Below are 512827 nucleotides of genomic sequence, written 5' to 3' on the forward strand. Positions count from 1 at the left end.
TCCTGTGTATTATTGTGACTCAAGCTATTTCCTGTTTGGAGGTTTGGGAGAAAGAAGAGAAAAAAAAAAAATCCAGATTGGGGGGAAAGGGAGTTGGGCGGTGGCGAGTACGAGAGCCAAGGCCCAGGAGCCGCAAGTGGTCGGCGGCTGTCACCTGCTCCCTAGAGATCAGAAAAGTTGCCGGGCTCAGAGACCCGGAAAAAACGACGCGATTTCTTGCGGGAAGGGCAAAGAGGGAGCCCTCACCCACGCCACCCAGCGGTGGGGCAGGAGTGGCGGCCGTGAAGGCGGCCTTGTCACCGGAGCCCCTGTGCCATTCCCCTGCCGCCGCTTCCCTTCTCGGCAGAGTTGGCTGAGCTTCCTCCAGCCACAAGTCCAAGAGGCCTTCGTGGGCTTCTTTATTCGTGCCCAGGTTTGCTTCTTGAGCCTCTCCTGGGGTGTGAGCAAGGAAGAGGGCAGCTCAGCCACCCTTCGAAGAACAGGAGGAAGGGTGGTAGGGTATTGTGGATGTGTGTTGGGTGGCTGTGGGGTCGTTGTTCTATTAAGGGAAGAAGGGAAACAGTCCGTTGATTTTAATGAAAAGTTAACTTTTTTTTAATGATCAGTTTCCATTCCCCTCCCCCACAAACCTCGCCCTTAACCAGGATCTCGGAGTTTGAGGCTCCAATCCGGAAATACCGGTTCCTCCCAAGGGACAATAGGTGAGGGCGGGAGCATTAACTGAAAAAGCCTGCTTAGTCACTTTGAGAATCCGTGTTAGGCTGGGAAGGCAGAATCCTCCCAGTGCCCAAGGCTGCACCTGGAAGCAGGTGCTCCTTTCTTACATTTGTCATGGTCTTGTTAAAAAGCCTGGAAAGATAACGGACAGTTATTGTTTAATAGCTACAGAGTTTCAATTTGGTATGATGAAAAAGTTCTGGAGATGGATGGACAGTGGGGATAGTTGCACAATGTGAATTCACTTAATGGCATTGAATTGTATACTTAAAAATGGTTAAAATAGTAAATTTTATGTTGAATGTAATTCATTTTAATGAAAAATCCTGTGAACAATGCCATCATTCATTTAAGACAAAAGTGCTTTCTCCTCTAAACTTTTTTTCCTTTTTCTTTCTTTCTTTTTTTTCTTTTTCTTTCTTTCTTTTTTCTTTCTTTTTTCTTTTTTTTCTTTTTTTTTTTTTGTGTGTGTGTGTGTGCTGGGGATTAAACCCAGGGGCGTCCTATTACTGAATTTACCAGACCAGACCTTTTCATTTTATTTATTTATTAAGGTACAAGGGATTGAATTCAGAGGTACCCTTACTGAGCCACATCCCCAGTCCTATTTTGCATTTTATTTAGAGATAGGGCCTTGCTGAGTTGCTTAGAGTGCTTAGAGCTACCCCCTTGCTGAGGCTGGCTTTGAATTTGGGATTCTCCTGTTTCAGCCTCCTGAGCCACAGGAATTACAGACGTGTGCCACTGCACCTGGCCAAATCTTTTTATTTTTTTAATTATTATTATTATTATTTTTAATGAACAGAGAGGCTGGCCTCGAACTTGCTTTCCTTCTGTCTCAGCCTCCACAAGTGCCACCCCTCCATACAAACCTTTGCAGGAAAGTAATGGAATAAATAATAGTACTTGTTATAAAACTCAAATTCACTTAGTTTTGCCTTCTGGGGATACTTGTCAAGCTATGTGGTGAGAAGATTAAGCTAAAAGGATAGTATGATTTTAAGAAAGATGAATAGTAATTTATTATTAAAAGAAAATGTTAGCAAGACAAATTAAAGTTTATATAGTAGACAGGCACAATCCCAGACACTTTGGAGGCTGAGGCAGGAGAATTGAAAGTTCAAGGCCAACCTCAGCATTTTAGCAAGACCCCATATCAAATAAGCAATAGAAAGGACTGGAATATAGCTCAGTGGTAAAATACCCCTGGATTCAATCCCCTAGTATAAAAAAGAGAGAAGGAAAGAAAGAAAAGTACGCAGGATGCCACTATAATTTACCTTAGAAAGGAAGAACACACATATATGTATTTGCTTATTTTTTAATGGAAAGATGAATTATTAAATAAAATGGTTAACCTATAAGGGAGGGAACAAGATGGAAGTGAAGCCAGATTTAAAGATAGGTAGTTAGTGTAGTTAGGTAAATTGGGTCTAATATCAGTAAAATAAAGAAAATGGAGGCCATTATAGAGAATGGAGTCCAGGAAACCAAATCAGCATTTGGAGAAATTGAAATGTTAATGTCCCCAAGGCCCAGAACCCATCCTAAGGAACTGCTAATGAAACAGCTCCCAGCAAACAGGGAAGTGCTAATAAAAAGCCACCCCAGGCCCTTCCTGCCCAGATTACTCCTCCAACCCACCCATCTCCCACCTTTCTCCCACTTTGGGGGCCTTCCCACCTGCATTCTATCACTGCAGATAAAGGGAAACAAAACACATGAATGTGTGAAAGCTAAAAAGAAGACCTTAGCTATAAAAGAGGGAAGGCCTCGCCCTTCCATGGATTCTGCCTTGTGGGTCCCCTTCTTCCTCCAAGGAGAAGACTTTCTGCTGTCCTTTAATAAAGTTTCAACTTTCCACTCTACACTTGCTTCTCTGGTGTTATACTTCAGCATTTGGGGAAGCAGTAAACAGCGGTAACAGAAGGGACAGGGCAGGAGCTAGATTTCTCTAAATAAACCTTGGTTAGAAATTTGACTTTGGAGTGATATAAATGCTTTACCTAATTATGAAACAAAATGAAATCAGATTTTAAATAATCAAAGAAGGCAAAATGCCAGCCAGGCACAATCGCAAATGCCTATAATCCCAGCAGCTCAATAGGCTAGGCAACTTTAAGGCCAGCCTCAGCAATTCAGTGAGATCTTGCCTCCAAATAAATAAATAAATAAAAGTAAAGGGCTGGGGATGTAGCTGAAAGGTAGAGCACCCCTGGGTTCCAAACCCAGTATTCCCCACCCCAAAATGAAATGTAGTAAATAAATCTAAGTATCAAGTTAGTGGCTTACTCACATAAAAGGAAATTATTTCCCTTATTTGATTCTATATTCCTTAGGGATATCCCTAATGATGAAGAGCATTAAGAAAAGTAAATTTTTAGCAGGACATGTTGATACACACCTACAATCCCAACTACTCAGAAGGATTGAGGCAGGAGGATTACAAATTCAAGGTCAGCCTTATCCACTTAGCAAGCCCCTCAGCAACTTAGTGAGACCCTGCATCAAAATTAAAAAAAAAAAAAAAAAAATCTGGAGATGTAGCTCCATTGTAAAATGGCCCTTGGTTCAATCCTCACTACAAAAAAAAAAAAAAGTTCAAGTTCTACCCAATGAAAACACCATCAGATAATGACTATCTGATTGAATAGGCAGTCTTAGATCCTGATTGGCTCTCAAAAGACAGTCTTTCCTAAAAAGGAGCTAGTCCAGTGGGGCGGGAGGCACACATTTGTAATCCCAGAAATTGGAGAGATTGAGACAGGAGGATCCTGAGTTCAAAGGAAGCCTCATCAAGGAAGAGGAACTAAGCAACTCAGTGAGTCTAAACTCACTAAGCTTGCTTGCTAAGCAACTCAGTGAGACCCTGTCTTCAAATGAAATATAAAAGAGGGATGGGGATGTAACTCAGTGATTGAATGGCCCTGAGTTCAATCCCCAGTACCACCCAAAAAAAATAAATAAATGAAAGGAGCTAGTCCTCCTTAGAGAAATGGTTGATTTTAAGTCTAAGGCAAGGGCTGGGGATGTGGCTCAAGCGGTAGCGCGCTTGCCTGGCATGCGTGCGGCCCAGGTTCGATCCTCGGCACCACATACAAAGATGTTGTGTCCGTCGATAACTAAAAAATAAATATTAAAAAATTCAAAAAAAAAGTCTAAGGCAAAAAGTATCCAAAATTAGTTAGGAATATTTTGTCAATGCAGAAAGCACAGAAGTTACCAGAAACAAATAGGTAAACATCCAATGGAATCCTGAGCCAATTTGTGGAAGCTCCTACTGGCCAAAATGGGATAACTTTAAGCATCATTAAGAAAAATAATTGCAACAAATTGAGACATGAAATTTCTATATACTCGTGGGTCATAATAATGCTTTAAAAAATCACTGCTGATGGTCAACTTTGGAAATTCAGTAGAACTCATTTGTTATTTTGAAAGCTGACAATGGTAAATTTAAAAAAAAAGAATTGCACATTTCCGCTGTGTTTTGGGGTTGGATCTAACCCTTCTCAGGTACCTTTTCAAACTTTCTCAGCCTCACCTTCTCTTCTTTCAGCCACTGATGAAGCTCTGGGTGGGCTCTGACCAGCTTCATGCAGGAGCAAACCTAAAAAAACCTCACCTCTAACCTTCCACCTTAGGGTTCCTCAGTTAATGACAGTGTGGAGAATAGGGATCCATAAACTATCTAGGTGCCTGTATCTAACACCCTGAAATGTGAGTAAGTTAGTGTTTCATGATCTGACCTTTGACCAAAGGATAGATACAAGCTTAGACAAAGACCTCTCCCCTCTCCCCCAAGAATGAACTATCCTGATGCTCATTCTGTATATCTTTTCTCAAGGTCACAAAGGGCCAACCAATCAGGTGTCCATAATAGCAGCTGTCTACTCCTGAGGCTGCCCCCTCCCTCACTTCTTTCCCTAGGACCACACTCCCCAAAAAAGCTTTTGCCTCTAGGCTCTGCTTCCTGGGAGAACCAGAATAAGACAAGTGAATCTCAGGATGACTAAATTGTTGATGAGGAAGTGAAAAACCAGCCCCTACCTCAGAGCAAAGCCTGTCCAAGGAAGGGGGCGTGACCTTTGTCCTTGGAAAGACCCACAGAGCACTGCTAGACACATTCCCACCCTGCTGAGTTGTTTATCTACAAATAACAGGAGAGATCTGCTGCCCCAGGTGTCCCTGACTGAGTCAGGCTAGGTGGGAATCCATAGCAACCCCCTAGCAGCCACCAATCAGCACGAGAATCTTGCACCTGGGATGCAAGATGACCCTCCCAGTAGTTTATGGTGGTTGATAACATGTTGGGAAACCATGTAGTTCAGCATGTACTCCCCTCATGGCCTAAACCAATCAGTTCAAACGAATCCCCCCTCTTGTACTAGCCAATCACCCTTACCCAACTTGTTCCCACCAGTGAATGTGCTAATCATGTTTTAAAGTTGTTCTATGATTTTCCCCTCGGTGTGTGATGATTTGCTAAGAGATGCTATGATGTATGTAAAGTCCCTGCCTTCCCCAAAGAGTGTATAAAACTGCTGCAAACCCTGGGCTTGGGGCCTCTCAGCGTCCCCAGTTGCTGTGTGTGCGCAGAGGACCGAGCTAGCTCGCAATAAACACCTCTTTGCTGCTTACATCGATCTCGGTCTCTGGTGGTCTTTTGAGGGTCCCGAATTCAAGCATTAAAGAAGTTATTCCAGCTAATAAATAGGGAATAATGAAATTTGAATACCATTTTTTTTAATAAAACCTTAATAAAATTGGAGAGAAATTGATCTGGGGTTGTGGCTCAGTGGTAGACCACTCATCTAGCACATGTGAGGCCCTGGGTTCAATCCTCAGCACCACATATAAATAAATAAAATAAAGGTATTGTGTCCATTTACAATTAAAACAAATACATTTTTTTAAAAATGTAGGGAAGTGATGATCATCAAGGCATGGCCACTAACGTCAGAGAAAAGGAGATCACCAGACATTATGCACCATTTGATAGAAATTCACAGCTCTTCATGTGACACAATTTTGCCCAAAAGGGCAAATCTGAATCTGACCCAGCTTCAATATTCTACTACCAGTTTATAAAGACTACTAGAAGAGGCTGGGCCCGATGGTGCACAGCTGTAGTACCAGCAACTCTTGAAGCTGAGGCAGGAGAATTGCAAGTTTGAGAACAGCCTCAGCAACTTAGCAATACTCTCTCTCAAAATAAAATATAGATGTAGCTCAATGGTAAAGCGCCCTGAGTTAAATCTTCATTACCAAAAGATATAGATATTGGGGGAAATTTTATATTCTTAAAATGGTGAATATTTACGGAAATTTTTTAAAATGATTTGTTCACATGTCATTGCTTTTAGTATATGGAGTTGATTTTGGTTGGGTTAAACACTGGTCTGTGCCTAGGAATGCTTGCAGTGAGATAAGAAGGTCTCTAAAAGAATGAAGTAGGGAGGGGAAGCTGGCCACTTCCCTTATCTCCAGCTCTTAGGAGAGGATCTGAACAGAGTGACCTTGATTGTAAACTAAAAGAATATACTGGAAAAATACCTGTGCACATGCAACCTATCCTGTATATGTTCCTCCAGCTTGTGGGCAAGGTGCAATACTCCTCTGTATCCCAATCTGCCCCCTTGCCCAGGAGGGGGCAAGTAGTAAAATACCCAGCACCTCTCTGCTGAGTCCTTCAAGTTATCTCTTTGGGATGGTAAACAGCATGCTTGGGACTTTTGCAGTCCTGGACTTAATGTTGCTTGTATATGTGGTGGGTGGCACACGCACATGCACACGCACACGTCTATTTAATTTCTTTCTGAATCTGAAATAAAATGGATTTTGTTGTGCATGTGTTCAGGTAGGAAGAAAGGGACTCTGGCTGGCCTAGGTGGTAACTGATATTTTCTTTGTTTCTCTCACCCACTTTTTCCCTTCTGGGTACATGCTGTCTTTGCTCCTTTGTCTGTGTTTTCTTGTCATCAGCACAACAGCATTTTCAGTAACTAACAAACATTTCTACTCTGGAGACCAAATATTTTAAATTCTGCTTGGAAAAATAAAATGAGACGCCTCCATGGGTCAGAGGGGCAGTATAGGAAAAGTGGAGCAAGAACTCTGAGTTCTGACTCCTTGCTCAACAGGGCTTCTTCCCTCCTGCCTCGGCACCAGGGCATTTCCATGGAAGCCAGTATGCTTTTCTGGGAGACAAAGCCTTATTCTGCTGCCTCTGGTGACAGGGAGCCCTGTGTTCTGTGTCCTGAGGTTCTGAAATCAATACTATGCTTCACCTGCGCGCTGGATGAACAGAATTGGCAGAGTCAGACCCAGTGTAAAGGGGTCACTGCCTTGACAGGACTGGGGTTTTCTTTGCTGACACTGGGGGTACCACAGAGCCTCAGAAAAAACCCTTGCTTCTCTTCTTGACTTAGTTACCCAGTGCCTGTGTGATCCTGAGTCACACAGTCTCCTCACCCTTTGACCCAGCAGCTCCATCCCTTGTATCTAAGTTAAAATAAATAAATAAATAAATAAGTATTTGAAAAGAAGTATATTTAAGAATGCTTATACTTTTGTGTCTGACATGGCAAAAACTTGAAATTAAATGCCCATAAAAATAGTACATGCATAAGTCATATTAAATGTATTTTGTTGCCTTTACAGAGTGGTCTTCCTTCCTTCCTTCCTTCCTTCCTTCCTTCCTTTCTTCTTCCCTCCCTCCCTTCCTTTCTCTTTCCTTTCAATAATGGGGGGTTGAACCCAAGGGCTTTCCGCTACTGAGCTATGTCCCAGCCCATTTTATCTTTTATTTTCAGACATGGTCTCACTAAGTTGCTGAGGCTGGCTTCAAACTTGAGATCCTTCTACCTCAGCCTCCAAAGTTGCTGGGATTACAGCATATTTCACTGCCCCTGGCTACTGGGCACTTTTCTGTATGGAATATTAAGAGGTTTGCTTTGGTTCCCAAATTAATTCTCAGTTAATGTTATAAATCTAAAATTTAATTCTTTCCCTATTTTTATTTTAACTTTGCAAGTATTTGTTTGTTTGTTTTTGGGGGGGTATTGGGGATTGAACTCAGGGGCACTTGACCACTGAGCTACATCCCTAACCCTATTTTGTATTTTATTAGAGAGAGAGTCTCACTGAGTTGCTTAGCGCCTGGCTAAATTGCTGATGTTGGCTTTGAACTCGTGATCCTCCTGTCTCAGCCTCCTGAGCCACAGGGATTACAGTCGTGCACCACCACACCCATCTTTTGCAAGTATTTTATCTTATTTTGTAAAATTAGCAATTTTTGTCATTTATAAAATGTTATAGAATTTGTCACATACAAAATAATGTAGGGCTGGGGATATAGCTCAGTTGGTAGAGTACTTGCCTTGCATGCACAAGGCCCTGGGTTCAATCCCCAACACCATAAATAAATAAATCAATAAAATGTAAAGAACATCTATGTGATTTTGACAGTGTATAGTAAAATGAGCCCATAAACCCATCATACGATTTATGGATAGAACATTGCCAACAGTTTTGAAGTCACCATGTGCTGTCCAAATTCTAAACCCCTCTTCTCCATTCATTTCCAATCATATTACCCTAAATTTTGCCTTAAAAAAAAAAAAAAGTCTTACCAAACATGTACATCGTGCTAGTCAGCTTTCTGTCACTATAACAAATTCCTGAAATAATCAACTTACAAAGAGAAAAGGCTCATAATTTTAGAGACTCCAGTCCATGGTCTGTTAGCCCCATTAATTTGGGTAAGGTAGCATATTGTGGCATGTGGCAGAGCAAAACTGCTTACATCACAGCCAGGAAGCAAGGTGGAGGCACTTCCCATAATTCCCCTCAAGGCCTCAACCCCAATAACCTAAAAAACCTCCCCATTTCTTAAAAGTTTCCACTAACTCCCAATAGTACCACCCAGGGGACAAAGCCTTTAATACCTGGGCCTTTGTGGAACATTTAAGATCCAACTAGCATATATTTTACTAAATAATATATTGTATAGAGAGAGTCACTTGTTTTGAGTTTGATGAAAACTGAATCACATTGTGCATAGTCTTTGGTGACCCTTTCTTCTCATGCAAATTGCATTCCTAGGATTTATTCAGGTTGTTGGATATAGCTGTATTTCAGCCAATTTCACTGCTTTGTAATACACCATTCCCATATTTGATTCTAAAATTTCCTTTGGATAAAAAGATGCCACCTTTTAGGCAGACAATCACTTCCTTTCCCCTCCTTCGCTTTCCTTTTTTCTCCTCCTTTTCTCTTTGTGCTGGGGGTTGAATTTAGGGCCTCACACATATTAAACAGATACTAACACTGAGCTATACCCCAGCCCTGACAATGACTTTCTTAGTGAACTTCGGAGAAAAAATTTGAGATGATTGCATGATCAGATTTTGAAGACAACTGTCATTCTTCTTTTTGCCCACCAAAGAGTATCTCTATTATCCTATATTATTCTATGACATTGCAGGTTTTGCCTTCTAAATGTTTATACAGATACCAAAAAAGAAAAAATGCATGTGAAACTCAGTAAACCCTATTTATACCTACATTCCCTCCATCATTACAAAGGGGCAGGGCATTTAGCCATTAGTAATCTCTGGATTACTAATTTTCCTTCCTTCATAGAAATATGTACCATCCCCTGTGGTCAATTGCTTGAGTGGATTTTACATTTCTTTAGCTCTTATGATTTGTTAATATCTTTCCTTCCTAAGTATTTCAATACCTTGGGAACTGATGAATCCTGGTTCTTTTGGTCTACTTCTTGTCTCAGAACTATAGAACTCTGGCAGATATTAAAATGATAGCCAATGAGAGTGGTAACTATTGTCAAATGCGGATAGCTTTGTTTTTTAGATAGCCTTGTGTCATTGTGACCAAAAGATCTGACAAGAACAACATGGAGGAGGAAAAGTTTATTTGGGGCTCATGGTTTCAGAGGATTCTGTCTCTAGATGGTCCACTCCATTGCTCTGGCCCAAGAGGAGGCAGAACATCATGGCAGAAGGGTGTAGTGGAAGAAAGTGGCTCAGAACACAGCAAACCAAAAGCAGAGAGTTCCACTCACCAGGGACAAAATATAACCCTAAAGGCATGCCCTTAGTGACCTACCTCCTCCATCTACTCCTCATCTATATTAGCATCCAGTTAATCCATACGGGTGATTTAATGCACTGATTAGGTTATATCATAACCCAGTCATTTCATCTCTAAATTTTCCTGCATTGTCTTACACCTGACGTTTTGGGTGCAACAGAGGGAGATGTAGAAGGGCGTAGGCAGTTGGGGCAAGATGGCAAGTGAGGAACTCAGGAGCAGAGCCAGAACAAAGGAGCATGGAGAGGGTCTTCTGATGAGGTCAACTTCCTGCTTCACAAAAGTGCTCCTGGACACAAGCAGGGGACGAAATCAGATAGAGACTTCCATACTCAGTGCTCCTAAGCAGGGGATCCAATAGAAAAACTAAAACAGACGCATTGTCAGAGGGGGTGCTAATCAATAATAGACAGGGGAAGGAGATACGGAAAGGAAGAAATTCCAGAGACCATAAAAAGAATAGGCCAGGGCTGGGGATATGGCTCAAGTAGTAGCGTGCTGGCCTGGTATTCGAGAGGCACTGGGTTCGATCCTCAGCACCACATAAAAGTAAAATAAAGATATTGTGTCCACCTAAAGCTAAAATAAATAAATAAATAAATAAATAAATAAAAAAGAACAGGCCAGAGGGCTGGGGCTGTAACTCAGTGGCAGAGTGCTCGTTCGCCTAGCATGTGTGAGGCACTGGGTTAGATCCTCGGCACCACATATAAATAAATAAATAAATAAATGTATGCTGTCCATCTACAACTACAAAAATAAATAAATAAAATAAAATAAATAATAATAGGTCAAAACTTTCCCTTGGGATTCCCAGCTCTGGGGCCCCTTCTGTCCCGAGAAGTCTTATCTCTGTTGCTTTTGCAATAAACCTACTTCTTGTTTTCTATCTCTGTGTCCTGTTCTTCCATTCTTTGCTGAACCCTGCACCCTGAGATGGTAACAATACCTCATATCTAAACCATAACATGAAGAGTACCTGGGTGTTCACTCTTCTAGTCTTCCCACTATTTTGTATGCCTGAACACTTTTTCTATATAAAAATTGGGGGATGAGGTTTGAATTTTTGAATGTCTTTCTTGACTTTGCCTGATTTGGGGTTAAGATTTTTCATCAAGCCAGGCGCAGTGGAGCACACCTGATATCCCAGCTACTCAGGAGGCTAAAGCAGGAGGATCTCAAGTTCAAAGCCAGCCTCAGCAATTTAGCGAGACCCTGACTCTAAACAAAATATAAAAAGGGGCTGGGGATGTGGCTCAGAGGTTAAGTGCCCCTGAGTTCAATCCCTGTTACAAGTATATATTTATTTCATCTGTATAGTCCAATATACAATATCCAAGACACACTGCTAAGAAAAAAAAGGCAAGCTACAGAACAATACATATGGTTAGAACCTATTTATGCAATGAATACGCCCATGTATATATTCAAATTAATAGACAAAGAGATGGAAAGATACCCAGCAACTAGGCAACAATGGTTAACTGGAAAGGTGAGAGGTGATTTAAGAGGGTAAAGGGACAGTGGTGAAGACAAACCTGCACTTTCTCAATACTGTTTTAAATGTAATTAAAAGCCAAAGTAAGGCTGGGGGTAGCTCAGTGGTAGAGTGCTTGCCTAGCATGCACCATGCCCTGGGTTCATTCCTAGCCTGGGGAGTGTGGGGAGGCTGAAGTAAAATAACTGTATGGGGTGAACTAGAAGATTTGCCCAGGGCTTCTCTGGCTGACATCTGCAGTCATCCTAATGGAATGGAGGAGGTTTCAATGGGGACTGTCCTAAAGATTGAATTAGTTCAGCTGTGTCTTTCAGAAATAGGCCATCCAACCAGGTGTGGTGGTGTATGCTTGTAATCCCAGCAATTTGGGAGGCTGAGGCAGGAAGATTGCAAATTCGAGATCAGCCTCAGGAATTTAGCAAGGTCCTAAGCAACTTGGTGAGACCCTGTCTCAAAATAAAAAATAAAAAGGACTGGGGATGTGACTCAGTGGTAAAGCACCCCTGGATTAAATCCTCAGTACCAAAAAGAAAAAAGAACAGAAATAGATCAGCCAATGGGCTGGGGATGTGGCTCAGTGGTAGAGTGGTAGTGGTAGAGCTTTTGCCTGATTTGCTTGAGGCCCTGGATTTGATCCCCAGCACAACAATAACAATAACAAAAAGGTCAGCCAAGATTCTTTCTGAGCTTCATCCACAGGGCCTGAGGGCGGAACTGCTCTAGGGGATTGGGGAAATCCTTGCTCTCTCCTCTACGGAAACTCAGCGGGCTGCAGTTCCACTTTCCTGAGCCTCAGAAAAAATAGAGCAGGTAAACCTCTCTGCTGTAGCTACCAGTCACAGTGTTGAGAAGAAAGATGAAAGAAATAGTCAATGATGGTCCCTTTTCCATGCTCAGCAACCACTGGATTAAAGGTGAGTTTGATCCCCTTCAACACTCTTTGTACCCCACTATACTTTGTCAGAATGTGTTAGTCATTCAATTTAACTCTGTGCAATAGTTCAGAGCCAGGGGCTACCTCTAGGTTTATCATTTTTATGGTCAAAGGCTTGACAAACTTCTCTGAAATATCAATTCAAGCCAGGCACAATGGCACATGCCTCTAAACCCTGTGGCTCCAGAGACTGAGGCAGGAGGATCACAGCTTCAAAGACAGCCTCAGCAATTTAGCAAGAATATGTCTCAAAATAAAAAATAAAAAGGTCTGGGGATGTGGCTCAGTGGTTAAGTGTCTCTAAATTCAATTTCTAGTACAAAGGGGGGTGGGAGGAAGAAATGAAATATCAGTTCAAAAAAGTGACATGCTGCCTGCTTTACTGTGTTCGGTGGTGTTGATTATTTGGACTTTGGTAAGAGCTCATAAAGAAATACTTTGGGTTGGTTATTTGTTAACAGTCCAAAGATTACTGTAGTTTTAGTTAAGCCTCTGATGAATAATACTAACTTTAAACTCGGATAGAAGCACACAGTTTCTCTGGAGCTGGGATTGCCTATGCATTGCCACTAGGAAAGAATATGGATATAAATATACAGAAGGAAATGTAGTTATTGGATGATGCCTTTGTAGAAAACCAGGATATTATTACTGATAGTATCTAATGTAAAAATTAGCTTGTTTTTTTTTTTGATGCTCAAAAAGTTATAAACAATAATATAATAGTTTTATAATAATTACAAATGGTATTTTCATTTATGGACCAATTAAAAAATTAGAGTTTGAGATACAATTGAATTACACCCACAGTTATTATGTATTGGGTAATGTGGAGATATTAGGAACATGACTAAAATAATGGGCTCACATTTTAATGAGTACTTATTTGACATCATATACCTGTGACACAGAACTGAGGCTACATAAACGTGCTACATGATTACAAAATTCTCCCTTTAAAACCTACAGCAACAATTTTAAAACAAAAGACCCAGGGCAAGTGTGGCTGTGGGGAAAATGGAACATTGCTATTTCCTTTATAAACTGCTCCAGCCATTTTAAAAAGCATTCAGGGCTGGGGATGTGGCTCAGCGGTAGATTGCACTCTGGTTGCATGAGGCTCCAGTTTCCATCCCCAGCATTGAAAAAAAAATTTTTTTTTCCCCATAAAAGAAAAACTACCTAGTAGGGCCCAGTGATGTACAGCGATTTAGGAGTCTGAGACAGGAGGATTGTAAATTCAAGGCCAGTTTCAGCAACATGGGAAGGCCCTAAGCAACTGAGGGAGACCCTATCTCAAAATAAAAAATAAAAAGTGCTGGGGATGTGACTCAGTGGTTAAGTACTCCTGGTTTCAAACCCTGGTACAAAAAAAAAAAAAAAAAAAAAGTACAGCTACGTAAATCATTTTTGACCTCATAAATTTACCATGATGTCAGGTAGATCCATGGCGGTGATTTAAGAACAAAGCACCAAGCAGCCCACAGGTGTGAAAGAATCATCAATCAGTCACCAAAGACGGAACCGCCTGTCAATCAGCAGGGTCTCCAGGCCAATCTTGGATCTCAGCCAGTCTCCCTCGCCCCCACCAACTCCAGTGGGACAAGGGACTCTAAAAACCCCTTTTCCTGTCCCAAGCCCTTCCCTTCCTGCTCTAAGCCCCATAAAATTCCAGTCAGGTCAAGCCCCTCAGACCCTATTTCTATCCACTCTGATGGTCTAATAGAGTTCCCACAGGGAGTGGAATCTCAATAAAGCCTCTTTTAGCGGCCTTTTTGAATCTGCCTCCTTTTGGTTGCCGCCTTGCCTGACCTTACACATGGGGCACCCATCTTAAGTAGTCTAAATGCAGAGAAAACTGTATGCACAAAACTTTGCACAGACACATTATTGATAAAAATAAATGAGCTGGACGAGGTGGCACACTCCTATAAACCCAGCAGCTTGGGAGGCTGAGACAGGAGGATTGCAAGTACAAAGCCAGCCTCAGCAGCAGTGAGGTGCTAAGCAACTCAATGAGATCCTGTCGGGCTGGGGATGTGACTCAAGTGGTAGCACACTCGCCTGGCATGCGTGTGGCCCGGGTTCGATCCTCAGCATCACATACAAACAAAAATGTTGTGTCCGCCGAGAACTAAAAAATAAATATTAAAAAATTTTTAAAAAATGAGATCCTGTCTTTAAATAAAATACAAAATAGGACTGGGGATGTGGATCAGTGGTCAGGGCTCACCTGAGTTCAATCCCTAGTAAGTACCAAAAAATAAATAGATATATAAATAACTGGAAACTGAAATATCCAATAATTAGAGAAAAGTGAAGTAAGTTAATGCACATCCACTAAAAATAATATTATGTGTATGGGTATATATGTTAATTAGAACATATAACAATTTTTATTCAGTCAATGCTTACTGAACAAACTTTGTTATCTGTGCTGAGGACGATGATAGTGAACAAGATGGGAAAAATGTTGTCCCCATGGATTTCTGGATAACAACATAATATTCATTCAGAAATGATGTTGTACGAAATTCAGAAATGATGACTGCCAGTATGCAAAAATGAAATGGACAGACCAAAGGACCGCGGAACACAGAAAGTGCAGGTGCAAACTGTTCCTTTGGGGTACTGATAGCACTGTGATTATTTCTCCTTTTCAGCATGTTTTAGTTGTCATTGGTGTGTGTTTAAAAATTTTAAATGACATGAAATGCATAGAAACATCAAGAAATAATGTCGTAAGATTTAAAAAAACACTAAAACAGTAAGTAGTATGGACCAGCTGCAAGCAACACTGTGTCCAGATCAACAGAACAGGGATGGGGCTGGGGATGTGGCTCAAGCGGTAGCGCGCTCGCCTAGCGTGTGTGCGGCCGGGTTCGATCCTCAGCACCACATACAAACGAAAATGTTGTGTCCCCCGAGAACTAAGAAAAAATAAATAAATGTTAAAAAATTCTCTCTCTCTCTCTCTGTCTCCCTCTCTCTCTCACTCTCTCTTTAAAAAAAAAAAAAAAAACAGAACAGGGATGGAAATCAATCCTTTGTGGAAAAAGGAGAGTATTTTGAGAGGTAGTAGGATCTGTTTTTTGGGGAGGGGGAGAGTACTGGAGATTTAGCCCAGGGCACTTAACCCCTGAACCACATCCCCAGACTTTTTTGTTTTTTATTTTGAGACAGGGTCTTGCTAAGTTGCTGAGGTTGGCCTTGAACTTGGAGTTCTCCAGCCTCAGTCCAGTCTGTGTACTTTGAGTATCCCGGAATCTATTGGCTAGGTGGGGAAAGCCTTAGGAGTTGCCCAAGAGCTCCTGACTATTCCCTCCTTCATGAGAACCACTGGGCTCACAGCCCTATGGTATTGTATCATCACTGACTTTGCTCATGTCTGTTAACCAATAACCCCAGTGTGCAGTGCACAGTCTTAAAGTAATACATGCTGTCTCCCTGAAGTGAGCATTGCTGGTTGCTGCACAGCTTTCCTTCTTCCCACACCCTCCCCTAATAGAGCTCTGAAGTTTCTCATCCTCCTTTGCAGCCCTGTGTCTCAGGGAAAGTGGCCCCACCCCCTGCTCCAAGGACAATGAATCAATGTCCTTCCCTCTGAGTAGTAATTGAGTCTTTCTTTAGCTTGGGACTTTCCTCTGGTCATAACTGGTTTCATCTGAGCTTGGGACAGGATTCAGGTGGATGAAACTCTGGGGGAAGTGAGCCTTGGACTTCTGGTAGAGACATTTTCTCCCTTCTAAAAGTCACGTGCACAGAAGGCTTCTGAGGTGTTGGTATTTTTCTGTTTCTTGGTGGTTACACGAGTATTGGCTTTATAAAAAGTAACTGAGAATGTAGCTCAGTGGTACGTTTTAAATAATAAAAGTTATATTTTAAATTTTTAAAAGAGAATAAGCAATGGGCATGGTGGCCCACACAGTTAATCTCAGCTACTTGGGAGGCTGAGGCAGGAGGATCCCAAGTTTAAGGCCAGCCTGGGCAATTTAGACTCAAAATAAAAAGGGGTGGGGATATAACTCAGTAGCAGAGTATACCTGGGTTCAACACACACACACACACACACACACACACACACACACACACACAGAAACCACTAGAAAAGATAATGTCTTTCCCTTCCTGGCCGATCCACTATGCAGATGTGAAGCCAGCAATTCTACAGTTATTTAAACCATTTTGCCACCAGGAAGGAACTGCAGGGAAGCAGAGCCAGAGTCCCTGGGGTAAGCTGAGGCTGAAGCGTGCCTTCTTTCTGAACTTGGATATTCATGAATCAATAAATTTTAAACCAGTTTGAAATTTTCTGTCCCCAGCAGATAAAGACATTGAATCTGACACTTTTCTTTTTTCTTTTGGTGCTAGGAATTGAACCCAGGAGTGCTCTATTACCGAGCTACATCCCCAGCCCTTTTTTTAAAAAAATATCTTTATTTTATTTATTTACTGTTTTATGTGGTGCTGACGATTGAATCTAGGGCCTTGAATGTGCTAGGCGAACACTCTACCTCTGAGCCACTACCCCAGCCCCCCCCAACCCTTTCTATTTTTATTTTGAGATAGAGTACCACTAAAGAATTGCCCAGGGGGCTGGGCATGTGGCTCAAGCGGCAGCACGCTCATCTGGCATGCACGGGGCGCTGGGTTTGATCCTCAGCACCACATAAAAATAAAATAAAGATGTTATGTCCACCGAAAAATAAAAAATAAATGTTAAAAAATTTTCTCTCTCTTTTTTTAGAGAGATAGAGTCTCTCTCTCTTTAAAAAATAAATTAAAATAAAGATGTTGTGTCCACCGAAAACTAAAAAATTATCTCTCTCTCTCTTAAAAGAAAAAAAAAAAAGTATTGCCCAGACTGGCTTTGAACTTAAGATCCTCCTGCCTCAGTCTCCCAAATCGCTAGTATTACAGGCATGCAGACTCACCTTGCTACTATCTGGATACAGTCAGTGGCTAGGTGTAAGGTTCCACAGGACCCTCACTACGATTGTCCACCCTCACTCTCCTTGCCCTCAAACTGTATCTTGTCTGACTGATTTCCAGAGCCCTCTAATGGGTTCTCAATCTCCAAGTGTCCACACATAGCTCTTGAGCTCTGGCTGTGTGTCCCTTCCCAGGATAAATTCCTCTGAAGGACTTCTCCAGGTGAGATCTCTTTCTGTCCTCCTGGAATAAGGTGAAGCCCCCAGAGTACATAATAAAATCAGTGCATTTCCTGCTGACATTAATCCAGCAGATTAATGGTAGATTAATGGTAGATTAATCTGGGCTTTTCCCCAGAAGGACTCTTGTTTTCTCACAGGGATAGTTTCCCTAAGATGCCCTCCTACCCCTAATCTATGCACTGAAATTCTTGTCCATCCTTCAAGGCCCATCTCTAAACCTTTCAATCTCCTGAAGCTTCTCCTGAGGTCACCAAGCAGCTGATGCCTCCCCTCACCATCCTGATTCTCTCCACTGCACCTGTGGTCTTCCTTTTCTGTTCCAAAAGTCCCCTTTACATCTTTGCCTAAATGCCCCCTCAACACATATTCCAGTTCTGAAGTAGGAACAAATGTGTCTTTGTTGGGTGTTTTCATCTGCTCCCAGAAGTAGATAGAGCTTACATCTGACTTTCATCTAGCACAGTGACATACAGTATGTGTTCCATAAGCACTATTTGTTGATGTGAAGAACTGAATTGTCTCTCACCAAGGTATGATTTCTTATATGGAAAACTTAGAAGTATTATTAACATTAATTTCTTAATATGACTCATCATTACTGCCAAGAATGCTTTTTTTTCTAGTACTAGGGGTTGAATCCAGGGGTGCTTTGCCACTGAACTACATCCTCAGCTCTTTTTATTTTATTTTGAGATAGGGTCTCAATAAACTGGCAAAGCTGGTCTCAAACTTGTGATCTTCCTGCCTCGGCCTCTTGAATAGCTAGGATTACAGGCATGTGCCACCACGCCTGGCTTCAAGAAGGTTCTGTATGTACTTCAGTGAGAAAAAAAAAAAAAAACAACCTAAAAACTCAAAACCTACTCACCTGGCTTCCCAGCCATCTTGCAAACCCCACTGTCCAGCTTGCTTTGCATCACACTTGCTAACTGGAATCCCAGGACACAGAAGCCAGAGGTTGGTCGTTCAGCATGCAGCCTGCTTGCAGAGCGTGTCCTTACTCTCCCTCTGGATGGACCAGCTACAGGTGCCGTGCTAACCTGCAGGAGGAGTCCATCTCCAGGGGAGTCCAGCGACTTAGGCTTCCATGTCCACAAGAAGTCGTCTGGAAAACTGAAGAGCTGCTAAAATGAGGAGCTGAGTTAATTATCCTCACCTATGGTTCCCAAGCAACAACCCCCTTAAGATCCTGGGTAATAAGATCTGTTCAAACCCACAAGGGAGATATCAGTTGCCTGCTGCCTGCAGCTTCCTAGCTGGTTATGATTCATAGGGAGTCTGCCTTTTGGGAGCCAAGATAAAGCACCCACCAAAGACATATTAGTTCCTACTTGTGTGTCTTCAGGCCCCAAAGATCCCCTAAAAATTCCCCAAGTAAGGACTTACTGTTACATAAGCGTCCACTTCATGTGGAAGAATGTGATATTGAGCTCACACTAGAGACGGCTAACCTGTGAGGAAACAGGAGGTAAGTAAAGGTTAAGTACCATTATTCAAAATCCTTGGGACTAGGAGAGTTTTGGATTTTTTTTTTTTTTTGGTACCAGGGATTGAACTCAGAGGTGCCTAACCACTGAGCCACACCCAGCCCTTCTCAGCCCTTTATGTGTTTTATTTTGAGGCAGAGTCTGGCTAAATTACTTAGGGCCTCCATAAGTTGCTGAGGCTGGCTTCAAACTTGAGATCCTTCTGCTTCAGCCTCCTGGGACACTAGGATTACGGGTGTGTGCCACTGCAACTGGCTGAAATTTGGAATATTTACATATGCATAATGAAATATCATGGGTATAACACCCAAATCTAAACAAGAAATTAATTTATGCTTCACATACACCTTATATGCATAGCCTGAAGATAATTTTACACGATATTTTTGGTGTGTTTACATTCTGACTGTGACCCCATAGCATGAGGTCAGATGTGGAATTTTCCACTTGTGGTTCAAAGAGTTTCAGATTTTGGGGCATTTTGGATTTGTCTTTTCAGGTTAGGGAGGTTCCATCTGTACTCTTCACATCCCTTTGATCACTATTGGAGATCTCTCTCTTCAGGTAGCCAACACAAAGCAACTGGAAATTAAAGGTGGATGTTCAGAGTACATCCATAGTCTTCATTATTTGTTGGTTATTGTTACTCTGATATGTGACATGTGGCAAAAAGACCTCTACTCTATCTGTTGGTGTTAGCAATTCGATTCTGTCCAGATCCAGATTTTCAGTTCATAGGATCATAGCTACTCATGAGACTGGTTCATACAATTGCTTGCTTTTTGAAATTAGAGGATTGTTTTGGGTTTCTTTTGTTGTTATTGTTGTTTGTGGTACTGGGGATTGATCCTAGGGGCACTTTAACCTCTGAGTCACATCCTCAGCTCTTTTTATTTTTTCTTTTTATTTTATTTTTTTTTAAAGAGAGAGTGAGAGAGGAGAGAGAGATTTTTTTTTTTTATATTTATTTTTTAGTTCTCGGCAGACACAACATCTTTGTTGGTATGTGGTGCTGAGGATCGAACCTGGGCCGCACGCATGCCAGGCAAGTGCGCTACCGCTTGAGCCACATCCCCAGCCCCTCTTTTTATTTTTTATTTCAAGATAAGGTCTTGCTCAATTGCTGAGGCTGGCCACGGATTTGTAATCTTCCTGCCTTAGCCTCCCAAACTGCTGGGATGTCAGGCATGTGCCACTGCACCCAGCTAAAGGACATTTTACATAGGCCCACAGTACCTTAGTTGCAGTTCTGCAACTTTAGGGTGTTTTGTCTCTGAAACCAAGTTTGATATCTAAAGCCAAGTGGGGTGGTGCACACCTCTAATCCTAGGGCATAGTATGTAGGAAGCTGTGGCAGGAGGATCACAAGTTCAAGTCCAGAATGCACAGTATAGCAAGACTCTGTCTCGAAATAAAATAAAAAGAGCTGGGGGTGTGGCTCAGTAGTAGAACACTTGTCTAGCACGCATGATGCCCTGGGTTCCATCCCCAGTACTGAAAAAAAAAAAAAAAAAAGAAATTATTTTTGAGGTCCAAACTAATTTGGCAATGAAATCTGACTTGAACTTATAAAAGTCAATTTATGATATTTATTCTTTTTAGTATAAATAATAAAATAGTTCACTAGGGACATATCTATATGTTTGATTATAGGGTGCCACCCTAGTCTTCCTGGAGGCCTTATGTAATAATATACAGCACGATATTTCTGAAAACTTCAAAATGCCATAACTCATAACCCTAAGGTTTCAAATAAAGGATTATGAACCTGTAAAATCAAACCTGCAGGCAATGAGCAGTTGTCAGTCAGTTATTCACATGTCAAACTGCAGTTGTAGCACTTTCATAAAACAAAGTCTGCTTTCGCTGTCTAAACATACAATATATCTAACCTTTACCCTAATTGCATGCAGCTTCAGCCTTATAGAAACTTTTGCAAAATCATTATACACACCCCCAAATCCTAACACCATGAACTTACAGTGGTTAGCTTATATTTACAGTGACTGCCCCTTCTTATCAAGAAAATAACCTCGTTTCCTCCTACTGCTCTTCATATCAGTAAGAAAATAAGATTTGCCTAGGGCAAATATCCTCAAGTTCTCTGAAAGTTTCCAGAGAAAACAATTTAGAAGACTGACTAAAAGGAAGACAACATGCTCAATTTCTTCTATGTATTTCTTTTAGTTGGTGAGGGCTTTGACTTTGTGACTCTTGCATGGCGTTACCACATTAAGCTAATCTTTCAAATATCCAGGTCAGTCATAAATCATGATTTGGATCTTTCATTGAGCAAGAATAGTTTCAAGATATAAGATAATGCCAAGCATCCTCACAGGTGTGTGTAGTCCCAGAGATTCAGGGTGCTGAGGCAGGAGGATTGCAAATTCAAGACTAGCTTGGGCAATTTAGGGAAACCCTACCATAATAAAATAATTAAATTAAATGGTGCACGCATCTGTAATTCTAGAGACTGGGGAGGCTGAGGTGGGAGGACTACAAATTCAGGTCAGCCTCAGCAACTCAGTGAGGTCTTAAGCAATTTAAAATAAAAAGGTTAAAGGTTAAAAAAAAAAAAGGGACTGGGGATATAGCTCAGTGGTGAAGCACCCCTGAGTTTAATACTCAGTACCAAAATGTAAAGAGATAAGTAAAACAATAAAATAAAGTAAAACAGATTGGAAATGCAGCTCAGTGGTAGAGCTGCCCTGGGTTCAACTCCAGTTCCACAAAAGATGTGGGATGCAGAACACCTGAAGTTTTCATGGAAAGTCAAATTTTTAGAGTTTAATAAATGGTTAAGGTCTAAAGATATTTCTGTTGACCATGTGGAGGTGTTGACATTTCCCTGTTGCCCACTGTACTCAGAAAAATGAAATCTACTCAGTAATGTATGATTAATTGCTCACAGGCAAAGCATGTATCAACAGGCTAAAGACATTCCACAGGAAACACATGACTCTGTGCTCATATCTGATCGAAGAAAAATAGAAAAGGAAATGCAGTAAGGTTCGCAGTCTCATAACCTTTTCTCCTCAAACCCCACATACTCTTTGATATTGTTGGATCCCAGGACAGATTTGAAAATCCCCTCCTTGCTTAAAGCACAGTTGTTAAGCTTGGCACTGAATTGTCTGTCTCTTTGTGGATTTGGGTTGGCTTCTTTGCTAAATGAATTACTTCTGGGAGGAATGTGATCTCCTTCCTGCTGGGTTGATGTTTCAGCTACACCAAATCTCCTGTACCAGCCCCCACCTGGGCTATGGGGGGTAGACTTACCTGTTTCTGGAAGCTGGAATGTGCTTTCCTAAACCACGCTCAAAGTTAGTTCCCATGCCTGGCATGGTGGTGCATGCCTGTAATCCCATGGCTCAGGAGGACTGAGAGTTCAAAGCCAGCCTCAGCAATAGTGAGGCGCTAAGCAACTCAGTGGGACCCTGTCTCTAAATAAAATACAAAACAGGGCTGCGGATGTGGCTCATTGGTTGAGTGCCCTCAGTTCAATTGCTGGTAACCCCTCCCCACCAAAAAAGGGCTGGGAATGTGGTTCAGTGGTTAAGGGGTCAATCCCTGGTACCCCAAACAAACACCTTATTGTCTCACTTCATACAGGCTTCTGCTCAGATGCTCTTGTGTGTCAGAGAGGCCTCCAACTACTCCACCAGAGATCCACTGGAGAAACTTTGGGACATGGCTGGTGGTGGTGATAGTTGTGAGCCTACTTAAATAGATTGAATTGTACACTGAAAATTGCTCACATGGTAAACCTTATGGACATTTTACTACAATAAAAACCAGAAAGTAAAAGAGCTCTACCCAGCATGTTTCATCTCACTGGCTTCATCTTCTTACCTGGCACTTCATCAAAACGCAACACTGGGGGCTGGGGATGTGGCTCAAGTGGTAGCGCGCTCGCCTGGCATGTGTGCGGCCTGGGTTCAATTCTCAGCACCACATACAAACAAAGATGTTGTGTCCACCGAAAACTCAAAACATAAATATTAAAAAATTCTCTCTCTCTCTTAAAAAAAAAAAATCGCCACCATGGCAAAGTCAATATATCAGACTTAAAAAGCCCAGAAAATAAAATCATGTACTCTGAGTTAACACTATCTTAAAACAAAACAAAACAAAACCCAACACTGTAGATTGACAGACACATCCACTGACCACATCAACACCCCCCCCCACCCCAAAGCAAGCTCAAGGAGATCAAGTGCTGCTGACTTTTGTTTACTCCTGTATCTGCGATGGCTAGAACTGTCCCTCCTGGAACACTGTAGATACTCCTAAAGAATCCATGAATGAATGAAAACAAGCAAGGCGTAGTGGCACAAAGGTCTCAAAGTTTTGGCTTTACAAGAACAAGGTCCCTCCCCACCCCCAGACAGTGGTGTGCTGGGGGTGCCTCCCTGGCACAGGTTCAGATCATGCGCACATATCTTCCCAGTTCCATGGTCAGTAATATCATACTGAGACAGGGTTAAAGGACAGGTAGTCAACCTAGATAGTGAATGCCTGGGTTGGAAAGATGGGGGCTGATTATCAAAGAAAAAGAAATGGAATGCTAAGTGTTCTCTTCCAGAACACTTCCCTCCTCTCAACCAGTTACCAACACCTCTGGGGAATCGCTCCTCCCTACACAGGGAGTTGCTCATTAGCATCCCCTGGTGGCCCTTTTCCTGCCTTTTGGGCACACAGGCCAGATAGGAAGAGGAGGTGATGGGAGGAAAGGCAACCTGAGATCTATAAAGGGGCAAGATACCTCCCTCCCACGGAACGAGGACCTAATCCTGATTTCCAAGACTGGTCTCGATACTGGGACTTAAAATCAGACATCAGGGTGATCAGCCATCCCACTGCCCAGGGAATGAGGGGTGTCCTGGGATTCAGGACTTGGTAACCCTACCCTAGGTAACCCTAGGACCCTTGGTAACCCTAGGACAATTATTTATACCTGGAAGCTGGAGAAGTCTCCAAATTGGGGCTTTCCCGCCTTAGAGAACTTATTATTACATATTGACCAGCACAGTATTCAGGTTAGATTTGGTCCTCAGAAGTGCTACCCTTTATTTTGCATGGGGAATGCAGTTTAGATTACCTAAAGTCATTCCTACAGCTTATCTCAATTTTATGAGAATGCACAGCAGATTCCGGGACAGATAAGATATCTGGGAAGTTATCTTCTCAATTTAAAAAGGATAAGCCAGCTCAGTGATAGAGTGTTTGCTTTGCATGTGCAAAGGTCCTGGTATAATTCCTAGCACTGGGGGAAAGAATAAATCATGACCCCAGCATTTACAAAGAACTTTAAATTAAACTGGGCATGGGGGCATGTTCCTATAATCCCACCTACTTAAGAATCTGAGGCACAAGGATCCTAAGTTTGAGGCCAGCATGAACAACTTAGCAAGACCCTGATTCAAAAATAAAAAAGGGTTGTGGGTATAAGTTTGTGGTAGAGTGCCCCTGAGTTGAATCTCCAGGACTGAAAAAAAAAAAAGTTACGAGATATGCTCTCCTAAAACTTTACAACCTCTTCCAAATCAGCAGTATTTACTTTTTTATTTTGCATCACTCAAATCAAAGTCAGTTGCAAATGGATATATAAACTTCTGCTATCTTAGACTGAAACTTAAGTTAGGAAATGCCACCAGTGGCGATCATTTTTGGGGGGAGGGGGCAGGGAGAACGTCTGTTTATTATGCTGGAGCCCCATTTGTGTCTTGCTCCAAATTCTGCATCCTGTTCCACAGTTTCTCACAATAGTTATAAGCTCTTTTGTGTCAAAACATTTCTAATCTACATGACCGAAGGTATGTGTAGGGGTTTCTAGTGGTAAGTATGTTTACAGAGGCAAAAAGTATAAGGGAAATTGGTTCTTTTTCACATGCATTCCACAAATCTGTAGCTTTAAACACAAGGGGTTTTACTTTTCAAAAGGATGAAATCAGCCGGGGGGGGGGGGGGGGGGGGGGGGGGGGGCGCCGCAGTGGCACAAGCCTGTAATCCCAGTGGTTTAGGAGGCTGAGACAGAAGAACTGCGAGTTCAAAGCCAGCCTCAGCAAAAAGCCAGGTGGCAAGCAACAACTTGGTGAAACCCTGTCTCTAAATAAAATACAAAAAAGGGCTGGGGATGTGGCTCAGTACCCCTAAATTCAATCTCAGGTACAAAAAAAAAAAAAGATGAAATCAAAATCTTAGATACAGTTCTTTACAATTCAAAAAGTTGGAGATCCATGGTTAATTAATTAAGTTTCCTTAAGAAATTCTCTCAGGGACTTGGGTTGCAGCTCAATAGTAGATCACTTGTCTTGTATGTGACAGGCACTGAGTTCGAATCTCAGCGCGATATAAAAATAAATAATATTAAAAAGAAAAGAAATGCTCTCAGAGCCAAGGGGAGCTGACCCTTTTTCCAGGCATGTTTCTAAGGATAATGCTCTTGTAATTTTCACTTTACCTCCAGGGCTGCTTTTGCCATCTCATCCCCTTCTTTGATGTCCTCTTAACCTTTTTAAGGGGCATCATCTCTTTCCACATCCTCCATGTTATGCCATTCATGACTCTGGAGGACCATTTGAAACCTTATCGCCTCGGGGCAGGAGGAGAACCTATACTTTCAGTTGTTGAGGAGACAGTTACTAGTCAAATTTGTTAGCGGTATGGGTGTGGCCAGGTACCAGGGAGCCTCCAGAACGATCACCTTCAAGAGTGGTGTATTGGTGGGCCTATTTTTTGATCCTGTTGATTGTGGAGGATTTGGTAGAACTGTCACAGAAATCCAGGGGATGGTCCCTGCTCCAGAGGTGCAGGTCTGAGGTCCTGAGGTGGCTGACACTGCCTGCCCTCAATACACGTCATACTTTCTACTCATTCTGTTACCGCTGTTGACCGGTGACGAGTTCTTGCTCCCCGATGTTGAAGAATAACACCAAAGAAGCACGCCGAGGCAAGGCCAGAGTAGAGATTAGAAGTTTATTAAAGGACAGAAGAAAAGACTTCTCCTGGAGGAAGAAGGGGACCCAAGAGGTGGAATCCGTGGAAGTGTGGTTGTCTCCCCTTTTTATAGTTCTTTCAGTGATGGAATGTAGGTCGGAAGGCCTGAGGGGTGGGACACAGGTGGGCCAAAGAAGTAATCTGGGCATTTCCGAGTCAAGTTTGCTGTTCATTAACATTTCTTTGGGATGGGCTATCTCCAAATCTGTTGGGGGCTGTATCCTGGGCTTCATTAACATTTCTTTGGGATGGGCTGTCTTCAAATCTGTTGGGGGCTGTTTTCTGGGCTTCATTAACATTCAGAGAGTTGCTCAGCTTTTCCGGAAATTCATTCTCAACATGGCCTCCGTTTTAGATTTCACTCGGTATTAGACCCGATTTACCTAACTACACTGACTACCTAACTTTAAATCTGGCTTCAATTCCAGGTTGGGGGCGAGGGCTGAAAGCACAAGTGGCAATCTTTAAGGCCTTAACATTCTTTTTCCTGGTAATTACAAAACAGAAGCACAGAATTTTGACAACCTCCTATGGACTCACACAACTAGATACAAGGCTTGCTGTAAATTATATTTGCCACAATAATTACTGGAGATCCAGCAGTGAATACTAGCATGTGCTTAGCCCACCATATCTCTGCCAGAAACAAAACAGTTTCTCTGGTGTGCCGTGCAGTGAAACTGTCATGGGAGAAGAGAAGTCTCCAAAGAAGGGTCCAAGGAGTTACCACGGGGGGGGGGACTCAGCTCACTACCAGCAGGATTCTTGGCATAAGGGACAGAATTTCAGCAGAGTCAGACAAAGGCATAGAGGTTTACTCAGGCAGGTAGATGCACATTCAAGGGAGAATGTGGGCTGTCTCTGCAATGGGAAGCAGCACTGCCTCAGGCTGGGAGTCCAATATTTATAGAAAGGCTGTATCAAGGGCCGGATTGGAGGTGGATCCGAGATGGACTGCACAAGGGCATTGGCCGAGGACATTGAAGCCAGATTTAAAGATAGGTAGTCAGTGTAGTTAGGTAAATCGGGTCTAATATCAAAAATGAAGGCCATGATGAGAAAGGAGTCCGAGAAAGGCAGAACAACTCTTGGAATGTTAATGTCCCCAAGGCCCAGAGCCCATCCCAAAGAAATGTTAATGAAATAGCTCCCAGGAAATGTGGAGATGCTGACCCAAAAGTCCTTCCTGCCCAGATTACTCCTTTGGCCCACCAGTGCCCCACTCTTTGAGCCTTCCCACCTACATTCCATCACTGAAAGATAACAGAACAGAGGACAGGAATGCGGGAAAGCTAAAAGAAGACCTTAGCTATAAAAGGGGAACACAGTCGCCCTTCCAGGGATTCCAGGGATTCCACTTCTTGGGTCCCCTTCTTCCTCTGGGAGAAGTCTTTTCTGCTGTCCTTTAATAAAGCCTCTACTTTCCTCTACTTTCCACTCTGACCTTGCCTCAGTGTGCTTCTCTGGTGTTATACTTCAACATTGGGGAAGCAAGCACTCGTCACCGGTAAACAATGGTAACAGTGTGTTGCTCAGGATTTACAAAGCTCTTCTAACTCACTCACCCTGGCGGGATCCATGCTGAAAACAAACTGAATTTGCACCACCCCTGGACCCGCCCAATTCAAAACAAATTCCTCCTGCTGAGAATACAAACTGAAGGACTCAGCAACCCTGCACCCTGCCAGGCACTGAAGAAGCAGATAGCAGGGACTGACCCTTCCCCAGGCCTGTGTGGCACGGGATACTAACTTTGCATATGTACATCTTCTGCCTTTTGTCTCACGATCTGTTTAAAAGTTCAGTTCTCCTCAGGGATTTTGAAGACTGAATTTTTGAAGTTATAAGTTTTTTTTTTTCTATTTTCCTTCAAACCTGGCTTTGAATAAGACCAACTTTCCTACTGATTTGACCCTGAATGTTTCTGGAGCCTAACCTCTTTCCCCCAAGGAATGCTGGTGCTATCCGGTAACAAGGTAACAATGCCGCCCTCTTCTCCATGTAGCCAGAAGATCTATTTAAAATGTCCAGCTACTAGTGTTACCAAAAGCTGGGTTCTTGTCCCCGAAGCCAATCCTATAACAGGGACACAACTTTGAGGAAAAGGAAAATGAAGTTTCATTGCTTTGCAATCAAAGAAGAAACAGGGACTCTTGTCCCAGAGGTTGTGATTCTGCCCATCAGGGGTGACGTGGGGGTGGGGGTTAAGGAGGCAACTCAAAGGCTGCATTCCAGGTGTGTCCACACAGGGGTGGGAGTAGAAAATGGGGAAGGGGTGGTAAGGTGTCAAAATTCACTTGCTAATTTGGGGCCCTGCAGCAGGGGCTATATTTAAAGAATAAAGTGGACCATTGTTACACTGGGTGGAATGATCTCGAGAGTATATTTATAACATAGAAACAAAACAAAAACAAACCCAAGACTTCAAACAATCTGTACAGTGTAATGCCTTTTAGAGTTTTCTTTCGTATTATTTATTTTTTGTTGTTTTGGTGCCAGGGATTGAATTCAGGGGCAATCGACCACTGAGCCACATCCCCAGCCCTATTTTGTATTTTATTTAGAGACAGGGTCTCACTGAGTTGCTTAGAGCCTTGCCATTGCTGAGGCTGGCTTTGAACTTGAGATCCTCTTGCCTCAGATCCTCCTCAGTCTCCTGAGCCGCTGAGATTACAGGCATGTCGCTGCCCGGCTTCCTTTTTATTTTTTTAAAATTGTGCTGGAGATCAAATCTGTGGCCTCTTTTGGGCTAGGCAAGTGCTCTCCAGTGAGCCACCCCGCAGGCTACCTTCCCTGCTTTGAAAAGCCGTCCTCTCCAGGCTCAGTGGGCACTTCGATTTCATCTCTTTCCAGGACATTGTGCTCATTTGCTTTTCCATTTCTTCCATTAGGCCATGAATTCCTTGTGGGGGAGGGAACATATTTGTTCACATCCGTATCCTAGCTTGTGGCCTTGACCAAAATGCTCAGTCCGGCGAGGGCGAGGTGAGGGCGAGGTGGCAGATGCCTGTAGTCCCAACGGCCTGGGAGGCGGAGGCAGAGGGATCTCGAGTTCAAAACCAGCTTCAACAATTTTGCAAGGCGCTAAGCAACTCAGTGAGACCCTGTCTCTATACAAAATAGGGCTGGGGATGTGGCTTAGTGGTCAAGTGTCCCCCGGAGCTCAATCCCTGGTTTAAAAAAAAAAAAAAAGTTGGTGGAATAAACTAATTATTTTAAAAAAGACAAAAATACAGTGCTTAACAGTTTCCTTGTCTTGATTAAAATTACCAAGCCAATTCTTTAACCTAAAAACAGATCCCTCTAGGGTGTGGGTCACTTCCTACCATTTTTTAAGTAGGTGTTCTTTTTTTTTTTTTTTTTTTAAATCAGGAGGAGAGAGAGGTTAAAAGTCATGAAATTAACCACACACACCACACAAACATCGATTTTGGAAGATCCAAACAAAACCCATTTACAAGATCTGGCTCATCATCTTGATAGCTACTTGCGCTAATCCTGTAATTTATGTCTACTAAACACTGTTATTTTCCTTCTCTGTGCATTAGGCAGCTTCAGAAGGAATTCCAGAAAAATTTCAACACCACTGACACTCATGATTATTAATACTTTTTTTTTTTTTTTCCCCCATTGGCTACTCTTCCACATGCTTGTATCTGATCTTAGCAAGGAATGTGTTTATAGGATTGCAGCCAAATGCAGCCGGGGTGCTCTCCACTGGGAGTCTCTGTCCTTCCCTGGGTAAACCCGCTTCCCAACCCCCTGGGGATTTCCTTCCTTTTCTAGCTCCCTTTGGAATTCTTTCTCTTTTCAGGTTGCCTTGTCATTCACTGACGGCACCCTACGGCTGAACAGGGGAGATGCCTGCCCAGGCTCCCTGAGGTCAAGTTCCTTTGATCCCAGTGCCTTTCTCTGGGCAGAGCAATGGATATTAATAATGCCCATCCCCAGCCCAGTCCATTTCCTTCCAACCTCTACTAGCTCCAAGAAATAATTACCCTAATCATTCCTGAGAAAGGAAAAGTCCTGATTTTTCCTGGAAAAGGAAAACTACTCATTTGTTTTTCAATATCCCCTTTTAGCATCTCTGGGACTCTTGGCTGCCTCTAATCTGTGGATTGGGTCAAAGATGCAGATGTTCCTACAGCCTCACATTTGTTAGTTCAGACGTTTGAAGGGTTAAACAACACTCCTGGGACTTCATTGATTTTCTACCTTTTTGTATCACTTGCACTTTTTACCTTGTGTCATAGAGTGATACAGAGAAAATTCTTTTAAACATTGTTTAAAACTCTAAGGGTGCCAGGTATGGTGGTGCCTACCTGTAATCCCAGGCAGCTCAGGAGGCTGAGGCAGGATGATTTCGAGTTTGAGGTCAGACTCAGCAGCTTAGTGAGGCTCTCAGAGATTTAGTAAGACCCTGTCTCAAAATAAAAATAAAAAAGGCTGAGATGTAGCTCAGTGGTAACGTACACCTGGGTTAAATTTCTGGTACCAAAACCAAATGAACCTGAAAGACCCCACTAGGGCTGTTCTTGCTTTCACAAAACTGTGAGGATAGTGAGGCAGGAACCCCTCATTGGAAGCATCTTCAGAGCAGATTGCTAGGTACATAGAGACCCCTGACCCACCCAAGCAGGAGGTGGTGTTCTCCTCCCCCCACTCTCCCAGGGCTGGGCACACACACCTAGTTAAGATACTACAGTCAGGGGCTGGGGATGTGGCTCAAGCGGTAGCGCGCTCGCCTGGCATGCGTGCGGCCCAGGTTCGATCCTCAGCACCACATACCAACAAAGATGTTGTGTCCGCCGAGAACTAAAAAATAAATATTAAAAATTCTCTCTCTCTCTCTCTCTCTCCCTCCTCCCTCTCTCTTTAAAAAAAAAAAAAAGATACTACAGTCAGGGGTCAGGGAGCAAAAAAGGGCAGAGGGCTGAGTCTCTTTCTCCTTTCTCCACCCGCTGTTTCACACAGAAGTGTCCCATTGGATTTCAAAGTGTTAGATATGAATGGTGGGAACATGAGGTTAAGAGAATAATTCTATAAAATGAGCCCACTGGGTTGACCCTCACTTACTTTCTTTTCCTACAGCCCTGCTGGCCTCAGTGGACAGGATAGGTCACATTCTTCAGCAAACTACCTGCAGGAGAAATATAGACCCAAGATAAAGTCAATGGGAGGAATCTAGGAGACTTTTGTGACTTTTGTGAACCTGAAACTCTGAGAGATAAGGATAGTTCCTCCTGGGACTGGGGATATAGCTCAGTTGGTAGAGTGCTTGCTCTGCATGCACAAGGCACTGAGTTCAATCCTCAACACCACATAAAAAATAAATAAAATAAAGGTTTATAAAAAAAAAAAAAGGATAGTTTCTCCTAACCATAAAATCTGTAAGAATGTATGGTTAAGAATCCAATTAGATAATCCCAGAGGCTCAGGAGGCTGAGGCAGGAGGATCCAGGGTTTAAAGCCAGCCTTAGCAGATTAGTGAGGCACTTAGCAACTCAATGAGACGCTATCTCTAAATAAAATATAAAAAAGGGGTGTGGGTGTGGCTCAGTGAAGCACCCCTGGGTTTAATCCCCAGTGCAAAAAAAAAAAAAAAGAATCTAACTAGAACCTGTCAGCATGGGCCAATGTGACCTAGAGTTGCCATGACTGTCAGGACTTGAAATCTGATGTCACCCTTCTGTCAATCAAAAGTCAAGAGGTGGTCCTCGGGGGGACTCTCTGGAAGCTTTTGTGGGATCCCCAATACAACTCTGGAGAGCAGGAGAGGTACGCCATCCCTCTCCTCTCTGAGAGGACCCACTGTCTTCTTTGAGAGTGTCCCCTTCCCTTTCCCTATCCTTTCAATAAGCTCATGTCTGTTGACATGTCTGACTTGGTTGCAAGAAGGGGAGGGTCTTGGCATTGCCTCAGTTTCTAGGATAACAAAAGGATGGCTTTTGGATTTGGAAGAGGCAATACCCTTGAAGAAATGCACAAAATTGGGTGAAAACAAAAAGTGGGAAGCCCAAGTAGAGAGAGGTTCCTTAGCCTATCGCTTCTCTGGGATGACAGGCCTGTATCACCGTCACTGCTTGGTAGGACACTTTGAACTCTAGGGCTGGGGGACCCAGGGGAGGTTGTGCCTGGGGAGGTTGAAGGGGGAGAATCCCAAATTCAAGGCCAGTCTCAGCAATTTAGATCCTGTCTCAAAATAAAATAAAAAAGGGCTGGGGATGTGGCTCAGAGGTAGAGCACACAATACCCTGGGTTCGATACTCAGTACCAAAAAACCAACCAACCAACAACAACAAAAAAACTTGGGGGGCAATCTCAAAAGAGAGACTCCCTTAGGGCAAAACAAGGAATTCACATTCAAGGGAGGTGTCACCAGAGGGAGAGACAGCAACCCATTGTTGTGAGGTGTTAATATTTATATAGGGCAGGTGCTGGGGGCTAGACAAGAGGTGGAGGCAGCGCAGAGCTATACAGTTTTGCTCTAGTTTCCCCTTTGCTTGCACACTTCCCTCACTTTACAATGGGTCAAGGGCATGTTGCTCAAGATTTACAACTGTGAGCTGGGCACATGCCTGTAACTCCAACACCGTGGGAGGCTGAGGCAGGAGGATCACGAACTCAAAAGCCAGCCTCAGCAAAAGTGAGGCACTAAGCAACTCAGTGAGACCCTGTCTCTAAATAAAACACAAAATAGGGCTGGAAGGTGGCTTGGTGGTCCAGTGCCCCCGAGTTCAATCCCCAGTACCAAGAAAAAAAAAAAATGATGACAGTGCTTTATGCATCTCAGTGGCTCCTGGGTGTTTCCTGGGTGCAGCTATCATTTTTTTGGAATGAGATGGACATCATTATCCAAAGAACATGTAGAAGACACAAACTGGTGTGAATATACTTAATATACAACCAGGGATATGAAAAATTATGCTGTATATGTGTGATATGAATTGTAATGCATTCCACAGTCATATATAACAAATTAGAATAAAAAAAATTTTTTAAAGATTTTTTTCACAACATCTTAATTCTATTTATTTATTTATATGTATTGCTGGGGATCAAACCCAGGGCCTCACATGTGCTAGGCAAGCACTTTAACACTGAGCTATAGCCCCAGCCCTATACCCCTCTATCTTAAATCCCCCCATCTTACATCCTGCCTCTGCTCTGGAGTAGCTGGCTTGGGAGTATCACAGGCGTACTCCACTGCACCCATGTAAAATGTGTATTTCTTGCTAATATTTTTGTTTTGTAATGTTGCTGGGGATTGAACCCAGGGAGGGCCCTGTGTATGCTAGGCAAATATTCTACCACTGAGCTATATCCCTAGCCCTCTTGCTAACATCTTTGGAGTTGGGTCTATTTGATGTTTATTTGGGTAACACTGATTAAAAAAAAATAATTAGAACACATTCACTTGATGTTTTGGGAGCCCTTAACTGTATGCAAAGACCTGTGCTAGCTTCGGAGGCTTCAGCAGTAAACAAGGGAGACACAGCCCTGTCCTCATGGAGCAAATACCCTGCAGAAGGAATGAATGAATGGTTCACTAGTCGATTCCACTGTGATGGGTGATGGAAAGACCAGCTTCCAGGTGCTGAGAATGCGGAACAATCACAGGTGTCCAGGTAGACACTGCATGTGAAACCCCCTGAAACTGAGAGCAACTTCCTCATGCTGATAGGGAAGCTGAGGGGCTGGTCTCCCCATATGCTGACAGAAGTCAAGGAAGCATACCCCCCTCCCCAGACCTGTCTGTACATTTCTTGTCTTTTCTCTCTCTCTCTCTCTCTCTCTCTCTCTCTCTCTCCCCGTAGTTCTGGGGATTGAACCCATGGCTTTGCACATGCTAGGCAAGTACCCTAGCTTGCCTCATCTCTGAAAGATTTTTTTGTCTTCAGAGATTTTGAAAATGGAAGAACTTTTAATATAGTTTAAAATGTGGTTTTATTTTGGAGAAAATTTAACAACTGGGTCTCCAGAATAAGCAAAATCAAACCCTAATTTATAGCATTTGCAAATGTCTGTGGTGTAAATACTCTCATGATGGCCCATTTATTTTTTTGTACTGGGGATTGAACACAGAGGCGCTTAAGCACTGAGCCACATCCCCAGCCCTTTTAAAAAATATTTTATTTAGAGACAGGGTCTTGCTGAGATGCTTAGGTCCTTGCTAAGTTGCTGAGGCTGGCTTTAACTTGTGATTCTCCTGCCTCAGCCTCCCAAGAAGCTAGGATTACAGGTGTGTACCGTGACACCTGGCATGATGGATGACTTTAAGCTTCCAATGTGCTGTCCCTGAACGCAGAGCTGGGAAGACAGGCACAGCAGCTGGTGTGAGCTGGCTCCATTGTAACCACTGAAGGAGTTCTAACACTTACTCTTTTAAAAAAAATATTTTTATTTGTAGATGAACACCATGCCTTTATTTATTTTTATGTGGTGCTAAGGATTGAACCCAGAGCCTCATGCATGCCAGGCAAGTGCTCTACCACTGAACCACAACCCAGCCCCTTACATTTACTCTTTTTTTTTTTTTTTTTTTTTTTTTTTTTTTTTTTTTTTTTTTTTTTTTTAAAGAGAGAGTGAGAGAGGAGAGAGAGAGAGAGAGAGAGAGAGGATTTTTAATGTTTATTTTTTAGTTCTCGGCGGACACAACATCTTTGTTGGTATGTGGTGCTGAGGATCGAACCCGGGCCGCACGCATGCCAGGCGAGCGCGCTACCGCTTGAGCCACATCCCCAGCCCTACATTTACTCTTTAAAGCAGAATTTCAGACAGTTGCCAACAATCCTGCAAAACCCAAACCCCAAGAAGATGTAATTCAAAGGGTAAAGTGTTCAGAAAAAGAAAACAAAAACCAACTAGGTTAAGTGAAAATGGAACTCCTGAAACTCTAAGTTTTTTATAACTTCCTTCAAAGCTGTCTTTGAATAAAACCATTTTTCTACCAATTTGACTCCAGATATTTCTTGGGCAGTGAGCATTATAGCTTAGCCTTTTACCCAGGGCAGGATTGGTGCCACCCGATAACAAGTGGAGCAGGGGCCAGCAAGGCTCTCTTGAGAATGTTTTTCAGAGTAAACTAACCATGACACCAGCAGAAAAGTGGGGCATAAGGGACAAACATGGAAACAACACTGGCCAAGTCTCAAAGCCACATGAAATAGCCCAGCCATTTAGGGATCTGGGGGGATGTGGGACTGTTGGAGCCAAAGTGCAGAGTATACGTGAGGAGAAGAACGTAACTGTACTGCAGCGTCTGGGCAGACTCAGGTCAGAAGAGCTCACTCTTCTTGCTTGGACTTGGTCCTGTCTGATCTGGTCCCTCTAAAATTTTAGACAAGAAAAAATATTTGATCTTTTGAAAATCTGCTCTGGATGATGGGCTGAGGGAGAGGGAAGATGGAGGCAAGAAAGCTTCTTCAGCTGAGGCGTGGTCGGGATACGCCCAGCGACTTAGGAGGCTGAAGCAGGAGGATTCCAAATTTGAGGCCAGGCTCAGCAACTTAGCAAGACCCTATCTTAAGGGCTGGGGATATAGCTCAGTTGGTAGAGTGCTTGCTTCATATGCACAAGTCCCTGTGTTCAATCCCCAGTGCCACACACACACACACACACCAAAAAAAAAAAAAAAAAAAAAAAAGTAAGCTTTTGCAGTAATATAGGTGAGAAATGATGAGGCCCTCTACTGCCAATGGTTAAATTGAGGGCTGTTTGGTGAAATATTTGAGGAGATTGCTGATGAAGTGCCAAGAATGACACATATGCTGTCATTCATACATGAATTCATGTCATGCTGGACAGTTGGCATAGCTGTTGGTGGCATCATTCACATCACATTATAGCTATTGTCAGTCCTCTGGTTAGTTGCACTTTGAGTTGTGCAATGCACGGCTTGGGCATACTTACCTAGCAATCTTGATCTAAACTTACCTATTATTTTTTCTATTACTTTTGAAACTTGGAGATTTTACTTTTTCTTTCTTAGGGTTTATTTAAGTCACTTCCTTTTGGAAGAAAACCTCAACTAACATTACGATAGGAGTTGAAAATGTATGGAAGATACACACACACACACACACACACACACACACACACACACACACAAGATGGCAGAAATGGAAGCTCAAAACTTTGAGGTGATGATGGGGCACTTTGGAGCACACCATCCTCTGCAGAGTTGTAATCATGCAGCTCTGGCTGGTCTGAGGACAGGGCCAGAGGGGAAGGTGCCAAAGTCACTGAGGGCAGAGCCAGTGCCACTAGAGAGAGGCCTGCCTCTTCATGTTCCCTCTCAGCTGGATGGGTCAACGGAAGTTCTGTCACTGGATCTGGTTTCAGCGTCTCAGATGTCCCCCCTCCCCAAAGTGCTTTTCACCTACCCAAAAGAGCTGGAGAGAGACATCAGAGGCCCTGAGAGATCCTCTGTGAACCAGTTTGCAGCTATTAAGTGGTCTCTGCGCTTAGGAGGGTGAAAGCACATTGCTTGGATGAAAAACAAAGCTGGTCTTAGAGCTAGAGGCTGGTGAGCGGCTGTTACCCCCACCCGTGGCTGTTGGGGTTCACATCGTCTTTAGGGTGATGTTGCCTGTATGGACATCCCTGGGGCATAGCAAGTGCAGAGCCCGGGAGGGACAGCCACCCTGAACTGCAATGATGAATTGTTGATTCATATTGGTACTTGGTTTCTCTGTATCTGTCCACAGGCAGCAAATACATAAGTGTGTGATCTTGCAGTGAAAGTTTTTGTTTTTAAAATTATTGTGAATCAGAATGAGAAGATTGGTTTTTGAAAACCAGGAGGTTTGGGTTTAAGAGATATTTTTAAAAATTTCACAAGCCAAGCAGAGTGTGGTGGGGCACAGCTTTAATCCCAGGAGGCTGAGGCAGGAGGATCCTGAGTTCAAAGCCAGCTTTAGCAACTTACTGAGACCCTGTCTCTAAATAAAATATAAAATATTAAATTGATCCTTGGTACCAAAAAAAAAAAAAAAAAAAAAAAGAAAGAAAAGAAAAATTCTCAAGCCAAGTAGGACAAAGGCCAAAATTAGCCAAGTGAATGGCACACATCCTGTCATTCATACAGTGCCTGAAAATATTTACCAATCAAGTTCAAGTTCAGGCTCTTTGTTATAAACCACTGCATTTCTGACTTAGAACACTGTGCATGCAGATAAATATGATCTCAGCTCAGGACCTGCACAAATGGGGAATTTGAAATGTTTCTTTTTTTGGGGGGGTACTGGGGGTTGAATTCAAGGGCACTTGACCACAGAGCCATATCCCGAGTCCTATTTTGTATTTTATTTAGAGACAAGGTCTCACTGAATGGTTTAGCACCTCACCTTTGCTGAGTCTGGCTTAGAACCTGGGATCCTCCTGCCTTAGCCTCCTGAGCTGCCAGGATTACAGGCATGCACCACTGCACCCTGCTCTTTCCACCTATTTTTAGACATCTAATTCTATACAGTCTAACTTTTTTCTAAAATTTTCTAGACATGCCAAAGCTGGTAAGAACAAAACAACACAAATCCTGCTTTTTAAATATTTCAGCTCTTGCAGTAATCAAGCAGTGAGCGAAATCTTTTTAAATATAGAAGTCCTGAGTTCAGCTCATGAGTGAACTTACACAATTCTGTAGAAAATAAATCTTTGTTTTTTTATACATTTATTTTGTTTATTTATTTTTGTGTGGTGCTGAGAATCGAACCCAGGGCCTCACACATGCTAGGTGAGCACTCTACCACTGAGCCATAACCCCAGCCCACAAATAAATCTTTTGAAAGAAAAAAAATGTGATGCTGGGCACAATGGCACACCCTTGTAATCCTGTAACTAGGGAGGCTGAGGCAGGAGGATTGAAAGTTTGAGACTAGCCTCAGTAACTTAGTGTGGGTCTTAGCAACTTAGTGAGACTCTGTCTCAAAATAAAAATTAAAAAGGGTTGGGTACTCGGGTCAGAATGGCAGTGTTTTAGTCAGCTTTTTCACTGCTATGACTAAAAGTTCTGACCAAACAATTGTAGAGGAGGAAAAGCTTATTTGAGGACTCGTGGTATCAGAGGTCTTAATCCATAGAAGGCCAGCTCTACCTCAGTGAGGCAGGACATTATGGTGGAGGAGTGTGGCAGAAACAGTTCACATTGCCCTCAGGAAGCAGACAGACTCTACTTGCCAGATACAAATACATGCCCCAAAGCCACACCCAATGCCCACCTCCTCCGGCCATACCTTACCACTTCAGTTACCTCTCAGTTAATCCCAATCAGGGGATTAATTCACTGATGGGATTAAGACTCTCATAACCCAATCATTTCTCCTCTGAACCTTCTCGCACTGTCTAACACATCTAAACCATAACAGGCAGCTATAAAGAATACAAGTAACAATCAATATTGGGAAGGAGGTGGGGAGAAAGTCACTTACATTGTTGGTGGGACAGCAAATTGGTGTAATCACCATGGAAAACAGTATGGCAATTCCTTAGAAAACCTGGAATGGAACCTCTATTTGACCCAGTTATCCCATTCCTCTCTATACCCAAAGGACTTAAACATAGCATACTACAGTGATATAGCCACATCTATGTTTATAGCAGCTCAACTTACAATAGCCAATCTATGGAAATAATCAAGGTATCCTTTAACAGATGAATGGATAAAGAAAATGTGGTATATACACATAATGGACTATTACTCAGCCATAAAGAAGAATGAAATTATGGCATTTGCCAGTAAATGGATGGAACTAGAGAATATCATGCTAGGGCTGGGATGTAGCTCAGTGGCAAAACATCTGCCTTGCATTAGCAGAGCCGGGGATTTGACCCCCAGTTCCAAAAAAGACAAAAAAAAAAAAAAAAAAGAATATCGTGCTAAGTGAAATAAGCCAATTCCCCCAATACCAAAGGCCAATGTTCTCTCTGATTTGTGGATGCTAACTCAGAACAAGGGAGGGTGGGGAGGGGAAGAATAGAAGTCCATTGGATTAGACAAAGGGAAACAAATGAAGGGAAGGGAGCGGGGAGAATAGGAAGGACAGAAGAGTTAACTGGTCATAACTTTGCTAGCCTTGTATTTGAATACATGACCAGGGAAACTTCACATCATGTACGACAACAGAAGTGGGGACCTAAATTGAATAAGTTATACTTCATGTATGTATATTCTGCCAAAATACATTATACTATCATATATAACTAAAAATTAAAAAAAAAAAAGTTAGAAATGTACCTTAGTGGTAAAGCACCTCTGGTTCAATCCTCAGTACCAAAAAAAAAAAAAAAAAAAAAAAGTGGCATTATCAGTGTCCCCACAGATCACAGAAACACGGTGGCAGCAGAGGTCCATCCTGTACCAGTGTAACCCTTGGATGTAGAGTGTTACCCTCAGAGTCTGACTGCTCTTCACAGTTGAAGATCTCTGGGAGTCGATTTTGCTGCTGGTTGCAGGTGTTTTCCAACAGTCTAAATAAATCTTCAGTTAATAAACAGTCCAATAAATCTCTTTGGGTGCGTTCTGTTTCTTAAACAATTCAGTCAGGGCAGACAGAATATTTGAGCTTGGATTCTGTCTCCAGCAGACACAGGGGTTTAAGTGAGCTGTTTTACACATCCCAGAGGGGCCGTTCACTGGAACCTTAGGATAGACTACAAGTATCATGGCTCATTAAATCAAGTCGAGGATCTGAAGGCATTTCTTTATATACAGAAAGACAGTCATGAAGGTGTTTAGAAAAGCAGGATAAGTTTACATGGAGTTTCATAACTTTATCCTCCTTCCCCTTTCTGCTGTCAGTTTGCAAAAGATAAATCCGTGCCAAGAACTCGACTGCACCCGAACCAACATTGCTTTAATCTTTGTGTGAACCTTGGAAGAAGGAAGCTAGTTTTCCTTGGCAAACTTAAGTAGTCAATTCATACAAACCTCATCATTATGAACCTGGGTCTTTTGGGATTGCAGAGAGTTTATCTGAATTTGGGGCAGGTATAGTTGAAGAAAACATGTTTAAAACTTTTTCTTAATGCAAAATATTGAACTTAAAGTTGGCTAAGATATTTCTAGAGCAGATACAGAAGATGGAATAGAATAAAAGCATAGTGGGACAGAAGAGAAATTATTTAGGGAATCAAAATCTATCACATGGTAAGCAAAATAAGAATTCTGACCAAGGACAAAGTTGACAAATTAAAATGGAGGGGAGCCCCCAATTTGAATATGAAATTATGCTTATGCTGTGCACATGAGAACAGAAGCTGTAATGTATCGAGTACCCTCATGTTGGGATTGTGCTTTACATGTGGGCCCACATGCCGCAACATGTTACATATCCCCATTTTACAGATAAGAACACTGAAGTTAGTGATAAGCAACTAAAAGCTAGGGATGGTGGTGCACACCTGTAATCCCAGCTACTTGGGAGAAAAACTGATGCAGGAGGATCACATATTCCAGGCTCATCTGGGCAATTTAGTGAGAACCTGTCACAAAATAAAAAATAAAAAGCTGGGCGTGGTAATCTGTAATCCCAGAAGCTCAGGAGGCTGAGGCAGGAGCATAGCCAGTTCAAAACCAGCCTCAGTAATAGGAGGTGCTAAGCAAATCAGTGAGACCCTGTCTCTAAATAAAATACAAAATAGGGCTGGGGATGTGGCTCTGTGGTCGAGTGCCCCTGAGTTCAGTTCCCAGTACACATCCCTGAAAAAATAAATAAAAAAGTAAAAAGAGCTGGGGTACACGTTGCTCAGTGTTAGAGCACATCTGGATTCAATCTCCAGTACCACACACAGAGAAATAATAATATAAAATAAATAAATAAAAGCAAGTAAGTAGCAGTTTAAATTAGATGTAAAAAATTTCTCATTAAAAAAGGCTTGGCTGGGTGTGGTGACACATGCCTGTAATCCCAGCAGCACAGGAGGCCAAGGCAGGAGGATCCCAAGTTCCAAGACAGCCTCAGCAACTTAGTGATATCCTGTCTCTACATAAAAAATAAAAAAGGCTGGGGATGTGGCTCAATAGTTAAGCATCCTGGGTTCAATCCCCAGTACCAAAAAAAAAAAAAAAAAAAAAAGCATTCTAAAATCATATTTTGCATTTCCTGCCTCCTTCAATACATTATACTGAACATTGAGCAGCCCCTCTGTTGAACTCCTCCTCATCGTGGCGACTAGACAATACCATTAGTGAGGTGATGCTCTCAGGTCTGTGGTGCAGGGGCTCTGGACTCACACTGCTCTTTGCCACTTGGTATCTCAGAATATAACTTTGATTCTTCCTTCATCTGCAGTTCATATGCTTCAAGTCCTTTTTCTTCCTTAAATGGGGATCTGGCAACTGCACCAGTTAGCACTGTATGTAAAGTAAGAGTAAACAGGCCCCGTGGGCTGGCCTGCTCCTACCAGTCCATAATAGCAGGTTCCCTACCTTCCACTTCCACAACACAGTAGCCTCATTGCACACCTAAGTTCATGCTCATCCCAGATGGAGAAGTGCACTAGTCACTGAATTCTAAGCCCGTGAGGTAAAGGAAACTTTCATTAGAAGTGAGACAATAGAGCCGGGTGTGGTGGGGTGTGCTCCTGTAATCCCCTCTGCTTAGTTCAGAAGGGTAAGGCAGGAGGGTCACAGGAGGGTCACAAGAGGGTCACAAGTTCAAGGCTGTCTTAAAAATTGAAAAATAGAAAGTTCTGGGGATGTAGCTCAGTGGTACAGCCCCTCTGGGTTCAATCTCTGTACAAAATAAATAAATAAAAGATGATAAATATAAACATTCACATGTGTGCACAGTTTTATTTATTGTCTCACTAGCATTGACCTATTGCTCTCAAAAATTTCCAGACTAAAAAAATTTTTCTTTCTGAAGAAAGGAAATAAATACCCACTTAGCATTTGTTTATATTGTTCTATTGTTCTGTTTTTTTACTGTAATAGAAGGTGTATTTGGTTCACTCATTGCAAAAGCCTTCACTACACATTTACATAGACTTCTCACTAATACACTAAAAAAAAAAAAAAAATAGTGTACAGGATTGAACCCAGGGCCTTGTGCATGATGTGCAAGTGTTCAACTGTCAGGGAGCTACACCCCCAGCCCTAAACCTTTCCAAGGTAAAAAAAATAATAGAACATGAACATAGCTTTGGGTCAGATTCCCCACCGGCCCCAGTTTGTTTCTGGACACTTTCTTTTGCCTGCTAAAGGGCTCAGAAGTGTGTACACCTAAGCCTGGGGACATTTATAAACTACTTTTTAATGAGCCTCGATTTTGGATGAAATGGCGTGGTGAGCCAGCTGCTCTTCATGTAGTTTTTGCTGTAAATCCTTCAAAGAATGAAAATTGAGGACCAGTCATTTCCCCAGGGAATTTTTCCTTCTTATTATTTTTCTTTTTGTAAAGTCATTATTATATTAAGGTATGGGTATGAGACATTAAAAGAGATAAGGGGTATCATGTGAAACAGGAAATCAGACAATCAACTATAGAAATTAAATATAGAAATTAAATCAGATCCTGCAGGCAGGGTGGAAGGTGACACTTTCTTTTCAGAGTTGTCTTCAAAAGTAGGAATGGAAAACAAAACAAAAAACAAAGACAACCCGCACTCAGTTGCAGAAGGAAGCTGGGGTCTTGGCCTGACAGCTGTTAATGTCTTTATGAGAGGGCAGCCATTCAAGTGCCTTTTCCAGAATAGACCAAGGAAGACAAGTCCAGTTCAGTTTTTAAGGCTTCAGTCAGCTCTGTGGCCAGCAGCTCATGGAGGGACACACCATCGTGGGAGTACACCCAGCTTTTCCCAGTCCAGTCGTAGCGCTTGGGTCCACTGGAAGATAAAACAAACACACGGGAAGTCCATGGGATGCTCTAGGAGAAGCACTAAGTTTTGTTTGGGATCAGAGATGTGCCCTGAAGGGTGGTGTTAAAGGATTGGTGGCCGGCCCACAGTGCCACAGGGAGGCGATGGAAGGTGTGGGAGGGGGCTAGAGGAAGAGGTCAGGTCCCTGAGGGTGTTCTCCAAGGGGATGTTGGAACCCTGGTCTTCTCTTTCTTTGCTTCCAGCCACCATGGGGTGGGTGGCCTCTTCTACCATGTGCTCCCAGAATGGTGCTGGGCTCACCACAGGCCAGATGTGATAGGGCCAAGCAACTGTGGACTGAAACCTCTGAAATTGTGAGACCCAAAACCCTTGCTTCTTTTCAATTGATCACCTTAGGTATTTTGCCACAGAGATAATAAAAGCTGACCAGTACACAGATACCACAAAGACTGCCACCAAGATACTGCCCAGAGTATACAAGTGAGGCACATATTTGATTTCTTTTTTTTCCTGTACTATGAATGGAACCCAGGGTCTTGGCTAAACAGACATTCTACCACTGAGCTATATCCCTCATGCCATATATTTGATTTCTTGACTTAGTGTCTTTCTATTTAAGAATAATTATAAGTGGGGGGCAGTGGTGCATGCCTATAAATCCTAGTGACTCAGGAGGCTGAGGCAGGAGGATGTCAAGTTTGAGGTCAGCATTAGCAATTTACCAAGATCCTGTTTCAAAAAAGAAAAAAGAAAAAAAGAACTGGAGATGTAGCTCAGTGGTAGAGCACCCCTGGGTTCAATCCCCAGTACCAAAATCAATCAATCAATCAATCAATCAATCAATCAAAATACAAAAGTTAGAATAATCACATAACCCATCTTCTGGAACATTCCACAGAAAAGTTCTCAAGACCTGAAAACATTTGGCTCTTATCTGTCAGTCTCCAGGCATCCGGTTCTGACTTTGCCTACCTCACTTATGATACTTGCTATCTTAGAGCAGTGCTTATAAAAATCATGGCCATTTTGTGTCACTGACATGATTTGTGCCTTGCTTGCACTATTATTAATTATTATTATTGCTTAGGGCAATTGCTGAGGTTGGCTTTGAATTTGTGATCATCCTGCCTCACCTTCCCAAATCCCTGGGATTATAGGCATGTACCACTACATCCAGCATTTAAAAAAAAAAAAATTTTTTTTTTTTTTTTGGTACTAAGAATTAAATCCAGGGGCACTCTACCACTGAGCTACATCCCCAGCTCTTGTTCTTTTTTTTATTTTGAGACAGGATCTTTCCCCAAGTTGTCCAGGCTAGCTTGGGACTTTGCCATCCTTTTCTATCAGCCTCCTAAATTGCCGAGCTTACAGGTGTGCACTACCAGTCCTGGCTAAAAAACCATTTTTCTTAATCAAATTTTACATCCTTGCAACTGAGTGCTTGACTGGCTAGTTCATCCACTTGGGCTCATTTACTGACAAAAATGGCACATGAACTTCACTTGGGGAAGACTGTATTATACGAGTATTCCTCCAAAAGTCTGTATGTGAATGTGTGGTCCCCAGGGTGGGGTACTGGGAGGTGCTGTGGATCTTGAAGAGGAAGAGCCTAGCTGGACACGTGGTTCACACCTGCAAGCCCACCAACTCAGCAGGCTGAGGCCAAAGGATTGAAAGTTCAAGGCCAGGCTTAACAATTTAGTGACATCCTTGCAGCTTAGTGTCAAAATAAAAGTAAAATAAAAAGGTCTGGGGACATAGCTAGTGACAAAGTGTCCCTGGGTTCAATTCCCCCCTCCCCAAAAAAAGGAGGAAGACCAAGGGAAGGGTCCTTAGGCCATGGGGACATGCCTCTTAAAAGGACTGTGGGACTTTCACCTAATCTCTCTGCTTCCTGGCTTGACATGTGACTGATCCTACATGTGTTCCCACCTTGAGGTATTACCCTCACTGGAGGCCAAACCAAGGATCCTCCCTACCCTCAGCCACCCAATCTTAAACTTTGTTTTCTTTTCCTTTTTTGGCAGTGCTGATGATTGGACCTGGACTTAAGCATGCTACATACGCACTCTACCACTGAGTCATCCCTAGCTTTGAATCTCCAAAACTGTGAGCTAAATAACACTCTTCTCTCTACAAGTTAGTCACCTTAGGTATTTCTCTGTGGTCATGTGAAGGTGACTAATCCACTTTATTCATGTACACAAAGTTGAGCTGTTTTTGCCATGACTTGTTACATCAGGTATACACAATGTGTCCCAAATTCCATCTCCTGGAGGCTGATGGATGGGGTGACATAGCAATGGATATCCTGATGGAATTTAGGAGGCTGATAGAAGAGGATGGCAAAGTCCCAAGCCAGCCTGGACAACTTAGAGAAAGACCCTGTCTCAAAATAAAATGGTTCTGGGAACACATGAACAGGGGCACATTAGCGTTAGCCCATCTGGGTCACTAAGGGGAAACTTTCCAAAGACAGGTGGGCAGGAGTTGGCCATGGAAGGAAGCTAATGTGAAGCATCTTTTAGAGCTATAACGTTTTAAATAATTCCTGTATGGGGCTGGGCATGGTGGTACACACCTATCATTCCAGCAGCTTGGGAAGCTGGGACAAGAGGAACATAAGTTCAAGCCAGCCTCAGAAACTTAGGGAGGCCTTAAGTAACTTAGTGAGACTCTGTCTCAAAATTAAGAAAGAAAAAAAGGGTTGGGGGATGTGGCTCAATTGTTAAGTACCCCTGGGTTCAATCATTGGTATCAAAAAAAAAAAAAAAAAAAAGAATTTCTATATTGCCAAATAAATAGTGGGGTTTGAACATGTGCCCAGGAATACACATAGAGGGGAAGCTGGGAAAGTAGCTCAGAGATAGTATAGATTTGCTTATTAGCATGCATGAGATATACAATGCCCTGGGTACAACCTTCAGCACCACACACAAAAACCAGACAAATAAAATGGACAGGGCTCTTGTTTATTCTGCACATACTGCTGAACACAAACCACCTGGGCCATTAAGAAGAATGGAGAACAACGGAGAACCTCCATTGGTATGGTATTCTGAGTTCGATACCAGGTAGCCAGGTAGAAGGTGAGTAATATCCATGCCCCTCCACATCACTCAGGACTCTGACCTAGCTCAGGTGCTGACACCCAGATGTTCCCCAGACCTCTCCTTTATCCTACCCTACAACCTACAACCTCCTCAAGGTGGGCAATGTTGCTAGGAAGGCTGCCAGTTCCACAGGACTGGAAAAGTTGTCAACTGAAAAAACAGATCAGAAACAGCCCTATAAAAGACATTCTGGGGCCTGGGGTTGTGACTCAGCCATCGAGCACTTGCCTAGAACATGTGAGGTGCTGGGTTTAATCCTCGGCACCACATAAAAATAAATAAATAAAATAAAAGTATTGTGTCCAACTACAACTAAAAAAATATTAAAAAAAATTCTGGATTAAATAGAAGAGCTGAAAGGGGAAAAATTAAAAAAAAAAAAAAAAAGGAAAATGTTTTGGAGGAATTAGGCTTGATTCCCAGCACTGCAAAAAAAAGGTCCACTTGGAATTTCTAGGAAATTATTATTATCCAGTAGTATGTTTCTGAACAGGGTTTTTTTTTTTTTTCTTTCAAATGTGATGCTGAGGATTGAAACCAGGGCCTTGTGCAAGCTAGGCAAGCTATCTACCATTGAGCTATACCCTAGTACTTGCCTATAATTTTTTTTTTTTTTTTTTAGCACTGGGGATTGAACCCTGGGATGTTTTGCCACTGAGCTACATCCCTTTTTGTTTTTAATTTTTAGATAGGGTCTTGCTAAATTGCTGAGGATGACCTGGAACTTGTGATTCTCCTGCCTCAACCTCCTGAGTCACTAGAATTACAGGTGTGCACCACTGTGTGTCTGGCTATACTTTTTTTTCTTAATTACAAATACCATTAGGCTTTCTAAGAATTCCACACTGGTTCATTTGGGCCTTTCCCAATTCACACTCCATCTGTTCTCTTTGGAAGTGATAATGAATGACCAGGAAGGTCAGTCTAAGAGCTCTGTGGGCATCTCTCTCTTCTTTTCTTACAACCACTTCAGTAGCAGCTGGACTGCAGAGGCTCTGCGTGTTCTCAGGCTTTGAGACGAAGGCTGTCTGCAACACAGTTTTTTATTCCTCTACACTGAAAGCACATTGATGAAGGGATTAAATGCCCTACAGTAGTGACTTATAACACTGTCCCAGCTATTCAGCTGATCCCTAGCTGAGATGCTCAAAACAGACTAGTGCTCAAACTTTAATTTGCTTTGAAGACAGTACAACTTGCTCAGATGCAGTAATATCAAAAACAGTTTTTTTCCATGGTGCCAGGGATAGAACTCAGGGCCTCCTGCATGCTAGGCAAATGCTCTACCACTGTACCCCCAAAAAATTTAACGGAGGTTCAGGTTTGTTCAGGTTCTGAAAAGTTGTGCTCTTTTTGCTTTAGATCTTGCCAACATCCTGATGCCTGTTGACGGTAGTCAAGTTATCAGCAGGGAGAAGCTATGTCACTAGAGTGAACTTTGCTACTGAAGATGGGACAGGCTGTAAATATCAGGAATGAGTCACCTGCAGATACACCTCAGAGGACCCTTCTTAAATGGTCTATAACAACACATTTCAAGAAAGTTAAACCAGTACAGATTTCAACTTCTGAACATACCTGGAGGGAGATGATAACCAGATTTGCTTGTTTGGGGTCTGCTTGTTGATCACATAGGTTCCTAGATCTCCACCCAGTTTAACTGTTAGGACACCACTCTAGGGGAGATGGAAGAAAGAATGAATAAAACAAGACAAAATTAGCACTTTGCAATAATTTCTTTATATGTTATAATATTTCAATGCTTTCCACGTACGCAAGTACACCACACACAGCATAAAGAAATCCTTCATGAGGCTGGGGATAGAGCCCAGTGGTACAGCGCCTCCTTTGCATGCACAAGGTCTTGGGTTCAATCCTCAGCAACATGCATAAGTCTTTTTTTTTTTTTTTTTTTGTACCAGGAATTGAACCCAGGAGGGCTTAAGCACTGAGCCACATCCCCAGCCCTTTTTTATATTTTATTTTAAGACAGGGTCTTGCTAAGTTGCTGAGGCTGGCTTTGAACTCGGGATCCTCCTGCTTCAGCCTCCCATGCCGCTGGGATTATAGGTGTGTGCCACCATGCTTGGCTCACAAAAGCCTTTAGTATTAGGAATAGATTGCACAGAAAGAACACTGCTCTCAGGATCAGAACAGGATTAATTATAATGTTTATACCTCACAGTGCTTTTCCCCAGGAGGTCAGCAAGGCAGGGATGGCTGACTTTCTGTTCTAACATGTGGGATTGCTGGCTTGTTGCCTCCCTCACTCCCTCCCACCAATCAGAACATACTATAGGATGTTAAGAATGCAGACACCAACTCTACTAGAATATTGTTCTAGCCTGAGTATCAGACATGACAAGTCCATTATGAAAAAAAGAAAGTGAAGGAAGGAAGGAAGCAGTCAACGCCCCCACCTTGCTGGTCACAGATGAACAGTGGTATTAGCTATGCTGATAGAAGGAGCAACTTCAGCCGAGGCCTGTTATGTCCAGATCCTTCCCACACATCTAACAAGTATCTCAGACCGTCCACTCCACTCCATTCCACTGGGACTCTATTTTCCTCTAAAGAGCCTTCCATTCTCAAAAGACTGGTTGGGCCATCTTTGCCCAATAAATGCTCATTTAAATTTGAAAACACTCTTTCAACAAAGGAGCTCTTTACTCCCAAGGCTTTTGAACTCTACAGAGTGGCAAAATATGAAAGAAAGGGAGACAGGGCTAAGTTCCCACTGTGGGAACTGGTAAGTGGGGTTGGGGGGGTTGGAGAGCCTGCTGTTCCCCACCGTGTTCATGACTCCCCCCAACGCAAGGCCAGGCAGCCTTTCTCTATGCATGCAAGAGCCCTGGGAACCAAACAGGGATCCCTGAATGATTCTCACAAGGCACTTCCACAAATAGAAGGAGCCACTGAAATGTAGGAAGGCGATGATAATAGTAATAGAACTGAACAGTACCAGGGTGACGCCATGAGGCTGTTTGTGTGTACCTGTGGTGTCTGCGTGTTGGGCAAGTGCTCTGCCACTGAATCCTGCCCTTCCACATTAACTGTTCTTAAGCGTACAGTTCAGTAGTGTTAGGTACCCCCACAGTATTGTGAGCTACGCCCTAGACCATAGTATTTTTGTTTTTTTTGTGATGCTGGATCAAACCCAGGGTCTAGTAATATGCTAGGCAAGTACTCTATCACTGAGCTGCTTCCCCAGTGGCACCTTCTCTATGTTGTTTTTATCATTTTAAAAAAATATATTTTTAGTTATATACGGACACATAACTTTATTTTTGTTTATTTATTTTTAAATTAGTGCCGAGGATCGCCAGTGCCTCACATGTGTGAGGCAAGTGCTCTGCACTAAATCACAACCCCAGCCCTGTTTTTATAATTTGTTTTTAATTAAAAAAGAATCATATAGCTGGACATGGTGGCACATGCCTGTAATCCCAGTGATTTGGGAGATTGAGGTAGGAGGATCACAAGTTCAAGGTGAGCCTCTCAGCATCTTAGAAAAACCATGTCTCAAAAAATAAATAAGTGGGGCTGGGGATGTGGCTCAAGCGGTAGCGTGCTCTCCTGGCATGCGTGCGGCCCGGGTTCGATCCTCAGCACCACATACCAACAAAGATGTTGTGTCCGCCGAGAACTAAAAAAAAATAAATATTAAAAATTCTCTCTAAAAAAAAAAAAAAAATAAATAAATAAATAAATAAATAAATAAGTGTTGGGGATGTAGCTTAATGGTACAGTGCTCCTGTTCAATCCACAGTAATAAAGAAAGAAAGAAAGAAAGAAAGAAAGGAAGGAAGGAAGGAAGGAGAAAGGAAGGAAGGAAGAAAGAGAAATAAAAATAATAGCAATACTGGGAATGCAAATTTTATGGAAAATGAGAACATAAATAGAAATATTACCTACTATTTACTCTCCCTACTCTCTGCCAGTCTCTGTTTGGCACTACGGGAAATTGCTTACAACTAGAACATAAGCACTGGAGGTGGGAATCATTATTCCAGTTCTATAGATGAGGAAACCAGGGGTTTACAGAGGTAAAGAACACCAGTAACTGCCAGAGCTGGCCTTACATCCAGGGTGGCTGGGTCCAAAAACACTAGTCTTCCCACAACTTCCCATTAACCTGTGACACAATCTTCATTCTCAGGTAGCTGCCACCAGTTTTTGTTTTTTAATTTAATTATTATCATCAAATTTACCAATATAACACTCTTTTTTTGTGTGTGTGTGGTGCTGGCGATTGAAACCAGGGCCTTCACATGCCAGGCAAGAACTGTTCAACTGAGCTACCTCTCTGGCTCTTTTTATTTTGAGACTATGTCTTGCCCAGCCTTGAGCTTGCAATCCTCTTGCCTCAGTCTACCAAGCAGCTGGGATTACCGCATGTGTTGCCACATTTAGTTCTATTTTGGCATTCTAAACAGTCTGTGGTCACATTTTACCCAGTCAAGTGTGGCAGACTCAGTAGTCACCTAGTGACAAGAGGTACTTTCAACTCTGGTGGGGTGTCCCTTTAATGACCAACAAGGGGCGAGGCCTGGACCCAGACACTGACATTACCCATTATCTGATCAGATGACATGCCAGCCAAGAAGCTGCTCACCCCACAGAGAGGAAACTGAAGAAGAGATGTTTTTGAGGAATCTGAATCATTGCTTTGTCTACTTGGCCAGCAGTAAGTTGGCAAAAGACCTGTAAATGCTGAGTGGCATAATGAAAGTATGTTTTGGAAAAGTATGTGGGCCATATTTTATTTAAAAAGTGAACCAACATTTATTAAACCCCTATTGTGTATTCAGTACTGTTCTAGGCATTGGGATCAAAGAATGGACAGAGTCCTGCTTGCCAAGGTGCTCAGACTAGTCTTAAGAGCATAGTTACGCTGGATATGGTGGTACATGCTTAAAATGCCAACAACTCCAGAGGCTGAGGCAGGGGATCACAAGTTGAAAGCCAGCCTTGGCAACTTTGTGAAGTCCTAACCAACTTGGAGAGACCCTAACTCAAAATAAAAGATAAAAAAGGACTGGGGGTATGGCTCAGTGGTTAACCACTACTGTGTTCAATCCCTGGTATCAAAAAAAAAAAAAACCTCAGGAAGTGAGGGTGCTATGTGCAGGGAGTATCTCTGCAGGAAAAGGTGTCAAGCCTGAGAGTAGTAAAAGTAGAAAGGAGGCTTTCCAAAGAAGATAACTTGCAGATGGACCCCAAGGGTAGAAAAAGGCTCCATTCCAAAAAGCTCAGGTAATAGTGTTATGGGTGTTTTATGGTCTACAGTGTAGTTTCAGTTAATTTACTTAATACAGGAAATACATAAGATTGCATCTGAAGGACTGTGATCAGGAATTCATATCACAGGGTGGGGAGGGAGCATTTCAACATATTTATAAGTTCAGACTACAGAGGCAGCCACTAAATACCTTTACCTTTCTAAATATACAGTTGAGGGTTTTCTAATGAGTAATTTGTTAGAAATAATTTTTCCCTGGCCTGGGGTTGTGGCTCAGTGGTAGAGCACTTGCCAAGTACACATGAGGCACTGGGTTCAATCCTCAGAACCACATAAAGAATAAATAAATAAAATAAAGGTATTGTGTCCAATCTACAACTAAAAAAAAATTAAAAAAAAAAATGGTTTCCTGGTGAGCAGGGTGATGCTCAAGGTTTAAGGATTGGCTAGAAAAATGTAAGGCACCACTCCCTTGCAGGAATGGGTGATAGAATCTGGTAGGTCCAGCAGCCAATACTCTTCAGAGAGACAGAGAGTAGAATTCTTAAAGGTTCTGTGACTCACCACTGAGTAGAAGTTTTGACACCTGATTCAAACTGATTCAATGAGGCAAACCTAGTCTAGCCACTACAATGCTGGCACATTTGCTGCTGATGCTGCTGCTTTTTTTTGTTTTCCTTTTTGGTGCCAGGGTTGGAATCAGGGCCTTGCATGTGCTTAGTGCTCTGCCATTGAGCTAAATCCCCAACCAATGACACATTTACTTCTTTTTTTTTTTTTTTTTTTTTTTGATACAGGGGATGGAACCCAGAGGCTCTTAATCATGGAGCCATACCCTCAGCCCTCTATTTATTTTTCATTTTGAGACAGGGTCTCACTGACTTGCTTAGGGGCTCACTAAATTGCTGAGGCTGGCTTTGAACTTGCAATCCTCCTGCCTCAGTCTCCTGAGCCAGTGGGATTACAGACATGCACCAAGGCTTGCTGCCATATTTACTTCTTCTTCTTTTTTTTTGGAGTTGTAGATGGACACAATGCCTTTATTTTATATGTTTATTTATTTATTTTTTTATGTGGTGCTGAGGATTGAACCCAGTGCCTCACACATGCTAGGCAAGTGCTCTGCCACTGAGCTATAGTCCTGGCCCCTGCCACATTTACTTCTAATGAAACATTCATGCAAAATACCTGGGTCAATCTGGGGCTTTGCTAATTCTGTGAGAACAGGTTGCATGACTGCTTTTGTGGCTTGTTAATCAATATTTGCACACATGAGCAGAGTGTAGTCTGAGAACTTGTTTCAGCCCCTGGTGGGGAGTCTGGGGAAAGGAAGCCTGAAATTTTTACAATGCTAAAATCATTTCCTGGATGGTCAGGTGGTGAGCTAGGCTGTAAGCAATTCAGCCCTATGGGGGATCTCTTCATGAGCACTTTTTAATTTCTATTTATTTATTTATTTTTAGCAGTGCTGGGGATTAAGCCTGGGGCCTCACTCATGCTAGGCAAGCACTTAACCACTGAGCCACACCCCGAGCTTCATAAAGCACCTCCCTGCTGTTGCTGACAGCAATCTCTGAGCCCACCTAGAAGATATCCCTCCTTTACTGCTGGTTTACTTCATTTTACTACTCTCAGGCTTGACACCTTTTCCAAGGCTTTGCTGCCTGTTCTATCTTAGGGAGTCTCTTCTTTACCTAGTGGCCTTATAGCAACATGAACATCATTTCTACCACTTCAATTTGACAGTTGATTGTCCTACATAATCCTATGATTGAATCAAAAAATGTACACTTCGTGACATTTCCTGCTATTAATTAATTGCTGTCAAGAGGATTAACCGCTGCCTCTGAGGGAGGGGGGAGGGGGCAGGGAGAAGAGGAGGAGGGGAGATTTTTCTCCCAATGGCAAAAAAGAGATCTAAAGGCAAACAGTTCTAAACCTAAAAGCAGATTGTTGCCTAAGTCTGCCACCTGGTGGCCAATAAATAAACACCAGCACTTCCTTGACTCCTAGGATCTGGGGCTAAAGTTTCATCCAATTCAGTTCTCAAACCAACTGCAGAATAGAATTTACCTGGGAGGTGGGGATGTAGCATAGTGGTAGAGCTCTTGCCTAGCACACATAAAGCTCTGGGTTCCATTCCCAGCATTGTCAAAAATTATCCCTGCTTAAGGACTAGCTGTCTAGAGTGTACACCTGTAATCCCAGTGGCTGAGGCTAGGGATAACAAGTTTGAGGCTGGCCTCAGCAACTTAGCAAGACCATCTTCAAACAAACAAGCAAATAAATAAGGGCTGGGGGCATAACTCAGTGCTAGAGTACCCCTGGGTTCCATCCCCTGTAACAACAAAAACAAAAAGAATTGGTTGTCTAGTTCAGTACTGTCCCTGCTAACCTGCTACACAAACACATGCCCAGGCCTCCTCCCTTATTTACTTTATGGGTATTAGGTGAAGGTTGGGGATCTATATTAATATTTTTTATGGCTCTAGAAATCTGTATATTTTTTTTTAAGAGAGAGTGGGAAAGGAGAGAGAGAGAGAGAGAGAGAGAGAGAGAATTTTTTTAATATTTATTGTTTTTAGTTCTCGGCGTACACAACATCTTTGTTGATATGTGGTGCTGAGGATCGAACCCGGGCCGCACGCATGCCAGGCGAGCGCGCTACCGCTTGAGCCACATCCCCAGCCCGAAATCTGTATATTTTTAACCAGAAATGAGGCTCAGAGAGGCAGGGTGACTGGCCCAGAGTCAGTGGTAGGGCTGGGTTGTGTCACTGAACCCTACAGGGCCTTTGGGTCCCTCCCATTACTCTATGCTGCTTGTGCTTTACTCTGCCGCAGAGGCATTCTTACTTCCATAAATTAAAATTCTTATGGAGAAACAGAAAAATTACAATAAGCCAAGCTATACCCCAAAGGAGACGTCATAGTCCTCCAGTGTACAGGGCTTGTCTGCAAGGTCTTCAAAAAACTCCGCCAAGGCGTCCAGTGTTTCCTCTGCTAGTCTTTCATAGGCGGTTTCGTCTAGAGAGCTGCAGTGGGAACAAATGAGTCATCAGAAAGATATGATTACCAGACTGCTCCATTTTTTAAAAAAAAAATTTTAATACTTATGTTTCAGTTTTCGGCAGACACAACATCTTCATTTTATTTTTTTATGTGGTGCTGAAGTTCGAACCCAATGCCCCGCGCATGCCAGGCAAGCACATTACCGCTTGAGCCACATCCCCAGCCCCAAGACTGCTCCACTTTTTAAAAATCCAATTTATATGTATTTATCTTTTAGTGATTTTTAAAAAATTGATGGGAAATAATTACCATGTGTGAAAATTTAAATAACATGAAAGGAGTTTTAGAGTGATGCCTTTCTTCAAATAGATAGTCCTTATCCCCAGAAATTTGAAAATTTAACCCAGGGACAATATGCCACTGAGCCACATCCTCAGCTCCTTTAATTTTTTTTACATGTATTTTTTTAGGTGAAGATGGACACAACACAATGCCTTTATTTTTAAGTGGTGCTGAGGATCGAACCCAGGTCCCGCCTGTGCTAGGCAAGCACTCCATCCTGAGCCACAATCCCAGCCCCTCCTTTAATTTTTTATTGCGAGAAAGGTCTCATTAAGTTGTGTAGGACCTTGCTAAGTTGTTGAGGCTGACCTCAAACATGTAATCCTCCTGTCTTAGCCTCCCTAGCTGTTGGGATTACAGGTATGCATCACCATTGGGATTATAGTTGCATGCCACAGTGCCTGGATAGATGTTCTTTTTTCTTTTTTATATTTAGATTGGATTTATTATTTTATTATTTATTTTTATGTGGTACTGAGGATCAAATCCAGGGCCTCACAAATGCTAGGCAAGTGCTCTATCACAAAGCCACAACCCTAATCCCCTACATGTTTTTTTTAATATACAATTGAAGCATGTCACATTTTTCACTTAGTATTTATAAATGATTCATATTTGCATATATGGATTTTTATTGTATTTTCTATTACTTTAACCCATTTCCTTCAACTGGACATTGAGGTTGTTTAACTTTTTTTGTTATTAAATTTTATGTTGGGCAAACCACAAGGTTGGGAAAAATATCAACATTACATATATCTGAAAAAGAACAAAGTCAGAATTATAGCCTATACGTCAATAAGGAAACTCAAAAAAAAAAAAAATACTGGGCAAAATACTTGAATAGATTTCATTAAAGAAAAGATGCCCAAATCATCAATGAGCATATGAAAAGGTGCTCAACTCTGTTAATCTTCAGGAAAAGGAAAATTAAAAAACCAGGATACTAGTGGGTGCGGTGGCACACACTTGTAATACCAGCTATTTGGGAGGCTGAGGCAGGGGGTGGCAAGTTCAACTCCAGCCTGGGCAACTTAGCAGATCCTGTCTCAAAAAATAAAAAGAGCTAGGAATGTAGCTCAGTGGTAGAGCACTTAAAAGAATCCCACTTAAATAAAACAATACAAAACAAAACACCAACCCCTCACACAAGCAGATACCACCAGAATGATTAAAACGAAAGACACAGGTGATAATGATAATAAGAGTTGTCCAGGATGAGGAGCCACCAGAGTTCTCAGCTACTGCTGGGCAGCAAGCAAACTAGACAATCACTTAGGAAAACTTTTGGCAACTTCAGTGAAGTTGAACATATTCATATGCATGAGCTACCAATTCCACTTAAAAAAAAAAAATATATATATATATATATTTAGTTGTAGCTGGTTACAATACTTCCATTTCATTTATTTATTTTAATGTGCTGAGGATCGAACCCAGGGCCCCTGCATATGTGAGGCAAGCACTCTACTGCTAAGCCACAACCCCAGCCCCCCACTTTTTAAAAAAAAAATATATATTTTTTAGTTGTAGATGGACACAATACCTTTTATTTATTTATTTATTTATTTTTTATGTGGTGCTGAAGATCAAACCCAGGGCCTCACACATGGTAGGCAAGCACTCCACCACTGAGACACAACCCCAGCCCCCAATTCCAATCTTAGGGTACACTTAACAGAAATGCATACAGGTTCACCAAAAGACATGTTCACAGCAGAACTATCCTACAGCTTCAAGTTGGGAACTGCCCAAGTAACCACAGATAACACAATGCATAATAAATTGTGGTATATGACATAACAAAATAGAATTTTTTACAACTATAAGAACAAATTTGAGCCAGACCCTGTCTCAAAATAAAACTTAAAAAGTGCTGGGGGTATACTTCTCCTGAATTCAATCCCCAGTGTCACTGAAAAAAAAAAAAAAAAAGAAAAAAAAAAAAGCAAGAACAATAAACAATATGGACTAGTTTCACAAACATAACACAATGAGAAGAAGTCACACACGAACATTTATACTTAATAATACAGTATACATAAAGTAACAAAATAGGCAAAACTAATCCATGCTATTAGAAATCAGAATGTCAGTTACTCTATTAACCACCAGGAGGGAGAAGGGGATTAGGGGATTGCCTGCAGGGGCTGGTGAGCTGGGTACTGGTTACACAGGTATGTTCAGGATTTTTTATTTTTGTTTTTGTTCAGTTTTGGAAACATTATCAAGGTGCACACATGACTTGCAGACATTCTATTCTATTTTTCAATATTGAAACATTGCTGTAAATCCAGAGAGAACATAGATTAGTTGTTGCAGGGGACAGGAAAAGGGATAAATTAGGTGTGACTGGTAACTGGTACAGGGTTTCTTTCTGGGGTAATGAAAATGTTCTGGAATTAGTAATGGTGACACTTGTACAACCCTATGACTATACTACCTCCCCTCCCCCAAATTATGTATTTGATGGGCTCTGAATCATAATAATAAAACTATTGCTACACTGGGGGTGTAGCTCAGCATGATTAAGGACCCGGGGTCCATTCCTGGAGTCACAAAACAAACAGAACATCCTACTGTTATAATAAGCAATCCTTCTAGGAGCTTTTGGCCCCAAGAGGATACATCCATCTGTAGGTTGAGAAGTACACCAGACAGCTCCATATCTGAGAGTCCAACGGGGCTAAGGTAAGACACCAGTGGCTGCAGATAATTAATGTGCTGCCGTGTACTCCTGCCGTCCACTCTGAACGTGCCCTCTACTTCAAGGACAAGGTGGGGCAGACTGCAGACTGAGCAGATAGGAGGGGTCTGTTCTTTAAAGAGAGTGGTGGTCTGGTAGGTTGTGATGGGCATTTTGAGAGTAAGATGGAGAGAATGAGAAAGGTGGGTTGATACTTGTCTTGAGGAATTGAGGAACCCAAAAGAGACACATCTCCTTTAGATAAAAAAAGTCAAAGTCCTAAAAATCTCTTGAGTCCAAAGTCAAGAGGATGACAGGTGCCAACAGCAGAGCGGGCCACTCAGGATGATGGTGTGCTCCCCAGAGGTCAAAAGGAGCCCCTGGGGAAGGGAGCTGGAATCGGGGCATTCTGCAAGGGCAGGGCATCCTCTCTACCCTCACAGGACTGCCTGGAGGGGTCAGGAGACAGCAGCAGAACATCTGTGAGGGAGGAGTGCTAGAAATAGGGCCAGAAATACCTCCAAAGCAAACCCTTAAAATATGCAGCCCACAGTGCTGGCTTGGAGCTCTGTGGTACGGGTCATGAATGCAGACACAGCAGGCTGGGACGCTCTGGGGGTGAGTGTGTGGCTCCTCAGTCTTTGTAAGCCATGCAGAGCCTGCAGTCAGTTTGGTGCTATGGAAACCTGGATGGCCAAGAGTCTGCCTACTGAGCATACAGCTCTCTGGGGATAGTTAGTACGGTCCTTTGTATAGGTAGCTCTCTGTTTCTTTTAACAAGTATAACAAAATTCTAAGAGCCAGGCAACAACTGATATGTTTGCAAGGAGAGGAAGTGAAAAGGAGCATTTGTGCAAATATGGAAAGTCAAATGAAGAATCTAAGGTTTTGAACACAAAGGCCTGCCAGAAAGGGACCCAACCCTATTGCAAAATCAAACTGAGGGTATCACTGGTCCCCAATCTTAATAGTTTCATGACCTGAAGGTGCCTGTCTCTAGGTTCAAGAAGCTGGGGATGGGGACATGCAAAGATATAGGCAGCTGGAGGCCTCCATGAAGGGAAGAAGTCTGAATGATGTATTGGCATGAGGGACTGGCTGGGAGTAAACAGATCAGAAGCATACTATGATTCAGGGGAAAATCCTGTCAGCAAAAGAAAAATGAATCTGACCTAAAACTGCCTACGAGAGCCTTAAAAAGCCTTTGGCACCTCAGCCTGTGGTCAGCAGAACTGTGGACTGTGAAGGCTGCTTGTCCCCAGGAAGTCTTGCTTCCTACGCCTGCCTTCCCTGAGCCGAGGGGAGCAACGGGCGAGGAGAAGGCTCCCGGAGGCTGAGCCAGGGATTTGTAGAGCATCATCCTCCACCCTGGGCTGCAGCAAGACCCCATTGCTGCCATAGGCCAGGAATATGTTTCTTGTCCGAATGGGAGTATTATGGCAGTTAATCTGTCCTTTGCCATTACCATGTGTGTCTCTCAGTCAGAAGAAGCCAATCCTAGACCTGAGAGAGAGAGAGAGAATGGCATGTCACCCAGAAATCTTGGACTTTGAGGTGGATGCAGACCACATGGCTGTTTGGTTGGCTCTCTTGAGTCTGGGGGTGTATCCATGTGTGGAAGAAGGTCCTGTAGGTATCAGTTAGCTGCATAGATAGATAGGATAGACTGTAACAATGTCCAGCAGCTTTCCACAGGGAAGCCACTGCCCATGTCTTTCAGGATACTCACTAGCCTGCATTTCCCAGACTGCCCTGTAGTCACAAGGATCATGTGACTAAGTTCTTCCCACTGGAGCGTGAGTGAGGGACAAGTGCCACTTACAACCCTTTGATGATTCCAGCCCCCTTCCTGTCAAATGGAACTTGGATGGCGACCAGGCCAAAATAATGCAGGCAGTAAGGCTCTGACAGGAAAGAGCAGAACTGGAAGATACTAGCAGCCTGAGCCCCTCTACATTTCATGGAGGAATACCTACCCTGGGCAGTCTGGAGAGGGAGACACAAACCATGACTGGTTTAAGCCACTACATTTGGGGGTCTATTTGTTACAACAACATATTCTTAACTAGGATGCTGAAGAAAATACTAAAAAAATCTGGAAACAACCTAAACGTCCAACATGTAGGAATCAATTAAATGAATTATGAAACATCCATATAACTTAATACTATTTCATGAAAAATAATGTGGTAGATACTTAATGATGTGGAAAGGCACCTGAGAGAGTTGCCGCTTAGGGAGAAAACAGGTTCTAGACAGGACAGGCAGGGAGGAGAGAAGAAATCTCTCGATGGAAGGTGTCTTAGTCTTACCCTGGGTTGCTGGAAGTTCCTGAGTTCCTCAAAGGCATCAAATAGACACTCTGCTTTTTGACATTCAGAATCCGGTTGAGGTAGTGGAGGTTCAAACTCTAAAAGAAGAACATAACATTACCACTTTTTTCAGTCTATTGCAATCCAATCACAAGTGGTTCCTATATGGTTACTTCTACATTTAGGAGTAACAACTATGTTATAACTTTTCAGGAATATTTCTTAGGAATTGCTTTCCACTTTTCTATAATGCAATAAAATAGCTCCCTAAGTCTCTCACTAAGATCTTGCTGTTCAGTATAGTGCTCATAAGCCACGTGTAGCTATTTAAATTTAAGATAAAAATTTAAAAAGTAGTTCCTCAGCAGCACTGGCCACATTTTACGTGTCCTGAGGCCATATGTCATATGTGCTAGTGGTTCATACTGAACATTTTTATCATGGCAGGGGGTTCTACTGGGCAGTGTGGCTGCAGGCTATTCAGGTGATGTGGCAGTATTCCAATAATCCTAGAATTTGACTCAGAAAAACATCAAAAGATAGCAAGAGGCGAAAGTCTGCTGGAGTTCGAAAGAGAAGCGGACTGCCATCTGACAGATGGTAATAGCAGGATCTGCAGGGGAGAATGTGACCTGTTGATTTTTTTCCTTCCCTAAGTGCTGGGCACCCAGGTGATGAGGTGTGAGTTCATAACCATTGGTTTTGCTGCAAATGACCAGCTGCAAAGACAGACAAGATTACAGACAGGAGAGAACTGAGAGCAAGGGAGAACAGTGGTGCAGTCAGCGTGGAGGCAGCTGGCCTGGGAGTTGACAGAGTGAGGTGGGGGTAGCCAGGGGCTCCTGAAGGAGCTCAGCTGGCCTTCATCCAGGGAAGACACAGAGACCTTTAAGAGGTTAATGATAAGATTATACCCTTCAAAGGTCACTCTGGTGGTCAGAGACCTGTAGATATAGATCTTGAGCTAATAGCTCCCTTGGCAAGATCAGAAAGGAGGTGGCTGAGAGAGCGAGGGAGCTTACAGGGCTGGAAGTGGGCAGAGGAGAGAGTTGGGAGGCCAAGTGCAGAGAGTGTGTTTAAAGGAGGTGGCTCTGAAGGAGAAGGGGGCAGACATAACAACACTGTTAGAGCTGTTTCTTTTTTGGGGGTACAAGGGATTAACTCAGGGGTGCTTATCCACTGAGCCACATCCCCAGCCCTTTTTATTTTTGAGACAGGGTCTCTCTTAGTTGCTTAGGGCCTTGCTAAGTTGCTGAGATTACAGGCATGTGCCACCATGCCTGGGTCTATTGCACTTTCTAGAATGTTCTCTGTCTTCCTGGCCCTGCTTTCCCTGTTTATATGTATAGACTCATTTAGTTCTCATCATAATCCTGTGAGCATAGTACTACTTTATTGTCTTTACTCAAAAGAGGTAGGTTGCTACAAATGCTCGATTAGCGAATTATTCCTAGGGAATACAGGGTTAGGTCCTTGAAGCCTCTAATGGCTATATGACTGTTTATGTGCATTTCTGGTTTCATATATGTTGTTGATTCATTAACAATGAACTTGGGACCTCAGCACTATAACTCACACTGAGCAAGATGAATCTCCTTGTGCTTACTTTCAGTACCAGGCTTGGGACCGTTTTAAACAATGACATCACCAACAGAAAGCACAAAAACGTGAAAACATGGCACTGAACAGAACACGAAGATGACCCGTGCTCACACCGTGGGAGCTGGACCAAGACAGAGCAAAGTCCTGTTTCACCTCTGCTGGGAACGTGCTCTAAGGGGACTCAAACTTTTTGCCACTCTGAGCTTGCCTACTAAACAATCATGAGAGCCCTGAAGGTGCTGATTTGGGGCATCAAATTGTAGAAAATACACAAATTCAGAAGTACAGAATATGCAAATAATAAGGATGGATTGCATTTGTATTTTACAGATAAGAAAAATGAGGCACCAAAGGGTAACTCCCCCAAAGTCACACTGACAGAAAGGTATAAAGTGGTAAAGCTGGGATTGGACCAGAGCTATCTGCCACAAAGGAAAGAATCACAAGTCTGGGAATCAGAACAGGGTTCAAACATGAGGAGAAAGTGTTGGAGCATGTTGAGTTTCCCCTCTAGGGAATTTCCCTTCTTTCTTGGGTCCTGGCCTCTCAAATCCTAGCTGTCTCAGTCTCTCTGATACCTTCCCAAACCATTTCCCCCAGCATTGGGGATTGAACCCCAGGCCTCATACATGTTAGGCAAGTGATCTACCACTGGGCTACATCCCAGCCCTTATTTTATTCTGAGACAAGGTCAAAGTTGCACAGGCTAACTTCAAATTTATAGTCTTCCTGCCTCTGTCTCCTGTGTAGTTGAGATTATTAGTATGTGTGGTGCTGAGCATTTAAAAAAATTTTTTTATATAGTTTTGATGTATTCTTATTGGAAAGTTTGGTCAAATGCAAGTTACTCATTGACAATCAGCTATCAGAGTTTCTTTCTTTCTTTTTTTTTTTTTTTTTTGTTTCTGGATGTTGGGGATTGAATTCTGGGCATTGCATATGCTAGGCCGAGCCACAGTTCCAGCCCCAGGTGTTTTTAGTCATAATAAAAAACCTTTGCCAAATACTCCTTACCTTGTATCTTAACCTGTTTTTCCCCCCATCAATTTGACATATCTTGGGCTACTGCCAAATCTTTCAGGACCTGTGTTCTTTTCTGAAGGAAGTGATCATGGTAATACTTGCTATAGACTGTCATGAGGATTAAGCAAGAGAACCTGAATATCTCAAATACAGGGCCTCAGGGTGTTCAGTAAATGTGTTTTGAAAGGTGTCAACCAAAGGGTGGAGACCTGGAGGTGAAAGAGGCAAACTCCAACCTGAGGGTAGCAGATAGAATTCACAGGCTTCCTGCTGAAGCCACCCAGAAGCCACCCCTTCTACTTCCAGGTCTCCCCGAAGCCAACTGTGCTATAGGTTTGCTGAGTCTCCATGGTCTAATGGATCTGTGTTCTCATGGGATGCATCTAGGAAATACTAGTGAGTTTCTAGCTTTCGTGTCTCAGGCTCAGGACCCACATGACCCAGTTATCACCTATCCTGGGTAGGCCAGAAGGGAGGCCAGCCTTTATCCTGTTGCCCAGTCACTCTGGGCCCTATCTAACCACAACACTTGAAGAATGAATCAGTCAGTACTCCTCCCTTGCTGGGGGAAAACAAAGGGATATAAACACTTTGGAGACCAAACTTGTTGATCCTGGGTTAGTCCTTTGTCCAATAATTCCATCCTGAGAAATTTACTGGAAGGAAGGGAACAACTGTCCATGCAGAGAAACACGAAGCAGCACGATAGTGGCAGAACTCTGCAATCTGATGAATGCCCAAAAGGAGCCCAGATGAGGTGTGATCTATTCACCCAATAGGATAGTCTTCAGCGGGGAAAACAAGTAAAGGACAGCTCTGGGCATCAGTTGTTGATGATACTCAAAACCACTGTTAAACAGAAAGGCCGAATCACAGCAGAATGTCTTTATGTCAACAACAGATGTTTAAGGAGAAACACATAAAAGGTAAGACTCCCAGGAAAGCGGGGAGGTATAATGAACAGAACCCAGGACAGCTGGTTCCTCCAGGGGAGGGCAGGGCAGTGCCTTCTGAGGCCCAGCACAGGCCTTCTGAGGAATAAACAAATTCTCTCAATCTGACGTAGGTGACTTGGGTATCTACTGTCTTAGTCCCTTTGTGTTGCTATAACAAAATGCCATAAATGGTGTGGCTTGTTTAAACAAGAGGAATTCCTCTTAACAGTTCTAGAGGCTGGAAATCCAAGATCAGGCACTGCTAGATCTGGTGTCTAGTAGGGGCCCGTTTTCTGGTTCATAAATGGCAACCTTTCAGTGCGTTCTCACTTGAGCTCCTTGGGCCATTCCACAGGGGCACTCATCAATTTGGAGAGCTCTACTCTCATGAGCTCATTACCTGCATTACCTGCCAAAGGCCCATCTCCTGCTGTCACCCTGGTGATTAGGTTTCAACATACGAATTTTGGGGGAACACAGCATTCAGACCCTAGCATTTATTATTTTATCTGTAAGCAACAGAGTTGCTTTTTGTTTTGTTTTGTTGTGGGTTTTTTTGTTTGTTTGTTGTTTGGGTACTAGAGATTGAACCTAGGGGTGTTTTGCCACTGAGTTATCTCCAGATCTTTTTATTTTTAAATATATATTTTTTAGTTGTAGATGAATGCAATACCTTTATTTTATTTATTTATTTTTATGTGGTGCTGAGGATGGAATTCGGTGCCTCACATGTAGAAGGCAAATGCTCCACCATTGAGCTACAACCCCAGCCCTTTTATTTTTTATTTTGAGACAGGGTCTCAATAAGTTCCTGAGGGTCTGGCTAAGGTGCAGAGTCTGGCCTCAAACTTGTGATCTTCCTGTCTTAGCCTCCTAAGTCACTGGGATAACAGGAGAGTGCCACCTCCCCCAGCAATATGGATATTTTATATTCCTTTTGTGGGTATAAACTCATGTATAATGTCTCTGAAAGACAACAAAAAGGAATTTAATGTGAATTAGAGCACAGCCTGCTTGTTAGGCTTAAAACCTAATGGTAATGGAGTCATAGGGGATGGTTTTGTCCCTTTAGGAAAATGGGTGGATGTCTCAAGGCCATTCCAGGGATGCTGAAGTGGCTGTAGCAAGAGATTATGAAGACTGAAGAGGCAAAACCCTCAGGTTAGGGCTGGAGTTGCAGCTCAGTGGTAGAACACTTGCCTGGCATGTGTGAGGCCCTGGGTTCAATCCTTAGCACCGCATATAGATAAATGAAATAAAAGATCCATTGACAACTAAAAAAATATTTTAAAAAAAGAGGAGGGTGTTTAAAACAAAACAAAACCTTAGGTTACCTCCTGCACAAATCTGTCTCCAGCATTAAGGTGATAGGTTAAAGATGTTGGCCCTAGTTTCCTTTCCTTCAGGAACAGAGGCTTCCAGCAAAACCAGAGCCCTTGCCAGCCATCTGGGAATGGGGGCTGCAGAGCGGCACTCTTCAAAGCCATTCCTGTAGATTCTGGGTTCCTATGTGCAAGCTAACAATCAAGACATAGTACACACTGTACCCAGAGTTGCCCAGTGTGGTGGCCACCAGCCACAGTGACTGCTGTGTACTAGAAATGTGAGCAGCAAGACTGAGGAGCTAGAGTTTATGCTTCATTTAAATTAATTTAAAATGATTAGTTTGGGTGCAATGGCACAGGCCTGTAATCCCAGCGGCTCGGGAGGCTGAAACAGAAGAATTGTGGGAGTTCAAAGCCAGCCTCAGCAATGGTGAGGTGCTAAGAAACTCAGTGAGACCTATTCTGAATAAAATACAAAATAAGGCTGGGGATGTGGCTCAGTGGTTGAGTGCCACTGAGTTCAATCCCTGGTACAAAAAAAAAAAAAATCATAAAAAGTTATTTAAGAAAATTTAAGTATGTTTGAAATGACCTGACTATGTGAACCATTGTTTTCAATTGTGATTTTTTTTTTCCCCTCTTTTTGTGGTGCTGGGGACAGAACTCAGGGCCTCATACTGGACACATTCTGTCACTGAACTATATGCCCAGCCCCCAAATGTGATTTTTATAAACTCTAAATATAGCTCAAGTATTTCCAGGGAAATTTAACATCTGAATTGGGATGTGCTGGAAGTGTGTGAATATGGAAAAAGAAGGTAAGATATATTATTAATCATTCTAAAAATAATGATCACATGTTGAAATGATAATATTGGGATATATTAGATTAAATAAACATATTACTAAAATTAATTTCATGTTTCTCTTTACTCTTCAATATAGCAATCAGAAAATTCTAAATTATGTATTGGCTATTTTTGTTGCACAGCTGCTCTAGAAGCAGAAATAGGGGATAAAGAAAGAAGGTTGGGGGCTGGGGATGTGGCTCAAGCGGTAGCGCGCTCGTCCAGCATGCGTTCGACCCGGGTTCGATCCTCAGCACCACATACCAACAAAGATGTTGTGTCCGCCAAGAACTAAAAAAAAATAAATATTAAAATTCTTTCTCTCTCTCTCTCTCTCCTCTCTCACTCTCTCTTAAAAAAAAAAAAATAAAAAAAAAAAAAAGAAAGAAGTTTGGGCCAGGCGCGGCGGCTCACGCCTGTAATCCCAGTGGCGCAGGAGGCAGAGACAGAGGATCATGGGTTCGAAACCAGCCGGAGCAACAGTGAGGCGCTCAGCAATTCAGTGAGACCCTGTCTCTAAATAAAATAAAAAATAGGGCTGGGGATGTGGCTCAGTGGTCAAGTGCCCCTGAGTTCAATTCCTGGTCCAAAAGTAAATAAATAAATAAGAAAGAAAGAAGGATGGGGAAAGGCCTCCACATGAATTCAGGTCCTGATGAAGTTCAGAGTCCAATGGCTCTTATAGACCAACCTGAGGACTCTCAAGGCTTTAAAAAGGATGGTGGTCTCAGTTGCCACACCATTCTCCAACTGCACAAGTACTCAAGATGTGCAAAGGAACTGGAATAAACAGGTTAAACAACTATAATTAATTTATGATTGAAAAAAAAGAGGTCCAGTGAGTGACCAAGGATGCCAATCATCTAGGCATCTCCAAATGACCCCTAAGCCCAGTGTACACCACCTGGGTGCCAGCTCAATGCAGAGTGTGCTCCCCAGTCAATTGCCTGTACAGCTACTGGGTATCACTCCTTGTCACTCTCCTAAGTTAAAAACTGCCACAAACTATAGTGGCCAAGTGCACTGAAGGTGAGTGCAACAAAGGAAAGAGTGATAGAGGGGATCTGGGGTTCCTCGTGGTCACACCTGCTTATTTTCCCAAAGAAACTGGGAAATCTATTTTCTAGGTCCCAGTTTTTGCAATGGTGGCAACCAATCCTGAAGTTTCTTCAAACACTGTGTGGGCTACATAACAAGTGGGCAACTTATGCTTAAATCCAAACCCTAGCCACCACTTACAAGTGGGGTTGGACCTCCTTTGTCTCCTGCAATACAGAGTTGTACCAGCCACTCACAACTGATCCAAGCCGGCCACCAGGCCTTTGCCTGTGTGGCTCCCTATCCTAGAATGCCCTCCACCACTACCTTGCATCCTGGGGACCACCGGCTTTCCCAGACCAGGGGTAGTTTTCCTTGGCTCCACAGCCCTTCTTTGGGCTTCTTACTTTCAAATTATGGAGTGCCGGACTCACATACTTGTTTGTATCCTGAAGCACTGAAGTTTTACATGCTAGTACAATATAGCACTCAGGCAGGCAAAACGAATATCACCCTTTATCTCCTCTGTACAGAACACGAAGTTCAAGAGAGGCTCAGAGAGGTTGGGAGAATCCCGATGTCACCCAGGTCTGCAGAATCGGAGAGCCAGAATTTGGAATCCAGATCAGGTCGTTTTCCAAAAGCTGGACTCCAGCTTCCTGGCAGGTCTAGCAGCTTCACCTCGCTGGAAGGAAGGGTTTCATTCACAAAACCCAGGCTTGAAAAGAGTATGTGGCAGGAAGATCATGAGTTTAAAGTCAGTCTCAGCAAAAGCAAGGCACTAAGCACTGAGTGAGACACTGTCTCTAAATAAAATACAAAACAGGGCCGGGGATGTGGCTCAGTGGTCGAGTGTCCCTGAGTTCAATTCTCAGTACCCCCTTCCTCCCCTCCCCCAAGTTTATGTGTATATTTCTCCATATATTCCACATCAATAATACACATAAGAGCATTATATAATATTGCATACATTAATGTTATACTTCAATTCTCACGAAGGCAAGTGACAAGCTTCGAGATAGCCACAGCTCCCTCCAAACGCACCGGCCATTTGCCCTGACTTTGCCGGGCCGTTGGCTCGCAGTCGGTCGGCAGGACAAAGTATGGTGCTCTCCAGAAGCCAGTGGAAACGTAACCCCGACCGCGAAAGGAGCTCGCAAGGCCCCTGCCCGCCGCCCTCACCGCCCAGCACGTCCCTCAGTGTGTGCGCATGCCCGAGCGCGCCCCCGAGCGTCCTGCGTTCGCAGCGCCTCCCCCGCGGGCGTATGGCCGGGGCAGCTGCCGGGCACGAATACTCACGGCTCGGCCGGGCGCACAGGCCGCGGCGGTCCCCACGCCCAGTCCACGGCGGCTGCAAAACCGGGCGAGCTCCACCGGGCGCGGGGCCCCGGTGTGGGCCTGGACCGGGCCGGAGGACGCCGACCGGGGCAGGAGGCCGGCGGCCGCGCGGCGCCCGAACGTCCACATGCTGCTGCGCTCTGCCGCCCGCTCCACCCTCCCGCGCGGGAACGCGGAGGCGACACCTGGTGGCCGTGGGCCGCAGGCGCCGGGGTTGGGCTCCCGCGCTCAGGTCCATTTCTTTAGTGGGGAAGCAGGCAGAGGGAGACCTCAGGAAGAACTTCCCAGCATTGTACTATCGTGTATTTAACAAAGCGCGGACCTTACCTCTTGGGCAGCATCTTGAATGTATAACCAAGGACCCTGACCTCAGGGAGACTTCAGCCTGGGGACCCGCCGCTGCAGAAATCCTTGCGGGGGAACTGGATGTGTGCAGGCTTCGAAACTGCTGGTCTGCACGTATAGGTCACATCAGTTAGGAAAAACCTTTCTGTGTCTTGTCTGTAAAATGGAGTTTATAAAAGTTTCCACATGTATAGAGTTGTGGGGATAAAAATGAGTTAATCCTTGTAAAGTTCTTTGACTAGGGACTGGTTCTTATTAACTGTACAATATATGTTAGCTATTACTGATAGATTTTAAAAAGAAAGTTTTACTTAGGGTATATGTTGCAAAGGAATACTTTTGGAAAATGTGAATACTTTTGAAAAAATGTGAATACTTTTTGTGGGTAGACAGAGGAGATAGGAAGGTGCTGAAGTTCATTCTTCCTCTAGGTCTCAACTCAGATGTCAAATGTCTCTGCAGAATCCCTTTATGAAACCAAACTTCTATGTCCCTACAGTGTGTCTTAGGTGCCTTCTTATGTTTCCACAGCCTGCAATTAAATTGTTAGCTGTCTTATTTTTCTAATATCTCCAACACAGAATAGACACTCTACTGATGAATGAAAACAAATGAAAGAATGACTGATACTCTTCTTTATTGACCTCTTACTTCTTCTGGTGACTTTGTTTTGTGGCTCACTGCCAAGGAACAGTGTGGAATTAACTTAGACTGATCAATCATAGTTTTCAGAGTAACTTCTTTCTTGAGGTATTTGCATTTTACCTGGAATCTCAAACCTTTAAGGACCCAAAGAATGGATTTAAAAAATCTTATTACCCCCAAATCTGAGATTTCTCCAGTTTATGCCAACTAAGAAAAATAGCATCTTCAAGCACCAAATGATTCTTGCTAGTAACTTGGGTGTCTCCTTTTCTATTTTATTTTTTGATACTAGGGATTGAACTCAGGGGCTCTCGATCACTGAGCCATATATGGATATGTCCCCAGCCATATTTTGTATTTTATTTAAAGACAAGGTCTCACTGAGTTGCTTAGCACCTTGCTGTTGCTGAGGCTGACTTTGAACCCCTGTCTCAGCCTCCTGAGCTGCTGGGATTGCAGGTGAGTGCCCTGCTCCCTTTCTATTGTTTTCCCTTGCTCCCCACACCCAACTCACCAATGACTCCTGCATTAATTCTGCTTCAAAACATGTGCTGAGGGCTAGGGTTGTAGCTCAGTGATAGAGCAATTGCCTAGCAATTCAATTCTCAGCACCACATATAAATAAATAAAAGAAAGGTCCATTGACAACTAAACAAAACAAAACAAAACCAAAAACATATGCTGAATTGGCCCAATTTCTCTGTCTTGGAGTCCAGTCCTAGGCTGTTTTCTCTCATTTGGGTAATTGTAATAGCCTTGTAGCAGGACTTTCTGGAAGAGTTTCTCCTTTTTCCTTTCTCCACACAGAGGGCTCTGTGATTTCTGTTAAATGGAGTTTTTGGGAGGCCACTGTCTTGGGATGAATTCCTACACTAGGCCTTAACAGACCAGGCCTAACCAGAATGGATTTACCTTGTACTAGGAACCATATAATCAAACTCTAAAACAAGCCAGGTTTTGCTGAATATGGTGATGTACATGTATAATTCCAGTGATTTGTGAGGCTGAGGCGGGAGAATCGAAAGTTCAAGACCAGCCTGGGCAATTATGTGAGACTCTATTTCAAAAAAAGGGCTAGGAATATAGCTCTGTGGCAGAGTGCTCTTATGTTTATTTCCTGTGTCCAAAACAAACAAGCAAGCAAACAAACAAAACGCCAGGGTATATTTCCAAAAACTAGTAAGTGACCTGAGCTGGCATAAGGAAGTCCTCTATGCTTTAACTGTATACATTTTGTTTTTGTTCTTTTGTGTGTGTATGTGTGTGCATGCATGCATGCTACTGGGAACTGAACCCACGGAGCTGTTCCAATGAGCCACATTCCAAGTGCTTTTAATTTTAATTTTAATTTTTTTAAAGAAAGAGAGAGAGAGAGAGAGAGAATTTTTAAAATATTTATGTTTTAGTTTTCGGCGGACACAACACCTTTGTTTGTATGTGGTGCTGAGGATCGAACCCGGGACGCACACATGCCAGGCGAGCGTGCTACCGCTTAAGCCACATCCCCGGCCCGAAATAAATGCTTTTATGTGTGTGTGTGTGTGTGTGTGTGTGTGTGTGTGTGTGTGTGTGTCTGTGGTGCTGGGGGTTGAACCCAGGGCCTTGTGCATGCAAGGCAAGCACTTTACCAACTGAGCTATATCCCCTGCTTTTTATTTTTATTCTGAGACAAGTTCTTGCTAAGTTGCTGAGGATGGTTTTAAATTTGCGATGCTCCTGCCTCAGCCTACCAAGTAGCTGGGATTATGGGTGTGCACCATTGCACCAGTTTAAACACAATTTTCTGTCAGAATTCATTCCCTCAACAAGCATTTATTCTATACCAATGCACAATTCTAATACTGAAGATAGGCTCATGAACAAAATAAAAATGCTTGCTCTTGAGGAATTTATATTCTAAGATCACCAGTGGCCTAATAGTTTCTCTTAAATGATGTGTCACTTATGGCCTGGGACTATCTGGCTGAGTTTTGATTAGATAAGGAAGGGAGAAATGGCAGCTGTTCTTACTCCTATACATACATATTTGAGAGGGAGTCTGTCTGGTCTGCACAATGTCTGGGGTTGTCACTGTAATTCTTTGCATTGAGAACACATCAGTACTCAAGGAGTCAGCCAGGTGCAGTGACACATGCATGTAATCCCAGTAACTTGGGCAGCTGAGGCAGGAGGATTGCATGTTTGATATCAACCTCAGCAACATAGTAAGGCCCTAAGAGTGAGGCCCTGTATGAAAATATAAAAAATAAATAAGTAAAAATAAAGGACTGGGATGTGGCTTAGTGGTTAAGCGACCCTGGGTTTAAGTGGAGGGGGTAGTTAAAAGTTGGATATAATGGTATACACCTGTAATCCCAGTGACTAGGGAGTCTGAGACAGGAGGATCTCAAGTTCAAGGACAGCTTCAGCAACTTAGTAAGACCCTTAGCAACTTATACCCTGACTCACAAAAAGGGGGTGCTGGGGATGTATCTCAGTGGTAAATTGTCCCTGGGTTAGCTTTTCAGTACCAAAAAAAAAAAAAAAAACCCAAAATAAACACCCCCCCCCCCAAACCTCAAGGACTCAGATAATGGCTAGAGGAAGCTTCTGCCCAAAGGATCTTTAGTGTGGTCAGGAGACAAGAGCAGCATAGGTGATGATGGCACTGGTGAAATAAATGCACTAGCATTTCTTCTGATTTCCCATAGAAAGCTTCCTATCTTCCTCTTGCTGGATAATAAAACCTGAGGTTTAAAAAATTTTTTTGGTACTTGGGATTGAACTCAGGGGCACTCGACCACTGAGCCATATCCCCAGCCCTATTTTGTATTGTATTTAGAGACAAAGTCTCACTTAGTTGCTTAGTGGCTTGCTTTTGCTGAGGCTGGCTTTGAACTCATGATCCTCCTACCTCAGCCTCCTGAGTGGCTGGGATTACGGGTATGCTACGATGCCTGGCTCCCAAGGGTTTTTTTAAAAAGAATTATATTTTTCTTGTGTTAAAGGAAAGGCTGTGTGCATAGGTGAGTTTGTAGCAAGTACTAATATAATCCTTTTAGATTTGTCAGATGTGGAAATGAAGGCCCAGAGAGTTTGACATGCCCTTTGATTAAAGTGGAACTAGAACCTATGCTTTCTGACCCAGTGCTCTTCCCCTACAGTCTTAGTTAAATCTCTCTAGTTAAGTGTCTCAGTCCCAGGAAGAGCTCTGACTGGAATGTGTGTCCACTCCTTTGAGTAATCACTTTAGTTAATGGGGTGGCCAGTGTCTATTTTTATGTTGCTATAACATAATACCTGAGCCTGGGTAACTTATTAAGAGCAGAACTTTTTGTCTCACAGTGCTAGAAGCCAGAAGTCCAAGATCAAGTCACTGGCAAGTTTGGTGTCTGGTGAGGCCTGGTGGCCTGGTCTGTTTCCAAAATGGCGCCTTCAATACTGAATTCTTTGGAGGGGAAGAGTGCTGTTCCTCACGTGGCAGAAAGGCAGAAGAGAGCGAACCCACCCCACAAGCTATTTTTATTAATCCATTTACAACGTCAGCACCCTCATAACCTAAGCACCTTCCAAAAGGCTGCATCTCCCTACACTTCTATATTAGAGGTTCACATTTCAACATGAATATTTGGAAATGACAAGAGCATTCAAACTCAGAAGCCAGTTCAGAGGCAGGGCATATTATATGATGAAGAGGGCTAGAGAATCTTCTAGGGCACCTTAAAAGGGAAAGCTATTCCAGTTCAACAGAGACAACAAAACTCTAAGTCTCTAAATTCTCACTCATTTTTGCTTGGCTGTGGGCTTTGACTCAGTGCTCGGAATCTTTCTGCCGGGCGGTGACCAGCCCACTGCATTTACTTGGACTCACTGATAGAGGAGAGATTGCCCATATGTTCTTCTCCAACATTTGCCAAGGGCAAAGTTTTCTTTGATGAGAAATAGGAGTATATCCCAGGAGACTGATTATGGCTCCACTGTCTGAATCCAAACTCTGGAATGGCATTTAATACACTGCCTTGAGCTTAATATAGATTTGAGTTCATAATATATTCAGCAAGTTAATCAATCAATACTTCTGAAATGTTTTGAAAATGTGAAACCTGTAAATAATTTAAATAATAGGCTAATCATTGAATGATCAGTGGCCAGAGAAAAGAAGGTTTGGATTTATTTACTGGGAATGGCTCCATGCAGGGTCCCTTGGGTCCTTTGATTCTTGCTGTGACAGAATTAAGAGAACATCTGGCAGAATTTTCTCTCTTTTACAAAAAAAAATTTTTTTTTTGAGAAGATTTGAGGGGACAAGAGGAAAGAAGCATGTGATATATCTGAAATACCACTATAGTGTTGATTAAGGAATCTAATTTAGCCATCTTACTCCAGAATTCTTTTTATCACTGACTAGATACATCAGTTTCTTCTATCCTCATTTAAATAATTTTGTCTTCCCGATGGTTCCCTCTTGTATTATTTTGCTTGGACTGCTAAAACAAGACACCATATGCTAGGCATAGTGGCACACGCCTGAAATCCCAGTGACCCAGAAGATTGAGGCAGAGGATCCCAAGTTCAAGGCCAGTCTGGGCAACTTAGTGACTATGGCTAAATAAAACTCTATTGTGCCAGGTGAGGTGGTGCACATTTATAATCCCACAGCTCAGAAGGCTGAGGTGGGAGGATTTCGAGTTCAAAGCCAGCCTCAGCAATTCAGTGAGTCCTTAAGCAATTCAGAGAGACCCTGTCTCTAAGTAAAATATAAAAAAGGGCTGGGGACGTGGCTCAGTGGTTAAGCACCCCTGGGTCCAATCCCTGGTACCAAAATAAAATACAATACAATACAAACAAAAATCTCCATTGTGTATATATATCACATCTTCTTTATCCATTCATCCGTAATGGATACCTAGGCTGTTTCCATAGTTTGGCTCTTGTGAATTGTTCAACCATCAACAGGGGTATATATGTATCACTGTAGAATGACTTTAATTCTTCAGGATAAATACTGAGGAGTGGTGTAGCTGGGTCATATGGTAATTTCATGCCTACTCTTTTGTGGAACCTCCATGCTGATTTCCACGGTGGTTGTACTCTATTTACATTTCCACAAACAGTATAAAAGCGGTCTTTTTTTTCCACATCCTCTCCAGAATTTATTATTGTTTATACAAGTTGTCTTTTTTAAAAAAAAATTTCGACGTAGAGATGGGGACCCTGCTGTATCTGGATGGAAACTGCCATGGGCATGACACCCACACTCATTCTCTGGCAGGTGTCTAGCAGATCTTTTTGGGAATTTCATCTCAGAGTGACAAGAATGTGACCCTTGCGTCATCTTAAGGATGAGAAAACATAGGTCCCCAAAGAGACTCCAAAATTCTGATAAGGCCTGAAGATCCCTTACCTACTGAACTGATGCTGATGGTATCTTTGAAGAGAAGAAGGCACCTTCTAACAAGGAAGCAGCTGAGTACAGGGACACAGTAGTGACAGCTCCTATTTGATCCTGGGAGGAAACTGAAGGCTTCTTGTAATGGTTTATGTGGACAAGAGGGGAATGGCTTCCACAGCAGAGGGACATAACCTTAGAATCCACTCACCTCAAGGAAGTGATCATATATTTATGCCCAGATTTATCATTAATTGCTTAAATAATTTAAAGTTGCAAAAAATTTAAAAGAATCTAAATGGCTAACATTTAGAAGATTCATTAAATAAAGTATACTACATCCAAATAAATAAAAATTTCTTTATAATTGTAGATGGATAGAATGCCTTTATTTTATTTGTTTATTTTTAAGTGGTCTAAGGATCAAACCCAGTGCCTCACACATGCTAGGCAAAGTGCTCTGCCACTGAGCTGCAGCCCCAGTCCCAAGTTGTCATTCTTGAGAGCTAATTAATAGCAAACAATAAGTCAAGCCTAGTCATGTTGTTCCTGAGCAGGGTTTCTCAGTAGTAGTACTATTGATGTTTGGCCTGGGTGCTTCCCTGCTGTGGAGGTTGTCCCATACATCCTGAAATGTTTAGCCGAATCACTGGCCTGTCCCCACTAGATGGCAGCAGTATTAGCTCCCCAGACAACATAATGCATTTCAATTCATATTATAGATATAGAGCCCAATTTATAACAAATTAAAAAATAAAAAAAAAAGAATGTAGAAAGGATAGTACAATGCATTGGGCATTATTACCCTATGTACATATATAACTATATGACAGGTGTGATCTACATCATGTATAATCAGAAGAATGAGAAATTATTATATATGATGTATCAAAGTGCATTCTATATTCATATATAACTAATTAAAACAAATCAAAAAATTAAAAACAAACCAACGGTGACAGGCAAAAAAGTTTCCCCACATTGCCAAAAGGTCCCTTGCGTGGTGGGGTGAGGTTTCAAATTGCCTCTAATTGAGAAACACTGTTCTAGTGTAATTCTGAATTAAAGGCCCAGAGCAATATTTTTGTCCTATTTATGAATTTTAGATAATTTTCATAACTGTTCAGATCCCTGCAAACTTGGTCTATTTTTAATCTGAATTTCAGTTTCTTCACCTGCAAAATAGAGCTAATGCCTTCTACCTGAGGACTGAGTGCTTAAGGACTGAGTGACACGGCATGTGCTAAAGAGCAATCAGCAAATGCTACCGGCTATACACCTGGATTCATGGAGGGTCTTGGGGTCTTTTGAGATGCATGTTTATATACACACTTGTGGCTGCAGGGAGTGGGAGGCCCTCCTGGGACCACTTTGGCCAAACACAGACATCTAGCCTGTGCTTTCAGGTACTGCAGGCTGCTGGGGGTGTTCACTGAGATGCAGTTAGATGCAGTTCCCTGCAGCTGATAGGCTTCTCTTCACACTTCATGATCCATCTCCTGGACTAGAAGCTGGCGGTCTCCACAAGTTAGGTGAGTGTTACTTCCTTTCCCTTTGGGCAGCACTGCATGCCAACTCTCTTCTTTCCCCCTCACCAGGTGAGCACTGCAGTCCCTCTACTGCTATCTTCACTCTGGGAGAAGCTGGTCCCTTGTTGAGGACCCAGAGAGAGAGGCACATGAGGTGAGGAGCTGAGGCATCCAGCCAAAACCTGGAATGGAAAGGCGGCTTGTCGACAACCATGAGCAAGGAGACTTATCCTCTTGCAGCCCTGACCCACTGCTGACAACAACCGCAAGAGAGACCCTGAGCCAGAACCTCAGAGAAGCACTGGTCTCACATCCTAGACCTGAGAATAAGGACCAGACATGCTCTCTGCTCTGCCTGCCATCACTAGGCACGGTGCAAAGTGCTTGACAGATATCTAATGTATTTCTGCTAATAGTCATGCTGAGGACACTATTGTCTCCATTTTCTTAAAGTAAATATATTTATTTATTTTTTAGTCATGGATGAACCTTTATTTAATTTAATTAGTTAATTAATTAATTTTTGGTACCAGGCACTGAACTCAGGGGCACTGGACCACTGAGTCACATCCCACCCATATTTTGTATTTTATTTAGAGACAGGGTCTCACTGAATTGCTGAGCACCTCATTTTTGCTGAGGCTGGCTTTGAACTCGTGATCCTCCTGACTCATCCTCTTGATCAGCTGGGATTACAGGTGTGCTCCACTGTGCCCGGCCTTTATTTTTATTTATTTATTTGCGTGCAGTGCTGGGAATTGAACCCAGTGCCTCATACGTGCTAGGCAAGTGCTCTAACACTGAGCCACAACCCCAACCCTATTGTCTCCATTTCACGGAACAACATTCAGAGGTCAGTTAATTCACTTGTCCAAATCCTCCAGTTACCAGATCCTCAAGTTGGGACTCAAACTTGTGTCAGTTAGTTGTCGTGTTATTCCACCTGTCCTTTGCTCTTTCCAAATGAGGCTTGTAAAAATCACCAGCATCCCTTTTCCTTTCTGGTTTTCCCCTCCACCTCATTCCTAAGCAATGACATTCACTGAGCTCCTTGGCCAAGAGCTGAAGGTCTCCCTCTGTCACCTTTGGTAGGTCAAATGGTGGCATCATCCTGCTTGTGTCTGGTCCCTTTCACAGTGTTAGTACCTGGCACACCCTGGGCGCCACCTTGCTGGGCATAATTGCCTTATTTTGATTAAAGCGTACATGCACTGTTAGCCTACACAATGCTGTTAGATTGGATAAAGACAAAGGAGATGTATTTAAAAAAACCTATGATTGAGCTGGTACAAGCTTGTAATCCCAGCAACTGGGGAAGCTGAGGCAGGAGGATAGCTAGTCAAAGCCAGCCTCCGCAACTTAGCAAGGTGCTAAGCAACTCAGTGAGACCCTGTCTCTAAATAAATTATAAAAAAGGGCTGAGGATGTGGCTCAATGATTGAGTACTCCTGGGTTCAATCCCCAGTTCCAAAACCCCTCCAGAGAAACCTATAATTGAGCATGGCACATTTCAAACATTATTTATATAGAGAATACTATGTCAATCTGAAAATCCTAGAGAGGACCCGAATCTTTGCCAAAAAGATCTGTGAATCGGGGGCTGGGGATGTGGCTCAAGCGGTAGTGTGCTTGCCTGGCATGTGTGCGGCCCGGGTTCGATCCTCAGCACAACATAAAAACAAAGATGTGTGTCCGCCAAAAAAACTAAAAAATAAATATTAAAAAATTCTCTCTCTCTCTCTTAAAAAAAAAAAAAAGATCTGTGAATCAGGATCAAAGAACTGGGTTTACGAGGCTGGCACTGTGCTCACACACCTTCACATCCTCACTTTTCACCAAATTTCCTTTAGAAGAAGGGCCAGAGACCCAGGTCTCTGGTTCACATTCTGCTCTGAGAATGTGTATCTTCACCTTTTCCTTTTTAGTTTAATTTAATTAATTTATTTTTTGGCATTGGAGATTGAACGGGGTTGGAGGGCGCTCTGCCAGTGAGCTACATACCTAGTTACCTTTTATTTTATTATTTTTTTAAATTTTGAAACAGAATCTGCTAAACTGTTCAGACTGACTTTGAACCTGTGATCTTCTTGCTTCCCGAATAGTTGGGATGTACTCAGCATCCTTGGATTCAATTCCAAGCTTCCAAGGCTAGTCTCCAACTTGCCATCCTCCTGCCCCAGCCTCCTGAGTTGCTGAGATTACAGGAGTGCACCAATGCTGCATCTGGCTCTCGCCTTTCACTTTCTAAAATTTGATGAGTCCTTAAGTTCTAAAGGCTGGAAGTTCTGAGTAGAGGTCTCATCTGCCCTGGAGAGGCCTCCTCAAACCCCTAACAGTGACTGGAGTGGCCTTATATAGACCTTGGGGCTGATCCTTGAGCCCCAATAGGTGAAGAGTTGTCTCAGCAAAGAGAGGAAGAGTGGAACAGGCAGAAGGGACTTCTGGACAGACCCAGAGGCTGGAGGAGAAAGGCAACAATGCCTGAGAAGCTTAAAAGGTGAATCAAGTAGACTCCTGCTCAGCAGGACTGAGCAGGGCCAGTAACTTGCTCCTAAGGTTGCAATCTTCATTTTTTTCCTAAAAAACTCCAAGTTAAGCATTTTTTGTACCTTACAGGTCTGGTTTGTCTCCAGGCCCCATAGTCCCTTATAATGAATACAAACTTGTCAAACTTCCTGCATTTTCTAAATTCTGGAAGTGGCCTTGGGTGCCACTGAATGCTTCCTTTGTCTTGCTGTATTATATAGTTTTGATGTGGAGAGCTATGTAACTATTAGGATAATTGAATTGGGGTTTCTCACTTTTCAACTCTTTGCTCTATGAGCTATGATGCATCTTGGTGCTTGGGGTGGGAAAACATGGATGAGTGTAAATCCAGGGTACATGCCCCAGTGCTGTGGGGTTCAGGCAGGTGTTGGGAATGAATGGCAGGCCCTTACCAAAATCTTGGCCTTCTTGGCTTTTTCTTTCCAGCTGTTGCTGAAGACAGCATTAAGTGCCATTTCACTTTTCTCTTAGTGCTGATGTCAGAAAACCCACAGTGGGAACAGGATGATAAATGACAACTGTCATTAGCCCTGCACTGTGGGACAGTGGGGAGGGTGAGAGGGTGGTGAAGTTGGGGGGGTGAAGTGCAGGGAAATGCCATGTAAGGGGCACTTCGGCCCAGTTAAATAGTGTCCTACTGTGTGTAGGATATTCCAACAGACTAATGTAGAGGATTTGGGGCATGTGAAACTCATGAATTGTTAAATTTGAAAAATAATTCTCAAAATGTAAAATATACTGCACAGGCCACTATAATGTAGGTCAAATACTATGTGTTTACAGACTCATTCAGTGTTTTTTGTTTTTTTTTTCTTTTTGGTGCTGGGGATCGAACCCAGGGCTTCCTGCTTCTAAACTTTGTGTGTTAGAATCACCCGGGGGAACTTTTAATAATTTTCATGCCCAATTCACACATCTGACCAATTAAAGCAATTTCTGGAAGTAGGACCAGTCATCAGTACCTTTAAATTTTTTTTTTTTAGTTCTTGATGGACCTTTATTTTATTAATTTATTTATAGGAGGTGCTGAGAATGGAACCCAGTGCCTCACACATGTGAGGCAAGTGCTTTACCACTGAGCCACAACCCCAGTTCATCAGTATCTTTTTTTAACATTCCAAATGGTTCCTTTGTGTACTTGAGGTCAGGCATAGTGGTGAATGCCTGTAATCCCAGCTACTTCAGAGGTTGAGGCAGCAGGATCACAAGTTGGAGACCAATCTGGGCAACTTGTTGAGATCTCAAAAAATAAAATAAAAAACAAAAAAGGACTGGGGATGTAACTTAGTGGTAGGGCACCCCTGTTTCAGTCCCTGGTACTGCAAAACAGACAACCTTCCCCCACAAAACCCAAGGAATTTTGTGGAAAGATACATAAAAGAAACTGAAAGACCAGGAGGCTGACCAGGATAGGAACCAGGGAAACACATTGGCCAACAGCTACAGAAACACATGAGAGGCCTTTTAAGGTGCTGTCTTGGATGACTCATTTATAAATGCCTCTAGTCCCCAGGGTTTCTGAGATTCAAATTCCTGGGCTGGGGGTGAAGTGCGATGGTAAACATTTGCCTAGCATATGTGAGATCCTGGGTTCAAACAAACAAAACACAAACAAAACAGCAACCAATATTTAAATTCCCAAGAGAAATGGCTTGGCCTGTCTTCAGCCACGTGCCCACACCTGAATTTGACTCGATGGGTCTTGATTGAAAGCCCCAAAGAACCTGATCAAACAGCACAGGAGTAGTCCCCCCAAGGTAAAACGAAAGGTTGTTATGGGCCAAACTATATGTGCCTTAACCAGACAACCTCCATTTTACCCTGAGACTCCATTTCCTAAGAGAAATACTTCTCCCATGAGAAAACCCAGCCTATGTAACCTACCTCCTGCTAAGCACACCCTATTTGGCAAAACATGGCAGTTGAAAAAGTTCCTGGTATTCTTATACAATGTATTATTAAGCAATATATTTATAAGATGTTCTTTTTTTAGTTCCCATTTTTCTTGGGCAGTGTACTGTACCCCGAAGTGGGTCAGAATGACCTACTTCCTATGTTGCTATGGTTTGACTTACTGGTAGCTTATATTTTTTTAGCTATAAAAATGTACCCTACCTTCTGCAAAGTGACTTGGTTACTGCCCTTTCGACCTGCCGGCAAATAAAGTTCCATGTCTTGCTTCAAGACTGACCTGGTGATTTATTTCTAATGTGCCACAACAGGGTCATTATCAGAAAGGGAAAACTTCCAAATATAGAAAAGGGATTTTATAATAATTGTCTCTATTTTGTTGATTTCAACATTATACAAGTGGTGGCGCATGCCTGTAATGCCAGTAGCTCTGGAGGCTGAGGCAGGAGGATCGTGAGTTCAAAGTCAGCCTTAGCAAAAGTGAGACCTAACCAACTCAGTTAGACCCTATTTTAAAATAAAATACAAAATAGGGCTGGGGATATGACTCAGTGGTTGAGTGCTCCTGAGTTCAATCCCTGGTACTCCCTCTCCAAAAAAACAACAGCAACAACAACAACAACAACAACAACAACACATTATACAAGTTGTATTAGTCATTTTTTTTTTTTTTTTTTTTTTGCTGTGACTAAAAGGACCCAACCAGAGCAATTGTAAGGGGGGAAAAGTTTATTTAAGGGCTCATGGTTTCAGAGGTCTTAGTCCATAAAGGCTGACTCCATTCCTTGGGTATTGAGGTGAGGCAGAACATCATGGCAAAAGGGGGTGGCAAAGGGAAGCAGGTCACATAATAGAGCATAATAGAGCATATATATATAAATATATGCCCTAAAGCCACATCCCAAGTCCCACCTCCTCCAGCCACACCCTACCACTTCAGTTACCACTCAGTTAATCCCAAACAGGAGATTAATTCACTGATTGGGTTAAGACTATTACAACCCAATCATTTCTCCTCTGAACCTTCTTGCATTGTCTCACACGTGAGCTTTTGGGGGACACCTCACATCCAAACCATAACACAAGTTGCACATAATACAAAAATAAATGCATTTGTGAAAAACCAATGTCCAATATATATTTTTTAAATATATATTTTTAGTTATAGATGGACAAATACTTTTATTTACTTTTATAGGGTGCTGAGGATTGAACCCAGTGCCTCACATGTGCTAGGTGAGTGCTCTTCCACTGAGCCACAACCTCAGCCCCTGGATTGAGTTATGTACCAAGGCTTTTTTATTTGTTTTAAAATCTTGAGGCAGGGTCTTGCTATGTTGCTGAAGACGGCTTTGTTTTTTTTTTTTAGTTTTTTTTTTTAAGAGAGACATAATTTTTTAATATTTATTTTTTAGTTTTCAGTGGACACAATATCTTTGTTGGTATGTGGTGCTGAGGATCGAACCTGGGCGGCACGCATGCCAGGTGAGCGCATTACCGCTTGAGCCACATCACCAGCCCCGCTGAAGATGGCTTTGAACTTGCAATCTTCCTGCTTCAGCCTCTTAAATAGCTGAGATTAGAGGTGTGTACTTTAGCCCTCGTCCAGCACAGGCTTCATAAATGAAGGTTCAGTACGTGAGAAATCCTTAGGGAGTTTGAATTAAAGAGACAGGCTCTAATTACCTTTTTTTTTAAAAAATTGATTTTATTTTTTTAAATACACAACAGCAAAATGCATTACAATTCTTATTTCACATATAGAGCACAATTTTTCATATCTTTGTATATAAAACCAGCTCCAGTACGGTTTCTCCTAGCTCTAGCCTCCAGCAACCTATTAGAGTATGGAGGTTTACTGAAGAGGCGAGAGAGAGAGAGAGAGAGAGAGAGAGAGAGAGAGAGAGAGAGAGAGAGAGAGAGAGAGAGAGAGAGAGAGAGAGAGAGGGGAGGGAGAGAGAGAACACGCTACTGAGTGGACTTTTATTGGGGAACAAAAAATTCTGGGGAAAATCCCATCCAAAGATGAAGGGGGGCAATGTCCCAAGGTCAGGGATGATGATTGGGTCTTCCGGGTAGTGGCCAGACACGCTTCCACACGGACAAACTCTTGGACCTGAGAAGGGTGGGGAAAGCTCTGAACACAAAGATGTGTCTAAGTGCCTCTCGCCCAGCCTGGGAGGTAACTCAAATCATGTGCGAGGATGGCCTCCCGCAGTGTACCACTCTGCCTGGCTTCCATAAAATATTTTGCAAGAGAGAGAAAGTTGGGCTGGGGATGTGGCTCAAGCGGTAGCGCGCTCGTCTGGCGTGCGTGCGACCCGGGTTCGATCCTCAGCACCACATACCAACAAAGATGTTGTGTCTGCCGAGAACTAAAAAATAAATATTAAAAAAAAAAAAAAAAAAAAAAGAGAGAGAAAGTTAGAATTGAATGTTACAAGTCTTCTTACCTGGTTTGCCATTTAGTAACTGCTATGTAAACAGTAAAGAGGATTAGCTGGTGGACTACCAATGAGCAAGTATCAAGGAGAAGGATTATCAAATCCAGGATTCCTAGAGTTAAAATGTTCTCTGGTTGTGTACATCTTGAATAACTTCATTTTCTTGAAGAAGTTGTGTACAGAGCCTTCCAGACTGCTCCACGCTGGACTGATGGATTTCTAGGCCTCTTTCGTAGTTACTATCATCTTGGATCCCTTCACCTCCCTCTTAGGTTGGATCTCTTCCTTTCTGGATTTCATGATTTCTTCTTTCTTTATTAACCCTTGTTTTGGTAAAGCACACCTTTTTGAAACTTCCAGATAGGTTATTCTTTTTTAAAGAATTTTGTTGTTAGGCTGGGGCTGTAGCTCAGTGGCAGAGCACTTGCCTAGCATGTGTGAGGCACTGGGTTCGATGCTCAGCACCACATAAAAATAAAATAAAGATGTTGTGTCCACCGAAAACTAAAAAATAAATATTAAAAAAAAATAAAGGCATACTTTTCGGCTATAACTACAAAAAAAATTGTGTTGTTGTTGTTGTTGTAGATGGACAGAATACTTTTTATTTATTTACTTTTTATGTGGTGCTACTGAAGATTGAACCTACTGCCTCACACATGCTAGGCAAGCACTCTGCCACTGAGCTACAGCCCCAGCTCCCAGATAGTTTTTTTTCTAAGTTCATATTTTATTAGTTTTGCAGGATGTGATAATTAATTTTATGTACTAACTCAGCTAAGCTAGAGTAATCAATCAATTGAACACTACTCTAAGTGTTGCTGTGCAAGTAGATGTGGCTATAGTCTATTATCACTTGACTTTAAGGACAGGAGAATGCCCTTGGTAATGTGAGTGGTCCTCATTAATCAGGTCAGCATTAGAATAGATAATTGTGGTATGTTTTTACAAGAGTGCTATATTTGAATGTGTTCCCCAGAATTCATATTTTGAAACCCAACTCACAGTGCAACAGAATTAAGAAGTGGAACTTTTAGAAGGTAATTAGGCCATGAGGGCTTTGCCCTCACAAATGGGATTAGTGCTTTATAAAAGGGCTGGAGGGAATTAGCTAGACACCTTTATGCCATGTGAAGACAGTGTTCATCCCTTCTGGAGGATGTAACAACAAGGCACCAACTTGGAAAAAGAAACCAGGCCCGCACTAGACACTGAACATGTTGGTGCCTTGATCCTGGACTCTCAGCCTCCAGAATGGTGAGCAATAGGTTTCAATTCTTTATATATTATTTACCCAGTTATTTTGTAACAGCAGCAGGAATAGAATAAGATAAAATGCCACACAGCCCTGAAAAAGAATGTTTCTACTGCACACAAAAATGAATGAATTTCACATAGTGTTGAACAACACAACAAAAAACAGATAAAGAGTAGATACTATATGATACCAATTATATGAACCTCAAGAACTGGCAAAACGAATACATGCTAGCAGCCATAAAGATAGTTATGTAGGGCCGGGTGGAGTGGTATATGCCTATAGTCCCAGCACTTGGGAGGCTGAGGCCAGAGGATCACTTGAGTCTGAGAGTTTATGACCAGCCTGGGCAACTTAGTGAGATCCTATCCTTAAAAAAAAAAAAAAAAAAAAAAAAAAAAAAAATTACCTTTGAGATGTTATCGACAGAGAAGACACATGAACAGACCTAAAGTTATCCAGAAATATTCTATCTCCTGTTCTAGTGCTAGTTAAATGGGTGTGCACATTAGTAAAAATTCATTGAACTATATAATTAATAGTTGTGCATTTTCATGTCTGGGAATAACATCTCAATTACTAAAAAAGGTACAAAGTGTTCTGAGACTGGAGATAATCACAGGCTGTCCAAGAGTGACTTGGGTTGGGTGGGGAAGGGTCAGGGATCATAGACAAATTCATGGCATTGAACTGATATTAGAGTCATGGCCCTATTAATGTTGATCTATAGCCTTCATGTTGTGACTCTATTAATACCCATCTACATCATCTTCTAGGAATCAGAGGGTTCAAGGTTTAAGGTCCTGGCTTAGATAAATGAGTAGGCTTACAGATGGGAGAGAAGATAGGATTCCTGATAGGAAAACCTATGTAGAGAGGAAGAATAGCCTGCTGGATGTATGGATGCTAGGGAGAGAGAGGCAGAGGATGCTTATTCACTTTAAAAATTCTCTGTTGATATTGACTGTGGTCTGAAATGTGTCCCCCCAAATTCATGTGTTGGAAACTTAATCCTCAATGCAACACTATTGAGAGTTCAGGCCTTTTGGGAAGAGTTTAGGCCCATTCTCATAAATGGATCAATGCACCTCCAAAAGGACTCGAGGTGGTTGGCACTCTCTTGACCTTCTGCTTTCTGCCATGGGAGGATGCAGCAAAAAAGCCCTTAATAGATATGGGTGTCTTGACCTTGGACTTTTAGCTTCTAGAACTGTGAGAAATAAATTTCTTGTCTTTACAATTTCCTAGTCTCTAGGAAAAAATAATGTGGGCTGGGGTATATAACCTAGTGGGATTGCACAAAATGGACTAAGACCACATCCCAACCCAGGATAGATTCCCAGTGCTAACTCTGAGGGCTAACCATTCCTTCCATTGAGTAACCATGGCTCCAGGCTACACTTACTGAAGTTTTATGTTATGTTTGCTGACATGCCTCAGCTTGCCTTGAAGTATTTTATACTGAGCGTCTTACTCACCAGGAATGTCTTTCTGTAGCCTTGGTCATTTTGCTTTCTAATGATTTTTCTCCTAGTGTCTTAGGGCCTTGTTTCTGGGGACACTAACCAGTTGGTATGACTCTACATTCATTATTTAAAACATTCACTGCCCCTTTCTGCTTAGTCAGTGCATTCCTACATGAGAAATATACGCTCACCTTTTTGACTTTGGACTTGCCAATGCTTTGCCTAGTCTTAAGAAGTGTGAGCAGAAAACTACTTTAAGCTGCATGTTAGTGGAGCTCTATGACCTTCCTTTGCTTGGTTCCCCCACTGCTCTTCTTCTGCCACAAACATGCAATGTCCCAGATGGGGTTGCTCTGGACCCAAGATGAAGATGACACTTGGAGCAGAGTTGTACTGGTCCCCACATGTGAGAAATAAAACTGTGTTGGTGAAAAGCCATTATGATTTTTGGATTGTGTGTTACCACAGCATAACACAGTGAAAATTAACACACTTGGATGTCTGGGAATGTCTCTTGGTGTGAGCAGAATATGCTACTGAGTCTTTTCTTTGGACTGGGAATTTTATCTTTCTATTTCCATCGGTCATGAGCTTCAGTTTACTTATGATTTCAGAACATCTGAAATGAGGAGGATCTGGGTTATTTCTTTTTAATTAATAGAATAAACAAATGTTGTGCTGGGTGCAGTGGCGCACTCCTGTGATCCTAGTGGCTTGGGAGGCTGGGGCAGGAGGATCAAGAGTTCAAAATCAGCTTCAGCAAATTTGTGAGGCACTAAGCAAGCCTGTCTCTAAATAAAATATAAAGAAGGGTTGGGGATGTGACTCAGTGATTAAGTACCCTTGGCCTCAATCCCCAGTACCAAAAAAAAAAAAAAAAAAAAAAAAAAAGAAAAAGAAAAAAGAATGTCGGCTGGGGTATATAACCTAGTGGGATAGCACTTGCCTTGTATGTGAAAGGCCTTGAGTTCAATCCCAGCACCACAAGGGGGAGAAAAAAAAGTAAAGACTATAAATCACCGGAATCAATAGCCACAATTGAGAACAAAATATTTTATTTCTTTCAATAAAACTATAGTTTACAGTAGTATTTACTAAATAAATTATATAATTTCTCTTTTACAAGCAATAAACTAAATCACAAATATTTCAAAGACAATGTATATACACAACATAAGGCCTTTTATAAATAGCTTGGCTTTTCTCATTTCACTAGTAAACAGTGAAAAAATATTTATAGAAGCTAGTTTTCTATAAAGTATAGGCAGACCTATTACACTGATCTTTAAATCGAACGAATTTAAACTTTCAAAGACATAGGCTATGATTATAATTTTGCAAAAAAGAGAAGAATTTATATTTTATCATTTCACATGGATAAATTTTTAAAAAATATATAAGCAGATTATATATGTTGCTTATGGATAATAACTGGGTGCATGCAAAATGGAAATAATGCAAGAGTCCGTAGGAAAATAGCACTTTCAAGTCCAAAAAAGTGACTGGCAATGGTAGAGAAAGCAGCTTAAACATTGTTCATGCAGTTCTTCACAGTTGGCAAGCAACAGCAAATGACAGAATAGTGTGGTATTTCTCACATCCCATCAGCTGATCAGCCTTGGACCAAGGCTCCCCTGACATCTTGCAAACATCTCAGTCCAGTTGATTTTAACTCCATGTGTAATGGGGCTCAGCCAAGTTCCTTTGGAGAATTCTGGAGTGAAGAAACTTCTCTCCAACAACTGTATTCGGGTCTCATCCACGTGCTTGGGTGGTTACCATTGTCACTTACTGGCGGTGGGGGAGTATGGAGAGAAAGAAAGCAGATATGAGACTCAGTTTTGACATCAATTTATACTTGGAAATACAAGCTCACAATTTCTCCCAATAACTTGTGCTTGGAAAATGTGCAGGTAGAAATGGAGTGCTTTAGGCTTGGGATTCTTCTGCAATGCTCAGCAGAGCATATGCTTCTCTGGTGGACCACACCATGTTAATTACTTCAGGGTTTATCAAAATCAAGTTCCAATCACATCACAGCACAAAGCTAGGGACTTGGAAGATAGCAATACTAAGACAGGGTCCCACACTCCCAATGCACAGGGCTTAGGCGAAGTGCTGTGGTAGATTAGATGAGAAGCCAAACAGAACAACCCGACTCAAAACAGTCTTGAACTCAAGAATGCTAAGCTCATTTCCAGACAATATCCCTGAAGCTGGGCCGTGAACAAACATGTAACCTAAAATAGTCAACCATTTAAAACCAGCACCAGCCAGCTCAACCAGTAGCAGTTGTACCATGATTCCCTGATGAATTGGTACTATTTTCAGCCTGTAAGGACATTTCTTGTCAAATGTATTCACTTCCTGGCTTGCAGCCATGTGACATGATGTAAGTGACCTATACTTTGAGCCTTATTTGTTTCATCTGTAAAATAGGAGTAACTATCTCTGTAGGGTAGATGGGAAAGATAAAATTTTCTTTTTTTCTATTTTAGAGATGGGATCTTCAAGTGATCTTCTTGTCTCAGCTTCCCAAGGAGCTGGGAACTATAGGTGTGTATCAATATACTCAACAAGGTAAATTTTCTGTGGGGAAAATAAAGTATATATACACATAATACACACAACACACATACAAACACACTCACATAAATATAACAAAATTTAGGGCTAGGGTGAAGTTCAGTGATCAAGTGTATAATTGGCATGCAGGAGGCACTGGGTTCAACCCCCATCAACAGCACCACCAAGGAACTACTTCCTCCCTGAAATTAGCACATTGTTAGGTATATGCTCGCCCCTTCTCCTCCACATGAACTGTGGTGAAGACCCTGGAACTGGAATCCCAAAGGTTGTACAGCCTAGTACCCTTAACTAGTGACTGAAAACACTTCAATAAAAAGTTTAAAATGACTGAAAATTATTAGGAAAGAAATTATGTCGAATAAAATAATTCTTTTTAGCAATCAATATTTCATCATGTAATTTGAGCCTACTGTGAGTTGTAATTTTTATTAACTTACCATTTTGTTTTATGGTTGGCTTGCTCCCTCCTTGGAATCAAAATGGCTTGTTTAAATGCATAACACCCATCAAAGGTGAGAAAGGTCTTTCCCAAGGTCTCATTCCTTGGCTCACTCACCTCCATGTGTTAACTCTTCTCTTGACACTCCCTGTTATGGACTGGATACAAGGTGTCCCTGAAAGCTCATGTGTGAGACACGCAGGAATGTTCAGAAGCAATATGAATAGATTATAAGAGCTATAACCTAATCAATGTATTAGTCCATTTGATGGGTTAATAATTTGAATGAGCTAATGAATGGTAAGTATAGGCAAGTAGGGTGTGGCTAAAGGAAATGGGTCACTGGGGGTATGTCTTTGGGGTTGATATGTTGTCCCTGGCAAGTGAGGCTTTCCCAGTGCTTCCTGGTTGTCCTGATCACCTTTCCTCTGCTGTGCCCTTCTGCCTTGATGCTCTGCCCCAGTGGCCCAGAGCCATGGAGTAGGCCAGCTATGGACTAGACTTCTGAAACTGTGAGCCAAAATAAACTTTTCCTCCTTTAAATTGTTTTCCTTGGGAATATTGGTTACAGCAATGTGAAGCTGACTAAAACACCTGCCCTGGCCAACTCTACCTACTGTTCTGAAAATATAGATCTTATAATCTAGAATGTGGTGTAAGGAAATCTTAGGGCAGAGTTGAAATGGAAGGCAGGACTTCTCACCAGTCAGATTGGCCAAGATGAAGGGCACTGAACAGGCTCACCAAGTGCCCATGAGCCTCCATATTTTCACCCTTATGGGTGATTATTCTGTTTTATTTTGTTTTTGTGCTAGGGAGTGAACCAAGAGCAAGCTAGGTAAGCATTCTATCATTAAGCCATGCTGCTTAGTTCCTGTTATTTCTGTGATACTGGGGGCAGATCCAGCGTCCCTTACATTGTAGGCAAGTGTTCTGCCACTGAGCTGCAACCCCAGACCCCGAGAGTTTTTTTTTTTTTTTAAATATTTTGTTTTAGTTGTTAATGGACCTTTATTTTATTTATTTATATGTGGTGCTGACAATTGAATCCCATGCCTCACACATGCTAGGCAAGCGCTCTACCACTGAGCCACAACCCCAGACCCTGGTGTTGCTTTTTAACTAGAACTACTTTAGGTCACCTGCAGCCCATGAAAGCAGGATTTTTCCCTTTGACCAGGTGTCCTCATTATATGTTTTCAAGTTGGAATTCTTTGCCAAGATGTCGCCAAGAAAAGCATCAATTTTCCTTCCAGCTATTGTAAGCACTAGACCCCGTATTTTGTTTTTTTAGACCAAGTCCATTTCCACCAGCAATTCCTGAGTTCTGTTTTTTCTCAGTCCTACTCTGTATCCTCTTTATTTTCTATTGTTCATATTCTTTAGGCCAAAGTGCCTCTGTCACTATGAGAGCCCATCAACTCATCGTGTCCCACTCTACCTCATTTTAGTCTAAACACACAACATGAGCATAGATCTGTGTCCAAGCTTCACAAGGCCTTAGTCTAACATTATCTCCTTCTCTCTGGGGTCCCCTTTATCTTTGGGTTCACCTCATTGCTTTCTAAGAGATCCCTGAATTTCAAACACAAAAGTTACCACTATTGTTCTAGGAAGTTTAAACTCATTTTTAAAAATAAGGACCTATACTTACATTTTATTATATTCTTATCTATCCCTGTATGGGGTGATACTTCACATGGCAAGTCACTTGGTGAAAAAGCAAACTAGGGATTTCTCCTTGTATTGGATACCAATAGCAGCAGGAATCTAAAACTTGCCATTGTCTCAGGAGGTCCAATGAATGCCTTGGCTACTGCTGTAGAAATCAGGTAACCGCAGTACAAACAGAAACAAATCACTCCGTTATAGGACTTTATAGCTGGAAGGAAACTAGAAGCGGCCAAATATCCTACCTTTGCATCTCAATAAATATTTAGATTCAGAAGTGAAGCGTCTCTTTTCCAAGGACCAAGGACTAAGGAATTCACTTAAGAAGCCCTCGGGCAGAAGGCAGGACTTTTGCTATCTCTGAAGGATCTGTACAATTAAACACAGCTATTTTGTGTCTGACTTGCTAGAATGGGGGTGAAGGGGGGTGTGGAGTACCAGGACTTGGGTCAAACTCCAGGGCTCCTTAACCAACAGCAGGCAGATGACTAGTACAACGACGAGAACTGAGAGAGAAGTTGACATTTGTCTCTCTTGTCTTGAGGGATGGATTTCAGATTATGGCCTCTCATTTCAAAATTGTTAGTGCAGGAGCAATATTTTAACACAGTTCCCTGCCTGATTAATTTGTTTTCCAAAGACCGGAGGGAGAGAAGCCCGAGGGCATCAAAGATTTATGAGGGTTGACAATTCTATGGGGGACTTCCTAGCACGAGAGACTCCTGCTGATTGCGAATCGGAGCAGCTCTCTGATCATCTCATGTGTCACAAGCTCTGAATGGCACAGAATCCCCTCTGACCCCTGCTTCTGCTGCAACATGTGGGGCATGAACACGGTGCTAGTTTCATTGGGAAAGGAGCACCACCTCAGGACGAGGCCACTGGTACCTCTCTCTGCTGCAGGAAAGGAGGCACCAGGTACTCAAGGCCACAGCACCTCCAAGAGTGGGAATTAGGAGCCTTTTCCTTGCTAGCACTTTTTGTTACAAAAGCACACAGAAACCATGACGGGTTAACCTATGTCCCCCTAAAATTCCTGTGTTGACATCCTAATGGCCAATACCTCAGAATGAGACTGTATTTGGAGATAGGGTCTTACAGAGGTAGTCAGCACTAGCAGATGCATTCATTGTACCTACTGAGACAATGGCAAGTTTTAGATTCCTGATGCTATTGGAATCCGGAATAAGGTCACGGGTTAGGATCTAATTTATTATGACTGGTGTCTTTTTACGGATGGACATTTGGATACAGACATATATAGAGGGCACATGGTGTGACTAGACACAGGGAAAAGCCATCTACAATCGAGAGAGAGAGAGAGAGAGAGAGAGAGAGAGAGAGAGAGAGAGAGAGAGGGAGGGAGAGACACAGACCGACCTGGGACAAATTCTGCCCTTATATCCCTCAGAGGGAACCAGCCCTGCTGACACTTGACCTAGAACTGTCAGCCTCCAGAACTGTGAGAAAATAAATTTCTGTTGTTTAAGCCACTTAGTCTGTGGCATGCTGTTAACAGCAGCCCTTGCAAACTAACACAGTTGCCAACACTGAGATTTACAAAGTTGTTTTCTAAGGCTGAGGTAGGAGGATCGAAAGTTCAAAGCCAGCCTCAGCAACTTAGTGAGACCCTGTCTCAAAATAAAAAAAATAAAAAGGGGCTGGGGATGTGGCTCAGTTGGTCAGGTGCCCTTGGGTTCAATCCATGGTACCACCCCCCCCCCAGCAAAAAAAATTTTTTTTATTAAAAAATCCATATTTGCATTTCATTATGTTTAATTCTATCTCCTCTTGGAAATTACTTCAAAGACCACAATACCTGGGAGTTCAGCGACTGTAAGTGAGAATTTGTAAAAGATTAAAAGTGAAGAAATGACTTTTTCCACTGTATATTTGTTGATGTTTTGGTTAAGTTGCTGCCTAAGCAGAAGCAGAGTTTTCTGTGTTGAATCTTCAAACTGCCAAGGGGCCCTTTCAAAGAGACTCGAGTGAAATCAGCCTTGATGGAAGAGAAGGGCATGCTTGGATCTGAGGAAGATTAGTACCTTCATTCTTACACTGCACTGTGATTGTAGCCTCCAGTCTGACTTGAAAGGTAGTAGATGCTGGGCCTGTCAGAGTGAGCTGCCTTTGACATCTGAAGAACATGCCCCCCACCGAACTTGCACACACAGCACTGAAAGGCTACAATAAAGTACATGAAGTGGAAACAGTCCACGGAGCAGCACACTCGCTCTTAATTAGTTTTCAATTCAAGGCCCTTAACCTCGCCTTATCCCCCTTGCTCAGAGCTGCCTTTCTATCAGTAGGTGGCGGCAGAGGCTCTGCTGACAGAAGGAACTCACTTGCAAGCCCAGTGATTAACCTGTGTTTAGGACCCACATAGGGTTCATCTGAGTTTTGCTTCTAGATCAGAGGAAACATGCATCTGATTGCAACAGTCTCAGGAAGGTGAGCCTAGGGGAGTGACACAGCTCTTCTCTCTACATCAGCAGAGAAGGGATACAGATGCTCAGAGCTGAAGGATCCTGAGAACAAGCTCAGTGGGTCTCAGCTCTGGGGCGTAGAGAACATCTGAAAACACCCATGCGTTGGCCCACCCCTAGGGATTTTATTCCTAATCCACATGCCCAACAAACAACTGGGTCTGTTAATACAAGTCACATTTTGACAACATTTTGTGAGGAATCCAAAATGATTTGGAAACATCTTCCCAATTTCACAGCAACGTAGCCACGGCCGATGGGACGTGAATGAGCAAATGGGGCCACTAGTGCAGGAGCAGCTTGCTGGTCCCTTAGTCAGGTTGTGCAGTGGGCTGAAAATTAACCCTCCCCCAATTCTTGTCTTCCTTGGACCTCAGAACATGGCCTTATTTGGAAATAGGGTCTTTGCAGATATGTCATTCAGATGAGGTCCCACTGGATAAAGGTGGGCCCTCATCCAATGACACATGTCCTTATAAGAAGGACAGAGGCACGGAAACACAGGGAAGAAGCTGTGTGAACATGGGAGCAGAGATGGCAGCAGTATTGGTCAAAGAATGCCGAGGAACATGTGGAACCATCGGAAGCTGGAAAATATAGTAGGGATCCTCCCCTGGAGTCTTCAGGGGGAGCGTGGCACTGACCATACCTTGACTTTGGAGTCCTGGCCTCTAGCACATGAGATGGGATATATCGGTTTGTTCAGCCTCTCAGTTTGAGGTGGTTTGATACAGGAGTCCTGGGAGGGTAACCCAGGCAGAGACAAACCAAAGAGAAGCCAGGCCCTCGATTCCTCACTCCTGAGCCCTCCTCACACCACCCACCAGGCTTGGCAGGCCTTGGCTTTTACCAAGTGAACAGTCCTTAAACATCTTCCCATCCCACCTCAGAGTCCAGCAGAGGAAATGGTGTGAACCAGAACCGTCCTGTTTACTAGGTCCTGGGTGTGACTTCAACGGATTCTTCCTAAAATTCTCATTTGTTTTAAATCTGATTCCTTTTAAGTCTGCTACTTGTTCCCTGCAGGCCCAGGGCATTATGGACCACAAGTTCACTCCACTGGAGATGGCTTTTCCTCAGATACTCTTCTCCCAAGAGCTGGAGAAGCTTCTATGACAAGGAAGAAAACGGAAGTGGAAATGAGAAGGGAAAGCAACAGGGAGAGTGCAGAGGACTGGGGAAGTGTTGAGAGAGGCCAGTTTTAGGAGGCAAATAAAGAAAAATGTCAGGGCAACCCAGGGTGTCCAAGGAGACTCAGGTGAACCAAGAGCAAAGAACTAGCTTTGAATAAGGGGAAAACCCAGAGGCCACCATTCACTGTGCAGCTAGGACATAACAGAAAAACCCAGCCACAGCAGCCCTGCATACTGTCATTCAATTGCTAACCACGGGCCTAATTGAACAGAAAAGCCAGTGGGCCTTTATAACTCCAACTCCAGTACTCTAAGCTAATCCTTAGACAGCAGTTTAATGTTGTTAAAAAAAAAAAATTCCTATAATGCTCCCCTAATCCGGACTGACAGGTTGCCTCATTAAAACTGAAGCCTGTGTCACTCTTATTTCAACTAGGAGCAACCAGGAGGTGCTGTAGGGCTCAAGCAGTGACACCCATTTTTTTTTTTTTCCAGCTCTTTACATGCCTTAGAGACGTTATTTGGCCAATAACTTAAGGAGTCAAGCATTTCTGGAAATAAACAAAGGGCCCTATTTTACCTTTTCTGAAATCTCTCGGGTTTCTCAACAATGTGGTCCTGTGGGGAAAATGAATGACATCTAGTTCCATGCCTTCCAAGCTGAGGGGCTGTTGGCTTTTTCTCTTTCCTATTCTGCTCTCACTAAAATCTACCTAAACCCTGAGCTGCATCTTTGGTTGGTGGGGACTCCAGCTTTCTTCCGAGAAGCAATAGAATTGCCACTGTTTCAAATCAACACCCCTGGCAGCAGCCAACACTGGCTCAGACTAGGAATGATTAAAGAGACCCCCTATTTCACGTGTAAGCCATTAACCACAACGCCCAGGGATTCAAATCCAGAAAGGCGGTTTCTCTTGCCAAAAAGTTCCACTGATTTTCTGAGACCCCTGTGACCTAAATTTAAAGCGTTTTTCTTCTCTTCTCAGGCTTTTCCCATACATAACGGTATGATAAGCTGTTAATTCAATCATTTTCACTTCTCTGCCACCCTTCCTCCCATGATCAAAGAGTATTATTAACCACACTAAAAACACATTAAATAATCAAGCTGTCCAAGAGCTGCCCATCAGAGCACTAATCTCCAGTACTGGTGTGGCTAAAAACTAGCTTAACTGTTTCTCTTCCTTCACCCACAGCTATTTTTGCACTTCAAACAGCCATTTTGTAGATGCACTTATGCAGATGAAAGTACATGTTATTGAGAGGATGCTAATGTGGAAAGTGTCAAAGGAACAGGGCGCAACTTAGGCACCGAGTAAAAGAAGCAAGAAAGGCACTGTTGTGTGGCAACCATCTTTCACACTTCTACATTATTAAAAATGCAGTCCTATTATCTCCTCCTCCACCCATTCCTGGTGGGTCAGGAAAGGACACTGTCTCCCACTCCATTTCCAGCAGGAATGGCATTTGCTGGTTGTTCCTTTTCCCATTCACACCAAATTGCATTCTACATCAGGCAAAGAAGTCCCTTTAGGAAGTGAAATAACAGCTACGGTGACAGCATCCATCCATGCTTCAGAAGATCCGGGACTATTCAAAAGTGGAATCTCACTCTATTATGAAGATTGCATGATTGCCCATTTTAAATCAATACAGCCTGCTCATCTCTGTTGTATTCTTTTAAATACCCTAATCTGTGCCATCAACTCAGCATTCATGGGAAAACACATCATTGGTCACTGGACAAAGTCATCTTTAAGACACCTCCTTCGATTTGAATATTTGCAAATGAATCTGAAAGCCGGAAACTCTACAGTGTGAAGGTGAATGACCTTTTGAAAGCAGAGCAGGTTGCTAGGTAGACAGAAACTGAAGTAAATGCATTAGTAAGGATGGTGGAACAATTCGTGGCCTTCGAAGGTCACCTATCCTTTTAAATTTCCTGTCAAATCACAGGAAAAAGCAGGCTAGCTGCCCTAACTCACATGCACGTGATGTGTGGGTGGATCCTTAAAAGGAAATTTCACATGTTATCTGATGTGCACAAATCATTTCAGTTTAAATCTGCATATTTTAAGGGGATATAAATAGTATTATTCATTAGTGTGTAAATAAAAGCAGTAGGGATTAGGTTACAACTGCTAATAGAAAAATGCCATGAGCAGTTGTATCTTCAGGGGGAGAAATATTCCAAGAGAGATCTGACTACATTTGGTGACAACACTGAACAGCATGTCACTTGAGAAGCCTCCAACTGCCCTTCAAGTAAAGATGGCTAAAATCCAGAGCTTTCAAATTAGGTCAGGAAGAAAGGAGAGAGAAATGCATAGGCAAGAATGGTTTTCCTCTTTTTTGCTTTTCTTTTACAGCAATTTTCCATAATGTAGAAGCAAATGAAAACACTGAAGGGAGGGTAATGGCTTAGGCCCTTCAGATCTGGAAGAGGATGCAAAATAAAACAATAAAAATTTCCAGCATGAACATACATCCTGGCAGTATAAGTTAAAGGTGCAGAATGTTCTAGATGCTCTGCCCTAAAGTTTAAGTTTAAATACTGTGAAGGTTTCTGGCAGAGGAGGTGATGAAACAGCAGAATTTGGAGAAACAACTGTGGCTTCTTTGGAAAACTTTATTTCTGCAACTTTTTGTAAGTCAGAGCTGGCTGGGGTCTCAGAGATGATTTAAAAATCCATTTTATAGATGAGAAAACTGATGCCCAAGAGGGTGACTAATTCAAGATCAATAATTAATGAGAAGCAGAGACAGGCATAGGCTCCAGGGACCTATTTCTCTATCGTTAAAGTCTCACTTGGTTTTGTAGAAGCTAAAAAAAAAAAAAAAAAAAAAAAACTGTGTGGGGGTCATGGGGTCAAACTCGTTTCCTAAGAACACAGATATTATTTGCCTTTTCATTCTTGTGTGTGTTTAATAGAGTTTCCAGAAGCAAAATGATGCGTCATATTTCAAAGATTGATGTAGAAATAGATAGGAGAATCCAATTTCTTTTATTAACCTAGACACTAGGATTTACAAAAATGTAAAATGTTGCTACTCTTTTCATGAAATTTACTTTTACATCAGAAAATATAGTTCCATTTACAAAAATGTTATTTAAATTAACAAAATATTTTAAGTGAGCTAATAAGTATTTTAAAATTTTCTGTTTTAATTTTGAAGATATAACCTACATACACAAAAGCTCTTTGGGATTCTCAATAATTGTTAAGAATGTATTGGGGTCTTGAGGTCAAAGCAGTTCTCAGAACTGCTTTACATTAAATAATAACCAGATAGGAAATATTAAAAATGGATTTTTTTTTTTGGTACTAGGGATTGAACTCAGGGGCACTCAACAACTCAGCTACATTCCCAGCCCTATTTTGTGTTTTATTTATAGACAGGGTCTCACTGAGTTGCTTAGCAAGCCTTGCTGTTGCTGAAGCTGGCTTTAAACTCGAGATCTAGCTTGCCTCAGGCTCCAGAGCTGCTAGGATTATAGGCGTGCACTGCCGTGCCCAGCCTAAAAATGGAATGTTTTTTGAAGGTGCTGAGGATTGAATCTAGGACCTCACAAATAAATGCTAGGCAAGTGTTCTACCACTTAGCTATACCCCCAGCCCTAAAAATAAAATTTTATTAAAAATTTTCTTAATAACCGCCCCCCCCCTTTTGGATCCATCTCTTACCTTCATAAGGAAGGAGCACAAGTCCAATGAGATGGAAGTTTGACTTGCATTAGTTGTCAATAACAATGAAATGGTCCCACATGGGGTTCAAGTTTAGGCCAGAGAGACCATGGGCTAGATTTGAATTTTGACTATAATTTACCAGTTTTGAGAACTGCTCAAATTAATCTTCAGTTTCCTTATACATATGAATGAAGGCAAATATAACAACTATCTTTGTGGATGAGCTAATACAAGACAAGGACTGATATTGTGCATGGTGCATGGTATGTACCATTCATATTATTATTATTCCAACAATAAATCCTATTATTATTCCTGTGCCCTTCCAACAATGCAAAAGTGTTTCCCTTTCACATTCCATATTGAAATTTAAAAAGTCAATTTTTATTAATCCAAATTTATCTATCTTTATTCCTCTATATTTTTCTTGTCATATTACTTTGTCTGATCTCTGCAAGTCTAATTGGTGAACTACAGGGCAGCATAATTCCTAATCCAGGCAGCACAGCACAGCAATTATCAGTGGGTTAATTGCTTTGGGTTAAATCCTACTGATTTGAATCCCTCTTATTGATTCCTCTGTTTGCATGTCCTGGGGCAAATTGGGTACTTTCTGTGTACCTCAATTTCCTTGCCTAAAAATGGAGATAGTATCCTTAGAGGGTTGGTGTGAGGATTAAATGAGCTATATAAAAACTAAGTTATACACACACACACACACACACACACAGACACAGACACACACACTCACACATATGTATATATTTTAGGGCAGTGTAGGAAATGTATGAAAATACTCAAAAATGCTTCATAGCTTTTTGCTATTAGCTACAAAACAGAATTAGGCTACAGTTTTTTTACAGCTTAGCAAGAAACATTTCTACTGCCCATTACCTTCTGCACAGCTTGCCTGTTCTCTCCCTTTTCCTTTCTCTCCTCCTTCCCTTCCGAATCACAATCAGCTGTGCTTGAAAGAATGACAGATGATCACGCCAGCCAGCAAGCCACCACTGTCTCCTTCAGCTGTAAACTCCTTTATTTCTAACTGGTCCCCAAGAGCTTGCAATAGGACCAAATGAATACTCAGGTTTTCCCCTGTGGCTTCCAAGGCAAGCATTTACTTTTTTGAAATGCTTAGCTTTTCAGTGTCAAAGAATTAAAGACAACGTGAGACAGTCGTGAAGTAAGACACTACTAAAACCAAATAAATGGCAGTATTCTTAGGAATGAAATGGATAATACCAAGGAGGAAAAAGCAAAATGATTAATAAGACAACCTTCCTACCAAAGGAACAAGAGATAACAGATAAGCACCTGGCAGTAGCCAAGCCACTGACCACCCTGTGCTTTTACACTCCACTTAGGAGCCTGGTAGCTTTCCAGCTGGTGCAAGCCTTGTTTTTGTAAAGACATGTGAAAGTGGCCCTAAAGCCTTGGCTCATGAAGATGAGATTTTCCCTGGCTTATTTCTGAAATGCTTTTCTGATTTCTACTTTTAGATGGACTCAGCTTAGCAAGAGATCAAACCAAACAAAATAAAAATCAGAAACAACCTTCTCAAAACAAACAAAAATCCAACCAAACAAAAATAACAACAAGCAACAACAACAACACAACAAAACCAAAAACAAATCCAAAAACCAAACAGACAACAAAAACCCCCTTGCTTTCCTGCGATTTAATTCCCTATTTTCCTGAGTGGGTGGCTTAGGGGACCAAATATGCTGTGAGAATTGTGTGATATTCTATAACTTACTTTTTAAAAGCAGTAATGGAGGAGCATGGCTTGGTGGGAAAATAATCTATTTATGCAGCAAGAAATATATTTAGAAGTTATGAAAAAAATTCTTCCTAGTCAGGTGCAGTGGTACATGTCTATAATACTAGCTAGTGGGGAGGCTGAGGCAGGAGGATCCCAACTTTGAGGTCAGCCTGGGTAACTCAGTGAGGCCATGTTTCAAAATAAAATAAAAGGGGTTGGAGACGCAGCTCAGTGTAAGAGTGCCCCTGGATTCAATTCCCAGTACTTTAAGAAGGGGAAAAAAATTCTTTCACGGTGGTTGTTGGAGGAGCTGCTATTTTTATATAGGGTGTTCAAGGAAAGCCTGTTGGAGAAGGAGATGTTTGGGTTGAGACATGAAGGAAATGAGGGAATAAGCATGAATTGACTTTGGGAAAGAGTGTAGACAGAATAGCAAATGCAAAGATCCCAAGGCAGGAATATGCTTGGCTTGGTGGAGGAACATCAAGGAGGCCAGTATAATTGAAATAGCAACAGTGAGAAAGGCAGAGGCCCAGAAGGAGGGGGGGGTCCCAAAGGCAGGGGAGGCCAGACCATGTAGGGCCTTGAGGACTTTGGGTTTTACTTCAGGAGCACTGGGAAACCACTAGAGGACTGTGCGCTCAAAAATAACACTTTAGGTGACTGATGTTCTACAGAGCACACTTGAGAAAATTCAGTGCCAGAATGAGATATGGAGAGACCTAAGATTCAGCCTCAAGGGCCCCTGAGGGGTGTGGAGATGCCACATCAGGTGGTACCGATTCCCAGTGTGAGCTGGTAAACCAGGTATGGCGAGGAGCAATGGCTCAAGTTTAGGAAAACATAAGAAAATAGAAAATTCCAATCCACTTTCCCTGTTGCATGTGATTTTGCACAGGTGCACGAGCACGTGGAGAATGAACGTGAGATGTATTTGGCAGGGAAAATCCTTAGTCTTCTCAGTGTAATGCATCAGGGTATCCTTCTCACATCATCTAACAATACAATTAGGGTTACGCAGACAATCCTACAGGCACTAAAGGAGGTCCCCACACGAGACTGGTCATGTTCCTCAAAGCAGCCTGTGACACAGGCAGGGTGGGCATTATTTCTCTCCTCTGGCATTAAGGGCACACAGTCACAGCTAAGCTCTATGTACTTCACACAACTGGTTGGTGGTGACTCTAACTGGGCTAGCCAGAATTCTTCAGTGCTGAATTCGGGTTCCTCCCATGACCTAGTTCCTCCCAGCTTACTAACCTATCCAAGGAGGCAATACCAAAGTGAAGAAGAGCCAAAGAAAGGCATGACTTCCTTGGGAATCACCCCAAGGAGCCCTATTTGCCTGGACCTAAGGGGATTTGTCCTCTTGTTATATGTGGTGATTGAATATGACCCTAGATTTCTTTTGTGTAATGTTCTATATGAACTGTAGGAAATACAGCTTGTGAAAAGACACATCCTTTATAGAAGGCGGGGTGCCATTGTTTCTTTCAAAACCCAAGCATGCCTGGTTTCGTAGAACCTATTCTTGTAGTAGCCATGGCCTGGATCCATCTGTCAACCAGAAGAGGAGGGGAAGAAATTAAAAAAAAATGACTTACTAAATAGACATCAAGCACGGAGGCATTATCGTCCTGCATTTCCAGAGCGTTGGGCTCAGCAGTCAAGTAGATGGTCCCCTCTTCTAAGGTAAAGGTCGAACTGGAAGGTAACCCTTTGCTGGAAAAACAAAGACAAAAGGTGAGCACATGACTTCCAGAGCAAAACCCAGACACCTCCAAAGTCATGGCTAAGAGGTGGGTGGCTTTGGAGGGGGTGAAGCAGATTTTGACAGTTCTACCTGGAGATAAAAAAGATTTTTTAAAATATATATATTTTTAGTTGTAGATGGACACAATACCTTTACCTGATTGATTTATTCTTATGTGGTGCTGAGGATCGAACCCTGTGCTTCCACGTGCTAGGCAGGTGCTCTACCACTGAGCCACAACCCCCAGCCCTAAAAATTTGTTTTTTTTTGCTAGCAGAGCGTTCTCTCTCTCCATCAGCACAGGAGACGCTTCGTGGCATCTTTGAGAAGTGGTGTGTGCCTGTTGAGTGGTGGGATGCTGTGACCCCAGGGGCTCCTTGGCTGGTTTTCCGAGTTTTAATTCTCCTCTCAAGGACCCACACCTTGCTAGTTGACACAATTCAACACCTTGTGAACAGGCTTTCCCTTTTCCCTTCCCCGCTCTTGCTTTCCTTCTTTTTCTCTCTTTTACTGTTGTTTCTTTTCCTTTTTGGCTTAACGGGTTCGATTACATCAGGGATTGTCAGACTTCTGTACGCATCAGAATCCTGAGGAGAGCTGGTGCCGGTGCAGTTTCGTGAGCTCTTTCCCCAGTTTCTGACTCAGAAAGCCTGGCACAGAGCCCCTGCCTTTTCATTTCTGACAGGCTTCCAGGTGATGCTCACGGACCACACTTGGAATAATGACTTACATAAACACAGAGCATTGTGTGATGTGCTTTGTGAGCAGAGCCTCTGTGGATTAGTAACAGTCAAAGCAATATGCAGGGAGACAGTTCTGGATGAGAAACCACCTTGTTTTGTTGTGATAGGATAGCCAGCGTTAACTGTTGAAGGAACTGATCCACTTGGGTAGTATTTAAATTGGAAATTAATTTAGGAGTTCTGATGTACAACCCCTCATTAAAATAGAAGTTATTTTTGATCTGTGGTTTTGCCATGGGAGCATTTTTCAAGAACAAAACATCTTAAAAAATAATAGGGGAAGAGGGTGATACTGGTGCTTGGGAAGATGGAGGAGGGCCTGGTCTTTGGATGAGTGGAAGGAACTCTAGCAGTGGGCCCGTGGTCTGCCATAGTGGCAGAGCTGAGGGCAGGGTGTGGAAAGTGGCCTTCTCCTCTCTCCTCCTGTGTCACTACATGCCACTACATGTTCCCTTCAGGGCTCAGAGAAGAGTTTTTCTGAAAACTCCCCATCTAAAATTAGCCTCTGAGATTCTTGTCTAAGCTACATGGAGAGGAGACCACTGAGAACAATGTAGTCTTTCTGTCCTTCCCTAGTCTGGAAACTGTGCATAATTCTATCTTTGTACATATTTACCTATTAATTAAAGATATCTGAAGTATTTTCAAATGTTGACCATTGCAATAATAATAAAAAAAACTTTTTGGAAGAATTCTGTAGATATTAATAAATAATGTTCATTTGTAATTTTTCCTGATCATAAAAGACATAATAAGAAAATTGTAGGGAGCTGGGGGTAGAGCTCAGCGGTAGAGCATTAGCCTGGCAGTCACAAGGACCAGGTTCGATCCCAGCCTTTCAGCAGTGCCAAAAAAAAGGGGAGGGGAGTGGGAATTGCCAGTACACAGACTACTAGGAGGAGGAGGCAAGGTGGGTGGGGGATCTTCCATAGGTCTTCCATAGGGTGATATTAGGGAATGTGGCTGGAAGCATTTTCTCTCAAATTCTGTACAGTTGAAAAAAAAAAATCTTCTTGCTTTCCAAAAACCTAAGATGGGTTTATAATGTGGGAAACAGAGTCTGTTCCAGCGGACCTTCCAGAGTGGAGGGAATGTGGCTTCTTTCCCTGGAGATGCTGACTTCAGAGTGTAAATCCTCAGATTTCCTGGGTGAAGGAAACCATCAGCTCCCAGCGTTGCTGCGTTAAGAGGCACCGGGTGGCAATTACCACTGCTTAGGTTATTTTTTGGATCAGAGATCAGGAGGTGGTAATGGACATCCACTGGCTTTTGTCTTTCAACTGTGAAGATTCCATTTACTCCTCTTGTGGGTTTAAAATGTTCCTGCCTGGTTGAGCCTCGTGGGAAAGATAAATGCTTTATCTACTTACACGCCAAAGCAAGAAACAAAGCAGCCAGAAAATATGGGATTGTGGGATCACTTCTCATTTCTACTCTTTTTTTTTGGTTCCTAGTTCATATAATTAAAAAAAATTTCTAATGCCTTCTGGGTTATTTCCTTAGTTAATTTTTTTAAAGATGTTGATGGACTTTTATTTTATTCATTTATTTATATGTGGTGCTGAGAATCAAACCCAGTGCCTCACACATGCTAGGCAAACACTCTACCACTGAGCCACAACCCCAGCACCATCTTACTTATTTTAAAAAAAAGACTCTCTAATACCTTCCAAGTTATTTGTAAACATGTAATTTATTTGATGAGGTTCAAAAAGTAAGTTTTCCCCTACCTGAGTTTTTACTTATTACCCTCCTAAGATGATCAAGTTTCATATATACACAAAACCAAGAATATTTTGGAAGTTCTTTTTATTTTTAAATTCTTCCTTATTTTTTAATTTAAATTAAAACTCACTTAAACTTTTGTTGATTTTTTTTATACTTTTGGTGTTGAGGTTTGGACCCAAGGCCTCCTTCCTGCTAAGCACATGCTCTATCACTTAGTTCTACCCCCAGTCCCTTAATTTTTGTGGTACAGGGATTGAACCCAGGGGTGCTTTACACCTGAGCTACATCCCAGTCCTTTTAATTTTTTTTTTTTTTTAATTTTGAGACTGGGCCTTGCTGAGTTGCTGAGATTGGCTTTGAACTTGCAATCCTCCTGTCTCAGCCTTCTGAGCTGTTAGAATTACAGGCTTGCGCCACTGACCCTGGTCCTTAACCTCTTATTTTGACTGAATTTTGAAGTCAAGGAAAAGGGGCAAGAATACTTCAAAGAATTCCAAGATACATTTCACTCGGGTTCCCCAATTGATGATGTCATTTGATCTCATTCACTTTATCACTCTTTCTCTATATGTACATGAATGTTTTTTTTCTGAGCCATTTGAGGTTAATAAATTGGACACAAGGAATCTCTCAGCACCAATTCCATCAGTGTGGATTTTCTGAGAACAAAATCCTTTCATATAACATGATATAATTATAAAAATCATGAAATAGACTGATATATGATCTTATCTATAGTTCATATTCAAATTCTGTCAAAATTTTATCTTTAAAAATGACCCTACATGCATATAGTATAAAATATACCAAAGTCATCCTGTCTTCTTGTGATCCAGAATTCTCCCCAGAGGCAAACCCACTTTGTAAATATTTTTCAATCCAATACTAATCTTTTATTTTTAGATACTGTGAGTAAACCATTGGCATGGTTAAGACAAAATTAAAATATGAAAAAAATTAGCCTTTAGGATTTAGTGCACTTATTAGTTATTTTAGTTAAAATATATTATGATTATAGAAAAAAGAAATTCCAGATTTCCTCAGTTTCAAATGGCCAAAATTTGATAAAATGAAACAGATCATGTATTTTTTTTTTTAAAAAAACTTTGTCATTTACATTATTTTCCATATGTGTTAGTTTTCTATCTTAGTAAATAGAATATTTTGTTTTGTTTTTGAGATAAGATCTAGCTGTGTTATCCACAATCTTCCGGCAATCTTCCTGCCCAAGCCTCCCGAGTAGCTGGATATACAGGTATGCACTACTATGCCTGCCTGAGTAAGGAGAATATTTTGAGCATCATTAAATTTGGAGGACGAAACTGAGGCTCACAGGGGTTCAATCTTGACTATATAAAGGACACTTATAATTCCATTAAAAGGCAAACAATCACATAAAAAAACAGGAAAAGGACCTCAACAGACATGAATCCAAAGAAGATATACAAATGGCCAATAAGCACATGAAAAGATGTTCAACCTCATTAGTCATCAGAAAATGTAAATCAAAACTACAGTGAGAGGCCCTCTAAGATAGTTATAATAAAAAAAGACAGGCAATTATGTGTTGGAGGGGAGGTGGAGAAAGTGGAGCCCTCATATATTGCTGATGGGAGGGCAAATTGCTACTTTTGAAAGCTATTTGGTGGGTCCTTAAAACCATGTGACCTAGCTATTCCACTCCTAGGTATATCTCCAAGAAAATGAAAGTACATGTTCACAAAAATCTTGTATATAAAGTTTGTAGTAGCATTATTCATAACAGCCTCAAAATAGTAATGACTTAAATGTCAACTAACTGATGAATGAATAAATAATTCATACAATGGAATACTATTTGACAACAAAAGAATGAAGTACTGATACCTGTATCATGGGTGGGCCCTGAGAATATTATGCTAAATGGAAGGAACTGGGCATAAAAAATCACATATAATATGATTTGATTTAAAACATTCAAAATAGGCAAATCTATACAGATAGATCAGATTAATGGTTGCCAGGTACAGAGGCAGGAGAGGAAGAGACTGACTGCTAATGGGTGTTGGATTTCTCTTTGGGGTGTTGAAAGTATCCTAAAATTAGATTTTTGAAGGTAGGTCTACAACTCTCTAAGTACACAAAATACCTCTGAACTGTACATTTTGTTTGGATGAATTTTATGTATGTTTAAAACAAAACAAATAAATAAAGAAGCTAATGAAGCACCTAAAGGTCATAATTCTAAACTTGATCTCTCCCCAAATATGGTATTGTAATTATCTGGAAATTTCATGCACTATGTATTTTAGGTCATGCATATTTTATTTTATTTATTATTTTTTTAAAGAGAATTTAACCTTTATTTATTTTTATGTGGTGCTGAGAATCAAACCCAGTGCCTCACACATGCTCAGCAAGCGCTCTACCACTGAGCTACAACCCCAGCCCCAGGTCAGGCATATTTATAACTAATTGTTTTGAATAAATCCTTGATTTATTCACTGGTTACTTGAAGACATTTGGTTTTTCACAATAGAGGGAAAAAATTATAGTCAACCTGATAAAAATCAGAGAGTTGATTTCTGAGATTTTAAGCCCTGAATTGAAAAGATTATGAGGGCAGCCTGCAGAAGCTTGGGGAACCATCCAGAATGTCCCACGGCCAGTGGTGGTGTAGCACAGAGCACAGGCCAGAGGATGGAGGATGTCTAGCCCAGAGGTTGCACCCCAATGCCCCATAGACCCAGTGCGTCTGGGAGAAGTGTATTTTGAAGAAGAGGGTTTTTTTGTTTTGTTTTGTTTTTAGTTTGAATTACTTCCAAGTTAAGAAACAGGAAATTCCCACAAAAACATAGCTTTTTTGAGAAACCAAGAACTGCCACTCTGAGCCCACATTCCTCATAGAAATGAGATTGCGGCCGTCTCCTTTAAACGGGCATGTCCTCTGCATGACTCCAGAGCTCCAGTCACCATCCTGCATCACACCCAGCCCGTCCCATGTCCCACTGTATCATCTCTTTTTGTATTTTTCCAGGCCAACATCTCTACTTTGAAGATGAGGCCTAGAGATGAGGGAGAAGCACTGACCTGCCTAAGGTTTTGTGGTAGCTGAACAGAGTCAGGCTCTGAATTCTGTTTTCCAATTACCCACCTCTTCTATGTTCAGCTCTGCTGAAATTTTGGAAATCTGCCATTGCAGAAACCAAGGTGGCTCAGGCAAATGTTCCTAGGAACTTGCAAAAGAATCATCACTAAATACCAGGAAAAACCAATAGGGTTTTAATGTGATGCTTGATGTGAGCTGTGGAAATCTTTGCCATCTTGGGATAGAATAATAATAAAGTGAGAGGCTTGAGGAAAATAAGTAGGCAAAATATACTTTACAAAGCAACATATTTTTTAAAAAAATGGACATCAAATTTAACACATTCAATAGAACTATTTAAGTTCCTAGTAGTTTAATATTTCAACCAAATTACCTATATGAAAGAACTTGATGAAATACACAGCACTATATAAATACTTAGGCATTGTAATAGTAAAATATAATTAAATGCATTCCGAATAATCTGACTTATGGTCTTGGCAATTAGTGAAAGCTATATAATCAATTAAGTAATTTTCATATTTGTTATCCTTGTTAGGCAGTAGATACGCATGTGATCAGAGTATATTTTACTTCCCTGAAAATCAACCACCCGAAAAAGGATGACGGGACATTTTAGGGAAACTAAAAACTGAGCTCGTATGGGTGGAGCATGGGCCTTGGAATCATAAGGGCTTGGCCTTGAATTCTGGTGTTTGCACTTAGTTGTACGTGATATCGTGTACGTTTTTTAACCCCTGGGAGCTCCAGTTTGCCATTTGTAAAATAAGGATAGTAATACCAAACAAGTAAGGGGGGGTGTGGAGTGACTAGTGATACAGTAAGACACGAAAATTGAGTAAGCAGCCATCCATGTCCTAGGACAGAGCAGACATCAAAAACTAAGAAGTCTACTTCTCGGACTGAAAGGAGATAGGAAGTTAGAGGCAGAGGCTTATTCTAAACAGCAAGCTCTCCTCTCCTCAAGGTTTTAGGATCTCAGGAGTGACTATCTGGCTTGCTCCATAGGTCACATATCAAGCCCTCCGCATGGTCCAATGGAAGCCCGTTTGCTGCGTTGGGACACAGCCCCACTCACCCTCCGTTCTAATCCCCATGTTCTGACTGCCAACTCTCACCTTGCCTTTCTGACCTCTGAAAGGCTGGAGATGGAGTTTGCTAAGGGTTGCAAAACCGGTTTTTGACCACTTCCTTCAACAGTGTGACAGACTTACAGTTCCTTTTGTTTTGTGCCTCAGCTGAAAATGAGACTAAAAATATTTCATTTTAACATTTGTATGCTATTTTTAGCAATAAGAGATTAGTAAAGCTTTTCTTATGCAAATTATTGAAGATAAAGGTGCATTTTTTGATAGCACCCAGGGGTATTCTACCACTGAGCTACATCCCTAGCCCTTTTTATAATTTTTTTTTTTTTTTAAATTTTGAGAAAGGGTCTCACTAAATTGCTGAGACTGACCTCTAACTTGTGATCCTCCTGTCTCAGCCTCCTAAGATGCTGGGATTGCAGGTGTATGCAACTGACTAAAGGTGCATCTTTCTAAAGAGAAAATACTTCACATGGGACATGAAGTGTTATCTTAGCTCAAGAACCTAAATACTGTATGCACAATACAGTATTGCTACTTAAAACAATATATAATGCAATTATTAAGAGAGTAAAGGGTCAATGCAAGAAGGAACCACCAAGCCTACAGCCTAAATAAACGCATCCATAGTCCACAGCAATTTCATCCAAGCCTTGAAGATGGTCTAAGTAGAAAAGGTAAAATACAGTTTAAAAGAATTTAGACTTCAGTGTCTGTGACAATTAACTGAATACTTATTTCTCTTCAGTTCTGATATTGGGGAATATTCTTGTGATTGCCCTGTATCCTTACTGTATTTATTGTTGATTACCTGACCACAAGCCTATGATTTCTCTCTCTGTGAGTTTCTCAGATTCTGTTTTAGGGGTCACTTACCAGTCAGGGCATCTCTCTTGGGAGAAATACTCTGAAAACCCAGAGGTGAGGTCAGAGCGCGGTTATTCCTTGTACTTTCGTCTTGGGAAGATTCATTTCTGGAAGTGACGTTACGTGACTGGGTTGAAGAGTCTGGCTGCCTGCCTGGGTTCTGCACCATCAAGTTGGGTCACAATTCCTTCCATTTAGACAGTCTGAGGACTAATTATGTCTAATTTGCAACAAGGCATACAGGAAACTGTTAATCTACTCAATTCTTTTCTTGAAAAAGCACAGAAACTGCCAATGCCCTTCTGCTATTCTGTGATCCCATATTTCCATAAGTTGCAAACTTCTCATAGGTGAGAGGGGTGCAGGAAGAGGAACTTTCCATTTTTGCTATCCCTTAGGGAGCAGACATTTAAGGTGCTCTGATGCCAAACAGGCTGTCCCTTACAAAGGCATCTTTCTCTCACCAGCAACATCAGTCTGGCTTCCCTGCACAGCATTAACTTGAATGGATTGCTGAAACAGCCATCGATAATTTTATAGCCTGGAACACTATGATTGCTGTTTGCAGACCCAATGAGTGTTTTATAGCTAATTCTCATGGGAAAATGTGTTCAGGGAACATATGTTATTATTCATAGTTTTTATCTTTTTTTAAAAATACCTTTATTCTATTTATTCATTTGTATGTGGTACTGAGGATTGAACCCAAGGCCTCACATGTGCTAGGCAAGCACTCTACTGCTGAGTAATAGCCCCAGCTCTAGTTTTTATCTTTTAAAAGTTATCCTCTCTTGGGGTGGGGATGTGGCTCAAGCGGTAGCACGCTCGCCTGCCATGCATGCGGCCCGGGTTCGATCCTCAGCACCACATACCAACAAAGATGTTGTTAGTTCCGCCAAGAACTAAAAAATAAATATTAAAAAATTCTCTCTCTCTCTCTCCTCTATCACTGTCTTTAAAAAAAAAGTTATCCTCTCAGAGCCTCAAAAATATTTTTTTAATAATCAAAGAAATAGCATCATAATTTATCATGTGATACAGATGACTTAAGATGAAAAGTCATCCTGCTCCTGCCACCTGCTTCCAGTCAAGGAGTGGAAGTGGCTCCTTTCTGGATTTCTCTTTTCAGCTCTTCTAGTATCTTTCGATGAATCAGGGAATAAAAGACATAGTCGAGCCAGGTACGGTGGCACACATCTATAATCCCAGCAGCTTGGGAGGCGAGACAGAAGGATCCCAAGTTCAAAGCCAGTCTCAGCAACTTAGAGAGGCCTTAAGCAACTCAGCAAAAACCTATCTCCAAGTAAAATACAAAAAAGGGCTGGGGATGTGACTCAGTTGTTACGTGCCTCTGGGTTCAGTCCCTAGTAACAAAAAAAAAAAAAAAAAAAAAAAAGACATCCTTGGCCTAAGGCAGCATCTATTGATTGACTAGGAATGCCATGTACCCTCTCCTAGGCTGCATATCCTCCCAACTTTTGCTATTTTATCTATTTTGTAACTATGAATAACCTACATAACAACCCTCCTCACTCCATCAACTAACACCATATATCCTCTAACGTCCCTCATTATTTCATCTTTATTCCTGCTTTCTCCTCTCACTTTATGTTAGACATGTTAAAAAAAAAAACAAAAAACTTTTCTCTCTTATTTTGTCATGGCTGCTAATATTTATTTATATGTAGTTGTGATCAAATTTTTCTTGCTTTGTCCACGAGATGGCTCCAAATATAGAACACTGATACATAGAGTTTCTATTATTATGACTATGTAAATACTGTTTACAGTCTGGACGATGGTGAATTAGGGTTACTTTTTCCTCCCTGGGCTCAAAGTCATGATTGCTGGCTGGGCCATGCCAAGAAAAATGTTCCCAACATCAAGGTTAAATGGAGTCTCTGTTTTTGTTTTTCTTTTTCCTACTTTTGCTTAAACTCATGCTATATCTTAGGATGCCTCATGTTGAATTTTTCCCTTTAGAAGCTAACTGCCATGAGGGGAAAAATCCAGAGTGTCGGGACTAAGCCTGAGGCTAAGACATAAGCCCTGCTTCTCTGATGATCGGTTATGATGCTGGACAAGTCGTTGCTTGGACACTGAGCTCCTGGCTCCTCTTCTGCAAGTGGGAATGACAGCTCACAGGGCTATCGGAAGACCAAGTCAGCCAAGGCAAGTGAAAGAAAGAGGCCCACAGACCACAGTGTTCTTCTGTACTAAGGAAGGGAAATATCACCGTGCTTTTACCTCTGGGACTCTACTTGTGCCCATGGGACTTTGGTGAGGTCTGCTTACATAGACGGATTTATCCTAAGTTCTTGGAAAGAATTCCTTTTTCCCTGATCTAAGCTTAGTTACCAGAACATTCACCAACAACATGTGAACAGAAAAGCTCTCGTTGCACAGAAAACCCACAAACACAGCCTGGTCTCACTTAATGGCTGCAAATACTTGTTCAGTCCTAGAGCCACACTCTGCTTATGGGCAAGCTGGTTCCAGCATGACTTGGGCACAGAATGATGGTCAAATCAATACCTGTGCCCTGTTCCTTTGAAAGCTGCCCTCTGGTTGGGGCAAGGTGTTGGTAGAAGTTGCCACAACGTGTGGCAATCCCCAAGCACTGGCACTACAGCTCTCACTTGCAGCACAGACTGGGTCAGATTGCAGAATATCTCATGCCCCTGTCAGGACAGAGCACCTCTAACATGTTGAGCTCACTGGCTGAGAGTGTGGGCAAGTCTACAGGGCGTCCCAACACAGAGGAGTGGGAAGCCGTTGACAGTGGTTAATACCCAGACTGCAGAGCGGCCACCTTCCTAATCTCCCCTGCCAAACAGGGGGCTTGCAGAGAGCTCAGCTTCTTTCTGCCTTTTCTTTTTCAGCTGCAAGCATGGCTGCTGCTCTTCCCTATTCTCCCCCTTTGGCTATTTTTCGACAAGACTGTTTCTCAGGAAGGCACACAGAGCAGTGGGCGCTCTCCTTGGTATAGACTGATGGCTGCCACATGAGTCTTCACATTCCTTCCTCCCTTGTACATGTGAACTCCGGAGGCACAAAGCCTGCTGCAGACATAGCATAAAGGGCAGTACTTTGAACAGACAGGCAGAGAGAGAACCACATAGTGTGTTTCCAGGATGATCAGTTCTGGGGACAGGAAGCCACAGTGGCTCAGAGAACTGGCAGCAACTGTGCTCCCACCCACAGTGGCTTCAGAGGCAAGCACGGGGCCCTCCTTCCCTGAGAGGAGCGTGTGATGAGTGTGGTAGTGGCTAGAGGGAGAAACCTTTCAAAAAGGAACCCTCCTCCAAGTTCAGGGACTTTTTTCCCCTCTCTATCTCTTATTTTTCTTTCTTGCACCATACTCCAGCACAGACACACACACTCATATACAGGCATACAGATACACAGGTAAAGCTGGTAGTACTGACTGTGACCTTTACACCGTGATGACTGTATCACACCTATTATTTCATTTCCTCATTAAAGATTTCCTGTTAGGTTGGGCCTCTTACTATTTATTTTGTACATTTAGTATTAAGGCTATCTTTTCTGAACATAGGGGGCACCTGGATTTGAACCCAGGCCTGACTCTGAAGCAGCACCATGCCCTGTATATGCTGCCTCAAGTCATCCAATCACTGCTGAGAACAGACCCTTTCCTGCGCTTCTAAGATATTCCCAGCAACAATGGTTCAGTTAAAATAAGAAAGAAAAAGAAATACCATAGATCCATTCCCAAATTAAAAATGTATTAATAGGGCTGGGGATGTGGCTCAAGAGGTAGCGTGCTCTCCTGGCATGCGTGCGGCCCATGTTCCATCCTCAGCACCACATACAAAGATGCTGTGTCTGCCGAAAAACTAAAAAATAAATATTAAAAAAAAATAAAAAAATAAAATTAAAAAAATGTATTAATAGAAAAAAGACTTAATTATTTGACTTTATCAAAAGGAGCAGAAAGTCTAGGCACAGTGTTATTGCCTATAATCCCAGTGACTTGGGAGGCTGAGGCAGGAGGATTGTAAGTTCAAATTCCACCTCAGCAATTTAGTGAGGCCCCCTAAGTAACTTTTTGAGATCTTGGTCTCAAAATAAAAAATAAAAAAAGGGCTGGAGTTGTGGCTTAGTGATTAAGTGCCCCTGAGTTTAACCTGGTACCAAAAAAAAAAAAAAAAAAAAAAAGCAGAAGTAGATATTAAAAAAGCAACAAAGGGAAACTTTGATACTTCATCTCCTACCATGTACAAAAGTTAATTGGAGATGGATCAGAGACCAAATGGGAAGGTTAAAACTTTACAGAAAAACAAAGAAGAATGTGCCTATGACCTTGAGGTCATCATAAGAAAGGGGCAGAAGGGAAGTTCTCAAAAGACTGGGAGAATGTTCTTCACTGCGATCCAGTAATAGATACCTGAGTTCACACTTGCTAACATTCATAGAACTCCTTGCTTAAGATTTCTGCCTTTTACCACACATAAATCAAATTTCAATGATGAACCATCAGCATAACAGACACCAATTGCTTTTCTACACATGTAACTATAAATCACCCATTCAAATGTATAGCAGGTGCCTACTTCACTCCTGGAACCATGATAAAGCAAATAAGTTGGTAAATGGTTCAGACACTGTCAGGTCACTAATTTAGGGAGCTTCCATAAAAGTTGGGGCAAAAACCAAAGTGTCTCTTGATGGATAAATTGTTAAAGAAGATGTGTGTGTGTCTTGCATACACACACATATACAAATATGCATACACATATATATACATACAATGGGACATTATTCAGCCCTAAAAAAGAAGGAAGTCCTGCCAGTTGTAACAACACAGATGAATTTGAGGACATTATGCTAAGTGAAATAAGCCTGACATAGAGGGACAAATACTATGTAAGTTCACTTAGATATGGAATCTAAAAAAGTTGAACTCACAACATCTCCCCATAATGGTAGTTATCCTGTGCTGGGTGAAAGTAGAGTGGGGAGATGTTGGTCAAAGGGTACAAAGATTCTTTTATGCAAAATAGGTAAGTTCTACAGATCTAACATACAACATAGTGACTATCGTTAATTATACCATATTGTATACTTGAGATTTATTAAGAGAGTTATCTTAAGTCTTCTTACCACATACACAAAATACCAAAACCATGTGATGTGATGGATTTGTTAATCAGCTTCATTATGGTAATCATTTCACAATATACACATATATCAAACTATCAATTGAGCTGGGTACAGTGGTGCATTCCTATAATCCCAGGAACACAGGAGGCTAAAGCAGGAGGACTGTAAGTTTGAGGCTAACTTTAGTAACTTAGCAAGATCCAGTCTCAAAATAAAAGAATAAAAAGAACTGGTGTACCTCAGTGGTAGAGTGTTCCTGGGTTCAAACCCCAGTATTGAAAAAAAAATCATGTTGTTTACCTAAAATACACACAATTTTATTAGTTAAACATATCTCAATAAAGTTGGAAATGCCTAGCCCCAACTATCAAAATATAATTGGGGAAATGGATAATGTTAAAAATAAGTATATGATTACATATTTGATTATTATAAAAATAATAAATGCAGAAAGACTTTGACCAAAATAATACCTAAAAAAATAAAAATCCACAACAAAACCTTGATGATTAAATTAATTTCTATGGGGCTTCACGATACTGAATGGTTTTGCTCTCTAAGAAGATGTGTTCATATTTGGCAGAGAGACTAATAACAGAATCAGTTCCCTTCTTAGAGCTCAGATTCATGGAGTTAAGAGATAATATGTTTAAGTAGGTCCCAGAGGTGAGGCTTTGGAGGATTTTAAAAAATTACAGCACAGACAGTTCAAAAGGCATTCCCAAGTGGACAGCACTCACTGAGAACAGAGCTGATGATATTCTCTAGGTAGAAACAAGCAACACAAAGGAATAGGACAGGGACCTTTTAAATCACCAGGGACCTGTGCCCACCTTGGCTCAGAATTGCAGGAAAAGAGAGCCACAGTGAGAGGCAGGGCAGCTGAATCTGCTAACAACATGGCACCATGGGGCCTAACGGGCTGTATTTTGAATAAGACATTGAACCTTTCCCAGAGTTCCCTCCCTGTAAAAAAAAAAAAAAAAAAAAAAAAAAAAGTATGGATATGATGAGGTTCTTTCAGAAGCTTTGGTTTTCAGCCTAAGCTGCCCCCTCGCAAGTGAAGTTTGAGATCAAAGTGTCATATCCCAAATACCATAGGCTGAACTGGAGACGCCTCTTGTTGGGTGAGCTAAGGGAACTGATAAAGGTTTGAGATAAAGTGAATAGGAAACAACGCCCAACCTAGCACCATCGTCCCTCCATACTGCACCTCAATGACGTGACTCCCATGGATGGTGGTTTGCAATCGGGATACTCTGTAATCTCATAACATTTGCTGCCGTTGGGATTGAAAACAAACAAAACAACCCACAAAAACAAGGCTTTCTTCAGAGATATTGTTATGGGTTGAAATTCATCTGTTGAAGCCCTGGTGCCCAGTAGCTAAGAATGTGATCTTATTTGAGAGTAGGGTCATTACAGATAAAATTAGTTAAGATGAGGTCATACGAGGCTATGGTGTACCATACTCCAATGTGACTGGGTCCTTATAAAAGGTGGAAATTTATAACCCACATAAAGAGAACTCTCTGTGAAGATAAAAGCAAAGATTGACAATCCCAGGCAGGCAAAGGTTGCTAGCAAACACCGGAAACCAAGAGAGAGGCATGAACAACCCTTCCTCACACCCTCAGAAGGAACCAGCCCTGCCAACACCTTGGTCTGAAGCTGACAGCCTCCAGGACTGTGAGACAATGCAGTTCTGTTATTCAACCACACAGTTTGTGGTACTTTATAACGGCAGCCTCATCCACTAATCCAGGGGATTTGAATGTTTAAAAGGAAAACCTGGCCATGGCAAATTGAATGACCCACTTACTTTTCCTCCCGTAACACTGTTAACACCATTTTAGGGTGAAAAAGCCCTTTTAGTGACATGAATTCATAATGAAGGAACACATTAACCTTTTGTTAATTTATATTTTAAGTTCCTGAAAAAGAGCACTATTGCTACTCCTTGCTAAACACTACAATTTTTGTCTTACAGTGGCGCACACCTGTAATCCCAGCAGTTGGGAGGTTGAGGCAGGAGGATTGAAAGTTCAAATCCAGCCTCAGCAAAAGTGAGGAGCTAAATAACTCAGTGAGACTCTGCCTCTAAATAAAATACAAAATAGGGCTGGGATGTGACTTAGTGGTCAAGTGCCCCTGAGTTCAATCCTTAGTGCCAAAAAAAAAAAAAAAAAAAGGTAAGACCCCTTCTCTTCAGTAAAACCCAACAAAAATTTATTCAGCCTCTTAGATTTCAGATTTTACTCTGGTTTTCACCATATCAATATACATTTTTAGTACATTTAGCATGGGGTTGAAATGACCACCCTCAGCACAAAAGTGGTATCATTTAGTCAAAATCTAAATTATTATGAAGAGGAAGCTTCTGGAAAAAATAATATGAAAACAGATTAGAAAGGCCCTCACAGATGCATATTGTTTTTTTGTTTTTTTTTTGTTTTTTTTTAGAGAGATAGAGCGATAGAGAGAGAGAGAACTTTAATATTTATTTTTTAGTTTTCGGCGGACACAACATCTTTGTTGGTATGTGGTGCTGAGGATCAAACCCGGGCCGCACGCATGCCAGGCGAGCGCGCTACCCTTGAGCCACATCCCCAGCCCCAACATATTGTAATTATAATTGTCCAGAGCTCCTGGAAAACCATAAGCAGAATTGATTTTCAGTGTGCCTGCAGCTTCCAAGAGGTACAGTGTGACAGGAAGGTTTCTTATCCATGGTTAGGCCAATACCAAACTAATTACAAGATCTGACTTGAATAATTGGAAAATGTCACAGTAACTACCAGTCTCTGCTATCCAGGTCAACACCCCATCCTGTATCACTAGGAACATAACCCAGTTCAGGGATAACTAACTCCAGCAGAGCCCTAGTGGGCACAAAAGGTGGGAGGGGCTGCCTAGGAACCTCCATGGCTGAGATGACCCCCAACATGTGGTACTGGGGCATCCGAGGAGGGGAACCGAGACTTGTTCTGACTTCTAAATCATATTTCAGCTTTCATGATTTATATTTGATAATACATTATTTTATATAATTATATAATAATGTCATCATGTACACCAAGCCCTTTTTATTATAAGTTGAGGAGCAACACTAGGCATGTTAGAATAAAAGGCCAGTACATCCATTTATTTAAACAGCAGTTCTCAAACTTTAAGGTGAACTAGGATTGACAGCAGACCAGGAAGCTGTATTTTTAAGCACATTTCTGAAGCAGGTGGTTCTAAAATCTGCATTTTAAGAAACACTAGCTTAGAGGAAAGGTAAGACAGTGAGACGTGAAGTCCAGAAATGGTGTTGGTGTGCCTCTGTGAGTAACTGAGGACCGAATGAGCCATCTTAGGGAAAGTGACAAAGTACTAGAAGGGAAATGTTGGTCACAGAGGCTGCCAAAAGCCCTGTTCATGCCTCTGAGGTTTGGTTGCCTCTGTCTAGAGCTGCTGTTTCGGAGTATCCGTAAGGGTTGCTATTCTTCTCAGCAGGCTGGTTGGTGTTTGGGAGGTCTGCATACTACTGATGTTACTGAGGTTAGATATGTAGTCATTTACCATATCACACTCCTTCCAGAAAGTGCACATAAGTAAACAAATAAATGATTTGGCATTTTGTTAAATACCACAAATTTATTTAACATTGTGCATGTACCTGACTTCTTATTATGCGTAAATGTGCTTAGTAATTTGTAAATACAAATATTGCAGTTTAAAAGCTGTCATTTAAATTATACCCTTTTCCCATGTATTCTACCTACTCTGGAGAAGTCTAAATTATGCATTTTCTGAGTCTGATTTAATCTCTAGTTATTTTGAACAATGCCTATCTTTCACAGGGGTGTCCAAATCCTATTTACATAAGAAAACTAATGGCTATTAATAAAAATTATATAAAAAATATTTAGTATTTAGGTTTCTTCACAGCATTTCCTTAGATGACGTTGTTATATTGCATCTGAGTTGATTCAGGAGTAGACAATGGAAGACTTTGGTACTCATCTCTGGGTTCCCCTTCTAATGACGGTTATTTAGATGAGCATTGGGCAGTTACTCCATCATTCTGAGTTTGTTATTTATTTATGTATCCCTATAATGAAGAAAAATCACCCCCTGCTATGAATTGGATGAGTGTCACCCAAAGGTGCATGTGTTGAGGCTTGGTCCCCACAGTAGTGCTATGGGAGGTGGCAGAACCTAGGTAGGGCTTACTAGGAGGTCCATAAATCATTGAGAGTATGCCCTTGAAGGTGACTGCAGGACCCTTGTCCCTTTCTCTTCCTTTTTTTTTTTTTGCCCTACCATTATTTTTTAAGATTATTTTTTAATTCATGTGTGCTATTTACAATGCAATGGCTGAGGATATAAGTGTTTTTGCCCTACCATGTGCTTTCTGCCATTGCCCTTTGGCATGCTCACCAGAGGCCCAAGGCAATGGTCTGCTCAATCTTGTACCAAAACCTTTAAAACCAAGAGCCAAAATAACCTTTTTCTCTTTATACATTAGTTAGCTCAGGTAGTTTGTTGTAGCAATAGGAAGCTGACTAATATACTCTCCTAATTTATGCAGGGTTGACTTAAATTACACAAGTGCAAATGTCTACCAGGCTCCTGCTATTGGAAGATAACTTTTAAATGTCCTCTTCTCTACCTAATGCTGGAGGTGCTGGGATTTACTCTCATGATTGTCTTCTTGACTCTGGAAATATAAGAGATTTGTGAGATTTTAGTGAGGCTGACTCTTATAATGTTTGTCACTGTGTTCAATACTGTTAGTATTATCATAGAATATTATTATGAGAAGAAATGAACTTCTTATAGACTTGAGAGGCTCAGAAGAGTGGCATATTGGTAAAATGTTTAATAAACAGAATTCTGGACCCCCCATGCTGATATGCTTGTATGTAAGATATTTTTAAATGAATTTTATTAAAAGGAATGTATGACAAGCTATTTATAGATGATGAAACATACAATAGTCTTTAGTGGGGGCTGGAGCTGGGGCTGTAGCTCAGTGGTAGAGCACTTGCCTTTCATGTGTGATGTACTGGGTTGATCCTTAGCACCACATAAAAATAAACAAATAAAGATATTGTACCAAATACAACTAAAAAATAACAAAAAAGTCTTTAGTGTAAATTCAACATAACAAATTGTCACAGAATGTTTCTGTAGACCTTTTCCACCTGTAGCCAAACTATGATTGCAGTTGATAAATGTATAGTTCTAATATGATGTTGGTGGATATTCTCTTTTACATTAAAAAGATGAAAACAAAATAAAGACATAACAGAATTTCACTCATTTGTCAATGGTATGAGTGATTTCTTTGCTGAATGGGAAAATAATTTTCAAACACTAAGAGGTTATTAAAAAAAATTTTTTTTTTAGATGTTGATGGACCATTATTTTATTCACTTTTTGATATGTGGTGCAGAGAATCGAACCCAGTGCCTCATACATGCTAGGCAAGTGCTCTACCATTGAGCCAGAATCCCAGCCCCTGATTAATTCAGGTGTGCTATTTACAATGCAATGTACTTTTAAGTTTGAAAAATAGATAATCCACAAAACCAGAAACCCAGCACCAATTTATAATGTTTCCCAATTGCTGTGGAATAAATACTTCTAATCCAATCTCTTAATATGATGTCACTGAATGTTGGGATCAATTGCACAGTAAATCACAATTATATACTATTTCCACTATGTGGATAAACACATAATCTCAAAAGCACAGGTAGATGTGTAATAGAATAATTAGAAAGAGATTCGTTTTGAGTTACTACTTTGTAAGAATGTAATTCATTTAATTGTCAGCTTATGTAACTTAAGTGTTAATAATGGGCTGTGCTTAAACTGGCCTGAAAAATTTGACAGTTGATTCTCATAAGCCAGAATGAGCAAGCTCCACTCCAGCATACCACTGCATGAAGGCAAAAATTAAAACATTAGGAGCCAATTTTAGCATAATCTATTGAAGTTGTTACTTTCATTGGAATCATTATGGCTATTGGCAAAATGTTGGAGCAGTGGATATCAGAGAACCAAAGATCCCGGGGAGGGGGGGTGTCTCCAAAATAACAAATAGCAAGGGGCACTCAAATGCATATGTTCATTCCTGGTTTCTTACTCAACAGATGTTCAAAACACAATTAAATGAACATTTTGATTTTTAAAAGTTTACAGCTCAGCTGGGCATGGTTGGCACAGGGGTTGAGGCAGGAGGATCGCAAGTTCAAAGTCAGCCTCAGCAACCTGGCAAGGCCCTAAGCAACTTAGTGAGACCCTGTTCTCTAAATAAATAAAATAAAATAAAATAAAATAAAATAAAAAGGGCTGGGGATGTGGCTCAATGGTTAAGCATCCCTGGGCTCAATCTCTGGTATAAAAATAAATAAAATAAAAGTTATAGCCCACTCTTTTTCATTCTTAAAATTGGAAACTGAAAAGGGTGCACACCTTCATGTATGCAGCATAACAGGTTTTGAGGTGCTAATATTCACAATGTTTATATGAACAAAATTTCTTCTACCTTGGTGTTAATGATCCATTTTTGTCTCTGCAACAGTTTTCCTCACATTGGAGGAAAGATTATCTGAGATGACTCCATTTTACGCAGTATTGCTTGTCTAGGACAATTTCCTACTAATTGCCAGGAACAACCAAACACCCGCGGTAATCATCAAAGCTTAGGCCAGTCTTGTTACAAGTACATAATGAATAAGCATTTAAAAGACTTGGCAGAGTGCCTGGTCTTGACAACATGTAATTAACCCTGGGCTATAATTCTAGATGGCACAGAGTTTCAGTGAAAAATAATTTAAGGGAAAACAAATGTTCCTTCAAGCAATTTTAGACTTTATCAATGATTTTAGAAAGTTAGTATCATTCCTTATAATATATGAGGATGGATAAATGGAAAGGTCACTGGGTTCAGAATTGAGACTAGATTCTAGTCTTGATTCTGTAACTACATATGTGATATCGAGTAAGTAATGTTATCTCTATGTACCTCAGTTTCCTGATTATTTTTCAATTGGTAAAATGCCTGCTGTTCAATCTATTCCATTATTCAGGTGACTTAGTTTGCAACAATTTTGTTCAGTTTCCTGATTTTTAAAGTAAAGGTTTTACTTTTTTTTTTTTTGTGAGGGGATTAGATTCTATGACCAAAACAATTTCATGTCTTATGAGTTTTAGAAATTCAACAAATATGTCCTCAATGTTATTCACTTGAATATCCACTAAGGCCCTTTTACAGATTTTCAATGTCACCCTTCCCTTTGTTCTTCTGAACACACATTGATTTCTCTTGTTTCCAAATGTATACTTGACCTTCTTGCAAATGTGTATCATCAGTCATCCCTATTGAAGTCTGTTTACTTTCTAGAACAAGGCTGTCTTTTCCGGTAGATCATAAAGCAATTCTTGGAAGAGCCTAGGGTGGGAGGTGGAGGATACACTCAGGTAGAACGGATATTTTATAATGTTGCCTGTTATGAAGTCAGGTGTGGCAGTCCCAGCCCTGGGACTGGTGAGAACTCTTCCATCTTCTGGCAGTTTCTTATTAATGGTTGTATCTTGTTTATAAATTCTGAATCTGGTCTTTTTCTCTTGTTTTTTTTTTTTTTTTTAACATTGTTCAATTAAAAAGATTCTACGCTTTCTAAGCATACTGTGGGTGAGATCAAAGAAGAATAATTACCAACCCCAGTGAGAGTAATAGCTTCCCCTGATCCAGGCCCTTAGCCTGGAACTTTACACACACGACTGCATCTACAATTTCAACAACCCATCAGGGTGCAATAGCTTCACACAAGGAGCACATGTGGCCAAGAAGCTAAGCACTGTGTCCAAAGACACAGCCTCCCTTTTCCTAAAACTTTTAGATTTTTAATTTTCTAATTTGTGCATTATAATTATACATAACAGTGGGATGCATTATGCCATATTTGTACATGCACATAAGTTGACCAATCTCATTCTTTGATACCTTTCCTTCCCCTCTCCTCCTCCTTCCCCCTAATCTGCTTGCTTTATTCCACCCATCACCCTTCTTTCTTTTAACTATAATTTTGATTATTATAATTATATATAAAAATGGTATTCACTGTGGTGTGTTTGTACATGGACAGCATAATTTGGTAGAATTCATTTCCCAGTACTTTCCTATGCTTTCCTCTCCCCTCCTCTCTCTCCCTCTTGATTCCCTTCTTCTACTCTATTGGTAATAAATAAATAAGTAAATAAATAAATAAATAAATAAATAAAGAGATCTCATAACACAGGTTTCTAAGCTGGTACGGCTGGCTGGCTAGTGAATGCTGACTTCCCTTACACTGCCTCCTTTATATGTAAGAACTGCAGCATAACACAGAGAACATGGCGCCTGTCTTGGTTTTGAACAGGAAAAGAGCAGTGGAATAGCTTGGAGAGACTCAGTGTCTGTAGATTTCACTATTTATGTCTCTCGTGGTGCACAGGTGGGAGCTGGGCAACAATGTCCCTTTTGAAGAGGCCAAGGCCACAGTTCACTAAGCAAAGCTTTACAGCCAGACCCTAGACCATGCCAATGAAAAGCTTCTAACCTGTTGTCCACCCTAGAATGCATTACATACTAAGATAAAAAAAATACATGAAGAGAGTGTAGTGAGACATCCTTTGGTAGAAAAGAGAAGAAAATATCTATACATGCTATGTATATGTCACAGTCGGGTAAAAATACAACTAACTTTTATTAAGAAATTATTAGAACAAACTGTCAACTAGTTCTTAATTTGATCCTGATTTAAATGGAACAATTCTGTGAGAGAGGCATGATGATTTCCATTTTACACAGCTGAGAAAAAGGACCCTTAGAGAAGCTGTGGAAACATATAAGGTAATACTTAATACATATAAGTAGCATAGTTAGAATTTCTAGCCAGAGCTGAGTCTTCACTTTCCTTTCTTTGCACTGTGAAGTGGTGTTATGGTTATGAATCTGAGGTGTCCCCCAAAAGATGTGTAGATGCTGGAATTTTCACAGGCGAGATGATTAGACTGTGAGAGCTGTAACCTAATCTACGGATCACCCTATTTTTTAGCTTGAATGGACTATGTCCTCTCTAGTCTATCCTAGCTTGCACTAAATGGGTGGTGACTAGAGACAAGTGGGGCATGGCTGGAGGGGGTGGGTCACTGGGACAGGCCTGAGAAGGGTTCATCCTCCTTGTAGTCCTTCCCTTTCTCGCTTTGCTTCCTGATCCCATGAAAAGTGAAGAGCTTCTCTGCCATGCCCTTCCACCACGATGTTTTGCCTCACGTTGGGCCTAGAGCAATGGAGTTGGCAGACAGTGGTCTAAATCTCTGAACATGAGCTCAAAATAAACTTTTCCTCTTCTAGGTTGTTCTTGTCAGGTATTTTAGTTAGCACAGTGATGAAGAGCTGACTAACACCAGTAGAGTGGACTTCTTTTTTGGCTCACCCATGCATTCTTTTTTTTTTTTTTGTAAGAGCAGCCCTACTATGCCTTTGAAGAACTATCCTTTCCTTATTCCATGTGGTCCTGCCGGGGACACACAGCACAGCACCAACACCTCACCCACATGAGGGTGAGCCTTTGACTCAACACAGGCTTATAGACTCTGAGGAATCCAAGTCCTGGGCAGCTTGGTGAATGATGGGTGAAAAGTGATAGGAGCTGAGAACAACATGAGCAGCAAGTCCATGGATCTGAGATCCTCTAGAAACAAGCTCAATGAAAACATGGGGCATGAAGATTCCTGGATGAACTACATCCTTACCCCTCACCACTGTGCCTGGGACAGGGCAGAGGTCAATGGATCCTGCTCAATGAATGACTGTTTCCTCTGAGCTGCTGGAAGACAGTGTCTTGGTAGTTTAGCTTTTCCTTCAGATTATGTCAACTAATTGTTATCATTCCAGTGATTTCCTTTGCAACTCAGGTTCTTTTGCTTGTACTATATTCACAGAATTGTTACATATGCCTTGATATTTGAGTGCCCAGTCCTTATGGAGTTCTGTTTTCCTTTAGCAATGTGCTTCACCCAGGGATGGAAACTGTTAGAAAACTTCTCACCGCAGCATTAAGAAACTATATAATCTCTTCAGAGATCATCTATTAAGCAGCATGAAGACCCCCATGCAAAAGACCACTTACTATATGTGGGGAATAGTTTATTACCTATTTCCACTTTCATTAGATTCACTCATCAGGCTTGACCAACTTCCACAGGATTATTCAAGAACAGTCATGCAAATGAAATCAATTTAAACAACACATGAGTTCACAGGAAATGTTAACATTTTCTCAGGGAGAGAAGGGCTAATTGTTTCTGAGGAAAGGTATTAAGATAAAAAAAATCAATAGTGTGCACAGAAACAGTGTCAGAGAAATCACATGCCTTCCTTCTTTGGTTTCCATCTCTCTGAGGGCAGAAAAAGGTAGGGGTAAGGTGAAAAAGAGCACATTAGATTAATGGTGAATGACAAAAGCCATGAGTGTGGGGGGATATTTTCATATAAAATTTCAGAAGCCTGCAGCACTTGGGATATGTTTTGACAACTTCCAGCCTTCTCTTAGGAGATAACCGGGTTGGTTATCCATGTTTGAGACATAAAGAAATCAATCTGCCTGAATGTCCAATATCGATGGCTGAATATAAGCCAGAAACTTTTCCTTACCACTGGAATGAATGTCTGAAATACCTCTTTGATCTAACCCTAAATTCTGGAAAGTAAGAAGTCGGAGCTATGAGACTCAAAGTTACACATGTTCAGCATTACATGGATTCTATGGCAGGTTAAAATGTGATCCACGCCATATAGTAATCAGTTAAACCCAGCTGCAAAAAGACTCACAGTATTCAACAAAGACCAATTTGTCCCCTGTGTACACAGCTGTTATACTGAGTTTCCCATCATTTCAAGAGAAACCTCAAGAGGCATTTTTTAAATAAATGTGATTCTGTCAACACTCTCACATTGTAACAAAAGGATCCTTTAATGTAATGCATGGTCATAGTGATGGTGTGGGTTTTTGTGTTGCCACTTCGATATAGGAGGTGCAAAATCCTTAAAAAACAAAAAACTAAACATTATGCTGTATGCATATTTTGTTAGTTCCCTCATGTCCTTTTTCTGTTCCATTCATGAGATAGCACATCACATTTAATTGTCCTGTCTCCTTGGGCTCTTAGGAACCATGATGGTTTTCAGACTTTCCCTATTTTCCATGACTTAGAAAGTTTTGAAGGGCACTCAATCAGGCTTTCTGTAGAATGCTCTACAATTTGGTTTTGGCTAATGTTTTATTCTCATGGTTGGACAGTATTTATGTGTTTGGGAGGAGAATCACAGAGGCAAAATGCCACTCTCCTCCCACCACGCAAGGCTACACACCATCAACATGACTTACCACTGGTAACTTTGATGGCCTGGCTATAGTAGTGTGCATCAGCCTTCTGTAAAGCTTCGACACCTCCCTCTCCACGCAGTATTCCTGGGCAGCCTGCCACTATGTATAGACCCCAGTTATGGAATGGGATGCTGTGTTCCACTTCCTTGACAGTGGAGTATCTTCATAAAGGATTTGGAATTCTCTATGGGAGTTTCGTTTATTATCCCCCATTTATTTATTCAATTATATATTAATACCCATATAGGCTCTTGGATATTTATTTATTCTTTGGATTATAATTTAATACTATGTTGTTTTATGGCTCAAATTATTCCATCTTTAGCCATTGAGAGTTCTTTCAGCTGGCTTCTGTGCTTTCTGAACACTAATTGCCTTAAAAAAATAGATACTTGTATTTTTTTTTTTTGATGGTTTAAGTATAGAACCACTGAGGGACCAGGGGAATCTTCTAACCCTTAGCAAATACAAAACTCTAGTCTCTATACTTTTTCAAATGTTTAAGAGTGCCCTTATTTACTTCATCATTCATTTATGGGGCAATATTTGTATCTTCCTAATGTGCTAGGGGTTTGGAATTGGGTTAATTTTTTAAGCTACTCCTAGTGTGTGATGTGTATTAGTGCAGGCTGAAAGGCTTTGTCTTGCCAAACTAGATTGTCCATCAGAGGTGGCCATGGTAAAGTATGGCTGACCAGTGCATTAGCCTTTCCAGGGGCACTCTCTGCACCCATTTTATCCCTGTATTTTCAGATTAAATCACAGCTCCATAGTTGCTTAAATTTTTTTTTAAAAGCCAGTCAAATTCAGCAGAGGAGGGTTGTATATCAACTTTAGTGACACTAATGTTAATAAGTTCTGATAATCCACTACCATTGGAGCAGTCAATTGCTTAAAACTTGAGACCAGTGATGAAACTGCTTCTAAGCTGGAGGCTCAGAGGTGAAGTAGAAATGATGTGGAATTATTCATCTTTGGGGACCCAGGGGAGTCCTAGGTGTCCTTTGATCCTGCTAGTTGGGCATAGTGCCCAGCATGTAGTATGCTTTCAAAAATAACATTTAACTGTCTACTATTTGAGTATTCCATTCTATTTTCTGTGCTAGATAGTCATATACATCTCATCTTTATCATAATATTTTTTCTTCTTTTTAAGAGACAGGGTCTCTGTGTTGCGCAGGCTGGCCTTGAACCTCAGAGCTCGGGTGATCCTCCTGCCTCAGCCTCTTGAGTAGCTGTGACTACAGACCACCATCACTTCCAGCATTCCAATCATCTTTTGAGCTAGATATCATTATTCTTTTGCTGTAGATGAGGAGATTGAGGCCCAGTGAGGTCCAGTAATTTATCTGGTCAATTTCAGAGGGGCATTCTAATTCAAAAACTCTATGCTGGGTTACCTGGTTGAACAAACAAAGCCTGGCCATAGGACCTGGCGGTTTCCTCCAAGGAAACACAGTGTGCCACAGGCCATGTGCTTTCTGATTTGGTTCTGCTCTGTTCATAAGGAAGAGAAGAAAGGCATTATATGTGTAACAGATGCTTTTTCCCTCCCACGAGATCAAGTCATGTCCTCTTGGGAGGTACTTCAAGAAAATTCCAGAATGGCAGGGTTACAAGAGAGCCTAAAAGCATTCTATCTCAAAGAAAACACCTTGCACTGCTTCTCCTCCTCTACAACAGTTCCCCCAGATGGCTGATCAGCTTCAGGAGAGACTTTGCATTTTCAGAGCAGCCTATTCTTTAGCCACACGATGAAACTCTGCCTTAGGTAGCACAATCATTTCTTTGTAACATCCATGCTTGGCTTTTGACTCTTCCTTTGGGAAGAACAACGCTCAGCCTGCACCCACGTGAGTGCCTCTTCAGCTTCCTGGACTGCACAGGGAGTCAGGGCAATCCAGGGTCAAGTACTGCTTATTCTACCGCAGACCCAAGGGAGCACCCTTCACAGAAGGGCAACCGCAGGACTGGGATGCCATTTATTCCAAGTTCAAGGTATTAATACATGCCCTGTTCTGAGACAGCGAAGATCGGATGTTTACTCATGATGAATAAATATTAAACCTTAACTACCCTGAGGGACCCTTACTTCTTAAAGGCCTCCTGATCACCCTTTCATGAATCCCCAAGAGACCTTTCCGTCCACTGTGTCAGGGTAAAGGGATTCTGTGGGCGAGGGTGGAAGCACATACATTTCTTAGTGCCTCTTTGATTCAAAATCCAAAACAAACAAGTTGAGGAGATCTTGGATGGGCCTGAATACAAAAGCAGTTTGATACAAAAGAAGAATGATGACCACTAGCCAAAGAGAAGGAAGTTTAAAGATTAGGGAAGAAAAATGCTTTTGATTTCATTTTCTTCAGATATTGAACACCAGGTGCTCAGATGCACTGAGCTGAAAAAACAAGGGAGATGGGGGAAAATAAGCAGCTGCTCAAACTTCCAGGAGCTTAAGACATAGAAGGTACATTTTCATTCAAGTTCTCTATTCTTTGGAGGATCATATCTCAAGTTTTAATTTAATTTGGCTCGAAGAATCTGACCCATTGAAAGCTACTGTCAGAGCAGGAAGAAAGCACCTGAGATCCCTACCACCAAATACTCAATGCCCACGGTGGAAAGAATGCAGTCAAAGGAACTATCGTCCCATGTGTCACAGCTCAGTGATTTAAATCAAGGATACACCGGAATCACAGAGTTTTAGGTATGGGCTTTAAAATGAACCGTCCCCAGCTGCTCCCGAAATAAAAGCCCCTGAACAGGGGAAGTGTTAGTTGTTGCAATAGCTTAAAAGAATGCATACCCTTTATGGGCAGGAACATCAAAAGTGTCTTCCTTTTAGAAATGGTCTCAGGGATGACAGTGTGTGCAGTTCCTTTGAAGCTGCATGGGTTCCTGTGTTTGGAAGGGTCCTGTGCTTAACTAATGCTCTGTTGCTGTCATCTCAAAATTGTTAATGATTTTTGAACAAGGGTCACAAATTTTTATTTTGCATGAGATCCTGCCAATTATGTAGCCAGTCCTGAATGGTTGAAATGCTTTGGAAAGGACAGGGGTTATGCGTTATAATCTGAATAGAATAAGTTTCTTTCAAAAACACATTGAGATAAGGGTTCTTTTTTCAAGGGTTGGGGTGTAGCTCAGTGGTAGAACTGGGCTTAGGATGCCTGAGGTCTTGTGGTCATTCCTTAGCATGTAAAAAAAGGAAAAGGTTCTTCTCAAAAGTAAAAGGAGGGTGGCATTTCAGATTGAGAGGCAGAATAGTAAGGTTCTAGAGAATAGCAAGTAGTGATCACAGTTATTAAAAAGTAGACTTTGGACCAAGTTTGTTGTCATTTGTTATGTTGAAATGTTTTAATTAGAGGAGAAGACAATGAAAAATTGCCCTGAAATTGTCAATATGTGTGACACAATTGTGTTGCTAAAAATGTTTTTCTCTTTTATTTACCTGATAACTATTTTAGGAAATATTAACTGCTTCTCAGGCACAATTCTATCTACCAGAAGTAAAAAGGAATTAAATCAGTTGCAAGACAAGGTATCACAAAGGATAGTAAGCTTGGCCACAGATTTCCCAATATATACATATAGTTTTTTTGGTACTGGAGATTGAGCCCATCCCAACCCTTTATATGTTTTATTTTGAGACAGGGTCTTGTTTAGTTGCTTAGGACCTTGCTAAGTTGCTGAGGATGGTTTTGAACTTAAGATTCTCCTGCTTCAGCCTCCTGAGCTACTGGAATTATAGGCATGCACCACCGTGCCCCTCCTATCATTTTTTTTTTTTGAGATGGGGGTCTTACTAAGTTGCTGAGGCTGACCTCAAACTTGGGATCCTCTTACCTCAGCCTCCCTAGACTCTGGATTGCAGTTGTGCACCACTGCACTCAACTTCCTCAATCATTTTAATCCTTTGAGCTCTTGATTCAGTCTAGATGAACGGAATAACTCCCTTAACATCAGAGAACTGCAGGTGGAGAGTATGTAGAATAAGTATTAAGACTCTAATTTTCTCAGTACCACATAAAAGTAAAATAAAGATGTTGTGTCCACCGAAAACTAAAAAATAAATATTAAAAAATTCTCTCTCTCTTTAAAAAAAGAAAAAAAGACTCTAGTTTTTCCATAGAAAATAAAACATATGTCTTTTTTTAGAGGCAGCAAGAATTTGTTTGACTTGACCAGAAACTCACTTAATCTTTTTATCTTAAATAGCTAATCATATGCTTTATGAGTTTAAGTGCACTTCACTGGTTTTCTTGAATTTTGAGAGGATAGTTTTCTTATTTGTATATGAAAAATAACTCCAAGAGGATAAATATGCTCAAATCTTTGATTATGCACAAAACAGGAATATTTTATACCCAAACAAATATTTATTCTGTTTTTCCAAAACCAGAATATTAAGTGAATAATATATAAAATTAAATATATATGTGTATGTGTGTACATATATATGTATATATGGGTATATGCATATTTTATTTTATGTGTGTGTGTGTGTGTGTGTGTGTGTGCACGCACGCGCATGCTGGGGATTGTACCCATGGCGATGAGCTGAATAATCTTGATGCCATAGAAAACTAAATAAATTTTTATGCTTTCCTTTTTGTTCACCTGTCTTTTGTTAAAGCGGCTTCCTGCATGAACCCAGTGAAAGGTGATGACAATAATTCTCTTCCCCTCCTACAGCTGTTTCGGGAAGGCAAGGCTCTTCCCTGCCCACTTTGCAACTTGGAGCAGCCACATGACACATTTCTGGCCACGAGCTGCTCAGAGGATGCTGCTGAGGGCACAGGGGGGCAAACTCTCACCAGAGCCCTGCAATGAGAAACCACCCTCCTATCTTTCCCCCTTGGCTCTATTTCCTTTCTGCAGGAGTCCCTTGGGTGAGGACATGGCTGAAGCTATGGAAGCCGTTTTGTGACCAAGGAGCAAAAAAATAAGAAGAGCAAAAACCAAAAAAGTGAAGGATGGTGGAGCAGAAAGATGGAAAGAATGTGGAATCCAGAGGATGTCACTGGGAATCTGTACGGGGGGGGGGGGGGAGGACTGTAGACCTCTGGACTTCATATCATTTTTTTTTTTTAAGACAACACTGCTCAATCTTTTTCAGTGTCATAACATTCATGGCACTTGAAAAATTCATTTTAAAAATGAATTTAAAATCTGTCTTAACCACTGGAACTGCCCTTTGGGGAACATGGAGGAGACTGCTGCCCAAGGTGAATTACCCCGGGGTCTCCGCTGCCCCCCACCCCTCACCACCTTAAAGACTGAGGGAGAAGGATCTCTGCACATCTGTTGGTGGCTCACAGCAGGCTCAACAGACAGGTGGGAATGTTTGAGTTGAGGAGCACTTACCTACGAACTTGGCTGAAATCACTGTGACTGACACCCAGGCTCACTTTTGCTTGACAATGCAGCAACAAGACTCATAAAATACCTTCTCTACCAACATGTAGATGCAACCAACACTCACCTATGCCCAACCCCCTTTCACGGACTCGACTATCTGCTTGTACTCTTTTTTTTTGGTCAGCTATGGGACCACTTTCTGATTGACTGTGATCATATTTCATGAGGTTAAAATAGGAATACTTTTTTTTTTTTTAATTGGTACCAGGGATTGGACACAGGGGCACTCAACCAATGAGTCACATCCCAGCCCTATTTTTATTTTATTTAGAGACAGGGTCTCACTGAGTTGCTTACTGCCTCACTACTGCTGAGGCTGGCTTTGAACTTGTAATCCTCCTGCCTCAGCCTCCCCAGTCTCTGGAATTTTACAGGTGTGTGCCACCACGCCCGGCCAAAATAGGAATACTTTAAAATGATACATCTGAGAATATATTCATAGTGGTTGAGTAATTACAGATTTTAAAGGAAAAAAGCTTCATTAGTATGGAGAAGTTCATTTTGTGTGTCAAATTATTATATTTTTATACAGTTTTAGGTTTGTATACACCATGCTCTTGGCAAAAATTGATTTTTCTATCTACCCATGATTTATGTTTCTAAATAAGTCCCTTTTGTTAACTCCACCAGTGCAAACCTGACAGGGATGATGCTGTATTAAATAAAATAATACCTATAAAGTGTTTGCCAGACTACATGGTATAGAGTAGGCATCCAATATTTGTGTTTTGGGATTATCATAAATCAAAATGTAAGAACTATGCCTTAAATAATGGTAATCAGTTCAAAAAGTTCTCTTCTCTATTGGTGCTTTAAATAGACATGGACATTATTAGGTAAATGCTATAAACTATGAAGTTCTCACCATCCCCCCAGCCCCCCATCATGTAATTATTTCAATCTGAGGCCAGCTCTCTGATGACCTATCTTCCTGTTTTGGCAAAGAAGTGCCATACTCAAGTTACATCTGAGAGCTGCAGGCTCTTCAACAAAAATATCCAATTCCCTGGTTCCCCACAGTTCATACTGAGAGGGCTTTATGTGGCGCCCCTTGTTTATCAAGAGCTGTTTTCATGTCACTGAGGCAAGGAAATGAATTTAAAATCTGTCTTAACCACAGGATGATACATGAAACGAATGATAATCAAGAGCAAATTGGAGAACTCTGTTTCACAGCACCTGGGCTGATGAGCTCAAGGCATCTGTTTGCATTTGAAAATTCAGACATATTAATTATTGTTGCAAATGTGGATAGAAGAAAGTGATCAATACACATCTTCCTGGAATTAAATTCTTCATACAATGGCATTTTCATTTTTCATTAGGGATCCCTTCTTAGTTCAACCAAACATAAGCACCTCAAATGTTGCATATGGATAATTAAGAAACGTTTTTCTGAGCACTTATGCCAAAGACTGTGAACGATAATAACCATCAGGGTTATGCGGTTTTGCCCTCTGGCATGCTTCCTTTAGTGCCAGGATCATAGCCAGCTCTGCACTGGTCATCTTGCCCTACTCCATCCTCCGAACTCATGTTGTGTAGATCTTATGTTGAACTGAATACTACTTTCTTTCCACTGCATTGATTTTTACAAACACTGTAGTTTCTTAGGAGCAAATATTTTCCAACTTCTCTAGCATCTTATCCACTGCCCTGTGACTAGAAGACTCTACCCAAATGTTGGGATGTAAAATTAAAGTATGCAAGAATATATTGAGAGATTGGCAAATATCCTAGCTTGAGATGCTGAGACAAAGCAATGTCTATTTGGAGAATTTAGAACTTTCTGGTGGGCTGGAGGGGGGGCAGGACCAATGTAAGTTGATTTGCTGAGGATTGAGAAAACACTATGAAAGTAAAATGAATTGACTCAGGCCCTCAGCTATCAGAGAACACATCGAGTTCACCACAGTAGGCTAACTTCAAGGACTTATGTTTGATTCCTAGGGTAAGAACAAACAGGGGTGGGGCTGGGGCTGAGGGAAGAAGTAAGTATGCAAGAGAGTTTTAAGTTAAAATAGGATCTGGGCACAGTGGTACACATCTGTAATCCCAGCAACTTGGGAGGCTGAGGCAGGAGGATCGCAAGTTTGAGGCTAGCCATGGCAATTTAGTGAGGGCCTAAGCAACTTAGTGAGACTCTGTTTCAAAATAAAAAAATAAAAAGGGCTGTGGGATGTGGCTTAGTAGTAAAGTGCCTCTAGGTTCAATCCCCAGGATGAGAAAAAAAAAAGTTAAAACAGGAAGAATATGTATAAAATATCAAATCCAAGCAGTAACAAGTAAAGGTGCTTTCCCCATGTGTCATGAAGCAGTCCTGGTGGGAGACGGCAGGGTCTGCTGGGAGACAAGGAGCAATAGTGGCTCTCAATGGGACTGTACTCGTTTGTATGCACTCAGGGGGCACTAGGGACTTACAGGTAAACCTGGACAGTACTTGCCAGGGCACTTGGCATCTGCCACTGCAGGTGGAACAAGTACAGTGAAATCTGGGCATTTGACTAGAATCCCCATTTGTTCCCACATTACATGAGACCTGGTAAAACTCTGGTTACATGGAAAGTTGAAAAGGTACCTAAGTTAAAAAGCGTCATCAGCATGGCCACTGCCATCTTATCAGCACTTGATCCCAGGCCTTCCCTTATGTGGGGCTTGCCTGTGCAGCATGATGGTATTGGGAAGACCTCAGTTACTTCCCAACTTTCTGTCTTGTGATGAGATGCTTGTCAAAACTAAAATACAGAGAACTCAGTGAAACAGAGCAAATTACGTTGTGTGCATGCATGAATGTCACAATGAACCTCACTATTATGTGTAATTATAACTTACTCATAAAAACATGAAATGCAAAGAATTCTTTATGAAATAATCTTTTTAAGCCCATTCACCCCAATCAGAAACCTGCTTAGTATAGATTCATCCATTATTGGTGATTTTGTCTATCTTGAAAGAGCTGCCTGGAAGTAGGCATCAGGAATTGTAGGCTGTGGCCTTGGTCCTGCTATTTAGTTATGCTGCTGCCCAAGAATCCTCACTCAGCACCTTTTCTAGTCCTCTTTGGGTTTACAGACAAGGAAGCAGAGGCGGATATGTCTAATTTTATTGACAATCTATAATTAAGCTTTAAGAAAAGATATATATCTATTAGAAGGGCAGAAGATGAGGGGAGGCTCACAGAAACAAAACTTTGGAGTTAGAAGGCACACAGACAGGCAGTAAGCAACTCAGCAAACTCAGGAGACCCAAAACCTAAGCCACTGGGAAAAACAAGGAAAAATACAGTCAGGTGAATAGCCTGCTCTAAGCCAGCAGAAGACTGAAAGGTTTTAATTTAATTTAATTTTTATTATTATTTTCTTCTTTTTTTATTTTGTGGACATGTTTTTATTTCTCTTCTATGAGTAGAGTTTTTAGTCATATGGTAAGTATATATTTAACTTTTTAAGAAATTGCCACACTGTTTTCTGAAGTGGCAGCACCTCCTTATGACCCAAGAGCAGTGCTGTCACATTGTGACCTTAACTGGTATCACCCTCATAACCAATGACTTTGAACATCTTTTCATGTGCTTCTAAGCCATTTGTAATTCTTCTTTTATAAAGTGCTTATTCAAGCTATTGCAATCATTAGTTTCTGATGAGACCATAGAACAGGATCCATGGACTGAGAGACACAGGAAGGAATTGAGGAATTGAAGAGAGAGAGAGAGAGAGAGAGAGAGAGAGAGAGAGAGAGAGAGAGAGAGAGAGAGAGAGAGAGAGAGAATGCCAGGACTTACCTATCAAACAAGAAACTGGAATCATCTCTATAGTCAGTGTGGCCAGCTCAACAGCAAAGACTGAAAGATACTAATATTGGTTCCATCATAAGGTCCCATCCAAGTCACCTTTTAGTAGAGCTTAGCCACTGACCCAAACATCTGACTCGAGTGTCCAATATGAAAGACGCAGGCTAAAACAAACAGGAAAAGGCAACCTGAATGAAGATTGAGACCAAAAAGGGAGAGGAGACAAGAATCAGGGCAAGAACGAAATTATAATCCTCATAACCTCGGAGAGAAATGAGAAGTAATGACAACCATGAAATAAGGAAAGCTGGCTAAGCCAAAAACAAAACCTCAGGGAAGAAAAAGAATTCTTAGACAATAGGGTAACGGAAATTAAAAATGGAGTTGAAGAATTAGGAGATAAAGTTGAGGAAACCTCTCAGAAATAGAACAGAAAAATAAACAGATCAAAATGAAGAGAGAAAAGTAAATATGTTGGAGTACAAATCCAGAAGATTCTACATGCATAAAAGGAAGAAGAAGAAAGACAGGAGGAAATTTAAAAAAAAATTAAGAAAAATTCCCCATACTTTAAAAACATAGTTTACAGATGGAGAATGCTCTGTGTGCTTCCTACACTGGGTGAAAACAGACCTATACCAAGGAGCTCCATCGTGAAACACTGAGAGAAAACTGGAAAGATACTGGGAAGATGATATAGGTCATCATTAGGAAATTGGGAATCAGAACAGAACTGGATTTCCCAAGTAATTGGGAGGGAAAAGATAATGAGCAAAGCCTTCAAAATTTTGGAGGGGAAAAAAAAGGTTTACAATATAGAATTTAATACTAGCTACCCTTATCAATTAAGTGTGAGGGTTACAATAAGACATAGACATATGAGTCCTCTAGGATTTTTCCTCTACTGTACTTCACCAGAATGAGGGAGTAAACCAACAGAGGAAGATGTATATGACAAACAGGGGAACCAACACAGACAGGTGACTACGATCCCTACAACAATGGAGAAGGGAGATCCCCCCAGTAACAACCATGCAGCAAGCCCTAGAGGACGGCTAGTCCAGACTGGGGTAGGTCAGAGACTCTGGGGGAACTTCTGCAAGAAAATGAAATGAACAGAAGCTAATGCATTTAAATGGTATGAGAAGCAATCAAGGCAATTGGTGAAGAACATGGATTTCCATTAAAGAAAAAGAAATAAAAAACTAAAGAAAGTACAAGACAACTCTCTGTTACAGGGGAAAGCTGAGTAATACAGTATAATTGACTTTCTGTTCTGCAGATGGGGAATCCTCAGAGTTAACCAACTATGAGTTGAAAATTTTTGAAAAAAACAATTGCACTTGTACTGAACATGTACAAACTTATGTCTTGTCATTATTCCCTTAGCAATACTGTATAACAGCTATTTATATAGCAATTTCATTGCATTAGGTATAATAAGTAACCTGGAGATGATCTGAAGTATACAGAGGGAAGTGTGTAGATTATATGCAAACACTGCACGATTTTATATACAGGATTTAAACACTGATTTTGGCATCCACAGGGGGGGCCTTTTAACTCCAGTCCCCCTGGATAATAAAGGATGACTGTACACTATAATATTTCCACAGCCATAATGAATACTCAATATTGATCTAAGTGCCATGATGCCGTAGGTATACTATGAAGCAGAAAATGTGGTGTGGGAGGCAATGGAAGCAGAAGAGTGCATGTATGTGGTAGGGATAAAGTGGGGAAAAGACATCAATCTTCATTTTCTTGAAGGAGAAGTTATTAGCTAAGGCCTAAACCTGAATGATGAAGAAAGAGCAACATAAACATGCTATTTAGAGATATGGAATTAACTGCAAAGGGATTAGCTAAGAGTGTTGAACTTCGCTGCATCTAGGGACAGTCAAGTGTGCGAGAGGTGGACAAGGATCTGTTCTTTTTCCTAACAAAATATATAAGCTCTCTGTTAAACTCTGCACATAATTTTGAAGCAAAACCAAAACAGATAAAATGGCTGGGTGACATAATGTTAAAAGGTTCCTTACATTTTCAAAGCTCTGTGATTCTTTTAGGGTAAGTTTTGTTACTGAGATTGGAAAAGCATCAAGAGTGGGCAGGGAAAAGGCAAAGAAGTAGACACTTGATCCATTTCCCAAACAAGCCTTAACTTGATCTCAGAATGCTGCCCTCTCTCCTGTCACAACTCAGTGATGACAAAGAAAATGTCCAGTAACAGCAGTTGGAATTAATAGGGCACTGGCTTAGGAGCACTCACATATAAATAAAAGACAAAACACCTGTCCCCAGGCTAAATGCTTAAATCTCAGAAGCACCTTTCCAGTAAGATGAGAGACCAATGAAAAGACAGAGAAAAGCTGCCAATTTTTTTTTTCTCCAAGTGATCAGGATGAAATTTTCATTTTATCTGAATTCTTCATTTAATAAAAAATCTGGACATTTTCAAGTTCTTTTGTAAACTTCCAAACACTAACTTTTAATGTGGCTGGCCAGAAAAATAATGAGCTCCTTTCCATCATAATATAGTTCATCTTTATTACTCTCTCCTTGAAAACAGGCTATTAAATAATTACATTTTGGATTAATACTATCCTGAATTGAGAGTTTATCATTGTCTTCTAATTCCCTCATTCCACTCACCTAATTCTCCTGATGCCCATAACTGTCATGAACTAAAAGCAAAAGACAGCTTTTGGTAGATGAGCTTGGTCTGCCTGTGGGGAGGCAGAGCAGGGTCAGCGCTCTGGAGTCGGTGAACCCTTAGCAGCAGGTTTCCTGTGGTGGACTTCCGCTGTGGAATCCTTTCCCCTAAAGATCAACAACTCATCTAAATGACAGGTTAGGGAGCTGGCTGCTGTGGAGATAATTCCGTAGGTAACAGAGGGATTAAACAGAGGACGTCAGGGATCCATTTTCTTCTTGCCTTGGAGAAAATTACATTGGCTGCTCTTCCTGTATGTTTAAGGTCTATCAGGGAAACAAACTTAAATTTGGGATTCTGGCAGAGTCCTGAATTGAGGACCCCTGGATGGAGCGGGACATAACATGAGCCTTGAAAAAGTTCACCCATCGTGCATCTCTCAGAAGGCCCAAACTGACCTTTAAGTGGAGCAGGGAAGCCGGAGAAGCAGGGAATCTTAAAGAGAATTTCTGTGCTTGGCTATAGAATCAGGGATCTTTGTAGAAGCAAGACCAGATGCTGAGCATAAGTGCAGTTTGGCCTCAGGTCAGAGGGGTTGAGCTGGGAAGCAGATTTGGGTGGGCGGGCACATTTCCTTGGGGACTGTTACTACCTTAAGGCAAGGGTGCTTTTGCTTAGGACTCATCCAGGCAGGTGTGAGGCCCTGTCCTCTTTAATGTAATCTGAAAATGCATTCACTTTGTGTGGTTTGTATTTTGAGCAATAGATGTTATATATTAATTCCTTGAAAGAGCCCAGCTGTGGTTCAGCTGAGCCACAGGCAAAGACATTGCTTCATTTCTTGATCGGATAGAAAGAGTTTATCTCCAAAATCCTTTTCTTATAATCTAAGAATCCCTTCAGAAGCTTTCTAAAAGGAAGGTTTCAGGGCCCTCTTTCTAGAAGCAAATACCTGGATGTAGGAACTAGTCACACTGAGAAGCATTTCTCTAGAGTGCCAATGGAGGAGGGATGGAGGGATGGAGAATTGGTGGCTCTACAGAGATCCACCTGCAAACCACTCTTCCAAGATGCAGCATAGTGGCTAATGTCAAGGAAATAAAGATGGAGGTTTTTTTTTTTTTTTTTTTTTTTTGATAAGTTAGGGTATCCAAAGCCTGGACGATTTCCCCTTTTTCTTTTTTTGCAATATGACTTATCCATAAATTAGATCCATTAGAAAACATCTAATTCAGGAAAAGCACCTGGAAATACTATCATGCACTAATTCCTGAAGAAATAAGTGTGCATTCTTTGAATTAATGCTGAATCTTAAATAATTCTTCATAAAATGTCAGATATCTGAAAAATTCACTTCAATTTCCTGCCCATGCAGAAATATGTGAGGAATCATGTGAAAAGCTAATCACTTAGCTTTACAGAGGCAGTTCCACAGTTTATTAAAAAAAAAAAAAAAGACAGGCATCTGGTAAACTCCAGTTGCAAACTGGAGGTGATGTAAATCCAATCCCCCCTTTTTCTGGGGGTGGGGAGAAGAAGCTAAATGAACAGGCATCTTGTGAAGTGTCTGGGAGGTCCAATGTTCTGTGAATGTGTCCAAGCCACAACGGGAGAGAGATGTGACCCCTCCCTTAGGCTCTCTGGTACTCCCAGCATGCCTACAACAGTCTTAATTCCTCATATGAGACATTTTTCTCTTGGGAATAAAGCAGGGTTTTGCTTCAGGATCCTCAGGAATGTCCTTCTCCTCTAAACATGTGTCATCATTTTCTTGGCGACCTAGTTTCCTGACACTGGGAAAAAGTTGGCTAAATCCTGCTTTAGCTGTACCCCCTCCATGATGTGTGTGTGTTCCAGGCTGAAATGTATTGAATTGATGAGAGGGGATGCAGTGGTGGCTTCAGACACCAGGTATTGGCAATAAAAAAGTCTTTTTCTGGGGCATGCCTGATGGCTCTTCTTCCATGCTGTGTCTGCTGCCTTGTGTCAGAGGCAGACTTACCTGGATTCCTCAGTCTTACAGACCTTCAATTCTCCAGCCAAAGAACCTTTCTATCTATTCCATGTGTCTGGAATTAGCTAAGACATCTCTGAGTATTTACAACCTATCAGTACCAGGGAAAGCATTACTGTCAGATTTGTTGGTAAATACTGTGGTCTGTAATTGCACAGATCATCCAAAAAAAATTACAGCTACTTTACATACTATCATTACACTGGCATGATAATAAATTGGTTCTGTGATTCCTTTCATAAGAGTATACATGATTCCTGTTCTTGCATGCCCTCTCCCTCTGTAAAGCTTTGATCTTTGTAATTATTATTATTATTTTTAAAGATCTTACATCTACCTGGCTTTTGCTCTGCTCATGAGGCCATTATTTACATCCCTGTCTCAGCTGTACTTTGCAACACTAGGGTTGAGAGTGGGCAAACTGCATTCCCCAGATCCTCATGCCCCTTTGCTGGGTTCTGCTCTTTAGGGAATGGGTGAGGTGAGAAGAGGAGAGAAGTCTCTGGCTCTCTTCTCCCTCATTTTTCTTTCTCCTTCTTTGGGCAGTATCTCTGAAGGTGTCTGCGTTCCTGCCACTACCCCAACTCTTTAGGTAGTGCTCTTCTACACTGTCCCTGAGTCTAAGCTCTTGAAGGTGTCAGGGCTAATGCTGTGAGCTGCTTCTTGTGGGTATTTATCTGGATTTCTGCAACTTCCCCCATTCTTCTTCCAGTTTCCCCACACTCTGTAACCAATTCCCTTCAAAATTCCAAGTTTGTTTTCTGTTTTCTTAACTGAACTCTGACTAATAAAATACCCACTGGTGGCTTTTGTAAACAAACACCCCGCACCCCACCCCCACACACCCTATGTTTTGTCCCAGGTAGTGAAACTTAGGGGGAAGTTGCAAGGTGCTGACACCTTGAAGCACTTGGCTTTTTTTTTATACTTGGATTTGAACCCATAAGTGCTTTACCACTGAGATACATCCCCAGTCCTTTTTAAAAATTAGCTCTTTTTAGTTATGCATGACAGTAGAATCTACAAATCTTAGCCCTGAGGAAATTTATCCATAGAGACCACCATTTAAAAAATCCATTCTTGTGTCCTATATCATACTAACGTAATTCCAAGAAAGTAGTGCTCAATAAATTTGAGTTGAATGGAGGCCATTTAAGATTTGTGTTATCAATTTGATCATTACCTATTTAAGGAACAACTCTTATGCCTGACTCCTTGTGTTTCCATAGAAACTTCTATTAGACTGGTACTCTTGCTCTCTGCCTCTTCACCTGTTCTTCCCCAGAAGACACAGAACTTACTCTTCTACAACATTGAAAGAAGAAACTGGCATGTTAGTTTCCTGCAGGATCCCTCAGTCATTTTTATTTTTATTTTTTGAAAGGAAAACATTTGGGGCTGGGGATGTGGCTCAAGCAGTAGTGCGCTCGCCTGGCATGTGTGCAGCCTGGGTTTGATCCTCAGCACCACATACAAAGAAAGATGTTGTGTCCGCCGAAAACTAAAAAATAAATATTAAAAATTCTCTCTCTTTCTCTCCCTCTCTCTTAAAAAAAAAAAGAAAAAGAAAAACATTTATTCCATCTCCAATCCAGTCTCACAACCTAAGGGCAAGAGCATCTTCTCTCAAGGCTTTTTTAGTACATTCAAATTAGTGCGGGTGCCTCTCCCCTCCCCATACTCCAAAACTAGTTGGATATTTACATAAAGCTGGGTGTTCTCATTAGGCAAAGTCCCTCCCTGCTGTCCTGGTAGGAGCAAGAAGGAAGTGCTGTCCAGCTCTGCCTGGGGTGGGCAGCAGCCCCACCCCTGCTATGGCTGTCAAGGAGGGAACCAGCCCAGAGGTGGTTGGCACAGTGGCGACCCCAGAGGATTCAGCATTGAGTTTGGCCTGGCCTGAGGCCTAACAAGGGACAAGGGGGCAGACCTGAGTGAGGATGCAGGGAGCCTGAGCCAGACACAGGTACAAGGACTCCCAACCTCTGTCTTTGGCAGAAAACCCAAATAACTGGCTACTGCAGCCCAAGCTGAGCTGGGCTCCTTCAGGATGAAGGGATGCTGGGGCCCTTGGCAAAAGGGAACATCATCCACACCTTCCTGCTTCTGGCTACTCCAACAAGGTTAGCAAGTCGTTAAAAGCATTGAAGGCTGTAGCTCAGTGATGAAGTGCTTGCCTAGCATACGCAAGGCCCTGGGTTCAAGTCCCAGAACTGTGGGGCGGAGGAGAAAGCCAATGAGAAAACATCTAACTAAAAACCCTTTCCTAAAAAAAACGTCCATGTGGGTCAGTGACTGCAAAGCCCCTTTGGGCACATGCACTTGGGTGTGTTCTGCCAACTAGAAGCAGGCGTGGGAAGGCCGGCCCTCTGGGCTGTCAGCTGCAGCAGGTGTGGCCAGAGGAGGAACTGCAGCTCCAGGAGGCAGGCCTGGAGGAAAAGTCCAGGGCAGAGGGGAGGCCCCAGGGTGCCCTCCCTGCCCACTCACTCCCTATGACCACTCAGTACACAGTGGGCGGCTGGTAGCCCTCAGTGGTGTCCACACTCTGAGTGAAGGGTGGGTGCTGGTAGTTATCCACTGATGCGCTGGAGTAGGAGGTGTAGGCCGTGTTGGGGTCTGGGGTGGGATCTACATAGTTCAGGATAAAGGTGTCCACTGCAGCCATGTAGCGCTGGTAGGCCAGGGAAGCCAGTGTGCCCCAGGAGAAGACAGAGAAGAAGCTGAAAGAGATCATTGCCTGAGTCGAGTCAGCTCCCACCAACACATCTTCCAGCTTGGTGGCTGCCCATTGGTTGGTGAGGAAGCAGAAACTAACAAACCACAGGAAGGTTCAGAGAGCTGAGAAGAGCAGGTCGCCAGTGACCAGGTACTTGTGGTCAGTGGCATTGCTGATCTAGGGAAAATAGGCATCAACCACAAAGAAGAAGGCTGAGGCTGGGAAGGCCAGCAGGCCGATGGCTCAGGTGCCCTCACTGTGACTGAACACACAGTGCAGCTGGGAGAATTCAGGGGCACTGCGTATTCAGAGGACGGGCCACCACCTGCAGCTGTGCCAGGAAGCACTACAGGTGGTAGGAGCTGCCCGCCTTGGCCGCGCCTTAGGCTCCACTCTCTATGTTGCTGCTGCCAGTCCTTTTTAATTTTTATTTTGAGACAAGATCTTACTAAGTTTCTAAGGGTCTTGTTAACTTGTTGAGGCTGGCCTTGAATTTGGAATCCTCCTTCCTAAGTCTGAGTTGCTGGGATTTTAAGCACGCACACCTGCACCCGGCTGCTACTTGGTTATTTCAACAAATGTTTTGATAGCACTTACTATGTGTCAGGAGGTGTTATATGTGCTTTTCTATCATTATTTCATTTAACCTTTAGAATAACCCACTGAGAGCAGGAGTATAATAATCTACATTTGACAAATGGGGAAACCAACGAACATAAAAGTAAAGTAACCTGTCCAATGTTAGATGGATGGAAGTGGCAATTTGATGGCCAAAGTTTTTAGTGATGATTTGTTAATCACAACCAATCAGGCAGAGCAAGAGGAATACCTGAGGTGGTGGAGAAAGTAGGTTTGTCTGCAAGTCAGGAGTAACCAGATTATGACGCATAACAGCAGAGTTTGCAGAGGCCAATTCAACATTCCTCAGCAACCTGGGCATCACCTGTGAGGGGCTGAGAAGCCTTTGATTGGGGTCTCAGCATAGCAGGTAGTTGTGATAGTCCCAGCAGATACTGCAGATGTGCCCCAACTCTTCCCTAGGGTTAGAGTTAGAGATCTGGAATCACTAGGAAATACTTGCAACCAATTTTCCTTCGCAGTAAATGTTCCTGCTCACCTTGCAACATTAACAGAAGATACAGGATTTTCAAAACCAAGCAGAAACTCTTCTAACAAAGTCTCTTCTCAATGATAAGGTAGTGACTCTAAGTCCATCTGGAGAGCTGGGAATAAAAGCTCGAGGAAATAGCTGTTTCTTGTTACTTGTGAATTTAAATTAATGGGCTATCTTTTTAAAGATGTTTGAACACTTGAACATCTTTGCAAATGAAAATCCTCACTCAAAATCACACAGAGAAAAGGCAAAACAGAGGAGGAAGAAGAGAACTTGTGCAGATGTGAACAAATTTCCATTAAAAGCATCATTTAAAACCCATCTCGCCTGAGAAGTGACAACATGAATGAGCACAGCTGTGAAATAACAGCCTTATCCTCTGTTATTAGTGCTCTGGGTGGATGGCAAGGCTCCAGTTTTTAGCCACGTGGCCTTTAAAGTTACCTAATGTTGCTAAGCATCAGTTTCTTCATGTGTAAGCTAGAAATAATAAACATACTTACCTTACAGAGACACTATGAGAATTAAATGTCTGGATGCAGGTGAAAAGCTTAATACAGAGTCTTACTAAGGTCTCATAATTAGTTATTACTGTAACTGTTATAGTTATTAGATTATTATTGATGACTTATAATATGACAAGCACTATGAGAGAAAAGTTGCCAGAGCATTGCCAAAGACTTCTAGGACAAAGTCCCCCATTTTGCCCACTAGAAATACATTACATATTACGCAGCAAAAGAAGATGACTCAAATAGGGTCAGAATTCACACTAGGAAAAATACTCTACACACAGCTCACCAAAAGGATAAGACCAAAAGCACTTGGAGACCATGATGAAAGGATGACACAGTGAAAAGAACAAGAGATTAGGACCCTAGAAACCAGTGTCCCAGTTGAAATCTTACCAGCACACTTGGGTGTATCACTTAAGGTCTCTGCATTTCCATTTCCTTCTCTTTCAGACAAATCAAAAGAAAGCCCCCTAACCTACTTTAAGATGGCTCTACTTTAAATGTGAGTGGTAAGCAATTTGTGTGGAGGGGCTTGTGACCAGAGGCAACTATTTACCCTTCTCCTAGGTACTTGAAGAAAGGGGCCCAGGACTGCTGCCAGATCTGCTGGGTTAGCCTCTGAGATTTAAAACTCTGAATTTTTGTTTTTTGCTTGCTCTCTTCTCCATGTGCAAATGACCAGTGGCTTCTCCTCTGATATATCTGCCCTTCTCACAAAACTCCAAATGTCTCCAGGCTGAGTTAACTATTAAAAATAGTCACTAGCAAAATCCAGGAGTGGCTGGAGAGGAGAGGTGATGCTGGTAAGGGCATCTCTGACAGAAAAAGTAAAGATGGATCTGAATGAAGTGGGCTTTTGATCCTTATGCATAATTAGAGCTTCAGCTTTGCTGCCAACTGTGCAGGAAATCACGAGAAGAATGAATATTCATGTGTGTAACTTATTTCTATAACATTAAATTGAACTGCTCTTCATTTTGAGATAAAACTCATTTGCCTCTGTATTTCTTAGTGCTCAGTTTATACCTCCTTTAAAAGAACAGACTTCCTACCAGGAAAGAAAAATTAAACTGTTAAAAATTCAAAACTTAAATCCACTATTTTCTTGTGAAGCATGTGTCCACGACAATTTCAATTCATGTCTACAATCTGCATGTTCTAATACAAGGCCATACAGTAGAACTTGAAAACATATACTTCCAATCAGCAGGTTAAATATACACTTTAAAGATGATTCATTTTTTTCTTTGCTTCCTAGTCAATTTTTGGAGGAAAAAAAAAAGAAAGAGAATGGATTGTAAGAGACAAATGGCATTTTTGAAGTTATAAAGAATAATCCTTAAAAAAGAAAGAATTCTAAGAGACAGCAGTTCCCCGGTATATAATTTAGGTATAGAAACATACAGCACTAATCAATACCTTGCAAAGTTAAGGAATCTAAAAAGACTGTCAGAATGACAATTGCTAGTTGAAGTATTTACCGCTTATTTTAGCACAGATATGAATAGCACAATGTCAAAATGAGAGAACAGACACTTTGAACAGAAAAATGATTCATAGATACAGAGAAAAATCTTACCTTGGAATTATAACATCAATATTCAACACATTTTCATTTTCTTCAATGCTTTTCTTCCCAAGATGTTTTATGAGGTTTTAATAACTTGGTAGGTCAGCTGAGACTTAGAAGTGTGTCTACTTATTGCCTCAAAAATACCACTTAGGGCAGTAAGAGAAAAAAATGAAGTAAACAAAAAGATGACAATTTCTTTAGCTTGCTGGTGAGGTTCCCTGTTGAATAAATAGGTTGGGGAAATAGGGATGTGGCCTCCCTGGAATTCTTGTGCCACTACTTCTCTTTGGGGTGTTTAGCACTTCCACCTCTTTTCTTTCTTATTTCCCTAAGGCTGTGGTTGAGACTCAAGGTATATTTTTCAGCTTCTTACATATATCAAGGTTGAAAGCAGAAATACCTATGAGAGCAGGCAGGTGACAACACAGAAGAGTGAAGCAGAGAGCAGTGACCCGGAGGGTCTAGGGTTCTCCCTTCCAGCTGACAAACCCCAGGAGGAAAAGGTCAAGTGGCCTCAAAGTTGCTGACTTTTCAAATCAATCTGGGTATTTCAGTGAAGCCATTTGATTTCTGAATGTTGGTTCATTTTAAGAACATTTTGGGTTTAAGGAAATATTTGGTTCTGGGTTGCATATCCTAGACCGAGTACCTACTTGATAGTAGCCTGGGCTACAGTGCTGCTGGTGGGCCAGCCTGGGGAGTGCCCAGACTGACTTCCAAGGCCAGCTTAGAGCCAACTCTCCCAGCCTTTCCATAACCTTGGTAAACTTCCAATTCTGCTCTTCCTCAGATGAAACAGTTTCTTGTTCTTGCTACTGAACCCTGATAGCTAAATATAAGTGATAAAATGGCAACTTGGACATACAATGCCAAAGAAGATTTATTTGAAGCAATTTACTTCAAAAAATAGAATGTTTATACTCTGTTTCTGTGTATGTATAATTTGCCGAAATACATTCTGCGGTCATGTATAACTAAAAAGAACAAATAAAAAAGGAAGACTATCATAGAGAACTGAGTTTTGAATTTCCCCCATCCAAATCTATATGCTAGCCAGCATCAGTGTAAAGAAAAGTAGCAAGAATTATAGCACAGCTCTAGGAACATGCAGAGTAGAGAATATAGAGAAAGCTTTCAATACTGGGAGTCAGAAGAAGGCTAGATGCCAGGAAAATTCTCTTATTAATTCTCAGGAGTTTAATACCTTTGGCTAAGAGATGGGACTTTTAACAACAACCCATACTATCACAAAAAACACAAGCAAAAAGCATTTTAATTTTTGTGCTGAGATTTCAGTAAATGATTTGATCATATCTAATTATATGCCCCTGATTATTATCACAGTAGCAAACTGTAGAAAAGCACCATTGAATCACATGAGATTTGTTCTTGATCTCACTGAGGACTTCCTGCAGCTTTCCAGCTATCTTTCCAGTTGCCACTTATTTATGCTTGAGAGACAAAGAACATTATACAGACTCCTATGTTTGGTTGCACCATGCAGATAGGAAAAATCATTGCTCGACTAATTTACCTACCAAATGTGCACACCCAAGGTACACATTAATATTAGGTATTATATATTACTTTAAGTCACTTTAAATCTTTCCAATCCAAGGAAGCTCATCATATTCAGTGACTTTTATGTAGTTCAGGTGAGTTAGATAATTTATAATGAAGTCTTATTTATTGGCCTCGAAAGCAGATAATCCAAAGGTGGACCCAGCTGAGATCTGTGGCTCACCTTGCTGTTTTCTTCACTTCTCCAGACCTAGGGTGACACCTGCCTAATTTGCTACCTCTCTGTTCCTATATCTAACTGAGAGAGAAGGGAACAGTGATATAAAATAATCGATACAGCAAGTTCAACTACCAGACTTTAATTTTCCAAATGACCAAGCTAGACTGTACAGATATGCATGTATTAAAAATGAAACTAGCATATTGATTCTTTTTCTGGAAGTGAACCAAGCTGCCAGCCTGGAAGTAGAAAATAACTTAGGATGTAAGAAATATTTCCACATAATTTATTTTTTCAGCGCTGGGGATGGAACCCAGAGTCTTGTGCATGCTAGGAAAGTACTTTATAACAGAGATACAACCCTAGCCCATAAATACGATCTTGATTCTTGAAATCTAGGTTTCAACAAGAACTAGTTTAACTTACTAGTTCCTCTCCTGAAGTTGAGGTTAGTCATACAAGTGTATATATAAAACTAGAAGATAAAATGGCGAAGCTCACAGATCTTTTTGTAAAGATGTCATTTTTCTATCACTAGAACCAATACTGAAGAGTATTTTGTTTAAAAAGGAATAAGATGAATAAATAATTACACTTTTATCGAAGAAATTTTAGTAACCTACCCTAATACTTAAATCCACATTAACTGTTTGAGAGTCACTGTTTTAGTTTCCCGTGGCTGTTGGAATGAATAATAATTTGGTGGGTTGAATCAATACAAATTTATTATATTACATCTCTGGAGATGAGAAGTCCTAAAATTTAAGCTGTCGACAGGGCTGTACTCCTTGGTGGATGCCCTAGCAGAGAATCCATTTGCTTGCACTTTTCAGCTCCTAGACTCCACCTGCCTTCCTTGTTCATGGCTTCTTCCTCCAGCGTCAAAGCCAGCGGCACTGCATCTTCAAATTCTTTTGTCTCTATCCTTTGCTTCTGGTGTCACATCTTCTCTGATTCTGATCCTCCTTTTTTTTTTCTTCTCACAAAGATCTTGTGATTACACTGAGCCTCTCTGGCTACATTGGCAAAGTCCTTTTAATCATATATAGTAACCTATTTATAGGTTTCAGAAATTAGGCTGTGGACAACTTTGGAGGCCATCATTCTGTTTACATAGTCACTAAGGTTGCACATACAAAAGAGAATATTGAAATATCTATGTATCTATCTGTGTAACATTCACCAAGACAGCTTGCTAAAAAAAAAAATTCATTCACAAGAAACTACTAAAATAAAACAATGAAAAGATCTGTATCCTTTCATAGAACCGAGTGTAGAATTTCTACGTGACATAATGATTATTAGAAAGGACAGACAGGAGGCTTTCCCCCAAAATGTGTTTTGCCAAAGCAAAAATCAAGCAAGGCTTATCTCCCCGTGCATCCCCGTTGCTAGAGACAACATGTGCTTGTTCATTCAGATATTGCTTTAGGCCTAATGCTGACATGGTAATAGCCTCATGGACACTGATCACGCTAAGTGTTACCTGTTTGAATAAAGCGTAGTCCTGTCGTGTGCATAATGTTCACTGACATACAAGGAAGAAGATGAAATTGTGGTTGTCAAGGAAGCAGCTTCAAATAGTGATGGAGTGCTGGGCACCAGGTCTGGCCTGTGTCGGGATCCCAGGGCTGGGGAATGAAAGGGACACACTGTCATGGATCTCAGTAATACATGCTTGCTTCTGTATCTCTAATAACTAGAACGAGTCCAAACCATTCATTTTACATATCAGGCAGCAAATGAAATTATGAATGAACTGTGCTCTTCTGAATTACAATAGAAATGTAAAAGAGCTGCTTGCAAACAGGTTAAACAGAAAGGAAACTGCATTAATTTCCAAAATGGCTTATGGAAATGACATTAGGGATGTTCTTTTAAAAACCTAATAAAGCAATTTATTATTTCAAAACAATGGCATAAAAACTCCTAGAAGCTTAAGGAGATAATTTGACAGAGATTAAAAGGATGACAGGCAGATGAATGAACAGAGGGCGAACCTGCTTTGCCTTCCCTATGAGATGCATGTATCTGGGAATCTCAGTATATGTAAGAAGAATTTTCAGGGCCAGAACAGTTTGCTATGCCTTAATGTACAGGAGCCCAAGAGTCCTCCCTTGTCAGGAAAGAGAATATTCCAGACTGAGCAGTGAAACATGCCCATCTTTTCAGAGTCTATGTAAATTCTTTTCCATTTTCCCTGCAAACTGAACTAAAACATGATAATAAATAAATAAATAAATACAAGCTTCTGGCATTCCTTGTTAGGCACAACAGATTCAGAGTTAGGGATGTTTTTAGTGTATAAATGGAAAAGGACTCTAAAAGGCATGATCTTGTGGGTGTAAGGTTGGGTTTGAATTCTTTATTTTTTTTGTTGCTGGGATCAGATCTAGGGCCTCGTGCATGCCAGGCAAGGGCTCTACCTTGTACCACTGAGTTACATTCCCTCAGCCCAGGGTTGTGTAATTGAAGGAGTATATATTTTGGGGTAGAGAGAGACACACAGGGAAAAATGGGGTATGGACAGGGCTGGACTTTGGTCAGGAGTCTAGAAAACACATTAAAATGTATAGATGGTAGAGTTCTGCCTCCAATTCAGGTGGAAATAAAGAACTGTCATGGTGAATACCAGATGATGACAGTATAAAACCATGAGTAACCAATGTGCTCAACATTCAAACCTCAGAAAGGTTTCAATTGAACATGGCATCTGTTAGCAATCTTTAGTATACTTGATCCTGACTTCATTAAATACAGAGAGAAATATGAAAACCCTTAATAATATTGAAACCTGAGTCTGAAAAATAAGCTGACATCAGATACCAGTGAATTTCTACTAATTAGAAGGCAGATGGAACTGGATTTTAAGAATACCAAAGCAGACTTAGGTCTTAGGGATGATTAGCTCTATGAACTGAATGACAGTGAATGTAAAAATGGTCACACACCATCCAAACACTGAGCAACCGGCCCCGTCACACTGGGGAGCAGCTCTTTGAAGCAAGAAACTACTTCTTTATCCTCCTGAATTTTTTTTTTGTTAAAAAAACAACAGTGTGATTGGTAGAATATGTATATATGTGACTACATGATCAATATGATTCTGTAACATATATACTCAGAAAAATGAGAAATTATATCCCGTCTATGAATGATATATCAAAGTGCATAAATGCGTTCTACTGTCATATATAATTAGAACAAATAATAAAACTTTAAAAAAAAAAGAATTCTAAGATGATTCCCATCAATCCACACACTTGTATGACCTCCTTTTGAGTGTGGGAGGAACCTGAAAATATGATCCCGTGATTATTCTATGTGATCTGTCAGAAAGGGATTTTGCTGATGTAATCTTGGTTACTTTGAGTTGGGTAACTTTTAAGTTAGTCAAAAGGGAGATTATCCAGGGGAATCTGATGTAATCATACAAAACCTTTCAATTTGGGTCTGGAGGTCTGAGACAGGAAGAATTGAAATGCTGAGAGGACTGACTTACAGAGAATTCTGTTTGCAGTTGGAGGAAGCTGCATGACAAAGAGTGTAGATGGTTGTTAGGGCCTGAGCATGGCCCTTTGTTGTCTGGCAGCAAAGAAGGGACACCAGCCCCTCAACTACAGGAACTGTATTCTGCTGACAACATGATGAGTCCCCAGCTATGAACTCAGTCAAGCTGACACCTTGGTTTCTGCTTTTCAGACCCTGAGTAGAGTACCTAGGTATAAAACTGCCTGTTAATAAATAGGTTTTATTTTAACCTGCTAAATTCTGGGTAATTTGTTCCATGTCAATAGAATATAATCTAAACATGCTGAGAATTCCAGAAAACAAATGGTAAAAAACTGGAGGAAATTTTGGCAATGACTTGGTGCACTCTGGAAGGAGAAGTCTCCCAGCATGGAGCATTATGAAGAGGCAAACCCTGTACGTGAAGGAACACAGGAAAACTCGTTTTATAATGGGATATAATAAAATAGGAATGTGCTTCAGGACTGGGGTTGTGACTCAGTGCTTGCCTAGCATGTGGGAGGCACTGGGTTCAATCCTCCCCAACATATAAAATATAAATAAATAAAATAAAGTTTAAAAAAACGAATATGCTCCAAAGGGATTTCTTTGACCCTCAGAGACATTTTCAGGTGTAACCTCTCTAAATTTGAAGCAATAGGTCTAAGAATTCATCAAAAAAAGTATGGTATGTATATTTAGTGCTTCCCACGTTTCCAGACTTTCTGGGTACCTTGTAGTGTAGTATTTCCAGCCCCTTAACAGTTGGACCCACTGCTTGAACTTCAGCAGGGTTCCTTAGGGGAAGGAGGTGGTGTCTGCCAGGAACTGGAGCCATCAATTCAGAGAAAAGGACAACTTTTTTGTTGAAATCAATAACTTGTTCAAAGTTTGGTTTATGGAAAGATGAGAAAAAAGAGACTTAATAAAGTACACTTGGATAGAGGTTGCAGAATGGGATGGAATTAACGCCCTAAGGCCTCGGAGGAAAAGAAAACCCCTACAAGAGTTCTTATCTTCTATAGGAAGCAAAGGGCATTTTTAGGAAATGTTGGGATTCTAAAACAATATGCTGATAAAAAAGAACATACAGATAGAAAAATTTAAAGTGTCACTTCCCCTTATTGCATTTAAAGAGAAAAATCAAATGGTTAACTCAGTAAATAGAGAAAAATATTTAATAAAATCAGAAATTGAGTACTCATTCTTGATAAAAAACTAGGGGAGGGCTGTGGCTGTGGCTCAGTGGTAGCGCACTTGTCTGGCATGTGTGGGGCACTGGGTTCGATTCTCAGCGCCACGTATTAATAATTTTAAAAAAAGCTAGGGGGAAGAAACAAAAAGGAACTTCCTTGACTTAATTATGGGCACCAACTTCAGCAAATTTCAACAGAGAAACATGAGAAGCATTCCCTTTAAACTCAGGACAGGGCCAGGCTTCCTGCCAGCACACTTTTATTCACCATTGTCCAGATATCCTAGCCAGCAAGGAAAAGGGAAAAGGGATGTGAGGTCCATGTAGCCGCAGCAGACAGACAGAACTCCCAGTTTTAAGAGAGATCCTACTTGAAAAGACAGGGAAAAAAAAAAATTCTGTATCTACCCAAAGAAGGAATCTAACAAAGTGTATTCATGCTATGTAAGGAAAACTTTATAAAACTTTATTTAAATTCATTAAATCTCTAAATAATTGAAGAGGCAACTTGTTACATTGTATATGTGTTTGTATATATGTGCACAGAAAGCCTAGGAGTGAAAAAAACAAACTCTTGATATGTTACCATCCGATTGTGGGATTATAGATTTCTCTTTTTGAATATTTTAGTATTTTATTTTTTACCATTTAAATGGTAAAATTTTATTTTTTACCATTTAATTTAAAAAAAATTCTAATTTTTACCATAAACTATAAATTGTATTGTTCATATGATATTTAAAATTTATATGAATTGTATCATACTATACACAGCCTTTAAAAATTTAATAGAGAATTTCTTACAGCAAGTATTTTCTAATTTTTCTACTGTGAATTTGTTATTTGTATAAATAAATCACTAGAATTTTCCTCTTCTTTCTTCTTTTCTTTTCTTTCTTTTTTCTTTTTTTTTTGCAGTACTAGGGATCTGATCAACTGAGGGCCTCTGGTTTGCTAGGCAAATGCTCTGCCACTGAGAGCCCTTTTTCTGGTTTTTGTAAGTCACATGTCTTTACCTTCTTCATCAAGGCTGCTAAAACTCTGTCCTTCAGTCAGGAGATCCCGTTTTTCGTCCTTCCACTCCTGGCTAACTGAAGACACAATCTCCTGTGAGGTCGCCTTTAAGGCGGCGATGGAGTTGCACCGTTTCTTAGAAGGGGAGGCTTTCAAAGCTGGGCAGTGAGGGAAGGGAGAGGGAAGGGAGAGACAAGCACAAATGCTTACAAAACCAGATTCACATTTTAAAATTAATATTTTATTATTTGTTAGCATTTTAGTCATTTCAGTGGAAGGTGAGAGCCTTCTTATGTATATTACATAGTATATATTATACATATAATATATTATACATTATATATGGAAAGTCTTATTTCAGATATATTTATAAATATATACAGATATATACATACATATATATTTATAAATGTATATTTATAAATATAAATAGATATATTAATAAATTATATGTGTGTGTAGATATATATATATATGGCTTCTTATAAAATTATTTATGTTTTGACCTTATCATTTGTCCAAAATGACTTGATTAACCCCAAATATCTTAGAATAAATTAGAGTTGGAATTTATTTCCAGATTTTAAAATAAAGTCTTATTTGAGGTCAACTTCAAATGTTTTCTTGCTAAAGAATTACTTTCCTTCAGGACTAAAATGGAGTAAATTATATTCTATGCATGTATGATTATGTCAAAATGAACCCCACTATTATGCATAACTATAATGTACTAACTTCAAAAAAATTACAGATTCCTGGGTCTCAAAAAAAAAAAAAGAATTATTTTTCTTCCTCCAAACAATGTTTTTCTAGGGCTGGGAGCTGGCTGGGTGAGTGGGTAAATGCAGATGGTAAAGTATGAAGAATTCTCATGACCCTGGTTTTATTAACTGGGGACTGGGAATTTCTAAACATGCCAATGTTTAATCTTATACTCATGTTGCTCAATTTAGCCAAGTTACTTCTGGTTGCTTTTTTTCCCCGTTACTTTCCATTGAAATTTCCTACTCTTTGGTTCTTTTCTAGGTCATGGTTATGTGAGATGCGTAATTCACTCCTGATCTTTGTCCATACAGCATTCTCTACCTTCAGAAGGGTGTTGGGAATCTGAACCGAAGAAAATGTCTTGTTTGCTGAGGGCTGTGAGCTGATTAAGCTGTAGTCAGATCATCCCTACTTATATTTACTCCTGCTGTGATCATTCTTCTTGGCTTAATGTTGTTAGGGTGCAGGCCACCTGCTCATCTGGGGCCTTCTTATGGGCAGCTTGCAAGAACTTAACTGGAGGAGGATTCTGGGACACACAAATGAGGGAAGAATAGAGGCCAGTCCTTCTGCTTACAGAGAAGGAAGGGTTATTTGTTCTTTGAGCAGTGCCTCATCATCATCATAAATAATGTTTGTAGAGGGCTTTAGAGTTTGGAAGCCAACATTCACATTGCATATTTCAAATTATCCATGTGTCTAGAGATGTTGGTCCTTTTTAAGGACCTGAAACTGAGAGTAGAAAGACCTGCTCCAGGTCATGACCCCCAGGTGTCTTTCCTGTTTTCTTCATTTGCCTAATTGCTGGTTCTTTTTCTGGCTCTTCAGCATTCTATATTCTGGTTAAAGTGTGGAGGGTGAAAAAAAGATAAAACTAGAGTTTGTGTTTCTCTGAGAGGAGATTTGAAATGTTTAAAACTGATCAAAATGGATTTTAATGGCCACTAAGTTATTAAATAAGACATGTTTTCCTTAATTTCCCATTTATTCAACAGTGGTCACTCTTGTTTTGCAGGTCCGAAGTACTAATCCACACACGGCTTCTGCTGCAACATTCTATCTGCTAACTTCTATAAATCTTTAATAAACTATGATAAATTCCTGTCTCTCCACATAGCACTTTTAGACTTCTTAGTCATAGGACTTCAGATGTGGTTTGAGGACTGCCCTCGTCCCCTGAGACCCTCTCAGATGATCTGCAAGGTTAAAACTATTTTCATAAAAACATGAAGGCATTATCTTTTCATTTCATTTTCCCATGCACACAACTTTCTAGACTGCATGACCTGTAACAGCACCACAGACTGAATTCACAAATATATGTGAGACTCCAACTGTCTTCTATACTAAGCCAGACATTAGGGATTTGAGAAAAAGGGAAAATAATGCCACTTTTCTCATGAAGTTAGTTGTTTTGGAAAATACAATTATTTGTGACAACAATTTTTTATGTTAAAAATTATTTTACTTTATGTAAAATTGACTTGTTATTATGCAATATTTTTTAATGTTACCTAATAAGATTAAAATTTTAAAAAATTTTCAATTTAAAGTTTTATATGTGAAATATAGACAGTTATACATAAATAAAAGCTCAGTAATTTTTTTTTTAAGAGTAGAAAGTGGTTCTGAGGCCTAAGGGTTTGAGAACTGCTCCTCTATATGCTTGCATATGCTTGCTCTGAGGTCACTGCTAATTCTCTGCACTGAGAAACAGCTTCTATCACAGAGCTTTGGCAGCCCTAAGGAAGCATGAGGGAAGAGAGGACAGCCTGGTGACTAGAAGACACTCAGGGAGCCACACTTAGGTGTGTTAGTGCATCGAGGGCCAAGAGTCTGTAAAGAGAAACAATACTTTGTTCTTTAGTGTCACATGTAGTGAGGAGCAGAGAGGACCCGAAGGCAAACTCCTACACCTAAAGAAGGAGTTTTCTTTTATCGTAAATGGTGAATTTCTTCTTAAAGGGGAGAGCTGAGCCTCTCTCAACAGTGAGTGAACTATTTGGATTTTGCTGAAAATCAAACACCTTGATTTATGTTTGTTTAAACCATGTCCAGTGATAGGTGTCCTGTGCTCATTTCCAGCTTAGGTTCTGCCACTCAGTTATGTGTATACTTGACCATTTTTTAGTTCATCTATTTATCTGCCCCTCGGGAACCTACCGTGCTTATTCCTATGCCTAGGCCTTTGACTCTCTTCTTATGAATTCTGGCTTAAATAGAACTTAGTTTAATATCCTTTTCTTTGTAAATCTCTTTTTTAGAGAATTGGTTTTATTTTTTTGATCTACTCATAGCATTGTATGCAAAATCTTTATTAGCAATGGCTTTATGCATTGTAAATCTATTATATGGTTCAGTCCCTAATTCAAAACAATTAATTTTTAAAAGCTTCCTATATTTCAGTGGTTAGAAAACTTCTAGGCGTATGATAGGAGCATAAATGTTGGTTGAATGAATGTATTATTGTTCTAAAATCTTAGGACAATTGAGTTTCTAGCAAATAATTAATCTAATAACTATATTCTAGTCAAGTAAATAAGTTTTAGCTGGGTGTGGTGGCACATGTCTGTAATCCCAGCAACATGAGGAGGCTGAGGCAAGGGGATCACAAGTCTGAGGTCGGCCTCAGCAATTTAGTGAGGCCCTAAGTAACTTAGCAAGACCCTGTGTCAAAGCTGGGGATGTGGCTCAGTGGTAAAGTGCCCCTGGGTTCAATCCCCAGTACCAAGAAAAAGAAAAAAAAAAAAAAAAGAGAAATGTTTTAGCTTTTTAGTCATATTATTTGGGTAGAGAATTTCAGTGAGCATTTAACACATGGTGACTATTATTTCTATTTCTAGGAAATACAGAATTATATAGACATTATTACATTGGCAGCATGACTTAATTCTGAGTTGGGATGAATGTTTTTAAGAAATTAAAAAAAAACTAACTTGAAAAAGAAACTTGAAGACCAGGTACTAATTTCTTAGAGGTGGTGGCAGGGTCTTTACTTATAAAGAAAGTTTGCCTTTAGGCCTTAAGGGCTGTAGAACAATCATAGTAGAGGAAACATCTTAAAGTTGAGATTTAAAATGTCAACTTTAATACACAGCCAGTGTAATTCCACATCATGTATGGGAAGTTATACTCCACGGATGTATGATGTGTCAAAATACATTCTACTGCCATATATAACTAAAAAGAACAAATTTTTTAAAAAAGAAAAAAAAAGTGTCAACTTTCTCGTTAAATTGCTACCTTTTGAAATGGTCATTCATTGCATTATTCATCAAACAACGATTGAGTCCCTACTATGTGCCCAGAAATGTGCTAGGTGGTGCTGGGGACGTTTAAGTGAACCAAAGAGACTTAAAGTCTACTGGGGGATGTAGCCCAGTGGTAGAGCACTTGCCTAGCATGTGAAAGGCCCTGGGTTCAATTCCTAGCACCAGGGGGGAAAAAGCCTAGTGAGGAAAACAAATAGCTCATTATAGCACAAAATGACAGAGTGGTAAGTATGGTCGGGAAGCACCAGCTGAGCTAGGACTTGAAGAGAGACTATGGGAAGGATGGAGAGAATGCTGAAAGCACTGGGTGTGGAATGAGGAGGAGAGAAGCTCCAGGGGAGGGAAAGAGGGATCGTGTTAAGGACTTTGTACTCTAGGGAATCCATGGAGCCCCTCCACCCATTTATTATTCTTTTTAGAACGAAGGGGATTTGACAGGTAATTAGGAAAAGCAGATTTATAGTTTAAACGGATTCCTCTGGCTACAGAGTGGGGAGATGAGATTAAATGGGGCATGACCTGAGGCAAACAGACTTGTGTGAGGGCCACAAGTTTACTTTATGAATTTGAACAAACTTTTCTCCAAACAAGAGGTAAATCACAAGTACATAACACGATGTTCAACGTCATTAGTCATTGGAGAACTGCAAATCAAAATCACAGTGAGATACTACTTTATACCCCCTAGGATCGCTATAACAACAACAAAAAGACAATCACATATGTTGATGAGAATGCACAGAAACATATATTGCTGGTGGAATTGTAAAATGGTGCAGCTGCTTTGGAAAAGAGTTAGGTAGCTCCTGAGAATTTTAAACAGAGTTGACATCTGACCCAGCAATTCACTTCTAGGTATACACATGAAAGTAATGGGATATACATCCACACAAAACCTTGTACATGAATGTTCATAGCAGCATTACTCATTCCAGCTGAAAAATGAAAACAAGCCAAATATCCGTCCACCAAGCACAGAAAAAATGTGGGATCTCTGTATAATGAAATATTATTCAGCAATAAGAAGAATAAAAGTACTGGTACATGCTACAACATGGATTAACCTTGATGGATACATGCTATAACATGGATAAAGTCAAACACAAAAGGCCACATACTGAATGACTGACATGAAACATCCAGAGTTGGTAACACCATAGAGACAGAGAGTAAATGAGTAACTGCCAGGGGACTGCAAAGAGGAGCCACAGAGTGGTTGCTAATGGCTATGGAGTTCCTGCTGGGGGTAACAAAATTGTGGTGAGGATTGTGCAACTTAGCATACTAAGAACCACAGAACTGCAAACTTTAAAGGGTGAATTTTGTGGCATGTGAATTACATCTCAACAACACTGTTTATAAGACATGATGAACCATGCAGACTGGAAAAAATTTTAACACATGCTATGTTTTCTAGAACTGGACAAGCCATTGCTTATACCATTAATTTGTATGCTATTCAGAAACAAAACAAAACAAAACAAAAAAAACACTTTCCAAGGCAGGAGACTCATGCAAAGAGCCTCCCTGAGGTGGGGACATTAAAGGGCCACCTCCTCTACAAACCTACCGGGGGCTGCAAGGGAACTCATGGTTTCCAGTCTTGGCACAGGTAAGCAGGGTGAAAATTCTTCCTTAAACATTTGAACCACAAACTGATACTCACACAAGCTTGCAGTCTGAATAAACACTACTTTATGGCCCATTTTTAGGCCAAAAAAACCTTAGGCAGAGAATTTAATTTATAGTGGTCTCAATTTGACAGTGATTTTAAGATACCATTGAGACAGTTGAATGTACAAAAAAAGTTTTCCTTAGAATAATAAGTTAAAAAGGAGTTATATCTTTAATATGTAGAGTTCATATAAATCATCTGGAAAAATAATAAACACTCAATAGAAATGGTCAAATGTTATAAAGCTCAATTCTCAAAGGAATTATAAATGGCTAATAAAAATGACTAATGGTTGAACCTTACCCATACTCAAGATATGCAAAATGAAACAATCAGATAACATTTTTTACTTATCAGAGTAGCATAATTTAAAAAGCATAATGCTGGCTGAGAGCTGGTAAAACACAGACTTGTGGGAACCTTTAGTGGCACAATCTCTCTGTACAGTTAAGTGCATTTTAATACCATTATCCCTTTTTGGAATCTATCCCAAATAAATAATCCCTAATTTGGATCCAGAATTTGTCTGAAACTATGTTTTAAAAAAATATTAGTTAGAAATAAAAAAAAGAAACTATAAAATGCTTTATACTCAAAGAATGGTTAGCTAGATTATAGCACATTTATATAATTTTAATGTTGCATTGCAGTTTTAAATGATGTTTTTATAGAACATTCAAGGATATGGAAAAGTATTCATGCTATAATGTGAAAAACAGAAGACATAAAAATTGTATACCATTATGTTACCAGTATTTATTTATTGTTTTGTGGTGCTGGCTGGAATTTGAACCCTTGCAATTGCTAAGTATGCACTCAGTTACTGAGCTACACACCAGTTTTATATAAATACATAAAGTACAGAAATAAAAATTGGTAAGCCCCAATTACCCCCCACCTCCACCAAAAAAAAAAAAAAAAAAAAAAAGAAAGAAAAAAGAAAAGAAAAGAAAAAGAGACTGGTAAGAAGAACATCAAAATATTAGAACTGGGCATCTCTGGGTTACTGGATTTTAAGTAATTATCAAAGTTTTCTTTGCATCTTTCAAACTCCAATATTATAAGAAAAAATGTCTTATATGAATATAAAACATGAATATTCTACTCTTTCTATTTTTTTTGGTGAGTGACTAAATTATCATGTTCTGGGTTATAAAAGTGGACCACAGAATGGCTAAATTATAAAATAACAATGCATGCATTACAGTGTTATTTTCTTCTATCACATAGTTAAAAAACTTACTACATAATACTACATATATACTGTAGAAAATTTAATAAACACCAATAAGAAAGAAAACAAGATCCCACATAATTTTCAACTCAAAATAACCATTATTAGCTTTGAGTTTAGTTTGCTTTTTTTTTTAACTCAAGGTTTAAAGTTAGAATACTGATGTATTATTTTCCCTATTTTTAAAATATAGGTGTTTACATCTCTAAGTTTTCCCTTAAACACTGTCTTTCTCATAAATTTTTGGAATGTGTGTTTTCATTTTCATTGGTTTCAGTTTTCTAATTTCCCTGTGATTTCTTCTTTAACCTATTGATATTTTAAGAGCGTGTTATTCAATTTCCACATATTTGTAAGTTTTCTAGTTTTTGTTCTTTATTGATTCATTCCACTGTGATCAGAAAAGATACTATGCATAACTTTGATCTTTTTTAATTGATTAAAATTTATTTTCTGGTCTCACATTTACTCTATATCCTGGAGAATACTGTATGAGAATAACCACTGTTAATGATTTTATATATTTTGTTAGAATTCTGTTGTTCATTTAAGGTATACAGACCAATAACTACATATATGTGAATAAATCAATATTTAAAGGACTAAATATACCTTTAATAGGTCATTTTTATTGGTTACATACTATTTCATGATTTGACTGTATCAGAATATTCTTAACCAATATATTTTATGACCAGACATAAATACAACTTCTAATTTTCTTCACCAGAAAATAGGACTAATGATTATGGCATCAATAAATAACTGGGATAATCAATCACACTAAGTGTTTACCACTACAGGGGAAAAAAATGTTCTAACTCTTCTAATAAAAATCGTGCATGGTCCAAGATCAAGGAGCTGGCAAGCTTGGTGTTTGTGAAAGCCTATTTTTCATAGAAGGCACCATTGAGGTGTGTTCACATGACAGAAGAGACAGAAGTGGAAACAGAAGCTAAGCTAGTTCCCATCTGCTTTTTTATAAGTCATTAATTCATTCATGAGGAAATCTATTCATGGCAGAGTCTATCTTGGATATATAATTGTTCTATGTCAAGTAAGATCAACATGAGGGATGTGGAAGTTTGGTTTATTAAATAGTAATTTTACAGAAAAATTCTGGCATGGATACATGTTGAAGTTAGCAACTAAGCGCTACAAGTAAGACATTTTCATAAGACTCTTACCTTGAATTTTCTTGAAAACTCTGGAATTCATAAACTTCAGAAATCTGTCTGCATAAAAACTTGGTCTATGAACTGAAACGGTGTCCTGAAAAGACAAAACAAGGATCGAAGGTTTACCTCTCAGGGAATTCATCCCAAGGCAGAGGAAAGATTTTTGCAAGTCTTTCTGTCAGCTGAGGTCTTTCATCAACAGTGGTCAAGAGCTAGAGAACAGTGTTCTATATCCTGCAGGACCGTGGGCTGTGGGGGAGGACCCAGACTCAACAAGAACAAAGATTCTAGAGTGAATAGAGCACTAAGGGAGACAGACAGAAGACTCTGCTACCCAAATTGGAATAGTTGATCCTTATTCATAACATTGTGTCCCTGGAGGTGCTTTCAAATCCTTCTCTTATAGGTAACCAGTGCTTCCAGTGCCGCTGAGAATGAAGGGTATTCCTTCAGTCATGAACAAAAACTGGGGACATAAGCAAAGCACACTGATATAAGAGTGACATTTAAATTAAGAAAGTGTTCTGGTGTTATCTCCAAGTAGCCGTAGTATCTAAGCTTAAATTCTTAGAAATTTAAGAAGACCCAGGAGGATATACAGGAGACATGGTTGACTGGTACTGTACTGAATTACCTACCATCAACCAAAGCTGACCTGCATGGCCAATTCAGTTCTCTCATGCATGGCAGGAGTCTTAGGACTGAAGGGCCGTTTATTTACAAATCCAGGAAAGGGAATGGATGAAGGGCTGATTCTCTATGTTCGATCAGCAGTCATTTATTGACCATTCAAGTTGTACATTTCTAGAAATGGCAAGTTTATTTATATGTATGATGCTCCATTTTGAATCCAGGTTATGGATTCTTTTTTTTTAAATTTTTTATTTTTTTTATTGGTTGTTCACAACATTACAAAGCTCTTGACATATCATATTTCATACATTAGATTGAAGTGGGTTATGAACTCCCAATTTTACCCCAAATGCAGATTGCAGAATCACGTCGGTTACACATCCATAATTTTACATAATGCCCAATTAGTAATTGTTGTATTCTGCTCAGGTTATGGATTCTAATAGGGAAATTTCTAAGAATTTAAGCTTAGATACTACAAAATGCCTGCTGGGAGAAAAAAACACACTTCACCAGAAATCCGGAGAGCTGGTTCTGGTATAAGTTCTAACTTTAAAAGGTTGTGTGAATAGCTGGGTATGGTGGTACATGCCTATAGTCCCAGTAGCTTGGGAAGCTGAGGCAGGAGGATTGCAAGTTCAAAGCCAGCCTCAGAAAGGCCCTAAGCAACTTATCAAGACCCTATCTTAAAATAAAAATAAAATGGGCTAGGGATGTAGGTCAGTGGTTAAGCGCCCTGGGTTCAATTCCCTTCCTGCCCCCACCCCAAAAGGCTGTGGATATTGGGATCAGCCAGGCTCAGGGCCTCAGGGTCAGCCTCTGTAAAATAGTGTGTTATGTGAGCGGTACATGTGCTTTCAGCCAGGACAATCTGTAGTTCTGTAATTAGCACGTTATGAAAGACACGGTATGCTAGACCCATCTTCACCAAATTACAACAGCCCTCCAGGCTGTCAGCAAGGCAGGAATGTGACAGGCACTCTTCCCAGATCCTGGCAGCTGTTGTCTGAAGTAGGATGCAATGATATCTATAGATACCTGAGACTTTGCCTTTAAAGGAGTTCCACTACTGCTTTCTTTGATAGGAAGAAACACTGTCTAAATAAGAGCCATATTTGTGAACAAACAAAAACAAGCCTTGAATATTATGTATAATTTCACAAATACATAATCAGCAGAGATTTTCTTAAAAAAATAAACTACAATCAGAAGGTACGTTTTACATGGACAAAGGTAGGGTTCTCTTAGAAGCCTCTGGCCGATGCAGGACAAGGTCATTGAGATCAGAAATCTCACTTGGTAATAAACAGGTAACGACACTTGTCTCAGAAAACAGCAGAGGAATAACCCAGGGGAATTTCTCTCTCTCTCTCTCCCTTCCATGTTCAAGGTGATGTAGTCCCCACCTTTCTCATTTGGAAGGAGAATTCAAATTACCCCTGACCTTTTCTTTTTTTTTTTTATTTATTTTTTAGTTCTCGGTGGACACAACATCTTTGTTGGTATGTGGTGCTGAGGATCGAATTCGGACCGCACGCATGCCAGGCGAGTGCGCTACCGCTTGAGCCACATCCCCAGCCCCACCCCTGACCTTTTCATAGGAGGAATCTTTGATCTGATAAGGCTTGGGTTAATTCTTAGAAACAAATTTGTGAGCCTGAAGTTTAAAAGTGCATTCTGACATAGGGCAGTCCTTAGCCTGTGGACAAAATGCAGATCTCTCATGCTGAAAGGTTATTAACAGTCTTCCATAGAACTGAAAAATGTGTGTTCTTTTCCAGAAAGGAAAAGAACACACATTCCTGCCTTGCTGACAGCCTGGAGGGCTGTTGTAATTTGGTGAAGATGGGTCTAGCATACCGTGTCTTTCATAAGAACAGCATCCATAATTTATCTTCTTTCAAAGTAAAGCATCTGCTAGCATCTTAAAAGGAAATGTGTGACTAAATCTTTGACCAATATATTCTTCGGATGTGACATATCAAGTTATTAACTGAGAGAGGCTTAGGGCCAATAAATGGTCTGTTAGCAGCAGGAAGTTCAAATCTAATGTCTAGATGTGTCTCTGTGGGTGTGGGTGTGTGAACGCATGTGCATGTGCAGTGCCCGTAAGAGAGAGAGAGCCAGAGAGAGAGGAAGACTACTTTCTCTTTGATATTTAAATTTTTCTTTAATTACATTAAGACTTAACTCTTGGGTTGACGATGCTGCTCAGTGGTTAAGCACCCCTGAATTTAATCTTTGGCACCAAAAAACAAAACAAAACAAAAAAAACCCATAACTCTTGTGACATCTTCCTATCAGTCAGCATGTATATAAACGTGTAAATCCATAACACATATAAATCTGCACCACCTTAAACATCTTCACTTCCTGTGCCCTTATTAAGTGTTTGGCTTCTGGCTGAATATGCACACGGATTATTTTATTTCATCCTCATAGCAGACCAGTACTACTATAATTGCTCTGTTATGATAAGGAAACCAAGGAGAGGCCAAATCACAAGCAGTGAACCTTGCTCACATGGCTGGTCAAGTGGTGATGGCAGAGTTCAAGTCCAGGGGTGTCCACCATCAAATTCAGGGATCAAGCTACTCGTGGTCTGGTCTCCTGAGAATCTTATTTCAACAGCCCTACTAATCTCAGCGTCTTTTTGAAAAGAGATTTTTGCCCTCCTTATCTCATAATTGGGAGCTTTGCATTTCCCACAGAAACAGCTATCATTTTGTTCTTGGCCTCTACTAAGCCACTAGGCTGGATGTCATCTATATGAATAGCTATTTGAATTTATGTGGTCTTTGCTTTTAGTGTGGACAAATCTATTAGTCTAAGACTCTGAGTTTATAACGACCTTTGCTCCTCACCTCTTAACACGCAGTGTCACAGTTTTCTAGACACTTGTACAAGTTTCCGAGGAACTAAAAATATATGCAGTTTAATAAGGAACATCCGTTACTTACGCCATCATAAACAAGAGCTTTCCAGGAGTGTTCTAACTTCTTCATTAACCTACATGTAAACAGATAGAAAAATAACCATGAAAATGCAGAACCACTCATATCTGATGAATTTTCAAAAACATTTTGGATGACTTGAAAATAATAAAAGATCACTTCCCCAAATGTCTCACCTGTATGATTGTAGAATGTCAATAATGCCCATAAATAAAAGTAGTTTTTCTCCTTTATGGCTTTTAGCTGGAATGCCTCCCATTCTGTTGATAGAACAAAAGAGAAAATATTTTATTGAATATTATAAGACTATAAAATTAAAAATATTTATAATAAATAAATTGAAAATAATATCTTTTAAGAATTCTTTATCATCATCATATATATATTTTGCATCCAGTTAAAGGTCTTCCTGGCAATCCAGAATGATGTACTTTCCCACAATGGAGAAACATCATAGCTGTCAGCTCTGAAAAGTTGGATGAGAAGAATCCAATTTAAAAATTATTTCTATTTTAAAAGCATGGCCAAGAATTCTTAGAATATAATAAATATTATTTTTAAAAAATGCAATGCTCTTTTTCTGATCAAAAAAATGTTTATTGTTGAGATTAAAAAATATAAGCCTCTAGAGTTGTGGCTCAAGGGTAGAGTGCTTGCCTAGCATGTGTGAGGCACTGAGTTTGATTCTCAGCACCACATATAAATAAATGGATAAAATAAAGGTCTATCAACATTGAAAAAAATAAAAAAACCCATAAAACATAGAAAAGAATGTAGAAAATATGTAAAAAATCCACTCATAGAATGAAGAGATAATTATTAATATTTGGTATACTTTGCAGTATGTTTATTAATCTATTAAGGGGATTATTTAATTTATTATGTTTTATAATCTTTTTCACTTACTAAATGATGAACATTTCTTTCTTTCTTTCTTTGTTTTTTGGTACGGAGAACTGAACTCAGGGGCACTTGACCACTGAGCCACATTCCCAGCCCTATTTTGTATTTTATTTAGAGACAGGGTTTCACTGAGTTGCTTAGCACCTCACTGTTGCTGAGGCTGGCTTTGAACTCACGATTCTCCTATTTCAGCCTCCAAAACTGCACCTGGCTGATGAGCATTTCTTTACATTCAATATACTGTGATTTTTAATAGCATGTAGTGTTTCACCATATGGATATAGGATAATTTAACTGATGATTGAACATTTAGATATAATCACAAGCAAATATTACAACTAATTTCTTTTATAAAAGTAAAATATGCCTATGGTTTAGATATTGTTGGAGAATTCTAGAAATCAGGACATTATAACCTCAGAAAATGATTTTTTTCAGTCTCCTTGCTTAGCTAATACATGCATCTGATACAGTTAACCACTTCAATAATCATTTTGGTTGTAATTACTTCCATTGTCAATATGCACTTTACATATTCGAATGAATCCTGCAGTTACCATCACATCTGGCTGAGGAGAGAGACCACATTTGCCAGGGTGTAGGACTAGATCAACAGAATCCCCTCATGCAGATAAAAAGAGCTCTGAATTGTGAACACCATTCTTGTATTTGCTTAAATATATGGTATTTCAATCCAAAGTTTATTCTTCCCTCTTATGGTTGATACTTTGAATATGTAGTAAATGGGAGCAGAAACATTTTTGACCATTTTTGGAAAATGCAGACATCTGAAAAAAGAAATTTTGTGGGTGAAAGAACAACAACAACCAGAACACTGCCACTTATCTACTTATCCTTTGATGAAGAGAAATGAAGGCTGGTTGGATGGATGTTAGTGCCATGTAGGAATCCATTCTCAGAATGCCATCTATTTCCATGTACCAGGTGTTAAGTGCTTCAGTGCTGAGGGGGGATGTGACTACTTGAAATTACTCAGTGGCAGGGGCTGTCACAATCAGGGTGGGCATGTGATTGCACTTACGTGTCTGGGTTCTCTGCGATGATCCCATCTCCAGATTTCCCCGGACCTTGGATGGATTCCATGGCTGTTGAATAGAGAACTTTCTGCATCCCAGGCCGCTTTGGATCAGGCACATTTTGTGAGCTCTCCTCCTCTTTGTCTTTAAGGGAATGGTCCAAGATGTGGATTCCCAGCAAAAGGCTGTAGTCCATGATCTTGAAGCTTTCCAGCACCTGAAGAAGAAAAAGACCCAAGAAGCCAGTTAACCCAAATGGCTTATAAGTCTCATCTGCATGGAATCAGAGAGCTCTAAATATGTAGATGTACTGCTCTTGCATCCCTCCTGTGGAGTGGCTGATGGAGGAAAAAAAAAAATCCCAATAAAAACACTTGAGGTTATTATTAGGCCACACGCAGAAAGGACTGGTACAGTGGCTGCAAGATGAAATTTTTATGCAAATCTAAAGCAAGCACATCTTTTCTTAAACCTCCGTGAATGTTTTTTATTATCAGCATTTACTGAAAACTTTCCATGCACCAGGTGCTAAGTGTTTCACTTGCATTCAATCCTCATAACCACTTTATGATTTGGGTACTATTATTGGCTCTATTCTAGAGACCAAAAAAAAAAAAAAATAGAAAAATAAAGCAATTTGCTCAGTAACACACAGCATGTGACAGAGACCTAAGTGGTCAACTCTAGCATTCACACTCTTAATAAGCTCTAGAGCCTAGAAACCAACGGCCAATTGTCTCTACAAGCTTGTAACTTCCTCAGCATGAAGACTCAGCTGGAATGTGTGGTTGCTTGGATTCTGTTCTCAAAAATCTAACTCTTGCTAAGTTTATTGGTTTCCTTTTCAAAGCCTATATCTCAAGGTTGCTAGTTTCCTGTAGTCAGTCTTTTAAAAATATATGATCTCAACAAAGAATAGGACTTAATGCTTAATTATCCAAACAGCAGAGAGTGGGGAGGTGAAGAAATGAAAAATAATTGAATGTATCTACAAAAAAAAGAGATAGCAATGCTCTGAAAGAAAAATGACAGGTGACATGGACTAGATAAGAGTCCTTCAAAATGGTTTCAGAGTTCAGGGGGCTTTGACACTTGGAACCCTTCCTAGGTAGAGAAAGAATGTTTAGGAAAAGTGTCTGAATATTGGGTGTTTTCTTCTATAATTTTTTTCCTACTACTTTGTATATAATTCTCCCCTACAATGAACTCTTTTTTTTTTTCTTTTTATCCCAGCCCTTTTTATTTTTAATTTTGAGACAGGGTCTTACTAAGTTGCTGAGGCTGACCTTGAACTGGTAATCCTTTTGCCTCAGTCTCTTGAGTTGCTGGGATTACAGGCGTGCTCGACGGTGCCTGGCCAGCTTCTCATTCTTCTTAAACTCAACTGTTTTTGGTCAGATAATCATGATATATTAGAGAAGGGATAAGGTCTAGGGACTCAAAAGACCTATCAGTGTCATTTCATGGATGGTATCTGACAAAGACTTTGGGATATATATACACAGTCTTCAAAAGATGGTTTTCCTTGGGTAGCATCTTAGCCATTAATGAGGACACCTGAGAGGGGGCTGTGAGTGTCCAATACCATGGAATGGTCCCCCTTCATCTTTCAAATTACTAAGTCTGTACTTTCAGAAAGGAGGCAGACAAGAGGAGATGAGAATAGAATCTCATTATTTTAGAAGTTTGAGACATGGGATTTTCTAACCCAAGAGATCTGACAGTGGTCTGACAGTGATGTGGAAGCAGCCTCCCTAACCTAAGAAGTGCAGTCAGGATTGGAGGAGGAAGGAGGAGTGACAGGTAGTACTTCTGACTATTGACCCAATGCCTGAGCATCAGTCAGTTCTCCATGGTGGGGTCTTGCCCTGTTAGAAGCAGCAAGACCATGGAAAACAAGACTGTTTAGTGTCAGGCATGCAGGGACACAGCCTCTTACCAGTGTTATTTTGGCCAATTTTGATTTCTCTAAAATTTCTGGGTTTGTGGTTACCCATAGTATTGCCTGGATGTTCAACAGGAAATGACAGGCCTTCAACCCTGCAATTCTGGTCAATAGCTCTAAAATGATTGCCTTATAATCTTTATGGAGAACATTCCTGGTTTCATCTGGTAAAGACTCAACCATATTCCCTGCATAGCCCACAGTACTCATTTGTAAATGATTCCTCCCCCAAAGTAGTGAACTGGCCTCAAAAACAAATTCTAATTAGACTGTAACAACACTGTGGATGTTCCTAACAGGCACCTGGAATCATTTCCTCTAGCTAGGAGTGGTGAAGACTGAACACAATCCTGACATCATCTTGCTTATTTCATTTTTCTCTACAAAGTATCTGCAAATTAATTCTGCTTGTTAAAAGGCCTTCTTTATAAGACATTTTTCTTATATTTATTTAACGTAAACTGGTTTGGATTTGCAGTCCCATTTACTGTCCTTAGGTCAATTTTATAAGTGATAAGAATTCAGGCTGTGGTTCCAACTATAACTATAGCATAGAGTAAGAAATGATCCTGATCATTTAAGCTGTCAAATACTTTTCCAGGTTGGTTGGTTTGTTGTGCTGTGCTGGGGACTAAACCCAAGACTTCACACAGGCTAGGCAAGCCCTCTACCACTGAGCTACCTCCAGCACTTTTTATTTTATTTTGAAAGGGGGTTTTGCTAGTTGCCCAGACTGGCCTGGAACTTGGGATCCTCCAGCCTTAGTCTCCCAAGTAGCTGGGATCATAGGTGTGTATCACTGCACCTGGCTCTGGGTTTATTATTATTATTTTTAAAAAGAAAAACCTTCATATGGAGAAGAACAGTAGTTACCAGGGTCTGCGAAGGGTGTGAGGGAGAGGTGATGGAGATAGGATGGATAATGGACACAGGAGGAAGAACTTCTAATATTCTATAGATGAGTAAAAGAACTAACTTTGTTTGACAACAATTAATTATATATTTCAAAATATCTAGTGGAGAGGATTTTGAATGCTCCAAACAGAGAAATGATAAGTGTCTGAGAAAGATGTTATATACCCTGATGTGATCATTATACATGAATCAAAATAAAACAATATACTCCATAAATATGTACAACTACTATATGCCAATTAAAAATAAAAAGTACATTTTAAAAATCTTTAAGAGAAACTTAGAAAAGGCTGTAAAAAGAGATTCATTTCTTCTTTGCACTTATATTGGATTGTTAGCATCCTGGAAGGTAACTGAATTGTTCTTAGGAGGACAAGGTTCCTTCTTTCAGAGTAGAAGGCTTAAAAAAGAAATTCTATTCCCATTATATGAAAAGTTAATCATAAATCTTAGGTGTTTGGTTAGGCAAAAATCACCAGCCACAAAAAATGTCAGGAAACAAAAAGACATATATATATATTAAATCAAAATTTAAAACTTCTGTAATGGAAAATTCTGGGAGTAGATTTTTAATTATGTGTTTTAAAGTTTTGCATCAGTTAGGAACAAAATAGTTCCATTATTCATATCCTCCCAGTTCTTTAATTAAAGGAATTAATAAATCTGCCAAAAACTTAACATGCACAAACTGCAAGAGTGAGCAACATTTGGTGACATGGCAGACGATCCAGTTCGTCACTTGGGTGCACATTTATTTCCAGAATGTCTGCCTGACCTCACAGCTGCTGGTAGATTCTGTACCTGTGCATTTGCCATTCAAAATGTAAGTTACAATGCAAACACAGGCGCCTTTCCATCTAGCTTGGGCATTTCTTTACCTTCTCACTAAGTAAAATATCAGAGATCATTCCCACAGCTACAGAAAACTGGAAGCAAGTTGGAATACCGCAGTGCTTTTTATTGTCAAGGTCAGAGAGATTTCTTTCTCTCTCAAGGACTATTTTAAGTCAATAATATCATTGAAAGACTGAGTGTAGGAGATGATGACTCCTGAATGAGGTGGGAGCAGCAGGAGGGAGAGGTGGATACATTTGGGAATCTTTCAGAAGTAAATTCCAACTACCATCTTTCTAGAGACAATTCCTAAATTGCAATCTTTGGCTTGATCTCATCCCTAGCTGCACCCCAGTGGCCTTCTGGATATCCCTAATCTTCCACCCAGGGTCACATTGGGACCTTATTTTGCCCTGAAGCAGTTCTTTCTCTTCGTTTCCCTTTTTCATCACTCTAATGTCGATTTCGGATTCCTCTTCCTTTAATTAAGTTGTCCAGTCTTGCAACTTTTATTATCAAAACATTCCTTCTCTGTAATGACTCATTTTCAACTTCCCTTTCAGATCCTTCTTGACCCCCTTGCTTTACCAGGTTCACAACAACCCCCCTACTTAAAGCTTGTCATTTCTTATGCCAATGCCTCAGCTTGGCCCTGAAGGTCCTTGCTACTATGGCCCCTACCAACATCTCTTTGTTTACTGCCATCCCAGAGATACTTCCCCCTCTAGTCAAATTGAAATTCTTTAATTATCCCTAAATGTGCTCTAAAGATGCAAGCCCTGATATTTTGCTCATGCTATTTCTTCAGGAAGGTTCTTACTATCTTTCTAATTCCCACTGTTTTTTTCCTTTTAGAGCCTAACTTAGCTTACCTAAATGAAAATTTTATTAATGATGTCAACAAATTGTTGGGAATACATCTTCCCTCAGAAAACCCAACCACGTGATCATAATCAGTGTTCCTCCATGATTTGACAATCTACCTCTGCTTGACTCACCAAAGGCTAGTTTTATACTGTGTTTCCTGCTGTGTGCTCTGAACATAGTAGGAATGCACATTTGCTATGTTGCTTTCCATATGTATTGGGCAAGTAAGTAAAAAATCAAAATATTCTGAAGCAAAGAAGTTCTAACGCTACTTTTCTTCTGTCTTAAATATAAGAACTTGATACTTGTGCATCATCATTATAATGCCTGTGAAAATTTTTAGCACTGAAAACATTTATTGTGATTATGTGTTGTGTTGTCAAAAAAAATAAAGATAAAAGCCCACAATGTTTCCAAACCTACTTACACTGTAGGAACTGTATACACTCTGTGCCAAGGGCAAAAATCAAGCTAATATTGACAGACTGTTTTAATGTACTGTTTGATAGGCACACAACTCAATGGCAGATCAAAGGCAAGTTGTTTTGCTATAAGCTTGGCTGAGCTTTGATTCTAATAAGAGTACCATGTTTATCTTTGGGAAACTGCCGCTGGGAAAACATGTTACAGGTTGGTCAACTGCAGACTCTTTAACTACCCCAAAATGCTTGGGGCTGGCCTTAAGATGGAAGATTTATTCACACATCTGTAACACATCCCAGGGCTTTTTCAGTTTTCCTGTTCTCGGTTCCTTTGCTTTCCAAAAATGGAGATTTCTTGGAAAATTGGGAATGGAACCACCATTTGACCCAGCTATCCCTCTACTCAGTCTATACTCAAAGGACTTAAAAACAGCATACTACAGGGACACAGCCACATTAATCTTTATAGCAGCACAATTCACAATAGCTAAACTGTGGAATCAACGTGGATGCCCTTCAATAGATGAATGGATAAAAATAATGTGGCATATATACACAATGGAATATTACTCATCAATAAAAGAAAATAAAAATCATGGCATTTGCAGGTAAATGAATGGAGTTAAAGAAGATAATACTAAGTGAAGTTAGCCAATCCCAAAAAGACAAATGCAGAATGTTTTCTCTGATATAAGGAGACTGATTCATAGTGGGTGGGTTGGGGGAGCATGGAAGGAATAGACAAACTTTAGATAGGGCAGAGGGGCGGGAAGGGAAGGGAGGGGGTATGGGGTTAGAAATGATGGTGGAATGTGATGGACATTATTATCCAAAGAACATGTATGAAGACATGAATTGGTGTGAATATACTTTGTACAACCAGAGACATGAAAAATTGTGCTTCTATGTGTGGAATAAGAATTGTAATGCATTTTGCTGTCATACATAAATAAAAAAAATTAATTAAAAAAAAGAATGCAAAGTTAAATTAGCATAAGACTGAAAAAAGGACAATCCTTGGGTGAATCCAAAATGTCATTGAAAACAGCTGCATTTAAAAACTGGTACCAGCACCAGAAGATATTAAGAGTGGTAAAGATAATGCAACTCAGCTATATCTAGCTCGAGACTAGACTTTGCCTTATGCAAAGTCAAGAAAGATGATGGTTCTACAAGAAGAGGAGATGCTTTATTAAGTGAATCGTAAGTCAGCAAGACTTCTAATAATTTCCTACGTCACAGGGGTTCTTATAAAAAGTAATCAATTCTGTATGACGATTTTATTGTACACCTACTATGTGTCAGGCACTCTCTTGTTTCAAACTCTCTTGTACATTCTAGCTAATAAACAATACAATTAGAAATCCCCTATTTTAAGAATGACTTTGTGACTTTTTCTGGTAAATGGTTGGAACTGGAGATTATCATGATAAGTGAAATAAGCTAATCCCACAAAACCCAAGGTTGAATGTTCTCTCTGATATGCAGATGTTGACACAAAACAAGGGTCAGCAGAGGGGAAGAATAGAAGTTCAGTGGATTAAACAAAGCAGAATGACAGGAAGGGAAGGATGGTAATAGGAAAGACAGTAGAATAAATCAGACATAACTTTTCTATGTTTATACATGAATACACGATCAGTCAATCTCCACATTATGTTCAACCACAAGAGTGGTATCTTAATTAGAGTAAGTTATATTCCATGTATTTATAATATGTCAAATTACACTATACTGTCATGTATATCTAAAAAAGAATAAAAAGAAAAAAGAAAAAAAAAAGAAATTCCCTATTTTTTATAATTCCCATTGAATTAAGGATCTGGTCATTGGTTATCAACGTCTCTAACATCACATAAAGAAAGGCATTCTGACATTGTGTGCCTTCTGATGGGAAGAGACATTTTATCTGAAGTCAAACCTCTAGGTGATCAAACCTCTGGGCCCAATGACCAATTTATAGAAAAAGTAGATGAGAGAGGAGAATGATAAAAGAAACCAGAGATGTAATTACCAAAATCCAGACTCTGAGATAAACAACCCCATTTCTCTGATAAATATCTTCAAAATAATTAATTTTCAAAATGAAAATTAAGAGTGACAGTGGGACTTAAATAGACTTTATCTCAATGCTGATCCAAATATTTTTTTCTGAAACAATTACAAATTAGAACACTATTTGATGATTAGTTAGAATTTTTAATATTTTAAATGGGTGATATTGGCATCTTAGTTTTTAAAAAAGGGTCTTTAGCATTAAGAGGTTTTTACTAAGATATGTATGAATAAAATGATGTGAGACATGGAATGTGCTTCAGATTACATGGGGAGTGAGGCAGTAAAATGAACCAGAATTTTCTGAGTTACAAATTATTAAAACTGGGCCCAGCACATGTGTGTGTGTGTGTGTGTGTGTGTGTGTGTGTGTGTGTGTGTGTGCTATTTATAATATTCTGTTCACTTTATATATGTTTGAACTTTTCAAAAATAAAGTTTCATATACTGTTTTGAAATGCTTACATGAAGTGCATTGCTATTCTTGTTAAGAGTTAACTCACCACCATCTCTATTGATGTTAGGGTAGAGATGGCACAGATGAAAATAAAAATTAGTAATCTGGGATCTTAAGTGAAGTAGTGAAAGCAGAAAATTGGCTACATTTTATACTCATCTCAACTGATCATTCTTTGATGGAAGATCTAAAGAGTTAACCGAAAGTGGAGTTGACAGGAAGCTACATCAATGGCTTCAAGTAATTTTTCTAGCTAATTTATATTAGTTTAGTTCTTGAACAATAAATTAATGATTGACACAGAACATTTGTGTTAAGCCAATAAATAAGAAAATTCAAAATAGTATCCCGGACATTTTATGCAAATAGACATTCCTGGAAATAGTGGTTTAGGGAAAAATGAATCTAAGGGCCTGCTATTCCTCACTAAGCAGGCCCTTCGGAGCACAGCGTCAGAACTACTTATATGTGCAAGTCTAGTTAGAGCTGAATGCTGGCTTTTTAATGTAATCTAATTTCCTCAATAAAGCTCAGAGTGTTCTTTGCTAATGTAATGAAGAGAAAATACAGGCTGTGACAAGACATGATTTTGGCTGGTAAAGCAGAATGAAATAAATATTAAGCTCTTAGCCTAGTTCTGGCAATAATGTATTTTGTACTGCGTCTAATGTGTGATTTAGAACTCTGGACTCTGCTGGATTACCCTGTACCAAGACCTTTTCCCTCCTCACTTAAAAAGCTTCAAGTGATAGAAGTATACTTATATGCATTGAAAATAGTCATCCATCATTTAAAAAGATCTTACACACACACACACACACACACACACCAATCTTTATAGCAGTTTTTCAAAGGACAAAAGTGAGGATAGATGTACTTCCTGGTTTGTAATACTAAATTTGAGAATTTCTTTGAAGGAAGCACACTGGTGAGATCAGAGGGACACTCACTTGTAGGGGAGAAGGACATATAAAAGTGTTGACTGGTCCTGGCAGGGATGAAGAGCCATACATGCAGGTCAGGGCCTCTCAGAAACCAGTGTGTGGTGATATTTCTGGAAGCCCCTGGCTCTTCCCAGGCAGTCTTGCAGGCCCTGTTCTGCCAGCTCTGTGGGTGCTCTGTACACGGGCACTGCATGCTGAATGAATAAAAGAAAGCCCTACAAGATGAAACTGGTTTTATGCTTTGGTGTAAGTAGCCTAAGCTGAAAGCTTTTGTGGGAAAGACAAGGTTGCATTTGTCAGTACACAATAAACTGTGTGATGAAGGTACCACACAAAGCGTATTTCTGAGCCATTTGCTCAACTTTGTGATCTTTTCCCCATTCTGAAAACTTCAAGTACACCTAAGTCTCTGCAACTCAGTCTTTTATCAGATTCTAGAAGTTCTTCTCAAGATATGCAACCTCAACTCCATTTTTGAAAATGGCTGCGATTTGCTGCCCCTTCACTCCTTTGGTTCAGGTTTTGACAACACTGTTCTAATTCTTATCCTGACCCTTGTGACTGACTTTGAGGGCACCCACCACCGGATCTACAGCAACAACCTCAAAGCCTTTCCAAATACATCTTCAAAGCCAGAGTTGCTCCCATCAACCCCCCCACCCCCACCCCGCACCGTGGCCCCTGTCCTTTGGCCTGCAGCTCTCCTCTGGCTTTCCCAGGATCCCCTGCAGGGAGGGGGAAGTTGTGGGGACATTTCCTTCCCTTAGCTCCCTTCCCTCAGATGCTGTGTGGTCCTCCCATTTGGGACCTCCAATGACCTTCCCTCTAACCTTAGGGCCATCTACGAAATCAAAGACTGGTAGGTTCTTCTCAGACAAAAGCAGGAAACACTTGTATACCAGGTACAGCATCATTCTCTTCATAGACCCAAAGACTTCAGCTTTCATTAGCCTGAGTTTTCACATATTTCAATTTCAGGTGACAAGTGACTAAAAAAAAAACTATCTAGACACGTGACAACAACCATAGCCACAGCCACCACCATGACAACAAACTCAGGAAATACTTCAGCCCTTAATCTTGAGGTAATATTTCTTTCAGGAAGAAAATTAAAAGGAGTTTACTTGTCAAGGATCAGGAAGGCATTTTTGTATTTTTTTTTTTTAGTCTCTGATTTCCATCTTTCTGGAGAATTTTTTATAATGCTTCTGTTGATTTGAAGGGAGGGTTAAAAAAAACAATAAGCAAAACCCTGCTACTGGCTTGAAAATCCTTCAGTTTCTGTAGTTACTGAGAATTTCCCAAAGCTGCTCACACAGGATTCAACGTCACACACCTAGTTCCTGATCTCCTTTCTCTAGCAGATTTAAAAAACAATCAATCCCACTGTAACCATCACATTTCTCAGAAAGTAGTTATGCTTTTATGTTAATAGGATTTCATGGGCACACATGTTGGTAAGAGTTGGCCAGTGTCAATGGGCTTGATTATGCTTTTCATTACATTTAAAAAAATTTGATCTTTAGATTACTTATTTTACTTTGTATTCTTCAGTCATGGCATGGTTTTCCTACCTTTGTCCCTCCTGGAAATAGGTTGCAAATTTTATGAACTCATTGTTCTGCATCAACCAAGGTATCTACTTTGACAGAGCCTCTTCCTGACTCCTACTGTGTTTTCTTGTCAGAGCCAGAAAGACCAGTCACGGGCACTTTGATGTCTATATCTGTTATGACTTAGAGCTTTCATTTCAGTGGACTGTCTCCCATTGCCCCTGTGAGCTCCTCAAGGAGAATGAGAGGATGGAGGAACAGGACTTTGCAGGTAGACACACAGAGGTGAGCCCTGGATCCAGCACTGTGAACCCTGAAGACCTGGGCCAACTCAACCCCTCCTCAGTCTTCTTAATCTGTCAAAAGGGAACCAAGGCACTCATTTCAGAGAGTTGTTATAAGTTGTTATAATGAGGTTGAGTCCTGCTGGCTCAAATCAAGTCCACAACAAACATTAACTGAGCCTAGGAAAGATGTCCTTAATGCCCATGAAATTATGCACTGCATACCCTGAACTGTATAGATCTATTTGATGATTACATATTACATATGGTGCGTTTCAATTATTAAGCTACTTAGGTATCTTTGTGTTATGTGTGAGAGGAAACCTGTGTCTACTAAAAACTAGAATAGGTAATTTTGCAAAATACTGAGAATTACTTGTGTGGTCCACATGGAGATTTCTCTTAATAGAAAGCCAGGCATAAAAGAATATTTTGATTTTTGCAGCCACTCTGCCACATCTCACACTGACCATATTCTCTTTTGTTACTGCCAGCAGGAGATTCTTTCCTGCCTTTCCTATTCCTGTCTCAGAGCTAACGTGCAGCAAAGGGCAAAAACCTGGTCAAAGAACAGCTCCATTACAAGAGTAATGAAGAGTGTGGTGTGTGGCCAGTCTTAAATGGGGACACCAATCATGACCTAAATGAGAAGACTGGGGAGTCAGCACAGTTGTAATTTACTAAGTTACTGACTATTAACAAACATTGGCCAAATGAGCCATACAAGTTTACTTCAAATAAGTATACACAAATTTATAACATTGACACAATTGACTTTGGTTTTCTTTCATAACAAATTGTGTACAGGTTATTATCAAAATCTACTTTTATGCATTTATTGGTTAGGTAAGGTCCACCATTTCAAAAAGTGTTTGTATTGTTAGCTCCTAGGGTTCATCAGAAGACTGACACCAAGAGAACTGTGGAATAGAATTGTCACACAGGCTAAATGATGGGAAAATGAAGCCACACAGTTCTTGTTCTCAAAGAGAGCAGATTTTAGTAGCAATCATTAAATATGAAATCAAGCAATTATAATGTAAAACTACTAATAGCTACATAATAGATTTACATGAAGTAATATGAGAATTCAGCCTCATAGAAATGCTTATTTTTATATTTTATTTAATTTTGGGGAGGAGTATTGGTGATTGGGCCCAGGGGCACTTTATCACTGAGTTACCTCCTTTGCCCTTTTTATTCTTTGAGACGGGGTTTCGCCAAGTTGCTGAGGCTGGCCTTGAACTTGTAATCCTCCTGCCTCAGCCTTCTAAATTGCTGGTATTACAGGTGCATGGCACTGTGCCTGGCTAAAAGTGTTTATTATTAGAAATACACACCCTAAGTCTCTTCTTTGGAATTCCTGTCAATTGCATTAAATCCCATGGACATATTAGCAGTCACTAGACTTAACTGTAAGTTTTCCAGCTTTGCTTTCATTACTCTTTCCAATACACCCCAAATTGCCTTTTTGTTACTTTTATCCTTTGCTTTTCTTTATCCTTTGCAACTTTTACACAAGAGACTTCAATACATACTGATCAGAATGGCTGAATAAAAAATAGTGACAATAGCAAATGCTGGCAAGTATGGGAACAAAATGGATCACTCATACAGCTCTGATGGGAATGTAAAATGATGCAGCCATTCTGGCAAAAAACTGTTCAGAGCAGCTTTATATAAAATCTCAAAAACCAGAGGAAAACCCACATGTTCTTTAGAAGATAAATATTAAATGGTGGCATATTCGTATTATGAAATATCACTCAGCAATAAAAAGGAACAAACTATTGATACAGGTAATAGTGTGGATGCTCCTCAAGGGCATCAGGCCAGGTGGAAAAAGCCAATCCCAACAGTCCTACATGTTATGATTCCATTTAGATAGTATTCTTGAAATGTCAAATTATAGAAGTATAAAATAGATTTGTGCTTGCACAAGATTAGGCAGGGTTTTTGGAACAGGCAGGTCGCCATGGCTGTAAAAGGGTATCCTGGGAGATCTTGAGAAGGAGCAACTCTGCATTTGCCTGAGTTCTCCATACATGCAGTTATATTAATCTGCATGTATGTATTAATTGCACAGAATCCTCCCTCTAATGCCCACGAGTGCATATAAAATTGACAAAATTTGAGAAATCTGAAAAACATCATTAGCTTGTATCTGAATCAATTTCTGGGTTGCAATACTATGCCAAGGTCGTATAAGATGTTTCCATTGGTGGAAGCTGGGTAAGGGTATATGACATCTTTCAAATAAACCTACAATTATGTTTTAAAAAAGAGAGACATAACTTAAAAAAATTTCTTCCAAATATAACAATGTTGTCATTTCTATCCTCATTGGGAAACTCGGCATGTCTAGTTACATCCAACTCATTATCTCTTAGACTAGGGAAAGGACGGTACCATTCTTCATTCCCGGGAACTCTTAATATCCCTTTCCAGCTCAATCTTTGATTCTATGAGTGTGTTTTATTTAGTTATTTGTTCACCAATTTAAAATGTGCTTCATCTAAATACTGTTATGTTATCAAAATAAATAATATTATAGGTAACAAAACTCAAAATATAATGCAAAATAGTGGAGCAAATCATTTACATCATGGAATTATAGTGTTTGTAAAATCTACTTTGAAAGATAGTGAATTCATCTGTACCTTCTATTGTAAAGAATCTCAAAGGTACAGAATCAATGATATCCCTGTTCCCTTTTCATTTTACAAGGTAGAAGTCTAAGAATAAAATCTAATTCCTTATTGATAAAAGGAAAGAAGTTAAGTTTAAACATCACCATTACTAAGAGATGTACATCTCTTTTATTATTTATGAAGTACTTTTTCCTTCCCAAGGATAGCTGGGAAGGCAATCAATATAAATACCAAAGGAAAAAATAAACTAAATTAAGTGCAAAAATTAACTCTAAACAAAAGTATAGCTGAAGGGTAAGCCCAAGCCATAATGACAAATTGAGGATCATATAAAATAACCCACACTGTAACTCATGCAAACATGTCCATAGCTGACAGAAATCTGTTCTATAAATTGAATGCTGCAAAAAGTTCCTGTATTCATTCGTTTCTTTCATTCAATTCTGAGGACCTATTAATATTTATGGTAACAATGATTTGTGTAAAAAAATAAAATTGATTCCACACTATTTAAAAATTAATAACTTTGCTGCTCAACAATAATGATAATAAATGTAAAATAAGTCATTTAGGTCATTAATTATCAAGACTTTCTCTGATATGACTCCCACTTGAAGGATTAAAAAAAATTTGGACTATAAACACAAGTTCTCACTAATATACTTTGTCTCCGTGTCATTCCTCCAGAGTTATCAAAAAATATTACAGGGTGTAATGATTTGTCAACTTAATTAAATGATATGGAATTTTAGATTTTTTGTAGATAAATCATATCAGAGGAGAAATAACCACAGTAAATTAAAAATGAATACTAAAATAGTTCATAATTGTTCTTCCAAAACTAATAAATAAAATTTCAACTCAAAAGAGTTTCATCATAATCAAATGTGTACTGAGTGTATACAGTAAGCCAAGAACTGCAGAAAGGGACAAGGAATGGGACATGTACAGTCTTGCTGGACAGAGAGTATATATACCTAAAGGAGACAGGGGCCAATATTAAATGATGTCTAATGACCATTTATAACATTGCTTCCATGGGGAAATCATTGAAATATAAATATACTTTTTCCCAAACAAATGACTCAATATGAGGACAGCCAGTACAGTTTTTCAGATAATCCCAAGTGAATCAAATGGAGATCAGCTGCTTTATTAAACCCTCAATGCCATATTTGGCAGGCATTACAGCGAAACTAAATACTTCCTTCCAAATAGGCAAGAGTTGAAAAACAGCTAGATACACAAAAGTCAGCAAAGACAGACTTCTTGGAGGTGTACTCAATCTTGTCTCTTTATCCTCAGACAGCTCATAATTCCTTTGTTCAAATACATTTTCCAAAAATCATTTACAAAGTACCTACTAAGCACCAAGATGTAAACAAAGACAGATTGAGGTGTGATCTTTAGGCTTAGGGATCTGCCTACGAAAGAATAACAGTGTACGAAATCTCACGAAAGAGGTAAGACTAGAATGCGCAGCATGGGGAACATACCATGGTGGTCGTGAAGGAAGAGATACCCGAGTAGTTCTGAAATGAGTAGCTGAGGGCGGTAGAAGAGGGGGAAAATGGTTGAGCAGAGTGAAACATGCAGAAAGGCCCATACTTTTGGAGTATGGCCAATAGATCAGAATAGCGATGCTCCAGGAGAGAGAAGGCTGAAGAAGGAAGCTGAAGGAAGCATCAGAAACCGTGGCAAGGACCAGATCAGGAAGTATCTTATTGTTCCAAGCTAAGAAGCCCAGCTTTAGCCTCAAGACAGTAGGGAACCTTGGCCAGGGAATTGCAAGAGGCTGGCTGTCTTCTGATCAGAGGGTCACTCTGGAATCAGTGGTGGGGATGAGTTGGAAAGCAACGACACTGAGAACCAGTGAAAAGGCCACTCAAAACTCCAGGTGATGGGCTGGAGATGTGGCTCAAGTGGTAGCGTGCTCGCCTGGCATGCGTGCGACCCGGGTTCGATCCTCAGCACCACATACCAACGAAACATGTTGTGTCCACCGAGAACTAAAAAATAAATATTAAAAAATTTCTCTCTCTCACTCTCTCTCTCTCTTTCGTCTCTCACTCTCTCTTTAAAAAAAAAAAAAAAAAAACTCCAGGTGATGAACAACCAGGGTCTCAGTAAAGGCAATAGCTATGCACACAGTGAAGAGGGGCGGGTCCACTAGTCATTTAGGAGAAGACAGATGGGAGATGATGGTTTACTGCATTGGAAAAAGAGGGAGAGGAAGGAGAAAAGGGTACCTTTAGAGCACTCATTAGGGCAACTGGCTGCACAGTGCTCATGTGGTCAGGAAGACAGGAAGAGGCAGAGGGTTGGGGGAAGATGACAGAACACCTGGGAAGAGCAGTTTTCAAACAGGATGTGCATCTCAGCTTGTCTGGAATCACAGGGAATGATTTGGATAAATCCTACTCCCTGTTTGTGATGGCAAGTGACCTTGATGCCCTTGTACTTGCCATTGTTACCGCTCTTTCTCCTGAGTCAAGTTCACTTGTGACTGTGGATGGCCATCACAGCAGCAGACAGATAGAAGTGTTTGAAGACCAGGTGGAGGGGACAATTATTTATATCCATTTCCCCCAGGCACAGTGACTAGGAAGCATCAAAGTGGGGATGGGGGAGAACCCAAGATCAGGAACCTTCCTTTGAAAATATTCCATTGTTTGATGCCTGTTGGGAACTGGGCTCTGCAGCATTGAAGCATAAAACAAGATCAGTTTTCTGGAGTAGTTCTGCATTAGTGCTATGTGTGAGGGTTGGCCAGGGATGGAGCACCACAAGGGCTGGCTTATACACAGCACCCACCAGTGGGTTGGAGAAGCCAGGTGAAGGCACCAGGGGGCTGTGGGGGGAAGATGGCACTCCTAGAGGGGTCTCACTAAGGGATGAGGCTGAGCAATCATTTTTCATGCAGAGTCTAGAAACAGCAGCTCTGACGGGAATCAGGAGGCAGTCCAAGGAGAACAGGGAACATGAGCTGGCTCAGTGAGTCATGAGGGATCTTCTGGACAGCTCTCAGGCTAAGGGACAGGGAATCACAAGGTCTGAGACGTCAAGCCAGAATAAGAAAGAGGAGATGGAGGGTGGGCAGGAAGCAGGGGGAGGTCGGCAAGAGGTTAGGAAGCTTAATGTATCTGTCTGGGGAACAACAGAAAAGCTGGAGTCCAAAGGTCTGGGATTCTCGGATTTGCTACTTTTAAGCCCTTAAGAGGATGCTGGCACCCTCAAAAAGGGTCTTCTGACATTATTTGGCCACTTTTCTCTCCCAAACTATTAACTGCTTCAACACCAAAGAACTATAGTTCTTTGAACATGTTCCTAGAACATGTCAGGCTATTTAATACCAAACTGACATTGTTCTCTCTTACAAATAGGCTTCTGTACTGCTTTGCTTACCTGGAGACTCCTCTCATGCTTCAAAATCCAGCTCTGATGTTACCTACTCGGATCCTTAGAATATAATAGTGTCATTGCATGCAATACACTGCAGGCAATTGATCAGAAATGTGGAGGTCATTTGCCTCATGTTGGCACGTAGTCTAATTGTAATACTTGTCTGATAAGTGAATGAAAGGCTATATCCTGATATACGTCTAGCTCACCTTTCTCTTGCTGGCATGCTGACACAGTAATGCATTCATTTGGCTGGTTTGGTTTCTGGAGTCTTAAGAGAATTTTTTATTTTTATTTTTGGGTACCAGGAATTGAATTAAAGGGCACTTAACCACTGAGCCACATCCCCAGCCCTTTTATATATTTTATTTCTTTTACTTTATGTATTTATTTAACTTGGGGTCTCACTGAGTTGATTAGGGCCTCACTAAGTTGCTAAGGATGGCTTTGAACTCACAATCCTCCTTCCTTAGTTTCCTAAGGCACTGGGATTACAAGTGTGTGCCACCACAACCAGCTCTTAGAGGAATTTTAACAGCACAGATTCCCAGTGTTTGGTGCCAGTAGCAGCCCCAGTCTCCCTGGATCCCTCAGCCCACTTCAGCTCAGTGTTGCAAAGTGAGGGCAATATTAGGGGGAGGGATGTTCTGGCAAGCCCAAACCATACCCCCTCTTCCATCCATCCAGGGAGTTGGCCCTTCAGAGGATTACTTGAAAAAAGGGGGATGACTGCTGCTCCAGGATGTGGAATCTCAGCCCAGGGGGGACAGACATGAGGAAGGATGATGAACTCCAATGCTTCATGAACCACTGTATTGATGGGCTTTTTTTTTTTTTTTCTGGGAAGATAGTTCACAGCATTCATCAGGTGTGAAAAGTGATCCATGATTATTAAATAGTAAGACCCATCATTTTTGATTGCAGAATCATGTGTTGCTCAGTGCAGCTCTGCTCCCAGAACCAGCTGCTGACTTCTGATCACAGAGGGTTGGTTATGGACAAGCAGCATGAGGGACAGGAGTCAGGTTCCTGACAGCTCAGCATTTACACATTTCCATACTACAGGGAGAAAAGCCATTCTGAAGGTAAATGCTATGTGCAATTAAAAGAAGGTCCATGAGCTATGTCTTATACAAGATCAAATGCAACCAGTGAGAAAGAGTTAGCCTCAGGATACCTCTACACTGATCTTTATGTTCCTTAGAACAATAAAAGTGCCAAAGAAATAAAACAGGCAAATCTCCAGGGTCTCATTACTGATTGAAAAGTCCTGTTTAACCTTGTTCTTTCAGTGTTGGGCTCAGGAAACACTATAAACAGACAAATCCTGAACAACAGCTCTTGCATTTGACCTCTCCCCCGCCCCCCGCCCCCCATGGAATCATGTGATACTAGAAGACAGCAGAAAAAGGCTTTTAGTATGAAAGAGGCAAGACACGCAGCACATGCGCGCGCGCGCACACACACACACACACACACACACACACAGAGCAAATCTAAAAGTGGACAGGCTTGGACTGAGCTCTGGGGAATTGAGGGTCACTTTTCACCCACATCCTGTAAGGATATAAAAAACACAGGAAAGAAAGTTTCTATTAAAATGTATGTGTGTGTGTGTGTGTGTGTGTGTGCATGTTGTTTTGTTTTTAAAGAAAAACATGAATCGCCCAGATATTTAAATGGCTCTGCTGGATATATTTTTTTGTTGTTTGCTTGATTCCCACTGTTCCTCTCTGACTTCTGAAAACTGAATAATAATAAAAAGATTTGCATAGTGAATCTTTAAGTTTCAGCTAAGAGCACATGCTTTGTACCCAAACAGATGTAGATTCTGTCACTGACTTGCTAGGGTACACTAGACAAGTTTCTCAACCTCTTTGAAGAATCTTCAGCAATGAAAATGGGAGCGTGACTTTAAGGGGTGGCTGGGAGAACTGAATGCAATGTGCAGTAGGCAGTTTTAGGCTGCTGGCACACTGTGGCCTCCAATAAATAGTATCTGAATAATAGGAGCTGTGGCATAACAACTTCAGTGAAGAAACAATTCCAAGCACACTTTTTTTTTTTTTTATGTGTGTGTGTATTTATCATACATGCTATAACAGGTATAAAGGAAAAACTCCCAAACAGTAGGACTGGGGTCCTTAGGGAGCCTTCTCTATATTAGATGGGGTGGTTGGAGAGTTTTGTTCACTTTCGCGTGAGCTTGGTCTGGCAGAGAAGTGTCCTCCTACCCCTGCAACATCCTGGGCCACCTTCCCAGACTCATGAGAGGCCCTAAAAGCCACAACCCGGAAAACATACCAATACACCCCATATTTCTTAGTGGCCAGGCCTTGTTGGTTGTATCACTTCTGCAGAAAGCCTTGGTCAGCCCTGAGCCCCACTCCGTCTCATCATGGTTTCTGTCCACTCCCACTATGTGCCACTTATCTGAGTGGCCTGCACGGTCCTCCCACCTTGATCTGGGCCAGGAAACTATATTTCCGAGGGTTTATTAATTAAGTGGCAACCATCCTTCAGAAGCTACTAGGAATGCATTTCTAGCCCACACCCCAAAGAACTTTGACCTAATTTTGCCATGTCAGAAAAGCTTTCTCAAGGTTTTGGTCTTTCCTCTTTTTCTTTTTCCCCACAGCATTAAAAGCTGGGGAATTCCCCCTTACTTTTGACAGTCATTCAGGTTAAGCTTGCAAAAATTAGTCTTTGCCCTGATTGACAAGTGTCATTCCTGATCACCTCTTATTCAGACCTCAGAAATGACTCTAGCAAATATGCTGCCCACATCATGGTTCTGCATTCACACTGGATCTCCAAGGAGCCATCCATTAATCTCACTAAGTACATTTTCTTTAAGCTTGCCTCTTCATTCAAGATTTGTACATGGCTTTTCTTGCTAGTCACTGCATTAGACCTAAATTTCATTTCTTCCTAGTTAAACTACCTTCCCCACAGGGGAGGAAGAAAATAAAACAAAGCTTTCTTCTTTCATTTTGATCAAAGAAAGCTGACTTAGCTCACTAGAAAATCAACAGAGATGTGAGTTAAAAGACTCAATGTGAATCTCTTATCATCTGCCATTTCCTTCAATATTAGAAGCAGGAATCAGCACCAGGATTGGGCAAGTTGGGATTCCACATGTCCATCATGGACATTCCCTATTTCTATGCTTTCGGTAAGTGGCAGCCCAAAGTTACATGACCACAGGCGACTTTTCCAAGGAAATCACAGCAATGAGCTTCCTTACCCGGCAGTCTCTCTGGAGTGTTTTCATGAGCGCGTTGTACGTTTCTGTATCAAAATATAACCCTTCGTGCATGTCTTGCAGGAAATCTAAATCCTTAAACGTGGGGTTGGATTTCTCTCTCTCTTTCCGGGATGCTCTTCGCTTGTAGGTGGAGCCTTTCAAGTCGTAGGTGAAGTGCATCCTCATGGAGCGGGGCAAGACATTGTTCATCACCACAATCCTGATGTTGATCCCCCCCGACTGCATGCAATAGAGTCCATAGAATTTTGGCAAAAGAGTCCTTGGATTCTGGTTTAGATTCTAGAAACAGAAAAGTGAAAAGAATATTTGTAAGTTCCTATTTTAACAAAATAATGCTCCATTAAAGAAAGGTGTGTTTTCATGCTAATATAACTGAAAATGGAAAGTGATGATTCTTTACCAATATCCATTGCTAAAATTTCATTGTTTTTCATTTATTTCTTAAGTTTGCTTATTGAAATAGCAGCTGTGCCATTCTAAACTCAGAGCAGTAAAAGTGGCTGAATTAAAAATGGACATAATGTCCTAAATTAGTTCCAACTAAATACAGGCAAAAAATTGATGGGTACTAGGTAGGAATGACTATTCTAAGGTGGCTGAAGAGAAAATTAATCACTGGGGTGTAAGAAACGAACATTTTAAATCTTAATAGCTCCCCCAAAACTGTCTTGCCAAATGGTGAGACAAATTTTTACAACCACACTGGGTAAGATGACACATTTTCCACCACATTTACCAGTACTGAATATTATGGAACCCTAATATCTTTATAAGCATGGTTGGTAAAAATTGGAAACTTGTCTTAAAAAATTAAATACCACTGATTATTATAGAAATTTAATATTTTGATGTATTTTTAGCTGCCATAAGATAATTTTGTATTAATAGCCTTTTGCTCATTTTTTCTGGATTTTTTTTTTTTGGTTACTGTTGAAGTTCTTGATACATTTTGGATTTCTATTGTTTTCTTCTACTATATGGTATAAATATTTTCTCCTATTGTCTTTTTTATTATCATAAAATAAAGAACATATACCTATTTTATGGTTTCTTTTTTATTAGTTCATTTTAGTCATATATAATATCAGGGTTTATTTTTACATAGTTATACAAGCATGGGATATAATTTGCTCTAAATAAGTCCCCAATACTTTCCCTTTCCGTCCCTACTTCCATCCCCTTCTTTCCCCTTCCTTTACTTAACTGATCTTTCTTCTAGTTATTTATAGTTTTTTTTTTTTTTAATGAGCGACTTGTAGATATACATGCAGGTGGGATTCATTGTGGTATACTCATATATGTACACAGGAAAGCCTGGTCAGACACATTCCATTATTCTTCCCTTTTCCTGTCCCTCCTGCCTCCCTCTTAGTTCCCTTCTTCTACTCTACTGATCTTTCTTCTAATCTCATGGAATCTCCCCCTACTTTTCATTTTCTTTTTCCCCTCTTATTTTGGTCTGACTTCCACATATCAGAGAGAACATTTGACCTTGACTTTCTCGGTCTGGCTTATTCTACTCTGCATCATGTTCTCCAATCTATCCATTTACTGGCAAATGCCATAATTTCATTCTTCTTTATGACTGAGTAATACTTCATTGTGCATATGTATCACATTTTATTCATTCTGCTGTTGACAGACACCTAGGTTGGTTCCATAGCTTGGCTATTGTGAATTGTACTGCTATAAACATTATAAACATTGATGTGGCTGCATCTTTACAGTATGCTGATTTTAGGTCTTCTGGATATATACTGAAGAGTGAGACAGTTTGGTCATGAAGTGGTTCCATTCATAGCTTTTTGAGGAATCTCCATACTCTTTTTCAGGTTGTTTGCATTAATTTCCAGACCGACCAACAATGTGTGAGTATACCTTTTCCCTTACCATCCTTGCCAATATTTATAATTACTTGTGTTCTTGATAATTGCCATTCTGACTGGAGTGAGATTAAATCTCAGTATAGTTTTAATTTACATTTCCCTGATTGCTAGAGATTTTGAACATTTTTTCATATACTTGTTGGCATTTGTATTTCTTCTATTGAGAAATTTTTGTTTTGTTCTTTTGCCCATTAATTGGGTTGTTCCTTTGGCTTTAAGTTTTTTTGAGTTCTTTATATATTCTGGATATTAATCCCCTACTTAAGGAGCAGGTAGCAAAGATCGTCTATTCTGTAGACTCTCTCTTCATGCTCTTAATTGTTTCCTTTATTTTGCAGAAGATTTTTAATTTGATGCAATTCTACTTATTGATTTTTAGTTTTAATTTTTATACTTAAGTCTTATTAAGGAGGTCAATGCCCGTGCCAATATGTTGGAGCATCGAGCCTATATTTTCTTCTAGCAGTTGCAGAGTTTCTGATCCAATTCCTAGATCTTTGATCTACATTGAGTTGACTTTTGTGAGGGATGAGAAGAAGGGGTCAAGTTTCGTTCTTCTACATATGGATATCCAGTTTTCCCAGTACCATTTGTTAAAAAAGGTATCTTTTCCCCAGCAAATGTTTCTGGCACCTTTGTGGACTATCAGATGACTGTTTTTGATGTACTTTAAAAGTAGGTATGGAATTAAAATAGCTTCCTAAAGGGCATATGATAAAAAGTTGCCCTGCTGTCTCTGATTCTGCTCCTTCCAGTTTCCAACATTTGAGAAAATTACTATTCTAGCTCTCTTTATATCATTCCAGAAATATTCTGTGTGCTTACATTAATTCTATGTCTGTTATTTTTGTTATATTGATGTTTTGCTCTTTGATGTAATCACGTTTATGTATTAATTTTCTGAGCTTTTTTAAATTTTTGCTTAACAGACCATTTTTACACCCTAAGGCTATAAACTTCTATTTTCTTCCCAATTTTTAATATCTTTGGTCATTACATTTGGTCTTTGCTCCACATGGGATGAATTTTGTATGTGTTCAAAGATCTGAGAGAAGGAATGTAATTCTTTTCTCAAAGTGGAAGCCATTTACTGAACAGTGTGACCCTTTTCCAATTGAGTGTAAGTTTCTTCTTTGTCAATACAGTAAGTCAAAGACACATTGGTCTATTTCTGGACACTTCATGGAATCTATTGACCCATTTGCCTTGAACTGTGGTTATACCACATCTTTAACATTACTCACAGCCTTATAGATTTTTGATGCATGTTATAGCAGGCCCATCATTTTTCTTTTTCTTTTCTTGAAAAATGTTTTGTTAATTCTTAGAAACTTTCCAGCCAATTGTTCATTTATAAACATTTTTTTCCTTAAAATTATACCTGCTTTCTTTTTCAAATGAATCAACTTTGTCAAGTTCTGGGGAATTTCTGATTGGAGTAGATTAGAATTATAAATTGATTTGGAGGTAAGAGAAATCTTTACAATAATAAATTCAGGATTAGCTGTATATCTCTTCATTATGGCAGATCTTTTATATGTCCTTAAAATACTTTTGAAGCTTTCTTCATATTGATTTTGTGTATTTGTTTTTATAAACTCAAGTATTTTAGAGTTCTTCTCTTTATAACAAAAATTATTTCTGAATAGATTATAGTTCATATGTTATACCTACTAAAGCTTGTTTTCCCAATCACAATTATAGTATATTTACATATTTATTTTTAAAAATAATGTTCATTATAAATTATTGTCATCATGAACAGGATCTCCTTCCTTCCTTTATATTATCCAGCTTTATATCATCTATATAATAGAATACAATGAGTTTTTATATACTTATCTTATATCCTACAAATGTGCATGACTCCTATTACCCCTAGAAATTTCTGATTTTTGTTGAAGTTCTGCTCATTTTCAACTTTGTTATTTACAAAGAACAGAGATTATTCTTTTCTTCTCTTTCAGTGACTTTAAAGAATTGCTCATTTAGTAGGTTATCAAAGAGTGTGGTCAGTTTGATAATTTTTTAATTTATTTTTTAGGTGTAGTTGGACACAATATCTTTATTTATTTATTTTTATGTGGTACTGAGGACTGAACCCAAGGCCTTGCACATGCTAGGTGAGTGCTCTACTGCTGAGCTACAATCCCAGCCACCAGTTTGATTATTTTAAAATACATCTAAAGGCATATGCATCAAATATTAGTAATATGCATCTGTGGCAAAGGAATCCCAGTTACTTATATTTTTTTTTTCTTTTCTGTATTTTTCTATTTTCTCTTAAGGAATAAAAGAAAAGAAATTACTTGTTCAGGATCAAAACCCTTAAAAATCTGCATCCTGTCCACTAAAACTTTTATTTAGAATTTTGATTTCTGTAATTCCAAAAGAGATTAATTCACTGTATTTCAAGCCATCTCTAGCAGATTTTGGAATTACAATAATATTTTTGCAAGCAAATGAGCTGTGTGGCATCTCATCCATTTTGTTTAGAAACAAAGAAAACAGTTATTGCCTCTCAGAGCAAGTGAATGGCAGAACTAGGCTTCTGACGTCAATTGCCTTCATCTAGCCATTCCAATCACAGGAATTTAATGACTGGCATTAAAGTACAACGAAATCAGAGGTCTGAAAAAGACGGAAATACTTAGAAAAAGTGTTTATTCTTCTCAAAATTAGGCCAAATGTCTATCGAATCTATCTGGGCAAAGTCATTGTTCATTTGTTACTAAAATGTTTCAAGAAAGTAATTTTTTCATGTTCTATGTTTAACTATGTGATCTTAAATTCTGAAGTGTAGCAGCTAAGAATAGTTAATACAGAGCAGTTGCTGAGGCATAGTATAGGGGTTAAAATGTAGTTTCTGTTTGTACAGTCCCAGCTCTGTAGCTCTCTAACTGAATGATCCTTGCAATATTACAGATTTATCTTTGCCTCAATGACCTCATCTATAGAAAGGTGACAGATATGATGCCCAAGTTGCTATGAAGATTAAATGAATTAATGACCCCCAAACACTTAAGGCCTTGTTACACTATGTAATACATGAATGTTAGCCATTCATATTACTACTATTTGATGGATTCAGATCTTGCAAGTGCATAGCTTCCTGTATCTTCCTTTATCACCATGACTATGCAAGGTAGGTACCATTCCTCACTGACTGAGAGAACCAAGGCTCATTCATGGTCACACAGTTAGTAGATGGCTAGGCTGGAACTGGAGCCCAGGACTGTGAGCTTCAACAACTATGCTCCACTACACAGTTCTAGTTCACTTTAAAATAAAGTTGATTCAATGAATGTGTTAGCATAATCTAAATGCAAAATAAAGTTCACCAAAGAGAAAGAAGCATGCCAAGGAGTGACTGAAACAACAACAATAACAACAAAAACTGTTGAGGAAATAATGAAACCTAAAACAGAAGTTTTAATTTTATGCAGTTCCTTACCATGTAATAGCCTGGCAGTAGCTTCTGAAGGAACTCAGCTTCTTTATGCTGAACTGTTTTGATGATAAATTCATCATCACTAGTCACAAAAAACAAGGATCCACTGGCTCCAGGGTTAGACAGCTCTATTAGAGGTTCACTGCAGATGGAATACTAAAACAGTAAAAAAAAAAAAAAAAGTAAATAAATAACATTTAATTCATTGATCAATTTTTCTTGTGTGTGTGTGTGTGTGTGTGTGGTGCTATAGATTCAACCCATGGCATCATGCAGGCCAGGCAGGTGCTCAGTACCAGCAAGCTACATCCCGAGTCCTAAGTAAACATTTAAAAATATATACTTAAGTATATGATGCTTTCAAGGAGACAATTACAGTATTATGTATCTTTACCTTTTTGAAACAGAAAATTTTCTTCATGAGCTTTAAAAGGAGGCTCCAATTATACTGAGAAGGCTCTTAGGGAGATTTTTTTTTTCCATTTTTAAAATTTATTCTTAAGTTTTAGGTGGACACAATATCTTTATTTTACATTTATGTGGTGCTGAGGATCGAACCCAGTGCTGCATGCATGCTAGGCAATTGCTCTACCACTGAGCCACAACCCCAGCTCCTTTTCCACATTTTTTACTGGTGCATTAGTAAAATAATGCTAGGAATTGTTATTACATATTCATTCACAGTGAATATTCATATTTAATATAATCAATTTTGGTCCATATCATTCCTCAGTTTTTCCCCTCCTGCACTTCCTACCTTCCCTTGGTCCCGTCTCCTCTCCTCTACTGATCTCCCTTCAATTTTCATGAGATCCTCTTCTGGGGAGATTTATAAAGATTTATCGGATGTATTTATTTTAATATTTCTATGATGGGAAACAGACATGCTTTCCCCAACACCCATCATCACATGGTAGAATCATGAATTAAAACTAGAAATATAGACCAAGGTGCTTTGTTCTCAGCAGGTGCCCATAAAATAACAGCTGAAGGTGTGACCCATACCATGTACTTATCACTTCAACATCAACACCTCTTCTCTTTTCCCTATTCTCTCAGGGTTTCAACAAGGGGATGGCTCCAACATCTGTGTCTCTAGCTCAAGTCTCTCTCCAGGGCTCTAGACCTGTTCATCTAACATTTCAATAGACACTGTGAATCTCACTCCAAAATGCTACAACCCAGCAGAGAAGTCAAGTGGTTACTAAGCTCAGTGTTGGATTGGCTGATAATGCACATTATTGACATAAGAAATACTGCAGTGGGGGGAAAGAAAAAGGAAATGAGGCTCACCCAGGTGTGAAATTGAGACCAACCTGGCAAAATACAGGGACTGAAATTTTGATTGATACAAAGTATATATTTATGTGATTTATATACAATGTGATGTTTCAACAATATATACATTCTAGAATGACCAATCAGGCTAGTTAACATATTTATCACCTTGCATATTTATTGATGTTTTGTAGTGATAACATTTAAAATCCACATTTGTAGCAATTTAAAAATACACAATGCATCTTTATTAACTATGGTCACCTTACTCTGCAGTAGATTGCCAAATTTTATTCCTGTTGTCAAACTGAAACTATTTCCTTTGACCAACATTCACCCTTTTCCTGCCCACCTGCTCCTGGTAACCATCATTCTATTCTCTGCTTCTGAGTATGACATTTAAAAAATTTCCCTTATAAGTGGATCATGGTCTTTCTGAATCTGGCTTATTTCACTTAGCATAACATTCATGTAGTTGTAAATGACAGAATTTCATTCTTTTAAAAGACTGAATAGTACTTTCTGTGTACATACACCACATTTTCTTCTTCCATTCATGCATCATCCTTGGCTGATTCCACATCTTGGCTATTAGTACTGCAAAATGCACATATACTTGCAGACATTGGGATACAGACATATCTTCAAAATACTGATTTCAGTTCCTTTGGGTAGATATCAATAGTAGGACTGCTGGATCATATGGTAGAACTACCATATTGTTTTCCACAAGGGCTGTGTTAATTTGCATCAGGATACAAGGGTCCTCTTTCTTCCGCATTCTTGTCAATATTTGTTAGCTTTCATCTTTGTGATGATAGCCATTCTAACAGGTGTGAAGTGATATCCTATTCAGGTTTTAATTTGACTAATGACTAGTGATGTTGAGTAGATGTTGAGCATTTTTAATATATCTGGCTATCTATATATCTTTTTTTTTTAAGAAATGTTCTTGACCCATTTTTTAATAGGGTAATTAGTTTTCTTATATGGACTACTTTGAGGTCCTTGTATATTTTGGATATGAGCCCCTTATCTGATATGTGATTTGCAAATACTTTCTCCTAATGTGTAGGTGTCTCTTCATTCTACTCTTTTCTTTGCTGTCCACAAGCTTTTCAGCTTTTTGTAGACAAAAATCGCATTTGTCTACTTTTGCTTTTGTTGCCTGGGCTTTGGGGTCATAGCCAAGAAATCATTGTTCAGAACAATGTCAGGGAGCTTCCCACTATGTTTTTTTTTTTTCCAGAAGTCTTTAATCCATTTTGAATTGATTCTTGTATATGTTGTAAGATAAAGTTCATGAGGTTCTGCATTTTCCCTGAATCATTTAATGAAGAGACTGTTTATTTTCTCCAGTATGTTTTCTTGGCACTTTTGTTGACGATCTACTGACCAGAGAGGTGTGGATTTATTTCTGATCTTCCTATCCTATTCCGTTGTTTAGTACATGTGTTTTTGTTTTTAATCCCACTACTATGATGTTTTGATTACTACAGCTTTGTAATATAAAGAATCATATCTTGAGGGTAGGCAAGGATTTTCCAAGTCTGGAAAATACTTTAAACTATGTATTTTGGGATTGTGAATATTTAAGTCCCCATTCCATAAAAATCTAAAAGGAGGAAGAGTGAGAGGAGCAAGGGGAAGAAAAATCAGGAGAAAAGTGATTAAAAGGCAGTTTCTGTTGGGTGTGATGGTGCACGCCTATAATTCCAGTGATTTGGAAGGCTGGGGCAGGAGGAACGCAAGTTCAAAGCCAGCCTCAGCAACTTAATGAGGCCCTCAGCAACTTAGTGAGACTCTGTCTCAAAATAAAAAGTAAAAAGGTAAAATGCCTTTGGGTTTAGCCCGAATACATATTTTTTTAAAAGGCAGTTTCTAGATGTCATCTTGTATCTTTCTTTGGCAACACCATAGGTAAACAAAAATAAGGTAAACAAAATTTTCCAAAAAAAGAGAAAGAAGCAAGTGTTGGCTGACTTCCTAAATCACTGGCAACTCCTATCTTCTATCTCCCTTCTCCTGTTGACCGTCCTTCCCAGTTTGAATGGACTAACTGGGTGGAGACTATAGTCTGGTGGGGAATGACCGGAGGAAGTGGGTCGTTGGGGAAGTTCTCTGGAAGGGTGAATCTTCCCTGTAGACCTTCCCCTTTCTTTCTCTGCTTCCAGCTCTCCATGAGCAAAGAAGTGCTTCTCTGTCATGCCCTTCTGCCATGATGCCTGCCTCACCTGGGGCCCAGAGCAACGGAGTTGGCCATCTATGGACTGAAACCTCTAAAACCATAAGCTCCAAATAAAAATTTTCTCCTCTACGTTTTTCTTGCTGCGTATTTTGGTCACAGTGATGAAAAAGTGAAAAACAAGGGCGGGGGCATGATATTTGGAATCAACTGTTCTTTGGGAAACTGCGGCTCTGTCAGTTGCAAGTTATGTGATCCTGAAAAAGGAACTTAGCATCTTAAGGATAACTGGGCATCTTAGGAGCCCCAGCTCTAAAATAAAGATAATTATGTCTACCTGAAAGTACCTGACATTTTTTTAGATGAGCGCTTCTAAAATTCTAGGCAAAGCTTCCTCTTTTTATGGCTGTTGTTACTTTTTAAAATTACAAGATCTTACAGAGTTGAGAGGGGCACCCCCCTGCAACAATGCACATATTCCATAGGCAGGATGTGGGGGTGGGGGAAAAACAGGCACCCCTCTAGGAGTACTGAGCTTTTCAGATGAGCTCCCATGGGAAGAGGGTTATTCCAAAGGATGCTAAGATACCTGAAGTGAAGCAAGTAAAAAACTTCTCAGTTTGTCATATAATTATACATGCAAGACCTTGGAAAATAGAGCTGTGGACCCCAAACTTTCATAAAAGGTGAGTGGAGACTCAGGATCGTGTTTAGAATTTTGACCTGCTTCATTTCATGGCATAGAGCCTTCTTAGGGGTAAGAGTAAATGTTGCAAAAGCATAAAATCAACAAAGGATGCAGAAAGTAGAGGTTGCAAATAGAGAAATAACAGGACCAGCTGTGTTAGAAAAATACCAAATGCATATCTAAAGGTCTTTTCCTATTAAAGTCTCCAATTCTATAAACATTGGCATCTCAGAATATTTTAGTTATTCATTGTATTTCTTTATTATGTAATTTATACATGATTATCAATGGAATAAAAATTGTTTTGACTCATTTTGGTAACTTTTTGGGGTTACTAACAGCACAGCATCAATGGGCTATCAACAGGATTGGGGTAATGAACATGACCATCCCACTCTGGAATTCTATGGCTTTTCACTCTGTCACATGGTTACCACATCCTCTTCTAAGCAACCTTGGAAATGCTGCCTTTTGAGAGCAAATAAAGAGGAGAGCTGGCAACATTTTAATTAGCCATGATCAACAAGCTCCCACATGTGCTCCTGGGCTTTATGCACCTTCCAGGCACTTTTTCATTTGTGCAAGCTGCTCAAATGTGCTCATTTTCTTCCTTCTATTTCCTGCAAGGCCTCCATGCTCTACTCACTGGAAAGAAAGCAAAGTACATCCCAGCTGGGCCCTGCCAACGCAAGTTCGCAATGTAAACTTGCACCATGTGGTGGAGATAATTTTACTTGCTATTTCTTTCCCTGATAGTATAAAATATTCACCCTGCTCTCTTTATTACTGGTGGAGGTGAACCCGAAAAGACTCAGATGAGTTACATTTGATTTTTTTTCCCCTTTGTACTGGGAATTGAACCTTGGGCCTTTGCACAGGTTTTTGAGTAGCCATGTATATGGTAGAGAAGGAAAGAACCAATGGCTTTTGATCCAGCAGAAATGGAAATGCCCTACCCCTTGGCCTGGCCCTGGAAATATTTGTCTAGGAAACAACAAGGAAGAAAGGTGTTTGCACTGCTGTATGTGCAGAAGCACCTTTGCCACACTGCCTCATCATCCAAAGAACGCATGTCTCAACACGAAACTTGTTATCGGTAAGATAAATTTTGATATACTGAGAACATAAATAGAATAATTCAGGCAAATAATTCCGATGTGATGGTACGAAACTAAGTAGGAATCCACACATTATCCTAGGTGTTCAATATCAAGTCTATCTGTGGAGTTACCAATTGCTAAATCTCACCCCTCCCATAGTAGTTTATCTTTACAAAAGTAGATTGAATAGCCTCCGTTTGACAGATGCCAGGATGTATGTGGTGATTGGTACCATATCCTTTGTTTCTTTGCAGAGAACTTTGCAAGAGATCTCTTATTTCATTTTTCTTGGCTTTATTTGGAATGAACTCTTCCAAAATCTGCTTTGCTGGAGACGTTGAACCCCTTTGGGCCATGTTCTTCAGAATGGACCATCACAGTGTGATTCACTAGGGAGAGGTGATGTGGAGACCATGCTAGAGAGGTCTGTAGCTTAGAGAGTGGAAAGCGTGAGGCTAGCTTATGAGGGGTTCTCAGAGCACTGTGGGGAGGAAGGGAGACCACCAATGTAGGTAACTGTGGTATCTCGCTTCACTGATCCCCACCTCAGAATCCTCATGTATAAAATGAAGGATTGGGCTGAAATGTCTCAGGGTTATGGCTGACTCTCTGAAACATGCAATGAAGCATGTGTGAGACTCTTTCCTCATCTGCCATATCCATATCACTGGTGTGCTTTGGAGTTGAGTTTCTAGAAGCTCCAAGACTTATTTAGAGAAGCCACCTCAGTCCTGGGGGTGACTGTCCCCAGTGTAAAGGTGGGTGGCTGTAGCTGTTGGGGACCCAGCAGTCATGTTTAGATATGGTCACTACCCTTGTTTGTTTTGTTTTTTTCAGGTTCCAGAGAGATGCTCAGCTATAACTGAGAAGAAAGGTAGAGGAAGAAAAATTGGGATCAAACAAATGCACACTTTCCTGCCTGGGTCTATGCCCCTCTTTTTTATTATAGAAAATTCAAACTTACCTGGATATATGATTAATACCTGTGTGTTTACTTCCAGTTTCAATAATGATCAACTCACAGGTAGCATTGTTTCTTTTATATCCCTAACCATTCTTCTGCCTGCTTTCTTCGGATTCTTTTTTTTTTTTTGCTTTCAACTCATGTTTTATAAGTTTTGTTGAGCTTTACGTCACATGCCATGTAATTCATTCATTTAAATGTAAACTGCTTTTAATTAATTTTTTAATTGACCCAAACTGCACATTTTATACATATAAACAACATGAGGTTTATATGAATACATTATGGGATGGCTTAATCAAGTTAATTAATAGCACACATTGTGTGTGTGTGTGTGTGTGTGTGTATTGGGAAAATTTTAAATATATTTTGTTTTAGTAATGTCAAGTGTATAATACAGTGACAATAGTCACCACATAGATCTCCTAACTGAAATTTTACATCTTTAACTAACACTTCAGATTTGTTTGAAACAAATCCCAGACCTCAAATCATTTCATCTATTGGTATTTCAGCATTTTCCTTTAAAAGCAAAGGATCCCCTTTTAAAATAGAGCTATGAAGTACTTTTCTTTGGAGAAATCAGAGAATAGCAACCCTAAAGTTATTTGCCTGCTATTTAAATAAACTGTCCTGAAGTTTCTGGGACCATCCCCAAATATATCATAGTTGTATGTCTTTTTAATAAAGGTGGTTTATTAAGAAAAAAATGGAATCATGATATTACCATTCTACCAAAAAAATTCTTCAACACCATCAAGTATAACTACATTTACTAAATTTCATATAATTTAAGATCAATAAATTTCATATAATTTATTTGAATTGTCTTGCCCCATGTATCAATGTTCCCAACAGAATTACCTTCCAGCGATACCTGTTCATTCAGTGTCCTTCCAAACATGTAAAATATTCACATCTCTGTTTTCACAGACTTATGAACACCTTGTCCTCAACTCCCCAATATCTGTTCTTTCTTTTCCACCTATTCAAATGCCTTGCAATTTTTAAGGCACAGTTATTAAAACCATGTCACACCCCCTAAAGCCTCTTAATCATCACCCCAATAGAGAAAGACCACTTTTTCCTCTGAGGTTTTGGAGTAGTTAATGTTATGTTTCAGTCTTTGAATTTACTGCCTGATAGAGTTGCTTGTTTTTCCACATAAAGAAATTATCATCCCAATTTGATTCTAAGTTCTCTGAGTATTATGACTCACATTTTTTTTGCATCTTCCTATAACTGTAAGCAAAGTTTAGATACAACCGTGTTCAAAGTACCCAATGATTTCAAAATTTACCTTCTGCCAGGCACATGAACAAGGAATTTTGCTCATCAGTTTAGTCTCCTGTGCTCCTCTATAAATACTTCAACTCTATTATGAAAGTCATTTTTCTGGCTTAAAGACTTATTAGGAAACTTATATAAGCTGTGTGCGAAGTTGTTCAAAAAAGGACCTTCTCCAGGAAAGTGATGTTGTAAGGTCAGAATGAGTGAAAGAATGACCTTCCACCTGCACAGCAATGGACATAGCAGGGCTGAGCACAAGCAGTCATGTGCTGCACTGACTGGAGCAGGGTGCAGAATGCAAAGTCTACAGTGTGTCTGGCTGGAGAGAAGTTCAAGTAAATTTAGGAGGAGAATACATGCATTTCTAGTGCATGGTACAAGGCGAGAGATTAATCCTGTTTTCCATAATAGAATATCAAAATCCCAGTGTATTCCCCAAACATATTTCCTGAATGATGGTGGCCTAAAGATAATCATCAAATGACCAGACAGCAAAGGATTTTCCCTATCATACCCTACAGAACAAATGGGTGTGTGTGTGTTCTGGAGTTGGTAGCAATGGGCAGGGTATATGACCTTTCAGTGAGATGGGAAGGTGAGGTGGAGAGCAAGCAAAGGCAGCAGGATGCCCAGGGATATCCAATGCAGTCCTCACTGCTCTATAGAGCCTTTTTTTTTCCCCTTTAAAGAAGCAGTATCATCTCACTGAGTAGAAATCCTATGATTTTCTTAGGGATCAACTAAAGAAGAGGATCATGCATGGTTTTCAGTTTTGAATTTTATTCTTTACATCTTTTGCTTATTAAAAGATACATTTTAAATATTCTTTGTTATAAGTGACAAATGCTACTTAATTCCTCCAAAAAATATTATTCCAGGATCTGGTTTAAGTCTTATTAAGATCATTCAGAATGGGATAAAGAATAAAAAATAGTTGGCATCCTTCCTATAGTTTCTTGAAAACCCATCTTAAAGAGCCCAGGGTGTTAACAATGATCAAATAATGAAATAAACCATTTCCTTCTTTCAACAAAAAGGAAGTTCCTGGCTCCTGGATCAGGAGTGGAGTAAAATTCAGAGGTCATATCAGACAAACCTCCCAAACAGGTTCCTGGGTTTGTACCTCCCTTGTCTCAGAAGGAAGACAGACAGAAGAGACAAACCTGAGGACAAAATATGCACTTGTATTTGTATGAATATGTTTAAAGAGTCTGCATGTCAGGCGCAGTGGTGTATACCTATAATCTTAGCGACTTGGGAGGCTGAGGCAGGGGGGATTGCAGGTCCAAAACCAGGCTCAGTAATTTAGCAAGGCCGTAAGCAACTTAGTGAGACTGTCTCAAAATAAACAATAAAATGGGCTGGGGATGTAGCTCAGTGGTTAAATACCCCTGGGTTCAATCCCTAGTACCACCTTCCTGCAAAAACAAACAAACAAACAAAAAAATAAGAAGAGCCTGCACAAAGAAATGTTGAGAAGAAAACTGTCCAGCTTCTTTAAAATGGGATTTGAATTTGCTGGTCAAGGTGAAAGTGGTTGTGGGCTCACAGGCTTGAGATGAATGATATAAATAAAGTCAACTAAAATAGGAAGAGTTTCAAATAGAATCTAATCAGCCAAATTTAAAGGAGCTTTTAAAACTAATTCTAATACACCTATGAGAATAATATTCTGAAGTGATAACTGATATAGCACAGTTATTTAAATATCAGTTACCAAAGCAGATTTTTTAACTATCGGTGAAAAGCTGCAGAGTCAAATCCTATTTCCCAAATTTAAATTTATAAATCATTATAAAACGTGGAATTTTTACCATACCCTTAAGCTTTGTAACATAAGTGGCACCACTTGTCACTGTTGCTATGAGACCAATGTTTACATCATACCTTTCTGTAGGAGGAAGGAAAATTACAGGTTCTTACCAAGTAATCATCAGGCTTGATACCAAAAAGTTCTCTGAAGTATCGGAAGGCCAGTGGAGCATATGTCTTAAATCTGAAGTCTGGGTAGTGATGTGCAGGGGTCAGATTGCTCCCTTCACTAAAGTTAAAAAATATTAAAAAGGAGGCAGAGAGAAAGAACATTAGCAAAATTATTTTGACTTCAAATTTCAGTTCTATTAGTCCTGGGCCAATTTCAACATTAGAAAAGACACCTCTCCTAGTGGTCTCTCAAAGCTATTGTCACAAAGGCCCTCAGGTAGAAACAGATGTCTTCCCTGATCATTCTCCCCCAATCTCATCCCAGGGGAAAGAAAAACAACCCATCTTCCCAGGTGAAACCACATTAGAATGCTTTAATAAGATCCAGGATTAGAGTATGGAGGAATTTCAAAAACTGTTTTTTGGTTTTTTTGTTGGGGGGGGCATAAATTTTAGACATTGGATAAGCATTTGTAACAAGGAATAAGTGAAATAATTCTTAAAATATCCTACTGACCAGAAAAACTACCACATTGGAAATGAATGGGACCTTAACCTGAACTTTTCCTCATATCCAGGTTTTCCAACAGGAGACTTTAAATATTTTTGGAATTTGAAAACCTGATTTCCATTCCTAAATGGAATTATTTATTTGCTATATCCAGAGAAGCCAGTTTTGCCTTCTGAATGGTTACATTTTCCTTTTCCAGGTATATGTTTGAAATTTTTTTGTATAATACTTATAATATAAAGTGATAAAAAGAATCAATCAGTGATTACCCATGGACCAAAAATTCTTAAGAAAGAAAACAACAGCCGTATGGGTACCATCCCTTTAATACTTTTTACTAATCGTATCCTGATAGCTGGTTTAAAAAGCCAATGAATCACTAAAAATGAGAACAAAACAAAACACTCAAAACCCAAATCAAACTAATTAAATCTAGTTAGCTTTAGGCCACTAGGGTCATAATATATCACCATTTTTTGTTTTTGTTGGTATCTCTTCTAGTAGATTTTGCATTTTGAATCCCACTTTCTTTTGATGGACATTAAGGCTGATTTGCACTCATTTTAGGTCAGACTGAATACTTGGGTTTTCTCTTCTAGAGAGACCTGGGTTCAAGTTCCATCTCTGCCACTTACAAACTATGTTCATGAGGTCTGTACTGAACCTCTGCTAATGAAGTGGCAAAGTGAATGGAAATGTGAATGGTACTGAGCCTGACATGTGGGGAGTCCTCAACACACTTGGGATGTTTGAGGTTGTATGGTAATGAAGAGTTAAACCCTTCATGTGAAGAATGAGTTCCATGTAGTTAAAAAAGAAATGACAAAATGGGAAAAATTTTGCAACTCATATCACAAAGGGTTAATCTTTCAATATAGAGCTCCAGTAAACTGTAAAAAAAAAAAAAGCACCAAAAGTGATTAAAAGAATACCCCAAATATGATCAGGTACTTCATAAAAATGGAGTATATATGACTCAAACATAAAATATTCTTCCTTATTCATAACAGAATAAACATCACTGAGAAGTCACTTAACCCATAAGACTGGTGAAAATCCAAAACCTGGATGTAGTTCCAAGGAAAATGATACCGTGAAATATTATTAGTGGGAATGTAAATTGATACTTATTCTCTAGAGGACATTTTTTACCACTTCTATCAACAAATGCATACCTATAAATGATCCTACAAATTAACTAGTACAGAGCAACACAAATATACACAGTTATTCATTAACAATATTGTTTCTAACTGCAAAAGCTTAGATACTACCTATATCCCCTAAGAGGAGGACTAGCCAAATTAATTATGATTAGTTATAAAACAGAACATCATGCAAGCATTAAAAGATTGAGGATGCTTATTATGTACTGACAAGGCAAAAATCTCTAAGATAAATTGTTAGGTGAAAGTGCATAACATTATATATGACATGTCACCATCTGTATAAAAAGGAATATTTTTAAAAAAATGTTTTTCTTTCAGTTGTAGGTGGACACAATACCTTTATTTTATTTATTTATATGTGGTGCTGAGGATGGAACCCAGGGCCTTGCACATGTTAGGTGAGCACTCTACTTCTGAGTCACAATCCCTCCCCTCCCCCCAAAAGGAATATTCTTTTGGCAAAAACATTCATTAAAAAATCCTTGAAGGAAAATCAAGCCATTAGTAACACTGATAATTGGAGTTGGACACTGGATTGGAAAAAGTACAGGGACAAAAGAACATGTCTTACAATTTTAGTTTTAGAAAGAAGGACCAACCTTCCTGTGTATTATTATTATTCATGAATTAAATAATTTTAAAAGTTAGTCGTTAAGATGGGCATGGTGGTGCATGCCTGTAATCCCAGCAACTCAGGAGGCCAAGGCAGAAGGATTGCAGGTCTAAAGCCAGCCTCAGCAATTTAGTGAGGCCATAAGCAACCTAATGAAATTCTGCCTCAAAAAAAAAAAAAATAAAAAGGGCTGGGGATGTGGCTCGGTGGTTAAGTGCCCCTGGGTTCAATCCCTGGTATAAAAAAAAAAGTTAAGGTTAAAAGTCATAAGCTTATCCTCCTTTCCCTTAAATAGTCCATGTGCTCAATTCCACAGAGGCTTGTTTACCTCTGCTTCTTCAAATTGCTCCCGATGAATAACAAATGCCAGCTAGACATGAATGAAGCTCGAGTGAAGGAAATGGAAATGAAGAAGGCTGCTGGCACACCTTGGCATGCTGAGGTCACATATTGGCATTTGCTTTGTGTGGATGTAGGTGCCGGCCCACTTAACTGCACAGAATCTTCCAGGTACATGTACCAAGTGCTTAGCAACTTTTGGCCACAGGAGAAAGGCAGGGCAGTCACATGCCATGCTGTCTGCCACAGTGCCCTGCAGGCTGGCTATGGCTGGGCCTGGACCAACCTGCCAGGAGCCTGTGCTCAGCATCCAGACTCACTTAGCGGAAGTGAAGTGTGAAGAAGAGCAGACTTCACAGTTTTAAGATCTACCTTATGTTTCTTCAATGCATTTACGTAGTGTGTGAAAAAGAAGAAAAACCCCCCAAAATCCTCACCCTCCTGCCTTGGCATAAGCTGAGACTTTGGAAATTGCAGCTGTGGGTTTTAAGCAATGGTTCTAGATGTTTGGATTTCATGGGACAGAAAAATTTCAGCAACAGATTTGAATCCAGCACTGGATTTGCAACTTTATTTTGCCATAAGAACCTAAACACTTAAGCAAACACATAGTACTATTCCTATCCTGTCATAAAGGAAAGGGCATTTTAACTCCAAGAAGGGAGTTTGAAATTTTGAAAAAGAACAAGACATTCTCCATCTTGTCCTTTTCCTTTTCAACAAGAAGCAGTTAAGGTTTGATCATGGACTGGCTCTGGGATTCTGACACTCATCTCTTCTGAGCAGAGTTCAGTTTTTAAAGGAAAAAGCCATGTTGGTATTAGTCTGAAAACACATATATTTTAACAGTGATAGTTGTTTATGACTACGCAATGTTGGAGCTTAAAGAAGTACCAGCCAGCACCTGGAATTTCCCAGTCAGCAGAAAAAGAAACCAAAGTGCAGGGAGAGAAAATAATGACCTAGACTGATGAGGAACAAACAGGACTGGGTGACTGACCCACATCAGAACAGCAAAAATGTCAAGGCAGACAGGACTGCCCGAACTTGAATTCCATGCACCTGTTAGTCCTCCCTGCCCGAATATCCCAATGACTTGGTTGCCCAAAGAAATCCTGAAGAGCGCATAAGTAAATTCAGGGCAGTCTGTCTTCTACAATAATCCTCACACAGCAAGGTAAATGGCCACTTTATAAGTGAGGACTTTAGAATGAAGGGGCTTTGAAAGAGCCTTCAGTTAGGTCCATTATTCTTGAATTTGGAAAGATAAAATTTTACTGCCAACTTTCAAAATACACCTTTTCCCCTAGAGAATTATTAGTGATGCTGTCTCTTGAAGAAGGGAAGAACAGAGTAGAACTGATTTATGGGGAGCTGTGTGTGTGTGTGTGTGTGTGTGTAGAGACAGTTCTAGGTATAAATTCCAGGGTAAAAATTGGATACTTTTCCTGATTCAATAAAGCAGAACTTCCCGATTCAATGAAGCAGATTCACCATTCCTGTGCTTTATCCCCATAGATAGAGAAAAACAAAACTTTGAAGCCAGTCAGCTTGAGTTCAAATCCTGGCTTTACCATTTATTTGTTATGTAGCCTTAGCTTAAGTGACATAATGTCTTAGGGCCTTAATTACTTCACATGTCAACAGAATTGTTTGTGAACTTAAAAGATAGAGTGAGTTAATATTATACACTATGGGGGCTGGGGATGTGGCTCAAGCGGTAGCGCGCTCGCCTAGCGTGCGTGCGGCCCGGGTTCGATCCTCAGCACCACATACAAACAAAGATGTTATGTCCGCCGAAAACTAAAAAAATAAATATAAAAAAAATATTATACACTATGTAAATAACATGGTAAAAACAAAACGATGCTTGGTTCATAGATGATACTAAAAACATTCTTCTTCCTTGGCCACCTCTGGTTCATGTTGACAGAACATGAACAAACATCATAAACAAACACCTTTCTCCTTTATGCCACTGATGCATGAAAACCTTCATCTACAACCTTAAGCCTGTGATCACAGAATGGAATGTTGGGTCAAAGGATTAAGATGCAATCATGATTCTCTTACTCATCTACTTTGTGAGTTTGGAAGATCATGGAACCAGACAGTAAAAGGGATTTTTTTTATATCTTTCTTCAAATCTTAAGCCAGTCAGGAACTTTTTCCATTTACAATATGAAATAATCTGTAGAACAAATACATGATATCTAAAAATAACTTTGGCAACTTGGAAATAAATTTAAAAAAATACAGTGCATTTGGTTGCTAAGAGAAACTTTCTGCAGCTTTGGAGTAAATTAAAACATCTCAGGTCATTTCAAGCAATTAGTTCTCTATGACCAAGAGACTCATTGGATGAGAGCAAAAACAGACCTAAGAGTGTATCAGTTGATTCCAATCAAGGCCTTCCCTGTCCGCCTATCCCAGATGTGCACACTCCCTTATGTGCTCAGAAATATGTTGTGAGGGGAACATGAATTGATAGATTTATTGAGGGATCACTGACATATGAAAATCTGTTAATTTTTCACATGCCTATACCCTTGTAAAACCATTGCCACAATCAAGATGCTCAATTTATCCATGAGTTGTGGGGGCTTTTTATTGCCCTGGCAACTAAGAGATATTAGATATCCATGGCAGGGCCCAGGGCTGCCAGATCTCCTGAAATGTTTTCTTGTATAAAGAATTATCTCATCCAAAATAGCACCTCTGTTGAGAAACACAGGGTTCCCATCCCTTTGCTAATCCTTTGAAGAATCCGAGTCCAGTGAGGAAACTGAGGCAATCCTAACATAAGTTTCTTCTGTTTTCATGTAAATATACCTAGAATGTGTAGGTTAATTAAACAACCTATACAGCTGAAAATTCTAGGTCAGATTCAAATGTTTAATGTTGTGTTGACATTTGAAACGTGTAAGTCATCTAAAATGAGGTGCGAGAGTGGATGCCCCCTCCACATCTGCTGCAGCTACTGTGGATGAACGACAGAGTGAAGGCCAGAGATGCAATTCCAGGTGTTTACAACTTTGGTTTCCTGCTCCTCAAGGAAAAGGTGAAAACATCATCATGCAGCAGGCTTATATAAATCATTCATAAACTAAGAGTGGAGTGAAAATATTAGGAAAATAAACTGCATTTTGTAGTGAACATGCACCGACATTCTTGCTGTTATTCTCTAAACTGTTTACATACTCTTACATCCTACTAGGTATTTTGAGTCATCTAGAGATGATTTAAAATATATGGGGGGAAGTATATAGTTTATACAAAAATACTATGCCCTCTTATTCTAGGATCTTGAGCATAAATGGATTTTGGTATCCATGGGTCCTCTGTGGATACTGAGGGGTGACTGTGGATACTGAGACTTGGTCCTCTGTGGATATTGAGGGGTGACTGTGCTTGGAAAGTGCCTTTAAGTACCTAACTGGTGAGACAACCTTAATTCTGTACTTCTTGTTGTAAATCTCTGATACACTGTCATGTTTAATTTAGTTAGTAGATGTAATTTCATATTTAAGGTATCAAGTTAAAATAATTTTGCATTATTTTTAGTTGTAAGAATTATATAATAACTCCAAGAACAAAATTTGTTATTACTAGTGTTAGGCCAGTTGTTCTCAAGTTTTTATGTGCTTAAGAAGCCCCAGGAGAGCTTGTTCAGATTCCTGGGCCCCCACTCACAGTGTGGCTGATTCAGTTGGTCTGGAGTGGAATCCAAGCATCTTCATATCTAATAAGTTCCAGGTGATGCTGATACTGCAGGTCTAGGGATTTATACCTTGGGCCATGCTTTCCCCAAGTGCCTGTCAATGGTTGGCCATGTTGATTGGACACTGAATAGAAGAGATTATCAAGGAGCAGTTGGCCCTGCTGGGAGCAGTTGGCCCTGTTGGGAGCACCTAAGTGTGAGGAAGGATCACTCCCACCTTCAGCTATAATTGCCCACAGTGCCCTGAACTCACTTGTCAGCACCATCCCACTAAAGTCTTCCATGTCTCTTGTTCTTTGTAGCGAAAGAAAAAAAATAAGATTGAAATGTCTGGGTAGAGGCTCTAGAAGACCATGAGAACTAAGAACACCCTACAAACATGTTTACAAGAATGTTAAATCTAAAAAATTGTCCTAAAACATGACAATGAATTCATGATGATATGACTTTCAAGAGAAACAAATGTTATGAATACATAATTTTTCGGAATGGTAAGTAGAGTGTTAAAGACAACACAGAGAAAGTTTCCAACTACAGACAGAGGAACAGCGTCACAGCAAACATTCTCTCTTAGTTCTTGGGATTGTTCATTTTCTGTCTGTAATCTTGTTCTTACTGGTGCTAGAGGACCCTAGAAAAGAAAACTTCAAAACTTCCAATGGCTTTGATTGGGCAAAGGGGAGGGAGGGTTGGGGAGGGTCATAAGGGGCAGGGACGGTGGTGGAATGAGATGGACATCATTAGACTGCACATGTGGTGCAACTGTACATTGTGTACAACCAGAGAAATGAAAAGTTGTGCTCCATTTGTGTACAATGAATCAAAATGCATTCTGCTATCATATATAACTAATTAGAACAAATTAAAAATTTTCCAGTGGACCAACTTCATTCTATGCTAAGGGCATTTAAAGCAAAACTAGGCTTCAAAACTGACTTTGTACAACTTACGGGGTCCTTTCTGATTACATGGGAGTTACAGTACATTTACCTAAAGGCAATGGTATCAAGGTGCAGAGATAAATGTGCAAATATCATTCTCTAGAGTTTCTAAAAATAAAGCAATGAGAACCCAACACTGGGGGTGTAAAAATGTCACTCTAGTTACTCTCACCCTGGACCAATAATAAATAACTAAAATGGCTTATTTGGAAGACAAATATTGATTTTAAATATAAATGTGTCTGAAAAGTCAATCCTCATAGCCTCCAAGACAAAATAATTTTCCCCCAAATTACTGAAGATCTTCTTTTTTATTTCATAGTTCATTTTCTTTGAAAAATTCTATCATCATGGTGACATTTCTAATATTATAAGGATTGCTTCTCCTCTTTCTTTACTAAGGTGGTAATATCTTTAAATCTGTATGTATTTCTTTTATTGGAATGTAACAGACACAGCATAAATATACTTTAAGGATACAGTTTTATGGCATTAAGTACATTCACATTGTTGGGTAACCATCACCATTATCTATCTCCATATGGATTTGCTTTTAAACCATTGATTTTTTTTTCTCTCTTCAGACTGATAAATGCTAGAAGCAACATGGGTAATTTTGGTGTTTTTGCAAACATGGTATCTAAATAATAGGATTTGCCAGATTTAGTAGCACAGGCCTGTAATCCAGTGCCTTGGGAAGATGAGTCAGGAAGACTGTAAGTTCAAAGCCAGCCTCAGCAAAGTTGAGGTGCTAAGCAACTCAGTGAGACCCTACCTCTAAATAAACTACGAAATACGCTGGGATGTGGCTCAGTGGCCAAGTGCCCCTAAGCTTAATCCCCAGTACCAAACAAATAAAAAAACACAGCAGGATTCTTGTATGTTTTTCTGGGGAAAAGTTAAGTTAAAGTCATCAAAAAAAAGGGGGGGGGGTTGGAAGACCAAATTCAGATGCAAGGTCCAATTACAGGCCCACCAGCCCATTCTTTTAAATGAGGAACAGTAAATATCTAGTACCACTTGCTGTTTAATGGAAACTCTTTTTCTAATCCCATGGCAGATACTACTCTGTGATTACTGCACCCTTTCCCACTGAATCTCTACATATTTCTCCATACGGTCTTCCAGGCATTCATCACCACTAATTATAACTGGCCTACAGATAAAAATACTTACCATCTCTATATAAAAATGCGAATCATCTGATATAATAAGAAGTAACACTATGCAGAGCTAAAGGTCCAACATATACAACAGTACATGTAAACATGCATATGGTAGAAAAGCACATCAACACAGGATGTCATAATGAAGGTTGCTCACCATGGAAATCATCACGAATAAAAATGTTCTTACCTGGGTAGGAACACACTTTCCACCACATAAAAGTCTTGCATAAGAACATCTCGTTCTGGTTTGGAAGTGAGATTCCCCACTGTGTATCCTATTCCTAGCTGAATAGCACCTTTAATAGCAGATGATGCAGTCTGCAAAGAAACAAGAGTCTTGATGTTAGCCTTGAGAGTCAGGGCTTGTTCAATGTCACAAGCAGCAAAGCAAGAAAGAGGTTACATTTTCCTTCTTGTTCTGAAACAACAAGGCAGCCGGGGGTTGGGAAAATGACAAGTTCCTTTGTTCCTTTTTTTTTTTTTAATGAAGAATCTATTCTGAATACCAAGGATCTTTTTTGTCATAAAATTATTTTTTGTGATAGTGTTTCTCACAAATATTTCTAGGATCAAATTACAGCCCCCCAATCTATCTTTCTTTTATTAAGAACTAGAAAACTTGGTGGGACACTTTGAATACATAACATTATAATTTCTACCCAAAGATAAATTTTAAAACCAGAATTTTTTTCTTTGGTACCAGGGATTGAACCCAGGGGTACTTAACCACTGAGTCACATCCCAGCCCTTTTTTTTTTGTATTTTATTTAGAGACAGGGTCTCATTGAGTTGCTTAGTGCCTTTCTAAGTTGCTGAAACTGGCTTTGAACACACAATCCTCCAACCTTAGCTTTCTGAGCTGCTGGGGTTACAGGCGTGCACCTCTGCACCTGGCTCAGAAATTTTTTAAAAGAAATCAGAACTTTTATAACATACCTATGGATCGATGAGAGTATTTTATCTTCGTAAGAAATGAGGGAGTGAAAAATAACTGAAGTCTGGTGTATACTTGAAATTTAATTTGCAAACTGCTTACTAGTCTTACCAAAGATCCATAATCAAAATTTCCTACATTGATCTGTGATAAAACATATAACACTGGGACACCAATATTACCAATTTATTAATTTTCCAACATTATTTATAATTAAGTTGATATAATGTTATCTTGAAGAATAACCACCATATGTGTATACACATATATATGCACATGTGTTTATATGCATATTTGCATATATATATGATATATAGGGAGAGAGAGGGTATTAATTGACAATAAAATGACAGAACAACTCAATTTAGGAAAATCAGAAGTTTTTCTTCATGGTTAAAGCATGTCCTACTTTTTATGTCTTATTATGCCTAATGTTATTACTATGTACACAGTAGTAGGAAATAAATCTTACATGAGTGGTTCTTAACCAGAGAACCTCTGAAGACATATTTTGGTTATCATAACCTAAGGCGACGGGGTGCTACTGGCATCCAGTGATTAGATGCAGGGATACTGTGAAACACCCCACAATACACAGGACAAACCACCGCAAAGAATTATCTAGCCCAATGTCAGAAGAGCCAAGGTTGAGAAACCTTAGTTAAAGGAATATAGTAGAGATCATAATCTTATAAGAAAAATACTTTTTTTGAAATTCATATTTACTGTTAACTAATTTAAGAATGTACCCACACCCCTATATACTTTTTATTTTTTCATGCTTTAACACAAAGAACTTTTCTCTCTTGAAAAAAATCTTTCCTCAATGTCTCTGATAAAACAGTCCTAGGATGGCCTCTAGCTTGTCTGGTGGTCTCTCTGTGATCATTTCCTCACTGACTTATCATATTCTTATATTCTGCTTGTTATAATTGCAGTGTCCCCAACAGTTTGATCCTCAGACTCTTTAGTTGGCTTTAATAAATTCATTCTGAATAGCATCAACTACTGTGTTCATGCATAAGACTTTCTGATCTTTGCCTACTTGGATGCTCTTTTGCCACCACACACACTAATATATAGAACCAAACTAGTATATTACAACCTCTGCACTCCACTTCTAAGATTGACTTCCTTTTCCAAGGAATTCAGTCAACCCAGCTTGAACCCCAAATAGACTATATCTAGCACAGGCTAAGTCTCTGGTGAATACTTGTTGACTTCACTGAAATGGCTGTGCTTAGTTTTGTTAAGTCACCTCCACATCCAGTGAGTAACAACCATTTGCCATAAAGTCATTTAATCACTTTGCTTATTCCATTGCAAACATTATTTCACCCTTAGTCTGAGGACAACTACCTACAGCCTTGACTCTGTAGAAAAAGTTCTTGATATTTTTCTTTTTTCACGTTGACTTTTACTTAAGATCTCAGGGTAAAAAGATGCAAAAAGACTGAGACTTAGGCTCATAGTGCATCTAGTGCTTAAAAAAAGTTTGCTATTTTAGTATTTCCTCTCTGAGCTTTGCAATGCCACCAATTGGCATCAGTGACCTTTTGTACCAGTTGTTCTGAAATCTGAAGGCAGAAATGGATTTTCCTTGTTTTAACCTCGCACAAAAATTCAGATGGCATCTATTTTCCCATCTATCACTCAGAGTAGTATGGCACAAGATGTGACATTAGCACTTTCCAGAGGATCTGGCACCCCCAAAACATTCTGTTTCATCCCTATCAACAGACTTACATGCTTTTTAAGTGCTTTGCCCTCTCTGCACCCCTTCCCCTACTATGCTTCCCAGAATTATCTGGATTTCTGCTTAATTCATGGGATCACTATGATAACAGTCGTTTAGCATTTCTTGGGCTGGAACAACCTGTCAAACAGTCCCCAATTCTTTGTTGTCCCTCCCTGACAATAGAAAGCAGTCAAGGTTGTGAGTGGGCTGTATTTGAGATTCTCAGACTTCAGGGAATAAGAGAATCACAGGGGATGCTGGCTAATGCATCTAGATGATGGGTCATTATCCCTAGAATTTCTGATTCTAAAGGTCTGGATTGAGGCACAATAATCTGCTCTTGCTCTAAGAAACACTTAAAAAAATCTTTCTCTTCATGGTATAAGTTTTGAGTTCCTGAGGGAAAAAGATTTTGTAAAGGACTCCATGACATCAATTTAGTTAAACCCAAAGAAACAGCCTCATAATCATTTTACTTTCCATCCATATTCCTTAAAATTCAAGTACTTGAGTGAAATAGAACAATAAAAGTTAAACATTTTTGATCAAATTGATTTGTTCTGGGTACTTGATATATGGATAGCAACAATTATAGTCTATCATAGTCATGGTACACACTTACGGAGCTTATTAAACGGCAGGCACCGTTCTAAGTGTTTTCTAGTTATATTAATTCTTATCGTCACAGTGATCCTGTGATGTAGGTACTGCAGGTTGACTTACATCCGTAATTTCAAGAGTTGAAATTTGAAATGCTCTAAAATCTGAAACTTTTTGAGTACTGACCTGATGCCACAAGTGAAATTTCTATACCTGACTTGATGTGATGGGTCACAATCAGAACGCAGGTAAACAATACAGTTTATTCACAGTCCTCATGGGAAAAGACTCTACCAGCTCTATCAGTGGTGATACATCAACTTTGTTTTACATACAAAATCATTAAAATATTGTATAAAATGATTCACATTTAGACTTGGTAACTGTCCCCAAGATATCTCACTATGCAAATATTCCAAAATCAAAAATAATCTGAAGTCTGAGATATACCCTTTTCTCAAAAATTTGTGTCAGTGATACTCACCCTGTATCATTATTTGTAAAATTTTTCCACATTTTTTATTGATGCATTATAGTTGTACATAATGGTGGGATTTACTGTAACATATTCATGCATGCACACAATGTAACAATATAATTTGGCCATTAGCATTCCCCAGTATTTCCCCTTTCTCTCCTCTCATCCCTCCCCCTGTTCCCTCTTCTCTACTTAATTGATCTCCCTTTCTTTGATTTTCATGGGATTGCTCCAAATCTTTCTTTTTTTTTCCTTTTTCATCTCTAGCTTCCAAATAGGATTAAAAAATGACCCTTGACCTCTGACTTTGGCTTATTTTGCTTAACACAAAGTTCTCAAGCTTCATCCGTTTTCCTGCAAATGATAGAATTTCATTTTTCTTTATGGCTGAAAAAGACTCTATTGTGTGTATATAACACTTTTTCTTTATCTATTCATCCATTGACAGATACTTAGGCTGGTTCCATAGTTTGGCTATTGTGAATTATGCTGCTTTCTAAAGGGGTATGCAGCATTACAGTGTGATGACTTTTTTAATTCTTGAGGATAAATACTAAGGAGTGGTACATCTGGGCTACATGGTAATTTCATTCCTAGTCTTTTGAGGAATCTCCATACTGATTGTCATAGGAGTTGTACTAAAGTACAGTCTTCACCCTATATTACTGTTTCCATTTTACTGACTCAGGAAGGTTTAGCAATCTCTATAAGGTCACACAGCTGGTGAACAGGTAGGGCTGGGACTTATAACCGGGGTATGTGTGTGTATGTGTGGACTGGCTCCAGAGTCTAAGTTTTAAACAAGTACTCTTTACTGATTCTAATATCAGAACCTTTGAATTCTTTCAAGGATCCTGAAACATGGTACAATTATTACTGTTTTACAGATGGGGACTTTGGGCTCAGCAAGCTAGATGATTTGGTCAAGTCACTCTTCAGGTGTGTGGCAAAGTCTGGCTGCCAACACCCAGGCTGCTCCCACATATGTTTTTTTTCAAAATTATCCAAGAATCAAAGTTGGAAATTCTCTTTAAAGCTGAATGTTTGATCTCAGCACAGGACGAGGTTGTGAGAGAGCCATTCCTTTTGATGAAACAGGGATAAACTATTTTATGTTTTCTAATAATACACAATCATGGATAAGTCAAAGAAAAACTCATAAACCTCCTGGTAAATCAGAATAGACACAATCTCTAATGCCACTCTTCTTAACATGGGACGTTATTAACAGAAGGCAATATTCTTTCCCAGGAGGGATGACTCCTCAGTTTCCTCTTCCCTATTTCTGTGTAAAAATTAAATGCTTTAACATGGATGCATGGGAGGGGTATAAACAGCATCTTGTCTGCTTCATGGAAATCTCAATATAGTCACTGTGGCACATTTTCTTAAGACACCAGAAGAAAAGGTCCCATCACCTGACTATTCCCCAGTCTACATTTGGCTTGGTCTAATATTGATCAAGATGTACTTTAAAACTATGAAGAATACACTTAGAAACGCTACCTGAATGTCTCTATTAGAGTTCACTAAGTTCTGATGGTGACAAAGAAGACTCAGTGTGAAGTGCTAGTGGTTGCTCTTCTAGAACCAGCTGTTCTTTCTCTACAAATTCTGAGCCCCAGGGCTCTCATTCTTCTTCTAAGACACCACCAACAGACCAGCAGTTGCAATCCATAGCAGTGCACACACTCTGAGCATGGCTTTGCATGGGCCCTAAAAATATGAAGACCTGACCATTCCCCTTGTAACTCCAAGGTGGACCTTTAACTCCTGCACAATAGAGGTTTAACATGGGTGTAGAATTTGGAACACTGCAAAACAGTCTATTTTTAATTCAGGACCTCACAAGAGCTAAGTGGAGGTACTATGTTGCCTGGAACTACTAGGAAAATCTAAAGCATGCACTACTTGGAGAAAGACAGAACCATATAATGACAAAGACAAATGACAAACATTTACTTTTATAGTTCCTCTTTACTAACTCAAACCCTTTCGGGCATGATGGTGATACTAAGAGGATAATGAATGTCAGTTGGCGTTTGTGTAATGTGTTATATTTTTCAAAGCACTATCTTTTTCTTGTGACCATAATAGATATTTAATAGTACTATTGAGAACAGTAATTCAATTTATCACACTATGCTAGAAAAAATAATTTCTGGAGCATAGGCAATAGGTTGATATTTTTGTCCATATATCTAAACTCATTTGGGGACTTTGAGTCTCTCTTCCCTCTACTTACTTCTATTTCCCCTCTTATTCTTCTTCTAAGATGAAGAAAAAGCTCAAATACCAGAGGCAGTGGAGTGTGGTATTAAATAGCTTTGGCTCTGGAGTCAAACTCCCTAAGTTTTAATCCTTAGCAAACTCTTTCTTAGATGTTTAACCTCAGGCAACTTAATCTTTCTGTTTTGGTCTCATCTATAAAGTGGAGATAATAATACTTCCATTACTTTGTGAGTCGATGTCAGGGTTATAAGAATTCAATGAAATAATCCCTGTAAGGCACTTAGAACATTATTATCAGAAGCAAGTACACAATTAAGGATACTCTGGTCTTCTAGAAGGCTCCCAGTTCAACATTCTACCCCTTTGCTTGACCTACCCGAGCTTTCTCTTTTGGAGATGGATCAGATAGACGCTGGGAAGCACTTGAACAATGTGATAATAACAATGATCATCATAGTAAGACTAAATGCCTACACAACCCATTATTAGGGAAGCAATGATCCTGAGAAGAGTCAAGTTTTAATGATCTTTTTTGTTTCAGAAAACTGCCTTCTATAGCACATTGTCTAAGAAATTAGATCACTTAATATGCCATCTGATATCACCGGCTTAAAAGGAAGTACTGAAACATTTCATGTTGACAGCAGTTTCTTCCCTAAGGTGATCCGAACTAATTATGGGATTATAGCCAAAATATATGTTGTCAGAGTAATTTGCTTCAGAAGTACAAATCTGACCTTGTCACTACCTTGCTCAAAACCTTTGAATGGGTCTTCAGCACCCTGACCACAGAATTAGGTCCAAACCCTGTGGAGCTTGACCTTGGAAGTTCACCTTTTAATATTACACGTCTCTGCTCCCTCCTGACCTCTATTTACAATGTAAAAAAGGACACCACAACTAACATATACTTTATCCTTGAGCAAGCAGATTTGAAGAGTCCATGAGCCCTTTAATGACAGCATACAAAACTTTTGTTAATGCACATTTTCCCCTACGATGGGGTCTGATGCTTTCTCTTTTTGTCCCAGAAGACCCATTTTCCTTAAGCCACAGATCTAGAGAGTCTAATTTTAAGTTGGAGATGTTCATTGACAGGGTTCCTTATACCAGGCCATAATAAAAGTGGCTCCATAACCTCTTAGCAGGAAGCGGGAGATCCATGTTTGGACAGAGAGCTGCCTGCCACTCCCCCTGGATTTTTGCAGCTCAAGTCCAGCTGCAGGTTCTCTCTCCTGTGAACAGGCACATGTGGGAGGCCATCCTCGCATGTGATTTGAGTTACCTCCCTGGCTGGGTGAGAGGCGCTTAGACACAGCTGTAGTTAGAGCCTTCCCCACCCTGTCCCAGGTCTGAGGGCTTGTCCGTGCAGAGGCGTGCCTGGCCACTGCCCTGAAGACCCAATCGTCGCCCCTGACCTTGGGATGCTGCCCCCCTTAACCTTCTTTGGATGGGAATTTCCCTTGAACTTTTTGTTCCCCAATAAAAGCCCACTCCCTGGCGTGTTCTCTCTCTCTCTCTCTCTTTCTCTCTCTCGCTAGTGTCTTCTGTATACCTCACCACTGCATTAGGTGGCTGGAGGCGGGAGCTAGGAGAAGCTGGTATTAAAGGTAATGAGAGGGGCTGGGGATGTGGCTCAAGCTGTAGCGCCTGGCATGCGTGCGGCCCGGGTTCGATCCTCAGCACCACATACAAACAAAGATGTTGTGTCTGCCGAGAACTAAGAAATAAATATTAAAAATTCTCTCTCTCTCTCCTCTCTCTCTCTCTCTCTTAAAAAATATTTAAAAAAAAATAAAGGTAATGAGAGTCTGTCTCTTTAATTTAAAACTTCCTAGCAATTACTTATGAACCGAACTTTCTTTCATGAAGCCAGTGTTGGTCAGAGGCATAGGCTTCTTATTTGTCCCAATTGGGTGGGGGACCAAAAAAAGAAAAAAAAAAGAAAAAGGGACAGATTGCACAGAACTGATTATAAATGTGAAGTTGAGACAATTTGTGGCAGTCAAGCTTGCTGCTTTCTGAGAGAAATTCAGACCACCTTTTGACTCTGGGTTCTCCAAATAATTTCTCTAGTCACTTGGTATCAGTTTTCTATTGCTACTGTAACAAATAGTGGCAAACTCAGGCACTTAAGACAACATAAACTTACTTTCTTACAAGCCTGGAGGTCAGAAGTCCTAAAGAAGGTGACAGCAAGCCTGTGTCCCTTCTGCAGGTTCTAGGGGAGAATCCATTTCCTTGCCTTGTCCAGCTTTTGGAATCCATCCATATTCCTTGACTTGTGGCTCCTTATACCACCTTCAAAGCTAGCTGGAGTTTCAAATCTCTCTTTGTCTCTGACTTCTCCCTCTTCACATCTCCTTTTCTGACTCTGTTCCTCCTGTCTCCCTTTTAAAAGGACCTGCTGGATAATCCAGGATCATTTTCCTACCCTCAAAGTCTTTAAATCGCATTTGCATATAGTCTTTTTTGCCATATAAGATGACATACACAGGTTCCAGGAATTAGGACAGTGACATCTTTGAGGCATGATTATTCTGTCAATTACATTCCTCTATTCAGGACTGACCTCAGCATTTTCTCCAATGTTGCCCTGGCAGAGAGGAGAGCTCCTTTTAGCACTCCATTTAGTTTAGATGCTGTACATCTACTTAAGCAAGAGCTGAGAGCTAGACATTGTGCTGGTTTTGGGTAATGCATGAACCGGACAAAGAACATGGCTTTTGCTCTAATGGGAGTTTCTAGTCTAGAGGGGGAAAGAGGTATTAAACAAAGATACTCGTAATGACAATCCATAGTCAGTGACAGAGAGAACAAGGTGACCTGACTAAGAACAGAAGAACACAAGCCCATTGAGTGATAGAGCCTACAGAGATGTTGGGCAGACCCCCTCTCCCAACCTTCCCTGCTGAGTGTGTGGGGGCTACCAATGACTTGTCAACTCTCTCCAAATTTTCTCTTCCACATCTCACAGCAGATTAGCCAAGCCCTATCAAACTGGGGTGATTATTAGACTGGCTTTAAACTACCTTCTCCCCCAAGTTTCACATGATGGGCTGGCACCTGACTTTGGAATGTGATTATAAAATGCTTCTATTCTACCAGTTTATACTGTGTCTTAGACTGATTCACAGGTCCTGCTAATAACGCGGGGTTGGGTCAGCTGTATCAAGTGACTGGTCAGTATGTTCCATTCTACCCACCACATGATTGCTACACTCATCTTTCCAAGGATTTCTTTCTCCCCAAATACTGGCTCTCAGCATAAAAACCTTCACTGTGTTTGACCATCTGAAGAAATGAACACAAATTCTTTGCTTGGCCTTCAAAACTTTCTATAATCTAATTCCTATTAATGCTATCTGCTATATAGGGATAGGTTCTCAAATGCTAAGTGCTATACCCATGAAATTTAGTGTCTTGATCAGAGAGAAATTTACTTCTTAATCAGGCAGTGTTCACAGTGGGTATCCTGAATGATGGTCTGTTTTCCTCATCAGGTTGCACAGAGAACCCAGCTCCAACATCCTTGTGGTTCTGATAATCCCTAAGGTCTCAAAGTCCTCCAAATCCAGCTGTCTGATAGGGGAGGCAAGAGGAGTTGTTACTCCTTTGCCTAGAAGTGAGTGTGGGTTATCTACCCTAGTTCTGTTCCTTAGCCTTTTCCACCTAGCTCTGTGCCTGGGACACTCATCTCTCTGGCTAAATAAATCAAAGGCTCCCTCGCCCTTTGGACTCTTATTTAGCTAATGGGCCACCATGGCAGAAGACTGGAGAGAGGTTTAGGAGTATCGTCAGGGTGTTTCCTTCCTGTGCTTTGACACAGGCTGGGCGTGTCCTTCTGATGGCTACAGCTTTTTTCTTGTGGGTCACTCAACATGACTCCAATTTTTGGGTTCTAGAAATCACACCATTCTCACATATCAGGCATGTTCTGGCCTCAAGATCCTATTTTGTCTATCCCTTGTGATTTCCATGCACTTCTCCACAATTTTACAATCTCTCTTTCTCAAAATCTCTTCAACTCACCCAATTTGAGTGTGCCACCCATTTACCACCTAGAGTCTGAAAGTAAAATGCCACTCAGAGTCCATCATGGAGGATGCATCATGGTCCCAGGATGCAAGGAGGGATGGCTCTGAAGCTGCTTTCTGGCTCCAGCTGTGCTTTTGGAAGCACAAATTCTGGCGGACAGTTCTCTGCATTAAGTAACAAGCCAGAGATCCTCTTGCACAAATCCACAAAAATGTACAACTTAAGACAAACTAGCCTACTTAAATTTGCCATGTAATTCCTGGTGTTTGTATCCACTGAACTCCAGGCCTTTCATGTTGCCCTTCTCTACTCTTTTTTGCTATCCTACCTACTCTACTAGATTCAGCTCTGCCATTAGTCCCTCCACATAGTCTCTGTTCACTTTAGCAGCTGAAAATAATTATTTCCTTCTCCCAGTATGAATCGTTCTACACATGACATTAGGTGTATTCTGCTGCTTTTACAGCTGGAAACTACTTTTCTGATACATTTTCTGTAGCCATGCACATTTTCCAAAATAAGAACACCAGAGCCCCATTATAATGATGTTCTCCTCTGTGCTGGTGTGGATGCTCCATGTGGTGAAATTGCCCTGTAATGAGGTTGTTCTGACACACAAGGTACTAAACAACCTTGGAAAGAGCCCAAGACAATTCTGTTTTATATTTAATTTTTCCTTTTTACTAAGCAGCTTTTAAGAAGATCCCAGTGTATCCATCTGAAGATTGGCTCTCAAAATTTGATATAAAAGGAGAACAAAGAAAAGGCATTTCATGGTTTCTTTAAAATCACTTGCACCTTATTTATATGATTGTCAATGAAGCTCACTCTTTCATTAGAAACGAAAAGCAGATTAAGCAATCATTTCTCATTACAGAAAAATACTGTACCCTTAAGGTATTCATAATACAGCAGGGGTAAATTATGCACACTTAATTGCCCTTAAAAGAGATATGTCATCAATTGAAAATGAAATTCTTGATTTAGGATACAGCCACATGATGAATTCTACAATGTTCGTCTTTCAGAAATATTACAGTTTGGACTAAAGACATTCATTATAAATATAGCACAGCAAAATATCTTAATATCATTCCTATGCTCTAGGGAAGAAAATTTCACGTATTTGTGTATTCAAATAAAAACAGTATTTATTTGGTACAAAAACAAATTTAGATTCAATAGAAAAATAAGAAAGGATTGATTTTTGATTTTTGGGGGGCATCTTTCTACAATCAACAAAAATCAACTTTCACACAACCTTAGAATATCAGATTTCCTGATAGAGGGGTTGTTGATTTTAAAGGTAAAATGTTATATCAGCACTAAGTCCTATTTTGGGAGAAATAATGCAAATGCTTATCTATCTGTCCCCAACACCTATTCTCCCTTGGCTCTCATTGAAGGTTGACTTTGCCTCCCAGGGGACATCTGGCCATATGTGGAGACAATTTTGGTTGTAACAATTGAGTGATGCTTCTGCATCTGTTGAATAGAGGCCAGGGGTGTGCTAAACCTCCCACTATGCCCACATAGCTCCCTGCAACAAAGAATTAACATCCTCAATGTCAACAGTGCTAAGGTGGAGAAATCCTGTTATATAGTAATAGAAATTTAAACTGGGTATTTGCTGGTTCTTTTGTAGCTATAGTCACATGCATTAATTTCTGGGCATTGAGATGTGAAAGGAAATGTGTCCAACTGCCAGGTTAAAGCCTTAACAGGAAGAGTGTGTCTTCTATGGATGTGATGGCTAGAGGTGAAATAGCCCTCTTGGCCACGTCTGGAAGCTGTATAGCGAGAATGTCAGAAAAATGAGATAGAAACCTGGGCTCCTGATGACCCTGCAAAGGAAGTAAACTACTTCTGTACAATGAAAGAGAAATAAACATCTACTTGGTTTAAGCCACAGTCATTCTGGTTCTCCGATTCACCCACAACTGAACTTGTATTCCAAGTGCTTGTAACCTCTGAACCTATAAGCAAAAGTTCTTCACCTCATCAAATGTTCTTTACCTACAAAACGATGCAGATTCAAAATCACTTCAAATTGAAAATGAAATGCTCAGAGAGGCAGCAATGCTTAATTTAAAAAAATGACGACCGTGGCCCATGCCCAATGACAAAAAGTTAATCAATTCTTAACTATAGGAAGTGAAACATAAATGTGTCCATCTTGCTCTTGCCCTCCAGGATTAACTATAATCAATGTCTATTATGTGTCTGACATTTTTCTCTATACACTGAAAATATATGCACACACATATATTTGGGCTAGGGATAGAGCTCAGTGGTAGAGCACATGCTTAGCATGCAAAAGGCCCTGGGTTTGATGCCCAGCACTACAATAAATAAATAAATTTTTAAAACTGGAATCCTACTCTGCAGGCTTTGTTGCAACTTGATGCTTTCACATAATAATCTTCCATGTCCATCTATACTGATTTCATTGTTTATGATTACATAGATTTTCATAGTTCACATGTAACACAATTCTTTTAACTACTCTCTTTTTGATAGACATTAGGGTTCTTGTTCTCTCTTTTTATTAACAAATAATGTTGTATGAGACATTCTTGTTCATATATTCCTGTACTTACTTCTTGAGTATCTTGCAGTATAGATTTGTAGAACAGCTGAATTAAAGAATATGCATATTTATACTTTTGATTCCATTAATTTATATTCACAGACTTGCCATCATATTTTTACTAACACTTTTATCATTGATTTTGCTAATTTTTGTCAAATTCGCTGTTTCAGTCTGTTTTTCTGAACATTAGTGAGGGAGATTATCTTTGTGTGCTTATTATATATCGGCTGTTAACTTTATAATTTTCATTTTTATGGTTACACACTAATAACCATGCTCAATTATTTTATACTAATTGAAGTTAAACTGCATTTGCAAAATATTCCCCACGGAAGCTCTAAAGCAATAAGATCCCATGCCTTCTCTTGGGAGTTTTTATTACGGAAATTATAACCTCTCCCAGGGCAAAAACTGTAGCTATTCTTTATCACCAACCAAATAAAGTTCCTTTTTATTTCTTTTTACTGTAATAAAAATTTATACTTCCCCAGTTTTTAAAATTTAAAATAGTCCTTTAGAAGCATTAAATATATATATTTGCAACAACAGATAAGAAATATACTCTACAATTGGCTCATTGGAACATTGGAGCCTTTTACAGGAAAATAAAACAGCAGCTTGGGGGAAAGCAGGGGTGGAGAAGCACACTTAGGCAGAAGGAGGTGGGAATGGTAAAAGTACCTACCTCTTTCTTTAAAGTCCTATACTCTGGGGTTAGAAGAACTTTTGAGATGGGCTTCTAAGTACTGGGAAGCAATGAGGGATCTTTAGCTGCATTTTTTTTTTTTTCACATTAGGGAAGCATCTTTCTTCCCATACCCCCACTTTAATCTTCTTTGTGGAAACATGCTCATGGGCCGAAAGGAAAATGAATGGAACACATTGATCCCTTTTTATCATTCTCCTAGCCTGATGGCCTTTTAGGGATCCTTTTCTGGATCTGGGATCCATGCATGGAAACAAATTACTTCCTCTTGTTTGACCTAAGATGAAACTGGTCCAGAAAGACACAGTAGTTTATCCTGGGCCACAGAGCATGGAAGTGGAAAATCTGGTCCTTGGATCCAGATCTTTGAATTCCAAGTCTATGCTCAAAAAAGTCACACCCAACACCATAATGAGGCACAGAAACACAGACATCAGTTTTGCCCATTTTGCACTTGGATGTAGGACAGTCCAGCTAACTTCTGTGCTTACTCCAACTGCTTGTTTGCTGCTGTTTGGAGGCATTTCCAGGCAATGTTACACTCTACCTATCATATTCGCATCCTTCTCTGACTGGCAAGATCCAAGGTTAACTCTCTTTGCCCACAGGTGTGCAGGCAGGTCAGGGTCAAAGCCACATCTCATTCCTACTAAGTTCTCTAGGAGTATTTTCCAGTACACTCTGAATGCAGGTACACAGATACATGGACACTAGTTTTAAAGCTGATAGGGCCAGTGTGGAAAGGTTTCACTGTAATGTCAGTATTTTGGAATCTTAAGAAATGTAGCTCAATGTAGGGACAGGTAGATGAGAAACAAACAACCTTCTCCTGCCAAAGAAATGCTAAGCAACCTCTTCTCTCCTATCCATCTTTTTGGCCTTATATTATTCACACTTAATTCAAGACAATACTTATTCCTAGCTCTGCCCAATACTCCCTTGTCCCCATCACCCCAAGCTCTTGCTGCCCATAAAGTCTTACACACACACACACACACACACACACAATGCTGTTGCTGCTGTTTAGGAGGCCAAGACCTGTAGAGAAATTTAATATTACTTTTAGAAATACTAGTACTGTACAAGATCTTGTTCTATCCTTTATTGTCTATTCAAGATACCCCAGACCTTTCCTTTCCATTCCTCCAACTGACTTCTTCAGTTTAAAAAAGAAGAATGCACTTGGCTAAGGAAAGGAAATAACCCAGCACCTCTCAGTGCTCTGATAGTGTTGGCAGGGCCATTAGTCACTGTTCTGCAGTTATGTAATTTAGGAGGCAAATTCTTCAACTTAATAAAACAGGAGAGCTTAACTGCTGTCCATTTATCCAAATGAAGAGAACGTAAGTAGAAATAAAGCTTCCTACTGGAGAAGAGATTCCTGCATTTGTTTTCCATTCTGCCTCAATTTGTATTAGTCACTTAATTTTTTTTTAAAACTGAGCTTCTTGATCTACACAAAATATGTAATGAGAAAATTAATAAAATGGTACTCAAGCAGACCCAGAAGAAATAAAAAGCTTAGTTTCTCCTTTTAAATTTCTCCCAGTGTAATTTTTCCTCTCCTAGCTTAATCTTCATGATAAACTCTGGATGAGAGGGAATATATGTATATACATATGTGGTATGTGTCATATCGCAATATATACAATACACACACACACACACACACACACACATGTCATAGCAATAAATCGTTTTTATGGAATGGAAAGACAAAGCTCAAGAATCCAAGCTTTAGAAGGAAGAGAGAGTATTACAGGGCAGGGGACTATCACAGACCTGAGACCACTGCAGTGGAACTTTCTCATTGCTTCTTGTGATCAGGCAAGAAAGATTTCAGATATGTTGCCCAGAGTATCAGGTAGGAGTTCACTGGAGGGATAGAAAAACAGAAAAAGGGACACTCTCAAGGGAGAGAGTGGGTGCTCTCAGAGGGGATAAAGATGGCACCCCTCCTGCCCCCAAGTTTTATTGGAAATCTCTCAGAAGTTTAGAGTCCGACACAGGTCCACCTCTTGGCTTTTGAGTGAAAGCAGGATGACTTTAGACTTTCAAGTCCCCAGTGTGCATGGTGAAGGTCCAGGCAACTTTAGGTCACTTTGGCCCATGCTAACTAGTTTTCATTATCATATCTCCCTGTGTTCTCGAACCCGGTCTGTGTAAGGGTCACAGAATTTTCCTCCTTCAGGGAAACTTGTGTTCTTCTTATCAGCATTCTGGGCCTGTATTTCTTCTGAAAATAGCAAGCTCTTTGCTAAGGAATGTAACGTATCCTATTGACTTAAGCCAGGCAGAGCTTCAGGTAAATTTCTTTTTAAAAAAAAGCATGTGGGAGTCAGCACAGTGAACCCAGTACATAGAGTTATTCCCTTAACTCACCCACCACTCATACCTGTCTGTTACCTACAAGAGGAATGTTATGATTGCTACATGAAACAGTCATACGTAAAACAAAAATAATGTTATAAATGAAACCACAGTGATTTCATAGACTATCCATAAGAGGCATCACTTGCTCATGATGGGCGGTTTCTCCTCTTGAATATTTGTTCCATATGCTGGGCCTCCACACCCCCTTACAGGACAGAGCCAGCAGATGTAAGGACTAAGGAATGAAGGACAGTGATAAGGTACAGGGAAAATGGCTTCTCTCTAAATTCCTATGCCAAGCTGTCTTTCCTGAAAGAATGAGGAGTAAAAATATCCTTTTTTTAAAAAAAAATAAATTCTTTTAAATGATTTTTCTAGCAACCGTTTAACAGTATGCCTGGTAGTTCTGGCCATATTTCTGGAAAGCCACAAAAACACAATGCCAAGAGAATTTTAAACAAAAAGAAACATTAATACCAGTATTTATTTGGAGGGGCTTTAAAATTTGGAACTTAGATATTTCCTAAAAGATGGGTTTTAAGTATTTAATAGGCTCTAATGCACTAATTTCTTTTGTGAGATATTTTTATGCACTTATAAGTTTACATGATGTTCCTTAAATTATGTTGTAATTGCTTTAAGTGCTTATTATGTATAGGATTGAGTTGTTGATAATATATATTTCTTACCCTATTACCCCACAAATGAGGAAACTGGAATTCAGAAAGACAGTGTAACTGAAAGATAAATCCTAGACCACTTTTCACAAAAAAGACTCTTAAATGTAACTTTTCCTGAAAGTGACTGGTATATATCAGTCTTATTACATGTTTTTTAATGACTAGGATAAGCATCAGAGTTGGGGAATATTTCAAATACTGTGCACACTTTAAGTCTGCACTGAAGATTCCTTGCTCATGTAACTTCTGTGCTCCAAGATTTAGTATGACATTGTAGTCAAGAAATGATTTTCCCCTACACACTTTCCCTTTTAGAACCAGGGAGTGTATTTTCTAAAACCCTCTATATCCGAACCCTGTACATTTAGACAAATGTTGGGCCCTCAGGCCACTTGCTGGTGGCTCCCTTGCTGCCATGCTGGCCTCTCTCCACTTTCCTGCTAAAAATATTCCCATCACCTGACAATCCCTGGCCTTCTGGATCTTTGTCCTACCTCCTTCACAGCTTTTCAAATTAGTATGCTTCTCCCAGGCCTGGAGGTAAGAACCAGCCCTTTTGCAGGGAAAGCACCTCAGGACTTTGGAAGAGAAGCACCATTAGACCCCAGCAAGACACCCACGTTGTAAGGAAGGATGAACAGCCCACCACTCCAGACCCCAATCCCAGGCTTCTGCTCCTTCCCCCAACCAGCTTTGTGATCAAAGGTAGAAAACGAACCCAAAGCATTCACAATGACTACTGCCCTCATTTCATAAGGCCCATTATATTAATTTGAAAATATGGACAAATGACGAGATGGCTGTGAAAATTTTCCCATGTATAAAATATCAGTCTACTTTATGATGTCATCTGCTTTTAAGTATATGTAGTTACCAACCAGAGGACACTTGTTTTGTAAGGTTTAACATGTTTCATCCCACTATTTTCTTTATGCATTTTTCTCTTCTGTTATAGTCACTCCACTAAAAACGCAACAGAAAGCAACTTTAATTTGCCTTCTTTGGATTTAACTTTTAAAGCAAGGCTGATACTGAGAAAGGAGAACAAAGCAGTCATTTCTCACAAGTAGAGCAGGAGGAAGCAGCCTTGCTTCACCCATATGCAATTTCCAGAAGTGCCAGCTGGGTCAAGGCTGGGGGCATGTTTATTTCTGCCAGTTCTTTTCTCTTGAACTTTGAAAAAGCATTATTAAATTGTTTTGGGGGTTTGCCTAAATCTTGGTGTCTGAGTTTGGGATTCTTCCCACAGGTGACCACCAGATGTAGACACCTTTCTGGATTGTCAGGTGATGGGAATATCTTTAGCAGGTTCCTAGAACTTCTTGACTTGATTCCAACAAAACAGTCTTGCAGTGTCCATCCAGAATGGATCCCTGCTGGCCCCAACTGGTAGACAATCTGATGGCATAATTACTCAATAGAAGGAGGCTTCTCTCCTTTTTCCCTATCAACAGAGGAAACCACGGTGGCTTCTGTAACTCAGGTCTCTGATCCCACACTCTCTCCAAATACACTAACATCTACTATGTAACTAAAATCTTTCTCAAAGCTCAACTTACTGTTGGCTCAATGACTGAGCAGATGGCTAGTGGGTGGACAAAGACCATTTAAATCCCAAGACTCTGAGGCCATAGATACCTGGACCTACTGTAGGGGTTTCTCCATGATATAAGCCAATTTTGAGGATGCACACAAGCAAACAGTTAGTAGTCTGAAAATTCTTGTGTTATATTTTCATATATGTTCCTCAAGTCTGCTCTATAAAAGGCCTGGCTAATTGCTGATGTTAACTTCACCTCTGATATTTTGTGCTTCCTCTAACAGACTGTCCTGTTCCCTTTGTCCAGGCCCAGTTTGATAGGGCCTGTGCCTGTGCAGAACACTTTAGTCTTTCTCCTATCATCAGCATCTGATACATGGCTTTAGAAGACTACAAGGTAGGTTGCTTAGAATCAGGAAGGCTTGCATGGTACAGGGATTGGGAGAAATTTCTACAGTCCATTTGAGTAAGTGTATAGTTTTTTTCCCAAGAGGAGCTGTGATCTGATGTGAGCAAAAGTAGTCTCAGGCTCCTCTGTCAGCCACCACCACCATAGACCCTGGAAAAGGGCACAGGTGATTTTAAGTGCTTCCCCACATCTGCTGGGTTTGCATGGGGAAGAGGTGTGGCTGTCATGGGAGGGGACTCACCTTGCCATCAGCCCTACAAAAGAAACCTGATTAGAAATACTTGTGTCTCTACTCTTATGATTTAATTTGTTTGAAATGTGACCACCTGGCATTGGGGAAAAAACCCAAACAATATGGAAATTTTCTTTCAAAGACTCAAAAAGGAACAAGGAAATAGAAATCATTCTAACTACACCTGCCCCTGGATAGAACGCAGTACATAAGGAAGGCAACAGTAGTTTTTTAACCACTTTTTTTTTTTTTTTTTTGTACAGGGGATTGAACTCAGAGCTACTTAACCACTGAGCCACATCCCCAGCCCTTTCTTGTATTTTGAAGCAAGGTTTCACTGAGTTGCTTAGGGACTCACTAAGTTGCTGAAGTTAGCATTGAACTTGAGATCCTCCTGCCTCAGCCTCCCAAGCTGCTGGGACGTTACAGGTGAGTGCCACCACACCCAGCATAACCACTTCTTCCCTTCTGGAACCCTGTCCTTTTTCAATGACTGATACCATAGTGGTGTCTGCTAAGACCGACTGTGAGAGATCTGATTCCTCACCTGGCATAAGCCCACTAGGGCTGCTCACATAAAGAATGGGAAAGGCCTGAGAGAGGGAAGACAGGGCAAAACAGGGGCTGCTTCTGCTTACTTTGATTCACTGAGTGAGGCCCTCAGCTCCTCTTGGAGCCCATCTTCCCAAGCCATATCCCATACCAGGTATGTTTATTCCACCAGCCAACTTGTTCTAAATGAATAAATTGTCTACACAGTCTTCTAAAGGGAAAAATCAGATTAAGTCATAAATTAAAAATCAGATTAAGACAAAATTACTGACATTTTGGGCTGGATCATTTTTTGCTGTGTGGAGAGATGTCCTGTGCACTGCAGGATGCTGGCCTGTACCCACTAGATACCAGTAGCACCACTTCCCTAGATGTGACAACCAAAAATGTCTCCAGACAGTGCTAGATGTGCCCTGGGGCAGAGGGAGGCAAAATGAGCTCTGGTTGAGAAGCATGATTTTATCTAACTGTAAAACTGTCACAGAAATCACTCTTCTTTCTGCAGGGCAATGTGCCACGTAAATGCTTGTTCCGTGCTTGTCTACATGCTATCCCCATCAATGGACAGCCTTCTATCATTTGTGACGAACAATGTTATAAAACTGCCCTGTTGTTTTAATTCACATTTTGTTTCACCGAGTCAAGGGTAAAACATAAGTACCGAGGTGATTATGAGCACTGAAGTCCACTTCTCATCGCTTTTGTCCTGATTGTGGTCCTTAAGAATGCTCTGACATAGTGTGTGTACAAATGTGCCTGCCCACCCTCCTCCCCCTCCCCCTCCAGAGGCTACTGTGTCCTGCAGCAGAGGAAAGGCCAGTTCTCAAGGGTAAACTCTATGGAGTATGCCAGTCAGCTGAGCATGAGAAACCCCTATGTGGAAATGACCATGTTAGGCATCTCTGGGGCAGGTGGCTTGGTCTGGCCAAGATACTGAGATAAGTGCAGTGGGCTGAGAGAGGCTGAGGACCCAGAGGCTTGGACCTGAGTGCCAGCTTGCCTTTTTGTACTCAGCATACTCTTGTTTTTGGACAGCTGTTTCCTCTTATGCTAATGAAGAGTTTTTTTTTTTAATCAGAGGCTCTTCCAACTCTAAAAGTCTAAGTTTCTAAGAATACAATGCAGAAAATGTCACTTCCACCCACCCCACAATCCTTCTCCTTTCTAAATTAATCATTTCCTCTATTTCCACCTCAGATGATGGTGACTATTCTCAATTCAAAACAAACTGCAAAAAAGAACACGGAATGTCCAATTACTTTCAAGAAAAAGAACTAATCCTGTTGACAGAGGTGATGACCTTATTCCTATTTTTTGCCTAAGGTTAAATCTCTGTGGATAACTAGTGTTCCATATTCAAAGAATTCTTAAAAAATAAATCCATCTAAGTTTATCTAAACTGTGTGCTTAAAGATGGAAAATACCAGTCCCACGGTATATATGAAGTCACTGGCATATTTATAGCTCTTGATTCCAACCGAGGGATCACTTGACTCTATACCCCATGTAGATAGTTTCCATATATCATTTCCTTCTTCCGGACATGCTTCATAAACATGACCTGCTTCTGTAAACACAAAGAAATAATATTGCAAATGGTACTGTGGGGGATGCATAATTATTCAGGAAATGAAGGAGACTACACTACCTCCAGTAGTGAGCTCAAATTTTGACTTTGGAAATTCTGTTCTAACATTAATTAGCTCATATTAACAGTCTTAACACATGCCATATTTGTTTTTTTACTTACAGGGAGTTGTATTAGAAGTCAAGTTTCATGTTTATATCCTATAAAGTGATCTTGTGTCTGTGCAAATTTATACAGGGAGGTTTAGGAATTGGAGGTGCATTTGTTGATTTTATGGAGGATGTTAAACAGAAGAAGGAAGAGAAAGAGAGGAGAAGGAAATACAGATATGAGACAGTGTCTACGCCTCAGAACCTCAGTCAATGTTTGTAGATAGTTTCTGACAGACTGACTGTAATATGATAAAGGGATAACAAAGAACCACAGGTGTACAGAGGAGGACTCTGCTGGATTATGCTATGATGTTCAGAACAATAGCCTCTAAGACAGTCCACAGCCTAGCCCCTAGAACCACTGAATATGTTACTTTTGAAGGCAAAATATATTACTGTGTAAGGTTGCAGATGCAATTAAAATTGCTAATCAGCTGGCTTTGAGATAGGAAGATTTTCCTGGATTAGCCAGGGGGGCCCAATGTAATAATATGAATACTTACAAGTAAAATAAAGAAGAGACAGTGAGATACAATGTGAAAAGGACTCAATCACCATTGCTGGCTTTAAAAAGGGAAGAAGGGGACATGAGCGCGGAATGGAATTGGCCCTAGAAGCTGGAAAAGGATTTCTCTTCTGGAGTCCTCAGAAAGAAGGTGGCCACATCAATACCTTGATTTTTGTGTTAGCTGTCCATCCTACAGAACTGTAACATTATAAAGTTGTGTTGTTTTAAGCCACTAAGTTTATGGTAATTTATCACAACAACAGTAGGAAACCAATACCTATGTTGATTCAAAAACACTTTGAATACTTTTAGGTCCTATCTACTTGAAGCACCCCAACTTTTTACCTCTTTGCTCCACTAGTCATTACTAATTTGCTTTGGGATAGAATTAAGGAGATCAGTTTGCAGATTTATGTTTTCAGTGGATGACATAAAGTAGACCTTAGATGAGCACTTAATGGATGAAGAGACGGGTGATAGGTTTACAGGTGGAAGAGTATCCCTTTGGGTAGAAGATGGTCTCTACAGGACCTCTCTGGACTGGAGGTGAGCAAGATTGGACCCCCATAGGAATATAGTTCTCTGACTTTTTCTTCTTCCTGAAAGACTACTGCTACATTTTTGGCTCTGGTTTTGGTAGAATTCCCCTTGGTTTGAAGGGCAGGTGAGACCAAGCACAGATGCTTTACCTATATTTAAACTGATTTTCTTACAAGCTTCAAACTCTTAAAACAGACTTTGTTGTTGTTGATTTCCCCCAGACCATAGCAAAGTAGGGAGTGAAATCATTATTTACTATAGAAGATTAATCTTACTATACCCATCTAGTCATCTGAATTCCTAATCTGTAGGGTATTGAAGGAAGGGGGGGATATGCAAGATATTACTGCCATTTCATTAATGGAAAGGAAACTCTTGAAAGCAGATGAGAAATAAAATGTAACATCTTCTTCATGCTTCATCTCCTTCCCTTGCACCTTTCCAAGGCATTCCACACAGCCTCCATGAAAGGAATCACTGCAGAATACGATTATAGAATCATAAAGAAACCAGAAACAACCCTCATACATTGCTGGTGGGACTGCAAATTGGTGCAACTGAAAAGCAGTATGGAGCTCCATACTGCATAAAATTTGGAATGGAACCACCATTTGACCCAGCAATCTCATGCCTCAGTTTATACTCAAAGGACTGAGTACTATGGATTAGACAGAGGGGAGTGAAGGCAGGGGAGAGGTGATGGATAGTACAATGAATTGGGCATTATTATCCTATGTGCATATATGATTTTTTTTGACCAGTGTAATTCTACATCATGTACAACCAGAAGAATGAGAATTTATACTCCATTTATGTATGATGCATCTAAATGCATTCTACTGTCATGCATAACTAATTACAACAAGACAACAAATAAAAACCAAACAACCATCAGAAAAACAGAGAAGTTCAAGGGGTATTTAGCTGTCATCAATATCCTAAATTTAACCGAAGAGTTTTTTCCTCTTGTCCAAACCAAAACTTCTCAGGAGGAATGATTTCAATAACTTGCTTACCTCAAAATAACTTATGAGAAGTCTTAAATCTTAGGACAATTTCCTCATGTATCATTATGCTATGAGGTAATGATCAACAGGTCTGTAAGTAGATTTTAAATTAAAAATTTAATTTTAAAATTAAATTAAAAAAATTTCTCAAACAATAAAATAACAATTACTCCCCATCGCTCTAGACTGATGTGGAACCTAAACTGAATAGTATTTTAAGAGAAACATGGTTTTGTTATTTGCTAGGGTATGTACAATCACTGCCTTTTCATGGTCTGCTTCATCAATTATATGAAAAAGAGAGTATTAATAAAAAAAACTTTTGGTAAAACTAGAGTCAGAAAGAAACTTTCTTAATATGGAAATCAAGTTTTCAAGCTAAGAGAGTACATTATCCCAAATGCAAGCACTAAAGTGACATCTCTCTATTTCATTCACACAACTAATAGCCTGTGTGTGCAAAGAACATACTCTGGGAAACATTATGAGAGCCATTTGTCTTTTGAAGTCAAGAGGAAGATAAAACTGTCTTTTTTACAAAAATTTTTTTGTAGTTGTAGATAGACAGAATGCCTTTATATTATCTGTTTATTTTTATATATTGCTAAGGATCAAACCCAGTCCCTCACACATGCTAGGCAAGCACTCTGCCACTGAGCTACAGCCTCAGCCCAAGGCTGTCTTTTTAATATAAAGATTCTTCCCCACACTGTTTTTGAAGACCAACTTAATGAAATAAAAGAAGTAAGTCAAATACAAAGTATTGATTAGAAGGAGAAAGTGATAATTTACAGAGATAAGATTGCTGCCTAGAATACTCAAGAATCAATAATAAACCTAGTAGAATAATTTTAAAAAATCAGTTTGGCAGTTTACAAAATAAACTCACATGAATCAAGAGCTTACATATTTTCAGATAGATAGCATAATGGAAAAAAAAGAATCCCATTTGCAATAGGAACAAAATAAATATAAAACAGATCTCAAAATATCAACATCCAAAAAGGCCCACAAAAGTTACATAGAGTATATTCACTAAAAATAGGTAAAAATAGGTAAAAATTCTATGAAGAGAAAAATGTGTTGAAGATCATAAGTGACAATAAATATATAGGTTATTTCATTCTTGGAAGGAAAGATGTAATAGTTTAATGATGCTACTTCTCCCTTAATTCAATAGCACATTTAATACAATTTCAACAAAAGTCTTTTTAGAACTATATTTTTAGAGGTAATGGCCTTACAATTCTAAAATACAGTGAGAGGAACAAATATAAAAACATCAGCAGTGAATGTTTTGAAAATTAGGAATACCACGAGAAGTCGTAGACTAAAATTTATTAAAACTAAAACAAGGAATTACTTGCACAAAATTGATAAATAAGAACAAAGAGAAAGCCTTAATGGAAATATTAACAAATTTTATTTTACAAAAGCTTTGGTCAGAAAAAGAGATAGGGGAGAGAGAAGGAGAGGGAGAGATTGGCTATTTCTTCTAACTGTAGCCTATGTACAAGGCTACAGTTAGAAGAAATAAGCTCTAGTGTTCCATGGCACAGTGTGGTAGGATGGCTAACAATATTGTACTGAATATTTCAAAACAGCCAGAGGAGGATTTTGAGTGTTCTCACACAAAGAAATGATAAATAGATGAGGTGACGGATATGCTAAATACCCCAATTGGATTACCACCCATTTATATGTTACAAAACATCATACTCTATCCTATACACATGTACAATTATTATGCTAACTGAAAACAAAATAAAAAAATTCTCACCAAAAAAGTAAGCAAAATCAACAGCCTATTTTAATCCAGAAAAAATATGCATCAAAAAATATAATGCCCTTAATATCTAAGTAGCACTTACCAATAAAACAGCAAAGGATGTTCATAAATAAACCTCACAAAAATACATGCAAATAAATAAAAATCATCTGAAAAAAAATCAAACTTAACGCTAATAAAAATGATACAAATACAAATGAAAATGAAGGCATTTTTAACCTATCTAGTTGGCTAAGATATTTAAAAAGAATAGCATCAGAGAGGACTTGGGAAAATAGGTGCCTCCTTAATCATCTGGGGGACAAGATGGGAAAAACTTGCTGAAAGGGAATTTATTAATAGTGCTAAAATGCAAACAAATACCGAATGTTTTCTCTGATATAAGGAAGCTGAAGTGGGGTAGGGAGGGGGAGCATGGGAGGAACAGATGAACTCTAGATAGGAGAGAGGGTTGGGAGGGTAAGGGAGGGGGCAGGGGATTAGCAAGGAGGTGGAATGTGATGGACATCATTATCCAAAGTACATGTATGAAGACACAAATAGGGTGTCAACATACTTTGTATACAAAAAAAAATATAAAAAATTGTGGTATATATGTGTAATAAGAATTGTAATAAGAAGTACATGTATAAAGACATGAATTAGCATGAACATACTTTATACAAAGATGTGAAAAATTATTCTCTATATGTGTAATAAGAATTATAATGCATTCTGCTGTTGTGTATTTTAAAAAATGAAATCAATTAAAAAAAGAAAAAAAATAGTGCTAAAATGCTCAGCCTCTTTAACTTGATTTCATGAGGTCATAGGCCAAGTCTCTTGTGTTCACCCCTATGACTGACAAATAGGTGCCCAGCTTTGTCTTCTGATTGAGAGATTGTGGGGAAATAGGCATCATGGGCTTGGAAACCTGGGAACAAAAGTACTGTTTTGGGCTGCCTGGGTGCCCAATGCTTATTGGTCTGAACAGTGAGGCTGAATTTGGGTCAAAAAGCAGGAAAAGCATGGAGGCTGTAATGCTTACTGTTTGAGGAGGAGATTGTAGGTTACATTGTTCCTTTATGGAAATGAAAGCCTGAGGATAGGGCTGGGCCTGGTATCCCAGTTTGTCCTTGTGCAAAGTCAGAGTGGGTCCCATCAGGGATTCTGAGGGCCATGGGGTACCACATAGAGACATGCCACAACAGTTGTGTGTGGCCACCTGGCATCTGGTAAAACACCTTTTCCTTGGCTAACCATATCAGGAGCTTTATTAGACGGTGCAGTTTTTCCCAACACATTTGTGAACTCACCTGAAACAATTCAGTACTTCCATAACTCCAAAAAAAGCACACATTAAAAAAATTAGCTATAATGTGTACAACCAGGAATATAAAAAAATTGTGCTCTCTACGTATGAGTAATGCATTCTGCTGCCATACATAATAAATTAGAATAAAAAATTTAAAAATTAGCTATATCTATCTATCTACCTATTTATCTCAATGGAAATCTCTAATACGCTAAAAAAACTTTATCAGAAATAAATAATTGAATGGATTAAAAGCCTGGAAATAAACATCAATTCAACTTGAGCTGGCATATCCCAAATTCCAAAAGGAAATGGAAAATTTTGACTTTTTATTACATTGAATACTTCCTTAAAAAAACCATTTCTTTTTCCAAAGCATAATTTCAGAAAAAAATTCTCTGATTTCGTTCTCCAATGCAGCTTCACTGCTTTAAAAAATCTCTTATATAACTTAAGATACCTCTAACCTTAAGGTTATATCCAAAACAAATATTCCACAAAACATAGGAGATAAAGGGGGATAGTGGAACTGACTTGTCTCTGAATTTAGAATAATTAATAAGCCAAAAATAAAGATATTCTGGAAGAAGGGGCTCCATTGCTTGTGTTGCTTAGTTTCGCCACAATTTTCTTTAAATGTACACAGAGCAAAGCTGGACACTGGCTGCCCTTCCCACCATACCCTTCAACCACATGCCCTATTCTATTGCACTTGTATCCTTAGATGGAGAATGACATTTATTTTCCCCAGAATATTGGCCAAGGAAGGGCTGGCTATTACACTGTGTAAAGGCAGAGACAGGAGGAGGAGAAAGGGTTCTTAAAAGCCCAAGATAGTTTCCCAAAACTAAATCAGACATTGAAAGATAGTAAAGCACAAGAGAAAACTCAGAATTTTATTTAATATGACGCAAAGCAAACATTTTCCCTTTCTAGACGTAAGTTTTTAAAGATATCTTTAATGCACAAAAGCTAGGCTTCCCTTTGCCATAGACTTTTAATGCTTTTTGAAAATAACCTGCCACTTTCAATACTCAATTGTAATAACTCAATAGGACTGCCATGGAGGGAAAACAGGGTCCACTAGCAATTCCAAACTTTGAACAGTATTCCAAGTATGGAGAGAATGGTAGTAATATCTGTGCCTTCTCTAAGCACTGAATTCTTCCTAGTCTCCCTGTCCTTTTAGGGCTTAAATTCTATTGTGGCAACAATAATAGCAACTTTATAATTTATGATCAATTACTATCTTCTAGAGCCTTCTACAGAATTAAGTGTTGTACTCAAACCACACTATAGCAATGCTATGCTCACACATGAAGTGTCCTTCATGAGGTTGAGCTCATCAGTGGCCCATCCAACCGGATGGCCCTGGTACAGATTCCCATCTGGAGTTGAGGCTGCTGGGGGTGAGGAAAGAAGACAGGGCAGAGGGCAAGTGTTCTATCTGTTTTCATCACTGCCTTTGAGTCCTAAGTGTAGCTTTCAAGTTTACACTCCTTTATAATTTTGTGAGTGATATAGATTGCTTTTAAATTACTAGGTTATTGTTTCATCTCACCTCCTCTGAAATAGCAAACCTGGACAATCATTGATCCTGGTGTCATTTTACAAAGAAAAAGTTGGATTTCTTTGCTGTGTTTAAGAAATAGACTGTCAACTAATCCCAAATCTAGACCCCCTTAGAATGGCTGCCACTATCTAGGGGCAGCCTTTAATTGGGCCAGAACCTGGAAAAAATACAACTGTTAAGTAACAGAGATGGAAAAAGGCTGCCTTTTAAAATTTGTTGCTGAGGCTCTCTCATGAGCAGCTGATCTTAAACAGTCTGTAGATGAGAGTCAAGGGGACTTAGGGATGCCACACCATGAACAGACAACTTTCAAATATCTATATAATGACCCATGACCCAGATAATCAGTGTCATCTTTGATTTAGAAAAAGTTCAGAGAACTGAACTGAGCTTTTTAAAAATGTGCTTTCTGTGAGTCAAACATCCAAAGTACAAATTCCACCCCCTTTCTGCCCTTCCACCCCAACATATCTCACCTCTAATTGTAGAACTGGAACTGTAGGCTCAAGAATATATCTGTCAATGACAATTTTAGAATTAAGAAAAAAAAAGTGATACATCCTTGAATGCTATGTGCTAGGCAACGTGTGGGACCCTCTAGATGTCAAGATGACTGGGCAAGGCCCCTGCTTTCTTGCTGTTCAAGGTGCGGTTGGCAGGACATAACTGCACACAATTATTACAAAACAAAGTCATCCATGAGACAACAGAGGTCAGTGCAGGGAGCTGAGGGAGGTCTGGGGAAGGGGCAACTGACAGACATCACTTGAGAGAGTGGGCAAGGCAATGAGAGAGCTGTTTCCAGAATGAAGAGATCATAGAGTGACCAACATGTATGAAAAGGCATAAGGATTGAATAAGAAAGAAAAAAAAAGTTTGGTATGTGTGTCCAAGATGGCGGCAGAAGATGGGTCAAATCACACTGACTGGCGATGAACCATAAAGGACTTATACTGTTCTATGAAATGTGGATTTTTTTTCTTCTGTAGACAACAGAAGGGTCAGTAGAAGATTATAAGGCAATGACTTAGAAAGCTTTGCTTATTGTAGGAATACAGGTTGAGTATCCAAGATGTTTGGGATAATAAGTGTTTTGGATTTGAGAATTTTTTTTCAGATTTTGAAATACTTGCATATACATAATGAGAGATTATAGGGAGGGACCCAAGTATACACTACTATAGACATAGCCTGAAGGTAATTTTATGCAGAATTTTCAGTGTACTTGTGCACTGATGGTGACCCATTGCATGGGGTCAGGTTTGGAATTTCTCATTTGTGGTGTCATGTCAGCACACAAAACATTTTCAGATTTTGCAGGATTTTGGAATTTCCAGTTAGGAACGTTCAACCAATATGGTTCTGTAAATCAGAGTCTTAAGAGATAATATTAAAAAATATGGATGTTCCTTAGTCCTGGGGCCTCTCTTTTCCACCTGTTTCACCAATTCCTATGGCTCTACAACTGAACAAATTGAAGTTTTTGAACTCTCCCTTAAGTTCCCAATCCACATTTTCAACCATCTATTTGTTTCTCCCTGTCAATGGCTCCCTGACATTCCCAGACTAACATGTTAGAAGACTTCACTTTTCCTCACCATCTTAAGAAAAGGCCACCAGATCTACCCAGAAGTTCAAGTTAGAATCCTGGGATCATTGGGTTCCTATCACTCCCTCAGTCCCACTTCAACCATGACCCAGTCAATATCACTGAAATATTTCAAATATGTTTCCTTCTTTTCTCCTTCCAGTCTACCATCTTAGTCTAGGAGACTGCTTAATTCTCTAACCCAGGGTTTCTCAATGTGGCATTACTGTCATTTGGGGCTGATGGTTCTTTGTGATGAGGGGCTGCCTTAGACACTGCAGGATGGGTCACAGCAACCCTGATCTGCACCTACCAGATGCCAGCAATACTCCCTCTCTCCCCATTTGTGACAGCATTGTCTGGTGTTGCCAGGGAGACAAAGCAGGCCCCAGTTGACAATCACTGTTCTTACCTAATTTTCCCACTCTTCCTCACTCAGGATCCTCCACACTCTGGCCTCTCCTTGGTTCTCTGAATTCACTCAGCTCCTTTCTGTTTCCAAGGAGTCTCTTTCCTCCGTTCTTCTCTTGGCTGCCTCATCATACCTGTGATCCCAGCCCCCAATTCATCTCAATAGAGGGGCTCCCTGAATAGCTTACCTACAAGGATCTACCTTCTTTATTATCATCACAATGCTTGGTGATTATTAAGGTGGTCATTATTAGCCAGTCATGGTGATACACACTTGTACTCCCAGCTACTTGGGAGGCTGAGGCAGGAAGTTCATAAATTTGAGGCCAGCCTGGGCAACTAGTTAGAACCTGTCCCAATAATAACACAAAAATGAGACTGGGGATATAGCTCAGTTGTACAGCACTTGCCTAATATGTGCGAGGTCCTAGGTTTAGTCTGCAGTGCTGAGGGGAAAAGTAAAGAAGCTAAGAAAAAACAATTTGGTAATTATTTGATTAAGCTAACTTTTTTGGTCTGTCTTTACCATGTAAATGAAAACATTATTAAGGTAGGGACTCCATCTGTCTTGATGAAATTAGATTTTTTTTTTTTTTACTGTTTTACCTCTGAGGCCTAGCACAGCGCCAATCTAAAGAACTGCATGGACATAAATGTGTCTTATATTCCAGATGCTAACCACACTCATAACAAATGTTAAGGACATAATATGAAAACTTAGAAGAATCAGAATGGTTCCTGGACAACCTACATTTCAGCTTCCTGATTCATAATGTAGAAAGAGGCACATCCTGGAGGGGTAAAAATCGCAGATATGAGTGACAGCATCTCATTATCTCCACTGGGAGAAGACCCCAAGAGCAGCTTAAATGTTTCCTTGTGATAGAACCCAAATTGTGCCTTGGGGAACCTGGGGGTACACACATGCTGAACTTGGGCAAAAAAGTCAGGAGGACTGATAATCTTTTTTTTTTTTTTTTTCCCCAAACCAGGACTGAACCCAGGGTCGCTTAACCATTGAGCCACATCCCCAACCTGGCTCTGAACTTGCAATCCTCCTACTTCAGCCTCCGGAGCTGCTGGGATTGCAGGTGTGCACCACCACACCCAGTGAGAATCTTAACTTTACAGCCACATTGAGACCGAGACCACCTTCTTTTCCTTTTCTCCTTTACCATGTTGTATGTTTCAAGGATAATGGCTTCCATGCAGAGAACTGAGATGCCCCTAAGAAATCTCAAAAAATAGAAGTGACCAACAGAATCAAAACCCAGTGAACTCACCAGAAAATGCAGGTATGCTGTTTGGGAGAAAAGGATTCCCATAGGGAAAATACATTTTAAAATAGCCACTCTCCTATCCAATGCTTTGTTTATCAGAAAAAAAGCTGCTACCGAACAGATGATCAGTGAGTCATTGCCCAAGTGACTATCTGTGGAACTTTAGGCCAGTTATGCTTTAAAATGTGTTCTAATTTGACCATTCAAAATGTGTCACACCCTGCCAAGTAGATCTCATCCCTTACTGTCAATTTTGAGGTCTACACTCAAGAAAAGATTTTACAATTATTACTTTATTTCCAGTGTCCCACATAGTATTCCCCAATTTTTCCCTTTGTATTGTCTAGAAAATGGTATTTTTCAGGCTATAGTTCAGATTCTGTATACAGAGGTGAGACGTACTTTTGATGAGGAAAATTGGATTTTGAACCATTGATTTGTGAAAAACATGTTTTAAAGTTGTTCAATTTTGTTAATTTATTTTTCCCAATATAAAAATGGCTGGATTTATTTGTACCACTGGCCTTTACTATTACAGCAGAGAATTGAGAATGAACATTTTGATGTCATGGGAACAGTGCTCTCTGGACACCACAGTGTTCAGACCATAGTGCAGTAAGGAGGCTTTGACAGCCTGGAGAGAGTTACTGTTCCAGCTGGGTTACTATTCCAGCTGTATTCTGTCACTTACTTGCTCTGTGCCCTGGAGCAGATTACTTAACCTCTCTGTATCTGTTTTCTCATCTACAAAGTAGGAATAATTATATAGTTGTCCTTTGGTATCCATGAGGAATTGATTCTAGGACCCTCATGGATACTAAAATCTGTAGATGCTCAAGTCTCTTATATAAAAAGGCAAGGTATTTGTATATAACCTATACATATCCTCCCATAACTCTAATCATCTCTAAAATACTTATAATATATGATGCCATATAAATCTTTGTAAATAGTTGCTATACTGTATTGTTTAGGGAATAATGAAAAGGGAAAAAGTCTGTACATGTTCAGAACAGGTGCAGTTTTTTCCAAAATATTTTCAATTCATGATTGGTTGAATCCATGGATTCAGAACCACAGACACAGACAGCCAAGTACATCACCTCATTGGGTGCTTATAAAGAGTAAGTGAATCAATAATTCTAAAGTACTTAGAATGGTAGCTGGCATACAGTAAACACTGAATAAATGTTAGCTCTTATTATTAGCATAGCTTTTGAAATTGCTTCTGATTGATAGTAATTATGTTTAAATTCACTGAATAAATAGGATTTGGGCTAGATTAAACTCAGTGGAATTTCATACGCAAGATTATTCCAGCAGCCAATGATTCTAACTCCATACAAAAGCAAATATCCTGAATAAGCACATGGTAAATATCCTGTGGAGAATGCCTCAATTCTGAATTGCTATGTTCTTATGTGACTCAAGATCGCCACCTTAAAAAGTCTCTGTTAAAAGTCCAGGCAAGGGGGGCTCAGTGGCAGAGCACTTGCCTAGCACGTGTGAGGCTCTGGGTTCGAGTCTCAGAACCACGTATCAATAAATAAAATAAAGTTCCAATGAAAACTAAAAAATATATTTAAAAAAGTCCAGGCAAGGGCTGGGGATGTGGCTCAAGCGGTAGCGCGCTCGCCTGGCATGCATGCGGCCCGGGTTCGGTCCTCAGCACCACATACAAACGAAGATGTTGTGTCCGCCGAGAACTAAGAAAAAATAAATAAATATTAAAATTCTCTCTCTCTCTGTGTCCCCCTCTCTCTCTCACTCTCTCTAAAAAAAAAAAAAAAAAAAAAAAAGTCCAGGCAAGGGATGGGGCAGGTCAGAATAGAGATGTATAAGACAAAGGTCCTGGTGACAAGGAGCCTGCTGGTCAGATCAGAACCCTGCTGGCCAAGCTGTTCAGGCAGGCGTGCAGATTACCTGCTTATGTTCAGCCCTTTCACTGAAAAACAAAAGCAACCTTGTGCCCTGAGAGCAGGAATGACAGCTCAGATGGCCCCAAAAGCTGCAGGAACACTGAATATTCCAGCCTGTGAGCCTGTCACTCATACCAAGCTCAACCACGTCCTGGTTGCTGTTGCTCCTGAAGGAAGCCACATAACAGACTTTAAGTTTAGGATATTATCTTCTATACTTAGTGTTTTAGGGCCCCTAATATGACAGTTATTGGAATTGGGACTATAAAATGCAGTGTTTGTTGATCAGAAGGCAAAAGCACAAACAAAATCTCCGTGGTTCACCACAGAGACGCCCTCTCTAATGTGAATGCGGAAAGAGGTCACTTAACAATGAACCATTCAGATAAACAGACGGTTGGCTCCCTCAGTGGTTTCCATCCTGAACTGCTAAACTGTTTTTGCTGAAAGATATGTAACACCTCGCTTAAAAGTAATAAAGGTATATTTGAAATCATACCCTTGAGGACTTGGAAGACAGGCACACAGGTGACACGATGCAGACAAGTAGAGTTGTTTGGAGGAGGGTAATGCATAGAATTATACATGCTTCAGAATCTATTGGGGTTATCTAATAACTCCCCATCTCTAAACAACCAAGCTCACCTCCTTGCTGCTCAGTTTTTAAAACCCAACAGCAGCCCGCTATTAGTCATACATCTTTGTTCCTTATTTCAGAAACCACTGCTACTAGAAAGGACACAGTGTCTTGTTCCAGCACACCCCATGCCATGCCCAGATCTAACAGCAGCCAGCATGAGGATGCTAAGTGACCACACCCCACATCCAGCCCTGGGGGAACAGTCACCCTGCTGCCTTGCTCTGTTCCCACAGACTAATCTGGAAATCAGAGGTGGTGGGACCTCGCTCACACTAACAAAAACAGTGACTTCACTTATTAATATTCTTTGCTCAGTGTGTGTTCACATCTATTAAACTGTTTGATCCTCACAGCACTATATGCCATTCAGAGTAGGAATTAATTACATTTTATCAATGAGGAAAACTAAGATACAAATCAATTAGAAAAAGGGCTCAGGATTAGAAACTAGTATCTGGCAGAGCTGGACTCATATCCGACCCTCCTCTTAAAAGGCTAGTTTGGTTTAGGGCAAAGGTTTTTCAGCCTTGGTACTAGCAATATCTAGGTGATTCTTTGGGAGATCTTTCCTGTGCACTCTAAGATGCAGAATCCCTGGTCTCCACCTCCTAGAAGCCAACAGCACGAGCTTCCAACATCCAAAAATGTCTCTAGACCTTGCTAAATCTTCCCTGGTGGGCAAATAGCTGGTTGGGAACCACTGGGCTAGGGGGCTGAGGACTAAGGTAAGCTAGGTGTCACATGTGAAAGGACCACTTTCCTAGGGACCAGTGTAGCTGCTGTTCAGGGCAAACATAAAGACGCCTCTGTTAAGCTGCAGAGTGTGGTTCCCTCGGGGCACAGCACAGGTCTGCTTGTTTTAGGGAAGTGGTGGCTTTCTAGAATTGAAGGAAAGGAAGAGTGGTCGGGGCATGGGACACATGCCAGCTCACTTCCCCTCCAAAATTTTGACATGTTGTTTATTTGGTTTTTAAATAGGCAATACATTCACATGCTTCAAAATTAAATATGCATAAACAGGTACATACAGAGATCTTTCCCCAATTCAAGAGCCCTACCACAGAGTTCTTCCTAGAAGCAGCTATTATTAAGCTGTCTTATGTGTCTTCCCTGAGAGGTTTTTATAAAAGAACTTGTATTTAAACAAATGCTTCTTCTTAGATCACAGTGTCTCTGGCCCACAACTTTAAACATTACTCATGTTTAAAAAGTCATAAAAGACATCTTTCCTTAGAATGTGGCGAGGGCCAGACATTATTCCCTCCACCCCATTGCTGCCTGTCTCTGCTGATGAGGAAAAACGAGCTGAGACGTGGGATGAAATGGCAGCTAAGGTCTGAAAACATAAAACAAGAAGAGAAACTTGGCTGGGGCACCGGAGGCCAAGGGCTGCTACCTGAGTGTGTCCTGGTCCTATTAGACATGGAGGAAGTTGGTTAAAGAGACCTGGCATCTCCCTGGTCAGTGTTGGAGACAAAGGCAGGGGAACTCTGTCCCCACTGCCCTCGGAAGTCACCAGAACCAGAATCTCCCAGCGGAGGCCTGTGTTGAACAAGTACCAGGAAGGAGCGCGAAGCAAAGGAGGTAGAGGCCTAGTTGCAGAGGAGAGAGAGGAGGAAAGGCAAAGGGTGGTAATAAACACACCCCATGCTAGTCCATGTCCAGGTAGCTGGGAAATGCTAACTGTTCTACAGGAGAGATCACAAAATCAGGACATCCCATGGCTGGAGGTTGTATCATATTCCTGAAGACTGCTAGGTGACCTGACATTTGTCATTGAATTGCCACGCTATCTGTTGTTTTTGGAAGGGTTAGGATTGGGCTGGGCAATTTGTTTGACATTTAAAATAGAGAATACTTGGATAGCTGGTTTCAGTCAGTATTTCACCTAGTTAATACTACCCTTAATGTGACCTCCTGCCCTGTTCCCTGCTTCCTTCTAAATCTCTTGCTCCTTGTTATATAAAAAAAAAAACAAAACCAAAATTTTATTCTTTCCCAAAATTTTTTAGTTCCATCAATGGCAGGAATGTTCTGGTAGTCACTCTGATTGGAAAATTTCAGGTCAGTCTTCACTGTGATTTTTTTAAAAAAATATTTCCTTTTTTTTGGTACCAGGAATTGAACCAAGGGACTCTCAACAACTGAGCCACATCTTCAGCTCTTTTTATTTTTTTAAATTTTGAGACAGGGTCTTGCTAAGTTGCTCAGGGCCTCACTAAGTTGCCAAATCTGGCTTTGAACTTGTGATCCTCCTGCCTCAGTCTCCAGAACTGCTGAGATTACAGGTATGCACCACCATACCCAGCTTTCCTCTTTTTGTACCCAAATTTATACCCAACTGTGTTGTTCAACTAACAGAAAAGCTTCCCGTGTCACTGTCTCCTGGCTGCATAGAACTTGCACACTGTGACTAGATTTGTATAGTCATTGCATTATTTCACTATCCTCCACAACGATGTCATAGAACAAATAACATATGCTGTCTGGCATGGTAGCCATCAGTCACATGTATTATTTAAGCTTAAATTTTCCAAAATCAAGATTAAAAAAATTCAGGTGCTTGGACACCTTGGCATGTTTCAAAACCCAACAGCCTCAGGTACTACTGAAAATTCTACTGGACAACACTGGCCTAGAACATATTAGTCATATAATGTGGATTGAAGCCCTCCAATCCCTAAGACTAGGTATCACTCAGACCCAGTCTATATTTCCCAAATTACCTGCTATTTTCCCCAAACACTGACACCTGACTTTGTTCAGTCTGGTCTCTCCCCCTCTTCCAAAAAACCACACTCAACCCGATTCTGTGCCTGTGCTCATAAAATTCTCTATCATGAAGACAAATAAGTAAGTAAAACAGAAAATACGGTCAACTAAAAGAGTTGGAGTTTTGTCATGACAAAAGACAATGAGACATTATAAAATTGTGTCCCAGCAAAATGCTCTGCTAACAAGCCTGGGAAAAGCCCCAGAACACTGTTGTGAGTTTGGAGCTCATCAGGATTTGCAAGCTGATTAAATAAAATGCTATTTATCCTGGCACTAATACTGATTTGGTTCATTAATTTTTTTTTCACATGGGATCACATTTTTTCCTCTCAAATAAATTCTAAGGTCATGTGAAGCAGAGACAAGTTCTAACAGGTATTTCTTTTGCATCCTTTTCTTTTCTTCCTCACTTTTTCATACCAACAGTGGGTCAGAGGTTGTAAAACACTGCAGCTTATGGGCCTGATAGGACATGTTGTTTTGCTGAGAGTATATTTTTTAAAAAATTGGGAATAGTTGATGATTTAAAAAATTTCACATCAAAATGCTTATTTCTGGTTTTCTGAGAAATCAGACCACATGGTAGTCCTGGGCAAGCACTCATGCGTTGCTCTATTAGCTGGAGCAGAATGCTACCCCTCCCCTTATAAAGGCCTATATTCTCCTGATGGTCCCCCTGTTATTTCACTCCTTTATTACCTGTGTGGTGGCTCTAGGCTTTTGCATTTACAACTCTTGCAGAAGACACTCAGTGAATTACCTGAGAATCGAAATACTAGACTCTGTAAATATAGCGAGGCAGCTCTTAATGCCTGTCTTAATGGGCAGCTTGTTTGTTTTAGGCAGCTAAAACCAAACTTATTTTAGCCTTTAGCTGATGACATTAACCTTATGTTTAACACTTCCTCCTGGGCTTGCCAAGGACTGATAATGGATTAGGGAAATGGTCAACTGGAGTTTGGAAAAAAAGCAGGCAGCCTAAACAATCATGTGCAAATAATCAAGAGAGGGAGAGTATAGAATTGTTCCTTGAAACTGAGTGTTCCCTAAAAACATGTGGAAATCATAACACTCATGATACTGAGTGTTGCTTATTGCTGCTCAGTAAATCTTCGGTATTATTCAGAAAGCCTAAGCCAGGTGGTTAACACAGACTCATACTGAGTTTTTCTCTTTTAATCATCTCATTAGACACCGCTGACTACAGTTGTTTACAAGTCTTGTTTCCCTCAATCTACTCATGTTTCTTATTGACTCCTTTCCTCTCTTTCTTGTTTGTAGCACAGTAGATGTGGGCTCCTTAACTTGGGCTACCTGAATTGGCTTAAGTCACAGCAAAGACACAATGGCTCATCAGAGCTATAGGACTAGGAAAGAAATTTTAAGTTATTTGTAAAGATCATAACTAACGAAGTTCATGGTGGCCTTGATGATACTCATCTAGTCTGTGACCTGTCATTTCCAGTTTCTTTGTCATTTTTCCCTCATGTAAAAAAATAGGAAAGCCCAGTGTGGTGGTGCATACCTGTAATCCCAGTGGCTCAGAAGGCTGAGGCAGGAGGATTGCAAGTTCAAAGCCAGCCTCAGCAAAATTGAGATGCTAAGCAACTAAGTGAGACCCTGTCTCTAAATAAAATACAAAATAGGATTGGGGATGTGCCTCAGTGATTGAATGCCCCTGAATTCAATCCCTGGTATCCCCCAAAATTAGGGATAATATTTTCTTATCTCCTGCCTTATAACCACCCTCCTATTCTCAAATGCATTCAAAGCTCACACTCAGGCATTATTCAGGCATTTCTGTCTTCTAGCTTCAAGTTCTTTCATCTGGGAAATGGTTTATGGGGTCCAGAGAGAGACATGTTTGCAATAGTGAATGTGCCTCATATTATCACCTCTCCTAACTCTTTCATTAACACCTTCTCCAGTTTGAAGATATACTGCTTAATGGAGAAGAATTAAGTTGAAAAATTCAGCTAAGCTTTTATCTGTTGGCAAAGCAACACTCTTTGTAAGTGACCCTTTCTTCCTGCTGGGCAAATCAACACTATATTATTGAGGGTTAAGGTTCTAGGGGATGTGCTGGTTTTTGTATTCCAGCGTTTTCCTTAGAGGAGCAGCATACCTTACCATCCATAGCTTACATGCCTTTTAAAATCAGAGATCATCAAAAAGATCTCTGTAGTTGTTGGTATTTTGTTTTGTGTGTGGAGTTAGGTTTTTTTTCATTGTTGTTCCCCTTTCAACTTTCCTTTTCTTCTTTTATCTACTGAAATTACTTGTTATCACAGGGTCTGATTTTTAGTTTTTATAACTTTCCCAACACTGCTGAGCTAAATATTCCATTAGAGACATTAAAGGTAGAATCCGACCTAGAATATTACTTACAACCTGCTTCACTAAATTCTTGGGCCACTAACTTCAGGTTATCATGATCATATTCTTTGCATTATGTTTGCATCAGGAAGGAGCTCCTGTGGGTCAGGATTCAGTCAACAGTCTGCACTGCGCAATGCTGATCCAGAATTCTGCCTGACACTGACCTGAAGTAATGTCAGGCTTAGAGACGGTGAAAGTGTAACCATCTCTATGTTGGTCTCATGACTGACTGAGTTTACGTGGAGTCTTAGACAAATAAGGGCATTTGTTTTTACTACCAGTATCTAAAAATAAACAATAATAGTGTATTGTAACCTTTGGCCAGATGCACAAATTTTATAAGATAATACAGAGTGCCATTTCTGAGCTCTTGAGTCTCCACCCTGCTTTTCCCTAATTGCATCATCATTCTGGATGATAACCTTATAGGTTTAAACTTATAGGTTTGGATGAATAGAAAAACTCAGGAAAAAGGACATATTATTCCCCATAAAAACTAAACAGGAAATGTATCATGTTAGTTTGATCATCTGAATATGTGGTCAGATTAAATGATTCAAGCACTTACTGATAAAATGTCTCATCAATGATCCATCAAAGAGTAACAGGTAAAAGGGAAAATTAAAAAATTAAAATATAATAAAACCTCAATACACAAACCTCCTATTCCCAAGAGGGCAGGAGGGAAAGAATTTTTAAAAGCTGTATAGTCTATTTATAATCAGGAATAAGCAGTGCCTGGGGATACATTTTACCCAGAAATGTCTCTGAACATTAACTTACTTCCTAGGAACCAAGGATTTATCAAATTCAAATAGTAGTAAGATAAGATACATTGGGAAGTCTGGAAAATTAAGATTTCTGTGAAATGAGCTAAAGACATGAAATCTGAGAGGCTCAGAAAAAGTGTGTGTGTGTGTGTGTGTGTGTGTGTGTGTGTGTGTGTGTGTGTGTGTAGTGTAGAATTTCACACTTCAGCTTTGTTTAAAATCCAAAGGTAGAAAATGTTTAAAGTTCTGGTAGAAAGCAACGAGTCCTTAAAGAAATCATATACTAGATGCTGAACATTGTGTGCCCTTAAAAGCCACCTTAGGAATAATAACTACCTTCCCTCATAGTCTATCACGGTAAGTGTGATGGGCAGAAAATGGCTCCCAAAGATTTCCTCGACCTAACGCTTGGGGACATGTATGTCACATTGTATGGCAAAGAGGAGTTGAAGCTACAGATAAAATTAAGGTTGCTGTTTAGCTGACTTTCTAATAAAGAAATCACCCTGGACTTGAAAGCAGGAGGGCTTCATGTAATCACACAGGTTCTTTAAAGTGGCGAGTGACATAGCAGGAAAAAATGCCCAGCAGCCACTGCTGGATCGGAGATGGACAGGAGACATGGTATGGGGAATGCAGGCAGCCTCTAGAAGCTGGAAAGAACAAGGAAATGGTGCTCCCCTAGATCTCCCAGGAAGGATGCAGCTCTGCAGACATCAAGGCAGATTTCTGACCTTCATAACTATAATGATTTGTGTTATTCAAACGCCAAGTTTGTGGTAGAGCAGCAACAGGAAGCTAAAACAGTAACTTAAAACTGCTTTAAAGGAAGAAAAGGCCTCTGACAATATTAACATGCCAAACAGTAGACCAGGGCTCCACTTCAGGAGTTGAAGAAAGAACAAAAGACGCTTACCTTCTTATAGGTTTTTTCTTCATTTTGTTTTCCAGGAGCTGCATCTCCATTTTCAGCAGCTGACGACATCTACAAGGGAAAAATATTCTCATTTGAATTTAAACTCTATTCTGATATACAACATTTTAATAACATTGCTAACTAAGGGAGGCATTTTTAACTTTGCTTTTGTTATCATTATTGTTGTTGTTTCTAAGAAGACATTCTCAGAATGCTAAAAAAAAAACCCACAAATCTTTGTTTCCTAACTTTTTGTGAAATCAACCTTTACTTTTCAATCATTTTGGTAGTATACTTAACTCTGTAAGCTCTGAGAAAGAGGCGATGGAAGGCCAAGTATACATGATGAGCATAAGTTTCTTTCTATGAAGCCATAAAATTTTTTTCTTCTTCTGGTTATAAATGCTCACTATAAAAATATCTGGAAAGTACCAAAAACTATGAATCAGAGAAAAAAATCATTTTTAATTCTACTTCCCATAAGCGACTCCATTATTCACAATTTAGCATATTTGTTTCCACTTTTTGCTCTAGGCATTTTTATATGAAAAATATTACAATACTGCCTTACTCAGTATTGTCACTGAATATTAATGTACCCTAAAAAGTATTTTCCCATTTCATGATAAAAATTTCATTGTAAGGACAATAATGTTTTCTACTTTCGAGGTATACCACTGTCTGAAAACTGTTGCGTGTCAATACTTAGGTTAATAATGCTAATATTGGAGGACAGTTGAGGTGATTCAAGGATTTTACTTCTAAAAATAACACATAATTATTTTGTACTTACACCTTCAATGTGTTCTTGGACAAGAGTCCTGGAATTATTAAATCATACCAAGGTATTAAAAAGTTCAAGCTCTTAAAATATAGTTCTAAATTTCTTTCCAAGAAGACTACATCCATTTATACCACAACAGAACTTGCTTCATGACACACTTAGCAACGATTACTATTTTTTCGTATCTTTGCTAATCTGACAGTAAAGCAAGGCCTCTCCTAATTAATTGAACAATTACTTAATCTATCAGTACTGGGGATTGAACCCAGGAATGCTCTACCACTGACCTATATCCCCAACTCTTTTTATTTTTTTATTTTAAGACTGAGTCTCACAAGTTGCCCAGACTGGCCTCAAATTTGCAATTCCCCTGTCTCTGTCTCATAGCTGGATTACAGGTGTGTGCCTCAGCACCAGGTCATCTCTCCTGATTTTGATTTCCGTCTTTGAAAATTACTAGTGAAGGTTAACATTGTTTTTCACAACATTTTAGCTCTTCATGTTTCTTTTGAATTTTCCATTGTTTTGCTCATCTATTTGAGTCTTAGTATTTCAGATATTGATATTTATCTGTAATGGTTATTAATATTAATGATTTCCTTATTGATTTCTATGTTTTGAGGCTACTAATCTATTATCAAATGCATTATTAATATTTTTCTGTGTTGCTGAATATTTTTTCATTTGTTTTATAATTAGGATACAGAGAAGCTTTACAGTTTTATGCACTTAGCTATTGGTTATCTGATTTTTCCCCCCAATGCTTTTAGATAGAACACTTTTTCTTACAGAGAAATATAGATGTTCAAATGCATTTCTCTTACTTCTTATTAAAACTTTCACTTCAAATTAATCTGAATTTTTAAATTCAGTTACTTCTCTGATAAATAAGGTAACTGCACAGAGTCACGATATTTGAGGGTCTTATATTAAGTTCCATGAAGAGCATTTCATACAGTATGGAGGGATAGATAAAACTAAAGACTTTCTTAGAAATCTCTAAAGCATTCTTCAAATCTGAGACTTTTAATAAATGCCATATTTGCTAAACAGAATAATTCAACAGTCAATTTTCTGCACTCAATGATTGAGTTTGCCTGGGCCGCCAATAACTTGTATGGCCAAAGCCATGGAGGAATGTGAAAGCATGGGCCACAGCAAGCACACCTTACCAAGTTTATTACTACCCAGCAATCAAACCACCCTGCTATCCTTTTAATTTTTATGATCTATTTATTCAATCTGTCCATATTAGAATAGGGAGTTTCAAGGACAGGTGTTTCACAAATGACTGCTTTCCACTGTATCTGTTTAATTTGCTTAAAGAACAATTGAGTTTTCTAGTCTCCCTGGGATAATATTTTAGTGAGTTCTGAATGAAATACTAGGAAAATTAAAGTGCCTGAAAGGCTTTAAAATATCAGGCTGAGTATAAAAACAAACCTTCAGCTGCTCAATAGAGCCAGGAGAATAAAGACCTTCCTGAAGAATGCCACTCCAGTAATTGCACATCTAAGACTTTGCAGCTTTTAAAATGCAAGCACTCCAAGAATGACTCTGAAGGGTGCTTGAAAAAGCCACCTCAATGAAAAATTGACCAACTGGCATGAATGAAGGATGGATGATGAGATGGTCTTAAAGTATTTTTTTATTATTTTGTAAATCACCCCTGACTTGACAGTAGGGGAGAGGAGGAGAGAAATGGGTAAACTTCAGTCTTAAAAAATCAATTCCTTTTAAGGTGCACAAAACAGATAATAATGATAACGGAGGGCCCTGAACTACCACCTGAATTCAAAGGGTTTTTGTTTTGTTTTATTTTATCCTTCTACAGAGTGATGTTTATCAAAGCTCACACAGACCTAATAACCAGAGACACCTGGGTTGGAGAGGCAAATGAGATGCTTGGGAATGAGCTAATAAAGTGCAATGAACTGTTGAAATGGTGAGAGCGGTGATTACTATTTGTTCCTAATCTTGTTATATTTCCACACCACTTAGAATACTTCATTTGCAATTATGGAAGTGAAGGTAAGTATAGATAAAAGACATTGTTTTAAAAAACATTATAATCATTTATATTTTTCATATACACATAAAAGGAAGGAGGAAAGACATTCTCAGAAGTACTGATTATCTACAGATGGTAGAATTATAAATGCTTTAGGGTTTTTGTTTTTATATTTTTCTATGTTTTCCAAGTACTCTGCAGTAAGTGCTACTTCCTCTAAAAATAAGGAAAATGCTAATGTTATTAAAAATTTAATCACATGCAATAATTAATGGCAGAGACCATATCTGGGTTTTGTCCCTTCAGGTAGACCAACACCCACAAATTTTCTGGCTTCTGTTTGCTTAATGTTTGTTTTGAATTTGATACTGTCAAAATTAAAGGTCATGAATGAGATTCATGCATTAGAATATTTATTTATAAGTAAGTATACAGTAAAAAGATATGCAAATATACTGCATAGTCAGAATTCATTAAAAACACAAACTATAGTTTCTTACCTTTATAAATGAAATGGCAAGTCATCTGTAGTTGGTAGTGATGGGTGGCCTATTCATGTTGCAACTTTTTTCTTTCCCAGGTTCCTGTTAAAATAAAAATCACTGGTCAATATTTATTCATACCCCTATTTTTTTTCCCAGGGATACATACACACAAAATTTAAAAGGAAGGAATATGAAGGAAAAATAAAGAGGCAATAAGATGATACCATCAATAGGGGTTATGCATAGGACATAAGCCATGTAATCCAATATGGCATTGAAGAAATGGAAGTCTTCAATTTGTCTCAAATCCCTAATTGCCACAGCAAAGGAAGACATGATCAGTTCCCAGATGCCCATTGTCCAAGAGAGAAAAGCAAGCCAGTGCCTAAAACAAACCACAGGTGTTGGAGGATTGAGCCTGGAGTGAAAATTTCTATTGTGGGTTTTCATAGAGGGGACTTCATTTGACATGTGGACAATTTTTCATTTCCCTCTGATATATCAACTGTGATTTTTGTTAGAGTTGCTCAGATGACACAACTTTAAACCACAATTCAACAATCCTCTTTGGCTATAATTATGTTTTACACAGAAGAGATACTTGCTCATTGTAATCAACTTTTAAAATGCACAGAAATATAAAGTAAAAATGAATCAGGTCCCATATTTTCTCCCTCTAGAAAATAACCAATGTTAGCTTTTTGCTGTACAGACTTTCAAAATGTCCCCTATGTTTGTTTATACACACACACATATGGACACACAATTTCTTCAACAAATTTTCTGTTCCTACAAATCTATTTTAGATATATTTTTCCAAATCTACACATCTACTCATTTAAAAGTAACTGCAAAATATTTCACAAGATGCATATATCATCATTTAATCATTCTCTTTTGGTTGAACTTCAGATTGTTTCCAGGATTGGCTACCATAACAAGAGCAGGAATAAACAGCCTTACTCAAACATCTTTAATGTTTGAGTACTTTTATTTCTGTGGGAAAGAATCTTAGGAGTACAATTATGATAAGCACATTAACTATTTGCATGACTATTGCCACATTTCTTTCTCTTAAAACATCCAAGCAATCAATCCAACAGTGCATAACAAGTGCCTGCTTATTGACATACTTAACAGTGCTGGATGTTCACCATTTTTAAGTGTTTGCCAACCTTATGGACAGATCATGGCATTTCAGTTGTTATAATGCAAGTTTTCTCACTACTAACGAGGGTTGATTTTTTGGTGATTTAAAATTTTTATTTCATGTTCTGTGCCTATTGTTATACTGAGCTGTTTATCTTTTTTTCCTCAACAATTTATAGGATTCCTTAGTACATTAATCATTAACTATTCTTTTTTTTTTCTTTTTTTCTTTTCTTTTTTTTTTTTTTTTGGTGATGCTGGGGATTTAACTCAGGACTTCATGCATGCTAGGCAAGCACTCTAACACTGAGCTAAATCCCCAGACCCTAACCATTAACTTTTGTCACATGGGTTGCAACCTATTGTTCTTCATTTGGCTTTGTTTTTAGTACCTTTTCATGCAGACATTTTAAAATTTTACAAAACCAAATCTGCCAATTTTCCATTGTAGGATACAGCACAGAGTTCAGAGATGTTAATCATCATACAGAGATGTTATACATCCATTCTCCCATATTTTCTTCTAACACCTGTATTCATTTTTAATATTAGATCTTCACTTTAAATGAAATTAAGTCCACATGCAATCATTCCCTGATAGAAAGTTAATTGCCCCAATATGATTTATTTTTTAATATACCTTTTCCTTATTGGAAAGACATTCACTTTAAGCATACATTCAGTTTTCCTCTGTATCTCTATTTATGAACTCTACTCTGTTCCAAAGACTTACTTGTGGATTACTGAGCTAATACACGCTTTTAAAAGCAGGAACATGACAGTATGTTTTGATATCTGCTGGTGCAAGTTTCCCATACTATTGTTCTTTCATGTTTGGCAATTTCCTTGTAGTTATGTATTTATTCAGACTTTAAAATCATAATTCATTATCTGGGTGTGGTGGTGTATGCTTATAATCCCAGCAGCTTAGGAGCAGAGGCAGGAGGATCACAAGTTCAAAGCCAGCCTTGGCAATTTAGTGTGGCCCTATGAAACTTAGCAAGATCCTGTCTCAAAACATAAAAAAGCACTGGGCATGTAGCTCAGTGGTTAAGTGCCCCTGGATCAATCTGTGGTATCTCCCACGCCGGAATTTATTTATTCATTGATCTGACAACACCTTCACTCTCCAAGTCTGGATTCTGACTATAATTTTATAAACATTTATATGCTAACTTGGAAAGGACTGTTCTCTTTAGAATTTTAAGTTTTCTCATTCAAAAAGATGGTATGGTATAGCTCACTATTTCTTTAAAGTCTTTTGCGACTATCTTAGATTTTTAAAAATTTGTCCTATGTCTTACTAAATTAATTTTTAGATGTTTTCATTTTTCACTCTTTTAAATGGGGATTTTTCTATTTGCATTTATTTTTTATAATGTCATTGTATTTTTTATACCTTTGCTTTATTTACTTATTTTTAATGTGATGCTGACGATGGAATCCAGGGGCTCACACATGCTAGGCAAGTGCTCTACCACTGAGCTATAAATGCAGCTCCTCTATTTGCATTTCTAATCAGTTATTAATTCATATAAAGAAAAATGGGTTTTATCCAGTATCTTCTACCCAGTTATTTTTCCAAAATATTTTGTAGAATTCTAAAAGATTTTAAGTAGATCCTCAGTCACATGACTTGCAATATTTATGTGGTTTATTTCAATTTCTTTTCTTCTTGCATTCACTGAACTTCTAAAACAATGCTGAGTCACAGCAGTTGAGTAATGGCAGCACCAGGCTTTTATAACATCCTTTGGTAGTCACCATCTACCATGGTGCTATTGTTGGGTTTAGAAATGTGGCAGTTTCTTTCTGCTATTCCTAGTTCACTTTTAGTTTCTATTAGGAATGTCTACTGAACTACATAAAATGTATTTTCAGCATCAGTTGCTATAATTATAATTGTTCTGCTTTAGTCTGTTGTACCAATGTATATATTTGACAGATTTCATAATGCAAAAATCCACCCTTGTATTTATAGAATAAACTTTGTATTTATAGAATAAAAGTTTGGTTTGATTTGCTCACTTTTTTTAAAAAAAGGATATATTCATGAGTGATAGTGTTGTGCCTCTATCATTACTTGTACCAAAGAATTGATATTTTTCATAAAACTGGAAGCTTTTTCTCTTTAGATGTACTCAGTTTTTGTTCTATAATCATTCATTTCCTTGGATTTGTTCTATAATTATTCATCTCCTGGGATTTATAACAACTTTGGGTCAAATTTTGATAACTTATAATTTGTTAGAAACCATCAATTTCCTTTAGATATTAAAATTTATCACCATTTATGTATTTAATATTGCATATATCTTTTTATTAGTCAGATTTTCCCTTTTTATTTGTCTTGTGGCCATTTCCATTGTTTTGGCTTTTACTGTTAGTAATTCCTTCTGGGGGTGGTGGTAGTTGGTTTAAAAAATTTAGATGCAATCCAAAAGCATTTAGGCTATAAATTATTCCTGATAAATTATTTCCCTGTAAGTTTTAATGTAGAGTACTCTAATTTCCAAATAACATGTGATTTTGTTTTCATTTCAATTTAATCTAAGGTCTTTTTAATTTCAAGCATTTACACATGGTTATTCTTTCAGTGCCAATTTCTTGATTTATAGGACTGGGATTAAGGAATGAGTAATATATCCGCTATCTCCCCCAAAACTTATTTTCTTCTAATGCCATGGAAATAGATTTTTGTTTTTGGTGAATGTTCCATAGATATAAGGGAAAGAACACGTTCTCTGTTTATAGAGAAGAAATGCCCTATACCATCACTAACCTATCTCATTGTCTACTCTGTCATGTTATTAACAAATTATACCTAAACTCCCTCATATGGCTATTTATAGTTTTATCATGTTCTTCTGTTTCTCTCCCCTTTTTTATATCATATATTCTAACTACATTGTTTGGTGAATGAAGGAGATGTCTATGATTGTGTCCTTGTGAATTATACTTTCTGTTCTCAAAAAATATCTTTTTTTCTCATTTAATAATTTCCATCCTGCATTTCATTGTAGTTGATATGAATATGCTCATTCCCAATTTCCTTTAGTTTGCATTTGCCTGGCATATCCTTGGTCATTTCTTTATCTTCAACTTCTTTAAGGTTATTATTTTGTTTTACCTGTGTTTCTTATTGAACAGCTTAAAATGGATTTTTAGTTTTCAGTTTTTGCTTATCTAAGACTCTGTTGTTATTTGATAGGGGACCAGAAAACTTGACATGAGTTGCAGTAAGTTTGTGTCTGATTTGCTTCCATTGCATTTATTAGTTACATGAGTTGTTACTGCATTTAATTTTACTCATTCCTTATTTGCTGGATTAATTATGTTTATGGTTCCATTTTTCCTCTTACTAACTTATTATTCCATATATATTTTGATCATAGTTATCTTTGTAATTTAAAATCATTTAAAAATCTATATATTTAAAAAAGTCAAAATGTCTATATGCCATCTATATTCCCCAGACATTTTTTTTCTTGGCTACCATAGTACAGACAGAGATACGGCATTTTGATCTTCCTATGAGAAAGGAAGACGGCCCGTCACTGGAAGTGTGGTCAGCAGATATCTCCAGCTGACAGTGCCGCAGGGTCTGCTTCTACAGGATGTGACTTCACACTAGGCCATGACCTCCCTGTGACCAAATGACAAGGCAGCACTCTTCCTAGAGCTTGCCGAGGAGGTGGCACAGGCTATATGGCCTCTGTGTTTCTTCCCTTCTTTCACAGGCTGTATTAGTCTCTTAGTGCTGCTTTAACAAAACACCACAGACTGGGTGGCTTAAAGTAACAGGAACTTATTTTCTCACAGTTCTGAAGGGTGCTAGAAATCCAAAATCAAGGTACCAGTGGAGCCCTGCTCCCTCTGGGCCTCTGGATAGACTACTTGCTTGTCTCCCCCTTACTTCTGTTGGCCATCCATCCTTGGCCTTCCTTGGCTTGCAGGTACATCACTCCAGTCTTGGCCTCTGTCGCCACATAGCTTTCTTCTTGTGATGTGTGTCTCTTGTCTTCATATGACACTTTCCTCTTATAAGGACACCAGTCTTACTGGGTCAGGGCACAGCACTCTCATGACCTGATCTTAACCTCATTACATCTACAAAGATTCCATTCCCAAATTAGAGTACACGCACGATCTCTGGAAGTTAGGACTTCAACATATCTTTTTGGTGAACACAATTCAACTGATAGGACAGGTATTAATTCATAATAACTATCCTGTACCCCAAACTCTGTCCCAGAACCTGTTTCCAGAGAACCCAACCTTTTCTCTCTTCCTTATCCCTAGGAAGAGATATTTGTAAAATATTTTTACACTTGCATTGCTTGCTCTACTCCAAGCTACTAAATGTCTCTTCATAGACAGTATGTCTCTTCTGTTTCAAGAAATATTAATTAACAACTGATAGCTAATAGCCGCATTATCATCATTCATTTAGACTTCACCTTAAGCTGTAGGATGTTCACACAACTGATTGATTGTTCAAGCAGTTCCCTTAGAAATAGCATGTGGATGGTAGGCTTGGAGCCACTCCGTGTCCACAAATGTCTTTCATTTTTCCTCATATCTGAGCAGATCCTTTGGCTGGTCCAAGGTGTTGCTCCACAGTCCTTTTCTCTTACCTCTTTGTAAGTATTGTATTGCTTTCTCTCTCTTCCTGGTTTAAGATGAATATTTTGATGCTCCTCTCATGCTCCTGTCTTGGTAACATTAATTTTCTTCATTAGCAAACCTGTGAGAGTTTTCTCTTTTAGCACAGAGTTCAAAATTCCACAATAATAGATACATTTGATCATTTTCCCCAGTGAAATGAAACAGACAAGAAGCTAATACATGCAGATCTCAGTTGGCAGCTATCTGATGACCTGCTATGAGCCATGAATAAAATTTACACTATCTCAGTGAGGAACAAACAGAGTGCATATCCTTCAGGCAGTCCTCTGTGAATATTATTTCTCATAACCAACCTTTTGATAAGAACGAGACAGTGGAGCACTCACAGTTATAACTGTGACTGTAGTCTCTGGCAAGAGGTTGGAATGCAAAAATTCCAGTGGCCAAGTAAGGGATAATCATAAGGCTCAGGCCCTTATTAGAGAATGTGTTGCTATATAATCTGACACAAGATTCCCAGTTCGAAATTTATTTTTAAAATGACTTCTGACATTGAACAGAACCAACATACGGTGTCATGTGGGCAGAGTGTAGAGATACCAGCTTAGCTAACAATAATCCATGGCAAGCAATGAACATTTTTTGACTCTTTGATTGTCTATCCTTCTGGTATTTAATATCTGGATTCTATTACCTTAAGAAATAAATAATTTATATTATTTCATAGCTTTCTACATTTCTATGCTTTTACTGTATTTGAGGGAAGGACAGACACTATCTTTGTTTAAAGAGACAGGTCTCACTATATTGCCTAGACTCGCCCCAAACTCCTGGGCTCAAGTGATCCTCCTACTTCAGCCTCCCTAGTGCTGAGATTATAGGTGCATACCACCATGCATGGCTTCAACCATCATTTCTTGAACAACTATGATGTGTGAAATGCTTTCACATACATTATCTCACTTAATCTTGCAAATAATCCCTGGCACCTCCCAATTTAGCATGTAGTATGTTGACTTTTACAATGAACTATATCCTATAAAGTACATGGGAAGTAGTAATTTAAGTTCTTTTTTTTTTTTTTTTGACGTAGGATCTCTTGCTGGGAGAATGATTTGTAGAAATGAAGTCCTTATTGGTAAATGAACTTAGTGACACCCCATTCTAAGCACCTCCACCTCAGCCTGTTTTTTCTGTTCTCTCTATCAGTGCTGGGCATCAGAACCATCTGGGGAGTTTTTTGAAAATTCAGATCCTTAGGCCACTCATCAAAACAAGTAAATTACTACTTCTCTGTGGTAGGTCTGGGGAATTGGCATTTTCAGCATGCTTTGGAGGCTTGGGGTCATATAACTAACTAACAAAGGCAATACAGATAGTTTATCACTTCAAGAGAATTGCTGGGGCCCAATAGGGAAAACAGAAACCACTGTAGGTCTGCTAAAGATAAGGAATTTAATACATGGAATTTGTTATATATGTGATAGGTGAGCTGAGAAGCTACATTAGTGGTAGTGGAGAAAGGCAGATAAGCATTAGCAGGAAGTCACTATTGTTTTTAGGTTAGAGGTTTAAGCAGAGGTGGTGTTAATAGACCTGAGAAGCCAGAGGTGTCTGTCCAGGCCAGAACAACATGGTGAATTTTGATTAACAGAGCCACAGAAATAGGGGTATATTTGGAGGCATGAGAAAACACAGATGTCACCCAAGGCAGAGAGAGAGAGGAGGGAGAACCCCTTGGCCTCTCCCTTCACCTTCTACCTGCTAATCTCAGTGTTCCTAGGAGTCAATTTGCTGGAAACCCTCTGATCTCCTGGGGTGCCTAAGAAAGGCGGCCTCTATGGGATGAATGCCTTCTGCCACAGAACACAGCAGAGCAGAGAATGACTCCAAGAACAAACAGGTCAGTGATGGGCCATAGAGCAAAACTGAAATTGTAATAAAGGCAGAAAAATAGATGTGGGGTGATGATATGTACAAGTCCCATGATTCTCAATGGAAATGTGGACTGGTAGGTAGTCTAGGAGCTAATACAAACATTTCACTTTTTATGACTCTGGGAATTTTCTAAGAGCTTAAATAGATGACCAGCAGGGTCATCTTCACCAATTAGGTGTGTGCATGACTTGGGACAGTTTGTCTGGGGCCTAGTTAAGAGGTCAAAGGGCTGAGATTTGACCCAAAGTTGTCTGACTTCAAATCTAATGTTCTTTCTACCATATCACAACTCCCTCTGCTACTAATTCAACAAAACAATTAGAAGATTGTCTAATCAATGTTACATTGCATTTTTCAATTTGTAAATACAATCAAAAAGTTAGCCAACAATATTTATTTACATAATTACTTCCTGTAAAACTTGTTCTATGTGAGTGAGTCTCAACCTAGAGGGAACTTCTTTTTTAAAAAAATTTATTTTAATTAGGCATATATGACAGCAGAATGCATTTTGATTTAGAGGGTACTTCTTAATTTACAAGGTGATAGAGGAGCTGTTTAACACTCCATAGTTCCTCAAAGTTTTAGATGCTATAGCATCTAAAGGTAATATGGCCCTAAGGTAACCTGGAGGCCATATTTGAGTAACTCAGCAGCAACCCTTTCAGCGTTGAATTCACTACCTGGGACCACATAACTCAGTATTTCTAATTTGCCACACATGGGTTTGATTTTTATACAAGGCCAAATGAGAGAGGTAAATGGCTAATTACCTAAGTAGCCAACTAGGCAGGCCAACTAGTAGATACCAAAAGAGACACTACCCACAAGTCCTTACTGGTCTTCCCAGAAAAATAGTTCATTGAACACTGATGAGGTGAGGTAACCAGGACTAATGGAAGAATACTAAAACAAGCTCTGACAGTCTGAGTTTTATGTTCATCTCTGCTATTGACTCTCTGTGACCTTAGGCCTTGATCCATTTCTCTTCTACCATGAACTATGCTGGTCTCATCGTTTAGTTCTTCTGGTTTGGTGCCCTTGCCAAGTTTCTTAGGTGGAGCCTCATCTTGAAGCCTCTTTGGAACGATGAGGGGGTTCATTGGTTATTTAATCATTTGGAGTGCTACCTGCATTACAGGAATTGAACTTCCACAGGCTAGCCATATTCAAATGTTTTTGTGCCATATAGGTTGGGTATATATTTATATCTAATATATTTCCCAAAAGAGAAAGAAAGTTGGGTGAGCCTCATCATACCTGCAGTCATTTTTATTTTAATTGTGCTCTTCTGTTTTTATTTGTTCTTTTTTAGTTATACATGACAGTATATTTTGACACATTTTTACAAACATAGGGTACATCTTTTATTGGCAATATTCTGAATTAAGGTTCATTAATTGACAGCAAATAAATTCATTCTTCCATTCATTCAATAAACATTTATTGAACATTACATGTCAGGCAGTGAGCTCGACTGTGGGGCCATAATGACAAAGACAGGTCCTAGTCTTCAAAGATGTGATGTCAACAGGAGAGACACACACATGAACAACTATGACATAATGACATGTACTATAGGTTTTTAGAGAAGGAACTGTGTGAGCTATCTTTGAGGACTTTAGAAAGCTCCATATATAGGGAACACAGAAACTGGACTTAGATCAATTTGCTGAGGATACAAGTTGAGAAATAGAGGGTAGGAAAGATGCCAGGCACCATGATGGATTGCTTAAAGAGATCTAGCAGCATGAGAAGCATATTGAAATTTTCATGAGTATATTTTGCATTTTAAGAATTGAAATGATAAACGTCTGATGTGACAGATATGCTAATTATCCTGATTTGAACATTATTCCATGTATACATGTACTGAAATATCTCATTGTATCCCCAAAATATGTACGACTATTAAATGTTAGTTCAAAATAAAATTATTCAAAAAATTAATTCCAAAGCAGCCAAGGTAAGTTTAAGCTGTTACTTAAAGGGCCACAAGCAGACTTCCTGATTGCTCCTTCTATCCATGATCATAAATGCCTGTTTAATCTTTTGCCTGAATAAAAACAAATGCATGAAAATGTAAATGAATTCATGAAAATCTGGAGAGTCATTCTTAGGTATAAGCCATCTTGCTGGAAAGGTAGGAATTATTTCCATCTTCTTCCCCCTACATTTAAGAAGTTATATGGTGTTCTTCAATGGAATTTTGACAACAAACAACAATAATCACAAATGAAACATGAAAAAATGAAATTAAAAATGTGATGGGTTATTTTTCAAGGCTGAAATAAAAGCAAAAAAAAAAATTCACCAAACTGAAAACAATACTTGACATAGTTTCCAAAGTTAGAAATGCCTATATTTTTCAGACTAGAAAAAATTCCATTAAGAAATCAGTCTTAGAATTTTAAAAAATATTTGCATAAACTGTCAAAGAAATACAGACAATTTGTACATTATGTATATGCACAATGGAGGCCACTTATACATACAAATGTTGAGACATATGGTATGTTACACATTTGTATGCCCAGAAACTTTAAAAATAGAACCATGGCATCTTATATGCAATGTAAAGCTCTCCTATTCTTACTGATGGAAATAATTTAAATGAGGTTCCATTCCATGTATCTAATATTTATATAACCAAGCCACTGCCAAAACCAATTCCAAATGATGGCACCTGCTCGCTATGAATCCAAATGGAGACCAATCAAATCAAATTGCAGGGTTCTTATATTCTCTCATAAAACACATTCATCAACTCTCAGAATGGCTCTCACAAAGTGAATAAACAGAATAGCTATAAATGGTGATGACAAAAGGCTCTGCATAAAATGAACCACTTGTAATTCATTTTGCCAACAAAGGTTATGCTAGAAGAATTCATAAGCCTTTTCATACCAAGTCTGCACTGCAAACACTGGACAGAATAAAGTTGCTGGTGAAAACAAGCATGAGGATGTGTTGCTTTCTGGTCAGTGCAACTCAGTGCCTTCCATGAAAACACCATTACTGCCTGGCCTTCTCCAGCCTTGATGAAAATCAATCCAAAAGACCTAGTATGTGTCTGTGTATGTTTGGTAGTAGTGCTGGCAGGGAGAGAAAAAGAGTGAGACATACAGAGTCATGATATTTGGCATATGGGGAAGGAATCCATGTAGCTTTTCTTTTCTTTTTTTCTTTTTTGGTGGTAGAGCACTTGCCTAGCACGCAGGAGGCTCTTAGTTTGATCACCAACATCACACACACACACACACACACACACACACACACACACACACACACACAGTGTAAAGACAGACCTACCTAACTTGTTTTCTGATAATTATGTAGTAAAATTTCTGATATGCACCATTGGAGAATAGAGTCAGAAAAACTCTAAAATAAGAAAAAAAATGTTTAAAAGACAAGATTCTAGCCCTGTGCAGATGGATAGGAACTATCCTGATCTGATGCCAATATTAATGTTTGCCTATGCCTATTGCCATCACATTAGCAGTGTAGGATATGCTTGGTTCCAGGGATTGCAACATGCTATGTGACATTTTCTTATAGGCATAAAGAGACTTTGATCCACAGAGAAAGGAGGGAAATCTACTGAACCCATCTGTGGTCTTGTTGTTGTAAAAAAACTCTAAAGAGCCACAAATTCTTCAAAGTCATATGCATTTATATGTTAGGACTTAAGGCATCTAAAAATAACCCAGGAACCTTCATCTCCAAGGGCTAGAGAGTCCATTTATAACTTAAAATTCATTTGTACATGTCACTAATTATACTGTATATGGCTCACCTACGGATAACTTCAAAATCCTCCATGTCATTCTCATGTCAGATGAGAATGAATCTTATTATGAAAAAGATGTCTAGAGGAAAAAAAAAATTCCACCACTTTCCTCAGTTATCCACCTCATAAAGTAGAAAGAGAAAATGAAAAATAATGGTAACTGAACATAAAGAGCCAAGGGTTTCCATGTAGATTTTATTAATATTAAAAAAATCTCTTCCCAGTCACATCTGCATAATCACAAATTTTTTAAATAGTTGAATTTCTTGCCTCTATACAATTTCTAAATTTTTCTTCCCCATTTTCACTAGGCATTTGATAGATTTCACATTACTATATCTTTATTGCATGGTATAATTTCTCATTTTTTAAATCCCATTATTATGGTCTTCAGCTACAATTTAATTCTAAGCTATTTTCTTTTTTCTAAGAGTGCATGTCTTAGGAATTATTCAATTATTATAATAATTTGCTATAAGCCATATGCAAACCAAAGCCAGTGTGACTGGCAAAAATTACTTAGTCTTACAAATAAATAACTAAGGCCAGGTGTGGTGGTGCACACCTGTAATCTCAGTGACTTCAAAGCCAGCCTCACCAACTTAGTGAGGCCCTAAGCAATGCAGTGAAATCCTGTCTTAAAAAGAGTGGGAATTGGCTCAGTGGTTAAACAACTCTGGGTTTGATCTCTGGAACCTATAAAAGAAAAAGAAATAAAGCTTTGCCTTTGCTACTGCCAGTCTGAAAAATATTAATGGGTCTGTTACATCTTCTGTTTAGAAAGCCAAACTACACTTATCTCTGGTAGATCAGAAACACAAAGGGCACCTGGTAGATTACCCCCTCAAAACCTTCTCTGAATAAGCTGTCAGGGCATTCTGTGTTGCCTGGGAAGTCCGAAGGAACATAGTAGGAGTTTAGGAAGGACCACAAAGACGTGCACTTGTTAGAAGATGCTGCTAATGACAGGAAATGATTAAGCAGGAGAGAAATGTTGTTCAACCAATTTTTAAAAAAAATGCCTTCCTACAGTTCTGAGCTGATATTAAGTTTAATTGGAAACGAAGCAATAAAAGTGATTTTAAACTAAGCACAAATGCAAATATCTAGTTAGAAGGACAACAGTATTAAAATGACCACTTTTGGCATATTCCTCAACCAGAAGGGTATTCGTTTCCTCATTTATTCCAGGACTCCTTTGTGTGCAGCGCTTTGGGGGACTACAACAATGAATAACACAACCCCTGTTGTCAAGGCACATAAAAGCAAAGTCGAAACACAAACACATGTAATAATGGGAGAGTCTTTAACAGGATTAGGAGTTAATACTCTTACTTGGCTTTGCCTCTAACAAGTATTCATTCATCACAGTCAGAGGGCTCATATGGAATGTTCTAAAAAATGCAATAAAAAATTTAAAAGCCAAAAAAACATACCAAGGACAAGGGATCATAAATCAGCTATTAATCACTGAATATTAAATTTCCCAAGAGTTTGACATGTGCTTGGCTGTGCTCAGCTAAGACACGCTGGGCACGGAGTTGCTTCCAATGAACCAACAGTTGAACTGGAGAATCAAAATGAAAAGGATGAGTTTGGAAGTGAGGAGGTGACAGAGGTCTGGGATGAGCACTATTAAGGGTGGGTTAGGTGTCAGAGCAGGCAGAAAGGGCTGTAAAAGAGAGGGAAAGGGCAGGAGTGGAGAAGGGAGTGACCCTCTGTGTCTGTGAAGAGAGGAAGATTATCCTGACCTAGTAGGGATATGATCAGTGGCAAGATAGATGGCCTTGGGATTCAGCCGTGGATACCAGTTAAGGAACACCTGCCAAAAGCTTTGGAGTAGAAGGCTAAGATGATTAAAACATAATAATACTGCTTAAGAGTCGGCAAGATGAAATGGGAAGGGAAGATCAGATTTAGAGAGGGAACTAGAAACTGCTGCAGGAGTGGTGGGGATGAGACCTACTTGATCAGGATGGAGCTGGTGATGGAAAGGGAGGAACCCCACCTGGTGTTTACAATGGAAACATTGCAGCACCTGGGCTCTGGCTGGGTCTGGACAGTACAAGGTTAAGTCAAAGGTCGACTATGCTCTCAAGCTTCAGAAAGGACTGAAGATTACGGAGTTTTAGAGAGAAGTATTCTCTCTGCCTGATTGGTAACCCTTGCCACCTCCATTTCAACTGAGAATGGATGGAAGAGGGACACTCAACTCAGGCTAAACACCAGCAGGTTATCTGGATTTCTGAAGAACTTTGCTACAACACATGGACTTAGGGGACCAAGGATTTGACTGGTCAGGTAGAAGCAGTGCCAGCCAATGTCATAGGGGAGTGAAGGTAGGAACTTTGCATTTAATCAGATTACAGAAACAGACACAGAGAAGGCCCTATCTTTTCAGACAGACAGACTACTTTGCCTGACAACTTTTCAGCCTTGTGATGTCGAGCTATCTTCCCCAGCTAGCAACTGGGTCCTGGGAGGGCCCTGTATCTTCATAACACCTCCTTCTTGCACTTGAGCTCTTTGAAGGTGTTTCTAATCCTTACAGCCCAACTCTTCTTGACCTAGACATAAAACACACTTGCCAAGAGTTGCCATAGCCCTTCTGAGGTCACTACCCTGACCACTGAGCCATGACCCAAAGGGACAGGCAATAGCTCGGCGGTCACAAGAACAGATTCTGGAGTTACACTGCCAGCTTCCACAATGATATGCCACCCGCCAGCTGGATGGCCTCTTCAAGTAGCATCATCTCTGTGCACTTTGGCTTGGTCATGTGAGAGAGCAGAACAGAACAGCGCCTCTCTTTCAAAGGGCAGCTGTGATGAGTGCCCAGTATGTGCAGAACTACAATGTCCCTGGCATGAACTATGCACTCCATACATTAAGCTTCGTCATTATTTTTATCACTCTGCCAGAAGGAACACAGGAGGAGACAGTGCAGATCCTGGCTTTAGAAGAGACTTGGGGTGCTCAAGGCCCTGCAAAATATGGTGTCCATGCTCTGCTCCAGCCACTCCCTCTGCCATTGTCCTGCCACAGGAGGTGAAGGAGGCCTTGACACATGCTCCCCAGCTTCACATGCCTCCTCTTAAGTCTCAAGAGGGCTCATTTCTCCACAAAGGTGGCTGGTTCTTGATGGCCTCTTGCTGTGATCCCACTGTTTGCTCTCCTTGAGAGCAGGGAGAGGGTCTTCTTCTCCAGGATCTGAGTAGTTCCTGGAAGAACACACTTCCTTTGTTCCCACAGCCCTGGATCAACACACTTACACTCACGTAGGCAGGTGTCCAGGTGGCCCCAGCCTGCGGTTGCTTTTAGTCCCATTAATAACAATGATTACAGCATGAAACCCTCCTTTGTGCCAGATGCCCTTATGAGGATGACATCAATGAACTCAGTGAGTTCTCTCAACAACAAGTAACAGCCTTCTGTTATGAACCTCATTTCTTGGTTACAGAGAACACAGTGGCAATCTAGAGGTTAAATAATTTGCCTGAGGTCATACGGCAAGAACCAGGATGGGAATACAGTATCCACTTTCAAAGGGTGCTCCGACCACACTGCTAGCCCTGCCTATTTTATGACTTCACTTATTTTCTTAAGTCTCCATATGACAATCTCTGCATCCTGCCCCTGCTTCCTAGAGCAATAATGGTCTCTTCAGTTCCTGCCTGGCCCACTTGTGAACCCAAGCCCACCATACCTTGTTCTCTCTTGTTTGGACCCTCTCCTCTCTCAAGCATAGCTATGATATGTTCTAGGCCCCTCACCCCATCTATCTGGAGCCTTCTCCCCATCAGTGAAGATTCTTCTTCTATGGTGTTCAAACTCTTTCTCTCATCTGGATCTTTACCCTGAGGATCTGAGCATGTCGACTCTTCCCAGGGCCTCTTACTCTTGGTTCCTGAAACCTTCTTTGCCCTCATCTTCCCCTCTGACCCATTACATTCAAGGTCAACCCTCTTCAAAGGACTAGTGTCCTCACTTCCTCTTACTCACAATTTGCCTTTTCAAGGCCACCCCAAGGTTCACAAGTGGACCATTTGTGTCTTGTCATTCATTGTCTGAAGTTTTGACACTGGGAGCATCTACACACAGCAGGCTTTCAAATCTCTGTTGTGACCAGTCTGTCTCCACTGAGGTGCCTCTTTCCTAGCTACCTGGCAAGGTCATCTGTCCACCCCAAATTCCCTTTCCTCCTGGCCTTTATTAATAGAACATTGGCTTTTGTGGGGGAGGCAATGTGTTACCCACTTAAACTGTCTGGTATTCTCAGACAGTCTGGCAATGAGGTGTCAACTGATGTTTATGTCCAGGGAGACTTGTTAAGAGGCAAGCTCAGCTGGCACAGGCATTTCTGCTACTTATGTGTTCGCTGCCATTTCTTTCATGGAAGGCAGATTTGAGAGAGGGCATGAGCAAAGACTCCATTTGTGCCTGGTTTTCCCTCTACCTCCCTGAACACTTTTTTTTTTCTTTGTTCTTTTGGCAGGCACCCTGTTAGGCTGCCCCTTAAATATCCATGTTCCCCAGAGTCTCCTGTATCTTCTTATTCTCACTTTCACTGAGCAGTTTCCTTCATTACCAATGGGCTCAACTGCAATCTCCTTGGGATGACTCACAAATAATTCTTGAGCCCAGATATTTCTCCTGAGATTAAGATTTATATTTCCAGTTGCTTGCAGGCTCTTATAATGTCTTATAGGCACAATAAGTTAATGTGCTCCACTGATAGCTTGTCATATTCTACCCCAGAGAATGCTACCATTCCCACCCAGTTGCCCAAGCCAGCGGCCATCCCAACTCCTCAATATCCCATCTCTGTTATAGCACATCAATCAAATCCTTTCCAATCAATCTTTTTAATGTTTTCTGTCTCTGATTCTTTCTCTGCATTTTTTCCTGCTATTATCTTAATTGAGACCTCATCATTTCTTGCATAGATTACCGCCTCAGCCTCCTAATTAGTCTGCCTCACTGGGACATGATATTGCTAAAGGGATTTTTCTGGAATGCAAATCTGTCTATGCCTTTTTCCTTCTTTAATATACTGAAATGGCTTCCCACAGCATCAGGGCAGATATCAAAACCTTTAGCACATCCAATGACCTCTCATGACCCACCTTTGTGAACTCATCTCTCCCTGCCACCCAGCCCAGCCCAGTTGCAGCCACATGGCAGGACTTGCAATTCCCTAATGCATTGTGCTCTCTGCCTTTTGCCTCTGTGCAGACTCCCATGCCTGACATTACACCCACCCCACCCACTGTCCTGGCTACAAAAGTTGAAATTTTAATGAATGCATATATGAGCACATTTGTTGTTCTTAGATAATGCTATTTCAAGTACAGAAAGGATGTTTAATTTTCAATTCTTATAAATTAAATGGATGCTTAGTAAATGTTTCCTTTCTTTAGCATTCAGTAAGAAATACATGAATGTTTGGTTTGAAGAGTGATAAAAAGAGATAAGTGAGATGAAGAAATAAAATAGTAATCAATGTAATATTCCAAATATTTCTGTAAGAAACTCTCTTTCTCTTTCTTCCTTCCTCCCTCCTTTCCTTCCTTCCATTTTTTTTTTCTTTTCCCTGCTTTAGGTTTATTTCACACAAGTTTCAATTTCTTCACATGGATTCTTTTGGAATAATAATAAAAATACAATTATAAATGCAATTCATATCTATTATAAAATGCTGGATAAATACAGGAAATCACCAAGGAGATCAGAGCAGCCAGCAACCTCCTCATTTAGAGATGCCCGTCATTTATCTTCTGCTCATGCTTCTTGTGTGATGCTCATGCCCTGACTTCACTCTCCACCGCCTGTTTTCTGACAGGCACAAGAGGCTGAAATGGGCTGTTAACACCCTGGGGCAAACCTACGTCATTCATTCCATCAGAATTCAGCACAGCATTAGTCACAAGACAAAATAAGAAGACCCTGTGTAGCAGCCGCTCTAAACATGACCCTGGGCCTGGGCTTGTTTGGGAGCATGCTGCTCTCTGTCTTCCATCCCTGCAGGGCTGTATCTGCTGTGCAGTTTCATGGCAACACTAACCCTCATTGAAAACCTAATTCTGGATTTTTACTTATCTCTTGGATGAGACTCAGTTCATCCTGGCCAAATCCACTTCTCTTAAGTGGCATACTCAATTCACAGTAGTAACTTTGTAATCTTATTAAACTATGTCAATTCCTTTAGTCTGAAAGTAGGAAAAAATTTCCTGAATTTTCATTTTTTGGAATGTATGTCAAATCTCCTTCATCTGGCTGGCTGCCCCAATGTTCACCATTATGCTTAAGCCCCAGTACAACACATACCCTCTTTTCTTAGACTCAAGGAATGGGATAAACTCATAATTCTTAAATTCAGTCCAACCAAAAGAAATCCAGGAAGGATCTAGCATTGTTGTGCTGATTAGCAATGGTAATCACAACAGGAAAAAATATGTGCCCTCTCCCTAGTGTTAATACAGCTAAGTCCTCCTGGAATTCTAAGTTCTTTCATGCCCAGACCTGTTCTTTTGTAGAGAGCTCTACTCTTGGATTTTGCATCACAGTAGCCAGGGCTACCTTTGGGACCAAGCAAAGCACCTTGCCACCCCACACAATGTCATTTTGTCAGCAGGCAGGCAGAGGGGTCTAGACACAGAGTAATGGCTTGAAAAACCTCTGGGCCAATGTACTGAATGGCAGAAGCAGGTGCTGACTCAAGAGAGGCCCAGGTGTATGGGGACAGGGAATGCAGACCTGGGACTTGATCAAGACTTTCCTATCTGGGATTTTTGTACAAGTTGGAAAAAGTTGCAAAGGATGGGAAGATAAATGCTCAAAATATTCTGACACCAGGAATGCTTACAGCTTAAGCTCCTCAAGAACTTAAGCATCATGGAGAATTTGGAACAGTGATGGGGAGAGTACCCAAATATCCCATTCACACATGACCTTGGGAAACCTAGGATACCTTTGGATGACAAAAAGCATCCCCTCTGATTTATCAAAAACACATTCCCCTGTAGAAAAATGAGGAGGAAAAATCTCCGGTAGGGATTTAATCCTGAAACAAAAGCCTTGTTTTTACCAGTAGCTGTAGAGTTTAGTAGCTGAGTATAGGTTGAAAATCAGGCTCCATGTGACCTTCAGTGGGGCAACTTTATGCACTGCACAAGTGAGGAACCCAACATGGCAGCCCTGCATCATCTTGACACAAACCCCATCCCATATTGAGCAAGGGCATTGGTCTTTAAGCCTGCATGATGTCAGTAAGAAGGAGTGATGGGGTCCAGAGAAACCAAGGAAGTTCTAGCTACTCCTCATTCATTCCTACATCATAAAAACCATGGAATACCAGAATAGTGTGTGTGTGTGTGTGTGTGTGTGTGTGTGTGTGTGTGTGTGTGTGTGTGTTGTGATGCTGGGGACTGAACTCAGGGACCTGCTCTACCACTGAGCAACATCCCTAGCTGTATTATTCTTTTACTTAACAAACATCCGTGCTTGTGTTAGATGCTTGGGGAAAGGCAAGGTACAAACCTCAAGAACTAGCAGTCTAAGGCAAGGCTCTGCCCTAATATTTGCCCAGGCAAGAGAACAGATGAAGGTTCCTCCTTACTCATTAGCCTAAACTGGGCACTTGCTGCTCATAAGTATCTCTGTCCCCATTAGCATCATTATTTTCAGTTCCTCAAGTGAAATAACATGAAAAAGGCAAGCTTTTGTAAGTCTTCTTTGGAGAAATATCTATTTTAGTCTTTTGCCTATTGTAAAAATCATGTTATATACTTTGGATATTAATCCATTACTAGATATATGGTTGGCAAATATTTTCTCCCATTCTCTTCTCCTATTCATTCTGCTTAGCATTTCCTCTGTCATGCAGAAGCTCTTTATTTATTTTTGTTTTGTTTTCTGCAGTACCAGGGTCGTAACTCAGAACCTCAGGCATGACAGGCAAGTGCTCTACCATTGAGCTACACTCCTAGCCCTTTTTATTTTACTTTTAGACAGAGCTTTGCCCAGGCTGGCCTGGAACTTACAAGCCTCCTGTCTCAGCCTCCTGAGTAGTTGGAATTACAGGCATGCTTCACCATGCCTGGCTTGTGCAAAAAACTTTTTAGTTTGATGTTGTCCTATTTATTTGTTTGTTGGTTTTGCTTTCATTACCTGTGTTTTTGGCGTCATATCCAAGAAATCATTGCCAAGACCTACATCATGAAGCTCTTCGTCTGTTTTACAGTGTTAGGTATGTTAAGTGTTTAATCCACTTTGAGGGTTTTTTTATTTTTTTGGCTGTGTGTGTATATGTGTGTATAGTGTAAGATGAGAAGTCAGTCTCATTTTTTTTGCATGAAGATATCCATTTTTTTCTGATGTTATTTGGCATTCTTTTTAAAGATAAGTTGACCACATATGCATGTGTTTATTTATTCTATTTCATTGGTATGCACGAATATTTTTAGGCCAGTGCAATACTGTTTTGATTAACGTAGCTTTGTAATATATTTTGAAATCAGGAAGCATGATGCCTCCAAAGGTGGTTGTTCTTTATCAAGATTGCTTTAGCTATATGAGGTCCTTTATAGTTATATATAGATTTTATTATTTCTATAAAAATGGCATTGAAATTGTGATGGGGATTATATTGCATTTGTAAACCACATTAGGTAATATGGACATTTGAATAATATTAAGTCTTTTAATCTATGAATATGGGATGCCTTTCCATTTATTTGTCCTCTTTAATCTTTTCCAGCAGTGTTTTGTACTTTTTAGTACAAAAATTAAGGGTTGTACCTGGCTAAGGTTATTCCTAAGCATTTTATTCTTTTTGACATTATTGTAAATGAGATTTTCTTCTTAATTTCCTCTTGATAGTTAATGGCTAGTATTTAGATATGCAAAGGCCATTCTTTGTGAACTCCTCAGTGTTCCAGGCCAAAATAGACTAGTCCCTTATTCCTTACATTCCACTTTCTCTTCCTACCTGCAGTCATGTTCCTTGTTTCAAAGGACTTTCTGTGCATAGGTTGAGCTCTGGCTGCACCCCTACATACATCACTCACCATTCTCCATGCTCAAGGTTGCATACACTGGGCATCATTGACCCTCAGGAGAAATGACTTGGGCAAGAAATTCTAGCCCCTTGAAGCAAGCTCAGCATAATTTGAGGAGGAAATTCTGAAATTTGGGCAGCTTGGTTACATAGAGTATGACCTAGAAGGGAGTTCAAGGGGCTACAGTGGAATCCTTTACATACAAGGCCTAAGGCCCAGATTAGATCATACAGGGCACAGACCCCTTTTGCCTGGTATTAAGGACAGTCGTGCCAAAGGGCAAAGTAGTGTAATTAGTACTCAAATATGGTGGATGTGGATTACTTAAGGAAGCACAGAGAACAAAGACTGGACTCTAGAAAGCTTCCTTGGAGGAGGTGATATATAGCAGAGTTGTATGTTAAAGGATGACTTGCAGAAAGCAAGGTAGAAACAGCTGCAAAAAATGTTTCCAGAGCACAGGAGCATCAAAAAACATGGTGCTTTATGGAAATTTCCATTTGTCATGGTAGAAATAAAGAGGTACATTTTGGGGAGGGACTTGGCATAAATCTGAAAGGTTCTGCAGAGAAGGCCTTGGGTGCTATGCTAAAGCATTTGAAATAATAAAAAAGTCATCAAGGAGGACTTCATTTGCACAATTGGTGTGTGTTCCAAATTAAGTCACTGATGAACAGAGACCATGCATTACTGTAGAGTGGCAGAATTATCACTTATACTTCAAATGCTTTTGCAATCAAAGTCAGCATAATGATGGGAGGTATGGCTATCTCACATGTAATTTTAGTTAGATTCTAGATGTTTCCTTAGCTTTGGATATATGTGTCCAGCTGGCTCTTACCTTTGGAATCCACACAGGCACATTAGCCATAATAGGTCTTTTAAAAAAATCAAACATCTTTATATTCCTGCCCCTCTGACTTTCCCGTCTCCTTAAATATCACTTCATTCCCACTTTCATTCAAGTCGGGAAACACTCTAGACTTTCTCTCTCCCTCTCTTTCTCTCTCTTTCTCTCTCTCTCTCTCTCTCTCTCTCTCTCTCTCTCTCTCTCTCTCTCTCCCTCCTTTTTAGCATATCTTCCCCCAACCCCTGCTGACTTCTCAAAACTATCTTTTCTCCATCTTTATTGCTACCCTCAGCCCAGGTAATACTGTGTACTGCTAGACTAATACACAGCCTCTGGTTCATCTCCCTGCTTCCATTCTCCACATGGCCAGAATGACCTTAAAAAGCGAATTGGTTCAGGTTAGTTGCTTGTGTGACACACACTGCATTCATAGCAAAATGCAAATTTCTTACCTGGGCCTGCACGACTTTGTACGGTCTGCAGCTTACCTTGCTATACAACCTCATCTGATGCCCTTTTACTGTACTTCTGCCCCACTCATCTGATTTCGATTGTTCAAACACAATCGAGCTCTTTCTTGGTCAACTTCTTTGTACATGCTACTTGCTGCATCTTGCCTGTAATGCACTCTACCCAAAGCAGGCTTCTTGATGACTTGCGTTCTCGGCCCCTTGTTTATTTCCTTCCTAACATTCATTGTAATTGGCAGCAATTGCATTACATTCCTTTGTTGCTATTTCTTCTTGTTGTGACATATACTCCATAAAGTCAGGAGTTTAATGTATCTATTAGGAACTAGAGATAAAGTTGTCAATTAAGCTCAATGTCTGGCTTGTATAGTAAATGCTAAGGAAATACTTACCAAGTGGACAATTTTATAACTACATTAGAAATTCACAACTAACACTCTTAAGAATTTTGTTAAGTAGGCTTCCTAGACTGAAAGAGAACAACATAAAACCAAACCAAAAAAAAAAAAAAAAAAAACAACTCTTTCCTCATTAAACAAGCTCAAATTTGATAAATGAACATTATGCTTTAAGGAAGTTTCATTCAATCTGGGCCTTTTAAGAGTTCATATTGGCTATTATGTAGAACTCAACAGGGAATTAAAAATAAAATTATCATTGGTGCCGATACATTTCTTTTAGAAATCATGGCAATAATAAAACAGTGTGACATGCCTTATTTAATGTGGAAAATATTTAAATACAACCATTATGGCTCTCTTCCAACATATCTATTTAGTCTAACACTCTGTTTCCTTTCCACTATAAATCTTCTTTGTTTGAAATCTCAAAATATATAGCCCCAGGCTTTCCCAATGCAAAGACCAACAGATGTGCACAGTGATCTTTATCATATTTTGGACTATTACTAAGAGCACAAAAATTTAGCAGATAATTTGAACTACATATCCTTTGTCTATTCTATCTTTCAATCTCTTTGTGAAATCTGCAGTCACAATTCCTAAGCAATTAAATCCAAGAAAGAAAAAAAGTATGTAATAGAGATAGGAAGTAGTTACAAGAACATTTTATTAAGCCAAATCCATTTCATCTAATTGTTCAGGATCAAATGGTTTAATAATTTCCTAACAAAGAATAAACAATCAAACCTTCTTTTAAAAACCAGAAATATAGAAAGAATAAAAAGCCACTAAATTAGGCGGGGGCGGCGGGGGGGGGGGGGAACCTCACAAAAATTGACCTAAGAAATCTTTACCGTTTTAAATGAATGTTGCAGTTCTAGTTTGCTGGAAATTCCTAGAATATTCTCTGTTTTTTGCCCATGTTACATGAAATCCTTGTCCTATTTGTGTTTTTTTTTTAATTTGCCTGAAAAATATCCATTTACTTAAAAACTTCCTCTGTAAACACCTTTGAGTTCCTATAGCATACCGGAAATATATCTAGTCAATCATACATTGCAATAAAGTACTACAAAGCATTGCAGAGTATTTTTTTTAAATAAAATATGCACGAGCCTCACACAGAAAGAGCAAATGAAAGACTTGCTCACTCCTCATGATAACTCCAGCCGCCAGCACAGCACCAGATACACCATGCAAATTCACTCAAAATTTACTACAAAAGTGAATAACCAAGTCACCCTGATTATTCCTTTTCCTAAGGCCTTTAAATATGGAGAGTGAATTTTATAACCCCAAAACACACATGTTGTCATACAGGATTTTTGTGTCATCTTTCAATTTTCAGAGACAGAAATTGCTAGTTTTAATGTCAAACTACTAATTTTTGTGGGATGTCTCAATGGGCAGCTAGAGGTAATATTTGATAAGTAATCTAGAAAAACATAGGATTTCAAATTGCCATATATATGAAAGATGTAAACAGTGGTGACCTTAAGTCTGTGGGACAGATTTCTAACCCTGGTTTCTTCCTTCTCATCCCTCACCACCATGTTTCAGCCGTTCTCCATTGCATGGCACAAGAGTTAGGATAACCTATTCCCTGATAATGTCACTGAATTACAGATACAAGAGATAAAGACCTCAGAGAAACATTTTTCTAATGACATTATCAAAACTCCAGTTTGAATTGACTGGGAAAAAGGTTCTCTGAGATTCACGAAAAAAAAAAATCTGAAATACAGATTATTTTTAAAGGATAACACTTTTGTTTTCAGTCACACAAGGACTCTAAACATGACTGTCAAATAAATCACTCAAAACTGACTTGAAAAGGGATATTTTAAGAAGGAACAGAATTGAATTCTAAGCCAAATATTTTATATTGCCAAGTACAAGTAATATTTGTAATCTCCAAAGTTTACAAGTTTGTTCAGATCTACATCAGAGCATTATTTCTGAGAAAAATAATGGAAAACTTCCTAAAGAGTAAAAGCTGATTAAGGATACCATGGTCCATTCATAGAACAAAATTTCATGTAACTATTAAATTAATGAGAAGAAAGCACTCACTGTGTATTACTTGGGGGAAAATCAGCTTATGGAGAGCCAATATACAGTAGGATGCTATTTTTGTGTGAACAATCATATGCATATTTAATCACAAAAACCCTGAAACAATATACAAGAGAACATAGGCAGTGTTGTCTCAGTGAAATATAATCATTTGTTCATAAGAATTTTCTAAAACGAACCTTTATTATTAAGAAGTATAATTTGGGGGCTGGGATTGTAGCTCAGGATGGAGCACTCACCTAGCATGTGTGAGGCACTGGGTTTGATCCTCAGCACCACATAAAAATAAATAAATAAAATAAAGGTATTATGTCCAACTACAACTAAAAAATATTCAGAAAAAAAGAATTAATTTGATTTAGACTATTTGGTTTTCTCCCCTCTAATTCTTTTTTCCACACTATTAAAATATAAGGCTTTTTGAAAGCTTGCTTAAAATTAAATGTCATTTAAGTTCCTCTCCTAATTATACAAAATTTGGTAAACTGGGTTAAAATTAAAGCATATTTCTGAACTCTGGGCTATGAAAACATGAATGAAATGAAGGAAACCTAGAAATTTTCACGAGTGTTAGGAAAATTAAAAAGAATCATGTGCCATCAAAATTGTGATATCACTTCCCTAGACAATGCACTATAGGAGTTTAGCCTGAATGATATAGCATGTTAATTAAGATGTACATATTGCAGTCCTTCATGAGCAAACATTCCATACATACCCCAAGCACTATCTATCATCATTAATTAATAAATATGCACTCAGGTCTTTCTATACGTTAAGAATTGGTATTAGGAAAGGCAGAATAAACCAAGGTCCTTTTCCTTCAGAAAAAGCTAAATATATTCCCTATATTTTCCAGGCTCATATTTAGCCAAGTTGTTTTTTTTTTTTTGAGTAAATAATTCTATATGCATCCTTCCTTCAAATCCTCACTACTTTTTGAGCTAGAAATTACTCCCATTTAAGAAGTTAAAATACAGAGGCACACACATCAATGTTTATACCAGGTCAATTCACAATAGCTAAGCTATGGAACCAACCTGGGTGCCCTTCAACAGATGAATGAATACATAAAATGTGGAATATATACCCAATGAAATATTACTTAGCCATAAGGAAGAACTCATGTCATTTGCCCATAAATGAATGAACTGGAGAATCTAAGTGAAATAAGCTAATCCCTCCAAAGCAAAGGCTAAATGTTCTTTATGATATATGGATGTTAACACACAAAAAGGCAGGTAAGAATAGAAATTCATTGTATTAGATGAAGGGGAATGAAGGGAAGGGAGAGGGATGAGAATAAGAAAGATGGTAGAATAAATCAGACATCACTTTCCTATGTTCATATATGAATACATGACCAGTGTAGCTCCACATCATGTACAACCAAAAGAATGGGAAGTTGTAGTACAATATGTCAAAATACACTCTACTGTCATGTATAACTAAAAAGAGCAAATAAAAATTTTTTAAAAATACAGAGGCAAAAAAGATTGGTTAAGTTGCATCAAATCACAAAGTTGGGAAGTGGGAAAGGGCCAGATCTGGAATGCAGTTCTACTAGTCTGCAGACGTCAAGCTCTTTTAACCATTGCACAAATAGACATACCAGTAGCAGCAGCAGCAACAACAACAACAACAAAACAGTTAGTTAGGCAATAGGTAGTACAGTGATCAGAGGAAAACCAATACTACCTAGAGCCAGAAGAATCAGAGGATGCTTCATGGAGGGGGCAGGACTTGACTGGAGTCTTGAAATACAGAAATGCAACATCAGGAGAAACAAGTAATCCAGGAAGAAGGTCTTCTTTCCTCCAGGGTACAAATATGGCTTGGATGTCTCCTGAGTCCTTTCTATAAAGATCAGACTTGCTCAACCCTCAATAATGAACCTGACAATATTTTATGATCAGAATCAAATCTCAGCAATTCAAAGTGAGGAAAACATGCTTTCTTTCCTATCACTACTGGTCCTCTCTTCTCCTGCTGTTAATAATAATTTGGAAAAGGGGAAAATCTGCCCTTAAATAAAACCTAAGAGGATGATGAACTACTTAAAAAAAATTCATGGCATTCACTGTAGAAGAAAATGTCTCTGGGTTAAGAAACTGGGGCAAACTTACAGAAATAATTTGTGTCACAGTATGGAACTGAGTTTCAATTTATAAGTGGAAAAAAGTCATCAAGAAAAATGGGTGACAAGGGAATAAAATGAACCAGACAAATCCATGAAGGAAGGGAATCAGTAGGTTTTTAGCTTGAAGAGTTTTACTCATGTTTAGAGTAACAATACAGATTTTTTCCCCTTCACAAAATGCCAATGGAGTGGGGGATGAAAGAAGATTGTTATTCGTCTTTGCTTCCCCCCCCAATATAATCACATATGTGCAAGGAATATTTATTGTGAAACACTAAGTAACAATTTATCATGACCTTTGGCTTTAATTGCTTATTATCCTCAAGGATTTAGGAGGTCCCCATGTCTTTCTTCAGCCATCTGGCTATCTCTGATTCTGTCCATTCTATCCTCCCTGAACCCCACTCATCCAGCCGCCACTCCCAGCACTCCACTGATTTGACTCTCGTGAAGGTGACCTGTAACTTCCATGTACTAAGTCTCACGCTCTATGATCAGACCTCACTTGTCACAACAGGTACAACTGATACACTTGGCCACTTTATCTTCTCTTGTGTTTTCCTCCCATGGCTCCCAGGGCCATACTTTCTTGGTTTTCTACTTCCCTGGTTACTCCTTCTCAGTCTCTTTTTCCTGACCTTTTAATGTCACAGTGTGTCCCAAAGTACAGATTTTATTATTTTCTCCACCGACACTAACCTTTTAGTGATCTCAACTACTCTCTTGACTCTAAATGCATCTACAGCAGATGACTCCCAATTGTGTATTTCCAGTGTAGTCTTCTTTCCTTAACTTCAGGTTCAGATCTCGAGCTCCTTACTTGAAATCTCCTCTTAAATGCCTAATAAATATTTCTTAATAAACAGATCCAAAATTTGGCTTTTAATGCCCCTTTTTTCCCAAACCCCAGCCTGTCTGCTCCCAAATCCTATCCACCCACAGATTTCCATATTTCAGTGGATATTCCATATTATAGATTTTCCAGTGCTCATGTGTAAAACCTTGGAATTACCCTTTACTTCTCTCTTGTAATTGTCCACTTCAACTCTGCCCACAAAATCAGCTGGTTCTACTTTCAAAATTTACCTAGAATTTAACCACTTCACCCTCCTTGGTGGCTATACCCTTATCCAAACCTGGGTTTCTAGAGAGCCTTCTAATTGGTCCCCTTGCACCTGCACCTCAGAGTATATTCTCAGCTCAACAAGTGCTCCTTTTAAAACCTATAGATCGCTTCACTCCTATGCTTAATCCCTGTCTCACAGTAACCAAGGGCTCTCTGTCTCACAGATAACCAAAGGCAATGCCTTTCAGTGGCCCACAAGATCCTATGCCATCCCTGCTGCCACAATCCCTACCTGGATCACCTTGTTAACCCCCTCTCAACTATTTTTTCTTTGAATAACTGCTCCTATCACACTGACCTTCTTGCTGTTCCAATCTCACACACACACACACACACACACACACACACACACACATCCCACAGAAAACACAAACACCCAAAACTGCCCCTTCCTTTACCCTGTCTGAATATAAGCAAAATGTGTTCTACAGGGAAAGAATCTTTCTTTTTTCTATAGGGAAAGAGTCTTTGTTTTGTACACTAACATATCATACAAGACTAGCCAGTGGGAGGAACATGATAGGTGCCCAAATAGAAATTGCCTAATGAATGAATTTCTAGCCTCAGCAAACTCTAAAGAGCTCAGCCATGTGACTGGCCTTGTTTCACTAAGACTCTTACTACATTCCTTTCCTTTGTTTCACTAAGAATCTTATTACATTCCTTTCTCTTAAAAACACTAAAAAAAAAAAAACTATTATGTACCACAGTAAATGCTTAATAAACATTTGTTGAATCAATTTCTAAATGGCACTGTCACTGTCAGTAGAAGAAATAAAATACCACCCCAAATATTGAAAAATATTGAAAAACAAAACAAATCACTGTGCATCATTCATCCATTTATCCATCCTAATGGATGGATTAATACTCATCTACTCAACACAAATCTGGGTAACTCTAATGTGCTATGACAAGTATTAGGGCAGAAATAAAAGACTTAGTCCTTATTATGCATGGGGAAAAGAGCCAAGAAACATAAAATTCAGTCTGTTAACGGTTTTTACAGAATGAAGCCCTAGATACAACAGGATCATAAAAGAAAGCATCCAGAGAGGCAGGGGCCATCAGGACAGTTGTGTGCCTTGAGCTAATTAAGAAAAGGGGTTGGTGGGGGGTATGGTGGAAGGAGGGAGGAAGAGCAGAGGACGCAGCTTGTTTGGAAGCACAGGCAGTATATAGGGATATGAACCACAGGCTGCTTGATGTGGCTAGAGTCCTGGAATTTATGGGATATGTGGAGGTAGAGGGGGGTCTTTCACTCATACTGCATAAAATTTGATTTAATTTTGAAGTTCAGAGGTATTAATTAAAATTGCATACTCAGGTTTGTATTTTAGAAGTATCTGGTAGCAAGGCCTTGAGAAAAACTATAAAGTTTTTTAAAAAAGTTTTTTAGACATCAATGGACCTTTATCTTATTCATTTATTTATATGTGGTACTGAGAATCGAACCCAATGCCTCACACATGCTAGGCAAATGCTCTACCACTGAGCCACCACCCAGCCCATAAACTAGATAAACTTTAATTCAGAGTTAGGAACATGGTAAAATTGATAAGATGAAGATCTCTGAGAACTGCAATTCCCTATCGAAGTAATCTGACCATTATTATTATCATTATTATTTACCTCCCCCACAGAGGACTCAAAGAAGAGAACATTAAAGGCAAGAGGTATGAAAAAATTATTAAATATCATGATTCAACTCTAAATCCTAAATAAAATGGAACAAAGAATAAACATTCAGGAAAACCATCCTCAGTGTCACTCTCCTAAAGAAGGAATGCTCAGTGAATCCAAGAGAGTATTTACCACGCCAAAGGAAATACCCAGGCCATTCATCATCCCCTCACTCTTTCACATTTTTCTTTTCAAAAGATACCAACACTGAATAGCTACTTGTCCCTTAGACTTCCAGAAATCCTCCTGGCATCTCAACAGTAGAATCTTTCTTTGTCCTTAAAGCAAGGGGGAAGCATTGCCTAAATCACAGGAATGGTGACCTCAACCAACCATTTAGTTTTGCTAAGGCACAAAAGGTCTTTCTCAATTGTCTTATTTCACAACTACCTTGCAAGCCAAGCCTTAGAGGTTAGTTTGGTTTGGGGGACCACTGTAGGCAGCTGGAAAAGAACCAGAATGTTCCCTGGCATTGCTTCAGCACTGAACTTTCACAGGTAAGAAAAAGCAATAGGTTCTCTGTTCTCTAGTTTCAATAATGCTGCCTTAGAATTTGTTGAGTGATTTTTTTTTCATCTCCAGAAGTATGTTCTCCAGAAGTTCAAAAAGGAGAAAAAAAATTCATGCACAAAGAGATCCTGGGTACAGGTACCATATACCTTTTATCTCTATTAGGATAGCGCTTGAAATTTGGAAAGTTGATGAAAATAAAAACAAACCAACAAAAAAATACTTCATATAAAGTGTGTGTGTGTGTGTGTGTGTGTGTGTGTGTGTGTGTGTGTGTGTGAGAGAGAGAGAGAGAGAGAGAGAGAGAGAGAGAGAGAGAGAGAGAGACAGACAGACAGACAGACACACACCTGGATATGTGTGTGACCTGTATGTGTTGTATTTCAGTATAAAATCCAACCAATCCATGTAAGGAAACTGAGGAGGGGAAAATGGAAGAAAATCTAAAATGAACAGAAAATTAAATATAATTCTAAGCACACAAAAAAAGGTTCATAAGGCAGGTCAGTGTGTGTGTGTGCGTATGTTGATATGCATAAAACACAGGTACTTGGTGTTATTTGTCTAACAGGCTATATATAAAACTAAGAGTCACTTTTGAAATGTTTTGCAAATATTTATTCAACTTCTAAAAATGATACTAACCTTTTGGAACACATTGTGGCTTTCAATAGTTAGTTTCAAAAACTTAAATACAGGGGCAAGACAGTGTGAAACTTTAAGTCTAGTATCAATTCCAGAATGTATTACAAAGGAAGTTTTCTTTTTTGAGTCCTTTCACTGATTTTCTATGAAGCACAGTTAAAAAGAGAGGAAGAAGGGGAAAGTTTAAGGATTGCTTGGTTTCCCTGACTTTAAATCTCTATCTCTGGGGAGAACTTCCTGTAAAAAAAGAAGTCAAGCTTGTTAGTATTTAGGTAATAAGAAGTTTTGGATCATTCTTTGAATCTTGTTACTTTTTCCTTTAAAAAATTACATACTTTTAACTTATAGTTTTGTGGGCAGGAGGAATGAAGGAAGGATCAAACTGGTTCTTGTCTTTGTTTCCCTAGGAATGATACATTTAAGAAAACCTAAATCAATTTGATGGTGTATAAACCAAACATAACAAACAGATGTGTGGGTGTATGCATACTCATATTGTAATGAAGTTTATATATATATATTTTAATATATTTATATTTAAAGAAAACAAAAAAATTCCCAAGATTTGTAGTTTGAGTATTCCTTATCATAACAAGTAACACATCAGTTTAAAATATGTAAAGCTGTGAAGTATTATTTCCTTTTATACATTTTAATTTTTTTACCTATTAAAAATTCTTCCAATGCCTTCCTCTGATATCTAAAGGCATCATTTTAAATAAACATATCATTTGATTCAAAATAGAAGTAACAATGCTAACAAAATTAACAAGCAGCTAGTTAGCTGGAAATCCGGATTTATTTCAAATAAGAAAAAAAAATTCTGATCATCAGGAGAAAACAAAGAGCAACTAAATTCCAAAAAGAAAAATTAAGGAAGTAATAGGGACTTAAGAAAATGTATCTGGTTTTCTCATCTGTTAAATGGGAATACTCATAGCACCTGCCTCTTAGGTTTTTCACGAGGACTGAATGAACTCATAAGTCACTGAAAAGAATGTCTTGACCCATATTAGCATTAATTTTTATTACTGGCAAACCTCATGATATTAGACCATCTCTCATATTTGACCCAGGAAAGCAAATACAGTCTTGAAGGGATCACAATCTTCTGAAAATCATGGTTGCCAAAATAGTGACTGACTTATTTCACAGAGGGAGTAAACTGAAGGAACTGCTCAAGATTTCTAAAATCTAGAAGCAAGAAGCAGACACCAGAGAAAAATCAGAATTTCTGATTTTTGAAGGAGGACACCTTAAAAATGAGGAATAAGACTTCTTCATTTTTCAATGAACTGGACATGAATGAAAGAGTGGAAGTTAAAGAAGGAGTCTACTCAGTGTAAGTGAGACTTTCTAATATCAAAAACATATTAGAAAAGGATAGTCTACCCTGAAGGGCAGAGAGCATACTACTCAGTATGAAAATAAGTGTTTCAGCAAAAAAGATAAATATTTCTTAGAAAGTACATTCTTAATAACAACACCAGTCATTACCACCACCACAATGATAGCTGATCATCTGACAGAAATCACTGAGCACTGTTCTAAGGGCATTACATATACTGATCCATTTAATCCTCACTACGGCCATCTGGTTCCACAGTCTGTCCTTAACCACCACAATACACTGCTTTACCTCCCAGTTCTAGAATCCTGGACAAGTTACTTAACTGCTCTGCATCTCCATTTTCTCCTTAAATAAAAAGAGCACAACAGTACTTACCTCAGATGACAATGATAAAAATTAAATGCATTAATATATTTGTTTAGCACCCAGAATAGTGCCTGTCACAAAGCATATACTTTATTAATTTTTATATAATATTTTTTGTGGTACTAGAGATTGAACCCAGTGATGCTCTATCACTGAGCTACATCCCCAGCTATTCTTATTTTGTGACAGGGTTTCTCTAAGTTGCCCTTACTGGTCTTGAATTGTGATCCTTCTGCCTCAGCCCCCTGAATCACTGGGATTATAGATGTGTGAACATTTTTACTTGGATGTCAAAGAACTCTATCTAGGTCACTGTGAACGTGACACAAATGAGGGGAATTCAAGGATTGCTTTCAAAGATGCTTCTCTAGCTAAACAAAATCAGCCATGAAAAATTATAGGAAAAACTGCTACATAAGACCAGAGTCTCTGCATATTTGGTATGGCTAATTAAATAAGGTAAGACCTTGAAAAAAAAAAAAAAGGCCCAGTCCATCAGCCTTTGCTGACTTCTCTGACCACCTTCAACACCTTTGCCAATCATTCAAACTATATTTTCAGCAAAACTGGACTTTACCTAGTACCCACTTAACAAATTCCCAAACCTAGTCAACTCAACACACTTCCTTTGTGCCTATTATCCAACTGCAACATGGCATCCAAAATGGCTGAATAAATCTTTTACTCATCCTTAAGTCATTTACATATTCTCAGAGCAACATTAAACCTTTATTTCACCTAAGCTTCTAAATTCACTGTCTCTATCCTCAAATATCTTAGATTCCTCAAATAAAAATAAAATAAAAAATAAAAATAAAACAAATCAGACATAAATTCTTTCTACTTTCCACAAATCTTCTCTGTACTCCTGAACTCCTGAAACAGCAAATCAATCCAATATTTACTGATGTTTCCTCCCAATTTTTAAGAAAGTATCAGAAGATAAAAAAGTCTACTGTCCTCCTTTCCAAGGCCAACTATTTCTTCTTTTCTCTGATGCTATCCAGGAATCGTAGATTACATCATCTTCCTCTGCTGGTTGTCTGGCAACCATTTCCCTATCTCTGACCTCTCCTGAATCTTCACCCTTTTTCTACTGATTCAAAATATACCCAGAGGAAAAAAAAGTTTTCAGTCTTATTGCCCTCCTAAGTCTTGACCTTTGCACCCAGTGTACTGCCAAATATATCAAGAATGGTCTCTTGCTGTAAGTGTGTAGTGGGCTGAATTAATAAATTGAATCACTGGAAAGCAGGTTTTTCTTGATTACAATCAGTCTTTCAAATATGTTTGAAGGTTCTGGCACCCAGTAGGCTTGGATTTGGCAACCAATAATTATTTTATATATAATTTTTTACACTATGTTTTACATTTTAGACTATGTTTTTAACAAACATAATAAAGGAAAATATTGCATAGAATTTTATTATATATGACAAACTATACTATAACTGAAGGTTGTTAATTGCTTTAGGACTTCTTATACAAGGTTTATTGTAGATTAGCAATACTAATACCTTAAAATATTTTTGAAGGATAATTTTTACATAAACTACATAAGGAGCAATGATTGAAGTTATGAACAATACTATGGTAATGTAAATGACCACATAAACTCTTAGAGCCTTAGCTAATTTAAAACTTATCTATAAAAAATAATAAATTTATAGAAATAAAACTTTTCCATACCTTCAGGGAAAAGGATCTGGTAAAAAGACCTAAAATTGGAGAGAACATAATGTATTTAAGTAGAAGAAAGCTAGTCACTGAAGGTGGAGCACAGTAAACAAGGGAAGAGACAAATGTCAGATCCCTCCTGGCCTCCTAGGTCAGAATTAAAACCTTTTGGCAAACTCATAAGAACAACAGAAGCCAATAAAAAGCTTTAAGAAGGAAATGTTGGGAGATGGAAGGATCACATCTGCAATTTTAAAAGCTCCAGTTGCTTTCGAAAGAATGAATAGGTAGTCAACCAGAGTTGGAGTCATATATTTAAGAAGGAAATGATGATAGTCTGGATCAGGGTGGCAGCAGAGATGAAAATGAGGAATGGATTCTAGAGGATAAAATCAGTAAGACTTGGCAAGTAATTAGATATGGGGAGAAAGAAAGAGAGCTGTCAATGAAATGTGTGTTTCCTGCATGTATATACATATGTACATGGAAATGCAAAGTAACCCATCTTGTAAAATATATACCAACTTGTTAACAAAAATTACCTGTGGAACAAGATGATAAATTTTACAGTAACAGGGAGGCTTTTTTTTTTTTACTGTGTAAATATCTACATTGTTTAAATATTTTATAATCAGTAAGTTTACACTGCTTTCTTAAATTTACATGCAATAAAAAGAAAAAAATCCTGACTAAAAAGGATATGCCCTTTTATGGAGAAGGAACAACCTAAGAAAAAGCACAAAACACAAGAAAGTACACAAAATATTTAAGGAATATCAAGTAGTCTAGTGTTCGCAGAATAGGAAGGAAGAATGTGTACTGGGAAGGGGCTTAGGGAGGAATGAAGCCATTTTAGAATATGTCCAGATCATGAAGACCTTGTAAATCAGGCTAAAAAAAAAAATTCCCTAAACTGTAGGAAATGAAAAGGAATATTTTCAAACAAGAGAGTGAAAAATTCAAGTTTGTATTTTTCAAAAGATCGCCCTAGAGTCAGTGTGAAGATCAAAGAGAGAAGACAGGCAGGGAGATCACTTACACAAGAACTTAAGTTAAATCAAGGAAAACATAGATAGAGAAGGGGAGAGATCTGAGGTTCATTTAAAAAGCAGTTGACAATACTTGGTGATTAAGAAAGAGAAAGTCAAAGATGGTTCCAGTGATGACATCAATTTAGGCACTATACAAGAACAGATTAAGAACAGAGATAAACAACAACAACAACAACAACAACAACTTTGTTTTAAAGATGTTGAGGGTTTTAAAGTACCTCTGGAAGCAGATCAGGTATCAACAGGAAACTGAATATATAGGTTTGAATTGTGGAACACTGTCAGGACTGGAACACAGGAAGATTATTATCCAGAACAGAAAATTTTAAACATGGTCACAACCTTACCCTTGATAGGATTTCACTGAGGCAACTGTCAAGAGTTGACTAGTAACATTTACTCTCATAGTAATAAAAATTCTATGTGACTGTTAGTCTTCATAGGTAATAACCTTAACAAGTAAGATAGGGTTTTTGTCTTGGTATCTTGGAGTCTTTTAATTTTTTTAACCCTTTCCATTCTTTTTATCTGCCTGTCTTTCTTTCTTCCACCCACCCATCTATCTAGTTAAGGAAAATAGATGAGGTATCATAAGGAAGTATAATATGAAAGTGATTTGCTATTCTTACTGTCTTAGTTGTCAAAGACAAAGAATATTCTACAATTCTACCCTTAACAAAATCTAAGTTAAACAATGATTTACCTATGTGATTCTACTGCTTTTCTCTTGCAAATGACCAGCCTTATTTAACCAACCTCCCCAAGGTAACCAAATCCAGCTAAAGCTTTACCACAGAGGTTAAACAATTCAGTCCTGTTGTTGCTCACTGTTAGAAACTGAGTCACACTGTACCTATGTGTAAATGACAGTGCCCTGTTACATGAGAAGTGGAAAGGAAGAACCTGTTGGCAAAGGAATAGCTGCTTCCTTCCTGAACAAGGGAGAGGCAGGAAAGTGACAGATGGGCAGAGCAAAAAAGCAGCCTAAAATTGCTCTGGCTCCTCATTGGCAAGAATGTCCAGAACTGAGGCACGATTGGATATTTTAAAGTATATAAATCATTGAGAAGCATTATCTGCTTGGGGGGGCTCTGCTGAAGATCAACAGGGCTTCCCACATATCTATACTTGAAAAACTTTTAAGTTTGAAGTGGCACAAAGAATCTTACCTCAGCCTATACACAGTGAGCTAGGACTGCAAGGCACTGCCCCATTGCACTTTAGGATTATACCCAAAAGAAAGCACTTTCTGGTTAAAAATATTTTTTTAAAAGTTCACTTTCTATATCATAGTTATATTTGTATGATTAACTAGAATTACTAATAAAATTTCACTAGAAAACATTTTTCTTAAATATGGTTATTTTTACATATTTAATTTAAAAAGGTTTGTTGCAAACTTTTATAATTTGTTCCTTTATCATCTCCCCCTCCCATCCACTTCTGCACCCAGAAAATTAATACCCAAGGATTCCTGGGTAAAACAGACAACCACTGGATATGTTATAACTAACATTTTTAAAAAGCTGTAAATAGTTATTGTTCATCAAAAGAAAATTAGCAATCATTAAAAATGACATTAAAAATTAGTGTGGCCATAAAGTATGGAATTTTAAAACATCAGTTTACTATACTGATTAATTCAACATTTATATTTTCATCAGAACTTAATATTCCCATAAATAAATAGAGCTCTCAATTATTTAAAAAAATCAAGGGATAACATATGTATTTAGACATATTAGCAGCGTAAAATGTATGCTTCAACACACTTATTGGGAAAAAGTCTGAAAATATTACTACACTGAATTCAAGGGCATCCGCAGGAACCTGACATAGAAGTTCTCTAGAATAACATTTCAGGAAATTCCAAAAAAAGGGAAAAGGGTCAAATAGGAAATAGACTCAGATTAATCAACAAAGTTCAGTGCTTGCTCCAACTTGATTTTTCTGTCTCTCCATTGAAAAAAAAATAAAAGAAAAAAGAAAGAAAGTTTCAGAATGGGAGAATCACTTAGATGAAAGTTCATCTACTGGAATAAAGGGAGAGGCCGCTTGGGCAGGTGACACAGGAGAGTCGGTGGTAGTGCTGACTTTCGCTGGTGAGTTACAAGAAGACCCGGCACTGCTGCTGTTTCCATCCAGGGTATCTGAAGATACACACACACCAGGATCTGACAGCTGTGCAACGTCAGAAGAAAGCATGTTGGTGATGCCCTGGAAAAATCTCTTTGGCTGATACTCAGTTTCCATTTCACATTTTCTTTTCAATGGTCCAAGAACACTTGGTCTAATGCAGTTGATGGGACTCTGGCTTCTCCGGGTAGTAAATCGAGTAGTTGGGCTGGGAATAGGGCTTGGAGGCAATCCGTTGCTACTCACAAAACTTTGCAAGGATGGCGAAAAACACTGCTTTCCAATTCCCCGGGTGGGTGAAGGTGCTGGTGACACCGGAATGAAATCGATGCGCTTTGGGGAGGCGGATTTCTCCACATCGTTGTCACTCAGGCTGAAACTTTCCTCCCAGGAGTGGCTTATCTGCATTGCGGTCTGCACCTCTCGCTCGTGGACCGTCTCTCGGTTGATCAAGTCCATGCCTTCCTCCTGTTTGATCTGGTGCAAGCGGCTGCTGTGCATGCGGACGGGGGAGGCCGGCAGCAGCAGGCCGTGGCGGCTCGGGAACGTTGTGCTGTTCCGCCTGGCGCTAGGCGCCTCGGCCTGGAACACCGGAGAAGTGTCACTGAGGCCGTGGATCAGGGGGGCGCTGTTAGACCTCCTAAGGCCCCCGCCGCCGCCCTCCGCCGAGCTCCCGCCCGTACCCGGAGGCAGTTCCAGGTCCAGTTCCATCTTCTCCTGAGCCATGTCGGGGGCAGGGAGGCGGGGGCGGTGCTCAGTCAGGGCCCTAGGATTCCCATTCCCCGCAGTCCAGGGCCGCCGCCACCACCGATGCCTCCGAGAATCTGTCAGCAGGCTCCCCCCTCCACGCATGCGCGCCCCTTCGCGCAGGCGCCCGAGAGGCCTGTCCGGGGCGCCTGCTTAATGCGTAACTTTGGCGCCGCAACCGTAGGGGTGGGGCGAGTAGTGGTTGGGCCGTTAGTCTTGGTGTTTCTTCCGCAAATAGCTTTTGAGCTCTGGCTGTTGCCAACGCACGGTGCTGAGGTTATCATATTTGGGAGAATATACTTATAAAACAAATATGAACTCTGAAAGAGACGCCCTTGGTAATGTGGGGCTGTAGGATGGGGAACTGGGCTTAGCCTAATCAGGGAGGGCTTCCCCAGGAAAGCACAATCTAAAATCCGAAAAAGTAGGCAACATGGGTGCTCTGTAGAATGTTACTGGAAGCGCGAAGCTAGGGCCACAAGAACCCAAGAGGGAGGAGGAGTGCGGCCTGGTTGAGAGTGAGGGCTGGCGAGAGGAAGGAGGTGGTGACAAGCGCAGATGCTGGGTCTTTCTTGAGGAAACAATGAAAGCCTCGGTAGAGAAGCAACTGAAAAGTTCACTGACTGCATTCAGGAGGATAGATACATTGGAAGATTAGGACCTACAAGGAAAAGACCGAAGAGCATGGTAATATACACTAAGGTGGTCTATTGGAGAGGAGATGGAGAAAATAATAAATGTGAGAACTATTTAGGAGATTGGAGTGAGGAAGGACTTGGGATTGTATTGTTTTATTTACAGTCATTTCTGGCACAGACGTACTTAATGTTCATTAAGGATAAGGTATTAAACGAAAGGAAAACCCAGTAGTCCTCACATTTTACAAGTAACTGTACTTGCTCATGTAATTAAAACCTTGATACCTCATTAAAAGTGGATTTATAATTTTTCAGTGATTTAGTCAAGGTTTTCCCCTGCATACCTAATATATTCCAGGCACTGTGCTAAGAAATGGGCCCTATTATTATGGACTTGCAATTTCTACTCGGGGAGGGGGGGATAAGTAAGTATATAGACTATTTTTTGGTAAGCCTTAGGAAAAAATAAAACCAGATGGTGAGATAGAGCACTGCTGATAGAAAGCAGAGAGCAATTAGAGTTGAGATCTAAATGACAAGAAGCAAGTCACTAGGACAGCTAAGGACTGGGGATGACAATCAGAATTGATTGTGCTAAGGCTCAAGGCACCATGAGTATGGTGAGGAAGCAGGAAGAGAAAAAAGGACATAATGGGAGAGTGATATGAACGGATAAAGTGGTGTGATATCATTCTATGATGAAAAGCCACTAAGGAGTTTTAAGCAGGGGAATGATACTATCTGATTTATGTTTATTATTTATTTTTTTGAGATAGTATCATCTGATTTGTTTATTATTTATTTTTTTGAGATAGTATCTTGCCCTATGTTGCCCAGGCTGGTCTCAAAACTCCTGAGCTCAAGTGATCCTCTTGCTTCACCCTCTCTAGTGGCCAGTAGCTGGGATTAAAGGCATAGGACACTGTGCTTGCTTGTTGTGTGTTTTAAATAGCACTTTGGCTCTATGGAAAATAGGCAAGAACGGAGGCCAAAAGATGGATTAGGAACCTAATTGCAACAGTACAGGAGAGAATAATGGATTAGGGTTGTAGCAGTGGAGATCAAGGTGAAGTAATTGGAAATAATATATTTTGGGAGCAGAATTTATAAGATTTGTAGATGTATGAAATTTAGATAGCAAAATAAATAGGATTTAAAGATGGGTCAGATTTTTGACAAATTGGGTAGATGGTAGTATCATTTACTGAGGAAATGAGCACATTTAGAGGTTGGAAATTAAGAGTTGTTTTGGTAGGGTTGAGTTGGTGTTAAGAGTCTGTAAACAAGTCAGGATGGCGCCTGGCAAATGTTGGAGTCTGTAAACAAGTCTGGTTGGTGCGAGCAATTAAGTGTGGAGATTCCTTATTGGTTGACTGATGTATCTAAGATAAGCTGTGTGGAATGTATAAATACCACTCCTGTCCTACAATAAATGGCTTCCACTCCTGCTATATCAATCTACACAAGTTGTTCGTGTCCCCCCCCCCCCCCCCCCGTTATTTTGCCCAGCCAGCTGGGCTGTGGCAAGTTGGTAGTGGCTATTAGATATTTTTCTGGCTACTGGAACTGAAAGAGAGCTAGTGATTTTTTATTTTCTTTTCTTTATTTTTTTTGTAGCCAAAAGAAGATATCTAGAGAAGATAAATATTCATATTCAACATCACACTACTTGGTTAGTAGTGGGAACCAATACTGCAAGGCTCTTGTTTTCTAGTTCATGTCACTTTCTAGTGTATCTCAAACAGCTTTTATTTGAAATCTTAGTAAAAATATGGGTCCTGATGATAAAATAATGTTCAAATTATGCCTACATTAATAGAAACTGATTTAACTGACTTCCAAGTCACAGACACTAGGCAAAGTGCTTTACATGCAATAACTCTTTCAGTACTCACAACACCCTTTTGAGGGTAGGTATCATTATCCTCATTTTGCAGGGCAAAACTGAAGACACAGATTAAATAACATCCACAGGATGACATTAAGTGGCAGGACCTGGGCTTTCTGGCTGCAGAGCATCAGCATGATGCTGCATCCTTCAAGAATGAGGATGTTTCAGGACTAGAAGATAACATTTTCAGATTGTCAGTGGCTTTGTTAAGGCAATGGTATTTGAGACAGGTTGAAGGATTGTCATGATTTTAAGAGATGACTTTTGAAAAATAACAGGATTATAAAATAGTGACTTTGGCTAATACATAAAATATATTGGAGAAGAATAATGGGGGAAAAATTGAGAGAGTGGATATCTGAATGGCAGGCAGAAGTGTCTGTATTTGATGTGTGAGACAATAGGGAACTATTGCAGGTTTTGAAAAGAAGACTGACACAATGGAGCTCTGGCTTTAGAATTTGCCAGAAAGATCAAGGATTGAGTGATGTCAAATAACAGTGGAAAGAGTTTTAAGTGCCTCTTGCTACTAGGCTTTTTAAACACTCTATAACCCCATTTCTCCTTATTGCAATCTTAGATACTAATACTCTAAATTAGATGTTGGTATTATTGAGGTATAAAAACTACAAAGACCTTATTGTACATGGAAGAACAAAGACCTGAACCAACCTAAATCAAGGTCTCACTTCAGAAACCTATATTCTCTTTGCTGAATTTCACATAGATTAAAGAAGGAAAATTGGGTCACTAACTCTGAAATGAAAGGAAGGTCAAAAACCAAAGTTAAGAATGGCAGAAAGAAATGGATTTAGGAGACAGCAAGGCAACAATACAAATTCCCTGTATAGAGGATGAAGAAGAAGTAGTCATAAATGGCTGAAGTGCAAGTTTGGGTGACTGAAAGAATGGTATAACATTATTAAATAGAAAAGGACAAGGAGAAAGAGTGTCCAGAAAAAAGCTAGGTAAATGGAAAAGCATTTCCATTTAAATAAAGAACTTATTTTATAATATCCACTGCCTATAATTAATTTGCACATCACTTAAGTTATTACTAATGTGGCAAAGTTATTACATTGTTCATATTTGGATGAGCACAATTTACCATTACTAATAAGGCGTAGTGATGGCAGTAAGTAAAAAAGAAAGCATTTATGCCATTTCATTTTTGCCTGAATACAAAAGTTAGAGATCTTATTTGGTTTCTGTTTCTACCCTTATTCAAGATAGTACTTTTTAAAATTTTTTGAATCATCATTTATCCAAAATCCTTCAGCAGATTCCCACTCCAAGAAAAAGCAAAGGTCATTATTATGGCCTGCAGGGTTCTGTCTAATCCAGATTTCTGCCATCCCTCTGACCTCACCCCCAGCTATCCTTACTACCTACCTCAAAGGCCTCTTTACCAGCCTTCAGTGCCGCAGTCTGGCTGGGCACAATTCAGGAGCCACTTGTCAAAAGAAACAAACTTTATTTTTAGAACCACACACACCACACCACACAGCTCCTCAGGAAAAACCCTCAGAGCCCAACTGCCACCACAGGCTTCCCACAAGCCTCTCCACCTCCCCCACTCCTTCTCTTGAGGCCGATTGGCTGGGTCGCATGGGCAGAGCCAAAAAAGTCCCCCAATGAGGAGCTCCGTGGTCTGAAAGGGCGGGGAAACAGCCCAATGAGCATCACCACAGAGGAGCTAGAAGTTGCTGGGGCCGCTGTGAGCCAATCATCAGCTGGCAGCTGGAAGTTTGCTGGGGCCCCTTCAGCTGTGGCTCTCAACATTCAGCCCATCAGGCACTGCCCCACTCCACATGGACAACTCAGTGGATAGCCACACTGCTTCAATCCCTTCAATCCCTGAACAAATGTCACTGGGGTTCTCCCTGACCTTCCCTTATGAAAAGCAACCAAGCAGTGCCCGATACCAGGCCTACTTACCCAAACCCCATATCCTGTTTTTTTTTTTTCTCCAGAGTAATACATGATTTTGCCTCTTAGCCTCCTGAGAAGATAAGCTTCATAACAAAAACTCTTGCTTTGTTCTGGACTGTATTACTAGTAGAACAAGGCCTGCCACAGAGTACAAATAAATGTTGAATCATTATGTGAATGAATGATAAAGAATGAATGGGTAAACTAATGTAGCTTTGCCCAGAAAGGAAGGGAATTTTATTATTTGAAAATCCAGCCTAATAGGCTTTTCTGACTGGTCCTAGAAGCTCCTTACTTTATCAATTCTTTTTCTTACATCAGGAATATTATTAGTTATTTGGCTCTTTAGCCCATGCAGGTAGGTTACTTGAATGAACCACTATGTTCAAAGAAACTGAAGCCTTAATTTTCCATTCTTTTTCAACCACATGCTGACACATACTTGGTAGAATTTAAATGCTCAGTGCTGAGGATTCTAAGTGGTGACTAATATATTGAGTTACTGCTTCCTCTCAAAGGAATCAAGGACAAATTAGAGAAAAATAGCAGCCATAAAATATAATTCAGCCTGTTGCAAATGAATTATGCCAGAGGCAGAATGCAAGGGACCTCTCTGCGTCACTTCATCCTTTTGGTTTCATTCTATTAATTAAATACTAAGTTGAAATTCATGCTCACTGATACACCATAAACCAGACATCTATTCAATACTTAAACTTTACTGTGATTATCTATCATCTAACTACCTACCTATCTTAAGCTGTTTCATTTTAATTCCTAAGGGCAAACTTTCACTACTAAGCCTCCAAGCCTGTGACAAGACAAATTTCCACCTCTAAATACATACTGAATAAATGTGAACATGAATGGGTGTTTGTGTATAATCTGAGATGGGTGGCAAATATCTCCCACATTAATGAGTAACACCAACATAGAGTGAAAACAGAATAAAATCATGTTCATAAAGCATAGAAATTTAGGAGGTAAATATTTTCCCACCTTGCAAAAAATATTTGGCAGTACCTACTAAAAATAACTGCATGTCCTATGACTAAAAGCAATCCCACATGAAGGCTATGTATGCTAAGCCCCAGGCCAACATCATTCTAAATGGAGAAAAATTGAAGACATTCACTCTAAAAACTAGAACAAGACAGGGATACCCTCTCTTTTACTACTTCTATTTAACATAGTTCTTGAAACACTAACCAGAGAAATTAGATGGAAGAAATTATGTATAGGAAAAGAAGAACTTAAGTTAGCACTATTTGCAGGTGATATAATTCTATACCTAGAAAAACCAAAAAGCTCCACCAGAAAATTTCCAGAACTAGTAAATGAATTCAGCAAAGTAGCAGGATATAAAATCAACACCCATAAATCGAAGGCATTTCTGTATATCAGTGACAAATCCTTTGAGAGGGAAATGAGGAAAACTACCCAATTTACAATAGCCTCAGGGAAAAAAAGATAAAATACTTGGGAATCAACAAAAGAGGTGAAAGATCTATACAATGAAAACTACAGAACCTTAAGAACGAAACCAAAGAAGACCTTAGAAGATGAAAAGATCTACCTTGCTCTTGGATAGGCAGAATTATATTATCAAAATGAGCATACTACCAAAAGCTCTATACAGATTTAATGCAATGCCAATCAAAATCCCAATGGCATTCCTTATAGAAATAGAAAAAGCAAGGAAATTCATCTGGAAAAATAAGAGCCAGAATAGCTAAAGCAATCCTTAGTAGGAAGAGTGAAGCAGGTGGCATCACTATACCAGACCTTAAACTATACTACAGAGCAATAGTAAAACAACAACAACAAAACAAAACAAAAAAACAGCATGGTATTGGCTCCAAAACAGACTGGTAAACCAATGGTACAGAATAGAGGACTCAGAGACTAACCCACAAAACTACAATTATATTAGACAAGGGTGCCAAAAACATGCATTGGAGAAAAGATAGCCTCTTCAACAAATGGTGCTGGGAAAACTGGAAATCCACATGCAACAAAATATAATTAAACCCCTATCTCTCACCATGCACAAAACTCAAAAGTGGATCAGGGACCTAGGAATTAAACCAGAGACTCTGTGTCTATTAGAAGAAAAAGTAGACCCTAATCTCCATCATGTGGGATTAGGCCCCAACCTCCTTAATAAGACTCCTCCTATAGTGCAAGAATTAAAACCAAGAATCAATAAATGGGATGGACTCAAACTAAAAAGTTTCTTCTCAGCAAAAGAAACAATCTGTGAGGTGAATAGAGAGCCTACATTTTGGGAGCAAATTTTTACCCCTCACACATTAAATAGAGCACTAATCTCTAGGGTATATAAAGAACTCAAAAAGCTAAGCACCAAAAAAACAAATAACCCAATCAATAAATGGGCAAGGACATGAACAGACACTTCTCAGATGAGGATCTACAATCAGTCAACAAATATATGAAAAAATGTTCATCATCTCTATCAATTAGAGAAATGCAAATCAAAACTAAGATTTCATCTCACTCCTGTCAGAATGGCAGCTATTATGAAGACAACAATAAGTGTTGGCGAGGATGTGGGGAAAAAGGCATACTCATACACTGCTGGTGGGACTGCAAATTGGTACAGCCAATATGGAAAGCAGTATGGAGATTCCTTGGAAAACTGAGAATGGAACCACCATTTGACCCACCTATCCTACTTCTCGGTCTATACCCAAAGGACTTAAAAACAACATACTACAGGGACACAGCCACATCAATGTTTACAGCAGCACAATTCACAATAGCTAAACTGTGGAACCAGCCTAGATGCCCTTCAGTAGATGAATGGTTAAAAAAATGTGGCATATATACACAATGGAATATTACTTATCAATAAAAGAGAATAAAATCATGGCATTTGAAGGTAAATGGATGAAGTTGGAGAAGATAATGCTATGTGAAGTCAGCCAATCCCCAAAAGAGAAATGCCGAATGTTTTCTCTGATATAAGGTGACTGACTCATAGTGGGGCAGGGAGGGGAAGCATGAGAGGAATAGGGCAGGGGGTGGGAGGGGAAGAGAGGGGGCAGGGGGGTTGGTGGAATATGATGGACATCATTATCCAAAGTACATGTATGAAGACATGAATTGGTGTGAACATACTTTATATTAAAACAGAGATACGAAAAATTGTGCTCTATATGTGTAGTACAAATTGTAATGCATTCTGCTGTCATGTATTTTAAAAATAAAGTCAATTAAAAAAAAGCAATCCCACCCTGCCTTTATGTCCAAGAGAAATGAGTGCTTATATGTACTAAAATATACATACAAGACTGTTCCTTGAATTGCTATTTTTAAGAATTCCAAATGTCCAAAAATAAATGGTGAATAAATAATACAATGAAATTTTTTAGTCAACAATATGGATGAGTTATGGTATAATATTGGGTGAAAGAAATCAAACACAAGATTACACATTCTAGGACTTAGTTTTTATGATGTCCAAGAACAGTCAAATCCAGTCTATGGGGATAGAAATCAAAATAGTACTTATGCTTAGCATTAGCTGGAAAGGGAATAATAAAATGTTCCATATCCTCATTTGTGTGCTGGTTACACAAGTGCACATGTATGTAAAAATTATCAAGTACTCAAAATTTATATAATACATATAAAATTAGACCTCAAAATGTTTTCAATATGGAAAAACAGCATGGGAACTTGGAATAAAATAAGAATGCACTTAAATGGAAGAAGATATTTTGTGCAAACACTAATCATGAGTCTGACTCTAAACTGGAATGTTGAGCTTCCAAATCTCTTTGACACAACATGGTATCAGTGGAAGAACAGCTTGCTGTCTTTGACAGTAGACAGAAAGGAGACAGAAAACACCCACAAGCTACATTTCCCTGTGGTTTTAAGCACTGATAGATTTTAGCAGCCTATTAAAACATGGGAGACTTGCTGAGGCTGGTTAGAGATCCCCAACAGAACCTCGTTGGCCTTGGCCCTGCTCTTGCAGTGACTCAAAGCTAGCTACCTCTAAGAAGGCATGAAGGAAATGAAGGCCACTTTACTGCCTTTTATTTTCTCGAATGCAATTTCTGTGTATCCTATTCAACCAAAGTTGGCTCTGTTGCCTTCTCAGTGGTATGCTTGTAGCATAATTCACAAAATGGAACAGAATTAGACTAGCACCAAAAGAACTCAGTGGGGGCTCTAAGAATGCACATGAAAAAATGAGAATTGTGTCAGTCATGAGTTATTTTGTTATCATTATGAAAGAAAATTAGTAGATGATCTTAGAAACTGATCATTCACTCTACATTACTGAAGGCCCATTAAATGCAGACTCTCATGGTGTCTACATTCAAGTTACTTAATCTAATCCTTCAAATATTAAAGCAAGAATTAAAAAGCCAAGGCAGAAAGTTCATCAAGGGGCTACTTACTCCTCTCAACTTCTATTTTTAATTACAGCTAAAAGCTATCCCATCGCTGCTTGGAGCCATATCTTTCATATAAAATAAGTAAAAGGGTAGAAAGGGAAGAAGCTTACAGCCTGGAGCCTTAGCAAAGTTCATGTAAACAAATAATTGTGAGTTATAGTTAATTTGTTCAAGTTTTTCAGGGGGACTTTCAGGAAAAATATTAAAATATCAAAACATCCATTTAATCCCCTATCTCTATTCCCTGGTCTTTTGAACAGAATAGAAAATAGGGTCAGTATTTATCTTTGTTCCCCACCAATTACAAACATTATAAGTGGGTCCATCTTTTGGTACCTTCTCTTTGGCACTGAATTCTTCTTAAGCCATAATCCAAAGGGGTGATCAGTATCACTTTCACAGATATATGCTTCCTCTAACTGCTAACTTTTCCCTAGGATTAATCCATTTGTCAAGAAAAAAAAAAGCCACAATTGATGGCTTTCATAAACTGTATGAAGTTAATTTTAAAATATACAAAGGCTGAAAATCTATTTGATTATACACTTGGGCCTTCCAGCTGGGTGGGTGCTATAGTTTGGATCTGGAGTGTCCCCCAGAGATCCATGATTTGGTCCCTAGCCTGTGATACTAAGAACCTCTGAAGGTGAGGCTTGGTGGGAAATTTTAGATCATATGTGGTATACCCTTGGAAGGGACTGTAGACAAACTGACCTTCTCTCTGTCCCTGAAGGAAACAGACTAATTCACCATGAGTTCCCACCATGATTTTTTGCCTTGACATAGGCTCAAAAGCAACAGGGTCAACTGACCAGAAACTAAAACCTCCAAAACTATGACCCAAAATAAAACTATATTCTTCTTTTTTTAACCTCAGATACTTTGTTATAATAATGAAAAGATAACTAACATTGTATTTGGAAAAATTCTCTAAGATCTCAACAAATTACTGCATACAGCAGGTTTACATGAAATGACACCAAATTTGATGTCATACTTCCAGCACTGAGACCTTGGGCAAGGCTGTCAATTTCTTTAGCCTTCACTTTTCTCCTTTATGAAACAGGGATCACAGCCTCTTTGTTATAAGGATCAAACAATAGTGTGTCCATAATAGGCCTTGCAAATTGTAAAGGCCCTACCAACAGGTTTCCTATTGACATACTTGGCACCATAATCACAAAATGATCTGACCCTAACTTTTTTTTTTTAAATACACTAAAGAACTTCTCTCATTTTCAGTTTGATTCTGTAGAAGGGAATTATATTTTCATCTTATTCCCTAAGACTGTAGTAATTTTAAAGCCATACATTTCCTGTGGAAGTAAGAATTAGATTCACGTTTCTGAGAAGGAAAAATAGGGAAAACCACATTTCTAAGCTACTCTCTAAGTCTGTGCATCTGAGGAGAGACTGATGCCACAGGGTAGAGAGGCCATCAATAACTAAGAATGTGGCTTGTCCAGTGAATACTATTCCCTGCAGCCAGCCATTTGTTAATCCCCAGCAGCAGCAGCAGCTACCTTCCCTGGTGGTGCTGAACTTTTCAATTGGGACTAATCCCAGAGGCTTATTCTTATTTATTCACTTAAAGCCCTTTTTGAATTGCTGTTGTCATGTTACTGTCCTTCTTGGCATAAATAAACTGCACAGGGACACACATATTTGGCTGGGTCTGACAAACAAGTTGAACCCAGCCTCTCTTGACAAAGTAAGAAGAGCAAAAGGAAAGAAACTGGAAAAATGATTTCAGTCTCAGTAGTTACCATTCCTTAAGGTGTGTCTTTCCCTCCATGCAACTGTCATAACTATGTTTTAAGGAGCAGGTCAAATGTTCCAAAGAAATTTGAAGCTGATATTCCAAACTTAAAGACTCATTAAAAACATGCTTTAGGGGAAAAAGTTTTTTTTGGCTTTAGAGGTTGACTTTATTCCACCAAGAGTTACCTAACCTCTAAGACACTTTGAAATTGTAAAGTTCACTACTGTGAAAGAGAGCAATTCATAATTTGTTCTTCTCTTTCCACATAGCTTTACTTTGAGGTAAATTGACAAGTGAATGCAACAAAAAGTATTAGAGGCAGGTAAGAGTCAATTCCTCCTATAATTCCTCAAACTAATTTATAAACAGAATACAACTATAATTCAGTATTTATATGACTTTTCACCTGCTGCTCAATTTGTTAGTAGGAAATGAATTTTTATCACCCATGGAGTTCAGCCATCCAAAGTTCCCACTTCTTAGCAAGTGGTATAGATTCTTTTTTTCACTGTCCTTTTGAAAACTAAAAGGCTAAGATTGATACTAAGTATAATGATATGTAACAATAATAAGATATGAGAATATATACTGTACTAATAAGTAATTTGAAAACATTGTCTCATTTAATCCCTATATCATCTCTATAGGATTATCATCTTCATTTTATAGATGAGGGAAAGAAGATATGGGGGGATTGACTAAATTGTCTGAGGTGACACAGCAGTTAATTGGTAGAGGAATATGAGCCCCAAGGTCTGGTCTCAGAGGCTGAGCTCTTCATCACCATTCACTATTGACTCTCATGAAACACACTTGAATTCCACAAACCTTCCATTTTTGTGGCATTCTATTTTATCTTTAAAAAAATTTGTAGATTTGATGCATGCAGGATAGTCTTTCTTTTCATACACACATTCACACACACAGAGAGAGAGAGAGAGAGAGAGAGAGAGAGAGAGAGAGAGAGAGAGAGAGAGAGAGAGAGAGAGAGATATGAGGAGTCCAGATCATTGCATGAGTTTATAGATACTAGAGAGGTTATAAAATTAAGAATGCCCTATTTGTGTCGAAGCAGATATAAGAACTAATGCAAAGGAATCAGATCACGGAATGTCAACCCAAAAGGGGTTTTATAAATCATCTACACTAACTTTTATTAGCAATGAAATGAAGATTCAGAGAGATCTAAGGATTTCTTCAAGGTCTAAAGGCATCCAGCCTGAGCCAGGGTGCTTTATTAAGCCCATCAAAATTTCTTCCTAATGTTTGTTCCCTGGATTCTTCTTTCACAACAGTATTACACTCCTATGGTATTTACTATAATTGAATTTATAGTAATAGTTACTTGTGACAATCTAATTTATCTGTGCAGTGTGTATGTACATATACACCTGTCCATATATATACCATAAGTGAAGCTTTGGTGTTAAGATCATTTTGGCAATCCAGTTTATCTCTGGATCAACCTGCTACACATTTCCACTGTACCTTCCACAGGTTCTTCAAACTCATCTTGTCTGCAAATGAATTCACATCTCCCTACCCAAAATCTACTACTTCTTTTAAGAATGAATTGCATGCGTGCAGCCCGGGTTCGATCCTCAACACCACATACAAACAAAGATGTTGTGTCTGCTGAAAACTAAAAAATATTTTTTAAAAATCTCTCTCTTAAAAAAAAAAGAACACAGCAAAAATGACAGTGAAAAACCTATCCCATTTTCCTACTTAATTTGCTTATGGAAAATGAAACTGTAAATGCTTAATTACTCTTATTGATATGCCAAAGAACAGAAAGATTTCCCTGGGCTAAAAAGCTCCCTACACAGGCTGAAGAATTCAGAAGGCAAAATGCATTGAAGAAGATGCTGATAACAGTCAGTTTCCCACAAAGATGGCCCTCAGTCTTCTATTTTTAAAAATAATTTTTCAGTTTAAAAAAGCATGGGAAATAGGAATGTATTGTTGGGCACGAATAAGCAGTACATTTAGTGACACAAATGCTTCCTAATTTGATCAAGTGTTTCCTAGATATTTAAACTAAAGTACCAAAGTAACAAATTCTATTTATTTTCTTTTTACCAAATATATATTTTCAGGAATGCATATTAGATTTCTTTGTGTTAGCATAAAGTGATTTCATTCTTTTCAAAATTAATTTTAATGACATATTTACATGAAAAAACTCACCTTTTCAAAGAATACAGTTCACTAATTTTTGACAAATGTATATAGTCCTTGTAATCACTGCCACGATCAATGTATGTTTTATGGATGCTGAAATTTAGCAAAGCATTATGGGCACCTGTGAGATGACCATATAGATTTTTCTTTTTCAATTTAATACTCAGACATGCTTCTCCAATATTGAACCAAGCTTACATCCCTGTGATGTAGCCCACTTGAGCAAGGTATTTATTCAATGCACTACTAAATTCTATTTTATGGTATTTTACTGAAAGGTTTTACATCAATATTCATAAGGAAAATTGATCTGCAGTGTGTGTGTGTGCATATACACCTATCCATATATACCATCTTTGTGAAGATTTGGTATTAAGATCATTTTGGCAACTTAAAAAAAATTGAAAAGTACTTTTTGCACATTGCTTAGAAAAAGATGAAATAGCTGCATGACCATCAATCAGGTTTATGTGGGATGGCTATAATTTATACCATTTCAATTAAAGCTCCTTTTAATCAATTATTTGTTTGCTGTACTTAATGATATTAATGCCTCTGAACGTTGGGACAATGTACCCAAGCCATCTGGAGCTTACACTTCCAATTTAGAAAACAACTTTGATACCTTTTTCATTTCCTTACTGACTTCTCTTCTGGGGATCATTTTGATAAAGAAAATTTTCCTAGAAATAGCACCTACTTATTCATCTTCATAGTGTTTCACATGGTACTGCACAATATTTTTTGGTTACTACTCCATTCTTTATATCCAATACTATTCCTTTCTACTTTTTTGGAAATAAAGGAAGTGTTTGTTAATTGTACAAAATTAAAAAAAAATATAGATAAGCTGAAAGTGGAAATTGAAAATTACCCATAATATCATTACCCAGAAATAATTACCTTGATCATGTCACGTAAATATTTCAGACTTTTATCTATCTATATACACACAATGTTTTTTAACTTGCCCTTTCATATTATCTGTTGTGAGTACCTTTTCCATATCAATACAGATCTACATCTTGAATTTCAGTGGCTGTGAAGCATACCTATACCAGGAACATCTTACATTCGTGGCAATAGAGGCTAAGTAGGTAGGTTAATTTTTTAAAGTATTTCTAACAGTGGTGTACTGAATATTATTTAACATCTTTGCATGTTCATTCAGTTATAAGATATATTAAAGCAGAAGTGCTAAATCCAAGATAGATACATTTAAAATAATTTTTTTTGTTTTATGTGTCTACATAGATACTTTATGTCTATATTATACTAAAAAGCAACAAAACCCAAAGATTTCTTGGAATTCACTCTGTTAACATTTTGTTATTCAAGTCCTAGTGTACACCCTTTTAAAACACAAATGGGAGCATAATATGCATATTAGTCACTTATCACATTATGCTATATTTTCCTGAACAGCATTATTCTATGTAAAAAACATATTTTGTTTAGCTATTGGTAGAAATGTAAAGTATTCCAAATATTTGATATAATGAAGGTTGTTGTGTTTTGTTTTCTCCTTGTCCAATTATTTCCTTAGACTAAATTCCCAGAGGTGGAACTGCTAGATAGAGAATATGTATATTTCAAGTCTTCTTATGAGCACAGCACCCTTGAGAAAGTCAGTATCAATGAACATTTCCAACAGATATGAGATTGCTTGCTATATCCACTTCAAACTTGGCATTACCATTCTTAAACTTAGACAAGAAAAACCAGAATTTGTGGTTGATTGTTGTTTAATTTGCATTTAAAAAAACAAATTAGATTTTTTCATGTGCTTGTAGTCATTCCCAATAAATTAGCAAATAACTTTATGTTATCTGTTAGTATCTTTATACACAAAATAGCCAGAATAAATTATATTTGCTTCTTAAAATTTTAGCTTAAAATTTAGTTTAAAACTTTACTGTTCTGAATAATTGAAAAAAGAAAAACATGCCTTGTGTTTTAAAAAAAATCACTCCTGCACTCTTGCTTGGAGTTTTGCTTCAAGTTTATTCCAATTCAAACAATGGAGGACAAATATTTTCTCTATGTTGTATTAATAAAGACATGGATCAGCTATTGTTATAAAATATTTTGCTAGAGCACAGAATTCAGTACAGCATAGGTACCTTTCTCCCCCAAATTTGAGCACAGTGTAAGCATTTTAATAAACATTTCATTATAACAGTCTCATCTCCAACTGCTTCATGAAATAGACCATTACAATGATACCAGAAACAAGCTGTTTCTTGACAATGCCAACATCTGTAATGCTAAAAGTATTAAAAATTAGGAGTGCAGTTTTCCTCAGAGCTTTCATTTTTAAGCAAATCCTGGTTATGAACAATTGTGACTGATTTCCTTTGGAGCAAAAACATGGTGAATGCTCATTTAAAAATAAATAAATAAAACAGTAAGGAACAAATGACCTGCAAGTGAATTCAAGATAATGAGCAGTGATTGTATCATTCCATCAAAGCACTTTTGTTCAAATTCTTAAAGACCAATTCAGAATACATATTCCAAAAGGCAATAAATTTACAGAGGCCTTCCTCACTTTTTAAACTCTAGTTTTATTTTAAAATACATCAAACATTTAAAATGCTTCAGTATTTTTAATAACTATCATTAACAAAATCAAGCTAATTACAATTTCAAGCTTAAAATCAATTTTCCTGGGAACATTGACATTTATGGTTCAGAGATGCAACTAAGAGATCACAAGACAAAAAAGAAGACAAGAAAAGTTTATCTCATCAACTATAACCAAATAAATTCTTTGTCTTTGCTACAATATTACTTTTATTTTGGCAAAATATTGCTTAATTCTATCTAACTTTTCAATGCTTGGTAGAATATAGAAGGTAACATTATAGCCTTAAACAGCAGTATGAAAATCCAGTAAAATAAATGTTTATATGTCTACAGCCAATAGAAAGATATCCAAATTCTAAAGGCCTAAAGTACTAATACTTTGGTAAGATGATTATTATTATTACACAAATACAGTAACTTCATGAGACAAATCTTAGCCTTCTAACTCATTCATTAAACTACAGAACCCTAAACATAATGGATTTCAAAATTTAATATAAGTGAGGACTAAAACAATGAGTTAGAAAAATAAGATGACACGCAGAAATGTAAATATCATAGTACTGTGAATTCAACTACCATGGACTGGCTTAACTGACTAAATATTACCAGAAACAAGCCACTGATTAGCTCCTGAATGTGATAAAAAAGGAACACTATGGAGACCATTTCTTGTTGAGATTAAAGTAAACCCTAATCTATCATCAAAGGCAGTCAACCTTATAGAGAATCAAGATAAACTGGAAAACCATGAGACGTCCAGGAAACACACCAAAACAAAGGTGATTATAAAAAGGTGGGGGCCAAAGGGATTGAAATAGAGAACATCTGTAAAAGTGTGTGTAGGAAAAAAAAAAATCAGAGTGTCACCAGCACTTCCAGACAAAGATGGCACCCTGAAGTACACTGTGAGAATTCTCATCTACTGGCAGACAGGAAGTAAGCAAGCAAGGCCGATCCACTGAAATGGCAACATCTGATAAAACCAGCCCTTCAAAATATTCATCTGCATCTACTCTGACTCTCCTCACTCTCACTTAAGAAACCATTTGATGTTACGCAGGAGCTCTAGGAGGTTCATCAATGCACAGGAAGGAAATATGCCACCTCATTGCCATAATTATCCCAGCATGCTGAATGGTTTCCATTTTGAGTTGAAATTGATAAAAACAGCATTTTTCTTCATAAGTCTCTCTGATGATTTTGAGGAGTATGAATCAACTCACCAGGGTTTAATTGGCCTTGCAAAATGATGACATAAGGTTTATAAATCTACAAAGCTGTAAATCATATTTAAAAAAAAAAATCCAAGAGAGTAGAGGAAGGGGATCAGGAGGGAGAGAGGAGATAATGGCATGGGAAAATACTGGAGAATGAAATCTACCAAATTATGCTATGTCCATGTATGACTATATGACAACAAATCCCATATATATGTATATGTATATATGTATGTAATTATAATACACTAATTGAAATAATTATAATAATGATATCAAGAGATCAGTAGAGTAGAATAAGCAGATCAGAGGAAGGAAGAAGGGGAGGGAAAAGGAAGATACTGGGAAATGAATTTGATCAAATTATGTGCCTGTACAAATATAGCATAATGAATTCCACTATTATGTATAATTATAATGTGCCAACAAAAAAGATCATCAAAATCCTTCAATAATTTCCCTAGCCAACTGTGTTACATCAACACTCCCTAGTTTGGGAGATTTTGCCTGGTGTTTCAATAATAAGTAAAATTATGATTGTGATTGTCACAACAGCTAACATTTGTTAGGGGCTTTCATATGACAGGCCCTATCCTAAGCGTTTTACTTATCTCATTTATCCCAAAGCCCCATAAGGAAGCTAACTGTTGTTTTCTTTGTTTTACTAAATGAAGAACCAAGGCACAAAAAGGTTAATTTTTTTGCCTCATCACATTCCCTTAATGAATCTCACACTTCAGTCAGTCTTACTGACATACAATCAGCCTGCTGTGTCTGTGGTTCCACATCCATGCATTCCACCAACCAAGGTTCAAAAATACTGAGGAAAAAAAACTGTGCCTGTACTGAATATGAACAGATTTTTCCTTTTTATTACTCCCTAAACAATAGAGTCTAACAAGTATCTACACAGCATTTACATTGTATTAGGCATTCTGAGAAATCCAGAGATAATTTAAGATTTACAGGAGGAGTTGGGTATAGTGGCACATGCCTGCAATCCTAGTGACTCAGGAAGCTGAGGGAGGAGGATGGCAAGTTCAAGGCCAGCTTCAGCAGCTTAGCCAGGTCCTAAGCAATTTAGTGAGACCCTGTAGAAAGGGCTGGGGATATGGCTCACTAGTTAAGCATCCCTGGTACCAGAAATCTCTCTCTGTGTATGTATACACATAGGTACATACTTGTGTATGTATGTGTGTATCTATACACAGGAGGATGTAAATAGTTGCTATGCAAATATTTTGCCATTTTATATCAAGGATTTGGGCATCTATAGATTTAGGAATCCTCAGGGAATTGGGGAACCAATTCTCTGTGGAGATCAAGGGGCAACTGGACTTGCAAGTCTTACATGTGGCATGCTTTTGCACACCTTTGTTCCTTTGCATAGACTATTGCTTGGCCCAGAAAACTACCCAACGTTTTCTTGTCTAACCATCTTCTATTGATTCTTCAAGACTCAGTTTAGGTAGGGAATCCTCTGAGAAACCTTTTTCAGGTACTCCAGTCTATCCTAAGAAGAGTTAAATCCTCCCTGTTTCATGTTCCCATTACCACATGCACCCACTCCCACACAGAATGAGAACTCTAAGTCTGTTTGTGAATCTGTTCCTTCCTTGGTTACAGGCTCCCTCCAGGGAAATGTGATCATGTAAGGCTTCATAGTCTTCATCTGCACAACTCCAGGGGCCATCATGCATACAGACTACAGAGTGATGGACATGGCAACTCCTAGAGTTGGACCTGATGGCAATTCTAAGGATAGAATCTTCATTGCCTTCCAAAGGACAAGGCACCAAGTATGCATTCATACATTTTCAAGGTGAGTGAGTGGCTTGAGACAGAAATGATAATAAAGGTGAAACAGAGCTTAATCACTAAGTGTGCTCAGTCCATTTATTACCCTCCAAACATTTTGTAAGGGAATGTCTAAATGATCCTGTCAACCTAAAGATGGGTACTGGTTTGTTGTCTGGTATAAGTACAGACAGAAAAAAAAAAAAAAACTTTGCTTTCTCTATTCTCCATCGGCTTCTTATGAATTCTCTTTAAATGTTAGCAGTGAATTTTGAATATTTCTCTATAAGGCTTTGATAATGGCATAATTAGTCTGCAAATGGATGTGGCATTTCTACCAGAGATGTAAATAATTAGAGTGAGAACTAGGCATAAAAATCTAACCAAAAGAGTGGACTAAAATGCCAATAAAAACAGTCAAATTTTTCTATTTTAATGAGCATGTTCACAAGGACATGATGATTCTATAGTCAGCAAAACAACATTCCACAACTTTCAGCCACCTGCTCAGCAGGGAGGAAAAACTGTACACTGAGCTTTGGCAAACATTTAAGATATCTTTGATTAGAAGTTAAAAAAAAAATTAAGCTAGGCAATAAGTTCCTGTTTCCTTTTAAAAGGAGGCAGTTTCTGTCCTTCCATGGATGGGAACATATTGCTGGGTAAAGAACTATCTATATGTCACCAGATTTAAGAAACAGCAAGAGATTGAGGCATATTTCACTGAAGACAAATCCTTCAATTAGTCTAGAACGCTACTTAGTTCTAATTTCTCCCAATGGCTCTTACCATCTATTAACTAACTCAGAGTGGGAAAAGGGGACAGAAAGACAAGAATTACCAGCTCTGAACCGATTGGTTAAACTCTGAAAATACAGAGACATGGCAAAGTGATAGTTGGAACAACAGACCCCCAACAATGTCCACATGATTATCCCTGGAAGCTGTGTCTCTATTACATGGCAAGGGGGAATTAAGCTAATTGACTGATTTTAAGATTATCCTGGATTATCTGCTGGACCTAATGTAATTACAAGCATCCTTACAATGGATGAGGGAGGCAGAATAGTCCGTGTCCAAGTGATGTGATATGAGAAAGACTCAACTAGCTCCTCTAGCTTTGAAGATGGAAGGAGGCTATAAGCCAAGGAATGAAGCTTACTTGAGAATCTAGAAAAAGCAAGAGAAATTGTTCCCTAGAGCCTCCAGAAGGAAGGCAGCTGTGCAGACATCTTAATTTTATTCCAGATGAGACCAATTTGGGGCATCTGACCTCCAGAACTATATAAGAAAACAAATCTGCATTGTTTTAAGTTACTGCATGGCAGCAATAAGAAATGAATACAGGCAATTTCACCTGAGAGAAGAATTAAATTATATCTATAACATCTAAAGCATGTGGATATTTATTCTCCCAAAGGAGAGTCAAGAGCTGCTGTAGACTGCCATATCTGGTATGGTCATTTCCTTCTCTACCCTAACACTTTATAGCTATCTATTCTATAGAAATGGTCCAAAATATGCTCAACTGATATAGAATTTTGAGACACTGTGCCAACAAAATTCATAACATTTTATAAGGGCCACAGAGATCACAAAGAAAATTACCTGATCCATTTGCTATAATGAATTTACAAATTCTGAAGACCACCAGGCGAGAAGGCCTCAGGTAGTACAAGACTCCAGGTCTCTCAGCCAGTTAATCGCAGAATGAATATGAGAATCCCTTTCTCTGTCTCTCTCTCTCTCTAACCCCTCCAGTTCTCTTCCAATTTCTTATTCTTCTGGTAACTGGGATTAAGTCAATGCATAAAAATAAAACAGACATTTTCTGCCATATTATAACCTCAATCAGGTAATACATACATGTTTCTATAAGATAGAAAGTCTCAATAGGATAAAACTATGGAATGATTTAGAAGCCAGCAAGACTCAGTTAAGATGAGACTTCAGTATATCCTCATTTATTTTTAGCAGAGTTGTAAACTCCTATGTGTTGCAAAGACAGTACCAGGGGCAAAGCCTTAAGCAAAATAGACCTGGATTCATGGAGCTTAAAGTCTAGAGGCAAGGACAGACAGGTAAGTGTGAAGGGTCCCTGTTAGCGAACTGTTAAGCTACAATTGAGAAGATTCCAGTAGAGTAAGCAGACCTCCATGGGGTGTCTTATGGCTCACTCACCAACTCTAATTCCTAACAACTAGCTAGGCTGTGGACTCACTCCAAGATAGGTATGAATTTTCCTTTTCAGAGAGCTCCCCCACTCCAGCAAGCTAAGAAGAAATCCCCCTGGATGGTAAGATACTTGGATCATATTTTCATTGTGTACCCAATTGCCTTGCAGAAGGGTAGTTTGGTTTTTTGTTTTGCTTTTGTGTGTTTCTGTTGCTGTTGTTGTTTTGCACTGAGGACTTCTCTTTATCTGTGTTTAAAATCACTTTTTTTTTTCAGAGAAAATAGTAGTCTGGCAATAACATTTTTAGTCCTGATTAATTAGAATCATATTTTTACTTTGTGAGAAGCAGTAGGTAAAGAAATTACCTTCCTTTCAATTGTAGCTTAACATTTGATCCACCCCAAAAGAAAGCTGTGTTCATAGCTGAGTTAACATGAACTCTGACACGGAGCTGAGATTGTAGTTTGACGCAGATATTTTGCATACCAAAAATGATTCACCATATATTTCTACATTTAGTCCTGGTTCAAAGAGTCAACACATTAATAGACATCCAAATTTTCTAACGTCTTAACTAAGACAATAAAAAATAATGTAGCTTCTGACTAACCCTCTTTGTTGCTTGAAATATTCCTTTTCATTTTTTGCAAAAGGCTTACCTTAGAATAATGCTTTTCAATAGAAATTTCAATGCAAACTACACAAGAAATTTTAAATTTTCTGGTAGTTGTATTTTTTAAAAATATAAGAAATGGTAAAATTTTAATAGTATATTTTATTTAATTCAGCATGTAAAAATATTTCAGCATGTAGTCAATGTAAAAACTAATGAGAAATTATAAATTTTTTTTCTATTTAATCTTTCAGCATTTGCTGTGCAATTTATACTTACTGCTTCTCTCACTTCAGATGCTAAATTTTCACTGGATACTTGATTATATTTATCCATCCTTTTTTTATTTGTTCTTTTTAGATATACATTACAGTAGAGTGTATTTTGACATATTAAACATAAATGGAGTATAACTTCCCATTCTTGTGGTTGTACATGATATGGAGTTATACTGGTCTGTATTCATATATGAACATAGGAAAGTCATGTAGGATTCATTCCGCTTTCTTTCCTATTACCATCCCTTCTCCCTTCCCTTCATTCCCCTTTGTCTATCCAGTCCCCTCCCTATCCTCCCTTGTTGTGGGTTAGTATAAACATATCACAGAGAACATTTAGACTTTGTTTTTTTGGGGGACTGGCTTATTTCATTTAGCATGATAGTCTCTAGTTCCATCTATTTACTAGCAAATGCCATAATTTTGTTCTTCCTATGGCTGAGTAATATTCCATTGTGTATACATACTACATTTTTATCTACTCATCTGTTATAGGGCACGTAGGTTGGTTCCATAGCTTAACTATTGTGAAATGAGCTGCTATAAACATTGATATGGCTTGTGTTGCTGAAATATACTGATTTTAAGTCCTTTAGGTATAAATCAGGTATGTTTAGAGCATTTATATCTAGTGTAGTTTTTTTTGACATATATAATTTAGGGCTACTTGTTGCCTGTTTATTCCTTCTTCTTTTTATTCCTCTGTTTCTTTATATTGCCCTGTTTTGGGTTATTTGTAAAATTTTTAGTATTCAATTCTCTCTATTATTTTTTCACTACACATTTCCTTTGCAATTTTTTTTATTCCTCTAGAGATTACATACACATACTGTACTTAACTTTTTATGGTCTATCCTTAAAATTTTATCATTTCAATTGGAATGTAAAAATGTTAACATTTAAGACCCTCCCCCTTTACGCTATAGTTGTCACCCATTACATTTATATACAATTAAAAGTCTCATCAGATAACATTTTATTATTTTCTTTCAACCATATTTGAAAGAAATGAAAAGGAGATTAGTCTATTGTGTGTACTAAATATTTGTCATTTCTATTTCTCTGTCTTCACTTCAGATGTTCCAAGTTCCCTTCTGGGATTATTTTCCCTTTTTCCTGAAGAATGTACTTCAGCAATTTTCTTAGGCCAGGCCTACCAGCAATGAATTATCTTAGTTTTCCTTCATCTGAAAATATTTGAAAATTCCTGAAGAACTTTTGTAGGAAACAGAATGCTATGATAATCAATGTTTCCTTAAAAATGTCGCATCACTTGCTCTGAATTCATGATGAGAAATTCTGAGACATTCAAATCATGGTTCCTTTATTGGTGATGCATTATTTTCCTTTATTTTCAAGATTTTTTTTCTGTCCTTGGTTTTTAGCAGTTTGTTGAGGATGTGTTTAGGTAGAGACTTTGTGGGTTTATTCTAGTTGAGGCTTTCTGAGTCTCTTGAACCTATAGGTATATGCCACGTTTGGGGATTTTATATTATTATTTATTCAAATACTGTCCCAGGGCAATGCTCTTCCCTCTTCTTCTGGATGCCATGAACATTTGGCCTTTTGTTATTATTCTGCAGGTTCCTGGGCTCAGTCATTTGCCTTTTTATTGTTCAGATCACACAATTTCTGTTGATCTTATCTTCAGGTTCACTGACTTCTTCTGTCATCTCCCTTCTGGCATTCACTCTATTTGGTGAGTTTTAAATTTTTGGTTATTGCAGTTTTGAGCTCAAAAATTTGAATTTACTTCTTCTATATATCCTATATTCATTCATGTGCTGAGAATTTCTATCTTCCATCTGTTTCAAAAGTGTTTGCCTTTACTTGTTAAGCATTTTTATAATAGCAGCTGTAAAGTCTGACAGTTCTAACATCTGTGCCATCTTAGTATTGGCTTCTGTTGATTACTTTTCCCCAACACAAACTGTCTTCCTGTTTCTTCATATGCCAAGTAATTTTGGATTGTATACTAGAGATTTGCATTTATGTTATGACACTCTGTGTCTTATTTAAATCTTGCTAAGAATTTTGCTATTTTTGTTTTAGCAAGCAATTGTCCTGGTTAGATTCAAGCCCCTCCCCCCTTTTTTTTCTGGGCTGTGGTTCCAATGTTCCAAGTTCAGTGTTCAAAGCCTTGGTAGAGATTTCCATTCCTAGGCATGATGAAGTAACAGGGACCAGATTCATCCTTCCTTTTTCAATTTGGTGGAACTTCTAATTCCTGAATCTCCCTGCCACTGTTTACTTTCACAGTCCTCAAAGAGCTGCTCTATGCATTCTGGCCAGGTTTTCTAGCTTAATTCAGTGGGAGGGTAACGATGAAGTCTGTTATTTCATCTTATCTGGAAATGGAATCTCTTGCCTATATTTGGGTTCAATTAAATTTGCAGTTGAAAAAGTAGACTCATACATACTTAGTTGCTACAAACATGCTTAAATGCTTTCCAATAACTAAACTGAGTATCCATTTTTAAATTCAAATGAAAGAAAAGTAAAAAGTTAATTATATTAGCCAGCCTTTAAGGGTTTGTTATTTACTTGCTGCCATAGGTTACTCTATTAGGTAGAGAAGCATTAGAAAGTCCTGTTGAAGAATTTATAAGAGAGGTCAGAAATATAACTGTAGATCTAAAATGACCATCCTCCACTACTGATTCTCTAAGAAAGAGGGAGAAACTCACATATTCCAATGCATTTCTTACCAAATGAAGCCCCCTAGTTCTCTTTATTCAGTATAAACCAGAGCTGAGATTAATAAAGCTACATTTGAAGTTTTTTTTTATCTTTGAATTTTGCTGTTTTGGTCAGTAGTGTTAATCTTTTTCTCTTAAGCCCCCTTTAAATGTCACAAATGTGATGCTTTCGTTAAAATAATAGGTAGAAAGACAAAATTCTAGAGATATGCTACCAAAGAGTTCAGTTACCAGCTTCATGTGGCTATTTAGCAAATGATGTGTGTGCAACTAGTGAATTTTACATTTTAATTTAAAAAAATAAAAGATGCTTATTTCTGTTCTTAGAAAAGTTTTTTAAGTATGTTGAAACAATTTGGGAATGAATGTGAGGCTATATTTCTCCTCTTTTTTTTTTTTTCCAGTGCTGGGGATCAAACTCAGGGCTATACAGATGGTAGGCAAGAGCTGTACCACTGAACTATACCCTGTGTGTATTTTTCTCAACTGAAGTTTATAAGAAGCCTAAGTACAGATCAAACATTTCTGGTGAAAATGTAGTATCTAAATTGATATTTCCTAGAAGTATGAAAATATACTAGATTTGGAAGATTGAGTTTGAATATAAAAATATCATTAACAATTTTTATACTGATTGTTAAATTAATTTTTTGACATGTTAAAACATAACCATTACTATTAGGTTTACCTTCGTATTTTTAAAATGTGGATACTATAAAATTTCAAATTATATATGTGGCTGTCAATATATTTTTATTGTATACTGCTGTTCTAAAGAAAAAAAACTGAAAAACACATGTATTTTAACTGAAATTCTAGAAAATGGAAATATAGCCAAAAATATAGTATATTTGGGTGCAAAGAAGAAATCATAGGCAGAACATGTCCAGAGAAGGAGGATATATGTACACATTATCAGACTCCTCAAACTGTAGCAAGGTCAAAGATAAAAAAAAATTCTTTTCTGATTTCGTTTTTAATTACTTCAATACAAGAATGATTATGACAAAAAGAGGCTAAATTTACTCTTTTCGGTATTTCCTTTGCTTGGTTGGCTTTTAATTTACAGATGACCTTGTAAAACCAAAACTGTAAACTGAGAATGAATACACAGACGGCATAGCTGCTACTATACATTTTTAGATGTCTATTTTTTCCACAAATGTGTCAAGCTGACAAAATGAGGATACACGGAATTCACAAACTCTTCACATTAAATTTCTAATTTAAGTTCTCCCTTTTTTTTGGCTTTGGTATCTGGAAATGGATCATTTATGAGCTTCTGAAATTAATATTATACAATGGAGGGAAACATGCTGATCTGTCAAATGAGAGTCTTCAAAAGTTTTTATGTAGAATATCACATGTCCAAAGGCCCTAAAAAAATAATCCCTAGAATTTAGTGTTAGGAGTAGGACAGTTTATCCAACCTCTCTTCATGCTATTCTATGTGCATGACAGGAGTGAGTCCACAATGTCTACATTCTGTAATTAGTGTCACATGACTGATCAAAGATGTCAAGGCAAAGTCTACACTACAGTTCAGAGACTGAGGCCAGCTCTCAGAGGCCACCCAGTGGCTCAGAGAAAAGGATTATTTTGTTCAGGTGACCTTAAGCTTTCAAGGGGTCAGGCAGAATGATCTCAGCTCTGCTGTTTAGGCTCTCTGAGGACACATGGGTCAGTGATTGAGGACTGTGGGGGGATTATGCTGGGGTCATGCTGGGATCCATCCTCAGGACTCTGGCCTGCAGAAATTACCTCTTACTTCACATTCCCAAAGCCCAATAGTCCAGTTTTCTCATTTAAATGTTCCATAACTAGAGAAATATGTGATTATGTTTGGATGATAGCATACACACCTGTATAGGTAGTGTGATAGCAATTACCCAGACACAGGAAAAACAATCATAAATGCCAGTAGAGATTCTCTCTAGTGGTAGGGTTACATTCCTTATACTTTTCAATATTTTCCACCTTTTAAGGGGGACATCTTATATTACATAAAATACAGGGCAACTTCATCATTTTTTGTATGAGGAAGCATAAAAATCAAGAAGCATCCATATCTAACAAAGTACCTGAATATACTTTTGAATTCTCATTTGACATTAGCACCAAATATACTTTATAAACTTCTTGTGATATCATTATACAGCAGTATACTCATAACTGTACTTTCAAAGTGCCCACACAGCTAACCCAAAAAATAGGATAAGTACTAAAAACAAAACTGAATTTTTTTGGAAAGTAGTCACCAAAAGTAAGACAATGAAACAAAATAGGACATACTCTTTTAGAGTATAAGTACAAACTTCAACCATTCAATCACGTCAGACATCTAAAGTCTTGGTAAATCTGTGAGACATTAAGGTTTCACACATTACATGAAGTTTCTATCCACTTTTCTAACTTCTCAAATTCCTTCTTATAGATCTTTCAAAGTTCAGTAAGACAGACAGACAGACAGACACAAATTACCTACTGTCTGCAATAAAATGCATTTATTTTATTTTTTTAAATTTTTTTAAACACAATATCTTTATTTATTTTTATGTGGTGCTGAGCATGGAACCCAGTGCCTCACATGTATAAGGCAGGCGCTCTACCACTGAGCTACAGCCCCAGTCCAAAAACGTATTTATTTATTAGGTTGGTGTGTTAGGTTTTAGCCAAAGAGCTCCAGGCAAATAGAGTTGGGTTTTCACAGGGCTGAAATATTGAACTAAAAGATCACATGTAAATAATATGTTATTAAAAGTACTTAATTTGAGAAGAAAGGGATCAACATTGCTAAAGTACTATATAGAAAGAGAATCACAACTCATATATTACCTCAAATTATAAATAATGAAATTGATAGATAGAATTATTTGGAAATAATATGACATTTCACTGGGAAAAAATGAACCACCATACAAAAATTAAGTTTCCCTTAATTCTAGAAATAATTGGCTAGAAAATATAATGGGATAAAATTCATATTCCTAAAGGAAAGAAAAGATGCCAAACACTTGAGTACATTTAAAGAGAAGTATACAGAGGCAACATAAAGCAAGTCATATAACTTCACAATGGGACCATCTTTACATTTAAACTTCAACTTGTCATTTAATTCAAGTTTAAGTTTAAATGTAAAGATGGTAATTTTACCCTCAATAAATTATGGATTTATAATTAACACATAAGCAATTTGCAAGAGAAATCATACAAATGGCCAAAATATTAAAATGTACCTAAAATCAAATGTGCAAATTAAAACATGTTAATGATGTTTTCAACATCTATGTGTTGAACATTTTCAAAAAGTGATCACATGTAATATGTTTAAGCAAGCAAGGTACTGGACATTCCCACTCCTGGTCTACATCTACATAAATATCATTTTAAGAGAAGAAATTTTGCAATGCATATCAAGTACCCTAACATTTTACAGCCCTGCTGTTCTAATAATTGTATTTCAAATAATCTGTCCAAAGGAAATGTCCATGCATATTTAAGTGTACTTATAATATTTGATAATTAAAATAACAGGTTTCTAACAGTTTTAATTTACTTACATTATGCTAATTACTTAACATACAACTATTAAGATGTTATAGAAGACTAGAGACAGAAAAAATATTCATACTGTCTTGTATTTAGAAGTCAGATTCTAAAACAGCATGTCCTCTAGATCCCATTTTTAAGAAAATCTACAAGTAAATGCAAACAGAAAAGATTGAAGGATACATACCAAAATGTTGAAACTGGTTATTGTGAGTAGTTGTGTTACCAGAGATTTGTGTCTTCTTTTATCACTTATATTTTCTAAACTTTCTACAATAAGAAATGTATTTTTTCATGCTAACAAATTTATAATTTTTAGGCAAAGTATTTACAGCTGATCCTCATGGGGGAAGATTTATGAGAATTACAGATTCTAGGATTCCAGGGTTCCCTGGCATTAACCAGTAAGCTCAGATATTTAACTTTATTTTTGCTAAATCTTTAATACCTCTTTCTTTCCTCATCTCTCTTTCTGCTCTCCCTAAGTGATTCCTCCCTTTTAAAATGTTTTGTTTTCTCCTTTATTTTCACAAAAACAAAAACCTACATTGGTTGTTTTGGACACAGTTGCTGCCCTCATTTCTATGTTCCACTGCTAATGATCCTGTTTTTCAAACTTTGCTTTGAAGTTTCTAGTCTCAACCAACCACACTCTATTATATTGAACTGAAAAATACAACAGAACCCTTGTCTGAATTCCAGATATGGCCCTTTATATCTGATGATAGCAATCTGTTCCTCCTGGGTCCTTTCTTAGTCACCAACATGAAAACAACATGAAGCAGAACCTGCAATAGCCCCTCACCTTTAAGTCAGTTCCAAACAAAACCTCCAAAGGAGCCTCAAAAGCACATTTACTCTGGGCCCTGGTCCTTATATAGGATGACAAAGTACCATTCTTCCCATTTGGTAGAGAAACCCAGAGAACTGGCTAAAACACAAATTGGTAACTAGTGGTAAAAGAAAGGATGAAACCTGGGTCTTGTGGTTCATAAAAACAAGACTTTTCTATGGGTCATCTGAATTTAAAAAAGAAGAAAGAAAAAAAAACAGGAAAAAAAGGAAACCAAATGATATTCCAATGACTATGGCTAAATGCACATTTTCACAAATGTTAAGTTAAAAAGCAATATCCTGGTCTTGTACTAACTATATGAATAGCCAAACCTCTCTGGGACTTGGTTGCTCATCTGAGAGAAAGTTGAACTTGAAGATCTCTAACACTGTACAGTTTCTGCTCCACTTCCATTAACATGTACCATTTTAAAACTACAGGCAACTCAGCAAACAATATATAATTGATTCAGCAAACATTCACTGGGTACCTACTGAGGGGACATAGCTTGGATCTCTATTTATATAATCAATATAGCACCATAAAATTTTAGATCAGGAAGAACTAAATTTTAAATAAGTGCACAGGTATAGAAGTTCTGGACATACTGTAATTATTAAACTTTTAGCATACCTATAAAGTTAAAGGAGTTATTCTCTCTGTCCATACTACAAAGGACCATCCCATCCTCCAATAACTCTTTGGAAGATTAGATAGGAAAACAAGGAATCTGGGCTTGAGTCCTGGCACTGTCAGAAATTCATTTTCTTAAAAAAACATCAAAGTGTAATTTACATAGAATAAAACCAAATGTTTCCAAGGGTACATTTAGTATGTTCACAATGTTGTACAACCCCCACTTCTAGTTCTCATACTTTTCCTGCAGTACAGGAATGCATTCCAGGTCAAGGCCTTGACCTTGACCATTTCCCAAAGAATCCTGTGACTTGTTGAGGAATGTCCCAGGTCATTCTCCACAGTCGGGCAACCTATTCTATTCCAGCACCATTTAACAAGTATCCATAGAAGTCTTTACCCACAAAGTGAAGAGCTATGTCATTACCTGGCAAAGTCAATCTATAGAATCATCCACAAGAACTAATTAGTCACACTTAAAAAATAGCTGGACTTCTATTACCTGAATCACTCATTGGCTCTATTTCAGTCCCCCTTTGTGTAAGTTCATAGGGAATACTCAAAATATTGATGCCCAAGCTCCTAAGAAGTCAATTCATAGGTTCTCTTTGTCAACACTCCCTTGGCAGGATTTATTAGAGAAATGTTTGCATATTTGAAACTGATAATTACAGGTATGCTTTACAAAGAGATCATAATTGCTATGAATATTTACATAATACCTCAGAAATATTCTTTTACGCAATCAAAAATTACAACTACCAACAATTTCTGAGGGTTTATGATGCCGTTAACACAAGTCTACTTGCTTTCACTATTTAATTTTATGTAATCCTTTATAATGGTTATAAGAATACTTGCAGCTTAGGTTAAATGACTTCCCCCAAATCATTCACTTTACAAGTTGGAAGCCAGAATTAAAAAGGAGGTCAGTTTGACGCAAAAACCTGTTCTCTTACCTACCAGGCACACGTCTTCCCTGAGACTGCATTGCTAATAATGATCCCTGAACCACTTCCATGAAGAATTCCCACGGCAGCTAGGATAAACCAAAGCCACACAGCTTAGATTTGAAAGGCATTGCCAGGCAGTTCTGAGGAGAAGGAGCAGAACATTTTCCATATTTGAAAGGGTCAGGTATTCCATCTGCTAGTCATAAGCAGAGATGCTTTAGCTAACACCAGTTTCAACCCACAAAGATATTTCTATTAATTTAAATAAGAATATTTAAAAGTTTTCCCATCCTACTTAATACCACAACCTACATCTACTGTCACCTTTAGCATCTCAATCTCCTCGCTCTAGATTATTGTTTTGCTATAGTCGATCACCAGCTAACATACCATGCCATTGACAAATATATTGTGCATATTACTATCATTGTGTGCTGGAATGCAAACTTATTGAGACTAGGGATCTTTTGTTTTATTCATGGCTGTGTCCTCAGTGTTTAGAGATACAGTGGCCAATGCCGCATTCTGGCTGGGCACAAAATAACCGAGCTGCCACTCAGCCTTGTAGGTTCAAACAGCAGCCTTTATTCCCGAACTCTCACCGGCACTCTACACACACTTCCCGGGAACACACTGCCTCCACCAGGCTCCGCAAGCCAATTCTCTCAGAACCCTGCAAGAACTCAACAGGAACTCCAAAGTAGCACGCGCCTGAGGCAGCAGGATCCGTCCTAATCCAGGGTCACCTTTCAACCATTCCCTCTGGCAAAAATGCCAGGCGTCATTCTGACTAAACTGTGGCTCTCAACAGGCGTTGACCATGGTTGGAGCACATTCCCCTTCCTTACAAAAGTAGATGATGGTATCTATTCAAAACACTTTCTAACATTTCACTGAAAACTGCTAAACGCTGCTAAATATTTCACACATTTGAATGGAGACAGTGACACATCCCTATGCGAATTCAAGAGCTCCATCACTGAGGAGAAAGCTGTAATTATGGAATAATAGAAATATCACTGACAGATGGAAGGGGGTTTTCTTGTTACAGTTTATCCAGGGTATCATATAAAGAAAGAGTTCAGTGAGTTAGTATGACTGACAGGTGCTTGGTGCACATAACTTGAGCCATGATTCCTCAACATGTAGGCATAACGTTGGGGAGCTATGGGATAGGAGGGAGGGCAGTGAAGGAAGGATGTGTAACTTCAAAACATATGCTGATAGAAATTGCTATTTGGAATACATTTTAAGTGCCTGTTAATTCTATAATGGAAACTGCAGAAAATAGTGTGACAAACTAGTGACAGAGTCATGGGTCAATAATTGTCACTTATTAAACACTTTACTAGGTGTCGGTTACTGTTCTGAGGCCTTTACATAGATTACATCATTTGCATATCCTTATCACACCCTGTGATATAGGTACTATTACCATTTTATAGATAACAAAACTGAGGTTCAGAGAGGTTGTCTCACCTGCCCAATTAAAGATGGAATTAGGATAAACCCAGGAACTATACTCTAGGCTAGTGACTCTCAACAGGGAGTCAGTGATCTTTGTCCCACAGTTGATATTTGGCAATGTCTGGAGACATTTTGGGTTGTTACAACTGAGGGGAAGGCACTATTGCATCTAGTGGAATGCCTGTCACCATGCAGAGGACAGCTTCACAACAAAGAATCATCTGACTCAAAATGTCCCTAGCACCAAGGCTGAGAAACCTGCCTCTAGAGGTAAAAAATACTATTTGCAATTTGAGAAATGCCATCTTTGATACAGGATAGAAGAGAGAAAAATAAAATATAATGTGCTAGTTGTAGTTGAAGTTATCTTGCAAAAGAAGAGTATTAGTTCCTGTGGCTGATGTAACAAACAATACATCTGATGGCTTAAAACTACAGTAATGTATTCTTTTACAGTTCTGAAGGCCAGAAGTCCAGAACTAGCATAGGCTGACATTGAGGTATTAGAAGGCTATGCTCCCTCTGGAAACTTGCCAGCCTGTTTTCTATCAGCTTTGGCACTTGTTGGCTTAAGGTTACAGTGTTGCAATCTCTCCATCTTCATATCACCTTCTCCTCTCTGTGTGTCAATGTGGACAGTCCCTCTGCCTCTCTCTCACTAGGACAGTGGCAATGATATCAAGGGCCCAGTTGAATAATCCAGGACAATCTCTTCATCTTGGAGTCCTTAATTTAAGACTATAGAGATCCTTTTTCCAAATAAGATAACATTTGCTGGTTCCAGCAATTAGGTTGTGGTATCTTTGGAGAATAAGTAGGTATCATAATTCCCATTTTATCCATGAGGGAACTTAAGGCTATGTGCCCAAGGAAAAGTGGCTAACAAGTGGCGGAGGTGGGATTTGAAGTCAGCTCTGTCCACCTCTGAAACTCACTGTCTTTTCCTTAGTTCATGACATTCACAAGGCTGGAGAAAAGATCTTAAACCAGCAGGTCCCAACCTGAGTGGGGACTAGTGAAAGGAAAACAACGTGTTCCAAACACTACTTGGAAAATTCATGCCAGAACAAACTTCTATGATGCAAGGGTCTTGAGAGTATTTCTGGTAATCCATTGTTTTCTTTACGTCATTCAGTGAACATTTGTTGTTCCCCTAGGAGGTGCCTAGCAGACAAAGAATTACCCGTAATCCTTGCCTACCACTGCCTACAGCCCTTTTCCTGAGTTTTAAGTAACATGCAACAAATTACAGCTCTAATGCACCTGTTCCTTCAGCATTTATTCTTTTTTATGAACTACAATCTCACACTTGCTGTGAGAGGAGGTTATCACCGGAGGGATAGAACCACTGGGCCTGTGTGTGGGTGGGTGCTAGAGTGTTCTCAGCACCAGCCCCTCAAATGTTTTGATGCTAAAAATACTGGGTATTCAGCGATAAAAAGAAATCAAGATCTGACACATGCTGTAACAGAGATGAACCTTGAAAATGCTCTGCTAAGTGAAAAACCCCAGACACAAGAGGATTCACGTTATATGGTTCCATGTATATGCAATCTCTGGAAGAACAAAGTACACCGAAACAAGAAGCAGATTAATGGTAGAGGAGGGCTACAGGGAGTAGGGAATGAAGAGTGACTATTGAGGGAGGATGGGGCTTTATTTTAGAGCAGTAAAAATGTCTTGGATCTAGATAAAGGTAATGACTTCCTCTATTTCTGTCCCTGTAATTCCAGTGACTCAAGAGGCTGAGGCAGGAGGATTGAAAATTGGAGGCTAGCCTCAGGAACTTAGGGAAGCTCCAGCAACTCAGTGAGATCCTGTCTCAAAATGAAAAACAGAAAGGGCTGGGGATGTAACTAAGTGGCAAAGTGACCCTGGGTTCAATCCCTAGTATGAAAAACAAAAACAAAACAAAATAACAACAAAAATAAATTTATGTTCTGTGAATTTCACCTGAGTAAAAATAAATAATAGGGGCCTCTATGTTAACCAAACTCTGGGCTAGAAACCCCATATCTTTCCAATGCAGTGTTAAACCACATTCTGGTTAATACTAGAGTACTGATTCCTACTCAAGATAATATGATTTTTTTTTTTTGTATGACCTGAGACAGAATCTGTCTTCTAGTATTTTACTTTTTTGGATTTTAACAAGAAGGCTCAAAGAAGACCAAATCAGACCCACTTAAAAATTTTCTTTTAATTTTTGTAACTAAAGTAATAAATACTTGCTATAAAAATAGTTATATTGTGCCACATTTATAGTAAAATAATATCAAGGATACAAATTTTACGTGGCACTCTTCTAAAATTAGGTGCATACTTGCATTTTCTTACAACAGACACAGATAATAACATGAAAGTGCATATTAACTCTGAAGCACATTTCAAATGCAAGATTGTTATTTGGGTAAATAATGATACTCATCAGAAGGACAGCATAAAGTAAAACATTGCTGCATTACAGTGTGCACTTTAAAACAACAAGGCAGTAATAACTAACTCACAAAATTGGTGGTCTATTATTTTACAATCAATAGGCAGTAATTAAGCAACCAACAATGACAGCTGCAGTTTCGATGTGATAATAACCAGATAGGACACACCAGAAGAATGTGTGCATGTGAGATAAACCTCTTCCTCCTGAACCAAGTCCACCCAGGCTGTCACCTTTGGGAGTCCGTACTGGTAGAGTTAAACTTGTCAAGGGAAGAATGTGAAGTTGTTTGATTCTTGGCTGGGGCGAGGGCAGCCTGAGAAGTAGGCCCCAGAAAATGCCTTCCTTCAGAAGCCAGCCTCTACTTCTTCCTGGGAGAAAGACTGCCCGTGGCTCATGAACCCCCAACTGTATGGGCCTAGGGCAGGCAGTAGGCAGGGAAGGGGAGATCCCACAACTGTGGGGATTTGCTACCTGTAAATTCACAGCTTCCACAGGGCTGAGTCTCAAGGAGAAATTCTTACCCTACACCATACATGGTAGGTACGGCCTGGGAACTGGTCTTTCCATTCAGAACCAAGGCTAGGCTGCAGTCACCTTAGAGCAGTGTGAAGCAGGAAGCCAGGCCAAAGCCTTGCTGCCAGGCCAGAGGCCAGGGGGAAAAGAGGGATGGGAGAGGAGGCCGAGTCTTGACAAGACCAAGGGAGAGATGCTGAGATCTGTCATGCTTGCCATTAACACCCTGTGATCTCTTACCTACCATCTCCTCAAGTAGTCATCTGTAGCACAGTGACAGTGAGTGACAGTGAGTGAGAAAGACAGGGCCAGAGAGGAGAGGAGAAAAGGAGAGCAGGACAGGAGGAGAGAAGAAAGAACAAAAAAATACAGCAAAAGTTAAGCCTTGTATCATATCAGCACTTCCTAACCTGTATCCCAGGTAATCAAGACTCCAGATGTTAAGGGCTAACGCAAAAGTAGAGATGCATTTGGGGAAGGATGGTTTATATAAAGGCAACTTTTATTTTTATTATTATTATTTTTTTTAGTTGTAGATGGGCACAACACCTTTATTTCGTTTACTTATTTTTATGTGGTGCTGAGAATCTAACCCAGTGCCTCACATGTGCGAGGCAAGCGCTCTACTGCTGAGCCACAACCCCAGCCCCCAAAGGTAACTTTTAAATTCACCCTTCTATTCATTTATTCAACCAATATTTAGGGAGCACTGATGGAGTGTATATTATGCAGTAAAACAGACACATACCTTTCCTTTGTGGGACTTCCCATTTGGTGAAAGAGATAGCAAAAGTTTATATATTTGGAAACTTTATCATCTATGATACATTCTGGGAAGGAAATACGGAGAATACAAATGATGGAAAATGAAAGGGATATCTACTTAGCCGAGGAGCAAAGAAGTATCTTAGGAGGAGGTGACTTTGAGAATCTTAAAGTGATGCGAAGACAGGAAGAAGGCAGGTTGAGCATCCCAGGTGGAAGATGTAGGCAGAGCCAGAGCCTGGAGTAGGAAGGAGGCCAGAGGAAGAGGCTGGAGCAAATGCTGTGCATTTTGTGAATCCCCAAGAGCAGAGGATATGATAAGCACTGTTGCTTCCCAAAAAAAGTATTACAGAATTTTTTTTTTTAAAAAAATGGTATGTCAAATAAGCCACTAAGATGTACTAGGAACCAGATTCCACAGGGAGGCACCAGGTCTAGAGGCAGTGCTTCAAAGAATGTGGTCCCAAACTTTTTTCACTGGATTCACTGATAGTTGAGCACGACTGGGTCAGGATGTTGGTGACTAGGAGGAGAGAATGTTCCAACTAAGTCAGCTGCAGACTAGTCCTAGAGTAAAGGACTAAGGGACAAGGAGAAGAACCTGTACCTCCCCCTTCTGGCCTAGGGAGTGGCCTCCACAGGACCACCTGGAAAGTAAGAGACTTACAATATGAAAAGCTCTGTGACCTTGTCTGTGACTTCTTCCAGAGAAATCCGAAGACCTGGAGGTAGGCTAGTGGAGACTAACCGTACTGGGCTCAGCCTTCATTCCTCCAGTGTATCACCCACAGACCACATGATGAATCACATGTCTGGGGCTGTATTAGGCTCTGCCTAACAAGGGCCACCTGGACAGCAACGTGAACCCAGGACAGATGAGTACAAATGGGCCAGAGGGGCTTCCCAGAGACTGAGAAAGGAGTTTGCAATGAGACTGATCATAGTTGAGCAGCCAGGGAAACGGAGGTAAGAGGTCCCCAGAGACAGGGTAAGGGGATATCACTAAAGAACCCACAAAAGTTTCCATGGGAGAAAGAATCAGCTCTCACAGCCACAATTCTCCTGTGATACCACCTACCAGGTAAAAATTTTGCTATGCTCCTTCCTCTTTCTGTCCCATAACCCAAGCCTAACCCAGAAGTAAAAATGATGGGGTTAGCAGCAAAGTATCCAACCACAGCCCCTTCTTGCAACAGGCCAGAGCAGGAGGAAAGAAGCCGCTGTAAACATGAATGAAATTGACTATTACATGATACAGATTCTAGCAAACTAAAGTGGAGCTTTTTATTATGGGAGAGGAATGAGAACAAGCATGTGATATGTTTTTATCCAGAGGCAAGATACACTTTCCATTGAGTACATTTTAACGGGAAAGTGGGAGACTATATAAAGTTGTTTTTTCTGGCACCCCTGAAATCTATTTGTTAGAAGCAGGATGCAGATTATCCTCTGGACCTCCTTATAGGAGCATATCTAATGGAAAAGGTATGCTCCAAAACTGAGGTCCATTGTACCCTCTCTGAACACTAAGATCACTGAAGCTTCTGGGTTCACCTTGTGACATTGCCCAACCTTTGCTGCCCCAGGCAGAGCCTTCAGCAGCTGAGGCAGCTGACTTCCTGTCTACATCAGCAGGTCTCATTCCTGTACCTTCTCCCTCTTCCAGGTAGACAAATGTGATTCCAGATAAAAACATATCACATGCTTGACCACCAGGAGCTACCACCAAGCTCAATTCTGAAACAGGCTCTCCTGAAACAGGCTCTGGCCAAGTTACCAACTTGAAGCCTATGAGTCCTCCCCTCAGATGTTGCTGTAAGAGGAAGGCTTACTGGCACTGCCATCTGGGCCCCATTGGAGACACCCATAGTCTCAATCCAAATGAAACCCAAGAAATTAGGTGCATACTTGCATTTTCTTACAACAGATACAGATAATAACATGAAAGTGCACATTAACTCTGAAGCACATTTCGAATGCTTCAAGAAGTAGCCATCACAGGTTGGCAGCCTCTTTACCTCCATCCATTCATTCTCCCTTTGTCTTATTAAGCAAATCTTTCCCCCAACCTTAGGGATAGTGTGTGTGTGTGTGTGTGTGTGTGTGTGTGTGTGTGTGTGTGTGTATCAGGGATTGACCCAGGGGCACTTAACCACTGAGCCACTTGCCCAGCCCATTTTATATTTTATTTTGAGACAGTTCCTTGGGGCCTCTCTAAATTGTTTTATATTTTATTCTGCTAATTCTTTAGGGCCTCTCTAAATTGCTGAGGCTGGCTCTGAACTTGTGATTCTCCTGCCTCAGCCTCCCAAGTTACTGAGTTTACAAGTTTATGAAGCAAATCTTAAAGTGCAGGGCTATGAAATATGAAATGGAATTCACCTTCAATGAACTGGCATTTTGGTCAAGCAAATGCACAGAGGTCAACAGTTCCCACGTCGTAGGCCAGTTAGTTTTAGCAAATCAACACACACTGGATGGATCTTTATGCTATTGGAAATATCACCTATCAAATCTATACTATTTGAAAGGGATTTTTCTTTACATGTTGGTACGGCTTCTATCTGCAATCACTTCAAATTAAGATAATTTTAAAAGAGTCTTGGTATTTGAGTTATTTTAAACCAGTGTTTATGAAGTTCCTAGGCCTGCACTCCCTAGGTTCCCAGCTCCGTTGTCTCATCTACTCTGGTATCCCTGGACCTACAGAAACTGGTGCAGGAGAGGAGCCATTAAAAGTCTCATCAACGATGAATGAATGAGCAAGTGAACATTCCTGGCCTACACTTGAAGTCAGACTTCTGTGAATACTGCAAGTAAATATGTTAAAAGAGAAAGAAATCTGCTATCCATCTCAGTTGACTGAGATGGATAGCAGATTTCCTATCCTTCACAAAACAATTTTTGGTATGTTCATTTGAATCTTGTAGTTGAATACTGTAGTGTTATTTTGTATAAAACATTTTCCTGAAGCCAATCTTTCTACAAGCTCTTGAGATCATGCCCACTTTCAGTCACCACCACCAAAAAGCAACAGAGAATCATCATGGTATTTGACATGATCAAAGGGAATTGATGTTTAGGATCTCTTGGTGGGCATAGGTGCTTTTAAAAGAATCAACTTTCACCTCTCTTGAGAAAGGACCGTTGGGGATGAAGCAAAAAGAGGAAACACTCACTAGCATGTGGTTGGGAAGTGTCAGGCACCAAAGAAAGGTTGCAAGAATGTGATCAGACGGGTCTGTGGTCACCTCTTGTTTCTGCTAGCCTCAGCTTCCTCACCTGTAAAATGAAGATAATAATGCCTATTTCAAAGAATCACTGTGAGCAGGAGAATAATCAAATATATGAAGGCTCTGATGATAGTATCTGACACATTGTAATCACTCCCACAATAGTTACTTTTGTTACCGTTATTTACAAATAAAGCCAATGACATTCACCTACCTGCATATTTAAAGACAGTAAAGATGATATGGGTGGTCCCAAGTCTCAAAGGAGTTAGAGTCCAAAACTCAGCTGTTTGGAACTTGGAATGTATTTTTCCATAGAAACAATGCTATAAATCATGGAATTTTAGAACTAGAAGTGACTTTACTATGCATATAGTGATGTAGTAAAAATTCCCACTAAACACAGTATTTCCTATTATAGTTTCTCTGGTCTTCAAGTTCCAAGAGTGCCTACCCAAACCAATGTAACCCTTCAAATCACTGGAACCACACATAAGCAAACAAAACAGAAGGCAAAAACTTTTTAAACATTCAGTAGTATTTTAACTTTCCTTATTCTTTAAGTCCTAGCTAAGATTATCTTCTAACTCTGAAGCTCACTGACCTGAACAGTGGGGGAACATAAATGTCTCATGAGCAGGGCCATGATAAGCCGCCCTGCCCCCTCCACCTCAGCACTCACCACTAAAACCTGCTCAGTTAATGATTTTTGATGAGAACAGAAGGGAAACAGAAAATCAGGGGGAGAAGGAGAAAAAGAGTGTCAGGAGAGGGGCAAGAGTTGGGGCAGACAAGGGGCAGGGAACAGAAAGAAAAGCACAGGTTCCCAAATTTCCCTGATGCATCCCTGGTTCCAGAGTCAGCTCCATTTCCCCTGGTAGTGCACAAACAAAACTATATATGGAGGGCATCTGAGACAGTGTCAGGTCATGTGCCGATACCATCACTTAAGGGTCGCCCATTATACCATGGCCCCTGGGAGTGGCAGTCTGTGCCTAGGCAGTGGACAGCAAGAAGGCACAGAGTTCTCTGGGAGTCACCCCGATGCTTACTTTTTGGAACAGCATGGGCTGGCTATTTGCACCCATGAGATGTTCATGAGCCACAGGTGTTTACTTTGGAGGGTTCTTGTAATGTTGTCCCCAGAATGGGGAACTCAGAAGCACTACAGAAAAGACCAAGGGAATCTGGGTTTGGATAAGAACTCCAAGCACTACTCAGATGACAGGCAATATACAATGTTAAGGGAAACAAATCATTTTATAAAAAATGTATATGTGGTTCAAATTTTGAGATTTATGTACATACTCTGTTTTACTAATTATTACATATGTTTGTTTAGAAAAAAAAAAGACTACCACTCTAAAAACATGAACTATTATCTGTGTTATGGAAATACCTAGAATATATTTGTTCCTTTATAAATCAGTATTTCCCAACTGTGGTTAAATGGGTGAGTAAAATGGCATGTAGAAATACTAATTAGAGGGGCTGGGGCTGGGGATCAGCAGTAGAGCACTCACCTAGCATGTGCGAGGCCTTGGGTTCCATCCTCAGCACCACATAAAAATAAATAAATAAAAATTCAATGCTTTCTTAAAAAAAGAAAGAAGAAAATACTAATTAGAGATTTTAAAGCTAAAAGGGTCTTTAAAAAGAACTGATCTAACACTTTGGCCAACTCTTTTCAATTTCAGGAGTAAAACACCTCTGGCCCGTCGAGAGAATTCTGAGCCTAAAATCTCACAAACATGGACAACTAGCCACACTGTGGCCTGAGCTCAGATCTTGTGACATTTATGGTCTGTGCCACTCCTATGCTATCACATTGTCCCAGAGTCAGGGACTAACGAATTTCATAAGGAAACAGTCCATAAGGAAGGAGAAGACCTTGCTGTGCACACCCACACTTCCCAATGAATAAATATTTACCTAAGGTCACATCACAGTTTTATGACATGCAAACAACTCTGTAGCTCAAGAGCTCCAGCGACTTCATCAGAACCATGACATCAGAATCCCAGTTACAAAGTTTTCACTCCTGTATTGCACAGAAGCCCACTTTTGGAGACCTTCATGAAACATGTATATCAAAAGGCATCTGTGTCTTTATGCTACGCATCTCTATGGCTACAGAGCAGAACTGGTTATTTCTGTCTTCTACTGTCGTTAACTACACCCCAAAAAACCACTTACCTTCCACTCCATTTTGCCACATTAGAGCCACTTAACATTAGTCAGTCCCAAAACATGTCTAGAGATCAGTCAGACTAAAAACTCTAAAAGAATCGCATCCTGAAGGCTTTAAAGACTCCCTATTTATAAACATGAAGCCTTGTTAGGAACCACACACCATCTGAATCTGCAGAAAGATCAGTTCTGAGAGCTTTCATTTCTTCAGGATGAAAATTCAGACATTTGTGCAAGTACACATACAGAGGAAACTTGTTACACAGACGTGGCTTCCTGGTTCATGCCACCTGTCTTATGGTTGAGGCTGGGAAAGCTTTCTAGGCAAAACCTTTAAGGACACTGTAGCAGAAAAGGATTGGCCACAGGTGGTGAAATAAAAGGCTGCTTTTCAGATAAGCAAAGAGACTCTACCCCTTGAATAATGGGTAGTTCACTTCCTGCCTAATGTCCTAACCAGAAACACAACACGTGACTCCAAGATATACTTGTGGCAGGTGGACAGCATGCAGGACAATACGTCACTCTCTTGGATTAAGTAGTAATAAGCAGCAATAAACCCATGCTGAGAAGTTAGCTGCATGTAGCACACGAATTTAGGGGGAAGCCTAGAGCATGCTCAGGCACAGCAGCAGGGAGTCCAGAATAAACCTTGAAAGAGTGGAAAGATTCATGGTAGGCATCAATGGAGGCCTAGAGAACAGAAGAAAATCTTTACCACCAGCACCTCAGATAGAGCATTAACCTCCAGGATATACAAAGAACTCAAAAACTTTAACACCAAAACAAACAAAAACACAGAACGGAAAGAACCCTTTCTCATAGAGGCATGAAAAGATAATAAATATTTACAAGGATCCAAATTAGTCTAGAAGTTTGGCCAAATTCATTGAAGAATATGAGAATGTACTTGGACTACTTGATAGAACTCGGGAGAAAGACTGGAGCAAAGAGATTAACTGCACCCCACCCTTGCTGTCCCCAACTTCCAGATAAGAAAACTCAGACTCAGAAAGGTAAAGCCAGCTGCTTTTCCAAGATGACAACTAGTTAGTGGCGGTGCTAGGATAAGCACTCGGCTCTTTCCCTCCAAATCCAGCAGTTTGTATGTTATACCCAGCTTTCACTTCAACCATATGTAAATGGACCTAGCTTTCTCCCATAAGGAAAATAACCTTAAAATAACTGTTTTCCCTGTACATGTACTATCGCATTTATTTTTTAACTGGTGAACTTCAAAAGCAATCGCATCCTGAAAAGTAAAATGCACTTTCATTAAATACAAACTCAGTTCTTAAAAATTCTCATTATTTTTCATAAATGTATTTATTTAGTTTTGGTTTATTTTCATAGTTGGAGAATATATATTTCATATTGCAGAGAGAGATTTATTCTGCAGGTCTAGTTAATTCATTGAACCCTGTGCCATCATCCACATGATTTTTTTTTTAAGTCCCGAGAATTTTTTAAAGTTAAGGCCAAGGAAAAGCCTGATTAGCCTAAGAAGAAGTGCTGCTGGAACTACTTCTTAGGCTAACTGGCATGCAGTTATCACCTGTGCTATGGCATAGGACTAGAATCATCTGCACTTCTCTTCCTGTGAGAGATTCTTGCCAAATGCTTCACTGTTTATGACATTCTCTTCTAATCAAGAAATCCCTATCCAAAAAGAAAATGTGATGAACCCAAAATACAGATTAGTAACTTTATGCTGGTTCCTAGGGATCAAGGCAATCTCTTCTATGGGATCACAAGTCATTTATTTCGTGGTAATTGAGAAATTATGCAAGGAAGCATTTCACACATTGCTAGTTTTAGAAATTAAACTTTTTCAGCACTATTAAGAACACCGTTTAAAAGTCTCAGATCTTCCAGAACCTCCCTTGCTTTCTAATATTTAACTCTGTGATGCTGGGAGTTGCCCAGAGATGGTATCTGCTAATGCCTTCAGCACCCCAAGATTTCATCTAGCATGCCCCAGAGATATGAATTCATTCAATTACCTGGATGCTCTTTCACTTTATTCTGAATCCCCTGTAATATAATGTCCTTCCATTTTGAAGATCATCTCTTGAATAGGAAAGTAAAAGCAATCAATTTAGTTTTATATATGTCATCTATTAATGCCACCCTTACCCCCTACTTAAGCAACAGTCCACATTCTTCCAGCTCCAAAAGCAAACCAACAAGCAAAACAAAAACACTACCCTCAAAATACCATGCATCACACACATACATACACACCACCACCAAAAGGTTCAACCTAGCCAACAAAGAAATTAAATTCACACAACAATAAAATCCTTTGTAGCATACTATGGTGTAACATACGTGTGTGTGTGTGTGTGTGTGTGTGTGTGTGTGTGTGTACTGGGGATTGAACCTAGGACCTCATGCATGCTAGGCAAGCAATCTACCACTGAGCCACATCCCCAGCTCTGGAAATGAACATTTTAAGGGACAAAAATCAGGGCTGGTAGGTTGTGGCAAAAAGGACATACTCATATATTTACTGATAACATAGCCAAGTATTTGGAGAGCAAATAAATGAGATCTTCATGCCCTTTGTCCCAGGAACTCTACACCTGGGCATTTATCTTAAGAGATACATTTTGCAGATAATAAACGTGAATATACAAATACAGGAGGTATAAGAATATAATACAAGCTCAAAAGTAGATGCAGCCTAAGCACCCAATATCTGCAATGGTAAATGAGTTATAAAACACCAACTGATACACCGAATAATGCTATCACAGAGATATCCACATCCTAATTGCCAGAAAATACCTGTGGATATGAATTTATATGGTAAAAGGAACCCTGCAGATGTGAAGTGAAGGCTTTTGAGAGGGGGAGATTAACCTGGATTACGCAGGTGTGCTCAGTGTGATCCCAAGAGTCTGTATAAGGGGAAAGCAGAGGATCAGAGTCAGAGGAGGAGAGGTCAGGACAGCAGCAGAAGTGGGGAGAGGGTGGAGGGAGGGAGATTTGAAAATGCTGCTGGTTTTCAAGTGGGAGCAAGAGGCCATGAGTCAAGGATTGAGGGTGGCCTCCAGAAAGAACGCAGTCCTACCAGGATCTTGAGTTTAGGACTTCTGACCTCTGGAACCATAAGATAATAAAGCTGTGTCCTTCTAAGTCACTAGATTTGTGTTAATATTTTACAGGAGGAATAGGAAACTAATAAGAAATTGTTATGCAGCCACTAAAGATTATAAACTTAATGGCTATTGAAAAGAAAAATCTTAAAATATGTAGATGGAAAATGGTCCGTATACACAGTTACTACTATGTGAAAGAAACATAAAAAGACAATAAGATTAACAAATTCAGATTAAAATGTACTAATGGATAAAAGAGACCTCTTAATAGGTTTCTGCACTTCTATCCTCTTCAGGCCATCACCCAGATGACCTGAGTGGTCCTTTTCAAATGTGAAATCAGATGATCTTATTCCTCTGCTCAAAAGCCTCTAATGCCTCCTACCTACTCAATGTCCAAGGAGCTACCCACATTGTCCAGCTCCAAAGCAGCACTCAGCTCTGGGGTCAGCCACTCACACCTGCCTCCTATGAATGGCATCCCCCTGACCAGGCATGCATGTTTGCCCTCACTCAGCCTACCTCTTTGTTATGCTGGCCCTTTTCTGGCTTCAGGCCTTTTATATTCTGTGTCCCCTCTGCCTGAAATTCTTCTCCTAAGGTATACAGACGGCACGTTCCTAGGCTATACCATCTGTTGTCTACTCAAAATGCTACCTTATCAAAGGAGTTTTCCTGGAGCACCTTCTATAAATAGCAGCCCCACCCCAGGGCTCTCTGTGTTCTTTTTTTTTCTCTATACCATGAACTGCTCCATATTTTTAAAAATGCCTGCTTGTCATCCACCTTCTTGAATTTAGAGTGTAAACTCCCTGAGAACACAGAATCTGGCAGCTTTGTTCACTGATGCATTCCCAGAGTCTAAATGAGTTCACAAAGTGTGTGTTACACAAAAATTTGCTGAGTGAATGAACTAAGATCAGAGATGAATTCAGAGAAATGAAAAGAGCGCTCATGCTAATATAACTGGTATATAGAAAAAAATATCACTTCATTTAGAAGAGTCATGAAATTGTTTTACCAAACCAGCAGCTCAGTAACTTTTGATGATGTTATTTTTAGAAATTCTCAGTCTGATCGTAAGTATCTTCTGTGCATGACTTTTTAAAATCCAAATTAATCAAAACACACCCTCTGAAGCCACGAGTTCCTTTATGTTCTCTCTCCTCATCTCTCTCTCGTGAAGTTTCATCATACTTGTGTAATCAGAATTTCCTTTTTCAGAAACTCTCATATCTTCTGGGTCACATATCCCTTAAAGACTGTGAGATCTGATTTATGTCCTTTAAATGTTTTGAAACCGGTTCTCCTAAAGCTCTGGAAGCGTGTCTTATGAAGAGATTTTTTTTCTTTATATTTGCAAATTCCAATGGGTCTGAGACAGGAAAGACATCAAATGATTCAAGAACATTTTGCAGTGCCAAAAAATAATAAGTTGCTAAACAAACAAGTCTCCTCAATGATGAGAGTATGCCAAAGGGACACAGAAGCCAACTGAAAGAGAAAGCCAAGAAAGATGTAAACCTAGAATGATTTGATCAATCAATCAAGAAACAAAGCAATATTGTATTATAATCCAAAGTATAAAATAAATGAGTCAATAGTGATATAAGGGGTTGAATAAATAAATGGGGAGGGTAGAGAAATCTCCCATGCAGAAGAATTCCATATAATTTTATAGATAGTTCACCCTAAAGACGGAGGAACAAAACTTTCCACTCCTTATATGTGGGCTGTTATAATGACTTCCTTCCAAAGACTGCAGGATGAAAAGAGAAGAAAACAAAAAGTGTAACTTTATAATGGAGAAATCTGACAAACAGTACATCATCCAGGTCGCCGAGATCATCATGAACAGGGAGAAGTCCTGTTAGTGGTATTATTCCTGATATAACATGATGAGGATGATATTTTACCTCCCCTAAAGGCACATTATTCCAGTCTAATGATGAGAATCTCACCAGACAAATCCAAGTTGGGGGACCTTCTGCAAAACACCTGACATTTTCTTACAGCTGTCAAGGTCCTCAAAACCCAGGAAAATCTGAGAAACTGTCACAACCAAAAGGAACCTATACAAGAACATATAGTAGGATCCTGGAACAAAAACAGGACATTAGGGAAAAACAAGGAATTTAAATAAAGTATGGACTTCAGTTAATAATCAGAATTAGCTAATGAATTGAGACAAATGTACCATAGTTATATAAGGTGAAGATAAGGGAAACTCGATGAGGTATCAAGAATTTTATGTACTATTACTTGGAACAGACCTGTGCTACAGTTTGAATCTGCAGTACCCCCAAAGACGCAGGCTCAGTCATCAGCCTGTGGCACTCCTGGGAAGTGGTGGAAACTTCAGGAGGTGGGGCTTAGAGGGAGGAAGTTAGGTCACTGGAAGTGTGCACTTGAAGGCACACTTGAAGTACGCACTCTTAGAACTCTAGCCCCTTCCTGTATCTTTCTGCCATGAAGTGAGCAGCTTCTTCCACCATTATATACAACTGACCATGGTCTGAAACCTCCAAAACTACGAGCCAAAATAAATCTTTCCTCCTTTTAAGTTGATTTTCTCAAGTAGTTTGTCATAGCAATGGAAAAAACAACATCCTTTAAATCCAGAAATTTTCTAAAGTAATAAGTTTGCTAAAAAAATTCCAAGAAATCATGACTAGTGTCTTTGACAGCATCTCCATTTTCCACATCATGAAGCAATTCCTCCTTAATGCTCAGTGTTATAGCAACTTTCTTGGTTGTATTCTAAGTGACAAAAATAGGCCAACAGACACTAGTGGGGTTTTAATTTTTGGTTTTTGTTTTTAGCCCAATCACCCAGCCAGCACAATCTGAGATGGTCACCTCCTATTGCTGTTTCCAGTTTTACAATTTGCATCAACAAAGTATCAGCCTCCATCTGTCTGGTTGGCAGAAGGTTCCCACAACAATCAAGCAGATGGGCTGCTTTTCCCCCCCCTCCTTTTAACCTCACTAAATCTGTGTAGAGTGGCCCTTCCGTCAGATTGTGGGAATTACAAGTAGCAAGTTCTTCTTTCTTCATGAATTCTGTTTCTCCTCTTCCACAGACATCTTCATTCTTGTGAGTCTTAGGACCATTTGAAGCCATGGGATCAAGTGTCAGCCACCACCTTAGTGAACTGTAAAAAGGCACAGAGACAAAGCAGGAGGACTTTCTGTATCCAGTCCATTGTACACATTCTGGACTCATCTGCCTGCAACTACCAGTCCTCACCTGCCAAGCCACGGAGATATGCTGAAGGTAGCGCTGAGCCTTTGTTCTTATTGTCCTTCCCTCCATCCAGGACATCTGGCCCTTTCCTGTGTTTCTTTTAGCTTCATTTTAGCCCACACAGGAGTGGGCTTTCTTTTCCTCAAACTCAAACCCCAACTGACTTCGTATTATCTCCTGAGCATATCTGCTAACTACTCTGTAAGCTTCTTAATGGAATGGGCTTCATCTAGTTTTCTGTGTGCACCCTCCCTGTGCCTTGATTAATCAAGTTGTCTAATAAACATTAGCAAATATTTGAGTGCTCACCGTTGAAGGTTTATCTCACAACAACTCAACAAGGTAAGAACATACTTACCCCATTTTATAGCTGAAAATGCTAACAAGGGAAGTAGTTGAGTGACTTTCCTGGGCTCACATGGAAACTGCAGAGCCAGAACTGAACTCAGGTTCCAGCTCATCATCACCACAGTACACTTCACTGCTTCCTAACAAACACTCACTAGTTAAAAAGTATGCATTATGAGTCTACCTGTCTATCCACTATAGAGTCTAGAGTGGTGATCTCAGAAGGAAAGTGAAAAACTCTTGTTGGTCTGAGGATAACTGAGAAAATGTTTATTCAATTGTTCCTCTCCAAAGCCAGAAGTCACAAAGGGCTTGTATGTAGTATAGTCAGTGTGACTCAAGGGAGATGTCATTTTCAACAGTGCTCTAAAGCACTGTGCTTAGCTGCCACTCTTCACACCGCTTCAGAAGCCAATCATTTGGAAGGACTAGTGAGCACAAAATGAGCGTGGAAACACACACACTAAACCTTAAGGGATAGAGCAAAAGCCCTACTAAGAAGGAAGTTGATAGCAATAGTGCCCACATCAAAAACCAGAAAGATTGCAAATGAACAACCTACCAGTGCATCTTAAGGAATTAGACATGAACAAACCAAACCCTAAGTTAGTAGAAGGAAAGAAATAACAAAGATCAGAGCAGAAATAATGGGACTAGAGACTAAAAACACCACACAAAAGATCAATGAAACAGAGTTGATATTTTTTTTAATATTTATTTTTTAGTTGTAGTTGGACACAATACCTTTATTTTCTTCATATATTTTTATGTGGTGCTGAGGATTGAACCCAGGGCCTCGCATGTGCTAGGCGAGCGCTCTACCGCTGAACCACAACCCCAGCCCCAGAGTTGGTATTTTTAAAAGCTCAACAAAACTGACAAAACTTTTGCTAGGTTAGCCAAGAAAGAAAAAGAGAGGAGATGCTAATAGACACAAAATGAATACAGAAAAATAAAATGACACAAGGGGTACAGTTAGGACTGTGGTGGCAGGCCATCCCACGGGCTAGAGTCACCAGCAGCCAGTGCCACACCACCTGCCACACACAACACGCAGCAAGGTTCCCTTCAACAATCTGCTTCTCATTAACCACTGACAATTTTGTGGTTGAAATGGTCTGCTTATTAGAGGATTTATAAAAGTGAGTTACCACCAATTCAATTACACAAGTACATGAGTATTTATAATTCTCTTGTGGCCCTTAACTAAATAATCTTATTTATGATAGGGAAGAAGATACTAAATTTCTTGCAGGTGCAAAGTGATAGGGAAGAAGGTACTAAATTTCTTGCAGGTGCAAAATCTGTATAAGGCTCCCTTTCTTCACCACCACCACCACCATGAAGAGCTTTTACCAAATGCCCACCCATTGTGCCAGTGAGCAGTTGTAATGTCCCCTCCATTCAACCAAGAATTACTCAGCTTTGCTTAAGGGGCTGGCAGACCTTTCTACTGCACTGTGTTCTGGCCAGCTGGTACTTAACTGAGTTGTCCCAGACAGCCTCCTAGGAAAAACACTGACCTTCCTCCATCTGTTAGACATGTTAATTTGTTTTCTTTTGGGTCTTAGTAGCTTCTGTCTGTCAGACACAAGTGCCTGGTTTAGCTACCAGATCTGAGACCAGTGCCTCCTCCTCTGATCTGCTTTCCATAAACTGTAAGGGAACACAGTTTTGAGTTTCTAAAGAGATATGAAGACTCTGAACACATCCCATGGCTAATCCCTGATGCCAACAGAGCACAAATTAGAAATAGTAAGAGAATCAATTCTCTTTGAATCCCAAACATGCAGAAACCCAAATGAATACAGAAGCTCCTCAACTAATAAAACCGGATTAAATCCTGACAAACCCAACATAAGTAGAAAATATTGTATGTTGAAAATGTATGTAATACACCTAACCTACCAAACATCATAGTTTAGCCTAGCCTACTATAATCGTACATTAGACTACATTTTGGAAAAATCATCTAACATAAAGCCCAGATACAAAAAAGCATCAAGTGGCTCATGTAATATATTAAACAAGACACTGAAAGTGAAAAACAGAATGATTGAATAGATATGCTTTCTTTTCTTTTTCTTTCTTTCTTTTTTTTTTTTTTTTTTGTACCAGGGATTGAACCCAGGGGTACTTAACCACTGAACCACATCCCAAGCCCTTTTTGTCTTTTTGTGTTTTATTTTGAGACAGAGTTTTGCTAAGTTGCTTAGGGCCTTGCTAAATTGCTGAGGCTAGCTTTGGACTTGTGATCCTCCTCCCTCAGCCTCCCCAGTTGCTGGGATTACAGGTGTGCACCACTATGCCCTGCACAGGTATGTTTTCATGCCACTATAAAGTAGAAAATTTCTAAGTTGAACCATTGTAAGTTGAGGACCATCAGTGCATAGTTTCAGATAATCTTGAACATCTCTTTAAACAAACAAACAAAGAGACCCACGTAACTCAAACAATTGTCAAGACTTTAAAGTAAAAGAAATTCTTTTCAACAGTACTTTATTGAAAAATCAAATGAAACCCTTATTTCCTTAAGGAATTTATAATCCGAGAGGAAAAGTGAAGATACCTACAAATTAGTGAAAAATACACATTGAAAGATGTTACTTTCCATAGAGAGGTATAAATAAAATGGTTATCTCCACTAGCTCACTATTTGTTCTATTGTCATGGAAGGATTTCAGAAGCTGCAAGCAAGCAAAACTACTTTGGGACTGGCTCACAGAAACCCCATTGAATGGCTCTGTGGGGGGAGGTGCCGGGATTCCTGGAAGACAAAGACCAGCTGGAAGGAGATGAAAGTCATTCCCAAGGCTTCCTATACCTCCTTCCACCCATATTATAAAAAGGGTTGCAGTTGGCTTATGATGACAAACTTCCTGAAATACAGTGGGAAAGAGGCAATTTTCAAAAGCTAAGGGCATAATTCTAACATTATATCACTTTTTAAAGCATGACTTCTCTAAAGCAATTTCACAGCCACGGTTTGCCCTGTGCACCAGCCTGTCTTCAAATCTATATAGAAAACCATCACACACACTTAACCTCAAAGGCTTACTTTAGAACACTAGGGTTGGCTTTTACCCTAATGCCAACCACATTCAGCATCTTCTTTTAACTGCACAGTCTTTCCCTAATTGAGCTGTGTGCTCAACTCCCTTAACCTATTATATACTTCCTTACAATAGATTTGTTTTAGCAATTGCTTTCTCACCCCAGTCCCTCTCTCTTAATGTTATCCCCTTCACCCTAGGTACCTTATAAAAAGCTTTGCATATAGAAAGTGAATGAAGTATCATTTACTTAGTTCCTACCCACTGTATTCCTTTATTCAGTAACTGTTTTCGTCAGCTGTTTTGCTTCTGTGACCAGAAGGCCTGACAAGAACAATTTTAGGAGGTAACGTTTATTTGGGGGCTCACAGTTTCAGAGGGCTCCATTCATATATAGATGGCGACTCCAATCCTCATGACCCAAGGCGGAACATCATGGCAGATGGGTGTGGTAGAGGAAAGTAGCTGGGAACATGACACCCAGGAAGAAGTACTGCCACCACATTCTACATCACCTTGGGTCCTGAGGAGTGGCATTGTTCTTGTCAGTTCTTTTGTTCACAAAAGATTTTCATGACCCAATCATTTTACCCCTAAACCTACTTGCATTGTCTCATGCATGAGCCTTTTGGGGGACACCTTGTATCTAAACTATAACAGTAACTCTCTTAATAATCCACTGAAGTAGGTTATCACTAGCTTCACTTAAGATGATGGGTTTTTGTTAGGAAGACAAAGGGACTAGTTCACATCAGACCTGTCTAGTGCAATGACAACTTCGCTTCTTCCCACTTTTCCCAGAAAAGATACACATCTTATCTAGACATCAATAATATCAAAAATCATATGGGTGCTACGGATACTCATAAACTGATGTTAAATTGTAATATGACACCTTTTAACATCAAGAATTCTAGAATAACCTCTAAGATCCTCAAGTACCTCTGGATCATGGCATATGATCCTTGAAATCAAATTATCATATATAATGAAAGGGATCCATGGGCTTGTGCTAAAGGAAACTTTCCTTGACCTTGGTGACTACAGAAGCCATATGTTTACTTGTTAATGATTGAAGGATCAGTAGGGTAGAACAGATTTCAATTGAGACTTCATGGAAACTAGTAGCCTATCTGGCCCCCACTCAGATTATCTTTTCTGGTGAAAAGAGGAGACATACATATGATACCACCACACACAAAAAAATTTTAAATTCAAAAGAATGCTGGGATCCATTAGCCCTTTTCTTGTTTTCAAACTAGTTGATTTGTATTTAACTTAGTATATAGACTAAAACCACCTGTTTTAAGGACCTAATGAATTCTCTGGAATTTATTGTTCTACTCCAATACAAGCTGGTGCGAAGAGGTCAAAGGTTTTATTTCTCAACTCAGCCCAGGTCAAACTTCATTACAATGGCTTCCACAGGCTTACTGAAATTCTCTGCTTTTCTGGAATTAGTTGTACATGGCATCAAAGTATGCTAGCTGTTAAGAAATGGGAGATTGGCTTTTGTAGAGAAAATTTTTTTCAATGTTGTAATTGGATATGTGCTGTCATAATAAGTCTATAACTTTCTTTGAAGTAGGTTTTTAATCCTAAAATAAATCTTCTCTGCTGACATGGCTCACTCTTTGGGAATTGATGTTATTTCCAATAAATCTCAAAGGGCATTTCTTCTACTATGCTTACCTGTACTGGAAGCAGAGTAGACCTTCATCCCAGTTCCTGTCTGTGGGCCTCCGGTGCTCTAAATCATGTTGGTCTTGTGTATAATTTTCTATATCCTGTGATATCCGTTCATTAACTGAATTATATTATTTATATCATATTCATATGTAACAAAATGCACAATAAAAAGAGAAGCACAATCGAATGTGCCTAAGTACTCTATGCTTTCTGGCCTTCCTCAATGCACTTAACTGTAAACAATTTTTTATATATTTGTGTATTTCTTCACTTATTTTAAATAGATTTCTCCATAATGTGTATCTGGAAATACTATTATATTGTTATGAGCTATCATAGTTTAATCATTTTTCCAAATGTTAGATATTGGAGTTACTTTTAGCCTTTGGTTATTATAATTAACATTGTTCTAACAATATTTCTTTTTTCCTCCCCAACCAATAAGAGAGATTACTGGATCAAAGGGTGTGTTCAGTCCAATGACTTTTGTTAAATATTATTGGTATCCTTTAGATAGTATATACTGATTTTTTATAATTGATTGATTGATTGATTGATTGAAGTGCTGGGGATGAACCCAGGGATATACTGATGTGAATGATAATAATCATGTGCTAATATGCAATTCTATCAATATGCAGCCAAATCAACTTGTTACTTACCATTTTAATTTATTTTTTAAACCTCAGTTACCTTGGTTGTATTTCTTTAACAATTACGAAACTACTTTTGCATTGGTTTTTCTTATGTATAAAAATGATAGTCCTTGGGCTGGGGTTGGGGCTCATGGGCAGAGCACTCGCTTCACATGTATGAGACCCTGGATTCGATTCTCAGCACCATATAAAAATAAAAAAGTGAAATAAAGGTATTGTGTCCAACTACAACTAAAATATAAATATTTTTTAAAAAATGATAGTCCTTAACCTTTGTCCATTTATCCAAATAAAAACTAGTTGTTACATAATTATAGATTTTCTACAATCCAAATACTAATTTTATATAGTATGTATAAATATAAATGTTTTCTCTATTTCAATGCTTTTTTAGAAAACTTAGCTTTTTGGGTCTAATATAATTTTTTATTATGATTAAACATGTTAAGAAATTATCTTCCATCTATATTTTGGATAAGTAAATTAGACTAGAGATTTTTAATATATACAAAAAATAAATTGTTTCTGTTATCTAGAGAACAAATTAAGAATTTACTCTTACTCTTCAATAATCATTTATTTAAAATATTTGTTTCAAGCATATAAACCAAGAAACTTTTTATAAGAAAAATTTAAGAACATGAATATATTTAGTATTTCCAGTTATCCAAACATTTTAATTCAAACTAATTCTTTAACTCTCTTTACACATCTCCCCATAAACCAATATCCTAACATAACCAATATCCTTGCAATTATTATTTTATAGCTAAGAAAGACCATTTTTTAATGGTGATTAAATGTATTAATGCCATTAAATGTAGGAAACAATCAGTAACTGTGCCATGAATTGTTATCTCTATGTAGCTATAACTGAAGTACCGTCCCAGCCAATAAACCACCTTTTAAGATGGTACATGTTACCAAATTTAATCATTTTCACTTGCTCATAGAGGACTTCTCTAATAGTTAATTCATTCAAACTTTTACTGGATAGTGAAGTGATCTTGAAATACTTCCTCCTCATGAGATATAGGACAGGAAGTTCTCCTTGGATAGCCTTTCCTTTCACTCAACCCTCTAAGACCCAAAGTCACCATGTGGTTTATAAGGAGCTACTTGTCTTGTCCTCAAGTAACGCGCCCTCTCCTCACCTCTCCCATCTTAGAATACACTAACTTCCTTATAGTGTTTCAACAGGCCAAACAAGCTTTGCCTCTTAACTTCACTTTTACAATTCCTTCTTTTCTCCATATCTGCAGGGGTTTTTTTCTACATGTCATTTAGGTCTACATTATAAACTAAATATTTGGATAGTCCCCAATTCATATGTGGGAATTCTTACCCCCCACTCAATGCTATTAGGAGGTGGGATCTTTGGGAGGTAATTAGGTCATAAAGATGGAGCCCTCATGAATGGGATTAGTGTCCTTATACTAGAGACAGAGAACTTGCTTCCTCCCTCTCTGCCATTTGAAAATACAATGAGAAAATGGCCATGTGCAAGTCAGGAAGTTACACATTGGATCTATTAGCATCGTGATCTGGGACTCCCCAGCCTTCATTGCTGGAAGAAACAAAGATCTGATATTTAAGCCACTCAATCAACGAAACTGTGTTATAGCAACTGAAGGGACTCAGATAATCTTCAAGTGCCATGTCTCCAAAGTGGAGTTCCCCAATCTTCCTTCCTAATATTAACACACAACCACCATCAAGATTACCACTTGTCCTAACCAGCTTTATTTCCCTACAAGTCATCTTGTATTACTTATCCAGATTTATTCTTCCTATGGCATACTGCATCAAATTATACATTTGTGTTTCTGTTTCATTGGCCCTTCCAACCCAGAACCGTGTTAATAGGTATTTGAATATCTGCTGAATTATGAATGAACTAAATTAAGTACTTCTTTAGGAAATGGGCTCAAAGAACAAATCAAATCATTCTAGGATCAAGGAGCACCCACTGTACTTAAAATAGGGTGTCACAGTCATTGTCCTTCCATGATACATATAAAATGACTTAGGTTAGAGAAATAGCTCTGAAGCTGAACAAAGTGGTTTTGAAATCTGACTATGTCACCTCAGATAATGCACCTAGTACTTCTGATCATTGGTTTTCTCATCTATAAAATGGTGATAACTATCCTAAGGGTTGCTGTAATCATCAAGTAAGTTACTGCACATTTACTAGTTAGGAAGCTCCTGGACTGCAGGAAGCATCCATGTCAGTGTTAGATACTCATCAGGACTGTCATTGTAGGACCAACCTTCCTTTCTTCCACCTTCCCTTTATAGAGAGCTCTTTAACCATAGATTAACTTTCCATTTTTTCTTATTTCATAACATTCAGTTTCCATTCTTGTTAAGGTTTTAATCTAGAATGTAACTCAGTCTCCTGTTCAAGGTTGGAGCTTTGTGAAAGTGATTGGATCATGAAGTTTCTAACCTCATCGATGGATTAATCCATTGATGGGTGAATGGACTACTGGGAGGGAGGACCTAATTGGAGGAAATAGGTTACTGGAGGTGTGCCCTGGAAGGATCTACCTTCTCTCCTTCTCCCTCTCCCTCCCCCTCCCCCTCCTCCCTTCTCCTTTCCTCTCTTCTCCTCCCCTACCCTTTCCTCTTCTCTCCTCTTCTCTTCTCTTCTCTCTCTCTCTCTCTCCCTCTCTCCCTCTCTCCCTCTCTCCCCCTTTTTCTCTTTTACTTTTCTTATCCTTGCCAATTCCATTTTTCCAAGACAACTATTTTTAGAATTTTCTGCTTTGGCTTCTTGTTGATTATTTTCACAATTCTTCATAACATGTTTAGATCTCTAGGTCTGGATCCTTATACTACTCTGTCCTCCACCCAAAGTTTAATATATTATTGTTTTGATTTTTCTGTCTAGTGCTTTTGCAATTTTAAGTATTCAAGTCTTCATTTGTGTTTTGCCAACTTTAGTTCTGATGTAAAACTGTCTTTACATGTAGAACAACATAATCATCGATGTAAAAATTCTATGCATACTACAAAAAACTTACTATAAATGAGCTTAACATCTAACAAAAAAACTATAAGGATAGAAAATAAACACATGAAAAAAAGTTAAACCTGATTAGCCATTTAAAAAACTCAACATAAAAACACAACGAGCCATAGCAATACATTTATCAGGATGTCTAACATGAAAAAGACTGACCATGAAAAGTGTGAATGAAGATGTGGACCAACTGGAACTTTCCTGTGCCGTCAGTGTGAATGCAAGATGGCACAGCAGCTCTGGAATTCCACCAACTTCCACAATTATATCTCACTCCCCCATCCCAGGAAATGAGGATATTAGCAGTTTTCCTTTATTCTTCCACATCCCATGTTCTGTCATCACACAACCTCCAGTCAGAACCAAATACTCAATGTTTGACTCCCAGGGCAGAAAAAAAATCAAAAAACTTCACTGTTATGATTATGCCATTGTACTCTCTGCCAGGCCAAATAAACAGATTTTGGTCATTTCTTATAGTGACTAAAATGTCATGTCATGACCCCTATGCTGATGCCTTTAAACTCTTTAGTTTCCCTCATTTTAAATCAGGTATTATCCATTTAGTAACTCCACTTAGATACCTTTGTCATTTGACATAGGCCATCAGACTATATATGTCTATTACTAACTGAAGATTTCATTAGGATTTAACAACTTAATTCCAACAACCTTAAAGATTCCATAGGTGTTAAAAGTGCTTTCTGGGAGATCCTTATATTCCATCTCAATACCAGCACTACTTAAAACCCAGATAATCTCTGCATGCAAGACATGGCATTAGGTGCTCTGCAAGGTGTGTTAAGTTGACACCCACAGACTTATACCATCTAAATGGAATGAACAATGAGCTTATTTAATAGGTGGAGTGAAAAATCCTACTTTGGATCCCATCATACAAATTAATTGCTGGCTACCAGCATTCTTTTTTTTTTTTTTTTTTTTTTAAGAGAGAGGGAGAGAGAGAGAGAGAGAGAAAGAGAGAATTTTAATATTTTTTTAGTTATTGGCGGACACAACATCTTTGTTTGTATGTGGTGCTGAGGATCGAACCCGGGCCGCAGGCATGCCAGGCGAGCGCGATACCGCTGAGCCACATCTCCAGCCCCAGCATTCTTTTTCTATACCAAGTAACCATGAACTTTGCATCCTTCAATAAACTTCCACATCTAAGATTGTCTTCTTTTTAAAGATAAAAGCACACTGCTTTCCTTATCTAGGTTGAGGGGATGTTTCAGTTAAGTGTCCCACTTGAACTCTTGTCCTCTGTGGAAAGAAGTGGAACATTCTTCTTTCTGGGGAACCCCTCAGCTTAGATCTGCTCACATCTGGCTATGAAGGTGACTGCCCTGAGCATGACCTGTTTTTGTAGTTCCTATAAAATAAATTCTCTAATGTGTGTGATACTTTTGTTCTAAGGACCTCAAAGGCCATCTTCCATCTGACCTCACAATGTGCCTTTGATGGAGGTCAGGAGCCTGTGTATAGACGTTCATTCCACAGATGAGGAAAAGAAAAAGACACAAAAGAGGTCAAGTCACTTAACCAGGGGTCACCAAAGTGTCAGCACAGGCTGGATGAATCAGAATCCCTGTGTCTTAAACCAAAGCTCTCACTATATCCAAATTCAACTTGTGCAAATACATGCAAAATGTCATTTAAAAACACAGGAAGTTTAGCCCAATGAGACCAGAAGATAAACTGCTTTCAACAAGCTGCAGTAGGTAGAGGGGAACTGTCAAAAGATATACTCTCTTCCTCTAAAGGTTAAAATAATGAAGAAGACAAATGATAAGAATTCTGAACTGGTTTTGTGGACCTTTTTGATACTCGAATTTCTTTTTTATTGAGAAACAACATTCAGCTGTGAACATGCGATGCAGACACCGTCTGTTTAATTCAAGGTACATCAACTGATAAAAACTCTTACAGAACTTGAGCTTTTCATCTTTTTCTTTCATTGTTTTAAAGGGGAATAAAAAAATAATCCACGAAAAGCAGCAGCAACAGCAGCAGCAGCAGCTAGTGTGTAGAGGGCATGGGGGCCGTTAGGCTGGGTGGGAACATTGAGTGGGAAAAGATGTGGTCCCTGCTGTCAGGACACGAGTCTGCTTGGAGAGATAAGCTGAGAACAAGTGACAAGTGAGCCTCAAGGGAAGGCTCCAAGAGTCACAAGAACAAGAATGCCAAAGACAATGTGTGCTGGAGAAATTTCTGGGGAAGCAGGTGTGGGGATCAGAGAGGTCCATGAATAATGGGATGTATGTGCCATCATGAAAATCAAATGCCATTTCACTATGCAGAGAGGAAAATGGAAGAAGATTCATTAAGAAAATAAAAAGAATGAATGAAGATATGGAGAAATGAAATTGCAAATGAAAACCATGGAATGATATTTTCTCCTATGACACAGCTTTCTCAGGGAGTCTGATTTAATCTCATGGTTTGAATAAGTGACAGTGTCTCCATCCTGATCCCTCTGCTTATATCCACACTCAGACACAGCTGCCTTCCAGACTCCACTTGATGTCCTGCAGGTGTCTCAATCCTATCACTGCCTGGAGCACCTGACCAAACATAGTGATCATCTCCCTCATGGACCACTCTCCTTACTGCTACATCCTACCTCGACATCCCACCAGCATCTCAAATCCATGTCCAAAACAGGACTCATCATTACACGCCCCCTGCATCTGTCACCCTATCTATGCTACCTCTCATATCATATGGCTCCAACACACTAAGTATTCTCACCCAGTTGAGCATTACTCCCCAATTTCTCTAACTCCTCAAGCCAAAAGCCAGAGATTCACCTTCTTCTACTCATGCAATTCCCTCAACATTCACATCTAAGTGAGTCACCAGATCCTAAAACTTCTCTCCACTCAATCTCAAATTTGCTCACACTTCCTCATCCTCACTACTCAAACTCAGGTCTGTGTTCTCCACAATTAGCCTCACTGCCTCCAGTTTCTTTCCCTTCTACTTCAGCTCTAAACTATAGCCCAGGTGACTGACCTAAAACAAAACATGAGCTAATCACTTGGCCATGAATCTCTTCTGGCTGTTGCCTCGTTGCTTGTAGAAGCAAAGTTTGGGCCACTTAGCACAGCTGATGAGATGTGCATGGTAGGGTGCCAACAAACCCCTCCAGCTTATCTCCTTGTACCCACACTTACTCTGCCTGTTATCATATCATATGGCTCCAACACACTAAGAAGATGTATAATCTCATGCCTTCTTATGTGTAGAGCCATACAAATTTATTCAGATAGCTTAAAGCAATGTTAATTGCAGGCCACCTTCATGCTGGACACTACTCTAAGCCCTGGGGATATGGGAGTGGACAAGACAAAGTGAAAGTTTATGCTTCAGTGAAGGAGGCAGACAAATGAAGAAACAAATACAGATGTAATGTGAGGGAGTGTTGATGATCATCCCTGGAGCTGTCAGGCACATGTGCAGGATACACAACACTCAGTTCCAGAAAGCTTCTACAAGTCTTCTGACATATGTGGAAATGACTATTCCTTGTAGAGAGTTTGCACAAAAGGAAATGATGCATCATGTTTACATTATAAACTGCCGTGTAGGAGAGGGAGTTTCTGAGAAACTGCTAAGCTAAATAATGAAGCCCAACTGTACACAAATCTTACAAGCTGAATTTCCATTCTGCCTTCTATAAACAAACACAAACAAAAGTCTTGTTTCTCTCTTAACCCTTAGCATGGGAGATTGATTTCCCATTTGCTCTACTCTCCATCAATCTTCTCCACTCTGTCTCAACTATCTATCTTGGGAAAAACAATAAAAGGGCATCATTTAAAAATAGCTTGCCGAAGCATGACATAATTGTTTTTTCATTTTAATATAATGAGTCCAAAAGCCTAAGAAGACTCTAGTTCATATCACTCCTTTAAAAATAAGTTAATGTTTTAGTATTCACCTTACTTGCTTTATGGTAGATTTGCCAATGGAAGATGGAAATCAAGAAAATTTGGAGAATTTTTTTCTGCAATTTCTCCAAGGGATAGAGAAGACCTTTGGTAATCTATAATCTACGAAGTGACAACACATTGAAAATGAAACTGTCATCAACATAACTATCACTTACCACTATCACTAAGTGAATTGAAAAGTCTATGAAATCCTGCTTTAGACCAGAAGGCAGTAAACTCACCATCAATATTTCAAAAAGAAAAATAAAATAAAAAATAAACTGCCTATCTCAAATTTAAAAGGTAGTACTTTATATATCTGAACAGCCTAAAATCAGAATGTAAAAAAAACATGCTCTTCACTGGGTGTTATGGTTTGGATACAAGGTGTGCCCAGAAGATCCTATGTGAATGCCAGACTATTCAGAAGTGAAATGATTATATTACAAGAGCCATGACCTGATGGCTCCCTCCTAGTTTGAACAGGCAAACTGGGTGGCACCTGTAGGCAGAAGGCCCCTTCCTCCCCTCCCCCCTCTCTGCTTTCTGGCTGCCTTGAGCTTTGTTCTGCCAAGCCCATCAGCTATGGTGTTCTGCCTCACCTCAGGCCTAGAGCTGTGGAGTCAGCCCACTGTGGACTGAACCTCTGAAACTGAGTCAAAATAAACTTTTCCTCCTCTAAGTTGTTCTTGTCGGGCATTTTGGGCAGAGCAATGAAAACCTAACTAAAGCACTGGCCAATGTACTAAGAAAAAAAACAAGCTTACTGGATTTACAACTAAAACTCTTGAGGGCCTTCCTCAAAAACTCTTCCCACCCTTTAAAAAAAATACCAATCAAAAAGAATAATAGGAGTCTTTAGTGCAACCAGTTAAGACAATATGGTTATCATATGGTTCCCATGATCACAACAGATTCTCAATATCAAATCTTGAGTGAAGAGACTCACTGCTAAAAGCCACAGAAGTAAAGACCCTTCAAATCAATTTATAAAAGGCAGGTAAGAGTTTCAAAACTTTAAAAAAAAAAAAAAATCCCTGTCATTTGATGTGGAGCAAAGAGCCTTGCAACCCCGAACACATCTTAAATCATCAGACTTACTCTTTTCTGTAGGATCTCTTAAAAAATTAGGGAAATATGTCACAGCTTTGGGGAAATTTTCTGTTGAAAAATTGGCCATAGTACATGTTGGCACTTAAAAACAAAATCACACAAATCCTTTGTAAACAGAACATTGTTCTAGAAGAGAAACACCCTGCCCAAAGGGTCTGAGAAACTCAGTCTTAGTGCCCTGGTTGATCTCTCTCTGTTTTGTGTTTGGGTGGCCCATTAAAAACAGCAGGCTGGAAGTCTCAATGAACTTCAGGTAGAAAGAAATAATAACATTTTCAAATTATGCTTAACATTTTTAAGTTAGTTGTAACACTAAGAATGACAGTATTGGTTCTTGCTAAAATAAATGAACATAAACTTTAAGGTGAACATTGTATGAAAAAAATATAGACATACCCCAATTTATAGGCTTTCATTATTAAAGTTTTTCAGTCTTGTGTAACAAATATGGAGGCCTCAAGGATCACTCTCCTTTACATTCTATCAGGTGCCAACTTTCCAAGACTCACCAGGCTTTCTTCACAGAAATTAAAACTTTGCAGGAAGAGTCTGTAGGTAGTCATTAACCACAATCCTCCATGAATCCACAGGAAGAACACTGAACATGGTATCATGGCACAGGATATGGAACACAGCCCATAGGAAGCATGGAGGGGACCAAAGATGTTACTCATGTTTCCTGAACTGCACATCTCAGAACCCTTTAATGGAGAATGAAATCTACTTGGTGGGTCATGACCAATGATTGGAAGGTGGGGGGCTGCGGTGAGAAGGAACATACCATAAATGACAGAACACATGTCATGTGGTATGGTTGAGGGCTGTTTCATGAAACCTTTGTTTTGATTTTATTTATTATATGAGTCAACAAAGAATACGTTTCTTATAGAGCACCAACTGGGCCATAAACTGACCAACTATATCTACCCAAAATTCATATTGAAATCGTAACCACAATGTTACTATCACAATGTGATAGCACTAGATGATGTGGCCTTTAGACAGTGACTAGGTCATGAGGGCAGAGCCCTCAGGAATGGGATCAGTGTCCTAATAAAGGGAGCCTGAAACACCCTTTCACCTTTTTTTTCCCACGTGAAGATATAATGAGAAGTAGGCAGTCTGCAGCCCAGAAGGTAGCTGTCACCAGAACCTGACCATGCTGGCAAGCTAAACTCAGACTTCCAGCCTCCAGAACTGTGAGAAATAAATTTCTGTTTTTAATAAACTAACCAATCTGTGGTAGTTTGTAACAACAGCCTGAGCTCAGACAGGTTGGTATTTCACTTTTATTTGCTGTTCAGATATGACAGAGGAGCTGACAAAGCCACATGCAGAGATTCAATACAAGCTTCAGCCAGGCCAATTTGTATCAACCAATCACTACATGATGCTACAATCCTGTCCATTATTCCAATCTTAAAGACACCTAGATCATCAGAGAAAGCTCCAACTCACCGGTCCTCCACAACTGCTTTGCTCTTGAAGAATTAGGTTATACTGACCTTTATATTCAGATTAAATGATATGTCTTGGGATGAGAGCAATCAGGCAAACTTGATTTTAAGTCCTGTTGTTTGCTGTGGAATCCCCTTAAGCAGAAGCCATATGACTGTCCAACGATGTGCAGAGTAAGTAAAAAGTTATCCTTAAAGACAAGCATTTTTTGAGGACAGCCTCCTTTGTATAACACCTCTATCTTCTTTTCTTTAAATAACTCAGTTCCCATCTCTTTGCATCACTTGTGATGACTTCCCTTTTACTTTTATAACTGTAAGTGAGTAATCCATACATAGGGTTCAAAGAGGTTAAAAAATAGTCTGTAATGAGAAGCCTCCCTCCCATCTCTGAGCCAGTTCACCTCCCCAGAGGTAAGTAAGGACAGCAGTATCCTGGGTGTCCATCTTGAAATATTTTGTATCAGAATTTGGGGGTAACATTTCTTGGGAATAAAAAAAGTACAGCTACTATTGCAGAAAGGCTGAGCATGACAGCTCTGTGATACAGTGGTGGTAAAGAAAATCACAGAAAGTCCATGGGCAGGATTAACAAGGTGGTTCATTTGTGATCTCTATGTGTTTCCTTTTTTCATTAAAAATTTACAAAAAGGACTTGGGTGCAAGTACTGGAATTCATTGACTTATTTAATCAATGAACTTTATATGTGTGGGTACTATGCTAACTGCTAAGGATGCACTGGAGAAGAAGTTCACAGATGGGGACTTCACTCTCCTGATACTTAGGACCAGATGGGTCCAAATGAATCCTGCAATCAGAGCTGCTGGCCCTATCCTAGACTGGGTAGGTGGTGAAAGCCTCCTTCCAAAAGTGCCCTTAGAACTGATCTGATGAATGGTCAACCAAGGTAAAGAACTCCCTAAAAGGAGTCACACATGGACTTTAGGGAGGTGCTCAGTGTGGCCGAACACGATGAGGGGCAGAGTGGTATGCCTGAACTAGGCAGGACCCAGACTGTATGGGCCCCTGAAACTCCATCAGTGATCTATATCTTTATTCCAGGCCCACTGGGAGGCATTGAATAGTCTGAGGCAGATCTACATGAATCTTTCTCACCAGACCAATCCCCAACCATGCAGATAATCTTTTCTCCACCTATTTCAACTGTTTTCCACTATGAGGAAGTACAGAAAGTGGATTTCAAACCATGGTTCTTTATGGACACTGCCAGCTGTGCAAAGTAACCTGAGCCTTCTCCCCAAAGCGGCCAGGTTAAGCCCACCCAAGGGGCAGAGGCAGCACCTCTTGGAAGAGCATCCCATTTTATCCCCAGCCTGTGGTTGCAACGCATCTCTGCTACGGTGGCCACAAACATGATGCCGGGACTGTAATAACCCTAGTGTATAACCAACTGTGGCTGGGGGAAGTAGTTTTTAGTTGCTTGTTAGAATAAATGAGTGTACCTTAGGAATTTCAGAGCACCCTAAAAACCTCGTATGTGGAGGAGTTAGGCAAGTTTCCAGAGCCACAGTGGAATTTTTGTCCTACACCTGTAAGAGCTGCTGAATGTACTTGTGAACCTGGACCTGACTGCACTCCAGGGGATCCAAAGTGTCAGGCTAGGTTGCTGTTTGAAAGAACAAGTGCTCAGAGGCTGTGCAGGAGTGCAAAAGGCCACCAATGTGGAAATCCCTTGTGGCTAGAATGTTCCACGAGGGCTCAGCTGGGCACAGGAGGAAAAGCTCCAGTCAGCAGAGTTTCAGGTCCTTCAAGTCATCTTAAGCATACTGGCTGCAGCATGAGTAATGGGTTACAGGAAGGTCACAGTGGATGCAGACCAGTGAGGCTCTGGCCACCATCCACCAGAGATGAGAAGCTGAGAGGGAATCTACAGAAATGATGAGAAGCAGATGGATGAGAGAGATTCAGAGAGCAAGATCAATAGAAAATGGTGACAGATTAGATGCAAAGGATAAAAAGGATGGAGCCAAGAAAAGCTCCCAAGTTTCTGCTTGTACAGACTTGGTGGCTAGTGTACCACCGAGCAGGGAATCTTTCAAATGCATTAGATATGGGGAGGAAAGATCAAGATTCTGGGCTTGGATGTGTAGAATGACCCGAGTTGATTATATATATATAGAGAGAGAGAGAGAGAGAGAAAGAGAGAGAGAGAGCGCATGCGCATGAGAGAGCCAGCCAGCCAAACAGACACATCTAGGTTGGAGACATAAATTTTATATTCACTTATGATTCTCTTTTTTCATATTCTTATTCCAAAGTTCCATTTGAGACACTGGTACATAAGAGCAAAGGAGTGTGGGCTTTAAAATGACAAAACCCAGGACTAGAACCTTAGCATCATCCCTTACTGGCTCTGGGCTCATGAGCAAGTTGCTAACTGACTTGGTTTCCATTTCCCTATCTATGGGGGACGATGCTGCAGCCCACCTTGCAGGCACATGGGGAAAATAAAACTAAAACCATTTGAGAAGTGCTTGGAATGGAGTGAGTTCTCAACAAAATCAATCTCCTTAAATGAACCAGATTTGTACTTGCTTTTTGGTATACTCCTTAGCACCTGGCATTGCCTTAGCTAAAAGACTCATCAATATCTAGTGTATTGAATTGATTTGAAATACTCTGAGAACTGTCAGAAAACCACTGTTTTTCCTCCTAAATACAATCATGAGCTCTGAGAACCTTTCCTCCCACCTGGGCATCCTATTGAAACAAAATCCAAACATACACCTTTTCATGGGGCTTACCCTCATCACCCACATTCCCTGAATCATCTCCCAATCTGGGGTATGCACCTCTTGGCAGGGCCGGTGGCTATCAGAAGCTTTTCCATATACTATCTGAAATTCTAGTCACCCAATCCTGTCCCAAGAAATTCTTCTCTTGTGATCCACATGGTTCTAAGAAAAGCCAAGACTGGCAGAAAGAGACTTTTTCATTTTTTCCCTGGTATTTCTGATAAGCTGCAAGATGGCATCTTCTTTGCACACCTCGAGATTCATCTGGGAATACAGAACACTCCAGAAGTCAACACTCTGAACATCAGGTTTAACGTTTACTGCCAATATTGAGCATGTATCAGACTCACGTGGAGTCTGTTGACACTCAGATGGCTGAACTTCATCCTCAGAGTTTCTAATTCAGCTGGTTTGGGGTAGAGTAAGGGAATTTGCAGTTCTGACAAACTCCCAAGTGATGCTGACATTGTTGGTCCAAGGACCACACTTTGAGAACCATAGTCTTGGCTTCTCCCAAGATATGGGACTCTTGATAATATCTAATGTTTAAAGAAAAACCAGCTGAGGGGAGGGGAGGGGGGATAGCAGAGAATAGGAAAGGTAGCAGAATACAACAGTTACTAATATGACATTATGTAAAAATGTGGATGTGTAACGGATGTGATTCTGCAATCTGTATTTGGGGTAAAAATGGGAGTTCATAATCCACTTGAATCTAATGTATGAAATATGATATGACAAGAGCTTTGTAAGTTTTGAACAACCAATAAACAAAAAGAAGATACATGAGGTGATGCTTGTACAACAATGTGAATGTGTTTAATATCACTGAATTATTCACTTAAAATAATATAGTAAATTTTAATGTTATGTATTTTGTCACAATTTTTAAAACACACTGAAAAAAGGTCATGATCCCATAAAGTAGTATACGTTATAACAAATTCTTATGTATGTTGTTTAAAGGGACATGCTTCATTCTCAATTTTATCTCTCTCCCAGTGGTAGATACTGAACAGACAATTAGAAGAAATAAAAGAACTTAAATGCATGAAAGACCTAAGGAAGAAAATCAAATAAACTTTAATAGATGTAAAGGTTAAAAAAAAAAAAAAGAAAAGAAAAAACAGCTGAGATTAGCAAACTTTACATAAGATATCACAGAATTTTCCTTGTATATTGTCCATGATGTCTTCATTTGGAATCACATGTATGTTTATGATTTATGTATAGGTAGCACCCGTTTTAAACATTTTGGAAAGTTTAAGTCAATGTTCGGTCATTTCTACTCTGTTTTCCAACATTCATGTCAGAGTACATGAAGGAATTTCTCTTTAAATAAGGAGAACACTTCACTCATAATCATGCCAAAATTTATTCACATAAACAAGTGTTTCTTCCTGCTGGAAGTCTGGGTCACCATTCTAACACAGAGAATTAGAATCTCAAACATTCAAATACTGTCTTCATAGCTGAATGAAATAAGCTGTAGTGACTGTGGTGGTAGTCCACTTTATCTTGGCAGGATAGATGAGACTTGCTCTGTTTTTAAAATATTTACTGAGCACCTACTATGTGCCAGCCACTAGTAAAACAGTGTTAAAGAGCCATGACCTCTGTCCTCAAAGACTGTGTAATTTGGGGTTCAGTGTGAGTATGGGCATAAGTCACCGAAAAAGACGTGAACTACACAAACATCTAAGTATTCATTGTGACAAGTGAATAAAACTCATGAGGAAGGTCCCCTCTAAGGTTATATGATTGAAGAAGACCTAGGAGGACATGATACATTTTTTGGTGGGGAGGGGTACCAGTGATTGAACTCAAGGACACTCGATCACTGAGCCACATCCCTAGCCCTATTTTGTATTTTACTTAGAGACAAGGTATCACTGAGTTGCTTAGCACCTCACTTTTGCTGAGGCTGGCTTTGAACTAATAATCCTCCTGCCTCAGCCTCCCAAGCAGCTCAGATTACAGGCATGTACCACTGTGCCCGGCTAGGACATGATACTTAAACTGATTAACTTAGAGGACTTTCAAGTCCATTCTTGTCTGTATTACCCTGAGCCAAACTCACTATTCAAGTCTCTCTGAGTGCTTTAAAAACATGTTTACTATGTTTAAAGGAAGAATAGACAAATTTTGTATATTACTCTTCTGCTGAAAAAAAGAAATAAATAAAAATGATTCCTAGTTGTGTTAGTTTTAAAAAGTTGGATTCTATCAAGTGCCTACTGTTAATAATTCTAAAAATGAAAGGCCAGGCACAGTGCATGTAGCTTGGGAGGTTAAGGCAGAAGGATTCCGAGTTCAAAACAAGCCTCGGCAACTTAGCGAGATCTTGTCTCTACATCAAATATAAAAAAGGGCTGGGGATGTGGCTCAGTGGTTAAGTGCCCCTGGGTTCAATCCCCAATACCCTAAATAAATAAATAAGTAAAAGAAGCACCACTATAAACTACTGAAACTAGTATCTATCAGCCTGCCTAATATTTCTAAAATGGTTCAGAAAAGATTAAAATCATTAGAACATCCCAAGATTTCGAAGAGTACTATTAATCTAGATGAATTACTCAGTATATTTAATAAATCCTCACCATTTGCCAGACGTAGTGCTAAGTTCCAAGAATATAAATATTAATAAAACATGATGCCTAACCTTTCACACTGACAAATACTTGCCAAATACCTATGATGTTCTGACTATTCCCTCAAGAAGGTTACAGTATTTCTTTTCATTTTCTAACTGCTGATTTTGTTTCCTTCGTATTACCAAATGCTAAGACCATGTGATTTTGAATGCGGGCACAATTTTTAAAGGAAAGTAAAGAAAAGCATGTATTCAATGTTAAAAACCCATCATGCAACTTGTTGAATCTATTGCATTTCTTGTGCCAGTCTATCCACAAAGTAAAGAAACATATTCTTATGGCCCCTATAATATTCTCCTCCCTAGACTCCTAGCTCCGAATTACTGAGTAGAGAAGACTTAGATGTCACCTTTTTCCTCACAAAAGAGATGAACTTTCTATGCTCCTGTTTCTGAACTTTAGTTCTAGTTCAAGGTAATTATGCTTCTTGAGATTCCAGTCCTGGCAATTTCAGTCCTTGCCTGACTGTCCCCGCGGAGAAGACATGCAACCTATTTTTTTAGAGGAGGAGCAATTCTAAACAATGCTTTGTATTTCATTGCAATTTCATAACTGACTTTATGAACAACATTAGGGAAAATGAGTCTCAAGAACTCATTGTTCACCAATTGTGTAAACTCCCCCCAAACTACCTGCCCATTGTCTACTCAGTCCCACAAACAGTACAGAAGAAAGCTACCCAGAGAAGGCACACTTCCTGAGGTTGCTCATTCAAGTGTGGGCTTAACTCCAAATGACAAGAGCAAGACAATGTTTGCTCATGGAACAAGCAACCATGTCCCAGTCATCATGTTTCAAATCTTTCCAAAGTAACCTAATTTGGGTAGAATTCATGTGATTTCCTGGGTGAACATCTCCTTTCCAGATTTCTGGTGAAACTCTACACAAGATGATACCATCGAGAAGAAATATACAAAAATCAACCCTGTTTCACTAGCCTCGTCTTTTATTTTGAAAGGACTTGGCTTAAAAAAATTCTTTGACAATGGCTGCTAATTGTTTATGACACAGTACTTAGAAAAATTTCATCAATAAGTTAAGCTTAAAGCTGATTTGTTACAAAGGAGGAGAAAACCCTAAATAAACACATGCCAGGTTCCCCACCACCACCACCACCAATTTCCCTGGAATTTAGAAGAAACACATCCTGCTCCATAGATAAGACCACAAATGAACAGCTGAGCTACATAATGTACAGTTCTAACTGGGCAGCTTCTAAAAAAATAAAAGGACTCCTTCCAGCTCAAGGGAGTGGACTTTATACAAAGAGAAAATATTTCCACAACAAATACATTTAGGACTTGCTGTTTCACAGAATAACTCTAAGGCTCTAGCCATAGGGGGAAAAATCAGTTTTCCAGGATATTAAATGTTCTGACTCACCATTTAACAAAAGTACAAGCAAAATGCAAATGCAAATTAAATGGATACATATTTATGACTTTACTGGCTGGATGACAGGGCCACCTTTTGCTTCTGGCTTTATTTACCAGGAAGAGAAGCTTAGAAAACCAGCATACATTTATGATTCTATACAAACAATTCCCTCTCTTCAAGCACTTGCTCAGCAAAGTATTAATTCTGAGTCTGCTAATATATGTAAGAGAAACATAGCGAATAGTCAAGAATGGGCAAACATTTTCTCCTTAATGGTATTTAAATGGACAAGCAATTTAAAAATATGAGTGCTAACTCATTTAAAAATATAATGATTCTCTAAATATTACTAGCAAACTGCAGTTTTCTGCTAACCTCTATGATTTCTACAAGTGAACAATGTGCCTTCACCATAGAGCTCCTGGCACAGCTCTGAATACAAATCTCCTTAGGAATTTCATAATGACCCTGACCCCTCCCACTATCATTCCTGTGACCACCAGCAAGTCAGTTTAGCTCCTAAGTTTCAATCCTCTTACTTATGAAAGATGTGTCTCTAAACTTGTGACAATTTGAATTTTTTTATCAGAAGGGAATATACCTCAATCCCTTATATAAATGGAGTTAAAATTTCCCATCTATTGTATTCCTTGTCATCATCCTTCCCGACATGAAACAAACAAACAAACAAACAAAAACTCACCACTTTTCTGTACAAAGGAAGGAGGGGTGGGAAGAGAAGAGGATTCTTAAAGGGAACAGAAACGAGGTTGTTTTTATTAGGTTTCCCCTCTGAAACCACAAACTAGTATTAGCATCTGCTGAAATTTATGCAATATCACATATAAAAAAGAGCAGTTGGTACCTTCATCTCAAGGTGTGCTCTTTCATAAAATGGCACAAGTCAATGTCCTATTTTAGCCAGCTATACATTACCAACAACAAGAGGAGAGAGGCAAACAAAAGAACATGATACAGATGCATGAGTCTACTGCATATAGGGAGAAAGGAAAACTCTTCTTTATGTGATGAACTCAGGAAAGAGAACAATAGGTTCCTGTACCTGCTTCAGAAGACACACCTCTTGTAGGTAAACTATCCTAGGTGCTGGGAATTTACACGATGAGATGCTGTCTATGTTTTACAGCATATATTTTCCTTATGAATGATTTCATTCACCTCCTTCATTTATTCAACAGAGCTATTTTGTGGGTACTTACTATATGCAGGTTCCAAATCTTAAAAGAAAAGCCGGAGCTTACTTTTTGTAATATTCAACCAACATGCATCTTAGAGCACATTGGCCCACCAATATTTTCAAGTCAAATAAAAGTACTGATCAACATAGACACTAAGCTAAAGCAAGCCTCTATTTTTCTTTCCCATCATCAAGTGGGATGTGATGTAAGTAGGGAAGAGTAAATTAAAGGTGGAATAAATTAGTTATATCCCTTAGTTGATAGAGGGTAAAAAAACTTTGGATTCCCCTAAAAGAAACCATACCATTGGCTTACAAATACATTGGTCAACGTCAATCCTAAAACTAGAAAAAGAAACATAATTTAATATGAACCTTTTGTTTTATGAGAGACTTGAGACTTGGAGGTAAAATGATCTAAATGTAGTACTAGAGCTGGAACCTGGGTCAGCAGCTGGCAAGTTTAACAGTCTCTGGTGCACTACAGGATCCAAGATGTATCTCATCATAATAGAAGTGGAACAAGGGAAGAAAACAAAACAATTCATGAGACAAAAGGAGATGAGTTCTTGCCTTGTAAATTCCACAAAATTAGATGTAGCACCACGGAAAACTCCCACCACTTATCTAAACCTCAGTTTCCTCATTTGTAAAACGTGAACAGTTACTCAGAGTGAGACTGTACAGACCACAAAAAAAGGCAGAAGTACAGAGGTGGCACTGGGTTATGACAGCAGACCTGGCTGTGACTCTAATACCAACCACTTGTTACAGTGATAAATTTCTTAATCTGATTTTTCCTCCCATTTCTCCTATAAACATGTGGTTAATAATCTTTGCCCTATCTCCCTGGGAAATGGAATGGGAATAATGAAAAACATTTTAAAATTGCAAGATAGTGATGTGAAGGTAAGGTATGAAAATTAAATCTTTAAAAGTCTTCTTAATTTGGACATAAATGTAATGTGGTTTTTATCCTTCAGTTCTCTGCAGTTTTCCTTCCCTACTAAGACATGATCACACATCAGGCTCAGATGTAGCACCTTTCTCATCAATTCTTATAAGCTTCCATTCACATAAAGGGAGGGGACCCTTTCCCCCAGCTGAGATGCTACAGGACACTTGAGGCTCAGTCTACTGCTGGCTTGGACCTGGATGGGAAAGGGTTATTCCAAGGGTTCCTTTCAGCTGGAAATGCTCTGACAAGCTTCCATGAACACTATTTACTTCATCACATTAGAATCCTCATGAAACCACTCCTTTGACTTTTCTCCACTCCAACAACTAACTGCAAAACGCTCCAGCAGCCCCACCGAAAACAAGGGGGGAAGTCTCTGGATGGATGCGCCTCTTCAGGAGATAAAAGGGGTTTCCCAAACCAACACTGAGAGTACTGATATGGGTCCACTTCTTCCTTGCACAAGATTAACACATTCTTTGTCTCCCTCACCCCATCCCCTAAGGATCATTCACTTTAGATCCAGGGTACCAAGCAGGCAGAGAATGTCATCAAGTAGTAGTGGTAAGGGGTGTTGTTTTTGGTCTGCCACACTCTCCCTTTCAAAGCGTCAGACTAACTAGTATTTCCTTGTTCGGAGCTCTGATTTCAGTAGAAGAGATGAAAAATTCATCAACCTACCCAAACAACTTCTCCAGAACAGGTTTCTACCCAATCATACTGGGCACCAGCGACCAGAGTTGGGGGTGGGGTGGGGGGGGTGATGAAATGACAACATGCTCATCTGTATAGATGAGAGATAAGCAGACATTTGTTGTCTTCTCTTCTGGCGACTCTTGGCACCGGCATGACACACCAAATCCCGGCACTCTCCCTCCTCATTGCCCCACACTCCTGCCCCCCGCCCCAGATGTTGAAGCGTCATGTTGACCGGCTGGGGAAGAGAGCTGGAAAACCCAGAAGTCGTCTGCTGCATTTAAGCTGAAACCATACCGCACCTGTTCAATCCGGCTCCGGAGCCAGAAATGACCAGAACACCGACTCACAAGCCCCTCTTGAGATCCCAGGGCAACCTAACAAGTTCGCCTGTTTGGTACCAGGGGAGAGCGGTGGAGAGACCTTTCCTTCTGCTGCCAAAACTCTGCAGGTTCCCCGAAGAAGGGAAAGGGGCTCCAGATTAAGTGAGCCCAGAGTGATAGCTGAGTGTCACTGCGGCCTGGGGGACCCGGGGGACCAGTCGGTGGGTACAGCGGAGAGCGCGCAGCTGTGGCCCCCAAGGAACCAAGGTCCCGCTTCGGTGGCCACGGGCGCCCCCTCCACGTCGCCTTCAGCACAACGCAGATTGGCGAAGTGACATGGTAGAGACCGGTCAGGTCTTACCAGAAACACTGAGCCCCCGAGCGCTGGCCGCTCGGGAGAGTCTAGGGGGGAGGGGCCGGGGACGCGCAGGAAACTTACCTCACCCGGGCAGCCTCAGTGAGCCTCTGCTGTTGAGACCAGTTGCGCCACAGCCTCCAAGTTATCGGGATGTTGTTGCTTTCCCTGGGCGAAGGGAGAGCGTCGCAGGCGAGGAGCTGGAAGGTCGGCGGGGTGGGGACCGGCAGGTGCCGGGGCCGGAGCCGCGCGGTTAAACTCGCCCCGGACGCGCCTCGGCGGGGGCGCGCGGCTGCGAGTGTGCAATGCGCGCGCGCCGCGGCGAGTGTGTGTTTGTGTATGTGTGTCCCCGCTTTCCCCTTCCTTCCCTGCCAGTCCTCCGGCCAGACAGAGCAGCGGGCGACCACCAAAATCTTGCAGGTCAGAGCAGCTCCACGCCCGGGCGCAGCCGCGGCGAGGCGAGTTCGGGAACCCGAGGCCGAGGAGCAGCGGCGCCCCCCGCCGGGACCGGGCGCGGGTCCCCGCTCAGTGCGCGCCGGAGTAGGAGTGAAGCGCTGAGAGAGCAGGCTGCGCGGCGGCTGCCGCGGCTCCCGGAGGCTGCAGGCCCCGCCCGCCGGCCTCCCAGGCTCTTCCCCTTTTCTCTCCACCCCCTTGCTCCATCCCCGCACGCCCTGCAGGGAAGCCAGACCGGTTTGCAGCAGTCACGGCGGCGGGACTGTCCGCCGCAGTTGGTCCGCGCGCCGGAGTCGGTGCTTGGGGACTAGGCACCCCGTCCCGCAGCCGGGTGCCCAGGACCCAGAGCAGAGGTGGGCGGTCCCCGAGAAGTGGTCTCTTCCTCCAGAGCTGCAGGTCTAGGCTAGGGCTTCTCGGCGGTTCTCAAAGCCTTGAAGCGCGGCTCACCAAGGCTGTGTCTGGGATGGGGCGACCCCTTTCCTCAGGCCACTGAACTTGGCTACGTCTGATCATCCGCCTGCTGTACTGCTCTGTTGGGTGGAAGATCGCACTTAAGCCCAGGTGTCTACACCCGGAAGGGACAGGCCAGGATTTCAAGGTGATGGCTACTCTCCTTCTAAGGATTGTAGGTGTTCTCAGGAAGTAAGGTAGAGCACCTGCCTTGCATGTGTAAAGCACTGGGTTCGATCCTCAGCACCAACTAAAAATAAATAGATGAAGATATTGTTTCCATCTACAAAAAAAACAAAACAAAACAAAAAAAAAACCTACCCATCAGGTAGAGATAGGTTGGCCGAGAGGGTCCTAGGAGAGAGAAGGTTGGAAGGCGACCTGCGAGAATGCCAAGTCCAACCAATAGTGCTCATCGGGCTGGGGGCACTTGTAAACTCACCTGATGTCAGTTTAGGTGCAAAGAGGTTAGGGTGAGATCTAAAGGACTCCTTTTATTTAAAAAAAAAAAATGCTGTCGTGGAAGCTAAACTAAATTCACTTACTGAGAACCGAAAAGTAGCAGATCCATTCCAACTGAATCGAAGCAAATGGTGTTTCTCAGCCTCATCGCTTCCTTCCACTTTTCCCTTCCTTAACAAAATAAACCAAAATAACAACATTTGATGGAAAACGTGGGATACATTCTGACAAGGAAAGACTAGTATTTTGTGATCCTTATTGCCAAATATTCTTTGGTGAACCAAAGTGAATTTGCTTGAAAGGATACTCTTAGTTTTCTGCAAAGGAGCATCACTTTCCAGTTTTGAAATCTTTATATCTCCCTGCCCCATCTCAGTGAGTTTGTTATAGTTTACTATCAGCCTGGAATGAGTGCAATAATTCCTTAATAACAAAATACCAATTATTCCTTTTCAGTTTTCTTGAGGCATAACTAACAAATATATGAGATTCTTTGGCTGTCTTCTAGTCTACTTCTTCCAAGTGTGTCTGGCCATTACTGGAGATTTAGGGCATCATTTACTTAGGACCCTGTGACTTGTGTCTTTATCCTGACATCCTACTCTTTAAAGTTTAGAGCAGGAATATACATCTAGTCCAGCTTGCTCTCTTTACAGATAAGAAAATTAAAGCCAAAGACCTGAATCCTAGAACATGGTTTATTTGATTCCAAACTCCTGAGCCCCCAAAATGACAGAATTGCTCGATTAACAAACTTCAAGAAAGGCCAATAGAGCTGGTGGTGGAGGACAAAGGAATAGATCCAAAGAATTGTTCAACTGACTGTTTTGAATCTCTGTGTAGGGGGCAGTATCACACCACTGTAAATAGCCTACTAGTGTGGGATCTGAGAGGGGTAATCCCAGTCTCCTCTTCCTTGGTCCTCATTTCTACTCTGAAATTCAAGGAATGGAAAATGAATTTGCTTCCCAGAAATATGGTAGTAAATAAAAATTCAAAGTCAGTTCTGGTAACACAGGAGAGGTGAAAATGGGTAAAACCAAATCTAATGAAATTACAGTAGATTAAAAGTAGTCACACATATTACATATGAATGCACAGTTGTACCTACACCCTTTGTCCTCCTTTCCCATTAGAGCACAGTACTGACTGTCTTTTGTAAAGCACAGATGAATATAGCTTTAGGTTTCCAAACAGAAGTTACAAAGCAAACTGCCCACAGGCTATTTAGAGAGCGAACTCTATGAAACAGGATTCTAAGAAACTCTACAAAGCCTTAAGATAGCATCATTACTGTGAATTAGCAAAATAAGGGATCATGTAGTGTGAAACCCAGATTTATTCCTGATTCTATCACTAACTCTATAAATAGCAATTTAGGAAAGTTATTCCTCTATTGGAAATGAAATGACACCAATAAAACTAGCAATAGTGACTTGGCCAGAAAATCTGGAAGTCTATTAAAAATCAAAAAATGTTCACCTATTCATTTTACTTGACTTCAAATGTAATTTTTCCAGTTGATTTTAGATCGTAGTCCAAGATGTTAAAATTACTATTTAACACAACCCTTACTATGAGAAACATGCATGGGTTCCTTGTAGTAGATTTAATAGCTTTAATGATCCCTAGTTAAAGACTTCCTTTTGTTCAGGGTCTTCCCTTCACACTTTGTCCTCCCTACTCTGAGTTCAACCATATGATTTACTCTGGCCAATGGGACAATAGCAGACTTGATGTAATTGAAGTCTTGGAAAATGTTGGTGCATTTCTGCATCTACTCTTGAAATTCTGCCATCACCAAGAGAGCTAACCTGCTGGAGGAAGAAAGACCCTGTAGGGTGGAGCTAAGTCATCGTGGCTGAGGCCATCTTTGACTAGCCAGCCCTCAGTTGACTTCAGAGGCACTAGCAAGTCCAAATGAGATCAGCCAGGCTTCATTCAGACCGTAAGACCATGTACCAGACCATAGACTCATGACGGATAATAGATGGGTACTTTTGTAAGCTACTACCTCAATCATCTAGTGCTACATAACAGAGCATGCCAAAACTTATAGGCAAACAAACAAATGAATAAACAAACAAAAAACCAGCTACTTACTATTTCTCATGACTCTGTGGGTCAACTAAGCTCAGCTGAGCAAAGGCTAAGATCACTCACTTAACTGCATTTAACTGGCAGCCAGACAGAGCTGGAAGGTCCTAGAAGACTTCATTCACATGTCAGGCATCTCAGTCCTCCACACAACCGCTTACTTTCCATTCGGTGGCTTGAACTTCCTTACAGCAAAGTGGTCAGATATCTGTGGCTCATGGCTTCTAAGAGACGGGAACTGGAATTTGCTAGTTCTCTTAAAGACTGAGCTTGGAAGTGCTGAAACATTATTTCCGGTTTGTTCAATTGGGCAAATCAAGCACCAAGACCAACTAGATTCAAGGAAGGGGGGAATAGACTCTGCTGTTTGATTTTATGGGCAGCATGTATGGAAAAAGAATAGAAGGGCTTGGTGGCAACTTTTTTTTTTTTTTTTTGTCCAGAGATAACATCAATAACATCACCCGTTGAGCTTCTAGGTGCTTTATTATACCACATTAGATAACCAGTACTGTGAGGATTCAATTTGACTTGCCTTCTTGCCACCTTGAGGCCATACTAAGTTGAAACCACATGATTGCCCTGAGTAACCCTCATCTTTTTTCCTACATAGCTTCCCAGAACTTTATAACCAGACCCTAATGTGATCAATGTCAGGAATATGCCTGATGTCTTTGATATTAGCTTGAGACAACTCAGGTACATTCTGGTTTGGATGAAGCTGTTTTTGTCTTGACCACGGTAGAATCCCCCTCCCTCACACTCAAATGATCCATCAATCTTGCTGGCAACCAAGACACACTTGTGTTTATAAGCCCCCAGTGGATTCTGCTCTGTGCAATCCTGAATCTTTCTTCAGTCTCACAGCATCTTATGGCTAGTTCTCATACGTGGGGACCAGGATTCTCTAGAACAGACACATTCTTTGTAACTATGGGACTTTAACTTTGTAACTATGGAACTTTAGCCTAGTTACAAATCCTTTCTAGGTCTTTCTATGAAATGAGATGTACACATCTGCAGATGTGCACTACTGTTTCTGGCTTCCTATATATCTTGATTTTCTAATTTCAGAGGGCTAGTTTACCATGGGGATCCCATGTTCTCTACTCTCAAGTTTGCTCACTTTCCCTTCCTTCTCTTCTGTCTTCCCTTTCTTCTATCTTTACTTGTTTGCTTTCTTTCTGGTACGTAATTCTTTTCTTATTCCTATTCATCTTCTTGTTCCACATGAGAGAATTAAAAAGAAGGCTGAACCAGGAGCCATAAGACCTTCTTTCTCATGCCAAAAACATGCACTGGAGAAAAGATAGCCTCTTCAACAAATGGTACTGGAAAAACCGGAAATCCATATGCAACAAAATGAAATTAAACCCCTATCTCTTACCATGCACAAAACTCAACTCAAAGTGGATCAGGGACCTAAGAATTAAACCAGAGACTCTGCATCTATTAGAAGAAAAAGTAGGCTCTAATCTCCATCATGTGGGATTGGGCCCCAACTTCCTTAATAAGACTCCTCCTATAGCGCAAGAATTAAAACTAAGAATCCATAAATGGGATGGACTCAAACTAAAATGTTTCTTCTCAGCAAAAGAAACAATATGTGAGGTGAATAGAGAGTGTACATCTTGGGAGCAAATTTTTAGCTCCCACACATCAGATAGAGCATGAATCTCTAGGGTATATGAAGAACTCAAAAAGCTAAGCACCAAAAAAACAAATAACCACTTCTCAGAAGATGATCTACAATCAATCAACAAATGTTCATCATCTCTAAGCAATTAGAGAAATGCAAATCAAAACTACTCTAAGATTTCATCTCACTCCAGTCAGAATGGCAGCTATTATGAAGACAAACAACAATAAGTGTTGGTGAGGATGTGGGGGAAAAGGCATACTCATACATTGATGGTGGGGCTGCAAATTGGTGCAGCCAATATGGAAAGCAGTATGGAGATTTCTTGGAAAATTGGGAATGAAACCACCATTTGACCCAGCTATCCCTCTCCTCAGTCTATACCCAAAGGACTTAAAAACAGCATACTACAGGGACACAGCCACATCAATGTTTATAGCAACACAATTCACAATAGCTAAACTGTGGAGCCAACCTAGATGTCCTTTAGTGGATGCATGGATAAAAAAAATGTGGCATATATACACAATGGAATATTCCTCAGCAATAAAAGCGAATAAAATCATGGCATTTGCAGGTAAATGATTGGAGTTAGAGAAGATAATGCTAAGTGAAGTTAGCCAATTCCAAAAAAACAAATGCCAAATGTTTTCTCTGATATAAGGAGGTTTATTCATAGTGGGGTAGGGAGGGGGAACATGAGAGGAATAGATGAATTCTAGATAGGGAAGAGGGGTGGGAGGGAAAGGGAGATTAGCAATGATGGTGGAATGTGATGGTCATCATTATCCAAAGTACATGTATGAAGACATGAATTGGTGTGAACATACTTTATATACAGAGTTATGAAAAATTGTGCTCTATATGTATAATAAGTATTGTAATGCATTCCGTTGTCATGTATTTAAAAAAATAAAATAAATTCAATTTAAAAAAAGACCTTCTTTCTCACAGCAGCTCTGTCCCTGCAACAGAAGAAACCTTCATTCTCTCTTGGTTTCAAATTCCTGAGTTGCATCATGAGGATGGGAAATGACTTGTCCTGAAAGGTCCTTCATATGCCTAACATTCTGTGATCTCCAAATACCTTCTGAAGTACATTCAGTGGCAAAGCTTGGAGGAGTCTGATATTAAGGACTCAGAACCCTCTAGAAGAGGTCTGCCTTAGTACTATTTAATTAGAAATTTTCCTTTAATTAGAAAACACACAACTTTGAAACTGCAAGCCCCTTTTAGCTCATTGTTTTTTTCCCAGAGGTTGGTGTTATCCTAGATCTCTTTAAAAATTGCTGATGTCTATATTTTTCAGCCAGAAAAAATACAAAAACTAAAGTCCCAGTGTTAGGTCTGACTCTAAAATATTCTAGTTACTAATTTAAGAACTATGAAAAAGAGATATTTTTCTCTAGCAAATTCATATGAAAATACAAAATTATACTCACTAAGATTATAATTATGTGAAAAATACACATGTGAACAACTCCTAAAGGAGGATAATTTAAAATCGAAGTATTCATATTGGGGTGGGGAAATTTGAAGGCTTTTAAACTTTTGATGTTATACTGTTTTTGCACTTTTAAAAAGGGTACCATGAAAACAACTAGTCTAATTTCTAATTTCCACTCCCCTACACAATCTATTTTCCATTGAGATTAGTTACTCTTTTTCTCTTCAACATCTTTCTCTTGTTACACTCACACACAGAGCTTTTCTAGGAGAATTTTTACTTTGCCCACAAGTTACAAAAACAACATAAGACAAGTGGTTGTTGATTTGAAGAATGAACAAGAAGTGGAGAGAATATCAGAATGGAGAGCAAGAAGAGAAAATTATAGAGAACTGCCAGGCTAGCACAGAGAACCAAGCTGCATTTCAGAAAACAGGCAAAAAAACATGTGACAGTTATGTATCCATATCTTTATATCAAGGATGAACTTGAGTTTTTAGGAACCTGAAAGTCAAGGCCTTGACTAAGGATAAAGAAACCCCCTTTTGGTTGGACATGGTGACTTAAAAGCTTGAGGTGAGCTGGATACAGTGGCCTATAATCCCAGAAGCTTGGGAGGCTGAGGCAGGAGGATCACAAGGTCAAAACTAGCCTCAGCAACTTAGTGAGGCCCTAAGCAACTTAGTAAGACCTTGTCTCAAAATAAAAAATAAGAAGAGGGCTGGGTATGTGGCTCAGTGATTGCACACCCCTGGGTTCAATCCTTGGTACAAAAAAAAAAAAAAAAAAAAAACTGGAGGTGAAAAAGGGAGACAGAAATGAGTCTATACTGTGTTTCTCAGTCTATTAAAATTATGATCCCCCAAGGAGCAGTATATTGAACCTATTTTCCTAAAATCTCAAAAATCAGCTGTAGAACCAGGCATCAATTCTCAGGCTGCTATTTTAACCCAAGAGCAGGAGAAGGTCAACAGAACCTGACCTGAGGTCGTCACAATTAAGCAGTGGTTTTTTTTTTTTTTTTTTTTTTTTTTAAGGAGAGAGAGAGTGAGAGAATTTTTTAATATTTATTTTTTGGTTTTTGGTGGACACAACATCTTTATTTTATTTTTATGTGGTGCTGAGGATCGAACCCAGCGCCCCACTCATGCCAGGCGAGTGCGCTACTGCATGAGCCACATCCCCAACCCTAAGCAGCGTTTTTCATGCCAAAACCTTTGATCTAAAATATGAAGTAGTTTGTTTTCTGCATCCTTGAAATATTAAAAGAATTCTTAGCAATGGTGAGCTCATTTGGCATAATAAGTCAACATAATAGGGTAAAAAGTCTAGAAAGAATACCAGAAATAGTCATTCCTCTGTATCTGTAGGGATTTGTTCCAGAATCTCCCATGGTCACCAATATCTATCTATGGATGTTCAAGACCCTTATATAAATTGGCATAGTATTTTCATATAACCTATGCAATCCTCCCACATACTTTACTTTTATAATAACTAATACAATATAAATAATATGTAAATAGTTGTTGTACTGTATTATTTAGGAAACAGTGACAAAAAAAACTGCCCATACATGTTCAGTGCAGAAGCAGTTTTTTTTTCCCCAAATATTTTTGATCCCTGCTAGTTGAATCCACAGATGTCAAACCCAAAATATGGATGGCCAATTATAACGGAATCTAGTGGAGAGGCAGAAAAGGAAAAGTAATTAATTTGATGAAAACACAAACTTTCTAAGTAGAGCAATAGTTGTCCCCCCAAGACATGGCTGAAGCCCTTGGCAGCCATCAGGGGACGTGCTCAGGTGATGGCAGTGAGCTAGTCCCATCCCACCTGGTAGGGAGGGGCAACTTCCAGGGACCTGAACTTTCTCAGCTGTATCTTCTGAAGGGAAGAAGTACACATGATACTGAAGATGCATCAAACTTGTGGAACAGAAGTAAATAGCAACTTCAGTCAACCAGCGAAGCATCTGCTGAGAGTTTTCAAACCCCCTGTGACACCGGCCACGTTAGTACACTGGGAAGAAAACATGAGTTTTTCACACACAAAAAAAAATTAGTGTCTTTCCCACTTTACAATCATCTTGCTGCAGTCTGGCTGGGCACAAATAACCAAGCCGCCACACAGCCTTGTAGGTGCAAACAGCAACTCTTTATTCCCGAACTCTCATGGGCATTCTACACACACTTCCCAGGCTCTGCGCATTAATTCTCCCGGAACCCCCGTGAGAACTCAAAGGGAACTCCAAAGTAACAGGCGCACAAGGCAGCAGGATCCGCCCTAATCCCAGCAGGATCCGCCCTAATCCCAGAGCAGGGTCACCTTTCAACCATTCCCTCTAGCAAAATGCCAGGCGTCATTCCGACTAAACTGTGGCTCTCAACATCATCTAGACAGAATCTTCCTAGCAAGCCTCTCCTCTTGGCAATATCTGAATCTGAATGCTTTCCTAACAAAACGAGCTTCTTGTTCTGCCACCTCTTGAAAGATGTCAACAAGCTGCCACAGCAACCTAAAATATTTTGCTGGGGTAGAGGACAGAAAAAGGAACTATGTTAATCAAGGTATGCAAACTGATATAAATGACACCCTGCAAACCTCAGTGCATTAGTACAATAAAGGTTGTTTCTTGTTCCTGTTGCTGTATAACATGATTTGGTGGTAGGGTTGGTTCCATGCAGTCATTTGGACCCCCATCTGATGGCACCATTAGCTTTAATAAGTGGCCTCCAAAACCTCTGCTGAACTGGAGGAAAGAGTGACAGATTTAAAATGTCAGGTGTGGAAGTGACAGATATTATGTCTACCAACATTCCACTGGCCAGAACTCAGACCCATGACCCCATCTGCCTGTAAGAATTCTCAAAAGCTATATATACAAACACTGTACCTGGGTAGAAGAGGAGAGCCTGGGCAATTTGAGCACTCTATTCTCTGCCCCCTGTGCTGAATTAAAGTCAAAATCATTTATCTCTCTCTCACTCTCTCTTTCTCTCTCTCTTCCTTTTCCTTTTTTTTTTTTTTTTTCAGTGCTGGGGATAGAATCCAGGGCTTCACAGATGCTAGGCAAGTGCTCACCACTGGGCTATACCCACAGGCCCAAACCATTCATCTTCTTATTCTTGCACAGCTATAGTTGGAAGATTATGAAGGAGAATCTTACTAAGTCAGGGCTATTCTCCTATGCTTGTACCCTGGTATTTCCCCTGAGTTTTAAAAGTTGGAATCAGCACAGTGCATGTGTGTGGTTTTAATTGACACTGCTGAAGTGTTTGTGGACATGCGTGGCATCATAAAGAGTCACCACCTTTATGATTACAGAAAACTGAACACTCCGAGTTAGAATTAAAAAGTGTCTTCAGAGGAGATATGGCTCAGTGGTAAAGCACGTGTTTGGCCTGTGTGAGGCCTGGGTTCAATCCCCAGCATGTGGGGCTGGAGGTGTCTTCTAGAGCTCTTGACTTGAGGACTCTGTTGACTCCAGTATCATGAGAGAAAATGGAGTCAACAGAGTCCTCAAAGCTGTGCAGTCAGCTTTTGAAGTTGCTGCAGCTGGAGATTCTGAAGCTTTCTGGAGTGGGGAAAAAATCAAGAGCAACATAAGTCACAGCTTTGGAGCAAGCCTGAGACTTCAGCAAAGGACCAGGCTATGTACTTTCAGATTTCTGCTGTCTCCTTGGTCTGTGTTTTTTTATGGACTGGAAACTTTGTGTGTGTGTGTGTGTGTGTGTGTGTGTGTGTGTGTGTGTGTGTGTGAGACTTTCCCCCTTACTTTTAGAGTAATTATTATAAGAAGCTCTTTCTTGTGACCATTCTACATACCAAGACATATAATAGCATTTCTTTTAAAGACTTTCAAGAAATGTTTAACGTAGAGATACATTTACTATGTAAAGGTTTACTTATGATAAGAAAAAAAGGCATTTTTTTGAATCTACACATATATTATAATGTCAAAGGGCACACAGAGAATAGAAAAGTTCTAAAGAGAATCCTGCCAGAATGTTAGCTATTGTTCCTTTCAGTTAATATTGTATCTGCTTAAATTATTTTCTTGTGCTAATTTTTCACAACACAAAAAGATTTTTTTAAATGGAAGGAAAGCTGGACATGGTGGCACACGCTTGTAATTCCAGTGGCTCAGGAGGTTGAGGCAGGAGGATTGGGACTTAGGAGTCAGCCTCAACAACTTAGCAAGAGCCTAAGCAACTCAGCAAGACACTGTCTGTAAATTAAAAATATAAAAAAGGGCTGGGGATGTAGCTCAGTGGTGATGTACCCCTGGGTTAAATTCCGAGTGCCAAAAAAAAAAAAAAAGGAAAATGTGCATGTCTAAAGATGACAAAATACAAAATGTTATTATGTTAAAAAATTTAGAAACATTTAAAAAAGCAAAAAAGAAGTTACTTTTGATTTTCTTCACCCAGAAAGGACCATATCCAGCCTTTGGCATTTGCTTTTTATGCTTTAACACATTATATGCTATTTTTAAGGCTACACTAGCACAGGGCAAAGAACTTAAACCGACTTTTCTCTGATGACAATTAGCACATGTTTTAGTTAGCTTTTTCATCACTGTGAACAATTTTAGAGAAGGAAATGTTTATTTGATTCATGGTTTCAGAGGTCTCTGTCCATAGATTGCCAGCTCCATTGCTCTGGGCCAGAGGTGAGAAGGAACATCACAGCAGAAGAGTGTGGTGGCAGAAAGCAGTTTAAGTCATGGCAACAGGAACCAGAGAGACAGCTTTGCTCAACAAGGACAACCAGCCACATTCTACCTCCCACAGTTACCACCCAGCTAATCCATCAGGTGCATTAATGCAGTGAATAGGTTAAGGCTCTCATGACCTAATCATTAGACCTCTGACCATTCTTGTATTGTCTGACACATGAACTTTTTGGTTAAATCATAATAGCACATAAGAAGATTCTCAACATTATTGGCCATTTAGGGAAACACAAATCAAAACTACCAAAACATACCCCTTTACACCTACAAGAATGGTTGTAATTAGAAAGACAGATAATAACAATCAATGGTGAGGAAGTGGAGAAATTGAAATCCTCATGCATGTCTGGTAGGTATATAAAAAGGCACAACCAGTTAGAAAACAGTCTGACAGCTCCTCGAAAAGTTAAATGGAGAGTTACCACATGACCAAGCAATTCCACTCCTGGGTATATAGCTACGAGAATTGAAAACATACATCCCCTCAAAAACTTGGACCCGAAGGTTCAGTGGCATTGATCACGATAGTCAAAAAGTGAAAACAAACCAAATGTGCATCCATTGGGGAATGGCTGAACAAAACATCACATAACCATACAGTGAAATTTTATTTGGCAATAAACAGGAATGAAATATTAACCCATGCTACAACAAGGAAGAATCTTGAAAATATTATGCTAACTGAAATAAGCCAGACACAAAAGGACACACATCGTTTGATTCCATTTTGTAATGCAGTATCTAGGATACGCAAACTTACAGAGACAGAAGGTGGTTGCCTAGGGTCAGGGAGAGGAGGCTTGGTGGGGAAACTGGGAATGACTACATTTGCTCATGAGATTTACAGGTAGGTGTCAAAAGTGCTCTGAAGTGGACAGCAGTTAAGGGGACACAACCCTGTGAACATTCTGAAAACCATGGCCTTGTATACTTGAAGTGGATGAATTGAATGGTATATAAACTATACCTCAAAATACAGATTTTTTTTAAAAAATGGAAAAATACTGTGATCATATAAAAAAATTCAAATTTTATACAAGAATCTAAAATTAGGATTTTCTTTTTCACTTACTCCTCAACTGCTAGCTCTAGTCTCCAGAAAGGGCAATATGTAGAAGTTTCTAGGTTTCTTTTTTTTTTGGGGGGGGGTTCTTCTGGTGATTTCTAATTTAATATTAAAATATACTTCTCTTAATTGAGCTACCATTTTAAATTGGCATCTTTGAAAAAACATTCGCCCTTTGACCTTGGAGAGGATTGGCTTATTTTTACCTATGATAGTCTCCAGATCCGTCCATTTACAAGATGAAGTCATAAAGTCATTCTCCTTTATGGCTCAGTAATAATCCATTGTGTATATATACACCCTAATTTCTTTTTTAAAATTTATTTATTTTAATTAGGTATATATGGGCTGGGATATATGATAGCAGAATGCATTTTGATTCATTGTATACAATTGCAGAACAAGTTTTCATTTCTCTGTATACTATGTAGCGTCGCGCCATATGTGCAAACAGGTACCTAGTATAATAATACCCATCATATTCCACCATCTTTCCTACACCCCCTCCCCTTTTCCTTCTCTCCCTCCCCCTTGCCCAATTAAAGTTCCTCCATTTCTCCCATGTCCTCCCCTGCCCCCATTATGGATCAGCATCCACTTATCAGAAAGTACATTTGTATTTTGGATTTGGCTTACTTTTCTTAGCATGATATTCTCCAACTCCATCCATTTACCTGCAAATGCCATGATTTAATTCTCTTTTAATGTTGAGTAATATTCCATTGTGTATATATTGTGTTTTTTTTATCCATTCATCTATTAAAGGGCATCTAGGTTGCTTCCACAGTTTAGCTATTATGAATTGAGCTGCTATAAACATTGATGTGGCTGTGTCCCTATGATATGCTATTTTTAAGTCCTTTAGGTATAGACTGAGGAGTGGGATAGCTGGGTCAAATGGTGGTTCCATTCCCAATTTTCCAAGAACTCTCCATATTGCCTTCCATATTGGCTGCACCAATTTGCAGTCCCACCAGCAGTGTATGAGTATACCTTTTCCCCCACATCCTGAACAATATTTATTGTTGTTTGTATTCTTGATAGCTGCCATTCTGACTAGAATGAAATGAAATCTTAGAGTAGTTTTGATTTGCATTTCTCTAATTACTAGAGATGTTGAACATTTTTTCATATATTTGTTGATTGATCCTCTTCTGAGAAGTGTCTGTTCAGTTCTAAACCACAATAAGGTGCAGGGAGAATAGAACTTCAGTGGATTTGTTAAAGGGGAATGAAGAGAAGAGAGGAAGGATAGGAATAGGAAAGACAGTGGTATGAATGTGATATAAACTTTCCTATGTACATATATGAATACACCACAGTGAATTCCATCATATGTACATCCATAAGACTGGGGCCCTAATTAGAACATATATTGCATTCATGTATAATATTATCAAAATTGGCTCTTCTGTCATGTATAACTGAAAGGAACCAATAAAAATATACAAATAATATTTTAAAAAGTAAAAAAAAGCATTTCTGACATTCTATTCTGAAAGAGAAAATTAACACAGTTTTACTACTTCCCACATCCTCTCCCCTTTTTGCTTTCCAATTTTTTTGTAATGTTTTTCCCTTTTATAACTTTAATATATTCAAGTCTCTATTTCTTGATTTGTCAATTTTAGCAACCATCAATTATGTGGAAGAATATAGACTTTTGATGTTTCATGGCTATAAACTACAAGGGAGAAGTCCAGCTAAATAAAATACTGAGAAAACTGTCCACAGAAAACTGCTGCCTACTTGTTTAATTATGATGTGAAGAACTTAATTGGATGTTTCTCAAAGATTTCAGAATTTGGCTTCATGATACTATAATTATCTGAGAGTTGATAGTAGTGCTGACCACATTGTCTGGGTGCCAAGAATAAAGAAACTAAATGTTCACTTCACCCTAAACTTTTCACAGTATTTATTCTGTAGGTATTATTTAATATATTTTAAGAAGAGACCACTCCTGCTGATGGGAAACTTTGGAAAGTTGAACAGACAACCACTGGGACTTCCTTTCCATTTGGAGAGTCAGCCATTCCACAACCCTTGAGTTATAAGGAGGATGCTCTGCTCTGTTATTTTAGCACTGTATCTCAAATCTGGTTCCCATGGCAATGCTCTTGGACCAGGTGGTGAATAGAAAATGGTAGAGTCTAGTTGAAACTGGGGCATCCTATGGGACAAATGAGATGGAGAAAAGTAGGAAGGGGTAGTGGCTTTGAAACATGCCCCCGGTATTTCACTGATAAATAATCACCTGAAACAAATGTTCACCCATAGCTACAATAAAGAAAAAATATAAAGTGAAAGAGCTCTAAGCTTCTTCTGCACACTTCTCAATGATGAGGGAGAAGACACTGGTTGCCTATCTCCTGGGTACCATGCTCTGTGCTGGGTGGTTACCTATTATTCAGTCCTCAACCTTGAAAAGTAATCTTATCCATATTCAAAGAGGAAGTAACTGAGATGGAGAGGCTAAATATTGTCCCAAAGCTAAATGAGCTGAGATTTTCCTTAGCTCCAAATCTTTTAAATTACCAAAAACAAACAATTCAAAACATGATGTGGATGGGGCTTTGGGAAACATAAATACTAGGGAAATATTGGTATAATTTTTTTCTATAAAACCATTAACAAGAAGTAGACAATTATCTATACCTATGTCCCAGTAATCCCATTTGGGGGAATAAAAATTTCACAACAAAAAAACTATTTGTTGCACTGATATTTTAAATGTGAACAGGAAACAAATTCACCAGTCAATGGTTGAAGATTGATTATGTTATAAACTATCACTAAAAAGGAATCTTATTCGACTATATTCATGGGCAAAAAAGAAATATGCAAGATAATGTTGAGACAAAAAAGTAGAATACAACAGAAAGCACAGAAACAATGAACCAATCTATGAAAAATGCATGTGCAGTATTGATGTGTCATATTTACATGTTCACAAATCCATGCAGATGCTTATGTCAGTGGGATTCATTTCCATGAAGTTAAGTACATGCTAATTTATCGATTTAAAATTCCAGAAACAAATTCTACATTTTCTGGCACTGGGATCCATTTGAGAATTTGAAAAGAGGTGTGAGAAAAAGAGGAAGAACTGTGGCATACTCTGAAAACAAAGACACATGGCTCCAAAAATCTCTTTTGCATATTTCTGAAGAATTTTTTCCTGCTAGATAGAAACTCTGCTGTGATATCCAATATTGGCTGAGAGAAGGGGTGTGTGTGTGCAGAATCAGTGCTGTCTTTGCCCTACCCCTGAACTGATCTGCTTATGGATGCATTCATAAATATTGTTCAAGAATTGCATTGAAAATCCATGCTTGCAGAGAGGACTGAGTCATCTCACCTTAGGAAACCACCAACCTAAGACTCAGGTATTCTCAGTCATTAAACTTGTAGGTTCCCACTCCAAGTCTTCCTACAAGGCTTTCTTCCTGCTCAGAATACTTCTACTATTCCCATCTGAGCATCTTCCAAGGCCACTCCTGTACTCTTCTTCCTTCCAAGGAGTCGTTGAAGAGAGACATCATTTCCACTTCTTGGAATTCCTGTAGAACTTCGAATCCACTCACTTAATTCTGCCAACACGTCACAGGCACATTCTGTGTCCCTGTGGTGAGAAGCCCAGCTTTTGTAAACTGTCCAAATTATATCAATGCTTAACAGAGAGCTTTGAAATACAGCACAGGGTACTCAATGGATATTTGTGAAATTGCCACCTATTCCTTCCAAAAAGAGGTCTTTTACCCACAGTGCCTTAATCACAGTACTAGTGTTTCAAGCACAGTACTACAAGACAAATGGATTTGGAATCCAATGTACTCTCTCCCATCTTTTTTGTGACTTTGGGAAAGTTTAGTTTCTCAGCTTCTTTGAGTCCATTTGCTTGTTCATGAAATAGAGACATAAAAATCCTCAGAGGAGGTAGGTGAGGATTAAAACTACTCATTCTTCAGCTCTCACTTTAAATATTACTTTGTTTGGGCCCCCTTTCCTAGGTGGAAGGTGGGATTCCCTCTCCTCTACCTCAAACACGAAACGGTTGCTGTCGTGTAGAACTTGGACAAAGATGCTGTTCTCTAATTCATGTTCTGTAATTATATCACCTGGCCAATGAGCACTTAAAATGTGACTAATAGGATGGAGGGACTGAATTTTCAATTTTATTTAATTTCAGTTTATATAGCCACATGATGTAGCTAGTGACTACTGGACCTCAGGGCTGTAAAGGATCTGTATTACACCTCTTAGCACTCAGTTGTGTATCTTTTATCAGACTGAGCTCCTTGTGGAATTCATCTGGACGACAATGACTGCTTCTGCATCCACAGCACCTGGAATAGAGACATGGGTACATCCTCTTGTTCATCTTAGTATCCCACAGCTTAGCCCAGCAGACACTGTAGGTGCTCAATAACAATTTGCAGATTAAATTAAATTGATTTCTAGTCTTACAAACAAACTAATCATCTGCTCCTGGAGAATGTTCAACCAAAGGGAATTGCATAAATGTCTTTCTTAAACACTTCTTTGTATACAGCATAGTGATTAGAAGTACCTGCCTGGATTCAAACCCTGCTTCTATTTCCCAGCCATATGACCTCTAGCATGTAATCTTTTTTTTTTTTTGTTTCAGTTTTATTATTCTATGAACTGGGGACATTAATGGCCCTATCTTATTGTGTTGCTGAAAGATTATATTTGTTGAAGCTTACAATGATCATTTTATTTTTATTTTTAATTTATTTAGATACTGGGGATCCAACCCCGGGGCATTTAACCATTGAGCTACATCCCCAGTTCTTTTTTATTTCTTATTTTGTGAAAGGGTCTCACTCATTTGCCAAGGGGCTCACCAAGTTGATGAGACTGTCCTCTAACTAACAATCCTCTTGTCTTAGCCTCCCGAATTGCTGGGATTATGGGCAATCCTAGGAATTATGTGATATTACATCATGAATTATAAATGTTCAAGTTAAATATTAAATAATATACCATAAGGATTCAGTAAAAATCCAGGTTGTAGGAAACTTTAGTTGGGAAATTGAGGCAGTCATCAAGGAGTAAATCTAAGGACTTTCATCAAGGACTTTCCTCTGAGATTGGTGATCTAGCTGCAAAGAAGGAGAAACATAATCAGCATCACTTTATAGTAGGGTGAGGGACCAATGCTGTGAGTGGCATCCCACAGTGGGGGCTTTACAATTGCTGGCAAAAGTTGTGTTGTAATTGCTTTTAACAGAGTTTTAGCAAAGAGGGCCCCAAACTTCAAATTCAGTCTGTCAGATATTTGTTTGTCAGGCATGGGAGATGGTCTCATTTGTTTGCTGAGCCACAGCCGCAGCAAAAGCTCAGCCCTTTGTTTCCTACAAAACCGAGAGTATTAATATAGAGGGTGAGGTGGGGGGATAATAAAACAGCTGAAAAAACTGCTCATATCTGGAACTTCCAAGAATTCCCTGGAGGCCTCAAGAATGACAATCTTGGGTCAGCCTTTCGTCTTCTTAGGCTTCTCCACTTGTCCTCAACCCCAACACCAACACGGGTATCCCGAATTGTGGGTGATATATTTTTAAATTTTGCTTTAGAAGAATTTTTAAACTACTTTTTATTTTATAAAATTAAGCAAAATAAACAGAACATATAGAGCACTACAAAAACAGCATCACTTCAACAAGATTGCAACCCTCTCTGCTTCTGTTTGCCTATTTTACCATTACCTTTGCCTGAGTGGCCACTGCCTCTCACTTGGATGACCACAGCAACCTCTCCACTCACCTTGCTTCAGTTCTTGTCTCCTTGAAACCCATTTGCCATATACTTCCCAGAGTGATCTTAAAACAACGGATATCAGATCTTGTCCCTCTCTCTGCTGCTCATAATCTTCCAAAGTCTCTCCACTGTCTTAGAATAAAAGTTAAATTCTTTATTGTGGCCCTCAAGGTCCTACACCCTCTGACCACAAAACATGTATCTCCATTTCACTGCAGACCCCTCGGCCCTTGTTCCCTCAGGTTCCAGCCCTCCATGTTTCATGAACGGGCTCAACTCCTATGCTCAGTGCAGACTTGCTGTTCCCTCTGCCGGTAGGACTCTTCACTTGGATTTTTCGTGGCTGTCTTCTTTCCTACATGGAAATCCTGAGTCTTATGTTGTCTCCTCTGAGAGGACCATTGTATGGGAAGATAGAAAGACTTGGCACTAATGGCCATCCCCCCAACATCACACACAGACACACACACACACACACACACACACACACACACACACACAGTTTTCAGTTCATCAGTGGTCAATGTATTAATAAATATGAGGTGAAGGGTTTAAACCAGCACATTAGAAGGCTTTAGTATTGTTAAGTGCTTTATTATTAATATTATTATTATACCATTCACTATCTAAGTTCATCTTGTACTTTTTTGTGTCGACCTTTCAATGGTTGATCTACCTCTCCTCCTGGTTAGTTCCATGAGAGAAGAAGCCTTGCCTATTTTGAACATTTATTTGTCTCCTAGCATCTAGAATAAAACCTGGAACTCATTCAATAACCATAGTTGAAAGGATAAACTACCTACAGAAAAAAAATATTACCCAGGGAGAGACTAGAAGATAGATGACCAAGGAGTGGGGAAAACTAGAAGATAGATGACCACAGATGGATGAGTAGTAGGTTTTCTTGGGAGATCTTTATTTTCTTCTATCTAGCTTTTTATGTATTTCTATTTTTTAACAAGGCACAAAAAAGTTATTAATTTTGGCAATAACTTCATGCTGACAAGCGGTTGGAAATGTCAACTGATCCACTTCTTCAGGCTTATGCAGACTGCAGACTTTGGATCTGAACCTACCCACTTCTTGAATCAGAAGTTACGTGACACTTTTCTGGAAGAACTCTCAGCTTTGAGTCCCTTGGAGAAGCAGACACAAATGCAGGCCTACCTGGCAAAATCTCCCTGGGGAGGGGGTGATCTGACAAGTTTCATTCCATCAGTGGTCATGGGCCTTGTGACCAGTCACCTGTCTCTTTATCTCTAGTTCCTTAAATCGGGAGTCCTGTTCAGCTCCATTCCTTCACACTATGAAGGTCAACTAAGGTCAGGGACTCTAGCGAATAACATCTTACTCTCTGCTGTCCACTGGGCACAAACTCGATGGAGCCTGACGAATCCTGTGATTTTCCAGACTCAGCTTTAGGACCTGAGGTTCATTCCCTGAAACACTCATCCATGAACAAAAACCCAATGTAGCTACCAAGGGGTGGTTAGCATTTAGGGAAAAAGAAGCTCCTATAATCTTATCCTATCCAGTGTGCTTCTGATTCCAAGTTGAATGTCCTGCGAAAGATAGTCAAAGGGCAGAGCCAAGCATCCCTTTGAAAGTCCACCTGTGAACAGCAGCCCAGCTGTTCCAATCTGCCCTTCCTGACAGTCTGCCCTATGGACTTCAGACATGCCTAGCCAGCTCCTATTCCCAATCATGGAAGCCAATTCCTTTCAGTAAACTTCTCAATACATATTTCCTACTGATTCTATTTCTATGGTTGAAACTTGGCTAATACAATATATGGACTTCCAGTTCTTCTTTTATTCATTCATTCTCTCTCTCTCTCTCTCTCTCTCTCTCTCTCTCTCTCTCTCTCTTTTGCATGACTGTATAGCAGGGGTCAGCAAGCTTCTTATGAAGGGCTGACAGTAAATATTTTACGCTTTGTGAGCCATATGATCTCTGTTGCAACTATTCAACAAAGTCATTGTAGCATGAATGTGGTTGTAGACAATAGGTCAATGAATAAGCATGGCTGAGTTTCCATAAAGGTTTATTTGTACAAATAGGTACTAAGCTGGATTTGACTCATGGGCTGTAGTTTGCTAATGCCTGCTGTAAGTATGCCATTATATGAATAAAACATAATTTACTTCTTGTTGAAGGATACTTTCCTCCTTTACCACACAGTTATACTACACATAGTATCAGTGCTGTACCTACCCACCACTCTTGTATTCAGTTATTTGTGCACATGTGCCAGAGTTTTTCTCAATCTAGCTAGGAATGGACTTGCTGGGTCACAGGGTATGTGAATCTTTAAGTAGACTACAAGTACAAAATTCCATGATAAGGAAATTATTTCAATTTATTTTCCTATCAATGGTGCATGAGATCTAGTTATTCTACATCTTCCATAGTGGAGTTAGACTAATATTCACAATCTGATGGATACAAAATTGAATTTAATTATAGTTCTAATTTACATTAACCTAATGAATAATGAGAGAACCATCTTTTCATGTGTATACTTTCCATTCATATATCTTCTTTAATAAAGAATCTGTTCAAATCTTTTCACCCTTCCAAAAATTGAGTTCTCTTATTACAGGGTTTTATTAGCTATTTATATATTAAGAATTCAATTCCTTTGGTGAATGTGTGATTGACAGATATTTTCTCCTAGTCATGTAGCTTGTTATTTTTGAAACAGAAGATTTAATTTTTATGAAACCAAATCTATCATTTTGTTCTTTTATGGATTGTTCCCAATGACATATCTGTGAAATCTTTGCTTAACTCAAGATTACAAAGATTTTTGTCCTGTTTTCTTACAGAAATTTTATACTTTAAAACATTACATTTAGTTATAATACCTTTTTAGATAATTTTTGGATATAATACATATATAGGTCAAGGTTCATTTTTTTTGCAAATGGATGTCCAGCACTATTTGTTGAAAAACAACCTTTTTCTGTTGTCTTGGCATATTTGTCAGAAATCAATTGATCACATGTGTGAGTCAATTTCTGGGCCCAATGTTTGGTTTCATTGACCTATATGTCTACCCTTTTACCAATATCACCTCTTTTGATTATTATAGCTTTGTAGTAATTCTTTTTTTTTAAAGAGAGAGAGAATTTTTTAATATTTATTTTTCAGTTCTCGGCAGACACAACATCTTTGTATGTGGTGCTGAGGATCGAACCCGGGCCGCACGCATGCCAGGCGAGCGTGCTACCGCTTGAGCCACATCCCCAGCCCTTTGTAGTAATTCTTGAAATCAGGTGGTATGAGTCCTTGAATTGGTTCCTTTTTGGGGAGTGGGGGGAGATGTAATCTCACTAAGTTGGTGAGGGGGTTTTGCTAAGTTGCTGGGGCTGGCCTCAAACTTGCAATCCTCCTGCCTCAGCCTCTCTAGTGGCTAGGATTACAGGTATGTGCCACCATGCCCAGCTTGTTCTTCTTTTTAAAAATTGACTATTCTGGGCTGGGGTTGTGGCTCAGTGGTAGAGCACTTGCCTAGCATGTGTGAGGCACTGGGTTTGATTCTCAGCACCACATATAAATAAAATAGAGGTACATTGACTATTAAAAATATTTTTTTAAAAGTGACTATTCTAATTTATTTGTCTTTCCATATTAATATTAGAATCAGCTTGTTTGATATCTATAAATATCCGGCTGAGATTTTGGAGGATTTCATTGAATGTCTAATTAATTTGGGGAGAAATGACATTTTAGCAATGAACATTACTCCCAGTTTATTTCATTAGTGTTTTCCAGTTTTGGGGGATATAGGTTGGGTGAATATTTTGTTAGATTTACACTTATGTATTCTCTTGTTTTGGGTGCTATTATAAATGGTACTTAAAAAAAATGTTGCTTTTCAATTGCTCATTGATGGTATAGACCAATACAATTGACTTTTGTATACTGACCCTAAAGCTTGCAACTGTGTTAAACTTAATAGTTCTAGAAATTTTTCCTTTACCAATTTATATATTGGTTTGTGGTATTTTGTTTTTGATTTGCAAGATTCTTTATATAGTCTATATATGCAATCTTTATTTGCATTGCTTGAACAAAATTTCATAGACTGAGTCATTTATAAATGATAGAAATTCATTGTTCACACTTTTGGAGGATGATAAGTCCAAGATCAAGGCACTATGAATGTTCATGCTTTGGTTGGATTAGAAAAGCATCATGTCTGAAGTATCTACTGCCAACTCCTTTCATTGATTAATTCTGGTGGTCTCCAAGTTTTCCATCCTATTAGATTTTACAACATACCTTCACATGTGTCAGCTCCCAGATCAATAACAAATGGTGGGGGACAACCTTCTATCAACCCTCTGATGCTCTTATTCTAGACTATGACAATAAAGCAAACTCATTGTTGAAAAAAATAAAAAACAAAACTAAGGCACTGGCAGCCTCATTGTCTGAGAAGGGCCTGCTCTGTGCTCCAAGATGGTGTTTGTTGTCCCCTTACCTAGCAGAAGAAGCAGAAGGATCGAGGGACAAAAGAGACTAATAGACTCTCCCAATACCTTTTCTAAGGGCACTAATCCCAGTCATGAGAGTGAGGTTCCTCATGATCTAACCATCTATTAAAGGACCCACCTGTCAATATTATTACCTTAGTGGTAAAGTTCCAATATATGTATTTTGAGGGGACACCAACATTTAGACCATAGCAGAGGGTAAACTATTTATTCTCCAATCCCAGCTATGGATTTCAAGGGCCCTGCCTTTTCCTAGGTTAGTAGTTTGTTCCTTTCCCCCTGCTTTCCCCACACCAATCTATGCTGATTTGGGGAAACATACCATGGAATAAGAAAGTCAAAATGATGGGTTTTCTTCCCCAGGAATGCACTACTGTATTTTCTAACTAGTGAGCCAGTTTGAGAATGCAATCATTTATTCAATTATTTTTATTGCGAAATGTATTATACATTTGAAAGAGTATAAAATTATAAGATTTGAAAAAAAAACAAAGATGCATGTACACTTGTACATAATATCCTGACTAATAACTAGATCATGATAGCACTCTAGAAGCCATCTGTGTGTCCCTAATCACATACCTTATCTCCACTTGGAAATAAATGTTTTCCTTAGTTTTAAGTTAATCAGTCTCCCTTGCAGGCCTTTACAGATTTTCTACTTATATATGCAAATGTAAACAGAATGTGCTTTAGTTTTTAAGAGATTGAAGAGTAAGCACAAACCTATCCGTGTAAGGAAAGGTTGACATTACCTCTATTAGAAGGAAGTAAGCTGAACTGGGTCTGTAAACCCAATCTGCCTCCATGTTCCCTGGGAGTATATGGAAGACTTTTCTAGGGAATTCATCGGGAAATTAATCACCAGAATTGAAAGAGGGGAGAGAAAGAGTTAACACAGGACTGTAACTCACCCCTTCCCTGCTGGGGGATTCCTTCTCTGTGAACCATGCGATAGCATTTAGATACTAGGAGAATCTACCTTGAAAATGTTTCCAACAGGAATTACCTTCTCTATTTAGATTGGTCCTTATAAATTAACATGGACTGCATGGATTAAGGAGCACAGCTGGCTCGAGAGTTGCGCACCAAGGAGCAAGGTCAGCAGTTCCTATAATGAATGAAGTAAAACTGACAAACTCCAAAATAGACAACAGCTTCAATGGAGAGCAAGGGAAGAGCTCAGGGTGGTAGCTCTGCATCAGGTATAGAGGTCCAGACAGAGCAAGGTGGCATGTCAGGAGGGTCATCTTCATGATGCTTCCTGCCATGCTTCTCATTTTAACTCAAGGCAGGAAATTAGGGCAAAACTGGCCTAGATTCTTACCTGCTTTTGACTTGTCTCCCTCCCACCCCTCATGCCCTGCTACTTGGATCAGCAAAAATCTCATTCCCCAAGGAAAAAAAAAATTGTCAAAATACACATAAGGTTTGCCACCTTAGCTATTTTACATGTACACATTTCAGAATTGTTAAGTATACTCACATTGTTGTGAAACCCAATCTAGAGAACTCTTCCATCTTGCAAAACAGAAACTCCATATCCACTAAATAACAATTTCCCCACTCTCCGCTACCCCCTAGTCCCTGCCAATCACCCTTCCACTTTCTATCTCTATGAACTTGTCTACTTAATTTATCTCAAATAAGTGGAATTATACAGTGTCTTTTGTGACTGTATTATTTCACTTGGCATAGTGTCCTCAAAGCTCGTCCATGTGATAGCATGTATCAGAATTTTATTCCCTGCATGCCCCACCAGAAGAGAGAATATATCAAGAAAAACGAAAGATTCAAGATGCAGAAAGTGACAGCAAAGAGGGACAAGCATAGGAAATACATTTCTTGAGAACAAGCCTTGCAGAAAACATCCTTGTTTTACCCTCATACACAAATGATATTTTAGCTAACTGTAGAATTCTAGGGATGATGATTTTCCTAAGATTTTTAGATGTATAACTTCATTCCTTCTTTACTCCAGTGCTGCTATTGAGAAGTCTGGACCTAATCTTATTGCTGCTCTTCTGTGGGTGAACTTTTGTTTGTTTTCCCCTCTTCTCTGGATGCTTTTAAAGTTGCCAGTGTTGCTGGGTACAGTGGTGCACCCAGCCTGTAATCCCACTGGCTTGGAAGGCTGAGGCGGGAGGATGGCAGGTTCAAAGCCTTCCTCAGCAACTTGGTGAGGCCCTAAACAACTTAGCAAAACCCTGTATCTTAAATAAAAATATAGAAAAAGGGCTGGGGATGTGGCTCAATGATTAAGTACCCCTGGGTTCAATCCCCAGTACCTACCCAAAACAAGCAAACAAAATTAAGTTGCCAGTAATTCCTTCTGCTTCTCAGGCCTGACCTTCCTGCAGCCTGGTTGAGCCTCTACTGCCGCATTTTCTCTATTCCACCGGTCGCACCCCTCTCGTGGCATCATGGTGGCCTACTGGCGATAGGCTGGACTCAGCTATATCTGATACTCTCAGATCTGTGCAAAAGCAGTGAGGGATGCACTGAAGGCAGAATTCAAAGCAAATGCCAAGAAGACTTCTGGCAGCAGCATAAAACTTGTGAAAGTAAAAAAGGAATAATCAACCCTGACTAAAGCTTGAAATGCTACATTTTCAAGGTGAAGAAGTGTGGGCACATGTTATGGCAGATTAAAATCATCTCACTTCATGAAAAAAAAACTGTCTTGTTCATAAATTGATGATGCCAGTAAATTGATGTGTGGTTCACTCTTAAAAAAAAAATGTTGCCAGTAATTTTGGAGACTCATACTGATATGCAGTGGTGTGATCTGTTTTCATGTTAGATTGTGAGACTTTTCAATCTGGCAACTCATCTCCTTCAGTTCTGGAAATTTTTATTGACTTACTTCATCAATGTTTTCTTCCCACACCCCTTTTTTTTTCTTCTCTTCTCGTCTTTTTATTTAGTATTTTACTTCTTGGATGTTTCTATTTTCTTATCTTTTTCTCTCTTTGTCAGTTTGCCATCTGGGAGATTTTCTTAGCTTTATCTCTTAATTTCTCTTTTTAAATTATTTTCATTTTTTTGTTTCATATATATAATGTCCCAAAGCTGTCTTTCTTCTCTATATTTTCCTGGATTAAAGGATCCTATTCTGATTTCATGAGTGCAATATCTTTATCTCCCTGTGGATATTCAGGATGGTACATCATAGAGATGTTGACATTTTCTGCTCTGAATAGCCTATTTATTACTAGTTCTGTGTTTGATTATTTGTAGTGATCATTGCAGGTGTTCCTCATTGTCTGATACTCTTGGCTGTCTGCCCACCATGAAGAATGGAGGAGCTGAAAAGCTGACTGGAGTCTCCGAGGGGAGGGGGGAGTACTCGTCAACTAAGCATCCCCTTAGGACCACTTGGGTAAGCTTTGGGGAGTCCTTTGATCTTTGGACCATTCATCCTGAATGGCCAGATTGGTTGGGAACCCCTCCCCACAAATAGGCTTATGGTTAAGGTCTCCTGCTTACAGGGTAAATCTGACCAAAGATGTTTTGGAAGACCAGTGCAGAGAGAGAGAGTTTGAAGTCTCTGTTAAGCAGTCAGAACACTTCACAGTCACTTAATTTCCCTTCTATTGGCATAGTTCCTATTCTCACTTTCAAAAAATTTCAAAAAAAATTTTTAAGTCGTAGATGAACACAATACCTTTAATTAATTAGTTAATTATTAATTGATTTTTAATGATTTTCTTTTTAGTTGTAGATGGACACAATATCTTTATTTTTATTTATTTATTTTTATGTGGTGCTGAGGACCGAACCTAGTGCCTCACATGTGCTAGGCGAGCACTTTACCACTGAGCCACAACCCCAACCCCCGACTCTCACTTTTTTAAAAAAAGTGTTTATTGGATGAGTTATAAATCCATCTCCACAAGGAGTTAACCCATATAGATCCACTTTTGTAGAGCTCCAGGGAGGCTTAGAGAGATGGAAGAGAGTTCCCTGCTTATATTGCTATCTCATAAATCCCTTTCCTAAGTTGCCTTTGGTGTCATGTATGAGCTTAATGACCCAATCTAAGGGTTTTCTTAATTTTCCCCCATTTTTATAAACTAGACAAGCATTCCTTACATTCCTAAAGCTTCACACCCTCTTGTTTATTTGAGCAGGCGAGGTATACCAAATCAATTTACTATTGATGTGTCTCAGATTTACAAAAGGTGTGACTCACAGAATCATATTTCCCCAACAAGAACCAGGGAACCCACGTGTTTCCCAGAAGCAATATTTCTCTTGTCACTCTGGGCTCTGACACGTGGCTTTATGAAGAAGGATGTGAAAAATCACTACACCCCTAGACTCTATGCCAAGTCACTACACATGAAAAAAAATATCTTGGGTAAACAGAAGCCTCCAGCAGCACCTTTGGTAAATAGAATGAAGAATGAGGCTGCAGCCGGTTTGCTTCCTTGTTTTCCTTCAGGACTTCACTGCTAGGCCTCAACCCACAGCCTCACAGATGTCACCCGTGTATAAAGATAAGAAGGGGCGGGTGGAGAAAGAGGGTTTTAGAAGAAAGGGATTGTCCAGAAATCTGTCTTATTTGGAGGAATGGCACAGGAGTAAAGGATCTGGTGGATGGGGGTGGGTTTGTAGGCTGGGGGGAGGGGGGGATATAGGGGATGGATGAGAGCCAGAGGAATGGAGTAAGGAGATGGAGATGATGGTCATAAAAATAGCAACCAAATTATCAATGCTAATCAGTATGCCAGCTGCTTCACGACATTGTCTCCAATTTTCATTCCAACCACGGCGAGAAGCAGCAACTTCTCAAAGAGGCATCATTTGTCCCACTCTACAGATGCAAAAACAGAAGGCCCCAGCATCCCAGGATGGCCAGATTTTTTCTGCCTCTAAATTCCAGCTGCCTTCTGTTACACCAGCCTTCCTCCCCTCTATGCCAAGTTTATTCACTCATTCAGTCAGCCAGCTAGCACCTACTAAGTGTTGAACTAAGTGCTGAAAACAACAATATTTGTCCCTAAGTAGCATAGAGCCCTGACTACATTTCTTTGAAATCCATTTATTTCCCTAAAATCTTGTTGATGGGAAGGCTAGAACCACACCAGTTCTTCAATGCTACCTTTCTTTGAATGTGAGCCTTTCTTACTTGGGTTGATGGAGCCTCAGCCTTCCAGGCTCAAACTCAATTCACAAGTGAGATCCAAGAAACTATCCTTGAGACCAACTGGTCAGGAACAGAAATCAACATCCCCTCAACAAAGGGTTGAAAATTGTTCTAGGGCAGCAAGGGAGTCCTTAGTGGTCTTGGTTGCTCTTTAGACTTATAACCACTTATCACCAATGGAGGAAATTCCAATAAAGATTCCTGCCCCTTCTAATGGGTCTTGTAATCCAGGATAAAATGTAGATATTGACAGCCATGGCATTTTGCCTAGGTCCTGGCCCATATGAAGACAGTCAGGTAATCTTTTTAAGTTATAAAAAACATTTTGTTAAACAGGCGTGTGGTAATTTTGGAGTTCAGATTCTAAAGATTATTTTTAATTTTAATGCCTTCCTGAGGATCACATGTGAAGACAAGGAGCTCAAATGTAGATATCAGGGTAGAATTTTCTTTCCTCCCCTCAATTCCTTCTTTCTTACCTAATACAACTACTACTTCCATTAGGAGGTGAATTACAGACACTTTGTTAGCATAAAGCATGAAAATTATGCTCTGAGAGGTTGCCACTATTTTTAGAAGAGACACGTGGAACAGCAGCTTCAGTATCACCTGGGAGTTTATTAGAAATATGGATTCTCAGTTCCCACCTCCAGACCAATTATATTAGAACCTGCATTTTAACTGGATCCCCAGGTGGTTTGTACTCACGTAAAAGTTCAAGAAGTACTAGTGTAGAAATTCATTGTGGAAATCTCCAGAAATATACATGGCACTTAAAGAATCTGACTTGAGCTCTAGGGTAAGTTCAGGTTCATAGGGAGAGGCAGACAAAAGCTAAAAAGATGATGAGACAAGAGAAGTGGGATGAAGATCAGAGGAAGGAGAGCATCCTTGTACCCCTTCTAGGTGCGCCCTGGGCAAGCTGATAGAATGGTATGTTGGGGAAAAAAAAATAAATGTTTGGAAATACCATGCAGATTCAACATACAATTGTCATTTTGTTTTTGGTAACAGATTGCTTCTGCTCATCCTTACATGTATGGTCCTAAGAACCAATGGGTTGCATGTGGTTCTAAAACTTTTAAGTTTTGAAATGTTCATATTAAAGCTAAACTGCTTCTGCAAATGGAACACACAAAGAATATATTTAGAAATCATTGTTTTCATCAGGAACTCAGTTTTCCCAAAAATGTAAATTGGGATATCCATTCCTTGATTTAATTTCTCTCTCCAAACTCACTCCACCAACTGCTTTTCCCCTCTCCTCTTGGATGGATGTCTCACAGGTGTTGCAAAAACAGCATGGGCAACATGCTCCTCATTGGTATCTGTTGGCATTTTTTTTTTTGCATCCCTCTAAAGAGCATCACCACTCACATAATGAATCAAGACACAATCCTTGGAGTCACTCTTTTCTTTTACACATTTTTAAAATTAGAGCTTTATAGTTACACATAGTAGTTGGGTTCATCCTGACACACTCATACATGCATGGAAATCAATGTCAGTTCAAGTTCCCCCACTCTTCCCTCCCCTCTCCCATTCTCTTTCCTCTACTAAACTTCCTTTTTCTTGTCTATTAATTTGTATATGGTTGATACTTTATGTTATTTTATCCTTCCCTCCCCGTTTCCTTTATTTTATTCTAGCTTCCACATATGAGAGAATATATTCAACTTTTGAGTTTCTCAGTTTGGCATATTTCACTTAGCATGATATTTTCCATTTCCATCCATTTACCAGCAAATGCCATAATTTCATTATTTTTTATGGCTGATTAGAACTCTATCATATATAAATCACAGTTTATTAATCCATTCATCTTTTGATGGGCATCTGGGTTGATTCCATAATTTAGCTATTGTGAATTGTGCTGCTAAAAACATTGAGGTGGCTGTGTTGCTGAAGTATGTCACTTTTAGATCTTTTAGGAAAATACCAAGGGGTGGGATAGCTGGGTCATATGGTGGTTCCAACCCTAGTCTTTTGAGGAATCTCCATATTGCTTTCCAGGGTGGTTGAACTAGTCTGCAGTCCCATCAACAATGAACAAGTATACTCCCCTCCCCAACCTCCTCAGCATTTATTATTGTTTGTATTCTTTTTAAAAACATTTTTTGTTGTATGTGGACATAATAACTATTTTATTTTTTGTGTATGTTGTGCTAAGGATGAAATCTCATGCCTCACATGGGCTAGGCAAGTGCTCTACCACTGAGCCACAACCTCAGCCCATATTGTTTGTATTCTTGATCATTGCCATTCTGACTGGAGTGAGATGAAATCTAGTGTAGTTTTTATTTGCCTTTCTCTGATTGCTAGATGTTGAACATTTTTTCATATATTTGCTAGCAATTTGTGTTTCTTCTTTTGAGAAGTTTCTTGTTTAGTTCTTTTGCCTGTTTATTGATAGGTTTTTTTTTCAGTTCTTTGTATATGCTGGATATTAATTCCCTATTAGAGGAGTAGCTGGCCAAGAAGTTCTTCCATTCTGTAGGTGCTCTCTTCATACTCTTAATCATTTCCTTTGCTGTGCAGAAGCTTTTTAGTTTGATGGCATCCCACTTGTTGATTCTTGGCTTTATTTCTTGTGATTTGGGAGACTTGTTGAGGAAGTTGGTGCCAGCACTCATATGATGGAGTTTTGATCCTATGTTTTCTTCTAGTTGTAAAGTTTTTGGTCTAATTTCTAAGTCTTTGAACCATTTCAATTTGAGTTTTGTACAGGGTGAGAGATAGAGGTCTAATTTCATTTTTCTACATATAGCTATTCAATTTCCCCAGCAGCATGTGTTAAAAACATTGCCTTTCTTCCAAGACATATTTTTTGCACCTTTGTCAAATATCAGATGACTATGGTTATGTGGATTTGTCTTTGTGTCTTCTGCTATATTACATTGGTCTTCATGTCTATTTTGATGCCAATACCATGCTGTTTTTGTAATTACATCTCTGCAGTATAATTTCAGGTGAGGTATTGTGATGTCTTTTTTTTTGCTTTGCTTGCTTAGTATTTATTGCTTTGTCTAGTCTTGGTCTTTTTTATTCTTCTAAATGAATTTAATAATTGTTTTCTTCCCTAATTTGGTGAAGAATGTCACTGGTATTTTGATGGGGATTGCATTGAATTTCTATATTGCTTTTGATAGTGTGGTCATTTTGAAAGTATTAATTCTGCCTATCCAAGAACATGAAGTGTCTTTCCGTCTTCTAAGGCCTTCAGTGTCTTTCCTTAGTGTTCTGTAATTTTCACTGTAGAGCTCTTTTATCTTCTCTTTCCTTTGGTTATATTAGTTCCAAAGTGTTTAATTTTTTGAATTTATTGTGAGTAGGATATATTTCCTGATTTCTTAGCTGAATCACTGTTGGAGTATAAGAAAGCTATTGATTTGTAGGTGTTGATCTTGTATCCTGCAACTTTGCTAAAACTTATTATAAGCTCTAGAAGTCTTCTGGTGGAGTTTTGGGGTCTTCTAGATAAAGGATCATACCATTGGCAAACAGAGATAATTTCACTTTTTTTCCATATTGTCTTCCTTTGATTTCCTTTTCAGGCCTGATCACTCTTGGTAAAGTTTCAAGGACTATATTGAATGGAGTGGTGAGAGTGGACACCCTTGTTTTGTTCCTGAATTTAAGGAAATGCTTTTAGGTTTTTTTTTTCAGATAGTATGATGTTGGCTTTGGGTTTGTCATAAATGGTCCTTATGATGTTGAGATGAATTCATTTAATCCTTAGTTTCTCCAGAATTTTTAACATGTATGGGGGCTGGATTTTATTAAAGGCCTTTTCTGCATCTATCGAGATCATCATGTGGTTTTTATCTTTTTTTTTTGAGAGAGAGAGGGAGAGAGAGAGAGAGAGAGAGAGAGGAGAATTTTTTTAATATTAATTTTTTAGTTATCGGCGGACACAACATCTTTGTTTGTATGTGGTGCTGAGGATTGAACCTAGGCCGCACGCATGCCAGGCGAGCGTGCTACCGCTTGAGCCACATCCCCAGCCCTGATTTTTATCTTTAATTATTTTTATGTGATGAATTACCTATATTGATTTGTGTATCAACATACACAACCAACCTTGCATCCCTGGTATGAAAACTACTTGTCATGGTGTTTTATCATCTGTTTTTGAAGGCAGCTCACTAATATTTTATTAAGGATTTTTGCATCTATGATCATCAGGGATATTGGTCTGTACTTTTCTTTCCTTGTTGTGTCTTTGTCGAGTTTTGGTATAAAGTTCATACTGGCTTCATAAAAACTATTTTAGTTTCATAGAATAACTTGAGAAAGACTGATGTTACTTCCATAAAGATCTGGTAGAATTCTGAGTCAGTCATTCTTTATTCCTTGATTCTCTCCCCTTCCTGACATCTCCCCACATTTATTCCAGCAACCAGTCCAATCAATTCCATCTCCAAAGTATCTATTTAGAATATTACCTTCTATAGTATTTTCCCTGTCACTACCTCAGTCTTGGCCACCCTGACCTTCTGCTCAGACTCCTGTAACAATTTCCAACTGACCTGCACTCATCTATTGTTGTCTTACCTCTAATCCATTTGTTTTTGAAAGCAAGCCTTATTACTCTCATTCCCCACGCCCATGTAAACACTTTCCATTGTATTCAGGGAGTCAGTTAAGTCTTTCTGGAGTTCATTTCTCAATTCTTTCTCTGGTTAGCACTTTCTTGTCTTTTCTTTTTCTTTCATTGGTGCATCATAATTATGCATAATAGTAGAATTCATTGTTATGTATTTGTACATGCACACAACCTAACACTATAATTTGGTCAATTTCATTCCCTAATCCTTTCCCTTGGCCTCCTTCCTCTCCTAGTTCTTCTTGTCTTTATGTCTCAGTTTGATGTCCCTTCTAAGAGAGATGGTCTTCATTTTCCTAACTAAAATAGGTTCTCTTAGTAATCTTCCAGCTTAGTCCTTATTTCCATCACAGCCATTATTTATTAAAAATTAAAACAATTTTTGTCTCTTTTTTTATATTTTGAGTTGATGTCCTTGCATTGGTGTGAGCTTCATAAAGGCATGAAGTTAATTATCCTAAGTGTCATTGTTTTCCCTGTACTCTGCATCATGCCTGGAAAAAGTAGTTCAATACATACAGATGAATATATGAAAATCAAGATGACACACACAGGTTCACTCTGCACGTTCCAACACTGAATTGGCATTACTTAAGATCTTGGAAACTTTGGGTAGATGCATTTATGTACAAAGGATATTTGATTCTGCCTATTAGACCTTCAGTAGTAATCTAATTCTGCGAATTCTATGGGCTCATCAATTGCCTCATGAGCAAGCATCACATACTGATAATATTTTTCATGTTGACAAACTAGATGTAGGTTCAGATAAACCACACTGTGTAATTTGTTCCAAATTCCTAACTACCAAAATAGCAAACCAAAGAATTATATGGCTCTTTCCCCATCAGTTTAATTGCCTCATTGAAGATGTAATCTTTGTAGGTGTTTTAGCTCTTGATTTAAACAACAAATATTTGTTAGTGAACTGAATTGCCTACAATCTGCTTTCTGAAATGGAAACTAAAAATTTACAGCTATAATATCATACATTTTCTTTGTCTCTGTGATATTAACTATTCGTGTAAATTAGTACAAATCTGCAGTCTGAAATGTTTGAGCTGGTGTCAATAAAATAGGTTACCAACAAATAAGTATTTTCAAATAATTTGAAAATTGGAGCCACTGCCCTGGTTTAGTATATTAAAAGGAACCTACTACTGTCCATGCCATTGCTAAGCAACAGGTGGCTTATCCATTCTTTAATTTATTCTACACTGTGATTCTTTTTTTAAATTCTCCTATTTTGTGTTGATCAATCTTCTTCTCTGGGGCCTCTTCCTCTGGTTACTGCTTAGTCCCCAAAAGCTATCCCCTCTGCCCCCTTCTCAGTCCATTTTGTCTCCTGAAGACATCTGGCCGCACCCTTCCATGGCTTCCATCCTCACCTGGATGAGATGGGACTCAGATCTCCATTATCTGCCTGGGAACCTCTCCCCAGAGTCCCCGATCTGTGTTCCCAAAAGTCAATTTAATAAGTCCTCTTAAATGTCCTGCATTTAAGATTCAACTTCACTCAGATTCAACCTTCACCAAGTCAATGTGCTAACAACCCCATTCTAAATAATAATAATAATTAAAATCCCTCTTTCTTACCCTGCAGTAGGTATCATTGCTCATCAGTTGCTTAAGCCAGAAAACTGGAGATCATCTTTCACTTATCCATCTTCTTTACCTTCCCATCCTATCATATTCCAAATGCTTTCAATTTTACTTGCTAAATATTTCTTGGTGCTGTGTCTTCATTCTCTATCCTCTTATTTGCTTCAGGCCCTCACAGAATAAACATTTTCACTTTTAGATGGGCACTGTTCCAAGCACTTTGTATAAATTTTCATTGAATCTTACACAGCTTAATTTCATTGGTTGTTGTTACAAATTCCATTTTCAGTTGAGGACACTTGCCCAAGATAGTAATCAACCAGCTGAGATTTGAATAAAGGGTTTCACATGCATAACCACGAGCATAATCTACCTTCATAAGTTCTAGTCTGAATACCGAACCAGTCTTCTTGCCATTCTTATTGTCTCCTCTCTTTTTCTAAACTTTGCATAGAGCCCCTCAGGAGGTTATTCAATAACATTGGATTCAATTTGTGCAAAACCATTCAGGATTCCTCATCTCCTATAAGTACAGATTCTTTGGCATGCTCTATGCTGCCCTTCTGGACTTGCCCCAGTTGAGCTCTCCAAATCCCCTGCTCCAGGCTTTAGTCATTTTCGAAATCTGGGGGCTGATCTTTCCCTTTTTAGTGTACTTCCCAGCCCTATCCCTAACCCTGTGTCATGCTGGTAAACCCCAACCCAGTCTTCAAGATTCAAATATTGTTTATTCCTATTTCCTTTTATGAAGTATAAGGTGTTGCTTCCTTTGGCTTATGGCATCACCTATATCGTAGTAACAATAATTGTCTCCTTGCAATGTAATTGTTATAATCTATGTCTCTAACCTGGACTGTGGTTCTGGAGGCTTTGAAGAATGCTGGAGACCATTTTATATCCTAGACCTCCTTGATGTGCTGTGAAATTCCTGATGCTCAGGGGGTTCTCACTAAACACTTGCCATTTAAATGATAGAAAACTTGGACCTGAGTGTGCAGAATGGAGTAGCTTTAACAGAATGGAATCTTCCCAGTGAATTTTATATGCATGATTTCTAGAAATTGCTAGCCATCGAGTCTAATTGTCTAATACATCATTTTTTTCTTAAAAATTCACTCACCCAATGGACATTTCTTGAATGCATACTATGAGTCAGTACCAGGCTAAGATATAGGCAACACAAAGAAGAATAAGAAATAGCCAGCCTTCCTTCCTTCCTTCCTTCCTTCCTTCCTTCCTTCCTTCCTTCCTTCCTTCCTTCCTTTCTTCCTTCCTTTCCTTTCCTTTCCTTTATTTCCTACTGGAGATTAAACCCAGGGGCGAGTTACGATCAGGCTACAGTACCAGCCTTTTTTAATTTTTAAATTTTGAGAGAGGGGTATTGCTAAGTTGTGTAGGCTGGTCTCCAAATTACAATCCTCCTATCTCAGCCTCCCAAGTAGCTGGGATCACAGATGGGCATCACTGTACCCAGGCACAGCGTCTATTTCCGGTAAGAGCAAATTCATTCAAAGGCTTAGTCTGGGTGTAGGGAACTCAAATAAGCACTCATGCAGCATGACAGGAACTGTGGGGCAGGAAGACACAGTGGATTAAGACAGCACAGAGAAGAGGCACCAAACCCAGCCAGGAGGGATGAGAGAAAGCATCTTGGGGGTGATACCTCCAAGTGAGAAAGGGCAGGGCCCCTACAACTCCAGAAAACAAAGAGGCCATGGACTTTTTTGAGTTCTGGTGTAACTTGATTTTACCTAATATGTAAATAAAAGACAGGCCACGAAGGGCTTTGTGTGCCAGGCTAAGGACCGCTGGCTTTACCCTAAAAGATGTGGGGATGGTGAAGAGTTTTTACACAAGGCAGTGACATAACTGATTTGTCATTTTTTTTTAATCACCCTGGTAATGAGAAGCAGGGAGACAAGAAAGTTGTTCAGTAATCTAGGCAATAGATAATTAGAGTCTGGCTGAAGTCCCTGCAGTGGAGAAAGAGTAATCGGCAATGTGAGGTGAGACTCAGGGTAGACTCAGCAGGACCCAGGGAATACCCAAACAACAGAGTGAGATAAATAAGAGGGAGGAGTCAAGGATGGCACCCAGACTAGCAAGGAGACAGGGCCATTTGTAGAGATATGGGAAGATGGGAGGAAGGGTAGAGGGGTCGGGGGAAAATGAGTTGGTATTTGGGAATGATTGAGATGACAGAGTTAGTGTGCTAGTGGAGATAGCCCGTAGAATTGGTTCAAAGTTTAGGGAGAAAAAAAAGAGTTCTGAGTTGGAGATATACCATTAAAGAACCATCAGTATATGAATGATAAATGAAAGAGAAAAGGAAAAGGACTAAGGGTGGACCCTTGAAGAACATCCATGCAAGACCTAAAAGGAAGTGCTAAAGTGCCTAGGTACCCCTCTTCACAGAGGAAGAAGTCAGGAAGTCCTAATGCTCACACAGATGTTGATGTTAGCCTCCAGGAGCTATGTGGAAACCACGGAAGAGCAGGTGGTCTGTAAGTGAGCCTTATGCTCACCCACCATGAGACCAGTGGCTTCTCAAGATCCAGAACCAGGCCATGCCTTTAATGAATGAAGAACATCATTTTGTTTTAAAATCTCTAACCTAAAGTCAGTAGAGATTAAATTTAGTTGAGGGATGGCATGAGCATGCATATGAATAGCAATCATTATCTCTTACAGCAAACTATTCTTAAATATTTTTCCTAATGTGCTAGTATTTGTATATTTGATTTCATCTAGTCCCGAGCATATGTATTTTCCGATTTTCATTTTCTTTTAAGGAACACTGGTACACTCTATGAAACTCATTAATAACACACACATCCAAAGCATTTCAACTATATTGAAGTTTTATTATGATTCTTAGAAGAGGAAGAGAGAGTACAAACCAGAGAATTGAAACCTTTTCTAAAGACTTATTTTGCAGCCTTCTGCAGCAATTCTTGGTCCTCGTGGACAGGAATGTTTATCTATGTATTTATGTAACATGCAGTCCCTCAGTATCCAAGCACCTGGAAAATTGAATTAGCCTGGTCTTGATTGACTGTGTGCAGCATAATAACATAGTCCTCAGTCTGCTCTTCATCTCCTACAGCGTGCTTACTGATAGGACAATGAAGACACAGCAAGAGTTTCCATGAGCAGCTGCCAAACGTGCTCCCGGTGGTGTCTTGTCTATACAAAACGACTGCCCATAAATAAGGAAGTCTCTCCACCAATAAGGGGCTGGGAAGTAGACTGTACCCCAAAAGAAATTACAGCATCAGGTTGTATAACTATAACACAGTTACACCATTAGTGGCAGAACATTTTTCAGCCCTTGCTGGGGACAGCCTGCCAGCAAACTGCATTGCATAGTGAGGAACTACAGTGAAAACATCAGCCAGAGGAAATTCAAGACTCGTTTTGTTCTGTTCTGTTTTGTTTTATTACTATTTTGCAAAACAGTGCTGCCAGAGCTGGCAATGACCTTGAAAGTCTACAAAATCTATCCTATAAAAAAGGGCTAAACTACCCTTTGCAGGAGCTGGGAGAACTAGACACTGGCTTATTGATTAGTGAGCCCTAGCAGAGGTGGAATGACCATGAAACCAGTGAAATGTAAGCTTTCCATTTCATTGGTTTCATGGTCATTCCCCCTCATGGTCATTTCCATCTGACTGGCATGACTCTTCAAAGGCTCCATAATCATAATTTTGTGGTTATTAGGTTGTGTTCTTTGTCTTAAGGAGAGCCCTATTGCATCAATCTCTGGTCCCATCAAATCTGGATCATTCCATGGGCTTCACCTAAAAGTTGTTCCATGGCAGAGCCCAGGAATTGTTCCTTAGGATCCATTCTCCTTCATTCTTTTAATGGTCTGACCACTCGCTTTCACTTTGATTTTCAGATGGGCATATCTATCTAATTGGAGGCTATTTCTGTGTCATTAGAAGCTAAGCTGGCATGTGACAAGGAATTTTCTTGGTCAGGAGGATGATGAACAGAAGTAATGTAATTTCTTTTTTTAAAAAAATTTGTTCTCATTAGCTATACATGACAGTAGAATACATTTTGATATATCATGCATAAATGGAGTATAATTTCTCCTTTTTTTGGGTTGTATAAGATGTAGATAGATTCACACTGGTCATGTAGCCATATATGCACATAAGATAATAATGTTCAGTTCGTTTTATTATCTTTCCTACTCCCATATCCCTTCTCTCCCTTCACTCCCTTCTGCCTACTCCAAAGTACCTTTATTCTTCCCTGGCCACTGCCCGCCCCCTACCTTATTGTAGGTTAGAATCTGCATATCAGAGAAAACATTCAACCTTTGGTTTGGGGGATTGGCTTACTTCATTTAGCATGATATTCTCCAGCTCCATCCATTTACTAGCAAATACCATAATTTGATTTTTTTTAAGACGGAGTAATATTTCATTAGGTATATGTACCACTTTATTTTTATCCATTCATCTGTTGAAGGGCATCTAGGTTGGTTCCATAGTTTAGTTATTGTGAGTTGAGCTGCTATAAACATTGATGTGACTGTGACACTGTAATATGCTGATTTTAAGTCCTTTGGGTATAAACTGAGGAGTGAGGTAGCTAGGTTGAATGGTGTTTCTGAATGGTGAGCAATTTCTGAGTTTCCCCTTTTCTAAGGCTGTGGGCTCCCTCTTTCTCTTCCTCTCTTTCTTCCCAAAGGCTTTAACTGGAAGCAACCACTTTGGACCCAAAGAGAGAAGCCATGTGTTAATGGAAGTAAGTAATCGTGGCCACTTACCTCTCCGTTGTCACTTGAGAGAGATAGAAACCCATGTTGATTTATGCTTCTGTATTTTTGTTGTTGTTGTTGTTACAGCAGTTTAGCTGGTACTGTTTTCTCCTGTTGGGTCAGGATTTACTTCAGAGGCAGTGTGAAATGAAGAGTGTTGGCAAAGGAAGCCTGAGTCCAAGCCTTCAAAGGGTAGTGAAGAATCAGAAGCCGGACAGAATCAAGAAAGTGGTAGACAACAAGATAAGAGAGGCAGCAACAGAGGGAGATCCCAGAGCATTACCTTTTCGTGCTTTGGCTTGAAATTGGGGCTTGAGTGTTGAGCTGCATTATGGAGAGGAATCCATGAGGAGCCTATGAGCTGTGTAAGTCTAACCCAACCCCACCTCAGCTGAAGGAACCAAGAGTGGGTGGCTGATCCCAAGCTATGACTTGCGCCATCCCTTTGACTTGTATTGTTCTTCCCACAAGTGTGTTCTGCTCTTAGTAGGACTGATTATTCTGATCATGTCCATTCTGATCATGTCCATTATGATTATGTCCATTCTCATTTGGAGCCTGAATGAGAGACTCGGAAAGAGAAAGATAGTCATTGGCAGGAGAGGGGCAGAAGCCAAAGACACCAGGGAAGAAGACTGTAAGAAAATGATAATACAAGACCACTCAGCAAAGAAGCAGAGAGAATGGGGCTGAGAAGCACGAGGATGGAGGCTCAATCAGAACAGGGCTCTGCTCTTTGATACCAGAACTTAGATCAAGGATGAGAACTAATGTTGCATTCTATACTTTGCTAGTTCTTCATGCAGCTTCTGATGTCTTTCCTTTTTACTTCCATTTATCCTTTTACAATCCTTTTACTGAGATAAACTGAACTGATTGAAGGATACAAAGTTCAGGTAGCCAGAAAATCATATTTCCTCTAAATTTTCTATGTTCTTCTCAGTCTGGATTCACTATCTTCATGATGGAGTTACCAAATAAAGGAGAATTGCCGCACAGAGAATAAGAATGAAGCTAGAGTGGGGTTTTTTGGTCATGAAGGTACATGCTGAAGTTGGGAAAGTCAGGAAGGTCCTTTTTTTGCATATAATTTGTCCAAAGGAATCTCATAGCAGAATGACATTATGTCACTGTTCATGTTTGCAGCAGGTACAAATTTAGAATAGCTTGTGTGTATTTAGTCTCACTGCTGGAAGAGCTGTTAGAACATTACATGCTATTCTGGTTCCCTCCTGCGAATGCCAGCTATGTAACAGGGAGGGGAAGTGGTTTTACACTGTGTTCTGAAGACATCTACTTTAAGGAGCTATTTTTCTGAAAAGGAAAGATGATAGCCTTAAAATACCTGGAAGGCATCTAGGAGCTCAGAGTCATTTTTGCCTTATCTGATTTGTCCTCAAAAAGTCCTTGGGCAGCAATATAAGTGACTAGAAGAAACACCCTTTCAACTTTAGAAAATGAGGCTGGATAGCATTCCTGCCTTATCTCACCTTTCTTCTAGGCCCATCCTTACCTCCACTTTGATTAACCTCTTTTTTTTTTTTTTTTTTTACGTCAGACGGGTAATGTGCCGATGTCCTAACAAGGTTTAGAGGGAGGCACATCTCACACAAGAGTGTGAACACCCAATCATCACGCTTATGAATCGAAGGATCTTGATTAACCTCTTTGACATCCTAGTTTGTGCTTGGGGGCTTTAGGCGATGCCCCTCTATCTCTGAGTTTGAACATCTGTTCCTCTGTTGGACAAAACTTTACTTAAACCCAAGTTCTCTTTGAATAGGGGAAGCAGAAGGCTCTTTCACTAGATGGTGTAGTCATGTATCAAATATTGGCTGGGAAAACATCTGTTGAGAAAACATGTTCCCAGCAGGTGTTAAGCACCTAGAGTAGAGGTTAGCAGACTGTAATCTGTGGGCCAAATTTACCCTGCTGCTTATTTTTTTAAATGAATACAAAATTTATTTGGATGAATGAATATTTATTGGAATATAGCCACACATTTGTTTATATTTATGAATGCTTTCATATGTCAGAAGCAGAATTAGATACTTTCCTGTAATCCCAAATTATGTATTTTTTGATCTTTTAAATAAATTTGCTGAACATGACCAAGAGGAAAGGGATTATGCTCAATTTACCATCTGATCCAGTGAAGACACTCAGAAAATTCTTATTAAAAGAAAGAAGGAAGAAAGCACACGGAAATTAAATGAATCGTTCCCAAATAACATTTTACTCTATGAGATATGAGTAAGAACAGGATTTAAATCAGAATATGGACAGGATTATCTGTTTCAGGTAAGAACACAGGCAGAAGGGAGGCTTGAAGGGACTGGAATAAAGGGGAATGTGTTATAGTTTGGATAGGAGATGTCCCCTGAAGAGCTCATGTGTTCAGTAATGCAGCAATGTTCAGAAATGAAATGATCAGATTATGAGAGTTTGATAAACCCAACCTGATCTTTTATTAAATTGGGAGCCCTCTCACCACAAAGCCATGAAAAGCTAATTTCAGCTTTAGTATAAATTACTGCAAATTCTGAACCTGCTTGGAATGCCTGCCCGTGCCTTGAACTCACCCATGCCTGGCTCTCTGACCAGATAGCAGCCCTCTCTGAAACTTTAGTGACACCTCATAAATATTGGCCTTCCCTGGCCAGACAACGACCCTCTCTGAGGCTCTAATGGTCTTCATAAATTCTGATGTTGGAGCCAGCAAAAATTGTAAACTACCATTAGTGTGATGCTTGTCAGAGTTCTGTTACCTGTAACCCCCCTTTTGTGTAACTTTCTGGGCTATAAAGCTGGGCTGTAGGAAAGCTGGAGCTGCTGTCTTGTTCCTGCCGTTTTGGGAGGAAAAGGCAGTCCGGCCGGTCGAAATAATAAGCTTGCTTTAATTTGATTTTAATTGGAGTCAGTGGTCTTTTCTTGAGTCCTGGTCTAACAAGTTGTGTCCTCATGGGTAGATTAATCCATTTAATGAATTAATAATCTGAATGGACTACTGGGTTGTAACTATAGGCAGATGGGGCATGGCTGGAGGAAATAGGTCATTGGAGTTGTGGTCTGAACTATATCTGTCCCTAGCCCCTGGCCCTTCCTCTTCCTCTTCCTCCTTTTCTTTCTCCTCCTCCCCCTCCCCCTCCTTGCCAATGTCTTGGCTGGGCACTCAATCGCGAGCCACTCACAGCTTTGTAGATTCCAACAGCAATTCTTTATTCCCGAACTCACACTGGCCTCTACACACGTTCTGGGGAAATCCCTGTTCTGCCCGCCAATTCACGTCCCAAATACTTTCTCCATTCCACGAGAACTCATCGGGAACTCAGGCAGCAGGTACGCCCTATTCCCAGCAGCAATAATCTTAAACCTGGAACTTCCCTAAAACCACATTGTCTTAAACCGGGAACGCCTTAAACCCAAATTATCTTAAACCCGGATACTTCCTAAAACCTGCAGGATACACCCTAATCCTGGATCCACCTGGTCCTTGAGCAGGGTCACCTTTCTCAAACACACATGCAAGGTCACAGCAAATTTCCAAGGCAAGTCCATTTAACATGGGGTACGCTGGCAAGGAAATTTCGATGTGTCATTCCTACTTGGCAATGGCCCTCAGCACCTCCTCCCTCCTCCCCCTCCTCCCCTCCCCCTCCTCCCCCCTCCCACTCCCCCTCCTCCCTCCTCCCCCTCCCCCTCCTCCCCCCTCCCCCTCCTCCTCCCTCCCCTCTCCTCTATCTCCTCGTCCTCCTCTATCTACTTCTCCTCCCCTTCCTCCCCCTCCTCCTCCTCCTCTTCCTTCTCTATCTCCTCCTCCTCCTCCTCCTCTATCTACTTCTCCTCTTGCTCTTCTTCTTCTTCACTTCTCCCCACACTCCTTCTCTCTCTCCCTCCCTCCCTCCCTCTTTCCTGACTTCCAAGAGCTAAGCAGTTTTCCTCTGATGTGCCCCTCTGCCAAGATGTTCTGATTTGCTTCACCTCAGGTAGAGAGCAATGGAGTTGGCTAACCACGGACAGACCTTTGAAACCATTGTTCTAATTTAGTTATACATGACAGAATGTATTTTTATACATCATAGGTAAATTGAGTATAACTTCTCATTCTTCTAGTTGTATGTGACATAGAATCACTCTGGTCATGTAGTCATATATGCACATAGGGTAATAATGTCCAAATCATTCTACTGTCCTTTCAACCCCCATAACACTTTACCACTCTTCACTCCCCTATACCTAGTCCAAAGTACTTTTAGTCTTCCTTAGCACCACACCCCCTTATTGTGAAATAGCATCCACCTATCAAAGAAAGCATTCAGCCTTTGTTTTTTTGGGATTGTTTTATTTCACTTAGCATGAGAGTCTCCAGCTCCATTCATTTACTGGCAAATGCCATAATTTCACTTTTCTTTAAGGCTGAGTAGTACTCCATTGTGTATATATACCACATTTTCTTTATCTATTCATCTATTGAAGGGCACCTAGGCTGGTTCTATAGCTATTGTGAACTGAGATGGTATAAACATTGATGCAGCTGCATCACTGTAGTATGCTGATTTTAAGTCCTTTGGGTGTATGCCAAGGAGTGGGATAACTGGGTCAAATGGTGGTTCCATTCCATTCCAAGTTTTCTGAGGAATCTCCATACTGCTTTTCAGAGTGGTTACAATAGTTTGCAGTCCCACCAGCATTGTATAGTGTACCTTTCCCCCAACGTCCTCGCCAACATTTATTGTTGCTTGTATTCTTTATAATTGCCATTCTGACTGGAGTGAGATGAAATTTTAGATTTGATTTGCATTTCTGTAATTTCTAGAGATGTTGAACATTTTTTCTTCTTCTGTGAAGTGTCTTTTCAGTTCTTTTGCCCATTTGTTGATTGGGTTATTTGTTTTTATGATGTTAAGTTTTTAAAATTCTTTATATATTCTGGAGATTAATGCTCTGAGATGCATGTGGTAAAGATTTTCTCCCATTTAGGCTCTCTCTTCATGTTATTGATTGTTTTCTTTGCTGAGAAGAAGTTTTTTAGTTTGAATCCATCCCATTTATTGATTCTTGATTTCACTCTTGTACTTTAGCAGTCTTGTTAAGGAAGTTAGATCCTAAGCTGACATAGTGAAGATTTGGGCCTACTTTTTCTTCTGGTAGGCACAGGGTCTCTGATCTAGAGCCTAAGTCTTTGATCCATTTTGAGTTGAGTTTCATGCAGGGTGAGAGTTTAATTTCATTTTGTTACATATGGATTTCCGGTTTTTCTAGCACCATTTGTTGAAGAGTCTATCTTTTCTCCAATGAACATTTTTGGCACCTTATCTAGTATGAAATAACTATTCATGTGGGTTTGTATCTGTGTCTTCTATTCTGTACCATTGGTGTACATGTCTGATTTGGTGCCAATACCATGCCATTTTTGTCAGAATAGCTCCGTAGTATAGTTTAAGGTCTGGTATTGTGATGCTTGCTTCATTCTTCTTGCGAAGGATTGCTTTGGCTATTCTGGGTCTCTTATTTTTCCAAATGAATTTCATGATTGATTTTTCTTAGAATGCCATTGGGATTTTAATAGGAATCGCATTAAATCTGTATAATGCTTCTGGTAGTATGGCTATTTTTACCATATTAATTCTGCTTATCCAAGAGCATGGGAGATCTTTCCATCTTCTAAGATCTTCTTCATTCTTTCCTTAGTGTTCTGTAGTTTTTATTGTAGAGGTATTTCACCTCTTTTGTTAGATTGATTCCCACTTTTTTTTTTTGAGGCTATTGTGAATGGGGTAGTTTCCTAATTTCTCTTTCAGTAGATTCATCACTGATGTATAGGAACATGTTTGATTTATGGGTGTTGATTTTATAATTGTTCTTGTCATGTATTTCGGTCACAGTGATGAAAAGCTGACGTATAGTTTTAGTTGACTATTGTTGGGTTACAAACTACCCCCAAACTTAAGGGTTTGAAACAATCATTTTATGGTATTTCATAATTTCGTGGGCTGGATATTTTGTGGGGATTGGCTAGGTAGGCACTACTTCTGCCTCATGTCATGTCAGTGGAGATCACTTGGTAGTACTCAATTGGATGATGGACTGGATTTAAAGGTCTAATTAAGCCTTATTATATGCCTGGTGCCTTGGTGGGAGTGATCACTGGCTGAGCTCAACTGAAGTTACATGGTTTTAGGGTAGTGAGACTTCTTATATGGAAGTTCAGTGCTCCAAGAAAAGAGTTCCAGGAACCCAAGGCAAGAGCTACATCATCTTTTATGACTTAGCCACAGAAGTGATACAAGACCAGGCCCCAGGGGAGGGGACATAGACCCTACCTCTCAAAGGGAAAGCATCAATGAATTTGTGGCCATGGCTTTAAACCAGCCTGGGGTAAGAAAATGGAATAGTTAAGAGAATGTAACCAGCATTTACTAAAGGTTTTTCATAACTATTTCACCATAACCTTCCGACAAAGGCATAAGTATTCCCATTTTATAGCTTAAAGGTACATTCAAGATAAAATTGTTTATAATTTACTTACATAAGATGATTAAGCTAATGAGTTATGCAGTTATAATTTCATCCCAGATCTATTTAACCTCAAGGGTGGAGTTTTTTCCATGATACAAATTTGTCTATCATATAAAAGTGAAGAAGAGTCAACCACAGCAAACAGGTCATGATGGGAATTTAGGGGTTAAAGGGAAAAAATGTGCCTCTTTGCTTGTGAGAAATAGTCATTGCTGGCAGCAGGACCCTCTCAGAAGACAGGATGCCTTGGTAAAACAGCACCTCCTAAAATCTGAGTCTGTGAGGTGCCAGGTCTATTTCTTCTCTAATTCCTGGTCAGGTACACTAGGCAGTCTTTGCCCAGGGTCACCATATCTTTGACAATTCAAAAAGCTGATGCTGATCAACAGGGAAACCATCTCCTACATGGTAGGTGACTCCCACATCTCTGCCTTCAAACCCAGCTTCTCACACAGGTAAGTTTCTGGCCCCAACTTTAAACTTACTTATAAGCCCCATCTACTTCAAAGTTCCCTTACTTCGTGTTCAGTGTGTCAGGACACACAGCATTGCTTTCTCAAAGAAAGTGTTTACGACTCCTGATTCCTTAGTTCCCAGACATCTAAAAGTTCATCAGTTACATCTTTGCTTTCTCCCATGGTGAGGGACAGTAATGTAACATAGCAATTTAGCTTATGGGCTTGGTACTCTGCTGCCTGGGTTTGAGAGTTCCTTTGGTGTTCTCTTAGTTATTTGACTTTAAGAAAGTTATTTTATCTCATTGAACATCAGTTTACAATTGTGAGATCATCAAAAATAGTACCACCTCAGAACATTTTTTGGAGAATTTAGTTAATACATGAAGTGCTTAGAATAACACTTAATACATAGTAGGCGCTCAAAAAATATTAGATATACATCTAATTGGTAAATTCTAGTAGCTTGTCATTCATTTAGGGTCTCTTCTGTTACTGCCATTACTGTCTCAGTTTGGGTCCTAATTACCTTATCCCCATATAAATGTAACTGCTTCAAAACATAGTATACCTGTGCCCCTGCTTTCTTATACCAATCTATGCTGCCTGCATGGGGCCAGCTGAAAAATCCTCACCATTTATTGATCTTCTATGAATTGGGCACTATACCAAGTTTTTAAGAGACATTTTTCTATAACCTTTGAAACGTTTTGCTAAGCTGAGGTGACTATTATTCTTCCTATGACAAATGAGAACACTGGCCTCAGAAAAGTCACTTGGCCAAGATCACATAGCTGGTAAGTGGCAGAGCCAAGAAAAGAAAGTTGCTGGTTTTCTTTTAATACACCATAGTTCACACTTTCTTGATATCAGACTTCAATATTCAATATGTCATCTTCCTGCCTAGAACATAACTAAATAAATAAACAAACAAATGAATGAATGATTTCGGGGAAAGAGAGTTAGAAACCTTCAAAAGTATTCTACTACATACAGGACTTCTTTTAACCTAATATTTAAGCACATGACAATTTAACCTCAAATCAATTTTCTAATTAAAATTTTGGTATTTCTCAGTCAAATCCTCTACTCTAGTCAAGCTATTCTGTGGTCCATCTCATGGACCATGGCTCATTCTGATCTCCAGGTCTTTGTTTGCAATACTCACCCAGATGGAATGCCTTTCCCCACTGTTTTACATTCATCTAACTAAACTATACACCAATCATAGTCTTATATACAGGCTGAGATAAGAAAAATTGTGCTCTATATGTGTAATAAGAATTGCAATGCATTCCACTATCATTTATTTTTTAAAAAAAATCAATAAAATAAAGAAATTTTAAAAAGAAACAAACAATAAAAAAATCATAGCACAAGTTCCAATTCTTCAAGGGGACAAATTAATTGTCAAGAACTATGCAAAGTCTGAGATTTTAATCTACTTGAAAGCTAACAATTTAGCCAGTTACAGTTGTATTTAGCCAGCTGATAGAAGATATGAAATTCCTGGGTCAAAGACAAAGGACATTGTTTTTGTTTGTTTGTTTGTTTTTACACACAACAGTAGAAGTAGATTGAGTATCCATGTTTTGGTGCCAGTTTTCCTTGTCCTTATGATCACATGGGAATTTTAATTCCATTTTTGTGCCAGTTCTCCTAGTTCTAAAGATTACCAGAAGCCAGAGTAGATCATGGGCTGCATTATAGGAGAGGAATGTAGAACTTAAGGAACCTGAATCTTTTATAATGGACAGTAAGCATGGCTCCCTTTTACTATTTCCATCTTTCAATGCTGTAGGCAAATCTGTGCTTTGCTTCCTATGGAGATATTATCTATATCTTTCAATGCCATTCATCAAAGATATTTGAAAAGAAAGCCTGGAACAAAGGCAGTCAATATCTCTGCTCATAAGACATACAGAAACATGAGAGTCACATGAAGAATACTCTCCCAGAGAGAAGGGAAATTGCATGGAAATGGAAGGAGACCCTCCTTGTCATACAAAATTACATATAAGAGGAAGTGAGGGGAAAGGGAAAAAAATCAAGGGAGAGAAATGAATTACAGTAGATGGGGTAAAGAGAGAAGATGGGAGGGGAGGGGAGTGGGGATAGTAGAGGATAGGAAAGATAGCAGAATACAATAGTCACTAGTATGGCAATATGTAAAAACGTGGATGTATAACCAATGTGATTCTGCAATCTGTATACAGGGTAAAAATGGGAGTTCATAACCCACTTGAATCTAATGTATGAAATATGATATGTCAAGAGCTTTGTAATGTTTTGAACAACCAATAAAATAATTTAAAAAAGAATACTCTCCCAAAACTGATAACCCAAATGATATTGCCATTTCCTTCATCTGAGACTCTAAGATAGTATTTCTCTAGCTTGAGTGATATACAGAGTCCTTCCAAAAATGCAAATTCTCATATATCCCTCAGGGTTTACTTAAGCATGTCTATTTTGATGTTATTTAAGTAAACTTGGATATTCTCATTGTACTCATAATTCTTACACATTAGAAAAGGGGAAAATGTTTGAGTTCAATTCAAACCAAAATGAGAAACTGATCATTTTCTATATTATATTTCTATAATATTGTTGCTATAGTAACTATTATTTAGCTGAAAGTAAATGTTGACGTAGGGTTTAGTAATTTTTTAAAAAGCAACAAGCCCATATTTACATTTATTCTACTTTTTTTGGTTTTAGTATGGATAATGCATTTTTACAAAATATTTTATACAAGACATATAAATTAATAACAATAATTCTTTGCTCATTCAGATTTATCATACTGTACAATTTAGATGTGAGGTATCCCCCAAAAGCTGATATGTGAAACAATGCAAGAAAATTTAAAGGTGAAATGATTGAGTTATAATCAAATCAGTGTGTTAATCCCCCAATGGGGATTGACTAGGTGGTATCTGCTTTCCTGGTTCCTGGGGATGTGTGTTTGGGGTATATATTTTGTCCATATTGAATGGTGCTCTCTCTCTCTCTACTTCCTGTACCCCATCCTCGCCTGCTTTCCTCTACACACTTCTGCTATGATATTATGCCTCACCTTGAGCCCCATGGAATGGAGCCAGCCATCTATAAACTAAAATCTCAGAAACTGTGAGTCCCCAAATAAACTTTTCCTCCTTAAAATTGTTCTTATCAGGTCTTTTGGTCACAGCAGCAAAAAAAGCTGACTAAAGCACATGCTTTATATTTCACGAAAATTAAAAAGCAATTCTAATGTTATATTGTTTTATAAATTCTAAAGTTATATTCTCTTAAAGTTTGTTCTACTGAATTGACAGATTCTGTACTAAATATGTTTTTCTAATTTAGTTATTGGGGACATCAGCATAAAAAATAATAACTGGCATTTTTATTTTTTCTTCACTCTCTGTCTCACTCTTTTGCAGATGTCAAAAACAAATTTCTGATTTTAATAGTTAGTGATCATCTTGTTGACAGAATCCTATAAATACTTAAAAAGAATTTTAAGAAGAATTTGACCTTAAGCCAAGTTTTCTTTATATCATTGTCACTTTGACTTCAACCTAGGGTATTTAAACTTTGTGAAACTTTGGCTCCCACAGAGGAGTCACCTGACCTCTGGTGGTTCTTGGTTCCAGGACATCCTTTACATTTTATATCCACTGGCAGAAGTCGAAGCAATGTGTCACTGCAAAGCCCTGATGTTTTCATATGGCAAATCTTAGTCTCAATTTGCTAATAAGATGGGAGACCAAACTGTTGCTTCAGAAAAAGGCAAATTCTCACCAGAGAAATCTTTGACATGAAGACAGCAGCAGACACTATTACTGATGAGTTGACATTGGGACATACCCATGGAACAGCAGCCAGACTCTAAAAGTCAGTAAAAGTGAAAATGAAGAGGGAGAGAGAAAGGGAGGGGGAAGAGGAGGGGAAGGGGGAGGGGAAGAAGGAGGGGGTGGGGGAGGAAGAGGGAGAGGGAGAGGGAGAAAGAAAAGAAAAAATAAAAAACTGTTTCTTTTACTAGTGCATTATAATTGCACATAGTAGTTGAGTTAAATGTGACCCAGTCATATATGCATGGAATTTAATTCATTCAATTTTTTGAGTCCCTGGTTCCTCCTTTTTTTCTCCCATTCTTTTTTTTTCCTTCCTCCCCTCTACTGGTCTACCATTTATTTATTATTTATTTAATTTGTTTAATTAGTGATACATAACAGCAGAAAGCATTTCATTTCATTGTACACAAATGGAGAACAGCTTTTCATTTCTCTGGTAGTATACGATGTAGAGTTGCACCATATGTGCAGACATACATGTATTTAGAGTAACGATGTTCATTTCATTCCACCATCTTTCCTATGTCCATGTCTCCTCCCTTCCCCTCCCTCCTTTTTGTTCAAAGTTCCTCCATTCTTCCCATGGCCCCCCCCACCAATTATGGATCAGCATCCATTTATCAGGGAGTACATTTGCCCTTTGGTTTTTTTGGGATTGGCTTACTTCGCTTAGCATGATATTCTCCAACTCCATCAATTTACCTGAAAATGCCATAATTTTATTCTCTTCTAATGCTGAGTAATATTCTATTGTGTATATATGCCACAGTTTCTTTATCCATTCATCTATTGAAAGGCATCTAGGTTGCTTCCACCGTTTATCTCTTGTGACTTAAGCTGCTATAAACATTGATGCATCACTGTAGTATGCTGATTTTAAGTCCTTTGGGTATAGTCCGAGGAGAGGGATAGCTGGGTCAAATGGTGGTTCCATTCCAGGTTTTTTAAGGAATCTCCATACTGTTTTCCAGAGTGGTTGTACCAATTTGCAGTCCCACCAGTAGTGTATGAGTGTGCCTTTTCCCCAACATTCTCACCAACACTTAATGTTGCTTGTATTCTTGATAATTGCCATTCTGACTAGAGTGAGATGGAATCTTAGAGTAGTTTTGATTTGCATTTTTCTAATTACTAGTGAAGTTAAATTTTTTTATATATTTGTTGATCAATTATATATCTTCTTTTGTGAAGTATCTGTTCATTCTTAGCCCATTTATTGATTGGGTTATTTATTCTTTTGGTGCTGAGTTTTTTGAGAAATTAGTGCTCTGATGTGCATGTAGTAAAAATGTTCTCCCACTCTTTGGGATCTCTCTTCAAATTTTTGATTGTTTCCTTTGCTGAGAATAAGATTTTTAGTTTGAATTCATCCCATTTATTAATTCTTGATTTTATTTCTTGCACGTTAAGAGTCTGGTTAAGGAAGTCAGGACGTAATCTGACATGATAAAGCTTTGGGCCTACTTTCTTTCTACTAGGCACAGGGTCTCTGGTCTAATTTCTAGATCCTTGTTCCATTTTGAGTTCAGTTTTGTGCAAGGTGAGAGATAATAGTTTAATTTCAGTTTGCTGCATATGTATTTCCAGTTTTCCCAGCACCATTTGTTGAAGAGGCAATCCTTTTGCTAATGTAGGTTTTCAGCACCTTTGTCAAGTATAAGATAATTGTATTTATGTGAGTTTGTCTCTGTGTTTTCTATTCTGTACTGTCAGTCTACATGTCTGTTTTGGTGCCAATACCATGCAATTTGTATTAGTATGACTCTGTAGTGTAGTTTAAGTTCTGGTATTGTGATGCCTCCTGCTTCACTCTTCTTGCTAAGGATTTCTTTGGCTATTCTGGGTCTCTTATTTTTCCAAATGAATTTTATGATTGCTTTTTTTTATTTTTATGAGGAATGTCTCTGGAATTTTAATTGGAATTGCATTAAAACTGTATAAGACTTGGTAGTATGGCCATTTTGACAATACTAATTCTACTATCCAAGAACATGGGATATCGTTCCATCTTCTAAGATCTTCTTCAGTTTCTTTCTTTAGTGTTCTGTAGTTTCCATTGTAGAGGTCTTGCACCTCTTTTGTTAAATCAATTCCCAATCTTTTTTTTTTTTTTTTGGAGGCTATTGTGACTGGGGTAGTTTTCCTAATTTCTCTTTCAGAGGGCTCATCACTGATATAGGAATGCATTTGATTTATGGGTATTGATTTTATATCCTGCTACTTTGATGAGTTCATTTATTAATTCTACAAGTTTTTTTCTGGAGTTTTTTGGATCCTGTAAGTATAGAATCATGTTATGAGCAAATAGTGATAGTTCTTCTTTTCCTATTCCTATCCCTTTAATTTCTTTCGTCTAACTGCTCTTGCTAGAGTTTCAAGGACTATGTTAAATAGTAGTGGTAAGAGAGGGCATCCTGTCTTGTTCTAGTTCTTTTTTTTTTTAATTGATTAAAAAATATAAATGACAGCAGAATGCATTACAATTCTTATTACACATATATACCACAATTTTTCATATCTCTGCTTGCATATAAAGTATTTTGACACCGAATTCGTGTCTTCATACATGTATTTTGGATAATGATGTCTAACACATTCCACCATCCCCTGCCCCTCCCTTTCTGAGAGGAAATGCTTCCAATTTTTCTCCATTTAGAATGATGTTGCCTTGGGCTTAGCATAAATAGTTTTTACAATGTTGAGGTATGTTCCTACTATCCCTAGTTTTTCTAGTATTTTAAAAATGAAAGGGTGTTGTATTTCATGAAATGCTTTTTCTGCATCTATTGAGATGATCATATGATTTTTATCTTTAAGTCTATTCATGTGATGAATTACATTTATTGGTTTCCATATGTTGAACCAACTTTGCATACCTGGTATGAACTCCACTTGAAATTTTCAATATGTTTTAATATGTGATTTGCCAAAATTTTATTGAGAATTTTTGCATCTATGTTCATCAGGGATATTAGTCTGAAGTTTTCTTTCCTTGGTGGTCTTTGTGTGCCTCAGGTATTAGGGTGATACTAGCCTCATAGAATGAGTTTGAAAGGGTTCCCTCCTTTTCTATTTCATGGAATAATTTGAGAAGTATTGATATTAATTTTTCTTTGAAGGTCTTGTAAAACTTGGCTGAGAATTTGTCTGGTCCTGGGCTTTTCTTGGTTGGTAGGTTTTTGATGGTGTCTTCTATTTTATTGCTCGAAATTGATCTGCTTAAATTGTATATGTCCTCCTGTATCACTTTGGGCAGATCGTATTTCTCTGGAAATTTGTCCATGTCACTGAGATTTTCTATGTTTTTGGAGAATACATTTTCAAAATAGTTTCTAATTATTTTCTGTATTTCAAAAGTATCTGTCATGATATTTCCTTTTTCATCTCAAATTTTAGTAATTTGAGTTTTCTTTCTCTTTCTTTTTGTTAGGGTGGCTAAGGGTTTATCAATTTTATTTATTTTTTTTCAGAGAACTAGCTTTTTGTTTTGTCAATTTTTTCAATTGTTTCTCTTGTCTTGATTTCATTGACTTCAGCCCTGTTGATTTGTTTTTCTTTTTCTAGGGTTTTGAGATGTAGTGTGAGGTCATTTATTTGTTGACTTTTACTTCTTTTAATGAATGAGCTCAATGCAATGAACTTTCCTTTTAGCTCTGCTTTCATAGTATGCTTTCATAGAGATTTTGGTATGTTGTATCAGAGTTTTCAGTCCCCTCTAAGAATTTTTTTATTTCCTCCCTGAGGTCTTCTGTTATCCATGCATCATATTATTTAGTCTCCAGGTTTTGAAGCATCTTCTGTTTTTTATTTTGTCATTGATGTCTATTTTCATTCCATATTGTCTGATAGAAAGCAGGGTAGTATCTCTTGTTTTTTTAATTCTTATTTGCTAATATTTGCTTTGTGGCATAACATATGGTCTTTTTTATTTTCAGAGAAGGATCCATGTGCTTCTGAGAAAAAAGTGTATTCGCTTGTTGATGAATGAAATATTTTATGTATATATGTTAAGTCTAAATTGTTGATTGTATTACTGAGGTCTATAGTTTCTTTGTTTAATTTTTGTTTATAAGATCTATATTTATTCATTTTTAATGGGTGCTTTCTAGGTATCCATAAAGGTAGAATTCACTGGGGTATGTTTATATATTCCCATATTGTCATTTTGTCAATTCTGCATTTCCTCCCCTTTCCCATCTCTCCTCCCTTCCTTTAATCTCCTTTGACCTTCCCTCTATCTTTATTATATTTGATCCCTGCCCTCATTTTTCCTCCTCATTTTGCTCTAGCTTCTGCATCTGAGAGAGAACATTCAACCCTTTATTTTCTTAGTCTGGTTTATTTCACTTAGCACGATGTTCTCTATTTCCTTCCATTTACCAGCAAATTCTTCTTTATAGCTGAAAAAAACTCTGAAGCTGTAGCATCACTCTTCTTGCTCAAGATTGCTTTAGGTATTCTGGGTCTTTTATTCTTCCAAATGAATTTTAGGATTGTTTTTTTCTAGTTCTGTAAAGAATGCGATTGGTATTCTGATAGGGTTTCATTGAATCTATACAACACTTTTTGCCCACTTATTTTGGACATAATATACAATATGCACAGACACACACAAACACACACACACACACACACACACACACACACACCTATGTGCATACACTTGACTAGCCTTAGTCAGTCACTAGCTTGTGTGTAGCACTTGAGTGTCCTATGTAAAGGACTTGCTGCTGTGTCCTTTCCCCGTGGTGCTATTTTCTGTGCCCTCCTGGCTTCCACTATGGCAATCTGTCAACAAATTAAAATATATGTGTATATATTTTAATATTTTCAGCTGTAGATGGACACAGTACCTTTATTTATTTATTTTTATGTGTTGCTAAGAATTGAACCCAGTGCCTCATATATGTTAGGCAAGCACACTACCACTGAGCTACAAACCCAGCCCCAAATTAAAATATTGACTCATTGTTTTGGTTTCTCAGGCTAAAAATGATTAGATTAGATCTGAAATAAATAATTGTTCTTATCTGTGAAATAACAAGCAGTGGTTCTAACCTTTTTTGGATTTGGTATAAAAGCTTTTGAGGGGCTGATGAAAATTAAGTGTCCTCTTGCAGAAAAATACACAGGCACACATAGTTTTGGACATAGTGTAAGGACATAATAAATCCTGATTTTATTTGGGTTCCCTCAGAAACAGATCCTGAGATAAGGATGAAAGTATAAGTCATTAGTGGTTTAGAAAGCAACACCCATCCTAGGGAATGGGACAAGGAGATAAGAAAGGGAAGGGAGGAAACCCAGTGAAGAGGGTGTTAGTGGGTATCACTGTGGACAGTGGAGCTCAGTTTCTCTGGGAACCTATGGGAGAATGTGCAGAACATAACTCAGAATCAACCCATTGAGGTATGAAGTCAGGTTGTATATCCACTAGCCCTGGCTTGAAAAATGGTGGTGCTAACTCTTTGATTCTCTTAACCTGTTCTGCTGTTGGGCAAACATGTGGCTGTAGCCACAGAATATCTGCAGGCAGAAGAGACAAGTGTTTGGGAAGAAGGCTTCCACATGCATAGAAATTGCTCACTGAAGCTGAAGCTGACCTCTACATAGGTTAAGGGAATATGGATGGGGAATGAACATTGCTGGATATAGATGCCTGGAAGTTAATCTATGCATCAAAGTTAAGAGACTTCAGAGCAAGTTCACCAGCGTCCCTTCAAGCTTTCATAGGCTATTCTTTTTAAGCAGTGACAGTACTCTCATCCTAATTCTTTGAGCAGATATTCAAAGGAACCTTCTCCCAGTTATCCCTGGTAGACATCCTTGCTAAGATTGTAAGCACACAGATTATCATGGACCCACCTGTGGGTATGACCTTCTGTCATTACTTACTGCAGATGTTCATTCCGATAGCAGTGAGCAGCAAGGCACTGCCCACTAGGCTCATGTACTTAATTCATGGTTCATATGAAACACACGTTGAGAATCTGCAAAAATTTAAGTGGAAAGGGCCTCACTGACACCTCAGATTAGATTCTGTCATTCATTTCTCTACTGAATAATTAAAGCACACAGAAGAGGTAGTTGATTACATCAAGAAACAAACCAGCAACAACATGGGTACCTTAATGATGAAATAAAACTAAAAAAATTTAAAATCCCAAGCATAATCATCAAAATTCTGGGTGATAGCTTTTCTAATTGTCACATTAGTGGAGATTGGAACAGAAAAGGAACCATTAGACAGTAATTAGAATCTTGGGTTCTACTGAGGAATGGAATTGTGTACCCCAAGAAAATATGAAGTTATTTGGAAACACAGAATTTGCAGATGATCAAATTAAGTTGAGGTCATTAGGATGAATCTTAATCCACTATGGATGACTCTGTCCTTATAAAAAAAGGAATTTAGACACAGAGACAGGCAGGCAGAGGGAAGACAAGGTGAAGATGCAGGGGGAAGATGGCCATTTGCTACAAGCCAAGGAATGCCTGAAAGCATCTCCCTCACAGACTTCAGGAGGAACCAACGATGCCGACACCTTGATCTCGCACATCCGCCTTCTGGAACTGTGAGACAATACATTTCTGTTGTTAAGTCACTTAACTTGTGGTGCTTTGTTGTGGCAGTCCTAGGAAACTAATGAATGTTCTAAATAAGGAAAACAACTGGAGTCCAAGCATGGGAAGAGGGATGGGGCAGTCAGTGAGAGAGGATGAAGAACATAATAAGGTTAAAAGAACACAGCAGGAAATGGTGTTGGGAGTCTGAGCCATCACAGCCTGTGCCTCTCAGTCCCCAGGGATAAGTCAATAATTTAAGTCTGAGTACATGACATTGAAGAAGGAATCATTCTCCAGTGATGGGCCTTGCTTTCTTCTCCCCTTTCCTTTTCCTAGGAGTACCCCTACCTTCATCTACCACTTCAAGAACCTCTGGAGAATTCTATGCTCCCCTCTCCCCTGCCCAGACTGTGGGGTCACCTTTGTACTCCCAGTGCCTGGACCTCATTGCATCTCACATTTGTCTTTCTGTATTATAAGGCCTCCCTGAGCCCACCAGGCTGTGACTTCTTTGAGCTAAAGAGCCAAATTTTTTTCCATTTTTGTATCCCTAGCATAGGGATGGTCCATAAAGATTCATTGAAAAAAATGAATAAATGGATGGATAGATGAAGATATAAAATGTAGGGACCTACCTGATATTAAGATAAAAGCAGCTTGCATTATGGGTGTGTTTATATATTCCTTTGAGCTTGAAGGGACCATAAAGGGACTGTGGTTTCCCAGGTAAGAGACGTTGGTGGACAGGACCAGCAGTAGGTGAAGACTTGTTGAACATGGCAACTATATGACCTGGACATATACATGACCTCCAGAAGCATATGTGAAATGTGATTCTGGAAAATGTAGCTCTTGGTTAAACTAAGTTGATGTAACACAAACAATCCACCATTTGCCATACTTCTTTTTTAAAACTATATTTAATTTTCAAATAAAAACAATGGTCAAGTGATGCTTCCATAGTACATGTTGAATCTAGCCCTCATGCAATAGAAAAATTCGAACTCTCCCCTAAAAGAAGAAACACAAAGTCCTCCTGTCATCTTTGACAATCACTGAATTCTCTTCTAACTGGATTATCCAAGGCTAACTGTATATATTATTTTTTATACTGACCAATATATTTTTATTTTCCCATCTTCAATTCTCCTACTAGTAACATATGATGTGCTAATAGTGGTTAACCTTCCCACCCTTTTCTATAAATTCTTTTCTTCTTTTGTCAGGGAGGTGGGATAGATTTTAATACAATTATAGATTTAATTTCTTTTATGACTGTAGGTTCATTTGGGTTTGTTTATTCCTGATTCAGCAAATGAAATTATATTTTCCTGGGAAGTTATTCATTTTTTGTCTAATTTTTCAAATTTATTTGGATAAAGTTCACATCATTCTTTTATTTACCTTAATTTATATTTCTTGTTTTATCTTAATAAATTTGCTTTCACTTCTTAATTTTTTTGATTATGGTCCCCAAAATGTCTATTTTTATTAAATTTGAAATATTTGATGTGTTTGATCCTCTCTGTTATATTTAACAAGGAGAAATATGTCTTCTCCTTGTTAAATATAACAGAGAGGTAGAAGGGGAGGGTAGAAGGGGAGGGCACAGGTCATATTGAGGAATGAAATTTATCAAATTATGTTATATGCATATATGAATTCACCACAATGAAATCCACTGTTCTGCATAATTGGTGTATAATTATGCATCAATAAAAATTTCTAAAATTTTTCTAAGCACAGGAAATTTGATCTCTTTGTATCTGACAGACCAGAGCAAGATAACAATCCCAAGTATGAGTGACTGCTTCTTTCTCCCATGTAGTTCTGAGTTCTACAAACAGATGATAAGCAGCAGTGTACCTATTTGGCTCCTGCTTTTAGTTATACCACCAACATAATTTACCTTTAGTAATGGTGGTAGTTTGATCTTCCTATCTGAGACTCTTTGTTGAGGAGGTAATTTTTCACAAACTGTAACTCCAATGTTTCTATATTTATTAACTTATGTTCTCTCTGTATTATGTGTCACCTTCTTTTTTTCTTCAAATTACTTTGTGTTCCCTTCAGCTGAATTTACTGGTATTAGTATTTCTTTGACTTTTAAATTATATCGATTATTTAACTTGAAATAATTATAACTTCCATTATAATTTCTTCATTGATCCATGAATTATATACAGATGTGTTATTTTAAATATTCTAAAATTCTATTTCTGAACTATTCCACATTATAAGGATGCACTTTTTGATGGCTATAGAAAAGCCATTCATTACAAAAGGAAAAGTCTCTTTATAAGAGATGAACATTTAAGAAAAGATCAAGAAAACATCTTAAACATCTAGCTGTCAACACATCACCCAAAATAATTTAAAAGAGGCAATATCAATATCTAATTCTGAATTCCCTTCTTTACATCCCACAACATCTGCAATTTGTATGTGTGTACCTGAATATTTTTAAAATGGTAATTTCCAACATCATATTTCTAATATAAGATTTTTACATTATGTTTAATCATTCTAGTTTCTTAAAGTTAGAACTTTATAGAATGCTGGAAATAAAATGGACCTAAAGTGCATACCTCATCCAGCAAGTGGAAAACACAATTTGCACTTCTTTTTTCTCTCCTGGTAATGATTCATTTAGCTTCAGATGTTGACAATCATGACTACATAGCTTTCCTGATTTAAAGGGGTATTAAGTTGAATGCCAAATAGTATACTTCCTTACTGGGCAATACCATTTTTTAAAGGTACACTTTTTATTGAAGCCCCCTAAAATGCATTTTGATACATTTAAGAGATAGGTTCTAAATAAAGATTTCTCCAAATATTAATGTTTCCAAGTAACATAAAACCAGCTTTTTGTTGCTGATCCTGAACATAAGCAATAATGATTTTCACTGGTGCTCATATTTTGCTCTACAATTGTAATTAATACACATCAGTTCTCACTGCCTGGTTCTGGCTTTCCTAGAAATCTTTGATTTCTTAAACAATAAAGCAACAAATTACCCTCAGCCAGGATACTTTAAGGCCTGCTTGTTGTGTTTGTCTATACCAAACTATTTAACATAACCCAGATACATTAATACCCCTAAAGTTAAATCTTAATATTGTTAAATATCCTGTCCCTATTTATTATATTCTGGTTGTATAAGTTTTAAACATTTTGAATCAGGAAGCAAATATAATATACTCATTGAAACGTGTTAAAAGTTTTTCTGTTAGTTCTCCCTTTCATTTCTTTTTCTTGAGATTTTTTTTTTGTTGGAAGAACTTCTTTGTTCTGCACAATTTCCGACAATCTAGAGTTTTCCAAATTGTATTTCCAAGATTTCCCCCCTCCCTTATGTTTCTTGTAAATTTCTAGTTAATTCACAGCCTTTATTTTGTGTTTCCTTTTGTTTTGTGCTTTGCAAGATTCCTCCATGGTTGGTATTGTGTTTATATGAGGAATACATTATGTCTGATTGTCACTGTGTGTGGTATTAGTAACTGTTGATGATCATTATCTGGATCCATTATTTCCTTAATGTCTGTCAAATGATGATATTGTATCATTCCCTTTTCAGTTTTTAGCTAAACACTTGCATAAATTCTTTTGTAGATGTTTTTGGTTACCTTGAGTTGCAGATCCTACAGGATTATCAGGCTAAATGGCTTCTTTTTATGTATCAAGTTTCAAAATAATATAATTGATGTACTTGTCTATCATCATCTTCTGGCATCCTTCAAGGTAATCAGTGAGATTTTTTTCAGTATCAGTATGAAGTTACAGATTTTACATATTTATTTTAACTCATTTCAGTTATTGTTCTTTTGGGATTGAATGTAGGGGCACTTGACCACTGAGCTACATCCCCAGCCCTATTTTAGAGACAGGATCTCATTGAGTTGCTCAGTGCCTCGCTTTTGTGGAGGCAGGGTTTGAACTTGCTATCCTCTTGCCTCGGCCTCCAGAGCTGCTGGGATTACAGGTGTGCACCGTCTTGCCTGGCTAATAATAATAATAATTCTTTAATAATTCCGTCATCTTTGGCCAATTACCATTGGAATTTGATATGATCTTCATATTTTTATGACTTAATAATTTTTGGTAATTCCTTGCTGTCCTTATAACAAGCTACTCCAGATTCATTTGGATATTTCCTGAACAGATCTGGAATTAACAATGTCTCCAAGGGGATCTAGCTGATTTTAGTGCAAACTGACCTTTCACCTAAACATCAAAGTAGTGCTTATGGAGATGGTATTTGGTCATTGTTTCTTGGTATGTAGGGTGACACTTCCTCTGGTCTCTTCATCATTGTCTTTGGTTTTCTAAACTTATACCCTGCTGTGTCAAATGTCCTCCTGTGGAATATTTTGTCTTTTCTCTCCATTCTGTCCTTCTGGAACTCCGATTTGATGTATGTTAGGCTTTCTTATTCCACAGACACTATTTCTTATCCTCATTTTAATATTTTCAATCTCTATGGTTCTCTGCACTACATTCTAAGTCACGTCCTCGTATCTGTATTCCAGTTTATTCATTCTTATCAGCTGTTTCACTTGCTTTACTGTTCCCTTAAGTTTTGAATTTCATGGACTACCTGTAAATTTCTGGAAGTTCTTTTGTTAATTTTCTATTCTGCTTGTTCATTTTAATTGTTGGTATTTCCCCCTCCCCCCAACTTATCATCCTTTAAAATCTTAGTGATTTTGAAATTTTATTAACAGGCTATAACAGATAATTGGATTATCTGAAACGCCACATCTCTTCCTCCTGTGTGCACCTGCAGAGAGGATTTGCATGTACCTCTGTCCCAGTCAGTGTGGGTGTGACCCATCAAAAACACTTTGAATATTATTTCTCAGTTTGGAGTTTCCTAAATCATGTGAGATGTGTAAATTTTAAATCCTAAACTCTGAGATGATGTTTCTGTGGTAATAAATTCTTAGGGGAATTTTTTTTCCCCTCCCACCAATGCCTAGGTTGAAACCAAAAACTTTCTTTTGAGGGTCTTAGCCTTGTGTAAGGATTTCATTTTCAAGTACCTTCCCAACAGAGGCCTTAGGTTATTAAAACACTGGACCATAAGGGACAGAGTATCTTTCCCACTAAGCTTCCATGGGGTCAGCCTCTTTGTTTATTACTCTTGTAGTCAATTCTCTCCTTATTTTTGGCCACTGATAATTTTTCAATTTTCACGTTAATTTAGTTTTGCAATCACTGTCCATTAGAAGGATGTTTATGTGTTTTATCTGAAAGTTCTATATCTTCTCTATTAGAAAGGATTTAGGTTATATAATTTGGTACAATGCCACATACAGAAATCCAGACCCTTTTCATTGTTTCCAAAAACCCAATCTAAATTCATACTCGTCTATATAGGCTAGTCAAAACATCAGGTTTTTGATGGGAAAATATTGGTATAGTCTGTGGATCAGACATTCTGACTGATGGTTGATAGCATCATAAGACATTATGATTCCTTTGTGAAAAATAATTAAAGGCATTCTTGAGAGTGAAACTGTTGGTTCTTAGTTCCCATTTTACAATCTGATGTCAACTCTCAAAATATTTATGGGATTAATAGCACATCAGTACCCTATTTCAACAGATATAGCTACCAAATCAATGTCTTTATAACTAACTACCTTTGGTTCTATTACAGTGGTTCTCATATTTTGTTCCCACAGAACACCGCTTTCAGCAATCTAAACCATAATGTTCTTCCACTAATATAATGGCAGTTTATTCTAATTTCCAGAAAACACTTAGCTAATGAACATGAATTTTCTGAACTTAAAATTTTTTTCCCTAATGCTTTTTGAATAATTATGAACTCATAATTGCTTGTTAGGTACTGCTTAAAAATGGGTGAATTGGTACAAAATGTATACTAATGGAAAAACTCAGAAACTTGGTTTGTTAAGGATGTTGTATATACTCTTCTTTGATGATGCAGAGAATTGCACAAAATCTTTAATAAAAATCTTTGTTTTCAAAATAAATGTTTCCAACAAACCCAAGTGTTTCCATTTCTTTAATGTATATTCCAGCTCTCAATTTCCACTGAGTTCTTTTCACTCCACTGATAACTTATTTTTTTTGTTGTCCATCATTTTATTTAGTTTGCATCTTGCTACACTGTAGGTTCATAGCTTTTATTTACTTATTTATTTTGGGGGGGCTTAATAAATTTTTAAAAAATTTATTCTAACTCATTATATATGACAGCAGAATGCATTTCAATTTATAATACATATAGAGCACAACTTCTAATTTTTAATTATTTTTATTCTAATTTGTTATACATGACAGCAGAGTGCATTTCAATTCATATTACACATATAGAGCACAATTTTTTCATGTCTCTATTTGTACATAAAATAGAGTCACACAATCCACCAACTCTTACCCCTGTGCCCCCTTCCATATCCTCCCTTCCCTTTGCCATATCTAAAGTTCATCTAATCTTTCCATGCTCCCCCACATCCCTAATATGAATCGACATCCTTATATCAGAGAAAACATTCAGCATTTTTTTTGGGGGGGAGGATTGGCTTACTTCACTTAGCATTATATTCTTTAACTCCATCCTTTTGCCTGCAAATGTCATGATTTTATTCTGTTTTAATCCTGAGTAATATTTCATTGTGTATATATACCAGAGTTTCTTTATCCATTCATCTATTGAAGGGCTTCTGGATTGGTTCCACAGTTTAGTTATTGTGAATTGTTTTGCATTCCTGTAGCATGCTGATTTTAAGTCCTTTGGGTATAGACCAAGGAGTGGGATAGCTGTATCAAATGGTGATTCCATTCCCAGTATTCCAAGGAATCTCCATACTGCTTTCCATATTGGCTACACCAATTTACAGTCCCACGAGCAATGTAGTAGTGTACCTTTTTCCCCACATCCTCGCCAACATTTATTATTGTTTATATTTTTAATAGCTGATATTCTGACTAGAGTGAGATTTCATCTTAGAGTAGTTTTGATTTGCATTTCTCTAATTGCTAGAGATGTTGAACATTTTGTTCATATATTTGTTGATTGATTGTATATCATCTTCTGAGAACTGTCTTTTTAGTTCCTTGGCCCATTTATTGATTGAGTTATTTGTTTTTTTTATGTTAAGATTTTTGAGTTCTTTACATATCCTAGAGATTAGTGCTCTATCTCATGTGCATGTGGTAAAACATTGCTCCCATTCTCTCCGATTGTTTCTTTTGCTGAGAAGAAGCTTTTTAGTTTGAATCCATCTCATTTATTAATTCTTGGTCCACTGATAACTTATTCTATGAGGAAGTTTGACATATCATGACTCTAGGAATTCTGCAAAGGGCACTGTGATTTCCAGGTATTCTGATCCATGAAAATATGCAAGAAATATTATCCAAGAACAAAGTTTTTCAAAGATTTGTTGCCATTCATATATTACAAATAAGCACAAAAAATTGAAGAAGGTTGGTAAAATTATGCTGTTTTAAATATGTAACTGTCGTGTTTATAAGTTGGCCACCCATGTGGTATAGTTTCACAATCATAGAAACCTAATCTGGCATCCAAAAGAGTCACCCAAAAATAACTCAAGATGTTTACTTCTCTTTTGAGAGCACATTGAATACACACCTCTCAAAATTCCTCTTTTATCTCTCATCCACTTTCAGCATGTGCTGCAGCAACTCCCACAACTTCTTTTCTCAACATGCCCTCATCCTCCCACAGCCCTAACTCGCCTTCCTCTTAGTCTCCTCACCCTCCATTTTTATGTCCAATTTTGCAGTATAAAAGCCCAACATGATGAACCATTGGGGAAGCTGGGAACTTCCTCAGGCTGGGTAGAGGATAAATGGGGCAGGTAGAGCCAGAATCCTGTTCCATGTAAGATTAGGCACATGCACATGCCTGATAATTTCCTCCTGGCACACTTACATGTACAGATCTGCAAAGCATATATACATGTTAACTGGAAGAGCTGTATGAAGTTTGTTTTTGTTTTTTTTGGAGAGGGGTGTGCTGGGGATTGAACTCAGGGGCACTCAACCACTGAGCCACATCCCAGACCTAGTTTGTATTTTATTTAGAGACAGGGTCTCACTGAGTTGCTTAGCACCTCACTTTTTGCTGAGGCTGGCTTTGAACTCATGATCCTCCTGCCTGAGCCTCCTGAGCCCCTGGGGTTATAGGCATTCATCACCACGGCTGGCTGTGTGAAGTTTTCTGTGTTACTTAAACTCTCTGGGTATTGTCTTCCTCATCCACAAAAGGGCCACACAATAGTATCTATTATTTATTTATTTATTCTTTTCTTTTTTGTCTCACTGAGTTGCTTAGGGTCTCGCTCAATTGCTGGGTCTGGCTTTGAACACGCAATCCTCCTGCCTCAGTGTTCTGAGCCACTGAGTATTTATTTATTCTTTTTAGTCATGCACAACACCAGGATATACCCCGACATTATCATACAAGCGTGAAACACAACCTGCTCCAGTTCAGTCCCCAGCACTTCCCCCTGTTTCCCCCAACTTCTCTCTCCCCACTCTACTGATTCCTCTTCAATACATTTATAGATTTTTTTTAATTAGTATCCTGTGGATACACCTGATGCCAGGACCCACTGTGCCACATCTACACATGTACATGTGAAAATTTGGTCAGAATTTCCAATGGTTCTAACCTTTTCCTGTCCCTTCTTTCTCTCCTCAATCCCCTTTGCCTTCTCTATTGATCTTTCCTTGATTTTGATGATGTTCCCTCTCCCTTTTCATTTCTCTTTGTTTCTATTTCTCAATGATGTCTTGAGGTCAGATAAGTTCTTGCCCTTATGTGGGATCTTAAAAAGTTGATCTCATAGAGGCTGAAAGTAAGCCGGGCATGTTGGCCCATGCTTATAATTCCAGTTGCTAGGGAGGCTGAAGCAGGAGGATCACAAGTTTAAAGCCAGCATCAACAACTGAGTAAGGCCCTAAGCAACTCAGCGAGACCCTGTCTCTAAACAAAATATAAAAAAGGGGTGGGGACATGGCTCAGTGGTTAAGTGTCCTGGGCTCAATCCCTGGTACCAGGACAAAAAAGAAGTTGAAAATATAATGCTGGTTACCAGAGGCTGGAGAGAGTGAGCAGCTGGATGGGGGAGGTTGGCCAGTAGGTATCAAGTTCTTATAGGAGAAATTAGTTCTGGTATGCAATTGCACTGTAGGGTGACTACATCAGAAAAGCTAGAAGAATTTCAGATGTTTTCACTCTAAAGAAATGATAAACATTTGAGAAGATATATGTGCTTACCCTGATTTGAACATTACATATTGTATACATGTATTGGGACACTGCATGGAACCCCATAAACAAACAATTTTTATATGTCAATTAAAAATATAAAAATGACATCATACATGTAAAGCATTTAGGAATGGCTCCTAAATGCTTTACATGTATTTTCACTTCCACAGTGAGTTCTGGAGAAGTGTTAGTAGTTATTACTACTTGGGAGTAGTTGTCCACATACATGTGCTGACGGTAATGTTGTGAAGATTCAGCTCACACCTCAAGCAAAGCCCTGGGAAAATAACATAGGTAAATATTAGGATGATAACTGTAGCAGTAGGAGATAGAATGGAACTTTACCCTCTGCTTTGTAAGGACTTCTTTTTTTTTTTTTTTAAGAGAGAGTGAGAGAGAGAGAATTTTTTTTTTTAATATTTATTTTTTAGTTTTTGGTGGACACAACATCTTTGTTTGTATGTGGTGCTGAGGATCGAATCCAGGCCGCACGCATGCCAGGCGAGCGCACTACCGCTTGAGCCACATCCCCAGCCCTGTAAGGACTTCTTTATTCAAACTATGATAAACCGTGATATACTATTTTCCTATCAGTTGAAACACTGGCATGATCATTTCACCTTTAATTTAATAGCAGGCAACTAATATCAAGTGTTTACAATGTACTAGAAACTGCTGAAAATTTCATTGTACTAACATATTAACCCCAACAACTGTGAGAAATGTTGCTACTATTGTCCCCATTCATGAAGTTTAAATCCAGGTGAGGAAACAGAGACTTTAGAAAGATTCCTTAAAAACAATGAGGCTATTTTTCTTTCTTCATGTTTTTATTGTCTGTCCTGGTACTTCTCACAGCCTGAAACTCATCGAGTAGACGAGAACATGAGTTAAACGTTACCAGTCTTAATTTTGATCCTGGACTTTACGTCTAAAAGAGGTTTTTCAAAATCAATTATGAAAATGGACACAACCAGACTTTAGGAACAAACCAATTTTCGAGTCCATTTCAGGAGGGGGTTGAAACAATACAGGCACCCTGATGGCAGAATGAAGTAAAATGTGCAGATATTAAGGTTGCCATGGAAACCGCATGAGGCTAGATGTCCAGAGTCACACCAGAGACAATTCCACTTTCTGAGCCATCAATAAGGTCAAAGTCGAGTCAGGGATGCCATTCTGCTTTCTTCAGGCTACCCTTTTTTGGAGGACCAGTAACTCAGTGGCTTGGGCCATTTAAGCTACTAACATATAGGTATACACAGCTGCTACTGCTGTTATCACTCAAAAGTCTTAGGAGGAGCATAGGCCCCGAGGGCTAGATAATCTGCAAGGCATCCCAGGGCTTGTCCACTGAGGGCAGATGATCCTCTTCCTCAGACCCCACAGAGTCTTATGCAATGGGCTCATCCAGTTTATCCACTGCTGGCTTCCTTTAAAGAAACAGATCCTCTCTCCTTGAGGAGCCACTAAAACAGTGATTCTTTAAGTGATCTTGAGCCCATAGCAGGTATGTCATTGGGGTCACATTAGACATAAAAATCCTTTCAAGACCTCCTGAATCAGACATGAAGAATGGGCCTTCTAGATGATTCTGATGTCTGCTCAAGTTTGAGAGGGAGCCCCTTTGTTATGTGATTAAGGCCAGGAGAATCAAATTGATCGCACAAAGCACAATTTGGAAGGGAGGGCAATGGTGATATGAAGAACTTCTTCCCTAGCTCATCTTGCTGTTTGTTTGAATATGTATTTTGGATGGCCATAGACCAGCTGGATAATTCTCAAAATGGCAATTTATTATTGAGGCTCAAGATTTAAATGAGAGGGAATGAGGTCATAAACTCTGGTGGCCTTTTAAATGGAAGAGTAGGAACTGAAATTTTGTTGAAAAGCTTGTTAGGAAAAGATCTGTCACTAGTTGTATATTTTATATGGCTGTAGTAGAAACTAAAAATGAGACAATTTGTATGAAGATTTTTTTTTCTTGTTAGAATTCTAAAACTAAGGTCTTTTTTTTATTGTTGGTCATTCAAAACAATACACAGTTCTTGATATATCATATTTCACAGTTTGATTCAAGTGGGTTATGAACTCCCAATTTTACCCCGTATACAGATTGCTGTATCACATCAGTTACCCTTCCATTGATTGACATATTGCCGTTCTAGTGACTGATGTATTCTGCTGTCTATCCTATTCTCTACTATCCCCTCCCCTCCCCCCTCCCCTCCCCTTTTCTCTCTCTACCCCCTCTACTGTAAATCATTTCTTCCACTTGTATTATCTTGTTTTACCCCTCCTTTCCTCTTATATGTAATTTTGTATAACCCTGAGGATCACCTTCCATTTCCATGTGATTTCCCTTCTCACTCCCTTTCCCTCCCACCTCTCATCCCTGTTTAATGTTAATCTTCTTCTCAAGCTCTTTGTCCCTACCCTGTCCTTGGTTACTCCCCTTATATCAAAGGAGTCATTTGGCATTTGTTTTTTAAAGATTGGCTAGCTTCACTTAGCATAATCTGCTCTAATGCCATCCATTTCCCTCCAAATTCTATGATTTTTCATTTTTTAATGCAGAGTAATACTCCATTGTGTATAAATGTCACATTTTTTTTTTTATTCATTCATCTATTGAAGGGCATCTAGGTTGGTTCCACAATCTTGCTATGGTGAATTGTGCTGCTATGAACATCGATGTAGCAGTGTCCCTGTAGCATGCTCTTATTAGGTCTTTAGGGAATAGACCAAGAAGGGGAATAGCTGGGTCAAATGGTGGTTCCATTCCCAGCTTTCCAAGAAATCTCCATACTGCTTTCCAAATTGGCTGCACCAATTTGCAGTCCCACCAACAATGAACAAGTGTACCCTTTTCCCCGCATCCTCTCCAGCACTTGTTGTTGTTGGACTTCATGATGGCTGCCAATCTTACTGGAGTGAGATGGTATCTTAGGGTGGTTTTGATTTGCATTTCTCTGACTGCTAGCGATGGTGAGCATTTTTTCATGTACTTATTGATTGATTGTATGTCCTCCTCTGAGAAGTGTCTGTTCAGGTCCTTGGCCCATTTATTGATTGGGTTATTTGTTATCTTATTGTCTAATTTTTTGAGTTCTTTGTATACTCTGGATATTAGGGCTCTATCTGAAGTGTGTGGAGTAAAGATTTGTTCCCAGGATGTAGGCTCCCTATTTATCTCTCTTATTGTTTCTTTTGCTGAGAAAAAACTTTTCAGTTTGAGTAAGTCCCATTTGTTGATTCTAGTTGTTAACTCTTGCGCTATGGGTGTCCTATTGAGGAAATTGGAGCCCGACCCCACAGTATGTAGATCATAGCCAACTTTTTCTTCTATCAGACGCCATGTCTCTGATTTAATATCAAGCTCCTTGATCCATTTTGAGTTAACTTTTGTGCATGGCGAGAGAAAGGGATTCAGATTCATTTTGATGCAAATGGATTTCCAGTTTTCCCAGCACCATTTGTTGAAGATGCTATCCTTCCTCCATTGCATGCTTTTAGCCCCTTTATCAAATATAAGATAGTTGTAATTTTGTGGATTGGTTACTGTGTCCTCTATTCTGTACCATTGGTCCACCCACCTGTTTTGGTACCAATACCATGCTGTTTTTGTTACTATTGCTCTGTAGTATAGTTTGAAGTCTGGTATCGCTATACCGCCTGATTCACACTTCCTGCTTAGCATTGTTTTTGCTATTCTGGGTCTTTTATTATTCCATATGAATTTCATGATTGTTTTATCTATTTCTACAAGAAATGCTGTTGGGATTTTGATTGGCATTGCATTGAACTTATAGAGAACTTTTGGTAATATCGCCATTTTGATGATGTTAGTTCTGCCTATCCATGAACAGGGTATATTTTTCCATCTTCTAAGGTCTTCTTCCATATCTCTCTTTAGGGTTCTGTAGTTTTCATTGTATAAGTCTTTCACCTCTTTTGTTAGGTTGATTCCCAAGTATTTTATTTTTGGGGGGAATATTGTGAATGGAGTAGTTGTCCTCATTTCCGTTTCAGAGGATTTGTTGCTGATATACAGGAATGCATTTGATTTATGTGTGTTGATCTTATATCCTGCCACTTTGCTGAATTCATTTATTAGCTCTAATAGTTTCTTTGTAGACCCTTTTGGGTCTGCTAGGTATAGAATCATGTCATCTGCAAATAGTGATAATTTAAGTTCTTCTTTTCCTATTTTTATGCCTTTAATTTCTTTCGTCTGTCTAATTGCTCTGGCCAGTGTTTCGAGGACTATGTTGAACAGAAGTGGTGAGAGAGGGCATCCCTGTCTTGTACCAGATCTTAGAGGGAATGCCTTCAATTTTTCTCCATTCAGAATGATGCTGGCCTGTGGCTTATCGTAGATTGCTTTTACAATGTTGAGGTATGATCCTGTTATCCCTAATTTTTCTAGAGTTTTAAACATAAAGAGATGCTGTACTTTGTCAAATGCTTTTTCTGCATCTATCGAGATGATCATATGGTTCTTATTTTTAAGTCTATTGATGTGGTGAATCACATTTATTGATTTCTGTATATTGAACCAGCCTTGCATCCCAGGGATGAATCCTACTTGATCATGGTGTATAATTTTTTTGATATGTTTTTGAATCCGATTCGCCAGAATTTTATTGAGGATTTTTGCATCTAGGTTCATTAGAGATATTGGTCTGTAGTTTTCTTTCTTTGAAGTGTCTTTGTCTGGTTTGGGCATCAGGGTGATGTTGGCCTCGTAGAATGTATTTGGAAGTTCTCCCTCTTTTTCTATTTCCTGAAATAGCTTGAAAAGTATTGGTGTTAGTTCCTCTTTAAAGGTTTTGTAAAACTCTGCTGTATACCCATCCGGTCCTGGGCTTTTCTTAGTTAGTAGTCTTTTGATGGTTTCTTCTATTTCCTCTATTGTTATTGGTCTGTTTAGGTTGTCTATATCCTCCTGACTCAATCTGGGCAGATCATAAGACTTAAGAAATTTATCTATGCCTTCACTATCTTCTATTTTATTGGAGTATAAGGATTCAAAATAATTTCTGATTATCTTCTGTATTTCTGAAGTGTCTGTTGTGATATTGCCTTTTTCATCCCGTATGCTAGTAATTTGGGTTCTCTCTCTTCTTCTCTTTGTTAGCATGGCTAAGGGTCTGTTGATTTTATTTATTTTTTCAAAGAACCAACTTTTAGTTTTGTCAATTTTTTCAATTGTTTCTTTTGTTTCAATTTCATTAATTTCAGCTCTGATTTTAATTATTTCTTGCCTTCGACTTCTTTTGCTGTTGTTTTGATCTTCTTTTTCTAGGATTTTGAGATGAAGTATGAGATCATTTATTTGTTGGTTTTTTCTTTTTTTAAGGAATGAACTCCAAGCAATGAATTTTCCTCTTAGAACTGCTTTCAATGTGTCCCATAGATTCTGATATGTTGTGTCTGTGTTTTTATTTAACTCTAAGAAGTTTTTAATTTCCTCCTTGATGTCTTCTAAAACCCATTGATCATTCAGTAACCTATTGTTCATTCTCCAAGTGATGCATGATTTTTCCTTCCTTCTTTTATCATTGATTTTCAGTTTCATTCCATTATGATCAGATAAGATGCATGGTATTATCTCTACTCCTTTATATTGTCTTAAGAGTTTCCCTGTGACATAATATATGATCTATTTTTGAGAAGGTTCCATGTGCTGCTGAGAAAAAAGTGTAGCTACTTGATGTTGGGTGGTATAGTCTATATATGTCAATTAAGTCTAGGTTGTTAATTGTGTTATTGAGTTCTATAGTTTCCTTATTTAACTTTTGTTTGGAAGATCTGTCCAGTGGTGAGAGAGGTGTGTTGAAGTCTCCCATGATTATTGTATGGTGGTCTATTAGACTCTTGAACTTGAGAAGAGTTTGCTTGACGAACATAGCTGCACCATTATTTGGGGCATATATATTTATGATTGTTATATCTTGTTGGTGTATGGTTCCCTTGAACAGTATGAAGTGTCCTTCTTTATCCCTTTTGATTAACTTTGGCTTGAAATCTATTTTATTTGATATGAGTATGGACACTCCTGCTTGTTTCCGCAGTCCATATGAGTGGTATGATTTTTCCCAACCTTTCACCTTCAGTCTATGTATATCTTTTCCCATCAGATGCGTCTCCTGTAGGCAGCATATTGTTGGGTCTTGTTTTGTGATCCATTCAACTAGCCTGTGTCTCTTAATTGGTGAGTTTAAGCCATTCACATTTAGGGTTATTATTGAGATATGGTTTGTTCTTCCAGCCATATTTGTTTATTAATGTTACTAAACCTGATTTGTTTTCCTCTTTGATTACTTTCCCCCTTTTACTGTCCTACCTCCCCCTGTTGGTTTTCAATGTTATTTTCCATTTCCTCTTCCTGTAATGTTTTGCCAAGGATTTTTTGAAGAAATGGTTTTCTAGCTGCGAGTTCTTTTAACTTTTGTTTATCGTGGAAGGTTTTAATTTCATCTTCCATCCTGAAGCTTAATTTCGCCGGATACATGATTCTTGGTTGGAACCCATTTTCTTTCAGTGTTTGAAATATGTTATTCCAGGATCTTCTAGCTTTCAGAGTCTGTGTTGAGAGATCAGCTGTTATCCTGATTGGTTTAACCCCTAAATGTAATCTGCTTCCTTTCTCTTGTAGCTTTTAAAATTCTCTCCTTATTCTGTATGTTGGACATCTTCAATATAATGTGTCTAGGTGTGGATCTCTTATGATTTTGCACATTCAGCGTCCTGTAGGCTTCTAGGATTTGGGATTCTGTCTCATTCTTCAAGTCTGGGAAGTTTTCTCGTATTATTTCACCCCCAGGAGTATTCTCCACAGGTTCTCCAGCCCCAAGCCTGAGCAATCTGTCTGGGAGATGCAGGCAAATACCAGCCTGAAATCACCTGTTCCGTAGCTGAATGCGCTGAGATCAGTAGAAAACAGGGATGATTACATCATTTCTCCAAGATGGCGGCTGCTGTCCTCCTCCGTGGTCCGACCGTTGTCGGGAACCGAACTGGACCGCTTCTCTCCTCTGTCTCAAAGCCAGAACTCAGCACTAAGCGCGGCCATTGTACCACTGGCGGGAGCCCCCAGAATCCGCATCGCTGCACCCCTGCTCCGGCACCTCGCCGCTTCCCCACGCACGCCACAGACTCCAGCTGTGGGGCGTTGCCCCATCAGGCAATGCGACCCTCCGTGTGGAGAAACCGCGGAGAAATCGCCCTCGACCGGGCTCCCGCAGCCGAACCTCGCGCGATGGAAATCCGTCCACTAGATTCTGGAGCACCTCAATTTCACTGGAAATTCCCAACAAGCTAGCCTCCAGCTGTTTCACCTCGTCTTTCTCCCACTCAGTGACGCAGCGCACTGGGATGATGCACTCCCTTTGCCGCCATCTTCCTTCCTAAAACTCTGTATGAAGATACTTTGAAACCATAAAGCACTATGTAAGTGCTACCGAAAGGTTGTTGAGAGTTTTTGCAGGAGAGAACCAAGAGTCCTATATAGATTATGAAAAGGGGGACTGGAGGTTTTCATTCATGCACTCATCAACTATTATTTATTAAGCCCAGAATATATACCAAGGACTATGTCAGGCATGGGGAATAAAATGTTGAACAAAACCAGATACGGCCTGGCTTTCATAAAGTCTAAATCTAACAGGGGAGACAAATACTTATCAAATACATACATAAATGAATGTTTAATTACTAAACCTAGGGAAAGCACTCTGAAACAAAAGAGTGCAGTCCACAACAGGACATAATGGGAACCTTTCCCAGGCTGGTGGGAGAGGGAGTAAGGGGGACAGAGGGAAGTTCAAGGGGACGAAGCAGTTCTGCCAACTGAGACCTGAAGGATGAGTACAGGTAAGTTAGGTCTGCCTGGAAGGTGAGGGCTCAGGAGGAAAACCCCTGCAGACAGAGGGAGAAACACACAAAGGCCCAGGCATAGAAAGGCAGGTGTTGCCTTTGAACAGCTGGGAACAAGCCAACGTGGCTGTGCCCGAAGAGCAAGTGGTCAGAGGAAGCAAGGAGAAGCTCATAACCCAGAGTAGAGGCCAGACCACGAAGGGCCTTAACAAATCTTACGTGTATCAATTAGAATTTGAATTTGACTCCTCCTGACAGAAATCCAAGTGCTGTGAGTCTAAACATACAAGGATTTTTGTTCTCTCACACAGAAGCCCAGAAGTGGACACTCAAGGCTTGTGTGGGGTTCTACGTGGTCATTGGTGCAGGAGCCTTTTCTCTTTCTGCCTTACTACTTCCAGTTTTAGCCTCCATCCTCAGGGTCTCAAAATGAAGCCTTGAGTTTCAGTCATCACAACCAAATCCCAGGCTTGAAGAACCAAAAGGGCCAGGATGAAAGGACTTTCCTCGTTACTCCATTTAACCGCTTCTGCTTGTATCTTATAGTTCACTCTTCTCTGTGAGGTAGGTTAAGAAGTGTGTGTGTGTGTGTGTGTGTGTGTGTGTGTGTGTGTGTGTCTGTGTCTGAGGTACACTGTCAGCTCAATAACTAAGACCTGTGAGGAGGAAATAGGTATTGTGGCAAGGTGCCTTTGCACATCATTTAAAGAATTTGGGTCATTTTTTTTTTTTATCATCAAGTGGAAATCACTGGCCAGTTTTAAGAAAGGATATAAGATGATAAGCTTTAAATGTGGAGAAAAGAATTGAGCTGGGAAACAAAGTGAATGAGGAGGGAGCCCCAGAGGACAAAGAGAAGACAATGGCAGCCTATATTAAGGTGATGGCTATGGAGAGACTGGGAATCATGGCTGACTTGAGAGACATCTAGGAGGTGGAAGACACATGCCTTGGTGAGGAGTTAGGCCTGGTGGGTGAGAGAGGAAGGCATGGAGCATGACACATGCTGGAGGAATATGATGTTGTTCATTGAAATGGGGAACACAGGAGGAGGAACAGGTCTGCCGGGGAATGTCATGAACTTGGCCTGGGACAAGCAGATGAGGAATGCTTCCAAGCGGAGATTTAGCACATAAGTAGTTGGGCATCTGAGTCTGGAACACAGAACAGTGATCTGTGCAAGAGATACAAGTTGGCATCCCATGATTAACAGTGTGGTTGATCACGATCACCTGGTGAAGCTGCACAAAATGAGAAGAGTGTCTAGGACTGAGATTTGGGGCATATAAGCATTTAATAGAAGGAAAAGGAAAAAAAAGCCAGAAATGAAGAGAAGAAGGAACACCCAGAGGGGTGGAAGGAGAACTAAGATGTTGTACACCAGAGCCAAGGAAGCCTCAGCAGGAGGGACCGTGTCCAATGCCAATGAGGAGTCAATGAGATGAAGACTGAAAAAAGTCTTTTGGATTTAAGAACACAGAGACCATTAGGGATCTTAGTGTTCTTTGGTGGAATGTTTGGGCTAGAAAGCAGGTTGTTATGGGCTAAGCAGTTAGTCGGGTATGAAAGAAATGGCAGCAATGAGTGCATAATTTGTTAAGAGAGAGGCTCTGAAGGAAAGTGGGGGCAGAGGGAGAGAAAGAGTGAGTAAGAGGGAATAGGAGGCCCAGGGAGGTTTCTGGGTTTTCTTTTGTTGTTTTTTTAATATGGAAATATCAAATACTGATGGGGAGGACCTGGTTGAAAAGAGAAAAGGGATAATTGACATACATAAGATTTCTGGAAAGGTAAGAGAATACGAGATCCAAAGTACAGGTTATGAGGTTGAGAGGAGAAGCTCTAGTGAGAACTGGAGGACAGATAGAATTGGGGGCCACAAAGTAGACTACTGCAGTCCATGATGACAATCTCTTCTCTTCACCATCTCTAAAGTACATCCTCTTGAGGAAACTGCAGTCATACAAGCATTACAATCTTTAGGAAATGCACAGTTTGCATTAAAGTTATCAGAAAACGTTAAGTACTTCATCTTTTCTCTCAGCCATCTAGTTCAATAAGACCCCATTAAAATACGATAGTAGGAGTTAGAGTTTTTTGGTCTTTTGTGAAATTATGAAACTCTTAAACCATCCCTGTGAAGTGGACCCTATTCTAGACTGAACTCTAGAAATGAGGAAACTGACGTTAGAGGGTTAAATAACTGGCCTAAGTTCATTCACTCACTCCATGGTAATGACAGGATTCAAAGCTTCTCCTGAAGAATAAGATCTGGTGGTCTATTGCACAGAATGATGGTTATTACAACAATATACTGTGTATTTTAAACTTGCTAGAAGATTTTAAATGTTCTCACCACAAACACACACACACACACACACACACACACAAGTGATAAGTCTGTGAAGTGAGGGACATGTGAATTAGCCTGCCATGAGCTCTTCACTGCCATTCAGGGCTGCATGCCTCATCAGAAAAGGTGCTGATAGACTAATCAATCTGACATAACCAATGTGAGAGGGAGGCAGGTATCAGCCCACATAAATGAGAATCTGTGTTTGTGGCTTTGGAGGTGACTCCAAGCTAACTTTTTCTCTTCTTAGAGTGTCACAGAGTGAACGGAAATAATTGTGAAATAGAAAAGGAAGAAAACCCAGAGAAATGAAACAAGAAATACCACTTAAAAAGGGAACAAGTTTATTTAAGGTTAATCTACACACACAGAAGGACAGGTGTCTGTGTGACCTTACAATGCTTGCTCAGGCCCCTTTGTAGCAAGTGAAGCTTCCAGGTTGCTGTCTGGGGTTCTCAACCTTTCACTGTGTACCTGAAGGCAAATCTCTTGTGGGACAGAGAGGCAATGTCCGTTTCAGTATCACCTTAGAATACTTCACTTTCTTCTGTCCTGTGATCTTTGCAGAGAGGTTTGCTTATTTTAACGAAAAGCCATCCACAACCAAGAGGTGACCACAACTACCCTCGGATGGATAGAGGAAGCTTTCTGGACAAGCAATGGCTGCCTGGTGGTTTTCAAAATGGCTGGTCTTGGGTCATTGTCAGTGGGCCTAAGTGAAATTTGCCCTGCAGGTAGAGGTCACTGGGTGTGTGCAAGTGTGAGTTTACTTCTTTCTCTTAAAGCTCCACCAACTCCACCAGCAAAGAGGTGTCATGCTGTGCTGGGGGCTCTCCTGGGGAACTTCAGAAGAGTTGCTTTTCTAGGGAGAAAACAAGCCTCCAGAGTGGGGAGTTTCCATCACTGCTGTGGGAAACCCAAAGAAGTGCTTTTAAACCTCTCTTCTTCTTTCCTTTCACTCTGCCCCCAAAAGAGAACTTTCCCCAAACCTATAAAATCTGACAGTTTTTTAAAAAGAGATAAAACACAAATAGCATTTTTGTTGAAGGCCCTTCTTTTACTTCAGCTTCTATTGGTAGGAATTCATGGCCTTTGCAAGTTGAATGGGGAAAGTTTGGAATTGTGTAAATTATTGTATAATTATTCAGAGGGTGCTTTGTTCAGAGGACGTCTGGGAGTTGACTTCGGGATCCCACAAGGCTGCAAATTTGGGACAATAAGAGCAAATGATAGTGACTCCCTCACAAAACAGTTCACTTTCTCCAGTGCTCTCAACAGAAGGGCTATGAAAGATAAAATCCCTGAGATCATTTATTCATAATCTTATACTTCATAAGATCATGTCTGCCCTCATGTGTTCTTCCATCTCGATTATTAGGGAAAACCTGGATCCAGGGAGAGTGATTCTTCTGACTTCTTGCTTATAACTTTTATGTAGCAATCTTTAGTTCATTGATTTAATGAAATCTGTGAGATTTTTTTTTCCTATAGAAATCAAACTTTAACTAAAAACAAGTGCATCTGGGGATGAGGGTGACAGACGTAAACCAGGAACTATTTAGTATTAGTGATCATTGTACATGTAATAATACTATCAATAAAACTATTAAATGGACTACATTTATTTTCCAGCCATTAGGCTAAGATCCTTAAAGGAATTACCTTATTTTTTTTTCAAAGAGAAAGCAAAGTCTTTTTTTTTTAAGAGAGTGAGAGAGGAGAGAGAGAGAATTTTTAATATTTTTATTTTTTAGTTCTCGGCGGACACAACATCTTTGTTGGTATGTGGTGCTGAGGATCGAACCCAGGTCGCACGCATGCCAGGCGAGCGCGCTACTGCTTGAGCCACATCCCCAGCCCCAGGAATTACCTTATTTTAAAAATGACAATAACTCCCTGATATTGGCACTGTTATGTCTTTATTTTCTTTTGAGGAAATGGAGGTTTAGAATGAAGAAACGTGTTACCACAACAGGCGCTCCCATCCTGACCTGGGTCTTGACCACCTCACCATAAATAACACATTTATGCAGTTACTTCATTTGATCTCCACTGAATCTTGTGCGGTAGGCCAGGAAACGTCCATCCTGAGCATGAATCGCCACACAGAGAAGGGAGATGGCAAAGCTCACTGTGGGGGGAAAGTGGCAAGGAAATCCTTGAATCCAAAGCTAGAGAGAACCTTTTATCCTATCTTTTAACAATCCCCTCCAACCTGAGCCTTCAGACATGCTAATGATCCCCCATAAGAGGAGAATTAATCAGTTGAAGGCTTCTAGAACACAGAAGACTCTATGGCTTCCTTTGCCTCCTCCATGAAGTCATCCCCAAGCCCTCCCTGCCCCCTTTCAGGGACATCTGCCCATTGCCAAATCCCTGCAGACTTTCCAAGGAATAAAGTTCCTTAAAGAATTTCCTCACAGCTTTTAATAACACATTTATGCAGTTACTTCATTTGATCTCCACTGAATCTTGTGAAGTAGGCCAGGAAATACATTAAATTTCCTTTTTAATATTCCTTTTCTACAGACCAGGAAATCAAGTGATTCCAATCACCAGAGAAGAGAGTTAACTTGCTAAGGGCACTGAGCTAGTTTGGGGTAGGGCTAAAACCGTGACTTGGGACCTCCAGTTTTTAAGACCCTACTTTTTCCATGTCCCTCCCTTCAGCATCAAGAGAAGTTTCCCAGAGTCTGCTCAGTAGAGGCCCCTGAGCAAAGCACTCTGGATAGGAAAGCAGATGTGATCTCCACCCTTGGAAGGATTATTGTTTTCTTTGGGAGATGAACCTAATTCTAACCCAATTAGTAACCACACAAGTAGCGCTTTGCTTTTTTTGGAACTATATTGCAAGCACGGTTGGCTTTACACTTCTTTCTATCCCCCTGGGGATTCTGTACATTGCCCTGCACCCAGCAGGTGCTCCATGCGTTGGTGTCAATGAAGCCTGCATTAAAGACTAACAGTGGCAGCTTGGTAGAAAGAGCAGAGATGTCGGAATCGGGCCAATCTACACTGGAGTCTTGCCTCTGCACTTTCTGGTTGTGTGACTCTAGGCAGGGACCTAACCTATAGTGCCTGGGGCTCTTCAACTATGAAAGGGAGGTCATGGTCCCTATTTCACAGAATGAGACAAGGACACTGAGATAATGCAGCTATGGTCTTGAGTACAGTCTCTGGCATGGAGTTTGCATGCAAGCAATGTTCATCCTGTTGTTGTTATTGTTATTAGGACATCTGCCTTAACACCTTCCTAATAGAGTTTCGGCTTATCATCTCAAGTCTGTACAGCTTCCTCTGTGTATTTCAACACATGCTTCTGTTGAATCTGTAATTACAGGTGGTTCTCTTTTATCTTCACTCAAACAAGGGGAATGATCCCATTGAGAATGAGCACAAAGTCCATGCAAATGTAACTTTGCACTGTAACTTCCTCAGCTGTAGGGATGCATATTAACAGCATCCATCTGGGACCCTCCTGGCAGCTGTCAGCCCCCACCCTCCAACCAAGTTCACCCATAATACAAGTTGAATTTGGAGCAGGAGCCTTTGAATCAGATCTCCCTTGTTGCCATGTGTAGCACCCTTACCCTAAATGCAACAGCTGGGGGAGCTGCACGGTAGTGTTCTGAGGACTTCCAACAGGATCTCCAACCATTGGAAACCTGATCAATGCCTGCTCAAAGTAATCCTAGAGCTCCCTTAGCAGAGCACATTAATATGGACCAAAGTCATTTCCTGAGGTGCTGATCACCCCCACAGCATGCCCAAGTTGGTTGCAGCAGCTCCCCGAGCACTCTCACAAGGTGCCTGTGAGGCAAATGATTCTGGCTCAGTTATGTCACATGTGCCTTATTGTCCTAAAGCTGCCTCAGAAAAAGGAAATGATGCCCATGTTAGAAAGAATAAAACTCACCTCCACTAAAGCTCATGGTACTCAACACTCCACTCTCCTTTTGGTGGAATCTACAGAATGAAACTCCTCCAGGGTTTCCTACCTGGAGCTCTATCAATGTATGTGTCTCTAACTTATTTATCCCTCTGATTCAGGCAAGAGCGGGCAACAGGTGGCCTTGACTTGAGTCATCTCCTACCCTGGACTTCCAAGCTCAGAAGCAAGCTCTTTTCCATTTCTTCACCTTCTCCTCCCCCTCCACTTCTCTAGTACCCAGAAACTGGAACGGGCAGGAGGGTCTATTTCTCTTGTAAACTATGTACTTAGCATGAAATACCGAAAGCTAATTTGTCTGTAGTTTAGCTGGAGCTGGAATATGTCCAGATGAGTTTCTTGAGTCTTAAGATGTTTGTTGTTCCACCTGGTGTTTGAACAATGGTTTTTCTCAGTTCTGAACCTACCTATTGCTAGTCTATGCAGGCTCTGCCCTGAGATATACTTTCATGATCTCATTTAAGGCAGACAAGGACCTCATCGTGACTATTTTGTCCATTTTACTGCTAAGAAAAGCAGATCTAGACCTAAGTTGCTAACCTCTCTGCCACAGTGCCTCGAAGTTATAAAATGCTGGGTCCTTGAAGGGAGGAAACCACCCTGAGGATGGAAACCAAGTTCTCCTTTTGTGTCAAGTTCTTCATTCAGTCCTCACCCCCAGGTGGGTGTTTCACAAATGAACAGTCAGTCCAGTTCTCAGCAAGCATTCATACAAAGCCCTAATCTGTTGAAAGCCTTCTAGGTTTGTGACAGCATCAAACCCTGAGATAGACAAAGGTACATAATCTGTTTGGGGAAGATTAGTCCATATGAAATGGAGAAATGAATAAATACTTAAACTAAAAATAAATATTTCTGCATCCAGAGAAAGAAAAGACCAGAATCATGGGGAGTGGTGGTATTTGAGCTCATCCTTGAGGAAGGAGGCCCATGTCAGGGGGTGAAGGAGGGATGGGGTGTGAGAGAAGGCAGTCTCAGGGGAAAGAAATTGGAGAGATGGCCTATAACAATGTAATATGTACATTGTGAATTCTTTCTACCATTACAACTTGCAATTCCAGAAGCCTCACAGAGTCTCTTCTCTTGATTAAAAAAAAAATACTTTTCAGCTCACCAAGCAGATTTTCTCCAGGACCTGGGCAGGAAAGCAAAAGATTTACTTGGGATAAGTTCCAGAGACAGAAGGGACTGGCCCATCTCCTTCCAGTTTTTCTTTGTCCATCCTTCTCTACTTCCAGTTATCTTCTCTGAATTTAGTTTTTGAAAACTGAATGCATGGAAGCTTCATGAGTGGAATAACACAGTCAGAGCTGGCATCTCAACTCTGCCACCCCCGAGCTGTGTGTGGTCTCTGATGATCATCCAAAGCTTGGTTCACCACGTCTCTGTGGGGGGATGTGTATGTGTGTGTTAACTCACTAATGAGGAAGGTAGTTCATTAAATATCACCACTCCCTTTCTTTTATAGATGACATGGAGGCTTAGCAAAATCAACTAGCTCTCCCATAGTCACACTGCTGCCCACGACCAGAGCTGGGCCTCCAGCTGCGTCTGTGTGGCCTCCAAGTCTGTGCTCTTAGCTCACTTGTCATTGCTTCTCAAGTTGTTGAACTTTTGGGAATGCAAGTTTCCTCATTTGTAAAATATTCAAAAATATTTAATTAATGTTAAATAGTAAATTTTAATATTTTAATATGCTCATAAATATTCATACCCTCGCCCACAGTAGAGAATAGTGAGTAGTAACGTGATAACATACCTAGAGCATCTTGCCCATCCTCAGATATCCTGGGTGTTCAGAAGGGGCATTTGTTTTCACCACTCAAAACTGGTGAAGGTTTATGTTAGCGTTCTCCTGTGTTGCGGCATCACACTTTGAGGATTTCGTAAGCACTCAGGAAGTACTCTTACATATTCTGGTATCTTTCTCAATCTCTGTGATACCAAAACCCTACAAAAACTGACATTTATTTATTTTTTTCTCTTTTTCTCCTGGTCTTGTTTTCTCTTTCATATATCTTTATAGGTCTCAGTGAAGGTCAAAGGAAAGTATTTCCTCAGTGCTGAGTCTGGTGGTAATAAAAGGCGGAACAAGTCTTTATTGTCCTCAGACAGGGGTGGGTGAGCCTGGCTGCCCTCAGGTAAGGCATTAAATACTGTTGGCCTCAAACACTCACATATGGGCAGGTGTTTAAGCAGGTGCAGTGGCCTTGGAGAGGATGCAGAATGCGGCACACAAGAGGCTGGTAGATGTAATTACACCTTTGAAAAATGAATGCTGGTCTCCTTCCCTGCTGTGTCATAGCTGTGAGGGGCTAAAATAAATATTTTAATCAGTTTTAGCTTCCAAAAGTGTATTAGTAGGCCGGAATCCACCTCCTACAGGGAAAACACTTTCAAATCCCACTAGTTGGCATCAAATCCCTCCAGAACAAAACCCAAAAACCAGAAATCATATTTCTAAATGAATAAAGGACAGTGCTTCTTATATACACAGCTTCATTTTGCATTGGGGAGATTGGAGTGACACAATCTTGGGCAAAAACGGAACCTCCAGATCCTCTACCCTTTAGCATGAACTATTGACTGTCAACACTAATGCAGAGGAGAAGTCCCAAAGTCCACCAGCCCATCTCTCTGGTTTGTTTAAAAATAGGTGAGAATTGAAGTTACCAAAGATAATAACCAACACACAGTGGATTCCAAATAAGGTTTCCTTTTCTTTTTCAAATGTCTGCATGTTGTATGCTCTCATTCACAGCTGTCATCACCTAATCAGGGAAGCACTGGCACTCCTGTTCTACCAATGAAGTTCAAGGTTGAGACCTTAGCCCAGGATCACATCTTGCCAGTGCTGGACCTGGAATCCAGTGTTCTGAGCAGCCCACTCCTAATCTCTGTCATGCCCTGGGCCACTTTAGAGCAACCACAAAGTCTAGCATGAGCATGAAGAAAAAATACTCTTCACAAGAAACCCCAGAGTCCCTTCATGTAGTGCCCTCGCTTTATTTCTACACAGGCCATCGTCTCTTTAGTCTTCCAATGAAAGGGCAAAGGAATCAAGCACACTACATTTCAATCCATATGCTTCATGGCTCTGCATTCATTCATTCAGCAGATATTTATTGAACCCTTCTTTGTCCCAGGTATGGAACACATCATAAACCTGTTTCTTCTACACTATATCTTTTAGTTATAGGGACACTGTTTATCTCCTACACCTTAGGTTGATTTTGTATCTTCCCCATGGGCATTCATTAGTGTACAAAATTATTTAAAAGAAATATCTTCCAAATTTTATAAACCATAAGGCTTTAAGGAAGAATTTCCTCTAGACTGAGTTTTCCATAGCAGAAATAGTGTCTTATTATCCTTTTAACATTTTTTATTGGTGTATAATGAAACTTAACAGTGGGATTCATTATGCCATATTCAGACATGCTCATAATTTTATCAATTGCATTCCCAGGACCTTCCCTTTCACTCTCCTCTTACCTCCACTGATCTGCTTGTTCTACTCTAATAATCTCTCCTCGGTTACTATGATTTTAATTAGTGATTGTAATTATATGTATAAATATACATATGTGTATGTATATATGAATACATGCAGGATTAATTGTGGTATATTCATACAAGGACATAGCATAATTTGGTAGATTTTATTAAGGAGAAATTCTTTAAATGCCTTGAGAGGTGCTGCTCAATAGAACTTTCTGGACGATGGAAGTGCTGCTCAATAGAACTTTCTGGACGATGGAAATGCTTTATAAATGAACTCTCCAATACTGTAGCAACTTGTGGGTTATTGAGCACTTAAAATGTGCAACTGAGGAGCTGACACTTTAACTTTATTTTCTTTTAATTAACTTAAATATAAATAGTCATGTGTCTACTCTATTGGACAGCACAATAGGGCAATGAGGGATCTCCTGAGGAAAATAACTCTTCAGTATTTGTAGTCTGCCCTGCCTACAGACCAAGGGTGCACACCATGTCTACAGGCAGAATTAGAGGCATCCACAGTAAGCACCTTGTACACAGACGTGAATGCAGAGTGAATATGCACAGCGGCACCAACAGCATCTGCTAAAACATTTAGCCTATACCAATCAATGCTGCTGCCAACATTTAATATTAGGCAACTTAACATAAAATCTGAGTTTGACTTCTTTCTAAAAAAGAAAATGATGGTCACGTTGAGTCTGCCTGTCCTTGTGGCAATAATTGGTTAGGGCTGACTCATGTCTGCCACCTCAGGTGGGAAAGAGTCTCCAATGCTCCGCAGTACCTGCTAGAGTTTTTAATATGTCCCCTACAATTCATACCCTGGAAACAGTCCCCAGTGCAACAGTGTAGGGAGGTGGTGCCTAACTGGAGGGGTTTAGGTCAGGAGTGCCCTATGAATGGATTCATGCCATTATCAAGGGAGTGGGTTTGTTACTGAGTCTTATCCCCTCTTGCCTCATTTTGCCCTTCTATTTCTTTCCATGGGATAAGGAAGCAGGAAGTCTCTCGCCAGATGCCAGCCTTTTGGTATTGAACTTTCCAGCCTCCTGAACTGTGAGAACTGAATCACTGTTCTTCATAAATTACCCAGTCTTAAGAGTTCTGTTATAGAAGCACGAAATGGACTAAAATAGTCCCTGCCTGGCCCCAACCTACTTTGCTTCTTCACAGTTCCTTGAAGTTGGCCTTTCAATCTGTAACTCCAGGCCTTCTGCTGGGACAAAACCTTGGTGTTTCCTCATTCTTTTTCTCCTTTCTCAATCCAACTGCATTTTCTACCCTCCCAACTATACTTTGAAAGTTGCTTGAAATGTGTCTTCTTGATGAGACCTTCCCTCACCACTTTCTTTAGATTTCTGTGGTCACCTAAGAGCTATGCTATTCCATATGGTAGTCACTAGTTACTTGTGGCTATTAAGATTTGAATGTCAGGTAATTATTGTTACTTAATTAATCTTAAGTAAAACTAAAACATCCATTCCTCCATGAACTAGCTATATTTTTCCTTTTTTCCCCTTTCTTTCTTCCTTTTTTTTTCAACACTGTGCCTGAACTCAGGGCCTCACATATGCTAGGTAAGCACTCTACCATTGAGCTGGGCTACACTCCCAGCTCTATACCAGCCACACTGCAAATGCTCCTTAGCCGTATGTGGCCAGCACATCACATATATTAAATAATATCCATAGGTTGACAATATAGAGCATGATAGTAGAAGTTCTCTTGGGCAGCATTGGTCTATAGAATATACCATAATTTTTAGTTTTGATTTTTTTTTAATAGGCACTCTTGTATTTTCCGCGGGTATTACTTAAGGCGAAGTCCTCCTCAAAAATAGGAGTCAGTATGTTCTGCATATCTTGTGTTCTTTCTACCATCAGGAACCTGGGCAATTGCTTGAAGCAATAATGTTAATGCTTCTCAAGTTCATGAGTGAGGTTCTGTATCAGAGTCCATTGGGTCCCATTCAGGGAGACGCTGCATACTCTCCTGCCCCAACATATGGAAGCACACATGGAAGCCTGGGGAAATTGTTTAGTGTGAAAAGAAACAGGGACAAATCAAGATCATTTCAATGTCATTTATCTTCTTAGGATTAGATGAAAATTCATGAAGATCACTTATTGCTTCCTACTTAAAAAGTAGTTAACCCATACTTTGGTGATTTAATATTTTTTTATTTCTGTATTTTAAAACTTTACAGTAATTGAGACAGGGTTATGTAAAGCATTTTGACTTAGGACTTTGACAGACTGGAGTGCAATCCCATATCTGATACTTAGCTGTGGGACATTGCACCATTTTCTTGCCTTCTCTAAGCCTCAATTTATTCTGAGAGGAATAATAATAAAACCTTACCTCATGACATTTTTGTAAGAGTTAAATGCCATAGGAATTAGAAGTATCAGCAAAAAATCAAATCTAGGAAAATAATCAAGGTAATAATAGGCTTCCAATTGTGCACTTTGCTGGAAAAGACCAAAGTAGACTCAGAAAATTGCCTCCATAGAAACATTCGCAGAGTTTCAGAGGATTATTTTTCTTGGAAAATATTAATGTATTTCCATTAACTTCAACAATAGGATTTCTGAGCAAGCATTATGCCCTCCCCTAGTCTAACTCTGACAAAAGTAATATCTCAAGTGAAAGCTACAATTTGGTGGGGGAAAAATGATGATGGACATAAGATTACCAGGAAGAGGACTAAGGGACTTCGATCACTCCATTTTAGTTAAGAAAATACAACTATTATGGGAAATACCTGGTTATGGTTTGGATATGAAGTGTCCCCCAAAAGTGTATGTGTGAGACAATGCAGCAATGTTCAGAGATTAAATGATGAGATTATGAGAGCTTTATTGAGTCAGTGGATGGATTAATAATTCTTTTTTTTTTTTTAAAGAGAGAGTGGGAGAGGAGAGAGAGAGAGAATTTTTAATATTTATTTATTTATTTTTTTAAGTTCTCGGCGGACACAACATCTTTGTTGGTATGTGGTGCTGAGGATCGAACCCGGGCCGCACGCAAGCCAGGCCAGCGCGCTACCGCTTGAGCCACATCCCCAGCCCGGATTAATAATTCTAATGGACTAATGGGTGGTAACTGTAGGCAGGAAGAGCATAGCTAGAGGAAGCAGATTACTGGGGGTGTGCCTTGGGATTTAAATCTTGTCCCTGGCCAACAGAGTTCTCTTTCTTTCTACTTCCTAGCTATCATGAGCTGAGCAGCTTTCCTCACCGTGCCCTTATGCCACGATGTTCTGTCTCACCTCGGGCCCAGTGCTATGGAGTCAGTCGACCATAGACTGAACTCTGAAACCATGAGCCAAAATAAACCCTTCTTCCTATAAATTGCTCTTGTTAGGTCATTTAGTCTCAGGGACACAAAGCAGACTAAAACATATCTCTGTTTGGTCTTCTACATTCACACACTTTAAGCATTTATAAAAAGAATATTATGGATGAAATTATTGTTTTCTTTCTCCAATGATGAGAACAGTGGCTGGAAAGGTTAATGTTCTCAAATACCTCTGAGGCATATCTTCCTTCTTTTCTCAGTTACTGAGCTGTGAAAAACCATTGTGTTGGCCAATAACCTAGTTTGAGAAATGAGTTAAAGGAACTTCCTGCTGAACAGAACAGATCATCCTAGGCCAGCCTGAGAATGGCATTTTGGCCAAGGGCCATGAGGTCATGATAAAATCTGATTTGGGCAGAGGCTCAGAAGTGGCATGTGGTAGATTTCCCTTCTTCACTGTGCCAATTTATTGTTAGAGAAAGATGCTTAAAATCAGTGGCAAGTAAAATAAAATTAATTACAATAGAGGCTGTGTGTATGATCACATTCTATTAAAGACCAGGAGAGTACCTGGAGTCTGACTAGAGTTCTGTTCACAGCGCACAGGAATTCACAAGAAAAGGAGTTTATTGGAAGAACATGGAAGTTCATAAAGTATCAGTTACTGCTGCGTAACAAACAACTCTAAACTTAGTGGCTTAAACAATCAATTCATTTAGCTCAGTTAAACTAGGCCTATCTTTCCCATGTGTCTGAGGGCAGCTGTGTGTCTATTAGGTGGCTCTGCTCTTCAGAGTGAACGGACACCCCTGGCTACTCTCCAGCAGCAGAGGCCAGCCGGCCTTGTTCTTATGGTGGCATCAAGGTTCTGAGGCTTCCAGAAGTCAAGACTCTGAGCTTGCCCACCATAAACCCATGTCCTCTGTGCCCTGTTCTATTGGCCACAGCAAGTCAGGAGGCATCCTAGATGCTTGTAAGGGGTACGGAATTATACTCCAGCTCTTGATGGGATTCCATTTCTTATGAAGGGTGTGAATATGGAAACCATTAATTAGGACCATCAATGCAATCAATTTTCTGTAATAGAATTAAAGGTAAAGGTGAAGAATTGCCCTTAGAAGGCCCAGCATGCAGAGAAAGTCCAGGTGTCTGGCTGATGGGAACAAATGGGTGATCTCGTTTGGGTTCTCCTGTCGAGAAAAAGGAACTCCAACATTTTCAGTCCCTCAAACCCGTTTATTGAAACCTCACTTTGGTCACTTGCCTTCTGCTTTGCCAGTGGAGGATGTGACATCTGCATTGGCAGAGTAACATTTGGATAGGCAGGTCCACTAGAAATGATGCATTCCGTTGATTGAGGGACTGTCCCTCCATGTGTGGGTGTGGAACTCTGAAGAATGCAGAAGGAATGCTGGGTCATTCCTGTGGAAGCACTCTCCTTACGTGTGTTTTGGATTCATGGAAGATTTCTCTTTTTGTTTGTATGTATTCCTGAGATTTCTCCAAGGCACACTTATATAGCATTTAAAAAGTTATAGAAAAATTATAAAACCCACAATCCTGGGGGCAGAATAGGTATAGTGGAAACGTATTACTACTTCACATATTTTTGCCTGTTTCCTCCCTCAGGAGCGCATGCGCGCAAACACAGAGATATACTCTTTCCATCTCATTCCCAAAAGGAAACCACCTTGAGTCTCTTCTTATTTGTAAAATGATAGGAGGAGAGGAAATTGTCTCCAAAATAACTTTCATTTATGAATAATGGTCAGATACATAATTCTGATTTGTTCAGTATTTCTATATCTTGTTTGACATTTCCTCTTTGATGATCCAGTATGCCATGTTTTAGCTCTAGAATCTTCATACCTTCTCTGAAAGCACATGGAAAGCCTTTCTTCTGTTTCCTTTGTGGCCCTATCAGCAGATGTTGCTATGATAGCTCCTGAAAGACCACAGATATCTTACAGATGTTGTTCATCCCTGGGAAGGCTCAAGGTTTAGTCCTTGCAGATCAGAAATCTGTCCTTGAAAAAGAAATCCCTCCTCAATCTCACACTGGAAATTCATATATAATAAAATGAAAGTTAACCCCTATTCCTCACCCTGCACAAAAATGAACTCTAAGTGGACCCCAAACCTAGGAATTAGACCAGAAACTCTGCACATACTAGAAGAAAATGTAGGCCCAACTCTTCAACATACTGGCTTCCTTAATAAAACTCCTAAAGTGCAGAAAATAAAATTTAAAAATCAATAAATAGGATGGCACCAAACTAGAAAGTGTCTTCACAGCAAAGGAAATAAGAGAGTGAAGAGAAAACCTACAGAATGGGAGAAAATCTTTGTCACCTGCTCCTCACATAGGACATTAATGTCCAGGATATACAAAGAACTCAAGAAATTTAACACACACAAAAAATAAATAACCCAATCAATAAATGGGAAAAGGAACTGTACAGACACTTCTCAAAAGAAGAAATACAAGTGATCAACAAATTTATGAAAAAATGTTCAACGGGGCTGGGGATGTGGCTCAAGTGGTAGCGCGCTCGCCTGGCATGCCTGAGGCCCAGGTTCAATCCTCAGCACCACATACAAACAAAAGATGTTGTGTCCACCGAAAACTAAAATAAATAAATAAATAATTCTCTCTCTCTTAAATAAATAAATAAATAAATAAATAAATAAAGTTCAACAACTACAGTAAGTAGAGAAATGAAAATTAAAACTTCATTGAGATTTCACCTCACTCCAGTCAGAATGGCAACTATCAAAAATACAAGTACAACAAATGTTGGTAAGGTTGTGGGGAAAGGGCACACTCATACATTTTTTGGTAGGATTGCAAATTGATACAACCACTCTGGGAAGCAATTTGGCTATTCTTCAAACACCTTGGAATGGAACTACCATTTGACCCAGTTATCCCATTCCTCAGTATATACCCAAAGGACTTAAAATCAGCATACTACAGTGACACAGTCACATCAATGTTTATAGCATCTCAATTCACAATAGTTAAGCTGTGAAACCAACCTAGATGCCCTTCAACAGATGAATGGGTAAAGAAGATATGGTAAATATGCAAAATGAAATATTACTCAGCTATAAAATGAATGAAATTGTGGCATTTGCTGGTAAATGGATGGAACTTGAGACTATTGTACTATGTAAAATAAGCCATTCCCAAAAAACCAAAGGCTGAATTCTTTTGCTAGCATGTAGAAACTAAACCATAATAAAGGGTGAAGAGGGGAGGAAGAGAAGTTCAGTAGATTACACAAAGGGGAATGAAGGGAAGGGAGGGGGATAGGAATAGGAAAGACAGTAAAAGGAATCCAACATAATTTTACTATGTACATATATGAAAATACCTGAGTGAATTCCATCATCACATATACAAGAATGGGGTGCTAATTAAAATAAAATATATTCCATGCTTGTATAATTTTATCAAAATAGATTCTACTGTCATGTACAGCTAAAAAGAACCAATAAACAATAAAACGTGGTTCTAAATTCAGAGGAAAAGTAGTCCTTTTTTCTTGTTTTTATTTTTCCCTTCACAAAAGTATTTTTTAAAAAAGCAATCAACATTTGAAGCAAGTGAAAACTATAATCAGCCATCTGCACTACAGGGAGATCAAGCAAGATGACTACAGTTCTGTGATACTCTTAATATTGGGAGTCAGTAGTCTTGGTTTAGGTTATCAGTGTTCCATCTGGAAATTGGTAGTCATCCTTTTGGAAAAAACTACACTGATATTCTGCTTTACACATCAGATTTTTGCATGTGAATCTCTGCAAGCACATTACTGTGTGTCTTATCATTACTGAGTGTTATAATGAATTCCTCTGCTGGGCTGGAGAGCTGGGGCCAGACCTCTAGGGGACAGGAGAACATGAAGACAAAGGACAGAAGCATAGCATATTTCACCTAAGTGTATCTTATGCCTTCAAACATACGTTTCTAGCTGCAGAACATACTTGGACACCTTGACACTTTGGAGAAAAATAAATTAGAAAAAAAAATACTACTGTAAGTTTTCTAGGATAAAGTAAGCAAGCTATTTATATAGAGAGGTCTAGACTTACTTTATTAATAATGGTTGGTATCATTGTTCTAAAATTTTTATAGCAACCCCAGAAGTAGGTACAGTACGTACTATAATCATTATATTTACAGATGAATAAAATTAAACTCTGAAGAGATTCGGTAACTTATCTGAGGTCACACAGCCAATTTAAACACAGGCCAGTTTGACTCCAAACCTGTTTTCTTCTACTCTACTATACTATACTGCTTTTTATTTGTATGAATTTCAAGAGTAACATTGTGGGTCAAATCCAGCCCATGGACTAATCTGACAGTAGGCAACATTGTCTCCTAGCACTGCTTTGTTTTAAACATTTGACTTTGGATGTCCTGAGCCTGGGCATCCATGTCTCATTTTGTCATAGTCACCACCTCTCTCTATTGTTTTACTCCTGCCTCAAATCACATGTTGATGATACCTGCCTGGCTACAATCTTAGGGGAATGTTAGTTCACTTTTAGGGATTTGAAATAGGAAAGAAAGCTATAGAAAAATGAAGGAAGAACCTGAAATTAGAAAAGACTTATTTCAAGAATAATTCATGTTTTGTTGATATGTTCAGAATAGTAAGAACTCTTGTATTAGGGTTCTCTAGAGGAACAGAATCAACAGGAAGTATGATTATAAAAAGAGGACTTATTAGATTGGCTTACTGAATCACAATGGCTGTCTGCAGGCTAGAGAGCTGGAGGAAATAGTAGCTGCACAGCCCAAGAAGCTGAAGCATCAGAACAAGACAGATCAATAGTACTACCCTAGTCTGAGCTCAAAGGTTTCTGGAAATTCCCTTGAGAATCACTGGCAGAGAGTGAAAGAGTGAGAGTCTGATCCCAGCAGCAATCAAGAATTGGTTCAAGAAGAATTGAGCTTGCATCTGCTGATGTTTCCTTGTTCTTCCAACTGTTTTTTTAATGAGAGAGTAAGAGTGTGTGTGTGTGTGTGTGTGTGTGTGTGTGTGTGTGTGAGAGAGAGAGAGAGAGAGAGAGAGAGAGAGAGAGAGAGAGAGAGAGAATTTTTTTAATATTTATTTTTTTTTAGTTTTCGGCGGACACAACATCTTTGTTTGTATGTGGTGCTGAGGATTGAACCCGGGCCACACGCATGCCAGGTGAGCGAGTTACGGCTTGAGCCACATCCCCAGCCCCTGTTCTTCCAACTTTTATTCCTCCCAAACCTCTATCTTACTGAATGGTTCTGCTCACACTTAGGGAGGGTCTCCACTTCAGTTTGATATCCCACATGCCAATCATTCCCAGACATACCCTCATTGACCCACCCAGAAGGCTCTTAATCATCTGCATCTCTTAATCCTATCAAGTTGACAATTCAAATTAACCATTATTGCTCTGTTTCCTCCAAACCTCCAATCTGCCTCATGCAGAAAAGTTAGTGATATCCTACAGGAAGAAGTCATGGAAAATGTACTCCAACTGTGTGTCCCAAATAAACTCCTTGGGACCTCATGTAAATGAAGGAATGGCAAAAGGAATGGTAGTTGTTTTCCCCTTGATCATTGTACTTTTGGACAAGATTAAGTGTGGCAACTGCTTAATTTGCTTATGTGCTCCTGGTGCTAATGAAGGTGATCTATTTTAGCCTTTATTGACAGGAAGGCAGGTGATCATAACACTAATCTATGAAAGGACAATTTCTTCTGTATTTGTCATGGGTGGGATGCCTCAGTGATAGAACTCTATTCTTTGCTTATGTTTCCTAAACAGAACCCAACTTAATCCTCAAAGTTGCCACAGAGACCCTGCTCATACACCTCTTGTTTATACTCTTCCCCCTGTTCATTCCAGCTAGAAAACATAGAATCTAGGTCAAGTTTCCCCATTTACTTTTGTTTATCAAACAGTGCTATTTTAAAATAATAACTCATTTAAGCCTCCTGTTTTCTGTATGTGATAGGGACCATTAACATTTTCATTTTACAGATGGGAAAACTGAGGCACATAGTGGCTGAGAAATCTCTAATCACAGAGCCGGTAAGTGGCAGAGTTGGTACTCTTGACCACTCAACGTTCTCACCTTGGTTATTGCTGATATAACATATAACTCTTGTCTATGTCATTGTTAATTCTCCTGATTACTGTAGGAATGCATTTTTCTGAGTGGAAGAGGTAGAGATAGGGGGTTCAGGAGACTGCTTCCTGATGGTTGGGATGGGAAAGAAAATAGCATAACTGCTCTATTAACTTTAGGACACAGTTGAAATCAGTTGTTGTCTTAAGGAATCAAATTACTGGCTTCCCAGTTGAAGTTTGGAGGCATTTCAAAGATGGTCAGGCAACTTCAGAGAAGAAAAACCACTTTAGTGGCTGTCTCATCTCCTGAAAGTTGGCATCTATAGATCTGATGTTAAAAAATACTTTAGATTTTGCCAAAGCTACAGATGATGTTAATAAATCTTTTATAAAGTTAAGACAACTTTTCCATGTGGAGAAGATGATAAGAATATAGTGTGTGTGTGTGTGTGTATGTGTGTGTGTGTGTGTATGTGTGTGTGTATGTGTGTGTGTAATGTCATATCATACAAACTGGGACACATTTAAGAGTGGCATTATTAATAATTAGGTAGGGAAAATTGGCATTAAACCAAGGCTTAACTGGGTAAGTCAGGAGGTATAGTCATTCACCCTTTGATTAACAAAGAATTAGAAGCTTCAAACTATGACATAGGTTTTACTCTGGGTAAACCTGACTAAGCTCATGCAACATTCTTGCTGTTCTTGTCCTGGGTTGGCATTGATAAGCCAGCCAGGTTGTGTATGTGTGAGAGCTCACCAGGGTATTCTGATGAGAACTGGATAGGCATCTTTCCTCTGCTACTGTTCATCCCTACATAGTCTTTAACAGAGCACCCGGGAACCTGAAAAGTAAGGCTAAGGTGGTGCACAAATACCAAGAATGGGCACTTTGCTAGTATTTAAAAGATGACCAGCTGCCACCTACACTTCCCAATGATTTTTTTTTTCCCTGAATTCGCTTGATATGCTCAAGTTCAGCAAAAGGTGGCAGGATGTCAAGAAGACCTGAAAACCTGCTAGCTAAGCAGCAGCTGAAGGAAATGGGAACATTTGGAGAAACATGGGGAACTGAAGGGCTGGCATTAACTAGCTGATTTGCTGCCACAGGCAAGAAGGAGTGGGCTTATCCTGGGTCACCCTGAGTGCAGTGCAAAAGGAAACCCCAGGCAATCCCACTTAGTTCAGTGCATATGATTTCTTCCTGTTGTTTTCAAAATTTGGGGGAAATGTTTTAAGTAATAAAAATAACATAGGCTTTTTTTTTTAAAGAAAAGAACTTTAACAAAATGTTTAAGTGGAAAGTAGGGACCTTGCTGTACGAGGTGGCACATGTTTGTAATCCCAGAGGCTCCGGAGGCTGAGGTAGGAGGATTGCAAGTTCAAAACCTGCCTTAGCAACTTAGAGAGGCTCTAAACAACTCAGAGAGACCCTATCTCTAAATAAATAATATATGGTTAGGAATGTGGCTCAGTCGTTAATTGCCTCTCATACCTAGGACCCTAGTACCCCCCAAAAAAGAAAAGAAAGTGGAGGCTTCCTTTCCCCCCCTTATTTAGTCTCACTCCCTGGAAATACACTTAATATTTATCTTCCTACATCTTATCTGTGCACATACAAAGGTACTGTCTGTACATAGACATATGCCTACTATTTTAATTTGATTTGCCTTTTTTTGGAGAAGGATCTTACTACGTTGCCCAGGCTCCAAAGTCCTGGGCTCAAATGATCCACCTGCCTCAGCCTCCAAAGTTGCCAGGAATACAGGCATGTGCCACCATATCCAGCTTGATCTGACATTTGAGTACAAAAAAAAAATTTATTAAGTGCCTCAATAAATAGAAATATTTTGATCTGATATTTGTTCTCCAGAGAAAACAAGTTTAAATGATTTAAAAATGGATTAGATGGCTAAATAGAAATTTTAGCCATGACTGTGCATAGGCAGAAGCTGGTCAACTAGTTGGCTAGGAAGTTGCAGAGGAGATTAAAACCACAGATAGGGCAGTGGGGGAAGCTGGAGCAGGAACCTCTCAAGGTCTATTTCAGTGCTCTGCTTCCCTGACTGACCACGCATGCTCACCTGGGCAATGAGATCTCAGGTGGGGCCTGCAAACAGGAGCATCCACATGGTCCCACTCCCCCCAGCAGGAACAGCTGGTGTACACTCAGCCTGGCTGGTTCTGGAGGCCACCTGTGGCTATGTGTCGAGGGAACAGGAGTGCCTGCTGGAAGCAATTCTGGTTCCAACCATTCTTTGGGCATTTGGCGTTTCAACTTTGATACCTGGATTTAAGAAAACAAATGCCTCTCTATATGCTGTAAGTTTTCAATTCACAGCAAATAAAGTACACTCATAAAAGCCTGGTAGGGCAGGAAATTACACCTTCATTCACTGGTTTCCCATTTTGACATTTCATCAAGATGAAATTTAGTGACTTGAAAAGGTAATATTATGATATTTTAGCATAAGAAAGAAATGCTGGATGGAATCTGCAATATTCAGAACTCCCTCTGTTGGTGTATGGGTTGAGTAGATGTGTGTCTTTCTTTTTTATTTTGAAAATAATACATATACATGTATGTGCATGTATGTACTGTGTGTATAAGTTTATATACATATATGTGTGTATATATATGTTATTATACATATATATATACATATATATAATCTCCTCCAGAAAGTTGCAAAAGGAAAACATCAAACACTTGTATACTTTTACCTAAAGTTACCAATTATTAACATTTTTCCATATCTGCTTTATCTCTCTATATACTCATGTACAATTTACTCTTATTCCCATTCTTGCTAGGAACTATTCAAGATAAGTTGCAGACATCATGATCCTTCCTACCCAAGCACTTTGGCAGGTGTCTCCAAAGAACAAAAACACAATACAATGATCAAGTTTAGGAAATTCAACATTGATATGAACCTGTTACTGAACACAATCATATCCGAATGTTGCCCATCTTTCTAAGATTGTCCTCTATGACATGCTTTCCCAGTCCAGGTTTTGTGTTTACACATAGCTGCCATGTTTCTACGGCCTCTTTTACTTTGTAATAGCTCCTCCACCTTTGTCTTTTAGGATATTGGTATTTCTGAAGAGCAAGAAGTTTTCCAGTTGGGTTGGTCTGGTACTTCCTTTTGATGAGTTATGCATACACTGTGTCCTTCTCAGAGGATCTCTTTAGGAGCCTCCTCATGTCAGTGTGCCCCACTGATGGGGACATGAACTGACCCTGTGGTTAAGCTGGTATCTGTGTGATTTCTCCACTTTAGGGGATTCTTTCTCCTTTCTAATAAACCATCTATGGGAGACATTCCTGGCAGCACTTGGATTTCTTCAATCTAAAATACTTCCCATTTGTTGTAATAAATGATCTGTAGGAAGTTACTCTTTGACTGGGTAAATAGCTTGTTTACAAACAAACTAGTTTAGCATCCATTTATGACCCTTGCCTGAATCAATTATACTTTAAATATGGTGAATGGATCTTTTTGGAAAAGGGCATACCATAATACCACGTTTTGCATCCCCCCCAACCCCGTATCCCTAATACCAAAAGGGACACCCCAGCCAAACCATTTAAGTCAATAATATGCCCACTAAGACTAAATGACCCCCAAAGCAACTTCTCCTCACTATTCCAAAGTCTGAGGAACACCTGGAGGGAAGGAAGCTCTGAGGTAGCAGAAAGAGTCCCAGATTGAGAGACAGAGAGTTGAATCCCAATATCACCACTGAGAGGTGTCAGAAGTTTTTGTAACCAAACATATCCTAGATTGGACTTTATATGGATTCCCTCAAACCTTTGCTTCTTCGGGAGTTCCAACTTCAGCAAATGCCACTACCATCTATCCAGTTGTTAACACCAGAAATCCGAGCAGCAGACTGAACTCCTTCTCTTTCTGTCTCTCATCATCTAGTCAACAGCCAAGTCCTGTGTGGCTAGAACTTCCAAATCACTCTTCTCCATCTATATCACCGCCACCTGCTCTGGACTCCAATTGCCTCTCACCCGGGCTTCTGCACCAGTCTCCACTTCTTAGATTTTTCATACTGTAATCCATTTTTCTCATATAAGCCCAAATGATCCACACTCCTTTCTCCATTAAACCCTTTTGTGGCTCCTCATTGCTCTAAGGGTCATTTGGTTAAATAGATCATTATAAACTCCTTCACAAGGTCCTCACGGCTTAGAGTTGGCTCATGTCACTAGAAATAATTTTCATCATAGTGTCACCTCTCACAGGTCTCATTTCAAGCCAAACAGATCAAGATAGTCACATATAAGTATTCTCAAAAACACTTATGCCGCTCAGAAATGTGAACATGCAAAGAAATAATCTCTTAAAAGTCCTGGAAGCATTTCCAGGAAGGTATAGAAAGCTGCCCAAAATGTGGATCCTCTTAGTTGCTACCAGGAGTTAGTTGCTCATCAGGGCCAGCGAACCCATTTAAAAAGACGAGCCACCAGAGGGCGCACCACAACACTACAACAGCTTGAAGAGGCCTGGGCTCCACATTTATTATGTCCCGAAATGCGTGTGTATGTATTGGAAGCATATTGAATACATTTAATTACTCTTTCTGACTACCATGTGCATCCAATCCTAGGGCAGTCACATTTCTTTATTTTTATGCTGTTTCCATGTTTTCAGAACAAACATAATAAGAAAACTTTCCCCATCACTAAATGAAGAGAAAAATATGTAAGTATGGATATTTTTTTCCTCCAAAAAGACAGATTGCATTTTAAATAGCCTCTCCTTAGGCCACAACTGTTGATTCACTGAAAACTTTGTATGACACATTTCTTACAAGTATTAGAAAGTTCTCTAGAATACTGAGGGTTGGGCCAAAGGTAAAGATGACCAGCTGCCTCCTACTGCATGTGTGTGTGCTCTAAGCACTACACTAAGACTGTCACTTGGATTGTAAATAAATATAAATACATTTAACTCACATAATAACCTTCAAGGTTAAGTATGACTGTTTCTGTTTTGCAAAGAAGAAAACTGAGGCCCAGTGTACCTCAGCAACTTGAATAAGATCACAGAATTTGAATTTGAATGAGGACTATCAGCTGTCAACGTTGGGCTCCTTCTCAGTGTGCCCTGCATCTAGGTAATCTGTCACCTTTCCCTTTAAGCCCACCTCCTCCATCTCAGGGCCTTCTCTTTTCTCTCCCTTCCTTGCATGAGCACACAGACTACTAAGTGTGACTCTAGAAACCAATTATACACTCTAGAGCCAAACTGTTCCCCTGCTTTCTAGATTTTACTTTCTATTACCAATCAAAAGAGGCCTAACCCATGCCTCATTGGCCAAGTTCTTTTCTTCAAGTTCTTTTTGTGCCCAGAGCACAAAAGTGCACGTTGAGTTAGAATCTCAGAAGCCTTGAGCGACTGGGATAAGCAGAATCAACAATTGATATAAAACATGGAAGATGCTCAAGCAATTTTTATGAAGCTTTAGGGTTGTCACTACAGCATAGCCTACAGTGACAGGACTTGTGTATCAGGTAGATTAGTTACCCTCCCCGAGTTCCCATTCCCTCATTTGAAGGGGAAAAAGTGATTTTCACTTCAGTTTTTTTTTAAGGAGTATCAAGATAAGTATGTGTAAAGCTTTGAATATGTCTAATGCATAGAAGATGCTTAGTATATTCTTCCCCTCCAAAGGGGTAAAGAGAACATCCTAGAAAGGAAATTAAAAAAAAAAAACATATCAAATTGACACCAAACTTTCCAAATGCAACATTGAATGCTAGATGTCCAAGGAACAATGCTTTCCAACAATGAAGGAAAGTCTGAACTCTACTAAACTATCTATTAAATAGAAAGTCTAAACCCAGCCAAACTATCAATCAGGTATGAGGGTATCATTCAGGTATGAGACCATTTTTACAAAATTTAACATGTTATGACCCTTTCTCAGGCAGTATTCTACCAAAATATATTTAATTCAGAATCATTTCAAAATCAATTCATGGGGTCTGAGAAACAGGAGAATCCAGCCCAACAGAGGGGTTGCCCATGAAAGGCCCTCCCAGCTTGATGTCTGGACACAGCCTAGTGAACAACCGGACATTCTGGAACAAGAGGGTGGAGCTCCAGGGAGACATAACTAGGAACAATATTGATTAGGAATTCTGATGTGGTGGGAAATCATTTTGAGAGGGGCAGTACATTCTGTTAGTTTGAGAAGAATTAATGACAACATATGAATAAATAAGGGAAAAATACCTAAGGTAACTATCAACTCCAGGAACAAGAAAACGTGGAACAGGAAAAACTGGAACAAGAAAGGAAATTAAACCCTACCTACTACCTGACTCGGCAGAGAAGTAGACTTATAATGTTTCATGATTTATTTGCTGATTATTGGTTTAACAAAAAAAAAATTAACTCCCAAACATAGGTAGGATGGGGAAAGCAATATCAAGGAAGTGCTGAATCTTCATTTTCAAAATTATAAAAGCAATAGATTATGTCCCAAATGGATAAAATGGCAAGTATAGTATCAGCAGATCATTCACAAATATAGGGGCCCATGTCAGAGGAAGCGTGTGACAAATTTAGAAGCAGGTGCTTCTGAGGAGCTGTATCCCGGGCTTGAGACCATGGATTTGTTATAAACCATGTAGTGACATTTGACTGTTTAAAACATGTATTACTCTGAGATGAAGATTAATTACTATTTAAAATCCACAAATTCATACCTAAATTCATATTTATACTCAGCCCTGCATTTCAGTTCACATCGGCCTACAGCAAGTTTTGTGACCCCGGGCAAGCCCTTTCACCTCTTTGGCTCTCTGCTTTTCCATCTGCAAGGGAAGTTTTGAACTCACTGGCTATTTGCACTATGGGCACGATTGCATTAATGAACTAATACCTAAATGCACACTTGTAACATATCTTGAAACAGACCACTCTGCAATTTTACAAACGTGTTATTTTTCAGTAACCAAGCAAGCCTCCTAGGAGCTGAGCTTTCCCTTCTAGGCAATAGGGAGAGATAAGTATGTCCTTGAGCATTCTCATTTTCACCTGCCCCATTTTTCCCCTTGGGACAGTTTTAGTAGTTACTAAGCCAGAACCTGACATCCAGATAAGCAGCCAGGGAGCCATCTTCCTGCTGAAGAGCCCCTGTGTGTCCCTTTTCTATGTGGAACTAATGAAGCACTTTGATGGTTCAGAAATTTTCACTGGAGAGAATTCATTCTCCACTCACCTCAAGCTTCATGAGCCGTTTCGCCCACTCTTCTTCCCCCACCCCCACCTCCCCTCCCAAGGAGCAGCAAAGAGCCTTTCCAACAAAGGAGACAAATGAAAGTCGCAGCTACTCCAAGGAACAGCACAACCTCCAGTTCTGCCTGCTGCCCTGTCCTCTTTCTTCCTTCTACTGGCTCAGGCCACCCATACAGCCCATTGCAGATGGACTTGAGGTTCTGGGGACTTAACCCTACTTTCTCTCTTGGGTCCCTCTGGCTTGATACGTTCTTCTCAGAAGTCAGAGCTCACTTTGCCAGCACCAGGTGGGCTGGCGGTGAGCAGGTGAAATTAGCTGGATCTAATTTTCAAAGAACCATTTCTTTCCCTGTTCAGAGACCAAGCTCTAGTGAACTATGTCCATTAAAACCTCAGTTCAGAAAAGTGAATCGGACAGGTCCAGAGTTGTGGCCTTGGAGATCTTGATTAATTTCTGTGTTTAGAGTTCAAGGTGAGGAGAAGAAACACTACCCTTGTTGGTTATTGCAGGTACATCTGCAGGCAGTTACTACCCTTTCTGTTTATTCACTCAGGTTTGTGGTATTCTGCATGAGCTGGATCGCTTAATACTTTAACAGCCTTATTCCCAATTTACAGGTGAAAATACGGAGGCACAGGGAAGTGAAACAGTTTGCATAACTTAAGAATTTGAGTCTGATTTGAACTTGAGGTCTGTATGGCTCAGAGACTTGTGTCTTTGGCATTTGGGCAACTTCTCCCATTTCTCCAGAGCACTGCTTGCTCTTTGCTACCAACACTGGGCTGAGAGGGTAGATGAGGGTTTGTTGCGAGGTCCAGGTGTGTCTGGGCTTTAGGGAAGCCTACAGAATTAGTGAGTGAATGTGAGACATTACTGCTTTCGCTACAGAAATATATTCAATTATTCTTGGTCTCCCTCATCTGTTTGCATCCCAGAAATAGGCTGCGAAGGGACTACAAGTAACTTAGGATATATCATTGTTAGAATGATAGTCTAGCTGTGTGTGTGTGTGTGTGCGTGAATTTTTTGGACCTGTGGTCGAGGGGCACAAGCTGACCTCATTGCTCTTCAATGGTCTTCTTTGTCCCGCCTCCCATTTTCATTCCTCCATCTCCATCTTCCTGCTTGAGGTGGGACCCGATGTCTCTGTTCTCTGTTTCCTAGACTGATCTTTGGTAGTGTTTTGGCCCTCTTGCAATCTTGGTTTGTGCTGCCCAACCCTCTGGTTTGGAAGAGAACTGAGAAGACACAGTCTTCTAAGCAGGAGCCATGATCCCTCAAGTAATGTGCTGAAATTTCCAGGGCCTTCTGGGTCCTGTGATTTCTGCAGGTGCAAGAAAGCCTCATGTCTTTGGAGGCTGCCTCAGAAAGGTTAAGACCTCTGCTGATTCCTGGGTTGGATCTTTTACAACTGCCTTTATTATTTACTTTCTTATAAAAGCCCCATGTTTATTTTAAAGCGACATCTTTGAAAATATTTGGGAGAGGTTCAAAAGGGAAGCCTAGAGAATTAGTAAGTGAATGTGAGACATTCTGCTTTTGCTGCAGAAATATACTCAATTATTCTCGGTCATAGTCATTGTAGAAAATTTTAGAGGTGGGACTCAGGGAGAAAAGAAAATTTTGGAGAAAAAAAATATACAAAAACTTTTTTTTGTTGTTTTAAATTACTTTCTCTAGACTTATCTAAGTTCACTTTTATTTGTAAAAATAGAATTACACAGTGCTTGCCTGAGGCTAGCCTAACAGTTGTTTCCCGTCCTTCAGCTTTTCCAGCCAACCCTGACTTTGTTCAGGTGTAGGACAGTCTTGTGCCTGAGGAAAGGTGGGACTTCTCCATCCTGAAGGAATGAAACTTAATTAATCTAGACCACTCTGAATAATATCACTCCCCTTGTCAGTGATTGGCTTGAAGATAAACATGTGACCCTATTTTGGCCAAAGAGACATGAGGGATATCTGTAAAGAACATCTAGAAAAAGTTTCTTTGCTTGTAAAAACAATTTCTGGGCTCCAACCCAGACCAAATGAATTGTAATATTTGAAGAAAGAGCTTTGGAATCATATTTATTTACATTTTTATTAAAGTTAATTCATATCCAATAAAATTCATCTTTAGTGTACAGTTTTATAATTTTTTTAAATGCACATAGTCATGAAAGTATCACCACTGATACAGAACAGTTCCATGTCCTTCTCATAGTCTCCTAGGCCCCTTTGTAATCAGCCCATTTCCCCACCCCTGGCTCCTAGTAACCACTGATCTGTTTCTTCTTCCTATAGTTTTGTCTTTTCTAGAATGTCATATAAATGGAATCATGTAGGATGTGGATTTTGATTCAGGCTTCTTGGACTTAGAAAATAACGCATTTGAGGTTAATCAACTTGGTTGATACAGTGTATCACTAGTTCAATCATTTTTACTGTTGAACAAAGTTCTACAGTATGCATGTGCTATAGTTTTTCTGTTTCCCAGTTGAAGGACATAAGTTAAAAGCCCTAAAGTGATGTTAAGGTACTTCTTTTTGAGAATCACTGGGCTAGGTAAACTGCTTAGAGGTCATATCAAAGTCATTGTCAGGTTCCCTCCTTTGCTGCCCATCTCCCCCTTCAAATTGTGTTATCAAAAGCCTCCTCTACCTTATCAAATACCTCACAACCCGGAGTGTTCCCTTATGAACTCAGGCTCTCCTTTTAATATAACACGTGCACCTCATGTACCAATATACCCATTGTTCATTTGCATTCATTCATCAAAATGCATAGCTCACACATCTACTTTCTCATAAAATTCTCCTTGAATTTTTTAGATGACAGCATCTAATAGATGCCGGGGTCCTGCCCTAGCGGGGTCCAGGGACTCCTGAAGGATGAGTGGCATCGGCGAAAAGATGAGACAGGAGTCGTTCCGTTCGAGCAATCTCCAGAGAGAGAGAGCTAAAGCAGCTTTCTCTGGGTCCCCTTTTATTACAATTTTTCTCATCATTATAGATTCACAATACGTCATTAATTATATAATTTAAAACTTTGCCAAGACATGACATTTCCTTAACCATGATTGAGGGCACACCAATCTACATCCTTCCAGGATATGACCCCCAGCCATACAATCATCAAAAGTACAGAATCATCAATAAAACATGTCACCAATTTACACCCTTCAGATTTTCCCAAGATTTACTATTTTTCCCAAGATATGTTATTTCTTATTAACTAGTGCCAAACTACGTAACCAGACTCTAAGTCTCCTAACCAATCATTAACCTAAAGTACATTTGTACTTTACTTCTAATTTAAAATTCCCATCTAAAAAAAGTCCCTTTAAATCTTATATTTAAAATATCCTAAAGTTTATGAATCATCCTTAAAACATATCAGAAACCTATACAACTAAAGACTTAAGAATTTCTAAACTTAAGAATCTAAATAAAATGATATTTCTAACATTATTCTAAAACTGTGTCTTATAAAGCTATTTTAATTAATTCCTAAATTTATTCTCATAAAACTGGCTGAATTGCTTTCTCAAAGAGTTTCTTTGTTTCTCAGTCAAGGTACACTAGTTCTCAAAGAGTTTGTTTCTCAGTCAAGGTACACTAGTTCTCAAAGAGTTTGTTTCTCAGTCAAGGTACACTAGTTCTCATGACCTATCAGAGGATGATTGTTGTCCGTTATTAGGTTTGTCCACAATGTACTAAGATAGAAGAATAGCCTTCTACTTTGTCCTAGATATGCTGAGGGGTAGTAGAACAGCCTCCAAGGCATGAACTACCTGTTATGTTCTAGCCATCTGAAATTTAATTTGTTTGGCATTTAACATACTCATGTCTCCTGTGAGAAACATAAGCATGAAAATGCAAAGTCCCAATTACATAAAAAAGGGTCTCATGGTTTCGGTTACCCACCAACCAGCTTTGTCAGCATTCATCCTCACTGTGATCCTGTCAAGACAGTGGGAGAGCGGCTTTGCCAACACTTTTTCTCACTGTGACCCTGTCAAGACAGTGAGTGGGGGATTGCCTTCACCAAATAGACAATTACTGTTAATGCTTGAAGGGATAATTAAAATTAATTCTTCAATAGTATAATGTCAGGATTCTCCAGAAAAAGAAATAGAACCAAATGTGTGTGTGTAATTCCTATCATTATGTATGACAAAAAGTGGTTCATATAGTCAGAGGCCAAACAGTTCCATAATCCATCATCTTCAAGATAAAGAACTGGGAAAACAATAGTGTAAATTTGGTCTGGGTCCAAAGGTCTGAGAATAAGAGGCTTGGAGTTGCCTCTAATTTAAGTCTGAGGACCAAGAACCAGGAAACAGAATGCCTGATGTCCAAGGGCAGGAGAAAATGAGTTAGAACTCAGGCAGAGAGCAAATTTGCCTTTCCTCTGCCACTTTGCTCTATTCAGACATACTATGGATTGGATGACATTCACCCACATAGATAAACACATAGAATTTAAGACAGTAGTTAAGATAAATGAACCAGGGCTATACTTATCAAACTGAAAAAATCTCATAAGCATGCTGTTAAGCAAACAAGCATGGTTTTCAGAAAATACTAGGTGCACTTTTGAATCATTTGCCCAACATTTATATACGTTAATTTTGCACATCATTAAGTCAGAAAAATACTAATAAATTCTATCTTCGTCATTTATAATTTGATGTTCTATGCTTGACTGGATAGAGTTTTTTTTAAAAAATATATTGTGCAAGTGCAAAAGAGGAAACAATAAGTGAAATAAATCAGTTAAGGTATTTCCCCCAATTTTTTCACACTTAAATTCTGACTTCTCCAAGTCCTTTACTGATATCTGTGTTTTCCCACACAAGAAGTTCCCTGCCACATCCGACTAGAGTAGTGGTGATATCACAGAAAAGAATCCAGAAGAGGAGGAAGAGTCGCTGACAGTGAGCTCATAAGCTACATGGGTGGTCAGCCATGGCTAACCTGCTCCTGGTTCCTGCTCTGGAACACTGTGGCCACCACTGACTTGCCACTTCCTCCATCCTCTCTGCCCAAGCATTTGGTTCCTGAGGGTAAAAGAGTGCCCCACTATTGTCCCCAGAAAATCTACCTGGAAACCCGTCCTACAGGTTTGTCCCTGGCACTTGTGGTGTTGGGGCATGGGCAGCAGTGACCTATGACACATCAGTCACCTGGCTAGAGCTATTGGAACATAGCTGTTGAGAACATCCTGTTTTCAGAGAGAAGAAAATGTGGGTATAAAACCACAAGTGCCTTAGAAACAATGGAATCTAGTAATGTGATTGGTGGATCGAAACCTGTGTAGAGGGCTGGGGTGCCGCTCAGTAGTAGAGCACTTGCCTGGTATCTGTGAGGCCCTGGGCTCCACCGCCAGCATTCTGTAAAAGGGAAAATAAATCTTATGCAAAAAATGTATGAGTTTATGCACCAACAATGACAAACACCAAGCTCAACATGATCGTTATCCCAGAAGGACTGGTCAGGTGGAAATGGAGGTATGTGATTGGGAACTGATACTTGGGACACTGAGTTCACTTAGTAGTTGCCAGTGAATTGCTCAGGTGCTACTCCTTGAGTGTATTAGTGGTGGATATATGGGTAGGTGCTTGTACCACTTTCTGTGCAACAAATATTTCATAATAAATAAAGGAAACTGTCCTTTAGTGTAATTATGATTTTAATTGGCTGTGTGAATCTGAGGAACTATGTAACTTTAGTTTTTCTACTCTGATTTTTAAAGATGGTAATGTCTGCCTCAGAGGAATTTTGGATGTTGTGAAGGTCAAATAGCAATTGTTTGTATGCCTTTGTTAAACTGTAGAGCATTATACAGAAAAATGCTTCTGAGTGTCATCTCACCAGCCAATCAAACCTAAGTATATAGTTATAATAATGTCCCAAGGGACAAGGGCTCTCTGTGTCCACACTCTGTTAGCACAGGGACTCTTCCACACCTACTATCAAGTAGTGATATCTATTTTTCCACCCTTGAATCTGGGCTGGCCTTGTGACTTGCTTTATACAATAGAACATGGCAAAGTGACAACATACAAGGTGCAGGCCTAGACCTTGATGATAATGTAGTCTTACCTTGTCTATAAGTCAGGATGTGCATGCCTTGTGACCCGGGAAATTTATTCATTAGAAGTTACATATAAGACGTTCATGACTGCCTTCTTTACAATAAAAACTTGGAAGTAATCTGAATGCCCATTAATAGGAGAATGAGAAAAATGGACATATAAACTACCCTGAGGCCACTCAGCAGGCTGTGAAGAATCCCAGTCTCTCCTGTTGGATGAGAAGTAAGAAGGCCCAGCTATCACCACAACCAACCAGGGGACACAAGTGAGGCCCTCTTGGCCCTTCCAGCTCTGCCAGCCCTCCAGGTGACCCAGAGCGGACTCCCCAGGCAACTCATACCATCAAAAGACATAATAAACCTTCATTCTTTTTGGACTGCCTTATTTTAGGATGGGTTGTATTACAGCAAAATCTCCCTTAAACTAGAAGCCTTTCAGAGTTATACTGAGCCAGGACTTGCAGTTTGATGTGATCTTTTCTGCAGACCACAGGACACTACTATTACTGTATTGTATTCTCTGTCAAATAGCAATTTTTAAGTACCTCCTATACTGAGTTACTGGTTAGGTGCTCTGAAGACTACCAAAAAGGGGCTGTTGGTAGCTCTGTTGTAGCATTGAAAGTACCTGAAATCACATCAAGAAGACAAGATGCAAACTACAGAAAGTTAAATAAGAACACACTAAATTTATCACCCCCTGCATGTGCCATTATATTTAAAAATATAATCAGCCCTCTCATTGTGGGTTCTACATCTGTGGATTCAACAAACTGTGGGTAAGAATATTTGAAAAAATGCATCTGAACTTTTTTTTGTTATTATTCCATAAGCAATGTAGTATAGCATATTCGTGTAGGGTTTAAATTAATATTAGATAATATAAGAAATCTAGTGACATTGCTGTTTTAAAATTATTTAAATTATTATATAAGAGGATATGCATAGATTATATGTAAATGCTATGTCATTTCATATAAGGGACCTGAGCATGCACAGATTTTGGTATGGAGGTGGTTGTCTTGGGATTGATCCCCACAGACACCAAGAGGATGACTGTACATGCTATGCAGAGAAAAGCAAACATTTACAAAGTTCTTCCTATGTAGCAGGGATTATGGCCCAGTTCATTTAATTAATCACAACTCTATGGGTAGATACGATGATAATTTCCATTTTACAGATAAGGAAACTGAGGCATTGCAGTTAAGCTACCTAGGATCATACAGCCTGGGACCCAGTAGCCTAATGTAATGTCCCTGGGCTTACTCACAGTGTGGTTCTTAGACTGAATGAATGACAGCGAGAGTCAGTGCTGAGGGGCTGAACTATAGGTGAGGAATAGCCAAGAAAAACCTTAGAGGATGTAAGATCTCAGCTGGCCTTGGAGGATGAACATGTGGGGTGGCACAGCAGTAGGGGGGTTTCAGGCAGGGGTCGGGGCGTAGCACTGCAGAAGAGTGGGGAGGCAGGCGGAGTGTTGGTGGACCTATGAGCAACTGTGCCCAGCTGTGTTGGACCTGCCTCTCTCCCCCCCAGGGTGCTCAGGACTGTTCTTACTGTGCTTTACATCCCAAGGAGACCTCCACTGCCTGACTGAGAGGAGGCTCAGCAGAGGGGACTGGGAGGAGCTTGGAAAGTGGCAGTGTCACTGGGTGAGCTGTGGGACAGAGCCAGAAAAGAGAGACAGGAAGATTCCAAGGGCCACCTGAGATTCTCCCATCTGCTGCGGGGAAGGAGGCAGGGACTCAGCTGGAGCTGTGTTCTGACTGTCCCATGGAGCACCACATCCATCCACCAGGCATGGTATCACGGCTGAGGAGAGAAGGAGAGGAGGGCCCCAGGCAGCTGCACTGGCATTGGCACAGGGGGCCTGCAAGGTGGACCCAATCATCATGGTCTTGTGCACACTGGTGCTTAAGCCATCCTTTCCTGCTCCTGCACCAGCAGGGGCAAACCTTGTGCACGGCTCTGGAGGAAATAGTGTGCTCAGTTACGCTTTTGAAATTGTCACCTCTCAATTATCTCTGAATTATAATAAAACATGTCAATATGAGGCCAGTTCTTATTTGTTGTATGTATTTTGGGCCAAACTATATCTTTTGATCTTATAAATTACCATTGTACCTGTGGAGTAGGGGTTGCTCACCATTTGCAGCTGAGGCCCCCTTCAGGAAGAGTCTGGGGCATCTTGGGAAAGGCAGAGTGCCTAGGAGGCATTATCTGGCTTCCTGACTCCCTCCTTGAAACTCTGGAGAGCTCACCCTGTTGGGCTTTAGGAAAGGTTCCAAGAAAGGAGGCATTGGAAATGGGCAGATGCTGATGGGTGAGGCCAGAAGGAGAGGGTCTAGCAAGTTGTGAAGCTCAATGGAGTTAAATCCCAGAGCATGGCATATGCAAGGGGTGATGAAGGAAGAAAAGGTCTCATCTGGTTAGGAGCAGGACCCAGTAAGTAGTGTAAGAGGACGAAGATAAGATGATCCAAGTAGTGTTGGTAAGAAGGGTCGCTATCAAGGACAGTTTGGGCACATGGCATTTCATTCTAGAACAAGTACCTCACGTGAAATCTGAATCTGCAATTCTACCTGGTTGGCTCTTTTTTCAGCCTTGGGGCTGTAGTGTAACAGCAAGTGGATATAAATCATTTCATTCTTAGAACCTACTGTTTGACAAGATCATAGGCTCTATCTACAGTAAGATTGAAATGTAAAAGACATAAAGTGCATACTTCAGTAGACTTGGAAAAAAATAATGTATGGTTGGGTAGAAAAGGGAAGTATACAGATGAATAAAAAAGGGGAAAAAGAAATAAGCTTTTATTTCCACCATCCAGAGATTATCACTTCAAGATATATCTTCCAGACTTCCTTCCAATCTATACATATACATTTATGTGGCAGAAATGAGCTCACACTATTTTAAAACCTACATTAAAAAGATTAACGACATATCATGACTGTCCTTCCATACCAATATAGTCCTCAGTATCATTTCAAATGGCCATTTATTATTCCATGATGAAGAACATCTTTAAGCCTTTTCCAATTCCCCACTGCTGTTTGTATAAAACCTAAAGTGTATCTATTATAAGAAGGTGTTCTTAGCTACACATACAAAAGAAAATGCTTGGAAAATAAATCCCTGGTTACCATTATTGTTATTATGTTAATCCCTACTGAGCTCTTTTCAATGCGCACTCTGAAGTAGCCAGCTGCAATCTTCCATATGAGTCTCTGGGTGGTGCTATTGCATGGTACAATTCCCAAAGATCACAGATGACTCACTAGGGAGTGTTTGGGCCACTTGCCTCCAGACTTGACCCCTCCTGTTGTCTTTGTGTATTTGTATTAACTCCAGCTCTCTCTAAATAAAATGACAAGATTTAGATATTTTACAGTGTTTGTGATCAACATGCATACTTAAAACATGGCTAGCCTTAATAATTTTAATATATCTTGCAAAACTTTATGAATAGACTGAGCAGAAGAAAACACCTATCCTACCGGTAAGCGGGACCAGAGCTGTTGAAAAGTCACCTGCTGATATCAGATGGTGCCCAATATGACAGTAACGCTGATCTGCAGTGTGATTCCTAGGTTTGTAGAGTGGTTTTTCACTGGCACCATTCACATAGCATAAAGAACAGTTCTTAGATATGGGCATCTTTAAAATGATGATGTTATAAACAAATAGAAATGTGAATCTTGCAGAATGAAGCATATAGACCTCACTGCCTCCCTCTAGTGGCCATGCCATGTTTCATCAGGCTTCTCCACTGATATTTGGTGTCCTGTCCTGGGAATTTTAGCACCCTCCTGGCAGGAGGGGGCCTCTACATTTCTGAGATTGCAGACAGGCTGCAAAGAAGCCATTCAACTGCAGCAACTGCAAAACAAGGGAAGACAAACTGCACCTGCCCCAAGGACTGTTAAATACTGAGTTATCCCCACTAGGACATTCAGATATTTTTTCCCCCTGGAAGATTTCTTAAAATCAAAATTGAATCAATTCTCACTTATTATTTTATGATGATTGCATTGCAAGTCTTTTTTATTAAATCCCTTTTCTTGTTCTATATAACCTGTGACAATAAACATCCTCTTGGATTTAGCCAGTTTAAGAAGCATAATATTGCTTCATTTGTCAGATGTGGTCTGTGGGTGAAGCTACAGCTCCAGAGAGCTGATCTTGCAACCCTTGAACCACTCAGTATGGTCGTTGACATGACTGAAGCTTTCCTGAGTCATAACTGCCATGATTACCTAAAGAGTAACCCTAGTTGGGTTTCTTGCATAGTTTTCCCGAAAACTATAATATAGTATATGGAGCTTTATAACTGGACCCTGGAGCCAGGAATGTGCCTGATTCTTTGCTATTAGCTTAAGATAACCCAGGCATATTTCATCTAAGATGAAATCACTTTTGTGTTAACCAATATGTACACCCTCCTCTGATTCAGGTTGCAAGTATATACTTGGTCTTGCCACTACCTAAGATCATGCTTCTCTGACAGTAAGTCCCCAAGTAAATTGTATTCAGTGCAGCTCTAGTTCTGTCTGCCTTCCTTTCTTTGGTCTCACAGCACCCTGGGGTCAGATCTCATATACTTGGACCAAGTTGTTCCAGAATACCACTAAAATATTAGGTTTTACAGATTAGGGACTAGGGGTGTAGTTCAGTGTTAGAGAACTTGCCTAGCATGTGTGAGGCCCAGGATTCTTTCCTAGTACCATGAATGAATGAATGAATGAATGAATAGATGATGAATAGCTGTCAAATGCAGAGCCATTCCCAGGGATCAGCCACACCTTGTTCCAATGCAGGTTCTGTTGTATGCTAACAGTGAAGCAGGCAGGAACCTGACTCAACTTCTCCAACCTTTCCTATAAAATGAGGATAATTATGGTTCCTACCTTGAAGGATAATGGTCAGAATAGAGGAGAATTGTGAGGTAGTTAGCATAGCACTTTGCTCCTGGTACTCAGCAAATGTTAACTATCACTATCTAACTAGGAAGATGAGAATGTTTTTAAAAAATGCATGACATTCCTCACTGTCCCTTAAACAGAGTACAATGACCGACATTAACGATTTTCTTGGAATTCAGACTTTTCCTTTTAAAAACTCGCTCTGTCCCATAAATAAGAGCAGCAAAGTGCTGAGAAGCTGCAGAAATCTGAGTACAGTTCCCTTTTCTTTTTCCCCACTACAAAGCTGATGATCTAGATGTGAGCCAGCTTCAGCCTGCAATGCTTTCTGAGTCCTCATTGCTACTTCCATTTTTGCCTTCTTACTCAGTAACTTGTTATCTATCTCCAACAGCACTCTTGACCCCCACCCTGCTTTTAATCTGCTGTGGAATCAGAAACGAGGTGACAAAGCTCATTAGAATTCTACTTTATGCAACAGATTGAATGCTTCAGTCAATCACCTTAACTGTTCTCTTTGAAGAATACACCACCTCTTTTCTCAATACATGCAAGCCATTTAGTGCCATGTGCTGTATACCCAGTATGTAGGAAAGACAGGATATTCAGCTCAAATGACTCAGGCACCTTAGTTCCCTATGTAAGAAAATCAAACCAAACTCAATGTAAACAGTAAAGCAAAACCTAAGCTTAAACAACCAGAAACTGTCAACTCATTTTTAACTAGGGACTTTATACCTTGACCAGTAAACATATTTTCTTTGTCATGCTTCTGTGAACAACTTATAAAATTTCCTCTCTCATTCTTCCAGTGGAGCTATGAACCATCTGTGGTCTGGTGATGCCCAACTCATAAATCATGGAATGCTTAAATAAACTTTTAAAAATTGTAATGGGCCTTGGTTTATCTTTGAACATACTGTTTATAAGCTCTGGGATATGCTACTATTTATTTTGATGGTCCTACATCCTGCCCATGCCTTTATTGACCATCACTTTATAAACTGTTCTTAGGGCTGGGGGTGCAGCTCAGTGGTAGAGCACTTCTATAGCATGTGGGAGACCCTGGTTTCCATCCCCAACACTGAAAAAAAATCCTGCAAAACAAAACAAAAAATTATTCTCAAATGATCCAGATTGAGTAGGTCATCTCTTTCCTTGTGGGTCTCTGACAGATCATAAGAAAACCACAAAGCCTGAAGGCATTTTTAAACCAATTTATAGGCTGATTTGTCCATTGTGATCTTTTATATTGAGCATAATCCCACTATCTGTCACACAGAAGGAACTAGTCTTGATAGGGTTTCTCAGAAGCTGACCCTGAACCAAATATGTGATCACACAAGATTTATTTGGGATTGCTTCTGGAGGCACTGCTGTGGGAGTGGTAGGCAGATAGAGATGAGGGAGAAGCCAGCAATGATTCAAAGTCAAGAGAAAGGCCCAGTAGCAGCTGACCACAGGATCACCAAGCGTAAATCACACTTCAGAGTGTTTCTTTTTGAAAAACTAGTATCTTCAATGCCTCATTCCATAATGCCAGTTGACCAATAGGAGGGGTCAGTGGCATGGGCTGGGGGCACTCCAGGTGCTTCACCTCTGTGAATGGACAAGGTAGCTTCGTGAGTCACAGCACTCTGAAGAAGGCAAAGCTGTGAGAAGTTAGCAGCAAAACGCACAGAAGCTGATGGATCTGTGGGGATCTGGGTAGGAACCAATGGTTTCCACTGGAGTTCTCATTAGACATGTAGTAAGTGAATAAATGAGTGGGTAAAGGCCCATAGAATTTCCTTTGGGTAGAAACAGTCATCTAACAAAGACAGCATCATTATTCATTTTATGTTATATGTATTCTCATCCTAATTGCCTAGAGTTCGTAGATTAAACTTGGGTAAAGAAATATTACTCAACGAGAGAACTAATTTTTCCTTTTCCAGAGTTCTAAAAATATTAGTTGGGGTTCTCAGAACCCCAATGATAGATAGAGAGACAGAACCAATGATAGATAGATATAGATATATAGATGATAGATGATAGATAGATAGATAGATAGATAGATAGATAGATAGATAGACAGATTTAGCATGGGAATGGGCTCACATAATTTTGGAGGCCCAAAAGACCCACAATATGCTGTCTGAAAGCTGGAGAACCAGGAAAGTGGGTGGAGCAATTCAATCTGAGTTCAAAGCCATGAGATCCAGGGGCTACTGGTGTAAATCTTGCAGTCCAGAGGCCCAAGGAAATATAGTTTTAATGCTCAGAGCAGGAAAAGATGTATGTTTTGTATGTTTTAGCTCCAAAAGGAGATGGAAAATTCATAGACTGGATGATACCGCCCACACTGGTAAAGGATCTCAGTCTACTGATTTATTACTAATCTCTTCCAAAATCATCTTCAAAGACAAACCCAGAAATAATGTTTTATCAACTATCTGGGCATCATTTTGTCCAGACAAATTGATATATAAAATTATTCATCATTCTGGAGTTAGGGCAGTCTACCCATGAGCCTGATTCAGCAAGAGTGAGTCTGAGGCCAGAGTTAGACGTCCTATAAGAAATGGAATAACCAGTGCATGACAGGAGTGACCTGAGAGGACAATTTATGTCACCAATGAGGTTATGAAGTTAGAATACACATGGACAGGCTGGGGTTGTCCTGCACTGCAGGCCTGCACTAATAAGTTAATGACCAATGGAAAGTGGTGCACTGGGAATGCAGACATAGGCAGTTAGAAAAGGTAATCATGAGGACAACAAGGACACATAGAGGAGAGAGGAAGAGATCAATGTGAGCGTCCCTGTGAGGAGCAGGCTCATCTGCAGCAGGAATGAAGAGTCTACAAAGTCGTTTTCATGGCAGTAGCTACCTGACAATGAACAGAGTATGGACGTGTGAATGCAAACCCTCAAACTTAGAAGAAGATGGTGGCTCTGTCCTAGTCACTCAATAACACAGAGATACTTCCTTCCCACTCACTACCCTAGTAGAAGGAGTAGAGATTAAAACCAGAATGACCTCCATTCATGATAATTGTTTTAGTTGAACAATACAGAGTTAACAATAGAAATCCTATAATTTGCCTATAGTGAAGTGGTTATGCTCAAATAATGAATTTTTTTCTTTCTTAAGTTCCTGTTGAAAGACCTTCCAACATGGTACTGTAGGAAAAATATGTGAATCTGAGGGATGATTAAACATTGCTCTGGTCTAAAAGACTGGGTAGAGATTGTTATAGAAATTACACTCAAGGGCTGGGGATGTGACTCAAGTGGTAGTGTGCTTGCCTGGCATGCGTGCGGCCCGGGTTCGATCCTCAGCACCACATACCAACAAAAGATGTTGTGTCCACCGAGAACTAAAAAATAAATATTAAAAAAATTCTCTCTCTCTCTCTCTCTCCTCTCTCACCTCTCACTCTCTCTTTAAAAAAAAAAAAAGAAATTACACTCAAAATAAAATCTTCGTATACAGACTCTATTACAAAATTGTTTGTATTTTAGAACCTTAGAAACAAACAAGGAAACCAAAAATATGTCTCCTAGTTCTTGGCTATCTTTCCAGTAGTTGGAGGGTTCAGGATAAATGTGCTGTGGTAGGAACATTTCCTTTCCACCATGTTTGACTCTGGAAGGTCTGTATGTGTCATGTGTTCTTTTCACTGTGGACAGGTGCACATTGATTTAAAGGATTAAGACAAAGACTGAACTGGCCTATGTCACACTCTCTAAAGAAGCAGAAATAGAAGCCCTGACCACAAACTTGGGCTGACTTTTAAGGTTTGAAAATGTACAGCTAATCCAGACTATTATTACTTCTGACCTTTAACTCTTAGTAGTAAAGTGCTACAATTAAGGAAATTTCCAGATTCTATAGCCCAACCTGTCAGTGTACAAAATTTGGAACTGAAAATGAATTCTACCCACTAACTATTCATTAAAACCCTGTGGTATGCCTTGGTCTGCATTTGGGTGCAGTAGTGTGGAGGCAGGGGTTAGGGGTTTTAAAAACCTGTGATGGAACCTCTCTAGTCCTAAGAATAAGAGAAAGAACATTTGTTCTAGAAACAGTGGGTGTCTTAATCCATTTGGGCTGTATAACAAAATACTACAAACTGGGTGTTTTATAAGCAACAGACATCTACGTAGTTCAGGAGGTAGGAGGGTCCAAGAGCAAGGCAGCAGGAGGCGTGGGGTCTGGTGAGGGCCTGCTTTCTGGCTTATAGAGTGTGCCTTCGAGCTGCACTGTCACTAGGCGGAGAGGGCAGGGTAGCTCTCTGGGTCTCTTATAAGGACATGGATTCCTTTTATGAAAGCTCTGCCCTCCTGATGGAATCACCTCCCAGTGGCTCCACCTGCTATCACCATCACCTTGATGATTGGCATTTCAAAATAGGAATTTGTGGGGACCCAAACATTCAACCTGCAGCAATGGTGCGGTAGTGAGTTGGAACCATTATTCATGTTGAAAGTTTGAGATGAAGGTATTCGTAGTTTTCTGGAAAGAAATTTTCTGTATGTTCAGACACATGGAGTTGGTAGGAAAGCCACAAGCTTGTGAGTCCACCATTGCCTTCTGTGTCCTGTGTGTGGGCAGTCACTGCCCTGATCTTGGGGAATATTTATCACCGCCAACAATGCTGCTCAGTGAAACCTATAGTGACCACGCTTTGAAAGGCCCTGCTCAGACTCCACTAACCAAACACTGGAGTAGCTTTACAGAAATAACCGAAGGGTCCAAAGCAGACTTCCTTAGAGTGGCTCCAGACATTGTTTCTCACTATCCACCATCCCCTAGCACCATGGTTCAATCAAGGTCCTTGACACCTACCCATTCTGTGAAAATTCCTCCTCCTGTCATGTAACTGGGGCTGGAGCTCCACTCTAGCCAAAGCCTTCTACAAAACTTATTGTGCTAGCCTAGGTGTCTGTCAGTGGATGAATGGATAAAGAAAATGTGGCATAAATACACAATGAAGTTTTTTTTTTTTTTTTTTTTTTTTTTTTTTTTTTTTTTTTTTTTTTTAAAGAGAAAGTGAGAGAGGAGGACAGAGAGAGAGAGAGAGAGAATTTTAACATTTATTTATTTTTCTTAGTTCTCGGCGGACACAACATCTTTGTTGGTATGTGGTGCTGCTGAGGATCGAACCCGGGCCGCACGCATGCTAGGCGAGCGCGCTACCGCTTGAGCCACATCCCAGCCCCCACAATGAAGTTTTATTCAGCCATAAAGAAGAGCTAAATCAAGCTGGACTGTTTCGAGCCGTCCCTGGGCTGTGTGTGTTAGCTGTGTGCATTTGAGCACATGGGGGGACTGGACTGACGGTGCTGCTCTGACTGCGACATATGTGTCCTTTCCACTCGCTCTGCCTATGATGCCCACACAGCACCTGAGATGGGTGTGGCCTTCCAAGGTGTCAGTCAAACTGCTGACCAAGACATCACCAAGCAAGAAAGACTCCATCCTCCAAAACCGGACCCCTTGGATTTTTTTTTTTTTTGTAATATTACCTTCTGCTTTATTTGGATGGAATGTTCTATCCAACAGCTCTCCTCAATGAAAACCAGGGTTCGAGTGTGCTCTCTCTCTTTGGCCTGTCTTTATTGCCTTTCTCTGGCCTTCTTTGTGGGCACTGAGGCCAAGGAGTTGTCACTGAACCCCCCAAAAGATATTTTCTGTGTCTGTGTGGTTATTTAGTAGCCAACCCAATTCACCTGGAGTGACCCTAACTGATTCAGTCGCAGGTCGAGGCACTGGGCGCACCTGTAATCCCAGCAGCTCAGGAGACTGAGGCAAGAGGATGGCAAGTTCAAAGCCAGTCTCAGCAGCAGTGAGGCACTAAGCAACCCAGTGAGACCCTGTCTTAAATAAAATACAAAATAGGGCTGCGGATGTGGCTCAGTGGTTAAGCACCCTGAGTTCAATCCCTGGTACAAAGAAAAAGAAGGAGAAGGTGAAGGAGGAGGAGGAGGAGGAACAAAATCATGTAATTTTCAGGAAAATGGATGGAACTTGAGGATATTGTGATAACTGAAATAAGCCGAACTCAGAAAGTGAGGGGTAGTATGATTTCTTTCATGTGTGGAAGCTAGAAGGAAAAAAAGAAAAGAAAGATGTGGTGGGAGAATTGCACGAAAATCAAAAGGAGATCAGTAGAGTAGAGAAAAAGGACCAGGGGAGGGAAGAAGGAGGGAAAGGAGAAATACTGGGGAATGATAGTGGCCAGATTATAATATCACATCATGTGCATGTACAGATAAGTCACGATTCCCACCATTATATACAATTGTAAAGCACCAATAAAATATGGAAGAAATAAAACACATCTGACAAGAGGGAAAAAGAGTAGCATGTCTAGTGGGTGGGAACTCAGAGGAGGAGGAGCCATGACTTCAGGTAAACTACCTGCAGATTTCTGACTACTCCTTTAAGCGCCCTCTCCAGCAGTCTTCATGTGAGAGGAAAACAGCTGCCTGTGCATCCATTGTCCTCAGGAGACCAGGAGCTGCATGAGTAAACACCTTCCAGAATTATTTGAGTAACAAATTACAAAATCTTGCTGCATATTAGGCCTCTGGAAAAGGTGTTCAAAATTAGGGGTGGTTGGTTTGCTTTTTAATTTTGGGGGTAAGAGGTGTTGTTGTTGTTGTCTGTGTTTTGGTACCTGGAGTTGGATGTGCTAAACCATAAAGCCACATTCCCAGTACCTTTTACATTTTTTTTTTTTATTTTGAGACAGGGTCCTGCTAAGTTGCTGAGAGTCCTGCTAAGTTACTGAGACTGGCCTTGAACTTGTGATCCTCCTGCCTCAGCCTCCTGAGTTGCTGGGATTACAGGCATGCAGCACTGCACCTAGCTGTTTATTTTAACATTGTGTTGGCCAAGCAAAATACATCCTTAGTCTAAATTCTAAATTCATAGGTCACCAGTGTGTAACCCCCAATGCGGCCCTCCGTTCTTTTAAAGTGAGTTTATAGCATTGATGTCCTGGAGAAGTGATTCTGGGACTTCAGTGTACATTTGAATCCCCTGGGAAGTTATGCCCATCTTCCCCAGACCAATTAATTCAGATTCTCTGGCGGTAGGGCCTGGGCATTAATGTCTTTCAAAAACTTCCTCAATGAGATGACTGGGTAGCCTGTAGTGATGACCTTGGTCTCCAGGCTGGCCTCATGCTGCTCTCTAAATCCAGAGAAGTCAAGGCACTGCTGAGAAACAGGACAGCAGGAAGTCCCCCAGTAGCTTTCCAAAATGCCCTCCCAATCTCCCCGGTTTGCCATAGAGGTGTTGCTTGCAGGTCTTGCAACTCCTCCAGGTCTTTGCAAACCTGGTCTATTTCTCTAGATCTGGCTGGTACCAGTTTTAGACTCAGCCTTGAGAACTGCACCTAATTTATTTTCCTTCAACATTTTCCCCCTTTTCTTAACCACTAACCTCTAATAATCTTATCTACTATCCAAGCCAAATGATGAGAGTTAGACCTTGACCTTCATCAAGGCGGGGATCCATTTCTCTATAACTCCAGAGGATGTGGTTCAAAGCCAGTGTGGTCGAGTAGGGCCCACAGAGGAGCTAGAAGGAAGGACATATAAGGGAAGAAGAGAAGGACAAGAAGCTTGGCTAAGTTGCAGCTAAGGTCCTAGCTCAACCACAGTTTTAACTTAGACTATAAATTCCCAGCTTGGTTATATCCAAACATGGTCATAGTGCATTGTTTATTAGTTTCAAACTATTAGTGCTGCTTAATCAAAACAAAACCTGTTATTAACTTAAGGCTTAAAGTGAGTTACTTCTTAAAATATCTGGAGTCCTTTTAGGGTGGACGACACAGAAGTAACTTAGTAAGGAACCTGTAGTAGAAAAAGTCCTCTTCGTATCTTGAATTTAACACTGAAAGAAATGATAACCAAACTTCCACTTCTTAAATGTGAGGAGTCTTGGCTTCCAGGAGGAGGAATGGCTTGTCTGAGATCCTGCAATTTGCTCATGACAAAGCTGGAGGTGGCATCAGGATCCAACCTTGATCCTCCGTCCACCACCTGCTATTATTAAAGGATTAAAACAGCCATTCCCATCAGTAAAAATCAAGATAAGCTGGGGGGTGTAGTCCAGGGGTAGAGAGCTTGCTTAGCATGTAGGAGGCCCTGGGTTCCATCCCCGGCACTGCAAAAATTAAAAAATGAAATGAGAAGTTGAAGGCTTTTCAATTCCTTCTTCAGAGTTCTGGAAGCTCATTCCCGGCGTCTTCATTAGCCTGCACTGCACGTACGGCTCTTCAGGTTGGCCACCACCTTGCCCCACAGGGTCAGCCATGGTGCCTCTTCTTTCTGCTGTGTCTTTCTGGAACAGAAAGCCCATAGATGTTAGACACAATCCCAGCCTCAAGAGGGCACCACTGTCCCCGCTCCTCTTCCCAGTCCCTACTTGTCCCTTCCTGGCCACCCGACTTCCTTGATTACTCTCTTATTTCTCTGTCGCTCCTCCTTTGGGTCAGTGTCTCACTTCTCTCAGAATCATTTTGTTCCCTCCAAAAATTGTCCCTATCACATACTTTAATAATTGTTGACTGATCTGTTTTCCCAGATACTTTTGCACTTCCTAAGGATGAAAGCTGTACCATTCTGTACTTTCTGACATACACTATTGTTCCCATTATGTGGTCACTAAGTTGCAGAGTAAATGAATGAATGACAAAAATAAGGGCAAAAATACAACAAGCTGTTTTACCATCTTTGTTTACGCTGATGTTTTCTTTTCTGAAAGGGAAGCAGATATTTTGTCCAACTGTGCCTGTGAATGCACAATTGGAAAAGAGACATTTCAAAACTCCAGGTTTCTTCCTGCTGCTTATGCTTAAAACAAGGACTCAATGATTCAAAGAATCTAAGATCTAAAATTAACACTGATGTTGAAAGTGTGTTTATTTGGTACATTTGGTGATTTCAATCAGCTAGCCTCTAGAATACTGGCAGTGGAATTAACATGGAATCTGTTCTCATGAGAACAGTCAAAAAGAAAAATGCCCCCCAAATCTTTTCCCTGATTTGCTACAGAGCCTTCCAGTTGCTGGCATTAGTGGCTCTTTTCTATAAATTTCCGAAAACAGTAGGAGTTCAATAGTCAGATATTGAATGCCTGTGAGTCATTAGATAAAGGCATGTTATCCAGGATATTCCTCCCCTGCAGGCATCACATACTGAGGGGCTGACAGAGTGGAGCAGGTTGTTTACCTTATGAACCAACCTCACCCTCACTTCCACCAGAGCTTGGCAGGGTAGAAGGGGAAGGGAGGTTTCTCCACTGGCCTTCCTCCACTGATGGGAATCTCCATCCACAGTCATTTCTGATGGCGCCTTCTGCTGGCAGATGTGGAATCTACAAGTTTCAGGGAAAATATTTTCCCTTCTTTAACAATCTAAGCACATATGCGTGGATGTCACAGTAGAGAGACTCCCTGGCAGGGGATGGTCCACACAGTCCAAAATGGAAATCGCACAGGACACCAAACATTTGCAACTCATTAAGTAACAACTTGCTTCTTAAAAAGCTTCATTCAGAGTAAAAATATGTTGCCATTTTCCTCAGGGCTATCTAGTTTCTTTAATACTCACTGTGAATTCTTTCACTTCTTTGAAATCCCAAAATAGCCTTATGAAAAGAATCTTCTTTTATGATTTGACTGCCAGAAAATTAATCTGTAAGCAAGTAACTTTTCTGTTTTTTGTTAATTTTTAACACTGAAATGCCTGACTCTACTTTCCAGTGTCCCTAATTACATACTATATGTGTGTGTGTGTATACACACACACACACACACACACACACACACAAGCAAACTCACACATGGTATCTTAATCTGTTTTCTGTTGCTATGACAAAATATCTGATATTGGGCACCTTACAAAGAAAAGATATTTATTTGGCTCTTGAATCTATTTGCTGCAAAATCTAAAGAGCATGGCACTGGTATCTGGCAAGGGCCCCTGGCTGCATCACAAAATAGCAGATAGCATAATATGGAGAGGAAGAAATCAAGAGACTGGGGAGTGGCCTGATTTGCCCTTATAATAATCTGCTCTCAGGGAATCTAATATACTCCTGCTTGACCTGACCCACTCCTCAAGATCAGCAGTAATCCCTCCTAAGTGTGTTGCCCCCTGACCTAATCACCTTCCATTCCATTAGGGCTCCTTTTAAAAATCCACCTGCTCTCACTACTGTGAGATTAGGGAGAAGCTTTCAGCCTAGGAACCTTTTGGGGATAAACCATATCCAAACCAGAGCACATGGTAACTTGCAGAAGTCCTAATCTGCTAATAAATTAAAATTGCTTGATCTATATCCGAAATATTTCAAATGATAGATTTAACATTTTTAAACAGTAATTTTGAGAAATAATTTACCCCCATTGAAATTAGATTATTAGAAGGAAGCAAGGAAAATTATAAATGGAAATGATCACTAGGTCAATTGGACAGATGACACATAGTTACAAAAATCACAAGGATGTAACTGAGTATGGCCAGTTTTCAAAAAATTGATTTGCCTGCAGAGGAGGAGCGGAATGTCTCGGAATATGTGAGGCCCTGTACTTCATTTGATCTCCCACCTTTTTGTCTGAGATGTGAGATGGGGCTCTCTGATATTTTAGAAAGAACATTTCACAGCACACAGTTCTCAGGAAATTAATATTAACCTCCTTCCCACACACAAATTGTTAACACAGATGAGTTTTATTTAAAAAAATTTCCAAGTGCTGCACGATGGAGCACATCTGTAATTCCAGCTTTTCTCTGGAACCTCAGGCAGGAGGATCACAAGTTCCAGGCCAGCCTGGGCAACTTAACAAGACCCTGTCTTAAAATAAAATCGATCAATCAATCAAAAGGCCTGGGGATGTCACTCAGTGGTAGAGTGCTGTCCAAGTATGCCCAAGGTCCTGGGTTCCATTCCCAATACCAAAGGAAAAAAAAAATCTCCAAGAAACTGTACCCCTGCCCAATTGCTTTTCTTCTTCTTTTTCAATTGACTTGAATCTTAAATACACAGAATGTCATCTAGGCTTTGAAAATCTATTCATTGTCATTTGACTTGATCATCATGTTAACTGAGAAGAAACCTCCCTACAAGGACTACTTCATGGAGATGTCCCCATACTTTAATAGCCCAAAGAAATATTTTCCAGTGTTCCTTCTTTAGAAGTTTACCCAGCTCTATATACACAACCATGATCAGCCTGTTTTATGATGGCTGGTACTGACTCAGGCTACAGAAATAAATAATTGTTGGTAACCATGTCAACCTAGTGTGAGACTCAGTGAGACTCAGGCTCCACTTGATACACACACACACACACACACACCCCACACATACAGGCTCCACTTGATACACACAGACACATTGAAGCTGGGAATCTTCACTTTGCAGGTTGTAAAATCCTGAGTCATTTAAAGAGAGAAATGTGGTTTTGTAATAACGACTAATGAAATTTTATGTGGCTGATGATTTCATCAGTTACCTCAGTGTTTGACAACTGTGTTAAATCTGCTTTCTAGAAAGGGTAAATTCAGTTCAAGTTCTCATCCTTTTAAAATTATAATAAGCCGCTTTAGTGAGCATAGTAATTTATATAATCATCAAGCTTCTCTATAATGATTACATTTATATTTCTATAAGATTTTTTGGCATGAGTATGAGCAGTATACTTTGAATAGTTTCAGAGGGATTAAGTGTACAGAAATGAATTCATTCCAGGCAATAATTTGGAAAGATATATTTGAATCTTTAATCAAAACACTAAATCCTACATCTTGCCTTAGCCAATAGCATGCTTTTATACGAATCAGTTCAGGGATGCTGCAAAATCCAATGGTTCTTTTATATCGTGGTCTAGAAGAAGTAAGATGCACTTCCCAACTTCTCACCTTTTATAAGAAAACCAGCTAGTTCTTAGAACAATTTTCCCCCAGATGGTGTTCCACAGGACAGTGGTTCTCAAACTTGGGTGAACATTGGGATCACCAGAACACAGGATCATTCTAAAAATTATGGAGAGGATGCTAGTTCCCAGGGATGCACTTCAAGGATTACTCAAAATTCCATATCTATCACCTATCCATTATCTATCTATTGTTAGGTAGAGAGGTTCCAATGTGATTCCTGAATACACATTCACATATACACAATACCCATACAGAATGTGTGTGTGTGTGTGTGTGTGCGTGTGTGTGTGTAAATGCAGCAAAATGTTGTAAATTTGTGAATCAAGATGACAGGTATTTGGGAATTCTTTACCCTTGATGCAACTTTTCTGTAACTCTGAAATTCTTTAAAAATAAAAGTTAAAATTGATCTATGAAACTAACTTTTGATATATCTGGAAAGAAAAGAAGAAGAAAGGAATTAAAAATATTAAAGAAACAAGTCCAGCATGAATGTAGTCTCCTTGGTACTCGTCTTGGGTTCAAACCTTTCCCAGTACTTAATAGTCACCAGAACTCCTTCTCAGCTCACGATGGTCAGTGCAAGGCTCATAAATTTAAGCATACGGAAGGATTTCTGAAGCAGATGCTTATGTAGTGATTACAATGGGCTTTGGATAAGACCATCCTGATGGTGATTCCCAATTTTGTCATTCACCTGCTCAGTGAAATTGGGAGTCACTTAATCCAGATTTGCAGCATTGTGCTCCAGAAGGTTCCATTTACAAAGAAACAAAGCACATTATGCTCTCTGTATTTGTGCTATGCTCTGGTGTAAGCTTTCTGAACCTCAGTTTCCATATCTGTAGAATGGAGAGAATAACACCTAGAATGGTTATGGAGCTTGAATAACAATGCTTATAAAGAGTTTAACACAGTTGCCTGATCCACAATGCATACTCAATAAATGGTAGTAGTATTTAGGAGAGAATAAGGTCATACTAGAAACCATGGATTCTTTTGAAGGAAAAATGGACTCCATGGTTCCTTCCAGTTCTAGAGCTGTGATCCATTGGCTGTTCCATTTAACAGAATCCATAGATTTTAATTATCATAGTTATACTACTATTACTACTTTTATTTCCTGGAAGAGATTGATGAAAAGTCATGAATAATAATTAAAATAATTTCAGTTATTTCACTACTGTCAAAGAGATACATTCTGATTTTTCTATTCCCAAAATAAAAAATGGTGTTTCTTTGCAAGTGGGTTGCACGTCAGACACAGGACCATCAAGACCCAAACCTCGCTGATGTGGCTCTGCATGCCTTATTTCTCTGGGGACATGATGCACTGGGGATTTTGAGGAAATAAATATCTATCAGTTAGCTATCTGAGGAGCAAACAGGTTGTTGTTGGAAAATCCACGTGACGCAGAGAGTCCAATTGGCCTTTCTGAAAATAAAATCAGAAAAGCAAAAAGTTAATAGACAAGAGAAAGAAGGTCAGTTTGTGAGTGGGAAAGAAGTTGTCGGGAATCCCGAGTGGCAGATGTGTGCTGGCCTCCTATTTCTGGTAGCACACAAAAGACCATCGATTAAAGCCTGGGTTGTCAGGGACCTTTCTAGACTCAGTTACACCTCTTAGGCCTCAGCAGGTCGTTTAGTTCCTGGTGTTCTACGTCCTCATGTATAAAATGAGGGGGCTGGATGGTATCAGAGGCTTTTCCAACTATTTTTAAATCATGGAGTCCTTTGCTAAAATCAACTTTATGAGACTCTTCAGATGAAAATCAAACAAACACTGAAGCGCTCTGTGTAAGTTGGGCTGGTAAGTCCAGAGGTTCACTAGACTCACCTCTGACCCCTGGCAGCTCCAGAGAGAAATCAGAGGGAACCTGGGGGCTCCACAGAGCACAGATTGAAAACCACTGAACTGCAATGGTGAGCCTTCCAGCTCAAACACTTCCCTCTCTCGCTTTGATCTGTTTCCTCTAAGGAGTGACCATACTTGACACGAAATTCCATAAAGTTTTATTTCTCCAAATCCTTTCATAGGCACTTTTATCTTCTGACAGCTCTGCATGGAAGTCATTATTAAGCTAACTTTGTTCATGGGCGAATTTTAACTCTATTTGCCCAAGTCTTTTGAAGGAGACAAAGGTCAGGGCCGAATTTGTAAAGCAGTAAGTCTTACCTCTGGGACACAGACTGAAGTAAGAGACTAGTTTTGACAGTTGTTCCAATGGCTAGCACTGTAACTCATGCTGATTTTATTTGATCCATAGTTTTGTTTTTTTTGAGTCTTTTAAAATTGTAACTTTCTATGTAATGCTGTTTCTAGAGACAGAAAGTATGAAGGGTAAGGGAGCCATCAAAAATCTCACATGATTTTACAGATTAGCAGCAGAAAAGTGGCTGGGAAGCCTGAAAGGAAAGCAGATGGTTAAAACAAATACTCTGCCTTGTGAACTTGAGGTACTTCCTATAAGAATTATGGAGGGTTATTTTTCTTATTGTACCTTTAGTTAGACAGATGGCTCAAGACAGGGAACAGGAATGCTAGAAGGTTCCCATGGCAACTGCTGGGGAGGCTTGGCCTATTTGTTCATGATGGGTAGTGTAATATCTAGGTCAAAGGTGAGAGTATAGGAATCTTTATTACTAAAAATACTTGCAGATTTTAAGCTATTCAAGTGCTACCTATTGAGTCCCATTGTCTCCAAAGAAACCCCCTCCTTTCTGCAGAGCGCAAGGTAGGGTAGGAGGGCAGAGGAGTGAAAGATGTCAAAAGTATTGCCTTTTCTTCCTGCAAAGTTTTGCATGAAACATGTGTGAATAATATAAGAATAATATCGACCAGTGAATGTGTGAATGTAGGGTTTTACCTTATACAACAGATATCCTGTAAAGTAGTATCAAGAACACAATCCTTACAAACTGAGTTAATTATCAGTCCCCTTTATTTATATTCTGTATAAAAGTTTGATCGCCCTATAGCTAAGAGTATGTGATCTGAGTTGGACTGTCTATGTTCAAATCCCAGCTCTGACATTTATTTAGCAGAGCAACCCCGAGTAAGTTATTTGACTTTGCTGTTTCTTGGTTTCCTTATCTACAAAAATGGGAACAACAAAGTCATTTAGCACACGGGATTAAGAGGATAATGTGAATGAATGCAAGGAAAGGCCTTGGAACGGGGTAGGTATTCAATGCATGGAAAGTATTAGTGAAAGGTATAGCCCTTTAGCTATTTGCTAACTTTCAAAAGGGAAAAGTCACCTGAAGTAGAGAAAGAGCAGAGAAGTTAGGCTATTACTATTATCCAGCTCTACAACTCTCTCTTAGCCTCGGTTTCTTCATCTGTAAGACAGGGTACTGGACCTATCTGTCATGGTTGCAATGAAGATATTGACCTCCTATCCCCAAAATACACCATTGATATTGAGCCTGGGGATGCTGCTCGGACACACGAGGGCATAGAAAGGTTTATAACTCTCATAAAAAGGCTTTCTAATGAGTAAGCTTGACCCAAACAGGTCCAAGGGTGGCTTAAGGCTGTGGAAAAAGAAAACTGGTTTCAGGGTTTCACAGAGGTAAGGGGTAAGGCTGGGATGAGGGTCCCCCTTCGCAGGTGAGGTTTACATAGTTTGAACGTGCTGCCAGTGTGGAGAGGGAAAGCACCAGTCCCTTTACCCTGCTAGGCCAGATGTGGGGCAGAAGGGGACGGGCCCGTGGGGCTTGAAGGCCATCAGCCGAGAAACATCAAAAGTGAGGTCTGATTCTCTCTTACATCACTTTTGGGAGTTGCATGAGATTGCACACATACAGCCTGAGGCCCTGGATCGCACACAACAGATGCTCTATAAATACTGCCCTTTAAAATAAACTTTGTTTCTTTAAAGAAACTCAACTTTGAAAACTCCCCCTAAAAATACAAGAAGTAACACCTGCTTTTTTCTTGTTCTATTTGTTTATAACTACAGTTAAGGAAAAAAAAAAAAGACCTCACTATAATCCCCACATGTGAAGAAACAGTTACCAGCAGTCCTCCAGCAATGACAGGCTGTGCTCGCTGCCTTCCACTTTAAATTGATTGTCCCTTGGAACACTCTTTCCCATAGAAACGATGTTATAAATAGAGCTAATTCCCAAAGGGACCTTCTGCATTCTTCCTAAGCTGTAAGACAGCTAAAATAGTCCTCAATGGAGCAGGGAACATGAATTCTACCACACCATCTGGGCCTCTCAGCACCCTGGGGTCCCCAAGTCAAGGTGACCCTTGGTAAGATGGGAAGTTAAGATTGGGGGGGGCTGGGGAAGGAGCTGCTGATGGAGTAGGAGCTGACCCCACCTGAGCACAGAGTGGCCACAATTCCTAAGAAGCCCTAAATTAGACCTTAATGGGAATTTTTTCAGGACTTAAGGCTTTCCTTGGGGGTGAAAAATGTTGGAGCTCAGAGAAGGACACCCCCAAATATGGTATTTTTTAGCATGCTAAGCAATTTCATCTAAAGAAAATTAAAAGGCCTTAAAAGCATCCTTGATCCTTCACCACAAGCCAAGAGAAAGGCCCTCTCCATACTTTTCCTTAACTGCATTATGACCAGACTGCAAAGGAACAGAATTCCCTTCCATCCCCACCCTGAAACCCCAGGATCCATCTCAGAAAAGACAGAGGACTGTGATATCCCTGGATGAACTTCGCTTACAAAAAGATGTCAGTCCCTAGGGCTCATCCAACTTGCAAAGAGACTGTTTCTTGGAAAGTCATTGCCCTAATACTCGTGATCCCTCAAAATTGTCCACAGTCCCCATTCACCTCACCCCTTTAGAGAAAAAAGGCACTTAAGTTTCAGAATCACATTAAGTGAGTAATCATACTCCTGTGATAGGGCCGCCCCCCCAGCCATGGTGTTCCCCTTTTGTACTTTACTGAATTTGTCTCTTATTTTATAAATATATATTAGTTTATATCAGTGAATCTGGAGAGAGCAAAAGGGAGAAATGCAGCATCCCAAGTCATCAGTTCTGACCTAACCTTCTAATAAAGTCTGTACACCCCAAGGTGATAGGCTGGAGACAGACAGCCCCTGGAAGACCATTGGAATAAGCATAGAACTACTTGATCTGCTGGTTTTGAAGTTTATGTAGGATAACCAATGCCCGGCATACATCAATCACTGGTTGCCCTTATTAAATCATCAAATAGCTATTATTAGTATTCTCCTTGGGGCCAGTTACTCTCTACTCCACCATGGCAGGAATCTAGTTTGTTTTCTTCATTGCAAAATCTCAAATGCCTTTTAGTCCAGAACCTGGCACATAGTAGAGACTTAATAAATAGTAGTTAAATATAAAATAACATAACATTAAGACAACCTGATCTAATCTACTCATGCACCAAGCAATTGGTGGACACCAGGACTAAGTTCAGTTCTTCCCAAATCCTCATCCTTGACTATCTTCAGTTTCCATACCTATTCTTTCCTTTTGGACTCCCTCCTCTTCCTCCTCTTCTTTTTCTTTTTTTTTTTTCAGTGCTGGGATGGAAGTCAGGGCTCTGAGCATGCTAAGCATGAACGTTCAAATTTCTTTGGATTTACCAAGGTACCATCTAAGGAGTCCCAGCACTGGTTCTTTCTTGCCTAATTGCCCAAATATCAGAAACCCTTCTTCACACGTCACCTTAACAAACTACCACCAGCCTCACTGATTTTTTCAACGACATTGCAGGTGCTGTGTGGGACCCTGGAGACACCTAGTGAGGAAGGCCAGCTCCCTTGCTTCTGTGGGACTGGGCTGTCATCACCTTGCTATTGGTTCTCTTAATTTACTGATACCCAGAGGTGGGAGGAAACAAAGCCACTTCCATCTAATGATAAGGCTACAGAGCCACAAGGAGGATGAGCCAGGCCACACTGGTGAGGTGCCCAGCCCTGGCTTTTATACAATATCCTTGCCCAATCAAGGACCCTCTCTCTTGTTGCTTACCTTCCAGCTTTGACTTCCTGTCCCTCTCCTGTGACTTGCTTGTGTCCTGGACCAAGATAGACTTACCCATATTTTCAGAGGAATTTTATTTTTTGTCAGATCCAACATTTTGAGTTGCTAAAAGAAGAATCAGAATGTTGTCATTCTTTGCTATCTGTGTACTAAGCCCTGGGCACCAGCAACCACGGTTGCCCTAAAGAACCTGGAGACAGTAGGGCAATATGATCCTCCTTTGGCCTAGCAGCTATTGTATTTATCTTTTTTAGGATGCAAAGGCAAGAAGAAAGGAAGAAGCTAATGATCATTCACATTCATTATACTATTGTGTGGCAGAATTATTTTTTAGACAATGCAATGAGTAAAATGGTAGTCATTTCCTCTCTAAATCTGGGGATCTACTTTGGAGAATCTCCTACAAGACTTTTTCAAATGGATGGCTGGGCTCCACCTGCAGAGTTCTCGATTCAATAGGTCTGGGAGAGCCAGAAAATTTTCCTCCTTAATTGAAAAATCACAAGTCCCTCTTAGTCTGGTATCCTACATCCAATAGAGGCTTAATAAATACTTAAATGTTAAATACAAGTTAACATAACTTTAAGACAAACTAGTCTACACAGTCACTGGGCAATTGATGGAAACCAGGATTGTCTCAACCTCATTTCCTTTCCTTAATCCATTTCATATCAGTTCTTCCCAAATCCTGATCTTGACCGACTTCAGTTTCCACCCCCATTCCTTCATCAGGCGATGTTCATGCTGTTGGTCAGCAAGTTGCACAGTCCCAAATCTATTTCCAGTTCCTCTCTAATATAAAAACACTGACCCGAATACGTATATTTTTTGTGCCCTTTTGCAATTCTTACATTTTAGTAAATATCAGGGATATTTACTTTCTATTCTGAGATCTTAAATGATGGTATGTGTGTGTGTGTGTGTGTGTGTGTGTGTGTGTGTGTGTGTGTGTGTGTGTGTTGTAAAAGCTGAAGATTGACTCCAGGGCCTCCCTGTTAAAGTTTGGATATGGATATGAGGTGTCCCCCAAAAGCTCATATGTGAGACAAGGCAGGAATGTTCAGAGATGAGATGATTAGATTAAGAGAGCTATAATCTCATCGATGGATTAATCCATTTGGTGGATCAATGATCTGAGTGGATTAAAGGTGGGAACTGTAAACAGGTACGGTGTGGCTAGAGGAAATGGGTCAGTGGGGGCATGCGCTTGGGGATTATGTTATCCCTAGCTCCTAGCACTCAAGTTCTCGCTCTGCTTCCTGGCTATAATGAACTCAACAGCTTTCCTACATCACTCTCTTCCACCATGATGTTATGCCTCTCCATGGGCCTAGAGCAATGACAGTGGCCAACCATTGATGGAACCTCTGAAAACATGAGTCTAAATAAACTTTTTCTCCTTTAAGTTGTTCTCATCAGATATATTGGTCACAGTGACACAAAGCTAACTAACACTCACACAAGCTAAGTATGTGCTCTATCACTGAGCTGAGGCCCCAGGCCTTAACTGATCCTCTAACCACCAGAGAGTGCCCACCTGAGAGCCCAGGTAAGTTTCATTTCAACCTCTGATGACAAGTACCCCATACCAAGCTTGTTTTTTTTTTCTCAGAAATTAAATGGTGTCCCCCAAAAGCTCATATGTGAGACAATGCAGGAATGTTCCAAGTTAATTCCTGTTGAAACTCCACAATAAAATCACAATATGCCCCACAAACTCTTTCACAAGTTTCCCTTAGCACATTGATTTCAGTTTGTTTTTCTAGGCCTTGGATGTTTTAGAAGAGGGCATCAAAATTTTATCTCATCATAATTTTATCACTGTGAATAAAACACATGACTAATAGTCCCTGGACTTTTGAAAGTGGTTTCGACTTGGCAAATGATTATTGAAGCAGACTCTGAAATTTGACTACTATTCTCCATTCCCTGTTGGTTCCTGTGTGAGGGGGTGGCCTGGGGAAGCATGTTAAAAATAGAGCACTTCAAAGACTTGAAATTTCTTAGGAAGGAAGTAAACACAATTTGAATATTACAAAAGAAAAAGTGCGCGTTAATAACCATAAACCACAGTAACATTTTCCCCAAACGCTGCCATTTTAAAGAACCCAATAAAATTAAGTATAGTTTTTAACCAATAAATCTATGTTTAAAAATGAGATGCCCCTGGTTGCTTTTGCTTTCCCAGCCTGCCTTTCCTCTGGAGGGGCACAAGAACTAAATGGAAATCTTCTCCAAATGTCAAGCATGGGTACAACACTGTCTACTCATCACATAGCACTTACTGTGTCCCAAGGACTGCTTTAAGCCCTTGAAATATGTTAACACTCTTCAACAACCTTGAGAGGTCGGCATCATTTTTATCCTGAGGAAACCAAGGCACAGAGATGTTTAGACATGTTTAGATGCAAGGCTATACCTTCCTGATATTTGGCATAGCCAAGTATACCTTGGCTATTAGGTACTTATTTTGTTTTTAAACTTGACTTAAGTATATTTTTTTAAACTTAAATTTATTTTAAAAGGAAACTGAATGTCTCTACTGTCAACAGAAAATCAGTATCACTTGCCATAAATAGGAAGTAACTATAAAAATGAATATAACAAATGCAAAACAATGATATTAAATTCTGGCTTCCTTCTCTTGTCTGCCAAAGTTGGAGATTTGCTCTTTGTTAAGAGAAAGTGGGGGCAATGGAGGAAATACCAGTGTTACAGAGGTATTGAAGATCTATTAAAACCAAAACATAGGGACAAGAAAGTAAAAAAGAACAAATTAATTAAATAAAATAAATATAATATATATTAATACCAGAGTGAGACTTTCTCAACATAGTCATAATGAAGGTAGGATTTTCAAACATAATCATTTTTATCTTAAGGGGTTGGGGATATAGCTCAGTTGGTAGAGTGCTTGCCTCACATACACAAGGCCCGGCCCCCCCTCCCACAAAATTATTTTGATCTGGTTCCTAAATCTGATTGTCTCTTTCTTGTCCTGTGTCATCACACTGCCCTGAGCCTCAGTTTTCTATCTGAAAATCATAATGATTCCTGAGATATAAATATAATATACTTGGAGCCCAGCACATTATAAGCACTTGATAAGTCATTGCGATCAATGTTTGCTTCTTGGGGTAGAGAAAAGGCATGCTAGATACCTGTGCCAGACACTTCCTATTTGGCATCCTGCACGTCCTTGTTTTGTCTAAATGATCAACATAGCAGGGACAGGTGGTGGGGCAAGGTCACAGTTCATTCATCAGTGACAAAGAATAATAAGGTAGAGATGTTTGGATGACTATTGATGGGTAGAATCTGCTCTTGTGCTGGGGGGTCCTAAGTGGGTGTAAGGAGACATGGGAGACTTCAAATTTGAAGTCTTAAAACTATAGGAAAACAAGGGAGACCACAAAATCTAGCCCTTTACAATTTATGGGTGAAACCCCTGGGCCTACAGGCTGGAGGACCCTGCAACTTCATGATCCGGAAGAAGAAACAGACAGTCAGACCCAGGCCATATGTACTTTGACTCAAGGCCTTGGCCCTCCAGCCACACTGGGACCCTCCTATCAGCCTCCTTGTCATGCACCAGGCCCTCTAGACTCTAGAAAGATGGCAGGCATTATAGATCTATAACTCTTATTTCCATGATCTAGGCCCCAGGATCTTAATTTACAAGATAATTATTGGCTCCAATGCTCTCTACTAATTTGCTAAACTTTTGTAGGGACAGAAAAAAAAAATGTGACTCTTGCCAAGCGATGATTACATCCACATTCAAAAAAAAAAATACACCAAAAAATCCATACAAAGAAAAAATAATTCTACTTGGGGCTTTGGTATATATCAAGGGAATTTTTTGTCCATGAGACAGCGCCTGCTGAGAGGCATGCTGTGGAAAAATGGCCTGGCCTTTACAGTCCAGCCTCTCAAAAAGAGAAGGATAAATGACAACGAAAACAAAATAGGAGCTTGAGTGACAGATTAAAGACTTAGTGCTGAGCACTGCAATTAAGGGCCAGAAATATCAGCAAGGGGGAGGGTTAAGTGTGGGTACCATGGATTGGTTAAGAGGGTAGGAGGAAGACTTGTTCCAGTAGGAACAACATCATGAAGGGATGTTTTCTGTGATTCAAGTTTGGGACACTAAATCCCATGCTTATATTCATTCCTGGAGTCCTTTTTAAAAAAGCACTTGGAATCTTTCGGTGGGGGGGATTTTTCAAATGGGAGTAGCAAACAAGTACCTATAAGGGCCCCATTGGGAAGGCCAATGATAGAAAGTGTATTATTAGTCGGTTTGCATTGCTGTGACCAAAATACCATATAAGAATAACTTAGAGGAGGAAAAGTTTATTTTGACTCATGGTTCAGAAGTTTAGTTCATGGTGGGCTGACTCCATTGCTCTGGGCCCAAGTGAAGCAGAACATCATGGTGGAAGGACTTGATGGAGAAACACTGCTCCATTCATGGTGGCCAGGAAACAGAAGGAGAAAGGGGAAGGGGTACAGGGAGGACAAACCCTTTCAGGGCATGCTCCCAGTGACCCACCTCCTCCAATCACCCCACCTGCCCACAGTTACTGCTCAATCAGTCCATTCACACACTAAGATGACTAATTAGTCACAGCTCTCATAGTCCAATAATTTCATTTCCAAATATTCTTGCTGTAGCACAGGAGCTTTTGAGGAACACCTCACACCCAAATCATGACAGACAGACACCAGTGGGGCAGGGATGGAATGAACTCAAAGGCCCAGGATCCTTTTAAAAGACAGCACATGTGCAGGTCCTGCCAGTTATTACTGTGTGCACAGTTGCCGCATGTGCTGTTATTATCCTATTATCATCTGCTCTCTACCTTCTGCTCAGTGTGCTGGGGTCTTCCTGTCAGGTGCCGCTACTGTAGAAGTGGAGGGAGGATAAATGGCAGAGGTCAGGGAGAAGGGACTCATTTGCTCCTTCCTATTTGTTGGACTCTTTGCCATCACTTCAGTAATTACAGCTCGTTTGGTTTCCTGGTTCCCTTTATGCTGCTTATTACACTCTCTCAAAAGTACTTGTCACTACCAGGTGGTTCCACCCCACACCCCACAGGGCTGAGTCCCAGCTCGGCAGTTCCACCAGGAACTTCCCTCCACTGAGGGAAACTACGTTGCTCAAGAACAAGACCCTTTCCAAACAAGCTGTGCCCAATGACTGGCTGATGTAGGGTGAGAAAGGCCTGGCCCTTAGCTTCAACCTGGGATATTTCTGGAGGACCATCTGGCTCCAGAGCTTCCTGTAGGGTTGACTAAGTAAGGCCTCTGGGTTACAGCCCCATTATGGGTCAGCTTGCCCTCTTTCTCAGTTCATTCTGTCTTTTCACCAACTTATTGGTGTACATCTACAGAGCACTGCCCAAGAGACGTGCAGCATGCCGCACTCCCATCTTGGAGTCTGTTTCCAGGGAGCCAAAACTAAGCCAAGGCTGCTGTAGTTTGATGTAAAGAGCATGATTTCATACATGAAGAATGTAAAGAAACAGAAAAACAGCTAAGTTAAAAAAAATTCAACTGGAGAGAGGGAGGAAAGGAGTGAGGGTCAAAGAATAAAGGCAAAGCAAAGAGAGAGGAAGAAGAATTGGGAGTCCACATGTAGTGGCACCCCCTTTCTTCACAGGAAAGTCTTAACTGGGATTCTCCAGAAATCTTCACCATGGCTGACTTTAGGACTGTCAGCAAAAGAGTCTCTGCAAAAGAGTCCAATGTAGATAAACTTCCTATTTTCGTGTTGCCCTATCTTACTTGGCCACTGGCGGAGAAGATACCAGCACTCCAGGTGCTGGACACCCCCTTACTAGTTTTTTATAAACATATCCAGTATAATAGTTTGTAGAAATGTGCAAACAAGGCCTCTGGGAGTAGCAAACAAGTACCTATAAGGGCCCCATTGGGAAGGCCAATGATAGAAAGTGTATTATTAGTCGGTTTGCATTGCTGTGACCAGAGATGTTTACATTTTTAAGATAAGTTACCAATTAGGCTTCATGGTAACAGCTGGCAGGGGAGGAAAGAAAGGGGAGAAAAAGCTCTCCCCTTCTCAGGTATTGTCCTTGAAGGGTTAACTTGCCCAAAATAGTGAAAGAAAAAGCTGTTTTTATGTGAACTTCTGCAGACTGTGAACTTCTGAGCCCTTCCCCCTACATGTTGGGTATAAAACTCTGAAACTATCTGAATTCAGGGTTCAGGGGATTAATTGATTACAGCAAAAGCTGTGCCCTCTGAACCTGGCTGCAGCCAAATAAAACTGTTTCCTGCTATCTTCAGTGCCTTGCCTCGTCTGTCCCTACAACATGCATGAAATATGAAAGGTGATGAAACAAAGAGTACCCGGAAACAGAACGGCCACTAAGAGCATAACAACTTTCTCATTCACCAGAGCCAAGAAGACACAGCAGCCATCTCTGCCCTCTCCACCTCTCAAAGGCAGACAGAACAGGAAACACTGCCAGGGACTTGCTTTGAATGGCACTTAGACTTGCTCCACCAGCAGAGGCCTCCTGTGGTCTAATGGGGGAATAAGTGCTTGTTTGCTTCTGTATCTGGTCAGCTGCATGAGATAGCAGCAAACTGGCCTGTGCTCCCTCCCTGTTGAGCAGTGCTGGAGTGACAAATGACATGGATGCTTCTGAAGTCCCAGCTTCTAGGGAAAATGCCAGACTTCATCCTCTACCCACGCTAGCTAGGAGGGAGGACTGCCTACAACAGGAACTTCTGCTGCACTTCCACTATTTGCTGCATTGGTTACTGCAGAAGAGGAGATGGCTGCTGGGAAAGGTTTGGTCTTTGCTTTTTACAGGAATGCAGCACGTGAACTTCGGAAGCCCTTCCCAAGATAGCTCTTTGGGGAACAGGCAACTGCTCTTTTATTAACGTATAACAGTCCCTTTCCCTACTACCTTCCTTTGCAGCTCATCTGTTTTTCTCTTCAGCAGGGCTGATCAGCACAAGCCGGAATCGCGTCATAAGGGTAGAAGCTGGGAGGCAGGGGTCAACTACACTGTAATATTTAACTATATTACTTAAAAGCAACTAGAGGAATCTCATTTTAATATTCAACTTCAAAGAGAGGCCAAGGCCAAGGGGATTATCATAATATCCCCTAGAGACATAATGGAGAATAACATGTTAAAGGGCATGAAAAATAAAATAAGTGAGGCTGTATAATCAGAAGCCAGTGGCCTTGCTGGCCTCTGCCAGTTTGTAGACCAAATATGGGCCCAGGAGCAGAAGAGACAGACAAATAACAAATGGAAATTGAAGTGTAAGAGAAGGTCACAGTATGTCAGGTGGCACTAAGTTGCATCTATGAGTGTGTCCTGACTAACAGAAAAACAGAGAAGTCAGATTCAGAGTGACCCCTTGGGAGGATTTGATTTGCCAGGATCTCACCATTAAGTGGTGGGAAAAATCAGACTCCTGGTGAAGACACATGCTTCCGTCAGACACATGAACTTCAGCTGGAGTTGACAGTCCTTATTGGGACTGTTAAATAGGTCCAAATACCCGTGAACATTTCAAATGGCAAGAGTTCACCTCAGTCAACCAGGTGTCCTTCAAAGATATAAAATTACTATTGCCCATAATAATTATTTAAATAAATGTCTTGGAATCTGCTTCCTTCATTTGTCTATTCACTGGGTGATTTCAACACACCTCCTTCACCAATAGATAGGTCATCCAGACAAAAAATCAGCAAAGGGCCTAGTGGCACATGCCTGTAATCCCGTCAGCTCAGGAGGCTAAGACAGGAGGATCGGGAGTTCAAAGCCAGCCTCAGCAATGGCAAGACACTAAGCAACTCAGTGAGACCCTGTCTCTAAATAAAATACAGAATAGGGCTGGGGATGTGGCTCAGAGGTCAAGTGCCCCTGAGTCAATCCCCAGTACCCCCACCCCCCAAAAAAAATCAGCAAAGACTCTTCAGACATGTTATGGTTTGGATGTGAGATGTTCCCCAAAAGTTCATATGTGAGACAATGTAAGAAGGTTCACAGGAGACATGATTAGGCTATGAGAGTCTTAACCCAATCAGTAAATTAATCTCCTGATAGGAGTTAACTGAGTGGTAACTGAAGTGGTAGGGTGTGGCGGGAGGAGGTGGGAACTGGAGCATGGCTTGGGGGATATATTTGTGTCTGGCCTGTGGAGTCTCTGTCTGCTATCTGATCATCATGAGCTGTTTCCCTCTGTCCACCTTGATGTTCTGCCTCCCTTCAAGCCCCGAGGAATGGAGCTGGCCTTTTAGGGACAAAGATGTCTGAAACTGTGGGCCCCAAATAAACTTTCCCCCTCTAAAATTGTGCTCTTTGTGTCATTTAGTCACGGCAATGAAAACGCTGACTAAAACGAGAACTAAAAAATGCTATAAATCAAATGGACCTAACAGACACCCATCAACAAAATATTTCATCCAACAGCTGCTGAGCTCATTTTCTTCTTAGTTGCTCATGGAAACATTTCCAAAATAGACCACATTTTATGACGTGAAGCAAGCTTTTACAAATACAAAAATTAAAGAAAAATCAACATGACTCCTTGTATCCTATCAGAACATAACAGAATGAAATTAAAAATAAGTAGCAAGGAAAACCATAGAATTGCATAAATACATGGCTATTAAACAATACCAATACATTTGCCATTGAGTGCTCTGTGAGCTATAACCCCTACACTTTTGAATGATGAATGGATCAGAGAGAAAATTAAGAGGAAAATGTAAAAATTCCTAGAATCAAATGATCAGCAGGGCTAGAGAAGGCAGAAACAACATACCATAATCTTTGGGTCTCCATGAAGGCATTTCTAAGAGGAAAGTTGATAGCAATAGTCCCTACATTAAAAAAAATCAAAGACAAAACAAAAGAGAAAGAGCCTAAATAAACAATCTAATATTACATCTGAAGGCCCTAGAAAATCAAAACCAGGTTAATTACAAAACCAGAAGAAGGCAGGAAATAATTATAATCAGAGACAAAATTAATGAAATAAAGAATAAAAAACAATACAAAGAATCAACGTAACAAAGATTTGGTTCCTTGAAAAGATAAACAAGATTGATAAACCTTTAGCCAAACCAACCAAAAGAAAAAGAAGGCCCAAATCAACAAAATTAGAGATGAAAAAGGATATATCAACACAGATATTTCTGAAATCCAAAGGATCATTAGGGGCTAGTTTGAAAACTAATATTCCAATAAATTGGAAAATCTAGAAGAGACGGACAAATTTCTAAACATACATGATCTATGTAAACTGAACCAAGAGGATAATAGAAAACCTGAACAGATCAATAATAAGCAATGAGATTGAAACAGTAATAAAAAGCCTTCCAACAAGCGAAAGCCCCAGACCAGATGGATTCTCAGTTGAGTTGTAGTAGACCTTTAAAGAACTAACGCCACTCCCCCCCAAATTGTTCAATGAAAGAGGAAGCAGGGAACACATGTATGAATATGTCACAGTGAACCCCACTATTATACATAATTATAATGTACTGATAAAAACATAGTAATAAAACATAAAATTTATCAGTAATATTCTCTATTAAGGCTTCTGTAACCTCATCATTTTAAACTAATCATTCTTTCCTTTGTGTTCCTCTAAGTGATTCTTACTCTCCTTTTACATTATGGTTGCTTCATTGCCTGTCTTATGGTAAGCTTTCAAAGCACAAGGCCCTGTCTCAATCTTTGTGCCACCCCTGGCACTTAGTTGCACGCCTGAAGTGCAGAGTTCATGTGGCTCACCAGATAATTCTGGCTACTCAAGTGTTCAGGGTCTCTAGTAGGTTTACCTTTCTTGGTTGAGAACACATGCCAATTACTGTCAATATAACCTGCTTGAATAAAATGTTAAGTGCCAATACAAGGCCCTTTGGTTTCATCTTTGCTCTTGATTATTATGACTGTCATTGTTAAGGACAATTTCCTCATGGGGTTCAAAAATGAGAATAACATCAGCTTATAGCAGAGTCCCAGATGAACTATGATGGATACCGTGAGCGTATGAGAAACAAATTTGATATTTAAAGTTACCGAGATCTGGAATGTTTTGGTAAAAAGCAAAGCCTATTCTATCCTGATTGATACCCTTGTAAATAGGTATCCAATAAATATGGTGAACCTATAAATGTTTAGAAATTCATAAGAGGCAACAATAAATAACTTTGTCATCAATTATAATTTTGTTAAGTAAAATTGCCAACCTTAAGCTCAACAGAGGCATTGTCATGTGAAAGGAAGAGTATGATGCAGAGACACCTAGGTATGTGTTTACAAAGCAGCTGCTCATGACCTTGAGGAGGTCATGGCCCCTTTTGGAGCTTAGCACAGTCTCTGTGGGAGCTTGCAATATCTACTTTGTGGTATTGTTGTGAAAAATGAAAGATAGCAAAAAATGAAAAATAGTGTGTTATGGTGGTACTCAATAAATGATTATGATGACTGTTTTAGAAGTATAGTTCCATATTGGACCATGAGAAGTACAAGAAACAATATATATTTCAATTCCTATTTTCTATGGATCAAAGCAATTCGACTTCTGTCTTTCTTTCACCCATCTTTCAAAATCTAAGTAAATTTTAGTCCCTATTTAACTTAAAAAAATCTACCTTTATATGTGAAGAGATAAGAAGTTATATCTCAATCTCACTTTCTCATTCTGAGAAAGAAATATTTTAGTGAATTATTCAGTTTTCCTCTGTGCTAGACTGCAGTCAGTGACTCACATTAAATAAATAAACAGAAACATTAAGGAGAGAGAGTGGGGGACAGTGGAAGGGAAGAGAAGGAAGAGGAGAGAGGGAAGAGAAGAAGAAAAGAGAGTGCCGAGATCTGCTTTTCAGTGTTTGTTTATAGAAAATGGGAATCATCTGCTTTTGAAGCTCCCAAACATATTTTTAAAAAAAATTTAAAAAATAATCCTGGGCCTGATGGTAAAATTTTTTATGTGAATGTAATATTGTGTTCATCTTTTTATTTTCATTTCTAACACTTGTTCCAATGTAGCGACCTGTTCATCCCCATATGCTTTTTAGGTGTGAAAACTTGCAATCCCATGACAATTGATGACTATTGTCACAGCATGTTCACAACTTGATTGTGTTCCTGGCTGAGAGGAGACAAGATGGAACTTGAGTCTCTCAACACAAATACAGAAGGAGATATTCTTCAGAGGCAGTAAATAGCAGCCTGGATGAATCAGCAGCATCTTTGTACTTCTGAATACACCCAAACTGAGGAATACGTGCCCCTCAGAGCTACTGCATATCTATTATAATATCTGCTGGAAGAAACTTTATGTTTCAAAAACAGGTATTTATTTCTAGGACCTTAACAAGAGAGTGGAAAATCTCAACATTCATATTACCAATTCAACTATGGATCATGCTTCCACAAGAGCAGCTGAAATGTAGGAGAGGAATCAAATCAAAAGAAAGGAATGAACACTTTTAGAATCAACTTTATTCCCCGTCTCCTGTTGGGCCCCTACCCCAAGTCTCTGTCTTGATCCTCACCCAATCAACTAAAAAAAGGGATCTGATTGAACCAGAAACACTTATAAGCCTAGGATAGCTCAGACATTTCAATTTTCTGAAGGATCCATAAAACTGACATTTTCTCTGTCCTCAAGGACCTTATTATTTAGAATGGATGAAGTAAAAGAAAGTTAGTAATCATACTCCAGCATGATGAACTATTGAAGTCTCAATCAAAAAATCATTAAGATATTCTTTTCAAAAAACATGTTGTGAACTGGGTGTGGTGGTGCATGCCTGTAATCCCAACAGCTTGGGAGGATAAGGCAGGAGGATTGTGAGTTCAAAGCCAGCCTTAGCAAAAGCAAGGCACTAAGCACTCAGTGAGACTCTGTCTCTAAATAAAATACAAAATAGGGCTGGGGATGTGGCTCCGTGGTCAAGTGCCCCTGAGTTCAATCCCTGGTACTCCCCCCCCTCCTCCGCCACACACACATAAAAACATGTTATTCTAGGGCTGGGGTTGTAGCTTAGAGTTAGAGCTTGCCTGGCATGTGTGAGGCACTGGGTTCCATCCTCAGCACGACACAAAAATAAATAAATAAAATTCAGGTATTGTGTCCATCTACAACTGAAAAAAATACATATATATATATATATTAACTATGTTGTTCTAATGAAAAATCAAAATACAAGCTCACATATACAATGCAAACCTAATTTTGAAAACAGTACTTACTCAACCACTCAAACTCTCAGAAAAAAATTGGGCATTATGATAGGCAGATTGAGCCTGCCTGTCTACTTTTCCTCTCTCTTCAAATCATATGAAATGCCAAATGAGAAAAGTTACAAACACAGATGTGAAATTTTGAAGAATTCTTGGAACATAAACCAAAGACAGAATTAGAGCAATGAAAGCAGAAAAAAATAGCAAAGTGCAACAGTCAAGGTCAATGCAGTCTTATATACAAATGTGCAAGCGGCATTTCAAGATAAGGGTTAACAGGTGAAGTGTTGGGAGGGCACGTGTCAATAATTCTGATCAATAAATATAAATAAAGATCACATTCTGAACTGCTGGGCCGGTCACGGATCCTCTGTCTCTCCTAGACTGAACTTCTGGCAGCAGTGCTGTTTATTCTCATGAGAAAATCTCAATAACTGCTTTAAACCATGAACTTGGAGAGTCTACCTTCAAGAGGGCTGGCTCTGAACAGAGAAGCCATGTAGATCTTGAGTAACTTTATGCAAAAAGAGCTGGGGTGAGGAGAGGTGAGAAGGAAAAGAAACCAGGCGTTTCTTCTGATATGAGGTTCCCAGACCTCTTATTCTGGGGAGAGAAAACTCCTATGCCTAGATATGCTACTGCCCACCTGCAAGATTCTACCCTATACACTCTAGAAGCTGGTTCTTTTTCAGAATTCATTCACAGGAACGACTATGGCAGCGAGGAAACAGAAAAACAGCCATGTAAAAGTAACCACCAAACTTCCAAAGTATTGAAAACATAATTCACCATTGCTTAAAATTGGGGCTGATGAATGGACCCAGATGAATATTGAATTAATGAGCTGGGACACTGGGCCAGGAGGCTTTTCCAGAACACAGTGCAAAGAGAAAAGAGGACTTCCAGAAACTCAAGTATCCATCAAAACAGTTTGGAAGGAAGGGAACAGACAAAAGGACATTTCAAGAATCAGAGATGACTTTCTCAGTGCTGAAGAAACATTATGAACTTGGGATTTATAAATGTATTTTGTTTCCCTTCATTTTAGTCTTTGAAATTTTGGCACTCAGCTTATCCCACCTTGGGCCAGTGCAAGATTCTCAATCAGGAGCCATTTAGAGCCCAAGAAAATATTGCGCAATCTCTGGGGACATCTTTGATTGCCATGATGAGGTATCTGATGGGAAGAGGCCAGGTTTGATACTAAAAATCATGCAATGCACAGGAGAGCCCCCACCCCCCAAAAAGGATTATCTGACTTCAATATCAATAGTGTGGAGGTTGAGAAACCTGGGCAGCTGGGGGCCTTCAGCTTGACTCCTCTTGGGTATGATCCCTGCAGTGTTGGTTCACTTCTTTGCTTTTTGAATATTCATGGCTTCTCAAACCTTTTTCAATACTAGATTATATGCACTTTTCAGAAAGAGAAATAAATAATGAATTCAGAATGTTTTTAAAACAGATTGAAGACTATGTAGATTTTACTTAAATTTTTTTATTTGCATTTTTTTTTCTCTTATGCTGAAAATCTTGGTACAAGCTCATGTTGGCCTATTCGACTGATCCTACATAATACACATAAACATTTGAAAATCACACCTTACATTCTTGCCAACAGTAAAACTACTAAAAGCCTATTAGGATTTATTTGAAATTTTTGTTTTACATTAGGGTCTTTCCCACTAAATGAAAATGCTGCATTTTAAATTTATTTAATTATTTCCTTTGTGGTATGTAATAAAACTGATAAGGGTTAGGTTTATTTGTTTCCTTTAAGAAAAAAGAAAGGAAGAAAACATTTTAGAGATTTCTTTGATTTTTTAGTCTTGATTTAATGTTTTAATTATGTAAAATATGTAGATAATTGCATTTTGTTTGTAGTGGGGATTGAATCCAGGGGTACTATACCACTGAACCACATCCCAGCTGCTTTTATTTTTTATTTTGACACAAGTTCTCACTAAGATGCTTAAGGCCTTGCAAGTTGCTGCGGATGGCATTGAATTCGCAATCTTCCTGCCTCAACTTTCCTAGCAACTGGGATTTCAGGAGTGCACCATCACACCCAGCTGAAAACCATTTTAAAAGTCACATTTAGACAAACCTGTCTTTCAACCCTATACCCTACTCTGTCTCTCCTAAAGATAACCATTTAAAATGTTAATTTTGTTTGAAAACTTGGTTGTTTTTGAAAATATAGGCAATTAGGTTTGTATTCTCTCCTTATTTTACACTATAAACTTTGTGTTTACTTTGCCCTTTTATCTTATCACTGCATCCTAAAGGTCACTCTGTGGTCATATAGAGATACTATTCATTCTCTTTTACAACTATGTAGCATTGTATTATTTGGATGGATCTTAGTTTATTAACTGGCCCCATATTCTTGGCCATGTGAGTGTTTCCACTCTTGAGTAATTACAAATGGTACTGTCGAAATGAGAAGATCTGTACATTTATAATTTTGTATTTTGGCAGTATGTCCTTGGAAGAGATTTCCAGAAATGTGATTTCTGGGTCAGAAGGAAAATGCAAATATAATTTGGCTAGACATTGTATTCCCATCAGCAATGCAGAAGGGAAAGTTTTCCCCACAGCTTTGCTAGCAAAGCATGTTGTCAATCTAAGAGTTTTGCCAATCTGATAGGTGAGAAATTATGTTTTAATGTTTTTCTTACTGTAAGTGAGTTGAACATATTTTCCTTTTTAAGGGTTACTTTCATTTGTTTTTCTGTCACATGTTTACATACTTTGTTCATTTTTATGTTAGGCAAAGTTATTTTTGGGGAATGGGGGACAATGGGAGAGCACAGCATATAAAAACTTGTGGGATTTTGGTCAACATGACACAGATGAAAATGTATAGCTCTAATTATATTAATTAGAAAAGAATTAAGATCAGAAATAAACGTTCCACAGAAGACTCTACAAAAGAATGACAAAATCAACCATTAAAAGCAGGCTGAAGGACTCATTAAAGATAAAAGTTAAAATGATGAAACAGGGAAACTAATAAAACAAAACCATTAAAATTTTCTGATTTACAAGAAGATAACACTTAAAGAATGACAACAACAACAAAAGACTTTCAAAGTAGACTAGAGGAATTATAAATGATAAATGCAGAAATTGTGAAATGTGAACATATAACAAAGTTCTTTTGGAAAAAGGCCTGAATATTAAGACCAAATACTGCCTCTTGGAGAAGATCAGTATGTGGGCAAGCTTTGAAGAAAATCTAATAAAGTAGTTTTGAATAGTCTCACCAAAGAAAACAAGTAAAGGTAATGTTAAGAATTGGAAATGTGGCATAGAGTCTGAGGGATCTTCAAAATTTTTGTTCAAGACCACATAGAACATTATAAGTGCTACATATTTATCTATATAGTATTCTCTCTCTCTCTCTCTCTCTCTCTCTCTATATATATATATATATATATATATATACATATATATATATATATATATATATATATATAATCAATAAATGGAATGGTTTGTGGTTTGGATGTGAGGTGTCCCCCAAAGCTCATGTGTGAGACAATGAAAGAAGGTTCAGAGAAGAAATTATTAAGAAATCTTTAACCCAATCAGTGAATTAATCATCTGATGGGATTAATTGAGTGGTGGCTGAAGGCAGGTGGGGTGTGGCTGGAGGAAGTGGGCATCAGGGATGGCTTTGGGATATATAAATTTGTATTTGGCAAGTGGAGATTTGCTCTCTCTCTGCTTCTTGATCATCATGTGAGCTGCTTCCCTCCCCCACACTCCTCCACCATGATGTTTTGCCTTCCCTCACACCCTGAAGAACTGAGCCAGCTGTCTATGGACGGACACTTCTGAAACCATGAGCTCTAAATAAACTTTTTCTCCTCCACAATTATTCTTGTTGGTCTTTTAGTCAGTCATGTTTGAAGAAGAGCTAACCTTAAAATCCCCAGATAAATTTTCAAAATATTACAATTTACTCATTAAAAAATATAGACCCAAGCATATTCCAAGAATGCAGAAAGCTGGAAAAAGCATTGATCTCACTCTAATATAAGAAAAATCTATCAAATCATAACTTTCCCTGACTCTATCGGACATTTAGGTAATGAGGCAACCAGATATCCTGAAGTCTACGGCGCCTCCAAAGGCAGCTGGGACAGAATCCCTGGCCAACTATGGAAGAAAAGATCAAAGTGTCACCCCAGTCAGTAGGAAGAATGAGATTTTGAATGAATAGTTAGATGCCAACTATGGGCTAACATGCCTGTAGAACCACTGGGAGCTGCAGACACAAAGGGAGTTTGCTCCCTTTTCTAGACTTTTCTCCATGAATCTCCATCAAGCTGTTGGGAATGGGGCAAAGGGAAGGGGAACAAACCCTCTTTCCACCAGGGCACACACCAGGTGAAAACCCATGTGGCTGGGAAATAGTGAAAACAAAGAACCCTCTTCTTCTAGGGGAGAGTTAGAAAGCCACTCTGAAGCCTGAAGACTAGAGGCAGCTGGTTCTGGATGAAGGGTGTACTCACTGAGAAAGTTTCTACCCCGAGACCCAGGATCACAGGGCCCTTCTGAGACTGAGGAGGACCAGCATAACAGAGAACCTCTCTTCCCTTACCACCAGCAAGCACCAAACCACAGAAGTCTACTTGTAGGGAATGGGTGAGAATATGAAGACCCTTCCATACAGGCACTCAGTGAAGATCCAAAATTAAAAGTGGAGGAGGAACATTGAGAAAAACTTTCCAGCAAGACAACCCTTGAAGCTAGTGGTGTAATGAAGATAACCATAATGACAAGACCCTAACTTGGCTCAAATCTTGAGTAGATTTATTCAAACTCTTACACTCATAGGTGGGTAATAGAAGAGGTGTGTGCTCATGTTTCCAGGCATTGCATACAGACATTTTTCTCAATCTCTACTGTCCTACACACAGTATTGGGCATTCAATAATAAATTATAAAAAGGAAGGAGAAAGAAAAGGTCTTGGACCGGGGTGGCTTTACAAGGGAATTCTACCAAGTTTTTGAGAAAGACAAAATTTTGTTATCATTTCAGTTACTCAAGAGTATGAAAGACCAGGAGATGGGAGGAGGGAAAGTAGAAGATCAATATTAAAATTTCACGAAATGGGACACAGAATCTGCTTCCTAGTTACAAGTCCCTGGCCATCATGCAACTTGGTGTAAACTCAGGGTCAAATTTTGCCTTGATTTGAGACACCTGTTCTGCTTCAGTTTTCCAAGGACTCCTCAAAGAAATTAAATCTATTCTGCTTATCTGAGAATTAACTTGGAAGCTGGTCCTCTCTCTAGAACAAAATTCATCTTCTCTATGGGTCCACAGACATGACCCAATTTCCTCACCAAAACTTCACTTAGGAGCTGCCCTAGGAGCCACACGTTGACCAGTTGGCTTTTCTCCTGTGATTATTCTTTTAGAAGCATTAATTTATTACAGGATTTGTGAGAAACAGGAATTTATTAGGAACCATCTCTACTCCCACCAACATGGGAGAAAGGACAGAGAAAAGCAGGGCAGGTAGAAAAAGTCTCTCTCAGGTAGGGGCAGAGGGAATCCACTGTCCCTGGGAGGCTCCAGATGCCGTCAGGACTGGAATCCATGTCCACATGGGCACACCTCCCTCCAGCAGCCACTTGAGTTCTTGCCTGGCTGATGCCCACACTGTGACACCCGGATCCACAGAACTCAGTGTCCTCTGGCTGTCCACTTGAAACGCAGAGCCATGTGAAATGGACTCGTAGTGATCTAAACATTACATTATGCCTTATCAATTGGATGCAGATATGATTTTTTCAACTGAAAAGGACATTAATAAAAGCATATATGAAATCAAATAAAATGGACCACCCCACCTACCTGGTTTTGTTTGTTCTCAGCTGCCCACTTTCATCGGAGCCACTTTGTCTCTGAATCTGGGGCCTGTCTTTAAGGCCTGCACACAGGCAACATGTACACAATCATGTGTGCAGGCCTTAAAGACAATACAATACAGGTGGAAGTCCTCCGAGTCACCCTCTTCCAGCCCTTGGTGTTGTCACAGGTAAGGCTGCAGTCCCAATGTGGGGCTTTCCCATGCAGAGGGTATTTTCTTTGGACAAAGTAACCTGGGGGGACTTGCTGCTTGCTGCATCCCAGACTGTCCAGGAGTTAGGGACATCCTGGGGGCCATGCTGGGAGTGGGATCCTTGCCTGCAGGTGGCTGAAAGGAATGGCAGGAAGGCTGGCTCTTCTACCACCCTCCCTCTTGTTCTCCTCAAGCAACGGATGCTCTGTGGACAAGAATGGAGCTGTGTGAAGGGCAGGCTCACTGGCGCTCCTCTTGGGAAGAGAGGAAAGACAGGAGGATCTGCATGGGGGGAGGTAAGGCCCAACCTCTGGATGCACAGGCTTAGCTGGGAACACGCAGCCTGCTTCCTGGGCTCTGGTGTTGGAGCATGAGCAATAAAGCTGTCACCTCACCGGGTTTTCTGTTCACCAAGGATATATCACGTAGATCACAGCCCATGTTAAACATGATCTTCATTATTGTGGGGTGTGGGTGGTTGCAGAATGGCTGGCTAGAACAAGTCAGTAAATATTGCTCACCTTGGCTCAGCAGAGATGTCCCCTGATTTGGTCTATTGTGGCCTCTGCATGGCGCCCATGGTCAGTAACTGGCTGATGAGGCTCTGCACTTCAGTGGACATATGAGAGGGAACCTCATTTCTTGCATGCAGGACCTGCTCCTTCAGCTGGCAAGCAGTTGTCCCTTTAAAACAGAGAAACATCGTGGCCAAAAGTAGAGAACGGCACTTGGGTGCCAGATGTTCATCATGAGGCATTGTCTTCTTCCTGCCAGAAGATTTCTGGGGCACAGTGTAGGAGTGCTGCAGAACATGTTCAGCTCTGCTTAGTTGTGAGCCTGCCCCTAGGCCAAAGTCACAGAGCTTAGTGTATCCTGGGCATCTACCAGGATGTTCACTGGCTTCAGATCTCTACACATCATGCCCTTGTGGCAGTAGCACACGGTGCATATGATCTGCCTGGATACTCTCCCTGCCGCCTCTTCCTGCAAGCCACTTGGCTCCAGGATGTGGTGCAGTCGCTGCCCCCCACCTGCATGCTCCATACTGAGGCAGATGTTTTCAGTGGATTCAATGACATGGAACAGTTGGATCACAGTTGGGTGTTCCACAGTCTCCATTATGTCCACTTCAGATGTGATGATGGGAAGTTCTGCTCCATCTGTGGCAGGACTTTCATGGCCACCTCTGTCCTGGTGAGGATCTGGCAGGCTGGTTTCATCTGTCAAAGCTGCCCTGCCTGATGTCCTTCAGGGCAATATAATGATTCGTGAGTGTCCTTATGAGAAGAGATGACAAAGAGGCTCTGCCCTACTCTCTGACTATTCTCATTACACATTCTAAGCAGCAACACCAACTAAAGAGGGTAGCTTAAAAAATAAATAAATAAAAACAAAAACACAGCAAACAAACAAACAAACAAACAAATAAAAAACCCGAAATCAAGGAAGCCATATTAAAAGACCAAAACCAGAACCACCAAACTACCAAACTAGCTAACTATCTATGAGTCTGACAAGTCACCAACCTAATGCTCCTCCTTCTTATGGACAAAACCCCAGCTACAGCCAGGACCTTATATAGATGGTGTTTGCAACTTGCTCTCTGCTCCTTGTGAGGCCAAGGCAAGAAATGGCCCCGTCATGATGGGGGATAACCCACAGGGTCTCACTTTTTGACCTTCAGGACCTTTTCCACTTTAATAGGAAGAATAAGAAAGGACTCTGAAAACTTTTGGCTTCAGTGAATTATGGAGACTGATATTTACTTGTTTAGAAATTAAAATATGCAGGAAGCTTCAATGGTCTTTGCATTTTGAGTCTGAAAATATGTAACAATTTTTGGCTTCTAAAGGGCTCATCATATCTCCCTCAGGGTATTCAACTCCTCTTTCTTTCAACCTGGAATGAGTGGTGTCAAAAGGATGGTTGCCCTTCATTCAGATTGTGATAACTATGACACAATTCTCTGTTCCCTAAGATACCATAGGGATGTTATTAACACCTATGGGTCTCAGAGGAAGGGAGTTTTTCACCATAATTTCCCTATCAGGTCCTCTTGAGATTTCTCATCAGAAATTCTGGGACTCAGAAGGCAGTGGATTGATATATTGAAAATGAATAGGACAAAAACTGTCAGCCAAGAATCCTGTGACCAGCAAAATTGTCCTTTCCATAGGAGGGAGAAATGGAGGTGTTCCCAGATGCTTTGGTCCCTTTGTGTTGCTGTAACAAAATACCTTCGACTGGGTAATTTTATTAACAACCAGAATGTACTTCTCACCATGCTGGAAGCTGCCAAGTCCAAGGTCAAGGTGCCAGGAAATTCAGTGTGTGAAGAGGTCAGATTTCTCCTTCCAATGTGGCACTTTGTTCCTGTGCCCTCACATGATGGAAAGAGTGAAAGGTTTGAGCTCAGCATTTCAAGCCCTTTTCTTTTTTTTTTTTTTTTGGTGCTACTGGTGACTGAACCTAGGTCCTCATGTTTGCTAGGCAAGTGCTCTACCACTAAAGTTATATTCCCAATGTTCCCAGTCCTTTTTACTTTAAGACAGGCACTTGACAAGATGTTTAGACTGGGCTCAAGTATGGGATCCTCCTATCTCAATGTCCCAAGTAGTTAGGGTTACAAGTGTAGGCCACTGCACCTGTGTTAATAGATGTACTTTTGTGTGTTTAGTGCTGGGATCAAACCAGGGATCAAACAGAAACAAGACAAGTATTCTTTCCTAAAGACTCATATCCCATCCATGAGGTTGGAGTCTCATGGCCTAATTACTTCTTGATGCTCCATGTCTCAATACTGTTGCACTGGGGTTGACATTTCGACAGGAATTTTGGAGGGATACACACATTCAGGCCACAGCATCAGATAAGCAAGAGTTGTAGGAGTCACAACTAGACTTGCCCTAGTGGAGTCCTGGGTGGTTGAACTGAAGGACTTAAGACAGGCACTCAGAGGGCACGCTCTGGGAGCTTTCTTCTTCAAATGGTAAGGACTTGCATGGGCACCTGGAAGGCAGAGGAAGGATGGTGGGCATGCTGAGTTCAAGGCTGGGCCCGGGGCACTCTCTCTGATGTAGGGGGCCTGCAGTTTCTGTTGCTGCTTCCTGTGCTCCTGCATCTACCTATCTGCTCATCCATGGTCCAGCAAGATGAGTGAGGCACTAGAGGAGTTTATTGAAAGCTTGGAGGCCCCAGATGTCCTTGCAGAACTGCTGCTGCTCTCCTAGGCTGCTCTGTACCAGATCTCTGAGGCAAAGTGGCAAGCATGGCCATTCAGAGCATGGGG

The 512827-nt window shown here is 39.6% G+C and overlaps 4 protein-coding genes, 1 long non-coding RNA gene, 1 other non-coding gene and 1 pseudogene across 9 annotated transcripts; 2 read left to right on the forward strand and 5 right to left on the reverse strand.

The window, feature by feature from the left end:
* The first annotated feature begins 12044 nt into the window (after window positions 1-12044).
* On the forward strand, window positions 12045-63001 carry LOC144377265 (uncharacterized). The gene is made up of 3 exons (XR_013438082.1): window positions 12045-12246; window positions 44772-44853; window positions 61063-63001. It is a non-coding gene; the product is annotated as an uncharacterized LOC144377265 (long non-coding RNA).
* Fxn (frataxin) lies at window positions 42281-67732 on the reverse strand. The gene is made up of 5 exons (XM_078047560.1): window positions 67521-67732; window positions 59451-59548; window positions 54013-54133; window positions 47436-47533; window positions 42281-42750 (listed from the first exon to the last, which is right to left on the reverse strand). Exons 1-5 carry the CDS (start codon window positions 67686-67688, stop codon window positions 42600-42602), a joined length of 636 nt encoding a protein of 211 aa, XP_077903686.1. The 5' UTR covers window positions 67689-67732; the 3' UTR covers window positions 42281-42599.
* Window positions 67733-86110: 18378 nt separating this feature from the next.
* On the reverse strand, window positions 86111-363038 carry Pip5k1b (phosphatidylinositol-4-phosphate 5-kinase type 1 beta). 4 transcript variants are annotated; one of them, XM_078047561.1, is made up of 16 exons: window positions 362537-363035; window positions 328258-328360; window positions 251926-252009; window positions 248631-248699; window positions 208584-208714; window positions 199934-200051; window positions 190509-190661; window positions 185148-185447; window positions 165577-165788; window positions 163808-163891; window positions 163638-163686; window positions 160054-160138; window positions 151923-152078; window positions 147688-147832; window positions 100446-100563; window positions 86111-86863 (listed from the first exon to the last, which is right to left on the reverse strand). In XM_078047561.1, exons 4-16 carry the CDS (start codon window positions 248697-248699, stop codon window positions 86861-86863), a joined length of 1623 nt encoding a protein of 540 aa, XP_077903687.1. In that variant the 5' UTR covers window positions 251926-252009; window positions 328258-328360; window positions 362537-363035; the 3' UTR covers window positions 86111-86860. The 4 variants fall into 4 exon arrangements, with proteins under 4 accessions (XP_077903687.1, XP_077903690.1, XP_077903688.1 ...); XM_078047564.1 differs by lacking the exon at window positions 151923-152078 and having other exon boundaries at window positions 362537-363038; XM_078047562.1 differs by lacking the exon at window positions 328258-328360.
* Window positions 135216-142845, reverse strand: LOC110598025 (synaptogyrin-2 pseudogene; annotated as a pseudogene).
* On the reverse strand, window positions 288170-289823 carry Pabir1 (PP2A Aalpha (PPP2R1A) and B55A (PPP2R2A) interacting phosphatase regulator 1). The gene has a single exon (XM_040285684.2). The coding sequence runs from the start codon at window positions 289811-289813 to the stop codon at window positions 288836-288838; it is 978 nt and encodes a 325-aa protein (XP_040141618.1). The 5' UTR covers window positions 289814-289823; the 3' UTR covers window positions 288170-288835.
* Window positions 363039-387516: 24478 nt separating the features above from the next.
* LOC101962852 (ATP synthase F(1) complex subunit epsilon, mitochondrial-like) lies at window positions 387517-387834 on the forward strand. Its single transcript, XM_013358050.4, is given in 1 exon segment — window positions 387517-387834. A coding segment is annotated over 1 exon segment (156 nt). The 3' UTR covers window positions 387673-387834.
* A 14945-nt stretch (window positions 387835-402779) lies between these two features.
* LOC120890205 (small nucleolar RNA U13) lies at window positions 402780-402881 on the reverse strand. Its single transcript, XR_005734447.2, has one exon. It is a non-coding gene; the product is annotated as a small nucleolar RNA U13 (small nucleolar RNA).
* Between the last annotated feature and the right edge of the window lie 109946 nt (window positions 402882-512827).

This window comes from Ictidomys tridecemlineatus, chromosome 4 (genome assembly GCF_052094955.1).
Source record: "Ictidomys tridecemlineatus isolate mIctTri1 chromosome 4, mIctTri1.hap1, whole genome shotgun sequence".
NCBI classification, from domain to species: Eukaryota; Metazoa; Chordata; class Mammalia; order Rodentia; family Sciuridae; genus Ictidomys; species Ictidomys tridecemlineatus.

Bases quoted from the DNA above. Each gene is read 5' to 3' on its own strand.
- Pabir1 (XM_040285684.2), bottom strand. From the start codon at position 289,813: ATGCGTGGAGGGGGGAGCCTGCTGACAGATTCTCGGAGGCATCGGTGG.
- Fxn (XM_078047560.1), bottom strand. From the start codon at position 67,688: ATGTGGACGTTCGGGCGCCGCGCGGCCGCCGGCCTCCTGCCCCGGTCG. The intron at 59,549-67,520 runs GTGAGTATTCGT...TTCTTCTTTTAG, and splicing joins CCTGTGCGCCCGGCCGAGCC to AGTTTGAACCTCCACTACCT. The intron at 54,134-59,450 runs GTAAGACTAAGA...TTCCCACTGCAG, and splicing joins GGAACTTCCAGCAACCCAGG to CTCTCTAGACGAAACCGCCT.
- Pip5k1b (XM_078047562.1), bottom strand. From the start codon at position 248,699: ATGTCGTCAGCTGCTGAAAATGGAGATGCAGCTCCTGGAAAACAAAAT. The intron at 185,448-190,508 runs GTAAGGAACTGC...TTCTGTTTCTAG, and splicing joins TACTGCCAGGCTATTACATG to AATCTAAACCAGAATCCAAG. The intron at 165,789-185,147 runs GTAAGGAAGCTC...TTTCTTCTTCAG, and splicing joins CACTCCAGAGAGACTGCCGG to GTGCTGGAAAGCTTCAAGAT.